General features: G+C 33.9%; 52 protein-coding genes, 7 long non-coding RNA genes and 1 other non-coding gene across 108 annotated transcripts; 37 read left to right on the plus strand and 23 right to left on the minus strand.

The window, feature by feature from the left end:
* Window positions 1-295: 295 nt before the first annotated feature.
* On the plus strand, window positions 296-10,463 carry LOC7493222 (sister chromatid cohesion protein PDS5 homolog D). Of its 2 annotated transcripts, none has more exons than XM_024596359.2 (13): window positions 296-723; window positions 2,580-2,783; window positions 2,908-3,089; window positions 4,180-4,306; window positions 4,392-4,589; window positions 5,404-6,342; window positions 6,432-6,518; window positions 7,752-7,825; window positions 8,797-8,848; window positions 9,206-9,292; window positions 9,402-9,445; window positions 9,581-9,652; window positions 9,733-10,463. In XM_024596359.2, the coding sequence occupies exons 1-13, from the start codon at window positions 622-624 to the stop codon at window positions 10,193-10,195; spliced, it is 2,631 nt and encodes an 876-aa protein (XP_024452127.2). In that variant the 5' UTR covers window positions 296-621; the 3' UTR covers window positions 10,196-10,463. The 2 variants fall into 2 exon arrangements, with proteins under 2 accessions (XP_024452127.2, XP_024452126.2); XM_024596358.2 differs by having other exon boundaries at window positions 297-723; window positions 6,429-6,518.
* A 9,605-nt stretch (window positions 10,464-20,068) lies between these two features.
* On the plus strand, window positions 20,069-25,748 carry LOC7493223 (cinnamoyl-CoA reductase 1). 2 transcript variants are annotated; one of them, XM_052451093.1, is made up of 6 exons: window positions 20,146-20,442; window positions 20,565-20,719; window positions 21,040-21,225; window positions 21,525-21,877; window positions 22,491-22,686; window positions 25,698-25,748. In XM_052451093.1, exons 1-5 carry the CDS (start codon window positions 20,304-20,306, stop codon window positions 22,672-22,674), a joined length of 1,017 nt encoding a protein of 338 aa, XP_052307053.1. In that variant the 5' UTR covers window positions 20,146-20,303; the 3' UTR covers window positions 22,675-22,686; window positions 25,698-25,748. The 2 variants fall into 2 exon arrangements, with proteins under 2 accessions (XP_002303845.1, XP_052307053.1); XM_002303809.4 differs by lacking the exon at window positions 25,698-25,748 and having other exon boundaries at window positions 20,069-20,442; window positions 22,491-22,923.
* A 3,044-nt stretch (window positions 25,749-28,792) lies between these two features.
* Window positions 28,793-56,006, plus strand: LOC7493225 (UPF0481 protein At3g47200). 8 transcript variants are annotated; one of them, XM_052451786.1, is made up of 4 exons: window positions 28,793-28,911; window positions 28,990-29,041; window positions 32,719-33,046; window positions 54,866-56,006. In XM_052451786.1, the coding sequence occupies exons 3-4, from the start codon at window positions 32,728-32,730 to the stop codon at window positions 55,852-55,854; spliced, it is 1,308 nt and encodes a 435-aa protein (XP_052307746.1). In that variant the 5' UTR covers window positions 28,793-28,911; window positions 28,990-29,041; window positions 32,719-32,727; the 3' UTR covers window positions 55,855-56,006. The 8 variants fall into 8 exon arrangements, with proteins under 8 accessions (XP_052307746.1, XP_052307749.1, XP_052307748.1 ...); XM_052451789.1 differs by having other exon boundaries at window positions 28,797-28,911; window positions 32,719-33,500; window positions 55,323-56,006; XM_052451788.1 differs by having other exon boundaries at window positions 28,803-28,911; window positions 32,719-33,759; window positions 55,582-56,006.
* Window positions 56,007-57,413: 1,407 nt separating this feature from the next.
* Window positions 57,414-59,641, minus strand: LOC7493229 (CBL-interacting serine/threonine-protein kinase 5). Its single transcript, XM_002304688.4, has one exon. It carries the CDS (start codon window positions 58,985-58,987, stop codon window positions 57,605-57,607), a length of 1,383 nt encoding a protein of 460 aa, XP_002304724.3. The 5' UTR covers window positions 58,988-59,641; the 3' UTR covers window positions 57,414-57,604.
* A 332-nt stretch (window positions 59,642-59,973) lies between these two features.
* LOC7478300 (dehydrogenase/reductase SDR family member FEY) lies at window positions 59,974-64,527 on the minus strand. 5 transcript variants are annotated; one of them, XM_024596446.2, is made up of 3 exons: window positions 64,367-64,527; window positions 62,464-63,658; window positions 59,974-60,444 (listed from the first exon to the last, which is right to left on the minus strand). In XM_024596446.2, the coding sequence occupies exon 2, from the start codon at window positions 63,575-63,577 to the stop codon at window positions 62,465-62,467; it is 1,113 nt and encodes a 370-aa protein (XP_024452214.2). In that variant the 5' UTR covers window positions 63,578-63,658; window positions 64,367-64,527; the 3' UTR covers window positions 59,974-60,444; window position 62,464. The 5 variants fall into 5 exon arrangements, with proteins under 5 accessions (XP_024452214.2, XP_024452215.2, XP_024452213.2 ...); XM_024596447.2 differs by lacking the exon at window positions 59,974-60,444 and adding an exon at window positions 60,460-60,913; XM_024596445.2 differs by lacking the exon at window positions 59,974-60,444 and having other exon boundaries at window positions 62,224-63,658.
* A 126-nt stretch (window positions 64,528-64,653) lies between these two features.
* Window positions 64,654-69,167, plus strand: LOC7478301 (uncharacterized). 2 transcript variants are annotated; one of them, XM_006385867.3, is made up of 9 exons: window positions 64,654-64,913; window positions 65,155-65,222; window positions 66,446-66,513; window positions 66,611-66,726; window positions 67,967-68,073; window positions 68,352-68,401; window positions 68,484-68,566; window positions 68,649-68,741; window positions 68,820-69,167. In XM_006385867.3, the coding sequence occupies exons 2-9, from the start codon at window positions 65,165-65,167 to the stop codon at window positions 68,839-68,841; spliced, it is 597 nt and encodes a 198-aa protein (XP_006385929.1). In that variant the 5' UTR covers window positions 64,654-64,913; window positions 65,155-65,164; the 3' UTR covers window positions 68,842-69,167. The 2 variants fall into 2 exon arrangements, with proteins under 2 accessions (XP_006385929.1, XP_002303851.1); XM_002303815.4 differs by having other exon boundaries at window positions 68,649-69,167.
* A 15,158-nt stretch (window positions 69,168-84,325) lies between these two features.
* On the plus strand, window positions 84,326-86,674 carry LOC7493230 (probable WRKY transcription factor 40). The gene is made up of 4 exons (XM_002303816.4): window positions 84,326-84,665; window positions 85,139-85,465; window positions 85,590-85,706; window positions 85,976-86,674. Exons 1-4 carry the CDS (start codon window positions 84,507-84,509, stop codon window positions 86,330-86,332), a joined length of 960 nt encoding a protein of 319 aa, XP_002303852.3. The 5' UTR covers window positions 84,326-84,506; the 3' UTR covers window positions 86,333-86,674.
* A 2,131-nt stretch (window positions 86,675-88,805) lies between these two features.
* Window positions 88,806-92,536, minus strand: LOC7493231 (uncharacterized). The gene is made up of 5 exons (XM_024596647.2): window positions 91,783-92,536; window positions 90,071-90,128; window positions 89,893-89,976; window positions 89,596-89,737; window positions 88,806-89,404 (listed from the first exon to the last, which is right to left on the minus strand). Exons 1-5 carry the CDS (start codon window positions 92,207-92,209, stop codon window positions 89,051-89,053), a joined length of 1,065 nt encoding a protein of 354 aa, XP_024452415.2. The 5' UTR covers window positions 92,210-92,536; the 3' UTR covers window positions 88,806-89,050.
* Window positions 92,537-93,738: 1,202 nt separating this feature from the next.
* LOC7478302 (phosphatidyl-N-methylethanolamine N-methyltransferase) lies at window positions 93,739-95,684 on the minus strand. Its single transcript, XM_002304691.4, has 2 exons — window positions 95,466-95,684; window positions 93,739-94,036 (listed from the first exon to the last, which is right to left on the minus strand). The coding sequence occupies exons 1-2, from the start codon at window positions 95,591-95,593 to the stop codon at window positions 93,811-93,813; spliced, it is 354 nt and encodes a 117-aa protein (XP_002304727.4). The 5' UTR covers window positions 95,594-95,684; the 3' UTR covers window positions 93,739-93,810.
* Window positions 95,685-100,210: 4,526 nt separating this feature from the next.
* On the plus strand, window positions 100,211-103,778 carry LOC7478303 (probable N-acetyltransferase HLS1). The gene is made up of 3 exons (XM_002303817.3): window positions 100,211-100,540; window positions 101,209-101,339; window positions 102,523-103,778. The coding sequence occupies exons 1-3, from the start codon at window positions 100,319-100,321 to the stop codon at window positions 103,388-103,390; spliced, it is 1,221 nt and encodes a 406-aa protein (XP_002303853.1). The 5' UTR covers window positions 100,211-100,318; the 3' UTR covers window positions 103,391-103,778.
* A 321-nt stretch (window positions 103,779-104,099) lies between these two features.
* LOC7493232 (ABC transporter C family member 13) lies at window positions 104,100-119,005 on the minus strand. Of its 6 annotated transcripts, none has more exons than XM_052451544.1 (36): window positions 118,883-119,005; window positions 118,609-118,650; window positions 118,426-118,512; window positions 117,804-117,959; window positions 117,586-117,717; window positions 117,212-117,312; window positions 116,992-117,055; window positions 116,119-116,364; window positions 115,408-115,477; window positions 115,086-115,146; window positions 114,497-114,584; window positions 113,462-113,580; window positions 113,034-113,131; window positions 112,847-112,913; window positions 112,310-112,427; window positions 112,075-112,191; window positions 111,853-111,933; window positions 111,545-111,757; window positions 110,724-110,825; window positions 110,571-110,638; window positions 110,319-110,450; window positions 110,083-110,230; window positions 109,601-109,884; window positions 109,279-109,435; window positions 108,973-109,148; window positions 108,788-108,899; window positions 108,627-108,680; window positions 107,481-107,603; window positions 106,935-107,033; window positions 106,620-106,712; window positions 106,359-106,469; window positions 106,127-106,288; window positions 105,817-106,004; window positions 105,448-105,637; window positions 104,629-104,796; window positions 104,100-104,450 (listed from the first exon to the last, which is right to left on the minus strand). In XM_052451544.1, the coding sequence occupies exons 1-36, from the start codon at window positions 118,922-118,924 to the stop codon at window positions 104,370-104,372; spliced, it is 4,350 nt and encodes a 1,449-aa protein (XP_052307504.1). In that variant the 5' UTR covers window positions 118,925-119,005; the 3' UTR covers window positions 104,100-104,369. The 6 variants fall into 6 exon arrangements, 2 of the variants coding, with proteins under 2 accessions (XP_052307504.1, XP_052307505.1); XR_008058808.1 differs by lacking the exon at window positions 104,100-104,450 and adding an exon at window positions 105,138-105,241 and having other exon boundaries at window positions 104,659-104,796; XR_008058809.1 differs by lacking the exon at window positions 105,448-105,637.
* A 1,556-nt stretch (window positions 119,006-120,561) lies between these two features.
* Window positions 120,562-121,859, plus strand: LOC112326881 (uncharacterized). Its single transcript, XR_002980874.2, has 2 exons — window positions 120,562-121,271; window positions 121,410-121,859. It is a non-coding gene; the product is annotated as an uncharacterized LOC112326881 (long non-coding RNA).
* Window positions 121,860-122,053: 194 nt separating this feature from the next.
* On the minus strand, window positions 122,054-127,071 carry LOC7493233 (putative cyclic nucleotide-gated ion channel 7). Of its 3 annotated transcripts, none has more exons than XM_002304693.4 (8): window positions 126,954-127,071; window positions 126,124-126,263; window positions 125,391-125,973; window positions 125,018-125,233; window positions 124,327-124,634; window positions 123,641-123,752; window positions 123,152-123,388; window positions 122,054-123,047 (listed from the first exon to the last, which is right to left on the minus strand). In XM_002304693.4, the coding sequence occupies exons 2-8, from the start codon at window positions 126,180-126,182 to the stop codon at window positions 122,343-122,345; spliced, it is 2,220 nt and encodes a 739-aa protein (XP_002304729.3). In that variant the 5' UTR covers window positions 126,183-126,263; window positions 126,954-127,071; the 3' UTR covers window positions 122,054-122,342. The 3 variants fall into 3 exon arrangements, with proteins under 3 accessions (XP_002304729.3, XP_024452954.1, XP_024452953.1); XM_024597186.2 differs by lacking the exon at window positions 126,954-127,071 and adding an exon at window positions 126,422-126,936; XM_024597185.2 differs by lacking the exon at window positions 126,954-127,071 and adding an exon at window positions 126,402-126,936.
* Window positions 127,072-133,882: 6,811 nt separating this feature from the next.
* Window positions 133,883-139,522, minus strand: LOC112326967 (uncharacterized). 2 transcript variants are annotated; one of them, XR_002980987.2, is made up of 2 exons: window positions 138,590-139,522; window positions 133,883-134,342 (listed from the first exon to the last, which is right to left on the minus strand). It is a non-coding gene; the product is annotated as an uncharacterized LOC112326967 (long non-coding RNA). The 2 variants fall into 2 exon arrangements; XR_008058794.1 differs by lacking the exon at window positions 133,883-134,342 and adding an exon at window positions 137,166-137,813.
* Window positions 134,417-137,006, plus strand: LOC7478305 (putative receptor-like protein kinase At1g80870). Its single transcript, XM_002303819.4, has one exon. It carries the CDS (start codon window positions 134,682-134,684, stop codon window positions 136,833-136,835), a length of 2,154 nt encoding a protein of 717 aa, XP_002303855.3. The 5' UTR covers window positions 134,417-134,681; the 3' UTR covers window positions 136,836-137,006.
* A 6,512-nt stretch (window positions 139,523-146,034) lies between the features above and the next one.
* LOC7493234 (pleiotropic drug resistance protein 1-like) lies at window positions 146,035-153,205 on the plus strand. Of its 2 annotated transcripts, XM_052451345.1 has the most exons (24): window positions 146,035-146,512; window positions 146,654-146,774; window positions 146,879-146,967; window positions 147,064-147,148; window positions 147,252-147,411; window positions 147,532-147,608; window positions 147,855-147,908; window positions 148,002-148,092; window positions 148,199-148,500; window positions 148,628-148,909; window positions 149,014-149,330; window positions 149,440-149,600; window positions 149,700-149,803; window positions 149,884-150,040; window positions 150,135-150,248; window positions 150,334-150,440; window positions 150,533-150,865; window positions 151,043-151,333; window positions 151,422-151,505; window positions 151,609-151,742; window positions 151,865-152,092; window positions 152,224-152,395; window positions 152,482-152,736; window positions 152,832-153,205. In XM_052451345.1, exons 1-24 carry the CDS (start codon window positions 146,190-146,192, stop codon window positions 153,087-153,089), a joined length of 4,299 nt encoding a protein of 1,432 aa, XP_052307305.1. In that variant the 5' UTR covers window positions 146,035-146,189; the 3' UTR covers window positions 153,090-153,205. The 2 variants fall into 2 exon arrangements, with proteins under 2 accessions (XP_052307305.1, XP_052307306.1); XM_052451346.1 differs by lacking the exons at window positions 146,035-146,512; window positions 146,654-146,774; window positions 146,879-146,967 and having other exon boundaries at window positions 147,077-147,148; window positions 147,232-147,411.
* Window positions 153,206-153,986: 781 nt separating this feature from the next.
* On the minus strand, window positions 153,987-154,866 carry LOC7493235 (lamin-like protein). The gene is made up of 2 exons (XM_002304694.4): window positions 154,583-154,866; window positions 153,987-154,442 (listed from the first exon to the last, which is right to left on the minus strand). Exons 1-2 carry the CDS (start codon window positions 154,839-154,841, stop codon window positions 154,096-154,098), a joined length of 606 nt encoding a protein of 201 aa, XP_002304730.2. The 5' UTR covers window positions 154,842-154,866; the 3' UTR covers window positions 153,987-154,095.
* A 1,981-nt stretch (window positions 154,867-156,847) lies between these two features.
* Window positions 156,848-159,983, minus strand: LOC7478306 (uncharacterized). Of its 3 annotated transcripts, none has more exons than XM_052451692.1 (6): window positions 159,843-159,983; window positions 159,425-159,517; window positions 158,574-158,659; window positions 158,380-158,444; window positions 158,193-158,275; window positions 156,848-157,289 (listed from the first exon to the last, which is right to left on the minus strand). In XM_052451692.1, the coding sequence occupies exons 2-6, from the start codon at window positions 159,503-159,505 to the stop codon at window positions 157,197-157,199; spliced, it is 408 nt and encodes a 135-aa protein (XP_052307652.1). In that variant the 5' UTR covers window positions 159,506-159,517; window positions 159,843-159,983; the 3' UTR covers window positions 156,848-157,196. The 3 variants fall into 3 exon arrangements, with proteins under 3 accessions (XP_052307652.1, XP_052307653.1, XP_052307654.1); XM_052451693.1 differs by having other exon boundaries at window positions 159,852-159,910; XM_052451694.1 differs by lacking the exon at window positions 159,843-159,983 and adding an exon at window positions 159,614-159,816.
* Window positions 159,984-159,986: 3 nt separating this feature from the next.
* Window positions 159,987-162,891, plus strand: LOC7478307 (uncharacterized). Its single transcript, XM_002303821.4, has 2 exons — window positions 159,987-160,247; window positions 162,517-162,891. The coding sequence occupies exons 1-2, from the start codon at window positions 160,091-160,093 to the stop codon at window positions 162,603-162,605; spliced, it is 246 nt and encodes an 81-aa protein (XP_002303857.1). The 5' UTR covers window positions 159,987-160,090; the 3' UTR covers window positions 162,606-162,891.
* A 2,125-nt stretch (window positions 162,892-165,016) lies between these two features.
* Window positions 165,017-174,002, minus strand: LOC7493236 (magnesium transporter MRS2-1). Of its 12 annotated transcripts, XM_024597404.2 has the most exons (10): window positions 170,228-170,372; window positions 169,910-169,972; window positions 169,764-169,812; window positions 169,470-169,626; window positions 169,120-169,350; window positions 168,412-169,018; window positions 166,686-166,814; window positions 166,266-166,601; window positions 166,130-166,177; window positions 165,101-165,686 (listed from the first exon to the last, which is right to left on the minus strand). In XM_024597404.2, exons 6-10 carry the CDS (start codon window positions 168,997-168,999, stop codon window positions 165,456-165,458), a joined length of 1,332 nt encoding a protein of 443 aa, XP_024453172.1. In that variant the 5' UTR covers window positions 169,000-169,018; window positions 169,120-169,350; window positions 169,470-169,626; window positions 169,764-169,812; window positions 169,910-169,972; window positions 170,228-170,372; the 3' UTR covers window positions 165,101-165,455. The 12 variants fall into 12 exon arrangements, with proteins under 12 accessions (XP_006385932.1, XP_024453172.1, XP_024453173.1 ...); XM_024597405.2 differs by lacking the exon at window positions 169,910-169,972 and having other exon boundaries at window positions 170,228-170,382; XM_006385870.3 differs by lacking the exons at window positions 169,120-169,350; window positions 169,470-169,626 and having other exon boundaries at window positions 165,017-165,327; window positions 165,422-165,686; window positions 169,910-170,358.
* Window positions 172,407-174,387, minus strand: LOC7478308 (chaperone protein dnaJ 8, chloroplastic). Its single transcript, XM_002304697.4, has 3 exons — window positions 173,947-174,387; window positions 173,746-173,814; window positions 172,407-172,832 (listed from the first exon to the last, which is right to left on the minus strand). Exons 1-3 carry the CDS (start codon window positions 174,202-174,204, stop codon window positions 172,638-172,640), a joined length of 522 nt encoding a protein of 173 aa, XP_002304733.2. The 5' UTR covers window positions 174,205-174,387; the 3' UTR covers window positions 172,407-172,637.
* Window positions 174,388-181,975: 7,588 nt separating this feature from the next.
* LOC7478309 (probable protein phosphatase 2C 60) lies at window positions 181,976-190,208 on the minus strand. The gene is made up of 11 exons (XM_002304698.4): window positions 189,954-190,208; window positions 189,488-189,610; window positions 188,582-188,645; window positions 187,509-187,617; window positions 186,816-186,969; window positions 185,909-186,034; window positions 183,986-184,109; window positions 183,801-183,877; window positions 183,449-183,501; window positions 182,630-182,684; window positions 181,976-182,549 (listed from the first exon to the last, which is right to left on the minus strand). Exons 2-11 carry the CDS (start codon window positions 189,602-189,604, stop codon window positions 182,349-182,351), a joined length of 1,080 nt encoding a protein of 359 aa, XP_002304734.4. The 5' UTR covers window positions 189,605-189,610; window positions 189,954-190,208; the 3' UTR covers window positions 181,976-182,348.
* Window positions 190,209-195,734: 5,526 nt separating this feature from the next.
* LOC7478310 (shikimate O-hydroxycinnamoyltransferase) lies at window positions 195,735-200,274 on the plus strand. The gene is made up of 3 exons (XM_024596301.2): window positions 195,735-195,903; window positions 196,424-196,888; window positions 199,101-200,274. Exons 2-3 carry the CDS (start codon window positions 196,481-196,483, stop codon window positions 199,992-199,994), a joined length of 1,302 nt encoding a protein of 433 aa, XP_024452069.1. The 5' UTR covers window positions 195,735-195,903; window positions 196,424-196,480; the 3' UTR covers window positions 199,995-200,274.
* A 4,620-nt stretch (window positions 200,275-204,894) lies between these two features.
* Window positions 204,895-207,374, plus strand: LOC7493237 (heat shock 70 kDa protein). The gene has a single exon (XM_002303823.4). The coding sequence runs from the start codon at window positions 205,209-205,211 to the stop codon at window positions 207,162-207,164; it is 1,956 nt and encodes a 651-aa protein (XP_002303859.4). The 5' UTR covers window positions 204,895-205,208; the 3' UTR covers window positions 207,165-207,374.
* Window positions 207,375-208,945: 1,571 nt separating this feature from the next.
* On the minus strand, window positions 208,946-212,671 carry LOC7493238 (putative leucine-rich repeat receptor-like serine/threonine-protein kinase At2g24130). 2 transcript variants are annotated; one of them, XM_002304699.4, is made up of 3 exons: window positions 212,337-212,671; window positions 209,515-212,156; window positions 208,946-209,441 (listed from the first exon to the last, which is right to left on the minus strand). In XM_002304699.4, exons 2-3 carry the CDS (start codon window positions 212,087-212,089, stop codon window positions 209,029-209,031), a joined length of 2,988 nt encoding a protein of 995 aa, XP_002304735.2. In that variant the 5' UTR covers window positions 212,090-212,156; window positions 212,337-212,671; the 3' UTR covers window positions 208,946-209,028. The 2 variants fall into 2 exon arrangements, with proteins under 2 accessions (XP_002304735.2, XP_024452201.1); XM_024596433.2 differs by having other exon boundaries at window positions 209,515-212,159.
* Window positions 212,442-213,620, plus strand: LOC127905103 (uncharacterized). The gene is made up of 2 exons (XR_008058788.1): window positions 212,442-212,580; window positions 212,668-213,620. It is a non-coding gene; the product is annotated as an uncharacterized LOC127905103 (long non-coding RNA).
* Window positions 213,621-217,779: 4,159 nt separating this feature from the next.
* On the plus strand, window positions 217,780-219,364 carry LOC7478311 (mitogen-activated protein kinase kinase kinase 20). Its single transcript, XM_002303824.4, has one exon. The coding sequence runs from the start codon at window positions 217,968-217,970 to the stop codon at window positions 219,141-219,143; it is 1,176 nt and encodes a 391-aa protein (XP_002303860.3). The 5' UTR covers window positions 217,780-217,967; the 3' UTR covers window positions 219,144-219,364.
* Window positions 219,365-222,666: 3,302 nt separating this feature from the next.
* Window positions 222,667-222,738, plus strand: TRNAH-GUG (transfer RNA histidin (anticodon GUG)). Its single transcript has one exon. It is a non-coding gene; the product is annotated as a tRNA-His (tRNA).
* Window positions 222,739-222,923: 185 nt separating this feature from the next.
* On the plus strand, window positions 222,924-226,296 carry LOC7478312 (UDP-glycosyltransferase 91C1). The gene is made up of 2 exons (XM_002303825.4): window positions 222,924-223,240; window positions 224,716-226,296. Exon 2 carries the CDS (start codon window positions 224,720-224,722, stop codon window positions 226,139-226,141), a length of 1,422 nt encoding a protein of 473 aa, XP_002303861.2. The 5' UTR covers window positions 222,924-223,240; window positions 224,716-224,719; the 3' UTR covers window positions 226,142-226,296.
* Window positions 226,297-227,888: 1,592 nt separating this feature from the next.
* Window positions 227,889-231,892, plus strand: LOC7493240 (vegetative cell wall protein gp1). Of its 4 annotated transcripts, none has more exons than XM_052451198.1 (3): window positions 227,889-228,010; window positions 228,237-228,486; window positions 231,376-231,892. In XM_052451198.1, the coding sequence occupies exons 1-3, from the start codon at window positions 227,902-227,904 to the stop codon at window positions 231,545-231,547; spliced, it is 531 nt and encodes a 176-aa protein (XP_052307158.1). In that variant the 5' UTR covers window positions 227,889-227,901; the 3' UTR covers window positions 231,548-231,892. The 4 variants fall into 4 exon arrangements, with proteins under 4 accessions (XP_052307158.1, XP_052307159.1, XP_052307160.1 ...); XM_052451200.1 differs by lacking the exon at window positions 228,237-228,486 and adding an exon at window positions 230,838-230,894 and having other exon boundaries at window positions 227,903-227,947; window positions 231,123-231,892; XM_052451199.1 differs by lacking the exon at window positions 231,376-231,892 and having other exon boundaries at window positions 228,237-228,826.
* An 11,543-nt stretch (window positions 231,893-243,435) lies between these two features.
* LOC7493241 (uncharacterized) lies at window positions 243,436-247,890 on the plus strand. Its single transcript, XM_002303827.3, has 8 exons — window positions 243,436-243,821; window positions 243,908-243,973; window positions 244,156-244,198; window positions 244,549-244,603; window positions 245,024-245,072; window positions 245,561-245,628; window positions 246,034-246,142; window positions 247,489-247,890. Exons 1-8 carry the CDS (start codon window positions 243,633-243,635, stop codon window positions 247,600-247,602), a joined length of 693 nt encoding a protein of 230 aa, XP_002303863.2. The 5' UTR covers window positions 243,436-243,632; the 3' UTR covers window positions 247,603-247,890.
* A 334-nt stretch (window positions 247,891-248,224) lies between these two features.
* Window positions 248,225-249,135, minus strand: LOC7493242 (RING-H2 finger protein ATL33). The gene has a single exon (XM_002304701.4). It carries the CDS (start codon window positions 248,963-248,965, stop codon window positions 248,378-248,380), a length of 588 nt encoding a protein of 195 aa, XP_002304737.1. The 5' UTR covers window positions 248,966-249,135; the 3' UTR covers window positions 248,225-248,377.
* Window positions 249,136-255,687: 6,552 nt separating this feature from the next.
* On the plus strand, window positions 255,688-258,433 carry LOC7478313 (protein HEADING DATE REPRESSOR 1). Of its 2 annotated transcripts, none has more exons than XM_024592662.2 (3): window positions 255,688-255,977; window positions 257,566-257,913; window positions 257,998-258,433. In XM_024592662.2, exons 1-3 carry the CDS (start codon window positions 255,921-255,923, stop codon window positions 258,214-258,216), a joined length of 624 nt encoding a protein of 207 aa, XP_024448430.1. In that variant the 5' UTR covers window positions 255,688-255,920; the 3' UTR covers window positions 258,217-258,433. The 2 variants fall into 2 exon arrangements, with proteins under 2 accessions (XP_024448430.1, XP_002303864.1); XM_002303828.4 differs by having other exon boundaries at window positions 255,690-255,977; window positions 257,588-257,913.
* Window positions 258,434-258,703: 270 nt separating this feature from the next.
* Window positions 258,704-263,937, minus strand: LOC112325725 (uncharacterized). Its single transcript, XM_024592661.2, has 6 exons — window positions 263,677-263,937; window positions 263,306-263,527; window positions 263,051-263,224; window positions 262,809-262,915; window positions 260,443-260,771; window positions 258,704-259,498 (listed from the first exon to the last, which is right to left on the minus strand). The coding sequence occupies exons 1-6, from the start codon at window positions 263,803-263,805 to the stop codon at window positions 258,915-258,917; spliced, it is 1,545 nt and encodes a 514-aa protein (XP_024448429.1). The 5' UTR covers window positions 263,806-263,937; the 3' UTR covers window positions 258,704-258,914.
* A 2,057-nt stretch (window positions 263,938-265,994) lies between these two features.
* LOC7478314 (aspartyl protease family protein At5g10770) lies at window positions 265,995-271,022 on the plus strand. Of its 3 annotated transcripts, XM_002303829.3 has the most exons (3): window positions 266,838-267,426; window positions 267,890-269,185; window positions 269,781-271,022. In XM_002303829.3, exons 1-2 carry the CDS (start codon window positions 267,249-267,251, stop codon window positions 269,155-269,157), a joined length of 1,446 nt encoding a protein of 481 aa, XP_002303865.2. In that variant the 5' UTR covers window positions 266,838-267,248; the 3' UTR covers window positions 269,158-269,185; window positions 269,781-271,022. The 3 variants fall into 3 exon arrangements, with proteins under 3 accessions (XP_024448432.1, XP_002303865.2, XP_024448431.1); XM_024592664.2 differs by lacking the exons at window positions 266,838-267,426; window positions 269,781-271,022 and adding an exon at window positions 265,995-266,246 and having other exon boundaries at window positions 267,890-269,466; XM_024592663.2 differs by lacking the exon at window positions 269,781-271,022 and having other exon boundaries at window positions 266,840-267,426; window positions 267,890-269,466.
* Window positions 271,023-275,843: 4,821 nt separating this feature from the next.
* LOC18097139 (AP2-like ethylene-responsive transcription factor At1g16060) lies at window positions 275,844-280,061 on the plus strand. Its single transcript, XM_024592667.2, has 8 exons — window positions 275,844-276,268; window positions 276,355-276,437; window positions 276,614-276,622; window positions 276,847-276,935; window positions 277,045-277,118; window positions 277,236-277,286; window positions 278,157-278,233; window positions 279,267-280,061. The coding sequence occupies exons 1-8, from the start codon at window positions 276,129-276,131 to the stop codon at window positions 279,797-279,799; spliced, it is 1,056 nt and encodes a 351-aa protein (XP_024448435.1). The 5' UTR covers window positions 275,844-276,128; the 3' UTR covers window positions 279,800-280,061.
* Window positions 280,062-285,845: 5,784 nt separating this feature from the next.
* On the minus strand, window positions 285,846-287,036 carry LOC18097140 (uncharacterized). Its single transcript, XR_008058836.1, has 2 exons — window positions 286,254-287,036; window positions 285,846-286,151 (listed from the first exon to the last, which is right to left on the minus strand). It is a non-coding gene; the product is annotated as an uncharacterized LOC18097140 (long non-coding RNA).
* A 1,408-nt stretch (window positions 287,037-288,444) lies between these two features.
* Window positions 288,445-291,106, plus strand: LOC7493249 (uncharacterized). Its single transcript, XM_024592670.2, has 5 exons — window positions 288,445-288,885; window positions 289,314-289,531; window positions 289,895-290,023; window positions 290,571-290,702; window positions 290,854-291,106. The coding sequence occupies exons 1-5, from the start codon at window positions 288,549-288,551 to the stop codon at window positions 290,965-290,967; spliced, it is 930 nt and encodes a 309-aa protein (XP_024448438.2). The 5' UTR covers window positions 288,445-288,548; the 3' UTR covers window positions 290,968-291,106.
* A 591-nt stretch (window positions 291,107-291,697) lies between these two features.
* On the minus strand, window positions 291,698-301,832 carry LOC18097141 (nudix hydrolase 3-like). 2 transcript variants are annotated; one of them, XM_052451335.1, is made up of 21 exons: window positions 301,580-301,832; window positions 301,050-301,229; window positions 300,899-300,937; window positions 300,548-300,644; window positions 300,046-300,179; window positions 299,498-299,579; window positions 298,981-299,067; window positions 298,070-298,176; window positions 297,756-297,927; window positions 297,346-297,596; window positions 297,152-297,233; window positions 296,152-296,217; window positions 295,987-296,064; window positions 295,798-295,893; window positions 295,450-295,556; window positions 295,169-295,337; window positions 294,060-294,143; window positions 292,402-292,496; window positions 292,233-292,323; window positions 292,009-292,155; window positions 291,698-291,887 (listed from the first exon to the last, which is right to left on the minus strand). In XM_052451335.1, exons 1-21 carry the CDS (start codon window positions 301,681-301,683, stop codon window positions 291,834-291,836), a joined length of 2,322 nt encoding a protein of 773 aa, XP_052307295.1. In that variant the 5' UTR covers window positions 301,684-301,832; the 3' UTR covers window positions 291,698-291,833. The 2 variants fall into 2 exon arrangements, with proteins under 2 accessions (XP_052307295.1, XP_052307294.1); XM_052451334.1 differs by having other exon boundaries at window positions 300,860-300,937.
* A 1,549-nt stretch (window positions 301,833-303,381) lies between these two features.
* On the plus strand, window positions 303,382-446,336 carry LOC127905073 (wall-associated receptor kinase-like 2). Of its 3 annotated transcripts, XM_052451341.1 has the most exons (3): window positions 323,293-323,297; window positions 370,407-371,326; window positions 446,085-446,336. In XM_052451341.1, exons 2-3 carry the CDS (start codon window positions 370,500-370,502, stop codon window positions 446,164-446,166), a joined length of 909 nt encoding a protein of 302 aa, XP_052307301.1. In that variant the 5' UTR covers window positions 323,293-323,297; window positions 370,407-370,499; the 3' UTR covers window positions 446,167-446,336. The 3 variants fall into 3 exon arrangements, with proteins under 3 accessions (XP_052307299.1, XP_052307300.1, XP_052307301.1); XM_052451339.1 differs by lacking the exons at window positions 323,293-323,297; window positions 446,085-446,336 and adding an exon at window positions 303,382-303,386 and having other exon boundaries at window positions 370,407-371,574; XM_052451340.1 differs by lacking the exons at window positions 323,293-323,297; window positions 446,085-446,336 and adding an exon at window positions 321,126-321,130 and having other exon boundaries at window positions 370,407-371,574.
* Window positions 304,920-345,580, plus strand: LOC18110414 (putative wall-associated receptor kinase-like 11). Its single transcript, XM_052451337.1, has 4 exons — window positions 304,920-305,450; window positions 306,581-306,694; window positions 306,940-307,825; window positions 345,131-345,580. Exons 1-4 carry the CDS (start codon window positions 305,297-305,299, stop codon window positions 345,387-345,389), a joined length of 1,413 nt encoding a protein of 470 aa, XP_052307297.1. The 5' UTR covers window positions 304,920-305,296; the 3' UTR covers window positions 345,390-345,580.
* Window positions 326,239-331,719, plus strand: LOC18110412 (putative wall-associated receptor kinase-like 13). The gene is made up of 3 exons (XM_052451409.1): window positions 326,239-326,990; window positions 327,088-327,141; window positions 330,365-331,719. The coding sequence occupies exons 1-3, from the start codon at window positions 326,277-326,279 to the stop codon at window positions 331,556-331,558; spliced, it is 1,962 nt and encodes a 653-aa protein (XP_052307369.1). The 5' UTR covers window positions 326,239-326,276; the 3' UTR covers window positions 331,559-331,719.
* LOC127905131 (uncharacterized) lies at window positions 350,481-351,527 on the plus strand. Its single transcript, XM_052451672.1, has one exon. The coding sequence runs from the start codon at window positions 350,481-350,483 to the stop codon at window positions 351,525-351,527; it is 1,047 nt and encodes a 348-aa protein (XP_052307632.1).
* On the plus strand, window positions 368,910-370,384 carry LOC18110496 (wall-associated receptor kinase-like 8). Its single transcript, XM_052451673.1, has 3 exons — window positions 368,910-369,399; window positions 369,709-369,823; window positions 370,234-370,384. The coding sequence occupies exons 1-3, from the start codon at window positions 369,072-369,074 to the stop codon at window positions 370,382-370,384; spliced, it is 594 nt and encodes a 197-aa protein (XP_052307633.1). The 5' UTR covers window positions 368,910-369,071.
* Window positions 374,518-377,232, plus strand: LOC7478316 (uncharacterized). Its single transcript, XM_006385877.3, has 5 exons — window positions 374,518-375,033; window positions 375,448-375,665; window positions 376,021-376,149; window positions 376,697-376,828; window positions 376,980-377,232. The coding sequence occupies exons 1-5, from the start codon at window positions 374,697-374,699 to the stop codon at window positions 377,091-377,093; spliced, it is 930 nt and encodes a 309-aa protein (XP_006385939.3). The 5' UTR covers window positions 374,518-374,696; the 3' UTR covers window positions 377,094-377,232.
* LOC7493250 (nudix hydrolase 3) lies at window positions 377,824-386,546 on the minus strand. The gene is made up of 21 exons (XM_024597431.2): window positions 386,298-386,546; window positions 385,769-385,948; window positions 385,578-385,655; window positions 385,268-385,364; window positions 384,766-384,899; window positions 384,218-384,299; window positions 383,701-383,787; window positions 382,790-382,896; window positions 382,476-382,647; window positions 382,066-382,316; window positions 381,872-381,953; window positions 380,877-380,942; window positions 380,712-380,789; window positions 380,523-380,618; window positions 380,175-380,281; window positions 379,894-380,062; window positions 378,775-378,858; window positions 378,528-378,622; window positions 378,359-378,449; window positions 378,135-378,281; window positions 377,824-378,013 (listed from the first exon to the last, which is right to left on the minus strand). The coding sequence occupies exons 1-21, from the start codon at window positions 386,399-386,401 to the stop codon at window positions 377,960-377,962; spliced, it is 2,361 nt and encodes a 786-aa protein (XP_024453199.2). The 5' UTR covers window positions 386,402-386,546; the 3' UTR covers window positions 377,824-377,959.
* Window positions 385,566-418,825, plus strand: LOC127905076 (uncharacterized). Its single transcript, XR_008058737.1, has 2 exons — window positions 385,566-385,697; window positions 418,607-418,825. It is a non-coding gene; the product is annotated as an uncharacterized LOC127905076 (long non-coding RNA).
* On the plus strand, window positions 389,305-404,353 carry LOC127905072 (wall-associated receptor kinase-like 8). The gene is made up of 4 exons (XM_052451336.1): window positions 389,305-389,660; window positions 394,428-394,955; window positions 396,630-397,540; window positions 404,004-404,353. Exons 1-4 carry the CDS (start codon window positions 389,339-389,341, stop codon window positions 404,265-404,267), a joined length of 2,025 nt encoding a protein of 674 aa, XP_052307296.1. The 5' UTR covers window positions 389,305-389,338; the 3' UTR covers window positions 404,268-404,353.
* On the plus strand, window positions 407,365-410,094 carry LOC127905074 (uncharacterized). Of its 2 annotated transcripts, none has more exons than XM_052451342.1 (5): window positions 407,365-407,886; window positions 408,308-408,525; window positions 408,883-409,011; window positions 409,560-409,691; window positions 409,843-410,094. In XM_052451342.1, exons 1-5 carry the CDS (start codon window positions 407,670-407,672, stop codon window positions 409,954-409,956), a joined length of 810 nt encoding a protein of 269 aa, XP_052307302.1. In that variant the 5' UTR covers window positions 407,365-407,669; the 3' UTR covers window positions 409,957-410,094. The 2 variants fall into 2 exon arrangements, with proteins under 2 accessions (XP_052307302.1, XP_052307303.1); XM_052451343.1 differs by having other exon boundaries at window positions 407,371-407,886; window positions 408,325-408,525.
* LOC127905071 (nudix hydrolase 3-like) lies at window positions 410,648-419,392 on the minus strand. Of its 2 annotated transcripts, none has more exons than XM_052451333.1 (21): window positions 419,206-419,392; window positions 418,678-418,857; window positions 418,526-418,564; window positions 418,175-418,271; window positions 417,673-417,806; window positions 417,127-417,208; window positions 416,609-416,695; window positions 415,699-415,805; window positions 415,386-415,557; window positions 414,978-415,228; window positions 414,784-414,865; window positions 413,783-413,848; window positions 413,618-413,695; window positions 413,429-413,524; window positions 413,081-413,187; window positions 412,809-412,977; window positions 411,635-411,718; window positions 411,388-411,482; window positions 411,219-411,309; window positions 410,995-411,141; window positions 410,648-410,873 (listed from the first exon to the last, which is right to left on the minus strand). In XM_052451333.1, exons 1-21 carry the CDS (start codon window positions 419,307-419,309, stop codon window positions 410,820-410,822), a joined length of 2,322 nt encoding a protein of 773 aa, XP_052307293.1. In that variant the 5' UTR covers window positions 419,310-419,392; the 3' UTR covers window positions 410,648-410,819. The 2 variants fall into 2 exon arrangements, with proteins under 2 accessions (XP_052307293.1, XP_052307292.1); XM_052451332.1 differs by having other exon boundaries at window positions 418,487-418,564; window positions 419,206-419,391.
* On the plus strand, window positions 422,575-425,437 carry LOC18097144 (wall-associated receptor kinase-like 8). Its single transcript, XM_006385881.3, has 3 exons — window positions 422,575-423,406; window positions 423,816-423,929; window positions 424,193-425,437. The coding sequence occupies exons 1-3, from the start codon at window positions 422,584-422,586 to the stop codon at window positions 425,335-425,337; spliced, it is 2,082 nt and encodes a 693-aa protein (XP_006385943.3). The 5' UTR covers window positions 422,575-422,583; the 3' UTR covers window positions 425,338-425,437.
* Window positions 446,337-448,370: 2,034 nt separating the features above from the next.
* LOC18097147 (wall-associated receptor kinase-like 8) lies at window positions 448,371-451,158 on the plus strand. Its single transcript, XM_052451674.1, is given in 4 exon segments — window positions 448,371-448,824; window positions 448,917-449,198; window positions 449,628-449,744; window positions 450,008-451,158. Coding segments are annotated over 4 exon segments (1,995 nt in total). The 3' UTR covers window positions 451,150-451,158.
* Window positions 451,159-454,207: 3,049 nt separating this feature from the next.
* On the plus strand, window positions 454,208-455,018 carry LOC127905075 (uncharacterized). The gene is made up of 2 exons (XR_008058736.1): window positions 454,208-454,458; window positions 454,657-455,018. It is a non-coding gene; the product is annotated as an uncharacterized LOC127905075 (long non-coding RNA).
* On the minus strand, window positions 454,384-455,087 carry LOC127905077 (uncharacterized). The gene is made up of 2 exons (XR_008058738.1): window positions 454,953-455,087; window positions 454,384-454,822 (listed from the first exon to the last, which is right to left on the minus strand). It is a non-coding gene; the product is annotated as an uncharacterized LOC127905077 (long non-coding RNA).
* Window positions 455,088-458,213: 3,126 nt separating this feature from the next.
* Window positions 458,214-461,533, plus strand: LOC7462836 (wall-associated receptor kinase-like 8). Its single transcript, XM_002304805.4, has 3 exons — window positions 458,214-459,181; window positions 459,597-459,710; window positions 459,940-461,533. Exons 1-3 carry the CDS (start codon window positions 458,329-458,331, stop codon window positions 461,160-461,162), a joined length of 2,190 nt encoding a protein of 729 aa, XP_002304841.3. The 5' UTR covers window positions 458,214-458,328; the 3' UTR covers window positions 461,163-461,533.
* Window positions 461,534-466,732: 5,199 nt separating this feature from the next.
* Window positions 466,733-470,442, plus strand: LOC7461334 (wall-associated receptor kinase-like 1). The gene is made up of 2 exons (XM_024598140.2): window positions 466,733-467,522; window positions 469,094-470,442. The coding sequence occupies exons 1-2, from the start codon at window positions 466,733-466,735 to the stop codon at window positions 470,245-470,247; spliced, it is 1,944 nt and encodes a 647-aa protein (XP_024453908.1). The 3' UTR covers window positions 470,248-470,442.
* A 2,507-nt stretch (window positions 470,443-472,949) lies between these two features.
* LOC7461333 (probable CCR4-associated factor 1 homolog 11) lies at window positions 472,950-473,876 on the minus strand. Its single transcript, XM_002303936.4, has one exon. The coding sequence runs from the start codon at window positions 473,874-473,876 to the stop codon at window positions 472,950-472,952; it is 927 nt and encodes a 308-aa protein (XP_002303972.3).
* A 2,324-nt stretch (window positions 473,877-476,200) lies between these two features.
* On the minus strand, window positions 476,201-478,582 carry LOC7462835 (uncharacterized). Its single transcript, XM_024596423.2, has 2 exons — window positions 478,292-478,582; window positions 476,201-476,680 (listed from the first exon to the last, which is right to left on the minus strand). The coding sequence occupies exon 2, from the start codon at window positions 476,649-476,651 to the stop codon at window positions 476,367-476,369; it is 285 nt and encodes a 94-aa protein (XP_024452191.1). The 5' UTR covers window positions 476,652-476,680; window positions 478,292-478,582; the 3' UTR covers window positions 476,201-476,366.
* Window positions 478,583-483,133: 4,551 nt separating this feature from the next.
* LOC7461332 (uncharacterized) lies at window positions 483,134-486,670 on the plus strand. Its single transcript, XM_002304803.4, has 7 exons — window positions 483,134-483,302; window positions 483,390-483,589; window positions 483,675-483,914; window positions 484,478-484,589; window positions 484,686-484,860; window positions 485,693-485,933; window positions 486,220-486,670. The coding sequence occupies exons 2-7, from the start codon at window positions 483,406-483,408 to the stop codon at window positions 486,513-486,515; spliced, it is 1,248 nt and encodes a 415-aa protein (XP_002304839.3). The 5' UTR covers window positions 483,134-483,302; window positions 483,390-483,405; the 3' UTR covers window positions 486,516-486,670.
* A 1,384-nt stretch (window positions 486,671-488,054) lies between these two features.
* LOC7462834 (ubiquitin receptor RAD23b) lies at window positions 488,055-493,467 on the minus strand. Its single transcript, XM_006385885.3, has 12 exons — window positions 493,197-493,467; window positions 492,945-493,106; window positions 492,067-492,102; window positions 491,896-491,963; window positions 491,762-491,803; window positions 490,431-490,608; window positions 490,214-490,354; window positions 490,056-490,127; window positions 489,595-489,642; window positions 489,405-489,514; window positions 488,418-488,496; window positions 488,055-488,318 (listed from the first exon to the last, which is right to left on the minus strand). Exons 1-12 carry the CDS (start codon window positions 493,260-493,262, stop codon window positions 488,202-488,204), a joined length of 1,119 nt encoding a protein of 372 aa, XP_006385947.1. The 5' UTR covers window positions 493,263-493,467; the 3' UTR covers window positions 488,055-488,201.
* Window positions 493,468-498,786: the final 5,319 nt, after the last annotated feature.

The following is a 498,786-nucleotide window of genomic DNA, read 5'->3' on the forward strand; positions in this document are numbered from 1 at the left end:
TTAAAAAAATAAAATTAACACCCGTAATTCTAACATTTAGCCTTAAATATGAAGAATAAACTTGTTAATGATTACAAATTAAAATTGAAAAATATGCAAAAGCAATTATATACTTAAGTATTTTCTTGATTTCTAGTGCATTCTATAAAGCAAAATGTGTTAATTTCATAATTTAAATTTAAAATATTAAAAAGAATTAAACTTTTTTTAACCATCAAACTTAAACTTATCCTTGAGATAAATATTCTTTTTCTTGCACTACCATTAAAAAGAAAGAAAGAAAAAAAGGACAGTAAAATAAAACAGGAAAATAAAGAGAGAAATGGAGAAACCCCAGAACCCAAAACCCCATTCTTTTTAACCACAGTGAATTAACGGGTTGAATCCGAGAGGAAAAAACTGCCTCTTTGGTAACCCCTGCTTGCATGGACAACTGTGTTTAGACTTTAGAGTTGTAAACGAAACAGTCAACAAATGGGTTTGATTTCTTTCATCTGTGGGTTTTGTAAATACTACTCTACTGTTTCTCTGTGATGTGGGTTTCGGTGAAAAGTCTCTGAATTTTCAGAGAAAGTGAGAGTATTTTGTGTTTTTGGTTTCTGTGTTTAAGAGAGTGTTGAAATGCCTAACAGTGAGACTGAGCTTGAAGAACGGCTTAAAGAGGCTGGAAATAGTCTCTTAAACCCTCCATCATCTGTTGATGACCTTCTTGACTCCCTCGATGTAATGTCTCATCACCCTTTTCATCTCTTTATATATTTATATATGTTTGCTCTGTGTGCTTGCCTATTTTTTTTTTTATGTTTGTTGATATTGTATTAGAATGTTGAATAGGCTTAATTATTTGGTGCATGGATATAAATGTTTCGTATTTTTGGTGACGACTGCCACGGATTAATGATTTTTTGTTTGGCAATTTTGTAAAAAATTGCTGTTGCTGTTGTTGTCATCTTATATGGTCTTCATCTTCCTGATTGCTTTCTAGTCGTGTGTAAACTCACTCGGTTTTAGTATCTGTTTAAGTTTTCTTTTCCGGGATTTTCTTGTTTGGATGCCTGTTAATTGGAGTGTTGATTTTGAAATCTATCAATGTATGGTTAATGATTGTTGGATTTTGGTCGTTTTTTGGATTTCATCTCTGATTTCTACTTAGCTTTATATGTCCTCTATAAATATTAAGATAACTCTTGACTTTGCTGTTTATTGTTAGGATTGTTGATTGGGGAGTGATTAATTTATGGTGGATAATCATTTCCTGATCAATGTGTTGGGGGAATCTTCCATTTTCACTCTGTTTCTTCATAAAAAAGTATAAGGGAATACTGCATTAATCTGTAATATTATTGCGGGGTATGATGTTGTAGAATGACTATACATATACTCTTGCCAAAGGGCATGGTTGATGGCATTTTAGGATGGGTCAGCAGCCAATGAACTTGTGGTCAATCCAGTTCCAGCAGGACCTGAAACCACTGACAACATTTGGGTCTCCGATGCCTATATCTCTCCTAGACCTTGCAACTAGACAATCTTATTCTTGTTCTCTGATATTTCAGTACATGTGAAATCGTATTATCAGAGCCATGGCATTACCTCTGAATGCTCCATCTGGCACGGTTTGCTCACATATAATTTTTGCAGCCACTGGTGATTGCATATTCTTTTGGTATGATTGGAAAATAACCATTGGAATTGAACTCTTGGTTTTGCTTGGGACACTAAAAAACTTGTCTATAACTTGCATGAGGAAATATGGTTGCGTGACCATTGCTGGCCAACATGAGTTTTCTTTAATTAGTCTTGTAAGTTTGTAATTTTAAATTGCCAAAAAAGGGCATTCGAGTTGATTGTTAATAGCCACTTCAGCTTTCTGTTTGCCTAAAAATGATCTCTACCATTTTTTCTCTTCACCGAGATTGAAAACGTTTTGAGTTGCAAATATCAATCATGACATTAAAACTTTGGATATTCAGCCATAATACTTGAATCATGGCCATTGTCCTTTGCCACCTCTTCGTTAAGTATCTTTCCTTAAGTTTCCTCCCCCTCACCCCAAGTTTTTTTTGGATGATTCTACCTCTTCTAGTATAGGAGTAGCTGGGAGTGAAATATACTTACCGTTGCAAACGGGAAGTAGTATTCCTTGTGCTGTAGTTATTAGTAAATAAAAGATAGCAAGTTCTGCCCTAGATGATGTGTATGTGTTGCCTTTTCTGAGACACTAATGGTGGAAAAATCTTATTTAAGTTATTCAAATCAAAATGGTTATCCTACAAAGACATTGCTATCTGGCATGAAGTGTGTCTGGTGATGAGTTATATGAAGTCCAGCTTGTGTTAACAGATTTTGGAATTTTTTTCAGTGGGTCTTTTCCATGAAACTTACTGGCATTCATGTAATTTGAGCTTTATAGCCTGTAATGGTGTTTTTGTTTTGTTTTGTCATTTTTTTTCTTGGTTATTGGTCCTTTGATGACCTCTGTATGGCTCATATCACTTTTTTAGAGTTGTCATATTTTTTCGTTACTTTATTTATTGCTTATGGATCGATCTGTTATTGTGTTTCATTTTGTCTTGTAGAAACTGGAGCGTTTGCTCACAAATGTGGAGCAAGCACCATCAAGATCAATGCAAGATGCTCTTTTACCACCAATGAAGGCATTAATCTCTAGTGCCATTTTGAGGCACTTGGACGAAGATGTAAGGGTTGCGGTTGCATCTTGCATGAGTGAGATTACAAGAATAACAGCACCAGATGCTCCTTACAATGATGACCTAATGAAGGTACTTATAGCAGCTGAAATCAATTTTCATGTGTGCGGGTGATCAGAATAAGATTTCTTCATTATATGCTCCTACATTTTTCTTTTCGGGCTCTTATGCTGTCTGCTTTTCGAATGATGAACAGGAAATTTTTCAATTGACTGTAGCATCTTTTGAAAAATTATCCCATGAGTCTGGCCATTGTTATACAAAGGCAGTTTCAATTCTTGAGAATGTAGCGAGGGTGAGGTCATGCTTGATGATGCTGGACCTGGAGTTGGATGAACTAATTTTAGATATGTTCCAATACTTTCTGAAATTCATCAGGTAGGACTCAGGAGCCTTGTCATTGTCATTAGCTTTTGCTTCATATCTTCTCATGTTTATATGTCATTTTCTGAAAGATATAGAAATTACTGCCTATTCCATGTATTGTTCTATCCCCCATTTACAATCCCCAAACAGGCTGTAGTGCTACCTTCAATAGTAGAGTTCCTTAACTAATTTGTGTTCAGAAGGATTCAAATTTGGTGAGTAATTTCAGCTCATTAGATTCTGTAACTTTTAATTTTTCTTAGTGTGTAACATTGTACTTCTAAAAACAGAGTTTTGGAGCTGCTAAAATTAAAGTGAATCAGGGTTTGAATAATTCTTTCATTCTTATATTGGAATTTCATTGTCAGAAGTTTACGGTAATAACATGACAGGAGTTTTTTTCAATTGTATTCTTGGTTCTGCAAAATTATGGAAATTCTCAAAAGTTTCGTACAAAGTTACAAGGTTTTTTTTGTGTGTGTGTGTGTCAGGTGGAGTTTTTTAGCATTTAAAACTCATGCTGCATTTCAATATAGCTCCCTTTAGAAAACTGTTCTTAATCTAATTTGGAATTTAGATTGCAAAGGTCTACTGTCAATCATTGTAGAAAAGAAGATCAGGAAAGTTGTTGTGCTTGTTGGAAGTTGAAGAGACCCAGAAGGGATTATTACGGATGAGAAGCAACTCAAGAGTTGTTTGTATGTGGCTATGCATCCTACCCACTTGAAGATTGGACATAGCTTGGGACTTGCTAGGGTGGAAAGTGTCAGAATTTATATGAAACTATTTTCTTGATAACTTCAAGGGATACATTGTGCTATGTATTTATAGTTTCTGTTCTAGTTTTCATAATAAAGATATGGTAGCATTTTGTTTAGGCAGTGGTAGTACATGATCATCGGAAAAGGATCCATATAGCCAACCCCAACTAGTTTGGGATTGAAGCTTGGGTGCTGTTTTGTTGTTGTCGAAGCAGTGGTAGCTTGGGGCTTTCTGTCTGCTTTTCTTTTCTTTTTTCTTTTCCTGTTTACCTTCACATAAATGCCTGGATTTTTTTTTGTCTCTCTTCAACAATTGATGGCTTTTCTTGTTCAACTTCAAGGTCCAATCATCCACAAATTGCAATCTTGGCCATGGAAACAATTATGACCCTGGTCATTGATGAAAGTGAAGAAATCTCAGTGGAGCTTCTCACTCTCCTTTTAGTGAGTGTAAAAAAGCAAAACCAGGTGTGTCATTCATCAAATGTTTCTCTTTTCCATCATGGTCTTGATAGGTTCGATTAGATTTACTCTAGAAATACTATTGTTCCAGAGTTTTTCTCCTATAGCATGGAAGCTTGGGGAAAGAGTTATCACTAATTGTGCTGCTAAAATTAAGCCCTATCTCAAGGAAGCTGTGCAGTCTACAGGCATACCTTTGGATGAATATGCTCCAATAGTTGCTTCTATATTCCAAGATGAGTCTCACACACTCGAATGTGATTATAACAATCATTCTGGGGAACCTTTGGTATGTTTCTTATCCCTGTCTATAACTGAATGAGATTTGAGTGGAGTTTTTTGTGATCTTGTCTTGCAATTGTAAAATTGTTACCTAAGATGGAAAACTGATCCAGAGTTCTCTTCTTTTGCTAAATATAATTTCTGACTTCATTTTCAAGAATAAGTTTTGGTTTCCCTTTTATCTGCTTTGTAGAATCCAAAACCCTTTTAATTTTCTGATGTGAGATGAAGCCCATTTACTGTCTTATACTGCTAGTGATTTGCTACAAATCACACGCAGCCTCCTACTTTCTTAATTTGGTTAAATCAAACCTTTTACTTCAAAATAGATCAAATCAACCTTTTTTTTCTAAGTAAAGGTGATGTCAGTCCCTTCCTCTAATTCCATTACTAGTTAAATGGCCAGCTAAATGCCACATGTTATGATGTAATCAAGTGGAGGATCTCAAATCCTTAACTGGAAGTGGAGTTGATTTGGTCCAATTTAAGGGACATGGTTGACTTGATCAAATTTGAGAAGTAGAGGAACCACATGAGATGTTTTGCCCTACTAGTTACCATTCAGTTATCAATCTATGACTAATATACTTTTCATGCAAAATGAATAAAATAAAATAAAGAGGAAAATAAACTCATGACTGTTGCATATGCTATTTAGAGAGAGATGAGATAACCTTTTTATTATTCTTCATAGAAGTGTGGTTGCGACTTGAAAGGTAGCATTTGTGGCCAGCGCTCTTTTGCTGCAATTTTGGATTTTTTCTTATTCTTAAATAGGTATCCTTTTTAATATTAATTTTTCTGTTGGTCTAATGTCCAAGGGATCATCACCAAATGCTGCTTGTCGTAAAGAAGTTTTTGAAGGTAAGGATGTGATTCCAAAGTCAATAGCAAGGAATGGAACTGCTTCAATTAGAAATGCCGGGACTGTTAAAAAGGATAATGCTTCAAAAATGCTAGAGCCTTGCTCTCATACTGAGCATTCTAAAAGCACCAATGCACAGGACAAAGCAGAACCTGAAGTCATGTTAGAAATGGAGCCAAAGGCTGTTCCAAGTAAAAGGGGCTGGAAACCTAATTCTTTGATGAATCCAGAAGAAGGCTATGATCCTTGGTTTTCAACAGGAAGAAAAACTACCAAACTTCTCCGTGAAAAGCTTCAAGATAAGGGCAACGATGATTTACCCTCAGAAACTCCAGATTCCAAGAAGGTAGCTCTGTCATTAATGCATGTGAAAGTGACAAAACCTACAAGATTTACCCCCAAAACTGTTCAAATCTCAAGGTCTTCTTCCCTAACCCCACAACAAGACATAACTGCTGGAAGTCATTTTAAAAGAGGCCGGCCAAAGAAAAAGGGAAACAGTATGAGTGAAGATGCTGATCCAAGTCCTTCATTGTTGTCAAAGCGTGAAAGCATGAGTGCTCAGGTCGAAGAGAAAGCTCCAGAATTCGATGATGCCAGTTTGAGAAAGCAGTCTAAAGAAAGAAGTGACTCAGAAGCAAAGAAACAAAAACGCTTAAGAAAAAATGAACTTCCCTCAAAGACTCCTAAGAAGATATCTCTGTCTTCTGGACGTGTAGTATCTTCAAAGAAATCAGTGGTCCTCAGTGAACCAGAGGAAAAGCCTGTCCACCAGCCAGTTGTGATTGCAGTAAGGAGATTTAATAAGCACCGCACTGCAGTCCCAACAGGCACAAAAAAGAAGTCTTTGGATGTTAATTCAGACGAGGATGTTGGGGAAGCATTTAGAGATAAGGTATTGAATGGATAAGGATCTAACTAGCATTTACCTCTGTTGTGTATAAAGCTTTTCTTTTATCCTGATGTTTGCCAATTGTACAGAAGATAAAATCATTAGACATGGATGGAAGTTACCTGGAAGAAACCCCACAACCAAAGCTCAAGAGGAAGCGTACTCCAAGGAAGGAAGTGGTATGGATTCCTTATTTCTTGTTATTAACTTGTAGCTTGTCAATGGGACTTTCCTTCTTTTCTTTTCCATGTTTTGCATTTTTATTTTTCCACTTTGTAACATTTACCTCAACTGGTTTTCCTATACATTAGTTTCTCTCTGTTCGGACTTTGCACACACTATAAAATTGCTGAAAATGTTCCCTAAAAAAAGGCTGAAAAAGTTGAATTATAGAATTTGATCTTTGCCAAATTACCTAATTTTGAGTGTAGAGAGGAGTATCACTGTATCAGGTTGATGATATGCTCTTCATTTCTCCTGATATATCTCTTTCCCCGGGGATGGGTATAGGAGTTGAAATCTGTTTTTCAGTCAGTTCAATTGCACGCACTCTCATCAATTGAGTTTAAAAAGCTGTGCTGCAATATCTAGCTGTTCCACCCAATGTTTTGCAACTTAAAAGTCCTATGAGATGCTTTATGTCACAATCTCAGAAACTGATTTGCAACTGGGAAGCCAGCTTAACCATTGTGAAGGGAGATAAATCTCTGATTGGTTTGCCTTATTGGTTTAATGCGTGAAAATAGAAATGGCTATCAGAACTGAAAGAAAAAAAAGCATAGATACATGAAGGCACAATGTTGTACTTTAGCAATCAGAATGTTTGTGCTGCGGACAAGATTTTAACTTGCTTTTGCTTTTTCGATGATCGTGAAAATATTGGACTAATAGTCAAATTTATATTTGATGTTAATGTAATTGCTAATTGCTATGTTAATTTTGGATCAGCACTCCAATTGTTTGCCTTGACTATGAATAAATGCTAGTAAATCTTTCTAAGTCTAACATTGGTGGTTTATACATGTGGTTTACAGGGATGATGTGAGCCTCCATCTGATATAGGGCATAAACCAGACAAATGCTTTAAACTTATATCGTAATTGTCAATGTAATTGGAATTTCAAATTCATCAAATAAACTCATTTCACACTCATCGAAGACTATCTTTGAGATCTAGATTTTTTTTTTTTGGGTGAGAAAGCACTGCTGAAGCTTGTTCTGGAGCTCTTGAATTGTAACAACACATCTTGGGATATGTCACATGCTTATGTTGTGTTTTTTGATTCAACTGTTTTCCTTTTAAGCATGCTTATATGTCAGGCTTTTAGATAGAGATATTTTTGCCTCCTTATTATCTTCTGTAATCTTTGTCATTTTTCAATTTATTGACATGGCTATATTCTAAAATTCAGTTTTCTGGAACTCCTGATCTTGGTGAGCAATTGGTTGGTAACAAAATAAAGGTTTGGTGGCCAATGGATAAGAGGTAAGAGTTGAATATCTGACTTCTAGTTTCAATTTTTTTTTTCTTTTAAAAAAAATTGTTAGATGGCCAGAATTTCTCTCACTTTTCCTGTCATGTCTTGCTGGTTGTCTTGTGCTTGCTTGTCTTCAATCACCAATTCTTATTGAGCTTGTGACTTTTTGTACTCTGATGTCTCAGATTGACTTCTACAAGTTCTATGCTCACAGTGGAGACTGGAGTTATTTAATGCTGAGTATAAGGTCCTTGAATAGGCTTTTGAAAGTGGGCTGAGAGAATTTTATTCGTCATCATCATCTTGTTTGTTTTTGTCTCAAAATTAGACTTGAAATGATAATGCAAGGTTTGATAACTGCATGAATAATAGTATGGAAATAACTATTCAAAAGTTGGCCGAAGAGAGATCATGTTGTCAATTTAATGTCTGTCTCGCACCAGGATTCTAACGATTTACAGTCATAAAGTGGACAAGGTGGTTCTTTTTATGTTGATCCTTGATCTTTATATAATCTTACTAAGGGTGATTGAAAGGGATTTTGACAGTGGTCATATTCTACCAGAGAGGATCTTTGATTTCAATGTCTCTACCTATGTATGACATGCTTTAATTTCCTTTTTGACTGTATATGGTGTATCTAAATTTTTCTTTAACAGAGAAAGTTGATGTTTTTGTTTACTGTCTTTTGAGCTTTTGAACATGCTTTCTGTGGGTGCTGAACCATTACCTGCTGTCAGCTCAGCACAGAAAAAAAAAGAAAGAAAAAAACATCGATTTGTGAAAGAGCTTGACTTGCCTGTGGCTTTTTATGTTTAGTGAAAGTAGATCATGGATTTTGATATGCACTAGATATCTTTGGCTGAGATTCTGGCCCCATAAATTTGAATTAGGGCTCAGCTTATAAACCACCTATATTATTGATCCTTCCAAAGAACATCCATACTGAAGTTTCTGTGCTTGTTTTCTTGTTCTGCAGGTTCTATGAAGGAGTTGTTGATTCCTACGACCCCATCAAAAAGAAGCACAAGGTGGGTGACTCCGAGTAATCCCTCCTTATCTAGAAAAAGGAAGGAGAAGGAATTATCTTTTTGAACCTGTCTTGTACTTGGAGTTCGGTTTTTCTGTAGCAATTGTGGCAATACCCAGGGCCAAAGTTTGTGATAAATCACGAGTACTTATGTCTATGACAGAAATGACACCTTTTATTAGGCTTGCTGGAGCTTTTCTTGTAAGATCAATGGATCCAGATTATTCTGATGGAGTAATTGGTTCATTATGGATGATAAGAGTCCGAACCGTCTCACCAAACATCAATATCAATTTTTCTATTTTCATTTCTTCATATCATAGCTCTAAAATACGTATGTTGATGACTTCTTGTTCAGGTCCTGTATGCTGATGGGGATGAAGAGAAGCTTAATCTCAAAAAGCAGCGATGGGAATTCATTGAAGATGGTATCTTTCCAGTTCAAGTGGGTGTTTTGCCTCATTCTATACTCCACATTTTCCCTTCTTTTATGTTCTAGAACTGTTTCCGGGAAGTAATTATCTGTCTCGCAATTGTGCTAACAATGTTTGCAGGGGCATGAGATTGATGTTCCAAAACCTGGTACTTCATCTGATATGTAAGTTCAGAGATTGTCATTTTAGTTCTTTAAATAAGACTGATATCATGGTTTTCCCATAGTTAGTAGACAGGTATTTTCTGATTCCTTGTTGCATGGTCTGATCTGTGCTTTGCTTTTGCAATATGTTACCAGACTGCAAAAAGTGAACAGTGAAACCAAGTCAGAGTCAAAAAAAAAATCGAAGGCTGTTTCATCCTCAAAAAGGTTGGCTTGCATGCTTTCATGAAGTCTGTTATGTTTTTCATGTGGTCAGCTACCGACTGAAATGTATGATGGTATGCCAGGAGCAGAGCTGCCAGCATTTCCAAAACCACCGCTAGAAGATTTGCTGGCAAATCTGCATATGGTGCTGTCCATGACGAACCAATTCGTGTTGACAAACCTGCAGATCATGACACATCTGGGCCAGGTAGTGGTTCAGAAGATGGTAAAAACACACCTGGGCCAGGCGGCAGTTCAAAAGATGATGGTGAAAATTCTACTGTCAAGTTGAAGATTCACGATCCACAACGGATTGATAACAACTCCAAGCAAGCAATGCCAGAGACTGTAAATACATCTGACAATGGAAGTCCCAAAGCTGGTACCGTGTTCTGTAGCTTCAACTCTGAGCAGACCATGCCAGTTGGTGCAACCCTATCCAAGGATGAAAGTTCCAGAGGGGGTGATGAATCTCATGGCTCAGATGGACCTAAGAGGGAACAGCAGGGGGAAGCGAGCTCTTCCCTTTCACCTGAAACTGACTAGAAACTGGTGAATCTTGCGTACTGGCACAGCAGGCGGAGAGGCATAGGAAAACTGTGAGTTTGGTTTAGTATAGAACAAGTGCCAGTTTTAGTCACTCTGTTTTAGGCGACTTAAAGGTTATCTTTTGTTTTGTGACCCTAGTATAGTGTATCCAAGCAATCCTTCGGCTTGGACCTGAACAATGGTTTGTGATTAGGCCTCTTCGGTAATGGATCTTTCCCTCACATCCCATCAAGTCTTTAGACCTCAATTTGATTGCATTCTTCAAGACTCTTGATATCATCACCAAATGCATGGAAGTGTCAAAAGGTTCTTTTGGCATGCCACTTTTCATGACATGGAGAAAAATTCCTACCTCAATTTTCACTTTTCACTTTTCTAGAAGATTTATTAATCTCCTGCCAATACCCCTAATCTTGAGAAACACTTTCCCTTTTCTTAGCTTTTAACTCCCTTCTGTTTGTAAATGAACAAACAATAGGAATTTCTCCATGAATTAACATGTAGACGACCTCGAATTTGTTGAATGTTGACAAGCATGGCCACCAGTTTGTTAATGGACACTCGCTACAGTCGACAAACAAGAATACATCGCTGCCAAACTCTCCATTACAACTGGATCTAAAATCCAACATGCTTATATTTTTATCCCCTTCTCTCCGTAGGATATTACACCAAAATCTCCAATGCCAGTGATCACTTCCAGTAAAAATTGAGTTAGAGGACTTTCTTCTTTAACCTTCTCCCCTCGACTCTAATCGAGTGAAATCAAAATAGAGAATCATTTGCAAGCAAACGAATCATACTAAATTCAACACAAACCAAACTGGCAACTTTATCCTTGAAGCTCCTCCAATTGTTTCTTTTGGAAGTGTTCGAAAAGTCTTCTTGTGGAGGTTGTTGATATATATATTTTTATCCAAGAATACATGAATATTTGAAATAACGATTGATGGATTTTTTTTACCAATAAAAACAGTTTATGATAAATAAATAAAAATAAAGTTAAAGGGCTAAAGCTCAATTCAACAAAAAAAAAATCAAGAAAATCTTGTGTGGTCCAACCGAATAAAATCAGAAGGGTATATTTTCCTAAAAACTCAAAACAGCAGTCATCTGCCTACCCACAAAGTTACCAGTTAGGTGGGAATGAGATGGCTAGATCAAGTGTACCAATTTCGAAAGAAGGCGGACCACTGTGGAAATTCCTTCCCCCATTAAAGCTACTACTAATTTCTCGTGCAGAAGCCATAGCTTCTGATCTCAAAATTTAAAGTCTAGTTTAGAATTAAGGGATGCCTCAGTTTAGGAGCTAGAAAGAAAAATTATATATAGTTAATTCACTGTGGTAGGTTCAGATTTTTCTTGAATGGAAGAAAATATTTAAATGTTATTAATATTTTTTTGGTGGAAAAAAATTTAATCCACGCATGCGGAGGTTGGTTTTACGAGTCTAAAAGCAACTTGGATTACTCTCAAAAATATAATTTAACTAAAAAAATTCAAGATAATATTTTTTTAGAAACAATATTAAGATAACAACACATGGATTGAATTGAGTCAACCCAAGTTAACATGTCAAATTACGACCCGAGTTATGATAACCTCATAGAAAGTAAATTATAAAATTTAATTTTTAATTAATCTAATTTGAAAGGATGAAATTAAAAAAATCAAATTAATATTTTTTCTGTTAATGGCTCGTGTAAGATGGCAGTTCCTGAACCAATAACTTTTAACAAAGGTTGGAGATAGAAATGGAGGAATTGGAAGGGGAATGTAAGGATTGAAATGATATTTTAATTTCAATATTGTGTTTGGAACAGTAACCTTGTTTTTAAGATGAAATTTAAAATTTTTAATACCTTGATTTTAAGACGGAAATAAATAATAATTAGAAAATTATTCATGATGATAATAATAAAAATTATAAAAGTTATTATAACGACGGTGGTGACAGTGGAGGACTAGATAATTGATAATTATAATATTATAATAATAACAATAATATGTTTTAAAAAATTATCGTCACCTCCACGGTAGAGGTAGTAGCGGTGAAAGAAAAGTGACGAGGATAGTAAAAGATTGATGATACAACAACAATAACGACTGTAACAACATGTTTTTAAAAATATCTCCACCACCACCACCATGGTGGCGACAACAATAGTGACTGAGGTAATGACGGTGGTAGAAATAATCAATATATAATAAATAAAAATAATATACTGTTCTTTGAAAAAACTCATTCACAATTCTAATTTTAATCAAACATCTATATATAAAGTGGGGAATATAATTTTCATTTTCACTCTGCCTGTTTCATTGCCTATACTGGACAGATTTCACCTATGAGAATATCAGTCAGTCTTCGGCAACTGTAAATAAATGGTGATTTCTTCTTCTTGTTGTTGTTTTTTCCTCTCCAAGGATTGGAGATGTAAAATGGGTTGGTGGAGTCTCCTCTGTCGTCGTCCCTAATCTCCTTTTGAAACGATATTAGGTAAACTTTTACACAAGTCAATTGTAGAGTTACCAGAAAGACAAAAAAAAAAGGATAATTAAATTGTGAGTGTTGGGGATTTTTTTTTATTTTTTTTAAATGTAGATAAGACATCTTAAAGAGGGCAAGAACGCAGAATATATGTATAATCTGACGTAAATGATTGCTGCTGCAAAATTTCTTTTTGGCAATAAGATTGGCACCAAGAAATTTTGATTGGAAATGATTGTTGGCATGCAATGTTGTCACACAACGAAATCAATGAGGTTTCATTACTTGAACCAGTGTTAAAAGGGACACGGAAGTCCATTTTTTTTTTAATTAACGTTGGTATTCGGGTTAGCTTGTACGCACCTCAACTAATCCCACGGGTTCTAAAGTTAATAACTATGTAAACCTCTAGTGGCCATCATATTAGCAACCACAAGGTTCGAACCTGAAATCATAGGAGAAGCAAATCCATTAGTCTCAAACTCTTACCATTGAGCCACCTACTAGATAGTTAGTCCATAAAATTCATTCCAGATGATAGTGAATGACAAGATCGATTGAATTAGACCACATGAGTTTTAAAAAATGTAGGAACTTCTGCGTTTTGATTGTATTTTAAAAATATATTTTATTTAAAAAAATATTAAATTTATAACTTTTTAGTATTTTTTTAATGATTTTATGTGTTGATGTTGAAAAAAATATATATTTTAATATATTTTTTCTTTTAAAAAAACACTTACACTACAGTAACAAATATTTATTTTTAGCCCTTTTCCATTCCAAGTATCAATGAAATTTAATTTTGATTTTAGACTCATGTAATTGCCTCCCCAGTAAAAACCATATTTTCACTCAACTGAGTAATTAAATTCCGAATTTTACGTAATTTATATTCCTACTAAGCAAGAAATATTTCCCTGAATAAAAGTAGGTGAGTGCTAACTACTCATTGCCTTTGATCACAGGGAAGAAGGTGATGATATTTTAAAATTCAAAATATTTAAAAATAAAATTTATATATTAGATAAATGGTTAATTTTTTAATTCAAGAAATCTGATTAATTCTCTTTAGATAAGATGTAAGGTGGCTTGATATAACAAACTCAGGTGGTTGGTAGCTAATACCTAGTGGTATTGGCAAGCCAAAGTGGCTGGTACTTGCAAAATATCTTATTTGATGGACGTAGAAACTCTTAAATGCTTAAGTTAGTAACTTTATAAAGAAAAGAGAAAAAAATACAATGATATTTTAGAGAGATAGATTCTAAATATATATATATATGTTAAAAAAATATTAAGAATTAAGAGATTGTGAACATGAAGCTTGAAGGATTCATGAAGTATTTATAACCCACGACGAGTCTTGTCCTTTTATGGAGAGGGGGGGTTGAAGAGTCATTTAACCTTGTGATATTTTGAGTTGTGTTCCACTAAAAAGTAATAAATATTGGATTAATATAAAATACTAGAAGATATACGCAAAGATCATGAAAAATACCAAAAAATCCATGTGAAGTTCTGAAAAATTTTCAAACAAATATCGGGCTCGATACCCGTGCTCGCTCATAGAACTACAGTAAGCATGCCCAATACCACAAAAAATATAAATAACCCCACCCACCCTAATTAGTTGGGGGTGCTGAATTAGGTGTAGGCTTTTCGAGTGTTGAACTCAACAATAGGTGCTTAACAATGGGTGTTGACACCCAGCACCCCCAATTAATTGGATCCTGATACTACACCTTGAGCCAATTAATCCGGGTAAAAAAAAAGAGCTTTCCTTTATGGAAAAGTTTCGTTGCATCCTTGAGTTTATAAGGGTAAATTGCCGGCATGAAAAGAAGTAGTAGTATTGATTGTTTTGCAGCTGTGATAGGCTTTCACCTACCGTTTTTCTTCACTGCGGTAGGTGCAGCCGTGTAAGAATTAAATCAAGCAGTCCATTGCCGAAACCCGGTCTAAATACATATATTATAAACAAAATGGTAGTCAGCGGGAAACGAAGTGAAGTAGACGTTAGAGATTGTTAAAGGATGTGATCTAAGAAGATTGTTGAAGTAATTGAACCATGGGCGGGTCTTCGTTTACTCTACAAGCAAAAAACACAAACAACACTTGGATCATACACTGTGTGTGCTACCCTCATTTTTGTTGACTTTCACACCTGTGTTTTGTTTTGTTGTTAGCTAGGCCTCCAACGTTGATTCGGAGACACCTTAGGAGACCAAACCCTAGACGTTGTTGGTGAGCATTCTTGAACAGGGTAAATTTATGGATGATTAATTAGTTCAGTTATTACATTCTTCATTAGATTTTATCCATTTTGTATGCATCGGCACTCTTGAAGTTGTGGTCCGCGGTTCGGTGGTGGCTTATTGAATTTGATGATACGACTAGTTACAGACTCTGGACGTGACCCATGACTGGACACCCACTTCTAAGGGATAAATTTACATGTGTGTTAGAAAATGCAAGTAAGAAAATTGGAACTAGAAATGTTCTTCTTTTTTTTTAAAAAATTTCTTATGACTTGATTATTATTAATCGCGCTTTGACTTGCGCAATAAATTAATATATTTGTTTGGTAGATGGTCACAAATAATAATTTAACCAGCCTAATCTAAGGATCCAGACACCCCAGATCTGATCTAATATGGGCTGGATTTTAGTGAAAGTTGGGTGGGAGTTAACGTTAAATAATAATATCGAGATGACTTGTTCGCGCACTGCCGCAGGCTTATAAAATAAATGTACTTGATAGTGTTATAATTGTGAACCAGCGCTAGATAAGTAATAGAAATTAAAGGTATGATGAAGCAAATATTTCATGACGGAAAAAAAAGTTGTGTTGGTGATCAAAAACTTAGAGACTGAACAAAATGATTTGTAGCAATCTACCGTGTTTTGTGAGGAAATATACAGTGCTTTCGCCACATGATTTAGCTTTTCAGTTAATAAAAAGAAAAAAAAATACAAAGCTAAATTCTCTACCAACTTAATATTAAAAAAAACCAACAAAGATAATTTTGGAAGGAAAAAAACCCATAAGAAAAAATATTGCAGCAATTGACAATATTTTGTGAGGAAAACTATAACGCTTTTTCCAATAAAATAAACTAAAAAACTATTTAGAGAAATATTGTAGCAATCCACAGTGTTTTGTGAGAAAAACTACAACACTTTCCTCATATGATTTAGCTTTATTGTAATTATAATTCTTAACCAACTCAATATTAAAAATAAAATCGACAAAGATAATTTTGGAAAAAATCATAAAAAAATCACATGGGAAAACACTGCAACAATTCACAGTGTTTTAAAGAAAAAAAATAACAAAACTAAATTCTTAATCGGCTCAATATTAAAAAAAAAATCAACAGAGATAATTTTAGAAAAAAAAATAACAAAACAAACACCAAAAAAAGGAGGAAAAATCATGTTGGAAACACTGTTGCAATTCACAGTGTTTTGTGATGAAAGCTACCGTGCTTCCCCACATAATTTAGCCTTATTTGTAATGACTTGTAATTGTAATTCACAAACAACTCAATATTAAAAAAATAAAATTGAAAAAGATAATTTGAAAAAAATTATAACAAAAAAAAACTATGCGGAGAGACACTGTAGCAATCCACAATGTTTTATGAGCAAAGCTACAATACTTTCCTCACATGATTAAGCTTTATTACAAAGTTAAATTTTAACCAACTCAATATTTTAAAAAATAAAATCGACGAAAATGATTTTGAAAAAAAATATTACAAAAAAAGAAAACACAAAAGAAACTGGAAAAAAACCATGTGAGGAAAAATGTATCAATCCATAGTGTTTTTTGAGGAAAAACTTGTATTTACTTGTAATTACAATTCTTAATCAGCTTAAAATTTAAAAAATAAAATTGACAAAGATAATTTTAGGGAAAAACATAACGAAAACAGAAAAAAAACATGTGGGAAAAAACACTGTAGCAACCAACAGTAATTTTCGAGGAAAGTTAAAGTGTTTTCCTCACATATTGTAACTGTAATTTTTAACCAGCTCAATATTAAAAAATAAAATAAAAAAAGATAATTTCGGAGAAAATCATAAAAAAAACCATGCGGAGAAACACTGTAGCAATAAACAATGTTTTAAAGAAAAAAAATTACAAAACTAAATTCTCAATCAGCTCCATATTAAAAAAAAATCGAAAAATATAATTTTGAAAAATAAAGAAATAAAATAGAAAACTATGTAGAAAAACATTGCAGCAATCCACAGTATTTTCAAGAAAAAAATTACAAAGTAAAAATTTTAACCAGGTCAATATTTAAAAAGTAAAATCAACAAAAATAATTTTGGAAAAAACAAAAGAAAAAATAAATGAAAAAAAAAAGAAAAATTAGGAAAGTTGAAAAAAAAATGTAATTTTGAAAAAAAAAAAAAAAAGCAGGGAAGAATCACTGTAGATTACTATTGTAATCCACAGTGATTTAAGTATGGGGGAACAGTGATTCCCCCACGGACTAAGATCCGAATGGAAACATTTGACAATATATTGTGCTATATATTGATAAAATGTCTGTAATTTTTCCATTTTATTTCATCTAAATATTCTTATTTAGGAAAACCTCAGAAATCATGAAAGGATACGTATAAGGTTTCTCAAGTTTTACTTGAAATAAAATGTCAATTTCATCGTACACAAAGGCTGTGTTTGTTTCTTGAAAACTGGTTTCTAGAAAATTACTTTCTAAACTTTCTTGTGTTTGTTTGCCATTAGAAAAGTTGGTTAACGGAAAACACTTTCCAATCAAAGAAAAATTTAGCTTGGTTTTCAGGAAAGTGTTTTCCTTTTATTTTGGTGGAAAACACTTTCCGGAAGTTATGAAAAATTTAGAAATGTCATATTATTTGCTGATTATATCAAATTTGGTCCTCAAACTTTTGATTGCTATATATATTTTGTTTTGAATATTTATTTTTCAATTTCATCCCTTAGAATTTAATTTTTATATTAATTTTGGTTCTTATTTTTATAATTGTTATTTGCTTTTCCCTTATCATTTTTTAATTGAAATTTTTTATCTATCAAATCTAGTCCTCATTCTTTTGATTGTTACTTATTTTATTTGAAATAATTTATGAAATGTTAATTAATATTATTTTAATTTCTTCATCTTTTATTTTTTTTATTTTTTAGATTTGATCTCTATTATTTTGATTATTATTTATTTTATTTGAGATAATTTATGAAATTATATTTTTTTCAATTTCATTCTCATTCAACTTTTTAATTTGTAAGATTTGTTCCTCATTATTTTAATAAACTTGAAAAAAATAAAATATTAATAAATTATTTTCCAGCTCATTTTCCATAACATAATCAAGTACTGGAAAATGTTTTCCAACTTATTTTTCATTACACTATCAAACATCGAAAAATAATTCACTTTTTCAGAATTCATTTTCCAACAAAAACTACACTGAAAATTATTAATACAAATCAAGAATAATTATGAATCAATAATTTATATTAAAAAAATCAAGAAAATCAGTCTCGAAATTCTAAAAATTCCAAATCTAATTAAATTCATTGCAGATTACGAATGACGACTAAAAGATGCTTTTAAGGAATTTTCCAAAAAAATCCAAAAATCTTGAAGATTTTTATGGGTTTTTGGAACGTTAGTGAAGTTATATATTAATGGTGATTCAACGAGATTGTCATGCAAAAAAATCTAAAGAAGATATTTCCAATGTACGTTATTCGGTCAAAATTTAGCTAACCATTTTGCTTATAATTTCCATGTTAATGAATTTTTAAAAACTGAAGTGTTAAAAAAAAAGAAGAAAGAAAGGACGAAACTTGAAGAAATTAAAAAAATTTAGTGAGCACAATAATAATTAAGAAAGTAATGAAGAACTAATTTGAACATTTCTAACCCTTTCTCCGAGCAACTTAAAGATAAAAATAAAAATAATTAAAAAGAAACTAAAAGATAAAGTGTGGAAGGTTTTAGAATGTGATGGGATAATCAATAATAAGAAATAAAGAATTGGAAAAAAAACATGCAGTTTTAGAAAATATAGAGAAAAAAAAATCAGAGAAGAAAAGAGAAATAGAGAAAAAATCATGATAGCCATTAGCCTCCCTCTCATTTCTCCTATCAGTGTCCGCTCACCACCACAGCTCCTCCAACTACCACTGGCCTCATACATGGACAATAACCTATCTAGCACGTCGGCAACAACAGTTCCGTCTGGTTAGCTGTCGTTGCCTCCCTCACAAAACCCGAATAGAACCGAAACAACCCAGCAACCTCGACTCCTCCTCAGCCCTAAAAAGTCATCCTAAACACCATCAACCACCTTGACTTGTCTTTTTTCCATGCTTAGTAGCATGGCAGTAGGAGAAACAGATCAAAAACCATGAAGAAAGAAAAGATAAAGAAAGCCTAGAAACCTTCTCTTGATCTCTTCTCATAAGTGGCAGTGAAGCTCACCACTGACATCGAAGGGAAGAAAAAGAAGAAGCAACATATCTGGTGAAGGAAATTTCTTAGAAGTATGGTTTACTCTATGTGCTTCTCTTCAACATACTTAGAAATTTCCTGGATGCCCTTACATACGGGCTCTCCATTTTTACCTGGGGTTCAACCTCTCTTCTTATGAAAATTTTTTTGATGATATTATTATTATAATTAGATATTTTATAAGTTTTCAGGGATTAATATCACAAAAATTTAGGGTGTTATTGATAAATCCAAATAAAATACATCTAACAAATTATTTAAAATTAAAAAAAAACTTAAAAAACATGAATGAGAACCCTAGCCTGGCACTCTTGTGCGCTCGGGTTGTCACCATAGTTTCATTTCTTAATTTATTAAGTTAAATTAAGATACAATAAGTTAGTCACAACATTTTAAAGCAAAGAGAAACAGGAAATGGGTAAAAAACAACATGCATTCTCTTTCACATTTTTTGTCACCAGGTTCTTTGTTAGTCTAGGAGTATTAATTAATTAATGATTGGATATTTTTCGGTTTGGATTCGGTTTGGTTTTTTTGGTTTTAGACTTATAAAACCGAAACCGAACCGAACCGATCAGTTTTTTTAAAATTTTAACCGGTTTTTTTCATAGTTTTTTTTTTAATTTTTTTTTAATTTTCTCGGTTTCCTCATTTTTTTTTTAATTTTTTTTTGTTCAACCATGGTAGACGAGAAGAGAGGCCATGTCATCATAGACCTTCAAAGAAGAGAGAGAAATAGCAAAGCACATGGTGACGTGGTGTTGACGATTCACAATACAAAGACTCAGGCTCCTCCTTCACAAACCTTAATAAACATAATAATAATAATAATAAGAGAAAAAACTAGAAAAAGAAAAACAAAGAGAGAATCCCTTTCCTCTCTCTCAGAGGCGAATATTTACCAGTAGTAGGTGAGGATGGTAACTTCTAACCTTATAAATACATCCACTCCACCATGTCTTTCCTTGTAACATCCACTTTTAAATCCAAGATAAGAAGAAAACACGCCTCCTCTCTTCTTTGTCTCTGTCTGTTCTCCACTTTCCCAGTCACCAAACTCGTATGCATATAATTACATTTATCTAAATATAACAACATGCCTGTTGATGCTTCATCACTTTCAGGCCAAGGCCAAACTATCTGTGTCACCGGGGCTGGTGGTTTCATTGCTTCTTGGATGGTTAAACTTCTTTTAGATAAAGGTTACACTGTTAGAGGAACTGCGAGGAACCCAGGTTAGTTAATGGTATTTAAGCACTTTTTTTTTTTATAAAAAAGATTGTGTTGTTTAATTAATTCAATGGTAGGAGTAATGTTTATGGTTTGTTTTTCTGTTTTTATATATAAATATATACAGCTGATCCCAAGAATTCTCATTTGAGGGGGCTTGAAGGAGCTGAAGAAAGATTAACTTTATGCAAAGCTGATCTTCTTGATTATGAGTCTCTTAAAGAGGCTATTCAAGGGTGTGATGGTGTTTTCCACACTGCTTCTCCTGTCACAGATGATCCGGTATGCTTCCCTTTTCCCTTTGTTTTCCAGTCATTAAAAGATATGGATCTGAGAATATCAAGAAAAGAAAATAAAAAAACACTCATACAGCTAATTTTAGCACAAATGTCACTAACTCACGTTAGGCTTGACCGTTCTCCACCAACAAATTCACTTTGTAGTTGGTGGGTGGAGGGATCCATTGGGGCCCACCCCACCTAAAACTTTGCTCGGCAGTGAAATTTCTAATTATAGAAGGGTGACTCGAAATCAATAAAAATATTACATGGTAACTAATGGTGGTGGTTTTGATGAGATGCTTTTGTTGATAATAATTAAAGGAAGAAATGGTGGAGCCAGCAGTGAACGGGACCAAAAATGTGATAATTGCGGCGGCTGAGGCCAAAGTCCGACGAGTGGTGTTCACGTCATCAATTGGCGCTGTGTACATGGATCCCAATAAGGGCCCAGATGTTGTCATTGATGAGTCTTGCTGGAGTGATCTTGAATTCTGCAAGAACACCAAGGTATCTAATTAATTAAATGCCAAGTTTTCCTTCTTGTCGACTAGTCATATTTCCTAGCTAACACCTGAACCAATAAATTCTGTGCAATTGAGATGTCAAAGAATTTTCATGCATATTTCTTAGACATTTGGTAGGTATAGCTAACCCGTTCTTTGTTAAGTTGCCTTATTATAATTGAAAATTCACTTGACAAAAAATTCAACGAGTCACATCTTATCTAACCCCGTTCTGGTAGCTTTCCATTGATTCGATTCATACCTAACCTGAGAGTAATGGATTGACCTGAAATGGAATTGCAGAATTGGTATTGCTATGGAAAGGCTGTGGCAGAACAAGCTGCATGGGATATGGCTAAGGAGAAAGGGGTGGACCTAGTGGTGGTTAACCCAGTGCTGGTGCTTGGACCATTGTTGCAGCCCACTGTCAATGCTAGCATCACTCACATCCTCAAGTACCTCACCGGCTCAGCCAAGACATATGCTAACTCTGTTCAAGCTTATGTGCATGTTAGGGATGTGGCACTAGCCCACATTTTAGTCTTTGAGACGCCTTCCGCCTCCGGCCGTTACCTTTGCTCTGAGAGCGTTCTCCACCGTGGAGAGGTGGTGGAAATCCTTGCAAAGTTCTTCCCTGAGTACCCCATCCCTACCAAGTAAGTAACTATTATTTTGAAGAATTTCATGGAGTAATTACTCAATAAAAGGGTAGTTGACCGAGTAACAGGTGACACAAAAGCATTAAACATTATGACATGCACTAATGGTTAGTCACTCAAAAAAACTACCATCAAAATTGAAAGAAAAGCTGGGAATGGCATTTGAAATGGCAAAACAAATAAATATGATCCTGCTTTTGAATGACCCAAAGGATGAAATTGTGGTGTGCGGCGGTTGTTGTACCAGCTTTGACTTGTATTAATCTGAACCAAAAATCATGAATAATCCATTCTCCTATGGTATAAAAGTCTTTAATCATCAATAAATTTGGAAAGCCACATAAAACAAGCGGAGCCACAGGGTCCTCACCAACCCCATTGTCTGTCAAATCGGGACCAAAATGAGTTTCTCTACCAACCCAAGTTATGATTGGATACTGCACAAAATTATTGGAAGAGTATTGGGCCCTGCTCCTTCATCTCATACAATTATATGCTAAATTCATCTCTCTAAATGTGATTTGCTCAAGATTAGACAAGTGGAAGGAATATTCCTAGTTGGGTTACTACTTGATAGGTCATAAGAAACAGTTTTGTAATGTATTTGCAGGTGCTCAGATGAGAAGAACCCAAGAAAACAACCTTACAAGTTCTCAAACCAGAAGCTAAGGGATCTGGGTTTCGAATTCACCCCAGTAAAGCAGTGTCTGTATGAAACTGTTAAGAGTTTGCAGGAAAAGGGTCACCTTCCAATCCCAAAACAAGCTGCAGAAGAGTCTTTGAAAATTCAATAAGGCCTCTTGGAACTATTTATTAGGATTGTTCCATACCCCAAGTTTGGATCGCAAATGCTAGGGAAAGGAGCATATTAAAGAATGCCAATGTGCAGGTGTTTTAGTATTTTACATGAAGAACTCTGATTATCCTTGTGCTTATAATAATTTTTTTCAAGTGAGTGTCTTCAAATGTTCAACTTGTATTTGTGGTTGTCTAACTTTATCCAGTTTCAATATAAAAGAGGAACGATTCTATGTCTTACACAAGAGCATCAACTTTGACCACACAACTGGCATATGCTTTGTTCAATTTTGAGACCTTAACCTACATGATAGGTACGCTAATTTCAATGAAGGGAATCCACCAGATATGATGTTGACGCCATGTATAATCAGAAGATGATTGTATATTAGTGGTGGAATAATCATCCTTGTGATATTTAAGTAAGAAAACAAATTCAACAACTATTTAAATAAATAAAAAATTAAAAGAATAAAAATTAAATATGACTAATAATAAAAAATTAAAGGAGGATGGAATTGAAATAAAATGAAATTTAAAAAATTAATTAAAATAAAACAAGAAGGAATAAAAAAGAAGGAACAAAATCAAAAAGAAAAATAACTTGAAGGGCTAATCTGCAAATTTAAAGGGTCAGTTATAGATTACTAGGAGGAAGAGAAAAGAAGGGGGGCGAAAAAAGATTGTCGGTGTTTCACCAGAGGTTTGTTGACCGTACATGTGTGAGGAAGAAGAGGAGGTCGAAATGAATCAAATAACATGATAGAAAAATGGTTTTCACCATCCTCCACACGCTACCTGAAGATGACGAAGTGGATAAGCTCATGTAGGACCAAAAATCAAGAAATTATTATTAAAAAACCAAAGTAAAATGATGTATAAGCTAATGTAGGCAAGCTTTTGGAATTTTGATTCAAAAGATAATAGTATGTAACAAAAAAAAATGAAATATAAAAAAGTTCTTAAACCATAGTTAAATGCTTTTTTTTTTGTTTTTAAGGGCAATAAAGTGATTTATTGTAAAAAAATCTTAAAAAAACCGAAATGCTCCTAAATAATTTTAGAATAACAAACGAACTAAGTAAGAAGATCAATTTACTCTTTAAAGGGCAGTTCATTGCAATTTTTTAAAGGGTAAAATAATCAATTCACTATTACAATCTAAAGAAATTCAAGGCATATTCACATTCCACATGTTTTAGCTTTTCCTTTTCATACGGCTTAAGATTTGACTCGGTTTTAGATCCCAATCATTGAGTTGTCGGGTCAATTCGTTGATCATCGAGTTAACTCGGGTGAATAATTTTTTCTAAAACAATGTTATTTTAGTTTTTTTAAAAAAAAATTCTTGAATTAATCTGATCAAATCTTACTTGAATTTATAATCAACTGGGTTCCAAGTCTACAAATCAAGTTTATCGAATTTGACCACATGAATGTCCAAAACAATCTGAAGTAAAACTTGATATGGTGAATTCGCTAGACTAAGGTCGGTAATAATTATGATCCACAAACCAAGCTGCACTGCTGGCAAGTAGCAACTACTATTTCATTTTCATTGATTGTTATGATGATTGACTGTTATGATGTCATGGGCTGATATTACAGGTATGCATGCATATTTCGAACTAAGATGGTATTTGTTGGAAACCTATCATGTTTGAGTGTGGGAATTATGTTAGTTTCTTGTAAGTCAAAGGATCTCTAGCTAGAGTAAGGATCTTAGTTTTTCATCCTTGAAATCTTGTCCAATTAAGCAAAGAAAAAGGAAGAACTTCTGTAGATATGAACTGCATTAGATTGGAAGCATTTTTGAGGAATCTTGAGCCGTTTAATTTCCTCCAAATGATATATTTTAGACTTGACCTGAGCACGGTAGAGAGGCCATCATCACAGAATTACAAGCAGTATTTTCCAAGAGGCAGAAACAAATAAGGGACTCCATAAGAAGCCACCAGAAAACAACGTATACAATAGCCCAAATCCAAGCTTCAGTTGAGATGTCCATTGCCAGATGGCCTCAATGTCCAAAGAAGAAAGAGAGGACATTATGGCCAGATCGTTTGCTTTCTTCAGTGCATACTCTTTCTTGTGGAAGACGGATCCAAATGAAGCCACATCTTCAGCTGATGAGTACTGGTTGGCTATAATTATTGGCCACAGCCACACCTTCTATCAGAGGTCCAGTTTTAGGAACCTGTCATTTTTTGAGTGTGAGAGTTATATTAGCTCCTTGCAAGTTTCGTTCACAGGATCTCTAGAGCAAGGACAGTATTTTCCCATCCTTTTATGTTGCCTAGAATTTAAAACTTTTGTGAGGATATGAACATAATTAAATGGAAGCATTTTTAGGGCATTTTGAGTCGTCTAATCTCACCAAAATGATGTGTTTGGAGTTGACCCCATGCAGTAGAAAAGGTCATCACAAAAGAAGCCATATTTTCCAAGAGGCAGGGACAAAAGGAGTAGATACATTCATGCCCTTTATCCAATCAATTTCCACTCAATAAAAGAAAATCAAATTAGATTTTAATTGAGTAGTCTAAGTTTCACCAAGATAATTTCCACTCGATTTTTTTTAAAACCCAGCTCAAGTCAAGTTTAAGGTTGATTTCTAAAACAAAGTTTAATAAAACTCTCTCCAGTGATTCCCTTACATTCAATTTTTTTAAATATTTTGTTGACCTCTTTACTTAGAGAGTGAAGGTTAAAACCCTTTATCCAATCTTTACCGAGTAAATTTATGAGGTTGTTCAAATATTTTTTTTATTATTAATGTGGGTATCCGGATTAGCTTGCGTGCGCATCTTAATTAATCCTACGGGTTTTAAAATTAACGATCTTGTAAACCTCCAGTGATCTTGATGAGACTCAAACTCGTAATCACTGAGGTTTTAAATTCACCTCAGTAAAACAGTGTCCGTATAAAACTGACTGTTAAGAGCTTTCAGAAAAAGGGTCACCATCCAATCCAAAACAAGCAGAAGAGTATGTGAAAATTCAATAAGGCCTCTTGGACCTATTTATTAGGGTACAGTTCCATACCCCAAGTTTGGATCGCAAATAGTATTTTACATGAAGAACTATGATTGTCCCTGTGCTTATATTAATTTTTTTTCAAGTGAGTGTCTTGAAGTGTTCCACTTGTATTTGTGGCTGTCCAAGTCTATCCAATTTCAATATAAAAGAGGAACAATTCTATGTCTTACACAAGAGCATAAACATTGACCACACAACTGGCATATGCTTTGTTCAATTTTGAGACCTTAACCTACATGATATTGATAGGTACGCAAATTTCAATGAAGGGAATCCACCAGATATGATGTTGACGCCATGTATAATCAGAAGATGATTGTATATTAGTGGAATAATCATCCTTGTAATATTCAAGTAAAAAGGTAAATTTCTCGTTTTTAATCTCCTTCAGCTGGACACGTCCTAGACTCAGTCTCTTGGATGAAAAGCGTCCATCAAGGTTATTAAATCCAACCCCGTTTATGATTTGGCCAAGAACAAGGTTATGGTTGGACGGAGATTAGGTTGCTTAATCAAAATAATTTTATCTCGTGTTTTTTAAAATTAAAACAATATTATTTTAAAAAATTAAAAAAAATTAAACTTGATTTTAATCCAGTAGTCTTAATAGAGTGAAGGGTAAAACCCTTTTGTCTAATCTTTGCTGAGTAGGTTAGGTTGACTAAATGTTGTTCGTTGGCTTAATAAATGATAGAAATCTTGTAATGTGTAATGAATAGAATATAAACCTCAATAAAAGAAATAGATTTCTTAAAAACTAATAAAGTTAACTATAAATTTATAAAAAAATAAAAACTAGTAAAATCTCAACAGAGACAAGGATAATGAGCTACAGGCCCAGAGCTCTAAACCTCATATAAACAAAGGAAAAAACCCAAACCCAGTCTTCTTTGTTTACTGTTAGGCCTCATACTAGGCTGGATTTGAATAGGGTATCGCTGGAACCGTTGAACAATAATCAGATGAGAGGAGAGCAGAACCAGATGTCCAGTAAGGATCACAGCCCAGACACTAATCTTACAGAGGAGTTTGAAGTTTTTGTAGGAAAAAAATTGGTAAATTAATTGTGTTCAATCCAAGATAATTGACTTAGGAAAACTCTTTAAACCTTGATTAATATTTTAAATTTATAACCGTGAAATTGCAAACCTGGGTTCAGTTAAAAAGTTCGATTCTTAACCAATTTAATACTGAATGATGATGAAATTTAAAAATAAAATCTCTAAATTAAAAAACTCACTATAGCAATAAAATGAATGAACATTAAAATGAAAGAACAAAAAAATAGAGGGTGAAATTGAAAAAGAAAACAAATTCAACAACTATTTTAAATAAAAAAGAAATAAAAAAAAATAGGAACCAAATCTGACAAACTAAAAAATTAAAGGAGAATGAAGTTGAAAACAAAATCAAATTTGAGAAGTTAATTGAAATAAAACAAAAGGGAATAAAAAAAATGATAAAATCAAAAGAAAAATAACTTGAAGGACTGTTGTATAAATTTGAAGGGCCATGCACAAACTGCTAGGAGGAAAGAAAAAAGAATGGAAAAAGAAAAGGTCGACAATGCTTTACTAGAGGTCTGTTCACCATACGTGTTGTGTGAGGAGAAAGAGAAGGCCGAGATGAATCGAATGACACAACATGACAATGATTTTCACCACCGAAATCAGCTGCACACGTTGTTCGAAGATGGCAGAGTGACTGACGCTTGCAAAGCACACATAACAACTTTTTTTATTTTTTTTATTTATGAAAATACTACATTGCCCCTAGGATCAAAAATAAAAAAAATTATTAAAAAAAATTATTAAAAAAACTAATGTAAAATGACAGATAAGCCCATGTAGGCAAGCTTTTGAAAATTTGATTCAAAGGACAATAGAATCATTACACTGTAACAAAAAAGTATGAAATACAAAAATACCCCTTAAACCATAGTTAAATGTTTTTTTTTTTAGGGCAAAAAAGTGAGTTACTGTACAAAAATCATGAAAAGACCGAGATTCTCCTAAACGATTTTAGAATAACAGATGAACTAAGTGAGAAGATCATTTTACCTCTGCAGTTCATTGTAATTTTTTAAGAGTAAAATAGTCAATTCATTATTAAAATCCATCGTAATAGAAGATATATTTACAGTACATTTCCCTCATGTTTTAGCTTTTCTTTTTAACACTCGACTTAAGATTTGACTCGGTTTTTTATCATAATCATTGAGTTGTCGGGTCAATTCATAGATCATCGAGTCAACCCGGGTCAATATTTTTCTCTTCTAAAACAATATTGTTTTAGTGTTTTTTTTTTAATAAAAATCTTAAATTGACCTAATCAAAATCTCACTCAAATTTTTGATCAACTAGATTGCAAGCCAGCACAACAAATTGATCGAATTTGAACTACAAGCATTTTCCTTGCCTTGACCTGAGCATTTTCACCAAATGATATATTTTAGACTTGACCTGAGCACGGCCATCACAGAACTACAAGCAGTATTTTCCAAGAGGCAGAAACAAATAAGGGACTCCATAATTAATAAGCCACCAAAAAACAACGTATACAAGCCCAAATCCGAACTTCAGTTGAGATGAGCATTGCCAGATGGCCTCAATGTCCAAAAAAGAAAGCGAGGACATGGCCAGATCGTTTGCTTTCTTCATTGCATACTCTTTCTTGTGGAAGACGGATCCAAACCAAGCCACATCTTCAGCTGGTGAGTACTGGTTGGCTATAATTATTGGTCACAGCCACACCTTCTATCAGAGGTCCAGTTTTAGGAACCTGTCATTTTTTGAGTGTGAGAGTTTTAGGAAGCTGCCATCTTCAGCTGTCATTTCTTAAAAATTTTAATGTGGTATTTGAAAATTTTAATATATATATTATATATTTAAAAGAAATTATATTTTTTTAATATAAAAATAACATACAAATAGTACTTTTATCTTATTCTTAATTATTTATGTTTTTAAAGAGGCAAGCTGTTGTTCCTTGCCAATTAAATGTGATGGTCGGACCATCACATGGTACAGGACCACACACAATAAACATGTTGCTGCCCCTCCTCATTTAAATGTGGTGGTCGCACCATGTGATGATGCATAACAAACATATTTTTCTAATTTCTTATAAAAAGCATCTATATATCTCAGCTCTAGAGAAGATCCAATGCAGAGCAAGGTTTGAGCTTCAAACAAGTAAGTGATCATAGGTATTATTTTAACCAGTATCATTTGATTCTCGACCAATCGATTAACCATTGTCGTAACATGCAGGTATTTGATATATAACTCGGTTTGTTTTTTCTGTGCCTCAAAGCCAAACCCTGTAAGTACTAAGAAATCCTTCACAATGCATGATTCCACTCACAAGTAGCGCTGTAGATTATTGTCTTTACGCTTCGATAGGATCTTGAAGGGAGAGATAATTATTCCTATATATGGAAATTATATACATAATATGCTTCTCTCAACAAAACCCAACATCTTTCATGAGTAAACATAATGTGCCATTGAAGTTATTAAGATGGGTGTAACAAGGTGACAATGCTAAGGTAAATATAAGTTCTCTCAATGGCGTAACTCATTAATGTTCAAAAAGAAACATTAACTTTTTAATTCTTTTTATTTGTCGAAAAATGAATCTATATATTGTTGATGTTGTCCGAACTCAAGACCCCATTAATTACTTCTTCTCCTTCCTCTTCTTCTTGCTAAACGTCCTTGAGAATAGAACATTATCCTTGTTAAATGCAGTGACAGAACCGAAGGGGACTGGAGGGTACTGTAGTTGCCCTTCTCATTTTTTCCCCTTTTCATTTCTTCAAGTAACCAGTTATTTAACTTGTCCGCTGTGGATAAGATATTTTTATTTTTTATAAAAAAAATATATATACGAAGCTTTTTCAATGCATTTTTATACTTTAAAAAATCAAGAGATGTGTCTACATCAAGATATTTAATCTCACAATAAGGGATATTTACTCATTTATGTTTGCTAAATTAATTTTGTTTATATTTTTTTATTCAATCAAATGATAATAGAAATAGACAAATAAATTAAATTTATTGAACAAAATAAAAATAAAAAATATTATGCAAAGCTACACGTATTAGAACTATATATTATCTGAAAATAAAAAAAATTATTTTCAAAAATAAAATTCATCTATACAAAATATTAAAAAAAAATTATTGATGAATCAGAATCTCTTCAAGAATTAAATACACACAAAATAGTTTTTTTTTTAAAAAATCTCTATCCAAAAAGGTTAAATAAGCAAATAAAAAAAAAATCACAAATGACTAATATTAATTGAAACATAAATTTAAAAATCATTTTTTGAAAAGACATGTTGAAAAAAAGTATCAATAAAAAACAAACTAGAAGAAAAAAAATAATTGCATGTCTGACCCATTTTGTTAGGGCCCACATGTAGGCCTTCCTTAGCAGGCTCGCATGCCTAGGTCCTTTTTTTTTGTTGCCCTTGGTGCAGATGACATGTTGTTTACTCTAATTTATTTTAGAAAAAAACAAACGACACGTCGTCTATTTTTGCCAAGAATTTGGTCACTACTGTGGCAGCTGAAAAATTAGAATTTAAGTTTTTTTGACCCAAAAACCAATTTTTCAACCCATTTGTTTTTTTTATACCAAAAACACCTATTAAAATCTTAGGAACCGTGTTAAACTTATTGATGTCCTAAAAAAAATTAAAAAGCACCCCAAAAACCAAAATCAATCCAAAACAAAAAATCAACTCAAGCTTATATTTATTTTTTCATGAACTTTGAAGGTAAAAAAAAAATTAAAAAAAAAACTTAATATGAACTTCTCTCATCAAATGAAATCATTTAACACAAATATCATTCGTTTTGATGGCTTAAATCAGTGTTAACAACATGTTTTTCTCTTTACCGCTGAAATCTAGTAACCTCTCTCTCTTCTATCTAAACCAAGGACTAAAAAATAATACAAATTAACTTTGGTATCAAAATAGAATTTTAATTTTATAATCTGTGTTATTTTTGAAGTTTGAGGACCAAAGTGTATCTTGTGAAACTTATGGCACGCCACTCATGTTTAGTGTCTTTTTTGTTTTGGTCTGTCTTCTTTTAATTTCATCATTTCATAAGAAATCAAAATCAATTGGCTTTCAATTAAAACTAAAGCACAAAGAAAAAAAATTTGAGAACAAAATTAAAAAAATAAAAAATTTTACGCTGTCCATTCACAATAATATATGAGAAAATGAGTATTAAAATCTTGCACAAGAAAAAACCCACACCTTGTAGATTTATACTCAATGATCATACCCCTAAAGAAAAAAAAATCACATATATATAGTGATATTTGTTCATAAATGGATACCCAAAATAATATAAATGCTACTTCCAAGCTTGGAAATTAATACAAACACTAAAAGATTTGGGAAAAAAATAATACTGAGTGCATTGTGGATTCGGATGGTTTTCTTTTTTATTTTTTTTATTCTTTTTAATTGCATCTTTTTTTTTTAAATCAAATTAGTAACTAATTTGTTATAATTTGTTATAGAAAAACACAATTAAAAGATATAGGACCAAAAGTAAAACTCAGAAAATTATGATGGCCAATCTTAAATTAGCACAACAAAAGTTCCTTTTTATCCTTATATTTTCATTTTTCTTCTATTATAGTCCCTTTATTTTTTTGGAGTTTCATTGCATTTCAAACTTTATTTTATTTTATTTTATTTTTTACTTTCTATTTTGAGAAAGCCATTGATGAGAAAGGAGTTCAATGGTATGGTTTTTTTCCTATAAACTTGTCTGGAAATATAGATTGGTTCCGTGTAGATTTTTTTAATTTGATTAATTTTTATTTCTTGAGTAATTTTGGGGTTGATAAGTGATTTATTAAAATTTTATGATATTTAATAGGTATTTTTAATGAAAATATATTGAAAAATATATTTTTAAGCCATAAATCCTCTACGTTTGATTTTCCAACCATCACAATGATAGATAATTCCAGGCAATGCTTAGATACAATAAGTCACTTGCCACTACAAATCACCTATCATCCGCTTAGAAAAAAAAAAAACATAGAAGTCAACACTGAAGAAAAAAAGAGGTGCGGGTGTAGACTTCCAAGCACAAGTGCTTCTAAGCTTAAGTGCATCCGAGTTTTCTGATTAAAGCCAAGCACATGGGCATGGCTAGGAAGGCCATGTGCTTGGGTTTTTTTTAGAGGGTTAGGCATGCTGGGCAACCCAAGCCTGTGCACGTGGTTTTTTTTTTTTTCTTGTTTTTTTTTAAATTAATTAATTTAAAATATTACTTTATTAAATTAAATAAGAATAGATTTTAGATATTATTTTATTAAATATCAATCATTTTTTTTTAATATGAGTATAGGAGTCATTATTAAGTGTTTTGTTTTACATCCCATCATTATTTTCTTAATTTTTTTTATGGTTGCTTTTTTTACAGTATTTATTTTAATTATCATATAATTAAATAAAAATTATTTTAAAAAAATAATATTATTAAACATAGTCGGGTCTATAATCTGAGTCATATGCTTGACGAGTTGACTCGAGTCAATAAAAAATATTATCATCTAATATTTCAAAATGAAATTTACTTTGGGGGTGTTTTGAATTGCGGTGGTTTATGTTTTTCAAAGTGTTTTTCGCTACAAAATACATTAAAATAAATTTTTTATTTTTAATAAATTATTTTTAACATCAACACATCAAAATGATCCGAGAATACCTAAAAAATATTAATTTGAAGTAACGAAAAAAAAAAAATAAAATTTAAATTTTTTCAAAAATATTTTTGATACACAAGAACAAAATAGAACTTTTATATACCTCAAATTTTGAATTTATAATCAATATGTTTCTTGTCCATAGAAAAGACATCAGTAACACGCACATTTTTAATTACATTCAAAATAAAGTTTTAGATGAATCGTCGGGACATTTTTTTAAACATTTTTGCATCCATTGATTTCAGGAAAAAGAGATGAGTCGTCGGGACCCTTTAATCGTTCAAATCGACGAAAAGCTTGGAGATTTGCCTTCTAATCACTCAACATGCAGTATTTTCAAGGTTCCTAGTCGCCTCCGCCATGTAAACGAAAGGGCATTTGAGCCGGAAATCCTCTCCATCGGCCCTTATCATCGTGGAAAAGATAAATTGAAGATGATGGAAGAACATAAAAAACGTTATCTACAAAAGCTTCTTCAACGCAGAGGGGAAAGTAGCGTGGAAAGATATGTTATGGCCATGATTAGGGTGGAAGGAGAAGCTCGCAAATTTTATGATCAGTCCGTAAGTCTAGGCCAGGATGAATTTGTAGAAATGCTGCTTCTTGATGGCTGCTTCATTGTTGAGCTTATTCGCAAGTCTAACAATATTCCAGTAGTAAGAGATCAAAATGACCCTGTTTTCGAAGTGTCATGGATCCTCTCAAGCATAGAAACTGATATGTTTTTACTTGAAAATCAACTTCCATTCTTTGTTCTTTGGGAGTTGTTTACTATGACGTCTGAGGTGCAGAACGAAGACTTCTTTGGTACGGCCTTAAGTTTTTGCCAGCGGATATTTCCAGGCTCAGGAAACCATAGAATTCCTGAGAATGAATACAAGCATCTTCTGGACATATTATATCATATTGGGTATCAGACGCCTAATTCGAGGGAATCACCAGAGGACAACGATCGGTATTTCATAGGCAATGCCAAAGAGCTGCAAGAAGCTGGCATTAAATTCAAAAAGCGAGAGGGATCAAGGAGGTTGTTTGATGTTGACTTCTCGGAAAATGGCACGATAGAAATCCCATGTTTGAGAATTTATGACACAACAGAGTCGCTATTCCGAAATCTTGTTGCCTATGAACAGTGCTCTCAGCGCAAACATCTGTACGTCACTGATTATATAAGACTGATGGATTGTTTAATCAACTCTCAAGAAGATGTGCAGATACTTCGACACTCGGGAATTATTGAAAATGGGTTGGGCGATGATGGAATGGTCTGCTCCTTGTTCAATACACTAGGCATAAATGTCATACTCTCCCATAGTCGTTACTTTTATTATCATAAAGTATTCGACGGTGCGAAGGAGCATTGCAATCGGAAGCGCAATGTATGGATGGCGAAACTGAAGCATGATTATTTCAACAGTCCATGGGCACTGCTTTCGTTTTTAGCTGCTGTTGCATTGCTTCTATTCACCCTGGTACAAACTGTGTTTACAGTCCTGTCTTATTTCCAAAAGGATTAGCGTGACACAGATCCATTACAAAGTGCTGTCTTGTTTCAAATAAACTCTCCAACCATCTTTTCCATGTCGGACAATTTTCAGCTGAAGAAAGTCTGTGTTTGATGGATCGATGGTATTTCTGCCTTTCTCTGATTCTGAATGATTATGTATTCGTGATTCTAATAGAACTTCATATGCCTGTATTTGATGGATCAATTATGTAATAATGACTATGCTTGGTTATTCTAATGCCGAATGAAGGTTTTTATTTTCTTTATCCTCCTTTTTATGTCTATCTTTCTAATTATAGCTTGAGCAATGTAGAGTTTTTCTAGAACTATATAGCCTATTTGTTTGTTTTCTCATCATTGTTCTTCATGTATATTGTGTGATCTTTATTTTCACAAATTATCAGTCTTATCAATATCATCCCAAATTTATCAAAAATTAAGAAATATTGCTTTGTATGCAAGAACCTTGGGGTATTTTTTAATGTATTTTGGTTGTTCAATGGGAAAATTGCCTAACATCGAGTACCTTTGGGATGAAATCGATAAAAATAATTATTTTGAGATGTAATTGAGATTAGGAATGTTAAGGATGAGGTTTTTTTTTTTTTTTTTAATGTCATCGATCAACCATACATTTAGAATGCAGTGGATATATAATAAATTCTTGAAGCTTAATTTATTCTTTTTTTTTTCTTTTTTCCTGAATGTCACGAAGTCACCATACACATAAGCTATGGCATCAACATCATCTCTGCTGGCTTCCCTTGAATTTGAAACTTGACTAGCTCTCATTTTAATTAATTAAGGTCTAAAAATCGAATAAACCATTAAACCATGTTACGGTTGCGTGATTATCTTGTATTTACTTATTAAATAATCATCTCAATTTAATAGCTTTAATTTAAGTTTTTAGATAAAATTTTAAGATATTATTTATATTATTCTCTAACATTACTAAGGTTTTATTTAACATTATGGTATAACCATATTTTTAAAATTTTATAAAAAAAAATTTAGCTTCAATTTTTTTTTATGTTTTTAGATTATTTTGATGTGCTGATATAAAAAAATAAATTTAAAAAAATAAAATAAAATATTATTTTAATATATTTTTAAATGAAAAACATTTTAAAAAACAACTTCTTCTATGCTCCTAAACAGACCCTAAAAACCCTCCTAATATCCAAAAAAAAAAAAAAAACTGCCATTTTGTTTTTTATCCCAATTAAACAAGCAAAACTTTAGTAGATTAACAAAAACCTGAAGATATTAGGATATCACTTATTACCAAGATACATTGATTTCCTCTCTATTTTTGTCCTTTTAAAAATAGAAGGACCCTCCCCGCAGTTAACTTCTTTTTTTTTTCTTCTCTTGTCATCAATTTGTTATTTATTTCATCGTTTTACATTTTACATTGTGATAATTTACAGTAATATATTTTAATTTATTTTTTATTAAATTATCATTGCATCAAAAAAAAAAAAATCATGACATTTGCATTGATACTCAATCGTTTAAAACCAAGCCACATCTTCAGCTGATGACTGGTTGACTATAATTATAGGTCACGTACAGCACACCTTCTATCAGAGGTCCAGTTTTACGAACCTATCATATATTTTTTTTCATGTTATTTATTTAGGAGAATAGTTGTGATTATTTTTTTAAAATATTTTTCATTCAGAAATATATTAAAATAATATTTTTTTTATTTTTTAAAAATTATTTTTTATATTAGCGTATCAAAATAATTTTTTAAAAAACCAAAAATATTTTAATTTGAAGCAAATAAAAAAATAAAAAAATTTATTTTTTTTTAAAAATATTTTAAAAATATAAAAACAAATAGAGATATTTTTTATATATTACTCCCTGCAAGTTTCATTCACAGGATCTCTAGAGAAAGCAGCTCCGCATAATCTCCTTCAGCTGGCTCGATTAGACACACTTCTTGGTCCCAGCCTCTTTGACGAAAACCGCCCATCAAAGTTATTAAATGCAACCCTTCTAGTCCAAACCCAAGATTATGGATATACGGAATAATTCGAGTTGACTGGGTTAATGAAGATAATTTCATTTTAGGTGTTTTTTTTTATGTTACAACAATTATTGTTTTGAAAAAAAATAAAAAAAATTAAATTAAATTTTAATTGAGCAATCTAAGTTTCACCAACTCGATTCTTTATAAGCTCAGATCAAGTCAAGTTTAAGGTTGATTTGTAAAGCAAAGTTTAATAACACTCTCTCTAATGATTCCCTTACATTCTTTTTATTATTATTATTATTATGTTCACCTCTTTACTTAGAGTGAAGGTTAAAACCCTTTATCCAATCTTTGGTGAGTAAATTTATGAGGTTGATCGAATACGGTTCGTTAACTTAATAAATGATAGAAATCCTTTTTTTTTTTAGTTTAACGTGAGTGTCCAGGCTAGCTTGCGCGCACCTCGACTAATCCCACGGGCTCTGAAGTTAACGACCATGTAAGCCTCTAGTGGCCATCATATGAGCAACCACAGGGCTCGAACCTGAGACCACAGAGGGAGCAAACCTCTTAGTCCCAAGCTCTTACCACTGGGCCACCACCTAAATGGTTATAAATGATAGAAATCTTGTTATAATATGTCATGATTAGAAAATTTTCTGCGACTGTGCGGGCCTTCTTAGACACACCTGTTAAATAATATTTATGTAGTCTTATTTATTAAGGGTAGAATAGTATTTTTAGTTTGACCTATATATACTTTATTTGTATTTAGGTTAAGACTATGCATTCATAATATACAGATTATTCAGAATTCTAGCCTCCTTTCTCTATTTGATCTCAATTAATTTAACATGGTATCAGAGCTGGTTTTATGAAACGAGGCTTAATCTCAAGCACAAGTTCGCGGATCCAACTATTTTTTGGAGTGAGATTTTGTCTTCCGCTTCTGCAAAATTTGGTATTTCATCAGTTTCTGCAATTATTTTGGTATTTCGTCTACCTTTCAGCTTTTGCAATTTGGTATTTGTGTTCAGTTTCTGCAAATTGGTTTTGTGTTTTGGAGTAATCGTATAATTTTGAGAAGATATTTGTTTAGTTTCTGCAATCTCTGTTCAGTTTCTGCAATTTGGTATTTTGTTTTCCGCTGCTTTTGCATTCTGGTTCTCTATGATTGTTAATTATGACTACTGAAAGAGATGATTCGCTTCAGTCTGTGAGTGTGAGGTTGGATGGGAAGAACTATTCGTATTGGAGCTATGTAATGCGAAATTTTCTTAAGGGTAAGAAGATGTGGGGGTATGTTAGTGGAACTTATATAATACCTAAGAATGTTGAGGAGGGGGATGTTGTTTTGATAGATACATGGGAAGCAAATAATGCAAAGATCATTACTTGGATCAATAATTCTGTTGAGCATTCGATAGGTACGCAGTTGGCGAAGTATGAGACAGCAAAAGAGGTTTGGGATCATCTGCAAAGGTTATTCACGCAATCAAATTTTGCAAAACAGTATCAATTAGAGAATGACATACGAGCTCTTCATCAGAAGAATATGAGTATTCAAGAGTTTTATTCTGCTATGACAGATCTTTGGGATCAATTGGCTCTTACAGAATCAGCAGAATTAAAGGCATGTGGTGCCTATATTGAGCGTAAAGAGCAGCAATGATTGGTACAGTTTTTAACAGCACTTCGCAGTGACTTCGAAGGACTTAGAGGTTCAATTCTACATCGTACTCCACTGCCTTCTGTTGACTCTGTTGTTAGTGAGTTATTGGCTGAAGAAATACGTCTTCAGTCTTATTCTGAAAAGGGAATTCTTTCTGCTTCAAATCCTTCTGTACTAGCAGTACCTTCTAAGTCATTCTCTAATCATCAGAACAAGCCCTACACAAGGGTTGGCTTTGATGAGTGCAGTTTCTGTAAGCAGAAAGGTCATTGGAAGGCTCAGTGTCCTAAGTTGAGACAGCAGAATCAAGCTTGGAAGTCTGGCAGTCAATCACAATCTAATGCTCATCGACCACCTCAGGGTTATAAACCACCACACCATAATACTGCAGCAGTAGCTTCCCCAGGCTCTATTACCGATCCTAATTCTTTGGCTGAGCAATTTCAGAAGTTTCTCTCCTTGCAGCCACAAGCAATGTCCGCTTCTTCCATAGGTCAGTTGTCTCATAGTTCCTCAGGTATGTCACACTCTAAATGGGTCTTGGATTCTGGTGCTTCCCATCATATGTCTCCAGATTCCTCATCTTTTACCTCAGTGTCCCCTTTGTCCTCCATTCCTGTTATGACTGCTGATGGCACTCCTATGCCCTTAGCAGATGTTGCTTCTGTTGTCACACCTCACTTGTCTCTCCCTAATGTTTATCTTATTCCAAAACTCAAATTGAATCTTGCGACTGTTGGTCAAATATGTGATTCTGGTGATTATTTAGTCATGTTTTCTGGTTCTTTTTGTTGTGTACAGGATCTGCAGTCTCAGAAGCTGATTGGGACAGGCCGTAGGGAGAATGGACTATATATTTTGGATGAGTTAAAAGTGCCAGTTGCTGCTGCTGCCGCTGCTACTACTACTGCTGATTTGTCTTCCTTTCGTTTGAGTCTTTCATCTTCTAGTTTTTATTTATGGCATTCCCGTCTAGGTCATGTTTCATCATCTCGTTTGAGATTTTTGACATCCACAGGAGCTTTAGGAAATTTGAAAACTTGTGACATTTCTGATTGTAGTGGATGTAAACTGGCAAAATTTTCTGCTTTACCTTTTAATCGAAGTATTTCTGTTTCATCTTCACCATTTGATTTGATTCATTCTGATGTATGGGGACCTTCTCCTGTTTCCACAAAAGGAGGGTCTCGATATTATGTCTCTTTTATTGATGATCATACTCGTTATTGTTGGGTTTATTTAATGAAACATCGTTCTGAATTCTTTGAGATATATGCAGCTTTTCGAGCTCTTATCAAAACTCAACATTCTGCTGTGATCAAATTCTTTAGGTGTGATTTGGGTGGGGAATACACCTCTAATAAATTTTGTCAAATGCTTGCCTTAGATGGAACCATCCACCAAACTTCATGTACAGATACTCCTGAACAAAATGGTGTAGCTGAAAGAAAACATAGGCACATTGTTGAAACTGCTCGTTCTCTCTTGTTGTCTGCTTTTGTTCCTAGTGAGTTTTGGGGAGAAGCTGTTCTTACTGCTGTAAGTTTGATTAATACAATTCCATCTTCTCATAGTTCGGGTCTATCTCCTTTTGAAAAGTTATATGGGTATATCCCTGATTATTCCTTATTTAGAGTCTTTGGTTGTACTTGTTTCGTTCTTCGTTCTCATGTAGAACGCAGTAAGCTATCCCCTCGATCCGTTATTTGTGTCTTTCTGGGTTATGGTGAAGGTAAAAAGGGGTATCATTGTTTTGATCCAATAACTCAGAAACTTTATGTGTCTCGTCATGTTGTCTTCCTTGAGCATATACCTTTCTTTTCTATTCCATCCACTACTCATAGCCTGATAAAATCTGATCTTATTCATATAGATCCTTTTTCTGAGGATTCTGGTAATGATACCTCTCCCTATGTTCGATCAATTTGTACTCATAACTCTGCAGGTACTGGTACTTTACTCTCTGGCACACCTGAAGCTCCATTCTCATCTACAGCCCCTCAAGCTTCATCTGAGATTGTGGATCCACCTCCACGTCAGTCCATCCGCATTCGTAAGTCCACAAAACTACCAGATTTCACTTATTCTTGTTATTCTTCATCATTTACTTCCTTTTTAGCTTCTATTCATTGTCTCTTTGAGCCCTCTTCCTATAAAGAGGCAATTCTTGATCCGCTTTGGCAGCAAGCTATGGATGAGGAACTTTCTGCTTTGCATAAGACAGATACTTGGGATCTGGTTCCTCTACCTCCTAGTAAGAGTGTTGTTGGTTGTCGTTGGATGTATAAGATCAAGACTAATTCTGATGGGTCTATTGAGCGATACAAAGCTAGGCTGGTTGCAAAAGGATACTCTCAACAGTATGGTATGGACTATGAGGAGACATTTGCCCCGGTTGCAAAAATGACTACTATTCGTACTCTTATTGCCGTAGCTTCGATTCGTCAGTGGCATATTTCTCAGCTTGATGTTAAAAATGCATTCTTGAATGGAGATCTTCAAGAAGAAGTTTATATAGCACCCCCTCCTGGTATTTCACATGACTCTGGATATGTTTGTAAGCTTAAGAAAGCATTATATGGTCTCAAACAAGCACCTCGTGCTTGGTTTGAGAAATTCTCTATTGTGATCTCGTCTCTTGGCTTTGTTTCTAGCAGTCATGATTCTGCTCTTTTTATTAAGTGCAATGATGCAGGTCGTATCATTCTGTCTTTATATGTTGATGACATGATTATTACTGGTGATGATATTGATGGTATTTCAGTTTTGAAGACAGAGTTGGCTAGACGATTTGAAATGAAGGATTTGGGTTATCTTCGATATTTCCTGGGTATTGAGGTAGCATACTCACCTAGAGGTTACCTTCTTTCTCAGTCGAAATATGTTGCAGATATTCTTGAGCGAGCTAGACTTACTGATAACAAGACTGTAGATACTCCTATTGAGGTTAACGCAAGGTACTCTTCTTCTGATGGTTTACCTTTGATAGATCCTACTTTATACTGCACTATTGTTGGGAGTTTGGTAAATCTCACCATCACTCGTCCAGATATTGCATATGATGTTCATGTTGTTAGTCAGTTTGTTGCTTCTCCTACTACTGTTCACTAGGCAGCTGTTCTTCGTATTTTGCGATATCTTCGGGGTACAGTTTTTCAGAGTCTTTTACTTTCATCCACCTCTTCTTTGGAGTTGCGTGCATACTCTGATGCTGATCATGGTAGTGATCTCACAGATCGCAAGTCTGTTACCGGGTTCTGTATCTTTTTAGGTGATTCTCTTATTTCTTGGAAGAGCAAGAAATAATCTATTGTTTCTCAATCATCCACCGAAGCAGAATATCGTGCCATGGCATCTACTACCAAAGAGATTGTTTGGTTACGTTGGTTACTTGCTGATATGGGAATTTCCTTTACTCATCCTACTCTTATGTATTGTGACAACCAGAGTTCTATTCAGATTGCTCATAACTCGGTTTTTCATGAGCGCACTAAGCACATTGAGATCGATTGTCATCTTACTCGTCATCATCTCAAACATGGCACCATTGCTTTGCCTTTTGTTCCTTCTTCCTTGCAGATTGCAGATTTCTTTACCAAGGCGCATTCCATCTCTCGTTTTTGTTTTCTGGTTGGCAAACTCTCGATGCTTGTAGCTGCCGCATCGTGAGTTTGAGGGGAGATGTTAAATAATATTTATGTAGTCTTATTTATTAAGGGTAGAATAGTACTTTCAGTTTGACCTATATATACTTTATTTGTATTTAGGTTAAGACTATGCATTCATAATATACAGATTATTTAGAATTCTAGCCTCCTTTCTCTATTTGATCTCAATTAATTTAACAACACCGTATCTTCACATTTTTTTTTAATATGTTTGGTATTGTTGTAGGTTTTGTGATTGTGATTTAAAAAAAGTTGTTTTATAAAAATTACTTTTAGTTGAGGTTAGTTTGATATTTATATATGTTTGGTTAAAACTGTGGTTAAAATTGAGGTTGAATAAAAAGTAGTTTAATGTGTTTGGTTAAAAATACTTTTCAAATTGAGGTTATAAAATAACTAAAAAAGATATATATTAATATTGATAGTTTTTAATTTAAATATTGTAGATTTAACAACTACTATTACATCATTAAATAAATAATACTTTATATCAAATATTTTTTATTATTCCATTAACTTACCTTATTTCATCACGTATGAAATTCATCCGACAAGAACTATAGTTTCTATGGTATTTTGAGCATGCAACAAAATCAGGTAAAATATCATCAAAAACAAAATTGGAATTGCGATCAAATTCCGCAAATGCTACGTCATCATGCGATGTCCTTCTAATTTATGTATTGTTATTGAATAGTATTAAACACTAGTTTTTCGAGTAAAACACAATTTAAAAAAAAAATTTATCGGGTCGGACGCGGTCCAATGAACAGTTGAGACACTGTCCACGTGAGATTCACCTAGCACTATTCATTTAATCAGCGCCCTGGTGAATTAATTCACCTGGCATAGACGCGGCCACGTGAGAAGCAGCTGAAAGCTGCTTCTCACTAACCTACGGTTTCAACGGGCCCCACATACACATTAATTTGAGTTTTAATGTTACCAAACATATTGTTTACGCTGTTTGTTTTAAAAGCTACCGCAGCCGCATAAAGAAATAGGCCTTAAATTTAACTAAGAGCTGCAACATACATATACAACATACATATTATATACAACAATTTTTATTTTTTTTGCACCGAGACTTGTGGCCCAACAGCAGAGGCAAGGTTTCCTTGCCTTTGTCACCTGGGTTCGAGCCTCAGCGTGCACGTCTGTCACCCCCGCGGTGTCTTACCTGCCTACTGGGCTTGCAGGGTGTTCAGTGGGTTCGGGGATTAGTTATGGTGCGCGTAAGCTGGCCAGGACACCCGGGTTACGAAAAAAAAAAAAACAATTTATTTTTGAAATACAACAAGATTAAAAAAAAAAAAAAGTGTTTGAGAAAAACTCACAATACTAATAGTCCTGATTTCTAACAAAATGACCAGTTTTTACATCATTAATATTCAATCTAACCGTCTAGAATGAGGATTAACATGTCTAGAAATGGTTGTAAAAATCTCAGCCCGTTCCAACTGTTAAAGAGCTGGAAATAGAAGAGAGACTATTCTGCTGCCTTTCTTCTTCTCTTTTTCCCTGTTTTATATTCTCTCTTTTGCTAAAGCTGAACTGTTGCTACAGTACTAATTATTTATGTTTTGAAAGAGGCAAGCTGCTGCCCCTTGCCAATTAAATGTGGTGGTCCCACAATCACATGGTGCGGGACCACACACAACAAACATGTTTTTCTAATTTCTTTGTCGAATTTTGGCAAGGATGGATAGTAACAAAAAAAAAAAAAAAACATCGATATCTCAGCCGAAAACTGATGTGGACACTTCCATGGAACTAGCTGTCCCAGCATGCAGAGATTAAAGACGAAGACTCTTCAACTTATGAAGTCTTCGTCCTCTTGGCATAGTAGGGCGACTAGTTCTATTTCAGATCAATACATATCATTCTAATTTCTTTGTCGACTTTTGGTAAGGGTTGATAGTTATAAAAAGAATCTATATATCCCAGCTCTAGAGAAGATCCATTGCAGAGCAAGGTTTGAGCTTTCTGGGCCTCAGTGTCAAACCCTGTAAGCAAGGGCGGAGCCAGAAATTTTTTTTATCCTGGGCTATTAAATAAATATATAAATATTTTTTAAGATCGATTATTAATTCATGTACATGAATTTTTGAAGTTAACAATAAAGTTTTAATTCAAATACACTACCCAAAATATTAAAAAATAAATTTAAAAGTACATAAAATTAAAGCGAAAGTAAAAATAAACTCACTATTAAAGTTACATCCTTTGATGTTTTGTGGAATATAATTCATCTATAATCGAATCTGAATCGATATTGTAACAACCCCTCAACCAGGATAAAATAACAATCTCATGTCAACTGAAAAACAAAGTAATTAAATTTTTTCCCTCTTTCATTTCCTCCTTCCTTCACTTGATTCTTCCCTAGATTAGTGTTTTATAAGTTGAACTTTGTAAGTTTACGAGGTTATTCTTTCACTTTTTTTATTTTTTTCCTTAGATTTTTTTTTTATGTTTTTCCCTTATTTTTTTCTATTTCTCTCTCGTCTTTTCTTTTTTTTATTTTTTTATTCTGCTTCTGCCCAGTCGGAAACATATAAAAGAAAGGAGGAGCTGATTTGTTTTATTTTTTAATGGCAAATAACCATTTTACTCTTAATGAGTCATTTTGCTTTTATTTGACGGTCCTTTTTTTTTTGTTAGCACTACCAAGCTCCGTTCATTCTAAAATTTTAACCAGATTTTATTCAATATATTTTAAGATCCCTCGTAAAAGTTCAGCTCGATCTGATGGTTGGATTGAAAATTACGTCCAATAACGTAAACCTGGTCAAATTATGATTTTTCATCAAATTTCTAAATTTCTCCAAAAATTCTGAAATTTTAACCCAAGCTAAAGCATAATATTAAAAGGCTCCACGCAAATTTTCAAAATTTTTTCATAATTTAATTGAAAATTATGAATTTGTTTATATAAAACTAGTCAAAAAATATTGATAAAATCTTGACCTGGGCTAAAGCCCACCCCAGCCTTTGCCATACCTCCGCCTATGCCTGTAAGTACTAAAAAATCCTTCACCATGCATGATTCCACTCACAAGTAGCGCTGTAGATTATTGTTTTTACGATTCGATAGGATCTTGAATGGAGAGATAATTATTCCTATATATGGAAATTATATACATATGCTTCTCTCAACAATACCCGACATCTTTCATGAGTAAACATGTGCCATTGAAGTTAAGATGGGTGTAACAAGGTGACAATGCTACTAGCAAATTACATGAAGAAAACTAATATCACAACTCCTAGGTAAATACAACTTCTCTCAATGGTGTAACTCATTAATGTTCAAAGAGACATTAACTTTTTAATTCTTTTTATTTGTCAAAAAATGAATCTATTGATGCTTTTCTTCTATATTGTTGATGTTGTCCGAATTCAAGACCCTATTTTCTTCTTCTTCTTCTTCTTGCTAAACGTCGTCCTTGAGAATAGAACATTATCCTTGTTAAAAGCAGTGACACAACCAAAGGGGACTGGAGGGTGTACGTAGTTGCCCTTTTCATTTTTTTCCCTTTTCATTTCTTCAATAAGTAACTGGTTATGCGAGTTCTTCTTCACTGCGGGTAAGATATTTTTATTTTTATAAAAAAATTATATATATGCAAGTTTTTTAAATATTTTTTTGTACGTAGTTTAAAAACTTTAAGTGCAAATCAAAATTTTCATGCATACATGTAATCAAATAAATCCATAACAATGTGTCTTGATAAATAAATCAAAAATCATTTACAATACCTAAAATAAAATTTGAAAAATCGAGAGACAGGTCTACATCAAGATATTTAATCTCACAAAAAAGATATTTACCCAGTTATGTTTACTAAATTAATTTTGTTTATATTTTTTTATTCAATTAAATGATAATAGAAATAGACAAATATATTAAATTTATTGAACAAAATAAAAATGAAAAATATTATGCAAAGCTACACATATTAAAAATATTATCTAAAAATAAAAAATATATATTTTCAAAAATAAAATCCATCTATACAAAATATTAAAAAACATTATTGATGAATGAGAATCTCTTCAAGAATTAAATACACACAAAATATTTTTAAAAAAAATCTCTATCCAAAAAAGGTTAAATAAGCAAATAAAAAAAATCATAAATGACTAATATTAATTGAAACATAAATTTAAAAATTATTTTTTAAACAAACATGTTGAAAAAAGGTATTAATAAAAAACAAACTAGAAGAAAAAAAAATAGCTTGTCCGACCCATTTTGTTAGGGCCCATATGTAGGCCTTCCTTGGCAAGCCCGCATGCCTAGGTCCTTTCTTTTTGTTGCCCTTGGTGCAGACAACATGTCGTTTGTCCTACTTTGTTTTGAAAAAAAAAAAAAAAACAAATGACGCATTATCTATTTTTGCATAGAATGTGGTCATTGTGGTGGCTGAAAAATTAGGGTTTAAGTGTTTTTTACCCAAAAATCAATTTTTCAACCCATTTGTTTTTTTTTTTTACCAAAAACACCTATAAAAATCTTAGGAATTGTGTTAAACTTATCAATGTCCTAAAAAAAATAAAAAAGCACCCCAAAAACCAAAATCAATCCAAAATAAAATATCAACTCAAACTCAGATTTATTTTTTCATGAACTTCGAAGGTAAAAAAAAACCTAACTCTCATCAATGAAATCTTTTAACACAAATATCATTCGTTTTGGTGAGCTAAATCAGTGTTAACAACATGTTTTTCTCTTTACTGCTAGAATCCAGTGACCTCTCTCTTTCCTATCTTAACCAAAGATTAAAAAATATTACAAATTAACTTTGGTACCAAAATAGAATTTGAATTTTATAATCTATGTTATTTTTAAAGTTTGAGGATCAAAGTATATCTTTTGTAAAATTTATAGCACACCACCCATGTTTAGTGTCTTTTTTGTTTTGGTCTCTCTTCTTTCATTCTCATCATTTCATAAGAAATCATAATCAAGTGGTCTTCAATTAAGACTAAATCACCTAAAAAAAAATTAAAAACAAAATTAAAAAATAAAAAATTTTGCGCTGTCCATTCACAATGAGAAAATGAGTATTGAAATCTTGTAAGGAAAAAACCCATGCCTTATAGTTTTATACTTAATGATCGTACCCCTGAAAAAAACTCACACACACACACACACACACACACACACATATATATATATATATATATATATATATATATATATATATATATATATTTGTTCATAAATGGATACCCAAAAGAATATAAATGCTACTTCCTAGCTTGGAAATTCGTAGAAACACTAAAAGATTTGGGAAAAAAATAATACTGAGTACATTGTGGATTCATATGGTTTTTTTTTTTTTTTTTTCTTTTTAATTGCATCCTCTTTTTTAAAAAAAATCAAATTAGTAACTAATTTGTTATAAAAAAACACAATTAAAAGATATAGGATCAAAAGTGAAACTCAGAAAATTATGATGGCCAATCTTAAATTAGCACAGCACAACAAAAGTTCTTTTTTATCCCTATATTTTCATTTTTCTTATATTATAGTCCCTTTATTTTTTTTGAGTTTCTTTTCATTTCAAAACTTTATTTTTTTATTTTATTTTTTAGTTTCTATTTTGAGAAAGCTATTGATGAGAAAGGAGTACAATGGTAGTGGTTTTTTTTTTCCTATAAACTTGTCTGGAAATATAGATTGGGTTCCGTGTAGATTTTTTAATTCGGTTAATTTTTATTTCTTGAGTAATTTTGAGGTTGATAAGTGATTTATTAAGATTTTTTATGGTGTTTAATAGGTATTTTTAGATGAAAATATGTTGAAAAATATATTTTAAAACCATAAATCTTCTTCTCTTGATTTTCCAACCACCACAATGATAACCGAATTCCAGGCAGCACTAAAATGGCAATAAGTCACTTGCCACTACAAATAAGCTATCATCTGCTTAGAAAAAAAAACATAAAAGTGAACATTGAAGAAAAAAAAGAGGTGTGAGTATGGGCTTCCAAGCACGAGTTTAGGCTTCTAAGCTCAAGCGCGGCCGAGTTTTCTGATTAAAGCCAAGCACGTGGACATGGCTAGGAAGGCCACGTGCTTGGGCCCTTTTTAGAGGGTTAGGCATGCTGGGCAACCAAAGCTTGTGCACTTGGCCCCTTTTCCTTTTTCCTTTTTTCTTTTTCCTTTTTCTTGTTTTTTTTTTTAATTTATTTTTTTAAAATTAATTAATTTAAAATATTAGTTTATTAAATTAAATAAGAATAGATTTTAGATATTATTTTATTAAATATCAATCATTTTTTTTAATATGAGCATAAGAGTCATTATTAAGCATTTTGTTTTACATCCCATCATTATTTTCTTAAATGTTTTTTACGGTTGCTTTTTTTTACGATGTTTATTTTAATTATCATATAATTAAATAAAAAATATTTTAAAAAAATAATGTTATTAATACAGTCGGGTCTATAATCCGAGTCACGTGCTTGACGAGTTGACTCGAGTTAATAAAAAATATTATCATTTGATATTTAAAAATGAAATTTACTTTGGGGGTGTTTGGAAGTGTAGTGATTATTGATTTTTAAAGTATTTTTCGCTGCGAAATGCATTAAAATAAAACTTTGTTATTTTTAATATCAATACATCAAAATGATATGAGAATACATAAAAAATATTAATTTGAAAAAAAAAATTTATTTTTAAAAAAACATTTTTGAAATGCAAAACAAAGAAAACTTTTATATACCTCAATTTTGAATTTATAATCAACATGTTTCTTGTCCATAGAAAAGACATCAGTAACACGCACAGTTTTAATTACATTCAAAATAAAGTTTTGGATGAATCGTTGGGACCTTTTTAAAACATTTTTGTATCCATTAATTTCAGGAAAAAGAGATGAGTCGTTGGAACCCTTTAATCGTTCAAATCGACGAAAAGCTTAGAGGTTTGCCTTCTAATCACTCAACATGCAGTATTTTCAAGGTTCCTAGTCGCCTCCGACATGTAAACGAAAGGGCATTTGAGCCGGAAATCCTCTCCATCGGCCCTTATCATCGTGGAAAAGATAACTTGAAGATGATGGAAGAACACAAAAAACGGTATCTACAAGAGCTTCTTCAACTTCCATTCTTTGTTCTTCGGGAGTTGTTTACTAAGATGTATGAGGATCAGAACGAAGACTTCTTTGGTATGGCCTTAAATTTTTGCCAGCGGATATTTCCAGGCTCAGGAAACCGTAGAATTCCTGAGAATGTTTGCAAGCATCTTCTTGACATAATGTATCGTACTGGGTATCAGCAGCCTATTACGAGGGCACCACAGGACAACGATCGGTATTTCATACGCAATGCCAAAGAGCTGCAAGAAGCTGGCATTAAATTCAAAAAGCGAGAGGGGTCAGGGAGGTTGTTTGATGTTGTCTTCTTGGAAAATGGCACGATAAAAACTGATTTTTTTTTTTTTAATGTCATCGATCAACCATACATTTAGAATGCAGTGGATATATAATAAATCTTGAAGCTTAATTTATTCTTTTTTTTTTCTTTTTTCCTGAATGTCACGAAGTCACCATACACAAGCTATGGCGTCAACATCATCTCTGCTGGCTTCCCTTGAATTTGAAACTTGACTAGCTCTCATTTTAATTAATTAAGGTCTAAAAATCGAATAAACCATTAAACCATGTTACGGTTCCGTGATTATCTTGTATTTACTTATTAAATAATCATCTTAATTTAATAGCTTTAATTTAAGTTTTTAGATAAAATTTTTAGATATTATTTATATTATTCTCTAAAATTACTAAGATTTTATTTAACATTATGGTATAACCATATTTTTAAAATTTAAAAAAAAAAATTTAGCTTCAATTTTTTTTTATGTTTTTAGATTATTTTGATATGTTGATATAAAAAATAAATTTAAAAAAATAAAAAAATATTATTTTAATGTATTTTTAAACAAAAAATATTTTAAAAAACAACTTTTATCATGCTGCTAATCAGACCCTGAAAACCCTCCTAATATTATATATATAAAAAAAACTGTCATTTTGTTTTTATCCCAATTAAACAAGCAAAATTGAGTAGATTAACAAAAACCTAAAGATATTAGGATATCACTTATTACCAAGATACATTGATTTCCTCTCTTTTTTTGTCCTTTTAAAAATAGGACCTTCCCTGCAGTTAACTTTTTTTTTTCTCTTGTCATCATTTTGTTATTTATTTCATCGTTTTACATTTTACATTGTGCTAACTCACAATTTAGCTTCATAATATATTTTAATTTATTTTTTATTAAGTTATCATTGCATAAAAAAATAAAAAAATCATGACATTTGCTTTGATACTCAATCGTTTAAAACCAAGCCACATCTTCAGCTGATGACTGGTTGACTATAATTATAGGTCACAACACACCTTCTATCAGAGGTCCAGTTTTAGGAACCTATCATTTTTTGAGTGTTAGAGTTATATTAGCTCCTTGCAAGTTTCGTTCACAGGATCTCTAGAGAAAGCAGCTCCGCATAATCTCCTTCAGCCGGCTCGATCAGACACATTCTTGGTCATTTGTCAACAATAGTAGCTGCACTAGCAGTCTTTTTGACTCTTAAAAACTGACCTGTTTATTTCTCACCGTTTATAGCTTTTTTTCTTTGACAATAGCAGCTATCCTTCTAGAAGATGGACTGCAAACGTTTCATTGTCAATGGACGGTGCAGTTCATTGATGATTGCTGCACATTGGTAACAATCCTAACATTATTATGTTTGTGGGAGCCCATTATATGTTACGTCGAGGAATAACTAATAAGAAGTCAATAAATAAATTACACGACTGTTTTATAATAAGGTCTCTGGTAAGGTTTTGTGTCGAATAAAAGAGTGAAGAATAAATATGTAGTGTGCCTCCCTTTACAGATCTTAGAGTTCAAAAGAGAAAGGCATTAATTTGTATATGATCATCAGGCGCTTTCTTCCATACATTTCTAGAAATTTTTAACAGAAAAATCTAATAAAATCTGGCATCCAAGTGTAGAGAGTAATAAATAAAATGGGAGAGGCAAGTAAGGGTCCATTTGTATTTTTAAATCATAGATATTCCATTCAACATGTTAATGCTCTCTTTTAGGGGAGTGGAAAAAAAATACATTTATAGTAGCAAAAGTAACCATGTGAAGTGATTGTATAAGTATTGTCGTCTACCACTGCATAAGTACATATGCCCCTTGAAAGAAAATTTTCTGGGACTGTGTGGGCATGTGCCTTCATAGACACACCGTATCTTCAACGGTGTTTTATATGATAAATTTATGATTTTCTATCTTAACCATCGTGATTTTCTAGTTGTCCCAGCATGCAGAGTTCAAGGACGAAGACTCTTCAACTTATGAAGTCTTCGTCCTCTTGGCATATTAGGGCGGCTAGTTCTATTTCTGATTAATGCATATTATTCTAATTTCTTTGTCGACTTTTGGCAAGGGTTGATAGTCATAAAAAGCATCTATATATCTCAGCTCTAGAGAAGATCCATTGCAGAGCAAGGTTTGAGCTTCAAACAAGTAAGTGATCATAGGTATTATTTTAACCAGTATCATTTGATTCTCGATCAATCGATTAACCATTGTTGTACGTAACATGCAGGTATCTGATATATAACTTGGTTTGTTTTCTCCGTGCCTCAATTTCAATCTCTGTAAGTACTCAAAAACCCTTCACCATGCATGAGTCAACTCAGAAGTACGTAGCACTGTAGATTATTGTTCTTACGATTCGATAGGATCTTGAAGGGAGAGATAATTATTACTATCGATCGGAAATTATATACATATGCTTCTTTCAACAAAACCCAACCCAACATCTTTCATGAGTAAACATGTGCCATTGAAGTTAAGATGAGTGTAACAAAGGGACAATGCTACTAGCAAATTACAAGAAAAAAACTAATATCACAACTCCTAAGGTAAATATAAGTTCTCTCAATGGCGTAACTCCATGTTCAAAGAAACATTGACTTTTTAATTCTTTTTATTTGTCAAAAAATGAATCTATCGATGCTTTTCTTCTATATTGTTGATGTTGTCCGAACTCAAGACCCCATCCCCATTTACTTCTTCTCCTTCCTCTTCTTCTTGCTAAACGTCCTTGAGAATAGAACATTATCCTTGTTAAAAGCAGTGACAGAACCAAAGGGGACTGGAGGGTGTAGTTGCCCTTTTTATTTTTTCACCTATAACATGTATTATATAAGTAACTAGTTACGTGAGTAGTGCTTTGTTATGGGTCAGTTATTTTTATTTTTATCTTTTATAAAAAATTTATATATGCGAGTCTTTTTAATATATTTTTGTAGTTTAAAAAATTTAAGTACAAATTAAAATTTTATGTATATACGTAATCGAATAAATCAAGAACAATATGTGCTGATAAATAAATAAAAAGTCATTTACAATACCTAAAAATAAAATTTGAAAAATCGAGAGATAGGTCTATATCAAGATATTTAATCTTGAAAGACATGATATTTTTCCAGTTATGTTTGCTAAATTTTATTTATTAAAATATTTTTTTCTTCAACCAAATGATAATAAAAATAGACAAACACATTAAATTTATTGAATAAAATAAAATAAAATAAAAATATTATGCAAAGCTATACATATTAGAAATATTATCTGGAAATAATTTTTTTATTTTCAAAAATAAAATTCATCTACACAAATATTTTAAAAAAATATTGATGAATCAGAATCTCTTCAAGAATTAAACACACACAAAATAATTTTTTAAAAAAATCTCTATCCAAAAAAAGTTAAATAGGCAAATAAAAAATCACAAATGACTGATATTAATTGAAACATAAATTTAAAAATTATTTAAAAAAGATATGTTGAAAAAAGGTATCGATAAAAGTAAACTAGAAGAAAAAAAATAATAGTCTGTTTGGCCCATTTTATCAAAGCCCACGCGTGGGCCTTCCCTTGTAGGCCCGCATGCCTAAGCCCTTATTTTTTTTGTTGTCTTTGCTGCAGACATGTCGTCTGCCCCAATTTGTTTTCAAAAGAATAAACAAACGACGCGTTGTCTGTTTTTGCCTGAATTTTGGCCACTGTGATGGCTGAAAAATTAGGACTTATGTGTTTTTGACCTAAAACCAATTTTTCAACTCATTTTTTATACCAAAAACACCTATAAAAATCTTAGAAACCGTGATAAACTTATTCATGATTTTAAAAAAATAAAAAAGTACCCCAAAAACCAAAATCAACCCGAAACCAAAAATTACCCAAGTTCAGATTTGTTTTTTTCATGAATTTTAAAGTAAAAAAAACACCTAATATGAACTTTTCTCATCAAATGAATTGATTTGACACAAATATCGTCTATTTTGGTGGTTTAAATCAGTGTTAACAACATGTTTTTTCTCTACTGCCGGAATTTAGTGACTTCTCTCTCTACTCTATTAACCAGGGCCTAAAAAATAACACAAATTAACTTTTGTACCAAAATAGAATTTGAATTTTATAATATGTGTTATTTTTGAAGTTTAAGGACCAAAATGTATTTTTTATGAAACTTATGGCACGCCATCTATGTTTGGTATCTTTTTCGTTTCGGTGACTCTTCTTTCAATCCCACTATTTCATAAGAAATAAAAAACAATTGGTTTTCAATTAAGACTAAATCACCAAGAAAAAATGTTTGAGGACAAAATTTAAAAAACAAAAATTTTTGCACAATTCATTCACAATAATATACGAATGAGTAGTTAAATCTTGCAATGATCATACCCCCTAAAGAATATACATACACTAAAAGAATATAAATTCTACTTCCAAGCTTAGAAATTACTATAAACACTAAAAGATCTTGGGGAAAAAAAATTATGAGTGCATTATGGATTCTTATGGTTTTTTTTTTTTTGCTTTTTATTCTTTTTAATTGGATTTTTTTTTATCAAATTAGTAACTAATTTGTTATAGAAAAACACAATTAAAAGATATAGGACCAAAAGTAAAACTCATAAAATTGTGATGGCCAATCTTAAATTAGCACACTAAAGTTCTTTTTTATCCCTATATTTTCATTTTTCTTCTATTATAGTCCCTTTATTTTTTTGGAGTTTCATTTCATTTCAATTTTTTTTTTAGTTTCTATTATGAGAAAGCCATTGATGAGAGAGGAGTTCAATGATGGTGGTTTTTTCATATAAATATATCTGAAAATATAGATTGGGTTACATGTAGATTTTTTTAATTCAGTTAATTTTTATTTCTTAAGTAATTTTGCCTTTGATAAGTGGTTTATTAAAGTTTTTATGATGTTTAATATATAGGTATTTTAGGTGAAAATAGATTATTAAACCATAAACCCTCTCCCCTTGATTTTCCAGCCATCACAATGGTGGCCGAATTCCAGGCAGCGCTTAGTTAGCAATAAGTTGTTTGCCACTACTTATGACTTATCATCAACTTAGAAAAAAAAAAAACATAGAAGTGAACATCGAAGAAAAAAAATAGGTGCGTGTATAGGTTTCCAAGTACTAGTCTAGGCTTCTAAGCTCAAGTGTGGCTGAGTTTTCTGATTAAAGCCAGGCACGTGGGCATGGCTAGGAAGGCCACGTGCTTGGGCTTTTCTTAGAGGGTCAAACGTGTTGGGCTACCCAAGCTCGTGCACTTGGCTCCTTTTTTTTTTCTTTTTTTTTAAATTTAATTTTTTAAAAAAAATTAATTAATTTAAAATATTAGTTTATTAAATAAATAAAAATATTTTTTAGATATTATTTTATTAAATATCAATAATTTATTTTTTCAAATATGAGTGCTGGAGTCATTATTAAACATTTTATTTTACATCCTATCATTATTTTCTTAAAAGATTTGTACGATTGTTTTTTTTATAGTATTTATTTTAATTATTATATAATTAAATAAATAATATTTTAAAAAATAATATTATTAAACCTAGTCGGATTTATAATTTGAGTCAAACGATTAACGAGTTGACCGGAGTCAATTAAATATATTATCATCTAATATTTAAAAATGAAATTTACTTTATATACCTCAAATTTTGATTTTTTTTTTTACATTTTGAATTTATAATCAATATGTTTCATGTCCATAAAACAGACATCAGTAACACGCACATTTTTAATTACATTCAAAATAAAGTTTTAGATGAATCGTCGGGACATTTTTTTAAACATTTTTGCATCCATTGATTTCAGGAAAAAGAGATGAGTCGTCGGGACCCCTTATACGTTCAAATCAACGAAAAGCTTGGAGATTTGCCTTCTAGTCACTCAACATGCAGTATTTTCAAGGTTCCTAGTCGCCTCCGCCATGTAAACGAAAGGGCATTTGAGCCGGAAATCCTCTCCATCGGCCCTTATCATCGTGGAAAAGATAAATTGAAGATGATGGAAGAACATAAAAAACGTTATCTACAAAAGCTTCTTCAACGCAGAGGGGAAAGTAGCGTGGAAAGATATGTTACGGCCATGACTGGGTTGGAAGGAATAGCTCGTCAATTTTATGATCACTCCGTAGTAAGTCTAGGCCAGGATGAATTTGTTGAAATGCTGCTTCTTGATGGTTGCTTCATTGTTGAGCTTATTCGCAAGTATAACAATATTCCAGGAGTAAGAGATGACAATGACCCTGTTTTCGAAGTGTCATGGATCCTCTCAAGCATAGAAACTGATATGTTTTTACTTGAAAATCAACTTCCATTCTCTGTTCTTTGGGAGTTGTTTACTATGACGTCTGAGGTGCAGAACGAAGACTTCTTTGGTATGGCCTTAAGTTTTTGCCAGCGGATATTTCCAGGCTCAGGAAACCATAGTATTCCTGAGAATTATACATGCAAGCATCTTCTGGACATATTATATCATATTGGGTATCAGACGCCTGATTCGACGGAATCACCAAAGGACAACGATTGGTATTTCATACGCAATGCCAAAGAGCTGCAAGAATCTGGCATTAAATTCAAAAAGCGAGAGGGATCAAGGAGGTTGTTTGATGTTGTCTTCTTGGAAAATGGCACGATAGAAATCCCATGTTTGAAAATTTATGACACAACAGAGTCGCTATTCCGAAATCTTGTTGCCTATGAACAGTGCTCCCGGTGCAAACATCTGTACGTCACTGATTATATAACACTGATGGATTGTTTAATCAACAATCAAGAAGATGTGCAGATACTTCGACACTCGGGAATTATTGAAAATGGGTTGGGCGATGATGGAATGGTCTGCTCCTTGTTCAATAACCTAGGCATAAATGTCATACTCTCCCATCGTCGTTACTTTTATTATCATAAAGTATTCGACGGTGTGAAGGAGCATTGCAATCGGAAGCGCAATGTATGGTTGGCGAAACTGAAGCATGATTACTTCAACAGTCCATGGGCACTGCTTTCGTTTTTAGCTGCTGTTGCATTGCTTCTATTCACCCTGGTACAAACTGTGTATACAGTCATGTCTTATTCCAAAAGGATTAGCGTGACACAGATCCATTACAAAGTGCTGTCTTGTTTCAAATAAACTCTCCATCCATCTTTTCCATGTCGGACAATTTTCAGCTGAAGAAAGTCTGTGTTTGATGGATCGATGGTATATCTGCCTTTCTCTGATTCTGAATGATTATGTATTCGTGATTCTAATAGAACTTCATATGCCTGTATTTGATGGATCAATTATGTAATAATGACTATGCTTGGTTATTCTAATGCCGAATGAAGGTTTTTAATATTTTATAAAAAACATTTAGCTTAAAATTGTTATTTTATATTTTAAGATTATTTTGATGTATTGATATTAAAAATAAATTTAAAAATATAAAAAATATATATTATTTTAATATAATTTTAAATAAATAAATATTTTAAAAAACAATTTTTACCGTACCCTAAGAACCCTCCTAATATCCAAGAAAGACTGTCATTTTGTTTTTTATCCCAATTAAACAAGCAAAACTTTAATAGATTAACAAAAACCTAAATTCCGCATTCAGACCTTGTTGTGATAGGAAATGGCCCCATAGCTGTAGGTAATTCTTACCTATTTTGCATAGTTGTCATGTTTGCCCGAGGATCTCATCTAGTTTAATGCTCGTTTCCATAATTTCTATTAATTTTTTTTTTATCTAAAATATATATTTCTTTGTTTCTTAATCTTAACTTGATTTAACTTGGAAGAGTCTATTAAATCTTAAATCATATATCAATCTATTAGGTTATTTATATTTGATTGATCAATATAAAAAATCAATTCAAAATAAACTCAAATTAAATTAAATTTTAAGTTATTGACTTAAACTATATCAAGAGGGGTTTAATAATTATTAATTTTTTTAAAAGGTTTCAGTTTAAAAGGTCATTGGGATTGTCGCTCTTAACAAAACGACATGTCATGAATCGTTGCAAAGGGGTACAAGTTTAGCTCGAAGCCCATTATAACCCATTTGCCAAATCCATTATAACCACAAAAGGGAGGGAGATAAGAAGATCATTCTGGCCAAGAAAAAGTACAAATTTCCTGAAACAGACACTCTTTCTTTCGTCTGTTTGCCAGACCAAATGTTGTCAAGAACAAAATCACCTCTGATCCTTTCTTCAATGTTCCTTAATGTTTGAAACAATAAACCACATATCATTCTCGTCCCACCAAAAAAATAAGGTTGATGATTGTGTCCCCATGAAATGCAACAACCATCAAAAGCTCACACAAGATGCACGTGAAAACAAATAACTAATCGATGAGAGAATTAATTAATCCGAGTTGATTTAAGTTTATTTTTTAATTTTATTATGTTACATCGGATAGATTAGAAATTGAATTTTATAATTTTTTTATATTTTTTATATTAGATTATCTTGATCTCGTCATCCAGGTTTTGAAAGGTTAATTTAGATTGACTTAATTTTTTTATTTTTAATTTTTTTTTAATATTAAATTTATTAAGAATTGGACTTTAATATAATTTTTTATTTTATTTTTATAAAATTATCATGATCTCATCATCTAAATTATTATTATTTTAATCTAATATGCACCGTAGCGTTTGGCAAATTATCCAGTGAGAAGGAAATTTATAAGCAAACTAACCTGGGAAAATCATCAATCCTCTCTACTAATCTCTTGTTTAGACAAATTACATGCCCGTATATTCGCATTAATTAATAACATTACACAACACACAATTACAAAGCCTAAAACAAGCAAATATGTAAAACTTGGGACCGTTAGAGTTCTAATTTTGAGGCCTTTTGTCAATTAACGACCATTAACCATCCTAATTACTTGTCCCTACTTGGCCTTCATGAGAATCAATATTATCTCCTTGCCAACTCCAAACTATATCTTTTAGGGCAGGCCTGACATCTTCTTCACAGAATTTGGTGTACTCAAAAGTGTCACCGGAGCACTTGGATAGCTCGACCACCACAAGCTCGGCAGCCAACTCAAACACCTCTGCTGTCACCGCCAGTTTCCCCTTCCGTCCCTCCTCTTTTCCTAGCAATTTCACCTTAAATTCTGTATCACTCACTGCCACTCTAAAGTTCAACTTCTTTGCCACGGACTTCAACGTTGATAGGATCATTGATGCTGGACATTTTGAAGTGAACATTGAACCCCTTCTTCTCTTGGTCTCAAACAAACTTGATAAATCAAATCCTGATGACATTGAAGATATGAGTTCAAAAGCATTATAAAAAGGCGGCGAATGCTTCGATCCGGTTTTTCCCGGGAATTCCTCTTGATCTTCACTTCTAACTCCGTTTTCAGTATCTTCTAAATCATTAGGAGATACAGCAGATTGAGCAAGACCTTTTTGGAACCAACTATTTGCCCTGATCTCAGGGATTGTAATTCTCTTCTCAGGGTCCACAACAAGAAGATTGGAAATCAACCTCTTGGCATCCCTTGAAATCCACGGTGGGAACTCATATTCAGCCTTTAAAATCTTCACATACATCTTCATGGCGTTCTCATTGCGAAATGGCAAGTGCCCTGAAAGCAGCACGAATAGAATAACCCCACAAGACCAGGTATCAGCTTTAGCACCATCATAACCCTTCTTTCTTAGAACCTCTGGAGCCACATATGCAGGGGTGCCACACCGTGTGTGCAGCAAACCATCGTTCCATTTCTGCTCAGGCAAAGCAGAAAACCCGAAATCGGACACTTTCAAGTCTTCTTTGTCATCCAAAAGCAAGTTTTCGGGCTTTAAATCACGATGAGAAACGCCACGACTATGACAATAATCAACTGCACAAATCAACTGTTGGAAATATTTTCTTGCAAGATCTTCCTCCAGCCCTCCCTTCTTGATTTTGGCAAATAACTCACCACCTTTCACAAACTCCATTACAAAGAACACCTTTGATTTGGTAGCCATCACTTCTTTCAACTCCACTATATTTGGATGCTTCACAAGATGCATAATTGAGATTTCTCTCTTGATTTGCTCCATTAATCCTGTCCTCTTGACCTGATCCTTGTGCAACACTTTGATTGCAACATTTTCTTGTGTCACAAGATTCTTCCCTCTGTAGACCTTAGCAAACGTTCCTTGTCCTAACAACCTCCCCATCTCGTACTTTCCCAGGAGAATCTTTCTTGCACCATTATTGACATGGCAATCTTCATCTGCCACTTGCTCTGTTTCCATCATATAAGACTCTAACAGGTATGTCCAAAGGTGAAATTTTTCTTCCCTCTATTATACTAGAGTAATTCAAGAAAAAAGAGAGGAGATAATGAAGATGGTTATAGGAATTAAAAGGAGCAAGACGATCTTCCCTGATAATAATTCAATGAGACCATATTCAATCATCTTGCTGCTTTGGCCATAGGATTAATTAGGATAAATAAGATTTGTGGGGAAAAGATTGGCATCATGACCGAAAACATTGGGTGATTACAGGATTGGAGTAAAATGAGAGGAATTTGGTGGGGAAAATGGTGTTTAGTGGGGAAGCCAATGAGGCATCTAATGAGTGGATAGAAATAAGATTGTGAAGTGACCCATTGGAGGACATGGCTCATGGGTCCAGAGGGAGAGCCGGAGACAGTGAAAGATTAGGGAATCTACATCTACAGAGAAAATTTATGGCCAATAAGAGGCTGGAAGTATGGAAGTGATGTCGACCATATTATATTGATTCGTCTCCATAGTGAACCTTCTAGTCTAAGCAATTGAATGTCGGTATAGATGCAGGGATGACAATATAAGGACATCAAATCAGAGGAAAGATACTTCCAAGTATACACAAAGTATTATACGGTATGGAATCGAGCTATATGCTAAACGGCAAATCCAAGAAGGGGAAATGATTTCCATTTTGAGCAGGACAAGATGCACCAATTATTTGCGAAGGTTGCATCGTCACAAGATTGCGTGATTTTCTATATAATTATTTGTTTAATTGTTAAGCTTTTTTAGGATTTGTTTAGTTTAATAATTCTAATGGTAGATGAGATTTATTGGTTATATAACTTTTCAATTAATAATTTTTTTTATAAGAATTTAGATTTAGTATAAATACAAGTATCTAAGATTATTTTCTTATAGTAGATTAGGAGATTATCACTATTCATATTTAGAATTCATGAGATTAGAGTTTTCTATCTTGACAAACCTTATCATTATACACTACGTGATAAAAAGAGATTGAATATTCAACTGTCATTTACTCCCCAGAAATGACAGTCCAGGATTTAAGATAAGGCGGGCAACAAATGATGGCCAGCCCAGGATTTACAGAAGAAAGAAACAAGATAAGATTTTGGTCCACACGCCAGAGACTTCGAAAGTGGTGTTGAGGGCAAGAGTTTTCCATCAACAGGCACCGATCCCTTATCCTTTTCTTTTCCAGATGAACATCAGAATAATAGCGTGCCACGTTAGTAGGATTGCATTACATCATGGAAATGGTTGATTGAGGAGTCCAATATAATGAAGTATGACAATGTCTTTGTCGTGAAAAAGCGTGTGAAATGATGGGGGATGGGTTAACCTCTTGATGAGATACACCACCTAGTGATCAAGTTGCGCGTGGAGAGACAATAACGTTTGAAACCATGCCAGTTCATTCAGGAACCAATCACAAGACAAAGCAGAAGACATATCTGCTCAAAGACATATAAAATAAAGTTCATTCCTGTGGATTAAGTTAATTGGAAAGTTAATCAACAAATAAAACAACGTCCGGTAATGACGTAAACGAAATACATGGGATCAAGAATCGTGTAAGAGGCTGCCACTAGTTTAAAGACCTTAATTAAAGCATCTAGTGGGGCAAGATTACCAACCAATAATATGATGACAGTAGTCACTGATATATTCATCGTGTTTTTGTCATTATTGCTGAGCAAGGGGATTACTTTTCTTCATTTTCACTCGAGGATAGAGGACGCTTGCGGCTCTCAATAGCATGGCATAAACAGTGGGATAAATATTCAGCTCATCTGCTTATTCTGACCTCTTTAAAACCAATATTTGGTGGACCGACAGGAAACATCTGCCATAATTTGGCTACAAGCAATAGGATGCAATGCAATTTGAGAGAATAACAGAACTGTAGCTGTCAATCCTGATCTGATTCAGGAAAGGGTTTTTGAATTGTATCAATTAAATTTGATCGGATCAACAAAATTACTAAAAATATAATCAAGTCAATCAACTCAGTAATACCCTTCTAAGATCACACTCTAGGTTTCAGATTTTCCGAGTCAAATGACCAGGCAGAACCAGGTTTATCAAATATGAATAAAACAAAGGACTTTGAATTTTCTATCACATTAAATGCTTGTGCCCCATTTATAAAATTTGGGAAGATGTTTCCTCTCGTTGCACCAGAGACTGGTTCGAGAGAGAAGGAAATGAGTTCAGCGTCAAGAAAATCGGTGCCAAAACCAAGGAGATTAGAAAGTCAGTCCGAAAGCAAATTTCTCCCCGGAGATTGGCCGAGAAAGATTTGCTATAGGTTCAACACTATTTCAATTGTATACAAAAATCTACGTTATTCCTTTACTGGAATTGAACTTTCAAATATGTGATCTATTTCTTGTATCTTCTAAAAGTATTTCATTCATATAACGAAGTCTAATTTTATTTTGTTTTTAATAAGTACGATATTTCAGAGAAAAACAAATCACATTAACGTCAGTTTGGACCTTAAAAAACCAGAGGGCAAAGACACAGCGACTTTTTTGCTTTTGCCTAGCTGAAACATTAACTTGGTTTATGTAAGTCAATAGCTGATTAAATAGACAAGCTCTGGTTCGCTTCAACCAGTTAAAAAGTCAAAATACAAATCTTATAGACCAGAGACCTCACGGTACAATCATGGTATAAACAACTGAAGAGTTAACCAAAATAATGACTTTTCCTGCAATATTATCTAAGTTCCTAACAGTTTTTTTTAATTTAAAAAAGGCTCCAAAGAAATTCCAGAATCAATGGAGACTGCATCAATGGCAAAATATTCAGATGCGCATGTAGAAATTACACCTACTTAGCAAGACTGTTTATATTTGTGCCCTTGCATCCATAGTTATTAAATCCGGTTTGGTCTGGTGGACCTGTAACTTGTCAATTCAAAGCCTGACCCAGGCCAAGTTTTCTTTCAAACAGTTTTGAAAGGTGACCTAGTAAAACCCGATTAACCTGCCTGCTATGTCAACTCCGAAGGGTTTTTTAAAGTTTTGTCCTAAACAACATCATTTTATTTTGTAAAAAACTACAACGATATCATTTTGGGATAGACTCAGGTTGACCTGCCAATGTTTGGGCTGGATTGATAACTATGCTTGACATCTTTCTGTTCCTATATTTCGAGTGACATTTATGAATGAAACAAAAATCATCAAAGGAAATGCATGTGATTCCACAACATCCAGCACACATCAGGGAAAAACATGCTCCATGCATTGATGTCCACTGGCTAAACTCTTAACGTGTCTTACTACAAATTTTCAGACTTAACCAACAGAAATAACTTTTATAATTAATTTGAATTGAAGAGAATAGCCAAAAATGGAAATATGTGCAAGAGATGCTAGTTCTGCATGGCTAAGATATCCTCGACAAATTGAAGGCAGGATTCTGTCAAATCATTTCAGGCAAAAAGTGGAGTAGAAACTTACTTCAGCTATCCTTGTACTTGCACATGACTTCTTCCCCTTGGAGCAACTTCTCTACAGCATCAAGAGGAAGGCCAATCATATCCAATGTCTTTTCCCATACTTCATTAGCAGCTCTTGTGTTATGTGCTTCGTTGGCAGCACGTGTGGGACGACAATCATGTGAGATATAAGCACAAGTGGGCCATTCATCAGCCTTCAGTGCCTTACAGTATTCAGGAATTTCAGGAGCAGTAGCTGCATAAAGTGCACTTCTTGAACCTTCTTGGGCACTAAAGAGAAACAATGGTATAAAATTATAAGCAACTTGCACCAATTTTGGAAGGTCCCTTGTTACATTTGTGTGAACAGTTCCAGGAGATACACATAACACATTAATGCCAGCTTCAGGAGGCAGGCGTTTCTGTAAGACACTGTTGAACATGACCTGTGCAAGCTTGCTACTTGAATATGCCTTTGTACTATTGAATTTCTCTTTCCTCAAAGTAAAATTCATGTCATCTGTGTCGACAAAGCCCATATAATGCATAATGGAGTTCACGTTAATAATTCGGCTGGGAGAGCCCTTAACGAGAGATGGCAAAAGCAGTATAGAAAGCAATGCAGGAGCCAAAAAATTTACTTGCTGGTGTGTTTCGTACCCATCTTTTGAGAACTTCTGCGGCTCTCCCATAGAAAAGATTCCAGCATTATTGATAAGAACTTGCAAAGGTTTTGAGCGCGAGTTCCACGCCCTAGCAAATCTCACAACAGAAGTGAGGGAGAGAAGATTCAGCTCCATCACCTCAACACTGAGCAGGCTTGTTCCATGTCGTTCATCCTGCCACTTCATGATCAAATCAAAGGCTGCAGATTGGTTTCGTACAGCCATAACAACATGTGCCCCAGACACAGCCAATTGCCTGGCAGTTTCAAGTCCAATGCCACTCGTGGATCCAGTTATAATACATGTAACATCATGGAGCGGAGGTAAAGGCAATGGATTTTTCAGATGCCTTGCTTGCATCTTTTGGAATAACATCTCATAAATTACATAAGACCACCCAGTGAGGCTTTTCATCCACCATGGTGTCTGTTTTACTTTTCCAGTGAATGAAGAACGAGGAGAGGAATCCATACTTTCTCAATCTGATGCAGTAATTCCAAGTTGTATTAAATGGTTCGGTCACTAAAAATCAATGCTGACAACCTGCCATTCCTGCTACAATAAATGGTAATCCACTTAGCATACGCTTTACAACCAGATTTCCGTGTTGATGAGAGATAAAAATATATCAAACTGGTGACTACAATTATGGATATCTAAGTAATAATTAACAAGACATATTTTGGAATTCGGATCTTAAACGTTGCAGGTTATGCCAAATCTGAGTTCAAAAGGAAATGAAGTTCCACAACATAAATAAACACACAATTGGAGCATATTAAGTGCACATATAGCCAGAGTAACGATGTTCATATCCCCAGTCTATATGATAACCAAAGAAACTCAGGCATAGAAATCAAACCATGACATAAGAAAATAAAGAGCCAGAGAAGAATGTTTCAAGATTCCAATCCCCTAGTTTGACCTATCCAATCATGGGTTTTGAAATGGAGAACTGGATGTCAATGATAATTGTTTTCTGCAGCAATTTTTTTTTTTTTTGCATGTATGAAGTAAATCAATTGCTTTCGAAGATTAGAACTTGCTTGCTGCAAAGCTCAAAACTTTGCTTCGCCATTACATTGTTCGCAAAACAAAAACACAAAGCTCAAAACTCAAAACTCAAAACTTTGCTTTACCATTACATTGTAAGCAAAACAAAAGCACAAATGAAAGAAAGGTCACGACAGAATCCAAACAATATCCAGTCCATTGACAATATGTGGGAAAGAGAGACAAGAAAGGTAAAAGAAAAGTAACCTTTTTTATTGTAGATTTTGAGAATTTGGTGCAGACCCTTGGCCACAAAACTCACATATGTTAGCATTGACCGATTACAATTACTATTTATTCATTCATTGTTTTGTTGTGTTTCAGATTCTCTCCAGGGGGTTAAAAAAAAAACCTCGCTGGCTTTAGCCCACAAATAGCTTATGCCTGCCTGTCAATAAGCATCTCTGTACCTAATCTCCATTGAATAAAGTTTTTGTTTTGGATTCTGATTGCCCATGGTCACATGGGTTCGCTAGCCCTTCCTTGAAGGTTCTAGCTTTGACACCACATTTGCTATTAACTCCCTAGTTGGGCCTCTACTTACGGAAGGATGGCCAGCACGACAAAGTGAACGACCTGTCGGTTAGGCTTTGAAGGGTTTTTGCTCTTTCTTGGTTTTCGAAGCTTGATAGACAGAAACCCTCCAGATAATTCGCAGCCCAAAACTAGGAAAACCCGAAGTTGAACAGTGAACACAGAAAACACAAACTTCGTTGTATCTTTTGCTCTGTTCTTTCTCAGTTTCATCAAACAGGTAATAAAGCTTCGTCTTTTGTCATATTTTTTTTCTTTTATTAATTTAATGACTTCAAGAATTTATCCGTTTGAACTGGCTTTTAGGTTCTTGAAGTTGTATCTTACCTTGGCATTAATTTCTTGTTCTTGCCTGTGTCTTCTCGTTGAGAAAATTTTAATCAGTCCATGATTTGGATGCTTTATAGTGTGTGCTATTACTGGTAGTTAATTCTTTTCCTTTCTTTTTTGAAAATATTTAGGGGAAAGATTATGTCAAGGTCTAGACTTTCAAGAATTGGAGTTGGGATAGTTAAAGAGCTTTCAAGAGGTATGTAATACGCTCACATCTATTTCCATTTGTTTTTCTTAGGAGCAACGTGTTTTGTTATTTGGAATCTGCTCTTAGCTGCAGCTACTGTGTAAGACAAATTCATGTGTGATACAACTTCGAAGTTTGATTGAGAGAGTAACATTACTGAAAAATGTCAATTTGCACTTTTAAAAAAAAAATGATGTTTCATTGATCAAAAAGAAGTAGGAGCTCATCCTACTACAAAAGCAAGTGTCAGTAACTGATGACAAGAATGATAAAACTAGGCAAAATTCCAATGATTGTATATAGAATAAAGGCTTGTATTTAGAACAGCATCTTCTACAATTTAGTCTGAAGCAGTCTATAAAAAACAACTTGGCAAATCCACTTAGTCAGCTCATCAGGAGAATGCCCCTATTTCCATGAACTCTTTGATTCTTTTGCTTCAAAATACCATATATTGCAGCATTCCAGGCAATTCTAACTAAAGTATATTGAGAAAGCTTCTTTTGCAAGTGAACTTTAGCCCAATAAAACTCCGTTGTCCAATTCCAACTGGTCTGTTAGAACCACATTCTGCATAATGACTGACAAAACAGCTCCAGATTAAGTGCTGTTAAAGAAAAGATGGTGTTAGTCCTCATCAGCACAGCCACAAAGCAAACAACAGATATTTCTTCCCAACCTGATCTGCCTTACTCTGGTAGATAGCCTTATAAGCAGTGTGCCAGACAATAAACTATGTCTGGGAATATGGATGGGTACCCAGACAAGTTTATATCAAACTTTACTTCTCTGTATTTAATAAGTTCCCAAGCACTTCTGCCACTGAAAACCCTGTTAGGACTAGGCTTTCAATTAACACTACAATCACTCAAGGGATCAGGATGAATCACATCACAAATAGTCCCTGGAATTGTAGCCATAACATCAGATCTGGCATGAGGCCAGAACCATTCCTGATCTTTAATAACCATAGCAAGTTTTGCATCCAAATCGATTCCAGACTCGTAAACAACCCTGAAGCCATGTTCTTTGATTAGCACACCAATACGTTACCAATAATCCCACCATAGACTTGGATTTACCATTACCAACAGCATTTTGGATTTTGTCCCAAGCCAAGCCTCTGAGTTGTGGGAGCCTTTTCCAATACCAAGCAAAATCACCAGTACTTTTCAGATGAATAAATGCTTTATTATTCTCGTTGTTATACCAAACACTTCCTTGTTGTGCAGAACAATGTACAGCCTTGTGTAGAAAATCATTTATACGAAGGCCTTATAGTGCATGTTGGCGATCTCAGGTTAGTCCAAGGCGCCTATAGTTTTAATTGGAGTGATCTTCTGGTTGCCTTATTATTCTTATTTCTAGATGCCCATTGGTTCTTAATTTTGAAACAGGTCGAATTACACCCAGAATCTAAGGGGCACCAGGGTAGTATATTTCAAAAGCATCATCAGTTTTCTAGCACAGCTACCAGTAGAGATTCTGCAGATGGGAGTGACCCGAATGAGATGTAAGCTCTTTTGTGTTGAAGTTGTTTTTTACTGTTTCAAGAATTTGGCATTTGTGATGAGTACTTAATATCTTATCTCTACTCTTAGGAAGCAAAGTTAACTATGACAGCACCTGAAATTATCATAACCTGTAATATCATTTAGAAATTCTTCAGTAGATCCCGAGGAAAACTAGAAACCATGAAAATTATTTTTAGAAGATTGTTCAGTTGATTTGTTAGATGCCTATAATCTTGTATATATCGGAAATAAGAAAACAGGAGGTTTGTGCAAGCTTATGTAGGACATCTCACTACCTGTGGAACTTTTGGTGACAATTTTCTGTCATGTTCTATATGCTAACTCTCAGTTCATTAAGAAATAGCTTCCATAATTGTTCTTTGTTGTCATCGGGATTCTTTCCCTTATAATTGTAATCCTAGGACACTTCCTCTATTGAAAATTTTGTGTGAATCATTTCGAGGATACATGGTTTTTATATTGTTCATGATTTATGGTCAAACACATGATAATGGTTACAAAAGTAACTTGATATTAGAAATTGCCCATAAAAAGTATATAACCATGTCCCTGTATGTATCTTGTGGGAGTTCCTGTCTTGACATGCCATACCCATCTCAAAGCATCACTCATGTTTGTATTCCTGGTTGATAGCTTTAGTCTAATGAAAGAACTGATTAAGTTTGCATTTCCTTTTTGATTGAAAATATATTTGCAATAGACCTAGAAGAATAATTATATAGATGATGTGGATTCCATGCTCAATTACATAGACTCAAAATTCCAGAGGAAAAACTATAGTAGAAGCTAAGTAGTCATCCTTGCTGGAGGACTATGATATACTGTAACTGGAACAAGAATATTGTCACACCAAGTCGCAAGTCAATCTGCAACAAGGTTTGTTTCCTTGTGAATTTGGCACAAGTGCAAACGGTATACGAAGATCTCAGCTTCTGAACTGCCACCCTATAATCTAATCAAGAAAGGCATTGTAGGCGTTTAGTCTTCAAGCAAGACCCTGGAAGGAGATTTGAGTTCTGACATGCTTTGGCTATTGTTGAACATTCCATAAATGTGTTCAAAACTAACAATAGGCTCAAGTCTAACTGAGCTGATCAGTTTTATTACTGATAAGGAAAGAAAAGGAGCAAATCAGTTTGACAATTGTGATGGTATGATTATAATTAATTGCAGAAGTTATCTGCCACCCTTCTTCTCAATCTGGTGATGTTTGTGCAGGATATCTGTAACATTTGTAGATAAGGATGGAGAGGAAAAGGATATCAAGGTCCCAGTTGGAATGTCCATGTTAGAAGCTGCTCAAGAAAATGATATAGAACTTGAAGGCAAGGATTATAATGCAATTTTTTAGCTCAACTTTTCCATTTATGGTGGTTTGTAATTGGGTTTTCTGTTTCTATAATGTTTGCATTGTAGCAAATGTAGGCATAGAATATTCCACCCATCCTGTCTTTTAGTGATGAGATTTTTATTTATTTTTTATTTTTCTGCTTTTTTGTTGTCTGTATTCTCCTTCCATTTCTGCATTAGAAAACTTTGAGTAGATCATTCTGACGCATTTACTTAATAGTTTTTTTATTCTGTGCTTTTAATGTCATGCCAGGAGCATGTGAAGGCTCACTTGCCTGTTCGACATGTCATGTGATTGTGACGGTATGATACTGGACATAGCTTATGTCATAGTACCATGATTATTTCGAACTTATGAGGTACTTAATGTTGAATCTGGCTGTAGGACATGGAATACTACAACAAATTAGAAGACCCAACCGATGAGGAGAATGACATGTTGGATTTGGCCTTTGGGCTTACAGAAACGTGAGTTCTGTCAGCATCAAAACACTAAATGGATTTGTGGGCGTTGAATCTATATTGATTTTCCATGTTTTGAATTTTGCAGTTCTCGCCTGGGCTGTCAAGTGATCGCAAAGCCTGAGCTCAATGGAATGCGCTTAGCTCTTCCTGCTGCCACTCGTAATTTTGCCGTCGATGGGTATGTTCCAAAACCACACTAGACATGTTTTGGTACCAGAATGTGTTTGTTGAGTGTAAAAAAATGCAATCTTCACAGTTTTGTAGCTCCTTTACTGTAGTGGATCAATGAGCATCTCCAACATTCAAGTCATCCCTTTCCATTGATTATTACATATCTGTCTCAATAATCACTTTCCCCAAGACTTAAGAGCATACAGCATCAATGTTACTATTTCCTGGTCAGCTAAGTTGTTGCTAGACCTTGCAATTTTTATCATATAATTTATCACCAAACTTTACAGAATAGCATACAGCATCAATGTTACCATTTCCTGGTCAGCTAAGTTGTTGCTAGACCTTGCAATTTTTATCATATAATTTATCTCCGAACTTTACAGAATATGTAATTCAGTGCATAAATTTATTATATAACATTCTTTCTCAAGGACCGAGTTAAGTTAAAACGTGAGAGAAGTTGGTTTGTTAGCGATTTTTACATTGGAATTTCGATTCTTAGCTATGATATAAAATGATGAAATGATCAACGAGTCCCGGTCCCGGCTATGGCCAGGCTTCGCCAAAAATTCTTTTAATTTGGATAGAACGTCATGTACTTTCCTTTGAAACTATGCCTGTACGTTGGAGGGCGTGGCAGGACATGAAAAACACCCATGCTACCAGATTCAGTGAGACCTGTCAGCTAATATAACCTAGTGAGCTAACCCTACCGCACCTAGCTAATAGCACCCATGTTACCAGCATCATCACCATCGCCTTGTGAAAGGTTTTTGGAAGAGACTTTATATCACAAGTGTTGTAGAGAAATTCGACACTAGACATCATGACATGATAAAAGAAAAGGATTTATGCAACCCATTGCAATCAACTTCATAGAAAGATGAATTTTAGCTGAGTGGTGCTCATGTGGGGTGGGAGACGTACCCTCTAAATTAGCTCAGCGTCTTTAAGCGTACCAGTGATGAAGTCCTCCGCGCGAAATGGCTTTGGGGTGTCAATGTTGAGATTTGGGACGTTTCCGATATCAGAGTAATCAACATTATGATCATTTTGATTGCTGCTTTCAAGTTCCACAAGTGCTCAGCTAACCCGTCAAAGAGGGCACGGCGAGAGAGTTGAGAGTTGATGATCACACTGAGCTTCAAACTGAACTGAGCTGAGTTGAAGAGTTACGAGAGAGAATTTCCGAAGGTAACAAGCCATCACATTGTTCAGGTTCTACTAAATCCTGAAGGGTTGGGATGATATCTCCATCTATGAGAGGGAATTTGAGGAAATGGGCCAGTTCATAGGCTATTTTGCTCTTGTTACTGCTGGAATGGCCTTTCATTGCTATGAGGAATGGGGACTCGAACTGTTCTTCAATATCAATCCCTGGCTCCATTTCCTATCTTCCCACTGCTCTTGAATAATTGAAAGCTAGTATCATCACATCCCACCATCAGTAATTTATGTAGCCCTAAGAAACTGCATAAAAAGATCCCAAAGAGGGAAGAAGACTTCAACCAAAAGATTTAATTACTATATTCTTGAATTGCTGTAAACCAAGAAAAGAATATCTTTCTATTCCGACGTTCAAAAATTCTAGAAATTTTTTTGATATATATATTTATTGAATTAACAGAATGTCTCGAGTCAAATGACACAAGAAGCCACTCTGTATGCCTTTCCAAACATACTCCCTAATTTTGAGATTTACATGATTTCCTTGAAAATTAATTTGATATATATGGTGTTTATATACTAAAATGCTATCCATTATTTTCTATTGGACATTGAACTATATAATAGAAAAACTCTTTTAAGTGAATTATATAAATTTTCCAAAAAAAAGTAACCTATATAAGGTCATTACACGCTAATATTTTTAATGTAAGAGAAAAAGAAATTGATTAGCCAATAATATTTAGCATGCTAATTTTCATTATTCACTTATTGAAAGTTGAGTCACAAGCATCATTATTCCATTTCTTTCAATTTTTACTTAGATTCTCAATATCATAATTACTTGAGAAAACATAAATAAAACCACGCCAAAATCCACCTACAAACTACTTAGTATATGTCTTTAACAAGTTGTACAAGGTATAATAATTAATGTCATCCAACTATATATCCAAAGTACATTGAAAACTTGTGTCGTGTCTCCCATGATGTCAAAATTGCTTATGAACTTCTCAATCTAGCTAACCTCGTCACCTCCAACAAGTGGATTTTTTCTCCAATTGTCAAATAAATTAACCACAAAATCAATCACCTTAATTTCCCAATGCCAGCACCATTATAACACTATTTAGAATGACTTTGTTTTTTCGGTTTAACTTGTTTATCAAAGTATTTTTTTAATTTTTTTCAATTGAAAAATTATTAAAATTATTTTTTTATGATTTTGCAGTGCTACTGACAAACATTAAAAATATATTAAAAAATATTATTTTAATATATATTTTCATTTGAAAAACATTTTTATTATTATTATCATCATCAAACACACAACAGACTCATAGAACTCTACATGATTATTATTTTTTTTAATTAGAAATTGATTTTTTTTAATGCAAAAAGGAACATTAAACTATCTCTGTAGGTGACAAACAAGTTTGCGAAGAAGAGAAGTAAATGCATGCATCACCTGATGGAGCTAGCTTGGTCTTCTCTTTAGTAGAGGTAGAAGAGAAGAAGGAATTTTCAAGATCATTTAAAAGTTGACGTGCAAGTTGGAAGATGATACGAAGACAAGTGTGACCACTTTTCCATTTTTCCATGTGTTGCTGATCTCATTCATGGCATCATAAGGGTAGCCATGGACGTAGCTGGGGTCAGCCATAAAGTTCCATGATAAACAAGTCATCGATTCGGCCGTAGGAGACTTCCAAGATGGTTTGGATCAGCAGGCTCATGAAGTTCAATTTATATTATCTTGATAAATATTTTGCAGTTTGGTTTTCTTTTTATTTATTTATTTTGGGGTTTGGTTTTCTTTTTCTTTTTTTTATGATAACAAGAAGGAAGGATAGTTGAGAATGATCTGAATAATACTATTTTTGTGCAAATATACCCGATACTGCTTGACCATTATTGTTAAATAATATTCTTCCTATGTTTTAATTTCAATATTATAATCAATTCAGGACCAAAGATTCACCTGATCATGACATAAAAATAGTCAAAAAGACCGCTTGGTATATGGTTTTTGAATCGAATCCTCTTTGTTCAAACAAAGTGTACCGGTTTCACACCTTTCGTTCAAGAAATTTGGTAGCAAATGAAAGGATGTCAATAGATACATTTTATTTGGATAGCATGCATATAGTCCTCTTGTCAGTCAATTCTAATTGGACAAGTAAACCATAGTAATAGGTTTAGAAGCCAGAATACCAGGGGAATTATTTTTCATCACATTAATTTGAATGATGGATAATTATAAGTTGATGTCAATCTTTGATTTTTATAATTGAGGATTTCAGGGGTTGACGACAGAGACTAGATTTTTTGCAAATACAGTTCTTTTTAAAGGATTTTAGAGATCATTCGATCATTAAGTCAGTAACTTTATTATAAAGATTTGCAGTAAATGAACATTAAATTCTAAAAATAAAAATGTTTGTTTTTTGTTTATGTATGATAAATGCTAAGAATAAATTGTAAGAAAATGAAGGTTTTAAACCCCTTGCTTAGGTTGTTCAAGGTGCCTTTATATATAGGCTTTTTTCTTTCCTCTTCCGAGAGATTGTAAGTCTTTTCTTCTTTATCAAACTCACAAGTGGTTGGGCTTGGCGTGTAGCCGCATTCAAGGGAATTGGGTCTGGCAAGGTATCAGACTTACATGTGCTTGAACCTGGTATGTAACCGAGTCCAAAAAAATTGAATCTGGCAAGGAACCAGACTTTAAATGCTTAGGTTTGGCGCATCGCGGAGTCTAAAAATTTTAGATCTGGCAAGGTACCAGATCCACAGGTACTTTGAACACGTAGCCAAAAAGAAAAGGCAATATCCTTACCTAATCTTTTTCTCCCGGGACCTAATTTTAATTTGTTCAGCTTCTTTTTAGTTTTAGTCCCTTTGGAATTTTATAAAATAATATCTTTTAGTACGAAGTATCATATGCTAATCATATATATTACCATAATCATAAGCAGGCAGTCAAGCACAATTATAGTTCAAAAACATAGTACTTTGGATAAAAAAATTCTTAATTAATTTTGCAAGTTAAAATTAATTAAAACATGTAGTATATATTAATTAAAGTGCTTTTAAGCTATTAATATGACAATATTATAATATTTTAGATGACTCTTCTAGGATTTAGCTTTGTAAACTTCAAAGTGGAACCTTAAATCTTGTTATGAAATAATTAAGTTGAAGGTGTGCACGGATATGCTATAATTACGACTATTCCTCTAATTCTAGATTAAATTTCAACGATCCGTAATTACAAATTTTTGACAATATCCTTTGCATCGTTTTAGACTATGAACCTCTAGAGCTAGGTCAATATCCAAGCTTCGAGATAACTTTTTACTATTCGTTATAGGATTTATAATCAAGTCATAATTAGCATCGATTGAATTGAATTATAAAGTTGATAGTAGATACTAACTATCGGTTTTTGGAAGAGAAACTTTATATCACAAATGTTGCAAAGAAATTTGACTCTAGACATTACATAACATGATTTAACCCAGATTAACTTGTTGAAAGAATATAAAATTCTTTTGAGGTGTTGTATTTTGGTTCGAAATGTTTTCATTCGATCGAAAGAATATAGAATTCTTTTGAAACATATATTTCAATGATTTTAATATTGATATGCTAATTTTAAAAATTAAAAAAAAATAATTTTAATATGTTTTTATTGTTAATAAATATCTTTTACATAAACACATTTCATTGTATTACCGAACACACATAGTTAAACGAGTAGTACTCTACATTAATTATTATTTTTTATACAAATCAAAATTGATTTTTAATTCAAAACGGACACGTCAAATATCTAAATTATCTTTGGAGGTGACAAAATAGTTTGCGAAGAAGAGAAGTAGCTAGCTAGGTCTTCTCTTTCAGGAGAGGTAGAAGAGAAGAAGGAATTTTCAAGATTATTTAAAAGTTGACGTGCAAGTTGGTAGATGATACGAAGACATGCATGAATCACCATTTTTCGATGTGGTGCTGATATCATTCATGGCATTATCGGGAGGGCAGCCATGGACGGAGTTGGGGTCAACCATCAAGTTGCATGATAAAACAAGTCATCGATTTGGTCGTAGGAGACTTGTAAGTTGGTTTGGATAAGTTGCTCCGATGAAGTTCAATTTATACTATCTTGATAAATATTTTGGAGTTTGGTTTCCTTCTTCTTGTTTGTTTATGATGACAAGAAGGAAGGATAGTTGAGATTGATCTGAATAATACTATTTGTGTGCAAATATACCCGATTCTGCTTGACCATTATTAATGTTAAATAATATCCTTCCTCTCTTTTTTAGTATAATCAATAATTAAGGACCAGAAATCCACTTGATCATGACATAAAATAAAATAAAATAAAATAAAAGACTGATTATTGGTGTATGGTGTTTGAATCGAATCCTCTTGTTCAAACAAAGTATACCAGTTTCACACATTTCGTTCAAGAAACTTGGTTGGTAGCTAGCTAGTGAAAGGATTTCAGTAGATACATTTTATCTGGATATATAGGATGAATATAATCATCTCCTCGGTCAATTCTAGTTGGACAAGTAAACCATAATGCAAGGTTTAGGTGCTAATCATCTTACCATAATGATAAAAACTATTTCCTTAATTAATTTTTGAGTTAGGATTGATTAAAACTTGTAGTATATAATATTTAAATCGCTTTTAACCCTTTGATTTGACAATATTAGTCTTCAAGAAGTGGTCACAAAATCGGCAATATCCCTCTTGAAATGAAGGCCTGTACGGATGCGCTGTAATTAGGACCATTAATCCTCAGATTCTAGATTAATTTAATTTCAACGATCATTTTTACAGATTTTGTAAAAGTTAATCAGAAGTTATATCTTAAAATTTTATTTAAATATTTAAATATTTTTAATTAGATTAATCTTTTAATAGGATACAGAGTCTAATTAATCAAGCGATAACATATTCAAATCTTATCTTTTTTATTTATTTTATAAAAATTAAATATATTGTAATATAAGTTTATGTAAATTTTAAATTTAAAAGATTTTTATTTAAGTATATATATTAAAAAATAATATAAATTATATCTTAAAATCTCACCTAAAAATTTAAATTTTTAAATTAAATTGATTTTTTAATAAATAATTTGTGTGTTCTTGTACTATTAACCTCTCTCTAGAGCTAGGTCAATGTCTAAGGCTTCGAGGTACTTTATCCTATTAAATTCATCGATTGAATTATAAAATTTATATTAGATGCTAACTATGTAATTATAGTAATTAACCTTAATCTCCTGAAAAATTATGAGCAGTATCCCTATATATGGTGGGCCATTATGTATATATTTTCGTGAATTTCATAATAGATATGGTAAGACCAACCATACAAGAGGAATCACAAATTGAATTGTGGATCAAATCCTTTCCACAATCAGCCATTAATTACCCCAGAGAAAAGGTAGGTACGGAGGGAGTTCAATGCTGCTATTTCACTTCAGCTGCCTTGGTTTATCTTCTACGGAATTTTATTCTTTTTTAATCAACAAGATTTTGAAATTCCATAATTATTCAGAAATCAAATTTAAATTCTATCACAGCGTGACAGATAGTTTATCAGGTAAATTCAGTTGATTTAAATAAATTAAGATTAAATAGTTACATAGTTTGTTTTTTAAGTGAACAATTCTTTCTTCGACGGTCAACATATCTTCTTATTAACTTATATATTAATTGAGATTTAATTTTTATTTTTGGACAATCTTACAGTCATGTTTTCCGCATCAATCTATAACCCATAATACCAATTTCTTTGATGATGAAGGGTAGTCCTATGAACTTAGGCCTGAGTAAATTACCTAAATTATTCAAAATATTTATAAAAATCGAACTGAACAGTTTTTAAAAAATGATGATAATTTTAATTAAAAAATCAATATTTGATTTTAGTTCCATAAATCAAAATAAATAAAAAACTAATCAAATTGAAAAAATCCATTATAAACTAAATATCCATTAAAACATAGTCCAATGAAAAAGCAAATAGATTAGATTAGATTTACTTGATTTTTAAAAATGTGAATGTGAACTAATCTTAATTTGCCAGTTTGTTTTGATTATTTTATTTTGATTTGATTTGATTTAAAATTTTATTAATTTAAATCTTGTTTAGATTTTTTTTTTATCCCAGTTGAATATAGTATTTATTTTAAAAAATAATTTTTATTACACCCCTTCCCCTTAACCGAGATAATTTAGTCGGATCTTATATTTTTTTAGGCACAAGATCTAATATTTCTAAAGTTTTTTTAGTCACCGTGAGATCGAAAATCTATTTCGAGAAGTAAAAGTGTGATCACGAAAGATAGACAATGTGAAGGATTTCTTTTAAAAAGGATAAAGTTATAGACTGATTAACTATACTCAAAATAATATATTTTTAATAATTATTTTTATTAAAACAACATCTTTATATTTATTTTTAGAAAAAAATTATTGATATCAATATAATCGACTGGGAATCAAGTTTAACTAGATTAACAAAACTAATAACAACATAATTAGAACAATTGGATTTTTACTAAATAAATATTTTTTAATTTAATTTGAAACTCAAGAATAAATTTATTATAAGAGTATGGCTTGTGGAGCTCCTGAAAGAAAACATTTTTATTTTTATTTTTATTTTTATAAACAAGTGGGGATATTATAAAATGGAGCGTGTCAAACTTGTGTTCAAATCGCAGTATACATTTATTCTCCTACTTTTCAAATTGCCTAGACCATTTCCCTGTGGTTCCTTGACCATTATGGATCTGGGACCATTGACAGAGATTAATATAATACACGAGAGAATATGCGTAGCAGTAGGTTTTAGATTTATTTTTTAATAATTATAATTTTGAATTATAAAATTATTAGAGATTTATATGATTATTAATTTCAATATTTATAAGATTAGTCGAGATACATGTAAGCTGATGCAAACACTTCTATTAATTTAAAAAAAAAAACACGAGAATCCAATCTTTCATCAACCTCTATATGTTTATCCGTGGAGTTTGAGCAGAAAGTTCAATCTTTGCCTTTTTTTTAAAAAAAAAATAGCACATTTTCTTCCCCTGATTATTCTAGCTGAAGACAGGTGAAGTGGAACTGGAAAGTGGAAGGAAATTAACAAATTAATTAGTGGTACCTTAATCACTCTTTAAAGCTCATTGGACCGACAGAGGAAGTTCGATCTCTGCCTGTTTCTTTGTTTTCCCTTCTCCACGTTGTTCCTTCACCGAGCTACTTCTTGTACTATCTGGGAGCCTTTATGGCGGAAGGGGCCCTCTAATGTCAGCCATTTTTGAAGTCATGGTAGCTGTTGAAATTCGAGTAGCTCAAGTCTAAAACATGTGGGTTGGAAATATGACCACAGATTACGAAATTTTGAATTCATGAACCTTTCTTCCATTACTGTAATAATAAACATTGGATTAATCGATCCAGTCTCGTGCGTGCTTTTCATTTTTCTACTTTTTTTCTCCGACTCGTAGATTAATTGGACATGGACATGTTCGGATTACAGACGTCGTCCCTGACCAGGGTCCATGAACTGAAAAAAATTAAAAAAAAATATGGCTAGCATTGATGAACAGGTTTTTTCTTCTTCTTTTCCACGACGACTGTTATTTACGTGCTAATTACTTTTTAATAATGCTAGTTTAGACAATAAGTTCATTCATTGTGCTTGTGCTCAGGAAAATAAAATTAAGAAGAAACAAAATATTAATTGTTTTATTACTTAAATTAAAAATATAAATATTGTTAAGGAAATGACTAAAAAAAAAAATTCTTTACAGGGGCCGGGGTTCTGTCAGCTCTCTGTCTCCACCCCTGCTTGTGCTAATGAAAGAAGAAATTCGTTTGATGAGTCATTTTTATTATTGTATAGTAGTTTTGATTTTTTTTAAAAAAATTCAAATAATTAGATTTGCATTGAATCTAACTAGTTTAATTGGGTTATGGAAAAATATGTGGGATATATATGGGGTCATGGTCTAATTCCATGGTTGAGTCTTGGGAAGCTAGGAGGATTAGGTGAGTGATTTTTGTCTAAAAGCTCTTGCTTTGTGATGAAGGACATGACCTGAGATGGTGACGTGCACCACCCCCACCGTCTATCCAATTTCAAAAAATGCTAAACAAGAATTCACGCATGTTTATATTGTTTTCCTTCTAATCTGGCTTCTCTACGTGGAAAATTGCACGATTAGAGTATCAACTTTTATGGCATGTTTTACATTTTCTTTTATCATTAGTGAGGTCCATAAATTATTTTTACAACGAATTTTATATTTATATGTGAAAGGATAGTACAATTCCACGTGTACCTCGAAGTTTTTTTAAAGGATAATTCCAGTATTTATAAAGTGAAAGTGATTGTTTTTAAAAATATTTTTTATTTAAAAATTTATTGAAATAATTTTTTTTATTTTTTAAAATTTATTTTTAATATTAGCACAAACCACTAAAAAAATAATTTAAAGTTAAAAAAGAATAAAATAAAATTTTATTTTTTTTAAAAAATACTTTAAAAAGACAAAAACAACCTTGTTAAGCACGCAGTTATAATATAATCATTTTATTGAAAACTAAAAAGGTTGCATATTAGGTTCCTTATCATGCCTTTTAAACATGTATAATTAGTTGTCTAATCCTCCATTTACAAGGTCAAGTCCACGTATTTGACAAGTCAATATTTAATTAGTTAATATCAACCTTTTTAAAATAAAGGTTGATTTCAGGGGCACGATACTGTCATCATTCACAATTAGTTAACGAGGTTATTTGAATTAATGGTAATGATTATTATTTAAAGTAATTTTTATTTATAAATATATTAAAATAATAATTTTTTAAAAAGTTTATATTTTATATCAGTACATGAAAATAATATAAATACATAAAAAAATATTAATTTAAAGTAAAACAATTTAATTTTTAAAAAATTATTTTTAAAATACAAAAATAAATAAACTCTTAATGTGTAATGACCATTAATCGCAGTGCCTTTACGAATCAATTCAAGTGGAGAGCGTAAGAGGGCATAAAAGAACCATGTGATAGTCGTGCAAGTTCTAAGATTTAAATAATCTCCTCCTTTGTAATTTAATGAAATACATAGTTTATTCTTAAGAGTCTTGACTGAATTAGTATATAAATTGTAGATCGGAAAGGAAAACTTACTTGTGAGAATTAATTTTTTTATTCCTGGATCAATTACTTCAGTGCCATTTTAATTACTAGAATCAAAGTGATATTCCACAGTACGAACGTCTTTGTAAATCTTGTCAAGTTAATACAGAGAGTCAAGATGGGAGAAGAGAAAGAGAAAACTATGTTCTTTCAATAATGAAAAACTTGTTATTTCTTTATGGGTTATGTCCCTTTATATATGATTAGAGAAGGCGGTTACTTCCTTTAGTAACTTCTCTAATAACTTGGACCAAACTCATCCATCATGGGCGGACCAGGCTAACCCAATAACCAACATAAATAAATTTGTTTCCTATACCTTAATTTTAGTAGCCATCCACACAATCTTCAAATTAAAATTGCTAGTCTTGATAGATTTATTTTTTTCTTCCAACAAATTGCAGTGTTCAATCTAAAAATTAAGTTTTTTAAAAAAATAAATAAATAAATATAAAGTAGATTGGTCACTGTGATCTCCGCTGTCTATGTCCATGAATTAGTGTCGTTTTGGCAGCCGACCAAGCTTGACATTTGTATATGCAGCCTGCAGGGAAAGGAGGCTTGATCATAATTTTTGGTACAGAGGAAAATCAGAGGTTATTATGCAAAGGGTGTTGAAATGCAGACTTTAATTTTCTTGGTTAAATTTATATGTACGGAAAGTCAAGTTATTGCTTTTAGACAGGGTGTACACGACCATTAACATTAATTATTTGTTAATTAATTAAGAAGACACTGAAAACACGTGGGGAAAGTGTAGTAGTAATGTATAATGTATGGTACTTTCCCCCACGTGTTTTGGTGTGGCATCGAAAAAAAAAACATTTGTTCTTTTTTAATTTTTTAATTAATGTTTTGTTTTCTATTTTATTCAATTTTTTTTATGTTATTCTACTCTTTTAACATGGATTTCAGGTTTGGTGGGTTAGCCTGGTTGATTATGGGAAGTTAACCTTTAATACTGAGTTAATTAGAAATTAGCTTTCATGATTTGTTTTATTTTATTTTTATTAGGTTATTCTAGTCTCATAATCCGATAATAGTATTTAATGGGTTAACCTGAGTTGACTCGGGTTGTTTTTTATGTTTTTTTATAATTTAAATTTTTTATGATCTTATCATTTAATATTAGATCGGTTGAGAATTTAACTTCACAATCTGTTTTGATTTAATTTCTATAGAAATATTTTAGTTCCATGATCAGGGTTGTGAGTTTTAGTATTTTAACCCCGATTAAATCAGGTCTTTTTTTTATTGGATTGTCTCTGTCTCATGATCCGGGTTACAAGTTTGGCTAGTCAATTCAGTTAACTCGGTTTTTTTTAATTGACTTTTTTTTTCAGTATCATCTTTTAATATTGTGTTTGATTGAGAATTAGACTTTATGATTTATTTCAGTTTGATTTTTATGATCGATCCCATGACTTAGAAATAGTGCTTAACGGGTTAGTCCATATAAACTTGACTCATTTTTATGTTGTTTTTTAATTAAAATTTTTACAAATTTTATTATTCAACAATGAGTCCGATAAGATCAATTGATAATTGAGTTTTATAATTTGTTTTGATTTGTTCTTTACAGAGTTATCATAGTCTCATGATTAAAGTCACGGATTTGGCAAGTTAATCTGGGTTAAATCATGTTATTTTTTTTTCATATTGTTATCTCGGTCTTATAACCCAGGTCATGCATTTGGCGGATGGACTTAAGTTATTTTTCATGTTTATTTTTAATTATTTTTTTTTAGTGTAATCCTTCAACATTAGGCTGATTGCGAATTGAACTTCGTAATTTATTTTTATTTTTTTATATGGGATTATCTCGGTCTTATGACTTGAGTTGCGAGTTTGACATGCTAACCCGAGTTGCTTTTTTAGATCCATTGTTTAATTGATTTTTTTTCAATATTATCCTTCAGCATCGAGTTGATTGAAAATTAGATTTTATAATTTATTTTGATTTGTTTCCTATGAGGTTATCATAGTCTAATAACTTGAATCACGAATTTGATATGTTAACTCGGGTTGATCCAAGTCAGCCCAATATGTTATTATCTTAATATTAAAAAAAGATATCATCTTAAAAAAAATATATTGAGATGAATTATGTTTTTACAGGTCGTGTAGCTTGTTTTTGGATTTCTAAAGTCAATCGAGTCATTTCAAGTCAAGCCCTGCAAAGTTAAAAAAAAATTCAATTAAAAAAATATTAACAATATCTTAATATTTTTTTATATATTCAAGATAAACAAGATTTGATATGCAGTATAGGGTCAATTACCTAGTGGACTCTAAATATTGGAGATGGTGTGTTTCACGCCATATATGTAATAGTTCCATTCGTCACATTTTTATTATATATATATCACTTGTTTTATTTTAAAAACATAAAAAAATGTTTGATAAGAAATTAAAAAATGGAATGTAACATTTATAAAAATATATTAAATTATAATTTCAAAAATACGAGAAATGATGATTTTGAAATGGAAGGTTTTTAATTTTATTTTATGTAACTTTAAATATCTTAAAATTACAAGAATATCACTATGTATCTTAATTAAAAATAATTTAGTTCTATTTACTTAAAAAAAAATGAGGGATCTTAAAATTATTATTTTTACTTATGTTTTTTTTTTAATGATATTTGTACCTGAGGTCAAACAATTCACGATTCATTTGAATAGTTGGCTTAGACGGCAAGAAGAAGATTTCTTGCCCGTAAGGTCTCGAGTTCGAGTAAAATCGTTCAATTCTTGAAAAAAAAAATAATATTATATCTGTATTCAATTAGCTACTTTAGTTGACGCTCAAGACTTTGGCCTGGACATGCACAGGTTCCTGGAGAGATTTTTTCAATTACACCTGGATGTGAATGACATCTCTCCTTTTTAACTCAGCCTAGTTGATTAACTCGGGATTAATTGACTCAGATTTGAACCAATTTGGTTTGAAAAAGAAAATCCAACTAACCCAGTTAAAAAATTTAGTTGACTTATTGACCCAGTTAAAAATTTATCATAACAACATTATTTTTATTATTTTATTTTTTTAAAATTGAGAGTTTCGATCCGTGAATCAGATTTTATCCTAGATCTAGTTATAATAGTGAGCCCATTGCAAATAAACGAAGGTCACGTGTTCAAATACTTTCTTTGAAGCATGTGAAAATAGCTCTAAAAAAGTCAACTCTTGACTACTCTGACTATATAAATTATGAACGATAAGAGAGTAATTAGTTTTTTTTATAAAAATAAATAAAACAAATAACTAGAATTTTAATTTTGATGGCGTTTAGTTTTTCCAGGTAAAATTTAATACTAAACTAGCATTTATTTATTATATCAAAGTCGAATGAATAAAGATAATGAAAACATAAATATATTTGATTAAAAAAACATAGATAAAAATATAAAAATAATTTTTTTCTAAGATAATTTTAGAATGAGTTTTTGTATTTCTAAAAGAAAAGATACATAAAGGACTAGGGACGATATTATTATTTTGTATAATAAAAAAATCCTTACAAGAAACTTTCAATTTCAAATTTGTTCATTAACCAAGATATCTAAGTATAAAAGTAAGATAAAAATAGTTATTATTATAATTTTAAAATCCAACTTAGGGTTGATATTAGGAAATGCTTGAGGCATGGGTCAGAGGATCAATATAAGAATAAAAATGTTTAATACCGTAGTTTTAAAACCTGACTTGGATGTTGACTCAAGACAAGGCTTGAATTACAGGTAAGGAAGGTCAACCTGTGTTGATTCGAGTCAATTTAAGAATAAAAATGGTTATTATTATAGTTTTAAAAATTGACTTGGGGGCCAACCCGAGATAAGACGCAGGTCACAAGTCAAGGGGTCAATGTGGGTTGGCTTGAGTCAACTTATGGATAAACGTGGTTATTATCATAGTTTTAAAACCCGACTAAGGAGTCGATTTACGGCAAGGTCCGAGTCATGGGTCAGTAGAGTCAACCCGAGTTGAACCGATTTTTTTTAAATCGAAGCAGCCTCTTTTTGATTTTTTTTAAATCAACAGGTTTTTTACTCGTGTTTTATTTAGGGTTGACTGAGTAGTGGGTCAACTCGGGTCTTGACCAAGTCATGTGAGGTCAAATCCTTCCTCTATGTTTTTTAAACCCAAACCGATCAAATCCTGAGTCAACCGGGTTTTGGGTCAACATGCTGGGCTAGTTTGAGTTTTATAATTAATGTGATTATAATATTATTGTAACTCGTGATTATAACCAAATAGGATATAGAAGACAATCATTCTGTTTTTTATACCACTATCACATATTAATTAGTTTTTATTTTATTTTCTATCTTGTAACTCGCGATAGCGTATCTTAAGAGTAGTATAACCTAATAAAAAATAAATATAATATTAAAAAAAAAATTAAAAAAAAATACATTCATAAAAAAATATATTAGAAAAAAAAACTAATTTAATAAATAGTAGTTTTTCAGGAGGTGTAACAATTCTCTCAAACACTAAATTTTAATATTACTTAAATATTAATGGCATGAATTTCACAAAAATAAAAGCGTGAATTAGCAATTTTTTTCATTGTTCTTTACCTTTTACATTGTTATTTTTTTTTTTAAATCTGAATGTTATTTTTTTAATAGCACTGACTCAATCTCAAGGGGTGTAGAAAAAACCCTTCTCTTTCACTATTATTTATTTATTTATTTTTTTGTTAATAATTAAACCCTTGTTGAGAAGGTCAAAATGGCCATGAACATATGAAATTGAGTTACCTCCACCGCCTTCCTTAGAAGATAGGCATGGAGGGCAGCTGTATCAAGCTGGATCTGCACCTGGTCAGCATTAAACTTCCAAGGACTTGACCTTACACACGCATGCAACACACAGCACAGCACCACCCATTGTTTCTATGGCTCTACTCCATACTACAACTCCTTCGCCTTTATTTGGTGGGCGCTTGACTTTGACAAAAAAAAATTGTCCCGTTGTCAATTCCCAACCGACAAGGTCTCGTCCACCAATCTAACTAAAAATTAAAAGCACATGCCAGCTTCAGATCTCGTGTGAGCAAAACGTATGTGTACCTGCTAGGACTGCTATATATCTTATCTTTCTCCCTGTCCTTTCCACCAAGTTTCCACGACCAGGCCAAGTTGAGCCCTCTTGAATTCTCTATATATACCCCAGCTTTTGCCTTCATTTAGCAACTTCTTGGTTTTTAGTTTTACTACCTACTGCTGCAAGGATTTTCAAGAAAGATTGAAATAGTCTAAAGATTATACAAGCTTCTAGCTAAATCACCTGGTCAATAAATTTGAAGGCGATTGTCAATAAGGACCCGTTCGATCAAGGCGGCTATGGATTATTCATCGTGGGTTGATACTTCTTTGGATCTTAATATTAATCCTTTAAGAGTGAAAAGTGAAGTTCCGGTAGATGCAGAAAGATTTGGGATGGCAAGAGAATTGAAACCCACTTTCATGGATTTTCAGACCAAGCCTTCAGCCAAAGAAGAGGTTAGCTTTACATATACATACATACATACATACATATATATACACAGATACTCATTTTGCAGTAATCTGTTTATGTCTCTATGGTTTTTTGTTGTGTACCTCCTTTTTTTCATGGTTTCTGGCCATCAATTGAAGGCTAAATACACACGGCTTCGAGGTTTTGTTTTTCAAACAAACTTCAAGAAAGAACTAGATATGATGAATTCTTGTCATTTAATTTCAAGAAAGAATTCACAATATGATGAACCCTTTTAAATGTTTTTGGTGCTTAGGAAGCATTTTTTATATAACATCAAAACATTGTTTCATGAAAAAAATAAAAATAAAAAGAACTTGTACAAAAGAGACTACCAGCTATCAGCTGTCTTTAAGTTTTAGCTAGGAACTTGTTGAGCTTGATTAGAGGGTGCTTCTGAAATTGGAAGTCTTCTTGAAGTTTTGAAGTTGATTTTATTTTGTTTAATTAATTCCAGACTGGAGCTTTGGTAGTGGAATTGAACCGAGTGAGCGAAGAAAACAGGAAGCTAACTGAAATGCTAACTGTGATGTGTGAGAGCTACAATGCTTTAAGAAGCCAGTTGATGGATTACATGAGCAAGAATGGAGAAAAGGAGCTTCTTGCCCCATCAAAGAAAAGAAAGTCTGAAAGCAGCAACAACAACGATAATAACATTGTAATGAATGGGCACTCTGAGAGTAGCTCAACTGATGAAGAATCATCCAAGAAACCAAGGGAAGAAGTCATTAAAGATAAGATTTCGAAGGCTTATGTCAGGACTGAAGCTGGTGATACAAGCCTTGTAAGTCCATATAATACACTCCTCAGTTGCAAAAATCTTGATTGCTTCCAAAGTTTATAGGTTATGTTTTATATGCTATGTACATGTTTTCATGGGTTGCTAAGCAATTGCATATCTATTGCAGATTGTGAAAGATGGATATCAATGGAGGAAATATGGCCAAAAAGTCACAAGAGATAACCCTTCTCCAAGAGCTTACTTCAAGTGCTCTTTTGCTCCAAGCTGCCCTGTCAAAAAGAAGGTGAGGCCAGAATCATAAACACAGTTCTCTATTGCTTATATACGAGCATCGAGTCAATTTCATCCATATCTCACATGTTCTATTTAGCCGTACGGTGGCTGATAAATCGCATATAATCAGATTTCAACTCCCATGGACTATGAATTTGTCCAAGTTTTCTTTATAATCATCAGTAAATGAAAAAAGGTTTTAATTCCAACTCCTGTTTGGAGTGAAAAGGCTGAGTAGAATGCTAAAGATGCTTCTGTCTCATTTTGTGGTTCATTCAGGTTCAAAGGAGTATCGATGACCAATCTGTTCTAGTGGCAACTTATGAAGGAGAGCACAACCATCCACATCCTTCAATGGAGGCAACATCAGGTTCAAACCGTAGTCTAACACTCGGTCCAGCACCCTGCATAGCCTCCCTAGCCTCATCTGGGCCAACCATTACTCTTGATCTCACAAAATCTAAGTCAAGGAATGATGACAGGAGCTCAAAACCAAGAGCGGATACGCCTGAAGTCCGGAAATTCTTGGTGGAGCAGATGGCCTCTTCGCTGACGAAAGATCCCAATTTCACTGCAGCACTGGCCTCAGCAATCTCAGGAAGAATGTTTCAGCAAAATCACAGCGAGAAGTGGTGAAATTTCAGCTTTAGATAGGAAAAGAATTATCTCTACCAACTTAGTTGGAGTTTTATAAATTATGTAGGGTTCCATTAGTACACAGGAATACCAGTTACAGTACCTATTATCCAGAGAGTCCAAAACTTGAGATAAGGGGTGTAATCCGAAAAAAGATCATTTTGAATTTGGCAATGTATTTGTAAATACATCATTTGATACATGGGGGAACAAAAGGTCCCAAGGAAGATAGCACCTTGAGGATTGTATATGATTACATGAAGAATCCAAAACTCATTTTGAGATTCAATAGTTGGATTTGGGTTTTTTTCCCATTTAATGGATAATGGCCTGTTTTTCATATATTTTTAATTGGTATAATCAACCATTAAAATGAATGGTCTTTCAGAGTCAAGGGTAACCTTGTGATAAGAGTGTGAGTTTTAGTGTATTTTAATGGATTATTGCCATTTGAAGACATCTTGGGGAGCAATTGTACATCAATTAGATGTCCTAAATTGACTGTAAGTGCGCAAGGTTCTGGTTGGCCAAATGGCTATCTGGTTAGCATAACTGGATTCCAGGACCACTATAGTTATGTCATATTATGTTCTTGAACTTTCATTTAGCAAAAAGTATATGACTTCCAACCATCCAGAGCTACTGGGGCTGTCTCTCTCTCAAACTTGATTTGAAGCATACGTTCCAAGTGCAAAAACTAGTGTGAAATTAAACCAAGGTGGTTGGGATTTGAAGACTTGAGGATTGGAATATAATCTTTTCAGTCAAAGAAAACCGGCTAATTTGACTGGTTATCAAGATTTTTTGCGGGCTATTTTGACTTATCTGTGGGTTCATTGTGTTATAATTTTTTAAAATATATATATATATATATATTTATCTTATTTTATTTATTAAAAATAAAATAATATTTTTAATTTAGCTTTTATATAATCTCTTTGTATTTAGATTAATTAAAACACTTCAAAATATTATAATTAATAAAAACTGCAAACTTCTTTTCATTTATATTCGTATTTGTTTTTTGTTAATTTGAATTTTGGATTACTTTAACAATAATGTCAATGGTTAATGCCTCAGAATTTACTAATGTCCTATTAGATTTCTCTTGTTCGAGTAAGAATGTTGCTAATTGAGGCCTAAACAGGTTGATGTCCTCTGATACTTGCTGTTCCGACTAGTTCAGTGGCGTTTACCTTGGGTGTTTTAACATCACACATCTTGTGTTCGGCAAACAATCTGCCATGTGACAATCCTTCTATCTCCAAAAAGGAATGTTTTCTTTACGTTTTCGTTAGGAAATTGTTTCTATGTTCAGCAGAAGATGTGACTCTTCATGACCATGGGAGGGTTCTGATCAGGCAAACCTCGAGGGAAGCTAATCAATATGCGGACTGACTTGCTAACTCAGATCATGGATTTCCAGTTGCCGTGTAACTTAACCATTAGACGAAGGATCTTGTTATGATTATGAACCAAAGGAGTATATTGCTACAAGGATCTTGAAATGCTCTTATATGACGAGAAGGCTTTCAAACTAGCTGTGATATCTTTAGATGCCTTGTTAAAAGTTTAAGAACATGCATTTCCTGTTACAACCCAACAAATCAAAACCAACAGTTCATTCACTTGGCATTCCAAGAATTTGGGGTGCGGCTGATGTCTTATATTCCTAGCAAGACATCCCAAACTTTCTGCTAGACAAGCAGCAGCCATATATGATATTATATAGAAGAATATTTTGCCGTAATCCAAAAGGAAAAGTGCTGATTAAATGTATGCGATAAAGCTTATTTGACTACAGGAATTCTGGAATCTATACACGACATTGAAAAGGAAAGGAACATGGAACTTGAAACACAGATATGTAAATTTCATATAACTGATACTGATTTTTTTGTGGCAGTACCTCCATTCACCGAATCTTTTAACAGAGCGGAATTTGATTACGATGACTTTCAGAAATCTAGAGCATAAAAATCTCTTTCAAGTTCCAACAACAGAGAATAAGTTGGACCAAGATGGTTATTCCATTACACACTAGAAAAGTCACTAAATCCATGAGGATTCAACACATAAATATATTTGTGCCACCGGCCAACAGAAAAAAGTCATCAGCACCTAGCCTGTCACTAGTAAGTAGTAACTAGTACAATAATCCAACCCTAGGGTTGCAAGGAGATATAAGATCTCACCTGGAATTGAAAAGCTAATAAGAATAGACACCATATCAAGGAAAGAGCGTGTTTGACAGTGTGATTGCGGGTGCTTTTCAAATAACTTTTCGTGTCAAAATACATGCCAATGATTTTTTTTATTTTTTAAAAATCATTTTTGACATCAGCATATCAAAACAATCCAAAACGTACAAACCATATTAAATTTTATTAAAAAAAAAAATTTAAATTTTTTAGGAACGCAGCCGCACAGCGTTCCCAAACGTTCCCAAAGAAGGTTTAACTTTGAACGCAGGTGAGTCTTTCAGCATATTCACTTGAACAAAGAAAATGATATGTATACATAACAGCCATGTCATTCATACAAATAATTACATGAATCAAATTGTTGCAAATATACCTGCTTGCAGTTGCTTTCTTTAGAGGCAATTATCTTTTGTACAAAACCATTAGACACAGCCCTACTTGAAAGGAATGCCAGACACAGAAATTGGCATGACCTCCAACTTACCAAATTTTTTTATGGTTATGTATAAGAATTCTAGTCATCGACAGCTCTAGATAATCCAACATCTATTGGATCCTCAAGTTCTTTCACTTCGGTCTTAGCCTCAAGATAGTCATCCTTTACCCTTGCTTCTCCCTTGGTTGTACACTCTTGGAATCTAAAGCAATTTATGAGATGATCATTTGTTAGTCCAGCCACTTGCATGAATGAGTATATGACTGTTGGACTGACGCTTCGAAACCCTCTTTTTACCAGGTCTTTGCTTATGAGCTCTGCTTTTGGAGTCTTGACTGGGACTTGGCGGGAATATCGGAATTGGCTTATGATGGGCTTATGATTCACAAAGTTCCAGATGTATTTATCAAACGACCCAAACTCATCTGTGACCTGCAGCATCAACAAGATGTGAGTTTACAGCAGTTTAAAGGTCATGGTTGAAACAATCTTCAAAAATATTACATCAAACCCAGAGCTTTCTTTACCATAAGTTATTTAAGGAAAATCACAAAAAACAGGAAGTCAATATCAGGCTTACATCAGGGGGGAAAAAAACAAATTGAAAAAGTCCAAGTCTCTACCTTGCAAATTTGACGTGCATTCTCAATGATTGATCGGAGCTTTAGCTCTGACAGTAGGGAGCTGGCAGGGCTTCCTGGCATTGCTATCCTTTTCTCGTTTAATTTGGAAACGTCAATTGGATCAAAATCCAAAAAGACTTCCCTGTATGCAAATAAATACACCTCTGAGTCAATCAAGTTATACCCAATAAAAGTTTGAGCATCAACAATTCACATCGTCTTTTGATTATTGAATGCCAGAACAGCAAAAGCATCTAAGGATCATAACATACACATTTGATTCGAAATAATCAATACCTAAATATATGCCTTTTGTTAAGAATGAGAGGCCATGTAAGTTCAGCCAAAGCACCCGATAGGCTTAGCAGTTCAAACAGCTTCCTGCACGTTGAAAGAAATGATCAGAGACTGAGGGGGCTACCAGATCCGCTTTTACTTTAGAAGAAGATATCCCAAGGGTTTTGTGAGTGCATACTTGTCATCATGGACCGGGACTCCCCATTCTTCATCATGAAAAGTGGCATAGCTTGGATCTTTTAGAGCGGGGAAAATATTAATTAGCAAATTCAACTTGGTAAGAAAAGTTCAAAACTTATAATTATAATCACATCAAGGGAAGAAAATTGCGAGTGAGCAAATTATCTGGCAGTTTGCAGCCTGCCACTGAATGCAGAACAGTTACGAATTAACTAGCTGGATTTTAATTATCTTGTTTCTAGAGATGGTTTGCAGTAAATTACAGGACCTGAAATAAAGAATTTTGCATCTAAGAATCCTCTAGCCACGTGATTGTTTAATTGTTTGATTGGCCATCCTATAAACCAAATCAACGGAACATTGAGCTTCAGCCTCTTCACTTGGAACTGCTCCCCTTTTGATTCCATCCTATTCTATAGCTTAGATCAAGTCTCCATACATGGCATACATGGACCATTTCCATTAAAAAAAAATGATATAGTAGATTCAGTTACGTCTATGCCTACTCATCACCCTCCTCTTGATAGGGGTATTCCCATAACATACATGCAAACACGCCAAAATGCTTTGCCACAAAACAAACCAGCATCTCGTAGTTTCTTAGTTCATCTATACATCATTTAGCAAAACGAGCGTCCAAAACATTCTGATAAGGAAACTTTAAAGTTAATGGGACAGGAATTTATTTCACTATCGATTATCTGTGGTGAGGCCTAGCCCTGCAGGACTGTTAAGGGTAGAAGTTTGCTCCTGGAGCATGACCACAGATGAGATGGAGATGAATGCTCTGAATGCACAGTAACACACACCTCAAAATCTTGCATCTACTAATGCAGGAATATTTGTATGTCAGTTAACCCCTCAATTTATGAACATCTTGCCACTTAAATGAGAATGATTGTGATACAAAATCACTTCTTTAGAGTTTTATGCCAAACTAATTCAAGATTAAGTGACAAAAGGTTATTAGCAACTAATTCAATACTTATTGCTGAAAAGTTATTCCATTTTATCTTTCCCATTAATAAATATTTTGCATTATCAAGATTCACGAAAACCAACTAAGGCCAAATTCAGATAAATATGACAAGTAACGCCCTAAGGTTTTCTTGTACGAAATACTATTCTTATAACAGATGCTAACTACTAATGGAAGCAGAATATCAATCTCACAAAAGCCTAATGAAATTCTTTCATCTGTCAAAGAAAATGCCTTCCTTGACATGAAAAATAACAAGAGTACAACAATTTGCAATTTGATGCATAACCTACTTGATTTTAGCATGTTCTAGACCCAATTCAACATAGATTGATATTTCTCTTAGTCACCAAGGACTAATTTCCTACTTTTTTTATAAAAAAAAAACTCCATTTTCCATAAATTGGTAGGATCATTAATACTTGCTTTTAGCATGTTCTAGACCCAATTCAACATAGATTGATATTTCTCTTAGTCACCAAGGACTAATTTCCTACTTTTTTTAAATAAAAAAAACTCCATTTTCCATAAATTAGCAGGATCATTGATACACGCATAAACCAAATACACACATACACCCCTTTAAAACTATTACCGTCCAAACCTCTCAATTCTTGAACTTTCAAGAATCACAAGAACATCGATATTCAAGTAAAAACACACCTAATTCAAACTTGTAAGGAAAACAGAAAACAGAAAACAGAGAGGGAGAATATATAAAAAAACGTTACCAGTAGTAGGTGTAACCCAAGCACATCTTTTTTTAATTTGAAGTTGAAAGTCATCGGTGCTATTATCCCCCACCAGTACTTCGTTCTCACCACCACCACCACATTGCTTCTTCCTTACCATCACCGCGTTCCTTCTTACCGCCGTTCTCCCACTAGACCACGACGAGGAAGACGAAGACGCCCGGCTAAGCGGCGACGAGGATTCCGACGAGGCGTAGGAGGAGCAGGAAGCATTCATGGACTTTTGTCTCAAAACAACGAATTTGCCACTGCCACCCTTCTTCTTGCTCTTGTTGTTGGACTCCGTTTCTTGCGGCGGCTGTTTCTCGTTGGTGGGTTTCTTCTTCGTCGCCGGCTTTTCTGGTTCCTTGTTTTCCGGTTCTCTGATGCTGTTCATGGCCCGCACTCTAGGTGGGCCTCCCGACATTGCCTTCCCCCCCTTTCCTCTTCTCCAAGATGCCCCCAGTAATGCTTCGAATTTACTCTTTCAAAGCTGAGATTTTTGTCGCGCTGGACCGCTGGTCATTGTTTGAGCTTAGTAAAGAGAGATTTGAGTGCTGCGTTGGTGGGTAGAAATGAGATATTGGTGCTGAAAGAAGTTTCTTTTCTATTTTGAAGGTAGAATGAGTGAGGGTCTGTTTGGGCAGTGAGAAAGTGTGGGAAAGTGGGAGAGTGGACTTTTTCCTTTTCCTTTTCTTTTTCCTTTGGAGAGAAAAAGTGAACTTGCTAGTTAAAATGTGCCACGTAATAGGATGTCTGAACACTGATATGCTAAATACCTCAATTTTTGAAAAAAAAAAAAAGGTACTGTATTTTATGGATAATGCTGTAAGAATACAACTAATTTACTGGAACGCCATACGTTATTGTTCAAATAAAATAAAAAATGAAATATTCAAGTTACAAAATTATTTGATATTTATTATTTGTTATTAAATCCCATTCAATAATTTAATTTGTAAATTAAATCTTTTAACTTGATTTTTTTTATCTAATTCTAATTTAAAATTAACCAGCATAAAAATTATCTTGGCATGAACTAGCTGATTTAGTGAGTCTAAAAATAACCAGATGATTAATAAAATACATTATTTAGTTTTTTAAAAATTCAAAATGATATTTTTTAAAAATATTAAGATGACAATATATTTTATTGATTCTCGGCTTAATAACAAAAATAATAGATATTTAAGGATAAAGTTTCTATTATATAATAACAAAAATAAGTACTTATAAAATCAAGCATAAATTAAATAGGATGTTTGTTTGAAATTACAACAATCTAATAAAAATTTAATCAAAATAAATTATGAAAACTAACTCAAAATTAATGTAACATTGAGAATAATAATAATAAAAAAGATTTAATAAAAAAAATATAAAATTATTTTTTAAAAAAAAAACTATGGGACAACTCCTTCATTGTTCATATGAACAATAAAAAAGCTAGGTTTACCACGATTCTTTTAAGGTTTGTCTAGGAGTAGGGTAGATGTTTCTTCTCAATAGAAATATATTAAAATAATTTTTTTATTTTATTTTAAATTTATTTTTAATATCAGCATATTAAAACAATAAAAAAATAAAAAAAATTCAAAGCTATTTAAAAAAAAAAACTTTAAAAATGTGATTGGACTCCAATGCCAAACATATAGACCTGTTTGTTTTTGTGTTTTAAAAGTGCTTTTGAAATTATTATTTTTGCTTTAAATTAATATTTTTTTGGTGTTTTCAGATCATCTTGATGTACTGATATCAAAAATAATTTTTTAAAAATTAAAAAAAATATTATTTTGATGTATTTCCTAATAAAAAACGCTTTGAGAAGCAACAGCTACCATACTTCCAAATACCCCTTAGTAGAGCATGTGATTTTAATATTTTATATAATTATATTTTATTGTTTTAAAAATAATAGATAAGTAATAAATATGGAAGGTAATAAAAATAAATGCACCCAACCAATTTTAAGTGGTAACAAATTAATAATTGGTTAAGTAATGATACTTGCTCCTATAGGGATCATATTTAAGGATCCTCCTTTGATTCCAGGTGGATCATGAATACATAGCCCAGAGTCCACAAGAGAACGTATTGGAAAGGGACCCAAGATAGACATGCAAAAAGACTCAGAACGCTTCCAACATACTGTGGATCTCTTATAACCCCGAATGGGAACTCTGTCACCCAGGGGACATTCTTCCCAAAGCGTACACCATAGTAAGTACCAGCTTCACCAAGCAATTGGTATACCCTGTAATGTGCAGGTTCTATTATAAACGCAAAATGAAGTAGATGGAAGAAACAGAGTCCACAAAATCTAATATTATTTAGACAGGAGCAGCTAAAACATTCAAGCAAAGCCTCAGAGTCACACTATATGAGAAGAGCCTCTCGTTTATTCTCCACTACCAGTACCCTACTGCTAAAGAATTATAACTCCCCAAAACCGAAACACTTCTTCTCCAAGATTGAAAAATGCAACTTTTTTCAGTTCATGGAAGTCATGCAATTACAAGCCTCAAAAACATGATAACTATCAGCCACGGGATAAAATCATCTCTCTGTCGCCCTGATCCCATGAAAAAGAATCCGTACTGTGCACTTTGCCGGGATGCCCGAGCAAAGAAACAAGCAATCTATATCGTGATGCACATTTACAAAAGGTTGGACTTGGAAATCGGGATTAGATATCCAGAGATAAGTCTAATTATGGAAGATAAAATGTGCAAAGGGTGTCCACTCTAAGGTTGTAGACATTTTTTTTTAACAGAAAACTAACAAAATTCATCTCTTATTTTATTGAATGGGGTGTGCCAAGAAAAAGGCCAAAATTCAGGCAGAATGAAACAAGCCAGTGAAAAGCTGTTTTATGTCAGAGCTAGGTATATTTGATAACCACAACTACTGCAGGATCTTTTAGTTTTTACACCAAATCTGATATTTTAGAAGATTACTATTCGGTCCAAGAACACAGCCCAGATTCTCATAAAGTTCAGAAATTTACGAAGAGTGCCGAAACTGTAGGTTAAAACTCTGTGGTTAGAGGAAAAAACGGAAAAGAAGAAAGAGAGAACCAGAATGTCAGAAAAGATATACACACAAAAAGCAAAATCACAAACAGTATGGTCAAGAATGAGGAGTTGAACCTAGACATGTGAAGAAATTATGCTTTTCAGACAAGCATTGAGCATCATGCAACAACAGCCATTGATTTCAAAGACTGCCTGATTGGCCGATCTTATACTCGAAGCAGGCTGTCTATATAAGCATGTCTAGGCTGGAATATTAAGCCAACAATTATACAAACTATAAGAGTAATCCACAGAGCAACAACCAGGTCCAAGCTCAACTGACCACTATAAATCAATGACAGCCATATCTTAACATCACTGTCGGATTACCAAACGTTATCTTAAGAACAAAAAACTTGAATTCCGAATTGGGTCCATAACCAACAGTTCATCCCCATCAAAAAGATACGAATTTGGAAACATTTAGCTCCCAGACACCGATCTTTGAAGGCATATATGAATGTGCTATATATACGTACCAAGTATTTGCATTTCCATTACCAAAAATAAAATAAAATGATGGAAGCTTCACATGAATTCCTAACTGGGTCCGATCAGTTACAGGCACATATTGATATGTTAGATATAATATCACAGTGATCAACTGACCTGAAGTTGAGGAACTGACCAAAGCCAAAGAGGGGCCAGAAGTAGAGAGGAGGCGGCCAAGAGAGAGTGGAAACTGAAAAAAGAGAAATGAACTGCAACAACTTGAGGAAATGTGAAACATAGTCCATCACCTTTGATGGGTCCTTGTATTTCCCGCATAGGATCACCCATGCCTGTGGGTTTGTCCATAACCAGTAGTAATATGGGAATGGGAGCAACCAAGGGTGGAGCCAGGAATTTTTTTTATCCTGAGCTATTAAATAAATATATAAATATTTTTTAAGATTGATTATTAATTCATGTACATGAATTTTTAAAGTTAATAATAAAGTTTTAATTCAAATATACTACCCAAAATATTAAAAAATAAATTTAAAAGTACATAAAATTAAAGCGAAAGTAAAAATAAACTCACTATTAAAGTTACATCCTTTGATGTTTTGTGGAATATAATTCATCTATAATCGAATCTGAATCGATATTGTAACAACCCCTCAACCGGGATAAAATAACAATCTCATGTCAACTGAAAAACAAAGTAATTAAATTTTTTCCCTCTTTCATTTCTCCTTCCTTCACTTGATTCTTCCCTATATTAGTGTTTTATAAGTTGAACTTTGTAAGTTTACGAGGTTATTCTTTCACTTTTTTATTTTTTTCCTTAGATTTTTTTTTATGTTTTTCCCTTACTTTTTTCTATTTCTCTCTCGCCTTTTATTTTTTTTATTTTTTTATTCTGCTTCTGCCCAGTCGGAAACATATAAAAGAAAGGAGGAGCTGATTTGTTTTATTTTTTAATGGCAAATAACCATTTTACTCTTAATGAGTCATTTTGCTTTTATTTGACGGTTTTTTTTTTTGTTAGCACTACCAAGCTCCGTTCATTCTAAAATTTTAACCAGATTTTATTCAACATATTTTAAGATCCCTTGTAAAATTTCAGCTCGATCTGATGGTTGGATTGAAAATTACGTCCAATAACGTAAAACTGGTCAAATTGTGATTTTTCATCAAATTTCTAAATTTCTCCAAAAATTCTGAAATTTTAACCCAAGCTAAAGCATAATATTAAAAGTCTCCACGTAAATTTTCAGAATTTTTTGATAATTTAATTGAAAATTACAAATTTTTTTTACATAAAACTAATCAAAAAATATTGATAAAATCTTGACTTGGGCTTAAACCCACCCCAGCCTTTGCCATACCTCCGCCTATGGGAGCAACACACCTACTGCTACAAAGATACCCATTTTCTCTCTTGCTTGTTTTCCTAGTGTTTTTCCTGATATGTCACAGATTTTGCGGGGATGCTGTGTTCTGTCGTGGAGCCTGTAGAGGTTTTATTTTGTGGGTGCTTGTGATCCATGGGCTTTCAGGCAAAATAAAGTAATATCGGGTCTAATGGGCTGATCCCAGTTTCAGAACTGTTCATCAGCCCAGTTGCTAGAGCTTGAATTTCTGAACTAAATGCATTTATTTTCACTCAATGTCGCCTAGTATTGTTGAGATGATAAGCACAATATTGATTTATTTTGAGGTATTAATTTCAATTTCTATCACTTTATCTTTTGAGAAAATAGCATTAGCATATATATATATATATATATATATATTTGTTTTGATTACTTTTTTTTTTTGGATTCAAGGGAACCCTGCTCTCCGGAAAGCGTACTTTGTAGGCCCAGGTGAGCGAGTAAAATCCCGGCTATCCCAGACTCTTACAAGAGGTGCACGCCCTGACTCGAACTCGAGACCTACTGTGCAGATCTCAAGCTCTTTGCCATCACGCTACGCCCCTTGGGGACTAGATTTTGATTACCTTCACTCATAGATGTATTTTAAATTTCAATTTTGATTTATGTAAATTTTTTTAGATACATGTGAATATAAACTGTATAATATTTTGTGTGAATATAAAATGTATGATATTTCCTTTAATTTGTCTATGAGGAAACCTTTTTTTGTAAAGAAAAATGTTAAATTCCTTCTCAATTTTTTATAAGCATATGCACCAAGAACAAGGAAGAATAAGAGAAAATTTAACTAAAATTTGGCAGGGTGTCTGCATAAGAATTTATAAAGAAGAAATCGGAAACTTTGGTCATAATTTAATGGGAAAAAAGAGCTTATAGTTGAATTATTTTATATTCTATTTGTCATTAGGAGGACTGCAATTCCTTTTCCCCTGCCAATATAATAATTATTCATTGCCCCACTTAGAGTTTCTCTTAATTTTCCTTCAACAGACAGCCGTAGGTTTTTCTAATGAAAAGTAGGTCCAGAGGAGAATTTGCATCAAGTCTTTGCTATTTATTCCCTTTTCTATTCCAATATATCACCCCATCTTGATCCATATATATATATATATATATATATATATATATATATATCAATCAATCTTCATTATCATAAGAGGATAAACAATGTGAAAAATATTTTATGTGCGCATTTTCTTAATTTATCATGGTCCTTTCACTTTGTCCTTTTTCTTTTTCTTCGAAAGGAATTTAGCTTGAAGGGGTGACTTCTCTTGTTGCTAATTTGGTTGAAAGTTTTTATTTTTTTTAGTGTACTAGTTTTTATTTTTAGATGGGTTTTAAAAGTTTGATTAATCTTAAAAAAATATCAAATAATTTTTTTTTTTGTGATTTCCAATAGTTTTAATATATTAATATAAAAATTAAAGAAAAATAATATAAAAAATAGTCATTTAAATTTGTTTTTAAGCAAAAACAAGCCTCAATGTAACACAATAATAAACACACACTTTGTCAACGTCTAGAACAACGACCGATCACTTGATTACCTAGCTAGGTTCTAGCTTGAAATTAGTGATTGTTCCTTGTGTTAAAAAAACAAAAAGAATGAGGTGATTGATTTGATTTTAATTCTAGACTTCATAAAGAAAATGTCAAAAATAGGTCAACAAACATTTTAGTCCTAGGCTTTTAGCTAAACACTCCTAAAGCCGAATGTTCAATGGATTTCATGATCACTTACGTAAGATGGTTTAAAGGGACATGATTAAACAACACTAGATCTAGCTAGTTGAGAAAAGCCTGTCTTCTTCCTCTTGCAAAAACTAACATATATTAAACAGAACCACGAGAGGTATATATTTTAGTGGACAGTAGTAGGGATGGCCGATGGGCATTGATTTATATAACCTAAGATATCTATGAGGCATGCAAGTGGCTTGAAAATAGAAAAGACAATTACAAGAAATCTCAAAAGTAGCCAGATGCAAAGAAGAGTGTAATGAAATCATATATTTCTTCAATATATAGATAATATATATCTAGGGTGTTTGTTTGTTTTTTTTATTAACATGACTATCCGGGCTAGTTTACGCGCACCTCGACTAATCTCACGGGCCCTGAAGTTAACAACTATGTAAGCCTCTAGTGATCATCTTACTAGTAATCACAGGGCTCGAACATGAGATCACAGGGAGAGTAAACCTCTTAGTCCCAAGCTCCTATTATTAGACCACCTACTAGATGATTGATGTTTGTTTTTTTTTAATACAATAGTTGTCTTGAACAAGAATATGCTTAGATTTATAATTATCTTTTTAATTATGTACCCTAATACGTCCCAAGTATCAATGCCACCCCGCTTCCAAATATAAAAAGGATAAAAACATGCTTGATTATAAAAATAAAGATGAATTTATATTATTTTAAAATAAAAAGAATTTGCTATTTTTATCTCAGAAAAATAATCAAACACTATATAGGGATCGTTTTAAACGTGTTAATGTTGAATTTCATATACCTTGTAGTTTTGCTGGCCTTTCACTTTCAATTTCGGATAGTTGATGCCTTTTTCTTTGACCAAAATATTGTTCGCAACATCTTCAGTAAGATCACACTTCACACAGGACAAATCATAATGTGTTAGAGATAAAGCTTCCTAGGATAGATCGGTTCGATTCCCATGCATGGACAATTCTTGCATGCATCATCATGTTCCATGTTTCTAATATTTAAAGAAAAATTCAATCCTCAACAAAGGATAAAGACAGGTCTCTTAGATTTTATTTTATTTTATTTTCTGTCAAAGAAACCTTCGAGGTTAAAAAGCATTCAGCACATGTCTCGATGTTTCGTAATTACCATTTTTAATTATACATAAACTAATCTTAATTAAGAATGGATAATCCTTTTGGGATGGTTATCAATATTCCAAGCACATGACCATCTCACATGATTCTCGCCACCTTCACCAATAATTGGTGGAAAGAAAACTAATATAATGTTTTTATTTGGAAAGGCTACTCTACGGACAAAGATTTTGCTTCTCAATTGACTTCAAAAGAAGATTAATTCCATTTTAAAAAAAAAAAAATCGGTGAAGATGTATATAACTAATTAAACATGCTTAGGGAAAACTACTATGCTTTTGTCGGTCCAATTTAATTTTTTTCTTGGTAAACACGTCTCAAATTTAGTCACCAAATAATGATTTTGTTTGCCGCCTATAACTACATTCACACACACTTATGTATTTTTTTCTAGTTTATTTTTATTATTTTTATTATTAGGATTTTTTAGTTTTTTTCTATATAAATGAATATTTTTATTAAAATACACATATATAACTATAACGACTACATTACAAAATATGTATGTATGTATATATGTATGTATGTATGGATGGATGGTTAATTAGCTAGAAAAACAATTCCCCACTAATACTGTTTAAGAGGTCCACGACTGAACCTTCAGTACTATATAAAATATGGTGAGCTAGAGATCTTCACCACACTGTGTGACAGCTTTTGAGGTCTATATTCACCACTCTCTAATCTCTATACATTGCTAGCTAACACAAATTTTCTTTTTCCGACCATGTCACTAAAAATAGCTGCAGACAATTTCCCACCATTGCTGGTCGGCGAGACGGAGAATTTTGTGGTGGTGAGAGAGTATGATGAAGGTAGAGACAAGGTGGCTGTAGAGGAAATGGAAAAGAGGTGTGAGATTGGCCAAAGGGGAAAGCCTTCACTTGTTACTGATCTTATGGGCGATCCGATTTGTCGGATTCGCCATTTTCCATCTCATGTTATGCTTGTAAGCAGCTGTTCATCCATTTTAATCAGTTCCACCTTGTTTTTTCTTTCTATATTACACTTAAGCTAGTAAAAAGAGAAATGCATCAAAATTCATTCATGTTGCATGTTCACATAATCTCTAGGTAAAAAGAACTTGGTTTGAATAAGAGATTTGATAGTATTTTTGTGAAGATAGGAGGAGGAAGTTTACATTGTGGCTCGATCTAGAGAGTTGGAAAAGATTTATAGAAAATGCTCTAGCGGGCAGCGGCTGTTAAATCACCAATGAAATTATTTCGTTGGTATATTCTAGAGAGTTAGAAAAGAATTACTGTAAATACCACTGTAACTCACTGACAAAATTATCTATGGTTATCTTGTCGGCGATATGCTAAATATTACAGAGAAAATTACCGATAGATTGAAGCGGGTAATTTTTTTTAGCATATATGGTCTGTTTGTAAATCCATCGGTAAATTTATTAATGACAGAATTATCATAAGACCAGAAATTACCGACGAGTGTTTTTTTGACGGACGGTTTTCGTCCATGATTCCGTCGGTAAAATAATCACAGATGGAATGTTAGTGTAAATACCGACAGAAATTTCCGCCGGGAAAACGGTTAAATCTGGTAGTGAAAAATTACTTTTTTTCCCTTTGTGTAGTGACAAAGTTATGTTTACAGGTTGCTGAATGCGGTGAAGGAGGAGAGATGGCAGGGGTAATAAGAGCCTGTATAAAAACCGTGACAAGAGGAAGTTCAGGTTATGTAAAGCTGGCTTATATTCTGGGATTAAGGGTTTCTCCTTCTCACAGGTCTCTCTCTTTCTCTAAAAAACTGTTTGTACTTCTTTGTTTTCCTGATCATTTGCATTTAATTACTTCTCTTCCGCTACTTGATTAGAGAAGCATAAGAAGTGCAATATATTAACGTCACTCTCACAAAACTATAGTGCCATTTGGGTGTTTACAGTGTTCACGAAGTGTTTCATGGCATGGACAAGCCTTCACCTGAAAACAAACAATTATGAAAACTGCTTTCTTTTTCTTTCTTTGGGTTCTCCTTCACCTTTGAACAGCAGTTATTAGGACTGGTATATTTAAATACGTGCTCCAAATTTAACCCAGGTTGACTTTTATTAAAAAAATTTAAAATTAATATTAATTCTGATAGGGTATTGTAGCTATATTTTAACTTAGTTAAATTGCAACCTTAATTTGCAAAATCTAACTGCATGTTTTCTTTCTTCCATATATTACTCTTGTGGGTTTCTAAGAACCATTGCCACCCCAACAAAACACACGATTAGATTCGACGTAAAGAGAAAACATTTGTTCCTCGTATATTGGAATGAGGCAAGGCAAGCTAGCTAGCTTGGCATTAACACATGCATCCAGTACAAAGACTTCTTTTACCTAAGGTAACACTAAATTACTTCACCAGAATCATCTAGGTGGTGACCTAAAACTACTTCCCCAGAATCATCTAGGTGGTGACACAATAGTAAGAGCTTGGGACCAAGAGGTTTGCTCCCTCTGTGGTCTCAGGTTCGAGCCCTATGATTGCTTATATGATGGCCACTGGAGGCTTATATGGTCGTTAACTTCAGGGCCCGTGGGATTAGTCGAGGTGCACGCAAGCTGGCCCGGACACCCACGTTAAACTAAAAAAAATAAAATTACTTCACCAGGCACATAAATGGTCCACCATGCACATCTACTTCCTTCACAGAATATAATACTAATTTGGTCAACAAGCACAGGCCACTATGCACAGTTCCTTCGGCAAAAGCTTATAAGATATACTATATGTATCCATGATCACAAATTCACATTTTTAAATTCTATCATGGCCCTTATAATCTTCAAAACTGCTCCTTACTTTCCCTTTATGTTACCAACCCTAGGTACCTTTTGTACTCACATCGGACAAAAACCATCAAACAATTTATATCATGCTTACATTTTCTTATTACTTTCAACTTCGGCGATGTTACAGGAGGCTTGGCATTGGCATAAAATTGGTTCAAGAAATAGAAAAAAGGTGTAAGCAACAAGGTGCAGAGTATTCATACATGGCTACAGATTGCACCAATGAATCTTCCATCAATTTGTTCACAAGAAAATGTTGTTACACAAAATTTAGGACTCTTACCATGCTAGTGCAGCCGGTTCACGCGCATTACAAGCCATTAGGCTCCGGCATTGCAACTATCCGACTCACACCAAAACTCGCAGAAACAATTTACTCTCGAGTGTTTGTCGATGCAGAATTCTTCGCTAAAGATATTGGCACAATTTTGTCTAGTAAGCTCAATTTGGGCACATTCATGGCAGTGCCCAAGAATTGTCTCCCTCAATGGGATCCGAAAACAGGAATCCTGCCCTCAAATTTCGCCATACTAAGCGTATGGAACACTAAAGAAGTGTTCAAATTACAAGTCAAGGGAGTGTCCAAATTAACGCATGCATGTTGCACAGGCTCTAGGTTGTTAGATGCTTGGATGCCATGGCTAAGGCTGCCTTCATTTCCTGACGTGTTTAGACAATTCGGTGTTTATTTCTTGTACGGGCTACACATGGAAGGTAAAAACGCACCGCGGCTCATGAAGGCTCTATGTGCATTTGCACATAATATGGCTAGAGATGATGATGGGTGTGGGGCCGTGGTGGCTGAGGTGGGCCAGAGGGACCCTGTTAGGGAGGTGATCCCACACTGGAGGAAATTTTCATGGGCTGAAGATTTGTGGTGCATCAAGAAGCTTGCTGATGAAAAACCAGATGTTGATAGAGAATTTGAGCCGCCGGATTGGATGAAACGTGGATCTTCTTCACCGGTCATTTTTGTTGACCCACGGGATAGTTGACCGCCGCATGCCATCGTCAACACGCACACAGAATAAAAGTAAAAAATGGAAAAATAAGTATCTTCTTGTTCTATAGAATTTTCTTCAACCCTCAAAGTATGTCTGTCAAGGTTGACGTTTTTAAGTCATTTGAACTCAGTTGCAAGGCTTTGATCCATCCTGTTTCATGGGCAACGAACGGCGGGGGCCTCCTCTCTACACCAACTGTAGCGAAGACGGTACTCCGCCTAACATTGAAGATGGCAGCGGGATCGAGATCGAATGCTTTTATTAAATGTGAGCATGGCATTTAGGGTTTTATTTTATGGTTGGGTTCTGGAGCGTAGCGCTTGTGGGTTCTTTATTGTTTAATTTGCGATGGAGATCAGCATGCTTTCATTTCTTGAAATATCTTTGCTTGCTAAATGCGATCTCTCAATTACTGCTTTGAAATAAAAAAATAATTATTATAAAAAAAAGCAAGGAAAAAAGGAGACATGTCTCTTTATGAAACAGTAATCTTAGGCTCTATGAAAGAAGAAATAATAAAGAACAAAGGCTCTAACATAGCCTTAAATCTTAAACACATACAGACAAAAATAGAAATACCGTTGGCAAGTGGAGCTGGCTATATTCGAATTGGGGGAGAGAAAAAAATAATTATGAATAAAATTATGACTATATTAAAGGATTTTCAATCCAAATTAAGCTAAGCTGCAATTCTTACCAATCAATCAAATCCAGTTCCATAGCGGAATAACTTGGATTGAATAGAGAAATATTGGCATTCCCTCAACTTATAGAGAAGAAATATTTCAGGCAAGGAATACAATTCCGATGGATTTAAAAAACAAAAAAAGACCATAAAGAAAATTATCAATAACTAACAAGTCTCGATTCCCAGATTACAAGGTCCACCATTCATGGTTAGCTTCATTCATGGTTAGCTGACTTCGTATCAATTAGGCTTTTGCATTGTGAACCACACCAAGTTCGACAACTACATTGTTGAAGCTTTAGCAAAACTTGAAAATATGGAGGATTCGTCTTGTAGAAGAGCTTTTGGGTTACCTTGCTCAACCTACAAAATCAGAGAAATATATGTTGAGGAACTCTTCATATATATTGAAGAACAAATATTGACAATGCTGCGAAACAATCAAGATCCCAATTAAAATAAGACGTAGGATAATTAATATGTATGTTAAGCAAAAAACAGCGTGTGAATTTCTCAAAAAAGAAACAGAAAATAAGCGTACCAGGTTTCCTCGGTCAAGAACAAGGATGTTGTCCATATTCAAAACTGTGGAAATGCGATGAGCAATCGTGATCACCGTCATGGCCCTGCATTCACTGAATATTGTACTTTGTAGTATTGAAGCTGTTTTAGTGTCAACATTGGCTGTGCACTCATCCAAACAAAGTACCTGAGATTTTTTAATGTCAGTAATCACCAAACGCACAAGCGCACACTCGTGTAAATGCACTCTTCCCCTCAGTTTTGTCTACAAACCTAACGAAGCCAAAGTCTTCTTAAAATTTCAAAAGAGACCGTCTGTTGATCTAACTTGGGTCGTAAGAAACTGTAACTAAGAATGGTCACTTACTAAATTTGTATAAAACCCTAATTTTGTTTCAGCCTATAGATGGATAACAAAACATTGAGGATATCCCAGATAACCATGCAAAATATAAATCCAAGGTTTCCCCATGACTAATACATATTATCCCATGATAATTGACCAAACAAAAATATTAGATCACCCACGATCAATCCAATGTTATGGAAGCAATTCATAGTAGGTCTTCTAAAATGATCAAGGAGCCTTTTGACTTCTTGATCAATCATTCATCTCATTGTCTCGTACAAACCTGCATCACATGTATTTAATCATTGTTTCAAAGAATTACATATTCACTTCCCTGGATGAATAGGTTACCTTTTCGGAAAATGTCCATCAAACAACCTTTTATACATGAAAATAACCACATTTGCTTGAAATATGCGTGTGTAAAACCATAAGAACTCAGCCCTATTGCTAAATGAGATTCTTTAGCTTTTTTTAAGCTTCTTTTACCTTGGACAATTTAAGAAGAGCGCGTGCAAGGCAAAGGAGCTGCCTTTGCCCAACAGAAAAGGATGATCCAGATTCCTTTACGTGGATATCCAGTCCGCCTGCTGATTCTACTTCCTCTTTGACATGGCATTTCTCCAGAATATCCCAGATTTTCAAGTCATTATTCATCTGGAATGGATCTAGGTTATCCCTAGAAATTTGCAAGACTAATTATTTACAGTAGTTGATATTATTCATTCATAAAAAAAAAACAAAAGATATTATTCAATTATTTCAAGTCAAAGAATGACTGCTGCTGACTTCAACAGGTATGAAAGAAGCACATGATCCAACACCTTATGCCAGGACAAAGGATCAGTTAAACTGTACCTTAATGACCCTTCAAATAGGAATGGACTCTGAGGAACAACAGCAAAGCGTGGACGGAGATCTCTAACAGGAACATCAGTTATGTCAAGGCCATCCACGACAATACAACCACTGCATATTGGAGTTAGGCGAAAAAGGGCATTCAAAATACTAGATTTGCCAGCACCTGTTCTCCCAACAACTCCAACCTATTCAATTTAACTACATAACATGAAAACCTAACATTGGAAAACTTTAGCTCAAACACAAAATCATATGCATGTTGGGCAGTGGTCAACACAAGTCTCAATATGACTATATGAGCACTAACCTTCATCCCTCCAGGAACTGTAAAACTAATTCCACGTAGTGCAGGTGGCAAAGACGGCATATATCTCATCGTAACATTCTGAAACTCAATCGTTCCTTGAAATGGCCAGTCTAGATTCAGAGACTGAGATCCCCTGAGTTCTTCTTGGGGAATGTCCATATACTTAAAGAGAGTAGAATCAAGTAAGTAATTAACAGAGAAGGACATGCAATAAATAAATTTTATCTTATACCTGAAGAGCTCTCTCAACAGATACCATTTCCTTCTCGGTTTCAGTAAAACTTGTTAAGAAACTTCCTAATAGAGACACGATTGGAGCTGCATATGAGAGAGCCAAACCTACCTGCAACCAAAGATACCATCTTGAACTATAATCTGATTCAAAATAAGTGGCATTTATCTATATGAGATCGTTACTTCAAGCAACTACCACAACGTGGGAAATAAAATGGGATAAGTAAAAAATGAAGATAGATGAGACTGAATGCCTTACCAGCCCGGGGGTGCCAAAGCTGATTGGTAAATAGTCATGAGATCCAATAACAGCCATCATGGCAACAAATGAGATGATAACTGCTGCTAACAACTAAAAGAAGATCACTGGTTAGTAGAATAACCAAAACAAATTGCAAATGCCACCCTTCACTTCCAACTGTAATTATTATTGAAAAAATCATACAAAATATAAAATTCACACACTGAATTTCTTCAAACTACATAGATTTCTCACTGTGAAAATCAAAATTCCTCATAAAAAGTTTCAATATCCCATACTTTTGTAATCTTTTCCTCTCCAAGATATACATACCTGGAGACGCAGGGAAAGCCACAAACTTGCTATTATCTCCGAGTAAGATGTTCGCTGATACAAAGTCACATGCTCAATAAATTTCTCCATGAAAAAGTCCTGTTCACGATCAGCACTGTTCAGTCTCTGTGTTATTTTTCATTTTATTGCAAGTTTTAGAAACACCTATTCTTCATAACAACAAGAATAGAAACTCATCGCGTAAGTGAGAAGGAAAAAGAAAGCTATCCCCTTAATCTACTTTTAGGCCTAGCACACAACCATATCTCATGGCTAAACAATTCAGTCACGAACTGGAAGTTAAACATACATCATAAATACTTTGAAATACACAATATAAGCAGAAACTACACATCTAGGATCAGCATTCCTGACTGAGACACTTAAATTATTTTAAAGAATTTCTCCATAATTATCTTAGCTATGCTAATTCCAATTTCTATTTTTATTCTTCCTTTTCTGAGATGATACAGTTGAAGAGAAATAGAAATTCAGCTGGTTGCCATTATAACAAATTATTCTCAAATGTAACAGCCAAATATCTACCTCAGACTTGAATGCCCTAATGGTGGATGCTCCATCGAGTGTCTCTGTGAAGGTTGCATATATTGGAGAACGTGAAACACTGTCCAGCCTTCGCAGTTCCCTTGATGTTGATCTGTAAAAGAACTGAAAAGGCAGCTTTTTAAGTAGACAGGTTCAAAGCTCTCTAAATATAAGAGAGATACAAATTACAGCAACTTATCTAAACAAGATGTAATGACTTTCGAAAACATGGTATAAAATTTAAATCTTTTTTTTTTTCTTAACAAATCTCATTCCTTCAGTTACATAAGTGTGATTACATAAATGAGAGTGATTTAGAAGGCATTAGCTGCTGATCTTATACATGAGCATCAGTTAGGACTAAGGATGTATCAAAGAAGATGGCATATTGAAGAATTTGGAATCTGAGTTGACTACTCTCGCACCATTTTCCCTGAAAGATTAAGACACAGTTGACCTAATTGCAATATACTTGGAAAAGCTCACCACTCTACTTTTTCAAACTCAAGTGGGGCTCTGTTCTGGATTATCATGGAACTTTTTAATCAATATATGTCACGTTCACCTTGGACTTGTCATTTTCCTTTTGAAGACTAACCAACTGACTTCCAGTCAAACTACAGTTCCTTAAAGCTTCTGAAGTGTTCACATTAACAATAGATCTGTAACATCTTGAATTCATTTTTATGAACAAATGATTGACCTGCAGTCCAGCTGGAGTCTTCATATACCTATGAAGCATCATCCACAGTTGTATAACATCTTATATTCACTTATTTCACTTCCCCAAGGATATATCCTTGTATATTGGTAATTAACTAGTGGATGTCAGGAATGCTCACAGATGTTGGTGGGGGGTGGCTGGCAAGGCAGTAACATTACTATAATATAGAAATTGAGTTTCTGAAGGAACGAGCACCCAGATTTTGCAAATTTAATGTCTTTACTTGTGGGTGAAAACTTTAGAAATTCCAACTGATTTTCACAAAGGCCAAATCCAAGAATGTGACTTTTTCGATGGTGCTTAAAATAGAAGTTTCAAAGCATGACTTTTCACTTATATGCTTTGCTTTTTGGATTGAAACTGACACTAAAATTGAAATTTGAAACTGCGACAATTTTGAAGTCATGTATGTATTGATCTACCTGTAGCTTGCTGTAGATAAACCAAAATGGCAATAGCAGAAGCAAGAAGAAGACCTGCACACATATATAGAACCCCTTAAGAAAATAGATTCAAGGTGGGGGAAGTAAAGGAATTGAAATTTCTGCATCATTAAACCAGAGGCAAGAAATTTTTATATTACCTGCACATATGACAAAATTACTGCTATTCCCAACAGGCCAACAAAATTGGCAAGGAGAATGTTGAGGATGAAGGGAAGAGAATCATCTATTGTGTAGAGATCTGAAGAAAACCTACAAAGTATAGTAAAATGAGTTGACTGGATAAACATTAGTGAAATTAATCACTAAGAGTATTCCTACTCACCTGTTAAGTATTCTTCCACCTGGTGTTTGATCAAAGAATTGTACGGGTGCATCAATAAGCTTATTAAGCAATGTATTATGCACCTGAACTGCAGCACGTAACCCACCAAACGCAAAGGAGAATGCTCTTACCAATGTTAGAGCAGAATTTATAATGCAAAATATACAGAGTACAACCTGCAATGTCAACAGTGGAATTTTACTGCAAAGCAATCATAAAATTTACTCCATGCTGTTTCATAAATGCAGGTTGAAGTGAGGACTAAGTAAACGCGGCAGTATTACCATTAAAAATGAAAGTAATTACCAGGTAAAAGGAAATTGAGTACTCTATCTGACTGCTCCCTGCCGTGTCAACCCAAAATGACAGCCACAGATCATTTCCATTACGAGAAGCTTGCATTAGAATAGCTGAGAGAAATATTACAACTGTGATGAACCAACCAGAAAATGCTGCATAATTCCTGCAGTGGGACAACAATTGTAAAAATTAACAATAAAACTAAATTGAAGTACTTTTGCTAATCAGAGATTCTGAGAAAAATTACATCAAAAACTCTGACCACCTCTACTTTGAAATTGTTGACACTCATTTGTGCCATGAAAAGTTAATTGAAAAAAGTAATTACTTGTATACAGCAAGTTCAACTCTGCCCTCTTTCCGTGACTCAGCCTCAACGATCTCTTGTACTTCCTCTGAAACATGATTAGACTCCCTCTCAGGAAGGTGACTATGACTGACTTGAATAGAATCAGCCATGCTCAGTTCTTTCCCTTGAACATCAGAGAGTGCATCAAATTCGTTTTGGGGAGAAAATGCTGGATATGATGAAACTGCCAAGTCAACTGAACTTCCAACCCATGTCACTTGTCCTTTATCCATTACAACAACCATATCAGCAGAAGAAATTGCCTGAGACAGTTGAAAGCATACTTTACACTCATTTTCAAATATGTCACAAAATTCTTTTAGTATAAAAATCGAACTGTTCTTCCATGACTAGCACTGCTGGCTCAAATCCTTACTTTCAATCAACCAGTAAATTCTGCTCAGAGTTTGGCTCAACTTGGGTCTTAAATAGACATGTGGATATCCAAAGAAGACATCTACCTGTACATTGTGGGTGCAAAGAATACGAGTCTTTTGGTCCATAAAAGGACCAAGAATAGCATTGTGTAAGATCCACCTAGCAACTTGTGCATCGACTGCACTGAGCACATCATCAAGCATATATGTGTCCAACCCTTGATAAATGGCCCTGTTGCATGTCAATTGGAAGAAATAGAAAAGGTTCAAGAAAAATCATCGAGAAGCTAGCTAAAATGAACAGATGAATTGAATATAACCTTGCCAAAGCAAGACGAGCTCTCTGTCCACCAGATAAGTTAATTCCTTTAGATCCAATATGAGCCATGTCACCTCCAGCCATTAGTGAAATATCAACATCTAATGCACAGACCCGGATTGTATCTGAATATCTTCTCAAGGTAGAAAGAAAGGATTAAGAAAAACTCAATGACATGGACTTGAAAAGAAGAAATGAAATACAAATTCTCTAAACAAGAAAGATGAAAATCTTGAGGACATCATCTTTATACCTTCTTGAATCATAATTTTTCCCAAACAAAATATTGTCACGTATTGTTCCAGACATAATCCACGGAACCTACAATTCCAGCAGATATCAGTACAAAAATGTTTGAATGAAAAGGTGTAATGCATGAGAATCCTAAAAAGAAATTTCCATAAACCTGTGGTACATATGCTACAGATCCACTTGAATGAACTGATCCATGGATGAGCGTCATTTCTCCTAGCATTGCACTTAACAAGGATGATTTACCTGAACCAACCTGAATAGATGAAGTCAGCCAAGAGAATAACGAAAGCAGGAGATACGGAAATAAGATCCTTCATGGGGAAAGAGGTCTGATTGAAGCAACCTCTTATCAAATAAAACTATAAATCTATGTACTGGTTCACTATTATTAGAATCATGTTCATAACTTCATATTGCCATGGTATTTTGTGTGTTTCAAGATTTTATATCTCATTCTGAAAATTAATAGCAACATGGTCTTAGTGTTATGGGAGGTAAGCTTGCTTGGCCAAACCATTAATGTAATGAAGCAAGGTGGCAAAGAAGACGAACTAATAACCTATTTATGATGTGCTTTCCATTTGTATAAATTGTGCATGGGTGTGTCTTTTAAGATCTCTTCACAAATCATGTACTAATCTGCACATAAAGGATCACCCAAGTCTCTACACCACATCTTAAAAGCCTATAGTTCCTATTACCCAAGCTGTTAAAAGGGAAAAAAAAATGGATTAAGATGGACAAGAAAATCTGAGTTTATTATCTCATGTACAATCAGGCAAGTTAAAATTTCTTCATTACTTTATCAAGAAAAACAGAGAAGAAAAACTCTCACAGAAGGTGAGTATCCTATTCCTACCTCCATCCAACTCACAATGTTTCACAAGCAATTGATAGTTCATCATCAAGTCAGTACATATACGGAAATGTGGGAGAAATTGACTGTTAGAAAACATCAAGAAAAGATTTCACCTCTCCAATTATCGCAACCAATGAACCCTTTGAAAGGCACAGATTCACATGATTCAACACCAGGTTTGGTTGCTTTTCTTCACTGCTTGACCAAGTACAAGAAGCATCATCCACTATGACAGCCATATCTTCACACTCAGCTTTGCATTTGAGTACATGTTTGTATTCTGAACAGCAGAGGAACCTGCTCAACCGTCTAGTTGATATAAAGGCCTGGCTTACAGAGAACAGAAAATGCAGCAACCCATATCAAAACTACTGAGAACAATAATCTAGACTTCCAAAAGCACAAGATAAGCATAACTCACATCAATTAATCCATTAATGACCCATGGGAATGAATTAAGAGGAGAGATCAAATTATTAAACAGAGCCAGACAAGTGAAGACCTGTAAGAAAGATTCTAGGATTAATCAACTTTCCAAGTAGTTACCTCATGGTTGCTGGGGAACAAGCGAAATAATTATTAAAATAGAAAAAAAACTAGAGAACTTTATCATCAATGCATCATATAAATAAGATCATAATACCGTTGCAGCATCAAGTTGATGCCCCATCAAAGTAAAAAGTCCAAAAGTGAATACAGAGAAAAGAGTTGGTGTTGTGGCCCAAAAGAATACACACCAGGCATCCAAATATTTTCGTGTCTGACAAGAAAGGGCCAAACATAATAAATAAAAAATATTTGAACAGTTGATGAAAAGAACTAGTGTCTTACAATGCATTATTCAAAGACAGCAGAAGAATAAAAGTATACTATCATACAGCTAAGTGCTTGACTTCTGAGGATCTAGTCTCCATCAGCCAGCTAGAGAAAAGATGCTCCCAGCCATACATCTTTAAAGTTCGAATATGAGTCAAGATTTCTCCTGTCCTTCTAATCCTGTCATGTTATATTGTATACATTGTTAATTGGAGAAATCCTTCTAATCCTGTCATGTTATATTGTATACATTGTTAATCGAAGGTAATCACATGTGAATTATATTGATCCTGTTTGATAGGACTCGAAACAAGAAAACTAAACAAGGACCACATAGGAAGAAAGATAGATCTTTTCTCCTTGTAAAAATAGACATTTGGAATCCAAGAAAAAACTTGCTCAAGTTGGGACTCGCCAGTCACCACAAGAGGACCGCATTGCTTAGCTTCGTATGTCTACTTAGTCACAACACTCATGCAGGAGCTTGAAGACATTGAGCATTTCTAGGCAAGCATACCAATGGTCTAGGTTATAATAATCAGACTTCTGAGAATCTCAAATTCATTTTGCAGTGTTCATATAGGAATATAAATTCATACCTCTCATCTTTTTGCTTCATCATTTTCTCAGTAGCACTTGCAATCAATTCAGAAATCCATTTATTCACTGCATAAAAGAAAATTCAGTAAATATATTCCCTTAAAGCTGCAACCCATGGAATATCAGCATGGCAACCCATGCATAATTCAAAGAAAGTTCTGAGATCAAGATTTTGTTGGATAGAACCTGGTATCAAAAGGATGGTTATGGCCAGTCCAGAAAGAAAGGCAAACTTGACTTGTGTATACAAAAGATACAGTGCCACTCCAATTTGCAAAGGCAAGCTGAAACAATCATAGGAGCTTGATACGATCACAATATTGAACAAAGATGATGCTACCAGAAAAGCAAGTCAGTCTCAAAGAAACTAAAACAGAAAACAAACTGGCATTCCTACAAAAAATATTACTGAAAAATTCTTTGATTGATACTATATCATTTGAACATAGTGACTTTGGGTAATAAGAATAAATAACATTTGACAGGGTACCTGGCTGTTATATATTCTCGCTCAACCACTTTGTGTTAAAAAAAGAATGGGAACAGACTTTGATAGGAGGTAAATCAAGCTGCATAATAACATTTCTCTTACAAGTTCAAGATTATGTTCTTACCTCCACATATCATGGAAACTGTTACACAAGTTGACAGTTCGATCAGCATCTATTGACATAAATGTCTGTATTTCCCCCTCAGAAAATTTCGATCGCTCTGATTGGGTAACACATAGGACCTAAAGTAAAAGTAACAGTGAATGTAATACTGATTATAAGCAGTGGAAGCCATAGCGTGCTTAGAAAATTGAAGACACAAGTCAAAGGACAAAACAAATAATAAAATAACAGGCTATCCATCCAGAGCAAGCCTTGAGCCATCTAGGAAGGATTTTCTGCCATTTCAAAGACTAGATTTTTTTTGTTTGTTTCTTGAGAATGAAAAAATACTACAGTTAAAATCTATGGTGTCGTAAGTGAGAAATTGGGCAATCTAATACCATATGTTAGCCAAATGGTATAAAAGACTTCTCTGCCAACCAGAAAAACCCTTTTTCCAGGTGTGCTGATAGTATTATCTTACTTTTGCAAGAAATTGTATTATAATAAAAGGTATGAATGGAAAGAGCATGATGAAATACAGAAAATGATAATCCACAAGCAAAAAAAAGTGTTTAGCAATTGCTACCCAGGAGGTTAGAAATTGAACAGCAAGATAAAAAAGAAGAAGAAGAAGAATTACTGTTATTCATGAATTAATCAGTTTTCGTACACAATTTGAAAATTGTTTTTGATAATGAGTTCAAAATAAATTTGGAAAATTTTACTGAAATTACAATAAATGAGATGGTGAATTTGTGATTGCTTGAAAAAATAACTTGTGACTGTGATAGAGTTTCAAAGGGACAAAGAACTTGTCACAAAGGAAGCAAGAAGGCTGGCAATCACAGTTATAGCAAATAGCTTATTTCTGAAAAGTTTGAGTAACTTTTTTCACAGATAACAAAGTTTGTGAAAAACTAATTTCAATAGGTATTAATTTCACATTAAAGATCAATACATTGATCTCAGTCCAATCAAACAAGAGTACTAATATTCACTGAATTGCATACATTCATAAAGAGACACCCAAACAGGAGAATAATTATTATTTACCTTCTGATAAATTACTGTCATGATACTAGATCGTAGCTTTAGCTTCAATTTTCCAAGATGAAACGAGTATTGTGTATCAAAAAAGGATCTGAAAATTGGGACAAGAAACAGCATTAGAGACAACATTAAAAAGAAACTTTATGCCTTTGTCACTTTGTCAAGGTTTAATGTTTGGTCCAAATGACCATGCAGATATGAAGCTGATCCAAAAAGCTATCTGCTGCAGGATGAGGAAAAAAAAAAAAAACAAGATCCTGGTTTGGAAAAGCCTTTCAGTTCCCGTGATAGCTATCGGTTGACAACTACCAAAATAAGAAATGTGTTCTACTTATATCAATCCTTTCCTGAGAAATTAACAAAAAGATATGATTGAAAAATATATAATTCTAAAGGGTTTTTTTTATCTGGAAAACTGCTTCTAGGCTGCATGCTAGTCCTATTTTAATCAGAACTTTAAAAAAACAGGAAGCAAAAGAGAAACAATGATATTACATTTGGAATTCAATCACAGTGGGGAAGAGGAATAAAAGGTGCAAAAAGAAAAGGACAAATTAATGATATAACAATTAATACCAAGAGAAAGATTTACTTTAAGATAGAGGTGAGGCCCAAAGATAATGCAAGAAGATAGCCGTCCCATCGCATAGAATCTGAGAAGCAGTAAATAATTGTCACTGCATTTTTCCATCCATGGAAAGCCAAAAGGATGACTGAGCATAAAATTTAATAAAATAAAAAGGAAAATGCATGTGCATTATAAGTAATTGCTGCAAAATTAAAAGTTAAATGAGAGAGAGATAAAGTGACTGACAGAGTTCCAGAGAAAAACTTTGTGAGAGCATAAACCTATAGACATTGTTTCAAAGTTGGAATAACTACAAGTTAAAAAAATATGATCAAACACTGGAAACCTTGCTGAAGAAACCGAATGAGCTTATTAAGAAGCAGTGGTCCCGCAAAACCAATAAAGTCATTGAACACCTGTGAAAAGTTAAAATTTTCATCATAAACATATACATTATACTCTGATACTCTCAAATGCTTGAAAGTTATTTAATAGAAAATTATTCATCATTTTTCTTTAGATGTATTTTCCTCTAGTGAAGCATAATTTCATCATCAAAGAGCTTGTGCTTGCAGATTTTTGACAAAAGTAAAACATTTATTAGCCAAACTAAGTTCAAAATGCTCTCAAAAGTACTGTGTAGTCCACCATCCAAACTCTTGGTTTATATTTTCTTTTTATCCTTTTCTTTTGGGTTCTGAGAGTTTTAATGGGAAAAAAACATATTTTTATTATGTTTCAAGACACAAATATGGGTGTTGTATTCTACATATTTTCAAGAATATGTTTTCATCATTAGTGGCAAGGGGGGTTTAGTTGAGAACCTTCAGTAGGTGAATCAAATGATTGAGACAAAATCAGTGTGATGAAAAAGAGAACTAACAGAGGGGGACCTTAAAACAAAGAGTTATATCAGTAATTCACAATTCAAATGAAAAACACGTTCTCCATATTTATCTAAGGAATGAATGGACAATTATGCTAAAACCAGAATCAGCATCATTAGCATATAAGCATTGTAACATAACAGGACTTCATGTTGAAGGAATTAAATTACCTTAAGCAGACCAAGACAAAGATACGGCCATCCATATGCACAAAAGATTGCTTTAAAGAAGAAAGGGTTAGGACTGCTCAGCTGAACTCTCCAGCAGCTTGACAATTTATCATGACAGGTAGAAGGCTCCATGTCATTAGGTAGCGAAAGTAAATCATCAAATCCAAGCTGCTTTATGACTCCATGATTCATCACAGAAGTGATAGTTCTGAATGTCATGTGATCCCAATAGCTCTTAGCATTTCCCTTGACAAACCATGAGGTACAAATAATCACTACTTTTTACTTTCAATGGAGAAAAAAAACTAACAATCAGCACCATAGAGAAGCATCTTATTATATACACAAGCCTCGACTCAATCATGTAATTGACACTGAATTACTCATGAGAAAGGAAACAGTGATATCATCCTTTTCCAAAAGAGATTTGATTCTTAAAGACCAAAGACAAACAGAGTAATCCAATATATAATGTACCATCCTGATCTAACAAACTATGAGCTTATCATAGCCAAGATATCCAATAAAGCAATCAAGGAGGGTAGGTTCATATGTTGATCAGGCTTGCAAAAATATTGTATACAATTTGGGTTCAGGTTTTGTATTATACAAGACAGAGAACTAATTAAAACAAACTCTGGCCATATTTTAACAACTGCACAAATTGAAAAAATAAGTAGCTACAGAAAAAAGTTAGGGGAAGGACTAGCAGGAAACACAATTTCAAAAATTTAAAATAGATGAAGTTTCTAAGCAGCATAAGAAAACATGTGTGGATATATATAACCCATTTAACAATTTTAAGTTCTGAAAGAAGAAAAAAGAAAACACAGATCTTACATAGGAAATTTAAAAAGACAACAAATTACTTACAGAGTCTCCATGAAAACCCTCCTCGATGTCTGTGTCCACAGAAAGAAGTGGATCTTCCATTGAACTACAAGTTACAGTATGGCCAATAGAAATAAATATTAGAAAAATGACAAGGTCAAGCATTCACATATGTACAGAATAACACTCAAGGGGAAATAGGAGACAAGATGAGGCTCCCATTATTTAAGGATGCTACAAGCAAACAATTGAATAGTGATACCTGCTCTTGGGAGATGCCCGTTTTATCCTGATAATGTTGATGGATATGCCAAACATGACATCTAACAAAACAACACAACTGTCTTTAAGGCATTTCACGACCTGCAGCCAAAGAAGTTTCAAGCTCGCCCTTCCACTTGCCAGGAAAGAAAGAAATAGTGCATGCCTAAAAGTCTAAACACCATACATACTTTTGAGGAGCTTTACAAATTTATGATTTCTGTTTTGCAGAGAAAAAAAAAACAGAGATATCTGATTTCTACAATATCTGAACAAAACAATTAACCAACGTAACAAAAAGCAACACAATAAATCAATCAGGAATCTAGGATTCGGCAACATGGAGAAAGGGAATAAAAATGGAAATAGTATTACCTCCATTGAACCAAATGCTCTATGCAGATGAAGGATTCCTAATAGTGATTTCATGATCCACCAGAAACATAGGAACCGGTTGCAAAAAACATCATGTAAGCAGGCACACATAGATGATATTATGATAACTGTCTGCATGAATTTACGAAAGAAATCTTGAGTTAATGCAACAGAGTTCATGGCAGCAAAACAAACAGCTTGAGATTAGAAAAGCTTACCCAGACTATCAATTGAGAACTTCTGAAAAGCCACTCATGATATGCAATAAAGTTTCCATGAAGTTCTTTATTCACAAGCAAAATCAAGTCCATAAATGAGACAAGTGCTCCCAGGAAAGGAAGAAAACGAAAAACAGTCTTTTCTGTACAACTTATCTGCACAATTACTATAAAAATATTAATCCATTAAAGTTTTAACAACTACTTTGAGGGAGAATCGAGAGACCCTACTCAAATTCAGTGAGAAAAAGGGAAAAAATAGAAGAAGATGGAAAGTCATAACAGAAAGTGAAGTGTGAAGCATCAAGAGGTTTGCCAACTTCATGTTCAACATGTGGGTTTTACAGTACAGAAACAATGTAAGAAGTTTAAGGAAACAAATGAAAGTAGATTTTTTTAATTATCAAGAAGATATGTTTAACAAAGATCCATCATCCAAGAAGGTTCCTTGGCTGGCTAAAAAAAAAGTTACTCCAGTGAATTTTCAAAAGGAACACTCATATTTCCAGTAATATTTTAGTTTAACATACCAACTGGGCCATCAAACCCTCATTTATTTACTTGGTTTTTCCTTTCTTTTACATTTTCAACAACCAAATAAATCAAACGTTAAAGAATCTACCCTGGGAACTCGACTGGCAGTGCTTCGAGTAATTGCAAGCACCAAAATTATAACAATGGTCACCACGTTCGCACCGAATCCTGGAACTGTAGGCATGTTAAAGAAAAGCAATTTATATATAGAATAGAAGAAGCCGTTACATTACAAACAAAACCTCAATATGTATTAAAAAAAGTAAGGATATAAATTATCAAAACACTCCGAGAATGTGTTTCCCTCCCATACCTGAAAAAAAAAAAGGGAAGTTACAATAGAGAGAATGCCGAGAAGGAGAATATATCAAGAATAGAAAAGTACATGGGCTTAAAGAAATTCACTTTCTAGCAAACCAAACAGAGATTTCACGAGTAAAAAAAGAGTAATTGAACAGAGTAGCAATCGAAGGAAATGATAAGGAGAGGAAAGGAGAGTTGCAGGGTAGAGGGAAGAGAAGAGAGAGGGAGAGAAAAGCACGTACAAAGGGAGAATTAGGGCAATAGAGGGACTTCTTGAACTCCATAATCTCTGAGTTTTTTGGAGCAAAACACAGACAAGACAAGTGTTTGTGTTGCCGTAGGCTAGCAGAGAGACAAACGGTCGAGGAATTGTTTGAGCTCGTATAACTCCACGTGTCCCTCTTTTGGACTTTCACTTTGACTGGCAATTTTAACATCACCCGAGGATGGACAGGAGTTTTGGTGCTCTTAAATCTTTTTCTTTTTTTCTCCTCAAAACCAATTCTAAAATTTAATTGTAATAAGGTTTGAGTTGGGGTTTATGCTATTGGGTTCTAATCAAAGGCCATGATTCAAGTCATAAAATAAAAAATCGTTTCAAATAGAATAAATTGTTATATAAAGTAAGGGGTGATTTTTTATATCATTTACTGCTTTTATTCTTCATTTTTGTTTTAAATTTATAAAAATATTAAAAAATATTTATTTTCCAGACTACTTATTTAATTCAGAAATTATAATTACAAATTACTCTATTAACCACTATTTACTTCAGAAATACCTCTTGAAAAAATACAAAAAATCAATATATCTTCCGAAGGAAAGATGTTTTTGTACAAAATAACAAATGGAAAGTCAATTTTTTTAATTTTTATCAAAAATACTTATAAAAATAAAAATATGGAGGGCTTTTTCCGTGCAAGTCAAAATCTTGGTTATTTTATTATTGTTGTTGTTGAAAACATAAAAACAAAAACAAACAAGTTTTATATTTATGTTTTCAAAGTTGCTATTTAAAAGAAAAAAAAATTAATGACATAGTTTTTGTTTTTTTGTTTAAAAAGTAATTTTAAAAATTTTTAATTTTTTTTGTTTTTATTTATTTATTTATAATTTTATATCATTTTAATTTCTTGATATCAGAAATAAATTTTAAAAAATAAAAAAATATTATATTTTCAAATGAAAAAATACTTTAAAAAGTAAAAAATTCATTCATATATAACATGTTAGTTTTGGCTATAACGAAATAGAAATGGTAATTTCTTTCATTTCTACATTACTAATATATATAAAAAAAAATCCAATGCAAGGGCGCGTGAAGAAACAAATGCACATAATAATGATTCGATGAAGCAGCCATGAAAAGTGGGAAAGGTAAGAGAATATTATCGACAAAGTTAAGCCATCTGAGCCTCTTCCTCCCATTGCTTTCTTCTTTTTTCTGTTTATATATATATATAGAAGCATAGTGCGTTTGAGGAAGCTTTTCTTTATCGTTTTTTGCCCATCAATGGACGAGGACGAATAGAAGATCAATGATAGAAAATGGAAGGAATATTTTTGAAGATCTGCTTTGCTTGCACTTTCAAGTAACTATTATTATGGAGTGTATGGTCATTGTTTTTAAAGTGTTTTATATTAAAATAATAATTTTTTTATTTTTTAAAAATTATTTTTAACATTGAAAACGAATCACGTTATCAAATAATTCCTGAACAGCAAAAGCAAAAGAAAAGTGCTTCATCATGTCAGGAAAGTGTTCCATGATAGGTTTTGGTACGGGAATAACTCCAGAGAAAAAACAAAATGCCTTTTCTTAACAGCTAATCCAATCGCACTCTCAAACGCCATACCAAATAAGCCAATGGATAAGAACTGTTTGAGTTCTGATGACAAGGAAGCAGCCTGTAAAGCACACCATGTAAGGCCAACCTCTTCAAAAAAAAAAAAAATGGCAATTTTTCTTTGAATTTAAGTCTTAAAGGATAACCATGTGTTCTAATCTTTTCTTCAAACCCAGTAGACAGGATATCCTAATGCAGTGTTCTACCAGCACCAAGAAAATAGAAAATTAAATCAACATTTGCATTTCTAATTTATAATAATTTGTTTGAAGGCCACAAAACGTGTAGATGGTAGTAGTAATAACATAATTTTAGGGGCATGATATGTTCACATATATGATTTGGATGTAGATTACCTCATCCTAGTTCCTAAGCAGGATCATGCGTGGTTTTCAGTAATTGTACTTCACTTGAATATAGAAAGAAGGGCACAGCTCGAACTGCTATGTATCTAAGGCTTGAGTTAGGTGATCGTTTTTCATGCAACAGATAGGCTAGCCTTCAATAGCTTCCTCCAAGCCATCCCAACTCTGCTTATTTCAAAGACATGTTCATCCTTTATATCTTCTATGCAGTAACTGATGATGGTTCTTTTCTACGAATAATTCTCTGATTTCCATCAATATCAATACACTCCTTTCACCTGATCCAGGTTTGAATAGTTTATTCTATGTCTCTTATCCAAATCAGAATATGTGCAGGGCCTTGGCAGGTGATGCTTAAAAAAGCAGATGGCTCATACTCTTGTGTAGCAGAGAGTGTGACGCGCTTCACACTTGGTGAGGTATGTATTTGCTTTTCCATACAAGCTGGACCTGCTTCCTTTAGCTACCAATTGCTTGATATATTGCTATCAACAATGTATGACAATAAAAAGATCACTTGAAATTCCATGATGTTAATTGCATGATTGGTATTGCAGTCTGCCACTTGGGAGGAAGAAGATGTTGAACTTGAAACATCTTCTGATTGGCGCAGTTGAGTTAGCAGCAGCAAGCAGAGAAGCACACATCAGACGCTTATTGAAAGTCAAGCAGAGAAGTTTCACGCGAGTTTTCGGTGTTGGAGATTGATTTGTTCTTTCTTTCATCTTTTCCTACTCTATATATTTTATACCCACTTCAATCCTAGTTTCCTTTCATAAATTTCATTTATGTATATCTTTTGATAAAGTGAGTAAGGCACATAGACGCGGCTATTGTAAAGAACGCACAGGAACTTTGGTCATGTTCTATTCTCTGCTTAGTTGCAGAATGCAATGCTCAACTGAGCCCATTACTGTTTAACCCTTTGGTTTGGAAGGAAATGCTCCTAATTTGATAGGAGCACATAAAATATTGCAAGAATTATGAGATTCATCATGCTTTGGCCAGATGTTTGCTTGACTTCTGATTTCTGTATCATTGCCCCGGTAAGAAAACAGTAGAAATGAACTACAAGACTCGGCAACTCAAACATTATTACTCGACCTGGGAAAGAATACAAGTTCTTGAATTTGTTCAAGGATTTTCATTCTTTCTTGGTTGAAATTTTGTTCAAATTCTTGTAGAGAGTCGACAGGCAATCTGCATGCACGGTGTCAAATCTTACTAATGAGATGGACAAATTTAAGACAAACTATGAGTGGTTTGCTTATAGATGTAAGACAACGGACTTAACATGTTAATATACCCAAGTGATGTTTCAATAACCTCATTTAAGGTACACCACAGCTAATTGGTAAGGCGCTGCTGCTAACAATACAAAATATAACATAATTTGGTTGAACAGGTTGAAATGATACTACTCTCTACTTTCCAATGATAAATATGTATAAGAATATCCAGATAGATAAAACCATCCCTGCTTCCACTTATTACTCCTCACTGAAGTCAGGTTCTGGAGGCCTCTGCAGCTTCATCAAGGCTCTGGAATTCAAGCTGCGAAGCCTGTGTCCACGAAGAGCATTGGCAGCAAAGCGTGAAGCAAGGATTGTTGCACCTAGTCTAGCAGAGCCATCATTTTCCTCAACTAATGCCCTTTCATCGTCATCTTCCTCGTCGTAATCTACCTCCTCCTCCTCTTCTTCTAGGCGACGAAGTTCTGCTGCTCTCCTCCTGGAATACCGGCGCCAAGCAGCTTGGATAAAGCAGGAAGCCCAAGTCCTCCATTGCTGAGAGTAGAAACGGAAGGTGTGTTGCAACTGCCTGCTATGAAGACGCCTAAATTGAGATGCAACAAACTTCAGCTCTTCAGCTTCTAAGGCAAAAGCCTCTACCTCAGTCAATGCCCTCACTGTCCTAGTTGATGATGGCAAATTACCAAGAGATTTAGGGTCCAGTGCCCAAGTCAGAAGCTCCTCACCACAAAAGTCCCCTTCTTTCAATACACCTCTGTTGAAAAATCCACTCCTTCCACCATCTGTAGTTACACTCTCCAGGCGTCCGCGAATGATGAAAAGCATCTCGTCAACTGGATCCCCTTCACGGACGATGTAAGTCTCTTCTGTATACAAACTTGGCTTCAGTCTCTCGCAGATGGCATCCAACAATGTTTCATCCATGTTGGCAAATAGAGGGACCTGCATAACCACCATGTTCAAAGACATATTTCCACTAAAAATATTGGAAAAAAGCAAACCGAAGGAGCATCGAAGATAACACTAAAGAATAAAACCATACTTACTCTTCTGACCAAATTCAGACAGAGATGCCTCTTGATATCCCTTTTAAGATCTTTTGGTAGACTTTGGACCAAAGTCTCTTCATCCACTCCACGAGTTTCCAACCATTTGTACTGATCATAGCGCCTAACTCGCTCTCTAAGATCCTGCGGAAGCAAGCGATGATGCATCCACTGCTCAGAATCACGCCTTTTAATCCTCATCTCCTCTAAACGAACAGTAAGAGACTGAAGGTAGGTCTGTTGCAACCACAAGAGAGCTCAAATATCAGTACCATTATTCAATGCTGTTTCTTCTGTTTGATGAATTCTAAAGTGGATCAATATCAATTACACTGGTTAGATCAGCTAAAATCACAGTCCACAATAAGGTTATAACACGAATTCAATGACATGAGTAGGCTCGGCATTGATAAAAAAAATAAATTATTGGAGGCATCTGAAACAAACAAACATTCACGAGCATTCATAGAAGTGGAAATTTTAACATACCTGCATATTTCCAATCAGAAGTGCGAAGAGGATAAGCCCAGCAATAGCTAATAGTATAGAAAAGATAACTTCCAAAGGATAGGTGCTTGTTAGTAGGCCCTGACCAAGTGTACTGTATGAGGTAAAAACACCAAATGCTTCAAGTAAATAAAATTCCAATAACAGAAATAATTTCTGAATTCAAATTTCAACATCAATTTTAAAGATGAATGCACAGACAACAGTTGGGAAGTAAATGATTGTTCAAACCAAAGAATCTTCATAACAAATCCTGAACATGTGGACTAAATTTATGTGCTCAGAAAAGTTCATAGTTTTATTAGAATACTTGATCATAGCTCGGAAGGATAAGTAGTTGATAAATAAAAAATCAAAATGCTCTCCAACATTGACTATTACTACTGGACTGAGAAGTTTCTATAAACTATAGATATTGAAATCCATGTTCTTACAACTCTGATATAGGCTGGAAAAAAAAAGAACAGCAAATTCATTGTTGTGACTTATTATGTTCTTTTGATTCTTGTGCGCGTATAGCTCAGTGGACTAGACTCAAATTTTGACGAATTGAACAGGAAAGCTTTTTGCAGAATCATGATACCTCGAATTTTGTTGAAAATGCAACAAAGAGATGTGCTAATATCTCCTCATGTATTATGAACATAAAGATCAGTTACACAAGATACCTCAAATTTTGCAGGCCCCACCATAAACAGTAAAAGAATTTGGAGACAAAGTTCCTGGATGACACAATGTCTGATGACATAGCCTGGAAATAGATTCCATAATTAAATCGTGGATTATCATCTTCGCTGACAGAACATTTGTTTCCAAGAACCTCATCACTTATCCTTCGCCAACCGTGGAAACCTGGCAGTGCTTTGTTGCCACAATACAAGAAGTCTATGTTACATTTCCCACTTAGAATGCAAGCTTCTCTCCAGCATGTATCTTTGCGTTCAATGGCTAGTAAATACCAGAAAGCACCTGCTATCTGTAAAGTTGGACCTGAGTCTGGTCAGATAAATTTGATAAATTGCTCCACAGGCATCTTTAATCTATTCTAGTAATATTTGTTTTAAGAGAAAACTAAGAAACTTAGGTTCTAGAATCAGTAGACAATCATGTTGAAAGTTCATAAATCCATTGTGAAACATTTAGGATTTGGAGCCATTTCCCTCGCATTACATTTATTCAAGTTAAGAACATCACGTCCACAGAAACTAACCGAACTTTGTTGGGGTGATTATCTTCTTGATTTCCTTAGAACTTTTACAAATGTTGGCGTAAAAAAAAATGCTGCTACTCCTATATATCCAAATATCCGAAGACCAAACAGAACTACTGAAACCTAGCTGCATAACAACAATTACTTACATGACTGGCAAGCATGTACCAAAGCAGATAGTACGCAGCACCAGCAAAAGCACTCTCAGCGAAGGAGCCGGCGGTCTTTTTCAGGTCTGACCCCAAAGGCAAAAAGCGAGCAAACCTTGGGATGTATTGAAGAAAAACAATAATTAGCAATGCCTGCTTAGTAGCTAACACCTCCGAGCCCTTCTTTTTATTATTAAGATATTTCCATACCACTATCTGCAGAAGAAGATAATTTTAGTATGTACAGATATCATATAGAATCAATGACATTTATTCGTAACAAAAAGGGGGAGGAAAAACGATAAAATAATCAACATTCAATGGAAAAAAAAGAATGCAACAATGCCAGAAAGAAGAGAAGTAATTCTCAAACCTGAGGCAGAGGGAGCACAGAGAGAAAATCAACAATAAAATAACGGCTTAAATATCTGGTGGCTATCTGTGCAGGATCAATCACAAGTTCACCTCGTCCGAAAACCCTTGATGATGGTGCAACATAGGCTATTCGAAACTGAAGAGCCATGCGAATCAGATAGAAAACATCAAGTAGTGTCCTCATAGTTGTAATTGTTGCTGCTAAATTTGTATCCATACCCAGACAGGCCATCCGATAGTTGAAGACAGGAAGATAAAAGAACAAAGGATCAACAGATACTGATAAAATGCATGATATGATCAAAAGCCTATTCCATAACAGAAGTGATTTGTCTTGAGGATCAAAAATCATCTTCTCAGACACCTTAAGGTCCTCTGGAAACACTGCACGAGTAACTCCTGTTCTAAGTGATCGTCCAATTGTTAACATTCCTTCTGATCCTCTTTTCACCCCATACCTAAGGGATTTTGAAGCATTTTTCTTTCCATGGCCAGCTATATTAGAACCATCTAAATTAAATCTCAATTTCTTCATTCCTTTCTTATTAGAAGTCACTGATAATGTATCAAAATCATCCAACCTACAAGTTCCCAAAACAAGCCAGCATTGAGTTAGATATAATTCATTAAAAAAAAAACACAGATAGGTAGTTGCTATTTACTACAAAACACTCAAGACCAGTAAAAGAAGGCAACAATAATAAAGATGAACACAAGGGGATCTAATGTACCTTACAAATTTCTCCTTCTGGCCACCAATATATTGTGACTTGTAGTTACAATCGAACATTTTGCAGAATGGGGATCATAGATACCTTTCAGGGCAAGTTACTAGCTACCATGATCTAATAACATCGCTCAGTAGAAACTCCTGCACAGCCAAAATAAAAACGTTCAAGATACTACTACCATGGATTGGAAATCCTCGGACATGGGAAATAATCAACATTCAATGGAAAAAAAGAAAGAAAGAAGCAGCAATGTCTCTTTCAATAGGAAAAGTGTGCACCGATAAACGCAGCAAAATACCAAACTGTATATGCACCATCACGAGGAAAAGTATCAATTTTCTATGGTGGTGGGATGGTACAAAAATTGATGAAAGTAATCAACAAGAAGGTATTATTATAGGTTTTCTATCCTTCCCTCTTCATGAATCATTCCTCTCTGATGGATCTCTCTCTATTTTCTTTCAAACAATAGGTAAAAAAGGTCTCGGGCCCGATTTTCGTAGGAGATGAACGTGACAGCATACAAATTAAGTTGGGAAGGACTCTAAGCCCTATGATATCATCCCCTCCATGATGGCATTGGCATTGATGATATTGACATAGAAAACCTACACACCCTTCCAAATCTTATGGGACCCTTTAATTTTCTCTCTCTGAATTATGCATTAACGGGTTGTACTAGAAACAGAGAAATTTCATGATAGAAAAATGCGTATCTGATTCCCAGATGCGTACGGATGATTTACAAAAGATTGAGGAGAAATTTAAACTCAGCTACATTTCATCAAAGTGCAAGATTTTATTACAAGGGAAAGATTGAACGGACTTACGGAGGCAATCCTTTTAGCTTCAACTACACAATTAATGAGCCAAGGAGAAATTTTGAACAAAAAAAATCGGAAGAGATTGAGAGGTACAGAAAGAAATAGAGCACGAAAAGGGTGAATATATAGGGTTTTTTTTTTTTTCCCGAGTTGGACAGTTATGACGGTTACACAAAAAGATTCTGAATATATTAAGGTGATATCAAGCCAAATCACTCAACTGACCAACATGACGTGTATCAAATTTACTCTGCATTAGCTCATGGAGAAATTTGCATGTGTAAAGAGACCTTGTTTTCTTTTAAAAAATAAATTAATTATTGAATCAAGCTTGAATTTTACCAATATATTCTAAAAACTATGTTATCTATGTAATTAAAGAAACAACATCATCTAAGTTTGAAAACATATCCAAATATGGCCTAGAAGTTACTAATTAATATATTTTTATTTTTTTTTATTATATTTAGATTTTTGTTCTATATATATTATAGAAATTATTAAAGTTCAAGAGTTTTCTCTACAGTTAAAGGATTATAATCAGAGAACATAAAAATGCTTGTTTTTTTTATAATTTAGAGATGTAAAACTTTAGAGATTGAGAAACATCACGCACGATATAAATTACATCAATAAAATGGGCACAAAAATCTTATTTGAGATAATTTTTAAATGAAAAGAAAATGCTAGTCTTAAGGTTTACAAACAAATTTATCAAATATCAATAATGTAACAGCCCGGCCCAACCTGCTAGATATTGTCTGCTTTGAGCCTTACTGTCCTCACGGATTTGTTCTTGGTGACCACGCATGACATCAAAACACGTCTTATAAGTTAGCAACCGGAACTACTAATAAGACCAGCAACCAACTCCTCATCCGCTGATGTAGGATATTATAAATAGTGTTAGTGATATATCTTGTATCAACAATCAACATAGTACCATAAATTATTTTTGAAAAATTATAAGCGTGTGTCTGTGTTTAATTCATATTCAAATTTATATACTCTTTAAACATCATATAAAAAATTAAACGTCATTCTCATCGTTAATTCGAAAGGAAGAGTAAGGGAAAATGGCTGATGTCATGGCAGTTTATCATTCGAGAGGAAGGGAAAATCATACTAGTGAACCCAATAAATTATAAGCGCAGGCCCATATGAGCCCAATAATACAATAAGCCCAATAATACAATAAGCCCAGTTCTTTTAAGGTACTCATCTCCCCTGCCCTGTCAGGTAACCCTTGTTGCCGCTGTAGTTTTCTTGAGCAAAGCTATCAAAACTGTACGGGAACTGACCTGGTCTGGGGTTTAGATCACTGGGTTTTTGGATTTACTCCTAGGTCATTGGGTTTATTCAGTTAAGTTAATTATTTGATTAAAACAATGTTATTTTAGTAATTTCTTTTAATTCATTAAAGTTTATTTCATCGGAATTTATATAATTTAGTGATGTCAACTCGATTATAGTTTAGTTTATTTCATCTGACTTTGAGCATGTTTGAGAGTATGGTTGTGATTATTTTTCAAAGTGATTTTCACTCAGAAGTGTACAAAAATAATGTTTTTTTATTTTTTAAAATTATTTTTGATATCAACGTATTAAAATGATTTAAAAAGACCAAAAAAATATTAATTTAAAATGAAAAAAAGAATAAAAAAATTTAAATTTTTTCAAAATTTTTTTGAAATGTAAAAACAAAGAGGTCAACCCTAGTTTTTGATGGTATAGAGGAAAGAGCAAAAGCTCAAGAGAGCGTGATAATGTATCAGTAAGAGAGTATATTATTTTTTTATTTTATTTTTAAAATAAGGTATTAAGAATTTTAAATTATTTATCGTTGTTATTATAAACACAGTATTGATTTTAAAATATCATTCTAGTTCTTCCATTCTCATTACAAAAATGATAAACGACGACGATTCAGCGCCTCAACCTATAAAAACTGATGTGGTTGAGCAAAGAAAGAGTGGCTATGTGGATGGCATACAGCAGCCATGGATGAAAGAGCACGAAGAGTAGGGTTTTGTAAGAAGATCGTCTGGGCTTGCTTAAGAAATCTGCAGCCTGGTCAACTCAATACAGCCCAGGAAGTGGTGGAAAGCCAGCAGAGTTGCCGAAAGCATCGACGTAATTTATGTCATGCTTAGCAAGAGTAATTAAGATGTGGATTAGTTTCTTGATTAAATAAAAAACTTTAATTAGTAACTTATTCAGGCGATGAGCTGAATCTTTTTTCATTGAATCCTACTTTCCTTCCCTGAGTAATTAATTAGTTGTTGAGGATTAAGATTTCTATATAAAAGTCATAGGTCCAAGTCCTGTAAAAGATAGTATGACGAAGACATAAAGTAGAATCACAAATCTTAAATTTAATCCAAAAGAAAAAATTGTCTCCAAAAGTTGAGCAATGGCAAATAAAATAATCTTCATTAGACAATGACCACTTAAATCTGTTTATTTTTGTATTTTTAAAATAATTTGAATTTTTTATATTTTTTTATTATAAATTAATTTAATATTTTCATATTGTTTTGATATGTTGATATTAAAAATAATATTTTTTTAATATATTATTTTCATCCATATACAAGAAAAACATATTCTAAAAAACAATCATTGCCCACTAAAAAAACCCTTTATTATTTAACTCTCTTTTTACAAAAAGAAGTAAATAAATAAGAATTCATGATCATAAAGCACAAACAGTTTTCTTTATAGGAAAGAAGTTGCCACCATCATTTTAGTCAAAAGTAACACACTCCAATCGGCCATTTGTGTTTTAATATTGCTTGATATATATATATATATATATATATATATATATATATATATATATATATATATATATATAATGTGCATGTGTCATGCTTTATTTTGTGATCAATCATTTTGTTTTATTCTGGTCGATGATTGCTCGTGACTTTAAATTAGCACCGCAGGAACATCAAAATTGGTCTCGTCAATTTAGAGGTAATCTTATCCTCGAGTTGTTAACATCCCTTCTTCCAAGCAACGTACATATTTATCATAGCCGTGAAAACTGTATTGACCACCAGGTCCACCGGAGTCTATACCGGGTTGATCCAGTTAGCCAAAATGACCTCATGCTGCACGATGGACATTCTTGAATTTGTAATAGATTTGATTAATGATCAAATATATTTCTTAATTAAATCCTGAGAAGTGTAGCTCAATTGATCAGGCTCTGGATTTGCTTCCTAAAGATCACTCGTTTGAGTCCCACAAATCTCAGGGTCACTAAAGCTTTATATGGTCGTTAACTTTAGGGCCCGTGAGATTAGTCGAGGTGCGCGCAAGCTGGCCCGGACACCCACGTTAATAATTAATTCAACTCTTACTTTTAAGATTAAAAAATGTGATTCTTCAAAAACTTGGAAAAAATTGATGCCAATTATTCTAAATTTGGTAGCACCGTTTCTTCCTTGTCCAAAATAGTAAGCTAATGATTAAGAACATGTTAGCATGTTATATCTTTGGGTTCACTCGAGTATTTTTTTAAAAAATTTAATTGAAAAATATATATTTTTCATCTTTAATTCAAGTTATTAGCATTTTTATGAATATCTTTGTTTATTAACAGTAGCTTTTATTCAATAAATCATATCGCAAATAAAAACAATTCTAAGTCATTTGTTATACATTATCAACTCTACCCGAGAGAAAGAAATGGATTATCAGCAATGCCTTTCTAAAAATAGAAAAAGTGTGGTGTAGAAAGATATTTAAATTTAATAATTATAGGGTTTAAACTGCTGTTGAATAGAATTTATCAAGTATATATATATGAAAGTTGATATATATAGCTCTTCAATCGTTTACGTGAACAACATTGACTCTATACAAGATGTCATGTAAAAACTCTATTTTGAATATATCTCAATTACTCTCTGGTCTCTGCTAACTTTTACTACTGTTTCTTGGCATTTTCCTATGTACACACGCAGCGCAGGCACGCACGCACATGCAGAGCAGGACATGCAAGAAGCCACAAGAACTTGAAAACAGAGAAAAATACAAAGACATCAATGGAGTCAAGGAAATAAAAGATCTAGTATCCAATGTCTCCACTTCCTGGTGGTGGACAGACCCCACAATCCACTACCTTGCATGTTCTCTTGCTCACTGCCGGCTACAGATCGAGCACAGAAGCAAGCTCTGTGTGCAGGAGAGCCATATATTATCACAACAGCAACATTCCACCCATATATAATTAACCTTGCCATCGTCTTCCTGATCATCTCTTTATTTTTCTTTTTCCTTGCTGAAACAAATATTTATAAACTCCAACAAATTAAAATATCCTCGTTGCTTTTGTATAATTAGTATAACTTTCTCGTGTTTGTACAGAAGTGGGATACGCTAGCTATGATAATAAGAATGATTTTCCTCTATCCAAAAAGTGTACCTCCTGATAAGGATCAGCATCAGCATCAGCCCCTCGAAAGGACCCGTAATATGTAATACCAAATTAAAATAAATTAAAAAGGGTACTGGTTTTATCGTAGCATTGTTAATTACTGCCGCTCTAGATTTATTCAAACTATGGAATAGAATAGTAAAAATGTAAAATGATTGATTATTTTGCTTTTTATCAACTTGACAATGGGGATTATTGGTCTTTTCATTCTATTTTTACAGTAAAATAATTAATATATCTTTAATATACCATTTGAGACAAAAAAAAAAAATAATAATAAACCAGCGGGATAGGGTATTTTTGGCTTTTTTATTTTAAAAACAAAAGTAAAATAATCAAAATATTTTTCAATTCAAATTGTCTTTATCTTCTTTTTTTTTTTTTGTTATTAACAAGTGAGGTCAATAGCAATTTAGTATTTTTAGTGTATATATATATATAGTCGATGCGCGTAAATGCTCCTGCGTTTTTTGAATGACATTTATGGTTTGACGATTAAAATTCAGCTTTTATGATGACGTTTTAATCCTCACGACATCATCTTTGTTCCTGAGTGGCATGCATGACAAGCAAATGTTGGGTTTTGTGCATGTGGCTGTTTTTTTTTTTCTTTCTTCTTTCTTTTCTTTTTCTCGGTTTCAAAGCTTTCCTCTGTATATTTTCAAAGCAACCCTTGAATTTTTATTTTTTTCAGATTTGATCCTTGTTTTTTTTTTACCTTTTAGATTTAGTTCATATTCTTTTGATTGTGATTTTTTTTTGTTTTTAATTATCATTCTTTTAATTAAGCTATCTTTTCAATTGCATCCCTCAATATTGTATTTTAGTTCATTTTATTTTATGTTATATTTTGTCCTTATTTCTTTTATTTCTATTTGTTTTGTTTTCAATCCTTTTTTATTTGAACTTCTTTTTTGATTTTATACCTCAATATTTTATTAATCCATATTCTTTTAACCTTACGGGTCACTTGTGTTGAAAGGTTGGACCGGATTGGCTTAGATATTTTTTTAAGTTTTTTTTTTACAATTAAATTTTTTATTTTATCCTTTTATGGAGTTATTCTGATCTCATGTATTCAGTCATATATAGGTTTCACATGTTAACCCAACTTGACTTGGATTAAATTATTTTTTTATGTTATTCATTCATTATTATTATTGCTTTTTTTTATCATGTTATTAAATTAGTCAAAATTTAACTCGAAATCTTGAATTTCTATTACTTTTTTAAAACACCACCTTCACCCATACAATTTTTTTTTCACACTAAAAAAAAAAAAAGAAGGTCAAGCTAGTGACATGGCACCAGTACCCACCAATCTAGTCCAAAAGCAAAACAAGCTTGCCTAACTAGACAATAGAGATGGAATAATAATGAGCATTTGGCCCCATGTTAACTTGCAAGGATGAACGAACGTAAGGTGATGTTTTTCATTCTGGTTCAGGATCATGGCTCCTCTGATAAACCTTACCAAGTACGTGGGACACTGGCCATATATATATATATATATATGGCCTTTCTCCAACAAATTAAGCATACGTACGTATAGCAAGCTATCCTGTACGTATATATATATGTATGTATGTATATATGTATATATCCTGTTGTTGTTAATTAATTTGCTGCTAATTGAAGTAATTTAGATCATCTCAAACAGTGTTTAGGATTATTACCTTCCCACAACTTCAGTTTGGTGCAGCCGTTCAACTTCTTTACAAAGAGATCATAATTAAAGTTGACGGAGGCAATTTGCTGAGGAAACAAGCTATGGGGACATTTCATGACCAAATGCACGTCAATTTATGCGAGGCAGTGTGCATGAATGCTAACTTTAATTTGAACCTTGGTGTTATTTTAACATGTATAAAATTTTAATTTTAATATTATTTATTGCTATTACTATATTATTATTATTTACCAACCACATCGACTCGAAATTCAAAGATTGACCCCATGATTCCAAACTTTGTGCCTTGTTCGAGTATGATAGCTATGATAACACGTTCCCTTTTTTTTTATATAGAAAAAGGAACATTAAAAGAAGAAGAAAAAAGGTAAATCATTTTCAATCACACGTAGTGAAATTAATCCGTTAATTGGAATTAATGGGAAAGTATAAGTTAAATGCGATGACGAGGTTAGTAAAACACAAAAGGTTGCTTTTTTCTACTTTTTGAAATGCCATTTCAATCTTTTAAAAAAATACAATTATTTATTCCAATTTAGTTGAGCTTAATTATGCAAACTATTCAATGCACACGGGCATCAATAAAAAATTTATTTATTTATTTTTATATTTCAAAAATATTTTAAAAAAAATTTAAATTTTTTTTATTTTTTTCTTTACTTTAAATTAATATTTTTTTATATTTTTAGATTATTTTGATATGCTGATGTCAAAAATAATTTATAAAAAATAAAAAAAATATATTATTTTGATGCATTTTCGAATAAAAAATATTTTAAAAAACAACCACAACCACACCCGTAAATTACAATACCTAGCCATTTATTAATATTTTATCAATTTTAATGTCTAAAACACCGAAAGTAAAACAAACTTATATTAATAAGAGAGTGTAAATGAAAGCTAAAAATGCAAAAAGTAGAAAATGGGCCTCCCGATCTTAAAAAAAAAAATACTAGATAAAATTCACTTTTCAAACCCGTTCGAATACACGCTGAAACGCAATGTGAATTCAGTCTCTGAACTTGATATCTTAACCACCAAGGTCCAAGAGCATAGCACCACATGCCTAATACACGCTCCTCCATGCAGCGCGTGGGACAAGAATTGCTCATTCCTGTCACTGTAATCTATGTGCCTCCATTTTCTTTATCTTTTCCCTCCTGCTCAGGGCTTTGTCTGCTCAAACTTCCTCTCTAGTCGAAAGCATCTTGGGGCCCTCCATGCACTATCTTTTTCCCAATGGTTAATTTCCTAATCACTTGTTATTTAAAAAAGGAAAATGATCAGTCAATAACAGTATCACTAGGATTAACAATTAAGAATCTATTATCATTGTCAATGACTCGAGTTCATCACTGTAAACAACATTATCATTTCACTTTGATTATCCAACTGTAAAGCAACTTACAACATCGGATACAGTTTGCAACAAAAACTGCAAAGAAAAAAAAAAATGAATCCAAGAATTCAACACTATCCCCACCCCAAGAAGAAAAGGAAAAGAATATCCCATCTAACACATTTTCTTTCCTCACCAAATCTTGAGATCAAACTAGCTTGCTAACACTTCAAACCCCGAATTCTAAACTACCGAACCATGCCTTCAAGACCCTTGTCTCCAAGTTTTGACCATCCTAGACCCAGTTTCTTAACCAAAACCAGGATCTTGTTTTTGACACTCACAATCTCAGCCTCTGTGATTTTGATTCTTACCATTCTTTACTTTGTTTACCATCTTTGGTGCACCCTTGTCAATCGTTCAAGAACCATCCCTTTTGACTCTAGTGCTCCCTTAAAGCTTCAAAGATTTTCATACAAGGAGTTAAAGATTGCCACTAATGATTTTGATGATGCGAATATTATTGGCAAGGGTGGTTCTGCTACTGTCTTTAGAGGCATTGCAAGGGATGGCAAGTTATACGCTATTAAGAGACTCGATGCTCTTTCTTTACAATCAGAGAGAGAGTTTCAGAATGAGTTGCAGATTCTCGGTGGTTTAAGATCACCTTTCTTGGTTATTCTTTTGGGGTACTGTGTTGAAAAGAATAAGCGCTTACTTGTTTACGAGTATGTGCCAAATAAAAGTTTGCAAGAATTGCTGTTTGGAGATGGTCATTTGAGTCTGTGCTGGGAGAGAAGGTTTAATATCATTCTTGATGTTGCAAAAGCACTTGAGTTTTTGCACCTTGGATGTGACCCTCCAGTGATTCATGGGGATGTTAAGCCAAGCAATGTTTTGCTTGATTTTGATATGAGAGCAAAGATTTCAGATTTTGGGTTATCAAGGATTAAGGTGGAGGGGGAGTTTGGAGTGGATTTGTTTAGTCAAGATTTGGGAAAGAGTCAAGAGCTATGGAAGAGTCAAGAGCTTTCAGGGAATTTGACTCCAGAAACACCAGCAATTGGTACCCCTGTGGAGAGTTGTCACGAGGTAGACTTTGCTCTTGCTTTACAAGCTTCTTCTTCGTCAAAAAACAGTAGAACATGTTATAATGTTAAGGCTTTGAACTTGAATTCTGTGAATTATAACGCCAATATTGCGGGTGAGAGTGATGTCAAGGTAGGGAATGGGAAGGGGAAGGAGGTTTCAAGTGTTGATATTGGCGGGGATGATTGGAATTGTAGATTTGTGCCGTATGATGATGAGTTTTGTAGTAATGATCATAGTAAGGAGTTGAATTGTAATAGCTTCTCTGTTGTTGACGATTCAGCTAGTAGTAAACAATGGGGAAAGGATTGGTGGTGGAGACAGGATGGGAGTGGTGAATTGTGTAGTAAAGATTATGTTATGGAGTGGATAGGGAGCCAAATCTGCCCCTCAACAAATCCGGACTGGGAAGATGAAAAGAAAAGTACTCCTGAAAGAACAGAAATGCGTCGTTCTGTCGCATTAGATAAATTAGCTGATGCAAATGAACCTCCACGATTAAAAGATTTCAAGTTTGAAAATCTTGTTAGAGGATTCGAGAAGAAAGAATCTAGAGGCAGGAAAAACCGTCGGAAGAAAAATAGGAAGATGCAAGAGTGGTGGAAAGAAGAGCACTTGGATGAGATTAACAAGAAGGGTAGTAAGCTGAAGAATCTTGAAACAAAGTGGAGAAAAGGGTTTAAAATCCCACATTTTGATCTCGGTCGCAGGTTTCGTTTTCACAGGCGAAAGAAATTGGGAGAACAGAACCAAAATGAGACTGATCAAAATGGGGAGTTCAGTTTCAGAAGGGGATGGAAGAAAAAGAACTTGCAATCTGCTGGAAGTGATATGTGGAGTGGGGATCTTTTCAGTCGTGAGTTAAGCAGCACAACAAGCATGAGAGGCACTCTCTGTTATGTTGCGCCAGAATATGGTGGGTGTGGATACTTGATGGAGAAGGCTGATATATACAGCTTAGGGGTTCTAATCCTCGTGATTGTCTCCGGTAGGAGGCCATTACATGTTCTTGCTTCACCAATGAAGCTTGAAAAGGCAAATTTAATAAGTTGGTGCAGGCAGTTAGCTCAAACTGGGAACATCTTAGAACTTGTAGATGAGAGAATGAAGGATGAACACAATAAGGAGCAGGCAAGCTTGTGTATAAACTTGGCGCTGACATGCTTGCAGAGGATGCCTGAATTGAGGCCAGATATTGGAGAGATAGTGAAGATTCTGAAAGGGGAGATGGATCTACCGCATCTTCCTTTCGAATTTTCTCCCTCTCCACCCTCCAAATTGTTTAGTAGGTCAAGGAGAAAACAAAAATCTAATGCAGAGTAGGTTCAGTACATATTCTTTGTTTTCTTCCATTGATCATGTTTTTACTGAGTGGTACATAGGATTGGAGCTGTAATCTGATAACACATTATGGATGTGAAGGTATTTTCTTAATTCGAGTCTACAATGCTATATGTACATCAGATGAATGGATTTTGCTTTCCTTGTCTCTAATTGGATATGCAAATGTTTCTATCTTTCTTAGGCATCATATGTACATCAGTTCTGATAACACATTGTGTTCTTAGTAGCTGATCAATCTAGTTCGAGCATCTAGCTACCGTTTTTTTCTTTTCTTGTCTCCATGAGCCTATGAAAGCTGCATGCTTTGGCTGATCAACTTGCGTGTAATAATTAAGGGGTAAGAAATTGAGCCTGAAACAAACAAATCTGATAGCTAAGTTGCTTACCTGTTTTTCATACAAGGGAAACTAAAGCAAGAACAAGAAGGGACCATTTTCAAAACCCAGCTTGAATACGCTTGTGCATTAGTGGATATCATCTGCCTTTGAAACACATAATTATGAGTGTTGGTCCACAGCAAAATACGATTATAACCAAGGGAAGTCAGGTTCACCATCCCTTGAACTCTGTGGCAGCTACTAGAGATGATTGCTCCTTTAATTTCGGTGGCCTTCGTTGACTCGTGAGGAGCCAGACATGTCATGATCATGGATTAATAAAGCTAAGAAATCATCAACTTTTGCTTGCTGTGTTATTGTTGTTTTGTTCCTTTTAAGAGGGAAAGAACTCGGTTCCATGACAAGGGCATATCACATGGCCTGCAGTCTGCTACTATATGAGGTAGAGGAATACAAGGCCAGTAAAGTAGTTCATGTAATAAAAGAAAACTCCAATACGATATCGTATTGTTCCGTCTCATAACAACAGTTTGTTCACCATGTTCCTCTCCATTTGGAATCCAACGCAACGAATAATATGGTTAAGGTTTTTTAATCCTTAAAATTTCAGAGCTCTCAACTGTAAAAAAAAAAGAAATTAGGATTTGTTCTAAATTAATAATCAAAATTGAAAGCCCATTTGTTGCTAAGTGAGTTTGATTCAGCTCAGCCCATTATAACATGTGCTTTTATCCTCCTTCCTTTTCCTTAGGCTTTAAGAGATTCAAATATATATATATATATATATATATATATATATATATAAATGGCAAAACCCTATAAAATCTAGTAATATTTTTAATTTATTTTTTTCTAAATAAAGTTTTTTTTAAGATAAATTTTAATTTTTCAATTTTTATTATGATATATTGCTTCTTCTTTTTTAAGAATATTGTTTTTATATTCTAAGTTTAAATAATTCATTTGGCATCATTTCATGATATAAATTGAAATTAAGGATTTGATTTGATCAATTTTTTAAAATTTAAGGACCACAAACTTTATTTTATAAGATTGTTTAAGGACGACGGAGGCTGTTGGAAGTAGGGGTGAGAAAAAAAATAAAAAATCAATTAAATCAAGAAAATTAAAAAAAAAATTAAGCCGAACTGAAAATGATCAAGGATTAAAATTCAAACTTAAAAACTTTTAATCAACAACTCAATTCTACATTGATGAATGCAATTTATTATACTTGGAAAAATCCCTCCAAGCTAGTAAACAATAAAACAAAAAATCTATATCTAGACACCTCCAGCTAAAATTATTGATCTAGGGAAAGCATTTAAACATGAATCTGTTAATGGAAGCATTAACCTTACAGGAAAAGAAAAGGAAAGAAGCAATGGAAGGTACCTCCCAGGTACACTGAGGATGGCTTATTAACTGCCCTACACGGAGAATCTGGACTGGAAGAGTAGAGGGCTGCATGCATACTCCATGAAAGAAAAGATTGGTCAGTAGTAAAGTAACTGTGGTTCCAAAAATCATCTGCGTGAGAATAGATTCAGTGATTCAAGAAAGTGTCCCCATAAGCGAATTGAATATGATTTTTAGATCCACACTGTAACTAAGTCCTGGCATATATTTCAGTATAGGCAGCTCATAGCAGAAATTGCGAGAAAGCAAGATGGTGCAGAGGGAAAAGATTCACAAAAACATCAAGCATTCATTACTTCAACAACATCAAACTATTCAAAAGTGCATACAGTTGACATATGTTCAGGTATTAACATGAATCTTTATGCTCTTGACATTTAAAACCTTTGTTTGTACTAAAGATTCCAGCTTTATTCACCGCTCTACAAAGATTAAACAACTTGGTCTCTTCTCCAATCGAAAACCAGATACTGCATCATAACTTCTAAGTTAATCACTGATTTGTGCTTTTTTTCAAGTAAGAATGAGATTGTATGATGAAAGCTCACTATGATAAGAAAATAAATCCACAATAGGATTAGAAATAAAGAGCAAAATAACCCAGTCCATACAAATGGTAGATGACAAAGTCCAAGAATCAGCAAGCCTAACCTAGGGGATGTTCACAAAGCGCGCTAAGACACCACTTCTCCCATCAAGATGAGTGGAGTTTCGTTAGGTAAAATTCTCCATCAAGCAGCACTAGCTACCACTCTGCACTCATCTAATTATCTTATATGCAAGCGCACCACCACTTTAGCAGCAACATCAAAGAAGACGCATCAAGTTCCTTGAGCTTGTGTATGAAATTATTATTTTTTTAAATATACTAAATTATTTTGAGTATCTGGGTTTTGAACACGATTATCCTTTATATAACCCCTCTTGTAATTCACTGTGAATTCGCTAAATGAATTTACCAAATTGTCTTTAGTAGAGAGAAACACAAAAAGGGGCTTCAGGGGTATTTTTAGACTTTTACACGGGATATATTTTGTATTGTAAAATTGGTGAGGGTCTGTTTGCTTTTTCCTCTCTTAATTGCATAGTGTGAAGTACAAATATTATTGGAAGCAGAATTTTTATTTGTCTTGGGAGAGGGGTATTTTCGGTTTTTAATTTTTCAGCACAGTAATATTACTAAAATATCCTTGGATTTTAAAACAAATATTTTTGTCTTTAGAGGTATTAGTGTTTTTTTCACTCTGGATTTTTTGTAAATTTTGTGTGGGGTCAGAGGTATTTTGATATTTATAAAAAATAAAAATAAAATAAAAAGTTGCTGGCATGTGATAAGAACACGCCAGCATGTGGAGGTTGTTCACGTCATTTAGACGGCACATGACACCTCCTTCAATATCCAAAAATATCCAACCATCATCTCAGGCAAAGCATCACGAGGTGACGCTTCGTCTTGACTAGTATGTGTTGTCATAAGTAACGGTGGCGGTTAGATTTCTTTTTTCCCATCCTTTTTTCTCTCTTCTCCACCCCCCAAAGTTAAAAAATGTCATAACCTTTTGTATTATTTCAATTGTGGTCCTCAAATTTTTTATTGTTTTGTATTTGCTTTAAAAAAAATTATAATTTTTTTTCAATTTTATCCTTTATCATTTTATTTTATTTTTGTTTTATATTATATTTGATCATCTTTCTTTTAATTTATATTTATTTTGTTTTTCACCCTTTTTCTAATGGATTTTCTTTTCAGTTTCTTACGTGATTTTTGTTTTAATTTGATCCTTATTCTTTTTATTATAATTTATTTTGGTTTCATTTGTTTTCTTAATTGAATTTTTCAGATTCATTTCTCATTGTTTGATTTTATTTGATTTTAATGCCAAATATAATCCTTATTTTTTCAATCTTGGTTTTTAAACCCGACCTAAGGATCGACCTCGGACAAGTCCTGGGTCATAGATCGAGTGGGTTGGTCAAGGTTACCTAGATTAACTTAGCCTAAAAAAATATTCAATGAGTTTAAAAAAAATTACAAAGAAGTTGCATCCTTATTTTTTTAATTATGATTTTCAAACCCGACCTGGAGGTCGACTTCGAGCAAGTCCCGGGTTACAGGTCGGGTGGGTTGGCCACGGTTATCCGGGCAACTAATTTTTTTATTTTACAAATATGTAAAAATAACATTATTTTGGTCAAAAATTTTCCAAAAAAAAAATTAGTGGGTTTTAAGATGGGTTTTAAAAAGAATTTAACGAAGAAATTGGATCCTCATTGTTTTATCATGGTTTTTAGATTCGACCTAGGAGTTGACCCTAAGCAACTCCAGGGTCATAAGTTGAGTAAGTTGACTAGGATAACCCGGATCGACTGATTTTTTTATTCTGCAAGAATGTCAAAATTATATTTTTTTTATAAAGATTTAACAAATAAAACTAAGTTTTGAAAAAAATTAACAAAAAAATTTAGTCCTCATTCCTTTTATCATGATTTTTAATTAAAAAAAAAATTCTTTGTTTCATCCCTTGGTATTTAGTTTATTGAGGATTTTGCTTCATGATTTTCAAGTTTTCCTTCTATAATGTGGTGTCGGCCTCATAATCGGGGTCACGAGTTTAGAAAATTAGCTTTAGTGGACTTCTATTTTTTTAGCGTATTTTTGTTAATTCTGTTTTTCAACATTTGGTTGGTTATGAATTAGACTCTGTTATTTTTTTCACTTTTTTTTCTTTGGGGTTATCCCGATCTCATGTCTCGAGTTGCAGATTTGATAGGTTCACCCGGGTTGACTCGAGTCTTTTTCTGTTGTCACTTTTTTTCATATCTTGGATGTCAATTTTTTATTAATTCAGTTTATTTGTTGTCATTATCTTTTTTAAGTGTTATTATATTAGCAGAGGTTATTAAATCCAATCGACTCAATGACCCAATTCTCTAAGTTTTTTTTTAAATCCCAAGTTTTACATGGAATCTTTTTTTTATGTTCAGAAAAAAAAAATCCCAAACTGATATAGGGCGAGCCATCTATCAACTATACATACATAAAAAGTCCCCATGGAACTAACTCGTAGGGTCAAAATGTAGTTGAGTTGGAAAGTGAAAAGGTGGATTTTGTTTCTTATTTGTGACAAACGGTTAAGATACGGGAAAAACAGGGAAAACGGGTTCTTAATGAAGAGTCTTGGATCGATCATATAATTACAGTGATTCTTGGATTTTATTCGTGTGAAAACTAATTAAGGTTTTCATTAGCTTCTCTCTTCAGTCAGAAGAGGATTTGCTGTGAGGGAAGAAAGAGAGGATGAGATTCGGAACTGGCCTACGCTGGGAGATGCTCTGTGCTGTGTCCAGGTTTTTCAGCATTTTGATATAACCTTAAGGTATTCTAAAAATTATATATAAAAAAAATTAATTGTTTTAAGGGACTCCTTAGCGATGCAGTTGAACCACCATCTCAAAAAACAATATAGTTGGTAAACTTAAGTTTCGAGCCATGTGGTTGCTTATATGATGGCCACTGGAGGCTTACATGGTCTTTAATTTCAGGGCCCGTGAGATTAGTCGAGGTGCACGAACGCTGGCCCGGACACCCACGTTAAACTAAAAAAAAAAAAATAGTTGGTAAACTACATAAATAATGTTGTGGCTTCCTCTAACTAGGAAAAATTAAAACAATTGTTTTTTTTTCTTTTTTTTTTAATTAAGATTACATTATTCAACTTAACCCATATTTTAACAAAATCCTATGGTATCATCATTTTTGTTGTTAATGGTGTAGTTAAATGTCTTTTTTTAAAATGTCTTTTTTAATTTTCATGGAATCTCGGAATCAATCTTTACACATCTCTTATCTTATGGCTAGTGATCTCAAAAGTTATTGTTGGTATTCATGGGGAGTTTGAGAGTATGGTTGTGGTTGTTTTTTAAAATATTTTTTATTCGAAAATATATCAAAATAATATATTTTCTATTTTTAAAAAATTATTTTGATATCAACACATTAAAATGATCTGAAAACACTAAAAATATTAATTTAAAATAAAAAATAAAATAAAAATTAATTTTATCAAAAATATTTTTAAAACATAAAAACAATCAGGAATAAGAGTATAAACATGATATTCCAGGCGACCAAATCCTAAATCCTAGGTTTATTTAACTGATTTGTAGGTAGACCACCCCTTGGAGTGTAGTTGAATATCACTTCACTCAGAACGGATTCAATTATATAATTTTTTATGCTGAATAATTTTCAAATCGGACAATGAGATAACAACATAACAGATAACAATTAATTGCCAAACCAATATCATAAGAGCGTTATCTTTCCATTACAATATGACTTATGGTCTGCATAAATGTTGGAGGCGGCTGGGATTTTAATAAGATCATCATTCTTTTTTTATTGTTATTGATTTATTTATTTACTTGCTTTGATTTGTTCATGAGGAAGAACATGGTGATTACCTACCACTAAAAAAAATCCAGAAGACAAAACAAATGGTATTTGGAATCATATTTTTATTTATTTTTAAAATCAATATATACACATATCATATTATCTAAAAATATAAGCATTCAAACCATCTACTAGACGGCTCAATAATGATTTTAAATTTGAGTTTTATAATTGCTAATATGATAGTCACTGAAAGCTTATATGATTGTTAACTTCAGAGCTCGTGGGATTAGTCGAGATACACACAAGCTAGCCTAAACACTTACGGTAAAAATAAAATAAAAAATAGAAGCATTCCATTATATAAAATAGAAAATAAAAAACATTTATGGCCCTGATGAAAGGTCTCGATAAAGAAAAGGTCGATGATTTCTGAACCCTTTTGAGAAAATATCAATTCAAAGAAGTAATTAAAAGAGATTTAATTTTCTGAGTAATTTGGATTATAGTTTTACCTCCAAGTCTCACTGGATGCGAGGCTTCGATGAAAATCAAATGATCCATAGTCGTCGTAAATTTCCCATTTGACCATTGTTTTTCATATAATCATTATAGCCATCAAAAAAGCAATTTCATTCGAAGTTCTCAAGCTGAAAATCATATATATCATGTGATGGTCGATCACTTGGATTAAAAATAGCTGATGTAACTGCTGACGCTTTTGTACCAAGAACAAGAATTTTTTTTTTTTTTAAAAAAAAAGAAGCTGGAAAATAAAAGGGGCATCATGGCATGATCAAAGGTCATCATTTGCGGACTAGGTGGCATGGATTGAATTGAATTGTTCAATCCAGATTAATTTGCAATAATGTTGTTGAATCCTGATCGTGGCATGATAAAAGGTCGAGATGATGAATTGAATTGTTTAATCCAGATTAATTTGCAATAATATTGTTTTAATATTTTTTATTCATTAGAAAAATAAAAAAAATCCACACCATGGATTCGATGTGTTGCTATATTTGTATATATTATCTCTATGACAACTTGAAATTGACATTAATATTTATTTATTTTAAGATATTTTTCTTTAAAAATAAATAAATATTATACTTATAGTACTAGCGTTTATTTATTTATTTATTTTCTAAATTTTAAATTTTAAAATAATTTAATAAAATTTCCTTAGTCATATATTTTTTTTAAATCACAAATAATACATACCATTTTAGAATCGTAAATGACACTTACACTTAAGAAATAAAACTCTTTTATATATATTATATAATTACATCTTGACTCGCCTCCCTCAAATGCAGTCGCGAGGGATCGTGCGTTTGATCATCGTACGCTGTCTGGTCAACTTTGCTCGGAGTTAATGCGATGATCTCACTGATATTGTCACCACACCGGATGCTCTCAACTAACAGAGATGATGGCATCAATGACGGTATCAATGACGGTATCCTTAAGTAACGGTGTTTAAACAATGAAGAGTAATGCGCTGGCAAGGCACAGATATAAGAAAATAAAATAATCGTTGCTTAAAAACTGAAAATTCCCATAATGTCAAAGTCAAATATTTTTTCTTTTTTTGGAAGGAGTATAAGTTAAAAGGAGAAGGAGAAGGAGAAGGTGAAGGAGCCGCCAGGCGGAATTTTTGTTTTTAGTGTCATTATAATTATTTTTTAAAGAATGTTTTGTTTAAAATTTTTTTAAAATAATATATTTTTTAATTTTTTAAAATTTATTTTTGATATCAATATATTAAAAAATTTTAAAATATTAAAAAAATTAATCTAAAGTAAAAAAAATTCAAAAATCTTAAAAAGTATTTTTTAATCAAAAAATCAAATACACTTTAATGCTTTTTTAAAACGTATTTGTTTTGAATATTAAGTTGATTTTTTTAGTATTTTTTGAATGATTTTGATGTTTTTATATTAAAAATAAAAAAAATATCTATTTTAAAAAATAAAAGAAAGCTAAAACTCTTTTTTGAATCTGTTTAGGAGTGTAATAACTTTTATTTTTAGATATATTTTAAAAATATATTTACTTTGAAAAAGAATTAAGTTAATATTTTTTCAGTATATTTTTTTTTAATAATTTTGATATTCTAATATCAAAAATAAAAAAATTATCTTAATATATTTTTAAATCAAAATTAATTTTAAAAAACACGTTTTTTCGACACATCAAATCCATTACTTCTTACATGCTGGATGTGGTTATTTCAAGTACAGTAACCGGGTACCAAGTATGACCTATTTGACTTTGAAACTTAGTTATAGATGTGTGCTCTTTATTGGATATTTTTTTTTGATATATATATATATATATATATATATATATATATATATATAAGAAGATAAGATCATTATTTGTTGGGGACAAAATGCAGATTTTCTTAAGAATCTATCCATTGAATGACACAGCAATTCTGGAGTCAAAATTACTATACATGAGCTGCCAATATCATTGGAGTGTATAATTCGTGTTGAGCTCAAAAAATAATTATTAATACTTATTTTAATATAAACATTAAGAAAAGAGAGAAACAAGAGCAAAAATTAAAAAAACATAATTCTTAAAACCATGTAAAAATACTCTTATTACTTTTAAATTGTATAAATATGATTATTTTTTTATCATTTATTTATTTTAAAAGTAAATTCATAGAGTAAGAGCACTCTAAGATTCTCCCTGTCGAGAAGTTTTTATGCATACTATTTTTTTTTCTATATAAGTTTTCTTTTTTGACATCATATTCTAATTTTTAAAAAAAAAGGTGTTCTTGTTCTACAAAATTGATGCTTGTAGATTCAAATCAATAAAAGAATTTAATTTTTTTTGGTTAAAATTGCTGATGTAAAAAAATTTTTAAAAAATTATTTTAATATATATTTTAAAAAAAAAAACTTTAAAAAACCACCGCGTAGCACAGTTTCAGACAGGCGGCCAATAATGTGGAAAGCCATAATGTTAATATCAGTATAAATAAAGGCAACTCCTCACATTCAGTGCTTCAAGGAACTCCCCTTCTGATGTTGTACACCTTTTCAACTCAGTACCACACAAAGTCTCATTAGTAGTTTTCTTTGGAACGAGTTTTAGAAAGAGACGCCAAAAGAAGTGTGGTTAATTTAGGCTCGAAGAAGCTCTTCTGATCTTTCAGCAATGGAAGGTGCAGATGATATTTATAGAGCATGTAGTTTACAACGAGGTGGCTCTTCTTTATGGACAAACAATGTTTCAGATGCGTTCTCAAAATCTTCAAGAGATGAAGATGATGAAGAAGCTCTAAAATGGGCTGCTATTGAGAGACTACCTACTTTCAATCGTTTACAAAAAGGTTTGTTGGCTACATCAAAAGGTGCCAATGAAATCTACATTCAAAATCTTGGGATTCATGAAAGAAAGGGATTGCTCGAGAGGTTGATCGATGTTTCTGAAGAAGATAATGAGAAGTTCTTGAAAAAACTCAAGAGCCGCATTGAAAGGTAAGCTTTTGGCTATTTATATATGTTTCCAAAGTCAAAAGCACCATTAGTTACAGAAGGGCATGGAAACCCCGTTTTGGCTTCTTAATGTTCTTGATATATTACCAGTAATAATTTTTTTACTGTTTCTTGATATTTTAGAGTTGGAATTGATCTCCCCACAATTGAAGTTCGATTCGAGCATCTAAATATTAAAGCAGAAGCTCATGAAGGAAGCAGAGCATTGCCATCGATGATTAACTTCTGTGTTGATTTTGCAGAGGTAGGCTTCTGCAGAAGTTGGTCATATGTTGTTATGGAAATGTAATTATATTTAGTTTCAATTAAATCCTTCTTGTATCTCTCATTTTTCTTTCAACTTTGAAGGGCTTATTCAACTATCTTCACATCATTCCGAGTAAAAAGAAACAAGTTTCCATCCTTGAGGATGTTAGTGGAATCATCAAACCATCAAGGTGAGACGAGCTAGAATTGAAACCGATATTGTATAGAGTTTATTAGTTCTAAATTTAGAATTTTTCTCATTATTTACTCTGACATACTGGTTGCAGAATGACATTGCTTTTGGGTCCTCCAAGTTCTGGAAAGACAACTCTTTTGTTGGCTTTGGCCGGAAAGCTTGATCCTAATCTAAAGGTGGTGATTGATGATTTTTTTTATTTACATCTTTCGTAGGTGAATGTTTTCCCTTATGTCTCTTCCTCATCCTCTCATTTTAGGGATAATTTTTCTTATGCAGTTCTCCGGTAGGGTGACATACAACGGTCATGGGATGAATGAGTTTGTACCCCAGAGATCAGCTGCCTATATAAGTCAGTATGATACCCATTTAGGAGAAATGACTGTAAGGGAAACTTTGGCCTTTGCTGCAAGATGCCAAGGGGTTGGACACCGTTATGGTTAGTTTAATAACTAATTTTCCTTCCATTCTTTTGATATCAACTTCATAATATGCCATGGAGATTGATACCCTTGTCTTTGTATGACGACTAATCATTTGAGTTCTTCGCAATCTGCAGAGATGTTAGCAGAGTTATCAAGAAGAGAGAAAGAGGCAAGCATCAAGCCTGATCCTGATATTGATGTCTTCATGAAGGTGAGAGAAGCTATCATAATGAGCAATAGTTAAGTATGGTGTAAAGTACAAAAAAAATACTCTGTTCTGAGAAAAACGAGCATCACGCCACTATTGAAATGGTTTTGAAAGGAATCTTGAGACTAAACCATGAACATGGCATTTTTTTAGTCAAGTGCCATTGTAGAACTGTAAGAAAATTGCCATTGATAGTAAGTCGTGTTTGAAGGCAATTGATTTTGGTTTTCTGTGTCTTCTGTGGTGTAGGCTATAGCAACAGAAGGTCAGAAGACAAGTGTGATGACAGATTATATTATCAAGGTAATAGCACAATGCACCTCAGTTCAATAGACATTCTGCAAGTTAATACAAACCATTTCAAAGTATTAATGCCTTCTTTTATTAAATTCACAGATTTTAGGACTAGAAGTCTGTGCAGATATTATGGTAGGAAGTGAAATGGTAAGGGGGATCTCTGGAGGACAAAGGAAGCGTGTTACAACTGGTAAGAACCATCTTTAATCCATTTTCAATTCCAAAATATCATTTTGATTTCCATTAGCCATCTCATCAATTTAAGCTGTTGAAACTCTCCAATGATCAAATTGTAGGTGAGATGCTGGTTGGACCAGCAAAGGCTTTGTTTATGGACGAGATTTCAACTGGATTGGACAGCTCAACAACTTTCCAGATCGTGAATTCCTTGAAACATACCATTCACATTCTCAATGGAACTGCTGTCATTTCACTCCTCCAGCCAGCACCAGAGACATACGATCTCTTTGATGACATTATTCTCCTATCTGATGGCCAGATTGTGTACCAGGGTCCCCGCGAACATGTGCTTCAATTTTTTGAATCTATGGGCTTCAAGTGTCCCGAAAGAAAAGGAGTGGCTGATTTCTTGCAAGAAGTAAGCAATGAAACGGTGGTCTTGTGCGTCTCGTTTATTATGCCAGTACATAAATGGATGTTACTTCAGCCTTGCATGTAGTTGAGAAGGATGTCATTAACAGATGATGAAAAATAATTCATTGCAGATAACATCAAGGAAAGATCAGCAGCAGTATTGGATGCATAAAGATGAGCCTTACAGTTTTGTCACAGTTAAGGAATTTGCTGAAGCTTTTCAGTCTTTCCACGTCGGATGTAGAATTGGAGATGCTCTTTCAACTCCATTTGAAAAGTCCCAGAGTCATCCGGCTGCTTTGAAAACTAGAAAGTATGGCACTGGAAAAATGGAGCTGCTTAAGGCTTGCTTCTTAAGAGAATGGCTTCTTATGAAAAGGAACTCATTTGTCTACTTCTTCAAGCTCGCGCAAGTGAGTTCTGTCAGCTGACTTTCTTCTGGTTTTTTCTTCAAAAAGCTTGTCCATTCGATTGTGATTTTTTTATTTTTTGTTCTCACTTTTTCTTCCTATACCAGCTTACATTGATGTCAATAATTGCGATGACACTCTTTTTTCGGACTGAAATGCACAAGAACTCAGTATCTGAGGGAGGAGTTTATTCGGGTGCTTTGTTCTACTCCTTGGCTTTGATGATGTTTATCGGTATGCCAGAGATTTCCATGACCATAGGAGGCCTTCCTGTGTTTTACAAGCAAAGGGACCTCCTGTTCTATCCTTCATGGGCATTTTCTCTTCCCTCATGGATCCTTAGAATTCCTGTCACACTCATACAGACCACTATTTGGGTGGCCCTCACATATTATGTAATCGGATATGATCCTAATGTTGGAAGGTAACACAAGTTATAAACAGAAGAAAAAAAATCTAGGCACATTTTCTAAGAACTTATAAAGAAATTTATTCTGTTTCAGCTGATGCAAAGTGCTGTATCTTTTCTGCAGGTTGTTCAAACAGTATCTTCTGCTTGTTGCTGTGAGCCAGATGGCTTCTGCATTATTCCGTTTTATTGGTGGACTAGGAAGAAGCATGATTGTTGCTAACACCTTTGGGTCATTTGCACTGCTCGTACTGTTCGCATTGGGTGGCTTTGTCTTGTCTCATGGTATGGTAACTTACTTTGGTTGTCTTGGAGTTTAATCTATTTATCAACATTAGTCCCTATAATTATAATGTGCTAAATATTTTCTGTTCAATGCCACAGGTGACATAAAGAAATGGTGGATATGGGGTTACTGGATTTCACCACTGATGTATGGACAGAATGCAATAGTAGTTAATGAGTTCCTTGGGAAGAGCTGGAGTCATGTAATTCACTGAACTAGCCATTTCTATATTCATGAATTAATATCTGAACAATCAACTGATAATGTACTTTTATTCTGAAGGTTCTCCCAAACTCAATCGAACCACTGGGAATCGAAGTTCTGAAATCGCGTGGATTCGTTACGGATGCATATTGGTATTGGATAGGAGTAGGTGCATTGGGGGGATTCACAATACTATTCAACATTTGCTACACTCTGGCTCTTGCTTTCCTGAACCGTGGGTACCTTTACCCTATCCAATTCATTGTTTCTTTTCAAGTATAAACTAAGTGAGGCTAAAGTTTTAATGTACTGCAAATAATATTGTGCAGCATTTCGGAAGTCTCAGGCTGTTATATCCAAGGATTCTGAAAGCATTAAACCAGGAGTAACTGGAGGAGCTATTCAATTGTCGAACCATGGAAGTAGGCACCAAAATGATACAGGTAATAACTGAACTAATGTGTGTTCACTGGTAAGGAAATTTGTTCAATGTTTTCTTGCTGCTAATTGAATTTTAACAACATCCAGAGATCATCTCTGAGGCTAACAATCAGAAGAAAAAAGGAATGATTCTACCATTTGAACCTTTTTCCATCACCTTTGATGAGATCAAGTACTCGGTTGACATGCCACAGGTAAGATTAGTTCGGTAACAGAGAGACAAATTGATCTTTGGAAATACTGTCCTGAAGTAAGTCTAATCTTATTTTCAATCTGCACTTTGCAGGAAATGAAAAATCAGGGCATTCTCGAAGATAAATTGGAGCTTTTGAAGGGAGTGAGCGGTGCTTTTAGGCCAGGTGTTCTCACAGCTCTAATGGGTGTCAGTGGTGCTGGTAAAACCACTCTGATGGATGTTCTGGCTGGTAGGAAAACTGGGGGATATATTGAGGGAAACATCACAATTTCAGGCCATCCCAAGAAACAAGAAACTTTTGCTAGAATTTCAGGGTATTGCGAGCAAAATGACATCCACTCTCCACACGTTACAGTTTATGAATCCCTGCTCTACTCAGGCTGGCTTCGTCTACCTCCTGAAGTGAATGCTGAAACCAGAAAGGTAGGCTTTCCATAACTCATATCTGTGCTAGGCTTCTATTTTTCATGTTTCTGCTAAAGAGATTTTGTGGTCATTAATTTGAGATAAAATCAGCTCCATGGACTAGAATTTAGATATCCATTAGCACCAAACCTTGAAAAGCTGTGTTAATTTCTCCAATCAAAATTGCTTTTGCAGATGTTCATTGAGGAAGTCATGGAGCTTGTGGAACTGAATCCATTGAGGCAAGCATTAGTTGGACTGCCTGGTGTAAGTGGCCTGTCTACTGAGCAAAGGAAGCGGCTGACTATTGCAGTTGAGCTGGTGGCGAACCCTTCTATTATATTTATGGACGAGCCTACTTCAGGTTTGGATGCAAGAGCTGCAGCAATTGTTATGAGAACGGTTAGGAACACTGTGGACACAGGAAGAACAGTTGTGTGCACCATCCATCAGCCAAGCATCGACATATTTGAATCTTTTGATGAGGTTAGAAATGTTAGCAGGACATTAGAGTTGCTCCTTTGTTGTCAGTTCTTCTCCACATAACAGTGACACACTTGACATGACATTGCAGCTATTTCTAATGAAGCGCGGAGGAGAAGAGATATATGTTGGGCCATTGGGTCGACATTCTAGCCAGTTGATCAAGTATTTTGAGGTGTGAAATGATGGTTTACCAAATAATACAAGCGCTATATATATATATTTGAATCTTCATCCATATTACCGTCTTGCTAATTTACACAAATTTCTTTGTCTAGGGAATTGAGGGAGTTGAGAAGATTAGAGATGGTTATAACCCAGCAACTTGGATGTTGGATGTTACCTCTTTAGGACATGAAGCAGCATCGGGGATAGATTTTGCTTCTATATATAAAAATTCAGAGCTATACAGGTAAATTCACTTCTTAGCTACTTGGGTACCAGGTAAAACAGAAAATCATGCATTACCATACCCATGTCTTCGACTCTTGAATTAGCAATTAAATTTCTCTGATGTGTGGCCGTATCTTTCAGGAGAAACAAAGCACGTATTCAGGAATTAAGCACCCCTGCTCCTGGTTCAAAGGACCTCTTCTTTCCTACACAGTACTCGCAGTCGTTTTTGGTCCAATGCTTGGCTTGTTTATGGAAGCAACATTGGTCATATTGGCGTAATCCTTCCTATACTGCCGTAAGACTTCTCTTTACAACCGCCATAGCCTTGATTTTTGGTTCAATGTTCTGGAACCTCGGCTCGAAAACGTAAGTTACATCTTCATTTCAACTAAGCTTCATTCCTGAACATTTGCTACAGGGCTACTTAGAACGATAAAAAAGTACAGACTCTTCCAAGTTTGTCTGCCTTCTAAATTAGTTCTTGTCTTAAATTACAGGAAAAAGAAACAAGATCTTTTTAATGCCATGGGTTCCATGTATGCTGCAATTATCTTCCTCGGAATCCAAAATTCATCCTCTGTGCAGCCAGTTGTGGCTGTTGAAAGAACTGTATTCTACAGGGAGAAAGCTGCTGGAATGTATTCATCCATGCCCTATGCCTTGGCACAGGTACAAACTTTCCCACAGCACAAATACGAACTTCAATTTTATGAAATCTAAACAGAGACTAAGTTTCTTTCCATTTTTTGTTACAGATCCTGATTGAGCTTCCATATATTTTCACCCAATCTGTGGTATATGGTCTAATAGTCTATGCCATGATTGGATTTGAATGGACTGCTGCTAAGTTCTTTTGGTATCTGTTCTTCATGTTCTTCACACTGTTATACTTCACCTTCTATGGCATGATGACTGTTGCTGCAACGCCAAACCAACACGTTGCATCCATAGTTTCCTCCGCATTCTATTCAGTGTGGAATCTCTTTTCAGGATTTATAATCCCAAGACCTGTAAGTGATTTCTACTCACAACTTCTCCTTACTGCATTCTAGCAGCACGAGGACTAATTTTTCTTTATCTGTATGTCTTCTTTGGCTCTAAACAGCGGATTCCTGTATGGTGGAGATGGTATGCTTGGATATGTCCAGTTTCATGGACTTTGTATGGATTAGTTTCTTCACAGTTTGGAGATATAAAGGAAAAACTTGATACAGGGGAAACAGTCGAAGATTTTGTCAGGAACTATTTCGGTTTCAAACATGAACTTTTAGGAGTTGCCGCAGCAGCAGTTTTTGGATTTGCCACAATATTTGGACTTACCTTTATCATGTCCATTAAGTTTTTCAATTTCCAGAGGCGATAAGATATCTGCAAAATTATTTCTAGTTCAGCTATCAAAAGTTCTCACTTCTCTGTATAGTTTTTTGTACTATAGGGTATTATCCCCATTATAATCAGACAAGAATTTAAGAGAAGAAACATGTCCAGCTACCACCTGCACACAAACATGTATATATACACATATATACCACCAATACTTGATAAAAGTGAAGATATTCAAATCATTTTGATTTTTGAGAGTGTTAATTCAGAATTCCATTCTCAATCTCATTTTTTATAGGTAGACTAACTTAAATGTTGTTGCAGAACCATCTAACTGAACACAGCTACGTTCTGAATGGTAATGATCTATAAAAGGAAAATCATTTTTAATATTGGTTAATTTACAATAGAGAATCACATAGAAAATTTGGTTAAATTAAATAAATAAAAAACAGAAACTGAAAAATAGAATTACAGATAAACTCAAGCCAGTAGTGCTTATAAGTTATAACAACAGGACATGTCTAATATCCTGTAGAAGGATGTTTCAATCATGTGTATATGTATAGTACTTTTGAATAACACAAACTCAAGCTTGAGTTTGGCAATGACAAGTCTTCGGGGCAGATGAATTTTGTTGTTTCTTACGAAACAAGGCATGGAATGAATTCATGTTGTGATGTGTCTTGAACAAATAGAAGTTGTCTGATTCTTTTGGTGCACCTACTTGTATCTTAGTAGCTCACCTTTTGATGATCAGTCACATGACCACATATGTGACTTGGTTTGAAAACTCCTTTGTTTAGCTAAGTTTCTCTACTTCTTCCTATAAATAGAATGCAATGAGTTATTTTGCAGAGGTAGCAGAGCTTCCATATATATATTAGAGAGAACTTTTCGATGATGCCTCAAGTTGTTCTCAGTCAAGAATAAAAGATAACTAAAATTGATTAAATTCCATAAAAAAAAAAATCAAATAGAGGGGGGAAACAGAATTACTACAGTTCCACCAAGCTTCGACCGACAAATTAAATCACTAAATACTACTAGATCCAACCAGATCCAAACCAAATTGAAGCAAATGCCAAGACGAACGCCCTTAAGCCCACCAATCCCTTATGGAAAACCACTGGAGCTGCAGAACCTGAGGGCGTCGAATTAGCAGCAATGCTACCAGATGGTGGCGGCGGCAAAGGGTGAACAAGGATAGTAACCTTCATGCCATTGAAACATTGTCCATTGCCACAAATGAAGTAGTATCTCTTGGCCTCGTTAAGAGGTATGAAATCTTTGCCACTAGTCCAGTTGCCTAGGGCTCCTTCTGTAGTACAGTTGTCATAACCAGTCTGGTTCACTTCGAAGACATTGTACTGTGTCTTTTGGTACCTAAAAGCTACATTAACAAAAAGAAAGTGAACACTTCAACTATAAATGAGAACTAGGTCTTCATCTTCTAGCCAAACTTAAATGGATCGAGTATAAACACACACCTGACGCATATACAGAGTTAAGGAGAGAAAAGGGGGGGCTTACAGATAAGGTCACCGACATAGAAGGTTTGGTTGTTTGCCCAGAGAGTGTAGTTGATACTAGGGTTCCAGCCTTTGTTAGCACCGACGATGTGGTCAGTAGCGGTGGTGGCAGTGGCAGAGAAGAGGATGAAGAAGCAAAAGAAGATGAGCTGAGCTGAGCTGGACACCATCGTGCAGTCCCTTGTTATTGTTGCTGCTGCTTTCTTGCGAGAGTGGGGATGATGGAGCACACTTTTTTGTACTATAATTGAATGGGGCATTCCTCCCTTCTAAGATCTAAGGAAATCTTGCTATTTGTAAACGCTTTAAATTTAAAAAAATCAAATTTTTTTATATATTTTTAAATTACTTTAATATATCAATATCAAAAATAATTTTTAAAAATAAAAATAGTATTTTAATATAATTTTAAAAAAAAAACCTTGATAAAAAACTGCCATATTTTAAAACATCCAATCATGAAGGCATCACATGACCGTTTGCATCATCACACTCAATACTCAGATGCTTCCATTTTAGTTTGTCCTGCCTCTGTTTTTCTGTCTTTATATGAAATAATGGGTAGATAATAATAATAATAATAATAATAATAATAATAATAATAATAATGTGCAGCAGGTAAAATGTTGAGTTGTTAAACCCAATTCAATTCTGTATATTAATTCAAGAAAATCTTGTGAGATTTGGGTTAGATTTTTAGTTAAAAAGAATAAAAAAATTAACCTTGTGAGATTTTAATAATATAATTGACTTGGTCAAATTAACACTAAAAAATTAAAAAAATAAAATAAACAATAAGGTGATAACTTTATTTTAATAAAAATGATACAATAAACCATGCCCTTCTCCAAATCAATTATGGGTCTATGTGAATGTATGTCTTTAATTATTATTATTATTATTTTTATTTCCTTCCTTAGGGCAAGGTGGAGTTCATCGGGAAATGAGACGGCCCACGGTGGCCTAGCAGCCAGCAAGCACATGATGAGTGCAGAGAGAGGCCAAAATTCATCCCCACACCACACTCCATGGTTGCTTGTACCCATCCACACACTGCTTTTCTTGCCACCCAAATAAAAGAAAAAAGCAGTAGCTGCTTTTAAAAATAACTAACCACCACAAGTACAGGCATATAATGCTAATAAGTTATGTTCTTAAATTTATAGCTACCGAGGGAGGACCGTTGTAAATAAAATAACACTGTTTTGGTAAGTTAGCGCATGTAAAAAAAAATAATTGCAAAATAATACATGTAGAAAAATAATTAGAAATTTCTCACAATTAAGAGAGTCGATGAATAACAGTTGTTATTCAGTACTCGCGTTTCACGGATGGTACAAGTAATTCTTTAAATTCCATTTATTTTTGCGTTTTAAAAGTGTTTTAGAAAAAAATTAAATTTTTTTTATTTTTTTCTTTACTTCAAATTAATATTTTTTTAATGTTTTCATATTTTAATGTAATAATATTAAAAATAATTTTTAAAAAATAAAAAAAATATTATTTTAATATATTTTTAAATAAAAAATACTTTAAACAATAATTATTATCATACTCTAAAACACACGTTTGCATTCAATGTACAGTATGGCCTTGTTTCATTTCGTGTGCCTGTATTTACTGCCTATAATCTGTTCAGTTTCTGGATTCGATTGATTTAAGAGCTTTTCAATCATTCGGGTTTAATGTCTAGTCATTTGAGATTAGCCTGAACAACCAGGATTAGTAGCCGTTCAAGCCTGGCTCGAAGGACCAGGGTCTCTTGCCGTTTGGGCCATGCGAGAACGGCTAGAGTAATCTTGTACGTTATCTACTCTCGCTGTAGGCTTGGCAATATATTGTACTCTTGAGCAAAAACAGGACTGCTTCAGCCTGAATTTTTTGAACCATCTAATCAAGAAAGATTTGAACATTTGATTTCATGAAGAGGCCGGCCATGGTCATACATGTGGTAACATGAGAATTGGATGCCAGAGTTGGGGAGATGTGAAAGAAAACTGCTGGGAAAGCTTAAACTGAAGCAGAAAACTTTTGATTTTGTTTTTTTTTTACCTGATCAAAACTATTTTACCACTCATCATAATCTTTCATCCTTTTTTTCTGCATCCTTTCCTACTACCAAATTCACCTTCATTTTCCCTCTCCCAATCAAGATAGTGCCTGAATATCTTATCATCAAAAAGACAAACCATTGAGAAAACATCCACCCCACTTAAGAATAGAGTGGTAGATGGGTCCTTATATTTGTGAGAGGGAGGGAGCAAAATAAAAATAAAAATGAAGCTTCATTTAATACCACCATGAAAGCCAATCCTGGAATCGACATAGACAAATACATCATTTGATCGCTGTCTTGACTGCTAATATTGAGATTTTGAGCGACAAGTTGAACAAAATCATCAAGAAGATTTGGCTACTACTTGTGTTTCATGCACTCATCGAGTCATCTGATACACGTTAAGCAAATTGCACAATCAATAATCTTCTACCATCACGAATAAAACTCGAGGGAAGTTTTTAAAACTACTCAAATGCCAAGACATGAAAAGGGTCGATTTAGGTTAACTCCGTTCCATCAGCCCAATAGCTTTCATACAGTATATAAACAACCACCTCTATAGGTATTTTCTTGCAAGAGCCCGAACTTTGGTGTCAAAATGCGAAGATGTAATGCGGGAACCAGGCAAGTATAGGGGGTTGAGAAGAATCTGCAACAACCAACATTTTAGATTTTATCAAAACAAAGGAAAAAAATAAACAACATTTAGCATTTCAGTCACAAATGAATAACAAGCACGTGATTCTCAACTGGCTACCCTGATAAAAGAAATAAAAAAAAATCCCAATTGAACACTATCTCCATGGGATAAAAAACCATAAGCCCATATAGTACCACTATCTCCATGCTCACTTTAGCCAATATGAGACCATTGGCTCTACAAACACTAGTTGCATTCATTTGTATCTACCAAACTATCAGCTCTGCTGCTACTTGTTGGGAGATCTGCACTATTTATCATGCATTGGTCTATAGGCCTCCAATATTTACATTATGAGTGAACACCACCTGCAACACAAGCATCTAAGCTGTTGGGTTATAGGTCTATCATTGTATATCAGCCACTCACTCTCTTATTCTTAATTAAGGTGCGAATTTTTCAATAACTCACAAGTGCATATATTTCAACAGATTTTGTAGCATACAAGGTACAAAAGTCACAGCAAATTGGGACAAGCATGACCAAGAATGAAAAATGCAGGAAACATGTCAAATCAAGTCTAAATTCCAACAAGATAAGGACTGCAGATTCTCTCATAAAATTGGAATAAAATGGGTTTGAGGTGCTTTTAGTAGACAGCGGCATCTTCTGGATCTTGTACCTCAATATGATTGTGAAATGCGTAAACTGCCCAGCTTTGTTTGTTGGTGGTTACTATCTCATAATACCATGAAACTTTGGCATAAACAGCTAAATAAGTACAATTTCTGAGCATATAGAAATATCCATAATCTTAACACAAAATAAAGACTTGAACAAATCAGCATCCATGTTGAACAGCAACATGTTGCATGTTAAAGTTCCAACCAGTAGAAGCAAGAAGTGGTTTACCTTTATATACAGCTCATGAACCTCCTGGAAAAAGCTCTTGATTCCATCATCATTGCGAGAGTCATGAAGTAGCATAAATCTCGTATGTAAGATAAGTCAAGGATAATATACACCAAAAGATAAGGCAATATACATAACATAAACCACTTTTTGTTGCTATAGCATACAAAATCACATATACAAAGGATATGACCAGCTGTAACATAAACTGACACCACCATATCATTAAACCTGTCAATTGCCTTCAAATACCTGCAAAAAGGATGCATTCAACAAAATTCTTATGAGGCACCATAAGTAATAAAAACCAGAGAGAGAGAGAGAGTGGTCATTGTAGAAATGCATTGATTGATTCAGATATATTTGCATGTTAGAAATTACATGGCGCTGGTGGTCCATGCAAGATCCTGAACAATATCCAAAGCTGCATGCAATATAAATTGATGCATCTGTGCAGCATCTTCCCTCTGTCATCAAGTAATGGGCTGAGTGTTAATCACAAGTAGCTTGTGAGGACATCAAAATACAACCAGAGAACATAGCAAAATAATAAAAAGATGACAAAAATGGTGTCTCCAAAACCTTAGAAAAGCTAACAACTTCACCATGAAAGAATGTAAGAAAAGATGTACTCCTACACCTATCACAAATTTGATATTAATAGTGCATGCATCACTAGCTTTTTCTTTTTCTTTCTCTTTCATTTCCCTCCTAGATGCTTCTATATGAAATTGAGAAGTCCATTTTATGACACAAATAGATCCTAGAACCTTTCCATAAGATCGTAAGCACAAAATTGTGCAAAATGCAGTAAAATTTCTTCAAGTAGATCACTAATATCTAAATCAATGACGTCAAAGGTCTGATGAAAAAATTATTCCAAATCCCAGCGCCATTAGCTTTGAAGCAAAGGCAGTACCAAAAGAACTTTTGGATGTTCTCTCTTATGCAACCCAATAATCCTAATGCCCTTAATTCTATGTTTGGAAATTTGATATACAAACATAGAAAGGGACTTCACAAAAAAAAAAACAGCAACATTGGAAATATCAAAGAGATAACGAAACACAACAAAAACAAAACATAATTCCTATATCATGGCACATTGGAAATAATAATTAAAGCTAATAAAATCAATCACATACATTTCATTTCGCAGAATTTGAGTTTCCAATCAAACAAGCAATGAATAGATAAATAGAAAAGATAAAAAGAAGAAAAGATGTTCATACTTTAGTAGCAGATCCAACTTCAGCTTCATATATAGGGATATCATTCCTGCTCACAATTATAAAACAAGCTGTGGTTGCCATCCTTCAATTATCCTATCAATCACAAACTCAAAATTCAATAACAACAAGTACATAATAAGGCACCATTTAGTAACCAAGAAAAACAAAAAAATTATCGTAACCCAGTACACAAATCACTTTCGATAACTGTTAATTCAGCTCATATTTTCCAAAGACCAAAAAGATTCAAGATTTAGAAAAATTTCAATATTTCTATTTCCTTTTCAATCTCCACGGCTTTCTTGAAACCAAACAGCAAAGAAGAATTTTGTAGAAATGATTCGACAAAACACCAAGAAATGAGTCTTAAATCAGACGGAAAGATCATAAAAGAGTGTGGAATGAACCAAAAGCATACCTTTTATACCTTGATTTCACTCGGGAAGTCTTGGCACCATAAAAGAAAAGAGCTTTCTTCTTCTCAAGTCTATTTCATGTTTTCGTCTCCTGATATTGAACGTGGGCCAAGCCCAAACATTCTTTATGTATGACTAGGCCCAAATCTAAGAACTTGGCAAGCAGGAGCCTAACACTCAATAGTCAAAACAGCTAGGAGAGGAAACCTGGAGAGAGAGAGTTTGCTGAGGAAGTTAGCAAGTGAAGAAAATGGGAAGCGAGGCAAAAAGCAATGGTATTGCCAACAGTGAAGGATTCAAGTCAAGAGTAAATCGTTACTTGCATAGTGGAGACACAAAGCATGTCATGGCTGGCATGGTCATCATCACTCTTGTCTTTGGTGTCCCTTGGTTCCTCATGAACAGAGGTTGGTTTTCTTTTATTTTGATTCTCTACCATATATCTATGCCTTTAAATCGATTGTGTTGCCTTTATATATGTTTTGGATTGGTGGGTCAATGATGAAAAGGAAATGAGAAGTTAGAGGAAGTGAAAGTTAGAATATTTTTACAGTTTTCTTTACTGGAACGTTGCTATGTTGATCCTGCTTTGTGTTAATTTTTTGTTTGCTAAATGGGAAGTGCAAGGGAAGGGAAGGGAGGATATTTTCAAAATTTTAGATTTTTTTTTCTTTAATTGATTGGGAAGATGATCTACGGTTGAGTTACAGAGAAGTATTGCTTTGTGTTCAAAAGTTAATTATTCAAATTGCTGCTGCTGTTGGATTTGATTTGTTTGGTTCCTAAGAGAATGTTTTCGAACAGGAAAATTTTTCGACTTTCCTGCTTCATTCTCTTTGTGTTAAAGTTTATATTTATGGGTTTGTTATTCTCTTCTCTTTCTTAGTTTCGTCCATAGCCATTTAGAAGCTATGATTTAAGTTGGCTGTAATTATGTTTGGACTGAAGGAATTGACTCAAATTGTCGGAGCAGAAGTGTTGTTGCTGAATTAAGTTGGGATCCTTGAGTATGCGTTCTTAACTAGGGTTTTATGATGTAAAAAGAATTACTTAATCAGAGAAGCGGGCAAATGTTAGGAGGACAAGTGACTTCTATGGTAAGATGGCATAGTTATCTTGTCATTCCCATTGATATCAGCCCTTTTTGGTCCCTTTTGGGAATGAGGAGAGGTGGTCGCTGTAAATTTCAATCCAGTTGCAATGTTTGGTCCAGATTGTGAGATAGATTAAAGCATTATGGATCTAAGGTCTTATACATGAAAGTAATACTTCTTGTTCTGGTTACTTGAGGGAGTAGTCCTTGTCATCTAGATTTTTTTCCTCTTCTTTCTTTGTTCATTTTTCATTAATTAGGCTCGTGGAGAGTCCTGAGTTCCTTCATTAGAGATATCTTCCTTAGTTTTAGAAACTTGATTTTTGTAGATGTGTTCTTTCTGCATTTCTTTAGTCCTTTTTTCTTCTGCGGACATGAACATTGTCTATGCATGATCTCCTTTCGACCACATCATGGACATTAATGCTGGCTTGGATAGCCTTATTTTGAACTGGTTTCCAACAACCAACTAGATCATCTCCAGAAATCATGTTAGCATTTTATTCACTCCTTGAAATTTTCATCTTTTTCTCTTCATAATTACTTTTTCTTATTTATTTCAAGTTCAAGAGAAAATCAAACTTCTGCTGTAGGTTCAAGTGAGCAAACCAGTGATACTTTCAAATATGTTGTACCAAATGAGATCCTTTTCACATTTCAAACTGGATCAAAGAGGATGGAGACTTGGAGTTCAAAGAGTAATATCCTGTAATTTAAGCAAGAAAGGACTACAAATGCTACAGTATGCTAGATGAGCTGCAGTTTGCCAAGATTCCACGATCGGAAGTATACCAAGCAGGGCTTTTCCATCTTTTCTTTCGAGGTGATTGTTGAGAGTAATCTCAAAGGATGTAACTTAGGGCCTGTTTGTTTATACGTTTCAAAAACATTTTAAAAAAAAAATTGAAATGTTTTTTTTCTTTGCTTCAAATTTTTTTTTTTTTTTTTTGATATTTCAGATCATTTTGATGTTCTGATGTCAAAAATAATTTTTTAAAAATAAAAAAATATTATTTTAATACATTTCCGAGCGAAAAACACTTTGAAAAACAACTGCTACCGCACTCTTAAACACCTCCTTAAACCTTCATGGTGTTGAACTATGCAAATACCATCTCATAGTAAAAAAATGCTTTATTTGATACCACATCAATCCAGGTTCCTATTCTGGCATTGATGCAAATGCCTGCAGTTAGTGCCCACTATTCCAAGGCACCTCCATACAAGCAGTAATTGGCTGTATGTATAGATAGTATGCTGATTAGGTATCATTGAAAGATAAGTCAAACCTGTAGTAAGTAGTAAAATGAATGCAGTGAGATTCCTTGTGGTGCTGATTGCTGAGGTTTGTGCTGTGCTCATCTTGTGAATTTATGACTTTTTCATAAAGACACTTTTAGACTGTCGTGGTTATTTTTTCCTGCTTGAAATGAAACTGGGCTAATTGTGTAATGTTAGTCCATCAGGATTTTAACCGTTTGAGAAGTGGGTGTCATGTTTGCACGTCGGTTTATCAATTTCATTGTTGTTTTGCCCGCAAAAATATCAGCTGCTATTTACTATGACAATCTTTTCTCCCATAGGAACAAAGCACTCGTCTCATCAAGATTACATGGAAAAGGCTGATAAAGCAAGGCGTGACAGACTTTCTTCAGGTTCTGCTGCTCCATGATTTTTGTGTGTGATCAGTTTGACAGTGGAAAGGGTTTTGGTGATTCACTTTTCATCTGCCTGCTTCGGCCATGGCTAAGCTTCAGGTTGAGGAGTGGGTCTGTATTTCATTTTGTAGGATGCGATTTGCAAATGTTTATGAGATGAAAACTTGAAAATTTTCTGAGTTGGCACACCCAAATAGAAGTACTACTTGGATTCTTGCTGGCTTATCTCCAAAACGATATCAGTAAGCTGGGTGGAAATAAGTTGCATCTACAGAAATGGAAACTCTTACCAATCTCGAATTTGTTTTGTCAACTCTGAGGGACAACAAGGGATGCTGTGGGATGATCTAACAGTTCCATGTTCTTTTTCATTTTACTTGCAAGAGGGGATGAATAAAAGATCCAATCATCTCGAATACTGCTTTAAAGAAGTTTAACAGTTCTAAAATAAAGTCAGAGGACTTGTGCTCTGGTCTTCTAGTTTAAACAGATAATGACATAATCATTATAAAAGAAAAGAGGTGGTTTCGTGATTGTCAATCCGGTAAATTCCTCACCTTTTCAATGTGAAATGCATTTGAGTGTTGATTACAGTGTAGCAACATCATGAACTTCTGATGAGTTATGTCGGCTAAGTTGACAGGTTTTAGGGAAAATACTAGTTGTTTTAGCTGTTCTATACGGCGGGTTAGATCATTGTTTTCATAACCTTATAAAAAATGTAAAAACGCTAGGAAGTCAAAAGTTCGATCAACCGTGGATGAAGAATTTTTAAAATATTGCAATTGTGACACTGCAACATTTTAAAAAAAAAAAATGTTAGCATATTGGATCGGATAGGGTATAAACATGCGACTTTTAATATGAAACATTAGCTTGTGGCAACACCATGTAACTCAGATGAAAGCAAATTAGAAACTCCAATTAAAATTAATCAAATATTGAAATGCTTGAAATGAAAGAAAACAAATTCAATAAAAAATAAAAAATGATTCGAGCAGACTTAGAATGGTGCCTTGTGCTATGAAACGGCTCAGACTAATGCTTTTAAAAAAGAAAAAAAAATTCAAGACTCGAAAAATTAATCTGATTAGATCTATTAAGTCAAGTTAATCTAATAATATGATTAAAAAATAACAATAAATGAAAAATCAAAAAACCCAAGATAACCCATGTTATTTTTAAAATTAGTGAAAAATCATATAGAACAAAAAAAAAGGAGCCTAATCTTCAAATAAATCAAATGTCGAAAGATAAAACTAAAAATATAAACTTGAAAAAGGAAAAAAAACATATGATTTAATACCTAACACTACGTTTGCAGGTTAAATATTTTTTTCTAACCTTAGAAAAAATATTAAAATGAATAGAGATGATAATATAGTGGATGATATCTAGCAATTCATTTAATTAAATTAAAAACATTATTTAAAAATAAGCTAAATCTATTAAAGAAAAAAATATAAAAAGTCTCGAGATAATCCATGTTATCATCAAAAGCAATGAAAAATCTTATACAAAGAAAAAGAAATTACGAAGCCCAATATCCAATTAAATCAAATGTCAAGTAATGAAATTAAAAAACATGAGCTTAAAAAAAAACAACAAATGAATTCGGATGATTCTCTTAAACCTAGGTTAATCTTTCAAATTCATAACCCATTAATTTTTAGATTTGGGATCAATCAAGAAGTTCAATTTAAGGTTGAAAGATAAAATAAAAGTATTTAAAAAATTATCAAGATAAAAAAAAATAGCAATTAAAAGAATGAGGATAAAATCTAATACGTAAATATAATGGAGGATGAAATTGAAAAAAAAATAATTTGAAAAACCATCTAAAATAAAAATAAATAGCAATAAAAAGAATGAAGACTAAATTTGAAATGAAAAAAAAAATTGATGCAGGATGAAATTAAAAAAAATCAATTTATTAAATAAATTCAAATAAAAAAATAACAATTAAAAGAATAAAGACCAAATCCTATAAGAAAAAAACTTGAATGATTATCGTGAAATGTTGCAAGGGCAAACATAAAAATCAAGGGAAAAAAAAAAAAACCACCAAACCATCAAGAATTAAATCACATCTTGCATGACCATAAACCACCACATATATCGTCCAAAAACAATAGAGTGGCACACTCGCTAGCGCATTCCTAGAACATGGCAGTAAAATTTTATTATTATTATTATTTGTTTATTAAAAAAATTACCAAATCATCCATGGAACCACCCGATAATTACAAATAAACCAATATAAAAATACCAACATGCCACTATCGCAAAGCCTAAGACTTTTTAATTCCAAGGGCAATAAAATAGTTACATTGTGCAAGTCAAAAGGGAAATGCCAAAAAAGCCCCTAACCATATTTAATTTTTTTTACTTTTAAAGATAACCAAGTAATTTAACTGTGAAAAAATTATAAAGAAACTAAGATATCCATAAACAAATAACAAAAGAACCTCACAAAAATATCATTCCACCCTTATACGACAGCCATGAGTGGTTTTTAAAAAAGTAAATCATAATTCTACTATTATAATCCATCCATGGCAAATCAATTACCAATGTATGGTAGTTTTCCCACAGGGTTCCCACATGAAATATAGTAAGGTTGTTATCATCAACCACCGATAAATATGAACTATTGAAAATGAAGGTCCCATATTTGCCTTCGTCCATGACTTCTTGTCGATTTCCATTTGCTATGAGTAAACATGAAAATATTATCTGAAGCAAATAACAGGGAATCAACTTTCCATTTTCTATTCTGCATTTCAACCATTAAGTAATAAATAATAGTAGCAGCGATGGAAATACATACATTTCTTCATTTCTAATTGCATTTTCCTAACAGTCTATAGCTGCATAAGCCTTCTGTACTTGAAGAACCGCATGAACGCACAAAATATGATGACTCCAGTTACTCCAGTAATTAGGAGGACCCACTTAAATGCACCAGCATCATCAAACAATGGTATGGCAAAGTTCATGCCAAAGATACCTGCCACCACTCCAAAAATGGCGACAACAAATGTTGCTGTTGTGAGTAGAAGCTCAAATTGGATCAGTTGATTTCGGACATTATCCTGCAACAAAATACATCCCTTACTTTAAAAACTAGCGTCCACTTAATCAGCTCAAACAAAATTGAAAGAATTAAATGACTAGTTCCCAGAGAACATAATGCAAGATCTTTGTATCCTAGTTGACCATCCAAAAGGATCGGTCATGTAATTCGACTTCAGAAATCAGTATCATGGATAACCTGAACCTGCAATCCTATCCAATAAGAACAAGACACAATAAGGATGCAGAACTACTGCAAGAACCGATGACTACTTATTTCTTTTTGTGCATCAACATCAAGAAGTTGACAACTGTGCATTATCACTTAATGCTATGAAAATGATCCTGCTTGAAATATTCTAATTACCAAAGTTCTAAAATGTTTGGTCCCTAACAACTGAGCTAAAGCAAAACACAATTAAATATTAAGAAGACTTGGGGTTGGGGGAGGAGGAATATGTACCAGCTGAATGTTGATGAAATCCTCCGTGTCATCAATGTACTCCTTCAACTGAAAGAAGTGAATGTAAATGAATGAGGTTTAACATCCTATACAAGAAAAATGAAATGGAAATGAACATAATGGTTGCTGTTAGTACTGATGTCAACTTGTTCAGGGTGCTATCAATGACAACAAAGTACGCTTCTAGCAACATCTCCAGCTCTTCTATATTCTCAGTAGCACTTTCAGTGCTCTTCATACTCTCATGTCGGCTCCTTGCAATGCTCAGGCTTTTCTCAAGTTTTCGTGAATCAGGAAGTGATGAAACAGGAGAAACCGGAGCAGAAATAGATGTCCCACCATCATTTGACCTAAATCCCATCAAAGATTGATCACCATAGAATGATGATTCCATCCTACATTTCTTTTCAGTGAGAAACATTTCGGCCATATCTCCATCATCATCCATGAGCTGCTCAATCTCATCTCTTACCTAGATACAAGAGAATAAGAATAGGGGAAAAGATAACCAAGTTTTATTTGCAATAAAGGAAAAGCAAGTGATATTGGATTATACCTTCTGAACCCTCCGAGTCAAAGCAACAAGTCTGCTTTTTAACCTTCGTACACGTTCCAACTTCAATGTACTGATCTTTGATGTCAGTTCATCTAGTAATGGGTATGCTTCAATTTCTAATTCTGCTGCCTTCAGAAAATTGCAATTTAAATAAGATTACTAACTTGCTCAAACTTATGGAATCTTATCACAGAAACTGCAATAGGACAGACTATGTGATGCCTTAATATAGCAAAAGGCAGTAGTAGTACGACAGAAGGTAAGAGGACTGAATTTTGTATGAAACCCAAAAAAAGAAAAAAAGATAGCTCTAGATGGACATAAACGGAAACATGACAGAAGTAGCCATCCCCAAATACTTCTCTAGGTCATTATGAGACATGATATCCTTTTCTAATATATAAACAGCTCACTTGTCTCTTTCACAAAGACAATCTGAGTTGCATTTTTAATGAAGAAAGAAGAATTGGTATAACCATCAAAAAGATAAAACCAGCAAGGCATACATGTTGTGATACATGCAAATTGCAGAGGATCATGCAGTGTGGGTTGTTGCTTTTCTAGAATGTTTTACTAGTTTAAGTTTATCTGATCTTACAAACCCCGTGTACTTAACATTTAACCTCTCTGGAAATGAGTTGATAACATCACTAGAACAATAGAGTAGCCAATAAGAAGACTGTTGGCTCAAATTTGATGACTTCCTGAACACAATTTAAGTTATATACAGAAGGATGAAATCTTGGTTTCATTAAGAGTTCTTAACCTTTGTTGAGTTGAGAAAGAGATCTTGAAATTTTTCCCTGTGCCTTTAAAATAATTGTTTCCTTTAAAGCTAATAACAGAGAAATGGACTGAACCCCAATAACTTGCAACAGATTGGAAATAAGCACTTGATCCAAAAGAAAAATCTGTGAGATCACTGTGATCTAAAGAATAAAATGATGATTCATTTACTCAGTCAGCGTAGATTGTCAATTATGCAAATAATAGTAATGCCTTTGGTTAAGCGAATGTTCGTAGCAAATAGTAGCAATAACCATGTGAAAAATTCATCATGGATAGAGGCACTGTGTTTCCATATGTGCAAAATGCACTGCCAATCTCATATTTAACAAGAGAAGAAAAATTAAGAGGAAAAATTTAGCCAGATATTTTATAGGAGATTTTCTCAAATGTTAGTTAATAGCGTGGAACACAGTAAAATGAATAAAGTTTCCCAGAATAACAAGCCAAATTGTGTGCAGAACATACAGAGATACACATCCATGTAAATGATCCACGAGTTTGTAGCTGAGAAAGATGTCGACTAGGAAATTACTGTCAGAAGGATTAGAAAATACACCCATGTCTTTCTGTTCCAAGATGTGAAGATATCACAAGATTGATAAATACATATCTACACACAGCCAGACCTCACTTAAACTGCTCTAATTAATCTAGAATGCACATCTACATCATTCAAGTGTCAAGAAGGACATGAAAACAGCTATATGGAGAAACAAAATGGATTCAATAGTATTTATCAACTACTACGATATTGCATGCTACAGCATCTAATTCATTAAAATTATGGTTGGAAAGTTCACTAGGATTAGGAAAAACAAGAAAATTAGGAATGCACAGCTTTAATAATACATCAGCAACAAACCATTCTTAATTTCTCTTGAATAACACCATTCATTCAAATCAAGCATGTTACAGATTTAAAGTTCTTTTAACACACCTGAGAATCAAGGAATGTACAAGCAGATTCCAGAGCAACTTCAAGAGCCCTAAACTCAAAGGGCAAATAATCAGGGGATGTATTCCCAAATACACTGTCAAAATTCCTACTTCTCCTTCGATTCAGTTCAGCACCTTCTGACTGCCATACATCACCTACCCCCCGTGTTGTCAATCGTCTTTGTAGCTCCACTACATACTGCAACACGTAGCTGTCAAGGGAATTTAGGAGCAGAACCTCATCAGCCGTAATAATACACCGAATCTGCTCTAAGTTTGCAACTATAGCCTTCTCTCTACCAAGGATTGTTGAGGGGTAAACAAAAAGAGGATCAAGCAGGCGTAAATCACGAGCAGGTAGGTCACAACGACGCATCATTGTGAACTTGTCAACCTCAATAATTTGGGAATTTCCCGATGAATCAACACGAATCCACGATCGAAGGCCTTGGCCACGTTTTTTCAAACCCGGAACATCAACGCCTTGGAAAGGTTGGCGTCCAGAGGCAGATGGTCGATAAGATGAATCTCTAAGGTTTATAGCTGATGCTGGTTTTGGAGGGAGCAGGCGTTCTTTAAGGTCCGCCATTAATAACAAGCCCTAAATGCTGGTACATTAGGCAAATGAAAGTGTGAGCATACTTATCACTGTCCTTCTTTTTTCCAGGATGCAAAAATAAAAGAGAACGCTTATGACACTTGTTCTCGCCTACAAAGGCCCTTCTATTTGAAGTCATTCCATTAAGAAAGGCAAACTTTTATCATACCATGAGAGTTAAATTCGCATAAATTAAACCAAAAAAAGAAAAGAATGTCCATAACATTGAATGCACACTACATATTTAGTCTCAGCACAACATCCTTAGCGAAGCACATTGTGCTACACAATATAATTTTGCCCAGTGCAAGACCAGAGTAAGCCAAACCAGGTACCTATCTCCTGCCATAATTTGCATTAGATTCAAAAAATACTTCAGCCTATTTACTTGCTAAATAGAAACAAATGAATTAATGCACCCAAGATTTTACAGTTTCAGCAGCACGCAAACCGTCTCATACCAAATGTTATCAGAACTTGTTAACTGAAGAAATATCATTTTCCAAAAACGAGTCTTTCCTTCACATACACTGCGAAGGGCCTAGTTCTGTATAAATCTTGAATCTTTACTGAATTAGCATCTCCGTTATCGACACACAAAACCACCTCCAACAAACCCTAAATAATACCAAAGAGATATAGTAAAACATACATATATAATCACAAAGAAGCAGCTTTATGAGAACCCCATTAGCCAGAAACAAGATTTCAACGCAAATCACACAGCTGCAGCTATTTATGAAAACAAGGGTTACCTCCAACGGAGAAATCAAACAGGAAATTGAATCACAGCCCTTGATTTCTCTGTTGATGTAGATAGAAAATCCATCAAGACAACAAAAAAATGGATTACACGCAATGGGAAAAAAACGAGATTGTAAGAATCAGATAAGTTTACTACCTGACAGTGATTTGATGGGTTGTTGATTAGAAAGGCTGAAGTGGGTTTTCTTTAAGGCAAAGGCTTGATAGAGAAGGGAATCAAGCAGAAAATATTAATGTAATAATTAAGTAGAAAATTAATAATAGTTTAAGAACTTGATTACATTAAAATATTTGGAATTAAAACACGTTCCGATTGTTCTTAGTTTCAAAGCTTAAAAAATTCCACTGCTATAAACATGGATTTGTCTGTGAGTTGGCGGGGTATTGACTCGTGCAGGGCACCATAGATTAGATGCCTAGACGGTGATGGTTACTCAGCTGGATAAATACTTACCAAGTTTTGCAACTGTATCTTCGAATCAACTCATCCTTGGAGAAGACTCATGTATGGGTTTTCCTGACATCTTACTGTGAGTAAAAACATTACATTGGCATCCATTAACAGCAAGTGTTAGAAAAACCCTGTCCCTGTCCATATAGGGCACAGCTTTATGTTGCTGGGTGAATATTCGAGTAATTTGGATGAAATATTATCAATTTTAAAAAAAAAATATATATATATATATATATATATATATATATATATATATATATATATATTCCAAGTTGTTTGACTGGAATTAATTTGTTATTATACAAATCAGAAGATAATTTGAAACTCCTTTTACTAAATGTACTAGATTGGTGTCATGTGTTATGTCTTCGGGCGGGCTAGATTTTTTTTTCATGCCTATCTTAACAAATTAATTTGATATTTCGTAGGCAAAAATATAATTTAAATTAAATTTTATGTTAAACTGAGATAGAAATTCACATAATCAAACTAGATTAACCCGATAAGTTATACAAATTAAATTGTAATGTAATTAATAGATTAAAATCTAGTGGGTTAAATTTAATATTTTAAAAAAGAAATTTTAAAATAACTTTATTTTAATTTTAAAAAAATAAATTAATAATTTTTTATTTAATTAAAATTGATCGAGATGCAATTTATGATATAAACCTACCTTAAAGAATCTAAAACCATGTTCTATAGTGTTGTGTGGAACGTTGTAAGCATTTTCGTGTCGGTAAAGTGACCATGTGGTGTTAAAGAGGTTGACATGTTTCTTGCTTGTGTATCTACGTGAGTGCATTTGCCATGCTAACATACGTGTCAATACGATGGTCAATTTACATCATCGTATGTTAACACTATTCATTACAATAATTTACATCATCTAATGTTAACACTATTCATTACAATAATTAAGAATTATATACAAAATAACTTGTTTTTTTCTTTTCTTATGATTATTTTACAATTCTATGAAATCAATATTAATAATGCTTAAAATCTACATCGCAAAATAATACTGAAAAGAATTACTCCATATATAATTTTTCTTGTATATGCTTGATTGACTTGAAAAATTCACTATCTAACTATTTGTTTTTGCGTTTTAGAAGTACTTTAGAAAAAATTAAAAAAAAATTATTATTTTTTACTTTAAATTAATATGTTTTTGATATTTTTAGATTATTTTGATGCGCTGATTTCAAAAATAATTTTTTTAAAAAATATTATTTTGATACATTTCTAAATAAAAAACACTTTAAAAAATAACCACACTTGAAAAAAAAAAAAAAGCTTAAAAAAGACCTATTTAAACTGGTTTTAAAAATTCACCATATTCAAGTAGCCTAATAAATTAGCCCATGAAATAGTCAGCTTTGTCGTACCGAGTTCAAACTATTCGAGTTCAAATCAAGGATTTAAAAAAAAATAACAACCTATTGACCCGATGATTTAGTGAATTGGGTCCTTTATCAGGTCAGACCCGGGCCGGGGAGGGGCCATTAACATTTTCTAAGTACGGCTACATACCTTTATTTATAGTCTGACAACTATGGGCCTATAAGTACTGACTGCTAAGCCCAATAATTACAAGCCACAAAGAGGTTTTCATAGGAACTCAAAGTTGAGTTCTGAACTCCAAAATAATGCACCCAAGGGTCTGCCTTTGCCAGGCCCGCACCTCATCTCCAAACCAGAGCCTGCCAATTTAAACACACAAATACTTCTGTATTTGTCTGAAAGTCGAAAAATTATAATGCTCTAAAATATTGCTTATTGATACAAGGAAAGATAATGACAACTTAACTATCTCAAGGATCCATTTACGGGTGACTCAAGCTTTGAATTTTTATTTTAAATCCCTGAAAATGATGTTATTTTGAAGGGAAAGAAAAAAAAACCATTATTTTTTCCACCAACCTTGCCCAGGCCAGGCCAGGCTGGTCACCAAGTTATGCCGAATCGGGTCTAATAACACGGTGAATGAGGAAGAAGCTTGTTTCAATTAGCAAAACCATAACATGGATTCTCTTGAGACAAAAACAAAGTCAGACCACATGTGGTCCTAACTCAGCTTTGCAGGTAAATTATTCAGTATACTCTTCCATGTAATTGTTCCTCACTCCCATGAGCGATGGCAATAAGCATTAGCCAAGAAGAAGAAGACAAGCAATAGCCAATAATGGTGATAAATTATTTTGGTGCTGCCTTCCATCAGCATATGTAATGGATAGGCTCAGCAACTTTACATGGAAAAAAAAAAGAAGTGAAATTAGAAACAGTCCCCACATCTAATTATGTACAATAGACGCAACCGTTATAATTTTGGCTGGAAGATGGAGGGGGGCTTAATTTTAATTCACACATTAAAACTTATCATTTACAGTTTTTTATTTTTATTTTCTTAAATGTAAGGATTAATATGAGATGAGTAGTCACGAATCCCAGCTCCTTCCCACCCCATCCATTCTTCCCACATATCCCAATCTGGATCGTTCATTCCTCTCATAGGCTCATCAATTCCTTGATCCGATGGCTCATAAGACCTGTACATCTGTGATGATTCATCTGGTTCTTCCCTCAAATTACTCATCACAATCTGCATTCCATTCCATACACACATAAGGTCAAGAGCACGGAAGAATTGCACGTAAAATGCATCCCAGCAGCAGCAACACCATGACAGTGATGGCTCTGGGAGACAGGTTCTAGATATGAAAAGACATCAATGGGCCATCTTCAAAACCAACATGGCCTAAAGAATCATCCAAGAACTTGCAACCTAAATTTTGCTCATGATTACCTCTATGATTTGGGTGGTGTGGTGCTGTGTCCTATCGAAATAAGTGGCTTTTTTTTTTACCTGATACTATGGATTTGACCATGGAAGAAATTGCTTATCACTTATCAGTCTTTTTCACGAGAAAAAATAATAATAATTGCCTTCTACACAAAACAAGAGCAATAACAATTGTATTCAATTGCAAAACCAATCAAATTTCTTCTTTATGAAAACAACCAATAAATTTTCATTGGAAACATATGCTCCATGGAATCCTATACTTGAACGTGGTGTTATTAAGTTCAATCTGTTCCAACAGTTGAACTGGAGTTTGATCCATCTAACTTAATTTCGATCAAAACAAAACTTAACTTTTTTCTAAAAAAAGTTGCATAATATATTTTTTTTTTTGAAATATCAACATTTTAAATTCGGTTATTGGCTGCATTGAATTTACAACTTTGATTGAATGTATGTGAAGGGATCATTGAATTCTGACTTTTGCAATTGTTTATCCTATTCTCAATTATTTAGCAAAGGTAGTCATCTTGGATTGAACACTTTCACCTCCTATCCTTTTATTTTCTATGTTTTGAGAATAATATTCAACCTTTACCTAACCCTACATGAAGTCATGAACCCCACCACGAAAATAAAAGGAAAGCACACAAGAAAAAAAATGTAATTTAAGAGAAAAATAAAAATAAACGATGAGGAGATGACTGCATACATCATAGGCTTCATTGATCAGACTAAACTGTACACCACAATTGCTTCCTCTGCATACATCTGGATGATACTGAAACATAACACAAAACAATCAACAACCAAAATCCCCTTAAGAAACCAACCAAGAACATAATAAAAAACAATTCAAGAATAGAAACCCACCAAGAAATTCAAGAAGAAGAAAGAGAAAAATATATTGTACCTGCAGAGCAAGCTGTCTAAAAGCTTTCTTGACCTCAGACTCAGAAGCACCAGGTTGGATCTTAAGAGTCTTATAAGGGTCCATAACAGAAGAAGAAGAAGAAGATGAATAGGAAGAAGCACAAAAAGTCCTGACTCTATCTCTCCCCATATTATCTTTATTGTTCTTCTTCCTCCTGTTCTTGATTTGAAACCAAGAGCTCGAGGACACAGCACCCCCATTTCCTCCCATCATCCCAACAGCTGCTGCACTTGCCATTCTCTCAAGATCACCCACAAAGACAATCCTAGAATCCCTTCAAAACCAAAAAGAAAACTATGGGCAGAGGTCGAATGTTGTTTTGATTTGGGCAAACGCAAATTGTAGCAGTGGATCTTGAAAAGGTTGCTATAAATAATGAATGTTTTGAATGAGGAGAGGGGAGGGGAGGGTAATAAATAGTTATAATGGGGAAGTTTTGTGTTATTAATAATATTAATACCACCAGTGGGGTCCTTATCCAAAGGGTCTGTTTTCTTTTGTTTTTGTGGAGTGGAGGAAAAGAAGAGGGTAGGAAGGGTGTTTTGTGCTTATCCTGGTCCTCGTCAGATGGGAACATGCCCTTTTCCTTTTTCTATTTAGGGTTTATTTAAACTGACATAATTTATTTTTCTTCCCCACGTTTCTTATGGTTTTACAATGCTAGTTTATTCGACTTAATTCCGCGCTTCTTGTTGCATTTCACACAGGAGGGATTATGTATATATTGTTTTTTTTTTTAATTATTTGTACTAGATAATATCAAAAATAATTTTTAAAATATATATTATTTTAATATATTTTTGAGTAAAATTTATTTTAAAAAATAATCATTATTATATTCTCAAATATATTTAAATAATAGATTCATAACCTCAATATATGGCAAAATAATATGAATATAACTATATTTATATTTATAGATGTGAACTCAAATTCACTTTTTTTTTTTCACCTTGATGGGTAGAAGTTTATTCTTAACCCCATTTTTTTATATTTTTTATTATTTACATTAACTCACTAAAATCATTAAAAACACTCAGCCAAAAATATTTTTCAAAACAGCTAGAGTTGATGAATTCTCTTGAGAGGGGGAGGGGTTACCAAGAAAGTTCCCTTGTTTAAATCAAAACAGTCAGGATTGGCAGGCCATTTAGCATTAATTACTTTAGTCTAAAGAGGAATATTAAATTTTAATTCACATCTCTCTCCATGTGTTTGAATTGATTGCATTGCGAAGGAAGACCCATTTTCTTCACAAGACAGCAGCTTCGTAACACTGCATTGAAGAAAAATATTTAATTATTAATTAATATATGTTTAAAATCTAAGATGATATATTTGAATCTAATTGCATTTTTATGTGACCTTCTACCTAATTTCTCCAGAGGGCTACAAGATAGCAGCTTCGTAACAACATTGAGGAAAGTTTATTCAATTATTAATTAATTATATGCTTCAGATTTAAGATGATGACTTTGAATCTAATTTTTTTTTAGTTTAACGTGGGTGTTCGGGCCAGCTTGCGCGTACTTCGACTAATTCCACGGGCCCTAAAATTAACGATCATGTAAGTCTCTAGTGGTTATCATATGAGCAATCACAGGACTCGAACCTAGAGTGTCGGTGTCGTTGGCTTTGTTCCTCTGGTGCATGGACAAGGTAAGAAGTCAGAAACAAATGGAGTGCTGGGACCAAATTGCAAAGAAAAACATTTTATCCAAGGTGATTGAATCGTTGTGAATTGGGTTGTCGACACGTGTGCGTCTTTCCTTGTGGTAAGGAAGAAAGACACAACAGTTCAGCAAATTGTGGATAGCATTTCTATCATTACCTCATGGGCTCAAGCTTTTTAACAGACTTAAAGTTGGATAATGTCATCTATTCTCTCCTTTTCTTGATTCTGATACTGTCATCCTTTCATCCTTTACCGGCTACAAAAAAGGGCAAAGGTTATCGAGATAATGCTTGAAAATATCGGAAATGATTGTTTTTTTAAATTATTTTATGTTTAAAAATATATTAAAATAATTTTTTATTTGTGCATATCAAAATGATCAAAAAATATAAAAAAATTAATTTCAAGTAAAAAAATTCAAAAAATCACAAAACACGATTTTAACTACAAAACAAATAGTCCAAACCTAACCTATCCATGTTGATAGTCGGTTTGGCACTGCATGAAATTATATCCGAGCGTGTTTTAAAAGTATATTTGACTTGAAAATATAGTAAATTAATATTTTTTAGTATTTTTTTTAATAGTTTTGATGAAATGATATAAGAAATTCAAAAAAATTATTTTAATGTATTTTCAAGCAAAATACACTTTTGAAAAACGCAAAAAAAAACATAAACTATCATTCCACATTAAAGCTTGGTTCATATGAACTAGTTAATTTAGATTGATTTGAAATTATATCATTTTAAGATTTATTTTAAAATTTTAAAATAATATTATTTTAATTTTTTAAAATAAATAAATTGGGTTTCGACCTAAATCACGAGTTCATTTCTCAAATTAACTGCGTCGATTCTTATCTAATTTAATTTGAAACCTAGTATTTATCAAGGATCGAGTAGCTATATTGAGCTTAGTAATATTTATAGAAGAGGGTTTCAAATTTGAAGATTTTCTCCTTTTCTTTTTCTTGTTCTTTTCAGTATATGAGTGGATATGAATATTAATGGGGTTTGCATGTGTGCTACATTCATTAACTCAGAATTTAATTCAATGTTATCCAATAACGTTGGAGGTGGTGTTCAAAATCAAGAAATTTATGGTTTAGTAAATTCACCATGTGGGTATTGAAGAGATGGATGTAAACGAGTTTGCTAATTAAGATGGACGTAAATGGTTTGTATAAGATCTAAAAATGATTAATTTAAACTATCTAGTAGATGGTCTAGTGGTAAAAGTTTGGGATCAAGAGATTTACTTCCCTTGTGATCTCAAGTTCGAGCCTTGTGGTTGCTAATATGATAGCCACTAGAGACTTACATGGTCGTTAACTTCAGGGTCCGTGGAATTAATCGAGATACACGCAAGCTGACTCAGATATCCACATTAATAATAATAATAATAAATTTAATTTAGTGTCGATATTTAAAAACTAGTTAAGAATTTTGAATGGTTATAATTAAAAAATAATAATAATAATAATTCTTGTTTATGGGTCAATTTCAAGGGTGAAGATATCATAAAATATTAGCTGTGCTGTAAATAAATCATATCAAATAATAGCAACTTGATATTTTTTAGCTTAATTAATCCAATAATAAACTATATATATATATATATATAGCTTAGTTAAGAAACTCGATGTAGGGTCAGTCTAATTCAATGATATTATATATATGCATCTTAGTTAAGAAACTTGAGTTAATTTTAATTTAAAAAAATATTATTTTTAACTAAAAAATATTTAAAAAAAAACATTTTACGTTACCTAATAATTACATCAGCCATACCATATCAGGAGTGAGTAACGGTAATTTTCTCTCCTCTCCACTCATAGTCAACCTCACATTTATTAATTAATTATATGTTTCAAGATTTAAGATGATAAGTTTGAATCTAATTGCATTTTTATGTCACCTTTCTACCTAATTTCTTTCCCACCACATACTATTAATCACAACACATAAACAATTGCACTGACATTGTTCCCAGTTTCTAATTATGCTGGCTCCTGTTCATGTCACGTCCATACAAGCAAATGTATAGAAACATTATATATATATATATATCAACCTTACCATCAAATTATTTTGATTTTTCAATGAGAACATCTTCCTAAAATCACTCAATAAAAAACGTTTGGTTTTTTTATAAGATAACGTTTTTTTTTTAATTAAAAGAAACACTATTTGGATGAAAATATGAATAACAAATCTTAAAAAATAGATGAATATTTTTAATTGAGAATTTTTAATAATTTAAGGTTAAAACTTAGACAAAAAATTGTTTAGCAGTGAGATTAAGCCTCCATTTAAAGGTTGGCAAAATTTTACTTTTTGTTTAAATTTATTTTTTTATTTTTTAATATGTTAATGTCAAAAGTAATTTTTTTAAAAAATATATTATTTTAATACATTTCTAAACAAAACACACTTTAAAAAACAACTACACCTGTATTCCTAAATACCCATAACAAACTTGGATGATATTTTATTAAAAGTCTATCCTATTTTTTTTTTTTTTTTGTTAATGATTATGATAATAGTGTAGAAGAACAAGGCAGAGCACTTGACTTGTTGCTGAAATGAATCAGTACCTGCAACAACTATATATTTTTGATTCTGTACAGTGTCGGTAGCTTTCCTTTTGTGCATAATCCAGGTAGGAAGTTAGAAACAAATGAAATGCTAGGACCAAATTGAAAAAAAACCATTACTAGACATACTAAAATGCCTAGGCATTTTACTGTAGCTCCACTGACCAATTTTCTTTTCTCTTTTCGGTCCTCAATTTTTTTTTTCAGTCACAACTTTTAATGACCAAACTATTGATCAATTTGTCAAAATATTTCAAGGACAGATAAATTTAAAAGAAAAGAAAGCAAAGTGTAAAAAAAACATGGCCAATCTAAAAATCTTGAGAAAAGTTCTTTTAAACCCTCATAATTTTAATTTAGTTTGAAAGTTTATTTTTACTGCATTTTGGTACAGGAGTTGGAAAAAAAAGAGATAAAATTGTCTGAAAATGACGAGAAGAGAGGAGTTTTGTCGTTCATGAGATCAACTAGTTTTATTTAATAAGAAAAATTTAATATGGTAGTTTTGTCTCTAAACTTGCATTAGAGGGTAGATATGGGCTAGAAAGTTTCTTTCAATTCAGGTTGAATTATATTTTTTTTATCCATTTTTTGGGTTTTTATGGTTATTAGGTGATTTAGAAGGGCTTAATAGTGTTTTTGATTGAAAAATGAATTTTTAGGTCCAAAAATCATCTCTCCTAATTTTCTATGACCATTTTTTTCCTAGTCCTCAATTTCTTTTTTCAATCACAGTCTTTAATAGCCAAACTATTGATCAATTTATCAAAATATTTTAAGGACATGAAAATTTAAAAGAAAAAGAACCAAAGTGTAAAACAATAACAAATGACATAACTAATCTAAAAATCTTGAAAAAAGTTCTTTTTAATCCTCATAATTTTAATTTGGTTTGAAGGTTTATTTTTATTGCATTTTGGTCATTGTGTTAGAGAAAGGAGAGAGGAAGTCACCTGAAGATTGCAATGAAACATAAATTTGTTGTTTTGGCCACTTTTCAGCAATGAAAATTATTATTATAGGTGTCAACGGGTTCCATTCAACAAGAGAAGTTTGACGTGGTGGTTTTTGTCTCTAAACTTGTATGAGAGGGTAGTTTTAGGTTTAGAAGTTTTTTTTTTCCAATTTGGGTTCAATTTCAGTTTTTTAACCTATTTTTGGGTTTTAGGAGTTATTAGGTAATTTAGAATAAGGTTGTGAGTTCCGTTCTAGTTGGCGTTCTGTTTTTTTTATTGAAACAATACATATCGGTTTCTAAACATTTCAGCGTGTTGATTTGGGGTTGTATTGTTCATGTATATAATTCAAGATATCAATTCAGCATACATAATTTCAATTCCAATTCAAATATAAATTAACTCAAAATTATGCAATTTAAATTTTCAACATATTATCAAGTATCTAAACATAATTTCAAAATTTAAACATTCTTCTTCAGTAACTACTAGATCGTTGGTCCGCACTATGCTGCAAGTCTGATTGGTTTTTTTAGCATAAAAGAAAAATCCAGGCGTAGCTAATGTTTTCTAGTAGAAAAAGAATTTAAACCGTGTTGGAGTTGACCCAATCGACTCAGCAAGTCCAAAGACAACTTGAATGACTGGTGAAAACGTAATTTGACTAAAAAAATTCAAGAAAACATCTTTTGTAAAAAATATTGAAGCGAAAACATATTAGTTTGACCAGGGTCAACCCACATTAACATTCTAAACCTGCAATCTAAGTTATGAGACCATAATAACCTCAAATAAAGCAAACCGAAACAAATCATGAAACTCAATTCTCAATAAATTTATTGTTGAATGATTGAATTGTGAAAGAATCAATCTAAAAAGGACACAATAAAATAATTAAAGTCCACGTATTAATTCGCGAAATCCATGAATCGAGTCACGACACGAAATAAGATTTTCTCCTTTTCTTGTTCTTTTCTATATATGAGTGGATAAGAATATGAATAGGGTTTACATGTGTGTTACATCCATTAACTCAAAACTTAATTCAATGTTATCCATTAACGCAGGAGTTGGTGTTCGAAATCAAGAAATTTATGGTTTAGTAAATTCACCATGTGGGTTAAATACCAAGTCAAGAGAGCAAAACATAAACATGTACGATGTCCTTGTCGTGACCATTTCTTCTGGGGAATAATAATATGTTTCATATGTCAATATTATTTTATTTATTTTTTATTTTGAAGTATAGAGAATTCTCAACTCAAAGTGGATGATGAGTTAAATATTTGTATTTAATTTTATCACCAGGATTGCGATTAGAGCAAGTCCTGGTAAAGGAATAAGTCAAAAAACGCTGAATATAGAAGAAGGGAAAAAAACGTTCATTTACCAAAGCTAGCATGGTTTCAAGGGAAGGGTTAATTAATTATTAGGGTTTGGATCTAAATTTCTCAAATGAAAATCCCAAAGCCTAACCCCATGGAACCTTCAATGAAGATTTATTTCCATTCCTTCTTAGGGTCTGGGATGCAGACAAACAAGTTATTCTCATGGAAAGTTTTGGTCATGCATGAACTGACAAAAGAAGAAAGCAGGAATCCAAATCCAATATCTACTGTTTGGATGCTGTGGCTGTGCTAATTTCTCATATGATGCTAATATCTATGATATTTAAATGACATGAACTGATTAAGAAATACTCATTAAGACAGTCCCATTCACTTGCTAGTGGCATATTCCTTGTTCGCAAAGAGACAAATTCAAGCAATCAAAAGGATAGTTATCCAAGTTGCATATATATAAAAAGAGAAGAAGGAGAAGAACTCAACAATACAGATGAGATATTATTAGAGTAGAGGGACCATCATGCGATCCTATATTAAGAATGACTTGTAATTTTCTTGTTGTTTATCATTTCTTTGACTTGCTATCATGATCTTATCATTAAAAGAGGTCTGTATCATAGGCTAGCTTTTAATTAGTAGTATGTTTAACCACTCTCTTTGAACTTGTCATAATTTCTCCAATGATGATCATGATCCAGTAAATTACATTTTTTTTTGAAAATTTTTATTTTATTTTTCTGTATTCTTTTGTTATCGTTCCTTTTTTCAATGATTACTCATATAATTATATGCTGGAATGAACTCTCATGCATCTACCAATCTTCATCGGCTTTAAGGTGGTTAAGAAGTCGAGGGTTTGAAGTGTGTTCAAGTCTTGCAACCTATGATTTAAGGTTTTCATTCTAAAGTAATCTTGAAGAAACTTGGCTAACTGAGACTATTGATTTGTTTGCAAGAAGTTGCTGAACACTTAGACTTCTCGGCACTTGCCTGGTTTCTAGCTTATTTGACTTCTGATTTGCCATGTTCCGAATTTCTATTGCCATCCTCAGAAGCAACCTAGGTATCGGGTATCCTCCAGGTCTCGAAGGTTCCTTGAGCAATAAAAAAAGAACAGAGGGAGAGATGTGAAAAGCAAGGGAGGAAACTTTAACTTGCTTCACGCAACTCTAGGCCAAACTTCAACTGGGGAACTAGAATCTTGTTGTCCAATAAAATACAAGGTTTTGCTAGGCTTGATGCTGACCCTTTGTAACTGGAGATTGCTTTTGCTTTTAACTATCAAACACCTTGATTGGGTTGTTTCTTCCTTGTCTATCACATTTTCAGCATCAGCAGCCATGAAAAGAACAAAAAGAACAGTGAAAAGAATGATTGTGAAACTGAAACTAGCACTCCAACACGGTAGCTGGGCAGGAGTGGAGACCACAAATTCTGAAACAGATCTTTTCCTTTCCTTTTCAAGGTGAAGAAACCCCACAAAGCCAGTACAATCTCTCTTGAAAATGAAAATCTGGAATGTATCTATACAGAGATCAACTCACAACTGCGCCAATCCACGTTCTCCATAATTTTTGGTTCATTGGTTTGGATAATTGACCTTGTTAATATTTTGTGCTCCATCGTGTGCATGGTATGCTCTTCCTATAAGTAGCTAGAATTCTATAGAAAAAAAAAAGTGCAGAACTCAAAAAACAAGGTGAAAAAAAAAAATCAACGATCATTTTACAATCACAACAATTCAGCTCCTAATTGTTAAAGTTGTGGCCCATTGTTCTGCTAACTCTTCTCTTTGGTCTCAGCCTTCACTTGTCCATATTACTTGTGTCAACCTTCATTGCTTGATGAGAAGATGGTGGCTGCTGCTCCGCAGAAGGACCAGATTCAACAGGTTTTTTGAATTGCACCAAGATCATGGTCATGTTGTCGCACCCCTCACCACCATTAGTATCGGGAGCCAAACACCTGTGAAAAACTCTTCCGCATATCGCAGAAAGCTTAGTTTCCTGCATAGATTTGGACAGAAATATTGTAACCAGCATGTGTGCATATGTTCAAAATCTTAACTAAAGTTTACAGAACTTACAGTGTTTAACTGTTCACGCACATAGTCCACTAGCTGTTGACTTGACATGCAATCCCTATGGCATAAGTGGAATTAGCAAAAATAGCAAATTCCAAGATAAAACAAAATAGGGAGATCCAAATGACTCTCTTTAAGCTCTTCAGGAGTGATCAGTGGATCAAGAAGGAAAAAGGAAATAGAGACACAACCGAGTCCATGCACCACTTAGTTTCCAGTGTATATGTTGCTAAATGAATGTGCTTCCTCTAACCCCTATGTCAATGGCAAATATCATTCTCTATGCAGAGCTAATACAAAAGCATTGCTTTCAGGTTACATAGCATCTTGGAGTGAGTAGCATACAAATACCAGTTGTGCTCTTTCAATAAAATTGGGTTATTTTAGCCAGAAAAAAAGAAAAGGCGCACAGATACTTAAAAAACAGCAGTCTTCACATCATCTTAAAATTATACCTTTGTATCTAAATCTCATTATTATTAAACCAAATTGTCTAATTTCAAACAAAATTTGACACAAACAAAATTTGACACTAAATCCACTGCCATTCCAAAAGATCTTTGAGTTGGAAATTGATATTTTATTAAGGTTCTCGATGTGCTTCTTATCTGAAATTGTGTCAGCTAATGAGGGCAACTTTAAAAAGATACTTCCAAGTCGCATTTCCTTGTTTTTGAGACTAGAATTCGCAGTAGCATGTATATAAGTTCAAATAAGATATCCATAGAGAATCTAAATTACATTTCATAAAGAAAGGAGAAATGGAGAAAATGGCGTTACCATACACATACACTCTCTTAAGAACGAAAGAAACTCACTCACCAAATCCCGTCACAAGCGAGAACAAGAAACTCATCATCATCACAGAGCTCAACCTATTCATGTGCAATGAAAAATTATACAAGAAATCCATGAAAAAAAATTGCATAATAGTAACATAAACCAATCATGTGATGCTGGCCAAAGAATCTAGGATTCCTAGCCTACAGGTACATAATTCATCAATGGATAATCTACAAAATTTCCTTGGGTGTGTGTGTGTGTGTGTAGGGGGGGTATTCAAATTAAACATCTGTTAGCCCATGTGAGGTCGTTTAACCACAAGTGCGTGCTCTCAGATAAAACAAGAAAGAAAAAACCAAGGAGAAGGAAGATCGGCAGCAACACTACTTACAGTCCTTATGTCTGGATTGGCAGTTACAATTTGCTGCTCAGCAGGCAGTTTTTTGTTCTGCTTCAACTCTGCATCTCCTGCAACAAAGAAATTGACAGCATAAGAAGTAATTGGCATTGAACAGGTAAATTTCCCCTTTGAAGCCTCCTTGTCTTGAAATCACGAGTGGAAAAAAATTCATGTACCAATTGCCCTAGACAGGTTTAAAGTTCCGTTAACACGTCCAACTACAATAAAGCCACCGGCATTCACAATCCTTTCTCTCTCAACCACAAGATCAGGCTTGTGATCTTTAGACATGTCAAATGCCTGCAATAAAGGACTTGCATAAGACACTTCACGTGTAAAATCTTGCAAAAGATATGCTAATCATTCATTATAGAAGCATAATTCCACAAAAGACCCATTCACTTATTGTCTTGCCAAATGATACATGGACCTGGGTACAACAGTAGGAGGTGGATAAATATCTAGGCTCATAAGGTTAAAATATAAGGACGTATCTGCTAATATTGTTTGGGTACAGATTTAAATTCATCAATTCACTTGGGAAAAATAAAGTACTACAGGGGAAAGCTAAAGTTCCAGTTTGTGAGTGGATGGTAGCAGGGTTCATAGCTTTTTAGACAACTAACACTCTTCCTCACAACTAGTTAGAAGAGGGTTGAAAACATCTTGGTCTTTCCCATTCTTCATTTAATAGCTGTACGAGGTGAGACTGCCACCACCAAGAGAAGGAAGCTTGACAATACAGATATTCCATGGCTGCTTCATTCTTCTCCCATCAAGAGTTGAATATATAGTCAAGGGTGATGATGGAGCCATTCCATCAATTTATGGCACTTCATTAATGGCACCATCATTAACAGTGAGACAAATGGATTGTGGTATTGACTGCTGTGGAGTGCTGTTATTAACTGATGGAATGCCATCATCGCCACCACTTAGTCAACTGCTTTGGATTTATAAGATAATCTCACACTTAAGAGTTAAATCTGTGCAGTGCTACTTCTTGTGAATGGAACTACAGTAATCACAAATGACAAACCTGGTCATGAGTTACAATGAAAGATCCATGAAATGTTACAACTTGCAACTTGAAAGAACTTTGTTACATAACAAAAGAAGCCTTTAGAGAAACAAGGATTTCTAAAGAGTGAATCATCACAGACAAAGAAAACTGTCCTACTAGACAATGATCATCAAATTAACAGTCATTGACTTGACACGCATAAATTTCATCACATTAACATTCCTTCACTCTTCAAAGAAAAAACAACAAGAATCAAACTGCATGAATTTGTGCTCTTTTTTTCTTTAAAGAAAGAGCCTTTCTTCAATTTATCCTATCCCCCCTTTTCAATTCTTTTTTCCAGCTCATATTAGAAATCAAAAGAAGTTGGGTCCAGGAAGCTGTTTTTTCCATTTTTTAGAGGATGAAAACATATAAAGGTCCCTTTCAATAAGGTTGACAGGCTTTTTTGCCAAAAAGAGAAAACAGCAGAAAGCTATGCCCTCCATTGATGCAGTCAACGACAAAGAATTTTAAAAATCATAGTTGTCCATAACTATATATAAAATACAAAATGTGTCCGGAACATTTTTATTCAACCAAAACACCCTTAAACCTTAAATAATGAAAGACCAAGTATATAAACCTTTTTAAACAACAGATTACTTTGCTATGATGCAAATAATGCATTTGGCAAAATGAACAATGATCAATGAAATTATACATGATCAAAGATAAAATGACAAGAATTAGCCCAACCCTACAAGCACATGTTAGTTTCATCCAAGCTATGGAAATTGTAGCTCTCCTCTTCTTTTATCTGAGCAAATATATTCCTTTCTTCATGTGATCTCTCAATCACAATCACCAAGTCTTTCATAGATTCTATTCATGTATGTGGGGGTGCACTTTTGTTTCCACGATTAATACACACAGCCCATAACAGGGAAGAAGCATCCATGCATGATGTACTGAACACCAAGATCATTTCAATTCATGGATTGGAAATAAATAAGAAACCATCAATTCCTTTTACCAAATACAGAGGGAGAAAAGGCAAGCTGAAAGCTTGTCAAAAAAGAGGGAACAGGAATACCTGACCCTTCCTGGATATAACACAACGAGAATCACCAGCATTTGCAACAAAAAGTTGGTTGTTTCGAATAATTGCAACACATGCAGTGCTCCCAGAAGTCGGTCCATGAAAGCTAGAATGAGGCCCCTGATATTTGCAAAATAAAATTTACTTTTCCTATACATATGTACTTAAAATGTCATTAACATACTATCCCAAAACTAGTAACATTAACAACAGCCAGTATGCAAAAGTTATTGTAAGTCATTTGATAATAGATATTTAAGGATAAGAATTTATATGATCAATGAAACAACATGAACACCTGTGCTAAATCTGGTTAATTATACAGCTAAATTAACATAAATTATCGAACTAGATTGTCATTCGAGAAGCAAATGTTCCATATCATACTAAAATCGCAAGAGCAACTTTCCATATAAGAATGGCCAAAGAAAGATAACCACCATAAAAAACAAAGAAAAGGCTAGTTTAATTTGGAATAAATGGCCATTGAGCTCGTGGCTCAATCAGCACCCATTTCCCCCCTTCTCCCCAGGGGTCTTAGGCTTGAGTATTTCTTTAGTAGGAAAAGAAAATTTGAATAAGCTAAAGACAACAAGAAGAAACTGCATTAAGCAGTTTAGAATGCTCAGTGGTCTTAAGACTCTAAGCCTTCAACTCCATAAAAACTATGAAACTCAAGCCTAAATAAGCTCTCTGAACCAAAATGTGAGCCAAAACTCCCCAAAACAAATATCCTTCCAACAGGAATCAAGAAATTCCCAAACAGCAAAAACCCCTGCTGTTTCTTACACACTCCTGTTTTAATGTGACTATGCCAGTGAACTTCCCAAATAGCAAGGAAGCCTTATTGTGCCATTAGCAGCAACCAATTGAGAAAACATTATACAATATGATGGAGTACCTCCTCAGAAGGCCAATCATCCAAACTTCCATTGACTTGACCTCTTCTAGGCGACCATATCAATCCTTCTATCATACCAGAAACCTTATCTATGTTATCACCCAAGCTGGCTAGTTCTCTCCATCCCCTCTGCCCACGCATCATCTCATCCATTCTGCATCAAGAGTTCAGTTGGGGCACATAAAACTTGTCATTACATGGGTTCCAAAGGGTTAGAATTTTAAGTCAACTGTGACAAAAACCAGTAACAGTTATCTTACAAACTGACCAAAACAATTGCATACTATTGCATTCATCAACATCATGGTGGAAATGATTTGATATGGGTAAAATTTGTTCACTCTTTGATAACAATGATAAACTACATATGAATGATCACCACTGTCAAATTAAGCCATTATATCAAAGAGCAACTCAAACAAGCAATGGTACTGAAACAGTTGGGCTTGGTTATACAAGGGATTCTTTTCCTCCATTCTATTTCCTAATAAGCCAAGCCTTCTATAACATACTGTAATGATGAAGTAAGAAATCATACCAAAGAAAGTACTAACATATACATACAGTCCAAATATGAGTCCAGGCCATTGGATCTGATAATGTGCTACTCAAAGGCACAACCAAAAATTAGCAAGGGAATAGTTATGTATATCCATTTGTTAAACAAAGTACAGAGAAAACAGGTGAAACAACCTGAGGAAAGCTTTCTGTAAAGAAGTGCCTAAATCGCCAGACAAATAACTTTCCTGCCTGAGAACTTGCTGGTGAAGATATTTAGCACAGAATTTAGCCACTGCTTGACCTGCAAAACAATAGAATTTGATAAGAATGACAAACTGCATTTTACTAACCTAGGAAATGATTACTAGCATTGCATCACACTACCATGATAATCATCACCATCACCAATAACCAAAATGATGAACCTTGCTCAACATGAAGGGTAAGTTGATGCATGCTTGAGAAGCCACCAGCACGGGGATAATTGATTAAAAATAGACTTTGATGCTACTATTAGTTCCATCTTACCATCATCCATCTCATCTGATTCTTCTAAAGATTTTGAGTATGTTATAAATGTATCTTTACACTTCAAATTATTTGTTGCCAGCAGAAAACCCAGCAATTTACCTCTTGAATCATTCTTTGAAATTTTAAAACAAATTCCGATTTCAATTTGATCCACCAACCCTAATCCCTTTCAATAAATTCAAACTATCAATCCTTGTTTATAAAGCCCTAGCTCACCACTTAGAGCCCAATTGGTATTGTGGTAGCAGTTGTTTTTCAAAGTGCTTTTCGCTTAGAAATGCATTGAAATAATTTTTTTATTTTTTAAAATTCATTTTTGACATCAGCACAACAAAACGATATGAAAACACTAAAAACAAAATTGAAACAAAGAAAAAAAATAAAAAATTCAATTTTTTTCAAAAGCGCTTTTGAAACGCAAAAACAATTAGGCTCTTAAGCATAGATCCTTCAAGTCATACATAGTTTCCCCAACCAACCCCCTTTAAGAAATAAGAAAAAGAAATGCTAATATCTAATTCAACATCTACTATTTTTTAATGCCAGGTAAACTACTGTTGTAAAATAATTGCAAAACTATTACAAAATATTAGCATCGGGAAAAGGAGATGACATATTATAAAATATTAGCATCTGGAAAAACGAATAAAACCATAAGGTTTTTACAAAATAGTAACAGATACTAGAAAATATATATTGATAAACATAAAATAAGCATTCAGGTAAATTCTGACCTCCATGACCGTCATAAACACCAAAGAAAGATGTCGAAATGTCCAAATCTGGATAAGCTGCATGCTGTCAAACACCTTATATAAGTTTGGATGCAACTAGGAACACACCAAAACATCAAGAAAATATAAGTTAACCAAATTGGACAAAAATTATTCTATGAAGCCAAATACATGCTTGAAAGGATCCGTATCTAATTCCCAAAGTTATGATATATAAGATGCAGATCTAATCCCCAATCTCTTAGCTATATTCTTTGAAATCAAGAACCCTATCTCCATTGTTTCATAAATTCATCTAAGGAATGCTAATGCTGCCAATATGTATCTGTGACTCTGTCCACTCTATATGACTGAATAAGTTCAGGTGCCATTTATTTGTCAACGGCTCATAATTTTGTTGAATGTCCATTTTCATGTGTTGTAGACAGCATTCCCCACAAATGCATTCCCCGTCATGTACATTTTAAATAAGAGGGCCGAGCACTTCCTTTTGCAATGACACATTTTCCAGTTGTATTATCACACAAATTCAACATGTGTTGCCTTTCTACCTTCACGACACTGAACTCTATCGAAATTCATACCAGTGTTTTCCAGTCTTAACACGCTAAACATCAATAGAAAACTCAATAATTCACCGTGAATCATCTTTAATGAATCAGGCAAGTTCTAGACCTCACTGCGTTCACAAAATTTTGTAGTTCACTTCGCACTTAAAATTGTGGCTATTTATGGGCAGACCACAGGGCATAGAAACATTAAATTCAATACCTTCCCTCTGGGTTAATTCCACATGACCAAACAGCAATGACAATACCAAAGTTAATCACTTTTAACATCAACATATAACCTAAACATTGAATTTTCTTTCACAAAGGCACCACACAAATCATAAAGAGTACTCACGGAATCTTCCATGGTTGTACGCCAGCCTTGCATGGAGGACAAACCATATCGAAGTCTATCATTCTCACCATCTTGCGAAGCCTTGTCAGTTTTAGGGGAGCTCAAATATACCCCCATTTCTTGCTGAGAACAAAATCAAAAGCAATTAATCATAAAAAACCAACCATTTTTCTTGCATTCAAACCATCCATAACGCCTAAGCAAATCCCCAAATATTCAACTATGTCAACCCATGCGACCCACAGATATACCCCACCACTCATAAACACTCGCACGTAAATAAATACGTATAAATACACACAACAGTACCCAGAAAGAATCTCAATGAATAAGCAAAATCATGATATACTCGCAGGAAAACAGTTCCCGTAAAGTGACATACTTTACAGTTTCTTTTCTTTGTTTCCCTACATTTTCTTGGGAACCAAACAGATTGAACAAAAAGAAACAGATAATTAACGAATACCTGAAAGAATTTGACAAGATGGAGTGGCAGAGAAGCAGAGTAAACAGGGAAGAAACAATCATAAAAGGCTTTGCTTTGTTGTGTAATGATTGATGCTCGCTTGTAAACTCTTATTACAGACAGATCAAGAGAGGTACGGATTGCCTGGTTTAAGGTTGTTTTTTGTGCTTCACTGGATCGCTGGCACGCGCCCTTAAATTGTATAATGGAAATAGTTCAAAACCCGCGTCCCTGTTAAAAGGAAGGATTATGCTTCGTTTTACAACTAAAATCTCAAATTATTATCCTATAAATTTTTTAACTCTAATAAATATAAATATTTATTTTAGCTAAAATATGAGCACTTGAATATAATAGCTAAAATATTAGTTATAATTTCCATTTCTTTTTAGTATAATTAATTTCTTATCCATGAATATCTGAAATCTTGTTAGAATTTCTGGTTAATTTCTATTTTAATTTTATTTTTAATTTACCAATAAGTGTTCTTATTATGATTTCATCAATTTTATATTGATTTAGTGATTAAATCAAGTTAGGTAAATGATTCACATTAGTTATTTTGGTTTTGAATTAATATGCATTGGACCCTATCATAGAGTTATCATAGAGTGTATTAAGTTTGATGGGTCAACTTGATTTGAAAGTTTTTTTTCTTGAAAAAAAAAAATCAACTATATAAGATAAACATTACATACATGTACCTAAATTCTTTGGGCTTTCTGTGTGTGCCAAAGCCCGTTCAGGTGGGCCTGCCCAGAAGACAGAGGGATCCTCTCAAGCCTCAGCTATGTGGTGTGGGGGCCCATGTATAGTCTACTTTCATAGATATTGTTTCCTTTAGGGTCGTACTCTTTTGGATTTGGTGATGCTTCTGGCTTTGGTGCTTTGTATTATTGTACGTTAAAATTAGAGGGACAATTATTATAAATTACTTTAATAATCCAATCCACTGAACTCTAAAGTCTAAAGTGGTTTTATTTTAGTGGGTTGTCCACTACTAGGTGAAACCATATTTTTAAACCCGAATATGTGGAGGACAGAGGAGTTAATCCGGATTATCCGATTTAATCTATTTTTTTAAATAAAAGCATAAAATATCTTGATTAAATATAGACTATCAAAGTCAAATACATAGGCACGCATTCCAGGAAGCTTTTCTGTCAAAAGCTTACACAAGCCCCTGTTTTCAAGGAACTTTCCTGTCAAAAGCTTGTCTCTTTATCAAGGAGTTTTCTTTGTAGTTTGGCACTTAAAAAAATATTAATAAAATAATATAGCATAGAGAATATTTAGTAAAATAATATAATTTAGAGAATCGAACGTGTTATTTGTGACTCGAAAGTAATAAATATTATTTACAACTTTTTTTAAAATTAAAAATGAATTAACATAATTTACAATAAAAAAAAAAGAAAGGAGCAGAGAAAGAGAGAGAGACAAGAAAGCAAAGAAAGAAAAAAACCTTAAAAACACACCAAAACTCCGATAACAAGGCTATTGGTGCCGTTGAAAAGATATAAACGAAACAACTCTAACGATACAATAAAAGATCAAAAACGGTGACTGGAGTGAACCAAACGAGCCTTCCAAATGTGTTGGGACTTATTTGTCTTCAGACGGCTAGTGTGACACGCTCCGATCACCGTTCATGACCTTCTTTGGTGACATTGAATTCATCTCGTTGATATCTTTTCAACGATACCAGTGATTTCATCATTAGAGTTTTGATATGCCTCCAAATCTTTTTATTTTTTTTATTTTTCTCTCTCCTCTTTCTTCATAAATTACGAGGAGTGAAAAAAAAGACCTAAAAGACACATCAAAACTCCGATAATAAAACCACCGGCACCGTTAGAAAGATATCAACGAGATGAATCCAACGCCACCAAAGAAGATCACCAATTGTGATCAAAGTGTGCCACACGAGTCATCCAAAAGCAAATGAGCCCCGAAATATTTAGACGGTCAGTGCAGCCCACTTCAGTCATCGGTCATCGTTCATGATCTTATTTGGTGTTGTTGGATTTGTCTCATCGATATTTTTTTAATGGTAGCAGTAATGTTATCGAAGTTTCAGCATTTTTAAAGGGTTTTATTTTCCCTCGTTCCTCGTTTTTCTCTCTCTACTCCCTCCTCTCTCTTTATTGTAAATTGGTGGTGGTCTATTTTTTTTTTTACTTTGAAGAGACTTGCTTACGACACTCGTGGCTCGTGACTTGTGAATTATAGATATCATCTATGACTCTTTAAAATGCTCTACTTTTCTAGAGGCTTGCTTGTTTTTGTAGTTGAGGCCCACCAAAAACATTAGAAAAAACAAGAAAAAATAGCTTTTATGCTTAAGTTTTGTACATAATTAAATTGTGCCTAACCTCAATCTCAACTACAATCACTAAACAAATATACTCTAAATATTTTTTGTACTTTGTTATTTTTTTATTTATTTTAAAGTGTTAAAGTATAAAAATACTTGTTTTCCTTGTGTTAATTTCCTTCCCAACGTTACTTTTTCTATTTTACAGGTAAGTTTGAATCTTTTACTTACCTTTTAACTCTCGGATACGTTGATTTTTCTCTTTTTTTCCGGACGTTGTATTTTTCTCTCCTTCGTGTTGATTCCTCTCCAAAAGAGATGGACAACATTGAATTAGTGTTTGATTTGATCTGGGCAATATGAAAACCAGCTTTAGCTTCTTATTTTTTGACAGCCCTTTTCGTTTAATTCGCTAGCGTTATGGCAGTTGTCGTTGTTGGTAGGGTTATAGCTAGTGGATTGACTGTGAGGAACAGTAGTGGTGGCAACAAATTTGTGCTTTCGAGAAGAATTAATAGTTGTTCAATTTCGAGAGAAATTGTTCGACTTAATCACACAAGACTCCCTGCTCTTGGGATTCAAAGTTAGAAATTTTACTGTCTTCTTGAGCCCTAATTCATTTTTTTTGTTTTTGTTTGAATAAGCCCAAGAGGTGTCATCAGTGCAACCTGGTCCCAGTCATGACTTGGTATAAGCTCTTACCACGAGGCATCTGGACTGAGCTCTGGTCCGAAAAAGCCATACAAGTCCACCTCCTTCTGCCATGATTGAGCAAGCTTCCTTCGTCAAGATTCCGTGTTTCACCAACCCTGTAGTAGGACCCACTAGTTCGAAACCGATAGTTTCGGAGTTTTCTTGTAGCTCTGAAACAGTCGCCAGTATTTATCTGTTGAATGGGCCCTCGGCAGTCGACACCATTGTTGGTGTTTGGCGAATAGAAAGTTACGGAGTGGCCTGATTTGCAGCAGGTCACCGTCTCACCAACTTCCTACCGTGACTTCTATCTCTATCTGTTCCATGTATCATTGAAGTTTGAATTGGGGGGGTATTGTTTTTTATCGTCTCATTTTATTAAAGTTTATTTTTTTAAATGAAATTTATAGTGATATTCAAATTCTTTACCATTTAAGTATAATCATATGGCAATAAAAAAAAAATCAAGAACAAGAAGTAAAAAAAAATTAAAAAAAAAATAAATAAATCTGGATTGGAGAAACAATGATACATATTATATTCTTAAGAATTTGAGAGATTCTCTGTACCAGCAAGTCAGTTTTTTGGATTGTTTCGGCCCACGAAGAAAATGATGTGCATCAGCCTAATTCGGGTATTAACCATTGTTTGGGAGTCGGTAGGTCTGTTTTTTACGTGTTTTAGAATGCATTTTATATAAAAATATATTAAATTAATTGTTTTCGATGATTTTAATATATTAATATTAAAAAAATCATTTCAATAAATTTTTAAACACCCTCTATAAATGCCCGTGATCTTCAATGTGGATGGCAAATTAATTAAGCTACGTGAGCGGAAAGACTTGCTGCTGCCGCTTAATCAGGTGGCTGATGTCTCTTGTAGAGACAAACACTACTGCTCTCTCCTTGAAAGTTGAAATATTTGCTTAAAGTCACCTCCACCTTGTAAAATCAAACAACAATAATTTCGGCTTTCAATCACTATTTCTTTTCTGTTTTTCCCGAATACTTGCGCGTTGAAATTAAAAGCTTCTGCGTTTGAGTAGCTGCTAACCACACGGCGCACAGCCTAGGCCCTTAGCCACATAATCAAGGCAAGAATCGTAATTGGGTGCGTGGTTATAGTTATTTTTTAAAGTATTTTTTATTCAGAAAAATATATTAATAATATTTTTTTATTTTTTAAAAATTATTTTTAAAATTAATATATTAAAATAATTTGAAAACATAAAAAATATATTAATTTAAAAAAATTTAAATTAAAAAAAAACTTTTCAAAAACAGTGTCAAACACATAGCTAGATAGATCATGCTGGCCATGTGGATACATCACAATTGTGCAGTTAATTTTCCACTTATTATTGTCCCTTTCATACATGATTAACCCGCCAGACAAATCGGTTCAGCTTTGAGTCGGTTTAACTTGTAGCTAGAGTAATCAGTTCAATTTTTTAAAACGTAGAAAAAAAATGTTCAAATTATTGGAAATTATTTAACATTGATAATAAAAATTAAAAAAAAAAAGAAAGGAGAGGAGAGGATGAAAAGAAAGAGAGAAAGAAGGTCATCTTTTTCAATGTTCGTATAAATAAAATAAAAAAAAGGTGAATTGACACCCTAAATTCTTTTGGATGCATTAGATAATAACAATTATTTATCTGATATTTTTCACAAGTTAAATATGTTCTAATTTATTTGGTTAAAGTTACGTCTAAGTTCAACGAGATTCTCGATAAAGAAAATAAAATCAATCCCTCTTGTTTATTGAAAAATATCTTCGGTCGGTGGAGTGGTTATTTGCGATAATCAGATCCTTTCTCGATTGATCTCACTAAAAGCGTTAACTTTTAGGATTCTCCACTTTAATTGGTGAGATTATTTCTTCACTTTAATTATTTGCATTTTGAAGATGTCGATTACTTTACTGGTTTTAAATTTGTATTTCAACATGGATATAATTGTTTAGGACTGCGGCCAACCATATTTTCAAGAATTGTTTTCTAATATTTTTATTATTTTAATATACTGATATTGAAAATAAATATTTAAAAATAAAAAAATGTTATTTTAATAAAAATTTCTTTAAAAATCAACATAATGACGCTTAAAAAAAAGGCATGAAATGATGATTCAAGGAAGGATGAAAAATGCTCTTTTATTTGAGTCATGTGCCCATTAAATCCCAGTACATGAGAGTGAAGTTGCTATCTTTTTTAATTTTAAGGTTAAGATGATATAATTTAATTGGTGGAATTTTAGATTTTTTTTTAATAATTATGAGTTTGAATTTTTTTAGTATAATTAAAAATTTATATAATTATTAATTCTAAGATATATGAAATTAAACAAGTTGGACGTAAGTTAGTTCGGACATCTTATTATTAATAATAATAATAAAAAAGTTGTTCTCTTCTGTTAAAAAAACATATGCACCATCACCAAGTGCTACCTGCATGTCTATGATGTTGCTAAAGTTATTCTGACTCACGGAAGGACAGATAAATTTTATAAAATTCGCTAGTGATTTATATATTATTTTTTTAAAAAAGAAACTTGAAATTAAATTAAATTTTGATTAAGTTGTGAATTTACTTGTTGAGTGGATTAAATCTAATAAGATAAATTTGCTTGCGCGATGAAATCTCACCAGCTTGATCTGCTTCCAAAAATACCAAACAGTTTTCTTAGCTAATGAAGATAAAGTTGGTGTGATGCTTTGGTTATCGTGAGAGTGATGAAAAGTCAATGTCATAAGGCTGGGGTTGGTGAGCACCAATAAAAAATTGAAAAAACTAAATTGCTCCTCACAGATTCACTATAAGGTGTCCCTCCAACATCCTTCTTGGAAGGTGGCGACTCCATTGACCTTTGCTCACCCTCTCTCGAACCCTCCTTTTGTCTTCGATATTCTCTCTACTTCTCTGCTCTAGGCTCACAGGTATGCTACCTCTTCATGTGTTTGTTCTTGATTTAATTCTTGCGTCCTTTTTTTTCTCTTCTTTGGGTTTTTAAGCAAACAAGGTCGTTTAAAACCGAAGTTAGACTAATAAATGCATGAGTTAAAGGGTTGATTTTTATGGTTTTTAAGTTATTAAATACTTCTGTGCCATTGTACTGGGGAAGATATGGATACATTGATTTTGTGTTTTAAGTGATAGTGATAAAGATGCATCCAGTTCCTTTTCTTTTGGTTTAGAAGTTATGGTTGATGGAGTCATTTTCAGATTGTAAGATTTAAGAGGGAAAAAGGAAGGCCTTTTCTTTTTTTGGTGTTTCAAATCGGTTCTACAACAGAAAGATTTCATTTTTCACTATTTATTAATGCCAGCCACTGCATTTAAATGTGCAACCACCAAGAACTTTTTGGCACATAAACAGGCTGGGGCTGGAAAGGGTAACGATCACAATTTAAAGGATATCCATTATCAATTTGTGACAATTTGTCTTTGAAACTGCAGAGAACTTGGGGTGGAAGAGGGATAGAATCGATAAATAGAGCATTAGCACGGGGAAAGATGATAATCAATGTGAAGGAATCAACCATGGTGCAGCCGGCAGAGGAGACGCCCCGGAGGGGGCTGTGGAATTCTAATGTGGACCTGGTGGTACCAAGATTCCACACCCCGAGTGTCTACTTTTATAGGCCCACAGGTGCCTCAAACTTCTTTGATGCAAAAGTGCTCAAAGAGGCTTTGAGTAAGGCCCTTGTACCATTCTACCCTATGGCAGGGCGGTTACGTAGAGATGATGATGGCCGCATCGAGATCGATTGCAATGCTGAGGGAGTGTTGTTTGTTGAAGCTGGGACCGCCTCAGTTGTTGCTGATTTTGGTGATTTTGCACCCACTTTAGAGCTCAAGCAGCTTATTCCAACTGTGGATTACTCTGGCGGGATATCTACTTATCCTCTTTTGGTTTTGCAGGTATGTTTCTTCCATTTTTATTTTCATCTAATATGTGAGTTATTTATTTTTGATCCATTGAGCCAGCACACAAGTGATTCAATTATGTGATTTATCTTTCGATTTTGAACATGTTGCATGAATTATGGTGTAAGTGTGCCTCTTAAAATCCTCCTCTTCAAGGCCTGATTTCTTAAGAAGCCATAAATGTACCCTTCTAAGCTGCACAAGTGAGTCAATTCAACTGTTGTTTCAACTGATGAGTTTCCATTGCGGTTGGATGGGATAGTCTTCATGTAAGAGAGATCTGCTATGAACATAAAATCTCTCAAGTCACCCAGAGGCTCTGGACTATCACTTTTTCTAGGCCAGAAATGAAAATGCTAGGTCAAGCTGTCCTGGAGTGTTTTGTAAACGGTATCTACTCTAGAATTTATGATTTGGATGTTACATGGCATCAAAATTTGATTTGGAACCCTATCAGTAGAAGCAACAGCTTGGGTTTTTTCATTCACTGGCAGGTCTTATCTAACATCATTTACCCAAAGTTTGAGATGAATTGTAATGTACACAAGTCTCATCACCTAATTCATGAATTTATTGGAGAAAATGCAGTTTAACCTCCTAGTTTGACAAAATCACATTAAACAAACTCAAGTTTGCATAAACTTCCTTTTTTCATACCTATAGGGGAAGACCGTACCCATCTTCTTATATTTGAAAGTATACTGAACATCCTAGTAGTGTTGTTTCCATAATAACAGTAACCAGTAAACACCCTGAAATTTTGATGTCAAGAAGCCTCCGCAACAAGATTTGAAGATAGCATAAAGTAAGTTTGTTTAGTCAGTTTTCAGTTTATAAAACAAGAGAAGTGGTTAGCATTTTACCTCAAACTTCACAGATAATCAAGATAATTTAATCCATCTAAAGTTTAAGGGCACCATGTAACTGTTTAAATCACTTGCATACTTTATTTATCATAAAATCATGGAGAAAAAAGGATGAGGTTGATTGAATTCTTGGTAATGTTTTGACTTTTGAGCATGTATTGCCCAATATAATTTTTTTTGAAATGGTTTTCAGATTGATAATTTATATGAGGTTTAGTTTCGTGTCGAGAAAAGGAAAAGGAAGAGGTCTAGTTTAGTTTTGAATTGCTGTGTTGTTGAGATCATTTGCACACTGGCTGTCCCAACTTGATGGGTGGGTGCTCGATAGATGACTTTAGAGAAATTAATGGGTAGCTAATAACCTTTTGTTATCCAACTACACTTTGAAGTTGCCCCATAAGGATTGGATGTGACCATGATTCACATAAATTCGACAAACAGAGTATATTGCACATGGAATTGTTAGTTGTGATGGTAGGAACAGAGTACTGCAGTAATGTAGACAACAATACATTTACTTGATAGCATTTACTGCATCTGCACATAAATTTCATTGGTGGGAACTTTAAAAGTTATTACAACATGACCCAAATTCACTTGAGCATCGATTCAATGGTATTGTAATCGTTCACATCATCATTTGAGGATACATTTAAGCTCTTCTGATGACAAATAGTTCGCCGCTAAATTGTGTAAAATACATTTAAAACTCAACCAAGGATTTAAAGGGAGGTAGTTGAGAATATTTCCCACTTAAGAGAGCTGGTAACTCTGACATTGGTTTTTTCTTTGTGTTGAATTTATTGACTTGGTATATAGAAATTTGGTTTGCCTTTGTTAGGCTATGCTCATCTGTCTCAAATGGTTTGTGTACTTCAATTTTTTATGTACACTCTGTTTCCATGCTTTTCGGAAAGAATTTTTATCATCAAACTTTGATGAATTCACCTTATCATAGTATTTGCTAGTTGGGCATAATAAATGAAGTAGACCTGGGTTTTTTTTTTTTTTTTTCGTGACTGGCAAGTGGTAACGAGTGAGTAGTAGAGCCACCAATGAAAACAGGCCTGCCAACTTACCGCATGTTCACAAATTAGCAAGAAAAATCAACTTCTAGATGGCATGGATACTTCTCAAGCTCCTGAATGCACTCAAGATATTTATCTGTTGATTGCAGTTGCATTTTTCTTTACTGGAATAAAGAACTCTGCTTGAAATAATAATCTCCTGGGTTGAGTCCGATACTTAATTAGCCAAGTCTATCAATCACTTAAAATCCAATTTGTTTTAATGCTACTATGAGCGCACTATAAGCACGCTTTTGATTTGATTCTCTGCAGGTGACCTATTTCAAATGCGGAGGAGTTTCACTTGGTGTTGGTATGCAACACCATGCAGCGGATGGGTTTTCTGGTCTCCACTTTGTGAATACATGGTCAGATATGGCTCGTGGTCTTGACCTTACAATTCCACCCTTCATTGACAGGACCCTTCTCCGTGCCAGAGACCCACCCCAACCTGCATTCCACCACGTTGAGTACCAGCCTCCACCTGCCATGAAAACTGTTCTTGAAACCTCAAAACCAGAGAGCACAGCGGTCTCCATTTTTAAGTTGACCAGGGATCAGCTCAACACCCTCAAAGCCAAAGCAAAGGAAGGTGGAAACAATATTGGTTATAGTTCATATGAAATGTTGGCGGGTCACGTATGGAGATCAGCATGTAAGGCACGCGGACTTCCTGATGATCAAGAAACCAAGTTATATATAGCTACAGATGGTCGGTCAAGACTGCGCCCTACGCTTCCACCTGGTTACTTTGGCAATGTAATCTTTACAGCAACACCAATTGCTGTAGCAGGTGAAATTCAATCAAAGCCAACATGGTATGCTGCAGGAAAAATTCATGATTCATTGGTTCGCATGGACAATGATTATCTAAGGTCAGCCCTTGATTTCCTAGAGCTTCAGCCTGATTTATCAGCCCTTGTTCGCGGCGCCCATACTTTCCGGTGCCCAAATCTTGGGATTACTAGCTGGGTTAGACTGCCAATCCATGATGCAGATTTTGGCTGGGGAAGACCTATATTTATGGGGCCTGGTGGGATCGCATACGAGGGCTTATCATTCATCATACCAAGCTCAACAAATGACGGGAGCTTGTCAGTAGCCATATCTTTGCAAGCTGAACACATGAAACTATTTGAGAAGTTTATATATGACATTAAAGAATGAGCCGAGGCTATTATCCTGTCATGGTTTCTGTCCTCCCTTCAGTAAATCAGGCTGGGAAAGTTCAGGTATACCAAGTTTTTTCTCTCTTGATGCCCGTGTATCTGTCATAGAGGGTTTTTCTTTTCTTTTCTTTTCTATTCGGACATGGTTTGATGCAAGGCAGACTTTTTGAAAGGATAATGCGCCCCTCACGAGGGCTTATGTTGTACATATTAATGTATTTGGCACGAACTTCGAAGTATAGGATGGAAGGAATAAATACGATGCAGAATATCATGTATATACTGTTTTGAAACTTGGTTTAATCCGTGTTTTTAAAAAAATTATTATTTTTTATTTAAAAGTTATTTTTTTTAATATTTTTTAATAGTTTTAATGTGCAAAGTATTTAGAAATGGAGACAACAAAATCCAAGATGTTTCATCTTCTATTTTAGAGGACATCACAAGAAAATATTTTCTGGATTTGTTCAATAAAAAAATAAAGAGTAAAAAAAATATAAATTTAAAAATAATGAATAATAATAAAAAAAAATAGAAGGAAAGAAAGAGAAAACAGAGGAATGTTGAAAATTAAGTTAAATTTTATATTTGATAACTAAAGACTCTCATCGTGATTAATTCATAGATACTTAAATTAAAACATACCATGATAATTTGAATTTTATATCTATATCTAAAATCTTTACATTAGAATTTTGTATGATTGATTTATTTATTAATGATATTTGAGCTTAGATTTGTATTTAGAGAGTTCATTAGATTTTATAGATGTGTATTTTATTGAAAACAAATAAAAAAATAAAGTTTTTTGATATTTTTAACCACTAGATTTCTTCAACAAAAAAAGTAAAAAATATAAATTTAAAAATCATGAATAATCAGAAAAACAAAAAAAAGCAGAGGAAGAGAAAATACATGTCAAAATATCGGATTAATTAATTCATAGATACTAAAATTAAACATGTTATTTTTTGAAGAGGAATACATGATGATTTGAATATCATATCTACATTTGAATTTTGTACTGATATTTTTATTTATTAATGATATTTGAGCTTATATTTGTGTTTAGAAAGTTTATTAGATTTTTTAGATATGTATTTTAGTGAAAAGCATAAAAAATAAAGTTTTTTAAATTACAAATGACACGTCATCTTTTATACATTTTGTTTTTAAATATAGCTGGTTAGACCAGACTCAAGTGTATTGAATATTTTCAGGAGTGCTTAGGCTCATCTCTAAGCCCAACAATTTTTATATTTTATTATTTTTATTTTCTATTTTCTTATAACAGTTTTCTACATCAAGTTTATTAATTTTTATTTACCTTATAAATAAAATAAAATAAAAAATATATTTTTATGTTTTTATTTGATTTTTTTACGAATTAATACTTGCCTTTTTGTAGTCTTTTACTTTGTATTTATATAATATTATATTATTAAAACAATAATGAAGAAGATTATTCAATAAAAACAAATTATAAATTTATTTTGTATTTTCTGATAATTAAACTCAATTATTTTTTAAGATAAGTTAACAAAATAAGGATAAATAAAAAAACATATAAAATATGTATAACGCAGTGAAAAAAAATCTTCAATACACATAAACACACCTAAAAAAAAAAACCGAAATTGAACTGATATATGATATGCTGCATAAGTTTATAAAAAAGCTGAAATTGATACGTTTAAAATTACTAAATGATTCGGTTGATTGATTGACATGAAAAATAATAAAATTAGCTATTGTCTAATTCAGTAGATCAAATCGGTTGATTATTTGTCCTACCATTAGGGACACTAAAGAAATTTATAGTATCTGGTTGGTCAATTGGTTGTGCCTATGAGAATTGGTCAACGGTTATAACTCACAATGAACTATTATTGTTTAAGAAAAAAGTAGGATCGAAGTTAATAGGTCCTGATGAGTAATTGAAGCTTTAAATTTAAAAAAATGAATAAATAACAGAAAAAATGATTAATATGATTTGAATTGAAGAGAATAGTCTCCATAATGAAATATTAAAGTATGGATGTGGTTCTTATAGGAATTATAAATTTGAGTTTAAAATTCATAACAAAGATGAAACCGGTAATGAGTTTAGATTATAAAAGAATAAGATAAATGAGAAAATGATTCCAAAAAATTAAAATGGTAGTAAGGAATAAACAATAAGAAAGTATGGTACAAAAAAAAAGAGTGATGATGTAAACACCGATTGAAAATCAGTGATGTTACCGTGAAATGGTAAAAAGCTTGTAAATAAAATAAATGATGAATGAAAAGGTAAACAAACAAATATTATGGGAATAATAAAATGGTCTCAAGGATCTAAATGGATGATTGATATGATTATAAGGATGAAATAAAAAAAATCAGATTTTTTTTATGAAAAATCACAAACCAACTAGTTTTACGTTATCACACATAACTTTTAATCTGATTATTGTATTAAGATGAAATTTTGCGTGAAGTCTTATGACATGTTGAACTATTATGGTTTAAAACTTCAGCTTAATCAGAGTTTAGGAAGACAATACAATTTAGGTCTGAAAATCTGGTAAAATGCATAAATAATACAAGACATAATAAAGTAGTGGTCAAAATATAAATAAAAGGAAATATCCTCTATTCAAAGGTTGTCTCATCCGAACAACAAAAAGAAAAAGAGAGGATGAGAGGGCCTGTAGTTGTGGGATTGAGAGATTAAAAGCATGGATAAGGTAAAATTATATATGAAAAACATGTTTTGTTGGTGATTAAAGGAGTTAAAGCAAGGGTTTTGAAAACCAGAGTGAGAAAGAAAGAATTGAACAAAGGAAGGAGGCTTGAAGAAAGCTTGATTTCTTTTGCAATTTCTCCATGATTTCATGTGTTTAGAAGGTAAGAAATTCCTTTAAAGTGATTATTTAAGATGATTTTTGTAATGGGTGAAAGAAAGAATATGTTAATGATGTGTAAATTTGAATTATGAATTGGATTGTTTAATTTGATATGAAATTTTTGCTCAATTGTGTTATTGGAAGCATTTAAAGTATGGTAATGGAGTTAAGTACTTGAGAAATTGAACAAACCTTGCACTTTAATACATGAATATATTCGGCCAAACAAGGTATAAAGAAGAAAGGATGTGATTGACTAAGTTGTTATGAAATTTGGATTAAATTGTGTAGGGTTAGGTATAAAATAAATGGACATTGAGAAATTGAAAAGAAATTTTGAAGGAGAAACATGGTTCTACTAGATATGACTTTTAGCCTAGGCTAATGAAAGAAAAATGAGGTTATGTTGATTTAATGGTATAATAAATTGAAATGAAAGGTGTTAATTAAAATGTACAATAAGTAGCAATGTGAAATTAACACAAAGAAATTGAAGAAAATACATACCTTCCATAAATGGAAGTTTCAGCCAGGCTAATGTGTATACATTGAAATCGTTAGTTTAATTTGATATGAAAATTGTGTTTGAATGTATTATAAAAATGTGTTTAATGATTGGGTATTAAAAATTAATTATATGAACACTTAAAGAAAACTCATATTCTTTGATTGAGTGTTTCGGCTTACACTAATGAATTGAAAATGGACTAGTTGGTTTAATGGTTGAGTCATTTGGATTAACATGAGTTGTTTGGTGTGTTTAGTGATTGACCATATAGTCAATTTCATGAAATTGTGAAAAGAGTCTATGTTCCTCTTGAAAATGGATTCGGCTTTAGGTAATAATATATGAAGTAAAATGATTATCTTAATTTAATAAGTTAATTAAGTTAAGATAAGGTTATGTGATGTGTAGTATACTTGATTTAGCAGGAAATTTAAATGGAAACTCAAGGAAAGACAATCCTTGAGTTTCGACCAAAATAGAAAGAAAGGAGTGTACTTGTTGAATAATGCTTTTGAGCATGTAAATATGTGTTGAATTGTGTCTAGACCTTGAATATTTTTATTTAATGGGGTGCAAATATGTTAATGACGGGGTAATGGTGTTGATATAATATAACAATATAAAAATGTTACAATACAACTGCAACAAACTATCATGAGATAAATTAATTGCTAAATAAATAAAGAGTATGAAAAACAAGAATTTTAAGTAGTTGAATATAAAAAATCAAATCATAAAAAAAAATATGATATTATTTTTGTTCGTAAAAAAATAAGTCAAAATTTATTTATTAGATGACATGATAAGTGTATAGAAATATATCTGTATAAATTAGGCGTGAAGGGTTTAGATAATAAATTTGATGTAAGTAAAAAAATCAAGCCGATAAGAGTTGACGAATTAACATGTTAATAAGAAAATGATGCACAACTAAGGTTTCAATTACTAAATTATAATTGATTTTAAATAATATATATTGATCCATGAACTGGGAAGTAAAAATTATTACGGATGCTGTATTTGCAGATTGTTTGATTTCTTATGCTCTAGCTTAACGAAGAAAGATCATAGTGTAAAGAAGAGACAGTAATAGTCTTGTATTCATTTTTAACTCCACGCTCCCTGGATTTTACCTCTCGACCAACCGCCACCATAAAGGCTGTCTTGAGATGATAATAATCTAGTGAAAATAACAAATCTTGGACAGTCAATAACGAAATATAATTGGACCGCAATTTTAAATTATGTTGGTAACGCGATGTAATTCATGTTTTTAAAAATTTTAATATTTTTTATTTAAAATAATTTTTTATTTTTAGATTGTTTTAATGTGCTGATGTTAAAAATAAAATTTTTTATTTTAATATATTTTAAATAAAAATACTTTAAACGGCTAATATTATCACAATTATAAACAGTCCTGCAATATTTCAAAAAATCATTTACAGGAACGAAAATTTGAATATTTGGATTTTAAAATAGTAGCTTTAGGAGCATCGCTTCGGATGCAAGTTTTCGTTCCCAACGAAATTCATTTACTTTCTTAAGTTATCTTTCCTCTGTTACAATTATATGCACAGGTTAGGGAAATTTCGAATCAATCTCTTCGTCCCCGACAATAATATCTCTCGTAGCTTACCCTCTTCCACTCTCCTCTCGGAATTTCTCCATTACCTCCCTTGAACAGCACATATCAACTCAAACTTGAAGCCAATACGAAAGATCTCTAAAAACCCAAGAAAACAAACACTTTGTTGTTTTTTTTTTCATGGCCATGTCTTTCTTTGGAGACTTTAGTCGTTGAAGGTGAGTACACATGGAAAGAAAGGCCATTGGAATTGATCTTGGCACGAGCTACAGTTGTGTAGGCGTGTGGCAGAATGATCGTGTAGAGATCATAGCCAATGACCAAGGGAATAGAACGACTCCATCTTATGTTGCCTTCACTGATACTGAACGTTTGATAGGTGATGCAGCCAAGAACCAAGTTGCCATGAATCCTCAAAACACTGTTTTTGACGCGAAAAGACTTATTGGCAGGGGTTTCTCCGCCCCTTCTGTTCAGCGTGACATGAAGCTGTGGCCTTTTAAGGTGATTCCAGGTCCTGGTTGTAAGCCTATGATTGTTGTTAAGCATAAAGGTGAAGAGAAGCAGTTTTCCGCTGAGGAGATATCTTCTATGGTTTTGATGAAAATGAAGGAGATTGCTGAGGCTTATCTGGGTCATTCTGTAAAGAATGCTGTGGTGACTGTGCCTGCTTATTTTAATGACTTGCAAAGGCAGGCTACGAAGGATGCTGGTGCTATTTCTGGGCTCAATGTTTTGAGGATTATCAATGAGCCTACTGCAGCTGCTATTGCTTATGGTTTGGATAGAAAGGAGTCTCGAAGAGGCGAGCAGAATGTGCTTATTTTCGATCTTGGTGGTGGAACTCTTGATGTTTCTCTGTTGACGATCGAGGAGGGGATTTTTGAAGTGAAGGCTACTGCTGGTGATACTCATCTTGGAGGTGAGGACTTCGATAACAGGCTTGTTAATCATTTTTTTGCGGAGTTCAAGAGGAAGCACAAGAAGGATATTAGTGGTAATCCAAGAGCTTTGAGAAGGTTGAGGACTTCCTGTGAGAGGGCGAAGAGGACTTTGTCTTCGACTACACAGACGACGATTGAGATTGATTCTCTGTTTGAAGGTATTGATTTCTACACTAAAATTACAAGAGCGAGGTTTGAAGAATTGAACACGGATTTGTTTAGGAAGTGCACGGAACGTGTGGAGAAATGTCTTCGTGATTCAAAGATCGAAAAGAGTCATGTTCATGAGGTTGTTCTTGTTGGTGGGTCAACAAGAGTTCTCAGAGTGCAGCAACTCTTGCAAGACTTCTTCAATGGCAAGGAACTTTGCAAGAGCATCAATCCTGATGAAGCTGTTGCTTATGGTGCTGCTGTCCAAGCTGCAATTTTGAGTGGTGAAGGGAATGAGAAGGTTCAAGATTTGCATGTTCTTGATGTTACTCCTCTAAGCCTTTGGATTAAGACTGCTGGTGATGTAAAGACAGTTTTGATTCCAAGAAACACAAAGATTCCCACCAAGAAGGAGCTAATCGTCTCTACATGCTCTGATAATCAGCCAAGAGTGCTTATTCAGGTTTATAAACGTGAAAGTGCTAGAACCAAATACAATGATCTTCTTGGTAAACTCGAGCTCACAGGCATTCCTCCAGCCCCAAGAGGAGTCCCTCAGATCAATGTATGTTTCGATATTGATGCTAATGGAATTCTGAATGTTTCTGCGGAGGATAGGACTGCAGGAGTGAAGAACAAGATCACCATCACCAATTACAAGGGAAGATTGAGCAAAGATGAGATTGAGAGAATGGTGCAGGAAACAGAGAAGTACAAGGCAGAGGATGGGGAGGTTAAGAAGAAGGTGGACGCCAAGAACTCATTGGAGAATTATGTTTACAATATGAGAAATACAGTGAAGGATGAGAAGTTTGCAGGGAAATTGGATAGAGCTGGCAAGCAGAAGATTGAGAAAGCAATTGATGAGACTATTCAGTGGTTGGAAAGGAACCAATTGGCAGAGGTGGATGAATTTGCAGACAAACAGAGGGAGTTAGAGGGCTTGTGCAATCCAATTATTGCAAAGATGTATCAAGGCGCTGCTTCAGACGTGTCAATGGGTGGTGGTGCTGAAATGCCAAATGGTGGTTATGGCAAGCCTAGCTCCGGAGGTTCTGGTGCTGGACCGAAGATTGAGGAAGTTGATTGAGGCATGACCTTGGGCAAGTAGGGTGTTCTGTTTTGCCTCTCTGCCCTTCTACTCTGTTTGGGCTTGTCACGTTTGACAGAATTCCTATGCAATGTAAAGTTTTAGTTGAGGCTTGGGGGATTCACATGTATGGAAATCTATATCAATACTTACGTAAAAGATATCCAGTTCGATTTTAGTGAATAAAAAATCTTGAATTTCTTTTCTTTCTTTCTTTGATTTCTTTGTTGGGTTTTGATGTTAGAACTTAGCTTGGACTACCATATCATCCCCAATCTCCTGCAACTTCCATTTGACTAGCAAGAAACTATTGCTTCTTAGGATTTGGTAGATTGAGAAAATTACACTAGTCTTGTATCTTATATCTTCATCCTCGCGAATAACTTAGGAAGCCATTCCCAAATGGGTTCTCATAGTTAGAGAGAGCTCGTAGACAGATTTCTCTGCTCTGCCCATGCAATGGTCTTTGGTGGGCATGGTTAAATGAGAAAATGGCAGCTTATATCTACGAAAATACGGCCAGGGAGCCTCATCAAAATGTCAAGTCTTGGTTCCAGTAGTGTGAAGGAAACTAAAACCATTGGACGGGTGCCCATCTGTATTTCTGCAGTTTAAAACATAAAAAATGGAATAGGATCTTGTTTACAAACATGCTTTAATATATGTTTCAAGAAATGGGTCAGTGGAAAGTATTTCTTTAATATATGCTTCTTTATATGTTTGTCTGAAGATTTAGAATAAGGAAGCCTATAACAACAATGGCTAAAACATCGTGGGTGAATCCCTTGCTCGTACTTTAGAACTAACCCACTTTAGAATTTTTAATTTGGTCCATTGATAAAGATGATAGCGACATGATATGATAATCCTATTGTTAAATGTTAATGGCTTTGGAGAAAATTCTTTGTTAACTTAAATAAGGGAATCATGCAGTTATGTGATTCATCTTCTTTTATCAAGTGGGTTGCTGGTTTAGATTAAGCAAAGACACAAAATCCTCAAAAGCTATAAAGTGATTTGTTATGCTTGATTCTTATACACGGTCCAAGCCTCGTGATGGAGATTAGCTTAGATAGGAGATTTCAATAGCAATTTGTGTTCCAATTATCTGACAAAAAGAGGATGGCTAGTGGAATAAAACCTGTAGTTCCCTTTTTTTTATTATTATTGCAAAAGCCTTCATAGTGCCTCCAATGTTTAGCTACCGGAACATCCAAGCGGCATCCAATAACATTGTATAGAAGCTCTGATAATCGTTTGGTCTTCGAAATAATATATCAAGAGGTTGATGGTGGTCGCTATAGTGGAACATCATCCCACTTCACATTCATGTGATTCTGCTCCTACTATTTGCATGAAAGTAACTCAGGAATGATATAGCCTTAGTGGAAAACGCGTTGTAATGTGGTGTTCTCTGGCAGCAGAATTGTTTCTGGTTGGAGCTTGGGATAGAAGATCTGATGTCACTTTGTTACTCCTTTCCATCCCCTTCTCCCCCAAGAAAGTAAAAGAAAGAAACAATTGTAAACGAAAACTATCAGTTGGCTTTAAGTATTTCGTGTTAGTATTTGCTTGATTTCATAGATTTTATGGTGAATTTATAATTGATGGCATTACTTGTGGGAAAGAGGTGTGTAGGCATAACAGCTAGGCATTCCCTTCTGATTGCGTGTGGTTTGGCTCAAGCTTTTTACATTCTAAATTTGGGAATGTATATCATCTTGATCATATGTTTGTTATTTATCTTGTTGTCTGGAGAAAGAAGAGAGACTTGCTGGTGATTTTTAGTCAAATTCTTGAAAGGTTAAAATAATATTCTGATGCCAGAGGTGTTACAGTGCATGTACAGAAAATAGGGAAGGTGTTAGTCATCACTGAGAGTGGATGACGACATTCCTAGAGAGGAAGCAAAAGTGGCAGTTGTGTCGCCACTGAGATACCTCTTTAGTCTGTCCAAGTCATCAGCAGCATCGAGCATTGTAGGCCTAGTAGTGGGGGACTCCTGAGTGCAAAGAATACCCAACTCAGCTAATTCTCCGATTGCAACTTCCCACATCCTTTTCACTTCAGGAGATTGATCTCTTGAAGCTCTCATCAAGGAAGAGTCTACCACTCTTTCCACTCTCCCATGGTAGTGAGTCTTCACCCATTTGTGTAGGTTTAGCCCATCAACAAACATGTCATCTGTTGGCCTTTTTCTGGTCAAAATCTCAAGAACTAGAACGCCAAAGCTGTAAACATCTCCTTTTGTAGAAGTGTTTGATCCAAACCCATACTCTGCATTATAAGAATTCAAAGTGATTTACTCTCTTGTTTTTATATCAATGTGAAGTAATTTAGAAATTTGTACCTGGTGCGATATATCCAACTGATCCGCATAACAAATTTGCTGTAGAGTTTCCCATATTCTCAACCGCCCCACCGTTTCCACCCGCAACAGTCATAACTAATCTTGCTATACCAAAATCAGAAACCAGAGCGGTCATGTCATCGTTGAGAAGAACATTACTTGGCTTTAGATCACAATGTATGACTTTAACGGGAGAGTGGTGATGCAGATAGGCCATTCCTTCTGCTATGTCACTGCAAATCCTAACCCTCTGGAGAAGAGTCAAATCGGAACTGCCTGAACCCAAACCTGTCTCTGAATGTGGATATAAACGGCTATCCAAGCTTCCGTTTGCCATGTATGGAAGAACAAGAGCCTTGAAATCAGGAAGACTGCATGCTGTTATGATCCTTATCAAATTTCTGTGCCTAATCCTCTTCAACACCTGGCATTCCCTGTTAAAACTCTTGGTTGAATTTCCAGACTGCAACTGCAATACCTTTACGGCTATGGCTGTCCCATCTTGAAGAAGTCCCTTGTAAACACGGCCATAGCCACCCGTCCCAAGTAGTCTCTGCTCCTCAAATCCTTCTGTGGCTTCCAAGAGTTCTCTATATGTAATTCTTGGAAAATTGTGGATCAGTTCCGGTGTTTTTTGTTTTCTTGCCAGCTCTTCGTCCACTGAGTTTCCAGAGGAAACAGTTGCCTTGATGCGGCGGATTCCAATCACACAACATATTGTTGTTAAGATAGCTGATGCAAATGTGACCAGTACAAATATAATCAACATACGTGAGTGAAACCAATTTCTTTTTCGAGAGCATTTCGGCATGCCATAAACTGTGCCACAAAGATGCCGATTGCCTAAGAATGACTTATCTGTGACAGAATTGAAGACACCACCAGAGGGTATTACTCCTGCAAAGTTGTTGAAAGAAAGATTTAGGAAACTGAGGCTTTGAATTTTGTTGAGGCTTGTTGGGATCCCTCCAGACAAGTGGTTTCCGGAAACATCAAAGGATTCAAGGTTCTTTAGATCACCAATGGAATCAGGCAGGTGCCCTTCAATAGAATTATGTGAGAAATTTATCAGCTTCACTGCGATGCAGCTTGATATCTGAAAGAAGACACTTCCACTGAGGTTGTTTGATGAAACATCTATCTCTTCCACATTTTCCAGCTTACTGAGTTCTATAGGTAAAGGACCATCAAGATGATTGTGTGAAAGATTTAGAAATCTTCGGATCTCACGTATACCCGATATTTCTGTAGGTATGCTCCCTGTCAATTTGTTATAGGACAAATCCAGCTTGGACAGATCAGTGCACTGCCCTAATGTTGGAGGAATAGTTCCTGAAAGGAGGTTGTTGTTGAGAAACAGAAAACTCAGTCGAACCAAGTTTCCTAGAGTTGCAGGAATTTCACCAGAGAGTTGATTGTTTGACAGGTCAAGCAGACCAAGACGAGGGAGCTGACATAATGCTGCAGGAATTGCACCAGTTAATAAGTTGTGTGATAAGAAAAGCTGCTCCAAGGAAGACATCTGGTTGATTTCAGCTGGAATGGTTCCATTTAGAGAATTGGACGTCAAATTCAGCACTGTAAGATTGGAAAGATGTGCTATTTCTGAAGGAATCATTCCAGAGATCCTGTTTTCTTGCATTAACATAGTATCTAGATTGACACTAAGTCGGCCAATGGAACTGGGCAATCTTCCTCCAAGATTCATACCAGCCATCTCAAGCTCCTCTAATTCGGTACAATTTGCAAGTGCTGTGAAGAATGGCTCGAGGTTGGTGTTGCGATCATGGCTGACCATATTATTATACGATAAATGCAGTGAGACAACTGAATATAGTTTCCCTATGATATTTGCAGGCAATTCTCCAGTGAGATTGTTGTACTCCACATCTATATTATATAACTCTGAAATGTTGGCTAAAGATGCAGGAAGTTCTCCTGTAAATTGATTGTTGTACAAATTGAGGTTCCAGATGCCTGGACAATTTCCAATCTCTTCAGGAATTCGGCCTGTGAGCAAGTTCTGGGACAGGTCTATATTTGCTAATGAAGTGCAGTTTGAGAAGAAGGAAGGTGGAAGTGCGCCCGTCAAATGGTTTCCGTTGAGAGATAGCACAGTAAGGTTGGGAAGAATGGAAAGAAATTCTGGAAATGGGCCATGTAGATTGTTGCTGTCTAGCAAGAGAGAATGCAGATGCTGAAGAGAAGAAAATTCAGGAGGAATAATGCCATAAAAGCTATTCTCAGAAAGACTGAGATTTCGAAGCCCACTGAGATTTGAAATGATGGGAGACAGTGGCCCTGTGAGTTCACTGCGGGACAGATTGAGTTTTACCACACTGTGTCGATGTTTGTCGCATCTGACACCTGCGAAGCTGCAAACATCTCCATCTTCAGTCCAGGTAGCTAGCATGGACTTTGGATCAAAAACTATGGTCTTTTTGAATGCTAGAAGAGCAGCCTTGTCAGCAAGCAAGGAATGGTTACGATGGTGGTGAGAACCTGAAACTGCAAAAGGAGACATTAGAAATAAATGCTGGAGCAGCAGCAGCAGAAATGTTCTGATGAAGATCATTTTTCTTCTGTTGTAAGTGTCCAGTAATGTTTCTTTTATGAGAACCCTTGCTCCTTACACTTTCATCCTGCTTCATAATAATGAATTACTGTCAGAAAAAAAATCTTGAACTTTTAACGGAGAGGTGCAGATGCGATTGACAGAATAAAAGAGTGGTACAAATGAAGAGATAATTGATCTCTCAGGAATTAAAAAGAAATTCAGTGGAGGTTATGATTTTGTGGAGGGACTAAAAAACTAATCTCACCTCTTTCCTCATGATGAGTAGACCTTCAACTAAGCCTAAATGAATATGCATTGAAGGGACAACAGAGCAGATTGGCTTATCCTTTTTCTTTTCGTAGTAGGGCACGCGCAATTTCAACCTTTACTGTTGAAATATGCTTTACTTTGCCTGCACAGTTGCATATGCATGTGATACACGCACAAAGAGGTTGCATGCGACATTTCTTTACCCTGTTCATCGTGGATGCAAGATGAGTTTCTTTCAGGTACTGCAGTTGACATTTTTGTGTGATAGGAGTAAAACTTGTTTCTAGAAGAGCTCAGTTGACATTCTTAGTGTTCTTCGAGTGCAGATGACTAAGGCCACTGTCTGTGGCTTGTCCTTCTGGAACAAGATGCCAATCCTGAGTCATATCAACCGAAAACAACGGGAATGAATCTCTCGTTTTCATGGTACAGAAAAAACCAAAATTTCTGCTCAAGTCTGTCTGTTGTTTTTGGTTGTCTCGTTATCATTTCTTCATCATCATCATAAATGGAGAATTTGATGGAAATGAAAGCCTCCACTAGGCTTGGAGTAGGTGGTTGAGTTGGTGAAGAGCTAGGGCCAAGAGGTATCTTCTCTTTGTGATCTCTGATTCGAATTCCTTTGTCCACTAATATTATTTGTCACAGGCCGCAGGGCATGCTCTTGAAAGTCTTGTTTAGAGAGAAAAGATTTGGCATGGTGCATGCAAGCCAACACATCATACCCTTCCTAAAAAATAAAAAAGAATGCCAATATCTTTTAGGACCCACCCTCTTTAGGGAAGCTTGTGGCTATCCAGTTTTTTCGATCCACTTGCAAGCTTTTTTGAGCTGTTCTTCGTGAGTTAGGCGCTCCTAGTTCGCAAATTGCATTTTCATAATCAATTTATTCTTCACTTTTACTTTTAGATTAGACCTACACTCCATCATCAAGTGGATGGTGCTCATCGAGTAGTGGTGGGGTGCAAGGATTTTTTAAGGCCTTAATTTGGCCTAATCTATCCTATGACCCTGCTGATCTGTGCTTTTTTAACAGGGACGGTGCAAATTTTCTCTTATTTGTCAAGTTTTTACCCTTTTAGATACTCAAATTTCAAGATTACACAGGATATTTACGTCTTGTGAGGCTTCATACCGGTGAATTCAACTCTATGGCGCCTCCATGAATGCTTGATGTAACACCGACAAGGTTTTTCTTGGGGTACCTTTTGTACTGATTTATATCACTGTATATGTTTTTATGGCGAGAATGAAATTTCACTTTTATACTGAAAAGAAAGTGATGAAGTCTGGAAAAACTTGGTTTTATGGCTTGCGAAATTGGATCTAGATGCATGAGCTGGGTTTTCGGGTTTAGGCTTAAGCATAATGAAAAAAAATCTACGAGAAACTCTTTTATACTAAAGTCATTAAATACAAGAGAAACAAAAGCTTGCGACCTCGGATAAAGTTTAAAGTGACGGAGAATATGTTTGTTTTTGTATTTTAAAAATATTTTTTTTAAAAAAGAAATTTTATTTGTTTGTTTGTTTTAAATTATTATTTTTTTGTATGTTTTCATATTATTTTAATACGCTGATGTTAAAAATAATTTTTAAAAAATAAAAAAATATATTATTTTGATGTATTTCTGAGTGAAAAGTACTTTAAAAAACAATTACAACTACACCTTCAAACACCTTCTAAGTGTTGAACATAAGATAAAGTCTCATAATCCAATAGAAAATAGAAAAGTGAGAATAAGTTTTATAATCTATAAAAATTTTTTTTCCTACATGGTTATACAATGTATTTATAAACTTTGCTTATGTTGGCTTGCCGCAAAATTAGAGAGCAGTGCTGCAATTAGTTATCAGAAATATTGAAGTCCATCCTCCATTGAAGAGAGCGTTTGGAAACATCATTCAATCCATATTTTTAAAACAATTAATTTATTTTTTATTAAAAACTAATTTTTTTTTATATGTTTTATATTGTTTTGATGCGTTGATCTCAAAAATAATTTTTAAAAAATAAAAATACATCATTTTAATATATTTTATAATAAAAAATATTTTAAAAAACAATTATAACAATATTTTTAAACACGTCTGAAATATTGACAGGAGATGATGGGATGATCGGTAAATAAAGTCATACAGTTGGCAAGAAATAGTCATCGTTAGAAAAAGATACAATATATTGCATAAAAATTTATTCTTGTAAAAACTAATCAAAAATAAAATATATCAATTAATCATAAGAACTACTATGCCGTGTACGCTTCCAACTTGAAAAATTATACTAAAGCGTGTTGAGGCTAGAATCGGGATTTTTCATGTGCTGGTTTAGCTATTCAAGCCAGGCCCAAACGGTTTGGGTGTTGCAATGAAAACAAAAGATGGTTGTCATTTGGGCCATGTGGCCCAAACTCCAACAAACTGTTTTTTTAAGCCCATTTTAAGCGCACCGGAAGAAAGAAAAAAAAAAAGAAATACACTAGCAACACTCCTCTTGCAATTAAAAAGTAACCATGATGAAGGTGTATTTTTTTAATTTAATGAATAATAAAAATCATCAGCAGTAACTTTAAGGCTTTTTATAAATGAAATAATACTTTAATTTAAAAAAAATCAAAGAAGAAAAAATAAAGTTTATTATTTAAATGCAATACATCTATACAACTAAGAAAAAAAAAATACTTTTCGAGTTTATTCAAATACAATATATCCAAGAATTAAAATCTAGTTTTCAAGCGTGTCAAATTTGTATTAGCTTTGAAAATATATTTTTTTTGATATTTTTCATCGTTTTCTTATGCATGTTTTTTTTTTAATTTTCTAAATGACAAGAAATATTAATAATAACATATCCTTATTTTATATAAAAACACTTGTAGTAATATAAAACGTCACAATTCTTTTGTTTTACATTTTCATATTTGATCAACATCATGAATTTATTCATTTTTATTATAAATTTATTTTTTAAAAAATATCTTTTTCTTGGAGTTAACTTTTCCGTGGTTACTTTTAATTTAAAAGAAACAAAAATAATATTCTATAGGTATAAAAAAATAAGATGGATAGTATGAATAATGATTTCAATTTTTTATAACAATAGTTACTATCTTGAAGGGCTTCTTGTTTTTCTATTGAAAAATCCATATTATTTTAATTGACTACTCAAAATAAAAATAAAAAATGAAGAAAAAAAAGAAAATGAAAATAGAAAATAATAAATGGTATTCAAGATTCTTCAGCAGGGTATACAAAAATTTTAGATACCGTTTGAAACTGTGTTCTAAATACTATTTTATTAAAAAAAATTTAATTTTTTTTATATATTTTTAAATTTTTTTCATATATTAATATCAAAATTATTTTTAAAAAATAAAAAAAATTATTTTAATATATTTCATAATAAAAATTACTTTAAGAAACACTTTTATTTATGTAAGCAGTTAAGGCATGCAAAATTCGACGAGGAATTTCTGCGTGCTTGCTTGGAGTCACAAGTGCCAGCTATGCACTGAGATCTATCTGACTTTGCAAAGCAATAGTTTATGTCCTCTACGTCGGGAAATTATCTAACTCGATGTTTGATTATTTCCGAGTCCTTCAATGTGAAAGTCACCGACCTTGACCGTTTGCCTAAATTTTATTGCTAGTGGACAAGTTGTATCAACATGTTCCAACATCGTGCAATATTAAAACACACAAAACACGGTTTAGTTTGCCGAGTTAGCTTCAAAATATATCGACTTCAAATCTTATTTATGATGAATCGGTTTTTTTATAATTAAAATAATATTATTTTAAAAAACTTTTAATTTGAGTTAACTTATTAATTTGACTTGTAACTCGGACTTTATAGCAAGTCAATGTTTTTCATATCTATGATTAAAAATAAAAAGTTTGAACCCTAATGATGGCTCAAGTTGAATTAGAACTCAAATGGAGTATAAGTGCATAATTAGATTTGAAATGGTATGCAATGACTTCATTTAACTTTAATATACTTAAATTAGCCATCAACATGAGATATTAATATTGGATTTCTTTGCACCAAGTTTGTGGGCTAGCGGTCCTAGCAGAGAATTCCCTGCCTCTGCACCCTAGATTTGAACCTTTGTGTGCACGTCTGTCACCCTCGTGGTGTCTTACCTGCCTACTGAGCTTGCGGGATGTTTAGTGGGTCGGGGATTAATCGTGGTGCGCGTAAGCTGACCTGGACACCCTGAGTTATATAAAAAAAGATATTGGATTTCTTTAACTCTGAGGAGTATAGTTCAACTGGTCAGACCCTATATTTGCTTCCTAGAAGTCACCAGTTCGAGTCTCACAACCTCAGAGTCACTGGAGGCTTACATGGTCGTTAACTTCAAGGTCCGTGAGATTAGTCGAGGTACACGCAAGCTGACCCGGACACCCACATTAATAAAAAAAAATATTAGATTTCTTAACAACAACATACTAATTTTGAGCATCAATTGGAGTCTTGACATTCTTAAATCTTAACATCAAACGTATTTTGTAATTAAATGTTGTTTCCACTAGTTACATAAATAAATACACAATTTAATGTTGAGCATGAGAGAGAGAGAAAATGTTAAAGTACGTGAAAAGTAGGTCTACTTATCAATGAGCATTTATCATAGCCTTATGATATCAGCTTCCCTGTAGCTGCACTTTCAAAGAGGTTAGCAACTTAGGATTTAGATTCTCTCCTTTGGAAGAGTTAGCTTAAGAAACACTTAATTAAGAGGATGTCATTAATTAGCCCCTCAACTTTCTACGGTGATCACTTAAGTCCTTGTTCTAGTGATACGATACTCCTTGCTCCCTGCTACTAACTACTATAGTTGACTCTATTGACCATGGATGGCATGCAAAAACAAAATCCCACACAGTAAATTTAATTGCAAGGTTTTATTTTTGGAGTCGTTTTTTGTTTATTTATTAAGATATTTTACATATTTTAAAGGTACTTTTTTATTGTATATAATTTAAGATTGTGATTCATTGAGGTTTGTGCTAGTAAATGCTCAACTAGATCCTTGAAATATTATTTATTTTGAAAATAAATAAACATTGCCCAAATTTTACTGGGGAGGGGGTTAAAATATATCATAAAACAAAAAAAAAATCTAATTTTGAAAATGTTGAAATCGTTTCTAGAAATAGATTTAGTTTTTACTAGCATTGTGAAAATATTAATGCAAAACATCATGAATATTCCTAGAAGGGGTTTTGAGAAAAGGTCGAAGGTTAACCTGTACCTAACGGTGAAATCAAACGAAGACAAGCAAAAGACGATAGTTCAAGGACCAGATAGATCAATTTGTTAGTATAAGCCTCAATGTGCCGTAAACTTAATAGCTCAGGGACAAAAGCTGCAAACAAATAAAATAAAATTTGAACGTTCCCGACAACGTATGGCGACATAGCAATCCGAATATACAGCGAGGTTTGGTTTGCAAATAGCACATAAACAATTTACAATCGATGAAAATCCAAATCCAGACGCGTTAAAGGCTTTCAAACTCGCTTTCCCTGTATATCAGAAACCCTAGAGGGACTTTTTGTTGACAATTCAGTTGCGTTTAGCTTAGAAAACAGGGAAACAAAAGCAGGAGCTGCTAGCAATGAAGAGAAAGGCAAAACACATAGAAGAAGAAGAGAGCATGAAGTACAACAATAACAATGGTGGAGTGGCATGGTCAAGAGGGCCACTTATTGGCAAAGGAGGGTTTGGATCAGTTTATTTAGCAAGTTTAAAGAACCCCAAATCAAGAAACGGCTATTATCCTCCAGTTATGGCTGTCAAGTCTGCAGAGGTCTCTGCTTCTTGCTCACTTCAAAAGGAGAAAGAGGTATTTAACTGTCTCAATGGATGCCCTTTTATCATCAAGTGTTTTGGTGAAGAAACTACTAGTAATAAAGATGGTGAGATGTTTTATAATGTGTTGTTAGAGTATGCATCAGGAGGGAACTTAGCTTGTCTTATCAAGAAATCCGATGGTGTTGGTTTGCCTGAATTGGATGTGAAAAGATACACTAGGTCTATTCTTGAAGGGATTTGTTATATTCATAGTCGTGGTTATGTGCATTGTGATCTCAAGCCTGAGAATATACTGCTTGTTTCCAATAGGGCGAAGGCAGGTGAATTTGTGGCAAAGATTGGGGATTTTGGGTTGGCGAAGAAATCAGAGAAGAGGAACAAGAAAATGAAAATTGACCCTTATTTAAGAGGGACTGCTTTGTACATGGCTCCAGAGACCGTGGCTAATCATGTTCAAGAGTCTCCTTGCGACATATGGGCTCTTGGTTGTGTCGTTCTTGAGATGCTTACTGGGAAGCCAGCTTGGGATTTGAAACCTCATGTTACTACTGAAGAGCTTCTGAGGAAGATCGGTGATGGATATGAATTGCCTAAAATTCCTTCTCAGATTTCGAAGGACGCTAAGGATTTCTTGAAAAGGTGTTTTGTGGCCAACCCAATGTTCAGGTTTACTGCTGAGATGTTGCTGGATGAACCTTTTATGTCAGGAGTGGATTTAGATGGTGTTGAGTTTGTGGAGACTTTGGATGCTGAAAGTGTGGAATGGACTGTCACATTATGCGGGACAGATGATGAATTTAGTGATCCCTCTCTTTATGAAGAGTGGAGCTTCACATCAGATGAGGGTTCATGTTTCTCTCCTTGGTCTGATGATGAAGAGGGCATTACCAGTGATGTTGATGCAATGAAGCATGCATCAAGGGTTGAAGCAAACGCAGTGCAGTATCCAGCAACCTGCACTATCCCTGCTGGTGCATAAAAGTGGATTAATTGCAGACTTTTCAGTCAAACATGTCTAACATGTCTAGGTTGACATTCTTTGTTGAGAATTCTTTCATTTTTTCTGCATTTTGCAGTGGATCACAAGATAAATTTGTTCTTGTAATCAATGATTCATTGATTTTAGTCAGCAATATAGATAGAAGAACAGTGTTTGTTATTGATTGATATCTTTCTTTATTGATTATTATTTTTAATTTACAGCTGCTATCACACCTTTTTCCAGCTTATGATCCTTAATCCATTCATATAAGTAGGTTCTTACCATCCTATTGACTAAATGTTAAGGGTTAAAACCTATTTCTGTCTTGGATGTGCAAGTAACTGAGAAATCAACTTCCTAGAGAATAATAAAACTTTTCATGCCCAAGTTAACTAATCATTCTCTTACTAGCTGCGGTTTAATTAACAGATGCAATAAGACTAAGATCTTCCACATCACAACAAAATTCATCCAAAGCTTTAGATTATTGGAAAAATGAGTTTCAAATTTTCCACTTTTAACTCCAAAATAAACCACAATATGATCCATTTCCAATTTAATCCATAGAGAATGTAGGAATATCTGTCAGAAAAGCCTTCTGAAGTTCCAACTTTGTGTTTAGGATTTTCAGATTCTGCAGTGGTCACTCAGGGAAATTATGATTTCTTTTTTTAACTTTTGCAGTTCTTTTTATCAGTTTAGTTGCAATCAACTGTCATTGAAATATTCCCTTGAAGATTGTCATCACTTGACCACTGCTACATATATGTGTTGAAGTTCATCTATCCCCACTTCCCCCTTTGTTTCAACTTCCTTATGAAGAGCAGAACTGCAGTATTTGTTCTTCGAGTAGCCTTCACTGCTAAAGTAAGTGCATCCAGTCCTTAAATGCTAATTTGCTCTGGAAATTGTTTTTTTTTTTCATACTATTTTTTGAATCTTTCCATGACTTTTTTTTTTCCTGGAACCTGATTGCAGTACAACCAGAGTCGACATGGCCGTAATTACAGACATTTAGGATACAGTTGATAAATGATATCAGCTAATGTTCCGAGGGGCAAACTATGCACATTCAAGTGTGGTGTCCTGCAAGGTATGCACACTTTGGACAGACTACAGGGTAGGTGAACACTCATAAAAATGGCATGACAACAGATATAGAATCCAATCTTTATAAGCTCTCCCAGAATCATAATAAGCTAATCATAACCTTGTTCTTCTCATCGTTGTTTACCAAGTTCATGCCAAGGACTCCAAAGACTCATTTTGTCTACATTTTTTAGTTCTGTTATCTACTCTTTATTTCCTAATAATCATCACTTTCCAGAACTTTTGAACGGCTGTAGTGACATTTTTGGTATGAACATTGCCAGCTGCAGCTAATTCCTGACACTTCAATCTCTCAACTCCAGCCAAGGCATCAAGAACATACAGATTTCTACCATTACCACTATAAAAAAGGGAAATCAACTTGCATGATGACAATATACTCGTAACTAGAAAGTAGACAAATAAGAAAAAGGGAAAATCTGAAGCATTACAGTGCAAGAACTTGGAAGAGACCACCAAATGATCAAATGTATAGAGTTGGAATGAAAAATAACTGCACATAAAATCAACGCTGAAGCTGAATGTAGAAGTACCATCTGGCACTGCCTCTTCAGCTCTCTTGACATAACAGTCAATTTCATGTAACCAATACTACATTCTAACCATATCACTACCACATCTGTTCAGTTTTTTTGTGCTTTCAACTTTTTCCTAGTAGCACCAGCAAATGAAATATTAGAGCAACAGCGTCATAATTCGTTGCAGACAATAAATGGTAGGAAAAAAAGAGTGTAAATGCAGCAGAAAGAAGTTATTAGCATAACAGAAGAAAAGGATTGAAAACAAGTAATCAATTTTTGATTGATTGAAGAGCATCCGAACAGAGTCATTAAATTTAATGTTGAACCACACTCCCAACTTGTTAATCTGATGTATTTGTAAACATTGGAGAGACATCAGGAACAATGCTGGAGCTGGAAAACTGCTCAGTATCTTCTAAAAGGGAACCGGATGAAGAATGCTCCAGAGATACAAAGATGTCCTCGCCTCATAAGTTGAAGACAGTGGTAAACTGAACCTTTCAAGATTCAAGACCTCCTCTCTTTCACTACCCTTTCTCTCTCCTTCTTCCTTAAATGCCATCACATACTTGTTATTCAGGAGCTCACTTGCTGTTGATCTCCGTGCAGGATTCCTTGCAAAGCAGCACCGGAGAAAATCCTTACCTTCCTCTGATATGTTACTAGGAATAGCTGGCGATTCGTGTGCAGAACCAATCATAGATAAAAGGTCCCTCACAACTGAATCCGGATCCTTCTCTGGAAATTCTTTTCTGCTCCTTTCTCACATTTTTTTTCCAGCGATTTCGTTGACGCCAATTTGTTGACAAACTGATGCCATTGCTCTATTATATCATTCATGTAGGGCAACTCTTTTCATTCCATTTGATTAGAATTCCATCCTACCATCTTTATTAACTCAAGCATTGAAAGGGTGTTCCAACTGTAGACTGGTTTTTTTTAGGAACAACCCAGGCTAGAGAAAAAGTTGAGCCCATCACTGCACTAGCTCAGAACACAACCATAAGAAATCCAGTTCCTCTCTGAAGTTTTTCCCGATTTCATCACACTGCAAGAACTATTATTCACCTCTTATGTGAGATACAAATTGCAAGTCATGATAACATGGCCAGCAAACTAGACCACAAAATGAACGCTACATCAAGGCAGCTCAGGGAAGACATAGGGATTTAAACTGAAGAGTGCCAAAAGAATTTGTTTACAAGGCTATTACAGATGCAGCCATTCTGGGGCCAATGAGATGGTCATTCGAGACCACTAAGGTCATTCAAAAGAATGACACACTTTCTAGCAGCCGTGGACCAATAGGGATGGTGCATATCGATAGATATTGCTGCACTGTGTTTGCTATCGCTTTAAATGCATCAACATCACTAGTAACAAGGAGAAACAGATGCCCTCTCCTTCTATCTGTTTCTTTGATAAGTTAACACCCTCACCTTCATCATCAGACCCGCAAGAAAACAGGAACCCTCGTCTGGTGTGAAGCTCAAATCTTCAGAACAAGCAGAGCCACTGAATTCATAATCTGCTCCGGTCAATGCAGCTGTCCATTCCACCGTTTCCTGCATTCAAAAGTCTCCCCAGCTTCACCTGGAGTATTATTTAACCTGGGGTGGCTAGTGAGAGAATGAGCAACCGCACCGGCGGTCCTGGATAATTTCCTCGGCATGCGCATTTACCCACTTAACACCAGATAAATTTGGGGAAATCACCACAAAAGAATAACTAAATTAGCACTAGTCGAGCTATCGACAGAAGCAAAAATCCACGCAGCACATAAAAAAATGCAGTACATAATATATTTTTTTTACTTGTCCCTAGCTCATGACCGAAGAAAGAAATATGCATTCATTTAATATATAAGTCGAGACCGAAAGTATCACCTTGTGGCTGTAGTTTAGTGGTGAGAATTCCACGTTGTGGCCGTGGAGACCTGGGCTCGAATCCCAGCAGCCACATCATTCTGAATGTTTTGATTTTTTATCTGGGCTTGACATTGACATTTTAATCCCTTCCATTTTCCTTCGTACATATATAATCTCTCATAAGGCCTCATGATTTTATCTTGGGCTTGGGATGAAAAAGCCCAATCCCTTTCACTGGGCGTTTTAAGTCAACCTCAAGGATAACATCAGATCCCCTCAAGTTGTAGAAGGAAATCTTGGAATGAAGATTAATGGTGGGACTTTTGATATAGCTTTGGTCTGGACTGTCGTTTGCAATTCTCAACCTAGTTATGGTCTTCTAGATTTTCTTCCTATTTCAACTGCCCCCCCGCCCCCAGCACCTTGCTGCATGGAGGCCTAATGGAGCTTCTGGTGCCCCTCTGTATATCTGCTGTTGATGCAATCTTCTGTATTGACTGCCATATTATGTTGCAAAAACCCAAAGCCTATCTCACCCACTGAGATTTTGAGCTCATCAACCCCTTTGTCTTCTCTCCTCTCTTCTTCATTCAAGGTGAGCTAACTTCTTGTATTTTGTTTTCGTTTTTACTCAAATGGGCCCTTTTCTTTTTGGTAATTGGTAGTTCCTTCTCTTCTCTGTTTCCTTACTTGCTACTGTCATTCTCTGTAACGCACAAGCTCTATCTCTATGCTTTGTTGCAGCAGTGAACTTCTCTTTAGATCTTAGGTGCCTCTTGCCTTGACTGTAAATTTCATTATCGGTGCTGAGTGGTGACTCTTCTTTTCTTTATTCAATTTTTGTTCTTTTCATTCGTTGCCTATATGCGATTCAATGCTTAATTCTCGAGTAAAAGTTAGCTAGTTTGCTCTTAATTATGCCGCCTCAGATCAACTAAAATAATAAATAAATCTCCCTTCTTAGTTGCGCCTAACAGAAGGTTGCTCTTTGATTTGTTTTGGTAGGCTAAACATTTATGTGCTTTGTGATATACGAGCATGGTCTCTATTCCCTGTGAATTTGTTTTAGCTTCCTGAAAACTGAGAATTTCTCTGCCTTGTGATATGCAATTCCTTAGTACATATCATGAGTTTGTAGGATAGTTGATTTGTTAACCTTTAATTTTATGTAAACTAGTAGTCACTTCAGCATAACTATTTTCTTGGAAATTTATTCCCATCTCAATAAATAATTATATTGTATTTTTAACTGAACCATTTATTTCTCCTCCTCCTCCTGACCCCTTCTAACTTCCCTTCTCCAATTCTCCTACCTTGAATTTAAAGAAGATCAAACCTCAAATTACTCCAACGATACTCTAGGTAAATAGAAATCCTCAGTTGATTTTATCATGTATAGTAGCATGCATGCATACCTCAATTTGGTAATTCATCTACAGTTCTCCTAGTTTTTCTTTAATGCAAACACTAATATCTTCTGGAAATAGCATCTCGTTATTCCATAATTCATCTACAGTTCTCCTTGTTAGGGGTTGAGAATGTATTTATAAAATCCAGCCTGAGTCGTAAATTAGTTGAGTTAATTTAAAATGATATCGTTTTAATATTGTAAAAAAAAAATTAAAAGTTAAAACAATATCATTCTTAAAATCTTATAAAAATCAAATTAGATTTCACCCAAATTTTGATTACAAGTAACCTGTTAGATTAACCAAGTTTGATTAGCTAAACTCCCACCCAATTCTATGTAACACTGGTCTCTGGCGGGCAGGTTTAATAATACTGGTGGCAAAATAAACTAGTCTCCTGTGGGTTTAATAATATACTGTTGGAGAGGGTAGCTTAATGGAAGAATATCTAATAGTTTTAAAGAAAAACGAAATTGAGAAAAGTATTAGTCCGGAACCCAGCTGAAAATTGGTGAATGATTGGGAGAGAGATTTAAGATTTGCCCTTGAAAGTGATATTCCAAAAGCAAAGTCACGCTTGACACAACAGTAATTTCAAGTGTCTTCTGGCTATAATTAAATGCCATATTATCAACAAAAATTCTGCTTTTCCTTTCTGCAGTTTCATGGAAGACGGCAACAGACTGCAAGTAGTAATGTTTCCATGGCTAGCCACGGGACATCTCATACCATTTCTCCAACTCTCCAAGCTCTTAGCTGAAAAGGGTCACAAAATCTTCTTTGTATCAACACCGAGGAACCTTAATAGGCTTCCTAAAATACCAAAACAACTATCTTCAGAAATTATTCTAGTATCTTTTCCCTTTCCTCATGTACCCAACTTACCATCCTGTGCAGAGTCATCTACAGACGTACCTTACACCAAACAACAGTTACTAAAGAAAGGCTTTGATTTGCTTGAACCACCACTGACGACTTTCCTTGAATCCTCAAAACCAGATTGGATTTTCTACGATTATGCTTCTCACTGGCTACCATCCGTAGCAGCAAGGCTTGGTATCTCATGTGCCTTCTTTAGTCTTTTCACTGCTGCATGTTTATCTTATATTGGGCCACCATCAGCTTTGATGACTATTGGAGATCCCCGGTCGAAAGCTGAGGACTTCACGGTCGTGCCCAAGTGGATCCCTTTTGAATCAGACCTTGTTTTCCGTTTGCATGAGGTAACAAAGTATGTGGAGAAAACGGAGGAAGATGAAACTGGACCGTCGGATTTGATCCGGTTCGGTTTTGCAGCTGGAGGGAGTGATGTTGTGATCATTAGAAGCTCTCCCGAGTTTGAACCGGAGTGGTTCAATCTCTTACACGATCAGCTGTACAAAAAACCAATTATACCGGTCGGGTTTTTGCCTCCGATAGTCGAACATAACGAAGAAGATGATAATATTGATGGTCACGAGTGGAGTAATATCAAAGAGTGGTTGGATAAACAAAAGGTTCACTCAGTAGTTTATGTTGCCATAGGGACTGAGGCTTCTTTGAGTGGTGAAGAATTGAAAGAGTTAGCTCTTGGTTTGGAGAATTCAACGTTACCTTTCTTTTGGGTACTCAACAAAATACCTGGGTCAACTAAGAACGCGTTGGATATGCTACCAGATGGCTTTCAGGAGCGAGTCAAGAATCGTGGGATTATACATGGGGGATGGGCTCCACAGGTGAAAATACTGAGTCATGATTCAGTTGGGGGGTTTATGACTCACTGTGGTTGGAACTCCATCATTGAGGGGCTAACGTTTGGCCGAGTGTTGATTCTGCTTCCAATCCTAAATGAACAAGGGCTTAACTCAAGGTTGTTGCATGGAAAAAAGCTTGGGCTGGAGATACCAAGAAAGGAGCAAGATGGATCATTTACATGGGCATCAGTGGCCGAGTCAATGAGAACGGCAATGGTAGATGACTCGGGCGTATCGTGGAGAAACCGGGCACGGGAAATAAGATACTTGTTTGGGGACGTGGATAGGAATAACTGTTTTGTGGCAAGGCTTGTAAATTACCTTACGGAGAATAAGAAGGCCCGGGTTCCATAAGAGTCGAATAGCTCACCTCATGGAAATGAACCCAAGGCCGAGAGCTCGCTGTTTGAGATTTGAAATGGCATGTAACTAATAAAATACTTGTGAGCTTTCCTTAAATAGAATATTGTGTATGCTAATAAATAAAAAAATTGTTGATTTTATTCAAAGATTGAGTTGGGAAGTTGAAATAAAAATGTTACTGTTAAAAAAAACTGAATATTTGTACCAGTTTGAAATTAAATCTCTAAAATTTTAATTGGTTTGAATTAATAAAATTAAGTTTTATTTTGTTAAATTGAGCATTAAATTAATATCAAAACCTATTCTTAATATCATGAGTGCCTTGTATAATTAAAGTCAACCAAAATAAAATATCAAACTCAATCATTAATTAATCAATTTAATATGAAAAGATTAAATTGAGAATAAAAAAGTCAAGTGACACAAAAATTAAAAAAAAAATTAAAAAAAAAAATAATTATTGCAATTCCCAATGAATTATGTCTTTTATGTTGCATTCTTTTTGTTTTTTTTTAAATATTTTTTCTCGTCTTTTCATGTTCATGTGATTCTAAAAATAGTTTTATATTTCACTGATTGTAAAATTAAATTATAACTATCAAATGAAAAGTAAAAGGATTAATAAAAAAAATACGAGTGAAAAAAAATAAATTTTGAAGGATCCAATAAAAAAATATGCAAAAAAAAAAACAGATTTTAGGTGATAAAAAAGTTTGAAGGCACAATAAAAAAACAAAAAGGGAAGGATGCAAATAATAATAATAAAAAAACTTAAAGTGGTTTATTGTTCATGTAAACAAACAGTGTTTCATCCCAAGTTTTTTAATATATAGTAAAATAATTTAAAGTTTTTTGAAAGATTTTGGTTACGGTAAGCCAATTAAATTATCATGTAATTTAATAAATTTTGAGAGAGAAAAGCCCTCACTTTATAATTATATATCCAACGATTCCATATATCTTCAATCGTTCTTCAATCATATCAAACTACACCATATGTGATTCTCATTTCAATATCTTCAATTTGGAATGAAAAACAAATTGATGGAAGAACTAACTGAAGATTGACTAGACCTTAATTAAATATTTGTATTGATAAAACTAGAGATGCAATTAAAGAATAATTAGGGTACTCATTTTATATTTGTTTATTATTAATAAAGTTTATCAATAAAATATACTTTTTAATTAAATAAAAAATTAATTTAATTTCAAGAAAAATATTTTTATTTTGAATTGATAGTATAATTTCACATTTGGATCTTCCTTAATCGATAAAATATGGTGTTGCCTCGCGTGGAGGATGACTTTCAATACAGAAGCCATCCCTGACTACCGTTTGTAGGAAGTCCACACCTACTATCTAAAGCTGACCACCACTACCTCGGGGAGATTCAAACACGAGGCCAGGAGACAACGCCGATGAAGACATGGAACGCGGAAGACCATGTATGGTTTTAGACCAAGGGCTAAGTCTTTCCCTTGTAATATTAGCAAGACCGAATCTCCCGAACATGTGAATTAGACTTATGTCATTGACCAAATTGTAATATTATAGCTAGGAATTATAATCAAATTTAGACGGCCATTTATAGTATCTTTTTTTTTTTTTTAATATCAAGTAGCAAGTCGAGTTTGATGTGGACGGTTACCTACTTACTCAACACAGCAACATGTTCATTGTTCACATGTACAAGGTCTATATATAAATAACACATACCCAATATGCTTCAGTGTCATACATTAATTACATGCCTAAGAATATGAAGAGCCCGATGACGAGTGCTGTCTTCCTTGCCACTGCTTTAGCCTTTGTTGGACTTATAGCCATTAATGGCGCTCAAGCAAGGATTTTACCAGGTGATTAACAAGCTTCTGCTTAGATATATCATCAAGTCTCACTAATTTCATAGAAGTTTATTTATCTTATAAATTGTTTCTTGATTCGAACATGATTTGTTTAAAATGATGGACTTAAATAATTAAAGAGATTAAATTTTTTGAATGTTGATAATCTCTTTGTTCTAGAAATATAGAATTGCTTGGAAATATTCTATATAAATTTTCGTTTCTTCATATGCTGCAGATAGAATTGGACTCAAAGTAGCAACACTAGCTAATTATGGAGGAACTTATAGCCCATCATCTCCATCTCCGATCCCTTCACAGAGATCGAAGGAATTAACCAGCAATTACGAGAAGTATTCATCTCCGCCACCACAATCTCCGAAAGCTGATCCATCAAGCGGTCAAGTGACGCCTAGTTATGGACGGACCATGGCATCACCTCCTCCACCCCCGAAACCTGCATCACCAAAAGCCCAGCTTGAGATTGGGTCTCCATGCACTGATGGGTGCATTTCTATGATAACAAATCTTGAAAGACCAGTACCACGTTCACCTCCATCTCCAAAGCCAGCATCTCCTACACGTCAGATAACCTTTGATCTTGAACCGAAAGTGCATGCAGGATCACCACCAGGGCAAAATGTATTTTCAACTTGAGTTGGCTAGTAATTTCCCCTACGGGGTCGTCTAATTAATTGAATGGATAGTTAACTAGGAGAGGAGAGATTAATTAGCAAATAAGCATGAGATTAACTTGATTGATGTAGACCAAACTTTTAAAGCTATAAAAGATCATAAATTTCACTGTGACTGAGATTAAACAAAGAATTATTACACTGGCTGCCTATGTTAATTTACATGGATATATAGCAGCTCTTTTTAGTGAATTAAAGTTATACCAAGTACATATGCTATAGTTATGTATAATATTTGGAGAGAGCTGCTCCAGAGGCGGTGTTTGCTATGCTGAATAATATTGATTGGACTAGACTGAATTGAACTAGATTATACTGGATAAATAATTATTTTGTCTTGTGTTTGGTATGTTTTGAATTAAATTAAATTATTTATCTTTATTTGATAGGTCAATCTGTGAAATTCATGATTCTAAATCTAGTTCAGACAGAGTTTTTATTTGAACCGGAAAAGATATTAACTCAAAAAACTCAAAAAAAATTTGGTCAACCTAGCCAAGTTAACTTGTGAGCAAGATGATTAGGTCAAATTTAATCTTTTCTCACCAAGTCAAGATTAAAGAATTGAAAAAATAAAATAATATTATTTTTATAAAAAAATTAATTTAAATTAAATATTAACAAGTTGACTTGGTAATCAAGACCAATAACTAGGTTTTTTTTTCCGAATTAATCCCAAACCGCAATTATATTTATAGTATCAGTTTTTTTATTTTAATATCAAATAACAAGTCGAGGTTGATGTGGACGGTTACCTCACCAAGATCCAAGGAAATAACCAGCGATTACGAGAAGTATTCATCTCCGGCGCCCCCACAATCTCCGAAAGCTGATCCATCAATCGGTCAAGTAACGCCGAGTTATGGACCATGGCATCAACTCCTCCTGAAACTCATGGGCTCAAATGGAACGTGGATGGATCTTCCATTGGTAAGCCTGGACCTGCTGGCATTGGGGCCGGGTTTTCTTCGTGATCACAAGGGAGTGGTGTAGTGTGTGTTTTCAAAGGAAGTACTTGAGATTAAAGAATCAACGAAGCAAAGCTGTTGGCAGTGATTAAAGCATTAGAACTATCATCTACTAGAGAGGAGTTTATTGGGAGGAGAATTGTAATTGAATCGGATTCTTCCAAGGTGGTTAACTGGATGTAGACCGTCGAGATTTCATGAGCTTTTCATCCTCGCATCCAGGTTCTCTCTAGTCTTGGGTTTGATAACGTACTCTCACGCCTTGAGGGAGGGTAACTATATGGCAGATGCTCTTGCAAAACAAGGCGTTAACCAAGTTTGTGAATTGGTGGCTTGGCTTCGACACTTCATATAATTAACCGGCCCAGATTATACCATGTTGGCTGATTTTGTGCTCTCTGCTGTGACTGGGTGTTGCGGACAACCTGTCCTTTTATACTGCTTGTTTTTATGGAGCTATGGTGATTACATGGGAAGGACTCTGGTTTCATGTATACAGTTTATGGCTTAAAGAAGTCGTTTGCTGGCTGAGAATCTGATGAAGAATTAGGCAAGGGATGGATCTCTGACTGTATTAATTTTCTGCCTTTGGGTTATCTTTTCTCCCACCTGGTCTCTTTTGTTTCTGTTGTATCTGTTTCCAATTGACCCTTGGGGTTGTTAATTTCGCCTTTTCCAGGCTTGATATTGCTTATAAGAAAAAAAAGGACCACATTTCCATGATCATTGGTATTAGCATTATTTGTCTTGTGTTTATTGGCATGCCATCTGCATTTAACCTAGCTAGGAACTCCTCATGTCTAAATTTTCCGGGAGAAAGAATGTATTCTGTGCAATAATAGAAATCGGAAAGATTTATTATTTTTCTGGTTGTGGGTGCTGCAGGGACATCTGTGGACATACAGATTCTGCAACAATGTTTGGACTTCATTTTACAGGATGCTTTGTTTAAGAATGAGAACTCCCAGGAGAATGTTGGTCTGGTTAAAATAGTGGCATGTAACTCGAAGCTGCTGACACGATGAGGTTGCAGAGAGCTGGTATCTGCTGGATGCAGAGGTGGATGGCAGCAGGGAAGGTGGATGACACATACCCATTATGCTTTAGTGTCATACATTAGTAACATGCCTAAGAATATGAAGAGCCCGATGACGAGTGCTGTCTTCCTTGCCACTACTTTAGCCTTTGTTGGACTTATAGCCATTAATGGCTCTCAAGCAAGGATTTTACCAGGTGATTAACAAGCTTGTGCATAGACATATATATGATCAAGTCTCACTAATTTCATAGAAGTTTATTCATCTTATAAATTGTTTCTTGATTCGAACATGATTTGTTTAAAATGATGGACTTAAATAATTAAAGAGATTAAAATTTTTGAATGTTGAATCTCTTTGTTCTGGAAATATAGAATTGCTTGGAAATATTCTAAATAAATTTTCGTTTCTTCATGTGCTGCAGATAGCCTTGGACTCAAAGTAGCAACACTAGCTAATTATGGAAGACGTTATAGCCCACCACCTCCATCTCCGATCCCTTCACCTAGATCGAAGGAATTAACCAGCAATTACGAGAAGTATTCATCTCCGCCACCACAATCTCCGAAAGCTGATCCATCAATCGGTCAAGTGACGCCTAGTTATGGACGGACCACGGCATCACCTCCTCCACCTCCGAAACCTGCAACACCGAAAGCCCAGCTTGAGATCATTAGGTCTCAATGCACTGATGGGTGCATTTCTATGATAACAAATCTTGAAAGACCAATACCAAGTTCACCTCCATCTCCAAAGCCAGCACCTCCTTCAAGTCAGATAACCTTTGATCTTGAACCGAAAGTGCATGCAAGAATATCACCACCAGGGCAAAATGTATTTTCAACTTGAGTTGGCTAGTAATTTCCCCTACGGGATCATCTAATTAATAGAATGGATAGTTAACTAGGAGAGAAGAGATTAATTAGCAAATAAGCATGCTCTCGAGCTATGGCATGCAGTGACCATTTCCCATCTCTCTAGAGCAAGGTTCCGTAGGGTGATGTTCTTGCTAGCTTGGCAAATCTTAGTTCTCTCCTTGATTAGCATGGTGTTTTTAGTGAGAGCTAGCAGCAAGCGAGGATAAAAGAAAGCAGTATGTATCTGAGTGATTTTAGCTGGAAAATCTTATGCATCCAAATAATGGCAGCGAATGATCATGAAATTATATATATAATCCTTCTTGGTTTTTCTTCATGTTAATTAATAGTTAGATGGCTTTTACCACAGCTATATATGTGTGTATCGATCGGAATTCATACACCTATCTAGTTGATCATGTATTCCAAGTAAAATGAATTCGTGACTGATCTTTTCTTGTTGCACAGCTAGACGATGGTTGAACACATCATGCAACGATGCATCTATATTTATATTACGAGAGGTTTTTTCTTCTTTTTTTTTGTTTGTGTTTTTAAATGTTTTTAATGTGTTAATATAAAAAAATTAAAAATATATTTTTTATTAAAAAATATTTTTGAAAATCTACAGCGGGACCAAACACTTAAATTTATGCTATTGAAATCAAATATTGAACTTTTGAGATTTTATCGCAGCACTTGTTAATTGATTTGAACAATTACGCTTAAAGCGGGAGAGTTCTAGGATAACTTGATGGATGTAGACCAAACTTTTAAAGCTATAAAAGATCTTAAATTTCACTTTAACTGAGATTAAACAAAGAATTATTACGCTGGCTGGCTATGTTAATTTACATGGATATATAGCAGCTCTTTTTAGTAAATTAAAGTTATATCAAGTATATATGTTGATTGGACTGTACTGACTGAATTGAAGTAGATTATACTAGTTAAATAATTGTGTTTGATATGTTTTGAATTGGATTAAATAATTTATCTTGGTGGATAGCGAACAGAATTAGCTAATTTAAAATTTGGATAAGTTTGAGTTTAAAAAAAAATAGAAAAAGAATTGATTCAATTTGACCTGATCAAAAATCCAGGTTAGTATAAAATACTAGTAAAAAATTCATTGAGTTTTTTTTACCTGAATCAATGGTCAACCTGATTCGTGATCCAAACATTATCCTGGCTTGACTCACTAATCAGATTTTAAAACTATAAAAATAATAATTTTTAAAACTATAATTTGTGTTTCTAGGCTTGATGGTGTCCTGTGCATGATGAATTTAACTTTTTTAACATAAAGTCTCGTGAGTGGTAGGTTAGGACCCCTCTCCCATGGTCCTAAAGTTAAAGTAAACAAATTGGAACGACATTGGTGAAGGAGTAAAGGAAGCCGCCACTAACACGGTCAAATTGTCGGTACTTAATGAGTCGCCACTCAGCTCATTATCCTGAGCTGAGTGGGTTCCTCTGGCCCATGCTTGACGTGACAATGTTTTCGTCCAGGTTCACTGTCCGAGAGTGATCCTTTTTTCGTCCTTCTCCATTTCAGTCAACCACCATGATTTTCCCGATATAACATGTCTTTAATTATACAAGTATATTGTCTCTCGTTTCACAGCAAATTATTAATAATTTTTTTAATATATATATTTATATATATATATATATTTAAATTATATATAATATTTTAAGTGTTTTAAATTTAGCCATAAAGTCAAACCCAAAAACTATGGGTCTGAAGAGCATGCTAGACCTAAGACAGCTGGGTCTGACGGCTAATCCAGACTCCTAAACTATATATGAAGTATCTTAAACAAAAATTCTAATTATTTTTTTATTTTTTATAAAAAAATATTTAAACTACCTTTAAAGTATCCTAAACAAAAACGCTAGTTAATTTTTTATAAATATTTTTTATTTCTTCTACAAATAATATTTAAATTATCCTTAAAGTATTCTAAACAAAAATTCTAATTAATTTTTTTTATAAATATTTTTTATTTTTAAAAAAAATATATATTTAAACTATATTAGAAATCCTAAACAGAAATCTTAATTTTTTTTAATTTTTACTATAAAAAAATATTAAAATTATCCTTGAAATATCCTAAATAAATTTTTTATAAATGTTTTCTATATTTTATAAAAAAAAACATTATTTATACAACCCTTGAAATATCATAAACAGAAATGCTAATTAATTATTTTTTTTATTTTTTATAAAAAACAACATTTAAACTACTATTGAAGTATCCTAATTTTTTTATAAATGTTTTTTATTTTTTCTAAAAAAAACATTTAAGTTTTCCTTGAATCCTAAATAAAAATCTTAATTATTTTCTAAATTTTTTTATTTTATTCTATAAAAAAACATTAAAAATATTCTTGAACTATCCTAAATGATTTTTTTATAAATATTTTCTATTTTTTTATATAAAAAAAACATTTAAACCACCAAGCATCCTAAATATAAATCTTAATTAATTTTTTAGAAATTGTTTTTATTTTTTATAAAAAAAATAAATTATCCTTGAAATAAACTAAATAGAAATCCTAATTAATTTTTTATATAAATTGTTTGTATTTTTTATATAAAAAAACATTTAAACTATCCTTGAAGTAACTTAAATAAAAATTCTAATTATTTTTTAAAAAATATTATTTTTTAGCTTTTATAAGCTCTTAGTTCTAACGGCCAAGTCACACCCAAAAGCTTTGGGTCTGGCAGCCATGCCTAATTAATATTTTTACTTGTTATAAAAAAAATATAAAATACCCTTGAAATATCCAAAACCAAAATGTTAATTAATTTTTTATAAAAAAAAACATTTAAATTATCCTTGAAGTATCATAAATATAAATTCTAGTTAAGTTTTTTTATATTTTATAAAAAAATATTTAAATTACCCTTGAATATCCTAAACAGAAATGTCAATTACTTTTTTTATAAATGTTTTTTATTTTTTTCTAAAAAAAACATTTAGATTATCCTTAAAGTATCCTAAACAAAAATTCTAATTATTTTTTTTTACAAATTGTTTTTATTTTTTTCTAAAAAAAACATTTAAACTATGTAGAAGTATCTTAAACAGAAATCTTAATTAATTTTTTATTTTTTATTTTTTATAAAAAAATATTAAAACTATCTTTGAAGTATCATAAATAATTTTTTTATATAAAAACATTTAAACTATATTTGAAGTATCCTAAACAGAAATACTAATTAATTTTTTTTATAATTTTTTTTTATTTGATATAAAAAAAACATTTAAACTATTCTTGAAGTATCCTAAACATAAATGCTAATTAATTTTTTTTATAATTTTTTTTTTATTTTTTATAAAAAATATTTAAACTACCTTTAAAGTATTAAAAATAATATTTTTTTTCAATAGTCTTAAGTCTTGTGGTCAAGCGAGACCTAATAGCCTTGGATCAGGCGGTAATACAAGACCCAATAGCCTTGGGTCAGGTGATTATGCTATTACCCAATGACCCAACACGCATCAGCAGCTTTTGAATAACAAAGAGAAAAGACAACGCCCTCCAATGTCTAACAGTGCAAACACTTTATCTCTACAGTGAGGTCCACAGTGTAAACACTCTATATACAACAATACCAACATAATAATTTTCTCATGGGTTTTAAAGTATAGTATAATATAGATAGCAACTAACACTATGTCCACGTGATGCAAGTGGTGGTTTTCAATTTTTATTTAAGTTTCTGATAATTAAAATTTATATTTTAAAAAATCTAAATGATCTTGAATGTTTATTTTATCAACAATATAGATTTTGAAAAAAAATGTATTACTCTCGTAAAAATTCTGATAATTTTGCATATTTTGCTAGGAAATTAAATGTGTTCGCCCTATAATTTGCATGATATTATCATGCATCTCCTTGTGTAGAATTCCTACGTGAGGAATGTAAAACATGCAGATGAAGATTCAACAGAAGACAAGAATGAATTCTTGGAAGAAAAACTAGAGTTGTTTTATGACTTAGAATATCTGCATACAGAGTTTATTCCTTCTTTCTTTTCTTATTTCTTTACAGGCGAATGAGTGAATATTTATACACATATTCGAACGTAAATTTCTCAACTAACATTAACGGTTATAACTAACTAATTAATAACCTGTTAACCGTATTTACATATATATATATATATATATATATATATATGAAGACTGCAGAATAGAAATAGAATGACTTCTAGGGTCCTGTGGGCAGTAGTGCTTCTGCAGGCTGCTGGGATTCCTCTGATTTCGTATTGTCATTCCTGTGCATATTTGTAGATTGTTGTAGATTCCAATATCCCCCCTCAAGATGAGAATGGATATTTACCATTCCCATCTTGCTAAGGATAGGATTAAGGGTGAGACAACCGAGTGGTTTTGTCAGTGCGTCTGCAAGCTGATATCTGGAAGGGATGTGAATGATGTTAAGCAATCCCTCCTGCAATTTTTCACGTATAAGATGGCAGTCAAGTTGTATATGTTTAGTGCGTTCATGATGAACCGGATTAGAGGCAATATCGGAAGCAGGTTTGCTGTCAGTATACAGCAGGGCAGGCTGGGAGTGTTGAATATGAAAATCGGCCAACAAATAAACCAGCCATTGAAGTTCACATGATGTAGTTGCCAAGGCTCGATATTCAGCTTCTGCTGAGGATCGACTGACAGTTGGTTGTTTCTTTGATTTCCAGGAGATGAGTGAATCGCCAAGAAACACCAAGTATCCAGTGACACTGCGCCTAGTATCAACGCAACCTCCCCAATCACTGTCAGAGTATGCTTTTAAATGGAATGTAGAATCAGCTTTGAGAAGCAATCCTTGACCTGGTGTGGCTTTAAGATAGCGAAGGACTCTTTCTGCAGCTTGCAGATGCGTTGTATGAGGGTTGGACATGAATTGGCTGAGAGTTTGGATGGCATAGGATAAGTCTGGGCGTGTGATTGTGAGATAGAGAAGTCTGCCAATTAAGCGACGATACGAGGCAGGGTCGGACAGAGTAGGGCTAGTATCATGGGCACTGAGTTTCAGTGTGGATTCCATAGGAAATCTGACTGGTTTAGCTCCAGAGAATCCACTATCGGCTAGGATATCTAATGCATATTTGCGCTGACAAAGAACAATGCCTGTTGAAGATCGAGCAACCTCAATGCCTAGAAAATACTTGAGCTTTCCCAAATCTTTTATAGGGAAAGTCGTGCGAAGGAACTGTTTAACTTGGTTTATTGCTGTAAGGGTGTCAGAAGTGATGATGACATCATCAACATAGATTAATACTGCGATGAAGCTGCTGGTAGTTTTTTTGATGAAGAGGCTAGAATCTGCTTTTGCTTGTAGAAAACCGAAAAGTAATAGAGAGGTAGACAGCTTAGAGAACCATTGTCTGGAAGCTTGTTTTAGGCCATAAATGCTCTTTTTGAGTTTGCAGACGCGAGGATCATGGGGAGTGGAGTAACCAGGGGGCAATTGCATATACACTTCCTCATGTAAGTCACCATGCAAGAAGGCATTGTCTACATCAAGTTGGTGTAAATGCCAATTATTGACAGCAGCAATTGTGAGAAAAACTCTGACGGTTGTCATCTTGGCCACAGGGGAATAAGTGTCAAAGAAATCAATTCCCTCTTGTTGTGTGTAGCCCTTAGCTACCAATCTGGCCTTGTAGCGTTCAACCTTACCATCAGCTTGGAATTTGACTTTGTATACCCACTTACATCCAATGACAGATTTGTTATGAGGCAGAAGTACTAAATCCCAAGTGTGGTTGTGTTCAAGAGCTATAATTTCATTGGTCATCGCTTGTTGCCAATGAGGAATAGAGCTGGCTTGTTTGTAAGTTTTTGGTTCAAAAACAGGAATGGAGCAATTTGAAGAGCTTGGGTCTGCTGAAGGAACCTGAGCCATATTTCCACAATAATATTGTTGTAAGTAATGAGGTGGATGTTTAGTTCTTGCAGACCTTCTGAGTTGGGAACCATCATTCTAAGGTAAGGTAGGAGTTGGAGGAGCAGAAGTTTGGAAAGGCAAGGGTACTGGAAGAACAGAATGGTGTGAAGGCTGGGATGGCTTGCAAATGAAGGAATCAAAAAACTGAGGAAAATCAGGAAAGACAAGGGGTGTGTGAACTGTGTTTGGTATTGATGGGAATGTGGATTCATGAAAAATGACATTGCGAGACACGAAAGTTTTGCATGTTGTTAAGTCAAGCAGTTTGTACCCTTTAATGTGGGGGGGATATCCTAAAAAAATGCATTTGGTGGCTCGTGGTTGAAATTTGATGTTGTAGAATAAGCAACCGAAAACTTTGAAGTAATTATAAATGGGTGGTTTATTAAAAAGAAGCTGATATGGTGTTTGATGTTGTAGAATAAGTGAGGGAGTGCGGTTGATTATGTGAGTGGATGTGAGGATGCAATCGGTCCAGTAGGTTAAGAGGAGTTTGGATTGAAACATAAGGGATCAAGCTACATTTAGTAGATGTTGATGTTTCCTTTCAACTCTTCCATTTTGTTCGGGTGTTTCAACACAAGTTGTTTGATGAATGATGCCATGGTCTTGATAAAAGGTAGGCATATTGAACTCTTGTCCATTGTCTGTTCGGATAGTCTGAATTCTGGTGTTGAATTGAGTATGAACATATATTAGAAAATTGTTAAGAAGACCTCTAGTTTCAGACTTGGTTTTCATTAAAAATAACCAAGTGAATCTACTGTAATCATCAACAATGGTGAGGAAAAATTGATGACCAGAATATGAAGTAACAGAGAAGGGTCCCCAAATGTCAATGTGAATTAATTGAAAAACCTGTGTAGATGTATGCATAGACAGGGGAAAAGAGAGCCGTTTTTGCTTAGCTAAGGGGCAAATGTCACAAATGGATTTACCTGTAGAAGTTACTGAAGAATCAATTTTATTAAGAAGATTGAGTTTGGAAATAGGGATGTGGCCTAAACGTAAATGCCAAAGGTCAGTGGCAACAATACAAGATTTGATTATTGATCTAGGAGGTGAGCTTTCTGTAGACTGGTCAGAAGGTTTGTGAATATGATATAGACCAGATTCAGCTTCAGCAAGCCCAATCGTCCTCCATTTGCTTAGATTCTGCAGAAAACATTTCGTGTGAAGAAAAAACAGGCCAATAATGTTATCAGCAGTTAATCTTGAAACATAAATAAGATTAATATTGAAAGAAGGTACATAAAAAGCATTGTTTAAAATGATATCGGGAGAGAATTTAACCGTCCCTGTAAATGCAATAGGCACCTTTTGGCCATTTGGCAGATGAACTTGGTTTTGTATTTTAGGCAGAACAATGGACTCGAAAAGAATGGGGCTACAGATCATGTGATCTGTTGCCCCTGTATCAAGAATCCAAGTAAAATTGTTCTGAGGTGAAGAATTTGTATGACAAGAAAATGATATACCTGATACAGATACTTGTTCCTTAGCAGTGTTATGTAGCTTTGAGTTGGAAATGCTATTTGCAAGAGTGAGTAGATTCTGCATTTGTTCTTGAGAGAAAACAATGTTGGGAGGTTCTTGTTTTTGTTCTGAAGCAACAGTATTATGTGCAATGGGTAGTGTTTGATAATTTCTATTTGTATGTGGCGTGGCAGCAAATCTTTTTCCTTTTGGCCCCTTCCATCCAGGAGGATATCCAATGATCTGAAAACATTTATCAACTAGGTGTCCTGGATATCCACAGTGAGAACAAGTTGCCTCTGATTTTCCTTTTTGTTTAGAAAAACGTGTAACATATGTTGAACCTGACCTGTGATTTGGATTGTGATATTGTCCAGCAGCCTTGGCATGTGAGTCAATGGAAACTCCTACCATATTCGTTAGGGATCTTTGACTTTCTTCTTGCAGAAGCAAAGAAAACACTTTCCCCATAGATAGCAAGGGAGTTTGAAGTAGCAATTGGCTTCTGACTGCAGAGAAGGAATCATGGAGTCCTACCAGAAATTTCATCACATAATCTGACTGTTGTCGATCTGTTAGGTGCTTTAGAATGTTACAAGAACATGAATCAAGATTTCCACATTTGCAGTTTGGTATTGGACGAAAACTAATATATTCATCCCATAGGGCCTTGAATTCGCTGAAGTAATCTGTAACAGTTTTTGAGTTCTGAGAAATAGAACTTAAAGATTTCTCCAAACTGAAAACTCTTGGTCCATCACTTCTCAGATATCTTATTCTCAATTCTTCCCAAATATCGAAGGCTGATGTGAAGTAAAGAAGGCTGCTGCGAATGTCTTTGGCAATAGAATTCATCAGCCATGACAGGACTAGATTATTTGATCTTAGCCATGCCACACGAAGTGATTCATTGTTGGTGATTGGCTGCATTAAAGAACCATCAATAAAAGAAATCTTGTTTTTCACTGTGAGGGCAATTGTCATGGATCTACTCCATACAATGTAATTTTCACCTGTGAAAATTTCAAAGACAAGAAGTGCACCAGGGTTATTAGAAGGGTGCAGGTAGTAGCAGCTGGAGGAATCATCAGATAGATTCATAGTAGTGGTGTTGAATGATTCATTGTGTGCTGTAGAAGCATTTCCTTCAAGATGATCAGACATTTTGAAGTCTTTGAAGAGATCAAGAAGATGACGAAGAAAAGGATTTGTAAAACCCCCAAGAATTTGAATCTTTCTGTTTACGATGAAGAAGAGGTTTAAAGGGAGAAAAAAACTTTGAATTTCATAGCTTGGAATTAAGCTCTGATACCATGTAGAATTCCTACGTGAGGAATGTAAAACATGCAGATGAAGATTCAACAGAAGAGAAGAATGAATTCTTGGAAGAAAAACTAGAGTTGTTTTATGACTTAGAATATCTGCATACAGAGTTTATTCCTTCTTTCTTTTCTTATTTCTTTACAGGCGAATGAGTGAATATTTATACACATATTCGAACATAAATTTCTCAACTAACATTAACGGTTATAACTAACTAATTAATAACCTGTTAACCGTATTTACATATATATATATATATATATGAAGACTGCAGAATAGAAATAGAATGACTTCTAGGGTCCTGTGGGCAGTAGTGCTTCTGCAGGCTGCTGGGATTCCTCTGATTTCGTATTGTCATTCCTGTGCATATTTGTAGATTGTTGTAGATTCCAATACCTTGTGAAACAAATAAAAAATGGGACGGGTCCGAACTCGCTTGATATGTAGTGGTCTCTCTAATTAGTTTTTGACTAGGTTTGTTGCCCACGGTGGCCAAAATGTTTATCCATGTAAAAACATAATGCTAAGAAATTTTTATTGATAATTTAAATAAAATAATAAATAAACTGACAAAGAAAAAAAGTGAAAAAAACTTGACCTGAGCCATTTTAGATTATTAAACAACAAAAAAAACCTGGTTAAACTGGATTAATTTGCAAACTTCACGACCATGAGTACAAGATTAGGATAATTTCATAAAAAACAAGAAAAAAGTCTAAAAACCAGTTCCTAATAAATCAAATGAGAATGCGATAAGTTTATAGAAAAAAAATGAAAAGAAAAAAGTTGATACTCAATTTCTAGCAAATAAAATTTTGAAGGACAAAAATTTTAAAAAAATATAGTTAAAAAAACTCGATTCAGCCCACTTGGGTCAAGATGTAAAATTTCAGACCCAATTGTGATGCTAGGGTAACCATGTTTGAAAGCAAATTGAATAAAATCATGAAACTCAATTATCGAACAATCCAATATTGAAGGATAAAAATAAAAAAATAATAATTAAAGAAAAGCAACAAAAAAAATTGAGTCAATCCGGGTTAATTTACTAACCTCGCGATCATGGACATAAAATCAGGATAAGCTAATAGAAAGGAAAGGAAACATAAAAACATAAAGACCAATTTCCAATGCATCAAATATTGAAAGATGAAATTAAAATAAATATTTTAAAAATAAAAGATAAAAAAAAACCAAATTCAACCTGCATTAACCTTTGAAACCAATGACTTTGGTCATAAATCCGAGACTCATCGTATAGAAGGCTAACCATAAAAAATAACAAATCAAAACTCTAAAAAAAAACATCGGCTTAAAAAAAGGAAAAAAATAAGCAAACACGGGCGGACCTTCTAAACTTGGTATAGTCTCTAAAACTCGCAACTCGTGAAATCCTTGATCACGGGTTAAAAATAAACTTAATTCTCAATCAATTTAATTTTGAAGGATGAAATCATGAAAAAATATCAATTTAAAAAACTTGTAAAAGCAAAAAAAGAAAGAAAGAATGGAGATCAAATTTAATAGAAAAAAATTCATAAAGGATGAAATTGTAAAACAAAACTAAAAAAATAATCTTAAACAAAAAAATAGTAATTAAAATAATAGGAAAAAAATTCAAAAAAATAAAAAAATAAAAGAGGGTGAGGTTGAAAAACATTTTTAGTTTTATAGATTATTTAAAATAAAAAATAATAATCAAAAGGATAGAGCTAAATGCGAAGGAAAAAAATTGAAAGGGATGGTCTGAAATTTTGAAGGGTCTAGCATGCAATTCAAGAAGGAGAGAAAAAAAAACATGGTTGTCAGCGTCAAACTAGAGGCACCTTTGGTGCACGTGCCTCCCCGTCACTGATGGAGCGTTGAGACCTTTCAAATGCTAGAAGGACACTGACATGTTTTTGTAATAACATTTATTATATGGTCAAATACAATAATGCTCTTGAGTAACTTTCACATTAACAATAAAACCAATGTAAAAAAAAAAAAATTGTTGTGAGATAGTTATGTTGATTTCTCTAAAGACAACAAAATAATTTTATTATTTAAAAAAACTAAAAAAAACCATAACATCCTTTATTAAAAAGCATTTCAATTTTTTATTTTAGAGTTAAATTTGTAATTTTACTATATAAAAAAAACAAGATTACTAACCTATTTATCCACAAATCGTTAAAAATAATTATATGATGATGGAAAAAGCATATTGCTCTTAATGTCAATTTAAAGGTTTTATAGGCCAAGAGCATGTCGATCAAGTAATAATTTGTATCTGGAGATACAATAAAACCTCCTTCTCCAGTAGTTTTTTTTATATATATAATTTAATTTAATCAACACCTTTAGCAAGTTAATTAAGTCGAGTAATTTTTGTAGAATCGTTCAATGCTATTGGTGTTCACAAATTTCCTGGCTTCTAATAAACCTTATTGAAGGCACATTGAGCTCTTGTGCAGTGACCACATTGTGGCCATTTCCCAGTAATTTACGAGATAATTTTTCCTTTTATTTGTGTTCATACTTTTGCGTGAGTTTATGGTATTGCAATAAATATTTTTTAAAGATTATTTAGCGATGTTAAGCACTTTATAATGACAATAAATAACCAAAATAAGATTATAAAATAGAATAATTATCGGTAAATTATTAATAAAACAGGAGATGTTCTAGCCACCCCTTTGTTCTTTATATTTTTTTTTCAATTTTCATATTTTTTGTGTTTTTAGGAATGGTAAATCACATTAAAATATTTTTTATTCTTTATTCATATGTTGGAAATATGGTTCTAGATTGACTTCAATTCATGCACTAAACAAGAAGTTAGTCTATTACTTATCCCTAGCCACTAAATAACCTATATTTTGATTATTTTTTTTTAGATTTTTTTAGGTCTTCAAGTGTTTTTAAAAATATTATAACATGCATGAGGAGTTGAGTGAAAAAAAAGTGAAAGAAAATAAAAAAAATAAAATAAAAACATGAAAAATGGTGAGCATTTAGTTAGTTATTTTGTAATAAAGGGTAAAAGATGAAACTACCTAAAAAGTAAAGGTAAAGGGTAAAAGTGAAAACATTTCAAATATAAGGATTGAAGTGGAATAAATCAATGAGTACAAAAATTAGTATACCGTACCATTTCTCACTAGCTCCTATTCTTCCTTCCTCCGCTCGTCTCTTCGTCACTTCTTCTCAGCACCATCGTCTCCTTCCCGTCGGAAGCAAAGCTCAAACCTCAACTGTAGAAATCCATAATCAGATTGAATTTTGGTGCTAGCTTAATGAATTTTGGCGGATAGTCATCAATGGCAGACCAATCAAAAAAGGAGAAGGAGAAGGAGAAGGGGAATCTCTCCAAATCAATATCAGCTCCACAAGCATTTCTCATCCATCTGATATCTGGACTTGGCTTAGCAATATCATTATGGGTAGCCCACAATTTCTACTCCATCAATCTCGTCTCCCATCCTTCAATTACCCTCCGTCTCATCTGGGTACAGTTCAAAAACCACTCTCTCGTTGATTTTGAAGTTATTGTTCTAAATTATTAATTGGTATCTTTTTTTGTTTATTTTTTTAGATTGTAGAGAGTGCAATTGTCATACTTATTTACAGCCGCTTTCGAATTGATCCGCAACAATGCTCGGTATTACCTTGTCATTCTTTGCTCTTTATGTATTCTTGGGTTTTTCTTGCTTTCTTGGAAATGTGGAAAAGTTAAGGTTTTTTTTTCCCCTCATTTTCTTGGAAACCTAACAAGCCCTTTGTTGGATTTGTTTTCCTGCTTTAGTTAATCTGTCTTTTTTTGAATCTTTGTGAATTTTGCAGTACTTGAAAGCTGTAGTACGGGGAATATTGGCACTTCCTGTTGGTCAGTATTGAACTTTGCTTTCTTAGTTTTTTTATTTTTTCTTGGTATTTTAGTTTTATGATACAGAATAAAAAAATGTATGCTTTGAATATATTAGAATATCTCTGCTATTTATTTTGCATGTAAATATGTCACCTTGGTAAACCTACTCAACAAGAAGTCAAGGTTTCAATCAAGACTTTATTGAGGTTTGAAATGAATAGAAGTAAACGATTTGATTTTGGAATGTAGTTCAAAATCTTGTAAGTGAAATTATGCTGCTGCTGAATTTAGTTTCTGGCTATTATTGTTAGTTTCTCTATATGCATTATGTCAACTTAACATATTCCCTTGTATCTTTTACTTTGTAGGCGCTCTTGTGAATGCACTTGGAGCCATTGCTTTGGGTGCACCCGTTGGTATCCAGTATGTGTGCTCCTTGTTGACAGTTTTGAATATTTTGAGAAAATTTTGAAATTAGAATTCATAGTTGAGGTGAGGTTGCAAGAGATAGATTCTTTGTAATACTGTTAAGGCTGTAGTCCCTATGAAAACCTTTTTTCACTATCAGATTCTTAACTCCTTTCCCCCCCCTCATTGTCCCTTGTGAAGTTCTATTTTGTTTGAACCAAGTTTTGATGTTGAACTTCAATATCTGTTGGTGGCTGCCCAACTCTAGTTATTGACTTACGGTTTCAGAATTATGAAGAGAGGAATTATAAACATGATTCATGAATATTTTTCATTATCACGATGCTGTTCAGACCGCATCTTTTCCTTTGGTTTTTTGAATTCAACTTCATCTGAAGTGCATGTTTGATTTGCTTTTTTGGTATTTGAGGACAGGTACTTGCCAAAGACCATAAACTGGTCTCTTCTTATGTCATCATTCACAGTAAGTATTTGTTGTTATTGAACTTGCCCAGCATAATTCTTAATGTTTGATGAATCAAATTTGAATCTACATTATTAGTATCTCATCTTTTCAGTTCTATTTAATTCTCATTATTGTTAATTTTTCGCTCTCCAGATGAATGTATCATGATTTTTTATATTTCATTCCAAACTTTCTCTTATTCAGTGAATGGGTCTCAAGTCTGCAAATTTATTTCCCCCCACTGTGCTTATTGCACTTGCTTTTGTTTTTGTGTTTAAAAAGTGCTTTTGAAAATTTTTGAAGTTCTTTTTTTTTTGCTTCAAATTGATTTTTTTTAATGATTTTGAATCATTTTGCTGGTGTCAAAAATGAATTTTAAAAAATAAAAAAAACATTATTTTGATGCATTTCCAGGTGAAAAACACTTTGAAATGTAACTGCCGCTATAATCCCAAATGCTACCTTAGTAGGGGAAGTCTAATGATTGCCTTTATATCTTTTGGCAGGTTGCACCTGCTGCTTCAGTATTTGGTTCATCATGGACATATTGGCAACGGATATTTGCAGAGACAAAGTAAGGTTTCCAACATTAGTTGCCTTTTAGTCCATGTTTAGACTTCTAGTGTACAGCAAATGCTCTTTTTGAGCATCTCTTTTATCCCCACGAAATAATTTAATTGTTCCATTGCTTTGAACCTCGGATTTCTTTCCAGTTCAAAGGGAACCACAGTTTGGGTACGTGCAAGCCTTAACTTTTTGGTGGGATTAGACATGGTATATGTACAATATTTGAATTGAAATGGGGGAGAGCCCATCAATAGCTTATGTTTTGTCTGCTAAGTTGATCAGCAAGGCAAACTGACTGGAATTTTCTAAAAATCAAGTCTGAGAAGTTAAAAGCATGACACAAGAAGAAAACTGGTTGGCTTTCGTACAAATTTGTTTGCATCAATGTTGAATTCTTTCCCCCCACTCTTAGGCCAAATGAACCATTGGAATATATGATCTGCATACCAGCACATGGGGCTGTTATTGGAGGCTGGTTTGGAGCTTGGCCTATGCCACTGGACTGGGAAAGGCCATGGCAGGTACTGTTCTTCCTTCAGTTCCTGTACTATTTGATTTTGCCTGTTACACTTTTGGAAACTGCTGCATGTTTGAGCAAAGATATTGGTCATTTTCTTCCAAATGAACACTGTTTATCCATAGAGAGGTTATTATGTATCCTCTAGGGTGTTATCGTGGGTTGTTTATTACCCATCTGTATATCAAGATTTCCATAATTGCTTTGACACTCTTTTGAAAGTGACTATTATGGGCTGGCATGGGATGGCCCACTTTATACTGCCTCTTGCTTGGGTGATAAACCAATTCTTATCTGTGTAGCTTATTAGGAATCACTTTCTGAACCTTGTTCCTACTTTCACTCTGTGAGCGTTGAACCCCTTCTGTTTTACAATAACAGAGTGCGGAAGTTTTATAGGTCTTAGGTGGGGAGGGAGTAAAGTGATGAATGGCTCTACAACGTTAGTTTCATAAGCTATAATCACACATGAGTTCAACTTGCTGAGAATGATGAACTTGAGGTTATTGGAGCTTGATGCTTAATCTTATTTGGAATCAAGGGAAGCATTGGTCTCAGTACATTTTTAGACAAAGCAAGGTCGAGGACTTGACCGCTTAAGTAAGGAAACATACAGGTGTTCAGATAAATTAAAGCCCCACAACAGTTAAGATACAGCAAGAAACTTGTTTCACTTCAGGATACAAAATAAACTCGGTGCATTATCGGGGGATTCCTTAATGACATAGGAGCTTTTGGATTATTGAATATTTTTCCATTGTTTTTTAACTTTTCTTATAGTTTAGGAATCCTAATGCTAGTTGGAATCTATATTAGCTATATAACTTTCAACAAGGAATCATTTTTCTATAAAGATTAGGATTTAGACCTAAAACTAGTATAAATTGGGCTGTCTAGCTTATTTTTCCGGCATGTTTTATGTCATTATCAATCGTTATAGATTTGAGGTTCTGTACAGATCCTAAACCTATTTTTCTAGTTTCAACTTGAATTTTCTTCAAGTCAGTCAACGATTTTTTGTTCTTTACTGTTTTGAGTTGATTTCTCTTCCACACTTCTAACCAGAGATTAATATCATTATCTGATATACGTAGTCTTGCTTTGCTATGTATTTTGGGTTCTAGCAAATGCGTAGCTCAGTAACCCACTTTAGACTGAACTCTAGTTTCATATTGCTACGGTATATGACTCTGATCCAGGATGATTTTGCAGGGGAAATTCCTTACTGTATATTTCTGCTTCTCACTTCAGGCATCCCTGGAGTCCAGCTGACTTTTACTTGTTTCCTCGTCATATCATCTTCCTATATGATTCTTTTGAGGCTTGATGTTCATTATTTATGATTTACAGGAATGGCCGATATGTGTGACCTATGGAGCCATGACTGGATATTTGGTTGGAATGCTAGCAAGTTCTGGTTTTGTTCTTGCAAATGGGAGACGGCAACGACTTAAAGAAGACTAACATGCTAAGAAAGATTATTTACCTTTACCTAGCTGTAGGAACAAGCATGCCGTTTTGGAGATTGCTGACATACATGTTGAAGATCGCCACTGAAATACCTTTTTTTTTTTTGGATGGATACAATCAGCCAGGCATCTTCTTTGGTTTTCTGGACGAGTATTCAGCATGTATAACATCAATCATTTTTTATATTGGTTTTATCATGAAAATTCACTTTTCACGACAACCAAAGGAGAATTATATGTTTCCTTATATTTATGTTGTATAAAATCAAGTTTTAGGCATCAATGCGCACTTTATTCATGCGTGCTTCAAAGGTTTACTAAATTCATCAAGTTTTGTTATTTTATCATCATGGCAAAAAATAACAAGATAGGCAAACTTTGCTTTTGTGGAAAGGCAAAAATGATGCCAAAATATTGCTGTGTTGGCTTTCTGTAATGATTGTATCCAGGTTAATTTTGAACAAGTACCATAGTAAATTTCTTATTCATCATCTCTGCCGTCTGTATTACTCTCAATTAGATCACAGCCACCCTCACCATTTTGCAAATCATCTTCCCAACATGATTAAGCAACAATTCAGCAAGGAGAATTTTGGAGCTAAAGCTTGCCAAGACAATAAAAAAAAAATGCAGACAAATTTCTCCTATTGATTTGTCAATTAAAAAAAAAAAGAGTAAAAAATGACATTGGATTTTAGGCTGTAAAGTAGGATAATAGCTCACTCTACAATATAGGAAAGCAAAAGCCAATGAGATGCCAGATCTTGTACTCAAACCAAACTCGCCGCATCCGGCAATCCTTGCTGGAGATCGTCAACATTATTTCTAGATGTTGAAGAGGAGGGATTCTTACCAGGATGCTTGGCAGGAGGGGCAGTAGAAGCCCGACAGACAGGACAATTTGAGTTAGAACTGAGCCACATATCAATACAAGAAGCATGAAAGGAGTGCTTGCACACACTTAGTTGCTTCACTGCTTCCCCATCAGAAAACACAGACAAACAAACTGGACATTCACTTCCAACATCCTGCAAATGCGTGTCTTTCTGAAACTTAACATCTGAAACCCGCTCTTTCTGATCACCGCTCGTTGTACCGTTTAAGTCGTCGGTATCAACAATTTCAGAGACAGAAAGGGTTTCAGAGATGATGGAACTGCTGCTTCGGTGACGCCTCCTCCTCCTGAAGGGGCCAGGAGGGCACTTGATAGAGAAGAAAAAGGTGTAGATCAGAGCGGGAACGGCGATAACAGCTATGAATGCAAGAATGAATTCAAGAGGGGCTAAATCTACACTCCTTGGCGGTGCAGGGAAAGGTGGGGGTTCAGGTACCATGAAGATGGTTGGTGGATGCTCCATGTGATGACAGTGACGATTGATAACTATTACTCCAATGAAAGGATGGAAATAGCTGTAGGGTTTTTGTGAGCTTATTATTATTACTTCAGATGGTGGAGTTGTTTTGTCTTGTTTACCTTTTTCTTTATTCTGAGAAGCTGGGATCTACGAGTAACTTACATGCTTCCTAAACTGGCGGTGGATTCTATAAATCTAATTTTAACTAAATATTAGCATGGTAAAGTTTATTTAGCCCACTCAAATTTAATTGGGTTAATTAATATCAACATTATTCTCTCTCTCTTTTTAAAATAAATAATATCTTTTTAATAAAAATAATTAATTCAAGTATCCGTGAATTAATCCAATAATTCTAAGTTTCCGGGCCGGGTCTCGCGATGGCTGGAGCAGGAGCAATAATTGACAAAGGGATTTGTGTCTTCATGTAAGAATGAAGATTCTACACGCGTCGACTTTTCTTTGACAAATGGTCCCCGCATCATTTCTAGCTAGATAATATTTATTAGTCCCTTTATTCTATATTCCTGTAGCCACTGTTTGTTTATCATGTTGAAGTTTTTTTAAAATTATTTTGATATATTGATATTAAAAATAAAATTTTAAAATAAATTATATTATTTTAATATATTTATAAATAAAAAAAAATCTTGAAAAAAAAATGCTATTATAATATCGATCACTATCTTAATACGGTACCTTTATTTTCTTTTCTTATTTTATATAATCACTCTACTAAAGAAAATATATTAATATGATCCTTCTATTAAGATTGTGTCTGATTTATTGTTAATTTGTGGTCTTACATGTTAAATAAAGTTGACTAAATTATATCCGCTTTATGTCATCAACACTTTTTTTTAATAAAATATAAATTCGTGCTATGCTATAAGTCTGTATTATTTTTTCAATAAAATATTTAAATGTTATCAACACTGTTTTAAAAAAAATATAAATTTAATAACTCAAGTTATAATCCCAATCAATTAAATAAGTTGGTTTTATTTAAATCATATTGAAAAAAAAAACAATAGCAAACGAGAATATATATATATAATCTACATAAAATATATAAAAAGATTATAGATGAATCATACTAACCTCTTAAAAAATTAAACATACCCAATATAATTAAAAATAATAATTACTATTTAAAAAAGGCTAAAAAACTGAAAAAATAATAGAGAAGATGCATTAATTAAAGCATAAATTTAAAAATTATTTTTAAAAAGACATTAATAAAAAAAAATTGACAATTAAAAAAAAATCAAAATGAAAAGAAAAAAATTGAACATGTAAAATTTCTTAAAGTGTTTTTTCACATAAAATATAAAAAATATAAATATAAAAACTTATGTACCCATTTAATTAAATAAATTACAAACCATTATGTAAATAAATAAGAAAAAAATATCATTAACGATAAATATAAATATAATTGAAAAAAATAAAAAAATAAATATAAATCAAGATATTTAATATTATAACATGGACTATTTACTTAAATAAAATTAATGAGTTATTTACTTAAATAAAATTGATAAGCGTCCAAGAGATTTAGTTTAAGAAAATTCCCAAAATTCAAAAGTATAAATAACTAAAAATTGAAAAAAAGAAAGAGGGAAGAACTTTACTAATAAAGGTGATTAGTTGGGTAATTAAAGTAATCATAGGCAACACAAATCCAAGTCATTCATCATTCTTTCACCACTGCATTTGATTTATCACAGATCAAATCATTAGTTTATCACCCACCTAGAATTCAGCTCGGATCATGTTAACAAACAACAACCCTAATTGATAATATTTGATATGGGTTCTGGCTTGGACCTACACAACTTTATTACCAACAAATATCAAATATTAAATATTAAATATTTTTTCATGTATCATTAAGATCCGAGCTTTGTGACATCATTGCAGTATTCCAATACTCCTAAATCAAATTTAAATTATAATTAACTCAAAGTTATGTATCCCCAAACCTGATTACAAAACGGGTAGATGCCTTCATTTCCCATCCACTTCTCAATCATTTTGCTGGTATTCTATTTAGATCTGGTGTTAAATGCTTTTTATGTAAGATGGTTGTTCTTGTTAATCTTAGTTTTTGAGCTGGTATAATCAAGTTATAAGAGAAAAGGTCCCATTTCATGCTAATTAGGGTTTGCCTAGAGAATGAAAAGAACTTCATTAATTACAATTATAGTTACATTTTACAGGAGATCACCAAAATACCTTCGTTGTGGATTAGATACAATCAGCCCCAGCTTAAGTTGTTAGTTCCCCCACCTGCCCCAAACCACCGCAGCTCTGTCATCTCCCATGGTCAATAACTTCTGATATCACAGCGGGCCTCTGTCGGAAATTCATCAAAAACACAGTAGCTGAGCTTCGAATATAAACTGTTAGATAAGATTTTAATAAATTATTTATATTATCCACTTGGCAAATTTCCAGCACCATCCCACACGTCATTAACTAATTAAGTAACGAAGATGCATGGAAATTTCGAGGCTAGACTCGTCAAAAAAGAAGAAAAAAAATCCAGACCAATTTAATTTGTCCGATTCACAAGACTTGTTAGGAAACAGCTTAAAAATGACATTTGATGTTAAGGGATTAGCATTCAGTGTAAACATGGGCCCATAAAAAACGCTTTCTGGAGGATAGGGTTTTCCCGAATACAAAAAAAAATTCAGTGTAAATATGCATTTTCTTTTTTCAAGTGGGACGACGACTTTGACGAGAGAACGCACACATCAACTAACTTACACTTCCAAGCAAAAGTATTGAGAATGACCAAAACAATATGAAATTGGACGCTGCAGAGTGACCTCTGTCGGTCACTCATTTAGACCAAAGGCTATGCTTAGATGAATTAAAGAATAAGGAAACTGGCAATTGAGGTCGCGACAAGGGATTTAATTTCTTTTCTATACTTGGGTCGATCTTTTCTGTGCATGTTTGTCACCACCGCGATGTTTTACTTGTTCATTGGGCTTGCAGGGTGTTCAGTGGACCCGATAATTAATCGTTGTGCGCATAAGCTGACCCGGACACCTCAGGTTATCAAAAAAAAAAAATAAGAAAACGGAGTGCAAGGAAGTACTGTAGGTTTATATAAAATTAATTAAGATTTGATTACCATTTTGAAATAAAAGAGACAAAAATAATAGATATAAAAAAGATATATTCTGTTTTGAAATTATAAAAAGTTATTTTAAAATTATCTTAATTATAAATTTATTTTATATCTTTATTTTTTTTCTTCAACCACATGTTGTTGTTTACGTTGTCTTTATTTATTTTATCCCAAAATAATAAAAAAAATATCTCTCCTTGCCACTTTGTAAAAAACAATTAGAGTGAAAAATGGAAGTTTCATTGCCACATTTACCTACTTCATTTGTCATATTTACCCCTTCTAATTATCAAATTAGAGTGTAAAATGGAGGCTTCATTTCCACATTTACCTACTTCAGCTATCATATGCCTAAAAACAACAATTCTCAATTTTTTTTAAAAAAATCAATATTTCTCAAAAATTCTTTTTAAACATAAAAACAAACAATTTCATAAAATAAGCATTGAAAAGTTAAAATAATATCATTAATTTTTTTAATTTCTATCATTCCATAGAATTGGAGATGCGGAGAAGTGCAGTACCCCCTCGACTTGAATCTCAAGCTATCTTTCACAAAATCCAAGGAATTTACAAGCTGCCATTATATGAGAGGTTGGTTTTGCAGCCACCAGCCGAGATCATGACTAGTCATGAGGGGACCCTGAGGTCACCTCCAAAGCCTGGGCCATCACCAAGAGGCCAGGCCATGCAATGATGGGTCCATGATCGCAGCAAATTTTTGGAGGCCTACACCAGCAGGCGAACTATGTCCTCCAGAGCCAGCGACTCCGGCTATCCAATTTATGCATCCAAAACCACCTCCAAGGCGATAGATACCTAGCCTAGCTAGTAGTTTCGGCTTGAGATGATGATCTATAGTCTCTAGATATATAGTTAAGCAAGCGCACTCGCTATGTCTCCGACACACAAATATAAATTCAACTGTTTCCAAGGTTCATGTCTAGGTGCTGGTTTTATGTTTATGCTTGGCAAATCTCATTTCTACTATGTTTATGCTTGGCAAATCTCATTTCCAATGTTCTTCTTTTATATCATCGGAATCGTTATAATCGTTATGATGTCTTTTTTTTCTTTTTTTAGAGGTGGCGCGTGATAGGATGGATTGTTGACAGTGTAATTTTAATTTGTGATACATTATTTTTTTTTCTAACTTTGTCTTTATTTTTATTTATTTTTAATATTTTTTTCTTGATTTTTTTTGTATAATCTTGATTGTTTTTAATTTTATCCTTATATTTTTTTTAATTTGATTTTTATTCTTTTAATTTTTTATTTTTTTTAATTTCACCGTTCAATAAAAATTTCATAGTTATTTTCTAATTTATTTTTTATTTTAATTTTGATCACTATGCTTTTAGTTGTTATTTTTGATTTTAGATCCTTTTATATAATTAATTTTTTTTATTTTATCATCCAACATTTAATTGGCTGAGACTGGGCTTTACTGTTTTTTCATGTATGACGCTTCTAGTCCAATTATTTGAGTCTCAAGTTTGAAAAGTTAACGAGGGTTTGCATTTTTTTATTTTTTTATTTCATTGCTAAACATTATTTTTAAAAAAAAAATAGGCTTCGTGATTTTTTTAAATTTTTTTATCAGGTTATCTTAATTTAATGATCTAGGCCATGAGTTTGATAAATTAACCTGAATTAACTTGTTTTTTATTACCCCGACAACATATCTATTATACTAATTGGGTTGACTTGCGTCGAGTTTCCTTTTCTTTTCATTTTTAATCTAATTTTATTATTTAATATTTGATTGAGTGAAAATTAAATTATATATATATATATATATATATATATATATATATATATATATAAAAAAAAAATTCTTTTTTAAAAGTTACTGTGATCTTTGTCCGCATCTAGTTTTATAGCTAAACTTGTTTTTGTCCTTTTGAGTTTCTAGAGAAGGGGTGCTTAAAACTCTCTTTGATGGTCAACTGTGGGCGAGGCTTGGTTTTCAGGTATGAAGGATCAACTAAGGTTGATTGTTTTTCTCAAAACACCAACACAACAAATTTATTTTGATAAAAAAGTTTTAATAAAGTCAATGGGTTTTTGCTGGGTTCTTCACTGTGTTTTATCTCGGATCAAGAATCAACCTATATTTTTTAACCAAGTCAGGTTAGGTTAATTTCCTACCTATTTTTTTTTTTTGAACTCGAACTAGTTAAGGCGCCTCAACTGGTTTGAGTTATATAACTGTAGATGGATGGAGGGTTTGCCTGGGATTGTTGTCTCGTAATTTTCAAGTACATCCGTGGTTTTTGCCCTTAGGTTATCTTGATACTACACTTCATCATCTTGCATCACCTTCAAGAACAAGCACGTTCTACACAACCCAGAAACTTGCCACCATTTAATTATACACATTGTCTATACCATTAGAATCTTGTTTTCCACGGACACAGTTTCTTCTGCGATGAAGACATAGGCGAGCACGCAAAACTGGACTAACCTCAACACCAGCCCAGGCCAGGCTGCCCATGGTTCATGTTGAGCCCTAAAGGCTAAGCCCGACTACATTCTCCAACCCACCAACCAAACCAAGACTTGAAGACGAAGCCAAAATCATGAGAAAACGTAAAAGGAGCTGCTTTACTATACTACCCATTGAAGGTCAGTTGGTGGATAGGTGAGTCTGCTCTCTCACAGAATCCAAATTTCAAGAAATCTCCACCTCCCGGTAAGAAATTCCCCTTTGCATCATGGGATATATGCTTTTCTTACAACACGTGGTATCAAAGCACGAAGCAGAATATAATTTGCACTAACTCTCTGTCAGAATTGACATGGAATATAGCTCGTAAAAGATATTAGTAATTGTGTTTTTTTTTTTTAAAAAAAAAACTATTGTTTTAGTTAAACTTATCCGAGTCAATATTAAATCTAATTTAAATTTAAATTAAGCTTTAAATCATGAGTTCTAACAATTCTAATTATAATAAATAATAAAAATAGGAGGGGAAACAGACACCAAACAAATGGCAATAAAATGATATAACCAGGCAAATAAAAACCAGCTAAAGAAGATAACACGTGCATGAAATTAAAAACACATAGAAAATGGGTGAATGCACGCAACACAAAGCAGAGGTCATGGGACCCACTGTTGGCTTTAAAATCCTCAACCTCAAGCTAAAATCCCCACCGTTCAAGATATCAACGACATCCCACCTTGATGCTACCGTCACCAGTAACGACCCTAAAATGGGTCATCTATATTTTTATCCCTGTAAATTAATCAATATTATGATCTGGTCTTTGTAGATCAAGATTATTCAATATCATCCCTATAATTTCTACCAACCTTTAAATACTTAGAATCCCTAAAACACCCAGGAGGAAAAAATATAAATCGTCCACATATTTAGATGTAATTAGTTATTTAAAACAAAATTTATATTTAAAATTTTCAAAAACTATGAGATAAAGATTGATAATTGACAAGTCATTAAACTGTAAGGACTGTAATAGACATTATGAAATATTTGGGGACTATCATATAGTTTACCCCAGAAATTCAGAAGAACAAATAACAACAGCAGCATTTATCTACAATTTTTCCTTTGTAATTGAAGACTGAAGACAGCAAACAAAATACAAGAAAAGAAAAGGTTGAAACAGACACAGCTTGCTATCTTCAATACCAAAGAAACCTCTCCCTCCCTCCCTCCCTCTCTCTCTCTGTCTAGAAGCAAAGAGAGAGCTTGGTGTTCTAGCAAGTTGACATAACTTCTTTAATGGGAAAGGAGAACGATAATAATATCAAGGATATGAAGATGGTTGAAGCAGAACCTTTGAATGGCTTCTCTCCAGTCTCTTCAACTAGGGTCTTTTGGAAATCTAGAAAGAGATCAGGTAGTGCCAAATAATCTTTCTTCTTCTTCTTCTTCCTTGTGACCTTTTTCTTCTTTCTGTTTGCTTTCTGGGATAACAAGAGAGAACTAGACAGAAGGTGTGTTTGAATTCAGTCATTTTTTATATGTTTGTATGTTTTACGAACATGTCTACCTAACCCATATCTTGAAATTTGATGTTAGTCACAAATTCTAGTTCTTGTTGCATGCTCTTGAAAGATCTGTGTCAAAGACTTCATTTTTCAGACATTTAGGAGCTTAATTCTTACATTCCTCGTGATAACAAGAACAAATCCTTTAATGATCAATTATTAACCATAACCTCCTCTCTCCATACAGTAGAGAGAGGCAAAGATGATAGCTTTAACATTTGTTAGTTAATTAGAGAGAGAATAGTTTATTATAACTTGTTGCTTCTTTCTTTCTTTCTTTCTTTTTTGGTCACAAGACTCGTTTTCTTTGGTGGTACGTTAATTCATCAGTTTGGTGTAAATCACACACTCTCTCTCTTTCTTCTTCTTCTTCTTCTTATTATTATTATAATTATTATCCTTTTTAGTTACTTTTCGTTTTGTTATTTCTTACAAGAAAACACCAATCATCCCCAATTATCAAGGATGGTGTCTTGTATAGTAGCATTTGGTAACGGCCATTTTTTTTTAGTTTAAAATTATTATTTTTTATATTTTAATATATTGATATAAAAAATAAATTTTAAAATAATAATAAAATATTATTTTAATATATTGAAAAACACTCGGATATACTTTTTTTGGAACATTTTGGTTTGTAGATTTTATAATTAGAGTCAATTTCTTTACTCACCTGATCCAAGGCCTACATCTCCTAGCCTTATTTTGAACTTAGGAAGGTTGCTATTAATTTTTGGCAGGGCAAAAGGGCCATCTTGCAACGTTTTCGGTTTATTACTACCAACTTCATCTAACGGGGGACATCCTTTATAGATTACTATGAATTGTGATAAAGACAGCTTCGCCTAACATTTTTGGTTGATGGATCTGTGATTTATACAATAGTAAATGGTATTTTGTTAACTGAAATCATGCTTCTTAACCTTGAAAGATGGAAAAACTGGGTGACTTGGTATAGGAGATACTGATGTTTTCTCTTTTCATCCCCTAACCTCTAGGAAGAAAAGAGTAATAATTTTCTGGACAAAGTGGCAATGTTATTGTCATTCAGAAAGATTATCAATTGAGTTCTTTGCAGATAGATCAGTAATTAGCAAATTGTAGACATCAAGTAACTTAAGCTTGGTATAAGTTTGTTCTGAAAGAGCCAAGTGTGTGGATTGTCAGTTTCATACATGTCTATTATGGTTGCCTAAGCTCCCAAAGAGCACAGAAAAATGCATGATAAGTGCCATCATGCATGATTAAGTCACACGTATTACAGTTTTCTGTATTCATTCAACATAATAGCATAATCGTTCATTGTTTACATTTCTCCTTCAAGCTCAAAATGCATAACACTGTCGATATCAGTAGCATATATGTGACTTGTTCTATTTTTAGTGCTATGTATGCATGATATAGATCTGCCATGCCTCTAAAATTGTTTGGAACTAGAATGGTAACTTCTTTCCAACAGCTAGCGGGAGGAATTTAGACAAGGTAACGGAGAACACTGTTAATGAAACACCCAACAAACAGGAAGAATCTTCCACTGATGAAAAGATGGAGGACCCGAATCCAGCTTCAGAGCTTTCTGAGCGTCGAAAGGCCCTCTTTGAACCATTGGAACCTGTAACAAATATCAACGGCAAAAGGCTACCTGCAGAATCCCTACTCCCTCCACCGGATTTTGATGCTGCGAGCTATCCCAAGGGCTGGCTGATTGGAAAGAAGCGAAAGCTTGTTAATGTAGATGTTGTTGAGAGTATGAGGAGGATTGCCGTGCAGGAAATGAATAGAAAGGTATTAGTTTCATAAGCCTAACATCCCTTACAAATCACCTTGACTGCATGTACGGAATGAATCATCATTGAATGATTTTTGCAGGACCGAGAAATTGATGGCCTAAATGAGCAGTTGGAAGAAGATGCACGGTGTCTAGAACATCTCCAACTCCAACTTCTGCAAGAAAAAAGTAAACGCACCGAGGTAGAGAGAGAGAATGCTATGCTGCAAGACCAGATATCAATGCTGATGAACATGCTTCAGGAAAATGAACAATTGGGCGACGAAGATGTGGGCGATGAAGACCCTGATGGACCTTAAATAGTTGTTTGATCGTTTATTTTTTCTTTTTGTAGGCTTGTTTGGAAAGTTAGAAGAATTTATACATGAATACTCGCACGTTTTTGTCCACATATTTCTTTGCGGTATTTGTTACCTTATATGTTGGAACTGGTCGCACCTTGTGCACGCTTCTTGTTGTTTGTAGTTGTCCCCTTCCTGTCTTGTAAATGTATATACGCTTCTGGTAATTTGTTCATGTGCCTTGGCTAGCAATGTTTAGATTCGATAATGCGGCAACAGATTCTTCTGCCTTGTGTTGCCCAGTGATTTCATGTGGCATGCTGCACTATAGTGGGCGTCAGATATATTTCTTCGAAATATCAGAAAGACGTGCCAAAAAATCTCTATCTTCTTTGAAGGATGTAGCCCTTGTCATGGACAAGGTTCATAGAAAATGATTTACTGTTTAACACTGCAACACCACATTCCATGTGAACTGTTTGGATTACACAAGGCTGTGATCCACTAGAAACTAATAACAACTAGCTTTATATAAACCGTTAGGATTGCAAAAGACCGTACAAAGAAAACACTACAGTTCAAACCCTATGGTCACCAGTAACCCCATATGAACATGGGAGGATTCTTCATCAATATCCATCTCTGAACCCCCAAACTGCTGTACAAGTTGAAAGAGGTAAATTATATCCCTATACTGCTTGATTACCACAATCTTCCTATACATTGAATAAAAAATGTGGTAAAGAGGCAATCCTTGGAAGATTAAGCATCAGTTCTCCAACTGAGTCCTTCCTCGTCATGGCTGGTGCTTGCTTGCAGCAGGTAACGTTACTAGCTTCTCCCTCAGGTGCAGGAAAATCCTCGGCAAGTTTGCTTTGACATTCTGATGCACTAACTGAATTAGTTTCGTCTACTCTCCCACCATGATCCATATCTAGATTGTCACGACACTTCCCCTGCAAGTCCCAGGCTGTTCCAGGATCCTTCTGCAGTAGGCAGCAAAGAGAATTGACCCTTGTCATGAGGGATTGCTCATCCGAGGCTGATGTAACTTGAGAGTCTCCAAGCAAGTATTGGGTAATTTCATCCAGAATGTCACTGCTCTTTATGTCACCACCACAGAGGATAGAGTTGCCAGAGGTCATCTGTTCTGAAATGCAATGTCCAATATGGTTCACTAGATCGCTCATTGACATGGATGGATGAAGTCCAGGCACTTTAATTTGATCCCAGTTGCTCGGCAACTTCTGTTCCCCTGTTCTGTTGCTCCTGATTTCTTCAAATACATGGGTCTCCATTCCTAGAAATAAGAGAGAGATGAAAATGATTACAGAAGGCAAGATAAAAATTAAAACATGCAAATAAATTCACAAGAGAATGAACAAATTTCAAACCACCATTCCCGATATGGACCTTAAAAATGGTAACCATGAAGGTATTACAGCTTTAAGAAAAGAAGGATTTGACATAAGCAGTCAAACAAGACTAACAGATGGTTCTTGAAAATGTCAAAGATGCTTAATATGAACTAGGCTTAACAAAAAAATCAACTCGGGAGCTTACATGCCTGTGCCAATATGACACTGTATGCAGTTCCCTTACTGCCAAAGGAGTTCTCCATTTCATATTCAGAGAAACCACAGTTTTTGTGGAGAATTCATTTTAGTTGACATACGAATGACTCCAAGTCTCTGTAAAAGCTAGATCATATATAGTTATATTGACTGATTATTTGAAACCTTCGTCCCACAAGTTACTAATTTTAGCAGCCATATAGCAAAAGCACTTTTGCAGTTTCTTCAGAGTATTTTAGCTATGGCTTCATGTAATCACAGAGTTCATTCCCAACTAGTCCGCATTCTGAACCATTGACTGAGGTAACTCTGGTTCCTCATGATTATCAATACACCACCGTAAGGGAATCAGTTAGTGGTCTCTGTTAATATTAACTGCAACAGACATATAGGCGATTGCAATCCACCATTTATTGTAAAAAACAAAGATATGTTACAGTAGATCAGATATGTCTGATTGCTTCTAAAGAAAATATATAGGTAAAGAAAATGGTTTTTAACATTAAGAACAGTTACGAGCATAGTGCAGCTCAGACCTCATAAAATTATGAGGTTAATTATCCAAGATGACAATGGCAGAGGGTGTAGATATAATATGCAGGCATGTTTTTACCATAACTTCGTATCATCATTTTCATCAATATATTCAGTTTTAGGATTATAATCTTACCGAAGCTAGTTGAAGAAGTTTCATGGGAGATATTTTCAGGAGTTTGACACAGGAAGCCTTGACATTCATTATTCAAGGAAGATAAAAGAACTCCAGATGGTTGTCCTGCTTCCCGCAGAGAAAAAACAGTGGTCTTGTCCTCAACTTCAGAATCAAGCCCTTTGCCAGATTCATGCAAGTCACTGAATGCAGAAACTCTTTGCTCAAAGTATGGAGATTCTAATACAATTTCTTGCTGTTGACTAAGAAAGTTTAGACGAGGATCACATTGAACAAGCTTTTCAAAATGCTTTCCCATGAAGCCTTGCTGGCAATGTAGAAAATGCTGCCTGTGTAAGAAGTAAGAAAATCAGCATTGCAGTTCAAATAAAATAAAAGAGCAAAAACTGAAGGAATCAATTGTTAATAGCATCTTCTATACATCATGAACAAAATGAACTTCTCAGCAATGACGTAATAAAGCTTTTGTTGAAATCCAGCCAATATGGTAAGTAAGAAAGGGGCGCTTCATGGTCAAGGCATAGCCATGTAGTGTGTACAGAGGGAAAGACCGCTTGTAATGATTACAGAAAATCAGAAATCTTGAACAAAAAGGGTGATCTGTCCACATCAGACAGGAATAAGAGTCTACTTTAACCAACACGGGAGAGTACATAACAGAGGTTCGATGGAAAATTATAAAAACCCACTGATCTCATAGACAAGATGCAATGTCATCTAATTGGACTTCAGATCATCATAAAATACTAAAAAACCATCCAAAATATAACAGATAAATCCAATTTACTAGTTGCACCCATCAATACTTCAGACTTGATAACCTGACATAATGCAATATTTCCAATAGCCTGGACCAAGATCAGCTCATCCTTTTCTATTCAGTAAAATGATGAAAATTTGAAGCATCTCCCATAAGATTTGCTAAAACATAGAAACAAACTCAACTCATTTTCAAACCTAATCATTTGCAGGCCTGATTGTAGCATCTCCCATAAGATTGCTAAAATGTAGAAAAAATGAAGGTGCAAGATGATAAAGCCCAACAAGAGAATTGGGATATGGCGTCAAGATAATTGTAGAAGAAGCCAAGAGAGGCAAGTTAACAACTTCTTGCACAAGAGTTGGTTGGATACAATAAGAATCATACATGATAAAAAGAAGAGAGAGCCCTTCTTTAAAAAGAAGAAAGGGATATGGCCAGGAACCATGATGAAGAATGTGGCGGCAGCAACTGGACAAGAAAATTAGCTTAGATGAGCCATGTTTAAGCAAATACATAAGTTCAGCAGTAACAAATTCTTCATGTGAGCTCTACAGCAACAACTCAATAATTTGTTGTTTTTCCTTTTCAAATCAACACCAAAGTTGCTAAAGAGAGAGTTATAATGGAAAACATACACAAATCAAAAGGCTGAGAAGGCTAGGGAGAAGACTTTGTCCCTGAGGGGGGAATGGCTATGAGAGAAGGTGAAACTTTGAATGGTTGGGACCAGAGCAAGGATTCTTACACACTACAAGACCGCACATTAAAGGCTTTAATTTTAAAGATGAAAGGATTATGGATGGGAACTGGGTCTGTGAACCCCAAGCTCACATCACTGAAAATTATTTCCGCTTGTCGGCAATCTATCACACTGCCATACCTGATGTGGATGAAAGAAACATGAAGATTTCAAACGAAGTGAAGCAGCATTTGTGATTTCTGCAAGAGAAATTGGTTTTGAATTCTACAAAAGGGACTCAAACAAGTGTCATGGTGCGTGAGTACAATTCCAAGACAGGGAGGAAAGTTGAAAGGGTGCATACAGTTCTATATGTATTGCAGTTTAACAGTGTGACAAAGCAGGATGTCTATGATAGCAAGAAATGAGAAAGGTGCAGCAAGCATGGCAAGATGATCGATCCTCGAACACATTCCAAATTTTAAGAGTTTTGAGACTTTCAAAATTCAGGGGGAGTGTGGAATTAATTTTGAAGTCAAAGTGTTTTTTAATTCTCCTAGGTGCATTATAATTATTAAAGATATGTTTATCCTTCTAAGTCTCTCAAATTATCCTAGACTAGTATAAATATATGTGTTCAAGTATTGTATTCAAGTCCAAGTCCGTAAGACTTCCTCTCTCTAAGAATAATATATTATATGAAAGATATTTATTTCCACCATGCTTCCCTTCCTGTCTTCACCCAGCTTGTTCATTTGTATAAGCTCATGTTTTTCGATGAAAGATAAAAGTGAAAAGAATATCAGACACTTGATGGTCTAATAAAAGTCACCAATATTGTGATCGCCAGATATTTCAACAGCGAGGCAATAACATATATAAGTTCCCCTCGAATTAATAGAAGCTTAAACATTGTATCAGTACCTGTGTATGCTTGCTTGTCCACCAGTAAAATCTGATGTTGCCTGCCACAAAGTATGCTTCCTAGGTTGTGGATTTGTCTCTCTAAAGAAAAGGGGCTGTCTAGCCAGCTGCACCAAACACATACAACCCTCCATCACCACTATCATTATTAAGATTAAATGCGCGCGCGCGTCAGAGACAATAAAGAGGGACATGTATTATACAGGTATATGATTGTAATCAAGAGAAAGAAAGTAAAATACCACTACATCCAAGGTTTCAGGCCCATCATCAGGAAAATTTGCCTTGATTGCCACAATATCTGACCACTGAATTTCAATCTTATTCTTAAGCCCACCATCAAGCACTTCCCAAACAAGTTTATGCTTAGCAAAGTAACACTTTGCCACCAAATCCCCTTCATACCTTGACTTATACTAAGTCAACAGGAAAAAAAAATCAGAATTCAAAAACACTAATTACTCAAATAAAAGTAAAAAAGAAATCAAATGGCATACCTCCCAATTCCCTATTTTTAGAAATGAAGCAGGAAAGTTCGAAGCTTTAAGCTTATCGGCTGCAACGGAACCAGGCTTCTTTGACAACATAGTATTACTAGTGTTTTGTTGAGATAACTTCATTTGAATCAAATCCAGAAAAGACGGGCTCTTTTTCAGTGTCAAACCAATCGGGCTTGGCTCTCCAAGTGGATTGAAAGCTACACCATCTGGATTCATCACCTGCCATCAGATAAATGAATCAAGAAATCAAAACCCCATATTTAAATCGAACAATAGAAACTCAAACAAAGACACGGAAAGAAAAGACACGAAATATAGTTCTGTATGGTTACTGAGAAGGTGAAGAAAGGAGAGAAAAGAAAGGGAACCTGTGAAGAAGGGTGGTCAAGCTTTGAACGTTTAAAAAGTGGGCTGAGTTGATCCTCTAAAGAATCCTCAGCTGCTTCCAGCTTCACAACTGCTGTTTTTTCGCCTAAAGAACTCATTAACTGAACCATCTGAAACCTACCTTTATTTTATCTTAGTGAGTTAACTCGGTTCTAGCTCAGAATCCTCCTTCAACTAGCAGTCTCAATTATCAAAAGCTCTCTCTCTTTTATTTCTCCACAACTCTCTCTCTCAGCCGAAACAACAGCATTCTTTCGTCTTCCGTCTTATATTCAAACAAATGGGAACCAGGAAACTTGTGAGTTGACCACTATACCCTTTAAATGAGAGGTGGTGGGCATGGTAGTCCCCACCGGTATGACCCTGTTTAGATTTCACATTACTGAACTGATGGGTTAACTCACGGCTGTCAACGGCTCATATTTAATTAAATGGGAACCAGATGACTTGTAAGTTGACCACTATACCCTTCAAGGGAGGGGTGATGGGCATGGTAGTTCTGTCAAGTCGACCGTATCATAATTCATCCTATTAATTTACTCGAGTTTATTATCAAGGTTAATTTAAAAATAATTTAAAATAAAATCCAAGTTAAAATCAAGTTTTGAATCGATAAATCAAATTAATTTGTGGAGACATGCCTAGTTTAATAACTAACTATACTCACCTGTGTCCACGGAGGGTGGTTAAGTCATTAGAATCGTTTAGGAGGGTGGAGATGGCGTCATGCGGTGGTGTCTCTATCGCGTGACAAACACGTGCGCAGCATTTTTTGGTTTTCGGATAGAGAGTGGGACCCGGTTCATGAACCTTCAGCTTGAGTATCTCTTGTCGTTTTGCGAGTCATCCTGGAAGATGAAGGGATGTGATTGGGTGGGGGTGAAACGTGGAAGAATCTGGTGGAATTGGAGGACACGTAAGTATATTTTCTTTATATGAAAATGAGAGGGATGCGTTGTGGATAAGAATATCCAAGTTGGATTTGCCACCTTTGTTGACTACTCCTTTTCATCTTTCTATTATCAAATTCAAATCTATGAATAAAATTATTTGATTTTATATTTCTCATGAATTTCTTTGGATTTCTCGTGAATTTCTTTGAGCACAAAATAGAATTCAAACTCCTCCTATGATTTTTTTTAACAAAAAGATTTTATTGTTGCTGAAATGATGAGACGATGGGTTTATATATATATATATAGAAAAAGTCAAGATGCATTTATAAGAAAGTGATTTTTAAATAATTAATTTTTATTAAACAACAACTTGTATATTTCAAATAGCCATCATGTCTTAAATATGATTAATAGTTATGAACTTAATGTGACTTCTAACTTTAATTAAGTAATTAAATATATAAAAGATGAATTAATATAAATGAATATGGAATGTATAGTATGGAATTAACTCGTATCTTTAAATGGTATCTTTTCATCCTTCGTGTAGTGTTTATTAGCAGTTGAAGCATCTCTTAATTAAATAATAAAAGTATTGTTTTACACTAATTATATTAATCTAATCTAGTTGGTTTAGATATTGTTTAGTTACTTTTTAAAATATTTTTTTGTTTGAAAATATATTTAAAAAATATTTTTTATATTTTTTAAAATTTATTTTTAACATCAACATATAAAAATAATTAAAAAACACAAAAAATAAATTAAAAAAAAACATAACGTGATAGTCTAAACAAACATACCCTTAAAATGATTAGTTATGATTACTAAACTCCATCGGTTCATGACTAGGTTCAAGACTTGAGTTATAGGTTAAACGAGTTAACTTGGATTAACATAAGTTAATTAAAACAATATTATTTTGATTTTTTTAAAAGCTTTAAATAAAAATGTTCTAGAAAAATCTCAAAAAATATCAATCAGATTGACGTACTGAATCAGGATGGAGTTACCTGTTCAGTCTTCCATCTTCATGTTGCATTTAGAATCTTAGAATAATAACACTGGTAAGCTTGATTGTAACACACATAAAAATAAAAGTCATTGTGTTATAATTAATATGATTTAATTATAATTATTGACAGGGTGATGCAAGGGAGAAAGACTACGTTCCAAGTATTCTACTTTAAACAAGCTAAGTTCGTACGTAGTTCGTAGCCATACATTAGGTGATCAACTTCTCACTCCATCTAGATTGTTAGATTACTTGTAACATCATGTCGTGCAAATGATTATTAAATATTATCTACTTGTATTAGTTGTTATATTATAAACATTTCCATCATCAAAAGGTTTGTGATTATAAATCACTGCATGTGTCTGCCTTTTAGCATGAGAAAATGCTCAGACCACCAAGGTGGAAGGAGTCCAATTAGTGCAATAAAAAGTACTTTATTCGACAATACAAAACAGAGCACAGAAGCTGAGGAGGGCGCTGGCCTGGCCCTTGAAGGAGAGAAGTCAGAAGAGTAACATGTGAATGGTGATGTGATGACCAGACCACTGAAGGACCGACCGAGAGAAGTGTAGCTGCAAGTCATTAATGGTCTCAGAACCCATAAAGGTGACTCCATGCCGATGATTCGAGATCAGATGTAAGAATTCTCTTTCTTTAATTTTATGGAGTTCCGTTATAATTAATAGTTGTGCCGAACTAGCAATTCAATCAGATTCAATGATCATGAAAGGTGTAGGCATTGCCTTGATGCTCGCTCAAATCTTCGGCATTGAAAACCCTTCTGACAAGCTGGAGGAGCTCAAACTATGCACAGGACTAGGTCCTCGAGTCCAAGGGTTTTCCACCCATCTTGTAATAACGTTGTTTAGAGGGGAAAGCAACGAAAGAATGATTAATCAAATAATTAAGGATCATAAGATCAAGTTGATTGTTATTTTATTGCTTGGCGGCATAACTCAAGAATCTAATGCTATGTGCATAGATATGGTTGATTGATGCAGAAGGAATAGCACTATCGAAAGGGACAATAATTAAACACACATCATGTTATTTAGTTTTAAACGGTGTTCGAGCAAGTTTTGAAAAAAAAAAAGTTTAATTTAATATTAATTTTTTAATATTTTTTAATGGTTTTGCTGTGTTAATATTAATAATAATTTTAAAAATTTTAAAAAAATTATTTTGATATATTTTTAAATAAAAAATATTTTAAAAAACAATCATTAATCTTTCTTAAAGTCAGTATAGTTGGTTGGTTACGTGATGAGTCCTTATCTTATGAAAGCTCAGCAAACTAAACAAATCATTGCAAATATCACAACCTCTTCGCATCCCACCATGTCCGCTACTAGCTACAAACACAGTAGCACACGAACCCTTTTCTTAGTTGCCAAGAACGTGCATGTGAATCTACAATAACATCTCATGCACCGGTAGGGTCCTTTAGCCAGCCGTTTCTCTCTTGTTCTCTTGCAAAACTCCAACTCTTAAGAATCTCCCACTCCTCTCCCTCCCTCCCTCTCTCTCACACACATTCAGATACACGTACAGTAGTACTCATTGCTAAGATTCTTTCTTCGTTCCTTTTTTGTTCTTGGCGACTCTTTATTTCTTATCTCCCCCCGTTAGTATCATCGAAATGGTGCAGGAAAAACCTGCTTTTCCTTCAAAACTCCTCCATCTTTCTCTTCTTGTTTTTCTCCTCACCATTTTGGATAATGGAGTTCAATGTTTTCGAGGGAAGAAAGTCCTCAGCATGCATAAATTCCAATGGAAACAGGAGAGTGATAGTTCAAGTTGCCTCTCCCAAAAATCAAGTGAGTATAGCGAAGTGAAAAGGGAAGGGCTTCTTAATTTATTTATCTGTTCTCCGCTTTCGGGATGATCTGTACTCTACTACTTACGTTCCTTTATGCCATCACTATCTAGAACTTATTTCATGCTTTATGGGAAACACTCTTCATTAGAAAACCTTATCTTGGCTCTACTTTTTTTTTCTTCGTATAAAGTACACCGTTGTAGGATTATCTATGTACTACTAAAATATTTGCAAAATTTCTTACATTTTTTTCCCTTGAAGCAAACTATTTTGGATCAATGGAGATCAATGTTATACAATGTTTTTCTTTTTCGAGAGCCTAGTGCATCCATATACATTAATCTTCGTTAGTCATTAATTATTTCTCTGCTTTTAGGTAAATTTACACTAGTTTTTAATTTCTAGAATACAACTACAGTGCTCTAATATGGACTAATGCTCACTCTGTTTGGAATTTGAAGGGTGGGAGAATGGTGCGGTGATATTGGAAATGAAGCACAAAGATTCTTGCTCAGGAAAGATCTTAGACTGGAATAAGAAGCTTCAAAAACGCTTGATCATGGATAACTTTCAGCTTCGATCGCTTCAATCTAGAATTAAAAACATCATTTTATCTGGAAATATTGATGATTCAGTGGATACTCAAATCCCATTAACTTCTGGTATAAGACTTCAGTCACTAAACTACATAGTTACAGTGGAATTAGGTGGTCGAAAAATGACAGTGATTGTGGACACAGGAAGTGACTTGAGTTGGGTTCAATGTCAACCTTGCAATCGATGTTATAATCAACAAGACCCTGTTTTCAACCCTTCAAAATCTCCTTCATACCGAACAGTTCTATGCAATTCATTAACGTGTCGATCCCTACAGCTTGCAACTGGAAATTCAGGAGTTTGTGGGAGTAACCCTCCGACTTGTAACTATGTTGTTAACTATGGTGATGGGTCCTACACAAGCGGTGAGGTGGGTATGGAGCATCTTAATTTAGGAAACACTACAGTCAACAACTTCATATTTGGCTGTGGTAGGAAAAATCAAGGTCTATTTGGTGGAGCTTCAGGTCTTGTGGGATTGGGAAGGACTGATCTCTCTTTGATTTCTCAAATTTCACCCATGTTTGGAGGAGTTTTCTCCTATTGTTTGCCTACAACAGAAGCTGAGGCTTCAGGTTCACTAGTCATGGGTGGAAATTCCTCGGTTTACAAAAACACAACTCCTATTTCATACACCAGAATGATTCACAATCCGCTGCTACCCTTCTATTTTCTCAACCTAACTGGCATTACTGTTGGTGGGGTAGAAGTACAAGCACCAAGTTTCGGTAAAGACAGAATGATAATTGATTCTGGGACGGTTATTTCAAGACTTCCTCCTTCAATTTACCAGGCACTAAAGGCTGAGTTTGTGAAGCAATTTTCAGGTTATCCTTCTGCACCATCTTTTATGATTTTGGATAGTTGCTTCAACCTTAGTGGATATCAAGAAGTTAAGATTCCAGACATAAAAATGTACTTCGAGGGAAGTGCTGAGCTCAATGTGGATGTAACCGGGGTTTTCTATTCTGTCAAGACTGATGCGTCTCAGGTCTGCTTGGCTATTGCAAGTCTCCCGTATGAAGATGAAGTTGGCATAATTGGGAATTATCAGCAGAAAAACCAGAGGATTATATATGATACCAAGGGATCCATGTTGGGATTTGCTGAAGAAGCTTGCAGTTTCTACTAGGTCGATGATTTGGAAGAATAAAGATCAGGTGTGTGACTGTGCAAATGTAATTATTTGATGCAATGCCAACTGTTCTTGTTGGAAAAGAAATCATCAAGCAGTAGTTTTTCTATGTTCATATCACATATAAATATCTTTAATTTTCCATGGGGGAAAGGTATAGAATGTCTAAATGCCATTTCCAATTTCTTGAGTGTTTCTACAGTGCAGTCCCAACACAGCAAAGATATCTTTTGTATAATTTTCATGCAAGATCTGTTTGAATTTAAGAAAGGATGCCGAATGTGGTTATATAATTGCATACTCTTACATGCTCTGTGTATCTAAAGATGATTAAACAACGAAGATTTTTTTGATATTTCACAATTTTCAGGGGCTAAAATACTTGATGGGAAATTTATTTCTTTCAATTGCTGGTATCATAAAAGAAGAGAGAGAGAGAGAGAGAGAGAGAGAGAGAGAGAGAACATGAGCCTTTGAGCAAAGAACATAAATATGATGAAGAAGATTATGAGAAAAATCACTTTAATTCATTCTAGACAGGTTGCAAACCACATATTTCAGAACATTATCAGTAAGGCTTTGCAATGATGCATATGTATAATAATTTGTAATCTACACAGGAAAAAAAGGAAACACAAAAGGGACCTGCGAAGTGTTTGATTGTTGATTTGGAGATATTATATTCAATAATGTCCGAGAAGAATGTCTGTTCTTCAAATTGATTCCAGTGTTCATGGAAACTAGATTCTCACCAAGGGAGGATGGACTTGATCTTATCTCTCAAATGTTGTCCAACAGAAATATCAGACAGTCAAAGACCGAAAGCAATGCCGAGGAGGTGTGACCTCTGACAAGAGGCATTCCACGGGACACTCTGTTGACAGCCTGCAGCAGAAAGTTATGTCCTTTAGAAGCCTTCGTGTTCTAAAGATGATGCATCAACTGTAATTCCAAGAAAGTAACATAAAAATCTTCCCTCCAAGCCAAAATTGAGAATTTAACCGCAAGTCTTCATGCAGAAACTAGCAGACTCCTAGGTCTTTTTATGTTGCTGGATTAAGTGACCATCTCAGTGAATTCAGATTCAAGAGTATCATCACCTTTTTTGTCTTTAACATCTCCGCTGGAAGGATGGATAAGTTCGGATCACTTCCAGGTATCAGAAACAGCAGGCCAACTGGAACTCTTCTCATGAGGCTCCGGATCAAAATGGCCATCCACAGATTGTCAGATTGTGTCCGTGTGTGTAGCCCCCCAGGATTTGAGCAAGAGACCTCCTACCCAAGTTGATGAAAGCAAACCTACATGGTCTCCTGACATGAGCAAGGCAAAGAAAGTGTCCTCTGTACCAGCAGGGAAAAGCTTGGAACTACGTACAAGAGGAGGCTGCCATTTAACGCGTTCAATCATCATAGAAATGTCTTCATCCATTGCAACAAACAAGTTCAGACGCAGCAATGATATCAAATCTATCAATCCTAATGCATCAAACAACAACTGAGACCAGAAAAGCAAGTCACGAAAAGGATGGTCTTTTAACCAATATTGGTAGATAAGGACCCCAGAGAGGGAGCCAACTGCACCCACAGAGAATATGGAACCAACAAGGTCCTGCATGCAATGTACATAACAAGAGTTGCGTGGTTACAATTGCACTCTGTTGCAAATAGAAACTTCTGAGCATAGCGAAATTGAGTGATGATGTAGCGATAAACTTAAGAAACCAAACTGAACATTCAGTAATAGCTTTGTGAAGTACCAAAAGATAATTGTGTGAAAAATTCTAGCATACAAATGGTTCCACAGTCTCTTCTATTGCTGGGAGCTTTTTAAATATTAGAAAGTCAAGATTTGTTGCAGAAGTTTTCAATTTCAGGGTCTGAATATATTCATCACTTTGATTGACAAAACATAGAGGTATACGAGCAGATGCTCCTCGCTTCACAAACAGAGCAGCTGAAAATGTTTTAAAATGATGCAGATTGGTAAATGCGGAGTTTCAGTTGATTTCAGAGCACACAAATAATCCTATGACATGTAATCACTCGAGCAAGAAAATTAAAAATAAATCACAAAATATAACAAAGAAAATTAAAAAAGATCTCAGCTTTTTTTTTTTAAAAAAAAAAAACCTAGATTTTTATGTTAATATAATGAGACAGGTCTTCTCTTGTCTTTTTTATCCTAATATAATAACCAAATAATACTTAAAATTACATAATATAATTTCTCAATGTTAATTTGGTACATGGACCAAAAAGTAAAAACTTGCCCATTATTTTCCCCTCTCTTTGGGCCATTGGCTGTGGGCTTCATTTGCATTAAAATTTGTGTAAACCGATCGGTTTATTTCAACCCGCTTGAGCTCCAATTTCAATATTTGTCAAACAAATTGTTCATACATTAGTCTTAAAAAATTATATATAGATCATGCTTCTAAATCCAAAATCATTGAATTCAAGTTAATTATTAGAATTGGATTTCATTCATGCATGGATGAGTCGATATAGGTGTTCAAATATGTTATTGATGGTTATTTGATTTTAAAAATAAAATCTGATTTTAATTTGAATTTACTATTTTTAATAATTTTATAAGAACTGATTTATTATTTAAATATCAATATCTGAATTTTGTATTTTAATTTAATAATTTAATTTTAAGGGACATGATCTTTCAAATATGAAACACACTTAATTTGAAATCATTTGAATTGTGTTTGGTTAGTTTATTGTGATAAAAAAGATTAATACAAAATAAATAAAAATATATTTGGTTGAAAATAAAAATAATTATACATAAAATAATTTTCTTTTAAAATAGTTTTAAAATGAATTTCTATTATTTCTAAATAATAAGTATCGAAAGATATGTTCCTTTATATATCTTTATCTTTTCTGTTTTATGAAAAATCTTATTTACTTGTTGGAAATTATTATTTTTTAAATTAATTTTTTAATTTTTTTAATGTCTGATCATATCGTGGAAAACTTATTAATGAAATTCACTTTTTGGTTAAAGGAAAACATAAGATCATATCTTTATCTTTTCTGTTTCATGATAGGTCTTGTTTATTTATTGGAAAATATTTTTTTAAAAAAATATTTTTTAAACTCTTTTTTGTGTCTGACCACATTGTGAAAAACTTATCAATAAAATTTACTTTCTCGTTAAAGGAAAACATAATCTTTATACGGTAAAAAGATGTTTTCTAGTTTAAAAGATTAAAAAACACTTTCTATAAAAACCCAAAAACTAAAATGATACATTACTTTTTTTTTAATTATTATTGTTATGTAAACAATAATATATTAATAAAATACTTTCAAATATAATACTACTATTAAATAATAAATTACTAATATATTTATATAGGAAATAATATATTAAGATAAATTAATATATATAAAAAAGTATATTAATTTGATATGTTAGTGTATATAACACTTTAATTTAGACAATATTAATAGAAAATACATTCGAATACAACACAGTTATATTATACAATAATCATACATTTGAAATAATATAAACTGTGTCATAAAACTAGGATGCCATAGGAAAAATATATATATTTTCAATGCTTGAACAATGGCATTGCCCTCGCAAGTGCGTTATTTGAACATGGGACGAGTTAGGATTGATGATTTAATAAAAATAATTTTTTAAAAACCAAGTTAATTTTTTTTATTGAAAAGTATTTTTTGTTAATCAATAAATGTTTTTCATTAATCAATAGTTTTTAATAATAAATAAATATAAAAAATCATTTTTCAAAAAACAAACACAACATTTAATATATGTATTTTCCAGCAATGTTCTGGTCATCGAGAAGCACTCTTCGTCGGCAGTCTCCACCAAATATCATGCTGCATCCTGGAATTTAGGCACCCGCCGCCAAATATAGCACACCAAATATTTACAGCATCTAAATGCACTCGTACACATATATCATTAATTACTAAAAAACAACTGAAAAAGATTAAGCACCCAAGCTCTTTATTTTTCATTTTTTTTATTTCTACCATTTAATTTTTTATTTCTTCTAATTTGTTTTTATACATCATCCTTTAATACTACAGGTTCATTATTAAACCTGGCTTGAATCATTACCGACTACAGGTTTAGGTAATTATTGAAAAGTTTAATCTAAGTTAATCAAAACAATACCATTTTATTTTTATTTTTTTAAAAAAAATTAAAGTAATGTTTTTTTTTTTGTTTCGTTTTAAATTTAAATCAAGTTTTAATCGAGACGATCAGGTAAGTGGTTGACCAATCAAATTAACTAAAAGTATGTTTGACAATGTAGTTGCGGTTACTTTTCAAATAACTTTTCGTGCTGAAATGCATACCAATAATATTTTTTTATGTTTTTAAAAATTATTTTTAACATCAGCATATCAAAACGATCCAAAACATATTAAATTTTAACAAAAAAAAAATTTTAATTTTTTTTTTAATTTTTTGAGAACGCGGTGCAAGTTTCTAAATCAATAACCAATTAACTTTTTTTTTTTTTTTTTCGGGAACTCGCTGGAGCAAATCAACTAGAAGGTCTAACTAAAAGGTAGTAGTCAAGTTGAATAACCAGTAATTTGTGTTGAAGGTCTCCGTATGCTTTAACTCCTCCTCCTCCTCCTCCTCCTCCTCCTCCTCCTCTTCTTCTTCTTTTTCTTTTTCTCTCACAAAATAGGATCTAAAATGGCAAGCAACATGTAAAATGAATAGCAAGCTCTCCTCGCCAGGCTCCATCGCAGCGATTTGTGCCGATTCGCATTTTTGTTTCAGGTATAGTTTTCATTACCTATGGTCTGTAGCTAATTGCCGATTTATAAAATTTGCTACTTGTTACATCATAGGCTCCACAGCACCCACCTTCCCGTGCATGCAGCACGCAGAATTTAATATAGCCCACTTTTTTGGTTTATGATTTGATTTATATAGTTGGATACTTAATATTTTAAGTTAATTTTCTGTAATAGATGAGAAAAAGTCTGGGAAAAAAATTATGACTATGGCATTGGTAGTGACCACAAGAAAGCATCATAAAATATTAAATATATACTGTATAAATATGAGATTTTAAGCTTAATCAATGAGCCATCCACTGGAATTCCAATTTAAATAATAAAAGTGTTAGAGAGCAAAATTAATTAATTATAAACTAAAAGAGGTTAGACTTTTAATTGTTCCGTTATACTGTTAATGTCATTATTTTTAATTTTTTTCAAAAACATGGTCTAATAATCACGCTAAACTCTGATTGGGCTATAGAGGTTTCTAAAATGCTTTTTTTTTCTTTTTTTCTTGTTCTGGTGTATTTTTAGATAAAAATAAATTGAGATTTACATTTTTTAAGTAAAAAATAATTCAAACTCTGATTTTCCATCACTAAAGATGATTAAAAATTATTGCAAGAAATTATTAATTGCAATGGAAGACACATCATTTACTTCTTAAAAAAGAGAGAGCTAGGCACGTCTAACATTTTATTTAAAAATCATGCATACAAGCCTAGCCTTGGAAGCTCAGACATGCATGTACAATCTTTTTAAATCCAGACACACTTAGGTTTTAGTCTTTTGACCCTTCCCTAATTTTTCTTTTTTTTTATTTAATTTTCAATTTTTTTAATATTGTGAAATAAAATAATTACAATACTATTTAAAAATCATACGATGATACCATACTTTTCAAATACAATTTAGAGGTTTTTGAACTGTAATTTTAGCAATTATCTCATGAATATTGAATGAGATGAAAATATATATCTCAAATTAATTATTCCTTTGTTTTTGTATAAATTCGCATAAAGATTATTGAGACATAATGGTTTTTTTTCATTGAAACTTGCTTTTTAAATTATAAACAAAAAATTATTTTAAAAAACTATGCTTCAAATAAAAAAATTGTTCTACGCAATGGTTCCTCAGCAGTTTATTGAAGATTAATTTTTTTTTTAATATTAATAGCATGGTGTTTCTACTTTATTATAAGAATAATTTAGTTTTCATATATCTTCTACGTAAATAAATTAACGTAGACTAGTTTATTGTTTTTTTATATATAAAAAAAATCTAAAATGCAAAAGGCGCTATTCATGGACTTAAATTGAGATCCAGAAGACATGAAAACTAATCCTTTTGAAAAACAGAAAAGCCATGGCAACATTAAATCAGGCAGTACGATCCATGAATCCAGCACCTCACTCATGCTAGCCTACAAATTATAATAGTAGAAATGTCAACCCAAGATCTATCAAAGCAAAAGCCCACCATTGGATCAAACCAACCCATGCCTTGGCAGAACCAAAAACTTCTATGATCGAGAAGGAAAAAAAGGAGCAATACAAGTTAGTTTACAAGTTTGTGCTGAATAAGCCAAGCACACCACTTGGATTTTACAGCAAAATTACCTATGTAATGTTTATAATACGATAAAAGGTTGTTTTTAAGATATTTTTTTTATTTAGAAATATATTAAAATATTATTTTTATTTTTAAAAAAATTATTTTTAATACCGGCCAATCTTAAAAAAAATATTTTTAAATATTTTTTTTAATAAAAAACAGGTTAAACGAGCAAGCAAACACAAAATTAATCGATCAGGGCAAAGGAGCAAAAATGGTTGAAGTCCTATCGTATTTTCACCCATACAACAAACACACTCAAGAACCTAACACAAAGTACACATAAGTGAAGACAAGAGGGAAAGAGGCTACGCACAAAGCCGCTTATAGACGGCCACAAAAAAACACCATCTCCAGCCGGCTTCTCTCTCTATTCTTCCATCCCATCAAACAAACTCCCTATATCTATTCTCTCATTTCTTTTAAAATCCCTTCTCATTGGATGACCTAGTCACTATCCTCCCCCTCCTCTCTCTCTCTCCCTCTCTCAAAATCTGCCTCCCAACACTTTTTTTACGTGTGTGTGTGTTTGTGCACTTCTTTTGGTGAAGTTAGATGGGAAAAACATCAAAGCAAAGCCTAAAGAACTCTGCAAACACTAGCATTAATCCCGCAACCAAGGTGAAGCGGACTAGAAAGAGTGTTCCTCGAGACTCTCCTCCTCAACGCAGCTCCATCTATAGAGGCGTTACAAGGTTTAATCACATTCTTTTCTCTTTGAAGTTTTTCTATTTGATTTCTTATTCTGTTCAGGATTCATTTCTGTACATGATTGCCTTAGGCATCGATGGACCGGACGTTATGAGGCTCATTTGTGGGATAAGAACTGCTGGAATGAGTCACAGAACAAGAAAGGAAGACAAGGTTATTCATCTTCTTTCTCCTACTCTTCCCCCTTTTAGTCGTTTTCCATCTTCGCCTCCAAATCTTTCATCGTCTTTGTCACCATTGTATTGTTGATTTAACATTTTCATTTTCTTGGTACTGTTTTTGGTTTTGACTTCAATGGTGTCATGCTGGTGGAATTGAACTCTCTGCAGTGTATTTAGGTACATGTCCTCTTTGCTCAACTTTTTTATATATTGAATAATAATTCTATTATCCTCAAATGTCTTAAACATTGTTTCTTAAAGGGAGAAAAACCAATTTTCTTATTCAAAATTTCACATAAATCCGAACTGTTTTCTTTAATTTGATATATATATTATATATATACACACCACAGCAAACTGTAGAAATAATTACATTTGCGATAATGGTTTTAATTTCTTAGGGGCCTACGATGACGAAGAAGCGGCTGGGCATGCCTATGACTTGGCAGCATTAAAGTACTGGGGACAGGATACTATCCTCAATTTTCCTGTAAATCTTGACAACTCAAAATTATTTTTCTTCCTTAAATCTTTTCTTTCATGGCCTTGATTTAGTGTTTTTTTTTCTTGTTATATCTAAAGAGATCAATTGATTTCAGCTGTCAACTTACGAAGAAGAATTCAAAGAGATGGAGGGTCATTCGAAAGAAGAATATATTGGATCACTGAGGAGGTAAATATTAAGAAATATTCTTAAAGTTTAAAATTGCTTATTTGTATTTTGTACAGAAAGATATAGATATATATGTCTTATTAATGCCATGCTTATTTCTATTGATGGAATTTACAGAAAAAGTAGTGGGTTTTCACGCGGTGTGTCCAAATATAGAGGTGTAGCCAGGTAATATATTTACTGCATTTTGTCTTTTCTCTCTCTCTCTCTTATTTATGTCACGAGAAATATACAATTGATTTTTTTTAGAATAGAAAAATAAATCTTAGTATTTATGTTCTAAAATGTTTTTATTTTATTTTATAAATATATGAAAATAAAATTTATTTATTTTTTAAAATTTATTTTTAATATCTATACATTAAAACAATAAAAAAAACACTGTAGAGAAACAAGCTCGGAGTGTTGAGTCTTGCTCACTAGTGCTTTTGGTGGCTTCTTTTTGAATTCTTCTTCACGGCATGACCTGATTTCCTTTTAGTGATGCCAGTAATATATATATATATATATATATATAGGTTAAATATTTGTGTGTGTAATTTATTTTTTAGATAAATATTATTTGTCTATATTCTAATTATAGGTTAAACAATGAGAGTTGTCTCTGATTTTCAATTTTCTTTTTCGATAATATTTTTATGTTTTTTCTTTCTTTGATATATATTTAGGTGTTTTAGTTTTTCTTAATTGTTTAATCTTGTATCTTTTTATAGCAATTAACGCTTGATATTCTCAACTAATTAATTAATTAGATAAGACCCTTACCCCCAAAGGAAAATAAAACGAATTAATTAGACAATCATGTAACTTTTCAAGAATTGAAATTGATGAACACCGTGTGTTTATGAACTTACAGTATTTAATTAGTTACATATTTTCACTAATCCAGGAGTTTTAATTTAATAGTGTAAAAAATAATTTAAACAATTTAATAGCCCATTTTACCAGTAAAAAATCTATATAATTGGTGGATGTTACCTCTTTGCTTTGTGAGATAATGACACTAATATTCAGCAATCTAAAATATTTGGCATGCAGACACCATCATAATGGAAGATGGGAAGCTCGAATTGGCAGAGTTTTCGGCAACAAGTACCTCTACCTTGGAACATATGGTAAGTTCTTTTCCCTTTTAAAGTATATAATCCTAAAGCTAGGAAATGTCTATGCATATGCATTACCTTCCTTAATTTCTCCAACTATCTATCTTTAATAGCCAACTACTGATCATAGGTTTCTATAAAAAGAAAAATAAAAGAAACTAGAAATCATATACAAATATAATTAAGTTTAACGTAAGAAATTTTATGGTGTTTAGAAATTATTACACTTATATTTACTATCGAAAAAGAGAGAGATAAAAGAAGAAGAGAAAAATAATAAACCAAGAAAATAAAAAAAATATTTTTCAACTTATATGAAAATATTTTTATCACTTTGATGGATTTCAAATATTTATCTACAAATTAGATAACTATTTATATTTATTTCATGAATACAATACAATTTCCAAGCAATAATGTATTTCGTAGAAAATTCATAAAAAAACTTACCATATTAAAAAAAAAACCCTGCAAATTCCAAACTATAAGATAGGAAACTTACAGGTTAATTAGTAAACAAAACTCTCTTAATCCTGATTTCCTTTTCACTTAAACACCAAACAAACAAGTTTTATTAACTCTAGTGCTTGACTTTATGCCCCCAAACCCACTTGGTTCTTTATGTGTCGAGCTACAATTGCCCCAATGTCACTTTACTTCATAATCCACACAATAATTCCAAGTAAATAAGGTTAACCTATAGTGTAAACAACCCTTTTAAACAAATTAAGAGATTAATGAACTCGATTTCATATCAATTATATGGGCATGCATTAGTCAAAATAATAGGACAAAGTCTAAAAGGTAGATTTTGTGGTGCAATCAAATCTTGTTGGTTGGATATAGATGAACCAAACCCCAACTACTTGAGTCGGCAATTTAAATTTCAAAGCTCCCTCACCAAAATATTCACCCATAATTAAAATCTCCAATATCCATCCATATTGTACCAAAATTAGCTTGCATATTTAAATTGTTCTACAGATCATGTCTACTTTTTACGACAAACTACACCTAAACCGTCTTACGTACGTTCTCTTTTCAGCCACTCAAGAAGAAGCAGCAACAGCATATGACATGGCAGCTATAGAGTACCGTGGACTTAATGCTGTGACAAACTTTGACCTAAGCCGCTACGTCAAATGGCTACGTCCCAATAACCAAAATAATATTAATAATCCTCAACAAAACCCTAATGGTGATGCTAATATTCCTATACAAAACCTTGATCAAAAGCTTGAATTGGATTTCATATCACATCAACAAAGTTCGAAAGTTAATGACACAGAAGTGGCTCCAACACGGCCTTGTGGTGCTGGTGGCTCGGCGTCATCTGCATTAGGGCTTCTGTTGCAGTCCTCAAAGTTCAAGGAAATGTTGGAGAGAACATCAGCTTCTGATTGCCCTTTGACACCACCCGAATCCGACCGCGATCCGCCTCGTAGGAGCTTCCCAGATGACATCCAAACTTACTTCGATTGCCAAGACTCCAGTAGCTACACTGATGGTGATGACATTATTTTTGGAGACCTACATTCATTTGCTTCACCGATTTTTCATTGCGAATTGGATGGGTAGGGAGTGGTTTTTGGCCCAAATATATCCTTACAATTATATACATATCTTTGGATTTGTGAATAGGAGGTAAGGGTGATGAACAAGGGTAAGATTAATTAAAGAGTACAATTCAGATTTTGTTTTAGGTACATGCTTCTCTTCTTTAATTAAATTTTGGAAAGAAGAGAGTTTGTTAATTGTTATTGTTTATTTACATGTAGATATAGACGAAGTTAGATATTCATTATCAATATTTCGAATAATAAGACAATTAATTTTGGCATGGGTTGGACTCATTTGTTTTAATATTGAAAATATATTTATTTATGATCATATAACTATACTAGTTTGTATACCTGCGCTATGTTACAAGTGACCTCAATTTTCTTAAATAATTTTTTTTTAGATCCGGATAATATTTTGGCATTGTCATTAAACCCGGAAATACAATTATTTGGATTTTTTTCACAAAGATAAATTTTTCTATAAACACATCTTTTATCTTTCTTAATCAATACCATGTTTTTAACTGGAATTAATGTTTCTGTTTTAAAAAAATATTTTATGATTGTTAAAGCAAATTAACAAAAAAAATCAAAATAGTATGTTCATATTTTGTGTGATTGGAAGCTAAAATAATAATCATAAATGTGATAAAATCATGTTTATAATCTATTTAAACATTTTAATAATAAAAAATCAATTTCAATTGAATTTTCATGAACAATTTATTATTATTATTTGATCAGATATGGAGAAAAATCTCAGTTTTTAGAGTGTTTAGGTAATTTTCTTGTCAGATGAAAACTAACTTGTAAATAGTAATTGGCATATACTTAGCTTTCAGTTTATTAGTAATATGGTAAGATCATATTGAAAAGGATATCGTGTATATAAAATGATACATCATGGTCTTTTTCATAAGTGGTGACATATAATGTATAGATGCTTGCTTATATAAAGATTTTTGGGAGTGTTTTTTTAAATTCTATAATCTATAGCATGAGCTCATTTTCTGTCAAGTATCAAGCATAGTGTATTTATCATAGAAATACAGTGTGGTAAACAGATATTGAAGGGTTAAAGTAATTTTTTTTTATCAATGTGGGTGTCCGGGCCAGCTTGCGCGTACTTCGACTAATCCCACGGGCCCTGAAGTTAATGACCATGTAAGCCTCTCCAGTGACCATCATATTAGCAATCACAAGGCTCGAACCATAGAGAGAACAAATCTCTTAGTCCCAAATTATTACCACTAAGTCATCTACTAGAAGGTTAATTTTTTTTTTTACTTGGCCCTCCATGTTACTTTATGATTCTTAATATGAATCAAATCAGAAATTAACTAGAGGTTAGACAGTAGGAAAAGTTGCCAGTAAGATCCATGAAAATGACATTTTAATGATTCAAAAGACAGACCAATAGACGATAGAAATTGGTCCAAGAATAATGGACCACAAAATATGTACTACGCGACACCTTGCTCGTTAGAAGTTAATGTTTGAATTTAAAGAACCGTCTTCCTTCTAACTTTTTAATGCCTTTAAATGATCATCCGTATGTGCTAACAGTAAGAGAGACTCTTACAGCCTCTTATGCTTAGGGCATTGTAGGTTCGCGGCCATGCCTTCAAATATTTGGCAAGAAATTCAAGGAGGATTTTATGAGGGGTTTTGACTTTTGATTTGATCAGGTTAATTTGCTCAGGTTAAATCAATTAGGTATTAGGCACCGAAAGCAGTACGTGGGATTGGAAAAAAAAAATATCAGATTTAAGTGTGTTCAGTGGGGGTGTTTGTCCCGTGGGTTTCAACCGGAGTTTTGTATATATATTTTTTGTATTTTAGATTATTTTGATATATTAATATTAAAAATAAATTTAAAAAAAATAAATAAAATATTATTTTAATATATTTTTAAGCAAAAAACTCTTTAAAAAGCAACACCTTTTAGTATTGTAGTAGTTTTTGTGGTTGTGGTTTAAAAAAATTTGTTTATGAAGAACTATAAATTATAGTTTTTTTTAATAACCAAGATTTAAAGAGAGTTTTTAGTAGGATTCACGTAAAACTGTGATATGTATTAATTAACTAAACACTTTTAAAAACTATAATGAAAAAACAACACAGTTTCAACCACATTACACTACATTACCAAACGAACCATTCATAGCTTCCCAAACCACACTCACTTTAATGAATTATGGGCAAATACAAGAAGGGGAAATGAAGAAAAAAACATAGACTAATTGTTGTTGTGGAGGAGACGATAGGGAATCTTTAAACATAAAATATAAAGAGTTCATTCAATATGCTGATGATATATATAGTGATATTTTTTCCAAATGATTTAGGAGCTCTTAAAAATACTAAAATTGTTCGTTTCGACTATGATCAAGTTTAAAATTCAATTACTATAAAAGTTTTTTTTATTTAAAAATATATTAAACAATAAGATTTTGGGACCGAAAAAAAGTAAAGGAAGAGGGACAATATTATTTTATTGTAATAATATTATTACATACGTTATTTTTTTTTTAACAGAGTTGTAACAATATTATTCAAATAAGTAATGGTCAAAACTGTAAATAAAAAAAATGGTGTGTGGTGAAAGTTAGTTAGTTGTAGTGGTTAGTTGGTTAGAGTAGTTAATTATTTGTTAGATAGTCGGTTAGAGAAAGTTAGGAAGCTAGAGTTCATTGTATATAAATCATTATTTGTATCAAGAACTTGCACTTCCAGAAAATTGAGATAATGAAAGAATTAGAATTCTGCAGTTGGAGTTTTAACTGCATCATCTAAGTTTGATTAGGTCAACTACATTAATATTTTAAAAACAATCTTGCCCGTTCAAACCCTAGATTTGTAATTCAACCTGTCAAGCAAGATCAGTTTCAAAACTAGGAGAAGAATAATTAACCATTGAAGGCATTAGGTAATTTTGCTACTGACTACAATCAACAAACTGCGAAATAATAATGAAAGGCCAAGAAAAGCATCGCGAAGAGGTCAGAGCTTCAATACCAATATTTCAATCAAAGTGATTGAGAAAATTAGATGTTTATTAATTAAAAAATAATTTCCTTTTATGATTAGCTAGTGGAGAAAGAACCGGGGCAATCACACTCGGAGGAACAATTTCTTGTGACAATTTTTTCTTCTCTTGGTTTTTTTTTTAAAATTTACATTTTTTTTTTAAATGGTTATTATATTTTCACAATGCAAGCTCCCCCGATCCATAAACCTGAGGATCAACTGCAGCTTGAGATGCCAAATGGTTGGTATTAGGAATGTACAGCTTCATGTTTGTTCATTTTCATCGATATTCATAGCACTCCAAGAAATGTTGGTGCAAATTGTTTGCACTAATGCATTGTGTGCGTGCACCTAATTCCACTGTTAGACTTCAAAAAATCAAATGGAATTCACATTGAAATCTGAAGGGCTCAGACATCAACAAGTTCATCGAACTGTTCGTTATCTCAGTATCACTACGCCTTACAAAACATCGACTCTTGTCAGTCATGCTTTTGTCAGAATAAAAAAAAGAACATGCAAGAAGCTTTTTGAGAGGTTGAACTGCAACAAGAGCAACAAAGTTTTCGATCAATGGACGCCAAACATATGCAAAATGTTTGGTGTAACCTGTTAAGAGGATATCTGATAAACATCGATGATGGAACTGAACCTGATCCCATATGTGATACTTGGAATCCATGAGGTTTGCTGTTACCTTTCCAAATAAGCTATCATCTGAACTAGACAAAACTCCCTGAGCTATAGTAAACTCTGACTTTCCACTACCCGCTTATGATGAGCCACAGCTAGTTTCCGATTCCATCATCCCTATCCTTCCTGTAGTTCCAAGGGATCTTAATCATATCGCGTGTTAGACTTTAGCAGTGGGAAACAGAAGTACCTGGTCTCAGTGTTTCTATACGTTATGGCTGAAAGCCTTGCTCCACCCAAATAAGAACACAGCCATAGTTCTTCAAATTAGCTGTGCACTGCAGATGCTATATTTGTATGTGGGAAAACAGATAGATGTGTAACAGTTAACCAGGTACGCAGAAGCTATAAATCCCAAATCCTAGCCAAGACAACATCTCAGTACTCGAGTTTGAAAAATTTAAACTTGGCAATATTTTGGCTTGAATTCTGCAAAAACACCATACATTGCAGAATTATAATATTCATAATCTAGCAATTCAAATCAGAATTAGTAGGCTTGATGAATTAGCAGTCTCTGCATCGTATGGACTTGTCTATCCATTTGCAATTGCCTTCCAATCAGATGTTCGATAGAACTGTATGATGCATAAACTAATGTTGAAAAAAACACTCAGCACAGACCATCAAGAACACCAACTCCGGAACACATCTAGGACCCTGAGTTATATGATACTCATGTGAAAGGTTTTAGGATCAAATCTATCAGTTGGTATAATGGGGAGAGTTTTATCAGTTTAAATCAATCTGTTGCTTCAGAAATAAGGGGAAGCATTTTTCAACTGAACGAAGTTGATCATTTCCAATCAATTGCCTTTTACAATATCTAATCCTCAGCCTTTTATCAAGATCCAACCAAACTAGCCCTCCATTTGGCAGTGTTCACAGAATATGTTGTGTAGCCCCTTGAAGCTTAAAGGACACTTTTGAGACTGCACAAAACTTGTCATGCAGCAATCCTAAACACAGCTTAAACCTTAGTGCTAGACCAGTTGGATCTGGCTATAGCATCTCATTTTTACTCTTTTTTTGGGCCAAAGTTCGACTTTGATTGAGTTATTGTGAGAACAATTTCTTTTCACCATTTCAACCTCCATGTTTTTGTCTACTCCTCAAGAGTGTTGTTGTGAATGATTGAAATCACTAGATTTATGTTTAAGCTCAATTTATATACAGCTATGACATGCTTCACAAGTATTAGAATTGTTGAATACCGCATACTATATTCTTGAGTAGCTCTTTTAATTTTGTTTCTTTTGGACAACCTTTTGAGATACAACTATAGCCAGGCAATTCTAGACTAAAACGTCACTGGATTTATCTGGTTAACGGCAAACTAGATGTTTGGAAAGGCATTGAAAACCTTTGAGGTATTGAGAAAGAATTTCCAATGCCTTCATAGTGTTCTTGAAGACACTGAAGAACTATTCGAGTTAGGGAAAAATATTCTATATTGAGAAGAAGAAATAATAGAGTAGCCACCAAGTTGCTTGAATTGTTTCTCCTTGCTCACCAAGTGTTGACTATTATATAGATGCTCCACTCTTTCATGTCCATCCACCAATTTTCTTGACCACCACTCCGATAAAATGAGCTACATCATCAACAAGAATACACCAAAAAACTAACTTATTTACACCAGGTTGGTGCTAGATGCAGCCGTGCCTGTCACGACTAACGACTACAAAATCCGATAAATTTAGTTCAGATTTGTTAAGAATCAACAATTTTTTTGGTGAGCTTTCACCAAGTAATTATCAAATCTCACAAATCTAACCTAAATAGTTTGGATTTGTAAATCATAGAATGGCTAAATCTACAAATTCTTATGGAATGTTTAACTATAAATCTCCCCTGTTCTTCAAATAATGAAAACAGATAGTACAAATCGACTCTCACATGCATTGGTTAGTACTGAACATACAAGTTCATCATGAAATTCAATTGAACTCCAATTCAATTCCAAGATTGTTCCCAGTAAATTAGGAACTGGGAATCCCTTTAATAATGTTTGGTTTTCCAACAATAAACTAGAATTTCCTAGGAAATAAGACTATATTAGATAACTGCCAGGGGTAACAGCGCCGGACACGACTGTCCTATTTAGACCATCCATGATCCACACATACTGGAGGGTTCCACTAGTGTGTGTGAGCCACAGACGACCAGATGTGGCAGTCACAACAGGCTCGGCAGCCCTCGTCACCAGCCATTATATTATATCTCCTAAACGAACCAAATGCCGTGAAAGAGACTCACTCTAAAATCTGATTTCATTATGAAAACTGGCAACATTAGTTCAAAACGTTATCAGCAATTCATATAAGAAAAGATCAAACTATTCACAAGTAAGAGAACAGCTTACATTGATATAAAGCGAGTACAATAAGAGGTATACTTCAACATAACATGTCAGTTGTAGGCTTGTTTTTTAGAGATCAACAGTTCGAGTTTAAAAATCTCAAGATCACTAGAGATTATATAATTATTAACTTTAAGATTCGTGAAATTAGTCAAGATACACGTAAATTAACTAGGACATCCTACTTAAAAAAAAAAAAAGTACAATGAACCCCCCCCCCCCTCCTGGCAGTATTTTCTTCAAAATAACACAGGTAAATCTCCTTATGTCCAGTGGCAATGGCCTGCACAATGATGCCATGAAATCCACATCCACAATACCAAGTTTCGTATAAAATAAAAAAAAAACGGACATGAACATGAACAGAAAAATAATTGTGAAATACCTATTGGGCAATGTAGACCAAGAAGATGTAGGAGTATCCTCAGCATCTGAATAGTCCCAGATATTAACAGAACTTGAATTCTCAGACTGAACAGAGTTCCAAACTCTAGACTTGAAAACCTTTTCAGGCTCATTCATTTGCACACACAACTGTAAAGAAGAAGGCTTTAAGACTCTGCCAGTTGACAAAGACTTCATGTTGGTTAACTGTGGCTTTGGCAAAGCAGAGAGACCCATCTGTAGACAAAGGTTTTGAATTTTTGGGCACTGCATTTCTTTGTCAACATTACTGAAGATGGTAGTTGTCTTTGTTGTCGGTGCTTTTGCAATGAGGTCATTCACTGCGAAGTATGCTGGTGCTTGGAAACAGAGTTGTACGAGGATTGGTTTGGTGACATGTGTCTCTTGAAACCAGCCATGCTTTAGTATAGTAACAGAGAAAGTTTTGATCTTTTTTAACTTTGAGAGGGTTTATGGTCGAGTGGTCTTTAATGGGAGTGGATTGGAATTCTGAATGTTGGCTTGTTTCGAGAAAGTCTGATTTATACAACAAGGATTCTTTTGTTTTCTGGGAAACTGAGAGATTTGAAGGAAGTTGCATAAGGAGGCAGGATTCTCGGTTAGTGTTTTGTACCGTGGTGAAGATGTGGGATCCTTCCTTGACAATCCGTTGCTGCATTTAGATCTTAGGTCCCTTGAAATCTAGTCATTTGAAAATTTAAAATCTCTAGACGGACTATAAGGGGCTTCTAACTTAACTATTTAGAGAATTGAAGATTGATACAAAAAATCAAGCAAGTATTGAAGTTTTTTAAAGTGAAAAGGGGGTTTTGAAATCAATTTAGAGATTTTTTTTAAAATAAACAACCTAAATGAGATTGCGCCACAAGTGAAGTGAAGTGAAGAGAAGACAAATTGATTAAACATAAAAGATTAGATTTTAATTTTTGTGATATTTTATGTTTTTAGAGAGCAGAGAAAAAATCTATTAGATTTTGAAATTAATTTGATGTTTTTTAAGAAGAGTAAATATATTGTATTATATATGAAGATAAATTTATTGATTCGTTCAAATTTAAAAATGAGTAGATCTAGAATGTAAATTATAATTTTTGAAAGAATTGAGATAAAATAAAGAGATAATTAAACTATATAAAAGAGTTAGAGTAATTTTTTAATTTAAATTTGCTATGATACTACTATATTAGAATAATAGAATTTTAGGTGTTGTTGATGATTTTCATGATAAAACTATCTCACCTAGTCCTGGTTCAACATCCAAGTTATAAGAGAATGATTCACTTATCAATTAAGTAAAAAATAAAACAACCTCATATTATTTATTTTTTTTATACCAAAAATAACATTATTATTTAACGGTATCCTTTCTCGAGTAACTCTCACCCTAACAAAATATTGATGCAAGACTTTGCAAATAAAATAGATAAAATCTTTAAGGAGTTGCTATATTGACTTCAAATCATTACTTAATTTGCTATTTTGTTACAAAATATCAAGTAAAGTGTACATGTTTAATGTAATTTAGTTACAAAACATAAATTAAATCTAACTTAGTTATTTGTTACTTGAACCGACGGAAATTTCTAGGCCTGGTTTGAGATTGCTTTTATTGGACCTTCTTTTCTACTCCAAGGGAATGATTCAGATTTCCTTATAAAATGCAATTTAGAAAGGGATTAATTAGTTTTTTTTTCTTATAAAAAAATGGATCATATAAAAAATAACTGTTTGAGTTAATTGTAACTTAGTTTAGCAAAAACAATCAATTAGTCCTCATAGTTTTTTAAAAATATTATTTATTTTATTTATTTATAGTTGTTTTGTAATTTATTGTTTTCATTCATTTTATGTTCCTTTTCATTTTATTTTGATTTTTAATTTAAGAAATAAAAAAGATAAAAAAAAACAAGTAGATAAAATGGAAAATTTGATGAAAAAGAAGTGAATTTTTAAAACAAAATGTTGTTAAATTAAATGTTATTAGCACTATCAAAGAATTATTTAATTATTTTTTATACTATAGAGAATTTATAATTTTTTTCATGTAAATTATAATAAACTCATAAGAATCTATGTTGAATGTAATTTGTAAGGGAAAAAAAAACAAAAGACACGAGTGGGGCCGTGTGCTTATTTTTGGATAAATAGGTAGAAATTGAGTGGTGATCCCCTTCTTGTCACTTTGCTTCTTCAATATTAGCAGCTACCATGGCCCCAACACAATCAAAACCCATCTCCTGCATTGCTAATAAACCCATCATCACCACCAAAACACATGGCCACCCACACACTCACAGCTACTCTCTGTAACTCCTCTCTCATTAAATCCAATTCAAAGTTCACGTTTTTTGGCACCAGAATCATTACTAGAACTCAAAAGACTCAAACTTTAGCTATGGCCACAGCCCCAACTGCTGCCAAGGTGGCCCCAGCTGTGATTGTTGGTGGTGGAAGGGTGGGAAGGGCCTTACAAGAAATGGGTAGTGGTCAGGATTTGCTGGTGAAGAGAGGAGACCCTGTGCCACTTGATTTTGAGGGTCCCATTTTGGTTTGTACAAGAAATGACGATCTTGATGCTGTTCTTGAAGTCACACCTAAGTCTAGATGGAGCGGTACTGATACCTGATTATACGTTACTTTGCTGCTTTTATGAAAATGGTTATATAACAATTTGTTTTTGTTTTTGTTTTTAGTTTTGTTGATTGAATTATGCTATTCTATGTTCTAATTGAATTGAGTGCTATATAGGAGGGTACTCATTTTTCTATGTTTTATTTGGGGTTAATGTTTAATTGGAAGATATAGGTGTCTGTAATGTATTGGTTACCCCTCGTGTTGCTTAACTTTTTAGGATAGTTTAGTGTCAAAATGAACACAGTTGAGTGATAAAACTTCAGTGCATTCTTCATTAATGCTGTTGGATTATGTTTATTATGGAATTATTTGATCTGAAAGTTTGGGTTTTTTAATCTTTGCTATGCATTTTATGGCTTCTGATAAATGGTGATGATTGATTGAGTGGATGTTGACAATCTAGCAGATTTGGTTTTTTTCCAGAATGGGATGCTGGAGCCATGGTTTCAAAGTAAAGGTCTTGGTGATGCAGACCAAGTGCTGGCATATTTTGCTGTCTCAAAGCTTGGAGAACCTCCTATTGATGGAAAGACTGATACCAATCCTGAAGGATTGACTGCAGCATATGGAAAATGGGCGTCTGCAGTAGCTGCTAGATTGCATGCTGGAGGTCTCACCTGTAAGGTAAAGAAGCTTTTTTTTTTTTTTTTTTTAACTATTGTCTGGTTGAAACCGTTTGAGGGAATTGATTAGGCTTTTCAGAAAAAAAAAATGTTAAGATGGGGCTGTGGTGGTAGGGAGTGGAGGTTGACGCAATAAAGCTCAGAGTGTCAGGTTTAACTAAGGTTTAACTATGTAATCCAATGATATTGTATATAGAAGGCAAAGTTTGGCACTTTGATGTGATAGGTGTTTTGGGTTTCAATTTTTTCAGTGGGCAAACTTAGTCTAACGTTCCCCTTCTTTCACCTTTGCATTCAGAATTGAGGAATTCATGTTGTGATAGTAGTCTGGCATATTTACATTATTATTCATTGTTGTATTCAGGTTCTTGACAAGGAAACTTTTCAGAAGCAAATGTTAGAGAAGCTGATCTGGATTTCAGCATTCATGCTTGTTGGAGCTCGTCATCCAGGGGCAACTGTTGGTGCTGTGGAGAAAGAATTCCGCTCTGAGGTAAATCTGCCAATGACAATGATGTGTTAAAGCATCAGAGTTTGAGGAGTTTCAAGCTACTGCATATCTTTTGCAATATTTATAGTTTATAGTGAATTTTAGATCAATTAAATTGCTTATTTCATTATTTATTTCCAGAACGCCTTCATTTGATTGCAGATAATTCACTGTGTACTTGATGCTGGTTAAAAAAGCCGACACACCCTATCAGTGCTATTTCTGTATGCTTTGTGGACTTTAAGATTTACATCAATTGGATGATATAATTGTTAAATTAGGCATTTTTTGCTCGCCCTTTTTCTGTTTTCTTTGTGGTACGTCAATCACGATCTTGTACTTAAACTTACTAGATTATATTATGCCTAAGACAGTCATGCTTGGACAAATTGGCAAGAAGCCCTTTCCTTCCAGCCATTCGCTAAGCTTCCTCTCCTTGTGTAGACCTTTGCTTCACAAGATTATGATTGTTGAGTTCTTGAAATTGTTCAAGCACAATGAGATCTCTAACATGAATAGATCAGATTGATACTGATATTTATGTTTCCAGGTGTCTAGCCTTATCGCAGAACTTGCTTCTGCAGCAGCTGCAGAAAAAGGAATAGTATTTGAAGAAGCTATTGAGGAAAGGTTATGTGCTTACTCACGTGCTGTTGCCCATTTCCCAACAGCTGTTAAGGAGGTAAATGCTTTTGTTAGTCATACCTTTGAAGCATTCAGCACAATTTCATCAATTCTGATTTGGTTGGTGGATGTAAAGTAGTTTGAGACTCGAGCCCTAACCTTATTTTGCTGTGATGTTGCTTCTCACATGAAAGTTAATTTCTTGCCAGTTTAAATGGAGGAATGGCTGGTTCTATTCTCTCTCCGACAAGGCTGTTGCTGAAGGGAAACCTGATCCTTGCCCCCTACACACAGCTTGGCTTAAAGAGTTAAAAGTTGTCTAGCATGTGGACTTTTACCTTGTCAATGGACTGGAATACACGCTTCTCAGAGTGTGTCTCTAATGGGCTCGCAATTTTCTTTCTATCCCTTTTCTTTTTTTCCAAATTGACCTTCAAATAAAGTTCACTGCAATTCATTTCATTTTTGCGTTATTATTCATTTTAGAACGGTTCTTCTATACCTCAAACTGTAACTCCTGGTTAACCCAGTTCAAAGCTTGGGTCATACAAAGCTTGGGTTATGAGTCATGATGTTGACCTGGATTTATTAAAGATTTGATTTTCTTTTTCAAAAAAAGTATTTGAAACTACATTTTAATAAAAAAAGAAGAAGAAAGGAGATTGGTTTTTCAATTGATCATTTCAGGTCAGTAAATCATCAGTTAACCAACCTGTGATTGACATATGCAGTAGCTATGGCTGTAGTGTAGCGTAATGCAGCCATAACAGTGGCTTAGAGCAGCAGCAGCATCCTCACAACTTTCCTTACTAAACAGGATGTTTATTTTTACAGATGAAATAATGTTTTTTTGATTTTTTAATTGTTTTATTGTGCTAGTATTAAATTTTTTTTTTATAAAAAAATATTATTTTAATATATTTTTACCACATTCAAAACATTACTTACTTTCAAATAATTTAACAAACTTTAAAATCTGCATCATAGCAAGGACCAGCGCAAGCAATGGGGAAAAAAAACAAAAGAAAAAACACATTCATCAAATGCAGATAATAAGACAACAACGTTGCTGATTTAATTGATGGAAACATTGAGGGTACTGTGGCAGCACTGTCCACTTATTGCCATTCACTTATTAATCAGCTTGGCTAGAAAACGAAGGGATTGGCCTAATCCCGAGACGCTACCTTTACTCTGATATTTCATTAACAGTGGAAAATATGGGATATATATCCACAGGGACCTGAAAGGCAAGGACAATGAACGAAATTAGAGGTAACAAGTACACATTCCTGAAAACAGCCTAGCTCTCATTAGATAGAAACATGTGCGGTGGGGAACTAGAAGGGTTTCACAGCCCATACCTGAACACTCTCTAATTTTTCCAGAGCATGTTTCAATGGCCGTGTCATTTTACAGTATTTCTGTAACAGCAAATCTGCAGCCTCCTTGTCACCTTTTGCCTGTATGGTGAGTATCTCCCTACTCAAGCTTTCAACAGCCTCTTCAACCTTTGAAATGAAAACAGAGTTGATGGTCTTACTCGGTGAGATAAATCCATGAAAAAGGAAAGTTGAAGCAACCATACCTTGGCAAAATCAACAGAAAATGTCTCATCAGGATGCAAGATGAAGGCTTCTTTCTCATACATCCAGTTAAATTGCAGTGCTTGTCCTTTCCTAAGGAATTTCAGTAGATACGAAGTCCTTTAGATTATGCCAAGCATGGAACCAGAGAAGAATGATTAATTAGCTTACCCATGAGCTTCCTCTAAACCAAAACGAACTGACCGGAAGCATCCCGCAAGGAATGAAACATACATAGATTTTACCAGACTCCTAGGAAGTAAATCCTGAGAGAACAAAAATAGAATCACGTAATAAACATTACAATAAAATCATAATACTACCCAATCACACGGAAAAAATAGATCAGCACCTAGTTATTATCCCACTAAAGTGTGGTCCTGGGAAATCAACTACATCCAGAATATTGATCAGACAACTAGATTCTTCTGTCAAACATAGTTCAACATTTCAAAGATGCATTCCCAGGATTCTAGGAAAACATATTATGAGATTTCTTGATGCATCTGAAACACTTTAAGTTACAGGTTGATGAGAACTAAGATCTCTTATTTCATCATCCAATTTTTTCCCATAAGAAAAATTAGGAAAAAAAAAAGAAAAAAAGAAATGCAAAGAAAATGGAAAAATTGATTGTTGTTGTTGTTGTTGTTTTACATTCTGTTTTCATTTTCATTTTTAATTTTGGTACACTAATGAATCTCTTTTTATTTTTTCTTTTTTGAAAAAGAAGCAAGTAGTGAACCCAATTTTATTTTTTAAAATACATGGCGTGGCAGGTGGATATGAAGTTAAAGCCCATGTCTTTATTATTGCAAGCTTTTTATAATTTGAATTTGGACGTGTTTTATTTCTATGGTTTAGCCGGTGGATTGGAGCCTAAAAATCTGAATTCAAATTCTTTGTATTTTCTTAGGTATGGGTCATTAATTTGATAATTGAATTCAACCCAAGCTCCTTCCTTCTCAGATGGGTTCTAAAGGCCTAACGCTAATTTAGTGAGAGATTAAAGGGGTGTTTGGAAGAGTGGTAACGGTTACTTTTCAAAGTACTTTTCACTCGGAAATGCATCAAAATAATATTTTTTTATTTCTTAAAATGATTTGAAAATAACAAAAAAAGACTAATTTAAAGCAAAAATAAATAAATAAAAATTCAATTTTTTTCAAAAATGCTTTTGAAACGCAAAAACTAACAGGCCCTAAAACTCGTTTTAATCTCTATATAAGAGGTCAATAATCAAAACACAACTCAAGAAAGAAAAATGGATATTGACATGGATTTGTATAATAAATTCCCTTGGATTAGAACTTCATTGACATGGATTTGTATAATAAATTCTCCTGTTAGAAATAAATAGTAACCTCGATGAGGATAAACTACGGTTATATCTTTCCTAGATGTGTAAGCAACTTAAGCGGCGATTCTACTTTTACGAATTATCTTCTTCTACGAATTATCTTCTTCATGATCATCTAAACATAGGGTAAGACAGCAATGGGATATCACCTCTACTTGGAACTGGCTACACCAGCACTAGGGTTGATGAAGACCTTTTCTTTTGGGAAGAGCCACCCTTGATACCGACAAGAATTAGAAATTCACATGTCATCCAAAGACAAGACTTGAACCCAGAATCTCTAGGCCAAGTATTAACCACTTGTGCTAACTCTTTGGATGGACCTTATTTACCCTCTGACCAAAAACACTTGTAAATGCATTGTTGAATGAATTTAAATTCAGCATCTTTGACATGAAATCTAAAGTGGCAGTGCAGCACACATATCTGTGTCTATATATGATAATATTAATTAAATTTAGTCACTAACCTGGTTGATTAAGAACTTTAGGGCCCAAAGGCCAACTATATCAGCTTTTGCTTCTTCCAAAGCAGAGTGGAGTTCTTGAAGCTCCTGCATTAAAATATGAAGAAAAACAACAGTTGCTATCAGAATGCAAATAAATTGAAACAATAAAATAATAGTCTTTCATTGAAGTGTTGTTCTGTTTCATTTCCATTACAGTTATTTTGAACAGGTAATGATAAAAGACCAGGTCATAGAAAATGATCAACAAATACAGTTACAGAGACCATGCATGAGATGTGCTATAAGTCACAATAAATGTGCCCCATATTAACTATGGAAAGGGATAAATAAACTAGTCAGATCATCACTCCAGATACCTCTATTTGGAGGACAAAATTCCTTTATACATATTAAATATTGAGTTAAAAAAGAGAAAGATGAAAGGAACTCTCAGCAAGGCCCGGTAGACTACTACTTCAGGCACAACTTAACAATGAAAGAAACATCCAAGGCAGAATTTCTACTGAATAAAACTGAAGAAAGGAATATGAAATGGAATAAATGATAAATTACATTGACTACCACTGACATTGTTGCAATTACACTAACCACACCTCTTGTTTCCAAAACTGAAGTCACAAAATAAGAAAACTCCAAAATTTGGTCTCCCTAAAACCATGTAGTAGTTTAAATTGAGGCTTAAAAATCTCAATTACAATTACATTCTGTGAAGAGCTGAAGTACGATTCCATATAAAGAAAACTGTTTGAAATCAAACATAAGGTTGTAAAAGATATGGCAATGCTCGTCTCATTTTAAACAGTCAAAGATGTGTAGAGGTTGAGATGCTTTCAGGCTATAAAAGACACAAAAGTAGGGTGGGAAAATTAAACCATAAGAGCACACAAATATATTCCAGCAACATGGTAATATATCCTGTTTGAATTCTGGTATAATATAAAACTTCCAGTTTTATAAAATAGAAATCTCCATCCAGTACTCTGCGGAAATGAGGAATTTACTTAAAGAGAGGGTAGCTATCTATGTATGCCCCATTATCAAAAACATACGAATGCAAAACAATCCATAAATTATAGATGTAGTATAAAAAGAAAAGTTATGTAAATAACCTTTCTTACTGTTGACTTTTGGCCATCTGGAAGTGTGATAGTATGAGGCCCAATACCATGGCAGCACTCATGGCATATAGTGTGCGTAAAGAAAGATTCAAAATCTACCAATCCTTTTTGTTCCTTGCTAATACAAACATCAGCTATGGGCTGAAGAATATGCTTGAACCTGATTAGGACAGACACGTGATATTTAAAGTAGTTTCCAATACTAACATTAACATATTTTCAGAAAGCAACAATCATTATAACAGGTTTAGAAATAAGGTAAGAAATTATACTTTGCCTCTGAAACATTCTTCAGCATGACCATTGAAGTTCCTCGATCTTTTACTATACGCTCATCATTTGGTAAATTGAAAGCAACAGTTTGAGGACCCTTTACATCCTGATGTCAAATTAAAACCCATCAGCCTTGGTTTTCCCTCCTTTGAAATAGGAACTCATACATAAGGGGTGGGGAGAAGTATTTCAGCAAAAGTTTCCCCAAAAAGCTGATCTTTAAAGGATGGACCAACAGAGTTTTAGATCCTGGTATTGTAAACGGGATGGGTTCATGCCATAAAAAAGGTACAATAGAGAAACAACAAAAGACACAGATTTGTCCTATATATATTCCAAGAACATACCCCTGCATTATAAAGAAGCCGGATGACCCGAATGGGAGCAGCATTGACATTTTTTGATTTGTATGCACTGTCCATTGGAAGATTTTGTTCCAAAAACTAAACAGATATACTCTGTTAGAAATCATGAATATAAAAAGAGAAGTCCCAAGAAAAACAAGTACCAACTTTGCATATAAAATGACTCAATACCTGCAAATTATCACCAAACAATTTTAGTTGAGCAGTTGCTTTGTCATCCCGGATACCAATGAATGCTTCAAATGTTGCCTGAGAAAACATAACAGAACTCATGAGTCATTTATGCTACCCGAGAGATTATGAACATGTCAGGAAAGAATTTAAGATCAATGCTACCTTGTAGCCAAAAATTGCATCCTCGTACGTCTCATATGGACCTATGGTAACGTCCAGCTTGGAGTCCTAAATCCAGAGATAGTTTAAGACATGTCATGAATCTAGATGAGAATATTAAGAATTTAAGCACCTTAACAGTGAAACGAAGATCTAACCCATTCATTCTTGGAAAAACTCAACAAACACACAATTGATGTTATTAAAAGTAAATGGCTACATGAAAATAAAGACTTGGAAAATGAAAAATCCAATGATTGAGCCCTATCTTTTTCATATTATAACATTATTAGTTTATTTAGAAAGTGTAAACATCCAATTGCTAACATAGTTAGTTTTCATCATTCCATGATAGGTACAGATCACTTTTTTGCTTTATTCTTAGCCTAAGCTATTTCCTTTTTCCTTGAGGAACAAAACAAACAATAAATCAGGTAAGCTATGCAGACTGCTGAGACCTGTGAAATATTGCAGAATGACAGAACTTTTTTGCTTTATTCTTAGCCTAAGCTATTTCCTTTTTCCTTGAGGAACAAAACAAACAATAAATCAGGTAAGTTATGCAGACTGCTGAGACCTGTGAAATATTGCAGAATGACAGAACGTTTCCAAATTTTTTAAGTTAGAAGGCCTCAGCAGACCTTCAAGTGCCTCTCTTGCTCCTATTACAATTCCACGTCATTCAGAAAAAGGAGAGTCGTATATAAAGAAAACAGTCACCATGATTCAATATCCATAACTATGTGATTGTGGTGGCCCGGGGGGAGGGGGAGTGTACACAAGCAAGTGCCAGCATTAACAATCCCCCAAAATCGTATCCCTTTCTCAGTATTAGAAAACTTGCTCATGCGAAACAATTCCTACAGAGCCCTTTTATCTCAAACTAGAGTGCTGATGACAGGGGGAAAAAAATACCATGCACTAGATGTCATTCTTATCACCATATACCTGAACCAAAAACTTTGAGTGTTTTCTGGAATGTCAAAGTATTCTGCATACTAACCAATTCCATCCAGGCTATATCTGATTCATAATAGTCATTTGAGAGGAATGCGTCAGCCTTGCTATGTAGTAACCTCTTCAAACTACACAGCAGAAGAACAAATTCAACAATCATCGGTAAGTGGAATAGTATTCAGTATGATGTGAACAAATGAGTTACTGGCAACAAGAAAAATCTAGTATAACTCTATATACCTAGGTGAGCCAGCCAAGTCCCCAGCTTCATGCAATAGTTCTGCAGCTTTTCTAAGGAAGGAGTTATACTCCTTTGAGTAAGGAACACTATATAGATCATGGGCAGTCATTAAATGATTTGTCCCATGAACTGCATGATTAGGTGAAGAAGAATCCAAACTAAATTCACTGTGTCTTTTGATGACGGTGAAAAAGCCCATTGCATCATTTTGTTCTTTCTCTGTCAGACTGTCATTCCATAATTTAAATTCCTGTGACATAAGAGAAACTTATTATTATAGTAGGTATAGAGGGGGAGAGATCTAAATGATGACAGAAGCATCAAACAGTTTTCCAGTCGCAAATATATGATGGTGATCCTATTTTAAAAAAAATAACTTCAACTTGCATAATGATCCTCCCATGCATACCTTTTTGTCCATATCTGGAGGGTAAAAATTTGCACCAGGTGGTTTTAGCATGGGAAATGCTGCTTTATATTCCAGACCCTTCCATCCACTGACTGGCTTCGTGGCTTCAGGAAGTAACTTGATGGCTGAATCTGTGGTTGTTAAAAAAGCCTCGTTTTCATCAAGACAGGACCTGTTGATCACCAATAAATTCTAATCGACAGGTATTTCTCTTAAAAATATGTATAAAAAGTTGGGGAATGGTGAATTCTTAGCTTGTTCCAAGCGCACACACATAAGAGCTCAAAGAAGCAGCACCTCAAAAAAAGACTCACCAGGGGCTCTTATTAATTGAATAATACATCCATTTGAGCTTGTCTAATTCTGATGCACTAGCATGCTCCTTCAACCAATCTCTTAGAGCTGGATTGCTGTACCAAACCTGATTAGAAGCAGAAAAAAGCAAGAGGCACCGCTAACAGTCATTCACAGTTGCTAATTATTGCAATCATAAATAGGCTTATTGTATTGGATTTTACAAGAGACTAATTATCTGAATTTTGTAGGAAGGAGAAACAAATCATCTAAAGTTACACAGAAGAATGACATTCACATTACTGGTACAACGTTTCAAATACAAATATCAACTATTTCACTGACAGGAGATCCAAATGAAAAGAATTTGGGCAAGTTTGCAACATAACATCAAATCAGAAAGAAACTACTTGACTTTATTATGAGTCCACATCTTGAAATGTTTTATGAGTTACTACTATACATAATGCCAAGTCATGTCTTGAATGCTTAAGCCAAAGTTCTTTCTGCTCAGTTCCCTTCTATGAGGGATTGTCTAACAAATTCAGAAGGCCTCTCTCACCCAGATGTTTCTATTGAACTTTCTGTTGAGTAAATTACAGGTCTTGTTTCCCAGCTTAGGGTTTTTCTCACTTTGTTTGCCCTGATCACCTTTGGCCTTCCCACCCCCAAAGGAAAAGAAAAAGGAAGGCCGACAAAATGACTGGGAATGCTCGTTACCAAATAGACCACTGCTCGAGCTAGAGAAACACTTTAGTAACTATACAGATCATGAACAAAAATATCATTTTATGGGGCATGCGCAGGTATATTGGTATTCAAGTCTACCACATGGAAGACATCTGTAAACCAATAGTTTCTGCAGATTGTATGAGTGTATCAGCCTACTTCTTGCACATGTGCATTCACATTGTTTTGCAATGGTAAGTACCTGAAGGTAGAATATTTCATCCATAAGTTTTGCAGCCTTTATAAGTAAACCAAGAGTCTTCCTGTCTGTATTTGATAGACCTGTCAACTGAAGAAAGAAGGAAAAAAGATACTAAATTCAATCCTATTTGCATTAAGAACAAAAAACATTAGCATTTAAGAAATAGTAGTAGCAATACCAACACTAGTATTCTAGTTATGAGAATGACAAAAAATTAAAAGTGCTATTAATTTCTTGATCGCAATTGCTAAAGGGGCAGTTTCCAATTACTCAATATTTTCCACAATTACAAATTCAAATTAATGGAGGCCCAAGCATTCTTTCACAAAAAAACACCTTCCCCTTTTATACGGTTTTTATCCCTTTCTGAAAGGAAGAAAATATTGTAAACTAACAAGTTAAACCATCAATTTAAGTTCACAACTAAGTTACATAAACTGAGTGTACTTTGCCACAGATAGCGTAGCTACTAAGATAGCAGAGAGATCAATGCAAATGGGAAGAGAAAGTAGACAACCTCAGCATCCAGAGAAACAGAAGCATATCGACAGAGTTGCTTTTGTAGACTCAAACTGCGCGCTACAGTGTTCTCTGTGTACCTAGGAAAATTAGATGAAAGACATCACAAGCGGAAAGAAATTATTAGAAACCCTTCCATGAATTAAGGTGATAATATGCACACAATTTGACTTTTTTTGATAGGAAACTAGTACAAAGGTGTCCAAAAAAAGTGTTTTACACACCAGTTGACAACAAAAGGAAAGCTTTCCCAGATGCAGCTAAATAACATGGTGCAATATTCACAAATATGAGGGAGGAAAGCATGAATTCACCTTCAAAACTCTCGGCATGCACTCGGAAAAAGTTTTTGCATGTTGAGTCAAATGCTAAAGACGAAATCGAATGTAACCTTACAAATAAGGAGTAAATATGTTTCTTTGATTCGCTTAGTTGTTAAAGAACTTGAGACAAAGAGATAACCATAGGATGCATTCCACCACAGTTGAGAAAAGATGTTATAACTAGCATAGTTAATTTTACTAAAAAAGATACTGTTTAGCATACCTTTTCATAATGATTTCAAAGAGTTGGCCATACTGTTCATCTACATCATAGGGCACATAATCAGGATCTTCTTTGACAAGTAAGCTTCTATATTCCTCGAACGAAATGTATTTAACAGCAGATACTTCTGTTTCCTATCATAAAGTGAAATCATAAACAAGCATTCATATTTTTCACAACTTAATAGCAGTAACCAATTAATGAAATATTCATGTCTGAAATGATAGGCATGCCACTCTCGATCGAACCTTCAAATGAAAAGAGCACATTATTTGGCAGAAAACAAAATAATGTGCATGTACCAGAACATGTATAAAAAATTCAGATATAAAACACCAATTGGAAAAAGTCTAAACGTGCAAGAAAAAAGAAAACTTTCAAGCATAAACAAGTCGTATTCTCCAAATTGATTTTTTATCAAAACCAGTCGATAATAGATAAAACATGTATTAACACAAACCAACACTCATCAAAGGAGAATGAAGAGCACACATTTTCTTACCTGAAGAGTAAATGCTTCAAGAGGAATCGGATCTACAGTTGTCACAAGATACACATCATTGAACTCATTATTGATGAATTTCCCATCATTTATAACACTGCATTCAAATATAAAGTACAATCATTTAATACAAGCCTTGTTGCATTCTTCCGATCCCCCAGTCTACGTCAACAAGATCAATTAAATCAAAATCATAATATCACAATCCATTACACCAATTAATTTAATCGGTCCGGTCTCCATAGACCAGGGATCCTATAGAACTTGTACAGTTAAATAAGGAATTTGATGTATATATAAATAAATACTAACCACTCTTGAAGATAAATAAAAATAAGTTCAAACGCGTCCTTTGGAAGGCTAATGCCTAGCTCTTCCTGAAGCTCTCTCCTAAACGCATAACAGTAAGAAAAATTAGTTTAATAAAAAAAGTTATTTTTATGCAGCAAGTAATTAATTGACAAGATAATAAAATAATAAAAACTGTTGCAAATTGACTCACTGAGCGGACACAAGTGAAGAATCGCCGGCAGAAATATGGCCAGCGCTTGAGATATCCCATTGGCCTGGCCAGGAATCCTTGCAATCGGCGCGACGTTGAAGAAGCAATTCTTGTGTGCTTTCGGAGTAAATCCACACGTGAACTGCTCTGTGGTAATCTCCATCTCTATGAACTTCTCCTCTAAATTTCCAAAAAATAAAAATAACATAAAAAAATAAGAAGAATCACAATTTCTTTTTCTCAGCAACCAAACAACAAACAAAGTAACGGTCAAAAAGAAAAGGAAAATTAAAAAAAAAAATTGCTCTGTTTTAATTTTGAGTGCTATAAACGACGTCCAAATAAAGTAACGGTCAAAAAGAAAAGGAAAATTAAAAAAAAAAATTGCTCTGTTTTAATTTTGAGTGCTATAAACGACGTCGCACAGGAGCGTAACTAGAGGCATTAATTAGGTGTTTAATCAAAACATACGTAACAATAAGATGATCGATGAAGAGATAGAGAGAGGAAGAAGAGAGATTGGTGATTGCCTGGGCTTCGAAATGCCGGTTTTTTGACCGGTTTTGTTGAGAACGTCGAGGCGCTCTTCTTCCACGACTACAGCTGATGATGCAGCAGCAGCAGCGTCTTCCATTTTTCCTTTACTCTTTTATCTGAGAGGGAATAAAAGGGCTAACTTGTTCTGCTTGTATCCTTTTTTGATGCCTATAAATTGTTAGAGAAAAAAAGAATAAATTCGAGTGACATACTATAGCAGGACATGCCAGCTGCCTGCGTTTTCTTCAGGCAACCCAGTTTCTTTGTATTTTTTTAAAAAATTATTATTTTTCTTGGGCTTTTCAAAAATCAATCTGTATCCTGTACTTGGTTTTGGTCAATTGCATCCAATTTGGCTGAAATGTGATTGAATCCTAATGAGTTGTCAAAAAAAAATATTTCATGTCTGTACAAGTAAGAAAGGACTTGATTCAGTATGTAAAGATTAAATGCATGCCTTTTGAATTAAAATAAATGATAGGATTTAGTATCATACTAGAAAGATATGTGGTGCTTTGTTGCGGGTAAACTTTTTTTTTTAATTTTTAAAAATAATATTTCATATTTTTTTAGCATGTTTTAAAATAAATAAAAATTCTACAACTCAAGTTATAGATTATACTGGATCTTATTAAGATGGTTTAATTTAATTATAAGATTAAAAAAATACTAAATACACTAAATCAAAAGAGAAAGTGATTACAAACAAGGAAAAATAATTGTCAAAAAACAATATATGAAGTTGAATTCAAAGATAACATAATGTTAAAGGATGAAGTGAGAAAAAAAATTAAAAAATAACAAAAAATAATAATATAACTTGAGTTAACATGGCAAACTCGTGATTTGGGTCGTGATGTTGAGCCATCCTCATAGAAAGCATATAAAGAAAATAAAAAAATTTAATTTTCAATAACTCAATATTGAATGATGAAATTAAAAAAAAAATTATGTAAAAAATTATTGGTGTAAAAAAATATTTTTTTTAAAAAAAATCAATGTTAATTTGAGTTAATATTGCATACTCTAGATTTAGGTTATGAGACTGCAATAACTGTATTGAAAAAAACACAATATGAAGCACAATTTTCAACAATTAAATTTTAAAGGATAATTTTTTTAAAAAATCATTTTTAAAAAAATTCTTTTAGTTCTATATTTCCTGTCAACTCCTGGGTTGAGTTCATTGGATTGGTGGGCTGTGATAAGTGCGAAAAAAATACTCTTCCAAATCAATAAATTGCAGGGAACTTTCTGGGAACAATACCTAAATAAAAGTCTCTTGTCGCCATCTGATTATGAAAGGCCTCTGCCGTTTGCCTTTTCCCCTTGAAAAGTCGTTGAGCGTTGCAAGCATATACATCCAGTTGAATTTGTGGGGTGAAGTAAATATTTTTGGTGAGCTACTTGTTAATTTAATTACATATATAATTGCTACACATTATAAAATAAAATAAATATTGCTACACCGTTATGATTATATAAATAATTAGCTAGGTGACTTTAAAGATAATTTGTTCAAAAGTAATTAACTACCAGTAAACGTTGTGTGCTAAATGATACGAAGGAATAGTTTGATTATTGATTAATTTCTGATAGAAAGTGCATTCCAAGTACTTAATTATCTACTAGATAGTCCACATTATAAATAAAAAAGTTATGGCCCTCAAGAAAGTGGCGACTTTTCTTCTCCTGTTTTATTCATAGAATCGTCTTCTGAATGTTGTCTTCTCCAGTTCAAGGAAGTTCAGGTGGTTCAAAGAGAACAGTTCCAATCATCTTCGTAATGGTAAGACAAAAGTCATCATCACTCCATTGAGAAACATTTTGGTAGTCAAGCTTGGAGGGTGGAAGGAAACATCCTAACTCTTAATTTTACAAATAATTGAGTTACAAGAATATGAGTGCATGGCTCCAAAGGCCACCGGTAAATAGAATTTCTTGTTGAATTTGTGAAAAATGATTTGGACACAGTTTACTGGTAGTACTCTTCTCTGTCACAATCAGTGATTTTTTTTCTTGAAATATAGTTAATCCTAGCTAGTTGAATCAAATAAAGATCATACCGCTCTCTCTCTCATTCTCTACTTCCATTATTGAGCTCAAATAAATGGTTTTGCAACAAATCTACTTTGACCAATTCAATGATCTCAATGATTAGTTTTTAAAAAACCAAAAATCAAGAAAAAAGACTTTTTGAGGAATTTTAGTTTTGATATTTGAAGATGTCCCAAAATATCAGCACTTATAGCAAGGCATAATTGTACAGAAATATTTCGTGGAAGCATTAGCATTGCTTTTCCATCTGCAATAGGAAACGAAAACGATTGCTTCATGAATAATTAAATGGTTGTCAGTTTTTGGCAACAAATCAACTTTGACCAATTCAATGATTTGAATAATGGCCAGGATTAGTTTTTTAAAAACCAAAAATCAAGAAAAAAGACTTTTTAAAGAATTTTTGTGGTAAGGATTTAGTGTTGAATAATTAATTAATCACTTTATTTTAATATTTTAAGATTTTTCTAGAAGTAGATATTTAAAATAATTATAAGTGCCAGATATATATCGTGTGATTGAAGTTTGCTTGGATTCTTCACATAAACTTCTGCAATATACAACTGATAGAATTTAAAAACATAAGAATTTAGCTTCCTTCTTTTTAAACAGACGGTCCATCTTAAATTTCTAGACATAATAATTGATTACGTAAGAGGAGTACTTCATTCGATCGTATGACCATCTAGAGAAACAAATCTAATTAACCTTCCGAATATCCATTAACATTTTTTTTAATCAAGCAAGAAAGATTAAAATAATATAATTAATGGAGATACTGGAATAAAAGTCATTATTGACTGATTATCATAAAAAATTACATTTAGTCAACGACGCATAAGCTTAGAAGAAGCATGCAAAATTCTCCGGTGGCTATATAAAGACATCAAGCCTAGTACTATTGTTGAACACCAAACTCAAAGAAGAATAGAAGAAATAAAAATAACAGTATGCAGGTTGTGAAACTTGTCTCCCTTTTTTCTTTCTTGCTATTCATGCTGGTGTTTCAGCCAGCATCGGCGCGAGCACCGGCTGGTCTGGCAAAACCTAATTGTTCAGACCACTGTGGAAATATTAGCATTCCATACCCGTTCGGGATTGGAAAGGATTGCTACATGGCGGAATCTTTTGACGTTGAATGCAATGAAACTTCCAATCCTCCTAGAGCTTTTTTACGCAGCATCAAAATGGAGTTGGTGAATATTACATTAGAAAGAGGTGCAGTTGTCGAGGGTCCAGTGATATCCGTTGATTCGTCGGGCCGGCAAGAAGGTGTACCTGTGAATTTGGAAGGAACTCCTTTCCTCTTTTCCTATAGCAATTATTTCATTGCAGTGGGCTGCAATACTCGTGCCAGTCTGTGGACAAAAAAGGGCACGGACGAACATGTTGGATGCGACTCAATTTGCTCCAACGGTAGTTCCATTAGTAATATTCGGCTTAATGGTTCATGCTCTGGTGAGGACTGTTGTCAAGATATTTACTGGCCTTCCTTACTTCAGGTTTTCAATTCAACTGTCGTGTCAAAAGAGGGTAAACAAGGTAGTGACGGGCGTAAACTGGCCTTCCTAGCAGACACGAATTGGTTTTACTCCAAAATATGGAGTCCCCAAGAAATCAACAAATTGCTAAATAACAATAGTACTGTTCCTATGTCGCTGGCTTGGATACTAAATAACAATAGTTGGACATACAACCGAGATACCATGGATTGCTCCGCAACGCAAATAAATAGTACGACAACTATGACAGCCGGTTGTTCTTGCTCAGAAGGTTACGAGGGCAACCCTTTCCTTCAATGCAGAGGTAATTTTTCCTACACAAAAATATATTATCCTTTTTTCAATTATTATAGTTGCTGTTAATTATTGTTGTGAGGCAAGACTCGAGTTGACTTGAATTAATAATGTTTTTTTTAAAAAAAGTTAAAATCATGCTATTTTGAATTATTTTTAAAAAAATATTAACAAGTTTTTACCAAATCATGAATAAATTTAAATTTTTTATTAAATCACACTAATTTAATATATTACATCTATTATATTTTTAAGTTATCAACAAGTCCTTAATATATCATATTGTTAGAATGTTTTCATTTAAATTATATAAATATTTTGTCAGAGCCAGAAAACTTTAAGCACTAAAAAAACTCACAAAATGAGGAGAATGAAACTTGTTTTATTCAATAATAAGGCTGGTGTATATAGCAAGCCTTTACAGCAAAAAAACAGAAAAATTAATACGCAACTCATGTTTAATACTCTTACAACCGTCGTTTAGTGAGCAAAGAATACATCAAACCTAATCTCTTAATTCTAAAAACTAAAATATTATTAACTAACTCAGTTCCAACAATTTCTCCCTTAAACTCCCTTGCATTTGATCAGCAAGTAGTTTACCCACTTAATACCATACATACGCCTAGCAAACTTCTCAGCTTCTCCAATGCATCCATCTTCATTGCTTTTGTCATAATGTCATAATGTCAACAATTTGGTCTTGTGAATTACATCTTCTTTGTAAAGCTCACGTAGGAAGTGAAACCTGATGTTTTTATACTTACTTCTGCCATGCATAACTGAATTCTTTGCTAATTTAATTATAGACATGTTATCATAGTGTATAACAATTGGTGTACCTTGTTTGCAATCCAACCTTTTGAGCACCCTTCTCATCCATACTGTCTGACAACCACAATGAGCTGCAGATATAAATTATGTCTCGATTGTTGAGAGGAAGACTACTGGTTGTTTCCTTGAACTTCAAGCAACTTCTCCCCCACTAAGCATAAAAACATATCCAGAAATGCTCCTATGATCATCTTGATCACTGGCATAGTCATTAAGTTCAAACGCATCCTTTGGAAGGCTAATGCCTTGCTCTTCCTGAATCTCTCTCCTAAACGCATCCTTATTTTTGCTTTCTTATTTTATTAGATGTTGATGAATGCAAGACCCCAGAGAAAAATACGTGCCAGGGGATGCTCAAATGCGTGAATACAAGAGGAGATTACAGATGCACGATAAATAAAATTTATATAATTATCATAGGTACGCAGGTTGCTGATTTATTCCTTCTGACCTATTTAATGCCTATCACTAATCTTCATTTTCAGCCTTATAGTTTTATGAAATGTTATATTGGTCCTCATACGATGAGTATTCATTTTCCTTGTCTATTGGACAAGTTTAATGGCTTGATATAAACAGAGAAATGCTACTATTCATCAGTCATATATGTGAGCACAGAGATCAACATATTAATTAAGATTTATGCTTTGCTGTAAATAATGCAGTTGTAGGATCAGTCATCTTTATATTGGTACTGCTGTTTGGCCTTTGGAGGCTATATAAACTTGTAAAGAAGAGGCAGAACAAGAAACTCAAAAAGAAATTCTTCAAACGTAACGGTGGGCTATTGTTACAGCAACAATTATCCACTAGTGATGGTAGCGTTCAGAAAACAAAAATATACAGTTCCAAGGAGTTGGAAGTAGCCACCGATGGTTTTAATGTGAACAGAATACTTGGAGAAGGTGGTCAAGGCACTGTTTATAAGGGAATGTTAACAGATGGAAGAATTATTGCTGTTAAAAAGTCCAAAGTCGTTGATGAAGAAAATCTCGAAGAATTTATTAACGAGGTCGTCATTCTCTCACAAATTAACCACAGAAATGTGGTTAAGTTGCTAGGTTGTTGCTTGGAGACTGAAGTTCCTATACTAGTATACGAATTCATTTCCAATGGAAATCTTTACAAGTATATCCATGTTCAGAACGATGACTTCTTGTTATCTTGGGAAATGCGATTACGGATTGCCATTGAGGTTGCGGGAGCCCTTTCTTATCTACACTCGGCAGCATCGATTCCGATTTATCACCGTGATATCAAGTCTACAAACATACTCCTAGATGAGAAATATAGAGCCACAATATCAGATTTTGGATCTTCAAGATCCATTGCTATCGATCAAACTCACTTGACCACTCATGTGCAGGGTACTTTTGGCTACTTGGATCCAGAGTACTTCCAGTCTAGTCAATTTACAGAAAAAAGCGATGTTTATAGCTTTGGAGTGGTTCTGGTTGAGCTTTTAAGCGGACAAAAACCGATATTTTCCGCTAGCCCAACAGAAAGTAGAAGTTTAGCCACGCATTTTATCATGTTGATGGAAGATAACAAGTTGTTTGATATTCTTGATGCTAGAGTCAAAGAGCATTGCCATAATGAAGAAGTTGTTGCTGTCGGAAATCTTGCAAGAAAATGCTTGAATTTGAATGGGAAAAATCGGCCAACAATGAAAGAAGTAACCACAGAGTTGGAGAGGATAATTCAAAAGGGATCAAATGTTCAACAAGACAGTCAAGAGAATGAGAATATCATGGCTGATCTCAGTATGAAATACATGGGATGCATTTCCGACATCAATAATGACTTGTGATTTTAATAATTCTTCATCATCAGAAGTTGATCTTTTGATTATCAAACAATATGTTTTTCTATATTAATTACCAAATAGAATGTTGGCTTGTGTGTTATGATCATTTTCTTTTGTTTAGAAGTTGTTGAATCAACCTAGAATCATGTATTATATCGTTGTGTTATATTAATAAGATGACAGGGATCCTCCACTGCTCCTATGTATGGAAATGTTGGTGCAAATTTATTAAATGGTTGAATTTCACTACAACATTATCCAGTTTTACCGACGGATTAATTCCGTCGGTGACAGCAATGAAATCCGTCGGTGAAAACAATACCGACGGACTCACCGACGGAACACGTCCGTCGGTATAACAGTCGTTGGTAAATCCCATTTTCGTCGCTAATTCTGTCGCAAATAAAAAAACCACCCACCGACGGAAACACCGACGGTAATACAGATGGATACGTGCGCCAAAAAAAAATTCCCCGCGGGAACATTACCGACGGAAAATCCGTCGGTAATTTTAAGGGTAATTACCGACGGCATTACCGACGGATTGTCCGTCGGTAATTATGGCATGGCTTGTAATTTTGTTGCAACTCTCTGTGTAATACCGACAGATAATATCCGTCGGTAATGCCGTCAGAAGTTAATCACCGACGGATAATATCCGATGGTGATGCCGTCGGTAAAGATGGCATGGATGGTAATTGTTCGGCAACTCTCTGTTAAATACCGACGGATATTATCCGTCGGTATATCCGTCGGTATGTATTTGAAATATATAAAAAAAATAATTTATTAATTGTAAAAAACCTTAATAAACAAATAAAAATGCATTAAACATTAAAAATGTAAAAGTAATAATATTCATTACAAATTTAATGTGTTTAAAAAACAAAATTAAACTAGAATAGCGGCGGAGCTGGAGGAGGAGGCGGAGGAGGAGGAGGCTGGTTGTTCCCAGGACCAAACGGCCAAAAAGAAGCTGCACAAGTATTGTCACCCATCTTTGATCTCATCTCCATGACTATTTGACGGAGGTCATCATAATTCGTCGAGAGTTGTTGATATTGTTGTTTCAACGCAATGAACTCCTCAGACTGGGTGTTCGATACTGATGGAGAGCTTCCAACAGTTGAGACACTACGAGTCGAACGCAAGTTGTCAGCCGTAGTGTTGGAGAGCCCGTAGACCCTGTTTTTATCGGGTCCACCAGACGATCCCGCCTCCATCCACAAATCTGGATCGAAATCTGGATGGGTCGATGGATTGTCCCCATATCTCTCCCTCAACCGGCTATTATAGGTCTCCTGAAAATTCCATCGGTAAAAAAATCATCAAATGCAATTCAAGATGCAATTCAAGAAAATAATAACTTACAAAATAAAATGAATGAACGAACATACCACGAAGTACTAAGCACGGTTGTCCACGAACTGCTGCACCCCTTTTTGGCGGTCTTGACTCCGCACATGCGTCTCTAGAAACAACTCCATTGGACTCGGTTCACGTCCAAGAGACGCAGCCTGTAAGGAAAAAATAGGTTGAAAGTTAAATATATTATAAGGAACGACAAATTAATTAACGATATATTTCAATAAAATTAATCTTACCATCCGCTTTGCATGTGCGCTGAATGGGACGGATCCGCCAGTGTGCGTGGTCACCGAACCATAAATTTGCCGGTTCCGGTTGTCGGCGCCAGACTGTGAGCGCCGTGAGAACCGCTCTGAGGTCACGTGCTCAATATATGCCGTCCATATTTCCCCCGAGATGAATGGCGGTTTGAATTCCTGCCAAACCGCCACCTCATTCCATCCTTCAAGACCGTTATCCCTCGCATGTCTTTTTGATTTTTTTTGGGTGTCATACCAAAAATCACGCAACCTACTTCCATAGTAACAAATTAGAATTTAAAACATTAAATTATAAAACAAAAATAAATATTATTTTTGATGTTACCTAGTTGCCGCGTGATTCTCCCATACCCTCCTCACAATATTGTTGTCCGCCCTATCCCACTCAAATTTGTTCTGTGTATATAAATAATTCATATAAAATAAAAATAGTACAAGATATAAAATTATAAAAATCATTTATTAAAAATAAGCTGGAAATTAAAAATTAACACCGACCTGAAATCGCTTAAACCATGCATCGATATTAGGTTTCCACTCAGGATGTTTGGAAACCTGGCTCCATTGAAACAATGGAATCTCCATCGACGATTTAAACGCCAATGTTATAGTCCTTGCAGCCTCAATGTTTGTAAACCTGAAATTAAATAAAAGTAGTAATTAATATTAATTAGTTGTTCATAAATTATGTTATAAGTATATAAAAAAAAAAAACTAAAACCTAAACAAACTTACATTGAGAGGTCATCCTTCCATTGTGCCTGGTACTTGCGGGTGAATTGACCCCGCTATGAAGGCACACCGCTTCTGCGCTGTGAAACCGCGCTAGAAGAGGCAGCATCACAAGTTGGCGTAGATTCCTCGTCGTGATCAGCACCTAAGGATACGTCCTCCTCGCTGCTAGAAGAACTAGCTGCAACCGTCTTATGACGACGTGCTGTAGATTTCATTCTACGCATCTACACACATGTATACGAATAATTAACTTCGATTATTTAAAAAAAATTCGACAGAGTCTCCCCTGTACTGGGGGGTCCTAAGTTGTCGACAAAATCATATTACACTTCCAATTTTATTTCACATCCCGATCCAATCATCCTGGATCTCAACCCAACTCATCATCATCAACACAACATTTTATTCAATAACATCATATAGAATTACAACTATGAACATTCATTTAATTATTTTATCCTAAATTAAGATAAACTAATAATTAAATGCAATTCTATATATATAAATTAACATTTTTAAAATAAATCAACAATAACAATTATATTTATAAACTAACATTTTTAACATAAATTCAACAATAACAATTATAGCAATACAAACAATAATATCCTAAATTAAGATAAAATAATAATTAAATGCAATTATATATATATAAATTAACATTTTTAAAATAAATCAACAATAACAATTATATTTATAAACTAACATTTTTAACATAAATTCAACAATAACAATTATAGCAATACAAACAATAATATCCTAAATTAAGATAAACTAATAATTAAATGCAATTATATATATATAAATTAACATTTTTAAAATAAATCAACAATAACAATTATATTTATAAACTAACATTTTTAACATAAATTCAACAATAACAATTATAGCAATACAAACAATAATATCAAAACTAAAAAACTAAAATTAATAAATAAAATTAAAAAACTAAAAAACACTACACAACACACAAAATTAAAAAACATTACATCAATTCAAAATAAATTTGGGAATAAAAAATGCTTACCTTAATAATGTGTTGAATTTAAGATTTTATCTACAAACAATATACAAAACAAAGAACACCAAAAAAAATAATCATAATTAAAATAAAAAAAATACAAAGATAAAGAAAAAAAATACATACCTTTTAAAACTAAATGAGAGAAGAAGAGAAAGGGAGAAAAGGAGAAGAGAAAGGGAGAAGAGAAGTGAAAGGGAGAAGAGGGGGAGAAGAGGAGAAGAGAAAGGGAGAAGAGGAAGGGAGAAGAGGGGAAGAGGGAGGAGAAGAGGAGGGGGGGGAGAGGGAGGAGACGGTGCAGGGGGGGTGGGGGTGGCGGTATATATAGGTAAATTCCGACGGAATTACCGACGGCACTTAATTGCTGTCGGTGCAATTAATTTCCGTCGGAAATTAATTGAAATGCGCACCAAAAAAGTTCAAAAATCCCGCCAAACTTTTCGATCCGTCGGAAATTCCGTCGGTGATGGTGCAGACGGACACGTGTCAGACATGCAAGGTCCGTCGGTAATGCCGTCGGTATGGGACGTCGGTAATGCCGTCGGTGATGGTGCAGACGGACACGTGTCAAACATGCGTGCGGAAAACCCGTCGGTGATTCCGTCGGTATTAGCGTCGGAAAATCCGTCGGAAAGACGTCGGTGAATGTGGCAAAATCCCGTAATTGTTTTGCAACTCTCTGTGAAATACCGACGGGTTATAGTCCGTCGGTATATCCGTCGGTGAAAAGGTAAATTTTTCTTATGTTTTATATGTAACCCTTTCAAAAAATCTTGAATTGGAAACTAAAAAACACACACAACACAATAACAACGGCTGACCCTTAAAGAAGAATAAATATTTCATGTTTCAAATTATTACATTATAAAAATAAGGCTTTATAACATGTTTAGTTAGTCGGAATTTTCATCTTCGTCCTCCATTGAATTGTTATCATTAGCTTCATCGCACTCTTCAATTTCGTTATCATCTTCTTCAACAACATTCTTTTTTCCACTAGTGGAGCTCATAACAACATTCAACTCCTCTGCGTCAACATCAACAAGACTATCGTTGAAAACGCGAAAATTTGAATTTTCTTCTAAGTCAATCGACGGAGCAACTCGGTATTGTTCAACCAACTCACTAGCTTGAAAGACTTCATCTATCACACTTGTGTCTTCGTTCTCATCCTGAACAACCTCGACACGACCCTTGGGTTTTGTTTTTAAAACGGATAACCAATCAACTCTTGATCGGTCCTTTCTAAAGGAAGGGGTGTATGTGTAATAAACTTGTTGGCATTGCTTTGCGAAAACAAAGACGTTGTTTACGTTGCGGTGTCTAGCTTTTGAATTGATTTCAACGAGACCATAGTGAGGATCTACTCTGATTCCTCTGTCAGTTGTGTCATACCAATAACATTTGAATAAAAACACTCTATTTTGTTCGCTATGATATTGCAGTTCGATGACCTCTTCCAATCTACCGTAGTAGTCAACTTCAAACTCACTAGAAGTCGATCCCTTAATACAAACACCGCTGTTGTATGTCTTTCTTCCATGCCCGTATTCTTCAGTATGAAAGACATATCCATTGACAAAATATCCATTATAGCACTTGACTTTTCTTTCAGGGCCCAGACATAGTAAAGACAATGAAATAGCAGCACTACCTCCCATTTGATAAACCTAGCTTGTAAATTAAATACAACAATAATCAATAAACGGATATTATGTAACATTGACTACAATTAATTACATTGCAAGAGATAATGAGTTTGTGCTAGGACTTACATGTGTTCTAAACCATGTGGCAAATTGTTCATCTTGTAATTGAAAGATCTGAGATTCGGTCAGCTGTGAGTTATTGGACAGTAAGTATCGTCGATGTTGCCTGCAAGGTTGTTCCAAAGTATATGAGTGTATGGTATCACAAAACATAAATAGTACACTCTTGACAAAGTTTAAGTCGAACATCTACTTACTTAATAAAAGGTCTCAGCTCATCACAGTTAAATAGGACATAATTGTGTGCTTGTCTGAACTCTATTTCAGACAAATATCTTCCCCTCACGGCATTTTTAGGTGTGGGTCGTCCAGGATTGGAGAATATTGACAAGTTCCCACTTGAATGCACTTCACCACCATCATCATGCCGTGGAACACGGTTTATCCTCGTTCTCAAATGAGGTTCGAAATAGTATGAGATAAATGTTGAGATCTCCTCAACAATATACGCCTCACATATTGACGCCTCAACATGCGCCTTGTTCTTAACCTTTTTTTTAAGATTGAACAAGTACCTGCATATATATATATATATATATATATATATATATATATTAATAAAAAATTATCAATTAAAAACATTAAAATAAAAATAAAAACATTTAATTATAAATGTCATAGCAACTGTAATATCTAACCTCTCGAATGGATACATCCATCTGTACTGGACCGGTCCTCCAACTTTTACCTCAAACGGTAAATGTACGGGTAGATGCTCCATTGAGTCAAAAAATGATGGAGGGAATATCATCTCAAGTTTGCATATTGTCTCGACGATATTCTTTTCAAGCCTCTCAATGTGATCAACATTCAACTTGCTGGAGCATATATCTCTGAAGAAATGACTAATCTCCGTTAGTGCATCCCATATCCCCTTTGGCAACAAATCACGAAAAGCTAATGGGATGAGTGTTTGCATAAACACATGGCAGTCATGACTCTTCATTCCATATAATCTGCATTCCTCCGTATTAACCAGCCTTGATATGTTCGAGGCATGTCCATCGGGGAAACGCAGACTCTTAAGCCATTTGTAGACTAGTAGTTGTGCGTTTTTCTCTAGCACGAAGCTTGCTCTTGGTTTTGCGACCCGTGACCCATCACAAACCAACTCCATATTTTTACGGTTACAGAACAGCGCTACATCCAATCTAGCCTTGATGTTGTCCTTTGTCTTCCCCTTCACATCCATGACGGTGTTGAAAATGTTCTCAAACACGTTCTTTTCAATGTGCATGACGTCAAGGTTATGGCGGAGAAGATTGGTCTTCCAATAAGGAAGCTCCCAAAATATACTTCGCTTCACCCAATTATGGGTCAAACCAAAACCAGGAAACTTCTGCTTACCTGATTGGAGACCAAACACAATTTCACCGTACTCTGACACAACATCAAACAATTCTTCACCGGAAAGACGCGGGGGTGCAACATCATTTTCAACCCTACCAACAAAGAAATCCTTTCTGTTCTTTCTGTACCTGTGGTTATGTGGCAAGAAACGACGGTGACAGTCAAAAAAAGAAGCTTTACCCCTGTTTGTTAGCGTGAATGCCTTGTTGTTCTCCATACAATATGGACATGCTAGCTTTCCATGCGTGCTCCAACCAGAAACCATTCCATAAGCTGGGAAATCATTGATAGTCCACATCAAAGCCGCTCTCATAACAAAATTTTGTTTCCTCGAGATGTCATAAGTCAAAGCTCCAGAGGACCACAACTGCGTCAACTCATCAATCAACGGACGAAGACAAACATCTATATTCCGCCCCGGACTGCTCGGACCTGGTATGACCATAGATAAAAACATGAACTCCGGCCTCATACACATCCCCGGTGGCAAGTTATAAACCGTCAGTATGACCGGCCAACAAGAATAAGGAGCAGCAAATGACCCGAATGGATTGAATCCGTCTGTACACAACCCAAGACGCACGTTCCTTGATTCAGCTGAAAAGGGAGGATGCATACTGTTAAAGTGTTTCCAGGCTTCACCGTCAGAAGGATGAACCATCACTCCATCAACCGCATGGTGTGATTGGTGCCATGTCATGTGCTCAGCAGTCCTTGGTGACATGAATAACCTCTGCAGTCTAGGTGTGATTGGGAAGTATCTAAGTTTTTTATATGCCACGAGAGTCTTCCCTCTACCAGTTCTGGGTTTGTAACGGGAATGCCCGCACGTCATGCACTCGGTCATCTCGGCATTTTCAAGGTAGTATAACATGCAGAAGTTAGGGCATATATCAATTTTCTGGTATCCTAAACCGAGGGGTTTCATCATGGACTTGGCAGCATAGAAGTTCTCTTTCAGCCTGTTCCCTTCAGGTAAAATGCTTCTCGCCCATTCAATAATCTTGTCATAACCGGCCTCACTCAACCCGTGATCTGACTTGATGGTGAACACCTATGCTACGGCTGATAATTTACTGTGGTTCGTGCAGCCATCCCATAATGGTTCGTCAGAATCTCTCAACAGATCAAAAAACCTTGCTGCATCTGCATTAGGTTCTTCTTCTACGATTGGACATCCCCTGACATTATCTTCACTCATTATCATTGCATCCATAACCATATTCCTGTAAGGATTACTGTTCTCATTTCCAACTTCATGCATGTTACTAGCACTAGAAGTTGACCCAACCACCTGTTCTTCCATGCTCTCATCAGGAACAAATAGTTCTCCGTGAGCATACCAACACAGGTAATCTTCCATGAACCCTTTGGTAAGAAGATGCATCGTTACAACATCTTGATGCAGAAACTTTAAATTTTTACACTTCCTGCATGGACACCTAATACCGCCATCAGTAAAATTCCTCGGAATAGATGTTGCGAAATTAATAAAACCCTGGACACCGTTACAATAATCCATCCTCCGCAATCCTTGGGGTGAGTCCCGATACATCCATGAACGATCATCCATGACTTCTATTGAACCTTTATAAAACATAACAAAAATATTGGTTTTCCCCGACATTATCCAACAAACTAAAACAACACTTATGTTAAATATTCATTATCAATTATCAACTATCAACGTTCATACATACAAATTTATACATATATAAATTTACAGAATTAATCACAACTTCGAAATATAATTGATAACAATTAAACAAGACACTTAAACAAGCTATTAATTATTTATTTCATCACAACGACACATTTAATTCGGTGTAATTCAAACAAAATTTCAACAATTTACAAACAAATATAATTTGATAAAATCTAAAACAACCTATAACAACTACAAAATTATACATTCATACTACAAGTTTCTTTGACAAATAACAATTAAACAAGTACAAACGTTAACAAAATACATATACTAAAACAATAAAATTCACAATTAAATATTAAAACTAAAAAGGATAGATTTACTTACAAAAAATGATAAAATCTACAAGAAACGGATATTATGACCACGTACAAGATATAAGAAACTTGAGTGCTCGTGTTGAGAATAGTGGAGAGTTTGGGATGGGTGTTTGGCTGCAGTTTGGGAGGAGTTTGGGAGGGGAGAGGTGGGATGGGAAAGAAGAAGAAGGAGAAACAGAGGATGAGAGTGTCGGCAGATGGGTGCATATAATGGTTTTTTCCGACGGAATCACCGACGGATTAATTCCGTCGGTGATGCCGTCGGTGACAGCGCCACGTCACTGTACGGCTATCACAGTTTGAATCCCTCGGTACTTTCCGTCGGTAAAATCGCCTGACGTCACCATGCCGTTGAGTATTTCCAGACGAACTGTATATTCCGTCGGCGAAACCGACGGTATATACCGACAGAAATATTCCGTCGGTATATACCGAGGGAATTACCGACGGAATGATTCCGTCGGTATATACCGACAGATTTGGAGACGGAATTATGTCCGTCGGTATAAATTACCGACGGAATTTTTCCGTCGGTAATTCCGTTGCTTTTCTCTGGTAGTGTTTTCAATGGTGTATGCTGACGAGTACTTTTATAGACGTGCTAGTACTTGAGTGGAAATATTTGGTAAAGGAAAATCCCTGCGCAGAGCCATTTCAGCTTGTGCTTTTGGTGTATCATGGGGTCTTTGGTTAGCTAGAGACAAGACGGTGTTCTTGGGATATTCTACTGATTGAGATACTGTCTTTCAGCTGGTTCTTCATCGCCAAACACTTTATTTTAAGGTAAAATGGTAGTACGATGGATAATATTATTTTAAGAATAGAATGTATTCTCCACTTTATGATTTTTTTAGTTAATTAGTTGATTAGTTCTTATTAGAAAGTAGAAATTTAGTGAATTGAAGAAAAAAAATTCCATACAATTCTATGAATTAAACGTCTTCTCTTCTCTTTTTTGAAGATTCAGAGCAAAAAAGTACTACCTGACAAATGTATCCTCTAAAGGGGGTGGTTTAAATTGCCTAATTTACATAAAATACTTGAATTCGAAATTTAAAGATATATAGAAGCTGGGCCTCTGCAGTTTGGTTAATTTATTAATGCGGGTTGGATTTATTTTTTTTTATAAATAAAACTGAATAATTATTAATGCGGGTTGTGAAACTTCCATCCATAAGTTTTGCAGCCTTGATAAGTAAACCAAGAGTCTTCCTGTCTGTGTTTGATAGACCTGTCAACTGAAGAAAGAAAGAAAAAAACTAAATTCAATCCTATATTTGCATTAAGAACAAAAAACAGTAGCCTTTAAGAAATAGTAGTATGAATACCAATACTAGTATTCCAGTTATGAGAATGACAAATAAATTAAAAGTGCTATTAATTTCTTAATCGCAATTGCTAAAGAGGCAGCCTCCAATTACTCAATATTTTCCACAAGTAGAAATCCAAATTTATGTAGCCCCAAGCATTCTTTCACAAAGCAAACCCCTTCCCCCTTTATACGTTTTTATCCCTTTCTGAATGGAAGAAAATATTGTAAACTAACAAGTTAAACCATCAACTTATGTTCACAACTAAGTTACATAAACAGAGCATCCTTTGCCACAGATAGCGTAGCTACTAAGATATCAGAGAGATCAATGCCAATGGGAAGAGAAAGTAGACGACCTCAGCATCCGGAGAAACAGAAGCATATCGACAGAGTTGCTTTTGTAGACTCAAACTGCGCGCTACAGTGTTCTCTGTGTAACTAGGAAAATTTGATGAAAGACGTCATAAGCGGAAAGAAATTATTAGAAACCCTTCCATGCATTAAGGTGATAATATGCACACAATTTGACTTTTTTGATAGGAAACTAGTACAAAGGTGTCCAACAAAGTGTTTTACACACCAGTTGACAACAAAAGGAAAGCTTTTCCAGAGGAAGCTAAATAACATGGTGCAGTATTCACGAACATGAGGGAGGAAAGCATGAATTCACCTTCAAAACTCTTGGCATGCACTCAGAAGAAGTTTTTGCATGTTGAGTCAAATGCTAAAGATGAAATCAAATATAACCATACAAATAAAGAGTAAATATCAACAGGCTTTGGCAAATTCCCAGATGTTCTGCATATTCTTCTCACTTATATATTTTTTATATTTTCTCCCAACATTTTTTGTATTTTTATATTTTTTCTTTTCCTTTTCTTTTCTGATTTTTTTTACGTGAGGCCCCAAAATAAATAACAACAGCTGGGGATGAGAGGTTTTGGTGTCGGGTTGAATGGGAAAACTATGGAGATGGATTTGTGTTTTTTGTGTACAAGAAGCTCTGTATTGGATGACGAGGAGCTCTGTTTTTGGTTCCTCCTGGTTAATGAAGGCTCCCCATTACCTGCCTTTGTTCGTCTCTTTTTATTGTAGAGCAAAGGTTGGAATTAACATAGTTTAGCATAATTTCTAGGACTTGATTCTTGGAGACTTGATTGAAGATTTGGGCTGCAATTATGAGATTGCAATCTCTGGCTTAATTGCTTAAGATCTTCTGGAGATTGCAATCTCTGGCTTAATTGCTTGGGATTGCAATGAAAAATCTAAAATTAATCGTTGGATTTTGGGGTTTAATTGGACTAAAAATGAATCAATTAAAAATAATTGGATTCAAATTGAGTTAACATGGGACTAAATTGAATCAAACTAATTCAATTAGACTGCAATGATTGAAATGAATTGAAATAAAAATCAAAACAAACATTCTTTATTCTCATTATAGTCCTTGGATTTTGAATTGTTTCAATTTGCTTTAAATCACCATTTTCTTTCTAATTGTATCCCCAATTAAATTAATTTAGACCTACAAATCCATCATTGGCTCCTAAAATTAAGCAAATTTAATCAATTTAACTCTCAATTTTGATATTCTTCTTCTTCAATTAATCCCTTCATCAATTTATAATTTGGCTATTTATTTTAAAATCATCCCTGTAAATCAAATTTCTTTCACTCTTAGTCAAATTAAATCAAATTAAGCTATTTTTTTTCAATTCAAACCTTGTTTTTTCCTATGATGCTTGATTATTGGTCCAAATTCAAACCCTAGCTATTTTTTTATATTTTTTTTGTATTTTTGTATTTTGCATTTTTCTATGATTTTCAAGATGTTTTGATACACAAAATTAAATAAAAAGGAAGAAAATAGCTAAAATGATTAAAATTGCTGAAATTATTGAAAATACATATTGTTTGGTTTTTTCAAAAAAATTTCAAAATATATAAAAATATAAGGGTTAAATTGGGTTACAACATTGGGCATTGTCCCTTAAATTTATCTCTTCATGCCTTTTATTAATATTGCACTCTAGTTCTTTATATATATATTTAAGGGATAAAGAGAAAGCCTTTGAGCGGGAAAAGAGAAGCGAACTTCAACATATTATTTTTCTTAGAAAAAAAAACAAAAAAAGAGCTGGAATAAGTTGCTTTAGAAAAAAAAAAACATAATGATAAGAAAAAAGAAGAAGCCCATGGAAAATGCATCACAACTATTAGATCATTAAAGCCCACTTATAACGTCAGTAAATAATGTGTTTGATAAAAGTCTACATGGAGGAGTAATTATGAAGAAATTGGAATTGATCACACTTATGGTCAACAATAACGTCAGTAGATGATTAAAGTCCACTTATGGTCAACACTCACAATGTGTTAAGTGTTAAGTCCACTTATAGATGAAAGCTTTTCAAGAGTATTAGGTGTGAATTGATCACACTTCTTAGAAACTTTTTTTTTTCTTTCTTGGAGAAAAAGTTCCATATTTCCTTTCCTCTTTTTATTTTATTTTCTTTGGGACATGCATGAAAGTGAACATTAATTCAACATCTTGGACTACAGGGGGATTGGTGGGCTGTGTTAAGTGCGAAAAAAAAAATACTCTTCCAAATCAATAAATTGCAAGGAACTTTCTGGGTACAATACCTAAATAAAAGTCTCTTGTCGCCATCTGATTATGAAAGGTCTCTGCCATTTGCCTTTTCCCCTTGCAAAGTCGTTGAGCGTTGCAAGCATATATATCCAGTTGAATTTGTGGGGTGAAGTAAATATTTTTGGTGAACTACTTGTTAATTTAATTACATAAATAATTGCTACACGTTAATTATAAAATAAAACAAATATTGCTACACCGTTATGATTATCTAAGTAATTAGCTAGGTGACTTTAAAGATAATTTGTTCAAAAGTAATTAACTACCGTAAGCAATTAGTATTGACCACCAGTAAACGTTGTGTGCTAAATGATACGAAGGAATAGTTTGATTATTGATTAATTTCTGATAGAAAGTTCATTCCAAGTACTTAATTATCTACTAGATAGTCCACATTATAAATAAAAAAGTTATGGCCCTCAAGAAAGTGGCGACTTTTCTTCTCCTGTTTTATTCATAGAATCGTCTTCTGAATGTTGTCTTCTCCAGTTCAAGGAAGTTCAAGTGGTTCAAAAAGAACAGTTCCAATCATCTTCGTAATGGTAAGACAAAAGTCATCATCACTCCATTGAGAAACATTTTGGTAGTCAAGCTTGGAGGGTGGAAGGAAACATCCTAACTCTTAATTTTACAAATAATTGAGTTACAAGAATATGAGTGCATGGCTCCAAAGGCCACCGGTAAATAGAATTTCTTGTTGAATTTGTGAAAAATGATTTGGACACAGTTTACTGGTAGTACTCTTCTCTGTCACAATCAGTGATTTTTTTTCTTGAAATATAGTTAATCCTAGCTAGTTGAATAAAATAAAGATCATACTGCTCTCTCTCTCATTCTCTACTTCCATTATTGAGCTCAAATAAATGGTTGTCAGTTGTTTGCAACAAATCTACTTTGACCGATTCAATGATCTCAATGATTAGTTTTTAAAAAACCAAAAATCAAGAAAAAAGACTTTTTGAGGAATTTTAGTTTTGATATTTGAAGATGTCAACATGTTTCCTGTTAATATTTTAGACTTTTTAAAAAACCAAAAACCAAAAATTAATTTAGACTTGCAAATCCATCATTGGCTCCTAAAATTCAGCAATTTTAATCAATTTAATTCTCAATTTTGATATTCTTCTTCTTCAATTAATCCCTTCATCGATTTATAATTTGGCTATTTGTTTTAAAATCATCCTTCAACATAAAATTTCTTCAACTTTTAGCCAAATTAAATCAAATTAAGCCATTTTCTTCTTTAATTCAAACCTTGTTTTTGCCTATGATACCTTGATTATCGATCCAAATTCAAATCCGAGCTATTTTTTTATATTTTTAAAAACAATTTCTGTATTTTTGCATTTTGTATTTTTTATGATTTTCAAGATGTTTTGACACACAAAATTAAATAAAAATGAAGAAAATAATAAAATGATTAAAATAGCTAAAATTATTGAAAATACATATTTTTTGAATTTTTCTAATTTTTTTCAAAATATATACAAAAATGAGGGTCAAATTAGGTTTCAACATTGGGCATTGAGATAAAATAATAAAAAAAAGAACTAGAGTGCAATATTAATAAAAGGCATGAAGAGATAAAAAAAAACTATTTAAGGGATACCGAAAAAGCCTTTGAGCTAGAAAAAGAGAATCGAACTTTAAAATATTACTTTTCTTAGAAAAAAAAGTAAAAAAAAAGTTGGAATAAATTGCTTTAGAAAAGAAGAAACTTAACGATGAGAAAAAAGAAAAAGCCTACGGAAAATACATCACAACTATTAGATCATCAAAACCCACTTGTAATGTCAATAAATAATGGTCAACAATATTCGTAATGTGTTATAAAACTCTACATGGAAGAGTAATTATGAGGTCATTGAAATTGAATCTAACACTCATTTTTCTTTATTATGACTTGTGAATTTTGAAAATGTCATAACAGAAATAAAGTGACAAAAGGCTATAAATAATGAAATTGATGTTTTTGAAAAAACAACATGTAAGAGTTGATGGAGCTTTCAAAAGACAAAAGACATTGGTGTAAAATGGATGTCAGGATATGATTAAAGGAAAATTCTTCATTAATAGATAAAATCCTAGATAATGTAAAAATACATACTCGATAAAAAAAAAAAAAGATTTGTATTAGTAACTGCTAGAAATGGTAAAAATTAACAAGCTCGTAATTACCTGTGCCTTTTGTGAATAGCTGTGAGTATTAGGCGTGAATTGATCACACTTCTTAGAAACTTTTCTTTTCTTTCTTGGAGAAAAAGTTCCATATTTCCTTTCCCCTTTTTATTTTATTTTCTTCGGGACATGCATGAAAGTGAACATTCAACATCGAGGACTACAGGGGGATTGGTGGGCTGTGTTAAGTGCGAAAAAAAAAAACAAATACTCTTCCAAATCAATAAATTGCAGGGAACTTTCTGGGTACAATACCTAAATAAAAGTGAAAGCAATTGGTTCATAATTTAAAACTGTATCATAGACATGACCAGTTTGATTATTGATTAATTTCTGATAGAAAGTTCATTCCAAGTACTTCATTATCTACTGGATATTCCACATTATAAATAAAAAAAGTTATGGCCCTCAAGAAATTGGCGACTTTTCTTCTCCTGTTTTATTCATAGAATCGTCTTCTGAACGTTGTCTTCTCCAGTTCAAGGAAATTCAAGTGGTTCAAAGAGAACAGTTCCAATCATATTCTTAATGGTAAGACAAAAGTCATCATCACTCAATTGAGAAACATTTTGGTAGTCCTGTGGAATTTATTATAGCTTGGAGGGTGGAAAGAAACATCCTAACTCTTTGTCGATACACGACGTCGGGCGACGGCTCCCGCTTTTTTTGTTTATTTAACAAAAAGGGTTTTTTCTCGATTGGGGGAAACAAAGATTTTATTGGAGTCGCCATCTAGTAATTTGAGGGAACTAGAAATCCCAAATTAGACACTGGTCCCAGAGATTCGGGTACGGGGTTAGTTATGATTAAGGGAAGGTAGACACCACCCTTAAAACATCCTTTCAAAAGAAATGTTACCCTTACTTGTGTGTTTTTATTTGATTCAAATGCGATTATATTTTGGGCTTATTTGTAAATTTTTGTAAATGATTAACGTCGGTCCCTAAAAATAGGAGACACGTTAAAAATGACATCAGTCCCTAAAAATTGGAGACTCGTCTGAGTTACCAAAAGAAATAATGGATATAATCCATTATATTTTGGGTTTATTGGTAATTTGTTTTTTTTAAATGGTTAACGTCGGTCCCTAAAAATAGGAGACACGTTAAAAATGACATCAGTCCCTAAAAATTAGGAGACTCGTCTAAAATATTGACGTTTGTCCCTAAAAAGGAGAATTACGTCTGGGTTACCAAAAGAAATAATGGACATAATCCATATTTGGTATTTACATTTTTGACATCGGTCCTTTTTAAAAAAAGAGACGTGTCGACTTTGGTTTTTGTATTTTCTACAACATGCAAGAAAATTTACAAGCATTTATATATATAAAAAATATCGAAAATACCAGTAGAAACCCCAAAAAATTACCTGAGTGCCACTGTATAGGTAAAATACTGAAATACCCTCGAATTTCTCTGAAAATCACGAAAATGCCACTGGCGGCGCGTGTGGCACACGCGCGGCTACTGTTGGAGGCGGTGAAATTTTCCGGCGGGATTTCTGGCCAACCGATGGTCGATCCTGGTAGATCTGATGTCGAGGGTTCTGATGGCGGTGGTCTTGACGGCCGTTGATAGCTGACGAGGGAGAATCGTCGGTTTGAAGCTTCGGTGGCAGCCGACGATCGCGACCCTTTTCCGGCCAAACGGGGCGGCTAAAACGATGAAACCGACCGGGGATTGGCTTTATATGAGGATAGCGACCTTTCTGTGGTGGTTTGGAAGCTTTCGATGGCTGGATATGGGAGATCGGAGGAGAGAGAGGGAGTCGCCGACGAGAGGAGAGAGATGCTCTGGGTTATGCTATGGTGAGAACGCAAACACGGTACACCGGTGCAGCTGAGACCTGTGATCCGTTGGATTTCTGATGGAAAGATCGTGCGGCGGTGATTGGCCCGATTTGCAGGTTGATCGGACGGTCCGGATGAACAGAGGTAGGATCGGGTGTGACGCGGTACACCGAAATCTCGGTACACCGGGTGACGTGGCGCAACGGGATCAAAGCTTAGATTATTTCAATGGCTGAGATGTGTTTGGGTTTTAATCTGGTGTGGTAAGCCCTATTGTATCCTCTTAAATCAACGGTTCAGATCTAAACACTATTAGATCTAACGGTTAGGATATATTTGGTATTTTCCATATTGTTTTTTTTAAAAATCAATATCCTACTCCCGTGAAGAAATAGTAAAAAAACTTAAATAGTAATCCGGATACTCTTTTCTTTTCTTTTTTTTTCTTTTCTTCCACTCTTCTTCTGGCGCACTGTCATTGGCTATAAAATTTATAGCCAATGAAAGGGGACAGCAAGCATCGGCTTTAAATTAAAAAATGTATCCATCCAACTGCTCTACAATAAATGTAACTGCCCCGCCTAATATGACAATTCTGTATTATTAATTTTGTTTTATTATATATAATATATATATTTATACAGTTAAAATTAAAACTTAAATCAGTATTAGAAAAAGCCCGATTCAACCGCTAAAAATCAATTTTAATTACCGAAAATTATGTTGAAACATAAAAAAAACTTTCAATGGATATAAACCCGGTGGACCGGTTTTTGACCAAAAAATAACAGGTTTGACCCAAAACGGCATGAAACTCATTTTTTATCCTGGTCGACATGGTTTGACCCGTATTGATCCGGTGAACTCGGTTTTGGTCAAAAATGACGGGCTTGACCCGAAACGGCCCGAAACTCATTTTTTACCCTGGTCGACATGGTTTGACCCGTATTGACTCGGTGAACTCGGTTTTGGTCAAAAATGACGGCTTTGACCCGAAACGGCCCGAAACTCATTTTTTACCCTGGTCGACATGGTTTGACCCGTATTGACCTGGTGGACTCGGTTTTGACGGAAAGATGCGGTTGACTCGAGAAAAATATATTTTTGAATTTTCCTTTTTCTTAATTTTTTGGATTTTTATAAATAATAATAGAAATAAAATAACATTTGAGAAAATCTTGGTGGATCTAAAATTGGGTTACAACACTCTTAATTTTACAAATACTTGAATTACAAAAATATGAGTGCATGGCTCTAAAGGCCACCGGTAAATAGAATGAAGTACTGCTCTTACGTAATCAATTATTATGTCTAGCAATTTAAGATACTTTTTTTAGTTATTTTATCTTTTTATTTTTAGTTATAAATCTTATTTTTAACATAAAACGACTGACAATTGAGGAAAGTGAATGGTAATAAAGTTTGTTATAAATCAAAACTTTTAAAAAATAAAAATACTATAACTATAGAGAAACACATATAATTAACCTTCCAAATATCCATTAACATTTTTTAATCAAGCAAGAAAGATTAAAATAATATAATTTATGGAGATAGTGGAATAAAAGTCATTATTAACTAACTGATTATCATAAAAAATTACATTTAGTCAATGACGCATAAGCTTAGAAGCATGCAAATTTCTCCGGTGGCTATATAAAGACATCAAGCCTAATACTATTGTTGAACACCAAACTCAAAGAAGAATAGAAGAAATAAACATAACAGTATGCAGGTTGTGAAACTTGTCTCCCATGTTTCTTTCTTGTTATTAATGCTGATGTTTCAGCCAGCAACAGCGCAAGCACCGGCTGGTCTGGCAAAACCTAATTGTTCGGACCGCTGTGGAAATATTAGCATTCCATACCCGTTCGGGATTGGAAAGGATTGCTACATGGAGGAATCTTTTGACGTTGAATGCAATGAAACTTCCAAACCTCCTAGAGCTTTTTTACGCAGCATCAAAATGGAGTTGGTGAATATTACATTAGAAGGAGGTGCAGTTGTCAACGGTCCAGTGATATCCGTTGATTCTTCGGGCCGGCAAGAAGGTGTAACTGTGAATTTGGAAGGAACTCCTTTCCTCTTTTCCTATACCAATTATTTCATTGCAGTGGGTTGCAATACTCGTGCCGCTCTGTGGACAAAAAAGGGCACGGACGAACATGTTGGATGCGACTCAATTTGCTCCAACGCTAGTTCCATTAGTAATATTCGGTTTGGAAATAGTTCATGCTCTGGTAAGGACTGTTGTCAAGATATGTACTTGCCTCCCTCACTTCAGGTTTTCAATTCAACTGTCGTGTCAAAAGAGGGTAAACAAGGTAGTGACGGGCGTAAACTGGCCTTCCTAGCAGACACGAATTGGTTTTATAACAATATAAGGACTCCCCAAGAAATCAACAAATTGCTAAATAACAATAGTACTGTTCCTATGTCGCTGGCTTGGATACTAAATAACAATAGTTGGACATACAACCAAGATACAACCACGTATTGCTCCGGAACGCAAATTAATAGTACGTCGACAATTATGACAGCCGGTTGTTCTTGCTCAGAAGGTTACGAGGGCAACCCTTACCTTCAATGCAGAGGTAATTTTTCCTACACAAAAATATATTATCCTTTTTTCAATTATTATAGTTGCTGTTAATTATTGCTGTTATGATTTATTTTTCTTGTGATTGTACATAAAAGTGTTATGAACCAGAGTTATTAAATATAACTAGAGGCAACATTCGAGTTGATTTGGATTAATAATAATTTTTAAAAAAAGTTAAAATCATGCTATTTTGATTTTTTTTAAAATTAACAAGTTTTTACCAAATCCTAAATAAATTTAAATTTTTAATTAAATCACACTGAGTTAATTTATTACATCTATTATATTTTTAAGTTATCCATAAGTTCTTAATATATCATATTGAATGTTTTCATTTAAATTATATAAATATTTTGTTTGAGCCATAAAACTTTAAGCACCGGAAAAACTCTTCAAATGAGGAGAATGAAACTTGTTTTATTCAATAATAAAACTGGTGTATATATCAAGTTTTTATAACAGAAAAACAAAAAAAATATGCAACCCATATTTAACACTCCTACAACCATGGTTTAGTGAGGAAAGAATAAATCAAACCTAATATTTCAATCCTAAAAAAAGAAACGAAAACGATTGCTTCATGAATAAATGGTTGTCAATTGTTTGTTTGCAACAAATAAACTTTGAGCAGTTCAATGATTTCAATCATGGCCAGGATTAGTTTTTAAAAAACCAAAAATCAAGAAAAAAGACTTTTTAAAGAATTTTAGTGGTAAGGATTTAGTATTGAATAATTAATTAATCACTTTATTTTAGTAATTTGATTCATGTAAATCAACGTAGCTGGTAGAAGATGCATGTAAAAAATCTTATTCAGTAAATATACAAACTTTCAAATTTCTATGAAAATATTTTATTAGAAAGAGAAGGTAAAATTTAGATGTAACCTAGTTTAATTTAAGTTTCAGCTTATTAGTTTATCAAGTTAAATCAAATCAATTTTATATCAGTGTACTTATTTTTAAATAACATTAATGTTTTTATAAAAAGTTAAAAAATAAATTTCTTAATTGATTTCATTTAAGTCAGGAGTAAATCAACTGCGTTTAACAAATTTAATTTTCAAAATGGTTCAAAAACAAATCTCATACGGGCAAAATTCTAGCTCAACAAAACACCATGTCAACCTGCATACCATGGTATGTTTAAAACAAATCTTCACGTTTAGGAAAAAAGAATTATTTCACTGGGTTCGAAGTTTTAAACTCATTAGAATGCAACTATTCGTGGCTTAGAAGTATCAGATGCTTTTCTTATGAATACGAAAGTCTGCTAGAGACTAGCGATTCTTTGTTTGCTAGTTGTTATTTGCTAATATTGGGTTGATTAGGAGACCACGAAAGTGCAAAGAAATGTCTTCAATATTTCCCTTCCTATTTAAAGCTGGATATATGAACTTGAAATCAAATTATATCTCGGAAAAAAAAAATATTTTTAATTTATTCCGGTTTGAATTAATTACTATTAGCAAGATATTTTTTAACTGTGGAACCAAAATTAACAAAAATTAATTACTTGGCAACTGACATGGTGATTATTTTTTATTTGGTTCAAGAGGTGGCCCTCCTCCTCCATCTTCAAATTTTAATATCTATTAATTTCATTATTTGAATATGAGATGGTGATTATTTTTGCCTTTTTATTTTATTAGATGTTAATGAATGCAAGATCCCAGAGAAAAATACGTGCCAACGGATGCTCAAATGCGTGAATACACAAGGAGGGTTCAGATGCGTGATAAATAAAATTTATATTTATATAATTATCATAGGTACGCAAGTTTCTGATTTATTCCTTTTGACCTATATAATTTTAATGCCTATCACACACCTGCCCCAAATAAATACCTGAAACTAATGTTCATTCTCATCCCTATAATTTTTATGAAATGTTATTTTGGATCTCATGTGATGATTATTCATTTTCCTTATCTAGTAAAGATGGTCAAATGATTAATTCTACGTTATAAATCTGTATTTTTGTCCCTGCTGTAAATAATCTCTCTTATTGTTTATATATTATTATTTTAAATTTTATATTCTCATCAAATTCTAAATTCTGAAAATAAATACAATTTAAGTAGTGTTATAGTTATAATATACGAATTGCTTATATGTCAATATATTTAAGTTTTAATCAATTAAATTTTGATATATTTTAAAAACAATAAGAACACATATTGACACATATGCACATATGCAGATACAAATAGAAAGATAAAAAAATATTGATACCATGTTGAAAATATGAGAAATATTAAATATGAGAAATATTTTTCAACTAAATCATTATTTCTTGACATGGGTTTATTATAAGTTTTTTTCTTAAACCAATAGAAAATTCATATCATAAGTCTTAATTATTTTATGATGCATCTTGAATATTTTTCAGTAAGATGTAAAAACAAAAGATCAAAAAACATACATCTTAACTCATATCAAGGTCTTTTGAGTTGTTAAAAAGTTTATGATAGTATATGAGTTCACTTATTTATTATTTGATTATTAGTATTGTTTTTTTATAAGTTATTTTTCTTAACAATTTTTTTTTCTTTAAAATTGATACCAAGTTAAAAAAAAAAAAAACAAGCTCTATAAAATTATACAAAATTTAAGTTAAATATTTTAATGGTTATATATGAAATATGTTCATATTTTTTATTTAAATACATATAATTCTAACAAGTACTATAATAATATAGTTAGAGTACTAAATAACTTATTATTTTATAGTTAGAGTACCAAATGCATAATCAATCGAATAACTAAAATTGTGTTGTTGGGTCATACCTTTTGTAAAACCTTGAAAACACTAAACGTACCATTATAATTAACCAGCCTCACCATGAACACGCTAATTACCAAAATAAGCATGCAGTAAATTAGCTGGTAAATTCAATTAAGTGGTCGGGCCCGGTCCCTCAAGTTTTCGAACTTGGTTAAATCGACACACGTACGTTAGTTTTGGACATTTCAACCCTCACACTATCAATTTAAGGTTCCTTGTGATTCCTTGTCCACTTAGCTTTGTACATGTGGGAATTCAAGGTTAACAATGGAAAAACATAAGCTGTATGGATATAAGTGGAATGCTGATGAATTTATTGGAGTGGAAACGAAGTTTACCCTTTTGCAATTAATTCCGAAAAAAATAGTTTCGGACAAATTTTAATTAATAGAACCAAAATTCATGTGGTAATTTTTATTTCCCAGCAGACTGAGAACCTAAGCGATGTTTTTTTTGCTCCTAATACAGTTGTCGGTCTGGTTGGAGTACTGTTCCTGCTCATTGGTGCTCGGTGGATATACAATTGCTTTCAGTTGAAGAAGAAGTTTTTCAAACGGAATGGTGGTCTCTTATTGCAGCAGCAATTATCCTCAAGTGATGGTAGTGTTCAAAAGACAAAGATATTTAGTTCAAATGAGTTGGAAAAGGCGACTGATTATTTTAACGAGAGCAGAATACTTGGTCATGGCGGCCAAGGCACCGTTTACAAGGGAATGTTAGCTGCAGGGACTATCGTTGCAGTTAAGAAGTCTAAGATAGTGGATGAAGATAAACTAGAAGAATTCATCAACGAGGTTGTCATTCTTTCACAAATCAGTCACAGAAATGTGGTTAGGCTACTCGGATGTTGCCTGGAGACTGATGTTCCTCTGCTAGTCTATGAATTCATTCCCAGTGGAACTCTTTTCCAATATCTCCATGAGCAAAACGAGGACTTTACGTTATCATGGGAGTTGCGGTTACGAATTGCCTCGGAAGCTGCAGGTGCGATATCCTATCTTCACTCGACAGCATCTATCCCGATTTATCACCGAGACATTAAGTCCACAAACATACTCTTAGATGAGAAATATAGAGCAAAAGTTTCAGATTTCGGAACTTCAAGATCAGTTTCCATCGATCAAACTCATCTGACCACCAAGGTGCAAGGTACTTTTGGTTACTTAGATCCAGAGTATTTTCGAACCAGTCAATTAACAGAAAAGAGTGATGTTTATAGTTTTGGAGTAGTTCTCGTCGAGCTCTTAAGTGGGAAAAAACCTATTTTCTTAACCCATTCACTGGAAACCATGAGCTTAGCCGAACATTTCATTAAATTGATGGAAGATAGTAGACTCTTTGATATCATTGATGCTCAAGTTAAGGGGGATTGCAGTGAAGAGGAAGCCATAGTTATAGCAAATCTTGCAAAGAGATGTTTGAATTTGAATGGAAGAAACAGACCAACAATGAGAGAAGTTGCAATGGAATTGGAGGGGATTCTATTATCACGTAACGGTATCAATATTCAACAAATTGGTGAAGTGGATAATTCATCGAGGTCGATTTCCCGCAGCAGTTTCGAGAGTGGTATAGATCTACCATTAGATTGCAAACCGTCGACTTCTTCTGAAACATGGTGAGCGATTAAGAAAATATATCACAAATCATATGTTTCTTTTTTGTTTTTAAGACTGTTAGGAGTCTTTCTGATTGAATAAAAACTTACAATTGTATTGTGGTCCTTGTGTTTTAGCACATGTTCTTAGTCTTTCATGTTAAGAACTTAATAAATTAAAAATCCTTCGCGCTAATTATAAGAGAGTTTCTTTGATCGATTGGTAACTTGAGCCATGTGTCTATCTTGAGGAAACAAAGCCATCATCAGTTAGCAAAGACTTCATTTGAGAAGTATTTAGCCTCTCGAATCCTCTGGTGTGAACATGCTGATGAGACTCTGCAGATGAATTAGGCTTAAATTCTGATAGCTGGGGATGCTGATTTGAAATATCGATTGAGCTTTTGTGGAAACACAGCTACAATGCTTAACAACATTGATCATGATCAACCAGGACAGCAACTACGAACATAAAGTTGTAAAGAACACAGGGAGAGCAAAAACAGAGGAGGGTGCAGAGCAAAGTACAACATGGAGCAGTAGAATCAACATAGACACGGCAAGAGCATGGACTAACCACCAGCAGCAGCAGCAGCAGCAGAGGTTAAGCAACCAAAATAATTAATCATTATGATCAGATAATAAAAGCAGTGAATTATAGACCATTACAGGGATTACTAATAAAAGTGTATGCGAGTTTAGTGAATGATAGATAATTAAATGACTAAGTAGCAAAGTAAGAGCAAGAAAAGCCAAATAATTAAATAGAAAAGTAAGAGACAAAATAATTTATTGTATACATTTATCTTTTAAAAAAACCTGATGATAAGGGAAAAAAACTCAAATTTACAGATCACAATAGTTAATTTATTGTATGTTCAACTGAGCTACACAAGCTCAATTTTAAATCCCATTCCACTTTTTTTTCTCTCCAGGATTTGAACCTAAATCCTCCAAATAAAATTCTCAAATAGTTTGAACCCCTTCCTCTCCAGTCAAATACGGCTGTTGTAAACCACAAACTTCATGTCTCAAGAAATGTAAATATTTCCTACTTGCGCACTCTGTGACTTTAGCATATGAATCATCTTGATGTAAGGGCTACGTGGTGCCTTGGATGCTGAGGTGAAAGAGTTAAGAAGAGACTGCAATGTTGCTAGTTGGCTGGCTGTACACATGGTTCTTGCTTAAAGGAATTATTAAGGTAAAGTGGTATTACGTACGATGGATAATATTATTTTAAGAATAGAAAATAATATTGATTAGTTTTTATTAGACAGCAGAAATTTAGTGAATTGAAGAAAAAAAATTCCATATAATTCTTCGAATTAAATGTCTTCTCTTCTCTTTTTTTTTTTTTTAAGATTCAGACCTAAAAAGTACTAACTGACAAATGTATCCTCTAAAGGGGTGGTTTAAACTGCCTAATTTACATAAAATACTTGAATTCGAATTTTAAAGATATATTGAAGCTGGGCCTCTGCAGTTTGGTTAATTTATTAAATCTTCGGCTCGCCCTGATTGCAGGTTGGATTATTATTTTTAAAAAAATAAAATTAAATAATTATTAAATTATAGTTTGTGCACTATTCAACGTAGAAGTTACTATTCGTTACTATTCTTGGAAGCTGCTTGGAAAGTTATATGTTTTTTTTTACAAAAATTACAATAATCACTTTATAGAATGATTATAAAATCTATATTCCACCGACCACGTTTTAATTTGTATCCAAAATATTCTTAATATTTTAAGTGTTTTCTAGAAGTGGATATTTTAAAAAAATATATATAAGTACCCGTTTTTTATAAATGCCGGATATCGAGTGATTGAAACTATATGGTGTTTTCATTAAAACTATTTCTGTTAGATCTTCTTCTATTTTCATTCATTAAATAACATACTCATATATAAGAAAATAATTAAAAATATTTTAAAAATCAACCTATACATATACTAGAATAATCATTGGTGTTTTTTTTTCATCCATTAAAAATTTGTTAAAAGCCAGCCTATACATAAATAATAATTTTTTTTTATAGGAAATGGAGGATTTTATAATAATACTTTCCTCGATATAAACAATCCACAAGTGCTTGAGGGTCGGGAATATGTCCTGGTGGTGTTGATGTATTACAAATTTAGAAAACCATAAATTGTAAATATGTCATCCTCCTTGAGCATTTGTGACTTTAGCGTATGAATCATCTTTGCCGTAAGGGCTACGCTGTAAAAGTGTTTAAGAAAAGACTACGATGTTGCTAGGTGGCTCTACACTCATGACTCTTGCTTAGACTAAATTTTGCTTTTGCAAAAGTATGTCCCAAAATCAAAATTTTCTTTTGCACGTTATTCACGAAGATGGAATTTGATGATACTCTCCGGTCAGCACGTTATTTTTTTAATTTCAAGAGAATAATTTTATTATATATTCAATATTATTAAAGTTTTCTAGGTTTTTTAAATAAAGAGTTGTCATGACTTTTACCCAGAAGACTTAGATAAATAAAAATTAAATATTTTATGTGTTTTGTATTGTTATAATATTTTTATTTTTAAAAGTTTCGATTTATAAGAAACTTTATTATCATTCACTTTCCTCAATTGTCAGTCTTTTTATGTTAAAAATAAAATTTATAACTAAAAATAAAAAGATAAAATAACTAAAAAAACGTATCTTAAATTGCTAGATATAATAATTGATTATAGAAGAGGAGTACATTCTATCGTATAACGATCGAGAGAAAGAAATCTAATTACCTTCCAAATATTCATTAACATTTTTTTAATCAAGCAAGAAAGATTAAAATAATATAATTGTTAAAATATACATCATGCACTTTAGAATAAATTAATTAATGAAAATTCTAGTCTCTTTCTCTCTTATATTCATTTTTTTGTATTAATTTAGATTTCTTTAACAATAATTAATGGAAATATTGGAATAAAAGTCATTATTGACTTATTATCATAAAAAATTACATTTAGTCAACGACGCATAAGCTTAGAAGAAGCATGCAAAATTCTCCGGTGGCTGTATAAAGACATGATCAAACCTAGTATTGATGAGCACCAAACTCAAAGAAGAATAGAAGAAATAAAATTAACAGTATGCAGGTTGTGAAACTTGTCTCCCATGTTTCTTTCTTGCTATTAATGCTGATGTTTCAGCCAGCAACAGCGCAAGCGCCGGCTGCTCTGGGGCAAAACCTAATTGTCAAGACCATTGTGGAAATATTAGCATTCCATACCCGTTCGGGAGTGGAAAGGATTGCTACATGGAGGAATCTTTTGACGTTGAATGCGATGAAACTTCCAATCCTCCTAGAGCTTTTTACGTAGCATCAAAATGGAGTTGGTGAATATTACAATAGGAAGAGGTGCAGTTGTCAAGGGTCCAGTGATATCCGTTGATTCTTTAATGTAGATCATGAGACCAGAGTGACTGTATTGGAAAAAAACATTATGAAATACAATTAATAATTAAATTTTGAAGGATAATTTTTTAAAAAAATTAATTTTAAAAAATAATCAAAAACAAGAAAAATCAATTAAAAAAATAAGAACCGAATATGACATAAAAATAAGATGAAATAAAATGATGTAAAAGGCCTAGGTTAATGGGAGTTAGCATGTCAAATTCACCATCTAGGTTGTGAGACCAGGTTATCCTCATAGAAAGCAAAAAAAAAAAAAAAAACTCAATCTCTAATAAACTCAATAGTCAATAGTTAAGGGAGAAATTAAAAAAAAAATCGTGTAAAAACAAAAGATTCATCAATCGAAAATACGCTGTTAAATTTTTCAATCTTGTATATTTGATTTTTCTCAATCAAGCTTTGGTAAATTTCCAAACATTTTGATATATTCTTCTCACTTATATATATTTTTTTTATTTTCTCCCAATATTGTTTTATTTTTTGTATTTTTTTTTTGTTTTGTTTTTTTTTTTTTTTTTTTTGTTTATATGAGGCACCAAAATGAATAACAACAGCTGGCCATGAGAGGTTTTCGTGTCGGGTTGAATGGGAAAACTATGGGGATGGATTTGTGTTTTTTGTGTACAAGAAGCTCTGTATTGGATGAATAGGAGCTCTGTTTTTGGTTCCTCCTGGTTGATGAAGGCTCCCCATTTCTTGCCTTTGTTCGTCTCTTTTTATTGTAGAGCAAAGGTTGGAATTAACGTAGTTTAGCATAATTTCTAGGACTTGATTCTTGGAGACTTGATTGAAGATTTGGGCTGCAATTATGAGATTGCAATCTGGTTGTATTGCTTTAGATCTTCTGGAGATTGCAATCTCTGGCTTAATTGCTTGGGATTGCAATGAAAAATCTAAAATTAATCGTTGGATTTTGAGGTTTAATTGGACTAAAAATGAATCAATTAAAAATAATTGGATTCAAATTGAGTTAACTTGGGACTAAATTGAATCAAACTAATTCAATTAGACTGGTATGATTGAAATGAATTGAAATAAAAATCCTGACAAACATTCTTTATTCTCATTGCAATCTTTGGATTTTGAATTTTTTTTTTTGAGTTTAATTTGCTTTAAATCACCATTTTCTTTCCAATTGTATCCCCAATTAAATTGATTTACCTGCAAATCCATCATTGATATTAAAAAATTAGAAAATTTAATTTTCAACAAACTCAATATTAACGGATGAAATTAAAAAAAAATTGGTGTAAAAAAAAATATATTTTTTAAAAAATCAATATCAATTTGAGTTAATATTGCATACTCTTGATCTAAGTTATGAGACCGCAACAACTGTATTGGAAAAAAAAAATATTATGAAGCACAATTTTCAACAATTAAATTTTGAAGGATATTTTTTTAAAAAAAATCAATTTTAAAAAATAATCAAAAGCAAGAAAAATCAATTAAAAGAATGAGGACCGGATATGATATAAAAATAAGATGAAATAAAATGATGTAAAAGGCCTAGGCTAATGGGAGTTAGCATGTTAAATTCACCACCTGGGTTATGAGACTAGGTTATCCTCGTAGAAAACAAATAAAACTCAATTTCTAATAAACTCAATATTGAAGGAAGAAATTGAAAAAAAATCGTGTAAAAACAAAATATTCATCAATCAAAAATACGCTGTCAAATTTTTCAATCTTGTATATTTGATCTTTCTCAACCAGGCTTTGACAAAATTCCAGACGTTCTGACATATTCTTCTTACTGATATTTTTTTTATTTTCTCCTAATTTTTTTTATTTTTTGTATTTTCTCTTTTCTTTTTTATCTGATTTTTTTTATTTATATGAGACCCCAAAATGAATAACAATAGCTGAGCATGAGAGGTTTTCTTGTCGGGTTGAATGGGAAAACTATGGAGATGGATTTGTGTTTTTTGTGTACAAGAAGCTCTGTATTGGATGAATAGGAGCTCTGTTTTTGGTTCCTCCTGGTTGATGAAGGCTCCCCATTTCTTGCCTTTGTTCGTCTCTTTTTATTGTAGAGCAAATGTTGGAATTAACATAGTTTAGCATAATTTCTAGGACTTGATTCTTGGAGACTTGATTGAAGATTTGGGCTGAAATTATGAGATTGCAATCTCTGGCTTAATTGCTTAAGATCTTCTGGAGATTGCAATCTCTGGCTTAATTGCTTGGGATTGCAATGAAAAATCTAAAATTAATCGTTGGATTTTGGGGTTTAATTGGACTAAAAATGAATGAATTAAAAATAATTGGATTCTAATTGAGTTAACTTGGACTAAATTGAATCAAACTAATTCAATTAGACTGGTATGATTGAAATGAATTGAAATAAAAATCCGGACAAACATTCTTTATTCACATTACAGTCCTTGGATTTTGAATTGTTTCAATTTCATACAATTTGCTTTAAATCACCTTTTTCTTTCCAATTATATCCCCAATTAAATTAATTTAGACCTGCAAATCTTGTTCCTAAAATTAAGCAATTTTAATCAATTTAACTCTTAATTTTGATCTTCTTCTTCAATTAATCCCTTCATCAATTTGTAATTTGGCTATTTGTTTCAAAATCATTCCTAAACATCAAATTTCTTCCACTCTTAGCCAAATTAAATCAAATTAAGCCATTTTCTTCAATTTCTTCTTCAATTCAAACCTCGTTTTTGCCTATGATGCTTGATTAGCGATCTAAATTCAAACCCTAGATATTTTTTATATATTTTTTAATTTGTTTTTGTATTTTTGCATTTTGTATTTTTTATGATTTTCAAGATGTTTTGACACACAAAATTAAATAAAAGGAAGAAAATAATAAAATGATTAAAATAACTAAAATCATTGAAAAGACATGTTTTTGGATTTTTCTAATTTTTTTCAAAATATATAAAAAAATAAGGGTCAAATTGGGTTACATCATTGGTCATTGAGATAAAAACGAAGAAGAACTAGAGTGCAATATTAATAATAGGCGTGAAGAGATAAAAAAACTATTTAAGGGATAAAAAAAAAACCTTTGAGCTAAAAAAAAAAAGCGAGCTTCAACATATTGCTTCTCTTAGAAAAAAAAAAGCAGAAAACAAAGAAACCCATGAAAAATGCATCACAATTAGTAGATCATCAAAGCCCACTTGTAACGTCAATAAATAATAGTCAACTGTCACAATGTGTTAAATAAAAACCTATATGGAGAAGTAATTATGAGGTAATTGGAATTGATTAATCTAATTGTCATAACCCATTTTTGGGTTATTCCCAATTCACATTTTTTTTTCCTCTTAAAAAAATAAAAAAAAATAAAAAATAAAAAAATATTATCAAAAAATATAACAGTGAAAAGATGATGTCAGAACGCTCAGACAATAGTCAAAATTTGATTGGGGAGGTTTAAAAATACAAAAATTAAAATTTAGCAGTATTTCATTGACTGATGATAGCCCTGTTGACAAAGAAAATTCAATTTGAGGAAGAAAAGTCCAAAATTAGATGTTGGTGGACTCAATTAAATTATATTGAAGGTTTAATTGAATTTATGGAGGGTTTGATTGTAAGAAAAATTGATTTTGGAGTTAATTTGGGCTTTAAATGGAAGAAATTAAAGTTCTGGGGTCAAATTATAATTTTTGAGAGTTAATTTGGTCAAATCAGGGGCTTAATTGCATAAATATTGAAGTTTGATGGCCAATTAGGGACTTGATTGAAGAAATCCAAAACCAAGGACCACAAATGAAAAACTCCCAAATTGAAGGACCGACGTGAAATCTGGCACTTTGGCGCCAGTTTCCATTTAAATGAAACGGCGCGTTTTGGAAAAAACGACGCCGTTTCATGAATTTTCCAAAAAAAAAAAAAAAAAAAACAAAACAGTGCCGTTTTTAGACGGCACTGTTTCTCCTTCTTCTTCCCCTGGACATGCAACAGGGGAAGAGAAGTTTTGTTTTTTCTTCCTTGTTTCTTCCCCTTGTCTCTTCCTCCCACGTGCTTTAGAGCCGAAGTCAGACACCACCCATCTCATGATGAGATGCCAGAGCAGCTGTGTGCCGCAAGCGACGCCACCATTGGCCACCGCTGTCGGCGCCGTGGCAGAGCAGGCGACGTGCACCCCATGCATGGGCGGCGATGGGATGGGGCAGGGTCGTTCCCGCTCCCCCTGGCCCTACAAATACCGTCCGAGTGCAGAAGAAAAGGGGAGGGGGGCCAAAAAAAAAAAAAAAAAAACAAAGAAAGAGGAGAACGGCTGCAAACGGGGAGAGAAACCGAAAGAGAGAGAAACCGACAGAGAGAGAGAGAGAGAGGAACAACCGAAACAGAGAAACCAAAAAAACCGGGGATATCGACAAGGAAACCGAGAGAGACAGTCGGGGAGAAGGAAGAAAAAGGATAAAAAGGAAAAACCGGCAGGGAAGGAAACGCCGACTGGTGTCTCTGCACAGTGGAGAAGAAGCGCCGCTGCTGTCACTGGGTCTCACCGTCATCGCCACCGCAGCGCCCCCGAGAACAGCCACCGTCATCGCCAACTCAACCGCCCGAGATCACCGCCTCAGGTAATCTTCTTCTTCCCCCCTAGCCACCGGTCCTAATTCATCTTCTTGCCTGCAGAACGTGCAGTGCACGTTCTGCATGCAAGAAGAAAATAATTAGCCGGTTACTGTGCATGCGCACAGTGACCGGTTACATGGGTTTCTTCCCTTCTCCGGGCTGGAACATCAGCCCAGCCCTATTAACTAAAGGCTGGAACATCAGCCCAGCCCACGCGGCTGGGCTGAGTCCAGCCTTGTAGTTGGGCCAATACAGCCCAGTCCATTTCATTTTTTTCTCCCTTTTTGTTTTTTGTGTTTTTTTTATTATATATATTTTTGAAAATTGTGATTTTCCCATGGATTTTTCTACGTCATTTTAACTAATATTGGTCTGTATTTTTATATCATAAAAATACAAATCCGGTATTAAAAATACCCGGTTTTTTTCAAAAAAAAAAAAAACTTTTGTTTTCATGTATACGGCCAAGTCTCTCAAAGCTAAAAATCATATCGTATTTTTATACAACAAAGAAAACTTTTTTAAAAAAATATTATTTTAGCATGCATTTTGGCTTTAATAACCAGTTTATTAAAGTCATGAGAACTTTGGCCAATATTTCAAAAAATCAAAAAAAATATTTTGTTTTGTTTTAATGTCTGGGATTACGAATTTATACGTAAAACGTAATTCTGATATTAAAAAGGTAGTTCTTTTATAGACATTAAACCGGTTAAGTTTCGTCTCATAAGATAAGAACCTCCTTACTGAGGAGGGCTTTTCTTGAACCATAGACGGACCAACATGATAAGACTTTATATTTTTTTTTATCAGACAATAAAACAATGCAGCTTACCTTAGGTAGGGCGTATTTGGGGTGCTAATACATTCCCTTTACGCAACCAGTCTCCGTACCCAATCTCTGAGACCATTTAGGGTTTCTAGTGACCAAAATACTAGGTGGCGACTCTCATTCTATTTTTCACTGCTAAGAGACAAAGAATTCCTTGTCTCCCCATATTTACCAGATATATATCCATTACATTTGAGGATGGACGATCGCCGCGACGCCGCACACGTGCGACACTAATACTCATTTTTCTCTATTCACACGTTGTGATCTTGTGACTTTTGAAGATATCATAAAAGAAATAAAGTGGCAAATGACTTTGGATGATGAAATTGATGTCATTGAGAAAAACAATATATGAGAGTTGACAAAGCTTTCAAAAGACAAAAGACCATTGGTGTAAAATGGATGTCAAGATAAGATTAAAGAAAATATTTCATTGTTAAATTGAGTGTTTAAAAATATTAGTTTAAAAAAGGGATTGTTATAATATAAAAATACATACTTGGTAAAAAATGATTTGTGTTAGACATGTTTATTAGAATCCTTGTTTAATTAGTTAGTTAGAATCATTATTAGTTTATAGTAGTTAGATGAGAGTCTCTCGGGGGTAATGTATTTAGAATTTAAGTGAGTTGAGAAAAGAGAGTATGTATTAAGAGTTAAATATCAATCAAGGACTACAAAAGAAATAAAGTGACAAAAGACTATAAATGATAAAAACAACATATAGAAGTTAACAGAGCTTCAAAACTATAGATGAAAACTTTTCAAGAGTATTAGGCGTGAATTGATCACACTTCTTAGAAACTCTTCTTTTCTTTCTTGGAGAAAAAGTTCCATATTTCCTTTCAACTCCTGGGTCGAGTTCATTTGGATTGGTGCGAAAAAAATACTCTTCCAAATCAATAAAGTGCAGGGAACTTTCTGGGTACAATACCTAAATAAAAGTGAAAGCAATTGGTGCATAATTTAAAACTGTATCATAGACCTGACCAGTTGGATTATTGATTAATTTCTGATAGAAAGTTCATTCCAAGTACTTTTCTACTAGATATATATTCCACATTATAAAAAAAGTTATGGCCCTCAAGAAATTGGCGACTTTTCTTCTCCTGTTTTATTCATAGAATCGTCTTCTGAACGTTGTCTTTCTATAATTTTTTATTTATTTATAAGAGTTCAAGGAAATTCAAGTGGTTCAAAGAGAACAGTTCCAATCATCTTCGTAATGGTTAGACAAAAGTCATCATCACTCAATTGAGAAACATTTTGGTAGTCCTGTGGGATTTATTATAGCTGGTCAAGCTTGGAGGGTGGAAGGAAACATCCTAACTCTTAATTTTACAAATAATTGAGTTACAAAAATATGAGTGCGTGACTCCAAAGGCCACCGGTAAATAGAATTTCTTGTTGAATTTGTGGAAAATGATTTGGACACAGTTTACTGGTACTCTTCTCTGTCACAATCAGTGATTTTTTCTTGAAATATAGTTAATCCTAGCTAGTTGAATCGAGCAAAGAGATCATACCGCTCTCTCTCATTCTCTACTTCCATTATTGAGCTCAAACTCTTGGCACCTAAATATGTAATATTGTGTCTCTATTCCCCCCCCCCCCCTGCTATTCTAGTGCTTGAAATTGCAACTGTATCAGAAATTTATGGAAGCATTGGCATTGCTTTTCCATCTGAAAAAGGAAAACAATTGCTTCATGAATAATTAAATGGTTGTCAGTTTTTGGCAACAAATCAACTTTGACCAATTCAATGATCTCAATCATGGCCAGGATTATTTTTTAAAAAAACCAAAAATCAAGAAAAATACTTTTGAGGAATTTTAGTTTTGAAACAGTATGTTTTTTTTAAATAACATTGTTTTCATAAAAAGTTAAAAAATAAATTTCATAATTGATTTCATCTAAATTAGGAGTTAACCCATTAAATCACCATGTCAACCTGCCATACCATGTTTAAAACAAATCTTCACGTTTAGGGAAAAAAATTTATTTCACTGGGTTCGAAGTTTTAAACTCATTAGAATGCAACTATTCGTGGCTTAGAAGTATCGGATGCTTTTCTTATGAATACGAAAGTCTGCTAGACTAGCGATTCTTTGTTTGGTAGTTGTTATTTGCTAATATTGGGTTGACTAGGAGACCACGAAAGTGCAAAGAAATGTCTTCAATATTTCCCTTCCTCTTTAAAGCTGGATATTTGAACTTGAAATCAAATTATATCTCGGAAAAAAAACCACAAGAATGGAGAAAATGGTTTCGAAATTGGTGTTTAAAATGACTTTGCTGATGTTAATGTTTCAGTTAGCAAAAGCAGCAGCACCAGTAGCGAAGTTTGGTTGTCCAGATCGATGCGGAGACATTACCATTCCTTACCCTTTTGGAACTGGAAAAGACTGTTACAAGGACGAATGGTTCGCGGTTGAATGCAACAAAACCACCAACCCTCCTAGAGCTTTTATAAGTCAAATCAATGTGGAGGTGCTGAATATTTCAGTTGAAACAGGATTGGCTACCGTCAAAAGTCCAGTAATATCCTTCAATTGTACTGGCAGGAAAGATGGTGGATCTCTGAATCTCACTGGATCTCCCTTTGTTTTCTCCGATTTCTGGAATGTGTTCATTGCAGTAGGTTGTGATACTCGAGCTTTCATGAGCGGGATTGAGCCGCAAGTCCTCGGTTGCGTGCCTACATGCGGTAACCAGCGGAATAACGTTAGCTTGCAAGAAAATAATATGTGTTCAGGTCGAAATTGCTGTGAGGCTTCAATCCCTTCACTCCTTCAGGTTTTCAAACCGACATTAGTTTCTACTAACGTTGATCAAGGTAGAGAAGCATGCAAGCTAGCCGTTTTGGTGAATGAGACATGGTTTGCATCGAATATAAGTGATCCATTCGCACTGCAGCATATAGATTACGTTCCAACGGACTTGGGTTGGGTGATGAACGTGAATTATTCTCATGATATTTCCATTTCTTGCATGTATTACAATGAATCCCTAAATTCTGAATGTGCGTGTCGGCGTGGATTTGAGGGTAACCCTTACCTTGAACTTGGTTGCATAGGTAAATATTGATCTTAACTTTTTTCTTGATTTATTTATTATTTTTATTCAACCAATAGTTTTTTTTTTTTTTTTTGTGTTTATGTAATCAAATTTAATGATGGTAAGTGTCAGATTAAAATAAAATGTTAATTAACGATAGCAAATACTGGATTGGTTTAGAATCAGGAAGTAGTTTAGTATTTTAATACTGGCGTGTTAGTTTCAAAATAATTTTTTAATTTATTCCGTTTTGAATTAATTACATAGCTAGATATATTTTTACTGTGGAACCCATATTAATAAAAATTAATTACTTGGCAACTGACACGGTGATTATTTTTTTTTTGGTTCAAGAGGTGGCCCTCCTCCTCCATCTCCAAGTTTTAATATCTATTAATTTCATTATTTGTATATGAGATGGTGATTATTTTTGCTTTTTTATTTTATTAGATGTTGATGAATGTAAGACCCCAGAGAAAAATACGTGTCAAGGGATGCTCAAATGCGTGAATACACGAGGAGGGTTTAGATGCGGGATAAATAAAATTTATATAATTATCATAGGTACGCAGGTTCCTGATTTATTCCTTTTGACCTATTTAATGCCTGTTACTAATGTTCATTTTCAGCCTTATAGTTCTTATGAAATGTTATATTGGTCCTCATACGATGAGCATTCACTAATATATGGCTTGATATAAACAGAGAAATGATTAAATGATTAATTCTACATAATTAATCTAGCATGCTACTATTCAGCAGTCATATATGTGAGCACAGATGTCAACATATTAATTAAGATTTATGCTTTGCTGTAAATAATGCAGTTGTAGGATCAATCATCTTTATATTGGTACTGCTGTTTGGCCTTTGGTGGATATATAGACTTGTAAAGAAGAGGCAGAACAAGGAACTCAAAAAGAAATTCTTCAAACGTAACGGTGGGCTATTGTTACAGCAACAATTATCCACTAGTGATGGTAGCGTTCAGAAAACAAAAATATACAGTTCCAAGGAGTTGGAAGTAGCCACCGATGGTTTTAATGTGAACAGAATACTTGGAGAAGGTGGTCAAGGCACTGTTTACAAGGGAATGTTAACAGATGGAAGAATTATTGCTGTTAAAAAGTCCAAAGTCATTGATGAAGAAAATCTCGAAGAATTTATTAACGAGGTCGTCATTCTCTCACAAATTAACCACAGAAATGTGGTTAAGTTGCTAGGTTGTTGCTTGGAGACTGAAGTTCCTATACTAGTATACGAATTCATTTCCAATGGAAATCTTTACAAGTATATCCATGTTCAAAGCGATGACTTCTTGTTATCTTGGGAAATGCGATTACGAATTGCCATTGAAGTTGCGGGAGCCCTTTCTTATCTACACTCGACAGCATCGATTCCAATTTATCACCGTGATATCAAGTCTACAAACATACTCCTAGATGAGAAATATAGAGCCACGATATCAGATTTTGGATCTTCAAGATCCATTGCCATCGATCAAACTCACTTGACCACTCATGTGCAGGGTACTTTTGGCTACTTGGATCCAGAGTATTTCCAGTCTAGTCAATTTACAGAAAAAAGTGATGTTTATAGCTTTGGAGTGGTTCTGGTTGAGCTTTTAAGTGGACAAAAACCAATATTTTCCGCTAGCCCAACAGAAAGTAGAAGTTTAGCCACGCATTTTATCATGATGATGGAAGATAACAGGTTGTTTGATATTCTTGATGCTAGAGTCAAAGAGCATTGCCATAATGAAGAAGTTGTTGCTGTCGGCAATCTTGCAAGAAAATGCTTGAATTTGAATGGGAAAAATCGGCCAACAATGAAAGAAGTAACCACAGAGTTGGAGAGGATAATTAAAAAGGGATCAAATGTTCAACAAGACACTCAAGAGAATGAAAATATCATGGTTGATCTCAGTATGCAATACATGGGATGCATTTCCGACATCAATAATGACCTGTGATTTTAATAATTCTTCATCATCAGTCGTTGATCTTTTGATTATCAAATAATTAATATGTTTTTCTTTATTAATTACCAAATAGAATGTTGGCTTGTGTGTTATGATTTTCTTTTGTTTAGAAGTTGTTGAATCAACTTAGAATCATGTATTATATCGTTGTGTTATATTAATAAGAAGATAGGGATCCTCCACTGCTCCTATGTGAAGTGTTGGCGCAGATTTATTAAATGGTTGAATTTTCAATGGTGTATACCGAGGAGTACTATGTTGGGGATTCCGACCCCTATGCACGGACCGATGGTGTTCTGATAGTTGCCCATTGGAGGCTTAGCACACTAGCAGATAATATTTAACGTGGTTCGGCAAATCACCTACATCCATGGAAGAGATCCATATTATTAGAGATAGAGAAAGGATACAATACAAATACATGGAGGAGGAGGATTACATCCACTCAAACTCAACTCCCAGCTCTCACACACTGCTGAACAAGGTAGCAGGGCTGCTGCCCTTGGCAGCCCCTCTTTCTCTCTTCTTCTCACTTGTTCTAGCTCTCTCTACTCACACTTTGCTCTCCAAAATTATGCTTCTTTTGTAGGCTTTAATGGTAAGCTTCTCCAGCACATTTATCAGCATTGATGGGACAAGAAAGCCATAAAACATGGCACCAGTTATGCCATAAAATGTGCTTCCACTTTGTACCAAGTGGGTGAGGAGTTGTTCCACTTGTACAAAGTGGAAGTGGGGTATTTGCCACAATAATAGCAATTTCCTAACAATCATCCCCTTTGCTATTTGTGTGGGCAATTGTCCTCTTGCTTCTTCAGCATAAGCTTGCATCTTGCAGCTCTTCCAAGCTTACCATTCTGAGAGCGTCTCCGGCCAAGTTTACAGATACTTGCCAAACCTTTCAATGGCCAGAGTCACCAAAGCACACCCTTGATCACACCAAAGGATCACTTCAACCAGATGGTCTCCCACATCTCATCTGAAGAGTGTTAACGCTTGTCTCTGAGATACAACATTCCCCTTCGAGCGTATCAACCATGCTCGGTCCGGAATGATTTATCAAGCCTCACATCAAGGCTTACAACACCCCCTCAAACAGAAATTTATATTTCCAAGTGCGACAGTCATTATCTGAGTATCTCAATATGATCATGAGCTCACCACTCTTCCAAGAGTCTACACATCCAGGAGTTGCGTCTGCCCTCTGTTCCACCCTAGGAACCACGCCTTACTTCTCCGTGAGTCTTTCGCTCTTAGTCCTAAGAGTCCAGGTAGGTCTCCACCTTTAACCATGAAGGCGGCCCATTAAAGGTTGATCCATATCTATCTTCATACTCTGAGTATTACAATGGCATTACCGAGCTCACCACCTTGACAAGAGTCAACTTGTTCCAGGAACCTGCGCATGCCTTCTGCTCCTTCATAGCAGTCATGTCTTAATGCTCCACAAGTCACCCACTTATTGTCAAAGGCAAATGTCTTTTAGCCCATTGATCTTTAGCATGGGGGCAATATCCATGAAAATCAATCTGGTATTTGTCTTCATACTCATCATAGCCACTTCATTGGCTATACACCTGTCCACTTATATCTAGCCATCACATCGGCTCTAGGGCGTTCTGAATTGTGGCTCCTTTCATGGCCCTCGCACCTTCTTTAACGTGTCTTCGCCTGTTGTCATAAGGCGGTCTGAACTGGGGCTTATATTGCTACCCTCACACACCTTCTATCTAAGGCGTCTTCGCCTTGCATAGGCGGTTGCATCCTCCTACAGCTGAGATGCTTCAAAGTAGCTCTAAAATTCTCTACCACCATGTGGACTATGAGAGAGTTTACTGCCACTGAGCACATAGAAAGAGAGAGTTGCGGTACACTCCTCGCAATCCTCCATCTCAATTTCTATGTTTGGAGCTTCTGCGTCTTTCTGCTTGACAGCTCCACCTACACCAACTCTCTTTGGTGTCTTCGCCTTTCATAGGCGGTCACCTTTTATCATAGGCGTTTGCACCCCCTTGTTGTAACCCAATTTTGGATCCACCAAGATTTTCTTGGATGTTATTTTATTTCTATTATTATTTATAAAAATCCAAAAAAATTAAGAAAAAGTTTAAAAATTCAAAAATATATTTTTCTCGAGTCAACCGCATCTTTCCATCAAAACCGAATCTACCGGGTCAATACAGGTCAAACCATGTCGACCAGGGTAAAAAATGAGTTTCGGGCCGTTTCGGGTCAAAACCGTTATTTTTCACCAAAACCGAGTTCACCAGGTCAATACGGGTCAAACCATGTCGACCAGGGTAAAAAATGAGTTTCGGGCCGTTTCGGGTCAAAACCGTTATTTTTGACCAAAACCGAGTTCACCAGGTCAATACGGGTCAAACCATGTCGACCAGGATAAAAAATGAGTTTCGGGCCGTTTCGGGTCAAAACCGTCATTTTTGACCAAAACCGAGTTCACCAGGTCAATACGGGTCAAACCATGTCGACCGGGATAAAAAATGAGTTTCATGCCGTTTTGGGTCAAACCTGTTATTTTTTGGTCAAAACCCGGTCCACCGGGTTTATATCCATTGAAAGTTTTTTTTATGTTTCAACATAATTTTCGGTAATTAAAATTGATTTTTAACGGTTGAATCGGGCTTTTTCTAATACTGATTTAAGTTTTAATTTTACCTATATAAATATATATTATTATATATAATAAAACAAAATTAATAATACAGCATTGTCATATTAGGCGGGGCAGTTATATTGTAGGCGAGCAGTTGGATGAATACATTTTTTTTATTTAAAGCAGATGCTTGCTGTCCCCTCTCATTGGCTACAAATAGCGAGTGACAGTACGCCGGATGCCAGGAGGAAGAAAAAAGAAGAAAAAAAGAAAAAAACGAGAAGAGAGATTAGATGTATACTATTCATGTTTTTTTTTACTATTTCTTCACGAGAGTAGGATATTGATTTTTATTAAAAACAATATGAAAAATACCAAATATATCCTAACCGTTAGATCTAATAGTGTTTAGATCTGAACCGTTGATTTAATAGGATACAATAGGGCTTACCACACCAGATTAAAACCCAAACACATCTCAGCCCTTGAAATAATCTAAGCTTTGATCCCGTTGCGCCACGTCACCCGGTGTACCGAGATTTCGGTGCACCGCGTCACACCCGATCAAACCTCCGTTCATCCGGACCGTCCGATCAACCTGCAGATCGGGCCAATCACAGCCACACGATCTTTCCATCAGAGATCCAACGGATCACAGGCCTCAGCGGCACCGGTGTACCGTGCTAACGTTCTCACCGTAGCATAACCCAGAGCATCTCTCTCCTCTCGCCGGCGACTCCCTCTCTCTCCTCCGATCTCCCATATCCGGCCATCTCCAGCCTCCGCGCCACCACAGAAAGGTTTCTACCCTTCTGTAAAGAAACAACCTGGTGGTTTTTCATCGTTTTCTCCGCCTCATCTGGCCGGAAAAGGGCCGCGATTTGCGTCGGCCATCGAAGCTTCAAACCGACGATTCTCCCTCGTCCGCCATCAACGGCCGTCGAGACCACCGCCATCAGAACCCTCGACATCAGATCTACCAGGATCGACCATCGGTTGGCCAGAAATCTCTCCGGAAAATCTCCCCGCCGCCAACAGTAGCCGCGCGTGTGCCACACGCGCCGCCAGTGGCATTTTCGTAATTTTCGGAGAAATTCGAGGGTATTTCAGTATTTTACCTATACAGTGACACTCAAGTAATTTTTTGGGTTTCTACTTGTATTTTTGATATTTTTTATATATAAATGCTTGTAAATTTTCTTGCATGTTGTAAAAAATACAAAAACCAAAGTCGACACGTCTCTTTTTTCAAAAGGACCGATGTCAAAAATGTAAATACCAAATATGGATTATGTCCATTATTTCTTTTGGTAACCCAGACGTAATTCTCCTTTTTAGGGACAAACGTCAATATTTTAGACGAGTCTCCTAATTTTTAGGGACTGATGTCATTTTTAACGTGTCTCCTATTTTTAGGGACCGACGTTAACCATTTAAAAAAACAAATTACCAATAAACCCAAAATATAATGGATTATATCCATTATTTCTTTTGGTAACTCAGACGAGTCTCCAATTTTTAGGGACTGATGTCATTTTTAACATGTCTCCTATTTTTAGGGACCGACGTTAATCATTTACAAAAATTTACAAATAAGCCCAAAATATAATCGCATTTGAATCAAATAAAAACACACAAGTAAGGGTAACCTTTCTTTTGAAAGGATGTTTTAAGGGTGGTGTCTACCTTCCCTTAATCATAACTAACCCCGTACCCGAATCTCTGGGACCAGTGTCTAATTTGGGATTTCTAGTTCCCTCAAATTACTAGATGGCGACTCCAATAAAATCTTTGTTTCCCCCAATCGAGAAAAAACCCTTTTTGTTAAATAAACAAAAAAGCGGGAGCCGTCGCCCGACGTCGTGTATCGACAGAATGGCGACTCCACTGGGGACTTAGGGTTGAGCCAACTGCTTGTGTTTGCTTTTCATTTGCTCTTTCTTATCGCTATTTATTTTTGGGCATTTATTTTATTTGCATTATTTATTTTATGCAATATCTACTGTGATTCTTTTCAATTTTTCATATCGTCACATGCATACATATTATTTATTTGTGTATTCACACACTTCACGGTGAACCCATAAAAGCTCTGGACCCGAGCTCGTCCTGTTTAAGATTAGAAAAGAGAGATTCAAGTGGCAAGTGTGACTTATGTCCACTGATGCTCATTTGGACTTTCGCTTGGATTGTAACTCACCCTATGCAACTAGTATTGTGGAGTTTTTTCTCCCCTACTCATGTTGTATAAGGTTAAGAGGCCGATTACTTCACGAGTAATTCGGGCAATCTAAGAACCAAAGAATATCTTTAAGGATAGACTAAACTGAACCAAACCTTATGAGCTAGATCCTATCAAGTAGGATATACCCATTAGGACACGAACAAATGTCAATGCATGAACATACATGTTCATATACATTTCATATGCTCATTAAGTCTCCACCGATCCTTACAGGAAGTGTGAGATGGAAAAATCCATTACTATTGAGGAATTTTTGACCAGATCAGAATTGAGCCAGCATGATGAAGGGGATTGTTTGCCATCAGAATTTAAGTCTCAGTTGCCAGAGCATGTTAAATTAGATGACAGACCACTTGGTACAGGACAACTGCTAGACTGCTGGGAAAAGTTATCCTCTCATGATCAAATCATTTTTCAGAAACAATATGGGGATCTATCACATTTACTGAAAATTAGGGTCCAACATGCTTGTTTTCAGGCCATGATAGGGTTTTGGGATCCAGAATATCGATGCTTCACTTTTGATACTGTGGATATGACTCCTACTATTGAGGAGTATGAATCCCTGCTAAATTGGCCAAAGTCAGAAAAGGTGTACTTTTACACACCTATAGAGCATGCACTTTCTAACTTTGCTTGGATTACCCAGATAGACTGTCAACTAGCAAAATCACATGCAACTAAACGAGGAAATAGCCAGGGTTGGTTTTGGAATGAGCTAGAAGCCATATTCAAGAAGAGATTACATGATGAAAGCAATGAAATTCGATTGAGAATTTTGGCCTTAGGCATATATGGTTTGGTTCTTTTCCCATCTGCCGAAGGAATGATTGATTTTGAAGCTGTTAATGTATTCAAAAATGTGGTGACCCTTAAAATTAACCCTGCTACAGCAATATTGGCAGAAACTTTCTCATCCTTGAATTATTGCAGAAAAGCTGGAAGGGGTCGTTTAAGATGTTGCTTGCAGTTATTGTTTGTCTGGACTATGAGTCATATGATTGAGGGGAAGATTTCAGGTCTGGTTGGTACCCCGTGGCATCTTTATTCTCAGCTGGAGAATTTTGCTGAAAAACACTTGCATGAAGTAGGAAAAACCACATGGGAATCAATGTTCCTAAGTCTAAGTAAATCTCAATTTCATTGGAGAAGTCGATATGCTTATTTCAAATCTTATCTGGCGTATTGTGGTGAGTACCCATGGGTCCCGTTGATAGGAGCCTGCTGCTGTATTAACTATTGTCCTATCATGGTTTTACGACAATTTTGATTTGAGCTGTAACACCCCACCTCACTAGCAAAAATTGTCCGCTTTGGGCCTCTCAATCCACCCATGTCCAGGGCTTCCACCCAGGTTCCCCTGACGGGTTTGTTCTTGGCAGCCACGCATGGCCTCAAAACGCGTCTTTCAGAGTAGTGCAGCACACTCACCCTGTCAGATATTGTCCCTTCTAGGCCCCCCGGTCCACCCATTCCTAAGGCTTCCACCCAGGTCCCCCTCAGGGTTTTAAACGCGTCTTACTAATCAAGATGAGCATGCACTTATAAGGCCCTAGCTCTTGACGTTCGCTTCCGATGTGGGATCTAACATGAGCAGTTTATTCCAAGGACTACCGAACTAGCAACATTTTATGAAGATTTCAAGACCTCAAAGAAATTATTGGAGTCAGTGAAGAAGGCATGGAAACATCATGGTAGGGTTACTTCTGCTAAGAGAGTAGAAGGAAAAACAACTAAAGGATATCCAATAAAAATCAAATTTCTCCCCCAAATCGGTTCAAGTTCCTGTAGGTTTGGAGTCCTCAGTGAGAACTTTCTTAAGAGAATCTGATGTGGTCTATTCCTCGTCATAAGGAAACCTTGAAACAAATAACAAGCATGCATAAAACATATGGCATTTTGCATCCATTTGTGCATTTCATTCATTTATCAAGCATGCACACGTTTGAAACATACGTTCCCCTACCTGAGGTCTAATGGACTGATGAAGATGGAAAATCAAGACAGGGGTTAGCTAGAGACTCGTTATCAAAAGGAAGTTGAGAGTAGTAAAGGTGAAGTAGCTCAACTCATAAAATTGTTTGAATAAGTGTTGAGCTTCAAGAATGGAAAGGGAACGTCTGCACAGTCTCTTGCGTGGAACACTACTTGTCCACGTTCCATTGAAGTTGCACCTCTCCTTTTTAGTCATGAACAATGACAGCAATGCCTTCAGTCATCAACTAATGACAACCTTTGTTCTCATTCAACTGCACTGATAGTCGTTCAAAGCCTTCGCATATTCCAAGAGCACATAATAGCTGCTAGCTTTCTGTTCCTGGTGCATTGGCTTTCTTTCCAGACATCTCTTGTGAACATCATTCCGGTCCAGCAGTATCGGATGCTGCTCTGAGAAAAACAAGAGCAGACATTGAAACTTTAACGGAGCAGAATTCCCACTATAGGTGTTTGTTTGGTGCACTGCCAGTGAGGAATCAAAGAGGAGACAAAAGGGTTTTCAGATTCATCAGTTTCTCTTCCAGTTAAGACAACGCATGATTCCACACGTTGGCAATGGTGGTGTTGCATATTTCTGTGCGTTACTAAGATCACCTGGCTGTTGGAAAGTTTCTACCAATCCACAAATAACCACAACAACATTGGAAAGATTGATATGATGTTGTGAGGATTGTCGAAAGATTTGAACAAGCTATGAAGAGGGGAATGATTGAAGATTCTACCAAGAATTCTAGAACAATAATGAGAGATGAATCAAAGGATTGCCTCTAACGATGGGAAGCCTTAATTATGTGGTCCAACCAGGTCTCACTATAACATCAATTGCTCAAATGTCTTTGCCACGATTGACATACCTCAACCACTCGAGTTTGTCTACCAGCATCTGTTAGACTCTGGACTTATTGCCCTGACTCCGCCAATTTACCTCATTCTGAGTGCGCCTTTGAGCCCTCAACTCCTTTTGAGTGCGCCTTTGAGCCCTCAACTCCTTTTGAGTGCGCCTTTGAGCCCTCACCTCCATTTTGGGTGCGCTTTTGAGCCCTCATCCCTTTGGTAGTGCGTTTTCTAACCCTACCTCCTTTTGAGTGCGCCTTTGAACCCTCAACTCCTTTTGAGTGCGCCTTTGAGCCCTCACCTCCATTTTGGGTGCGCCTTTGAGCCCTCATCCCTTTGGTAGTGCGTTTTCTAACCCTACCTCCTTTTGAGTGCGCTTTTGAGCCCTCAACTCCTTTTGAGTGTGCCTTTGAGCCCTCACCTCCATTTTGGGTGCGCTTTTGAGCCCTCATCCCTTTGGTGGTGCGTTTTCTAACCCTCAACTCCTTTTGAGTGCGCCTTTGAGCCCTCACCTCCATTTTGGGTGCGCCTTTGAGCCCTCATCCCTTTGGTAGTGCGTTTTCTAACCCTACCTCCTTTTGAGTGCGCCTTTGAGCCCTCAACTCCTTTTGAGTGTGCCTTTGAGCCCTCACCTCCATTTTGGGTGCGCTTTTGAGCCCTCATCCCTTTGGTGGTGCGTTTTCTAACCCTACCTCCTTTTGAGTGCGCCTTTAAGCCCTCACCTCCATTTTGGGTGCGCTTTTGAGCCCTCATCCCTTTGGTAGTGCGTTTTCTAACCCTACCTCCTTTTGAGTGCGCCTTTGAGCCCTCACCTCCATTTTGAGTGCGCCTTTGAGCCCTCATCCCTTAGGTAGTGCGTTTTCCTTCTACCTCCTTTTGAGTGCGCCTTTGAGCCCTCAACTCCTTTTGAGTGCGCCTTTGAGCCCTCACCTCCATTTTGGGTGCGCTTTTGAGCCCTCGTCCCTTTGGTAGTGTGTTTTCTAACCCTACCTCTTTTTGAGTGCGCCTTTAAGCCCTCACCTCCATTTTGAGTGTGCCTTTGAGCCCTCATCCTTTTGGTAGTGTGTTTTCTAACCCTACCTCCTTTTGAGTTCGGCTTTGAGCCCTCAACTCCTTTTGAGTACGCCTTTGAGCCCTCATCCCTTAGGTAGTGCATTTTCTAACCCTACCTCCATTTTGAGTGCACCTTTGAGCCCTCAACTCCTTTTGAGTGCGCCTTTGAGCCCTCATCCCTTAGTAAAAGATACATGAATATCATTGGGGGATTTTGTGCCATTCAGTTGAACGTTTGCAAGAATTTCAAGAATCAAGTTGAGTTTGTGCAAAATGACGTCATCAACCATATTGTCACCTCAACATCCTCAGATTGACAAGTGATCGAAATGCTTGGCAAAACACAGATATCGCCAGAAAAGCTGATCCAAGAAGAGTGTTAAACTGTCGATCCTTTTTGTTATGAGTTTTGTCATTCTGCATTATATTTTGGGATCACATCTCATCTTTTAACGAAATGTGTCTTTTCTTTGTCCCTTTGTTGTTTTGAAAGCATGAGATGTTTCTTTCAAAGGTTATTTTGACAAAATATTTTGATCAAGCTCCAACATGCGTTTAAGATTAGTCAATCCTGAAGATTAAAATTATTTTGCTTAAATGACTCGATGCTTGTTAAAATGACATGAGGTGACCAAGAAACTTTTGAGCTCACACATGAAATTGAACCACACACTATATAGCTAAGTTTTAGCAGTATGCATAATGACACGTAGTGGATTCAGTAGTTATGGACTCATGAATTATGATTCGTACAAGTCTAAATCATTACATTGGATGAGGTCAAAATTTATCGGTTCTAACCGACCTTGCTTGAAATGAGAAAAGGCCATTTTCGTTTCATCCTTTCATAATTCTTGAAATATATATCCCTTGCAGTCCCATTTTGAGCTGATAGCATATTTCTTTCATAAAAAACCCTGACTAGGATCACACCCCACACTGGGGGCAATGAGAATCTTTTCCTAGAAAAGACAAAGACAATGTTAGAGTCGATGGATAAAGGGAAGGCTTAGAACAAAAGTCCAATGATTGAGAAAGGGCTAGAAGAAGAAAGCCAAAGATTGATAAAGACACAACAAATGCCAAAAGTTAACCCGAAAAATCAAGTGTGATGTCTTTTGGTGTGTCTATGATAAAGCCTTTACGATCTCCAAAAGATTAGATTGGCTATTCATCAAAGAAAAGTTGGATTTGCGTTATGACCTATGCTAAACAAATTTTGATTTTTGAGATTAACAAGGTTATATGTCACTGTCTCTACAAAGACAACGTGAGGAAAAGAGATTGATGAGTAATTGATGGTGATCCTAGGTTCTTGAAACCCTCAAACACCTTTTGAGCTTGTGAAATTCCTTTCTTTCATAGCCATGAACCATAGCCTACATTACGTGCTTTAGAAAGTCCTTTTTAATCAAGTAAGCAATCTGAACCGATAAATGGCGATCTCAAAAATTGAAGAGTTGTTCATACAGGTCGTGACTTCATGAATCAAGCTACTGATTATTATGCATGCTGATAAAATTGTTGCTAAGAAAAAGAAACAATCTTTCTTGATAAAGCCTCAAGTTTTAACTCGGGTACCTTGTTTTTCTTGAAATTCATAAAAGGTCACCTCATCACAGACAATCAAAAGATATACCCAAAATTAGAGTTAAAATGGATACAAAGAACCATGGAAAAACCATTTTAATCTTACAACGAGTCAATTTCTTTTCTCTCAAAATACAAGACAATCAAAGGACTATATTGAATAGCGTGTGTTGGATCTTTGACCAATAAAGCTTGATTTCCAAAAAATACTTTCAAAAATTGACATCTCTCTGATTTCATTTCAACAATCATACTTGAATAGACATGACCTTTGAAATGTGAGATTTGATTCCAAAATAAGAAAGATTTTCAAACAAGAAGAACATCGACCAAGTTTGCAAATTCCTGACATAAATGACATCAATTCTCCTCGACACTCCTGGGGACAACAATTGAGAGCAAAGATGTACCTGAAGGACATCTTCATATCTTCATCTTGGTTTATCATCTCCAATATGGCTATGACTATTGAAAGATGTTATCACATGAATTGTTGTGAATGAATGTTGGGAGGATGCACCGCACCCACCTAGACTGACCGTGAGACCATCTGATTTGAAGTCAATGTGCACTGCACCACATGATTATGGGTGATAAAAGCAACATCATTGATGAGGCCGAGACACTTCTTTTCACAATCTGGTTAGATGAGTTGAGAAGAACTTATTGAGAAACAAACTGAGCATACAACGATGAGCTTTTTACTGCAAAGTATGAAATGCAGGTCTGAATGACATGACAGTTCCATGAAAGTGGATGACTGCATATACTTGAAGGGTATGTTTCAACTGGAGGTGAGTTCATAACTGATTGACAAACTTGATGGGTGTTGGCACGATGCGCACAATCAATCAGAGAACAATTCTTGAAAGAACCCAGGAGATGAACGATTTGTTAAGCTTCTTAATGATAAATCAAGCAACACTACACTTGGGGGCATTGTCAAGCTTGAGAAACAGCGAGAGTAGTAATCATCACGGACAGCCCAAGATGGGCACTTCATTTACAGCTGTATGGATGGCTAGCACATGAATGAGCCAATGCATCGAAAGAACAAAGAAGGCTTTGGAATGCAAACAAAGCCACCCCATGACGATGAAGCATCAAAGAGGGGGGAACCTATATTTCAAAAAAAAGGTAAGATGCATTGCATATCATCTAACTTCACGGGCATTGCATATTTGTTTTGCAGATATTTCAAGAAACAAAATTCCCACTGGGATCCAACGAGATTCACATGAATTGAAGTTCTTGTAAATCACATCAAATATGGCTATTCCACAAAAGCCAAATTCATAAATGAAGACAAGAAAGATGGATTTTTATTCATGGAAAAAGGGGTTTACAACTACAAATGTTAAACAGTGCGAGGGCGATCAGGGATATTTTCATCTTGATGATTAATCATGCCTCGGAATTCCTCAAATTGTTTATGCATACGCTCCATCTCTTCCTCGAACTCGAGGTGTCGTGTGTTAACATAGTCCCTCCAAAAGTCAACACGTGTATTTAACTCTTGGTTTCTCCTCTCCAAGTTGTTTCTGTGACGTCTCTCATCACGAAGTCTATTCCTTAAATTCTCAATCTGATGATGGAGATCAAGAACCTGAGTATTCAACTCAAGTCTTCTGGCATGAAGACGCTCTGCAACGTTCACCAAAGACGAGGTAGCTCTGATACTGAGAGCAAGTGACTGATTCACTGCTTCAATATCGGTCCTGGCTGCCAACATTATTTCATCACGAGGAAGGATCATGTCTCTAGCCACAGCTACAGCAATATCTTCATTGTCCATTACAGTATCCTCTATTGTAACTGGACGACCATTCACTTCAAAGGTAGTACGCCAAACTGCAGGCTCTACTGCAGGAACAGGGTTTGGGTTAGCATTGGAAGAAGAGGAAGACATGGTTAAAGCTTCAAAAGTTGAGAACTTTGAGAGTATTGAAAATGCAAGAAGTTGATGATGTCTTTTGCCAAATACTGCGTGATTTATAAGGAATTTACTCCTACCATCACTTTGAACGGCAGAAATCTCAGCCGTACATACAGACTTTCTTGAGAAACTTTCCTCATTTTTGGGATCCACAAATCGAATCCCAACCGTACATACAAGACTTTCTTGAGAAGCTTTCCTCATTTTTGGGATTTACAAATCAGATCCCAACCGTACATACAAGACTTTCTTGAAAAGCTTTCCTCATCATTGGGATCCAATTACAAATCAAATCCCAACCGTACATACAAGACTTTCTTGAGAAGATTTCATCATCTCTGAGATCGATTTACAAATCAGATCTCAACCATACAGGTATGACTTCCTTTAGAATTTTTCATCAACCCTGAAGCTCATTGTTGAAATCACTTTCATGTATTTCACAAAAATGTTGAAATCACTTTCATGTATTTCACAGACAGGTCGGTTCACAAAACCATTGCTGAAATCACTTTCATGTATTTCACAAAAACATTGTTGAAATCACTTTCATGTATTTCACAAAAAAAAACCAATGTTGAAATCACTTTCATGTATTTCACAAAACCATTGTTGAAATCACTTTCATGTATTTCACAATGCTAATCTGAAATCACTTTCATGTGTTTCAGAAAACCAATGTTGAAATCACTTTCATGTATTTCACAAGATCAATATTGAAAACACTTTCATGTTTTTCATTTGGGCAGGTCGCCCTTAAGAATTAGACCAACTGAAAAATCTGTGTATTTTTTCAACACTTCCATCATTTTTCTTTACAAAACTTACTATGCAAAGTCAAAAGAAAATGAATTTTCCAATGCCTTTGCACCGTAAGTATTGTAAAGAGGGGGCAACTGTTGTAACCCAATTTTGGATCCACCAAGATTTTCTTGGATGTTATTTTATTTCTATTATTATTTATAAAAATCCAAAAAAATTAAGAAAAAGTTTAAAAATTCAAAAATATATTTTTCTCGAGTCAACCGCATCTTTCCATCAAAACCGAATCTACCGGGTCAATACAGGTCAAACCATGTCGACCAGGGTAAAAAATGAGTTTCGGGCCGTTTCGGGTCAAAACCGTTATTTTTCACCAAAACCGAGTTCACCAGGTCAATACGGGTCAAACCATGTCGACCAGGGTAAAAAATGAGTTTCGGGCCGTTTCGGGTCAAAACCGTTATTTTTGACCAAAACCGAGTTCACCAGGTCAATACGGGTCAAACCATGTCGACCAGGATAAAAAATGAGTTTCGGGCCGTTTCGGGTCAAAACCGTCATTTTTGACCAAAACCGAGTTCACCAGGTCAATACGGGTCAAACCATGTCGACCAGGATAAAAAATGAGTTTCATGCCGTTTTGGGTCAAACCTGTTATTTTTTGGTCAAAACCCGGTCCACCGGGTTTATATCCATTGAAAGTTTTTTTTATGTTTCAACATAATTTTCGGTAATTAAAATTGATTTTTAACGGTTGAATCGGGCTTTTTCTAATACTAATTTAAGTTTTAATTTTACCTATATAAATATATATTATTATATATAATAAAACAAAATTAATAATACAGCATTGTCATATTAGGCGGGGCAGTTATATTGTAGGCGAGCAGTTGGATGAATACATTTTTTTTATTTAAAGCAGATGCTTGCTGCCCCTCTCATTGGCTATAAATAGCGAGTGACAGTACGCCGGATGCCAGGAGGAAGAAAAAAGAAGAAAAAAAGAAAAAAAACGAGAAGAGAGATTAGATGTATACTATTCATGTTTTTTTTTACTATTTCTTCACGAGAGTAGGATATTGATTTTTATTAAAAACAATATGAAAAATACCAAATATATCCTAACCGTTAGATCTAATAGTGTTTAGATCTGAACCGTTGATTTAATAGGATACAATAGGGCTTACCACACCAGATTAAAACCCAAACACATCTCAGCCCTTGAAATAATCTAAGCTTTGATCCCGTTGCGCCACGTCACCCGGTGTACCGAGATTTCGGTGCACCGCGTCACACCCGATCAAACCTCCGTTCATCCGGACCGTCCGATCAACCTGCAGATCGGGCCAATCACAGCCACACGATCTTTCCATCAGAGATCCAACGGATCACAGGCCTCAGCGGCACCGGTGTACCGTGCTAACGTTCTCACCGTAGCATAACCCAGAGCATCTCTCTCCTCTCGCCGGCGACTCCCTCTCTCTCCTCCGATCTCCCATATCCGGCCATCTCCAGCCTCCGCGCCACCACAGAAAGGTTTCTACCCTTCTGTAAAGAAACAACCTGGTGGTTTTTCATCGTTTTCTCCGCCTCATCTGGCCGGAAAAGGGCCGCGATTTGCGTCGGCCATCGAAGCTTCAAACCGACGATTCTCCCTCGTCCGCCATCAACGGCCGTCGAGACCACCGCCATCAGAACCCTCGACATCAAATCTACCAGGATCGACCATCGGTTGGCCAGAAATCTCTCCGGAAAATCTCCCCGCCGCCAACAGTAGCCGCGCGTGTGCCACACGCGCCGCCAGTGGCATTTTCGTAATTTTCGGAGAAATTCGAGGGTATTTCAGTATTTTACCTATACAGTGACACTCAAGTAATTTTTTGGGTTTCTACTTGTATTTTTGATATTTTTTATATATAAATGCTTGTAAATTTTCTTGCATGTTGTAAAAAATACAAAAACCAAAGTCGACACGTCTCTTTTTTCAAAAGGACCGATGTCAAAAATGTAAATACCAAATATGGATTATGTCCATTATTTCTTTTGGTAACCCAGACGTAATTCTCCTTTTTAGGGACAAACGTCAATATTTTAGACGAGTCTCCTAATTTTTAGGGACTGATGTCATTTTTAACGTGTCTCCTATTTTTAGGGACCGACGTTAACCATTTAAAAAAACAAATTACCAATAAACCCAAAATATAATGGATTATATCCATTATTTCTTTTGGTAACTCAGACGAGTCTCCAATTTTTAGGGACTGATGTCATTTTTAACATGTCTCCTATTTTTAGGGACCGACGTTAATCATTTACAAAAATTTACAAATAAGCCCAAAATATAATCGCATTTGAATCAAATAAAAACACACAAGTAAGGGTAACCTTTCTTTTGAAAGGATGTTTTAAGGGTGGTGTCTACCTTCCCTTAATCATAACTAACCCCGTACCCGAATCTCTGGGACCAGTGTCTAATTTGGGATTTCTAGTTCCCTCAAATTACTAGATGGCGACTCCAATAAAATCTTTGTTTCCCCCAATCGAGAAAAAACCCTTTTTGTTAAATAAACAAAAAAGCGGGAGCCGTCGCCCGACGTCGTGTATCGACAGCCCTTAATTAGGTGCCTCTGCAATAGCTCTCTTTCCATCCTTGCATGCATTGGAAAGGTCTTCGCCTGTTGTCTTTCATCAAGAGCACAAGAGACTTCATGTTATACAACTTCTACAAAGTCTCTGCTCTGAGCTTCATCTGGGAACACTTCTTCTCCTTGCACTTGTTGTCTCATTTCAGTACCTCGTTGGATCCTACGGGTACTCCTGCACAATCTTCATATGCCCTCATGTAATTTTTGTTCTCTAGATTTCTCCTTATTCCTTGCTTATGTTTGACAGCAGCTCATCCTGTCACAACACCCGTCCAAGTCAAAATAGGGTGCCAATCTTTATCCCCTTGCTGTATTTCTCTTCCATTATCAGGGTCTTCATCAATTCTACCCTCGAGAAATCACAGTCACCGAATCTAACTTCTTCCGAGAAATCACCGCTCTATCAGATCCTTGAACATACGGAACCCAACTGTTCCCTTGTGTCGTCGTCTTGCTAGTCTTCAACTGTTTCATTACAAACTGCTATACATACAAAAATAGTACCGTATGGATAATCCTTCCACTAAGCAAGTTCCCAAGAAAGATTGGAGGGGTCACACTAGTCCTGTTTAAAACCCAATCTTCTAGACAGAACTTCTTTGGCCATATCTATCCATCATATTGTCTTTTCGTATATACAACCATTTGCTAGCTTTGTTGCGGCTTTCCTTTACAAGTGATCTGGAATATCCTGGTTCTATACCTGATTTCTTAACATCTAGCGAGACTACGAGTGCTTAGATTCGTCAAGATTGGTCTTTGTCATTTTCCACTCTACACCGCTAATTGTCCACATGATCGGGTGTCCAGAGTGTCCCAATTTTGCCTTCCATCAAGGCAAATAAACAATCTCCCCACCTAACAGTTCAACACATGTAATTGGGTAAATATGTGCACCTTCTTCTTTTTCATCTCCATCTCCATCGACCACCATAATGACCTTCAGATGCCTCCTAATCGGGCAATCTCTCTTAATAATTCCCCACCACCACTTTTGGTCTCAATCTCAATAGTCGGACCATACCATTGCATCCGGAACGATCAAATTAGATGGAAATAAGTCTGAAATCATCCAAATCGCATTTCAGACGGCTAAGATTTGATCAAAACAATTCTGGCCTGATGAGCGACCCAGATTCAATCTCAGATCCGGTTGCACGTAGGATCAGCTACACTGGTCCTATCCCTCAGCTCGGCTCGCGGCTGATGACGTGGCAGGTGGGTCCCACTGTGCTGGCGTGTCAGCTGACTGGGCGATGACATGGCATGCCTGACAACTGTGCATGCTGACGTCACAGTGACAACATGCTAACGTTGTCCTTATCCGGGTCATGCATATGGGTCGGGTCAACTGGTATTCGGGTAGGGTCAGCCCATCCGGGCGAAGAAGAAGCGTGGGGCGCGTCTGCGCGCGTGGGTAGACGCCTCATTGGCATGTGTAGGCGCGTGTGGCCATGCCTAAGGTCCGATTTTTGCGCCGTTTTCACCAGTGTTCTCGTCTCTTCCTCCTCTACACAGTGGTATATTCAAAACATCATTTTGAGAACTTTAATTTTTAAGCAAATATCAAACACCACTTTAAACCATATGCTCTGATACCAATTGTTGGGGATTCTGACCCCTATGCGCGGACTGATAGTGTTCTGATAGTTGTCCATTGGAGGCTTAGCACACTAGCACATAATATTTAACGTGGTTTGGCAAATCACCTACATCCACAGGAGAGGTCCATATTATTAGAGATAGAGAAATGATACAATACAAATACGTGCAGGTTGTGAAACTTTCATCCATAAGTTTTGCAGCCTGTCTGTATTTGATAGACCTGTCAACTGAAGAAAGAAAGGAAAAAACAAAATTCAACCCTATTTGCATTAAGAACAAAAAACAGTAGCCTTTAAGAAATAGAAGTATCAATACCAATACAGTATGAGAATGACAAATAAATTAAAAGTGCTATTAATTTCTTGATCGCAATTGCTAAAGAGGCAGCTTCCAATTACTCAATATTTTCCACAAGTACAAATCCAAATTTATGTAGGCCCAAGCATTCTTTCACAAAACAAACCCCTTCCCCCTTTATACGTTTTTATCCCTTCCTGAATGGAAGAAAATATTGTAAACTAACAAGTTAAACCATCAACTTATGTTCACAACTAAGTTACATAAACAGAGCATCCTTCGCCACAGATAGCGTAGCTACTAAGATATCAGAGAGATCAACGCCAATGGGAAGAGAAAGTAGACGACCTCAGCATCCAGAGAAACAGAAGCATATCGACAGAGTTGCTTTTGTAGACTCAAACTGCGCGCTACGGTGTTCTCTGTGTACCTAGGAAAATTAGATGAAAGACGTCATAAGCGGAAAGAAATTATTAGAAACCCTTCCATGCATTAAGGTGATAATATGCACACAATTTGACTTTTTTGATAGGAAACTAGTACAAAGGTGTCCAACAAAGTGTTTTACACACCAGTTGACAACAAAAGGAAAGCTTTTCCAGACGAAGCTAAATAACATGGTGCAGTATTCACAAACATGAGGGAGGAAAGCATGAATTCACCTTCAAAACTCAGAAGAAGTTTTTGCATGTTGAGTCAAATGCTAAAGATGAAATTAAATGTAACCATACAAATAAAGAGTAAATATCAAGCAGGCAAATTCCCAGACATTCTGGTATATTGTTCACAACCAGGAAAACTAAATAACATGGTGCAGTATTCACAACCAGGAAAACTATGGAGATGGATTTGTGTTTTTTGTGTACAAGAAGCTCTGTATTGGATGAATAGGAGCTCTGTTTTTGGTTCCTCCTGGTTGATGAAGGCTCCCCATTTCTTGCCTTTGTCCGTCTCTTTTTATTGTAGAGCAAAGGTTGGAATTAACGTAGTTTAGCATAATTTCCAGGACTTGATTCTTGGAGACTTGATTGAAGATTTGAGCTGCAATTATGAGATTGCAATCTGGTTTAATTGCTTAAGATCTTCTGGAGATTGCAATCTCTGGCTTAATTGCTTGGGATTGCAATGAAAAATCTAAAATTAATCGTTGGATTTTGGGGTTTAATTGGACTAAAAATGAATCAATTAAAAATAATTGGATTCAAATTGAGTTAACTTGGGCCTAAATTGAATCAAACTAATACAATTAGACTGGTATGATTGAAATGAATTGGGATAAAAATCCGGACAAACATTGTTTATTCTCATTACAGTCCTTGGATTTTGAATTGTTTCAATTTGCTTTAAATCATCTTTTTCTTTCTAATTGTATCCCAATTAAATTAATTTAGACTTGCAAATCCATCATTGGCTCCTAAAATTCAGCAATTTTAATCAATTTAATTCTCAATTTTGATATTCTTCTTCTTCAATTAATCCCTTCATCGATTTATAATTTGGCTATTTGTTTTAAAATCATCCTTCAACATAAAATTTCTTCAACTTTTAGCCAAATTAAATCAAATTAAGCCATTTTCTTCTTTAATTCAAACCTTGTTTTTGCCTATGATACCTTGATTATCGATCCAAATTCAAATCCGAGCTATTTTTTTATATTTTTAAAAACAATTTCTGTATTTTTGCATTTTGTATTTTTTATGATTTTCAAGATGTTTTGACACACAAAATTAAATAAAAATGAAGAAAATAATAAAATGATTAAAATAGCTAAAATTATTGAAAATACATATTTTTTGAATTTTTCTAATTTTTTTCAAAATATATACAAAAATGAGGGTCAAATTAGGTTTCAACATTGGGCATTGAGATAAAATAATAAAAAAAAGAACTAGAGTGCAATATTAATAAAAGGCATGAAGAGATAAAAAAAAACTATTTAAGGGATACCGAAAAAGCCTTTGAGCTAGAAAAAGAGAATCGAACTTTAAAATATTACTTTTCTTAGAAAAAAAAGTAAAAAAAAAGTTGGAATAAATTGCTTTAGAAAAGAAGAAACTTAACGATGAGAAAAAAGAAAAAGCCTACGGAAAATACATCACAACTATTAGATCATCAAAACCCACTTGTAATGTCAATAAATAATGGTCAACAATATTCGTAATGTGTTATAAAACTCTACATGGAAGAGTAATTATGAGGTCATTGAAATTGAATCTAACACTCATTTTTCTTTATTATGACTTGTGAATTTTGAAAATGTCATAACAGAAATAAAGTGACAAAAGGCTATAAATAATGAAATTGATGTTTTTGAAAAAACAACATGTAAGAGTTGATGGAGCTTTCAAAAGACAAAAGACATTGGTGTAAAATGGATGTCAGGATATGATTAAAGGAAAATTCTTCATTAATAGATAAAATCCTAGATAATGTAAAAATACATACTCGATAAAAAAAAAAAAAGATTTGTATTAGTAACTGCTAGAAATGGTAAAAATTAACAAGCTCGTAATTACCTGTGCCTTTTGTGAATAGCTGTGAGTATTAGGCGTGAATTGATCACACTTCTTAGAAACTTTTCTTTTCTTTCTTGGAGAAAAAGTTCCATATTTCCTTTCCCCTTTTTATTTTATTTTCTTCGGGACATGCATGAAAGTGAACATTCAACATCGAGGACTACAGGGGGATTGGTGGGCTGTGTTAAGTGCGAAAAAAAAAAACAAATACTCTTCCAAATCAATAAATTGCAGGGAACTTTCTGGGTACAATACCTAAATAAAAGTGAAAGCAATTGGTTCATAATTTAAAACTGTATCATAGACATGACCAGTTTGATTATTGATTAATTTCTGATAGAAAGTTCATTCCAAGTACTTCATTATCTACTGGATATTCCACATTATAAATAAAAAAAGTTATGGCCCTCAAGAAATTGGCGACTTTTCTTCTCCTGTTTTATTCATAGAATCGTCTTCTGAACGTTGTCTTTCTATAATTTTTTATTTATTTATAAGAGTTCAAGGAAATTCAAGTGGTTCAAAGAGAACAGTTCCAATCATCTTCGTAATGGTTAGACAAAAGTCATCATCACTCAATTGAGAAACATTTTGGTAGTCCTGTGGAATTTATTATAGCTGGACGTCAAGCTTGGAGGGTGGAAGGAAACATCCTAACTCTTAATTTTACAAATACTTGAGTTACAAAAATATGAGTGCGTGGCTCCAAAGGCCACCGGTAAATAGAATTTCTTGTTGAATTTGTGGAAAATGATTTGGACACAGTTTACTGGTACTCTTCTCTGTCACAATCAGTGATTTTTTCTTGAAATATAGTTAATCCTAGCTAGTTGAATCAAATAAAGATCATACCGCTCTCTCTCTCATTCTCTACTTCCATTATTGAGCTCAAATAAATGGTTGTCAGTTGTTTGCAACAAATCAACTTGGACCAATTCAATGATTTCAATCATGGCCAGGATTAGTTTTTAAAAAACCAAAAATCAAGAAAAAAGACTTTTTAAAGAATTTTAGTGGTAAGGATTTAGTGTTGAATAATTAATCACTTTATTTTAGCAATTTTTTCATGTAAATTAATGTAGCTATTTCAACATTTTAGAAAATGTTTGTAAAAAATCTTATTTGGTAAATATACAGACTTTCAAATGTCTACGAAAATATTTTATTAGAAAGAGAAGGTAAAATGATATGATTATATTATAGTTTGTGCACTATTGACAAATTTCAAAGTAGAAGTTACTATTCTTGGAAGCTGCTTGGAAAGTTATTTGTTTTTTTATATAAATAAAACTGAATAATTATTAAATTATAGTTTGTGCACTATTGACAAATTCAATTTAGAAGTGTTTTTTTAGATTAACGTGAATGTTTAATCTGCATATGCTTTGATTAATTCAATAAATCTTAAAATTAATAAACATGTAAGTCTCCAGTGGCCCTGAAATTTATAGGACTTGAATTACTGATTTTAGGGGAGCAAATCTAGAAAATGACTATGTTTTAATTTGTATTCAAATTTTTGTTAATATTTTAAGATTTTTCTAGAAGTGGATATTTTTTAAAAATTATAAGTTCCGGATATCGTCTGATTGAATTTTGCTTGGAATCTTTCTGCTATATATATAAATTCTCCGATGTCTAGTTGCTCAGATTATATAAAAATCTCAAATAGTTTCAAACCCTTTCTCTCCAACCAAATACGGCAATTGTAAACCATAAACTTCATGTCTCAAGTAAATTATTAGCTCCGATATTATTTATTGTACAAATTCATCACAATTAATTAATTAAAGTCCTCACGAATATTTAATAAAACCTCCACTAGAATACTATAATCCCACTCCAAAATATTCTTTAAACAATTCAAAGACTAGATGCAAAACTTCATGTCTCAAGTATATTTTTATTTTATTTTATTTTAATCCCAAAACTATATGGTGTTTTCATTGAAACTATTTCTGTTAGATCTTCTCCTATTTCCATTCATTAAATAAGATATGTTTCAAATCATATATAGGAAAATAATTAAAAATATTTTAAAAACCAACCTATACTTATATTAGAATAATCATTGCCATTCCAAACTTGTTAAAAACCAACCTGTATTTAAATATAGGAAATGGAGGATATTATAATAATACTTTCCTCGATGTAAACAATCCACGAGTGCTTCTGGGTCGGAAATATGTCCTACTTGAGCATTTGTGACTTCAGCGTATGAATCATCTATGTTGCTACAAATTTTCTTTTGCAAAGTATGTTGGTTTTCTAATGAATCTTCCACATGAAGATTATTGGTCCATATAAAACAATTGTTTAAACCAATATTGGGTAACTACAAATTTTATTTTATTTATATAAAAATATTGAGTCTAGTGATGGAATGGATAAACCCTTCATGTGTCACGTATCCAATTATCATATACCCTTTATGGAAGCCATAATAATTAAGATACGACGTACGGTTTTCGAAGGAGGCAGAGCAATAGAAAACAGAGGATTGGGGGTTTTTAGAACTATAGAAAAGAACCCGCTAACTCAAGTTCTTCAATAAATCACACATTTATATGTAGATTAAAAAATAAAAATGATAGAATTTAAACTAGAATATTATTTTCTTTTAGTTAATTCCTCAGGACTTCCTATCTCATTTGCGTGCTACTTTAATCTATGTAACTTTCTTAATTATTTCCACAAATGGTGGACCAGCCTTAAATAGTCTAGGCACGTTATTAAATATTATTAAAGTTTTCTAGTTTTTTTAAATAAAGAGTTGTCATGACTTTTAGCAAGAAGACTTAGTTAAAAAAAATTAAATATTTTATGTGTTTCTCTGTTATTCTTATTTTTTAAAAGTTTTGATTTATAAGAAACTTTATTATCATTCACTTTCCTCAATTGTCAGTCATTTTATGTTAAAAATAAGATTTATAACTAAAAATAAAAGGCTAAAATAACTAAAAAAAGTATCTTAAATTGCTAGACATAATAATTGATTATGTAAGAGCAGTACTTCCTTCGATCGTATAACGATCTAGCTAGAGAAACAAATTTAATTAACCTTCCAAATATCCATTAACATTTTTTTAATCAAGCAAGAAAGATTAAAATAATATAATTGTTCGGACCAGCTGGTCTGGCAAAACCTAATTGTTCGGACCACTGTGGAAATATTAGCATTCCATACCCGTTCGGGATTGGAAAGGATTGCTACATGGAGGAATCTTTTGACGTTGAATGCAATGAAACTTCCAAACCTCCTAGAGCTCTTTTACTTAGCATCAACATGGAGTTGGTGAATATTACATTAGAAAGAGGTGCAGTTGTCAAGGGTCCAGTGATATCCGTTGAATCTCTGGGCCGGCAAGAAGTAATTCTACCTTTGAATTTGGAAGGAACTCTTTCACCTATATTACAATTATTTCATTGCAGTGGGCTGCAATACTCGTGCCAGTTTGTGGACAAAAAATGGCTCGACCGAACATGTTGGGTGCGACTCAATTTGCTCCAACGGTAGTTCCATTAGTAATATTCGGCTTGGAAATGGTGCATGCTCTGGTAAGGACTGTTGTCAAGATATGTACTGGCCTCCCTCACTTCAGGTTTTCAATTCAACTTTCGAGTTAATAGAGGGTAAACAAGGAAGTGACGGGCGTAAACTGGCCTTCCTAGCAGACATGGATTGGTTTTATTCCAAAATATGGAGTCCCCAAGAAATCAACAAATTGCCAAGTACTGTTCCTATGTCGCTGGCTTGGATACTAAATAACAATAGTTGGACATACAACAAAGATACCATGGACGATAATTGCTACGTAACGCAAATAAATAGTACGACAAATATGACAGCCGGACGTTGTTCTTGCTCAGAAGGTTATGAGGGCAACCCTTACCTTCAATGCAGAGGTAATTTTTCCCACACAAAAATATATTATCCCTTTTTCAGTTATTATAGTTGCTGTTAATTATTCTTGTTATGATTTATATTTCTTTTGATTGTATACATAGAAGTTGTAACAAACCATACTTAATAAATATTACTTGGAGCAGGCTTGAATTGATATAGTTTAATAATTAAAAAAAATAAAATTAAAATCATGTTATTGTGAATAATTTTTTTAAAATCAACAAGTTTTTATCGAATTATAGATAAAAAAATTTTCTATATGCATATCTATGAATTGATTCATTTCTGTTGGTTTCTTTATGTATTAGACATTGATGAATGTGAAGACCGAAACAATACTTGCCATGGATTGACAAGATGTGTGAATACAAAAGGGTCGTACAAATGCGAACTTCATCCTTTATGGTTTACTATCTTTTTTTGGTTATGTTTAAAATTGTTATGATTATGACATATGAATTGTTTATTTATCAATGTATTTAATTAACAAGCTCCACCTTGAACACGCAAATTACCAAGGTAACCATATAGGAAATTAGCAAGTAAATTCAATTAATTTGGGCATTTCAACCGGCCTCACACTATCAGTTTTTGGTCCCATGTGATTCCTTTGTCCACTTAGCTTTGTACATGTGGAACTTTAGGTTAACAACAGAAAAACTTAAGCTATACGGATATAAGTGGAATATTGATGAATTTATATGAGTAAAAATGAAGTTTACCCTTTTGTAATTAATTTGAGGATGGTAAATCAACTTTATTTCCCAGCAGGACTGAAAACCTATAATATTACAAGCTATTCACAAATCTTGCTATATGTAACAATCATACAGTTATCGGTCTGGCCCTTGGAGTACTGTTCTTGCTCATTGGTGCTTGGTGGATGTACAAACTTTTCAAAAGAAGGAAGAGCATTCAGTTGAAGAAGAAGTTTTTCAAACGGAATGGTGGTCTCTTATTGCAGCAGCAATTATCCTCAAGTGATGGTAGTGTTCAAAAGACAAAGATATTCAGTTCAAATGAGTTGGAAAAGGCGACCGATTATTTTAATGAGAACAGAATACTTGGTCATGGCGGCCAGGGAACCGTTTACAAGGGAATGTTAGCTGATGGGAGTATTGTTGCAGTTAAGAAGTCTACAATAGTGGATGAAGAAAAACTAGAAGAATTCATCAACGAGGTTGTCATTCTTTCACAAATCAGTCACAGAAATGTGGTTAGGCTACTTGGATGTTGCTTGGAGACTGATGTTCCTCTGCTAGTCTATGAATTCATTCCCAATGGAACTCTTTCCCAGTATCTCCATGAGCAAAACGAGGACTTTACGTTATCATGGGAATCGCGGTTACGAATCGCCTCGGAAGCTGCAGGTGCGATATCCTATCTTCACTCGACAGCATCTATCCCGATTTATCACCGAGACATTAAGTCCACAAACATACTCTTAGATGAGAAATATAGAGCAAAAGTTTCAGATTTCGGAACGTCAAGATCAGTTTCCATCGATCAAACTCATCTGACCACCAAGGTGCAAGGTACGTTTGGTTACTTAGATCCAGAGTATTTTCGAACCAGTCAATTAACAGAAAAGAGTGATGTTTATAGTTTTGGAGTAGTTCTCGTCGAGCTATTAAGTGGGAAAAAAACAATTTTCTTAACCCATTCACTGGAAACCATGAGCTTAGTCAAACATTTCATTGATTTGATGGAAGATGGTAGACTCTTTGGTATCATTGATGCTCAGGTTAAGGGGGATTGCACTGAAGAGGAAGCCATAGTTATAGCGAATCTTGCAAAGAGATGTCTGGATTTGAATGGAAGAAACCGGCCAACAATGAGAGAAGTTGCAATGGAATTGGAGGGGATTCTATTATCACGTAACGGTATCAATATTCAACAAATTGGTGAAGTGGATAATTCATCGAGGTCGATTTCCTGCAGCAGTTTCGAGATTGGTATAGATCTACCATTAGATTGCAAACCGTCGATTTCTTCTGAAACATGGTGAGCGATTAAGAAAATATATCACAAATCATATGTTTCTTTTTTGTTTTAAGACTTTTCTAATGGAATAAAAACTTATATTTGTATTGTGGTCCTTGTGTTTTAGCACATGTTCTTAGTCTTTCATGTTAAGAACTTAATAAATTAAAAATCCTTCGCGTTGATTATAAGAGAGTTTCTTTGATACATTGGTAACTTGAGCCATGTCTCTATCTTGAGGAATCAAAGCCATCATCAGTTAGCAAAGACTTCATTTCAGAAGTATTTAGCCTCTCGAATCCTCTGGTGTGAGAATGCTGATGAGACTCTGCAGATGAATTGGGCTTAAATTCTGATAGCTGGGGATGCTGATTGTTTTTAGATTTGATTTACTATTTGATTTGTTTAGTATGTACTAAAGTAATACTAAAGCCTAAGAATGATTAAGCCATCAATAACAAACCAAAAAAAAAAACAACACTGATCAAGATCAACCAGGGCAGCAACTACGAACATAAAGTTGTTGAGAATACAGGGAGAGCAAAAACAGAGGAGGGAGCAAAGTACAACATGGAGCAGCAGAATCAACGTAGACACCAGCAGCAGCTGCAGCAGCAGAGGCTAAGCAACCAAAATAATTAACCAGGGCAGCAACTACGAACATAAAGTTGTAAAGAATACTGGGAGAGCGTAAACAGAGGAGAGTGCGGTGCAGAGCAAAGTACAAGATGGAGCAGCAGAATCAACATAGACACGGCAAGAGCATGGACTAACCACCACCACCAGCAGCAGCAACAGCAGCAAAGGTTAAGTGATCAGATAGTAAAAGCAGTGAATGATAGACCATTACAGGGATTACTAATAAAAGTGTATGCGTGTTTAGTGAGTGATAGATAATAAAATGATTAAGTAGAAAAGAAAGAGCAAGAAAATTAAAAGCCAAATAATTAAATAGCAAAGTAAGAGGCAAAATAATTTATTGTATAGATTTATCTCTAAAAAAAAACCTGATGATAAGGGGGAAAAAAGTTCAACTGTTTTACTGTTTTAGACATTAAGCCGCGACATCATTGTTACATCAAGTTTGATATGACACTGTAAACCTCAACTATTAGCAGCGTTATCTTTTTCAAAGATTGTTTTTTAAGATATTTTTTTTTAAATAAATTATAATAATATTTTTTTTATTATTTTTAACATTAACACATCAAAATAATAAAAAATATTAATTTAAAACTAAAAACATTCAATTTATTTTAAAAATATTCACACTCCAAGTTGTGACTTTCAAATGCTGTTGATTATTCTTTTCAAAATTTATTTAGGAAATGAACATGTGCTTTGCTGCGAGTCCACTCACAAATGATATTTATTTTATTTTATTATTTTTAATTAAAATTTAAATAAATCAAAATTATTTTTTAAATAAACTTAAAGAATTACAATATGTAGTGGTAAAGTTATATTAAAAACAATTAGAGAAGAGTGAAATGTATATTTTATTACATGCCATAAACTTAAAGATTATTAAATCTATATCACCAATAGTTTTTTTTATAAAAATATGATATGTATTGGAGTGGAGAAAAAGTTCATTTTTTACTGCACACTATAACTCTAAGTGGTTAATTAAATATTTCAGCAAACCATGAAATAAAGATATTTATATATTCTCAATAATAACTTATAAAAAAATAGATTCTATCTATTTCATCTATCTTTTCCATATTTATATGCAATTGATAGATTTTCCAAATTATTAATATTAAAAAAAAGCATTGAATGGGCATGGTTTGATGCATGTCAACCACTTAAACAATATTTTTTTTTATCTTACGTACATGATATATATAACTTTACCAATATATGTATTTATTTGTTGTTTTAGAATCAAGTCATGTTTTTTTTAACCTAAATCCTCCAAAAAAAAATCTCAAATAGTTTGAACCCCTTCCTCTCCAGTCAAATACGGCAGTTGTTCATCACAATTAGTTAATTTATTAAATTCCTCATGAGAATGTAATGAAATCTCCAATAGAACACTTTACTCCCGCTCCAAAATTTTCTTTAAACAATTTAAATACTTACTTTATATATAACATGTTAGTTTAATATGTTTTGTTGTCACTTCATTTGATTACACATGATATTATTATATTTGTGTAAATGTATATTTATTATTAATAAAAATTTAATTTATCTTTAATATTTATATAATATTAAATTAATAAATTTAATATTTAATTTGAAAATATGCACAGGCAAAACTAACAAGATTTGGAAATATGACCCGAAAACCATGAAATGTAAATATTTCCTACTTGCGCACTCTGTGACTTTAGCATACGAATCATCTTGACGTAAGGGCTACGTGGTGCCTTGGATGCTTAGGTGAAAGAGTTAAGAAAAGACTACGATGTTGCGAGTTGGCTGGCTGTACACATGATTCTTGCTTAAAGGAATTATTAAGGTAAAATGGTATTTTTTAATAATTACTTGGCAACTGACATGATGATTATTTTTTATTTGGTTCAAGAGGTGGCCCTCCTCCTCCATCTCCAAATTTTAATATCTATTAATTTCATTATTTGTATATGAGAAGGAAATTATTTTTGTTTTTTTATTTTATTAGATGTTGATGAATATAAAATCCTAAAAAATACTACATGTCAAGGATGTTTAAATGCGTAGATACACAGGGAGGGTATAAAGAATACAGATGCGCGATAAATAAAATTTATATAATTATTATAGGTATCTGATTTATTTCATTTGACCTATTTAATGCCTGTCACTAATATTCATTTTCAGCCTTATAGTTTTTATGAAATCTTATATCGGTCCTCATACGATGAGCATTCATTTTCCTTGTCGATTGGACAAGTATAACAGATATATGGCTTGATATAAACAGAGAAATGCTTAAATGATTAATTCTACATAATTAATCTAGCATGCTACTATTCAGCAGTCATATATGTGAGCACAGATGTCAACATATTAATTAAGATTTATGCTTTGCTGTAAATAATGCAGTTGTAGGATCAGTCATCTTTATATTGCTACTGCTGTTTGGCCTTTGGTGGATATATAAACTTGTAAAGAAGAGGCAGAACAAGGAACTCAAAAAGAAATTCTTCAAACGTAACGGTGGGCTATTGTTACAGCAACAATTATCCACTAGAAATTGAGTGGTGATCCCCTTCTTGTTGTCACTTTGCTTCTTCAATATTAGCAGTCACCATGGCCCCAACACAATCAAAACCCATCTCCTGCACCACTAATAAACCCATCATCATCATCACCAAAACACATGGCCACCCACACACTCACAGCTACTCTCCGTAACTCCTCTCTCATTAAATCCAATTCAAAGTTCACGTTTTTTGGCACCAGAATCACTACTAGAACTCAAAAGACTCAAACTTTAGCTATGGCCACAGCCCCAACTGCTGCCAAGGTGGCCCCAGCTGTGATTGTTGGTGGTGGAAGGGTGGGAAGGGCCTTGCAAGAAATGGGTAGTGGTCAGGATTTACTGGTGAAGAGAGGAGACCCTGTGCCACTTGATTTTGAGGGTCCCATTTTGGTTTGTACAAGAAATGACGATCTTGATGCTGTTCTTGAAGTCACACCTAAGTCTAGATGGAGCGGTACTGATACCTGATTATACGTTACTTTGCTGCTTTTATGAAAATGGTTATATAACAATTTGTTTTTGTTTTTAGTTTTGTTGATTGAATTATGCTATTTTATGTTCTAATTGAATTAAGTGCTATATAGGAGGGTACTCATTTTTCTAAGTTTTATTTGGGGTTAATGTTTAATTGGAAGATATAGGTGTCCATAATGTATTGGTTACCCCTCGTGTTGCTTAACTTTTTAGGATAGTTTAGTGTCAAAATGAACACAGTTGAGTGATAAAACTTCAGTGCATTCTTCATTAATGCTGTTGGATTATGTTATTATTTGATCTGAAAGTTTGGATTTTTTTAATCTTTGCTATGCATTTTATGGCTTCTGATAAATGGTGATGATTGATTGAGTGGATGTTGACAATCTAACAGATTTGGTTTTTTTCCAGAATGGGATGCTGGAGCCATGGTTTCAAAGTAAAGGTCTTGGTGATGCAGACCAAGTGCTGGCATATTTTGCTGTCTCAAAGCTTGGAGAACCTCCTATTGATGGAAAGACTGATACCAATCCTGAAGGATTGACTGCAGCATATGGAAAATGGGCGTCTGCAGTAGCTGCTAGATTGCATGCTGGAGGTCTCTCCTGTAAGGTAAAGAAGCTTTTTTTTTTTTAACTATTGTCTGGTTGAAACCGTTTGAGGGAATTGATTAGGCTTTTCAGAAAAAAAAATGTTAAGATGGGGCTGTGGTGGTAGGGAGTGGAGGTTGACGCAATAAAGCTCAGAGTGTCAGGTTTAACTAAGGTTTAACTATGTAATCCAATGATCTTGTATATAGAAGGCAAAGTTTGGCACTTTGATGTGATAGGTGTTTTGGGTTTCAATTTTTTCAGTGGGCAAACTTAGTCTAACGTTCCCCTTCTTTCACCTTTGCATTCAGAATTGAGGAATTCATGTTGTGATAGTAGTGTGGCATATTTACATTATTATTCATTGTTGTATTCAGGTTCTTGACAAGGAAACTTTTCAGAAGCAAATGTTAGAGAAGCTGATCTGGATTTCAGCATTCATGCTTGTTGGAGCTCGTCATCCAGGGGCAACTGTTGGTGCTGTGGAGAAAGAATTCCGCTCTGAGGTAAATCTGCCAATGACAATGATGTGTTAAAGCATCAGAGTTTGAGGAGTTTCAAGCTACTGCATATCTTTTGCAATATTTATAGTTTATAGTGAATTTTAGATCAATTAAATTGCTTATTTCATTATTTATTTCCAGAACGCCTTCATTTGATTGCAGATAATTCACTGTGTACTTGATGCTGGTTAAAAAAGCCGACACACCCTATCAGTGCTATTTCTGTATGCTTTGTGGACTTTAAGATTTACATCAATTGGATGATATAATTGTTAAATTAGGCATTTTTTGCTCGCCCTTTTTCTGTTTTCTTTGTGGTACGTCAATCACGATCTTGTACTTAAACTTACTAGATTATATTATGCCTAAGACAGTCATGCTTGGACAAATTGGCAAGAAGCCCTTTCCTTCCAGCCATTCGCTAAGCTTCCTCTCCTTGTGTAGACCTTTGCTTCACAAGATTATGATTGTTGAGTTCTTGAAATTGTTCAAGCACAATGAGATCTCTAACATGAATAGATCAGATTGATACTGATATTTATGTTTCCAGGTGTCTAGCCTTATCGCAGAACTTGCTTCTGCAGCAGCTGCAGAAAAAGGAATAGTATTTGAAGAAGCTATTGAGGAAAGGTTATGTGCTTACTCACGTGCTGTTGCCCATTTCCCAACAGCTGTTAAGGAGGTAAATGCTTTTGTTAGTCATACCTTTGAAGCATTCAGCACAATTTCATCAATTCTGATTTGGTTGGTGGATGTAAAGTAGTTTGAGACTCGAGCCCTAACCTTATTTTGCTGTGATGTTGCTTCTCACATGAAAGTTAATTTCTTGCCAGTTTAAATGGAGGAATGGCTGGTTCTATTCTCTCTCCGACAAGGCTGTTGCTGAAGGGAAACCTGATCCTTGCCCCCTACACACAGCTTGGCTTAAAGAGTTAAAAGTTGTCTAGCATGTGGACTTTTACCTTGTCAATGGACTGGAATACACGCTTCTCAGAGTGTGTCTCTAATGGGCTCGCAATTTTCTTTCTATCCCTTTTCTTTTTTTCCAAATTGACCTTCAAATAAAGTTCACTGCAATTCATTTCATTTTTGCGTTATTATTCATTTTAGAACGGTTCTTCTATACCTCAAACTGTAACTCCTGGTTAACCCAGTTCAAAGCTTGGGTCATACAAAGCTTGGGTTATGAGTCATGATGTTGACCTGGATTTATTAAAGATTTGATTTTCTTTTTCAAAAAAAGTATTTGAAACTACATTTTAATAAAAAAAGAAGAAGAAAGGAGATTGGTTTTTCAATTGATCATTTCAGGTCAGTAAATCATCAGTTAACCAACCTGTGATTGACATATGCAGTAGCTATGGCTGTAGTGTAGCGTAATGCAGCCATAACAGTGGCTTAGAGCAGCAGCAGCATCCTCACAACTTTCCTTACTAAACAGGATGTTTATTTTTACAGATGAAATAATGTTTTTTTGATTTTTTAATTGTTTTATTGTGCTAGTATTAAATTTTTTTTTTATAAAAAAATATTATTTTAATATATTTTTACCACATTCAAAACATTACTTACTTTCAAATAATTTAACAAACTTTAAAATCTGCATCATAGCAAGGACCAGCGCAAGCAATGGGGAAAAAAAACAAAAGAAAAAACACATTCATCAAATGCAGATAATAAGACAACAACGTTGCTGATTTAATTGATGGAAACATTGAGGGTACTGTGGCAGCACTGTCCACTTATTGCCATTCACTTATTAATCAGCTTGGCTAGAAAACGAAGGGATTGGCCTAATCCCGAGACGCTACCTTTACTCTGATATTTCATTAACAGTGGAAAATATGGGATATATATCCACAGGGACCTGAAAGGCAAGGACAATGAACGAAATTAGAGGTAACAAGTACACATTCCTGAAAACAGCCTAGCTCTCATTAGATAGAAACATGTGCGGTGGGGAACTAGAAGGGTTTCACAGCCCATACCTGAACACTCTCTAATTTTTCCAGAGCATGTTTCAATGGCCGTGTCATTTTACAGTATTTCTGTAACAGCAAATCTGCAGCCTCCTTGTCACCTTTTGCCTGTATGGTGAGTATCTCCCTACTCAAGCTTTCAACAGCCTCTTCAACCTTTGAAATGAAAACAGAGTTGATGGTCTTACTCGGTGAGATAAATCCATGAAAAAGGAAAGTTGAAGCAACCATACCTTGGCAAAATCAACAGAAAATGTCTCATCAGGATGCAAGATGAAGGCTTCTTTCTCATACATCCAGTTAAATTGCAGTGCTTGTCCTTTCCTAAGGAATTTCAGTAGATACGAAGTCCTTTAGATTATGCCAAGCATGGAACCAGAGAAGAATGATTAATTTGCTTACCCATGAGCTTCCTCTAAACCAAAACGAACTGACCGGAAGCACCCCGCAAGGAATGAAACATACATAGATTTTACCATACTCCTAGGAAGTAAATCCTGAGAGAACAAAAATAGAATCACGTAATATACATTACAATAAAATCATAATCCTTAAGCGGTGATTCTACTTTTACGAAATCTAAAGTGGCAGTGCAGCACACGTATCTGGTGTCTATATATGATAATATTAATTAAATTTAGTCACTAACCTGGTTGATTAAGAACTTTAGGGCCCAAAGGCCAACTATATCAGCTTTTGCTTCTTCCAAAGCAGAGTGGAGTTCTTGAAGCTCCTGCATTAAAATATGAAGAAAAACAACAGTTGCTATCAGAATGCAAAAAATTGAAACGGTAAAATAATAGTCTTTCATTGAAGTGTTGTTCTGTTTCATTTCCATTACAGTTATTTTGAACAGGTAATGATAAAAGACCAGGTCATAGAAAATGATCAACTTTCATAAAAAAAATACAGTTACAGAGACCATGCATGAGATGTGCTATAAGTCACAATAAATGTGCCCCATATTAACTATGGAAAGGGATAAATAAACTAGTCAGATCATCACTCCAGATACCTCTATTTGGAGGACAAAATTCCTTTATACATATTAAATATTGAGTTAAAAAAGAGAAAGATGAAAGGAACTCTCAGCAAGGCCCGGTAGACTACTACTTCAGGCACAACTTAACAATGAAAGAAACATCCAAGGCAGAATTTCTACTGAATAAAACTGAAGAAAGGAATATGAAATGGAATAAATGATAAATTACATTGACTACCACTGACATTGTTGCAATTACACTAACCACACCTCTTGTTTCCAAAACTGAAGTCACAAAATAAGAAAACTCCAAAATTTGGTCTCCCTAAAACCATGTAGTAGTTTAAATTGAGGCTTAAAAATCTCAATTACAATTACATTCTGTGAAGAGCTGAAGAACGATTCCATATAAAGAAAACTGTTTGAAATCAAACATAAGGTTGTAAAAGATATGGCAATGCTCGTCTCATTTTAAACAGTCAAAGATGTGTAGAGGTTGAGATGCTTTCAGGCTATAAAAGACACAAAAGTAGGGTGGGAAAATTAAACCATAAGAGCACACAAATATATTCCAGCAACATGGTAATATATCCTGTTTGAATTCTGGTATAATATAAAACTTCCAGTTTTATAAAATAGAAATCTCCATCCAGTAATCTGCGGAAATGAGGAATTTACTTAAAGAGAGGGTAGCTATCTATGTATGCCCCATTATCAAAAACATACGAATGCAAAACAATCCATAAATTATAGATGTCGTATAAAAAGAAAAGTTATGTAAATAACCTTTCTTACTGTTGACTTTTGGCCATCTGGAAGTGTGATAGTATGAGGCCCAATACCATGGCAGCACTCATGGCATATAGTGTGCGTAAAGAAAGATTCAAAATCTACCAATCCTTTTTGTTCCTTGCTAATACAAACATCAGCTATGGGCTGAAGAATATGCTTGAACCTGATTAGGACAGACACGTGATATTTAAAGTAGTTTCCAATACTAACATTAACATATTTTCAGAAAGCAACAATCATTATAACAGGTTTAGAAATAAGGTAAGAAATTTTACTTTGCCTCTGAAACATTCTTCAGCATGACCATTGAAGTTCCTCGATCTTTTACTATACGCTCATCATTTGGTAAATTGAAAGCAACAGTTTGAGGACCCTTTACATCCTGATGTCAAATTAAAACCCATCAGCCTTGGTTTTCCCTCCTTTGAAATAGGAACTCATACATAAGGGGTGGGGAGAAGTATTTCAGCAAAAGTTTCCCCAAAAAGCTGATCTTTAAAGGATGGACCAACAGAGTTTTAGATCCTGGTATTGTAAACGGGATGGGTTCATGCCATAAAAAAGGTACAATAGAGAAACAACAAAAGACACAGATTTGTCCTATATATATTCCAAGAACATACCCCTGCATTATAAAGAAGCCGGATGACCCGAATGGGAGCAGCATTGACATTTTTTGATTTGTATGCACTGTCCATTGGAAGATTTTGTTCCAAAAACTAAACAGATATACTCTGTTAGAAATCATGAATATAAAAAGAGAAGTCCCAAGAAAAACAAGTACCAACTTTGCATATAAAATGACTCAATACCTGCAAATTATCACCAAACAATTTTAGTTGAGCAGTTGCTTTGTCATCCCGGATACCAATGAATGCTTCAAATGTTGCCTGAGAAAACATAACAGAACTCATGAGTCATTTATGCTACCTGAGAGATTATGAACATGTCAGGAAAGAATTTAAGATCAATGCTACCTTGTAGCCAAAAATTGCATCCTCGTACGTCTCATATGGACCTATGGTAACGTCCAGCTTGGAGTCCTAAATCCAGAGATAGTTTAAGACATGTCATGAATCTAGATGAGAATATTAAGAATTTAAGCACCTTAACAGTGAAACGAAGATCTAACCCATTCATTCTTGGAAAAACTCAACAAACACACAATTGATGTTATTAAAAGTAAATGGCTACATGAGAATAAAGACTTGGAAAATGAAAAATCCAATGATTGAGCCCTATCTTTTTCATATTATAACATTATTAGTTTATTTAGAAAGTGTAAACATCCAATTGCTAACATAGTTAGTTTTCATCATTCCATGATAGGTACAGATCACTTTTTTGCTTTATTCTTAGCCTAAGCTATTTCCTTTTTCCTTGAGGAACAAAACAAACAATAAATCAGGTAAGCTATGCAGACTGCTGAGACCTGTGAAATATTGCAGAATGACAGAACTTTTTTGCTTTATTCTTAGCCTAAGCTATTTCCTTTTTCCTTGAGGAACAAAACAAACAATAAATCAGGTAAGTTATGCAGACTGCTGAGACCTGTGAAATATTGCAGAATGACAGAACGTTTCCAAATTTTTTAAGTTAGAAGGCCTCAGCAGACCTTCAAGTGCCTCTCTTGCTCCTATTACAATTCCACGTCATTCAGAAAAAGGAGAGTCGTAAGAAAACAGTCACCATGATTCAATATCCATAACTATGTGATTGTGGTGGCCCGGGGGGAGGGGGAGTGTACACAAGCAAGTGCCAGCATTAACAATCCCCCAAAATCGTATCCCTTTCTCAGTATTAGAAAACTTGCTCATGCGAAACAATTCCTACAGAGCCCTTTTATCTCAAACTAGAGTGCTGATGACAGGGGGAAAAAAATACCATGCACTAGATGTCATTCTTATCACCATATACCTGAACCAAAAACTTTGAGTGTTTTCTGGAATGTCAAAGTATTCTGCATACTAACCAATTCCATCCAGGCTATATCTGATTCATAATAGTCATTTGAGAGGAATGCGTCAGCCTTGCTATGTAGTAACCTCTTCAAACTACACAGCAGAAGAACAAATTCAACAATCATCGGTAAGTGGAATAGTATTCAGTATGATGTGAACAAATGAGTTACTGGCAACAAGAAAAATCTAGTATAACTCTATATACCTAGGTGAGCCAGCCAAGTCCCCAGCTTCATGCAATAGTTCTGCAGCTTTTCTAAGGAAGGAGTTATACTCCTTTGAGTAAGGAACACTATATAGATCATGGGCAGTCATTAAATGATTTGTCCCATGAACTGCATGATTAGGTGAAGAAGAATCCAAACTAAATTCACTGTGTCTTTTGATGACGGTGAAAAAGCCCATTGCATCATTTTGTTCTTTCTCTGTCAGACTGTCATTCCATAATTTAAATTCCTGTGACATAAGAGAAACTTATTATTATAGTAGGTATAGAGGGGGAGAGATCTAAATGATGACAGAAGCATCAAACAGTTTTCCAGTCGCAAATATATGATGGTGATCCTATTTTAAAAAAATTAACTTCAACTTGCATAATGATCCTCCCATGCATACCTTTTTGTCCATATCTGGAGGGTAAAAATTTGCACCAGGTGATTTTAGCATGGGAAATGCTGCTTTATATTCCAGACCCTTCCATCCACTGACTGGCTTCGTGGCTTCAGGAAGTAACTTGATGGCTGAATCTGTGGTTGTTAAAAATGCCTCGTTTTCATCAAGACAGGACCTGTTGATCACCAATAAATTCTAATCGACAGGTATTTCTCTTAAAAAAATATATAAAAAGTTGGGGAATGGTGAATTCTTAGCTTGTTCCAAGCGCACACACATAAGAGCTCAAAGAAGCAGCACCTCAAAAAAAGACTCACCAGGGGCTCTTATTAATTGAATAATACATCCATTTGAGCTTGTCTAATTCTGATGCACTAGCATGCTCCTTCAACCAATCTCTTAGAGCTGGATTGCTGTACCAAACCTGATTAGAAGCAGAAAAAAGCAAGAGGCACCGCTAACAGTCATTCACAGTTGCTAATTATTGCAATCATAAATAGGCTTATTGTATTGGATTTTACAAGAGACTAATTATCTGAATTTTGTAGGAAGGAGAAACAAATCATCTAAAGTTACACAGAAGAATGACATTCACATTACTTGTACAACGTTTCAAATACAAATATCAACTATTTCACTGACAGGAGATCCAAATGAAAAGAATTTGGGCAAGTTTGCAACATAACATCAAATCAGAAAGAAACTACTTGACTTTATTATGAGTCCACATCTTGAAATGTTGTATGAGTTACTACTATACATAATGCCAAGTCATGTCTTGAATGCTTAAGCCAAAGTTCTTTCTGCTCAGTTCCCTTCTATGAGGGATTGTCTAACAAATTCAGAAGGCCTCTCTCACCCAGACGTTTCTATTGAACTTTCTGTTGAGTAAATTACAGGTCTTGTTTCCCAGCTTAGGGTTTTTCTCACTTTGTTTGCCCTGATCACCTTTGGCCTTCCCACCCCCAAAGGAAAAGAAAAAGGAAGGCCGACAAAATGACTGGGAATGCTCGTTACCAAATAGACCACTGCTCGAGCTAGAGAAACACTTTAGTAACTATACAGATCATGAACAAAAATATCATTTTATGGGGCATGCGCAGGTATATTGGTATTCAAGTCTACCACATGGAAGACATCTGTAAACCAATAGTTTCTACAGATTGTATGAGTGTATCAGCCTACTTCTTGCACATGTGCATTCACATTGTTTTGCAATGGTAAGTACCTGAAGGTAGAATATTTCATCCATAAGTTTTGCAGCCTTGATAAGTAAACCAAGAGTCTTCCTGTCTGTATTTGATAGACCTGTCAGCTGAAGAAAGAAGGAAAAAAGATACTAAATTCAATCCTATTTGCATTAAGAACAAAAAACATTAGCATTTAAGAAATAGTAGTAGCAATACCAACACTAGTATTCTAGTTGTGAGAATGACAAAAAATTAAAAGTGCTATTAATTTCTTGATCGCAATTGCTAAAGGGGCAGTTTCCAATTACTCAATATTTTCCACAATTACAAATTCAAATTAATGTAGGCCCAAGCATTCTTTCACAAAAAAACACCTTCCCCTTTTATACGGTTTTTATCCCTTTCTGAAAGGAAGAAAATATTGTAAACTAACAAGTTAAACCATCAATTTAAGTTCACAACTAAGTTACATAAACTGAGTGTACTTTGCCACAGATAGCGTAGCTACTAAGATAGCAGAGAGATCAATGCAAATGGGAAGAGAAAGTAGACAACCTCAGCATCCAGAGAAACAGAAGCATATCGACAGAGTTGCTTTTGTAGACTCAAACTGCGCGCTACAGTGTTCTCTGTGTACCTAAGAAAATTAGATGAAAGACATCACAAGCGGAAAGAAATTATTAGAAACCCTTCCATGAATTAAGGTGATAATATGCACACAATTTGACTTTTTTATATAGGAAACTAGTACAAAGGTGTCCAAAAAAAGTGTTTTACACACCAGTTGACAACAAAAGGAAAGCTTTCCCAGATGCAGCTAAATAACATGGTGCAATATTCACAAATATGAGGGAGGAAAGCATGAATTCACCTTCAAAACTCTCGGCATGCACTCGGAAAAAGTTTTTGCATGTTGAGTCAAATGCTAAAGACGAAATCGAATGTAACCTTACAAATAAGGAGTAAATATGTTTCTTTGATTCGCTTAGTTGTTAAAGAACTTGAGACAAAGAGATAACCATAGGATGCATTCCACCACAGTTGAGAAAAGATGTTATAACTAGCATAGTTAATTTTACTAAAAAAGATACTGTTTAGCATACCTTTTCATAATGATTTCAAAGAGTTGGCCATACTGTTCATCTACATCATAGGGCACATAATCAGGATCTTCTTTGACAAGTAAGCTTCTATATTCCTCGAACGAAATGTATTTAACAGCAGATACTTCTGTTTCCTATCATAAAGTGAAATCATAAACAAGCATTCATATTTTTCACAACTTAATAGCAGTAACCAATTAATGAAATATTCATGTCTGAAATGATAGGCATGCCACTCTCCATCGAACCTTCAAATGAAAAGAGCACATTTTTTGGCAGAAAACAAAATAATGTGCATGTACCAGAACATGTATAAAAAATTCAGATATAAAACACCAATTGGAAAAAGTCTAAACGTGCAAGAAAAAAGAAAACTTTCAAGCATAAACAAGTCGTATTCTCCAAATTGATTTTTTATCAAAACCAGTCGATAATAGATAAAACATGTATTAACACAAACCAACACTCATCAAAGGAGAATGAAGAGCACACATTTTCTTACCTGAAGAGTAAATGCTTCAAGAGGAATCGGATCTACAGTTGTCACAAGATACACATCATTGAACTCATTATTGATGAATTTCCCATCATTTATAACACTGCATTCAAATATAAAGTACAATCAATTAATACAAGCCTTGTTGCATTCTTCCGATCCCCCAGTCTACGTCAACAAGATCAATTAAATCAAAATCATAATATCACAATCCATTACACCAATTAATTTAATCGGTCCGGTCTCCATAGACCAGGGATCCTATAGAACTTGTACAGTTAAATAAGGAATTTGATGTATATAAATAAATACTAACCACTCTTGAAGATAAATAAAAATAAGTTCAAACGCGTCCTTCGGAAGGCTAATGCCTAGCTCTTCCTGAAGCTCTCTCCTAAACGCATAACAGTAAGAAAAATTAGTTTAATAAAAAAAAGTTATTTTTATGCAGCAAGTAATTAATTGACAAGATAATAAAATAATAAAAACTGTTGCAAATTGACTCACTGAGCGGACACAAGTGAAGAATCGCCGGCAGAAATATGGCCAGCGCTTGAGATATCCCATTGGCCTGGCCAGGAATCCTTGCAATCGGCGCGACGTTGAAGAAGCAATTCTTGTGTGCTTTCGGAGTAAATCCACACGTGAACTGCTCTGTGGTAATCTCCATCTCTATGAACTTCTCCTCTAAATTTCCAAAAAATAAAAATAACATAAAAAAATAAGAAGAATCACAATTTCTTTTTCTCAGCAACCAAACAACAAACAAAGTAACGGTCAAAAAGAAAAGGAAAATTAAAAAACAAATTGCTCTGTTTTAATTTTGAGTGCTATAAACGACGTCCAAATAAAGTAACGGTCAAAAAGAAAAGGAAAATTAAAAAAAAAAATTGCTCTGTTTTAATTTTGAGTGCTGTAAACGACGTCGCACAGGAGCGTAACTAGAGGCATTAATTAGGTGTTTAATCAAAACATACGTAACAATAAGATGATCGATGAAGAGATAGAGAGAGGAAGAAGAGAGATTGGTGATTGCCTGGGCTTCGAAATGCCGGTTTTTTGACCGGTTTTGTTGAGAACGTCGAGGCGCTCTTCTTCCACGACTACAGCTGATGATGCAGCAGCAGCAGCGTCTTCCATTTTTCCTTTACTCTTTTATCTGAGAGGGAATAAAAGGGCTAACTTGTTCTGCTTGTATCCTTTTTTGATGCCTATAAATTGTTAGAGAAAAAAAGAATAAATTCGAGTGACATACTATAGCAGGACATGCCAGCTGCCTGCGTTTTCTTCAGGCAACCCAGTTTCTTTGTATTTTAAAAAAAATATATTATTTTTCTTGGGCTTTTCAAAAATCAATCTGTATCCTGTACTTGGTTTTGGTCAATTGCATCCAATTTGGCTGAAATGTGATTGAATCCTAATGAGTTGTCAAAAAAAAATATTTCATGTCTGTACAAGTAAGAAAGGACTTGATTCAGTATGTAAAGATTAAATGCATGCCTTTTGAATTAAAATAAATGATAGGATTTAGTATCATACTAGAAAGATATGTGGTGCAACAAGATATGTGGTGCTTTGTTGCGGGTAAACTTTTTTTTATTTAATTTAAAAAAATAATATTTCATATTTTTTTAGCATGTTTTAAAATAAATAAAAATTCTACAACTCAAGTTATAGATTATACTGGATATTATTAAGATGGTTTAATTTAATTATAAGATAAAAAAAATAGTAAATACACTAAATCAAAAGAGAAAGTGATGACAAACAAGGAAAAATAATTGTCAAAAAAAAATATATGAAGTTGAATTCAAAGATAACATAATATTAAAGAATGAAGTGAGAAAAAAAATTAAAAAATAACAAAAAAAAATAATATAACTTGAGTTAGCATGGCAAACTCGTGATTTGGGTCGTGATGTTGAGCCATCCTCATAGAAAGCATATAAAGAAAATAAAAAAATTTAATTTTCAATAACTCAATATTGAATGATGAAATTAAAAAAAAATTATGTAAAAAAATATTGGTGTAAAAAAATATTTTTTTAAAAAAAAATCAATGTCAATTTGAGTTAATATTGCATATTCTAGATCTAGGTTATGAGACTGCAATAACTGTATTGAAAAAAAAATATTATGAAGCATAATTTTTAACAGGATATTTTTTTTAAAAAATCATTTTTAAAAAAATTCTTTTACTTCCATATTTCCTGTCAACTCCTGGGTTGAGTTCATTGGATTGGTGGGCTGTGATAAGTGCGAAAAAAATACTCTTCCAAATCAATAAATTGCAGGGAACTTTCTGGGAACAATACCTAAATAAAAGTCTCTTGTCGCCATCTGATTATGAAAGGCCTCTGCCGTTTGCCTTTTCCCCTTGAAAAGTCGTTGAGCGTTGCAAGCATATACATCCAGTTGAATTTGTGGGGTGAAATAAATATTTTTGGTGAGCTACTTGTTAATTTAATTACATAATTGCTACACATTATAAAATAAAATAAAATAAATATTGCTACACCGTTATGATTATATAAATAATTAGCTAGGTGACTTTAAAGATAATTTGTTCAAAAGTAATTAACTACCGTAAGCAATTAGTATTGACCACCAGTAAACGTTGTGTGCTAAATGATACGAAAGAATAGTTTGATTATTGATTAATTTCTGATAGAAAGTTCATTCCAAGTACTTAATTATCTACTAGATAGTCCACATTATAAATAAAGTTATGGCCCTCAAGAAAGTGGCGACTTTTCTTCTCCTGTTTTATTCATAGAATCGTCTTCTGAACGTTGTCTTCTCCAGTTCAAGGAAGTTCAGGTGGTTCAAAGAGAACAGTTCCAATCATCTTCGTTCGTAATGGTAAGACAAAAGTCATCATCACTCCATTGAGAAACATTTTGGTAGTCAAGCTTGGAGGGTGGAAGGAAACATCCTAACTCTTAATTTTACAAATAATTGAGTTACAAGAATATGAGTGCATGGCTCCAAAGGCCACCGGTAAATAGAATTTCTTGTTGAATTTGTGAAAAATGATTTTGACACAGTTTACTGGTAGTACTCTTCTCTGTCACAATCAGTGATTTTTTTTCTTGAAATATAGTTAATCCTAGCTAGTTGAATAAAATAAAGATCATACCGCTCTCTCTCTCTCATTCTCTACTTCCATTATTGAGCTCAAATAAATGGTTTTGCAACAAATCTACTTTGACCAATTCAATGATCTCAATGATTAGTTTTTAAAAAACCAAAAATCAAGAAAAAAGACTTTTTGAGGAATTTTAGTTTTGATATTTGAAGATGTCCCAAAATATCAGCACTTATAGCAAGGCATAATTGTACAGAAATTCGTGGAAGCATTAGCATTGCTTTTCCATCTGCAATAGGAAACGAAAACGATTGCTTCATGAATAATTAAATGGTTGTCAGTTTTTGGCAACAAATCAACTTTGACCAATTCAATGATTTCAATAATGGCCAGGATTAGTTTTTTAAAAACCAAAAATCAAGAAAAAAGACTTTTTAAAGAATTTTAGTGGTAAGGATTTAGTGTTGAATAATTAATTAATCACTTTATTTTAATATTTTAAGATTTTTCTAGAAGTAGATATTTAAAATAATTATAAGTGCCAGATATATATCGTGTGATTGAAGTTTGCTTGGATTCTTCACATAAACTTCTGCAATATACAACTGATAGAATTTAAAAACATAAGAATTTAGCTTCCTTCTTTTTAAACAGACGGTCCATCTTAAATTTCTAGACATAATAATTGATTACGTAAGAAGAGTACTTCATTCGATCGTATGACCATCTAGAGAAACAAATCTAATTAACCTTCCGAATATCCATTAACATTTTTTTTAATCAAGCAAGAAAGATTAAAATAATATAATTAATGGAGATACTGGAATAAAAGTCATTATTAACTGATTATCATAAAAAATTACATTTAGTCAATGACGCATAAGCTTAGAAGCATGCAAATTTCTCCGGTGGCTATATAAAGACATCAAGCCTAGTACTATTGTTGAACACCAAACTCAAAGAAGAATAGAAGAAATAAAAATAACAGTATGCAGGTTGTGAAACTTGTCTCCCTTTTTTCTTTCTTGCTATTCATGCTGGTGTTTCAGCCAGCATCGGCGCGAGCACCGGCTGGTCTGGCAAAACCTAATTGTTCAGACCACTGTGGAAATATTAGCATTCCATACCCGTTCGGGATTGGAAAGGATTGCTACATGGCGGAATCTTTTGACGTTGAATGCAATGAAACTTCCAATCCTCCTAGAGCTTTTTTACGCAGCATCAAAATGGAGTTGGTGAATATTACATTAGAAAGAGGTGCAGTTGTCGAGGGTCCAGTGATATCCGTTGATTCTTCGGGCCGGCAAGAAGGTGTACCTGTGAATTTGGAAGGAACTCCTTTCACCCCATATTACAATTCTTCGGTCCAAATTCAAACCCTAGCTATTTTTTTATATTTTTATATTGTTTTTGTATTTTTGCATTTTGCAATTTTTTTTTATGATTTTCAAGATGTTTTGATACACAAAATTAAATAAAAAGGAAGAAAATAGCTAAAATGATTAAAATATTGAAAATACATATTTTTTGGATTTTTTAATTTTTTTCAAAATATATACAAAAATGAGGGTTAAATTGAGTTACAACATTGGGCATTGATATATATATATATATAGAACTAGAGTGCAATATTATAAAAGGCATGAAGAGATAAAAAAAAGCTATTTAAGGGATAAAGAGAAAGCGGGAAAAGAAAAGCTAATTTCAACATATTACTTTTCTTAGGAAAAAAAAACAAAAAAAGAGTTGGAATAAGTTGCTTTAGAAAAAAGAAACTTAATGATGAAAAAAAAGAAGAAGTCCATGGAAAATGCATCACAACTAGTAGATCATTAAAGCCCAGTTAGTAAATAATGGTCAACAATGTGTTAGATAAAAGTCTACATGGAGGAGTAATTATGAGGAAATTAGAATTGATCAATCTTGTTGCTATTCAATTTTTGATCCATGTTTTTTTATAAATTTTCAGAAAAAATAAAAAAAGGCAAAAAAACAATGAAAACCTCAAAAAATTGCATTTTGATATATATTTGCATCATTTTTAGCATTTTCAACGTCATCTCCGAAGAATTTAAATTTTTTAAGGTATTTAAAACACGTTTAACTTTTAACGCGTTAATTTTACAATCACTGATTTTTCTTGTTGAATCGACGTTGATATTGCTCATTTAAAAATATATATATATATTAAAATTGAAAAAAAAATTAAGGGATCAATGTGATTGTTGGCCAAGCCACACTTCTCCTGTAAATACCATGCTACAGTAAAAAAAAGAGGGAAAAACAAAAGGCACAGGCATGGAGGCGGAGAAAATTAACAAGGGGGGAACAGTAGAAAACAAAAGAAAAAACCTAATCCTAACGATTTTCTTCTTCCTTAGCCGCAGCCCCCTACTCTCTTAGGGGCGAAAACATTGAGCAGGCCGCCGCACCCCCCTCTACCAAAAACAGAGAACCCCACTGCACGCGCTAGCCGTCCCTCTCTTGCTCCAGCCGCTCCCTCTCTGAACCGAACCCTCCAATTACCAAAAGTAGGTGTCCCCCTTCCATTTTCCTTCTTGGCAGAGAGAACCAAAACGACTTTCCCCCTCTCTCAACCGGTCTTCACCATCAGCGGCAGCAGCGCCGCCCTCATTGTCAACCACAATAAAGCTCCCCCATCAGCAGCGTCTGTTCTCCTTCGGTCTCCTCAACTGTAGCGACCAAAACCGCCAGCCGCAGCAGCGCCGGGGCCACACTCTTTACCTTCTCCCTCCGGCACCACCCGACAGACCAAACAGCCCATGCTCCTGAACCAGCCGCCAGCTCGTGAAGACCGGCCATCCCCGTTCTCTTCTTCATCTCACCGCAGATTGGCCTTCACAGAAGCCAGCCATCGCCTCTAGCAGCGACACCCCTCTCGTCCGTTCCTCTTCCTTGCCGGCGACCTGAAACAGAGAAGAAAGCGAAGCCCAAACAGATATGTGGGAAGCAGATCTAAAAAACAACCGAGAAGGAAGGGGGGCAAAGCTTGTTGTTGCGTTGTGTTCTTTTTGCAGGTGACAGTAGTTGTCAATGCCGGTGCAGAAGGGGAAAGGAAGAAAAAGCTTCCCAGATCCGCCCATCTATTGGGTTGTGTCAGCGGCGGCGCGTGAACCCACGCGCCGCCACTGTTCCGGTGGTGCAGAAGGCCTTCCCTGCAATTCCAGATTGTTTTGGGGCTATTATTGTAAATTGGAAATTTGTGTAATGTAATTTTTGTTTAGTTGTTTTGAATTTGTATTTTTGAAGTGCGGATGGAAAGAAAAAAAAGAAAAAATATAGTAAAAGAGATGTGTGTGTGTTTGTATTTTTATTTATGTTATTTAATTATAAAAATAAAAAAAGACAAAAAGAATTAAATGTTTAATCTGAATATGGTTAAATATCTCAAGGACAAATAAAATTATGTTATATTTTTTATAAAAATATAAAAATATGTTTCTATATATATTCTGGGATTTAATAACTGATTTATTAAAGTCTGGAATTTGACTAATATTTTAAATTTTTAAATTATATTAAATCATAAAGCAGCTTATTTCAGGTATGGTGCGGTAGGGGTGCTAATATTTTTTCTAGCTACAACTAGTGACCAGTATATTTGGGTTTACTTTTAAAAAACTAATTAAGCAAACATAACAAAAAATTGCTATCGATACCGCTAATATTTATTTTTCTCTAAAGTGACAAAAGATTATAAATGACAAAAGGTTATAAATGATGAAATTGATGTTAGTGAAAAAACAAAACATAAGAGTTAACATAGCTTCCAAAAAAATCAAAAGATTATTTGTGTAAAATGGATGTCAGGATATGATTAAAGGAAAACTCTTTATTGTTAAATTGAGTGGGAGGGATTAATAGATAAAAAAAGATTTGTGTTGGTAACTGCCGGAAATGGTAAAAACAAGCTCGTAATTACCTGTGCCTTTTGTGAATAGCTGTGAAGATAACACTTCAAAACCATAGATGAAAACATTTCAAGAGTATTAGGCGTGAATTGATCACACTTTAAGAGTGAAAAAAATACTCTTCCAAATCAATAAATTGCAGGGAACTTTCTGGGTACAATACCTAAATAAAAGTCTCTTGTTGCCATCTGATTAAATATGAAATTAAGGCCTCTGCCGTTTGCCTAATTATCTACTAGATATTCCACATTATAAGTAACAAAAAGTTAATGGCCCTCAAGAAAGTGGCGACTTTTCTTCTCCTGTTTTATTCATAGAATCGTCTTCTGAACGTTGTCTTCTCCAGTTCAAGGAAGTTCAGGTGGTTCAAAGAGAACAGTTCCAATCATCTTTGTAATGGTAAGACAAAAGTCATCGTCACTCCATTGAGAAACATTTTGGTAGTCAAGCTTGGAGGGTGGAAGGAAACATCCTAACTCTTAATTTTACAAATAATTGAGTTACAAAAACATGAGTGCATGGCTCCAAAGGCTGCCGGTAAATAGAATTTCTTGTTGAATTTGTGAAAAATGATTTGGACACAGTGATTTTGTCTTGAAATATAGTTAATCCTAGCTAGTGGAATTAAATAAAGATCACACCGCTCTCTAGATCTTTTTCTCTACTTCCATTGTTGAGCTCTTGTCAGTTGTTTGCAACAAATCTACTTTGACCAATTCAATGATTTGAATAATGGCCAGGATTAGTTTTTAAAAAACCAAAAATCAAGAAAAGACTTTTTAAGGAATTTTTGTGGGAAGGATTTAGTGTTGAATAATTAGTTAATCACTTTATTTTAGCAATTTGATTCATGTAAATCAATGTAGCTGGTAGAAGATGTCCGTAAAAAATCTTATTTGGTAAATATACAGGCTTTCAAACGTCTACGAAAATATTTTATTAGAAGAGAAGGTAAAATGATATGATTATATTATTGACAAATTTCAACGTAGAAGTTACTACTCTTGGAAGCTGCTTGGAAAAGTTATTTGTTTTTTTACAAAAATTACTATAATCACTTTATAGAATGATTATAAAATCTATATCCCACCAACGACGTTTTAATTTGTATCCAAAATATTTTTACTAGCCCCCATGTATTTCATTGAAACTATTTCTGTTAGATCTTCTCCTATTTCCATTCATTAAATAAGATATGTTTCAAATCATATATAGGAAAATAATTAAAAATATTTTAAAAACCAACCTATACTTATATTAGAATAATCATTGCCATTAAAAACTTGTTAAAAACCAACCTATAAATACTTAAATATAGGAAATGGAGGATTTTATAATAATACTTTCCTCGATGTAAACAATCCACGAGTGCTTCTGGGTCGGAAATATGTCCTACTTGAGCACTTTTGACTTTAGCGTATGAATCATCTACGCCGTAAAGGCTACGCGGTAGAAGTGTTTAAGAAAAGACTACGATGTTGCTAGGTGGCTGTACACTCGTGACTCTTGCTTAGACTAAATTTTGCCGTAAGGGTTCGTTTTCTAATGAATCTTCCACATGAAGATTATTGGTCCATATAAAACAATTGTTTAAACCAATATTGGGTAACTACAGAAAGATTAAAATAATATAATTAATGGACATATTGGAATAAAAGTCATTATTGACTGATTATAGTAAGAAATTACATTTAGTCAATGACGCATAAGCTTAGAAGAAGCATGCAAAATTCTCCGGTGGCTGTATAAAGACATGATCAAACCTAGTATTGTTGAGCACCAAACTCAAAGAAGAATAGAAGAAATAAAAATAACAGTATGCAGGTTGTGAAACTTGTCTCCCTTTTTTCTTTCTTGCTATTAATGCTGGTGTTTCAGCCAGCATCGGCGCGAGCACCGGCTGGTCTGGCAAAACCTAATTGTTCGGACCACTGTGGAAATATTAGCATTCCATACCCGTTCGGGATTGGAAAGGATTGCTACATGGAGGAATCTTTTGACGTTGAATGCGATGAAACTTCCAATCCTCCTAGAGCTATTTTACGTAGCATCAAAATGGAGTTGGTGAATTTTACAATAGGAAGAGGTGCAGTTGTCAAGGGTCCAGTGATATCTCGATCCGTTGAATCTCTGGGCCGGCAAGAAGTTCTACCTTTGAATTTGGAAGGAACTCCTTTCACCCCATATTACAATTATTTCATTGCAGTGGGCTGCAATACTCGAGCCAGTTTGTGGACAAAAAATGGCTCGACCGAACATGTTGGATGCGACTCAATTTGCTCCAACGGTAGTTCCATTAGTAATATTCGGCTTGAAATTGGTGCATGCTCTGGTAAGGACTGTTGTCAAGATATGTACTGGCCTCCCTCACTTCAGGTTTTCAATTCAAGTTTCGAGTTAATAGAGAGTAAACAAGGAAGTTACGGGCGTATACTGGCCTTCCTAGCAGACACGGATTGGTTTGATTCCAAAATATGGAGTACCCAAGATATCAACAAATTGCCAAGTACTGTTCCTATGTTGCTTGGTTGGATACTAAATAATAATAGTTGGACATACAACGAAGATACCATGGATTGCTACGTAACGCGAATAAATAGTACGACAAATATGACAGCCGGACGTTGTTCTTGCTCAGAAGGTTATGAGGGCAACCCTTACCTTCAATGCAGAGGTAATTTTTCCCACACAAAAATATATTATCCCTTTTTCAGTTATTATAGTTGCTGTTAATTATTCTTGTTATGATTTATATTTCTTTTGATTGTATACATAGAAGTTGTAACAAACCATACTTAATAAATATTACTTGGAGCAGGCTAGAATTGATATAGTTTAATAATTAAAAAAAATAAAATTAAAATCATGTTATTGTGAATAATTTTTTTTAAATCAACAAGTTTTTATCGAATTATAGATAAATTTAGATTTTTAATTAAATAATATCAAGTTATGATCAAATATAACTCAAGCGGAGCTCTTCATTAACTGTAACTCAAGTCTACTTGTTGGACGGATACAGTTTAATAACCATGCTGAGAACTAAGGAGAACACAAATATTTATGGAGTGAACACATAACTGAACCATATAAAGTTTAGCGAAAATTTGTTGTCCGCAAAACTGAAAAATAATTGTTTCATATGATACAATTAAATTATAACATTGGGATTAATTAATTTTAAGGAAAGTAGTTTTATAGGAAAATAGTTTCATATGTCTTTAGATTTGTATTATCCGAATATATAGAAAATACTTCCAATGAGTTCCTATATCTATATGCATGTATTTAATATATATTACATCTATTATATATTTTTTCTATATGCATATTATTTGTTCGTGATATTTTTTTTCTATATGCATATCTATGAATTGATTCATTTCTGTTGGTTTCTTTATATATTAGACATTGATGAATGTGAAGACCGAAACAGTACTTGCCATGGATTGATGACAAGATGTGTGAATACAAAAGGGTCCTACAAATGCGAACTTCATCCTTTATGGTTTACTATTCTAGGCATGTATCTCTTCTCTCTTATTGTTTTTATATTATTTTATACTTTACGCTTTTAAAATAAAGAAAACTCTAAGCAGACAAATTTATACATTAAAAAAATATAAAGGGCCGGAAATTGCAATTTAATTTTTATATTTTTTAATGCAATTATACGTTAATTAATGCTTTCTGAGAATATCATAAATAATTCAATGAGTATTGACTATTTACAGATACAAATATTTTTTTAATATGTTACTAGTACAATTTCAAAACCTAGTGTTTCACTCTTACATTTGATTTTTCACTCTCTTCCTCTCTCTCTGTGCTCTCTCTTCTTGGCTTAATTGTACAACAATGGAGAAAATCTGGACAAACTCCCACGTCTATTTGATATCATAAAGCTCAAAGTGTGTAATTTTCTATCCTTTTTTTTTGTTATGTTTAAAATTGTTATGATTATGACATATGAATTGTTTATTTATCAATGTATTTAATTAACAAGCTCCACCTTGAACACGCAAATTACCAAGGTAACCATATAGTAAATTAGCAAGTAAATTCAATTAATTTGGGCATTTCAACCGGCCTCACACTATCAGTTTTTGGTCCCATGTGATTCCTTTGTCCACTTAGCTTTGTACATGTGGAACTTTAGGTTAACAACAGAAAAGCTTAAGCTATACGGATATAAGTGGAATATTGATGAATTTATATGAGTAAAAATGAAGTTTACCCTTTTGTAATTAATTTGAGGATGGTAAATCAACTTTATTTTCCAGCAAGACTGAAAACCTATAATATTACAAGCTATTCACAAATCTTGCTATATGTAACAATCATACAGTTATCGGTCTGGCCCTTGGAGTACTGTTCTTGCTCATTGGTGCTTGGTGGATGTCCAAACTTATCAAACGAAGGAAGTGCATTCAGTTGAAGAAGAAGTTTTTCAAACGGAATGGTGGTCTCTTATTGCAGCAACAATTATCCTCAAGTGATGGTAGTGTTCATAAGACAAAAATATGCAGTTCAAATGAGTTGGAAAAGGCGACCGATTTTTTTAATGAGAACAGAATACTTGGTCATGGCGGCCAGGGAACCGTTTACAAGGGAATGTTAGCTGATGGGAGTATTGTTGCAGTTAAGAAGTCTACAATAGTGGATGAAGAAAAACTAGAAGAATTCATCAACGAGGTTGTCATTCTTTCACAAATCAGTCACAGAAATGTGGTTAGGCTACTTGGATGTTGCCTGGAGACTGATGTTCCTCTGCTAGTCTATGAATTCATTCCCAACGGAACTCTTTCCCAATATCTCCATGAGCAAAACGAGGACTTTACGTTATCATGGGAATCGCGGTTACGAATCGCCTCGGAAGCTGCAGGTGCGATATCCTACCTTCACTCGACAGCATCTATCCCGATTTATCACCGAGACATTAAGTCCACAAACATACTCTTAGATGAGAAATATAGAGCAAAAGTTTCAGATTTCGGAACTTCAAGATCAGTTTCCATTGATCAAACTCATCTGACCACCAAGGTGCAAGGTACCTTTGGTTACTTAGATCCAGAATATTTTCGAACCAGTCAATTAACAGAGAAGAGTGATGTTTATAGTTTTGGAGTAGTTCTCGTGGAGCTCTTAAGTGGGAAAAAAACAATTTTCTTAACCCATTCACTGGAAACCATGAGCTTAGTCGAACATTTCATTGATTTGATGGAAGATGGTAGACTCTTTGATATCATTGATGCTCAGGTTAAGGGGGATTGCACTGAAGAGGAAGCCATAGTTATAGCGAATCTTGCAAAGAGATGTCTGGATTTGAATGGAAGAAACCGGCCAACAATGAGAGAAGTTGCAATGGAATTGGAGGGGATTCTATTATCACGAAAGGGTATCAATGTTCAACAAATTGTTGAAGTGGATAGTTCATTTAGGTCGATTTCCTGCAGCAGTTTTGAGATTGGTATAGATCTACCATTAGATTGCAAACCGTCGACTTCTTCTGAAACATGGTGAGCGATTAAGAAAATATATCACAAATCATATGTTTCTTTTATGACTGTTAGGAGCGATTCTGATTGAATAAAAACTTATATTTGTATTGCGGTCCTTGTGTTTTAGCACATGTTCTTAGTCTTTCATGTTAAGAACTTAATAAATTAAAAATCCTTCGCCTTGATTATAAGAGAGTTTATTTGATCAATTGGTAACTTGAGCCATGTCTCTATCTTGAGGAATCAAAGCCATCATCAGCTAGCAAGGACTTCATTTGAGAAGTATTTAGCCTCTCGAATTCTCTGGTGTGAACATGCTGATGAGACTCTGCAGATGAATTAGGCTTAAATTCTGATAGCTGGGGATGCTGATTGTTTATAGATTTGATTTACTATTTGTCTGTGATTAAGGCAATATCGATTGAGCTTTTGTGCAAACACAGCTACGAAGCTTAACAACATTGATCATGATCAACCAGGGCAGCAACTACGAACATAAAATTGTAAAGAACACAGGGAGAGCAAAAACAGAGGAGGGTGCAGAGCAAAGTACAACATGGACAGCAGAATCAACATAGACACGGCAAGAGCATGGACAAACCACCACCAGCAGCAGCAGCAGAGGTTAAGCAACCAAAATAATTAATCATTATGATCAGATAATAAAAGCAGTGAATTGTAAACTATTACAAGGATTACTAATAAAAATGTATGCGTGTTTAGTGAATGATAGATAATTAAATGACTAAGTAGCAAAATAAGAGCAAGAAAAGCCAAATAATTAAATAGAAAAGTAAGGCAAAATAATTTATTGTATACATTTATCTTTTAAAAAAACCTGATGATAAGGGAAAAAAAACTCAAATTTACAGATCACAAGAGTTAATTTATTGTATGTTCAACTGAGCTACACAAAGCTCAATTTTAAATCCCATTCCACTTTTTTTTCTCTCCAGGATTTGAACCTAAATCCTCCAAATAAAAATCTCAAATAGTTTGAACCACAAACTTCATGTCTCAAGAAATGTAAATATTTCCTACTCGCGCACTCTGTGACTTTAGCATATGAATCATCTTGACGCAAGGGCTACGTGGTGCCTTGGATGCGTATGTGGAAAGAGTTAATAAGAGACTACGATGTTGCTAGTTGGCTGTACACATGATTCTTGCTTAAAGGAATTATTAAGGTAAAATAGTATTACGTATGATGGATAATATTATTTTAAGAATAGAATATATTCTCCACTTCTATAATCTTGATTAGTTTTTATTAGACAGCAGAAATTTAGTGAATTGAAGAAAAAAAATTCCATATAATTCTATGAATTAAATGTCTTCTCTTCTCTTTTTTTGAAGATTCAGACCTAAAAAGTACTAGCAGAAACTTAGGTTTAAACTGCCTAATTAATTACATAAAATACTTGAATTCGAATTTTAAAGATATATTGAAGCTGGGCCTCTGCAGTTTGGTTAATTTATTAAATCTTCGGCTCGCCCTGATTGCAGGTTGGATTATTACTTTTTAAAAAATAAAATTAAATAATTATTAAATTATAGTTTGTGCACTATTGACAAATTCAACGTAGAAGTTACTATTCGTTACTATTCTTGGAAGCTGCTTGGAAATTAAGTTATATGTTTATTTTTACAAAAATTACAATAATCACTTTATAGAATGACTATAAAATCTATATTCCACCGAACGCGTTTTAATTTGTATCCAAAATATTCTTAATATTTAAAGTTTTTTCTAGAAGTGAATATTTAAAAAAAATATAAATACCCATTTTTTATAAGCGCCGGATATTGTGATTGAAACTATATGGTGTTTTCATTGAAACTATTTCTGTTAGATCTTCTCCTATTTCCATTCATTAAATTAATAAGATATGTTTCAAATCATATATAGGAAAATAATAAAAAACTTGTTAAAAACCAACCTATAAATACTTAAATATAGGAAATGGAGGATTTTATAATAATACTTTCCTCGATATAAAAATCCACAAGTGCTTCAGGCCGGTCGGGAATATGTCCTGGTGGTGTTGATGTATTACAAATTTAGAAAACCATAAATTGTAAATATGTCGTCCTCCTTGAGCATTTGTGACTTTAGCGTGTGAATCATCTTCGCCGTAAGGGCTACGCGGTATAAGTGTTTAAGAAAAGACTACGATGTTGCTACGATGTTGCAATAAGTAAACATCTTCCACATGAATCTTCTGTAAGGGTTCGTTTTCTAATGAATCTTCCACATGAAGATTATTGGTCCGTATAAAACAATTGCTTAAACCAATATATTGAGTCTAGTGATGGAATGGATAAACCCTTCATGTGTCACGTATATATCCAATTATCATATATATACCCATTATGGAAGCCATAATAATTAAGATACGACGGTTTTCGAAGTAGGCAGAGCAATAGAAAACAGAGGATTGAGGGTTTTTAGATATCAAACTATAGAAAAGAACCCACTAACTCAAGTTCTTCAATAAATCACACCTTTATATGTAGATTAAAATATAAAAATGATAGAATTTAAATTAGAATATTATTTTCTTTTAGTTAATTCCTCATCAGGACTTACTATCTCATTTGCGTGCTACTTTAGTCTACGAACTTTCTTAATTATTTCCACAAAGGGTGGACCAGCCTTAAATAGTCTATGCACGTTTTTAAATATTATTAAAGTTTTCTAGTTTTTTTTAAATAAAGAGTTGTCATGACTTTTAGCAAGAAGACTTAGATAAAAAAAAAAAATTAAATATTTTATGTGTTTCTCTATTATTCTTATTTTTTAAAAAGTTTTGATTTATAAGAAACTTTATTATCATTCACTTTCCTCAATTGTCAGTCTTTTTATGTTAAAAATAAGATTTATAACTAAAAATAAAAAGATAAAATAACTAAAAAAAAGTATCTTAAATTGCTAGACATAATAATTGATTATGTAAGAGTAGTACTACTTCATTCGATCGTATAACGATCTAGCTAGAGAAACAAATCTAATTAACCTTCCAAATATCCATTAACATTTTTTTAATCAAGCAAGAAAGAAATAATATAATTAATGGACATATTGGAATAAAAGTCATTATTGACTGATTATAATAAGAAATTACATTTAGTCAACGACGCCTAAGCTTAGAAGAAGCATGCAAAGTTCTCCGGTGGCTATATAAAGACATCAAGCCTAGTATTGTCGAACACCAAACTCAAAGAAGAACAGAAGAAATAAAAATAACAGTATGCAGGTTCTGAAACTTGTCTCCCTTTTTTCTTTCTTGCTATTAATGCTGATGTTTCAGCCAGCATCGGCGCGAGCACCGGCTGGTCTGGCAAAACCTAATTGTTCGGACCACTGTGGAAATATTAGCATTCCATACCCGTTCGGGATTGGAAAGGATTGCTACATGGCGGAATCTTTTGACGTTGAATGCAATGAGACTTCCAATCCTCCTAGAGCTTTTTTACGTAGCATCAAAATGGAGTTGGTGAATATTACATTAGAGAGAGGTGCAGTTGTCAAGGGTCCAGTGATATCCGTTGAATCTCTGGGCCGGCAAGAAGTTCTACCTTTGAATTTGGAAGGAACTCCTTTCACCCCATATTACAATTATTTCATTGCAGTGGGCTGCAATACTCGAGCCAGTTTGTGGACAAAAAATGGCTCGACCGAACATGTTGGATGCGACTCAATTTGCTCCAACGGTAGTTCCAATAGTAATATTCGGCTTGAAAATGGTGCATGCTCTGGTAAGGACTGTTGTCAAGATATGGACTGGCCTCGCTCACTTCAGGTTTTCAATTCAACTTTCGAGTTAATAGAGGGTAAACAAGGAAGTGACGGGCGTAAAGTACTAGCCTTCCTAGCAGACGTGGACTGGTTTTATTCCAAAACATGGAGTCCCCAAGAAATCAACAAATTGCCAAGTACTGTTCCTATGTCGCTTGCTTGGATGCTAAATAACAATAGTTGGACATACAACAAAGATACCATGGATAATTGCTACGTAAGGCAAATAAATAGTACGACAAATATGACAGACAGACGTTGTTCTTGCTCAGAAGGTTACGAGGGCAACCCTTACCTTCAATGCAGAGGTAATTTTTCCCACACAAAAATATATTATCCCTTTTTCAGTTATTATAGTTGCTGTTAATTATTCTTGTTATGATTTATTTTTCTTTTGATTGTATACATATATAGAAGTTGTAACAAACCATACTTAATAAATATTACTTGGAGCAGGCTAGAATTGATATGGTTTAATAATTAAAAAAAATAAAATTAAAATCATGTTATTGTGAATAATTTTTTAAAAATCAACAAGTTTTTATCGAATTATAGATATATTTTTTTCTATATGCATATCTATGAATTGATTCATTTCAGTTGGTTTCTTTATATATTAGACATTGATGAATGTGAAGACCGAAACAGTACTTGCCATGGATTGACAAGATGTGTGAATACAAAAGGGTCCTACAAATGCGAACTTCATCCTTTATGGTTTCCTGTTCTAGGCATGTATCTCTTCTCTCTTATTGTTTTTATATTATTTTATACTCTACGCTTTTAAAATAAAGAAAACTCTAAGCAGACAAATTTATACATTAAAAAAATATAAAGGGCCGGAAATTGCAATTTAATTTTTATATTTTTTAATGCAATTATAGTACGTTAATTAATGCTTGCTGAGAATATCATAAATAATTCAATGAGTATTGACCATTTACAGATACAAATATTTTTTTAATGTTTCACTCTTACATTTGATTTTTCACTCTCTTCCTCTCTCTTTGTGCTCTCTCTTCTTGGCTTAATTGTATCTATAAAGCTATAGCATTTTCCTTCAAACCACGCAAAGCGTGTAATTCTCTATCTTCTTTTTTTTTGTTATGTTTAAAATTGTTATGATTATGACATATGAATTGTTTATTTATCAATGTATTTAATTAACAAGCTCCACCTTGAACACGCAAATTACCAAGGTAACCATATAGTAAATTAGCAAGTAAATTCAATTAATTTTGGGCATTTCAACCCTCACACTATCAGTTTTTGGTCCCATGTGATTCCTTTGTCCACTTAGCTTCGTACATGTGGAACTTTAGGTTAACAACAGAAAAACTTAAGCTATACGGATATAAGTGGAATATTGATGAATTTATATGAGTAAAAATGAAGTTTACCCTTTTGTAATTAATTTGAGGATGGTAAATCAACTTTATTTTCCAGCAAGACTGAAAACCTATAATATTACAAGCTATTCACAAATCTTGCTATATGTAACAATCATACAGTTATCGGTCTGGCCCTTGGAGTACTGTTCTTGCTCATTGGTGCTTGGTGGATGTACAAACTTTTCAAAAGAAGGAAGAGCATTCAGTTGAAGAAGAAGTTTTTCAAACGGAATGGTGGTCTCTTATTGCAGCAACAATTATCCTCAAGTGATGGTAGTGTTCAAAAGACAAAGATATTCAGTTCAAATGAGTTGGAAAAGGCGACTGATTATTTTAATGAGAACAGAATACTTGGTCATGGCGGCCAGGGAACCGTTTACAAGGGAATGTTAGCTGATGGGAGTATTGTTGCAGTTAAGAAGTCTACAATAGTGGATGAAGAAAAACTAGAAGAATTCATCAACGAGGTTGTCATTCTTTCACAAATCAGTCACAGAAATGTGGTTAGGCTACTTGGATGTTGCTTGGAGACTGATGTTCCTCTGCTAGTCTATGAATTCATTCCCAATGGAACTCTTTCCCAGTATCTCCATGAGCAAAACGAGGACTTTACGTTATCATGGGAATCGCGGTTACGAATCGCCTCGGAAGCTGCAGGTGCGATATCCTATCTTCACTCGACAGCATCTATCCCGATTTATCACCGAGACATTAAGTCCACAAACATACTCTTAGATGAGAAATATAGAGCAAAAGTTTCAGATTTCGGAACGTCAAGATCAGTTTCCATCGATCAAACTCATCTGACCACCAAGGTGCAAGGTACGTTTGGTTACTTAGATCCAGAGTATTTTCGAACCAGTCAATTAACAGAGAAGAGTGATGTTTATAGTTTTGGAGTAGTTCTCGTGGAGCTCTTAAGTGGGAAAAAAACAATTTTCTTAACCCATTCACTGGAAACCATGAGCTTAGTCAAACATTTCATTGATTTGATGGAAGATGGTAGACTCTTTGGTATCATTGATGCTCAGGTTAAGGGGGATTGCACTGAAGAGGAAGCCATAGTTATAGCGAATCTTGCAAAGAGATGTCTGGATTTGAATGGAAGAAACCGACCAACAATGAGAGAAGTTGCAATGGAATTGGAGGGGATTCTATTATCACGTAACGGTATCAATATTCAACAAATTGGTGAAGTGGATAATTCATCGAGGTCGATTTCCTGCAGCAGTTTCGAGATTGGTATAGATCTACCATTAGATTGCAAACCGTCGATTTCTTCTGAAACATGGTGAGCGATTAAGAAAATATATCACAAATCATATGTTTCTTTTTTGTTTTAAGACTTTTCTGATGGAATAAAAACTTATATTTGTATTGTGGTCCTTGTGTTTTAGCACATGTTCTTAGTCTTTCATGTTAAGAACTAATAAATTAAAAATCCTTCGCGTTGATTATAAGAGAGTTTCTTTGATACATTGGTAACTTGAGCCATGTCTCTATCTTGAAGAATCAAAGCCATCATCAGTTAGCAAAGACTTCATTTCAGAAGTATTTAGCCTCTCGAATCCTCTGGTGTGAGCATGCTGATGAGACTCTGCAGATGAATTGGGCTTAAATTCTGATAGCAGGGGATGCTGATTGTTTTTAGATTTGATTTACTATTTGATTTATTTAGTATGTACTAAAGTAATACTAAAGCCTAAGAATGATTAAGCCATCAATAACAGACCAAAAAAAAAAACAACACTGATCAAGATCAACCAGGGCAGCAACTACGAACATAAAGTTGTTGAGAATACAGGGAGAGCAAAAACAGAGGAGGGAGCAAAGTACAACATGGAGCAGCAGAATCAACGTAGACACTAGCAGCAGCTGCAGCAGCAGAGGCTAAGCAACCAAAATAATTAACCAGGGCAGCAACTACGAACATAAAGTTGTAAAGAATACTGGGAGAGCGTAAACAGAGGAGGGTGCGGTGCAGAGCAAAGTACAAGATGGAGCAGCAGAATCAACATAGACACGGCAAGAGCATGGACTAACCACCACCACCACCACCACCACCAACAAAGGTTAAGTGATCAGATAGTAAAAGCAGTGAATGATAGACCATTACAGGGATTACTAATAAAAGTGTATGCGTGTTTAGTGATTGATAGATAATAAAATGATTAAGTAGCAAAGAAAGAGCAAGAAAATTAAAAGCCAAATAATTAAATAGCAAAGTAAGAGGCAAAATAATTTATTGTATAGATTTATCTCTAAAAAAAAAACCTGATGATAAGGGGGAAAAAAGTTCAACTGTTTTACTGTTTTAGACATTAAGCCGCGACATCATTGTTACATCAAGTTTGATATGACACTGTAAACCTCAACTATTAGCAGCGTTATCTTTTTCAAAGATTGTTTTTTAAGATATATTTTTTAAATAAATTATAATAATTTTTTTTTTATTTTTAACATTAACACATCAAAATAATAAAAAATATTAATTTAAAACTAAAAACATTCAATTTATTTTAAAAATATTCACACTCCAAGTTATGACTTTCAAATGCTGTTGATTATTCTTTTCAAAATTTATTTAGGAAATGAACATGTGCTCTGCTGCGAGTCCACTCATAAATTATATTTATTTTATTTTATTATTTTTAATTAAAATTTAAATAAATCAAAATTATTTTTTAAATAAACTTAAAGAATTACAATATGTAGTGGTAAAGTTATATTAAAAACAATTAGAGAAGAGTGAAATGTATATTTTATTACATGCCATAAACTTAAAGATTATTAAATCTATATCACCAATAGTTTTTTTTATAAAAATATGATATGTATTGGAGTGGAGAAAAAGTTCATTTTTTACTGCACACTATAACTCTAAGTGGTTAATTAAATATTTCAGCAAACCATGAAATAAAGATATTTATATATTCTCAATAATAACTTATAAAAAAATAGATTCTATCTATTTCATCTATCTTTTCCATATTTATATGCAATTGATAGATTTTCCAAATTATTAATATTAAAAAAAAGCATTGAATGGGCATGGTTTGATGCATGTCAACCACTTAAACAATATTTTTTTTTTATCTTACGTACATGATATATATAACTTTACCAATATATGTATTTATTTGTTGTTTTAGAATCAAGTCATGTTTTTTTTAACCTAAATCCTCCAAAAACAAATCTCAAATAGTTTGAACCCCTTCCTCTCCAGTCAAATACGGCAGTTGTTCATCACAATTAGTTAATTTATTAAATTCCTCATGAGAATGTAATGAAATCTCCAATAGAACACTTTACTCCCGCTCCAAAATTTTCTTTAAACAATTTAAATACTTACTTTATATATAACATGTTAGTTTAATATGTTTTGTTGTCACTTCATTTGATTACACATGATATTATTATATTTGTGTAAATGTATATTTATTATTAATAAAAATTTAATTTATCTTTAATATTTATATAATATTAAATTAATAAATTTAATATTTAATTTGAAAATATGCACAGGCAAAACTAACAAGATTTGGAAATATGACCCGAAAACCATGAAATGTAAATATTTCCTACTTGCGCACTCTGTGACTTTAGCATACGAATCATCTTGACGTAAGGGCTACGTGGTGCCTTGGATGCTTAGGTGAAAGAGTTAAGAAAAGACTACGATGTTGCGAGTTGGCTGGCTGTACACATGATTCTTGCTTAAAGGAATTATTAAGGTAAAATGGTATTTTTTAATAATTACTTGGCAACTGACATGATGATTATTTTTTATTTGGTTCAAGAGGTGGCCCTCCTCCTCCATCTCCAAATTTTAATATCTATTAATTTCATTATTTGTATATGAGAAGGAAATTATTTTTGTTTTTTTATTTTATTAGATGTTGATGAATGTAAAATCCTAAAAAATACTACATGTCAAGGATGTTTAAATGCGTAGATACACGAGGAGGGTATAAAGAATACAGATGCGCGATAAATAAAATTTATATAATTATTATAGGTATCTGATTTATTTCATTTGACCTATTTAATGCCTGTCACTAATATTTATTTTCAGCCTTATAGTTTTTATGAAATGTTATATCGGTCCTCATACGATGAGCATTCATTTTCCTTGTCGATTGGACAAGTATAACAGATATATGGCTTGATATAAACAGAGAAGTGCTTAAATGATTAATTCTACATAATTAATCTAGCATGCTACTATTCAGCAGTCATATATGTGAGCACAGATGTCAACATATTAATTAAGATTTATGCTTTGCTGTAAATAATGCAGTTGTAGGATCAGTCATCTTTATATTGCTACTGCTGTTTGGCCTTTGGTGGATATATAAACTTGTAAAGAAGAGGCAGAACAAGGAACTCAAAAAGAAATTCTTCAAACGTAACGGTGGGCTATTGTTACAGCAACAATTATCCACTAGAAATTGAGTGGTGATCCCCTTCTTGTTGTCACTTTGCTTCTTCAATATTAGCAGTCACCATGGCCCCAACACAATCAAAACCCATCTCCTGCACCACTAATAAACCCATCATCATCATCACCAAAACACATGGCCACCCACACACTCACAGCTACTCTCCGTAACTCCTCTCTCATTAAATCCAATTCAAAGTTCACGTTTTTTATAACCAGAATCATTACTAGAACTTAAAAGACTCAAACTTTAGCTATGCCCACAGCCCCAACTGCTGCCAAGGTGGTCCCAGCTGTGATTGTTGGTGGTGGAAGGGTGGGAAGGGCCTTGCAAGAAATGGGTAGTGGTCAGGATTTACTGGTGAAGAGAGGAGACCCTGTGCCACTTGATTTTGAGGGTCCCGTTTTGGTTTGTACAAGAAATGACGATCTTGATGCTGTTCTTGAAGTCACACCTAAGTCTAGATGGAGCGGTACTGATACCTGATTATACGTTACTTTGCTGCTTTTATGAAAATGGTTATATAACAATTTGTTTTTGTTTTTAGTCTTGTTGATTGAATTATGCTATTTTATGTTCTAATTGAATTAAGTGCTATATAGGAGGGTACTCATTTTTCTAAGTTTTATATGGGGTTAATGTTTAATTGGAAGATATAGGTGTCCATAATGTATTGGCTACCCCTCGTGTTGCTTAAATTTTTAGGATAGTTTAGTGTCAAAATGAACACAGTTGAGTGATAAAACTTCAGTGCATTCTTCATTAATGCTGTTGGATTATGTTATTATGGAATTATTTGATCTGAAAGTTTGGGTTTTTTAATCTTTGCTATGCATTTTATGGCTTCTGATAAATGGTGATGATTGATTGAGTGGATGTTGACAATCTAGCAGATTTGGTTTTTTTCCAGAATGGGATGCTGGAGCCATGGTTTCAAAGTAAAGGTCTTGGTGATGCAGACCAAGTGCTGGCATATTTTGCTGTCTCAAAGCTTGGAGAACCTCCTATTGATGGAAAGACTGATACCAATCCTGAAGGATTGACTGCAGCATATGGAAAATGGGCGTCTGCAGTAGCTGCTAGATTGCATGCTGGAGGTCTCTCCTGTAAGGTAAAGAAGTTTTTTTTTTTTTTAAAAAAAAAATATTATTGTCTGATTGAAACCGTTATGAGGGAATTTATTAGGCTTTTCAGAAAAAAAAAATGTTAAGATGGGGCTGTGGTGGTAGGGAGTGGAGGTTGACGCAATAAAGCTCAGAGTGTCAGGTTTAACTATGTAATCCAATGATATTGTATATAGAAGGCAAAGTTTGGCACTTTGATGTGATAGGTGTTTTGGTTTTCAATTTTTTCAGTGGGCAAACTTAGTCTAAAGTTCCCCTTCTTTCACCTTTGCATTCAGAATTGAGGAATTCATGCTGTGATAGTAGTCTGGCATATTTACATTATTAGTCATTGTTGTATTCAGGTTCTTGACAAGGAAACTTTTCAGAAGCAAATGTTAGAGAAGCTGATCTGGATTTCAGCATTCATGCTTGTTGGAGCTCGTCATCCAGGGGCAACTGTTGGTGCTGTGGAGAAAGAATTCCGCTCTGAGGTAAATCTGCCGTTGACAATGATGTGTTAAAGCATCAGAGTTTGAGGAGTTTCAAGCTACTGCATATCTTTTGCAATATTTATAGTTTATAGTGAATTTTAGATCATTTAAATTGCTTATTTCATTATATATTTCCAGAACGCCTTCATTTGATTGCAGATAATTCACCGTGTACTTGATGCTGGTTAAAAAAGCCGACACAACCCTATCAGTGCTATTTCTGTATGCTTTGTGGACTTTAACATTTACATCAATTGGATGATATAATTGTTAAACTAGGCATTTTTTGCTCGCCCTTTTTCTGTTTTCTTTGTGGTACGTCAATCACGATCTTGTACTTAAACTTACTAGATTATATTATGCCTAAGACAGTCATGCTTGGACAAATTGGCAAGAAGCCCTTTCCTTCCAGCCATTCGCTAAGCTTCCTCTCCTTGTGTAGACCTTTGCTTCACAAGATTATGATTGTTGAGTTCTTGAAATTGTTCAAGCACAATGAGATCTCTAACATGAATAGATCAGATTGATACTGATATTTATGTTTCCAGGTGTCTAGCCTTATCGCAGAACTTGCTTCTGCAGCAGCTGCAGAAAAAGGAATAGTATTTGAAGAAGCTATTGAGGAAAGGTTATGTGCTTACTCACGTGCTGTTGCCCATTTCCCAACAGCTGTTAAGGAGGTAAATGCTTTTGTTAGTCATACCTTTGAAGCATTCAGAACAATTTCATCAACTCTGATTTGGTTGGTGGATGCAAAGTAGTTTGAGACTCGAGCCCTAACCTTATTTTGCTGTGATTTTGCTTCTCACATGAAAGTTAATTTCTTGCCAGTTTAAATGGAGGAATGGCTGGTTCTATTCTCTCTCCGACAAGGCTGTTGCTGAAGGGAAAGCTGATCCTTGCCCCCTGCACACAGCTTGGCTTAAAGAGTTAAAAGTTGTCTAGCATGTGGACTTTTACTTTGTCAATGGACTGGAATACACGCTTCTCAGAGTGTGCCTCTAATGGGCTCACAATTTTCTTTCTATCCCTTTTCTTTTTTCCAAATTGACCTTGAAATAAAGTTCACTGCAATTCATTTCATTTTTGCGTTATTATTCATTTTAGAACGGTTCTTCCATACCTCAAACTGTAACTCCTGGTTAACCCAGTTCAAAGCTTGGGTCATACAAAGCTTGGGTTATGAGTCATGATGTTGACCTGGATTTATTAAAGATTTGATTTTCTTTTTCAAAAAAAGTATTTGAAACTACATTTTAATAAAAAAAGAAGAAGAAAGGAGATTGGTTTTTCAATTGATCATTTCAGGTCAGTAAATCATCAGTTAACCAACCTGTGATTGACATATGCAGTAGCTATGGCTGTAGTGTAGCGTAATGCAGCCATAACAGTGGCTTAGAGCAGCAGCAGCATCCTCACAACTTTCCTTACTAAACAGGATGTTTATTTTTACAGATGAAATAATGTTTTTTTGATTTTTTAATTGTTTTATTGTGCTAGTATTAAATTTTTTTTTTATAAAAAAATATTATTTTAATATATTTTTACCACATTCAAAACATTACTTACTTTCAAATAATTTAACAAACTTTAAAATCTGCATCATAGCAAGGACCAACGCAAGCAATGGGGAAAAAAAACAAGAAAAAACACATTCATCAAATGCAGATAATAAGAAAACAACGTTGCTGATTTAATTGATGGAAACATTGAGGGTACTGTGGCAGCACTGTCCACTTATTGCCATTCACTTATTAATCAGCTTGGCTAGAAAACGAAGGGATTGGCCTAATCCCGAGACGCTACCTTTACTCTGATATTTCATTAACAGTGGAAAATATGGGATATATATCCACAGGGACCTGAAAGGCAAGGACAATGAACGAAATTAGAGGTAACAAGTACACATTCCTGAAAACAGCCTAGCTCTCATTAGATAGAAACATGTGCGGTGGGGAACTAGAAGGGTTTCACAGCCCATACCTGAACACTCTCTAATTTTTCCAGAGCATGTTTCAATGGCCGTGTCATTTTACAGTATTTCTGTAACAGCAAATCTGCAGCCTCCTTGTCACCTTTTGCCTGTATGGTGAGTATCTCCCTACTCAAGCTTTCAACAGCCTCTTCAACCTTTGAAATGAAAACAGAGTTGATGGTCTTACTCGGTGAGATAAATCCATGAAAAAGGAAAGTTGAAGCAACCATACCTTGGCAAAATCAACAGAAAATGTCTCATCAGGATGCAAGATGAAGGCTTCTTTCTCATACATCCAGTTAAATTGCAGTGCTTGTCCTTTCCTAAGGAATTTCAGTAGATACGAAGTCCTTTAGATTATGCCAAGCATGGAACCAGAGAAGAATGATTAATTTGCTTACCCATGAGCTTCCTCTAAACCAAAACGAACTGACCGGAAGCACCCCGCAAGGAATGAAACATACATAGATTTTACCATACTCCTAGGAAGTAAATCCTGAGAGAACAAAAATAGAATCACGTAATATACATTACAATAAAATCATAATCCTTAAGCGGTGATTCTACTTTTACGAAATCTAAAGTGGCAGTGCAGCACACGTATCTGGTGTCTATATATGATAATATTAATTAAATTTAGTCACTAACCTGGTTGATTAAGAACTTTAGGGCCCAAAGGCCAACTATATCAGCTTTTGCTTCTTCCAAAGCAGAGTGGAGTTCTTGAAGCTCCTGCATTAAAATATGAAGAAAAACAACAGTTGCTATCAGAACGCAAATAAATTGAAACAATAAAATAATAGTCTTTCATTGAAGTGTTGTTCTGTTTCATTTCCATTACAGTTATTTTGAACAGGTAATGATAAAAGACCAGGTCATAGAAAATGATCAACTTTCATAAAAAAAATACAGTTACAGAGACCATGCATGAGATGTGCTATAAGTCACAATAAATGTGCCCCATATTAAAGTAATGAATTAAGGCAACTGAATCACAAATGATGTAACTATGGAAAGGGATAAATAAACTAGTCAGATCATCACTCCAGATACCTCTATTTGGAGGACAAAATTCCTTTATACATATTAAATATTGAGTTAAAAAAGAGAAAGATGAAAGGAACTCTCAGCAAGGCCCCTATCCACAGATTTCAAGGCCCGGTAGACTACTACTTCAGGCACAACTTAACAATGAAAGAAACATCCAAGGCAGAATTTCTACTGAATAAAACTGAAGAAAGAATATGAAATGGAATAAATGATAAATTACATTGACTACCACTGACATTGTTGCAATTACACTAACCACACCTCTTGTTTCCAAAACTGAAGTCACAAAATAACTCCAAAGTTTGGTCTCCCTAAAACCATCTAGTAGTTTAAATTGAGGCTTAAAAATCTCAATTACAATTACTTTCTGTGAAGAGCTGAAGAACGATTCCATATAAAGAAAACTGTTTGGAATCAAACATAAGGTTGTAAAAGATATGGCAATGCTCGTCTCATTTTAAACAGTCAAAGATGTGTAGAGGTTGAGATGCTTTCAGGTTATAGAAGACACAAAAGTAGGGTGGGAAAATTAAACCATAAGAGCACACAAATATATTCCAGCAACATGGTAATATATCCTGTTTGAATTCTGGTATATAAAAAAACTTCCAGTTTTATAAAATAGAAATCTCCCTCCAGTACTCTGCGGAAATGAGGAATTTAATTGAAGAGAGGGTAGCTATCTATGTATGCCCCATTATAAAAAACATACAAATGCAAAACAATCCATAAATTATAGATGTAGTATAAAAAGAAAAGTTATGTAAATAACCTTTCTTACTGTTGACTTTTGGCCATCTGGAAGTGTGATAGTATGAGGCCCAATACCATGGCAGCACTCATGGCATATAGTGTGCGTAAAGAAAGATTCAAAATCTACCAATCCTTTTTGTTCCTTGCTAATACAAACATCAGCTATGGGCTGAAGAATATGCTTGAACCTGATTAGGACAGACACGTGATATTTAAAGTAATTTCCATTAACATATTTTCAGAAAGCAACAATCATTATAACAGGTTTAGAAATAAGGTAAGAAATTATACTTTGCCTCTGAAACATTCTTCAGCATGACCATTGAAGTTCCTCGATCTTTTACTATACGCTCATCATTTGGTAAATTGAAAGCAACAGTTTGAGGACCCTTTACATCCTGATGTCAAATTAAAACCCATCAGCCTTGGTTTTCTCTCCTTTGAAATAGGAACTCATACATAAGGGGTGGGGAGAAGTATTTCAGCAAAAGTTTCACCAAAAAGCTGATCTTTAAAGGATGGACCAACAGAGTTTTAGATCCCGGTATTGTAAACGGGATGGGTTCATGCCAAAAAAAAGGTACAATAGAGAAACAACAAAAGACAGAGATTTGTCCTATATATATTCCAAGAACATACCCCTGCATTATAAAGAAGCCGGATGACCCGAATGGGAGCAGCATTGACATTTTTTGATTTGTATGCACTGTCCATTGGAAGATTTTGTTCCAAAAACTAAACAGATATACTCTGTTAGAAATCATGAATATAAAAAGAGAAGTTCCAAGAAAAACAAGTACCAACTTTGCATATAAAATGACTCAATACCTGCAAATTATCACCAAACAATTTTAGTTGAGCAGTTGCTTTGTCATCCCGGATACCAATGAATGCTTCAAATGTTGCCTGAGAAAACATAACAGAACTCATGAGTCATTTATGCTACCCGGGAGATTATGAATATGTCAGGAAAGAATTTAAGATCAATGCTACCTTGTAGCCAAAAATTGCATCCTCGTACGTCTCATATGGACCTATGGTAATGTCCAGCTTAGAGTCCTAAATCCAGAGATAGTTTAAGACATGTCATGAATCTAGATGAGAATATTAAGAATTTAAGCACCTTAACAGTGAAACGAAGATCTAACCCATTCATTCTAGGAAAAACTCAACAAACACACAATTGATGTTATTAAAAGTAAATGGCTACATGAGAATAAAGACTTAGAAAATGAAAAATCCAATGATTGAGCCCTATCTTTTTCATATTACAACATTATTAGTTTATTTAGAAAGTGTAAACATCCAATTGCTAACATAGTTAGTTTTCATCATTCCATGATAGGTACAGATCACTTTTTTGCTTTCTTCTTAGCCTAAGCTATTTCCTTTTTCCTTGAGGAACAAAACAAACAATAAATCAGGTAAGTTATGCAGACTGCTGAGACCTGTGAAATATTGCAGAATGACAGAACTTTTTTGCTTTATTCTTAGCCTAAGCTATTTCCTTTTTCCTTGAGGAACAAAACAAACAATAAATCAGGTAAGTTATGCAGACTGCCGAGACCTGTGAAATATTGCAGAATGACAGAACGTTTCCAAAATTTTTAAGTTAGAAGGCCTCAGCAGACCTTCAAGTGCCTCTCTTGCTCCTATTACAATTCCACCTCATTCAGAAAAAGGAGAGTCGTATATAAAGAAAACAGTCACCATGATTCAATATCCATAACTATGTGATTGTGGTGGCCCAGGGGGAGGGGGAGTGTACACAAGCAAGTGCCAGCATTAACAATCCCCCAAAATCGTATCCCTTTCTCAGTATTAGAAAACTTGCTCATGCGAAACAATTCCTACAGAGCCCTTTTATCTCAAACTAGAGTGCTGATGACAGGGGGCAAAAAATACCACGCACTAGATGTCATTCTTATCACCATATACCCGAACCAAAAACTTTTGAGTGTTTTCTGGAATGTCAAAGTATTCTGCATACTAACCAATTCCATCCAGGCTATATCTGATTCATAATAGTCATTTGAGAGGAATGCGTCAGCCTTGCTATGTAGTAACCTCTTCAAACTACACAGCAGAAGAACAAATTCAACAATCATCGGTAAGTGGAACAGTATTCAGTATGATGTGAACAAATGAGTTACTGGCAACAAGAAAAATCTAGTATAACTCTATATACCTAGGTGAGCCAGCCAAGTCCCCAGCTTCATGCAATAGTTCTGCAGCTTTTCTAAGGAAGGAGTTATACTCCTTTGAGTAAGGAACACTATATAGATCATGGGCAGTCATTAAATGATTTGTCCCATGAACTGCATGATTAGGTGAAGAAGAATCCAAACTAAATTCACTGTGTCTTTTGATGACGGTGAAAAAGCCCATTGCATCATTTTGTTCTTTCTCTGTCAGACTGTCATTCCATAATTTAAATTCCTGACATAAGAGAAACTTATTATTATAGTAGGTATAGAGGGGGAGAGATCTAAATGATGACAGAAGCATCAAACAGTTTTCCAGTCACAAATATATGATGGTGATCCTATTTTAAAAAAATTAACTTCAATTTGCATAATGATCCTCCCATGCATACCTTTTTGTCCATATCTGGAGGGTAAAAATTTGCACCAGGTGGTTTTAGCATGGGAAACGCTGCTTTATATTCCAGACCCTTCCATCCACTGACTGGCTTCGTGGCTTCAGGAAGTAACTTGATGGCTGAATCTGTGGTTGTTAAAAATGCCTCGTTTTCATCAAGACAGGACCTGTTGATCACCAATAAATTCTAATCGACAGGTATTCTCTTAAAAAAATATATAAAAAGTTGGGGAATGGTGAATTCTTAGCTTGTTCCAAGCACGCACACATAAGAGCTCAAAGAAGCAGCACCTCAAAAAAAGACTCACCAGGGGCTCTTATTAATTGAATAATACATCCATTTGAGCTTGTCTAATTCTGATGCACTAGCATGCTCCTTCAACCAATCTCTTAGAGCTGGATTGCTGTACCAAACCTGATTAGAAGCAGAAAAATCAAGAGGCACCGCTAACAGTCATTCACAGTTGCTAATTATTGCAATCATAAAAAGGCTTATTGTATTGGATTTTACAAGAGACTAATTATCTGAATTTTGTAGGAAGGAGAAACAAATCATGTAAAGTTACACAGAAGAATGACATTCACATTACTTGTACAAAGTTTCAAATACAAATATCAACTATTTCACTGACAGGAGATCCAAATGAAAAGAATTTGGGCAAGTTTGCAACATAACATCAAATCAGAAAGAAACTACTTGACTTTATTATGAGTCCACATCTTGAAATGTTTTATGAGTTACTACTATACATAATGCCAAGTCATGTCTTGAATGCTTAAGCCAAAGTTCTTTCTGCTCAGTTCCCTTCCATGAGGGATCGTCTAACAAATTCAGAAGGCCTCTCTCACCCAGACGTTTCCATTGAACTTTCTGTTGAGTAAATTACAGGTCTTGTTTCCCAGCTTAGGGTTTTTCTCACTTTGTTTGCCCTAATCACCTTTGGCCTGCCCACCCCCAAAGGAAAAGAAAAGGGAAGGCAGACAAAACGACTGGGCATGCTCGTTACCAAATAGACCACTGCTCGAGCTAGAGAAACACTTTAGTAACTATACAGATCATGAACAAAAATATCATTTTATGGGGCATGTGCAGGTATATTGGTATTCAAGTCTACCACATGGAAGACATCTGTAAACCAATAGTTTCTGCAGATTGTATGTGTGTATCAGCCTACTTCTTGCACATGTGCATTCACATTGTTTTGCAATGGTAAGTACCTGAAGGTAGAATATTTCATCCATAAGTTTTGCAGCCTTGATAAGTAAACCAAGAGTCTTGCTGTCTGTATTTGATAGACCTGTCAACTGAAGAAAGAAGGAAAAAAAATACTAAATTCAATCCTATTTGCATTAAGAACAAAAAACATTAGCATTTAAGAAATAGAAGTAGCATTACCAACACTAGTATTCTAGTTATGAGAATGACAAAAAATTAAAAGTGCTATTAATTTCTTGATCGCAATTGCTAAAGAGGCAGTTTCCAATTACTCAATATTTTCCACAAGTACAAATTCAAATTAATGTAGGCCCAAGCATTCTTTCACAAAACAAACACCTTCCCCTTTTATACGGTTTTTATCCCTTTCTGAAAGGAAGAAAATATTGTAAACTAACAAGTTAAACCATCAATTTAAGTTCACAACTAAGTTACATAAACTGAGCGTACATTGCCACAGATAGCATAGCTACTAAGATAGCAGAGAGATCAATGCAAATGGGAAGAGAAAGTAGACAACCTCAGCATCCAGAGAAACAGAAGCATATCGACAGAGTTGCTTTTGTAGACTCAAACTGCGCGCTACAGTATTCTCTGTGTACCTAGGAAAATTAGATGAAAGACATCATAAGCGGAAAGAAATTATTAGAAACCCTTCCATGAATTAAGGTGATAATATGCACACAATTTGACTTTTTTGATAGGAAACTAGTACAAAGGTGTCCAAAAAAAGTGTTTTACACACCAGTTGACAACAAAAGGAAAGCTTTTCCAGATGCAGCTAAATAACATGGTGCAATATTCACAAACATGAGGGAGGAAAGCATGAATTCAACTTCAAAACTCTCGGCATGCACTCGGAAAAAGTTTTTGCATGTTGAGTCAAATGCTAAAGATGAAATCGAATGTAACCTTACAAATAAGGAGTAAATATGTTTCTTTGATTTGCTTAATTGTTAAAGAACTTGAGACAAAAAGATAACCATAGGATGCATTCCACCACAGTTGAGAAAAGATGTTATAACTAGCATAGTTAATTTTACTAAAAAGATACTGTTTAGCATACCTTTTCCTAATGATTTCAAAGAGTTGGCCATACTGTTCATCTACATCATAGGGCACATAATCAGGATCTTCTTTGACAAGTAAGCTTCTATATTCCTCGAACGAAATGTATTTAACAGCAGATACTTCTGTTTCCTATCATAAAGTGAAATCATAAACAAGCATTCATATTTTTCACAACTTAATAGCAGTAACCAATTAATGAAATATTCATGTCTGAAATGATAGGCATGCCACTCTCGATCGAACCTTCAAATGAAAAGAGCACATTATTTGGCAGAAAACAAAATAATGTGCATGTACCAGAACATGTATAAAAAATTCAGATATAAAACACCAATTGGAAAAAGTCTAAACGTGCAAGAAAAAAGAAAACTTTCAAGCATAAACAAGTGGTATTCTCCAAATTGATTTTTTATCAAAACCAGTCGATAATAGATAAAACATGTATTAACACAAACCAACACTCATCAAAGGAGAATGAAGAGCACACATTTCCTTACCTGAAGAGTAAATGCTTCAAGAGGAATCGGATCTACAGTTGTCACAAGATACACATCATTGAACTCATTATTGATGAATTTCCCATCATTTATAACACTGCATTCAAATATAAAGTACAATCAATTAATACAAGCCTTGTTGCATTCTTCCGATCCCCCAGTCTACGTCAACAAGATCAATTAAATCAAAATCATAATATCACAATCCATTACACCAATTAATTTAATCGGTCCGGCCTCCATAGACAAGGTATCCTATAGAACTTGTACAGTTAAATAAGGAATTTGATGTATATATAAATAAATACTAACCACTCTTGAAGATAAATAAAAATATGTTCAAACGCATCCTTTGGAAGGCTAATGCCTAGCTCTTCCTGAAGCTCTCTCCTAAACGCATAACAGTAAGAAAAATTAGTTTAATAAAAAAAGGTTATTTTTATGCAGCAAGAAATTAATTGACAAGATAATAAAATAAGAAAAACTGTCACAAATTGACTCACTGAGCGGACACAAGTGAAGAATCGCCAGCAGAAATATGGCCGGCGCTTGAGATATCCCATCGGCCTGGCCAGGAATCCTTGCAATCGGCGCGACGTTGAAGAAGCAATTCTTGTGTGCTTTCGGAGTAAATCCACACGTGAACTGCTCTGTGGTAATCTCCATCTCTATGAACTTCTCCTCTAAATTTCCAAAAAATAAAAATAACAAAAAAAAAAAAGAAGAATCGCAATTTCTTTTTCTCAGCAACCAAACAACAAACAAAGTAACGGTCAAAAAGAAAAGGAAAATTAAAAAAAAAATTGCTCTGTTTTAATTTTGAGTGCTATAAACGACGTCCAAATAAAGTAACGGTCAAAAAGAAAAGGAAAATTAAAAAAAAAATTGCTCTGTTTTAATTTTGAGTGCTATAAACGACGTCGCACAGGAGCGTAACTAGAGGCATTAATTAGGTGTTTAATCAAAACATACGTAACAATAAGATGATCGATGAAGAGATAGAGAGAGGAAGAAGAGAGATTGGTGATTGCCTGGGCTTCGAAATGCCGGTTTTTTGACCGGTTTTGTTGAGAACGTCGAGGCGCTCTTCTTCCACGACTACAGCTGATGATGCAGCAGCAGCAGCGTCTTCCATTTTTCCGTTACTCTTTTATCTGAGAGGGAATAAAAGGGCTAACTTGTTCTGCTTGTATCCTTTTTTGATGCCTATAAATTGTTAGAGAAAAAAAGAATAAATTCGAGTGACATACTATAGCAGGACATGCCAGCTGCCTGCGTTTTCTTCAGGCAACCCAGTTTCTTTGTATTTTTTAAAAAATATTATTTTTTCTTGGGCTTTTCAAAAATCAATTTGTATCCTGTACTTGGTTTTGGTCAATTGCATCCAATTTGGCTGAAATGTGATTGAATCCTAATGAGTTGTCAAAAAAATATATTTCATGTCTGTACAAGTAAGAAAGGACTTGATTCAGTGCATGCCTTTTGAATTAAAATAAATGTTAGGATTTAGTATCATGCTCACGCTTCGTCCGGGCCAGACTACTTTTTTTTTTTAATTTTAAAAAACAATGTTTCAGCTCTTTTAGCATGTTTTAAAATAAATAATTGGAAAATCTAAAATTCATCGTTGGATTTTGGGGTTTAATTGGACTCAAAATGAATCAATTAAAAATAATTGGATTCAAATTGAGTTAACTTGGGACTAAATTGAATCAAACTAATTCAATTAGACTGGTATGATTGAAATGAATTAAAATAAAAACCTGACAAACATTCTTTATTCTCATTATAGTCCTTGAATTTTGAATTATTTCAATTTGCTTTAAATCACCTTTTTCTTTCCCCAATTAAATTAATTGAGACCTGCAAATCCATCATTGGCTCCTAAAATGAAGCAATTTTAATCAATTTAACTCTCACTTTTTATATTCTTTTTCTTCAATTAATCCCTTCATTGATTTGTAATTTAGCTATTAATTTCAAAATCATCCTTGAAGATAAACTTTTGTCAACTCTTAATTAAATTAAGCCATTTTCTTTTTTAATTCAAACCTTGTTTTTTCGTATGATGCTTGATTATCGGTCTAAATTCAAATCCTAGCTATTTTTTTATATTTTAAAAAAAATTTCTTTATTTTTGAATTTTTTATTTTTTTATGATTTTCAAGATGTTTTGACACAAAATTAAATAAAAAGGAAGAAAATAATAAAATAATTAAAATAGCTAAAATTATTGAAAATATGTAATTTTTCTAATTTTTTAAAAAATATATACAAAAATAGGGTCAAATTAGGTTTCAACATTGGGCATTGAGATGAAAAACATAAAAAATAACCATTGCAATATTAATAAAAGGCATGAAGAGATAAATAAAAACTATTTAATGGATACAGAAAAAGCCTTCAAGCTAGAAAAGAGAATCGAACTTCAACATATTACTTTTCTTAGAAAAAAAAAAAGCAAAAACAAAAGTTAGAAAAAGTTGCTTTAAAAAAGAAGAAACTTATTGATGAGAAAAAAAAAGCCCATGAAAAATGCATCACAACTATTAAATCATCAAAGCCCACTTGTAACGTCAATAAATAATTTTGAAGATGTCATAAAAGAAATAAAGTGATAAAAAGCTATAAATAATGAAATTGATGTTATTAAAAAAACAACATATAAGAGTTGACGTAGCTTCCAAAAAGCAAAAGACCATTTGTGTAAAATGGATATGATTAAAGGAAAATTCTTCATTGTTAAATTGAGTTTGAGGGATTAATGGATAAAATCCTAGATAATTAATGTAGAAATACATACTCGATAAAAAAAATATTTGTATTAGTAACTGCTAGAAATGGTAAAAACAAGGTCGTAATTACCTGTGCCTTTGTGAATAGCTGTTAAGATAACACTTCAAAACCATAGATGAAAACATTTCAAGAGTATTAGGCGTGAATTGATCACACTTCTTAGAAACCTTTCTTTTCTTTCTTGGAGAAAGAGTTCCATATTTCCTTTCAACTCCTGGGTTGAGTTCATTGGATTGGTGGGCTGTGATAAGTGCGAAAAAAATACTCTTCCAAATCAATAAATTGCAGGGAACTTTCTGGGTACAATACCTAAATAAAAGTGAAAGCAATTGGTTCATAATTTAAAACTGTATCATAGACCTGATAGAAAGTTCATTCCAAGTACTTTTCTACTAGATATATATTCCACATTATAAAAGAAGTTATGGCCCTCAAGAAATTAGCGACTTTTCTTCTCCTGTTTTATTCATAGAATCGTCTTCTGAACGTTGTCTTTCTATAATATATATATATTTTTTATAAGAGTTCAAGGAAATTCAAGTGGTTCAAAGAGAACAGTCCCAATCATCTTCGTAATGGTAAGACAAAAGTCATCATCACTCAATTGATAAACATTTTGGTAGTCCTGTGGCATTTATTATAGCTGGTCAAGCTTGGAGGGTGGAAAGAAACATCCTAACTCTTAATTTTACAAATACTTGAGTTACAAAAACATGAGTGCATGGCTCCAAAGGCCACAGGTAAATAGAATTTCTTGTTGAATTTGTGGAAAATGATTTGGACACTCAGTTTACTGGTAGTACTCTTCTCTGTCACAATCAGTGATTTTTTCTTGAAATATAGTTAATCCTAGCTAGTTGAATCAAATAAAGATCATACCGCTCTCTCTCTCATCCCTACTTCCATTATTGAGCTCAAACTCTTGGCACCTAAATATGTAATACAAGGGGAAAGCATGATTCCTCATTTTGTGTCTCTAATTTTTTTTCCTGCTATTCTAGTGCTTGAAATTGCAACTGTATCAGCACTTTTAGCAAGGCCTAATTGTACAGAAATTTATGGAAGCATTAGCATTGCTTTTCCGTCTGAAAAAGGAAACAATTGCTTTATGAATAATTAAATGGTTGTCAGTTTTTGGCAACAAATCAACTTTGACCAATTCAATGATTTCAATCATGGCCAGGATTATTTTTTAAAAACCAAAAATCAAGAAAAATACTTTTCAGGAATTTTAGTTTTGATATTTAATGATATCCCAAAATATTAAAATAGATTAGAAAGAAGGTTTTTGTATTAAATAATTGGTTAATCACTTGGTTCTAATAATTTGATCCATTTTTTCTAATCAATAAACCGGTAGCTAATACTTGATAAGCCAATATAACTAATAAAAGATACACAAAAAAAATCTTTTTTAATAGATACAGAAACTCTCATATATCTAAATAAATATTTTCTTACAAGACCCAAAGAGGCTAGTTGTTAGTTGCTAATATTGGGTTGACTAGGAGACCACGAAAGTGCAAAGAAATGTCTTCAATATTTCCCTTCCTCTTTAAAGCTGGATATTTGAACTCGAAATCAAATTATATCTCGGAAAAAAAACCACAAGAATGGAGAAAATGGTTTCGAAATTGGTGTTTAAAATGACTTTGCTGATGTTAATGTTTCAGTTAGCAAAAGCAGCAGCACCTGTAGCGAAGTTCGGTTGTCCAGATCGATGCGGAGACATTACCATTCCTTACCCTTTTGGAACTGGAAAAGACTGCTACAAGGACGAATGGTTCGCGGTTGAATGCAACAAAACCACCAATCCTCCTAGAGCTTTTATAAGTCGAATCAAAATGGAGGTGCTGAATATTTCAGTTGAAAAAGGATTGGCTACCGTCAAAAGTCCAGTAATATCCTTCAATTGTACTGGCAGGGAAGATGGTGGATCTCTGGATCTCACTGGATCTCCCTTTGTTTTCTCCGATTCCTGGAATGTGTTCATTGCAGGAGGTTGTGATACTCGAGCTTTCATGAGCGGGATTGAGCCGCAAGTCCTCGGTTGCGTGCCTACATGCGGTAACCAGCGGAGTAACGTTAGCTTGCAAGAAAATAATATGTGTTCAGGTCGAAATTGCTGTCAGGCTTCAATCCCTTCACTCCTTCAGGTTTTCAAACCAACATTAGTTTCTACTAACGTTGATCAAGGTAGAGAAGCATGCAAGCTAGCCGTTTTGGTGAATGGGACATGGTTTGCATCGAATATAAGTGATCCATTCGCACTGCTGCATAAAGATTACGTTCCAGCGAACTTGGGTTGGGTGATGAATATAAGTGATTCTGATATTTCCATTTATTGCAACACGTATTACAATCAATCCTTAAAATCTGAATGTGCGTGTTGGCGTGGATTTGAGGGTAACCCTTACCTTGAACTTGGTTGCATAGGTAAATATTGATCTTAACTTTTTTCTTGATTTATTTATTATTTTTATTCAAGCAATAGTTTTTTTGTGTGTGTTTATGTAATCAAATTTAATGATGGTAAGTGTCAGATTAAAATAAAATGTTAATTAACGATGGCAAATACATGATTGGTTTAGAATCAGGAAGTAGTTTAGTATTTTAATACTGGCGTGTTAGTTTCAAAATAATTTTTTAATTTATTCCGGTTTGAATTAATTACATAGCTAGATATTTTTTTACTGTGGAACCCATATTAATAAAAATTAATTACTTGGCAACTGACATGGTGATTATTTTTTATTTGGTTCACTCCATCTCCAAGTTTTAATATCTATTAATTTCATTATTTGTATATGAGATGGTGATTATTTTTGCTTTCTTATTTTATTAGATGTTGATGAATGCAAGACCTCAGAGAAAAATACGTGCCAAAGAATGCTCAAATGTGTGAATACACGTGGAGGGTATAGATGTGCGATAAATAAAATTTATATAATTATCATAGGTACGAAGGTTTCTGATTTATTCCTTTCGACCTGTTTAATGCCTGTCACTAATGTTCATTTTCAGCCTTATAGTTTTTGTGAAATGTTATATTCGTCCTCATACGATGAGCATTCACTAATATATGGCTTGATATAAACAGAGAAATGATTAAATGATTAATTCTACATAATTAATCTAGCATGCTACTATTCAGCAGTCATATATGTGAGCACAGATGTCAACATATTAATTAAGATTTATGCGTTGCTGTAAATAATGCAGTTGTAGGATCAGTCATCTTTATATTGGTACTGCTGTTTGGCCTTTGGAGGCTTTATAAACTTATAAAGAAGAGGCAGAACAAGGAACTCAAAAAGAAATTCTTCAAACGTAACGGTGGGCTATTGTTACAGCAACAATTATCCACTAGTGATGGTAGCGTTCAGAAAACAAAAATATACAGTTCCAAGGAGTTGGAAGTAGCCACCGATGGTTTTAATGTGAACAGAATACTTGGAGAAGGTGGTCAAGGCACTGTTTACAAGGGAATGTTAACAGATGGAAGAATTATTGCTGTTAAAAAGTCCAAAGTCGTTGATGAAGAAAATCTCGAAGAATTTATTAACGAGGTCGTCATTCTCTCACAAATGAACCACAGAAATGTGGTTAAGCTGCTAGGTTGTTGCTTGGAGACTCAAGTTCCTATACTAGTATACGAATTCATTTCCAATGGAAATCTTTACAAGTATATCCATGTTCAAAATGATGACTTCTTGTTATCTTGGGAAATGCGATTACGGATTGCCATTGAGGTTGCGGGAGCCCTTTCTTATCTACACTCGGCAGCATCAATTCCGATTTATCACCGTGATATCAAGTCTACAAACATACTCCTAGACGAGAAATATAGAGCCACAATATCAGATTTTGGATCTTCAAGATCCATTGCCATCGATCAAACTCACTTGACCACTCATGTGCAGGGTACTTTTGGCTACTTGGATCCAGAGTACTTCCAGTCTAGTCAATTTACAGAAAAAAGTGATGTTTATAGCTTTGGAGTGGTTCTGGTTGAGCTTTTAAGCGGAAAAAAACCGATATTTTCCGCTAGCCCAACAGAAAGTAGAAGTTTAGCCACACATTTTATCATGTTGATGGAAGATAACAGGTTGTTTGATATTCTTGATGCTAGAGTCAAAGAGCATTGCCATAACGAAGAAGTTGTTGCTGTCGGCAATCTTGCAAGAAAATGCTTGAATTTGAATGGGAAAAATCGGCCAACAATGAAAGAAGTAACCACAGAGTTAGAGAGGGTAATTCAAAAGGGATCAAATGTTCAACAAGACAGTCAAGAGAATGAAAGTATCATGGCTGATCTCAGTATGCAATACATGGGATGCATTTCCGACATCAATAATGACTTGTGATTTTAATAATTCTTCATCATCAGACGTTGATCTTTTGATTATCAAACAATTAATATGTTTTTCTTATTAATTACCAAATAGAATGTTGGCTTGTGTGTTATGATTTTCTTTTGTTTAGAAGTTGTTGAATGAACTTAGAATCATGTATTATATCGTTGTGTTGTATTAATAAGATGATAGGGATCCTCCACTGCTCCTATGTATGGAAATGTTGGTGCAAGATTTATTAAATGGTTGATTTTTCAATGGTGTATGCCGACGAGTACTATTGTAGACGTGCCAGTACTTGAGTGGAAATATTTGGTTAAAGGAAAATCGCTGCGCAGAGCCATTTTCAGCTTGGCTTTTGGTGTTTATATCATGGGGTCTTTGGTTAGCTACAGACAAGACGGTGTTCTTGGGATATTCTACTGATTGAGATACTGTCTTTGTGCTGGTTCTTCATCGCCAGACACTTTATTTTAAGGTAAAATGGTAGTACGATGGATAATATTATTTTAAGAATAGAATGTATTCTCCACTTCTATGATTTTTTTAGTTAATCAGTTGATTAGTTCTTATTAGACAGTAGAAATTTAGTGAATTGAAGAAAAAAAATTCCATACAATTCTATGAATTAAATGTCTTCTCTTCTCTTTTTTGAAGATTCAGACCAAAAAAGTACTACCTGACAAATGTATCCTCTAAAGGGGGTGGTTTAAACTGCCTAATTTACATAAAATACTTGAATTCGAAATTTAAAGATATATAGAAGCTGGGCCTCTGCAGTTTGGTTAATTTATTAATGCGGGTTGGATTTATTTTTTTTTATAAATAAAACTGAATAATTATTAATGCGGGTTGTGAAACTTTCATCCATAAGTTTTGGAGCCTTGATAAGTAAACCAAGAGTCTTCCTGTCTGTATTTGATAGACCTGTCAACTGAAGAAAGAAAGAAAAAAACTAAATTCAATCCTATATTTGCATTAAGAACAAAAAACAGTAGCCTTTAAGAAATAGTAGTATGAATACCAATACTAGTATTCCAGTTATGAGAATGACAAATAAATTAAAAGTGCTATTAATTTCTTAATCGCAATTGCTAAAGAGGCAGCCTCCAATTACTCAATATTTTCCACAAGTAGAAATCCAAATTTATGTAGCCCCAAGCATTCTTTCACAAAGCAAACCCCTTCCCCCTTTATACGTTTTTATCCCTTTCTGAATGGAAGAAAATATTGTAAACTAACAAGTTAAACCATCAACTTATGTTCACAACTAAGTTACATAAACAGAGCATCCTTTGCCACAGATAGCGTAGCTACTAAGATATCAGAGAGATCAATGCCAATGGGAAGAGAAAGTAGACGACCTCAGCATCCAGAGAAACAGAAGCATATCGACAGAGTTGCTTTTGTAGACTCAAACTGCGCGCTACAGTGTTCTCTGTGTACCTAGGAAAATTAGATGAAAGACGTCAAAAGCGGAAAGAAATTATTAGAAACCCTTCCATGCATTAAGGTGATAATATGCACACAATTTGACTTTTTTGATAGGAAACTAGTACAAAGGTGTCCAACAAAGTGTTTTACACACCAGTTGACAACAAAAGGAAAGCTTTTCCAGAGGAAGCTAAATAACATGGTGCAGTATTCACAAACATGAGGGAGGAAAGCATGAATTCACCTTCAAAACTCTTGGCATGCACTCAGAAGAAATTTTTGCATGTCGAGTCAAATGCTAAAAATGAAATTAAATGTAACCATACAAATAAAGAGTAAATATCAACCAGGCTTTGGCAATTTCTCAAAGCATATTCTTCTCACTGATATATTTTTTATATTTTCTCTCAATATTTTTTATTTTTGTATTTTTTATTTTCTGATTTTTTTTTTTGTTTATATGATGAGGCCTCAAAATGAATAACAACAGCCGGCTATGAGAGGTTTTGGTGTCGGGTTGAATGGTAAAACTATGGAGATGGACTTGTGTTTTTTGTGTGCAAGAAGCTCTGTATTGGATGAATAGGAGCTCTGTTTTTGGTTCCTCCTGGTTGATGAAGGCTCCCCATTTCTTCCAAATCAATAAATTGCAGGGAACTTTCTGGGTACAATACCTAAATAAAAGTGAAAGCAATTGGTTCATAATTTAAAACTGTATCATAGACCTGACCAGTTGGATTATTGATTAATTTCTGATAGAAAGTTCATTCCAAGTACTTTTCTACTAGATATATATTCCACATTATAAAAAAAGTTATGGCCCTCAAGAAATTGGCGACTTTTCTTCTCCTGTTTTATTCATAAAATCGTCTTCTGAACGTTGTCTTTCTATTTTTTTTTTTAGAGTTCAAGGAAATTCAAGTGGTTCCAAGAGAACAGTTCCAATCATCTTCTTAATGGTAAGACAAAAGTCATCATCACTCAATTGAGAAACATTTTGGTAGTCCTGTGGAATTTATTATAGCTGGTCAAGCTTGGAGGGTGGAAAGAAACATCCTAACTCAATTTTACAAATACTCGAATTATGAAAATATGAGTGCATGGCTCCAAAGGCCAACGATAAATAGAATTTCTAGTTGAATTTGTGGAAAATGATTTGGACACAGTTTACTGGTAGTACTCTTCTCTGTCACAATCAGTGATTTTTTCTTGAAATATAGTTAATCCTAGCTAGTTGAATCAAAAAAAGATCATACCGCTCTCTCTCTCACTCTCTACTTCCATTATTGAGCTCAAATAAATGGTTGTCAGTTGTTTGCAACAAATCTACTTTGACCAATTCAATGATTTCAATCATGGCCAGGATTAGTTTTTAAAAAACCAAAAATCAAGAAAAAAGACTTTTTAAAGAATTTTAGTGGTAAGGATTTAGTGTTGAATAATTAATTAATCACTTTATTTTAGCAATTTTTTCATGTAAATCAATGTAGCTTGTAGAAAATGTCCGAAAAAAATCTTATTTGGTAAATATACAAACTTTCAAATGTCTACGAAAATATTTTATTAGAAAGAGAAGGTAAAATGATATGATTATATTATAGTTTGTGCACCATTGACAAATTTCAAAGTAGAAGTTACTATTCTTGGAAGCTGCTTGGAAAGTTATTTGTTTTTTTATATAAATAAAACTGAATAATTATTAAATTACAGTTTGTGCACTATTGACAAATTCAATTTAAAACTGTTTTTTTAGATTAACGTGAATGTCTAGTTTAATCTGCGTGTATTTTGATTAATTGAATAAATTTTAAAATTAATGAACATGTAAATCTCCAGTAACCCTGAGATTTGTAGGACTTAAACTACTGATTTTATGGGAGCAAATTTGGAGTATGACTCTATTTTAATTTGTATTCAAATTTTTATTAATATTTTAAGATTTTCTTAGAAGTGGATATTTTTTAAAAATTATAAGTTTCGGATATCGTCTGATTGAATTTTGCTCGGAATCTTTCTGCTATATATATATAAATTCTCCGATGTGTAGTTGCATCAGATTATATAAAAATCTCAAATAGTTTCAAACCCTTTCTCTCCAACCAAATACGGCAATTGTAAACCATAAACTTCATGTCTCAAGTAAATTATTAGCCCCGATATATATTATTTATTGTACAAATTCATCACAATTAATTAATTAAAGTCCTCACGAAGATTTAATGAAACCTCCACTAGAATACTATAATCCCACTCCAAAATATTCTTTAAACAATTCAAAGACTAGATGCAAATCTTTTACTAGCTAGCCCCCATGTACATTTTTATTTTATTTTATTTTAATCCCAAAACTATATGGTGTTTTAATTGAAACTATTTCTGTTAGATCTTCTCCTATTTCCATTCATTAAATAAGATATGTTTCAAATCATATATATATAGGAAAATAATTAAAAACTTGTTAAAAACCAACCTGTATTTAAATATAGGAAATGGAGGATTTTATAATAATACTTTCCTCGATATAAACAATCCACGAGTGCTTCAGGGTCGGGAATATGTCCTGGTGGTGTTGATGTGTTACAAATTTAGAAAACCATAAATTGTAAATATGTCCTACTTGAGCACTTTTGACTTTAGCGTATGAATCATCTACGCCGTAAAGGCTACGCGGTAGAAGTGTTTAAGAAAAGACTACGATGTTGCTAGGTGGCTGTACACTCGTGACTCTTGCTTAGACTAAATTTTGCCGTAAGGGTTCGTTTTCTAATGAATCTTCCACATGAAGATTATTGGTCCATATAAAACAATTGTTTAAACCAATATTGGGTAACTACAAATTTTATTTTTTATATATGAAAATATTGAGTCTAGTGATGGAATGGATAGACCCTTCATGTGTCACGTATCCAATTATCATATACCCTTCATGGAAGCCATAATAATTAAGATACGACGGTTTTCGAAGGAGGCAGAGCAATAGAAAACAGAGGATTGGGGGTTTTTAGAACTATAGAAAAGAACCCGCTAACTCAAGTTCTTCAATAAATCACACATTTATATGTAGATTAAAAAATAAAAATGATAGAATTTAAACTAGAATATTATTTTCTTTTAGTTAATTCCTCTGGACTTACTATCTCATTTGCGTGCTACTTTAATCTATGAACTTTCTTAATTATTTCCACAAATGGTGGACCAGCCTTAAATAGTCTAGACTTTTAGCAAGAAGACTTAGATAAAATATATATATATATATTTTATGTGTTTCTCTATTATTTTTATTTTTTAAAAGTTTTGATTTATAAGAAACTTTATTATCATTCACTTTCCTCAATTGTCAGTCTTTTTATGTTAAAAATAAGATTTATAACTAAAAATAAAAAGATAAAATAACTAAAAAAAGTATCTTAAATTGCTAGACATAATAATTGATTATGTAAGAGCAGTACTTCATTCGATCGTATAACGATCTAGAGAAACAAATCTAATTAACCTTCCAAATTAATATCCATTAACATTTTTTTAATCAAGCAACAAAGATTAAAATAATATAATTAATGGACATATTGGAATAAAAGTCATTATTGACTGATTATAATAAGAAATTACATTTAGTCAACGACGCGTAAGCTTAGAAGAAGCATGCAAAATTCTCCGGTGGCTGAATATAAAGACATGATCAAACCTGGTATTGAAGAGCACCAAACTCAAAGAATACAAGAAATAAAAATAACAGTATGCAGGTTGTGAAACTTGTCTCCCATATTTCTTTCTTGCTATTAATGCTGATGTTTCAGCCAGCACTGGCGCAAGCACCGGCTGGTCTGGCAAAACCTAATTGTTCGGACCACTGTGGAAATATTAGCATTCCATACCCGTTCGGGATTGGAAAGGATTGCTACATGGAGGAATCTTTTGACGTTGAATGCAATGACACTTCCAATCCTCCTAGAGCTATTTTACGTAGCATCAAAATGGAGTTGGTGAATTTTACAATAGGAAGAGGTGCAGTTGTCAAGGGTCCAGTGATATCCGTTGAATCTCTGGGCCGGCAAGAAGTTCTACCGTTGAATTTGGAAGGAACTCCTTTCATCCCATATTACAATTATTTCATTGCAGTGGGTTGCAATACTCGTGCCAGTCTGTGGACAAAAAAGGGCTCGGACGAACATGTTGGATGCGACTCAATTTGCTCCAACGGTACCATTAATAATATTCGGCTTAATGGTTCATGCTCTGGTGAGGACTGTTGTCAAGATATGTACTTGCCTCCTTTACTTCAGGTTTTCAATTCAACTTTCGAGTTAATAGAGGGTAAACAAGGAAGTGACGGGCGTAAACTGGCCTTCCTAGCAGACATGGATTGGTTTTACTCCAAAATATGGAGTCCCCAAGAAATCAACAAATTGCTAAATAACAATACTGTTCCTATGTCGCTGGCTTGGATACTAAATAACAATAGTTTGACATACAACCGAGATACCATGGATTGCTACGTAACGCGAGTAAATAGTACGACAAATATGACAGCCGGTTGTTCTTGCTCAGAAGGTTATGAGGGCAACCCTTTCCTTCAATGCAGAGGTAATTTTTCCCCAACAAAAATATATTATCCTTTTTTCAATTATTATAGTTGCTGTTAATTATTGCTGTTATGATTTATTTTTCTTGTGATTGTACATAAAAGTGTTATGAACCATAGTTATTAAATATGACTAGAGGCAAGACTCGAGTTAACTTCAATTAATAATAATTTTTTTTAAAATGGTTAAAATCATGCTATTTTGAATTATTTTTTAAAAAAAATTAACAAATTTTTACTAAATCATCAACAAATTTAAAATTTTAATTAAATCACATTGAGTTAATATATTATATCTATTATATTTTTAAGTTATCAACAAGTCCTTAATATATCATATTGTTAGAATGTTTTCATTTAAATTATATAAATATTTTGTTAAAGCCATAAAACTTTAAGCATTAAAGAAACTCTCAAAATGAGGAGAATGGAACTTGTTTTATTCAATAATAAGGCTGGTGTATATATCAAGCCTATACAACAGAAAAACGAAAAAATACGCAACCCACATTTAACACTCCTACAACCGTGGTTTAGTAAGCAAAGAATAAATCAAACATAATCTCTTAATCCTAAAGACTAGGATATTATTAACTAACTCAGCTCAACAATTCCTCCCTTAAACTCCCTTGCATTGAACAAGTAGTTTACCCATTTAATACCATACATACACCTAGCAAACTTCTTAGCTTCTCAAATGCATCCATCTTCAATGCTTTTATCATAATGTCAACAATTTGGTCTCGTGAATTGCATTGCTTCAACTCAATCACACCTTTTTGGCAAAGCTCACGCAGGAAGTGAAACCAGACGTCTATATGCTTACTTTTGCCATGCATAACTAGATTCTTTGCTAATTTAATCGTAGATATGTTATCACAGTGTATGACAGTAGATGTACCTTATTTGCAATCTAACCTTTTGAGCACTCTTCTCATCCACACTGCTTAGTAAGCACAATGAGCTGCAAATATAAACTCTGCCTTGGTTGTTGAAAGGGAGACCATTGGTTGTTTCTTTGAACTCCAAGCAACTGCTCCCCCACTAAGCATAAAAACATATTTAGAAGTGCTCCTACAATCATCTTGATCACCGACATAGTCATTATCAGAGAAGGTCATTAACATTTCATCACTTGCACCTCCCCTTTTATAACAAATTCCTAAGTCCATTGATCCCTTCACATACCTCAAAACTCTATTGATAGCCTGCATATGTAGACTTGTTGGTCTCTGCATATACCTACTGACCAAACTAACCACAAACATAAGGTCCGATCTAGTCACTGATAAGTACATAAGGCTACCTACCATCTGCTTGTATTGAGTCATATCTACTTGCTTTCCATCTTCATCTTCATCAGTTTAATACCTGGTACCATTGGATTATGAACTGAGTTTGTATTCTCCAAATCGAACCTCTCTAAAATCTCCAGAGCATATTTCTTTTGACTCAAGTAAATTCCTTCATCATTTTATACAACCTTTACTTTAAGAAAGAACTTCATCTTACCTAAATCAGTCATATCAAACTCCTGTTTCATTGAAGCTTTAAACTCTGCAAACATCTCCTTATCACTTCCAGTGAACACCAAGTCATCCACGTACAAGCTCACCACCAGAATCGTTTCTCCTTGAGTTTTGACAAATAAAGTATGCTCACTTGGACATCAAACAAACCCTTTCCTAAAAAAAAAATATGATTCAATCCTACCAAACTAGGCTTTTGGTGCCTGTTTCAATCTGTATAAAGCTTTCTTTAACTTGAAAACTTTGTATTCCTCTCCTTTCTTCTCATAACCAAGGGGCTGCTTTACGTACACATATTCATCTAATTCTCCATGGAGGAATGTACTTTTTACATCCAGTTGATACACTTTCCATTTTTTCTGTGCTGTCATAGCTAGAACCATACGGATTGTGTCCCATTTTGCCACCGGTGCGAACACCTCAGTATAGTCAATCCCATGTTGTTGTGCATACCCCTTTGCTACAAGCCTAGCCTTGTATTTGTCAACTTTTCCTTTCTCATTGAGCTTCGTCTTGTATATCTATTTTACCCTAATCTTTCTTGCATTCTTTGGTAGCATAGTTAGTTCCTACGTACCATTTCTCTCTATTGCTGAAATCTCATTATCCATGGCTTCTCTCCATTCCCGACTTCTTAAGGCTTTTTCATAGGTGTATGGATCTCCAGTAGTGGTATAGAGTACTATGTTGTGAGTTTTTTCTTCTTCAGACAAAACCTGCACCTAATCCTGCGACATAATCCTGTATCTAGTATGGTGTTCTTTGATTTCTGGCAACAGGTTAATTAGGCTTATTATTTTCGACCGAGTTTGTTAAAGATGAACTTAATGAAGAAGGACTGATTACTCCAGTTGTCTCATTCTGCTCTTGCTTTTCAATATTATCTTCATTTTCTTCAAATTCTTCTTCAGTCACACATTCTCATCATCTCCCCCACTTTAGCAACACATTAGTGACACCTTCTGTCCAATCCCAAATTTTATTTTCTTTAAAGATCACATCACGACTAATCACCATTTTCTTTGTGAGTGGATTATACATTCTGTAGCTTTTTGTTTGTTCACTTACTCCCAGCAATACATATTTTGAGCTCTTTGAATCCAACTTTGTTCTTTTCACATTCGAAATATGTACGTGGCCAATGCAATAAAACACTCAGAAGTATTCCCCTAAGGGTTTAACACCACTCTATGCTTCTTTAGGTGTGGATCTTTAATTGCCAAAGTAGGACTTCTATTCAATACATGTACACACCGGTTTACCGCTTCCAACTAGAACTTTTTAGGAATATATGTTTCGGACAACATGTTTCTAACTAGATTCATGATCATTTGGTTCTTCCTCTCAGCAACTCTGTTTTGCTGAGGTGTGTATGCTGCAGTTAATTGTCTATTGATCCTATTCATACTACAATACTCATTAAACTATTTAGAAGTGAATTCACTACCTCTATTGATTCGTAAACAACCCATCAAAGAACCAGCCTCTTTCTCAACTAAACTTTTGAACCTTTTGAACATATTAAGAGCTTCTAACTTTTCTGAAATGAAATAAACCCAACAGTTTCTACTAAAATAATCAATGAAAGTGATTTGGTACCTCTTTTCGCTGTTAAATTATGGGTTCACAGGTCCACAAATGTCTGAATGAACAAGTTGTAGTTTGCATGAGGCTCTCCAGTAGCTTTTCTTCAGGATGTTGTTCCTGTGTTGTTTCCTGGCTAAGCAATCAATACACACCTTTGTAGGAGTTTTAAGTGATGACAACCCTTTAACCAGCTTCTTGTAATACAAAGTCTTAAGCCCTTGAAACTAAGGTGAGCAAACATGTTGTGCCATAGTTGTGTTTCACCCTCTTCACTAGTTTGAACAAAAGCTACTGATTCCTTTGGAGGCATTGCTGCAAGCATAATGAACATTCTGTTAGAGGTCATGACTGTCTCTATAATGAGGCCTCTAGTTGGATGAAATAGTTTGCACGTATTGTTTTGGATAAGTATTGTTAGGCCTTTCTCATGTAGTTGACCCATGCTTAATAAATCATTTTTCAACTTCGGGATGTAGTAAACACCATCAATCTTTTGCATCACTCTAGCTACATTCAGCTTCACACGTCCCTTTCCTATTATTGTCATTCTTGAATTGTTGCCTAGCTTAATCGAGTGTTTGAACCCTTCATCTAATTCTGTAAACCACAATTTATTCTCACTCATATTGTCGATACACGACGTCGCGCGACGGCTCCACTTTTTGTTTATTTAACAACAAGGGTTTTTTTCTCGATTGGGGGAAATGAAGATTTTATTGGAGTCGCCATCTAGTAATTTGAGGGAACTAGAAATCCCAAATTAGACACTGGTCCCAGAGATTGAAGTACGGGGTTAGTTATGATTAAGGGAAGGTAGACACCACCCTTAAAACATCCTTTCAAGAGAAAGGTTACCCTTATTTGTGTGTTTTTTATTTGATTCAAATGCTATTATATTTTGAGTTTATTTGCAATTTTGTTTTTTTTTAAATGGTTAACGTTAGTCCCTAAAAATAAGAGACACGTTAAAAATGACATCAGTCCCTAAAACTAGGAGACTCATCTAAAATATTGACGTTTGTCCCTAAAAAGGAGAGTTACGTCTGAGTTACCAAAATAAATAATAATGGACATAATCCATATTTGGTATTTAAACTTTTGACATCGGTCCTTTTTCTGTAAAAAAAGAGACGTGTCGACAAACAATATTCATAGGAGACACGTCAAAAAATGACATTAGTCCCTAAAAAATAGGAGACTCGTCTAAAATATTGTGGTTGTTCGGAGGCTTCAAACGGCCGGAAATGGGAGATCGGATGAGAGAGAGAGAATCGCCGGCGAGAGGAGAGAGAGACTCCGAGATTTTGCTACGGTGTGAACGCGAGCATGGTACACCGGTGCAATTGAAGGTTGTGAACCATTGGATCGCGGATGAACTAATCCTTCGGCTGTGATTGGCTTGATCTGCAAGTTGATCGGACGGTCCGGATGGGCTGAGTTTGGATCTGGTATGACGCGGTGTACTGAGGGCTTGGTACAACGGGTGATGTGGCACAACAGGATCGAAGGGCAGATTGTTTTAAGGGCTGAGATAGATTTGGGTTTTAATCTAATGTGGTAAGCCCTATTGTATCCTATTAAATCAAAGGTCCAGAACTAAATACTATTAGATCTAACGGTTAGGATATTTTTGATATTTTTCAAATTATTTTTAATAAAAAACAATATCTTACTCACGTGAAAAACTGAAAAAAAACTCAAATAGTCATAATTCTCTTCTCTCTCTCTCTCTCTCTCTCTCTCTTTCTCCCAGCAAATTTTCACTGGCTATTTATAGCCAATGATGAGGGGACATGAAAATCCCAATACGGTGGTACAGATTTGCTTTAAAAGAAAAATTTCATCGCCACAACTGCTCCGCCTACTATCGCCTCAACTACCCCGTTTATTATGACAAATTCTGTATTATTGATTTTGTTTTATTATATATATAATAATAAATATTTATATGGGTAAAACTAAAAACTCAAATCAGTATTAGAAAAAGCTCCTTTCAACCGCTAAAAATCAATTTTAATTACTGAAAATTATGTTGAAACACTAAAAAAAAAAACTTTCGATGGGTATCAACCCGGTGGACCGGGTTTTGACAAAAAATAACAGTTTTGACCCAAAATGGCCTGAAACTCATTTTTTATCCCGATCGACATGGTTAGACCCGTATTGACCTAGTGGACTCGGTTTTGATCGAAAATGACGGTTTTGACCCGAAACGGCCTGAAACTCATTTTTTACCCTGGTTAATATGGTTTGACCCGTATTGACCCGGTGGACTCGGTTTTGATAAAAAATAACGGTTTTGACCTGAAACGGCTTAAAAACTCATTTTTTACCCTGGTCGACATGGTTTAACCTGTATTGACCCGGTGGAATCGGTTTTTATGGAAAGATGCGGTTGACTCGAGAAAAATATATTTTTAAATTTTAAATTTTTTCTTAATTTTTTTGGATTTTTTATAAATAATAATAGAAATAAAATAACATTTAAGAAAATATTGGTGAATCCAAAATTGGGTTACAACACATATGACTGTTACAACCTAAGTTTAAAAACCATACCTCTTCTATGGTTGATTTATGAAGTTCCACGTATGACATGAGCAACATTTCATCTTCTTCATCCAATTTCGTATAATTAGCTGTCTTTTTCCCAACTAGGACATTCATAAGAAAAATGCCATAGTTTATGACATCGAAAGCACTCAATGATGGCTTTGTTGAAAGGTTGTCTTCCCCGGCCTCTGCCTCTACGACCTCTATTTCTGCCTCCAAATCAATCATCCTCCCTTGCTTCAAACTTCTCTCCGCTGGTGACCTTGAGAAATTGCGCTTTCTCTGTGTGTCCCTTCATTCTTTGCTCGTGCATAAGCAAATTGCTTTGGAGTTCATCAATGGTCATTTCAACAAGATTATTTGATTCCTTGATGGAGCATACAACATAATCAAACCTTGCCATCATAGATCTCAAAATCTTCTTACTGATGATAGTTTGCTCCATACGTTCACAATGAGATTTCATCTTATTGCAATAGTAAGAGTTCTACCAAAATAATCATCAACACTCTCTCATTCTTTCATTCCAAGAAGCTCAAATTCTCTCTGCAATGCTTGTTGTTAAGCCTGTTTCACCTTAGTAGACCCTTGATACTTCTGACACATGAAGTCCCATATTCCTTTTGCAAAATCTCTGTTCAAAATCATCTCCATAATGGTACGATCAATGGCTTGGAAGAGGTAATTTTTTACTTTCAAATCTTTCAACCTCATGTCTTCTATAGTCTTTTGTTGTGCCTACATCTGTTTTGCTCTAGTTGCAATTGTGAGAATTCTAGTCTCGATCAAGCTCCAATACTCTTTGAATCTAGGAAACTTTCCATCAGCATGGCCCAATGGTCATAGTGACCACCAAACTTGGGAATAACTGGTTGGACGAAATTTCCTTCATCTACCATGCCTTTGATCTCCCCTTCTTCCTTCTTTGCACTCTCCCTCTCTTCACAAGAACACTGCAGGTCTTATATTCTCTTGATCAAGCCCCTTTAATGAAGCTCTGGTACCACTTGTTAGAGTCAGAAAACTTTAAGCACTAATGAAACTCTAAGAATGAGGATAATGAAACTTGTTTTATTCAATAGTAAGGCTGGTGTATATATCAAACCTTTACAACAGAAAAACAAAAAAAATATACAATTCACGTTTAACACTCCTACAACCGTGGTTTAGTGAGCAAATAATAAATCAAACCTAATCTCTTAATCCTAAAAACTAGGACATTATTAACAAACTCAGTTCCAACATATTTAAAATACTACTAGTCATCTGTGATGCTTTTTTTCTTAAAGCGTCAACATGGATAAAATAATCTTATTAGTGATGCAAATGGGGAGAGATTTTGAATTTAGTTGTATCATATATGCTAAACGTATACTTGCATATACTTACTCTAATAAATGATTTCTACTTTGAAAAAAAACTGAAATAATTCATAGATTAAATTTTAAGAAAAAAATCAAAAAAAAAATTTCTTCTGAATTTCGCACTAAAATGAAAATTAAGAATAAAAGACAAACCATCTGTTTAATGAATCTCAATTCAACAATATTGCAACATAAAATTATAAAATAATTCTTACGTGAGTAGATAGTGATAACATGTATTTTTTTTTACATTATATAAGTGTTGGAGAAAGTAGTTTTTAGACATGGTGGTTACTAGACACATTTAAAGTCTAATTAAAAGTGAGATCCATCTATTTTTTTTAAAAAAAAATTAACTAAGACTTATTGAAATTTTCTATATGCATATTATTTGTTTGTTATATTTTTTTTTTCTATATGCATATCTATGAATTTATTCATTTATGTTGGCTTCTTTATATATTAGACATTGATGAATGTGAAGACCGAAACCCTTGCAATGGATTGACAAGATGTGTGAATACAGAAGGGTCGTACAAATGCAAACTTCATCCATTATGGTTTACTGTTCTAGGTATGTATCTCTTCTCTTTTATTGTTTTTATAGTATTTTATACTTTATGCCTTTAAAATAAAGAAAACTCTATACAAACAAATTTATACATTAAAAAAAATATAAAGAGTAAATTGCAATTTTTTTTTTATATTTTTTAATGCAATCTTACATTAATTAATGCTTGTTGAAAATATCATAAATAATTCATTCAACGAGTATTGATTATTACTAGATATAAATGCTTTTTCGACATGTTTTATTGACAAATATCTAATTAATAAATATCTTAATTAATAAATACACGTCTTGTACATCATTAAAGTTGTGTATTGTAAATAAAATCTTGACATGGAAGACAAAGAGAGGGAAAAAAGAGTTTTTTTTTAACATAATAAAAAAATTAGTAAAGTAACACAGTTGTAAAAATATTTGAAAAACTAGCATACTTAAATTAATTGCAAATGTCATTTGCGACTTATTTCGAATTAAAGACCAAACATCTTCTTTCTTTCTTTCATTGTCTCCTCTCTCTCTCCCCCACCCCTCCCTTCTCACCACAAGCCAAGATCTCTTTCTCTACCACCAAAAACAACTCCTAGTAACCTTAAAACACTCATCTCTATCTAAAACACTCATCTTTCTCTATCTCTAGCAAAACTCATGACAACCAAGCTTTCTATCTTTACCAGTGACAGGTGTTGGATTTTACACCCAAACCAGCCACCACCGGTCACCCTCACCATCCATATTTTACTCCTAGAGGTATATTAAATTTTTTTCTCAATCAATTTGATGTAATTTATGTTTAAAGAACTTTAATCTTAACCTCTTTTAACAGGGATTGTCTGAACAGTCTTTATAGGAATGACTAAAGTCTCAAACTCCACTTATTGTACATCACTCGATTGTTTTTCCTTCTCTTATGATTTCTCTTGTTGTAGCATGTCAGACTCATCAAAAGTGACATCTCTACTCAAAATCATTTTCTTTGATTCAGAACACCAGAATCTGTAGCCTTTCACTCCTTCACTGAACCCCAAAAATATAGTTTTCTTGACTTTAGGATCTAGGTTGGACTCATTAATATGGTAATATGTTGAGCATCCAAATACACACATAGAGTCATAATCATTTGCAGGAGAGCCTGACCATACCTCCAAAGGGATTCTTCCATTTATTACTGCTGAAGGTAACCGATTAACAATATGATTAGCATAACTTAATTCCTCGCCTCAAAACACTCTGCTTAGTCCTGAATATGATAGCATACATCAGACTTTCTCCACCAATATGCGGTTTATGTGTTCTACTACTCCATTCTATTATTGTGTTTTACGGATAATAAAGTATCGCTTAATTCCTTTGTTTTGGCAAACTTTAAAGAAAGGTTCTGAAGTGTACTCACCACCATTATCTGACTAAAGAATCTTAATTCTCCTTCTAGTTTGAGTCTCCACCATTTTCTTCCATTTTAGAAAGACATCAAGGACCCCGTCTTTATTTTTCATCATGTACACCCATACTCATCTTCAAAAATCATCTATAAAAGTAACAAACCAATAATTATCTGTAATAGATTCATTCTTTAAAGTTTCTCATATGTCTGTGTGAAAATAACCTAGAATCCTTTTGTTTTATGCATGTTCAGGAAATATAAGTTTCCTTTCCTTGCCTCTTAAAATAACTAATACACCATGAATTGCTCTTAGGATTCCACCATGCATGATAATCCAAATTCATTTGGACAAGCATATCTATAACTTCACATTTCCACAAGCCAAAATTGCCTTTCTCAAACTTTTCCTCCTCAAATTTGGTATTCGATACCGGGATATACTGTGGTAGGGTACTAGCACTTCCCACTATTTTTTATTCTAAAACATCAGCTATTAAGATGTATTTTAATTACAAACAGACTCTCAAAATTGTTAAAACACACACTTTAATGCTTAAAAAAGCCAAAAACAATAACTTTGATGTGCTCCTTCACAAGTCAAACACCACGATTGTGTCCGGAATGGTTGAGAATGCGACGAATGAACTTGACATGGCTAAAAATGGCCTAAAAAACCACTGAGTAAGCCACACAACTAATCTCAATAAGTTGACTCAAGAAGGAATATTTTGTCATTGTCAAGGGAATATTCTGCTAACCTCTAAAGGAATATTTTGCACGGTTAGATGACGTGGCTATTAATGTGTTCTTATGGACCCTAGTAGATGACGTGGGAAATAACTAAGCGCCAACATGTCTGTTGACGTGGCAGAGTCTTCCGAGGTGAGGATTTTGGCACCAACTAGTTTTTTTGGCAAGTTTTCAGCGAAACTTCAGTGAGCTCCACAAGACTCATTTTAACTCTGATTTTGATGATTTTTATATCGTCAGAATTGTATCGACGAGAGGAATCTCCTGGTGTGACCAGAATACAGATATAAGAACTTTGAAAATAAAATTCTGCAACTTTGAATTAAGAGCTAAAAAACATGTTTTTTCATTGTTTTAGCTTCCCTGATACTCTGATATTAATTTGTTATGTATACTAGATTGAAAGCAAACACAAAAAACACACAAACAAGCAGATTTACATGATTTTCCAAATCAAATATGTCCACGAAGGCAGCAAATTGTATATTATTGGAGGAATGATACAAACACTCTACTCAATCCTAGTACAATCCCAAAACCTAATGTTTCACTCTTAATGTTTCACTCAAATATGCTATTTCTCCCTCTCTTAGATGCACTCTTTTCCTCTCTTTTTGTGCTCTTTCTTCTTGGCTTGGTTGTACAACAATGGAGGGGGCCTCCTATTTATATGGACCAAATAAAGCCATTATGACAGTGGTTGAAGGTTGATATAACTGTAGAGACATAAATATAGAGAAATTCCGGACAAACTCCACCATCATTTTGATATCATAAAGCTATAGCATTTTCCTTCAAACCACTCAAAGTGGACATCCCATTCACTTTTTTAATACTAAATGTATAATTTTCTATCTTTTTTTTTGTTTTTTTTTTTGTTAAAATCGGGGCTAAAACGCCCAATTAAATTAAACGCGGCAGAGTTGATCCAATCAGATCATAATACAAAATACAATAAAGACCCGCAGGAGGGTCATTAAAGTAAATAGAAAATCTAACCAAAAAACTCCTGGTTAAACCGTAGTTGGCTAGCCAATCTGCCACTGAATTTGCTTCTCTGTAGACATGGAGTACCTGAATATCCCATTCTTTTGCTAATAATTCTCTAGCATGCATGATTAGATTATAATTTTTGTCAATGATAATTTTATTTTTAGTGATTAAATCAACCGCTAATGACGAATCAGATTCCAAAATAATTTTTCGGAATCCTTTTGACCAAGCTAATTTCAAACCATTGGTAATTGCCCATAATTTAGCACTCACTGATGTGCAAATCCCGATATTAAGAGCGAAACCAACAATCCATCTACCCATAGCATCCCTAATGACTCCACCAGCTCCAGCCACCCCTGGGTTTCCCTTGCTGCAACCATCTACATTAATCTTCACCCAATCAATTGGAGGATATCTCCACCCTATGCAAACCCTCTGTTTGGTATTATCTTTGAATCCAGATTCACCAACCATAGAATGAATGACATCACCCATAAGTCTCCTGATCACTTGAACAGTGCTGGTGTTAGGGGATGTAGAAGAACTAAAAATTCGATGGTTTCTCTCCTTCCATATTTGCCACAGCGCAATGCCAAATTCAATACCCCAGAACTTTCTCTTAGAGCTTGGATGGTTACCTCGAAGGTTATTCAGTAGCCAAGTATACCAGTTAAGGGAGTAAAAAGCCTCTCGATCTGCAACTTCAATAATTCTGTCCCAAACCCCACGTGCATTTGGGCAGTACTCACGGAGAGCATGAATGATTGTTTCTAACTCTGTCAAACAATTACTACAGCAGGGGTTAGAAGTGATTTTCCTTCTCCATCTAACTTCATTTGTCATGATGGCCCCGTGAGCTACTGTCCAAAGGAATATCTTCACTCTTTCTAGACCCTTCCATTGCCAGATGATCTTCCACAAAGGGTCGTTTTGTTGATGAGTAGCTCTACTATCTTCCTGAATCCGATAAGCTGAATTAACTGAGAATTGACCACCTGTAGAATGTCTCCAGTATACTTTATCTTCCCCCAACTGAGGTGTAGGAGGATTATAACCTGCCAAGATCAAAATTACCTGAATTGGTAGGAAATGAGCAAAAGTTTCCCATTGCCATTGACCTCTGTCATCCACCATATCGGCTACTGAACAATTCAACATAACCTCAGGAATAATCTGGGAAGTGTGCATATGCAAAGGGCCATACCCTTCCAACCAGGAGTCCTTCCAAAACAGCACCTTGCTTCTACATCCCAGAACCCAGTTTACACCTTGAGTGATAGATGGCCACACTTTGCAAATACCCTTCCACAAAACTGAATCTCTTTGTTTAGCCTGAGGACTAGGAATTAGCTCCTGATCCTTAACATATTTAGATCGCAAGACCCGAACCCATAATCTCTCACTATTCTGAAAAACTCCCCAAGCTAGTTTCATAATGAAAGCCCTGTTCATACTGTCCATTTTCCTCAGCCCCAGGCCCCCTTCTTCTTTTGGCTGACACATAGTCTTCCAATTAATTAAATGAATCTTATCCTTCCCATCCTTTTGACCCCATATGAATCTCCGACATAATTTCTCAATATCATAACAAATGCTTTTAGGGAGTAAAGCTGATTGCATTGGATAAAGAGGAACTGAGGAGAGCACTGCCTTACATAAGGTAATCTTCCCTGCAAGAGATAAACTATTTGCTTTCCACCCGGCTAGTTTACTTTGCAAGTTATCAACAATATAACTGTAGGTCTGTTTTGTGACCCTTTGATGCAGAAGAGGAACACCAAGATTCTTCCCTAAGTCCTTTGTAGTCTTGAAACCACTGTTCCTACTAATATTAGTAATTAGAGCTGGAGAGACATTCTTTGAGAAGAAGATTTTAGTTTTAGCCATATTCACCCTCTGACCAGAAACTTTACAGAATGTTTCCAGGCAACCCAAAATCCTATCCATTTGATCAGTGCTTGCTTCTGCAAATAACAACATATCATCGGCAAAGCAAAGATGAGAGATAACAGGGCCAGTTCTTTTGATTCTGAAAGGGCGCCAACTGCCTTGATCAACCTCCTTGTTAATAAGTTGTGACAAATGTTCAAGACATAAAACAAAAATATAAGGGGATAGCGGGTCCCCTTGTCTTATGCCTCGAGATGGACTGAAATCCACAGTAGCATTACCATTCCATAGAACATTGATAGAAGTAGATTCTATACATTTCATAATCAAGGTAACCAAATTAGATGGCAATTTTACCTCAGAAAGAGTATTACTAATGAAATCCCACTGTAATCTATCGTAATCTATCGTAGGCCTTTTCCAGATCCACTTTGATAGCCATCATACCCTTTCTCCCTTTCATATTTCTCATGGAATGTACAATCTCCTGAGCCACTATAATATTATTTGTGATGTTCCTTCCTGGAATGAAGCTGCTCTGGGATTCACAGATCCATTTTGATAGCCATCATACCCTTTCTTTTTTTTTTTGTTAGGTTTAAAATTGTTATGATTATGGCATATGAATTGTTTATTTATCAACGTATTTAATTAACCAGCTTCACCTTGAACACGCAAATTACCAAGGTAACCATATAGTAAATTAGCAAGTAAATTCAATTAAGTGGTTAAATCAACACCTGTACCTTAATTTTGGGCATTCCAAGTACTCCCACACTATCAGTTTTTGGTCCCATGTGATTCCTTTGTCCACTTTGCTTAGTACATGTGGAACTTAAGGTTAACAATAGAAAAACTTAATCTTTACAGATATAAGTGGAATATTGATGAATTTATAGGAGTAAAAATGAAGTTTACCCTTTTGTAATTAATTTGTGGATGGTAAATCAACTTTATTTTCCAGCAAGAATGAAAACCTATAATATTATAAGCTATTCACAAATCTTGCTATATGTAACAATCATACAGTTATCGGTCTGGCCCTTGGAGTACTGTTCTTGCTCATTGGTGCTTGGTGGATGTACAAACTTTTCAAAAGAAGGAAGAGCATTCAGTTGAAGAAGAAGTTTTTCAAACGGAATGGTGGTCTCTTATTGCAGCAACAATTATCCTCAAGTGATGGTAGTGTTCAAAAGACAAAGATATTCAGTTCAAATGAGTTGGAAAAGGCGACCGATTATTTTAATGAGAACAGAATACTTGGTCATGGCGGCCAGGGAACCGTTTACAAGGGAATGTTAGCTGATGGGAGTATTGTTGCAGTTAAGAAGTCTACAATAGTGGATGAAGAAAAACTAGAAGCATTCATCAACGAGGTTGTCATTCTTTCACAAATCAGTCACAGAAATGTGGTTAGGCTACTTGGATGTTGCCTGGAGACTGATGTTCCTCTGCTAGTCTATGAATTCATTCCCAACGGAACTCTTTCCCAATATCTCCATGAGCAAAACGAAGACTTTACGTTATCATGGGAATCGCGGTTACGAATCGCCTCGGAAGCTGCAGGTGCGATATCCTACCTTCACTCGACAGCATCTATCCCGATTTATCACCGAGACATTAAGTCCACAAACATACTCTTAGATGAGAAATATAGAGCAAAAGTTTCAGATTTCGGAATTTCAAGATCAGTTTCCATTGATCAAACTCATCTGACCACCAAGGTGCAAGGTACGTTTGGTTACTTAGATCCAGAATATTTTCGAACCAGTCAATTAACAGAGAAGAGTGATGTTTATAGTTTTGGAGTAGTTCTCGTGGAGCTCTTAAGTGGGAAAAAAACAATTTTCTTAACCCATTCACTGGAAACCATGAGCTTAGTCGAACATTTCATTGATTTGATGGAAGATGGTAGACTCTTTGATATCATTGATGCTCAGGTTAAGGGGGATTGCACTGAAGAGGAAGCCATAGTTATAGCGAATCTTGCAAAGAGATGTCTGGATTTGAATGGAAGAAACCGGCCAACAATGAGAGAAGTTGCAATGGAATTGGAGGGGATTCTATTATCACGAAAGGGTATAAATGTTCAACAAATTGTTGAAGTGGATAATTCATTTAGGTCGATTTCCTGCAGCAGTTTTGAGATTGGTATAGATCTACCATTAGATTGCAAACCGTCGACTTCTTCTGAAACATGGTGAGCGATTAAGAAAATATATCACAAATCATATGTTTCTTTCTTGTTTTTAAGACTGTTAGGAGGGATTCTGATTGAATAAAAACTTATATTTGTATTGCGGTCCTTGTGTTTAAGCACATGTTCTTAGTCTTTCATGTTAAGAACTTAATAAATTAAAAATCCTTTGCGTTGATTATAAGAGAGTTTATTTGATCAATTGGTAACTTGAGCCATGTCTCTATCTTGAGGAATCAAAGCCATCATCAGCTAGCAAGGACTTCATTTGAGAAGTATTTAGCCTCTCGAATCCTCTGGTGTGAACATGCTGATGAGATTCTGCAGATGAATTAGGCTTAAATTCTGACAGCTGGGGATGCTGATTGTTTATAGATTTGATTTACTATTTGTCTGTGATTAAGGCAATATCAATTGAGCTTTTGTGCAAACACAGCTACAAAGCTTAACAACATTGATCATGATCAACCAGGGCAGCAACTACGAATATAAAATTGTAAAGAACACAGGGAGAGCAAAAACAGAGGAGGGTGCAGAGCAAAGTACAACATGGAGCAGCAGAATCAACATAGACACGGCAAGAGCATGGACTAACCACCACCATCACCAGCAGCAGCAGCAGAGGTTAAGCAACCAAAATAATTAATCATTATGATCAGATAATAAAAGCAGTGAATTATAAACCATTACAAGGATTACTAATAAAAGTGTATGCGAGTTTAGTGAATGATAGATAATTAAATGACTAAGTTGCAAAGTAAGAGCAAGAAAAGCCAAATAATTAAATAGAAAAGTAAGAGGCAAAATAATTTATTGTATACATTTATCTTTTAAAAAAACCTGATGATAAGGAAAAAAAAACTCAAATTTACAGATCACAAGAGTTAATTTATTGTATGTTCAACTGAACTACACAAGCTCAATTTTAAATCCCATTCCACTTTTTTTTCTCTCCAGGATTTGAAACTAAATCCTCCAAATAAAAATCTCAAATAGTTTGAACCCTTCCTCTCCAGTCAAATACGACAGTTGTTAATTTCAGGGCCCATTAGATTAGTTGAGATGCGTGTAAGCTGACTCGAACACTCACGTTAATAAAAAAAAAAAATACTCCAGTTGTAAACCACAAACTTCATGTCTCAAGTAAATCATTAGCTCATCACAATCAGTTAATTAATTAAATTCCTCATGAGAATGTAATAAAATCTCCAATAGAACACTATACTCCCGCTCCAAAATTTTCTTTAAACAATTTAAATACTTGCTTTATATATAACATATAATTTTATGAATTAAATGTCTTCTCTTCTCTTTTTTGAAGATTCAGACCTAAAAAGTACTAACTGACAAATGTATCCTCTAAAGGGGTAGTTTAAACTGCCTAATTTACATAAAATACTTGAATTCGAAATTTAAAGATATATAGAAGTTGGGCCTCTGCAGTTTGGTTAATTTATTAAATCTTTGGCTTTCAACGTAGAAGTGACTGCTCTTGGAAGCTGCTTGGAAAGTTATTTGTTTTTTCTACAAAAACAACTATAATCTATATTCCACCAAAGAAGTTTTAATTGGTATTCAAAATATTTTTAATATCTTAACATTTTCTTAGAAGTGAATATTTTAAAAGATAATATAAGTACCGGATATCGCATGATTGAAGAAACTTTTTTTTTTATTGTTATAGTAAAATTCTTTATGTAAAATCAAATCAATTCTAAAATGACATAGTTTATATATATAAAAGGTTCTTTTCATTAAAAAAAATAAAAAATAAATTTCATAATTAATCCCATCAGTTCTCATCTAGATTGTGAATTAATCTATTAAAATTTTCAAAATGGTTCGAAAAAAAAATCTCATACGGGTAAAATTCGAGCTCAACAAAACACCAGGTCAACCTCATCTATGGGTCACGCTCTTCACGTTTAGGGAAAAAAAAAATTATTTTACTGGGTTCGAAGTTTTAAACTCGTTAGAATGCAACGATACGTGGCTTAGACGTATCAGATGCTTTTCTTATGAATACAAAAGTCTGCTAATTCAGACTAGCGATTCTTTGTTTGCTCGTTGTTAGTTGCTAATATATTGGGTTGACTGGCAGACCAAGAAAGTGCAAAGAAATGTCTTCAATATTTCCCTTCCTCTTTAAAGCTGGATATATATATATGAACTTGAAATCAAATTATATCTTGGAAAACAAAAACCACAAGAATGGAGAAAATGGTTTCGAAATTGGTGGTTAAGATGACTTTGCTGATGTTAATGTTTCAGTTAGCAAAAGCAGCAGCACCTGTAGCGAAGTTCGGTTGTCCAGATCGATGCGGAGATATTACCATTCCTTACCCTTTTGGAACTGGAAAAGACTGCTACAAGGACGAATGGTTCGCGATTGAATGCAACAAAACCACCAACCCTCCCAGAGCTTTTATAAGTCGAATCAAAATGGAGGTGCTGAATATTTCAGTTAAGACAGCCACCGCTACTGTCAAAAGTCCAGTAATATCCTTCAATTGTACTGGCAGGAAAGATGGTGGATCTCTGGATCTCACTGGATCTCCCTTTGTTTTCTCCGATTTCAGGAATGTGTTCATTGCAGTAGGTTGTGATACTCGAGCTTTCATGAGCGGGATTGAGCCGCAAGTCCTCGGTTGCGTGCCTACATGCGGTAACCAGCGGATCAGTAACGTTAGCATGCAAGAAAATAATATGTGTTCAGGTCGAAATTGCTGTCAGGCTTTAATCCCTTCACTCCTTCAGGTTTTCAAACCGAGATTCGATCCACTAACGTTGATCAAGGTAGAGAAGCATGCAAGCTAGCCGTTTTGGTGAATAGGACATGGTTTGCATCGAATATAAGTGATCCATTCGCACTGCAGTATAAAGATTACGTTCCAGCGAACTTGGGTTGGATGATGAACGTGAATTATTCTGATGATATTTCCATTAATTGCCAAAAATATTACAATGAATCCTTAAAATCTGAATGTGCGTGTTGGCGTGGATTTGAGGGTAACCCTTACCTTGAACTTGGTTGCAAAGGTAAATATTGATCTTAGCTTTTTTCTTGATTTATTTATTATTTTTATTCAAGCAATAGTTTTTTTGTGTGTGTGTTTATGTAATCAAATTTAATGATGGTAAGTGTCAGATTAAAAGAAAATGTTAATTCACGATGGCAAATACATGATTGGTTTAGAATCAGGAAGTAGTTTAGTATTTTAATACTGGCATGTTAGTTTCAAAATTTTATTTTTAATTTATTCCGGTTTGAATTAATTACTATTAGCTAGATATTTTTAACTGTGGAACCAAAATTAATAAAAATTAATTACTTGGCAACTGACATGGTGATTATTTTTTATTTGGTTCAAGAGGTGGCCCTCCTCCTCCATCTCCAAATTTTAATATCTATTAATTTCATTATTTGTATATGAGATGGTGATTATTTTTGCTTTTTTATTTTATTAGATGTTGATGAATGCAAGACCCCAGATAAAAATACGTGCCGAGGGATGCTCAAATGCGTAAATACACGTGGAGGGTACAGATGCGTCATAAATAAAATTTATATAATTATCATAGGTACGAAGGTTTCTGATTTATTCCTTTCGACCTGTTTAATGCTTGTCACTAATGTTTATTTTAAACCTTATAGTTTTCATGAAATGTTATATTGGTCCTCATACGATGAACATTCACTAATATATGGCTTGATATAAACAGAGAAATTCTTAAATGATTAATTCTACATAATTAATCTAGCACGCTACTATTCAGCAGTCATATATGTGAGCACATATGTCAACATATTAACTAAGATTTATGCTTTGCTGTAAATAATGCAATTGTAGGATCAGTCGTCTTTATATTGGTACTGCTGTTTGGCCTTTGGAGGCTATATAAACTTATAAAGAATAGGCAGAACAAGGAACTCAAAAAGAAATTCTTCAAACGTAACGGTGGGCTATTGTTACAGCAAGAATTATCCACTAGTGATGGTAGCGTTCAGAAAACAAAAATATACAGTTCCAAGGAGTTGGAAGTAGCCACCGATGGTTTTAATGTGAACAGAATACTTGGAGAAGGTGGTCAAGGGACTGTTTAGAAGGGAATGTTAACGGATGGAAGAATTATTGCTGTTAAAAATTCCAAAGTCATTGATGAAGAAAATCTTGAAGAATTTATTAACGAGGTTGTCATTCTCTCACAAATCAACCACAGAAATGTGGTTAAGTTGCTAGGTTGTTGCTCGGAGACTGAAGTTTCTATACTAGTATATGAATTCATTTCCAATGGAAATCTTTACAAGTATATCCATGTTCAAAAAGATGACTTCTTGTTATATTGGGAAATGCGATTACGAATTGCCATTGAGATTGCGGGAGCCCTTTCTTATCTACACTCGGCGACATCGATTCTGATTTATCACTGTGATATCAAGTCTACAAACATACTCCTAGATGAGAAATATAGAGTCACAATATCAGATTTTGGATCTTCAAGATCCATCACCATCGATCAAACTCACTTGACCACTCATGTGCAGGGTACTTTTGGCTACTTGGATTCAGAGTACTTCTAATCTAGTCAATTTACAGAAAAAAGTGATGTTTATAGCTTTGGAGTGGTTCTGGTTGAGCTTTTAAGTGGATAAAAACCGATATTTTCCGCTAGCCCAACAGAAAGTAGAAGTTTAGCCATGCATTTTATCATGTTGATGAAAGATAATAGGTTGTTTGATATTTTTGATGCTAGAGTCAAAAAGCATTTCCATAATGAAGAAGTTGTTGCTGTCGGCAATCTTGCAAGAAAATGCTTGAATTTGAATGGGAAGAATCGGCCAACAATGAAAGAAGTAACCACAGAGTTAGAGAGGGTAATTCAAAAGGGATCAAATGTTCAACAAGACAGTCAAGAGAATGAAAGTATCATGGCTGATCTCAGTATGCAATACATGGGATGCATTTCCGACATCAATAATGACTTGTGATTTTAATAATTCTTCTTCATCAGACGTTGATCTTTTGATTATCAAACAATTAATAAGTTTTTCTTTATTAATTACCAAATAGAATGTTGGCTTGTGTGTTATGATTTTTCTTTTGTTTAGAAGTTGTTGAATCACCTTAGAATCATGTATTATATCGTTGTGTTATATTAATAAGATGATAGGGATCCTCCACTGCTCCTATGTATGCCGACGAGTACTATTGTAGACGTGCTAGTACTTGTGATATTCTACTGACGGTGTTCTTGGGATATATTTCAATGGTGTATCATGGGGTCTTTGGTTAGCTAGAAACAAGACGGTGTTCTTGGGATATTCTATTGATTGAGATACTGTCTTTCAGCTGCTTCTTCATCGCCAGACACTTTATTTTAAAGTAAAATGGACGTACGATGGATAATATTATTAAGGTAAAATGGTAGTACGATGGATACTATTATTTTAAGAGTAGAATGTATTCTCCACTTCTATGATTTTTTTAGTTAATTAGTTGATTAGTTTTTATTAGACAGCAGAAATTTAGTGAATCGAAGACAAAATATTCCATATAATTCTATGAATTAAATGTCTTCTCTTCTCTTTTTTTTGAAGATTCAGACCTAAAAAGTACTAACTGACAAATGTATCCTCTAATGGGGGTGGTTTAAACTGCCTAATTTACATAAACTACTTGAGTTCAAATTTTAAAGATAGAAGCTGGGCTTCTGCAGTTTGGTTAATTTATTATCTTTGGCTCGCCCGGGTTGAATTATTTTTTAAAAAATAAAACAGAATAATTATTAAATTATAGTTTGTGCACTATTGACAAATTCAACGTGGAATTTTTTGTTTTAAATTAATATAGGTGTTCGGACTAATTTGCGCATGCCTCAACTAATTTCACGAGTCCTAAAGTTAACAACTATATAAATTTTCATTGAATATATAAATTTTCAGTAATTTTAAAATATATATGTTACGACATACAGCTGTTCTTGCTTATAAGGTTACTAGGGCAACCCTTACCTTCAATGCAGAGGTAATTTTTCCCACACAAAATTTTATTATCTTTTTTCAATTATTATAGTTGCTGTTAATTATTGTTGTTATGATTTATTTTTCTTGTGAATGTAAATATAGAATTGTTATGAACGATAGTTATTAATCATGATACATTCAATTCACTTGAACAGGTAAATAATCATGAGTTGACAAAAAAAAAATTTCTAGTACCAATAACTTTTTCTACAATTAACCCAAACCTGAGCCCATGCGTGTGTTCTTACACGAAGCCTACATTACCTATATCATCTCTTCTGTCAAAACTTTGGTATATTAACTACAAAAATTACTTATAATCTTTCAATCAAGAGTTTTTTAAGATAAATTTTTCTTTCATTTTAAACCAGAGACAACACTGATCATGATCAACCAGGGTAGCGACTACCAACATAAAGTTGCAAGGAATACAGGGAAAGCCAAAGGAGAGAAGGGTGCAGGGCGAGGGCACCATGCCGCAGCAGAATCAGCATAGACAAAGCAGGAGCATGGACTGACCACCGTCACCAGCAGCAATAGCAGAGGTTAAGCAACCAAAATAAGTGACCATTATAACACAATGGTTTGGCTATGCTTTACATCCACAAGCTATGAGAATGACTTTTAGTGAGTGTACCACAACTTTTAGTGTATGGTAAAATTAAAACAGCAGTTTTTTTTTCATGGGACCCACTTATAACTGTGGTGTGCCACAGGTTTTTGAAAAGCAGCATTTTGCTACTTCTCGTCTAGACATTAACACCAACAGTGGAGCATGGCTCCACTGTAGCACTGTTCACTAACGTGAGCAGTTGTTTTTTTTTTTTAATTTCAAAAAACAATGCAAGTGAATTAAATTAATTCACTCGCAATGTTTACATGAAAATTTTTTTAAAAAAAAAATCAGTGCAATTAATTGATTTCACTCGCACTATTCACGTGAACGATGAACAATATTTTTTTTTTGTTAAAAAAATAGTTTAAGGTGAATTAAATTTACTCGTACTGTAATCTCAATTTTATTCCTAATAATATTTTACCTAATTTTATTGCACGCTCAAAAAATCATGAAAACTATAGTTCTTGTCGAATGAATTTTGTACGTAATGAAATTGTAAATTTTTTTAAAAAAAATTGAGTTTTACTCGAAAAACTAGTATTTAATATTATTTATAACACTACATAAATTAGAAGGATATCGCATGATGACGTAACATTTGTGAAATTTAATCGCAATTCCAATTATGTTCTTGCTGGGTCCGACCCAGTTAAAAAAATTCAGTTTTTTTTTAATTGTGTTTTATTCAAAAAATTAGAAGGATATCGTTTGATGACGTAACAAAAAATTCAGTTTTTGTTGTTGCATGCTTAAAAAACCATGAAAAATATAGTCATTGTTGGATAGATTTTGTATGTAATGACATTGCATATAGTTTAATGGAATAATAAAAAATATTTGATATCAATATTATTTATTTCATGATGTAATAATAGTAGTTAAATCTTCAATATTTAAATTAAAAATATTTTTTAATTATTTTATAACCTCAATTTGAAAAACATTTTTTTAACCAAACACATTAAACTACTTTTTGTTCAACCTCAATTTCAATCACAGTTTTAACCAAACATGTATTTTTTCAAATCAACCTCAATTAAAAGTACTTTTTATAAAACAACTTTTTTCAAACCATAACCACAACAGCAACCGCAATACCAAACACACTCGTAGTCAAAACTAGTGCAGGATTTAAAAAACTTTCAAATCTGACACAACACGCTGTGAATTTCTCTTACTAATTGCTCCTTTTTTTTTTCTTTAATTAGCCCATGAATTTGATATATTAATGTTGTATTGAATAACAAATGACATGGGAAATATAGTTTTACATGGGAAAATTAATTTTAATTCGATAAATAATATTAAAACTATTTTTTTTGAAAAAAAAAGGTTTTAAAATACCTTGTTTTGGGAAAAAAAAATCTCTTAGGATTTGGATAAGGATTGACTGTTCAAAAACTTCATTCGTATTGGATTTGATTTGACCAGATATATTTAGCAACTAAATCATGGTATTCAACTAAATATAAAGATGCCACTAAACATCAAAGAAAAAGAAAACAAAACAAGAAAAAGAAAAAGAAATATTTGAGAAGTTCGAAATTCATCAAAGTATAGAGAAAACACATCTTCAGTCATGTCTACTGACAAAGCTTCCCCTTTTATTCAAAACTCCATGGGGATTTTATTCGTTGTTTTGCTACTGACATCATGTAAGATTCTCTCAAATTCATTTTCCATCTCAAAACAATTTTTTCCCTTTCACTTTTTTTGATAGTAAGAATATCTTTAAACTAATTTTTTTTTTTTATCAATTATAAGATCTTAAATAGGTTATTCACACACATATAAATAGGATCGTTTTTTCTTCCTTTCATCTTGAGCCTAATAATCAAGATTTAATGGTTCAGTGACAGAGCAAGTATCAGCACGAGGAGCAGTAGTACCCTGCCTAGGTCCATGTCCAAAGTTCCCAAACTGCTATAAGTCTTGCGTCGCGAAAGGATACAAGGGAGGTGGTTGTGTTGGATTCTTGGGCAGTCGACCAGCTTGCTGCTGTTTCCAGAGCTGAAATGCCTTCGTTGCCATAAACGAATAAATGAATATGACAAGAACGTCATGAATATTGTCATTTCAAAATAATTGCTTGATAAATCCTATATATATATAAAAAAAAAATAGCACCTACTTGATTTTTGACCTTTACCTGAATATTGCCATAACTTCTCTGCTTTCAGAAACCTTTTGTCACAGTAGATCATGAGTTTTTTCATTGACTATCTGCTTCATAAGAATATTCGACACCCTAGTACCGAACTTCTCTCTCTCTCTCTCTCTCTCTTCTTTTGTTTTTCATTTTTCATAAGAGATGTGATTGATGGATTCTTTCATGATTATCGATCTAAGCATAGCAAATCAAGTACATCAAGAATTCTCAGTTGACTTATAAAATTTTGTAGATTTGAGTTATTTTAGTTTTCTTGTCCCTTTCCTTAGTTCCCTAATCACTCTCACAAAGTCCTTAATATATATCTGAGATTAGTTTGTTTTTTGAATTTATTTATTAAATTTTTGTGATTAATTTTAATATTTATGGTTATTGAAATAAAACTAAATAACAGTTATCTAATTTAATTTAAAATATAATTATTTTATTAATAATTATATAATTTTATTAACTGTCATTATATTAACAATTATAATATTTCAAATCTAATAAAACCTGTAGTAAACAAAGAGCACATATAAAAAAAAAAATATGTGTATTTTATTTACTTTGTCTTCTCTTCTCGTAATATTAACGAACATAAGTTTTTTTTTGTTTTTTTTTCAAACCTAGACACTGCGTTATGGCGAGGTCGGTCAGGTCGTTTTTAGTTATTTGCTAACCCAATGGGCCATTGTGAAAAGTAAAAATTATCACAGTTATCGAGAGAATGGAGAAAAAAATCATCAAAGCATATAATATGGATCTGCGGACTTAAAAAACAATACATGACGGGCCAGACTTTAATTTTATATCTTTCAGCAACCTTATAAATTAGCTAGTCATCTATTGATCTCAACCTAATTACTTTATTATGCTACTTTCTTTCATTTTTTGAATTCAAATCTTAGAATTAATATTTTAAGAATGAATTATTAAGTTCTTTAAAATATATCAAATTAATTTAAGGATATATTCTTGACATCAACTAAAAAAAATTAATTTAATTGACGTACAAACTCGTTGAAAAAGACCTTTATTATCAAACAATAATAATAATATGCAAATCAGACACGGTGCTCCACCTGCCGAAGACTTTCTTGATTGTTTTAGCGGGATGTCTCCATTCTCCAAGAGAAGAAAAGTCTGAAGCTACGTGTCTTGATGCTGATTGATTTTAGAATTGTCACCCTTCACATCATGAGTTTGTTCATTGATTTTAGAATGGATATGGCGTAGAACTTTTCTTCTGGTGATCTCTCTGTTTTTTTATTTTATTTTTTGATTTCATTTGTGTTTTATTTTTTACAAGAGATGTGATTTGATGAATTCTTTCAGGATTATCTTAGCATAGAAAATCTGGGTGAAGCTGAATCGAGCTTCAAATAATATATGTAACTACCATTGAAATTATTATATTTAGAAGGCTGAAAGAGGAGAGTAATAATAAGACATAGGGGTTATTTTGCAAAACAAAACTAAGGGGAGATGAAAAAACTAAACAATTAAAGGTAATTTTGGTGCAAAAAGCCATGTTTAGGTCACCCATTCGAGAAACTAAAAGGCAGTAATGAAAGTGGAGTCGGTGATTTTTGTTGTTTTTGTTCTTTGTTTCCCTGTTCCATTTTCAAACACCTGTGCTCCTTTCTTCCACACGGTTTAGCCCACACGAAAGTAGAATTCCTAGAGCCATTCCCTTTTTGTTTCTCCTGTTAGGGTTGTCATGTGATCGGACTCTTAAGTTAGTGCTCAGAGCCTACTAACAGTTCTCTTCATATTAATCCAGTTTTTATACAATTAAATCATGCAATTATCATTGTATTAAAACTCGATTAATAGTAGTCAGACAGGTTGATCTAGAACCTGTATTGTCCAGATTGAAAAAACAAATAAAAAAAATTTAATTTAAATAAAAACACGGGTTGATTAATGATTTGGCGGATTCTACTATTAGCTTATTGATTTTTAATGTTTATGTTAAAATGATATTATTTTTTTGATCGACTCTCCCGTTAGAATTTTAAATGTTTAATATTATTTTAGTTATTGTTTATTAGTCAAGAAATCAAAGCTGGCTACAGCCTTGTTGGAAGGAGCCCAGCCTTGCACGTTTTGAAATCTTTCATTGTTAGCAGCTTTTTGTTGCAACAATCTATATCTAAATTGTTTTTCAAAGGAAGAAAATATTATCGTTCTCTACAATTTGTTTTTTTTTTTAATCTAGACAGTACCTGACCCACAATGAGTGGAAAATTAGGGTTCATAGAGAGGAAATCAATTCGGGTGAGCATTGTATAAAAAAAATAGCCAGCAAATTTGAAGATGAGTGGATTGTTTTGACTAATTTGTTTTGATTTTTCAACATTCAAGTTATTCTTTCTTTATGGTAAAAAAAACTGAAACTGGAAAGGAATTGGTCAATTGCAATGAAACCAGCTAAGAAAAGGAGGGCAGCCATCCATTTGGGAATTAGAGATAAGGAGATGGAGAATACATTTTAACTCAAATAAAAGGAAGTGATTTTTAAATAAATGGTAGCTTGTATTTTTTTAGAATATTTCAAGAAAATTCAATACTTTGAAGGGATTTTTTTTTAGAAAAGGCTGAATAGCTATACTTTTATCCTTACAAATTTGGAAAACTTTCACTTTGCTCCTATAGTTTTAGATTTCTTAATGTCACCCTATACTTTCCAAAAGTTTCAGTATTACCCCATCTACTAACAAGCTAACAAATTCTAATAACGATCTCACTTTTTGGAGTTTTTTTTTGTTCTGCTTTTGTTTCTATATATTTTTCAAAGTATTTCATAAGATATTGATTGGTCGTATATATGAGAATTTAAGAAAAACTACAAAAAAAAATTAACAAAAAATGTAAAAGAAAAGAGTGAAAGCATGATTCCTTTAATAGTTAAACGTTTTCGGAAACAATAGGAGAATATTGAATATTTTTAAAAGTATAAGTATAGGACTGGAACATTAGTAATTAAGACTACAGTGGCAGTTTTATACTTTACCCAAAAGGTTTATGTTTGCTTAGTTGACTTGTAAAATCTTGTAGATTTATGTTTTCTTGCCCTCTCCTTGATTCCCTGATCACTCTCACAAAGTCATAATAACTAGCACCGGGAAGGAGACTATTCCTGCATCATTTTTATTTTATTTTTTTACCATTTGCACTGAGCTATCACTGATCCCTTCTTTGTTTGTTTTTTTTTATAAAAAAAAAAATCTACATTTCTTCATACTAGATTGACTTGGTATTATAGCTAGAAAATGTTAAGAAATATGTTTGAACCACATTTTAACTCTGTTCAAGGGCTGATATATACCAACTTGATTGGGTTTAGTTAGCTCAAAACCCCAAAAGAAAAATGAAAATGAGATCCATATTTCGAATCAGCCTCTTACTATTGCCAATATTATTTCAGTTAGCAACAGCTGCACCACCCGTGACAAAGCCTGGATGTCAAAACCGTTGTGGAAACATCAGCATTCCTTACCCCTTTGGAACTGCACAAGATTGCTATGCAAATGAAATGTTCAAGATTGTATGCAGGGAAACTACCAATGAGTCAGCTCCAAGAGCTTTTATTAGCATGATCAATATGGAGGTTCTGAATATTACAGATGGTGCAGCAATTGTCAACGGTCCAATAATGTCCTCCAATTGCTCTGACAGGCAATCCAATCTACCTGCTCTGAATTTGACGGGAAGTCCCTTCTTTTTCTCCTTTGGTAATGTGTTCACTGCAGTGGGTTGCAACGTCCGCGCGTTGTTGACAGGGATAGGCCGCCAAGTTGTCGGGTGCGACTCGACTTGCAGTGCTGACTCTAATCAGAAAACTCTTCTTTACGGGCAAGAAATTAACAGTCTATGTGCTGATGGAAACTGCTGTGTGGCAAGAGCACCTTACCGGATGCAGGTTTTTCAGCCAAGTTTGGATACAAAAAATGGCAGTGAAGACAGCAGTGGATGCAAGTTAGCTTTCCTAACAGACGAAACAAATTTTTCGTTTCTCAATATAACCAATCCGCAAGCGCTGCAGGGTTGGAGATCTGTTCCACTGGTGCTTGCCTGGATGATGGATTACAGCATTTGGAGATATGATAAAAGTACCATGGATTGCAAGTACTTCCTTTATGAGTCATCTGTGAGTAACGTTTCAGGATATGAATGTTCTTGCAGTAACGGCTATGAAGGCAACCCTTACCTTGGATGCACAGGTAACTTTGCTAAAAAGATGACTAATCACATCAGTCATAATTCCATCCTTTTTGTTTTTTTGATCATTTCACCGCATATAAAAATTTCTTTTTCCTTTTCTTTGTCTTGATTCAAAATTGCTTTTGGCATTAGGAAATCTTGTTTCAAGGTCATCAACAGGCCTTCCCCGATATCCTTTTCAAATGTCTGAATCAATTTGAGCGACCGTACCAAAAGTGAATTTGATTCCTAAAAGAAGTCCAATTTTTTTTTCCTTTTTTTTTTAATGGCAAAGGTAGATTTAGAGTACTCTAGTGGCTTCATATAACACATTCTTTATGCTGGTGTACATATATTTTCCTTTTTCTAAAAAAAAAATGTCGCTACTCATTAAATCTATGGCTTCATTTCTTGATTTTGGCATTTCTTCCTTAGATATTAATGAATGCAAAGACCCAAATCGACATTCGTGCCTGGGGATAACAAAATGTGTGAATACACTGGGATCATACAAATGCGAGGTCAATAAGTATTGGATCGTCCCAATACGTAAGTTTCTCTCTACCCTGTTCTTTTTTTAGCTGCTACAATTTGATTTTGCTTTGAAATTTGTATTTACTTCGCCCCTTTGAACTTCGAAATTGACAGCCAAAATTTGATACTGTGAAAGAGTTCTAATTTTGTACATGGTTCATTATGTCACTATTGACCTGATCTATAGATTTCTGTTGCCAGATTGGAATTTCATCTTACATTTTCCTTCTTGTTAATAATGCAGTTGTAGTTGTTATCGCTGGAATATTGTCATTGCTTGCTGGCATATCGTGGTTATACAAACTAGCGAAGAAAAGAAAAAACATAGAACTTAAAAGGAAATTCTTCAAACGAAATGGTGGTTTATTATTACAGCAGCAGTTATCCTCAAATCATGGCAGTGTTCAAAAAACAAAGATATTTACTTCAAAAGAGTTGGAGACAGCCACTGATCGTTTTAATGAAAATAGAATACTTGGTCAAGGTGGACAAGGCACGGTTTACAAGGGGATGTTAGAAGATGGAAGAATCGTTGCTGTTAAAAGGTCCACAATAGTGGGTGAAGAAAAGCTCGAGGAGTTTATTAATGAGGTTGTCATTCTTTCACAAATTAATCATAGGAATGTGGTTAAGTTATTCGGATGTTGCTTGGAGACTGAAGTTCCTCTCCTGGTCTATGAATTCATTTCCAATGGAAATCTTTTCCAGTATCTGCATAATTTTTACCAGAACGAGGACTTCATATTATCATGGGAAATGCGATTACAGATTGCCATTGAAGTTGCTGGAGCACTTTCCTATTTACATTCGGCAGCATCCATTCCAATTTATCACCGTGACATTAAGTCTGCAAATATACTCTTGGATGACAAATATAGAGCAAAGGTTTCAGATTTTGGATCTTCAAGATCAATGGCTATTGATCAAACTCATTTGACCACTAATGTGCAGGGCACTTTTGGTTATTTAGACCCGGAATACTTCCAATCTAGTCAATTTACGGACAAGAGTGATGTTTATAGCTTTGGTGTAGTCCTCGTCGAGCTCTTAAGTGGGAAAAAACCAATTATATCATCAACTTCACAAGAAACGAGAAGTTTGGCCACACATTTTATTGTTCTGATGGAAGAGAACAGACTCTTTGATATTCTTGATGTCCAAGTTAAGGAGGATTGCCTTGAGGAGGAAATAATGGCTGTAGCAAATCTTGCAAAAAGATGCTTGAATGTGAGCAGAAAACATCGACCAACAATGAAAGAGGTCTCAGCCGAGTTGGAGAGGATTGGGTTGTTGCATAGAAAGTCAATTGTTCAGCAAAATGAAGAAGACACTAATGAGAAAAGTACCATGGTTGAACGTCTCTGCAACTGGGATGCAGTTCCTATCTCAGCTACCTGTGATTTTGACAATGCTAGATCAGTTCAATCAACAGTTGCCGAACCATTGATTACTTACAACACCTTATGAACAAGAAGTATGTCAAGGCTTGGGATTGCCAGGCAAGATGATCTTATTGCTCGGTTGTAGCTTTTCCTCTGCTTTTGTAGACCTGCAACCTAACAGGGTCGCTTTGGATGATCACTGTGTCAGGCTATCCAGGCATGAAGGATTTATTTTGGCTTGACCAGCTACACTTCCCCTCCTCCCTCCTTGGTGGTGTGGGTTTTGTTTCTGTTCAGGAATGTTTTTCGTTTCCAGGAAACTATTTGTTAGTCTAATGTTTCTTTAGCTTGTAGCCTTGGCCTGTTTTTCATACAGGCCGAATGTTTGTGGTTGTATGCCTTGTATTTTGCTTATTATCAATAAGTCCTCACTGTTACATAAAAGTTTCTCGTCAAGATATGGTGTTCTACAATATTTAATCTCTGCAATATGCTAACATCTCCATGGTCGTTCTAAGCTAGCATTTCAATTTCTTCGATAGAGTGGCTGTATTTAGGAGCTTTGGTTTTGGTGCCTGCTGGTTTTCCTTCGTTCTGCACCTCGTTGGGATTTTACAATTGCACTTCATCACATACCTTACCTTTCTGATTACGTTTCTTGTTTAATTATTAGAGAAACGTCTCATTATGCTAAGACTTGGGCTGAATTGTTCAAACATTTCATCAACTTAAAATCATTGACAATTAGTTCCTTTACTCTCAATTTAATTTTGAAGTCTATATATTTTAAAATATTTGAAATAAAATCCCTATAATACTTTTAAAAAAAAAAAGATTTCCGCCATGTCTTATATATAAAACTAATGAAATAACTTAAATTTTTTTTTTTGATAATACGAAATAACTTGATTATGTAAGTAGTTAATTTAAATTTCTTTATATAGATATTAAATTTTTAAAATAAAATTTAATAACATAACTTTAATTAATTCTCCTGGAAATGTCTTTTGAATTTTTTTAAAAAACAAAAGATTTTAAGGCTATGGGTTTCTTTTTTAGACAAATAAAAAGGGATTTTTAGGCTACTAGTTTTATTTAAATTTAAAACCAAAAATCTTGGATGGAGAATATAAATTATAAATTTTAATTTAAAGTTATTTATTTTATTTTTAATATTTGAAATTTATTCTATATAAAAAAATAAAAATAATCAACTAGGTTGAAGAATTTTGAAGTTAATGATATTTAAGTCATTTTATTAGTTTTATATGCGAAAAAATGGAACAAATACTGAAAAAAGTGACAAAAGTTATGTTCTTTTTCTTTATTTTATGCAAATTGTGGACTGAAGCCCCTTTACTCTAAGCTTAGTCAAATCAACCATTATATTTCAAATTAAACTATGGGTTTTTTTTTTTTGGGACAAATTAAGAAAAAAGGATTTCTAGACTACTAGTTTTTTTTTAAATGTAAATATTTCCTCCTTGCACTCTGTGACTTTAGCATATGAATCATCTTGCCGCGATGGCTGCGTGGGAAAGCCCTACCTTGGATGCGGTGGTGAAAGCGTTCAAGAAAAGACTACGATGTTGTTACTTGTTATTGCACGGGGGGCTGTACACTTGATTCTTGCTTAAAGGAATTATTGTTCAGAAACCTCCAAAATGCCTATATCTTTTAAAAAATTGACCTGGTCATAAATTTTGCTTTCGCATAGCATGCATGTTCCTTTTCACACGAGGTACATAACATATTTTCATAATAACTGAAACATTTGTTTGTCTTTTTGAATTTAGAACTGGTCAATCTACGAGGTGGGAAGAAACATCCATAAATCTTAATTTTACAAATACTTGAATTACGAAAATTAATACGAGGGCATGGCTACAAAAGGCCACCTTATATAGAATTTCTTGTTGAATTTTCGTACAATAATTTGGACACTCAGTTTGTTGTGCACTCGGCCTCAACATGGCTGCGATCTTTTTTTAATGGTATTTTAGAATGGTTTTTGGTTTAATAGGAAGTTATCATCTAATATTATTATAATTATTAGAAATTTTAATTGGTTTTTCAGATATTCTAAATAAAAGATTGGTTGCTGGAAAAAAAAAATTAACAGTACACTTTAAATGAAATAAGATACATTGTTATTTTTTTTTTGTTATGGTGTGATGATGTTTCTATTTCTATTAATCTATTATGACGGGTTTGTTACGATGAAACTAGTGAAATAACTTAATTACATATCAATAACTCTTAACCTAACTAATTAATTTACAACTCTTTTTATAGATATTAAATTTTGAAAATAAAATTTAATAACATAACTTTAATTCTCCATCTAGAATTCTTGTTAAAAACAGAACAGAACAAATACTGAAAAAAGGAAAAAAGGACTTACTTCCAAATTTACCCAAATATAAGGAGTTCAAATTAAAATAAGAATGCAAGGGATAATTCTCAAATAACTTTAAATTCTAAAGAAACTTTACTAGTTTAACCTAAAAGTTACGTTTGATTTCTTTATTTTGTGCAAATTGTGGACTGAAGCCCTGTACTTTAAGGTTAGTCAAATCAACACTAATATTTTCAAATTAAAAGCAATTCGAGAGCTCTATTCATCTACCAGAAACTCTTTTCTGGTAGATCTTCTCCTATATCCATTCATTAAACAACATATGTTTCAAAATTTATATAAGAAAATCATTAAAATTTTGTTACAAATCAACCTATATACTTATATTAGAATAATCATTGGTGTTTTTTTTGTTCTTATTTCATTCATTAAAAATCAACCTATACTTGTATAATAATCTTTTTTACAGGAAATTGAAGACTTTCTAACGTGCTTTCCCCGGCATGAACAATCCGCAGGTGTTTCAGGCTGCGTGGGAAAGCCGTACATTGGATGCGTAGGTGAAGGTGTTCAAGAAAAGACTACGATGTTGTTATTACACGGGGGGGGTGAAAGTGTTCAAGAAAAGTACACTTGATTCTTGCTTAGAGGAATTATTGTTCAGAAAACCTCCAAAATGCCTGTATCTTTTAAAAAATTGACCTGGTAATAAATTTTGCTTTCGCACAGCATGTTCCTTTTCACACGAGGTACGGAACATATTTTCATAATGACTGAAACATTTGTTTTAGTCTTGTTGAATTTAGAACTGGTCAAGCTACGAGGTACAAATACTCTATCTAGAATTTCTCGTTGAATTATCGTAAAATGATTTGTGCATTCAGTTTCTTGTGCCCTCCTAGCTAGCGGGGGCTTGAAGTCTCGACAAACCTTCTAGAATGATTTTTGGTTTGATAAAAAATCATTACTTGGTATTATTAAAAATTTTAGTTGGTTTTTAAAAGATTTTAAGTAAGAAATTGATCGTGTAAAGAAAAAATATTAACACCTCTAGTACACCTTAACTAAGATAAGATATATTATTATTATTTATTTATTTATTTACTATGGTGTGATGATGTTTTTATTTCTATCAATCTACTATGACAGGTTTGTTATGGTGAAAAAAATCTAGTTTACTAAATCAACAACTTGGTCTAAAACGGTAAAATATCATCAATTATCATTGAATCTTTTTTCATAATAAACTTGGAATTTTTTGCTATCGTTCATTCAAATAATATTTCAGATAAATTTCTTATGATTTTTTATTTTTATAATATGAGTGAATGTGTTGTATTACTCCCAATAATATTTTGGATGTTAATTTTATACAGGTTTTTTATTCTTAAATTAAAGGTGAGTTATCAAAAATTATTATCCCTAATAATATTTTGAATATTAACACTTTTATAGGTTTTTAATCCTTATATTAAAAGTGAATAATATATTTTCTTACCAAAAATGATTTTTTATTTTTTTGAAATATAGACCAAAATCCTTTGGAAGTTTATAAACTTGTTGTAAAATCCATGCAATTTTTTTAAAAACATGCCAAAATATTTTAGATCTTTTTTTTTAAATACTCAAATAATTTTAAGGATTTTTTCCCATATGAATATATATATATATATATATATATATTATTTTTTTAGGTTTTGTTTGGCAAAAACTCATTTTTTCTTTGTGATAAAATTGTCAAAATAGGTCTAAGAGGGTGTTTTCCAAACACACCTTTAGACAAAAAAAAAAACCCTTTAGCAAAAAGATTGCAAACTAAACAAAGCCTTATCACTTTGACCCGACCAGGTTGACCCAAAATCTTTAATTCGACCATAAACCAAACAAAAAACTCTGGTTTGATCCAAAAACAACCCAAAAAAAACCAAATCCAAAACAAATCAAACTTAGAAAAAACACAAAAACTCAAAAAAAAAAAAACTCTTCATCAAAACCAGAAAAAACAAAGTACACGAAAAACACCGAAAAAACATTCAAACTAATTTCAATACCATGAATTCTAATCCAGATCAAATTTCATGAAATAAAAAGCACATAAAGGATTGAAATCAATTATTGAATGATAATTAAGCATCAAACATCAACGATTATCAACCAATAATCATGATTTAATCAGAATGAGTTTCAGAGTTCAAAACTGAAACATTAGAATTAAAAACAAACAAAAATTGTTATTAATGCAAATAAACTCTATATTATTAACTAATCAATTCTAACAAAGTGTTTAATGCAAAGGAATGGACCGAAACTAGTCCAAAGTCCAAACTAGTTTTGATTGCCAATGGGGTCTTCATCTGTTAAAAATATGTTGTTTAATTTTTCAATCTCAACCAGTCTTTGACAATTTTCTGGGCGTTATGATAATTAAATTCTTCTCACTAATATATTTTTTATTTTCTTCAACATTTTTTCAATTTATTTTGTATTTGCCCTTTTATTTTTTTTGTGAGGCTTCAAAATGGTTAACAACACAGAATACTAGTCTTCTTTGTCACAATTAGTGATTTTTTCTTGAAAATATAGTTGATCCTAGCTAGTGGAATCGAATAAAGATCATACCGCTCTCTCTCATTCTCTACTTCCAATATTGAGCTCAAACTCTTAGCATCTAAATATATCTGCAATAGAAGAGGAAAGCATGATTCCTGATATTGCGTGTCTAGTTTTTTCCCCGCTATTCTGTTGCTTGAAATAGCAACTGTATTAGCACGTATTGCAAGGCCTGCTAATTGTACAGAAATTTATGGAAACACTAGCATTGCTTTTTCATTTGAAAAAGTAAGCGATCGCTTCATGGAAAAACAACTTGACCACATGTTTGAAATAGCATGGAATTTCCTCATAATATTCATAACTAGCTAACTTGAAAACTGTGTTTAAAATCATGCAGGTCATCTGGTCAACACGCCGTATCGTGTTTAATATCTATGATACACGCTCTTTGGGTTTAGAAAAAAAAAATGTACTGGCTTCGAAGTTTTAAACTTATTAGAATGCAACTTAACGTGGCTTAGAAGAATCTGAGATTTTTCTTATCAATACAAAAGTCTGCTAATTCAGACTAGTGATTCATTGTTCGCTAGTTGTTAGTTACTAGTAGACCAAGAAAATGCAAAGAAATGTCTTAAATATTTCCCTTCCTCTTTAAAGCTGGATAAATGAACTTGAAATCAAATTATATCTAGAAAACAAAAACCATTAGAATGGATAGAATGGTTTCGAGATTGGTGGTTAAAATGACTTTGCTGATGTTAATGTTTCAGTTAGCAAAAGCAGCAGCACCCGTTGCGAAGTTTGGGTGTCCAGATCGATGCGGAGCCATTAGCATTCCTTACCCCTTTGGAACTAGAAAAGAATGCTACATGGATGAACGGTTCGCGATTGAGTGCAATGAGACTGCCAACCCTCCTAGAGCTTTTATAAGTCGAATTAAAATGGAGGTGCTGAATATTTCAGTTAAGACAGCCACCGCTACTGTCAAAAGTCCAGTAATATCCTTCAATTGTATTGGCCGGGTAGATGGTGCGCCTCTGAATCTCACTGGAACTCCCTTTGTTTTCTCCTCTAAAAGGAACTTGTTCGTTGCAGTGGGTTGTGATACTCGAGCTTTTATGACCGGAACTGAGCCGGATCTCGTCGTTTGGGAGTCTACATGGGGTAACCTGGAAAGTAACGTTAGATTGCAAGAAAATAAAATGTGTTCAGGTCAAAATTGTAGTCTGGCTAGAATCCCTTCACTGCTTCAGGTTTTTAATCCGCGCTTAGTTTCTACTAACGCTAATCAAGTTGGAGAAGGATGCAAGCTAGCCTTCCTGGTGAATCCGACATGGTTTGAATCGAATATAAGTGATCCCTTCGCAATGCAGTATAGAGATTATGTTCCAATGGACTTGGGTTGGATGATGAACTTGAATGATAATGATATTTCCACGCATTGCGAAGAAAGTTACAATCAATCCTCAAAATCCGAATGTGTGTGCGAGGATGGATTTGAGGGCAACCCTTACCTTGAACTTGGTTGTACGGGTAAAAATTCCTCTCTGAAAAAGAAAATTTGCTACTTTTATTATCCTAACTTAATTTTTTTTCTTGGGTTTATTTTATTATTTTTATTCGAGCGATTATTTTAATTTAATTTCTTCTATGTTTTGTAATCAAAGTTAAACGATGTTAAGTGTCGGATAATGATGGTAAATGCACAATTAGCTTAGAATTAGGAAGTAATTTAGTGCTTCAATTTTGGTATGTTCATTGGAAAAAAGAAAAATAGATTTGCTCTAGTTTGAATTAATTACTTTTAAGCTCTATAACAAATCTCATATAAATATTTGTTGATTTTCGCCTTCTTATTTTATTAGATGTTGATGAATGCAAGACCCCAGAGAAAAATACGTGCCGAGGGATGCTTAAATGCATGAATACACGTGGAGGGTACAGATGCGCGATAAATAAAATTTATATAATTATTATAGGTACGCAGGTTCCTGATTTATTCCTTTTGACCTATTTTATTTTAATGCCTATCACATCCCTGCCCCAAATAATTAATACCTAAAACTAATGTTTAGTTTCATCCCTATAATTTTTATGAAATGTTATTCCGGCTCTCATGTGTTGATTGTTCATTTTCCTTATCTAGTAAAGATGGTCAAATGATTAATTCTACATAATAAATCTGCATTTTTGTCTCTACTGTAAATAATCTCTCTTATTGTTTATATATTATTATTTTAAATTTTATATTCTCATCAAATTCTAAAAATAAATACAATTTAAAGTAGTGTTATAGTTATAATATACGAATTGCTTATATGTCAATATATTTAAGTTTTAATCAATTAAATTTTGATATATTAAAAAAATAATAAGAACACATATGTCGTATGCACATATGCATATACAAATAGAAAGATAAAAAAAAAATTATTGATGATTATCCAAAAAAAATAGAAAGATAAAAAAAATATTGATACCATGTTGAAAATATGAGAAATGTTTTTCAACTAAATCATTATTTCTTGACATGGGTTTATTATAAAAGTTTTTCTTAAACCAGTAGAAAATTCATATCATAAGTTTAAATTATTTTATGATGCATCTTGAATATTTTTCAGTAAGATGTAAAAACAAAAGATCAAAAAACATATATCTTAACTCATAAAAAAAAACATACCATTAGTAAAACCTTGAAAACACTAAACGTACCATTATAATTAACCAGCCTCACCATGAACACGCTAATTACAAAAATAACCATACAGTAAATTAGCTAGTAAATTCAATTAAGTGGTGGGGCCCGGTCCCTCAAGTTTTCGAACTTGGTTAAATCAACACATGTACCTTAGTTTTGGACATTTCAACCCCCACACTATCAAGTTAAGGTTCCTTGTGATTCCTTGTCCACTTAGCTTTGTACACGTGGAATTCAAGGTTAACAATGGAAAAACATAAGCTATATGGACATTACCCTTTTGAAATTAATTCCGAAAAAAATAGTATCGGACAAATTTTAATTAATAGAACCAAAATTCATGTGGTAATTTTTATTTTCCAGCAGACTGAAAACCTAAGTGATGCCTTTTTTGCTCCTAATACAGTTATAGGCCTGGTTGGAGTACTCTTCCTGCTCATTGGTGCTCGGTGGATATACAATTGCATTCGGTTGAAGAAGAAGTTTTTCAAACGGAATGGTGGTCTCTTATTGCAGCAGCAATTATCCTCAAGTGATGGTAGTGTTCAAAAGACAAAAATATTCAGTTCAAATGAGTTGGAAAAGGCGACCGATTATTTTAATGAGAGCAGAATACTTGGTCATGGCGGCCAAGGCACCGTTTACAAGGGAATGTTAGCTGATGGGACTATCGTTGCAGTTAAGAAGTCTAAGATAGTGGATGAAGATAAACTAGAAGAATTCATCAACGAGGTTGTCATTCTTTCACAAATCAGTCACAGAAATGTGGTTAGGCTACTTGGATGTTGCCTGGAGACTGATGTTCCTCTGCTAGTCTATGAATTCATTCCCAATGGAACTCTTTTCCAATATCTCCATGAGCAAAACGAGGACTTTACGTTATCATGGGAGTTGCGGTTACGAATTGCCTCGGAAGCTGCAGGTGCGATATCCTATCTTCACTCGACAGCATCTATCCCGATTTATCACCGAGACATTAAGTCCACAAACATACTCTTAGATGAGAAATACAGAGCAAAAGTTTCAGATTTCGGAACTTCAAGATCAGTTTCCATTGATCAAACTCATCTGACCACCAAGGTGCAAGGTACTTTTGGTTACTTAGATCCAGAGTATTTTCGAACCAGTCAATTAACAGAAAAGAGTGATGTTTATAGCTTTGGAGTAGTTCTCGTCGAGCTCTTAAGTGGGAAAAAACCTATTTTCTTAACCCATTCACTGGAAACCATGAGCTTAGCCGAACATTTCATTGAATTGATGGAAGATAGTAGACTCTTTGATATCATTGATGCTCAAGTTAAGGGGGATTGCACTGAAGAGGAAGCCATAGTTATAGCGAATCTTGCAAAGAGATGTTTGAATTTGAATGGAAGAAACCGACCAACAATGAGAGAAGTTGCAATGGAATTGGAGGGGATTCTATTATCACGTAACGGTATCAATATTCAACAAATTGGTGAAGTGGATAATTCATCGAGGTCGATTTCCTGCAGCAGTTTTGAGATTGGTATAGATCTACCATTAGATTGCAAACCTTCGACTTCTTCTGAAACATGGTGACGGATTAAGAAAATATATCACAAATCATATGTTTCTTTCTTGTTTTTAAGACTGTTAGGAGCGTTTCTGATTGAATAAAAACTTATATTTGTATTGTGGTCTGTGTTTTAGCACATGTTCTTAGTCTTTCATGTTAAGAACTTAATAAATTAAAAATCCTTCGCGTTGATTATAAGAGAGTTTCTTTGATCAATTGGTAGCTTGAGCCATGTCTCTATCTTGAGGTATCAAAGTCATCATCAGTTAGCAAAGATTTCATTTGAGAAGTATTTAGTCTCTAGAATCCTCTGTTGTGAACATGCTGGTGAGACTCTGCAGATAAATTACGCTTAAATTCTGATAGCTGGGAATGCTGATTGTTTTTAGATTTGATGTACTATTTGTCTGTGGTTAAGGCAATATCAATTGAGCTTTTGCGGAAACACAGCAACAAAGTTTGTCTTCATACTAAAGCCCAAGACGATTAAGCCATCTAATAACAGACCAAAAAAACTCGTTACTCATTTTAAACCAAAGACAACACTGATCATGATCAACCAGGGCAGCGACTATGAACATAAAGGTGTAAGGAATACCGGGAGAGCAAAAACAGAGTAGGGAGCAGAGCGAGTGCAACATGGAGCAGCAGAATCAGCATAGATACAGCAGGAGCATGGACTAACCACCATCACCAGCAGCAGCAAAAGAGATTAAGCAACCAAAATAATTAACCATTATGACCAGATAGTAAAAGCAGAATCAGCAGCAGAGAGACCATCAAATTAGCAGACGACGAAAGCAGCTAGCAGTAACATCAATAGTGGTTGATAGCAGAAAAAACCACGAGCTCAGAGCAGTGATAGAAGCACAAGATCAAATTACACAGTGATTTCAATAGAAAATGTTTAACTCTCCATTACTAATAAAAGTGTATGCGTGTTTAGTGAATGATAGATAATTAAATGATTAAGTAGCAAAGTAAGAGCAAGAAAAGCCAAATAATTAAATAGCAAAGTAAGAGGAAAATAATTTTTTTTTGTTTGAAAATATATCAAAATAATAATTTTATAAAAGATTTTTTTTATTAATAATATAAAAATATGAGGAGGGGCCGGCTTGAGACAGCAAACTCTTGTCAAGATTTAGCAGAAAGACAGTACCTGTACCAGGGAATTCAGTGTCCAGTGAAATGAAGGAGAAGCGAGAGATTGCTTCCTTGTTAGAGAAAACTCAGCTACGAGGTTGTCTGCCCAGACTTCGCGAACATGTATTGGTTTGCTGCTCTTCATCGCTGACGCTGTTGTTGTTTTGAGATGGGATGATCTAATTAAGTTATGAATGCAGTTTCAATCGCTTCTGTTGTCAATTTCAGAAGGCTTAATCCGAACATGATTGGGATTTCCTGTCGATGCAAAGATTTCTATCTTAAAGTAACACTCCGTTTAAACATCTTTTATCTAATTAAGAAATCATTCCTACGTACGGTCAAAGCTGGACTAATGATATCCGATCCATTAAAACGAAAAATAAAAATAAAACAGAAAATGCATCTATTGATCGTTACCTTCCAGGGATTTTAGAGAGTAATGTCGTGTTAAAACCTAAGCAAATCAAGCAAAAATATAAAATAAAAGGGACATGAAAATTTAACAAGGTTCAAAAAAGCGTGCGTATTCTACAAAACTCCAATATCAACCACTAATCAAGGGCACACATATTATCCAAAACCTAACTAGCTACACCAAACAAATCTCTTACAGAAAAATAATACCACAGTAGTAATTCTCTTGAAGGCTAAAAACAGAAGGGTGGCTGCCATAGGAAACTATGGCCGTCCCTCTCATGCACAGTACACATACACATATCTATAGTACTTACTGAAAAAGTCACTTGGGTTTCGATCTTGAGCTCATAAAAAGGGTTTTTAGGTTTCAATATCATGCAAGTTTCAATCTTTAGTCCGTAAAAAAAATGGTTTTCGATGCCAGGGATAAAGATTGTTTGTGTTAAGGTTTGAATCTTAAACCTTTGAGAAAAATATGATTGTAAAACATACGACCTCACATGTAAAGTGGATCGTGAATGATAGTATAAGTCCAAACTTTTCGTTTAGAGAGTGGATATTTAGTGCCGAACCACTATAAAATTTGGGCTTAATATCTCTCCCCTCATTATTTTTACTTTTGCTTTATTATTGCTTTGAGATTGCCTTGTGTTTATGTGTTGTTTGCTTAGATAAGAAAGAGTTTGTGGGCGGTGTTAAATTCTTTGAAAAGAACCTAATTCACCCCCTTCAATTTTAGGCAAAGAAAGCTCCCAATATCCAAGGCAAGTCAATTGTGTCATTATTATGAAAAACACATCATCTTCACAACCTAAGTGTCTGTAGTTTTGTATTTTCCTTTTAGTTTTGGTTTAATGGCAGAGAGAGAGTAATGTTCAGTTCTGGTCACTGAACTATTTAAATCGCGTTTCTCACTTTCCCACTTTGTGTTATAGGATCAGGTTTCTCCATCTACTTTATATTGATTTGGGCATGGGTTCTTAGCCCCTCCGAGCGGTCCATTTGGACCAAATCCAACACCAGCGATAATAGATCTGACCTCAACACAAACTTTGCTTGATGCGAAACAAATCAAAATATAGCTAATGGAAAAAATTAAAACAAATAATCGAGAAACTTGGATTAAAAGGTTATACAACCAAATTTGAGGGGGAAAAGATTACACTGAAAACACTTCCTTAAACTGAGTTTTGATCAACCGAGTAGAAGTTTCAATGTATACTTCAGGTGTACGATCGAATCCCAGCCAGCCTTCACACAGTCCAAAAATCATTCCCTCACAGCCATTCAAGTTTTCAAGATCAAGATTAGCGCAAGAATCCTTAAATCTCACGAATGTTTGCTGGGTTAACAGGCTATCAGATCCTGCCTGGTGCCTACTTCCGGTTGTCCGTTCTACACCCAGCAACTTAGCCACCCTCTCCAACCCACCGCGCAAACCACTGATAGATCCCATCATGAATTTTGTATCATAAACTCGAACCCCAAAGAAGAAACTAACCATCCCCAGAAAAGACGCCATATCACATGGCAACTCTCGTCGAGTTAAAATCTTGATCAAGAACCCAAAATCATAAGCACCATGAAAAGTAATCCAAGTTATTGAACAGTTATTGAAAACAAGTCCAGAAGTCAAAACCATCCATGCAAAATCTGAGGAATCGATACCCTTTTCTCTGTTCTTCTTGAGATCAATACCTTGGCGTTCAAGTAACCCAATAGATTCGTCGTTGTAAGGATCATGCTCGATGTTGAAATCCCGGAAATTAAACTGCCAAACGTAGTGGAATTCTGTTCCTAAACTTGGAAGATTTCCTTGTGAATCAGACAGAGTCATCCCAAGTTGAATTATTTTCAAGAGATCAACATTGTACTTCATGAGACTGTAATTGTGAGAAGGAGGGGCTTGAGACAGCAAACTCTTGTCAAGATTGGACAGAAAGAGAGTACCAGGGAATTCAGTGTCCAGTGAAACGAAGGAGAAGCGAGAGATTGCTTCCTTGATTAGAGAAAACTCATCTACGAGGTTCTCCGCCCAGACTTCGCGCACACGTATCGGTGTGCTGCTCTTCATCTTTAACGCCATTGTTGTTTTTGAGATTGAAAAATCAAATTAAGTTATGCTGTTTCAATGGCTTAGGTTGTCTATTTAAAGCAAACATCAGAAGAGAAAGTCCGAAGTTTATAAGGTACATATTGAAACCTAGTTTCTTCTTCTGGTTTCCGTCTCAAAATTGGAAGACTTTTCGGATTTCCTGATGTGAGAAAGATTGTGTCTTAATTTAATACGAGTTCTTTCAGTGACTTAAATTAAGTCTGTTTATAATTACTAGGATCTCTTATAGAATTAAGAATAATTATTAAATCATAGGTCACTAGGTCAGATGCGTAAACTCTAGTTGATATAAATTAATAAAAAATATATTAAAAAAATCAAAGCAATATTATTTAAAAAAAAAATTAATCAAATTTGAAATTTTAACATGTCATCTCTAAATTGACTTTTTTTACATCTAGCCTGGAATAGTGATAGGTTGGTCGGATTCTAAACTGGATCATGTTTAATTATATATAGTGGAATTAAGAGTCCTTAACTATGATATCTGATATCCGGTCAGGGAAAGATTAACTCCCGAAGATATCCTAAATATTAAAACATAAAAACTAAATAAACAAGGCAAATTACATGCATTGATCGTTCCAAGTCAGGAAATAAATGAAGTCACTAAATCAAAAAAAAAAAATGCTGTTTTCTGTAGCAAATGCTGATTTTGCTAAATTAAGAAGACAAATCCCTGTTCTGAACTGTAGCCATCAAAGTTTTGACTTCGTGTGTTCGAGAGTGTGATTGTGATTGTTTTTTAAAGTATTTTTATTTAAAAATATATTAAATAATATTTTTTATTCTTAAAAAATTATTTTTGATATCAGTACATCAAAATGTATAATCTAAAAGTACCAAAAGAAATATTAATTTAAAACAAAGAAAAAAATAAAAAAAATTATTTTTTTAAATACTTTTAAAATGCAAAAAGAATCGGATGCATTTTCATCAAGTAACCTTAGACCCTGCATTTTATGTCCAACTATTTTCGACTATTGTTAACAGGAAATTAAAATGTCTCAAATCTTATGGTATGTTAACACATAACTGCAGCTGGACTCTTATTTTCTAGCTTATATAGTTAGTTTTTTGAACGTCAACGTAATTACAGAGCAGAGATACTTTTAAAGATAGGCAAATTAGGTCTGTTGATCCACTTTATGCCATGTAACCAAGCTAATTTCTCTGAAATAAGAAGCTATTTTTGTGGGAAAATAGTTTGGTTAGAAGTTCTGCACATATACTAAATTAACAGCAATGTGGCAGCTAAAGATCAGGAATTTGATTGGGCAAACCAGAACGAGAAGAGAGCCTCTCTCTCTCTCAGAATTCATAGCGTGCTGGGAGTAGATGATGGTTGTTTTTTAAAATGTTTTTTTATTTGAAAATACATTCAAAAAAAATTTTATTTTTTAAAAAATTATTTTTTATATATCACGTCAAAACAATTTGAACAAGCCAAAAAAAATAAATTTAAAATAAAAAAAATAAATAATAAATAATTTTTTTCAAAAATAGTTTTAAAATAAAAAAACATATATTATCTAAATGGAGGGAAAAAAACCTAGATGTCATAACTCTGAAACCAACTAGCTCCATTTTCAGTGTTCGGTTCCTATCTGTTCATGATGGGATTTACCCATCACTCGTTAAAAACGCTGATATTTCTTTCACTTGCTAAATGAAAATACTAAATAGTGATTTAGCCTGAACTTAACGCGGCCTCTTGTATTGATGTGCTTCCTATAAATGGCGAAACGACACTAGATCTATTCGACTAGCAACGTTAAATGCCAAAAAGTGGTTTGAGAAATCTCATATAGAGATGTGCACGAACGAAAGAAGGCCTTCAGGGAAGTAAAAGCCCCTCAATCAATGGTTGACCGAGGCTAAAAGAAGCACTACGTTTCTCTTTTCTATACGAGATTGGGTTTGTCTCAAGCTGATTTTACTCGGAACTCCATATGAGCTCTACCTGCGTGGGGTAATTGTCAGTCTCTTTCTTGTTAGCAGCATTTCTGAAGCTATTCTTTTCACCGTCAAACATAAATTGCAGAAAGCTACAATTTGTCAAGCAACTATCAAGAAAAAACTTGTTTGCCATCTGTTATCACTGGGAACTAGTCTAGGTTTCTTCTGGCTTGTTTACCTTTGGCTTTGTAGCAGGGATTGGCTCCTGCTTCTCTTTCATTGAATAATGGATTCATTCATTCATTCATTCATCAAAAAAGCTTATGGAGCAGATATTCAACTAAACCTAAAAGAATCAGAAAACATAATTTAGCCATATAAAATCACCTGGGAAATTATAAATAACAATGAAGAATTATCATTGGATGTGGTTGAAATTTTTCAAGACAAATCCTGGTACAAAATATTGTGTATACAACAATCACTAGGAGCTCAAGCATATCCCTTCAAATAAGAGACAAAGAAAACACTACCAAGTACTGATTGAGAGTCATCTATGTGCTAGAAAAACTTGAGTTTTCCGTGGCCTACAGAATCCTTTGCCAGCTCCACATGACATAATGCCTTTTTGGTTCCGGTAAATCCAGAACATGATTCAGTGGCCCCTAGAGTAACAGCGAAGTAGAGATAGATTGTGCATAAGAAACCCAAGAGAACCAAGGCTGTTAAGAGGAAACGGTGTCTCTGAAGGAGAGTTGACCAGCTACCCAAATCATCCCGTGGGAATTGTTTCCGGAAGGATGGTGATCTCAGGTGAGGAGAAGTTATCATGCTATCAAGAACCATATCTTATATTCTGAACTTGCTAGAACAACCTGAAATAATCCTGATTTGGTGAAATAGAAACAAAAAATACATTGAAAACAAACAAACAGCAAATATCAAGAAGAAATTATTCTGAGTGTTTATTATCATCAGCTACTAATGTTTATTGCGATGTTTGAGTGGCTTTAAATTTGGTACAACCACATCTTGCTTGGAGAACAAGGGGTGCAGACAAACACCTCTATTTCTCCATCTCCCTCACTCTCTCACACATACACACACAAAAGACCACATAACTCCACATGATTACGAAAACTATAATCTATTTTCATCTACTATTTAACTCTGGCATCACTGTAAGAAACAAAGCATGGAAATTAAGGCCATTCCATCATTCATACGCATTATGCTGAGAGCTCACTTAAGCAACAAAGCATCTAAGTTACAATGCAGCAAATGAAATCATCTAAGAAGTTTAGAAGATGATTATTTGCAACTATACTCAAGTAATCCATGATACAGGACAAAGGTATCCAGCCCAAACACCATTTGGATTTACCATCCATACAAAGCGATATAAACTAATTCATTTTGCTGGAAGCCCTGAGCAAGCATCCACAATCCTATATCTAAAGAAGTGAGAAGAACAGTCTACACATGCCACAATTCCGACAAGTTTTATCTTCAACTTCAGTCAATTATCTCAATGGTTAATAAATGACACTAAAAGAAAAGATCATGAAGCTACCAGGGAAAACAGATCTTTCTAGGATACCCTGCCTAAGTGCTTCAACAGAAACAAAGAGCCTAAGCAGTGAATTGTTCAGGCAATGTTCCATCAAGAACATTGAAATATCAAACTGAACCACAAAGGCTCATTTATAACAATGACTTGTTAAAGATTGATGGTCAGCAATGCCCATGTACCAAAAAACTTGTGTATGATCTAGTATTAACGAGCCCACTGGCATTGGAAATGAATGTGGATTAAAGGTGATTGCTATGCGTGGAGAAACGACTGTAGATTCATGTTGATTGAATGAGCAATCACACACTAATACAAGTCATAAGGCAGAACCAAAATAGGAAACTCATTCACTGGCACATAATACACCATGATAGATCCAATTCCAATCTAGCATCAGTCCACAGCAAGTAATGACAATCAGCACTTAAGAAACACCATTATACAGATCAAAATCAGCATCCATAAAAAGCAGATCTTTTTTCTTATAACCAATCAGTAAAGGAGATGATTAAGAATCAAAGTCCTATTTTTGCACATAGATGAACCATCCGAGCCCTTCTGCCCATCCAAACTGATCCGAATACTTATCACAATGCCAACTAACTATGGTTCAGATTCTCTACAACAAAAGGAAACATTTATCACATTTCAGCAAAATCCCATTTTGGATCTCTTTCTCTTCCTTTCACCCAGATACAACAAAAGTAAAACAAAATCATTCCAATCAAAAAATCTACAAGAACCCACATCCAACCACATAACAAAAACCCATTTTACAATCAAGCACAAACCTCCCAAAAATCACATTCCCAAAATAAAAATAAAGAAAACCCATCACTAGCGCATCCATAAGAATACAAAACAAAATCCAAAATCTGGGAAATTTCAATCAGATCTGAAGAAAGAGACTTACAGTGGAAGAAGACCAATCAGGTAATAAAAGCTTTGGCTTTTATCCTTCTTGCTGAGTTAAACTATTTCTCTTCTTGAAGCTTATATGATTTTATGTTATAGCAATAACAATAATGTCTTGCTTCTTCTCCGTTTCTCTCGGCCAAAAATAAAGAAGAAAGAGATGATGGCGGGGCAGAACGTCCACGCTATTCCCTCCTCTTCCTTTCCGTCCCCACAATTACCAATAATAAGTATGGTTTTCTTTTCTTTTCTTTTATAGATAGATGAAAAGTTAGTGAGAGAAGGGCAGACAGCAAGTAGATTGCGCGTTCAAAGACTTCTGTAGGAGGATTGACGCTGTTGGTTTTTATAAAGGGTATAAGATTAGCCAGCTAAGCTAGCTATCTATGCCTTGTTCGACATCATCAATACAAAAGAAAAGAGTGCTCCTCCTCCAACTTAGACAGCTACCTACTATTATTATTATTATTATTATTATTATTATTAAAGAGAATTACAACATATGGTTATACATATCTTTGTTTACTGTGTATTATAATAATAAATTTACAGTTTTATCCTTAATAAACTGGCTTTTTAGGGGGGAAATAATCTTCACCTTTTGTTCATTTATTATTTTTGAATTGTTAAAGGGTGTTTTGATTTTTTTATTATTTTTTTGCACTAAAATAACTTTGTTACCATTAAAAACAAATAATCATTTAAACATGGTTTAGAGTTTTTTGGACATTTCATATTTTCACTATGGTATAATTATTTTATTGCCCTTGAATTCAAATTTTAAAAAACTTGACTTAAGAGGTTAATTTGTAATTTTAAAATAGTTTTTTTGTAATAATGCTTGCATCCCGATGGTAGAGTAGTATTTTCAAAAAAAATAGTAAAAAGTTATTAACGTATGTTGTTGACTCCCGTGATAAAAAAATATTATTATGTCGGGTCATTCAGTTCGTCTCAACCTCCTCTTTCTTCATATGCGGTGCGTGCAGTCGTTGAACCTCCGATGCATTGCCGACATTTTTTTTTTCTCTTTCCTCCTAGAAATTCATGTCTGACCCTTCATATTTTTATATCATTTTTTTAAGTTATTTTTCTTTTGATTTTGTCCCTTATTTTTTTTAATTAATTTCTCAATTTTTATTTTGTTTTCAATTGCATCCTCCTTTAATTTTTTTTGTCAAACAAATTTGATCTTCATTCTTTTGATTTTTTTTTATTTAAGATAGTTTTTAATTTTTTTTTTCAATTTCACCCCTTTATTTTTTTTTCTCTTTTCATAATTGATGCTCATTCATTTTTCTTTTTCTTTTTCTTTTGCTTTGGTTAGTTTTTTAATTAGGTATTTTTTTCATCATTTAGCATTAAATTGGTTGACAATTAAAACTCTTAATTAAACCCGAATTTTCAATTTCATATGTCGTGAATTTGGAATGATAACCTAGGTTTAGAAGATTCGGGCCCGAATCATTTAGTATAGGTTGAAACAATTAATTTACAGGTTTTTTCTATAATGGCTTTCATACTCGCCATCTTTCAATTATTATGGATTAACACTTTTTTAATTGATCGAGGTTATTGTCGTATTTTTTATTCTTTTTTGCAAATTTGTTGCAATAATGCTTATGAATGCAAAATAACACTTAACTTTTTTAAAATTACTTTCAAAGCATGACTTCATGGGCTTAATAGTCATCTTAGGTACAATTTGGTCTTTTCACTTAATATTGATAATAATTAAAAAAAACTCTTTTATTTATTTTTCTCGATTTCATCTATCAATATTGAATTAGTTGAGAAATAGACTTCGTAAATGGTTTTTTTCTGCTTTGTTTTAGGGTTATCACAATCTTAAATAAATGTTTATTTTTAGGATTGATGCTTGAAATTGTGAGCATATGATTTTTGTCATATAATTAAGAAAAAATTGTTTTAAATATATTTTATTAAACCCAAACTAACTTCATGAATCAAGTTGTATGTGATTGAAATCATCCAATTTATCATTGTCCCAATATTTTTAAAAAATTCTTGTTTGCACGGGTTTAATAGCATTGCCAAAAAAACTCTCATGCTTTTAATGTTCTTTATTACATTTAAAAAAATTGATTCAACCCGTGACAGAGTGCAAGCCAATGGACTAGGGTGATTTTACTTTTCATTTCAATAGTGTTTTTTTTCCTTTTTTTTCTGAATCTATATTATTTTTCTCTAATTTCATACTTCAACATTTAGTTTATTGGAGATTGGACTTTATATTTTATTTTAGTTTACTTTATATAAGATTATCTCAGTCTCATTACTCAAGTCATGGGTTTGACAAGTTAACTCTTTTTTTTTTCTTTTTAGCCTGTTTGTTTTTGCGTTTCAAAAGCATTTTTGAAAGAAATTGAAATTCTTTTATTTTTTTAGCTTTAAATTAATATTTTTGGTGTTTTCAGATGATTTTGATGTGCTGGTATCAAAAATAATTTTTAAAAAATAAAAAATTATTATTTTGATGTATTTCCAAGCAAAAAGCACTTTGAAAAGCAATTGTTACCACACTCTCAACACACCCCCTTAATCAATATTTTTCATTTTCACTCTTCAACATTGAGTTAATTATAAATTAGGCTTCATGATTTATTTTGGTTTGTTACTACAAGATTATCTCAGTCTTATAACTCGGGTCACGTGTTTAGCGGTTAACTCGTGTAGACTGAGGTCGTTTTATTGTGTCTTGTTTTTATATTGATTTTTTTCAATTTCAACCTCCAACAATGAGTTTATTAAAAAATTAGGCTTCATAATTTATTTTAATTTACTTTCTATGTAGTTATCACATTCTTATAATCTTGATTGCAGGTTTGAAAAGTTAAATCAAGTTGACTCGAGTTATTTTTTTGTTTACTTTCTATAAAGTTATCCTGATCTCATGACCCAGGTTACGGGTTTAACTAGTTGACTTAGGTAAAAAACTGTTATTTTTTAGTTTTTTTTTCAATTTCATCCTTCAACATTTGTTTGATTTGGAATTAGGCTTCATAATTTTTTTTTGTTTTTCTTTCTATAAAATTATATCAATCTCATTACCCGAGTCACGGGTTTTGGAAGTTAACTTAGGTTGACTCAAATTATTTTTTTTAAAATTTTATTCTTCAACATTGGGATTGCTTATCTCGAGTCACAGGTTAACTTAAGTTAATTTTTTTTTCTTTTTTAGTTTAATTTTTTTCTCTCAATTTCAACCTTTAACATTTGATTGATTTGGAATTAAGGTTTTGTTTTCTATGAGGTTATCTCGGTCTCATTACCTAAGTCATGAATTTGGTTGGTTAACCCGGGTTTACTTGAGGTTTTTAATCTTTTTTAATTGATATGTTTTTTAATTTCATTATTCAACATTGAATTAATTGGTAGTTGAGCTTCATAATTTATTTTTATTTGCTTTTTATGGAGTTATCCCAGTCAAATGATTCAGGTTACAATTTTGATAGGTTAACCCAAGTTGACTTGATTTTTTTTGTTTTTTGGCCTCTTTTTTTAATTGATTTTTTTAAAAAAATTTCATGATTCAACATTGGTTTAGTTGGGAATTGGATTTCATATTTGATTTTAATTTGCTTTCCATAAGGTTATTCTAGTCTTATAATTCAGGTCATAAAATTTGACAGGTTATCCCGAGTTATTCAAATATGTTTTCATCTCATTATTTTTTTTAAATTTTTTTCTTCAATTTGTTTTTATGAAACTATGTTTTTAACAATTTTTTGGGTTATTTTATGACCTGTTAAGTTTATCGGGTCAAACCCTAAACAATTTAATTTTTTTCTACTAGAAAACATATTAGCAACATCTACATTAAAAAAAAAAACTGATCTGACCCGCAATATAACACATGCAATGACCTAGTTATTATTATTATCATTAACATATACTAAAAGGACCTAGCTTTTCACTGTAGCAATGAACAGTGAAAACCAAGCTATTTTTGCATTTTGGTCCTTCAATTTTTAAAGTCTTTTTTTATTTCACATTTATTTTGAATCTGATTTTTTTTTGAAACTTGAACCATTTCTAGATGTTTGCAAGATATATATAAAGTAATTTAATCGATAACTTAGTTTTTGGAAGAGAAGAAAATGGATCTCTAGTTAATATTTTGTAAAATATGAAGAAAATCATAAAGATAAAAGTAGGCAAGTTATTATGGTAGTTATAAGTTTAACATATTTAAATTGTAATAATCAATGTTTTTATTCTTTTTTGATCCAAAAACTTTACTTATTTTCAAATTTTATTATATTTCAGTTTGATTTAGAAAATATATTTATAGAGAAGAAGTCACAAACTTTAAATAGAACTAGTCTTAACCTTTAAAAGAATAAGGATACGAGAATATCCAAGTAAAAAAAAATAATATTATATTATATTTCTCAACGTCCCAACATCTAAAATAAACAATCAAATTAAGTAGATCATTGGTCTATAAAAATAAAGAATCTCTATAGTGCATGAAATAAAAATGATAAAAAAAAAAACCATGCACGCTTCTCTAATTCAGAGTTGTCAAATCTGGAACCGAGAAAGAAAATAAATTAATTATTTTCATTAAAAACTGTTTTTATTTTTTATATTAAAATGATACATTTTTATTTTAAAAAATTAATATTAATTTAATTAAGTTTAAACCGAATTTAATTGCATCAATTAAATAATAATAAAAAAACAATTGATCAACGGGGTTACACCGAATAATTTTTTTAATTTAACTTGAAATCCGGCGTAATTAGCTCAATGATTTTCTAGATAAAACAACCACTGTGCCCTGATCCTTACCCTCCACAAAGACAGGTCCCACCCGCATAATCCAACGGCAAGCATCAACGAACCTTCCAGGAAAAGCAGGAAACCACACCGTAGAGAGTCTAGAGACCAAAAAGCACCAATCTTTCTTGACTGAGTAAACAAAGAACAAACTCATCCTTTTCCCCTCTTGTAATCAGACCCTCTGCCTCCAATTCTCTCAGGTACCCACCATCTAATTTCTCCTTCTCCGATCAGGGTTATGGTTTTTTCGATCAAGTTTTGATTTTTTCTTTATTTATTTTGTTTAGATTGTTGAAAAACAAGATGTGGGCAGCTTCTTGCCTGGCGTCGTGCTGCGCTACTTGTGCGTGTCATGCATGTACGACTGTGGTATCTGGAATTAGCAGACGATCCGCCAGGATCGCCTACTGCGGTCTCTTTGCTTTGTCTTTAATCGTTTCTTGGATTCTGCGTGAAGTTGCGGCCCCTCTTATGGAAAAACTCCCTTGTAAGCAAGCCCTTTTAATTTCGCCGAAGAATTTCCACCAATTTTAATGATGATGATTATAATTTTTGTTGGTTGTGGATGTTAGGGATTAATCATTTTCATAAGACGCCGGATAGAGAATGGTTCGAGACGGACGCGGTTTTGCGTGTTAGTTTGGGGAATTTTATGTTTTTTACTATACTGGCGACTATGATGGTTGGTGTGAAAAATCAGAAGGATCCGCGTGATAGTTTGCATCATGGTGGATGGATGGCTAAAGTTGTTTGTTGGTGTATTTTGGTGATCCTTATGTTTTTCCTTCCGAATGAGATCGTCAGCTTTTATGGTAAATTGGTTTTGTGACTGGCTCATTGGACTCTGGTTGTGTGCTGAATTGTGATTTTGTTTGGTAGTTTTGTTGTTTTGGAATGTTTTAGATTGTTATGAGTTGTTGATCGGTTTGTTGTGCAATTTGGTGAGGATGTGTTGAGAGTTGAGTACGCTTGATATTGAATGCAAATAGGAAAAGGGGTTCTCTTTATGTAGTGATAGAAAGTACGATATATGGGCAGGTCAATGACCTACTGCTTTGAACACAACAGTATTAGCCTGTTTGAGTAGGAATGATTGAAATGATCTTACTTCAGGAGTTAAATATACTATACACTGTATCAGTTAGTTGGATTGCATTACTTATCAAATTCTGATGAGGGTCATTGATAGATATTAACTTGTGTTATTGATATGATGTTTACTAAGGCAATGCTCAATCTGAAATTCTTAGTACGTGCTGACTGATGACATGCCATGAGAGATTGATTGTCTGCTTCTGATCTTCCTATGTCTTTCTCTGTGAAACACTTTTTGTAGTTTGACACTAGCTGATAACTTAGATTTTTTTATTTGCAGAGTCAATATCCAAATTTGGCTCAGGATTGTTTCTTCTTGTTCAAGTTGTGCTTTTGTTGGATTTCGTTCATGGATGGAATGACAAATGGGTTGGATATGATGAAAAGTTCTGGTTAGTTTTGCCTTTTCTTTCATTTCTTTTAGCCGTCTTTTTTCCCATTCCATGACCAGATTAACTGATTCTTATTTTGCAATTTTATTTGTATAGGTATGTTGCTCTATTTGTTGTGTCGCTTGTTTGTTACGTGGGAACATTTGCCTTCTCGGGACTTCTCTTTCATTGGTTCACTCCATCTGGACAGGATTGTGGACTAAACACCTTCTTTATCGTTATGACCCTGATTTTCGCGTTTGTTTTTGCTATTGTTGCACTGCACCCTGCGGTAAGTTTTAATTCTCTGTGTTCCAATAAATCCAACCATTATGACCATTCATTTTCTTACTTTCTCACATGTGCTTTCAAAACTGATACATTGTAAGAGAGATGTGCTTGATTCCAAAATAAGTTTGTTTATATATGCTGTATTCAAATTTGATTAGAAAAGGCTGAGCCTACAAAATTGGTTATAAGGAGAATAATACTTTCAATTATAAAAGAAAGGCTTATCAAGGATTGCAGTGAACATGTATGCCCCAACCCTGTCAATGTTTATCTGTGATAGTTGCGCGCGCACGCGCACATATCACAGATTTGGACCAGTGATCCCATGACCAATGTCATGCAATTTCAAGCTTTTAGGAGTTCTAAGTTATATAAACCTATTATGCTGATAGGATGGTTTACTAAATGGTCCATTTTTGTTTGGTATCCCTCTACGATGTGTTAATAAGCTTTGGAGTACTGAACTCTTAGAAGAATGCAAGATTTATCTGATATTTGTCTCTGTATCAAGGGACCTATTGTCTTCCACGAATGATGATATACAAGTTGGGACTTTTAATCATTTCATGGATGCAAATTAATTCCTCATGGTCCTCAGGAATGAGGAAACTTCTGTGCTGTGCTCATGTTGCATGTTCTTTTGCAAAGAAAAACCTGTAATGTGCTCTCCAAGAGGGTGCTCATGGTTGTTCTCTTTGCAGATTTGATAATATCTATCATGGTTTGTTATGTTGTTTTCATGATGCCTAGTGTGCATAGCTGTACTTGCTTCTTACCTGGTATTAGAACTTTTGATTTGCTGTCTCATAGGCTGTCATTTTCATGGAACACAGGTAAATGGCAGTGTTTTGCCTGCTTCAGTTATATCCTTGTACTGCATGTACCTATGCTACAGTGGACTTGCCAGCGAACCAAGGGAATATGAATGCAATGGTCTTCACAGGCATTCAAAAGCTGTTTCTACCGGCACTCTTTCCATTGGTCTGCTTACAACTGTTCTGTCAGTAGTCTACTCTGCTGTCCGTGCTGGATCCTCTACCGCCCTGCTCTCACCACCAAGTTCACCCCGTGCAGGTATATCTTTAGCAAACATTTCAGACTTTTTATATGAGTTTTCATATGATATCCCAAGAACTTGTGCAGAAATTCTTTTGAATAAAAATGTTTCTGCACCATGAAAAATTCCAAAACTTCGTCCATATGTTTCATTTAAGAGTACCTACTTTTCTACATGTTCTTTCCCCCCCCTCATCTGTTAGGACTATGTTAAATGTGCTTTCATAAGAATTTGTTTTTGCTTCTCGTGTCCCTCTGATATGACAATTTTTTAATGGAATCTGACCTTTTGCTTGTGGATTAGGTGCTGATAAACCTTTGCTTCCATTGGACAACAAGGCAAACGAACAAGAAGAAAAGGAGAAGGCCTGTAAGCCAGTCACTTATTCTTATTCCTTCTTCCACATCATCTTCTCTCTTGCAAGCATGTACTCTGCAATGCTTTTGACTGGATGGTCAACCTCCATTGGGGAGAGTGGAAAGCTGGTAGATGTGGGGTGGCCCTCTGTATGGGTACGTATCTTGACTGGGTGGGCAACTGCAGGTCTCTACACCTGGTCACTGGTCGCTCCTATTCTGTTCCCAGAGAGGGAGTTCTGAGTCTCCTTGGTGATATAAATATTAATGAATGTCCCAAATTGGTGTATATTTAGGCAACTTCTGGCTTGTCTTTCAACAGAGAATTCCATAAATTGTACTTTCTATGACCATGTAAAACGTGCTTTCTATATATTAAAAACCTGTGGTTGCTGAAATCTGGTTTCATCTGACTCTCCCTGGCCTCAATAGCAAAGAGCTTGCCTCTGCTGTGGTCAGACTATATATTTTGAAACTTAAAAAAAGAGCAATGAGATTTTTTTTGACAGTATTGTCAAATTCAATCAAGAGCTTACCTACTAACTTGGTTTTTTTTTTTTGTCCAGTTTGAATTTCAGTTGATCTAAAATAAACTCAGCTTAGATGGTCGTATAAATGTCATAACTTTTAAAAAAATTGAGATATATTTTTTTTAATATTAAAATAATATCAGATTTAATTAATTTTGGTCACTTTTGATCTGGATCATGAACTTCAACTTGAGTTTAATAATTTTATTGTTTTTGTAGATTATTTTTTTTTAATTTTATAATAAAAATAAATATTTATAAAATTAAGCAACAACCTTAAAAAAATATTTATATAAGATTGTGATAACTTTATAGAAAATAAATGAAATTAAACCATGAATTCTGATTCCCAACAAATTTAATATGAAGAGTGAAATAAATAAAAAAATAATTATTAAAATTAAAGGATAAAAAACTAAAAGAAATAACACATCAGGTTTGATGGGTAAATCTGTCAAACCCGTGAATCGGGTAACCTGGATTATCACGTCAAACCATCAAACCAGGTAATGAATTCCATTAGGATTAATAACTTGTTTTTTTTCTAAAATATTTTTTATTTAACTATATGGTAACAAAAATAAACGATCGTAAAATTAAACGTCAATCCAATATTGACTTTTTTTTAAGGCTACGATAACCTCATAAAAAGTAAAATAAAACAAATTATAAAATTCAATTCAAAAAAATATAAAATTAAAATCACCAAACCCATCAACATGTACAAGGATTTTCTAAATTTTTTTTTTTATCAAAATACATGGAAAAAAAAAACTGTGCTAATGGGTGTCGATAAACCTGTTTTCCCCTCGTCTTTTTTGCTTTATACTTAATTAATTAATTAATAATGAAGGAGCAGGGATTTAGGAGAAGTTAAATAAGTCGTACTTTCTTTGAATTTGAAAGAGAAAGGAACACAGAACTGTTATGTTTCACCTTCTCGGAACAAGGAAATGGAGTCGAGAGTAGAGGTACTGGTCTTTTTGAATACTCATTATTATTAAATTCCATAGCTCTCAACACAACTAACTTTGTTCCCTGACGTTTTCCAAAATGGCAACAGCAGCAGCAACAGAACATTGGCAGCAATGTGCGAGTAATTTTATAGTGCTCGGAATAGAGCTCACTTCAGAAAAGAGAGATACACAGGGAAGAATTTAGATGTGATCTCCATTGGCTGTCATATTTCAGCTGCCATTCCGAAGCCATGACATTAGAGAGTTAAAGAGACGAAGGGAGAATTGAAGGCAGCTTATCAAACAAACGCCATTCAAAAACCCATTATCAAAAATGAATTTTCAAGATTCATAGTTAGAAACTACAGAGTATACCAAACACTACCACACTAAAGATTCTCACAAGGACACGGACACAGACCACCCTTACAGAAAATCAAAACTCAATCTTCAAAATCTCCAGCATTTTCCAATAGATAGTTGGCTGCCAGTTGCTCATTGCGATCACAAGCCAAGAATGCTTCTATGACAAGGGCTCTATCAAAACCCATTGCCTCGAGCTATAACAGGTGAAAGGAGAAAAACAGGAGCAATGTTTCAAAGAATAACAAAGAAGAAGAAAATCCCAAGACAGAATAAATGAAATGATATAGGCATACCCGTTCAATAGCTTCTTGTTCAGCTGGGGTCACATTGATTGCATGGGGCATATCTTGGTCAGGCTGATCAAATATATCCCTGAGAAGAACAGATTATACCATATTGTGACATCAACGATCAGGGTGGATAAATAATCTATTTTTCTGCAGACAGCATATCTTATATATAAAAAAAAACCACTATTAAATGACTTCTCAGGCCAATCCTAGGACCCAACACATGGTTGGTCTCAAACCCAAGGCATGCATTTTCCACCAAGGCATATGCCAATAGACCGCATAGGCATTGGGAAAACTAATTTTTTATTATAATTAATGACAACCTATTTTTAAGGTTTTTGAATATCAAAACCAAGAAAAGCCAAAAGCTCACTCATTTCAGGCTCATGCCAGCTAAATTCCAACATGTTTGAGCTCAGTAATTATTCTAGCACGCCAGCTTAACTAAAGCGTTCAGTAATTATTCTAGCACACCAGCTTAACTTAAGCTTGTACATGGTGCCTTAGAGCCCATATAAAACTAAAGACTTGCTTAATTTAGAATACTTCACCATACAGTAATATTAAATAAATTTGCAGTTAAAAAATAGACAAGAAGTTACAGCTCAAAACTGACAGTATATCAAGCCCCACATCCTGGGGCCTGCCAGATTTAATCCCAATTAAACCAGCATCACACGAATGTAAGGAGGGTGTGGGTGCTTTCCATATCAGACAACTCCCCCACCCCCCGGCCCTCTTTTATGGATTAAGTGGTTTCGTATAGCATGAAACCATCATTTTTCAAATGTTCACCACCATCGCCATTTCTATCATAGAAATTATGGAAAAGATTTATGCGTAACAAATATGAAGTACATCAATAACTACCCACACTTGTGATGAAATTGACCAACATCTGCTAGATCCCTTCATCTTTCAATGAACCGGGAAACTTGCTTTGAATTTTTTTGAGATTCCACTAAATACACCAATAAAGATACTCACCCTTCAGAACCATCAAGAGGTTCATTTATTAACTGAAGAAACTCTGCATGATGCTCTTGAATAATTCTCAAAAGCTGGGGGTTTTGCTTCCCAAGCTCCTGAAGCATGGGCTGTAACAGAAGTAGCTGATTAAACCTCAAGACAACAAATGTTGATATAGAAAAATAATAAATAAAGAAATGAAAAGCACCTGCAAGATTTGTGGATTTGCTTGAACCATTGAACGCAATGCTTGAAACTAAAATGCAAGAAAGATAGAAAAAATGAAATTATTTGATATCATGTATGAAATTGATAATCACTGCAAATCCTATATCAAACAATATCAATTGTTATTTGGCGCTTGGCATTAAATGACATATATCAACTTGATAACCATTAGAAATCCTAAATCATGTCTTATCAAAGGTTAATTTGGCAATGGCATTAAATGAAAATTTAGCACCCACCCCAAAACCATCTAAGCAAGTCAACCAAAATTGTTAAGGTTTAGTTATACAATCATACCTAAATATTTCCTGCCTTTATTCATGATTCTCTCACACAATTTATTACCCTATTTCTAAATCCAATGCCATGAAAGATTGACATGAATTGTGAATACCAATGAGTTTAGCATTAAAATGCATTGCATTTAAAATCCAACCATACTTGTTGATTGTTTCTAAGGAAATCAAGAGAGCCAAGTCCGCCACCAGCACCACCTCCACCACCAGAAATTGTCTGCTGGACAAGTTCCAAATCAATAACACCAGCAAACACTATACAGTTAATACATAATGAAAACCTTCTAAAATCTGAAGTTTAACCTCAGGAAACATATTCAATGGAGATGAATTAGGTGCTCCAAATGCAGGTGCAGGGGCAGCTGGAGCTGCACCTGTTTCAGTAGCCTGATCTGCAGGAAACCTAGCCACTGGGACAGCGACTTCCGCTGTTTCTGGAATGCCCTGAAGACAGAACACTGGTTTCAGTGCTAATTCTAAGCAAAGACTGTAACAGGCTACACACTAAATTTAGACTTACCGAGTACAAGTAATCCACTGCCCGCTCCGGGTTATTATAGGCAGCTCGAAGTGCACGAGTAACTGTTTCTTTATCCCAGGTTCCACCTCCCATATCCATTATTTGCTGAAGAGTCTGCTCCAAATTACTACCAGCAACTAAATTGGAAGCAGCTTGACCATAAGTATCACTCTGTGCACTGCAGACATGGTATTATCACCATTAATAGTCAAGAACTAAAGCTGTGAATTACGGGTTACAGATTTATTAACAAAGTAGATTTTATAAAATGCCCTCAACAAGATCTCAGATAGTTAGCCCACACTTACTACACAAAATGCAAAGCAAGAATTACATCAAACTGATGTGGATCATGCACTTACAACATGCACATAGTAATATTTAGGTGTCAATATTAAAAGACAAGAAACCAGCCTTTTCTTTTTAGGAAATGCTAATGGCTATACTAAGAAATAAAGAGAAAAGGTGTCCTCTGTGAAATTGTCAGAAGAAGATTTCCTTAAAGTGTCAGACATGCAGACTGCTATTCCAGGTGTAAGGGGGAGAACATGCATCGGACCACTCAAATCAATTTTGGTATTGACTGATATGCTCTCTCCTTGAACGCATTATCCAAGAACTAAAGGAGGCAAAGCTCAAACTAGCTACAAGTTACCAAACTGATCTCTCTATTTTACCCAACATTAAAAATAAATAGACATGCCCTCTACAATATCTAATCTGTCTTTTATAGAAAATTGCATGTGCCTAGGATGATGCTTTAAATGCACTTTAGCTTCTTATATTCAGGACATCTCACATTAACAAGTGATGGAAACAATCCAAAATAAGCAGTTCGAATCAATTGGATGGCTGACAATCCTCATTACAACATGTATGGTTATATGGAACAATGACCAATGTAATCCCTAATAGCAAAGAGTAAATTTGTAACTTAATATCAAAAGAAGTTTCCAACTCTGGTTAAAAGTTGAGGACATAATTGTCTTAAAATAACTTGAATCCTCTTAGATATCCCAATAAACCAAATTCTATCTTCAAGTTTCTTGCTATATAATTTTGAGATCTCATAAATGTTTCAAATGTGGCTTGAGTAGAAAGAATAGAAAGGAGATATGCATTATAAGCAACAAAATCATTTGAGGTTGTTGCTGAACTTCTACGACAGAGTATAAAGATTCTTCCTCGAAACAAAACATATAAACCAGTAGCATCATCGAGAACTAAGTTTTACATGCTATATCAATATTATGCATTTACAGATACGTATTGCAGCCCTATTGTCTTAAAATAACCAAAATATGCATAGTGCAACTAGAGATAGAGCATACTTGGCTGTTGCTGAGTCAGAAGCAGATGCACTCTTTGAGTCCCTGCAGTGAAATATTTAATATATAAGAAAGATGAATTCAGTTATTCCAGAATATTTAAGCACTGAAGATATTTGTGGTATAATTAAACTCACAATGCTTGAGCATCAGGTGCGGGAGTCGAAATTGAAGTTGGTGTGGTGGTAGGTGGAGTAGAAACAGGCTGAAGTACATAATAGAAGGAAAAAGGCTTATAAAAAAGAATAGAAATAAATACAAGAGCAAGATATACCAGAAGAAAAGTAGAAAACAAAGGGTGAAAATACCTGGGTGGATGAAGTACCAGCTGTGCCTGTTTTACTCTGTATATAGCATATAGATGGAAGAACATGTTAAGGTTCAAGCAACCAAATGAAGCATTAAATCATAAATTCCACAATAGCGCAGGCAGTTCGTGAATAAAACAAATATTAAAAAAGATGCTGACGACAAATACTGATAAACACAAGCTAATGTGCTTGCAAACGCTTCATGCAGCTTCTAATGATAGATTAATTGGAAAATGCTATTAGGTGCCCTTAGGGCACTCTTAAAGTGGTTAGTAGTAGTAGTAGTAGTTAATACTAGTTAAATGTTGTAATAATTAGACAAATTCGATTTCAAGTTTTCATCTAACCATCATTACCTATCCATCAATTACAGGCAAACATCCAAAGATATAATTTTTCTTTTGTAACATGATTGGATAAAAAAGCTTGAACTTCAAGTTGCCTAATTAGTAAAACAGTTGAAACCAAAAGCTACCAAAACCGATAATTGGGATATATCAAGAGATCCATTAATGGTAGTTATTAATTTTCCACCATATTTATTCAAAAAGAAATCACAAAATTTCTCAGCTTCATATAAGAGTCTTCACCCAAATTTATAGTTCATGAAAACAATCACAATACACTAGCAATCAAAGACATTATCTCACACACTACAACACAGAAAAAATACTCAAATTTCACACGAAAAATCCCGAAACGTGTAATACATTCCCCGAATAAATTCGCCTCATCAAAATCAGCAACACAAACATAAATATAGGAAAACATTAAAAGCACTACCAAAATAATTAATTAAACTTAAAAACCACAACATAGAACTAATGAATTAATGACTAAACAAAAACAAAACAAAAGAAGTAGCAAAGTATTACCTTGCTAAGCATGACAACAAGAAAACCATCTTCAGTAACCTTGTTATCAGCTAAAGTAGTCTCATCTTTCAATACTTTCCCATTATGAATCAACAATTGTTGTCCACATGGGTAATTGTCTTTTCCTTGCGCATCTTCAATATTCTTCTTGACACCCATAATCTTCACATATTTTATGATTAAAATCACTAAAAAAAACTTGTGGTATTAATTATAGTTATAATTATAATTAAGTTAGGTTTAATTACTTACAGTGTCGGTGGGATGAACCTTAATTTCGAAATGGCTGCCTTTCAGAGTCTTGACGGTGAGCTTCATTGTCGACGAATTATGGGGGAGAGATGCAAAAACGACAGCGTTGCTAGGAGGAAACCCTAGAGAGAACCAGAGCGTGCTGGCTGTGGCTGGTACAGGAATCTATAAAGAGCTAACAGAGGCGAGGGGAGTGTGAATTTTTGGGTTTAAATTCACTCCAGCCAAATTTTACTTTCTGTGTTTTACCGTTATGCAAAAGCTAATACTAACTAAAAATAAAAAATAATAATTAAAACAACTCAGGCAATCACAGTATATTACGAGGCAAAACATTATCTATTCGCATAATATTTTACTTTTATTGTTTTAGTTTTTTTTATAATTATTTTTATAATTATTTTATCATTGTTTGTTAAAAATAAAAACATCAAAATTGAAAAAAACATTGAAAAGCGTTTTGTTTTTAAAAAACTTAGGTGTAAATTATGTTTCTTTTTTTCTTTTTCCTTCAATCATCTTTTATTTTTTTATTTGATTATTTAATATTATATTTATTAAAATTTATGATTGATAATTTATTTTGATTTATTTCTTATATAGTTGTTTCAATTTTAAAAAAGAAATTTCATCATTAAATTGGTGTTCGATTTCATAAAAAAAAATTAATTTTATTGTTTGAAAAAAATCAAAATCAAAATAAATAAAAAATGAGAGGCCTTTTTTTAAAAACAAATTTGTGGTGGTGCCTTTATGAGATTTTATCAAATTTTCTTTTTGATTGTTTTAGTTTGGAGATTAATAGATTTAACTCAAAATTTTATTTTGCTCGTATTTTAATTTCAAAGTTTCAAAGGAGATCCCAACTTGTGTGTGTAAATATATTAAATGATTTAATAGTTTTATTTACCAATATATATATATATATATATATATTTGTTATTTCTTACTTATGTTTCTTATGATATTTTTGCATTTTTCAAAGAAAAAACCCATTTCTTAAAAAATGCATTATGTTTCTTTAAAAAATATTCATATTCTTAAAGAACCTGTTTTTATCAAACAATTTATAAAATGCTTTGGGGATGTGGAGGCTATAAAAATGTGCTATTCAAAGAAAAATAAAATCTCTCATATTTCTAATTTTCAAATGTAGCTATGTTGAAATTCATGTTTATAAATATCTTTGAAGTTATTTGACAAATTACCAATAATAAGCTTTAGCATTTTTAAATATAATATTGTCTAGTTACTAATACTATTATTAAATTACCACCCAAAAAAGGAAAATAAAAGATATTCATTTAAGAAGTTAGTGATTATGAGATGTTAAATAAATTCATTTAATGAATTATAAAGAATAATGTTTTTATATATATACTCTATAACTATGATAGCTACGTAACAACTAAGTATAATTAATTTCTAACAAGAAAGTTTCTTGTTGTCTTAAATGAGAAATAATATTATTTTACACCCATAATATTATTAATGTTCTCATTAATAATATTATTAATGAGAATTAATAATAATTTTTATTATTAATTTTATAAATTTGAGAGTATTATAATTATAATATCTTGAAGTAATCATAACAAGTCCCCAAGGAATTCTTTCTTTTAATAACATTAATTCTACATAACAACAATGATTTCTTGGTCTTACAGTCCTGCGAAGCCAAGAAATCTGATAAGATCATATTGAAACCAGCAATGAGCTTGAGAAGGAAAAAATCAACCAGCAAAAAATCACAGTTCTTAAACATGCAAAATCAGAATTCCTTAATTTCTAAGTACAGGATTACGCCTCCCAATGTACGGGCACCTCAAAATAAAACCATCGTTTTGACAGTATACAGAGATTAGAAACAATTCAAGAACAAACCACCCCTGAGCCTACGAATTAACAGCCATGAAGCCAAATCAAGCATGTTCATAGTGCAAAGAGTCTAGATTCACAGTGCCAAAACAGTTCTTTTCCCACGCGATTCAGAGTATAATGTAATAATGTAATATAACGCCATCTGTAAAACCTTCTAGTCTTAGTTCATAAGAACTAATACGTATATCAGAAACAAATTAGCTTTCCTGATGGCAATGTTTTCAGCTTCGTTTAGATTCTTTGAAGCCCATAGGACATGAGAACATACACTTAAAATTACCTGCTGAATGCCTGAGAACTCCTCCAATGCTGCTTGTCCCTATTTCCCAAGGGCAGAACCATCTATTTTCCACTTCAAGTGCCAACCGTGGGGCTCCTCCCATGCGCGTGTAGGTCTAGTTCTCCTCGGGTTAACGCTTTTTTATCAGAGCAATTTCTTTCTTTTGCAAACAATTTGGCAAGCAGCTTTGCTGACTCCATGAATCAATGACCATATCAGGAATTCTTTGTGTAATGGGCAGTATTTCATTCTTAAAGCAGCTAATAATTTATAGGATATGACTAGCTATGGAAAACATGAACTAGAAGATCATGGAGTCTCTGTATACTCCTCCTAAGTGGATTATGTTCTCTGGTTCAATCTATCATCTTCACTGTCACCTTTTTTTTACCAGTTAGGCTTTGGTTTTATTTGATATGAGTTTAGAGTTAAAGTTCATCAATAATCAGGGTTTTGATGCATAAATTATGAAAGCTATAAAAAATTAAAATCAATGGGATTATTGGATCATCTGAATTATATATTTGATTGTATTTTTTTTCTACTTATTTGAAAACAAAAAAAGAAAAAAAAAACAATTCAAGGATGAATTAAATAATAAATTATATATATAATGCTTGTCTTTTTCAAAGATCAACTAAAGTACTTGATAGGATTAAGCATGGGTGATGAGCAAGAGGAATTAATAACTTAAAGGAGAATTGGAGAGTTCCTGCAGGGTGGTGGGTTCGTCCAACTGGCTACGAGATTCTCCATTATCATTATTATTTTTATCCGAAAGTATTATCTTTATCCCGAAGCTTTCAATGCCATTAATTTCTACCACAGCCTTATGATGTTGATATTTACGAATACCAGCCTGCTAGGCTCCCATGCAATTGCTCTATGCACCATATGGATAAAGTTTGCGTTCTTAATTATCATGCTTCTTGTTTTTAATTAATTTCAGGGATTATAATTCCACCTCTAATTAATTACTCCTTTCCTTCTAATCATCCACAAATAATGTCCATTAATTAGTTATTCCTTCGATAACGATGGTGGATCGATAGGTTAGATGTTATTGGATATTGCTTTTATGATATACAGCATTTAATTAATTAAAAATAACTGCTAATTAATCTATTAAAAAGTGTCCAAACAGCACTGTTATCCATACCATTATCTATTTCTTAAACGGAATTATAATTCCAGATTAAGTTAGACTCGTACTGTGATCTTGATGAAAGAGTTTTTGATTTCTAGAATAAATATATTTGTTTTAGTTAATTTTATGTTTTTTATTTTATATTATTATGCTTTTATAGATTTTTTTTCTATTTAAAAGGATTTTTAGTTTATTTTTTCCATTCAGTATTTCTAGATTTTTCTATTTTTTTTATTGTTTATATAAGGATTGTGATAGGTTTTTGACAAGAAAAACTTTGATAAATAAAAATTGAGTTTTTAGATGTTTTTCCATAGTTATGATCGATGTTATTAGTTTTTTAGGGTTTTGATTTATAACAAGCTATGTTAACCTTCGCTCATGTGTTCTAGTGGTTTTAGATGGAGGTCGTAAATGATATATATCATAACTCAACAATTTTTTGTAGTTAGTTGAAGTGTATTGTTAAATAACCATGGTTGGAAAGAGATCGCAAAACAAGACGTACTTAAGTAGAAAGGGATAAGGAGGTTTCCTCTCTCGAAAGAGACATCCAGAGCTAGTATATATGTTGTTTCCATATAAGTTAGTTGCTATTATTAAAAATCTTGATGGTGGGATCCATGATGAGATGCTCTTTTGTGGGAATGACATAGTATGGCGAGTAAGAAGTTTCAGTGTAGGGCTATTTTCATGCGGTGTGTTGGGATTTTTTGAAGTATCTGGATAGCCCGAAACAAACTTTTATTCAAGGAACAAGTTATAGATTGGTCTTGTAATTACGATCTTACTTTCCACCGTCTTGCTCAATGGATTAAGAGGAGTACTTCTAATTTTACTTATATAGGCAAGGACTTTTTTTTTTTGGTTAATAGTCGAAATTTTATTAAGAAAAAAGGCTACAAAGATAATAGCCTAACTTACATCATATGAACAAGTAGAGGAAAGGAAAGCATTAAAACTGTTGCATGAAACAAGGGAGAGCAACAAAATGGGAACAAAACAAAACCTAAGAAACCAACTTCTCCCGACTAAACTTTCTCTAAATTAAGGTCTAAAGAGTTGGAATCAAGCCTCAGCCATAAAGCAATACTTTGGCGCACCATGGAGAAACAGATTTGAAGGTTAGGGGCAGTGTCATTAAAAATAACATCATTTCGGTGAAGCCAAAGATTCCAAACAACACAAGAGAAAAGAAGCTCCCATGAGAGATTCTGCTGCTCGCCTTTAACTATAGAGGACCATTGGTAGCACATATCATCAACAGATTTTGGAAAAACACTACAAACACCCCGATTAGCAAGCAATTTCATCCATATATTCCAAGTGAAGTGGCAGTGAATGAAGAGGTGACTTGTAGATTCCAGGCTTTTATTACAGAAAGCGCATCTTGACTCTTGAAGGGTTAGGTAGTCATGCTGAAATAGAAAATCTCTTGTGGTTACTTTGTCTTGGACAAGGAGCCAAAGGAAAAGTTGCACTTTCGGTGGGCTTAGTTTTATCCAAACAAAAGATTGGAATGGTTTGGCACCACCATAGAGCAGCTGGTCCATTATTTTGGAGCAAGATTTTACACTGAAGAGGCCATCACTGGTTAGGGTCCAGATTTTCTTATCCATCTTGTGGCAGAATATTGGCTTGGATTCCAGCAAGGATGATAAAATTGAAAGTTGTTCTTGTTCAAAATGAAATAGAGGTTTGCGCCATTGTAGGGACCAGAGCCAGATTTCATTGCTCCATCTACCCATGTCAGCCACTAAAGCAGATTTAGATGAAGACAAAAGATATAGCCTAGGGAAGGCTATTTTAAGAGGGGAGTCACCAATCCAGTTGTCTAGCCAAAAGGATGTTAAACTGCCATTCCCCACCATGAATTTGCAATGATTCGTGAAGACGTGGTGAACGTCAGTTTGAACAATGGAAATAATATCCTTCCAGATCTTGGAGGGTTGGTTGTAGAAAATTGGAACCCCATTCTCATAAGCCGGATTGTACATCGAAGAGATAATCATTTTCCATAAACTTGTACCTGGGGAAGAGAGTCTCCAGATCCATTTTAGCAGCAGGGCTCTGTTTTTCGATATAAGGGAGCCTACACTGAGACCTCCTTGTTTCTTATCACGCATCACTAGTCTCCATTGGATCTTGCAGAAAGATCTTTGCTTGGTACATCCACACCACAAGAAACACCTTTGGATGGATGAAAGAAGCCTGCCTACCCCTTTTGGCATCTTAAATACAAACATAAAATAAATAGGCAAGGAATTAAGGACACTTTTAAT

The sequence above is a fragment of the Populus trichocarpa genome, chromosome 3 (assembly GCF_000002775.5).
Source record: "Populus trichocarpa isolate Nisqually-1 chromosome 3, P.trichocarpa_v4.1, whole genome shotgun sequence".
NCBI classification, from domain to species: domain Eukaryota; kingdom Viridiplantae; phylum Streptophyta; class Magnoliopsida; order Malpighiales; family Salicaceae; genus Populus; species Populus trichocarpa.

Coding starts and splice junctions, on each gene's coding strand:
- LOC7493222 (XM_024596358.2), top strand. CDS start 622: ATGCCTAACAGTGAGACTGAGCTTGAAGAACGGCTTAAAGAGGCTGGA. Junction 3,090..4,179: donor TACTTTCTGAAATTCATCAG/GTAGGACTCAGG, acceptor TTCAACTTCAAG/GTCCAATCATCCACAAATTG. Junction 4,307..4,391: donor GTGTAAAAAAGCAAAACCAG/GTGTGTCATTCA, acceptor CTATTGTTCCAG/AGTTTTTCTCCTATAGCATG.
- LOC7493223 (XM_002303809.4), top strand. CDS start 20,304: ATGCCTGTTGATGCTTCATCACTTTCAGGCCAAGGCCAAACTATCTGT. Junction 20,443..20,564: donor AGGAACTGCGAGGAACCCAG/GTTAGTTAATGG, acceptor AAATATATACAG/CTGATCCCAAGAATTCTCAT. Junction 21,226..21,524: donor AATTCTGCAAGAACACCAAG/GTATCTAATTAA, acceptor ATGGAATTGCAG/AATTGGTATTGCTATGGAAA.
- LOC7493225 (XM_052451784.1), top strand. CDS start 54,544: ATGAGTCGTCGGGACCCCTTATACGTTCAAATCAACGAAAAGCTTGGA.
- LOC7493229 (XM_002304688.4), bottom strand. CDS start 58,987: ATGATGGAAACAGAGCAAGTGGCAGATGAAGATTGCCATGTCAATAAT.
- LOC7478300 (XM_024596446.2), bottom strand. CDS start 63,577: ATGGATTCCTCTCCTCGTTCTTCATTCACTGGAAAAGTAAAACAGACA.
- LOC7478301 (XM_002303815.4), top strand. CDS start 65,165: ATGTCAAGGTCTAGACTTTCAAGAATTGGAGTTGGGATAGTTAAAGAG. Junction 65,223..66,445: donor AGTTAAAGAGCTTTCAAGAG/GTATGTAATACG, acceptor CTTGTTGTGCAG/AACAATGTACAGCCTTGTGT. Junction 68,402..68,483: donor CATGTCATGTGATTGTGACG/GTATGATACTGG, acceptor ATCTGGCTGTAG/GACATGGAATACTACAACAA.
- LOC7493230 (XM_002303816.4), top strand. CDS start 84,507: ATGGATTATTCATCGTGGGTTGATACTTCTTTGGATCTTAATATTAAT. Junction 84,666..85,138: donor AGCCTTCAGCCAAAGAAGAG/GTTAGCTTTACA, acceptor AATTAATTCCAG/ACTGGAGCTTTGGTAGTGGA. Junction 85,466..85,589: donor AAGCTGGTGATACAAGCCTT/GTAAGTCCATAT, acceptor TATCTATTGCAG/ATTGTGAAAGATGGATATCA.
- LOC7493231 (XM_024596647.2), bottom strand. CDS start 92,209: ATGTCGGGAGGCCCACCTAGAGTGCGGGCCATGAACAGCATCAGAGAA. Junction 89,977..90,070: donor GTCCCGGTCCATGATGACAA/GTATGCACTCAC, acceptor TTCAACGTGCAG/GAAGCTGTTTGAACTGCTAA. Junction 89,738..89,892: donor AACAAAAGGCATATATTTAG/GTATTGATTATT, acceptor ATTTGCATACAG/GGAAGTCTTTTTGGATTTTG.
- LOC7478302 (XM_002304691.4), bottom strand. CDS start 95,593: ATGGACTATGTTTCACATTTCCTCAAGTTGTTGCAGTTCATTTCTCTT. Junction 94,037..95,465: donor GGTCAGTTCCTCAACTTCAG/GTCAGTTGATCA, acceptor TGCACATTACAG/GGTATACCAATTGCTTGGTG.
- LOC7478303 (XM_002303817.3), top strand. CDS start 100,319: ATGTCACTAAAAATAGCTGCAGACAATTTCCCACCATTGCTGGTCGGC. Junction 100,541..101,208: donor TTCCATCTCATGTTATGCTT/GTAAGCAGCTGT, acceptor TTATGTTTACAG/GTTGCTGAATGCGGTGAAGG. Junction 101,340..102,522: donor AGGGTTTCTCCTTCTCACAG/GTCTCTCTCTTT, acceptor GCGATGTTACAG/GAGGCTTGGCATTGGCATAA.
- LOC7493232 (XM_052451544.1), bottom strand. CDS start 118,924: ATGGAGTTCAAGAAGTCCCTCTATTGCCCTAATTCTCCCTTT. Junction 115,478..116,118: donor TTTGTCTTGGTCTGCTTAAG/GTAATTTAATTC, acceptor AACTTTTCACAG/GTGTTCAATGACTTTATTGG. Junction 106,005..106,126: donor CAGTTCCTGGAGGGATGAAG/GTTAGTGCTCAT, acceptor TAAATTGAATAG/GTTGGAGTTGTTGGGAGAAC.
- LOC7493233 (XM_002304693.4), bottom strand. CDS start 126,182: ATGTTCGATTGTAACTACAAGTCACAATATATTGGTGGCCAGAAGGAG. Junction 123,389..123,640: donor TTCTGATTGGAAATATGCAG/GTATGTTAAAAT, acceptor TGGTTGCAACAG/ACCTACCTTCAGTCTCTTAC. Junction 123,048..123,151: donor GTCTGAATTTGGTCAGAAGA/GTAAGTATGGTT, acceptor GTGGTTATGCAG/GTCCCTCTATTTGCCAACAT.
- LOC7478305 (XM_002303819.4), top strand. CDS start 134,682: ATGCCTTCAAGACCCTTGTCTCCAAGTTTTGACCATCCTAGACCCAGT.
- LOC7493234 (XM_052451345.1), top strand. CDS start 146,190: ATGGAAGGTGCAGATGATATTTATAGAGCATGTAGTTTACAACGAGGT. Junction 146,513..146,653: donor CTCAAGAGCCGCATTGAAAG/GTAAGCTTTTGG, acceptor TTGATATTTTAG/AGTTGGAATTGATCTCCCCA. Junction 152,737..152,831: donor GATTTATAATCCCAAGACCT/GTAAGTGATTTC, acceptor GGCTCTAAACAG/CGGATTCCTGTATGGTGGAG.
- LOC7493235 (XM_002304694.4), bottom strand. CDS start 154,841: ATGCCCCATTCAATTATAGTACAAAAAAGTGTGCTCCATCATCCCCAC. Junction 154,443..154,582: donor CTATGTCGGTGACCTTATCT/GTAAGCCCCCCC, acceptor TTGTTAATGTAG/CTTTTAGGTACCAAAAGACA.
- LOC7478306 (XM_052451692.1), bottom strand. CDS start 159,505: ATGGCAACCACAGCTTGTTTTATAATTGTGAGCAGGAATGATATCCCT. Junction 158,276..158,379: donor TTATGTTACAGCTGGTCATA/TCCTTTGTATAT, acceptor TTATCTTACATA/CGAGATTTATGCTACTTCAT. Junction 157,290..158,192: donor TTCATGAGCTGTATATAAAG/GTAAACCACTTC, acceptor TGGTTGTTGCAG/ATTCTTCTCAACCCCCTATA.
- LOC7478307 (XM_002303821.4), top strand. CDS start 160,091: ATGGGAAGCGAGGCAAAAAGCAATGGTATTGCCAACAGTGAAGGATTC. Junction 160,248..162,516: donor TTGGTTCCTCATGAACAGAG/GTTGGTTTTCTT, acceptor TTTCTCCCATAG/GAACAAAGCACTCGTCTCAT.
- LOC7493236 (XM_006385870.3), bottom strand. CDS start 168,999: ATGGCGGACCTTAAAGAACGCCTGCTCCCTCCAAAACCAGCATCAGCT. Junction 166,602..166,685: donor TGACTCGGAGGGTTCAGAAG/GTATAATCCAAT, acceptor TCTTGTATCTAG/GTAAGAGATGAGATTGAGCA. Junction 165,687..166,129: donor ATTTCATCAACATTCAGCTG/GTACATATTCCT, acceptor ATTTTGTTGCAG/GATAATGTCCGAAATCAACT.
- LOC7478308 (XM_002304697.4), bottom strand. CDS start 174,204: ATGGCAAGTGCAGCAGCTGTTGGGATGATGGGAGGAAATGGGGGTGCT. Junction 173,815..173,946: donor TTAGACAGCTTGCTCTGCAG/GTACAATATATT, acceptor GTTATGTTTCAG/TATCATCCAGATGTATGCAG. Junction 172,833..173,745: donor TGATCAATGAAGCCTATGAT/GTATGCAGTCAT, acceptor AATGGAATGCAG/ATTGTGATGAGTAATTTGAG.
- LOC7478309 (XM_002304698.4), bottom strand. CDS start 189,604: ATGGGGGTATATTTGAGCTCCCCTAAAACTGACAAGGCTTCGCAAGAT. Junction 188,646..189,487: donor GTACAACCATGGAAGATTCC/GTGAGTACTCTT, acceptor GGTGTTTGACAG/CATGCAGCTTATCCAGATTT. Junction 183,878..183,985: donor AAACCTGTCTAGGGCAATTG/GTACATGAATTT, acceptor TCTTTGTTGCAG/GAGATGCAGAGTTGAAGCAG.
- LOC7478310 (XM_024596301.2), top strand. CDS start 196,481: ATGATAATCAATGTGAAGGAATCAACCATGGTGCAGCCGGCAGAGGAG. Junction 196,889..199,100: donor ATCCTCTTTTGGTTTTGCAG/GTATGTTTCTTC, acceptor GATTCTCTGCAG/GTGACCTATTTCAAATGCGG.
- LOC7493237 (XM_002303823.4), top strand. CDS start 205,209: ATGGAAAGAAAGGCCATTGGAATTGATCTTGGCACGAGCTACAGTTGT.
- LOC7493238 (XM_002304699.4), bottom strand. CDS start 212,089: ATGATCTTCATCAGAACATTTCTGCTGCTGCTGCTCCAGCATTTATTT. Junction 209,442..209,514: donor AGTTGGATATATCGCACCAG/GTACAAATTTCT, acceptor CTTATAATGCAG/AGTATGGGTTTGGATCAAAC.
- LOC7478311 (XM_002303824.4), top strand. CDS start 217,968: ATGAAGAGAAAGGCAAAACACATAGAAGAAGAAGAGAGCATGAAGTAC.
- LOC7478312 (XM_002303825.4), top strand. CDS start 224,720: ATGGAAGACGGCAACAGACTGCAAGTAGTAATGTTTCCATGGCTAGCC.
- LOC7493240 (XM_024592669.2), top strand. CDS start 230,744: ATGACACATACCCATTATGCTTTAGTGTCATACATTAGTAACATGCCT. Junction 230,895..231,122: donor TCAAGCAAGGATTTTACCAG/GTGATTAACAAG, acceptor CATGTGCTGCAG/ATAGCCTTGGACTCAAAGTA.
- LOC7493241 (XM_002303827.3), top strand. CDS start 243,633: ATGGCAGACCAATCAAAAAAGGAGAAGGAGAAGGAGAAGGGGAATCTC. Junction 243,822..243,907: donor TTACCCTCCGTCTCATCTGG/GTACAGTTCAAA, acceptor TTATTTTTTTAG/ATTGTAGAGAGTGCAATTGT. Junction 243,974..244,155: donor TTGATCCGCAACAATGCTCG/GTATTACCTTGT, acceptor TGAATTTTGCAG/TACTTGAAAGCTGTAGTACG.
- LOC7493242 (XM_002304701.4), bottom strand. CDS start 248,965: ATGGAGCATCCACCAACCATCTTCATGGTACCTGAACCCCCACCTTTC.
- LOC7478313 (XM_002303828.4), top strand. CDS start 255,860: ATGGGAAAGGAGAACGATAATAATATCAAGGATATGAAGATGGTTGAA. Junction 255,978..257,587: donor GAAATCTAGAAAGAGATCAG/GTAGTGCCAAAT, acceptor TCTTTCCAACAG/CTAGCGGGAGGAATTTAGAC. Junction 257,914..257,997: donor TGCAGGAAATGAATAGAAAG/GTATTAGTTTCA, acceptor TGATTTTTGCAG/GACCGAGAAATTGATGGCCT.
- LOC112325725 (XM_024592661.2), bottom strand. CDS start 263,805: ATGGTTCAGTTAATGAGTTCTTTAGGCGAAAAAACAGCAGTTGTGAAG. Junction 260,772..262,808: donor GGACAAGCAAGCATACACAG/GTACTGATACAA, acceptor CTTCTTACACAG/GCAGCATTTTCTACATTGCC. Junction 259,499..260,442: donor AACTTCTTCAACTAGCTTCG/GTAAGATTATAA, acceptor TCTTATTTCTAG/GAATGGAGACCCATGTATTT.
- LOC7478314 (XM_002303829.3), top strand. CDS start 267,249: ATGGTGCAGGAAAAACCTGCTTTTCCTTCAAAACTCCTCCATCTTTCT. Junction 267,427..267,889: donor TTGCCTCTCCCAAAAATCAA/GTGAGTATAGCG, acceptor TGGAATTTGAAG/GGTGGGAGAATGGTGCGGTG.
- LOC18097139 (XM_024592667.2), top strand. CDS start 276,129: ATGGGAAAAACATCAAAGCAAAGCCTAAAGAACTCTGCAAACACTAGC. Junction 276,936..277,044: donor ATACTATCCTCAATTTTCCT/GTAAATCTTGAC, acceptor AATTGATTTCAG/CTGTCAACTTACGAAGAAGA. Junction 277,119..277,235: donor TATATTGGATCACTGAGGAG/GTAAATATTAAG, acceptor TGGAATTTACAG/AAAAAGTAGTGGGTTTTCAC.
- LOC7493249 (XM_024592670.2), top strand. CDS start 288,549: ATGGCCACCCACACACTCACAGCTACTCTCTGTAACTCCTCTCTCATT. Junction 289,532..289,894: donor CTGGAGGTCTCACCTGTAAG/GTAAAGAAGCTT, acceptor TGTTGTATTCAG/GTTCTTGACAAGGAAACTTT. Junction 290,024..290,570: donor AGAAAGAATTCCGCTCTGAG/GTAAATCTGCCA, acceptor TTATGTTTCCAG/GTGTCTAGCCTTATCGCAGA.
- LOC18097141 (XM_052451334.1), bottom strand. CDS start 301,683: ATGGAAGACGCTGCTGCTGCTGCATCATCAGCTGTAGTCGTGGAAGAA. Junction 297,234..297,345: donor GACTTGGCTGGCTCACCTAG/GTATATAGAGTT, acceptor TCTGCTGTGTAG/TTTGAAGAGGTTACTACATA. Junction 295,338..295,449: donor AAGAATGTTTCAGAGGCAAA/GTATAATTTCTT, acceptor TGTCCTAATCAG/GTTCAAGCATATTCTTCAGC.
- LOC18110414 (XM_052451337.1), top strand. CDS start 305,297: ATGTCGCTGGCTTGGATACTAAATAACAATAGTTGGACATACAACCGA. Junction 305,451..306,580: donor CCCTTTCCTTCAATGCAGAG/GTAATTTTTCCT, acceptor TTATTTTATTAG/ATGTTGATGAATGCAAGACC. Junction 306,695..306,939: donor AATTTATATAATTATCATAG/GTACGCAGGTTG, acceptor TAAATAATGCAG/TTGTAGGATCAGTCATCTTT.
- LOC18110412 (XM_052451409.1), top strand. CDS start 326,277: ATGCAGGTTGTGAAACTTGTCTCCCATGTTTCTTTCTTGTTATTAATG. Junction 326,991..327,087: donor GTACTGTTCCTATGTCGCTG/GCTTGGATACTA, acceptor CAATTATGACAG/CCGGTTGTTCTTGCTCAGAA. Junction 327,142..330,364: donor CCCTTACCTTCAATGCAGAG/GTAATTTTTCCT, acceptor ATTTCCCAGCAG/ACTGAGAACCTAAGCGATGT.
- LOC127905131 (XM_052451672.1), top strand. CDS start 350,481: ATGGAAAAATCCATTACTATTGAGGAATTTTTGACCAGATCAGAATTG.
- LOC18110496 (XM_052451673.1), top strand. CDS start 369,072: ATGTACTGGCCTCCCTCACTTCAGGTTTTCAATTCAACTTTCGAGTTA. Junction 369,400..369,708: donor CCCTTACCTTCAATGCAGAG/GTAATTTTTCCC, acceptor TTTATGTATTAG/ACATTGATGAATGTGAAGAC. Junction 369,824..370,233: donor TGGTTTACTATCTTTTTTTG/GTTATGTTTAAA, acceptor ACAATCATACAG/TTATCGGTCTGGCCCTTGGA.
- LOC127905073 (XM_052451339.1), top strand. CDS start 370,500: ATGTTAGCTGATGGGAGTATTGTTGCAGTTAAGAAGTCTACAATAGTG.
- LOC7478316 (XM_006385877.3), top strand. CDS start 374,697: ATGGCCACCCACACACTCACAGCTACTCTCCGTAACTCCTCTCTCATT. Junction 375,034..375,447: donor ACCTAAGTCTAGATGGAGCG/GTACTGATACCT, acceptor ACAATCTAACAG/ATTTGGTTTTTTTCCAGAAT. Junction 376,150..376,696: donor AGAAAGAATTCCGCTCTGAG/GTAAATCTGCCA, acceptor TTATGTTTCCAG/GTGTCTAGCCTTATCGCAGA.
- LOC7493250 (XM_024597431.2), bottom strand. CDS start 386,401: ATGGAAGACGCTGCTGCTGCTGCATCATCAGCTGTAGTCGTGGAAGAA. Junction 385,949..386,297: donor ACCGGCATTTCGAAGCCCAG/GCAATCACCAAT, acceptor TTGGAAATTTAG/AGGAGAAGTTCATAGAGATG. Junction 382,648..382,789: donor TCAATTAATAAGAGCCCCTG/GTGAGTCTTTTT, acceptor GGTGATCAACAG/GTCCTGTCTTGATGAAAACG.
- LOC127905072 (XM_052451336.1), top strand. CDS start 389,339: ATGCAGGTTGTGAAACTTGTCTCCCTTTTTTCTTTCTTGCTATTCATG. Junction 394,956..396,629: donor CCCTTACCTTCAATGCAGAG/GTAATTTTTCCC, acceptor ACAATCATACAG/TTATCGGTCTGGCCCTTGGA. Junction 397,541..404,003: donor TTGATATCATTGATGCTCAG/GTTAAGGGGGAT, acceptor ATTGATGCTCAG/GTTAAGGGGGATTGCACTGA.
- LOC127905074 (XM_052451342.1), top strand. CDS start 407,670: ATGCCCACAGCCCCAACTGCTGCCAAGGTGGTCCCAGCTGTGATTGTT. Junction 407,887..408,307: donor ACCTAAGTCTAGATGGAGCG/GTACTGATACCT, acceptor ACAATCTAGCAG/ATTTGGTTTTTTTCCAGAAT. Junction 408,526..408,882: donor CTGGAGGTCTCTCCTGTAAG/GTAAAGAAGTTT, acceptor TGTTGTATTCAG/GTTCTTGACAAGGAAACTTT.
- LOC127905071 (XM_052451332.1), bottom strand. CDS start 419,309: ATGGAAGACGCTGCTGCTGCTGCATCATCAGCTGTAGTCGTGGAAGAA. Junction 417,807..418,174: donor TTGAAGCATTTACTCTTCAG/GTAAGGAAATGT, acceptor ACTTTATGATAG/GAAACAGAAGTATCTGCTGT. Junction 411,719..412,808: donor AAAAGTCAACAGTAAGAAAG/GTTATTTACATA, acceptor ATTTTAATGCAG/GAGCTTCAAGAACTCCACTC.
- LOC18097144 (XM_006385881.3), top strand. CDS start 422,584: ATGGAGAAAATGGTTTCGAAATTGGTGTTTAAAATGACTTTGCTGATG. Junction 423,407..423,815: donor CCTTGAACTTGGTTGCATAG/GTAAATATTGAT, acceptor TTATTTTATTAG/ATGTTGATGAATGCAAGACC. Junction 423,930..424,192: donor AATTTATATAATTATCATAG/GTACGAAGGTTT, acceptor TAAATAATGCAG/TTGTAGGATCAGTCATCTTT.
- LOC7462836 (XM_002304805.4), top strand. CDS start 458,329: ATGAAAATGAGATCCATATTTCGAATCAGCCTCTTACTATTGCCAATA. Junction 459,182..459,596: donor CCCTTACCTTGGATGCACAG/GTAACTTTGCTA, acceptor TTTCTTCCTTAG/ATATTAATGAATGCAAAGAC. Junction 459,711..459,939: donor GTATTGGATCGTCCCAATAC/GTAAGTTTCTCT, acceptor TTAATAATGCAG/TTGTAGTTGTTATCGCTGGA.
- LOC7461334 (XM_024598140.2), top strand. CDS start 466,733: ATGACTTTGCTGATGTTAATGTTTCAGTTAGCAAAAGCAGCAGCACCC. Junction 467,523..469,093: donor CCTTGAACTTGGTTGTACGG/GTAAAAATTCCT, acceptor CTCCTAATACAG/TTATAGGCCTGGTTGGAGTA.
- LOC7461333 (XM_002303936.4), bottom strand. CDS start 473,876: ATGGCGTTAAAGATGAAGAGCAGCACACCGATACGTGTGCGCGAAGTC.
- LOC7462835 (XM_024596423.2), bottom strand. CDS start 476,651: ATGGTTCTTGATAGCATGATAACTTCTCCTCACCTGAGATCACCATCC.
- LOC7461332 (XM_002304803.4), top strand. CDS start 483,406: ATGTGGGCAGCTTCTTGCCTGGCGTCGTGCTGCGCTACTTGTGCGTGT. Junction 483,590..483,674: donor TCTTATGGAAAAACTCCCTT/GTAAGCAAGCCC, acceptor TGTGGATGTTAG/GGATTAATCATTTTCATAAG. Junction 483,915..484,477: donor TGAGATCGTCAGCTTTTATG/GTAAATTGGTTT, acceptor TTTTATTTGCAG/AGTCAATATCCAAATTTGGC.
- LOC7462834 (XM_006385885.3), bottom strand. CDS start 493,262: ATGAAGCTCACCGTCAAGACTCTGAAAGGCAGCCATTTCGAAATTAAG. Junction 491,964..492,066: donor CTGGTACTTCATCCACCCAG/GTATTTTCACCC, acceptor TATGTACTTCAG/CCTGTTTCTACTCCACCTAC. Junction 489,643..490,055: donor TCCTTAGAAACAATCAACAA/GTATGGTTGGAT, acceptor CTTGCATTTTAG/TTTCAAGCATTGCGTTCAAT.